The sequence below is a fragment of the Leptosomus discolor genome, unplaced genomic scaffold (assembly GCF_034619465.1).
Source record: "Leptosomus discolor isolate bLepDis1 unplaced genomic scaffold, bLepDis1.hap2 HAP2_SCAFFOLD_92, whole genome shotgun sequence".
NCBI classification, from domain to species: domain Eukaryota; kingdom Metazoa; phylum Chordata; class Aves; order Leptosomiformes; family Leptosomidae; genus Leptosomus; species Leptosomus discolor.
In genome coordinates this window covers 1-439,407 of record NW_028237850.1, presented here as the reverse complement: position 1 = coordinate 439,407, position 439,407 = coordinate 1, and the positions used below count along the sequence as shown (strand labels likewise).

General features: G+C 49.9%; 2 protein-coding genes across 2 annotated transcripts; one reads left to right on the top strand and one right to left on the bottom strand.

The window, feature by feature from the left end:
* Positions 1-3,173: 3,173 nt before the first annotated feature.
* Positions 3,174-293,366, top strand: LOC147412607 (serine/threonine-protein kinase PAK 3-like; the record flags this gene model as incomplete). Its single annotated transcript, XM_086481181.1, has 16 exons — positions 3,174-3,357; positions 4,701-4,767; positions 5,309-5,414; positions 5,773-5,802; positions 6,679-6,716; positions 7,700-7,825; positions 8,806-8,962; positions 275,708-275,771; positions 276,848-276,896; positions 279,524-279,636; positions 280,528-280,645; positions 281,497-281,596; positions 282,029-282,225; positions 286,124-286,283; positions 291,675-291,792; positions 293,291-293,366. Coding segments are annotated over 16 exons (1,703 nt in total), but the record flags the coding sequence as incomplete, so codon positions are not given.
* Positions 73,239-84,815, bottom strand: LOC147412608 (coiled-coil domain-containing protein 40-like). The gene is made up of 17 exons (XM_086481180.1): positions 84,653-84,815; positions 84,273-84,463; positions 83,667-83,750; positions 83,359-83,578; positions 82,370-82,524; positions 81,423-81,545; positions 80,899-81,020; positions 79,933-80,176; positions 79,643-79,825; positions 78,157-78,402; positions 77,202-77,415; positions 76,488-76,657; positions 76,272-76,363; positions 75,549-75,669; positions 74,697-74,885; positions 74,327-74,485; positions 73,239-73,571 (listed from the first exon to the last, which is right to left on the bottom strand). Exons 1-17 carry the CDS (start codon positions 84,753-84,755, stop codon positions 73,326-73,328), a joined length of 2,862 nt encoding a protein of 953 aa, XP_086337306.1. The 5' UTR covers positions 84,756-84,815; the 3' UTR covers positions 73,239-73,325.
* Positions 293,367-439,407: the final 146,041 nt, after the last annotated feature.

The following is a 439,407-nucleotide window of genomic DNA, read 5'->3' as shown; positions in this document are numbered from 1 at the left end:
CAAATGTTTTTCAAAAGAGGTAGTTGTGGCTTCTAAATTGGGTCAAGTTATCTAAAAATCATCAGCAGGATTTTTTTTCTCATTTCTGTTAGTGCTGGGTAAAAGAGTAGAAGTTGATTTGGAAACCTGTAAGCTGAAGGGTGTTTCCCAATAAGTTTCTTTTTTTTGCTTTTGTGGAGTCTTCAGCATTTTATTTTCTCCCACAGTACTTGTAGGCTGCAGAAGCAGCCCCGGAGGCACTATGGAATTACTTGTGTAATTAGCTTGGCTCCTGCTAAGGATATAGATTGCCGTCATACTCAGAAGCTGGTTGAAGCGATGAAGCCATGTGGGGTATTTGAAGACGAGGAAGATCTGAATCGCAGGTCTAACAAGGCTGTAAAACTTGTTCACCTCTTCATTTTTTTAGGACAAACGGATGAGTTTTCTTTACAGGCTGGTTGTTCCTGGAAAACTGAGTAACTTGGTCAAAGAATGGATGTCAGACCTTGGTGAGAGCAAGGGAAGGATTTTTTATACGTTCTTCTCAAAACAGCTGAAGCCTTTTGATTTCTTTTCAAGGCCGTACTACTGGGCTTTATGCTAAAGCTCAACTTTTGACTTTCTTCTCAAGTATTGAGTGGAGCCGTTGTAACTGTCATTGAAATAAGGTCTAAAAGATACCTCAGAGGAAGATCTTGAAGTCTTTGGGGCCCCGAATCAGTCTGTGAAGTGGCTCCATCAGTTGACTTGTAGCAGTTCACAAAGCTCGAACAAGGTGTTGTGGGGGAGGTAGATGGTAAATGGGCACTGATTTGCCCCAAACAGCCTGCAGCACCCAGTCTGCTTCGACATTGTGACAGGAGATTTGCCTTTTGTATAGCTGCTTCATGTGTGCCTGCTGCAGGGAAGAACAACCATAGGTCTTATTTTCGGTAAAGTAATGAAAGGAATGCTACATTGGGGTGGGGGTTGGGGGGTGTGCTTTTGGGTTTTTTGAGTTGCAAGCACTCACTGCAGAAAACCAGCATCAGTCTGTTAGACTAACCACTGGGTACGGGCCTGAGAAGACACTTTATGGAGGCTATTCTGGTAATGGTGGTGACGGGAGCCTCGGTGGAGTTGACAGCATTTGTGTTTCCTTTCAGCAGAGTGCTTTACCTGAGGAGAGTTGAGAGCAGAAGGAAATGACTTGTGTTCTTCTGGTTGTTTGATCCAGCCTTGTTCTTCCTTCATTAAACCGCCTGTAATTGCCATGCTATGGAATCAATTAGTGCTGTGTGTGAGCTGGTGGCTCCGTGAAGGCGCTGTAGAGCATTCAGCCTAAAGCAATGCAGGGGCAGCAGGCCCACCCCAGCTCAGATGCCCCTTTCCGCTGAGGAGGTACATCCATGTGACGATTACTGGGTGAACAGTCTCAGTTCTGTTGAAGCTGCTCTAGACTGAGCTGCGGATGGGAGCAGTCTGACCTTCAGCCATCCGGTGTCCCAGCAGGGTTGAGATTAATGGAGGAGAAAGAAAAGGACAAGGCTGCTGGGGAAGGACAGGAGGAGCAGAGCAGGAAGGAGGATGGGAGGACAGTGTGAGTGACAGTGGCAGGGAGAGGGGATGGAGGAAAGAAGAGAATGAGATGAAGAGGAGGCAAGCAAACAGGAGGGCGCAAGCGTGGGGTCAAACCCTTTCTCTCTCTCTGGAGAAAAGCTGCTACTTAGCTGAGTCATGTTTTTCTGCCAAACAACTGCTCTTTTAACGTAATAATGATGGTGATGCTGCAGACCGTGGAAGACAGAAAACTCTTTTCTTGTTCTCTTTGGTCTATAAGAGTTGCTGAGGTAGTGTGGGTGGCCCTTGTGGCTAACTGCTGTGCGGCAGGAGTGTATTGTGAGGGGTGTTTGTGAGAAGATCCAACAGGAATGCCCAGTATAAACCCCTTGAATCCACTCAGTCATTGCTTCAAGGGAGTCATGCCTTTTCGTCTCCTTTTGCCAGCTTACATAACCCAGAAGTGATGTGAGTTGCAGGGCACAGAGAGAAGTGTCCGAGTTTTTAGACTGGGGAGGGGTGAGGGTGTTGCAAGGAGATGTTGAGTGCTGTATTTAATTTATGGTTTATCAGCATTTGGATGACGGATGTTCTATCCCCAGTCTGGTAGGCAGAGGTCTGTGAAGCAGATGAGGCAAATCTTAGGGAATGAGCTGGTGGAAGACTTGCCCGCTGGCAGGAGAGGCCTAGAATGGACAAGTGCTGCTTTTGATGGAACGTTTCCTGTAATGCCTTATTTCGCTTCTAGATTTGGCTGTTGCTTTGAACTGAATTTGATGATCCTTTAAATCTAACTTTCACTGCATTTGCTTGGAAATGCTGAGGTAGGAGAAGCCAATTTTGTTATCTCCAGTCAAAAGTTATATGTGCTGAATGGAGATGATGTCTTGTAACTGGCAACATCTATCCTGAAAATCAAACAACATCGTCGTAGAGATAAAAGAAGGAGAAAAGCCTTTGCCTTTGTATTTGATCTATTGCTGCCATCTTTCCTGCATGCTAACTGAAAATAATTCATCTCTTCACATTGTGTAGGGGTGTGCAGTACAGACCAAAGGTGACAGTTAATTATTTAATGAGGGTAAATGCAACAATGCAGAGAAAGGATTAGAAACACCCAAAGTACTCTAGACTGTAATTCTGAAGAGAAGAGCAGAGCATCTTCCAACTGAAGGAGGCTGTAAGGCAGGAGAAGAAAGGCACAGCAAGAGAGGCCTTGTGGAGCTAGTGTCTGTGAGCAAAGACAGACCCAGGCTGGGAGGGTGCTGGTCCATAGCGAGTTCAGGCTTTGGATGAGACCCCTAGGTAAACTTGGGCAGCTGGCAGACATAATAGTAAAACATCAGAGAAAAATGTTAATTAAAAGTCCATGAGCGTAGTAGTGCTTTATGTTAGAAGACTGATGTGCCAGGAAATAGATTTCGCAAAGCTCCATCCTGGTTGATAAGGGTGGACGGGGACACGTGCTTTTGAAGTCAGACACACGCAAAGTTGTCTTCATCCAGCTCTTTTTGCTGTGCATAGCGTGGCTGTCCCTGGCGCTGCACGGAGGGAATACGGAAGGCAAAGACAGGACCTGAACAACTGCTCCTTCCTCTCCTGCTGATGTGTTACTATGGCACGTGTATTCGTTTTCGTGTTGTCATCGATAGACGGTGATACACGGGCCTTTGGAGATCCCGATAGAGAGTCCCACTGTGAGAGGCACAGTATAAACCTCTCGTCTATCTCTGGGTTTCTCACAACTGTTAGCGTGAAGTCACGTCACATCAGATCTATAGAGAAGCCTGCTCAGCACCACGGTGAGGATATGTCGACCAGACACACCTTAAACTGGTAAGGAGGGCAGCCGAGGTGAGGGGGGATCCTGGGGGGCAGAGTACTTGCTTGAAAGATGTGAGAGGATGTGACTGTTTTGTGTTCTACATGAGCGCTTTAAGCGTGACTGAGTTCCTGAGTTTGTGTTAATAGCTCTCGCATACTGCAAGTGAGCGCTGTAAGACAGGAATTTGCTCTCGACAGCTCCCTCCAAGGAAGTTGTAGTGAGGCTGGTGTTGGTCTCTTCTCCCAAGTAACTAATGACAGGACAAGAGGTAATGGCCAGGGCAGACTGGCTATTAGGAAAAATTTCTTTACTGAAAGTGTGGTCAGACATTGGCCCAGGCTGCCCCGGGAGGTGTTGGAGTCACCATCCCTGGAGGTGTTCAAAAGACGTATAGATGTGGTGCTTAGGGACCTAGTTTAGGGGTGGGCTTGGTCGTGTTAGGTTAATGGTTGGACCTGATGATCTTAAAGGTCTTTTCCGACCAAAACGCTTCTCTGATTCTATAACATTTTTTCGGTCATTTTTCGAGTGAAAAGACAAATGTATTTGGTAGAATGGCAGTTCCCCTCTCGGCTGTTACAGAGGTACCACTGGCACTAGAGAAGATCCTACAGACAGCTCTGTGCTGTATTATCCAGCCACGTGGTAGTTAGTCTTGGAGAATGCTGGTTCTGCAGGGAAGCCCAATATGTGAGGTACCCACCAGCAGGATAGATGTTTGCATGTGGGTTTATGCCGTGTTTATCTGGGTGTTTGGGAGTTGTCCAGAACTGGCACTATTGTGACCATTTCCCAGAGAAATAAATCTCTGTTGAACATGGGTTCTTGATGCATCAGAGGGAAGGCAGCTTCTCTCAGCCTTTGTTCCACTCACGCTTTATCAGGGTCACTAAAAGTGGGCTGAAGTGAGATTTGTCAATCGTAAAAGGCTCAGGAGATGGATGACCACAAGCGATGTTACTTTTGAGAGTTGTTAAACTAGGAGGGAGGTGAGAAATGGACGCAGACGCAGACTGACTGACTTCCCAGCCAGTCAAACCCTAGATTGGGGTGGCACCAAGGCTAAGTTTAAATGTTCTTCAGGTGGAGTTTTTCATTCAGTAAGGCCTGCAATTGGCTGGTAGGTGTTGGCTGTGCAGGTATATGGGGAAAATGACAGGCTTTCCAATTCAGGAAATTGCACTGGAGATTTAAAGCAATTGTTCATCCATATAGTTTGAACGCAGAGCTGCGGCTTTCAGCGATTGGATCAATTTTGAAATGCCACCCTCCCTCGTAAGATGTCCGAGACTTCAGCCAAGGCTTTGGCACTTTCTGCCTGTTTTCCCAGTCCCTGGTTTCTGCATCTTTACAGGAGAGAACCTAGAGAGCTACAGGAGCTCGCAAAAGAGGCATCCTTAGCAGCAGTGGCGGAACTCAGTGTTAGGATTTTGAGAATTTAAATGCAGATTCTTAAGCCCGCAGGGTTCCCTGGTATGCTGCAAATGAATTGTATCAGGATGGGGTTTAGCTTTTAGTCAGACAGCAGTGATCATTTCAGCAAGATGGGTTTGCGTTATTAAGCATTCAAAATCCAGTGTAAAGCTCCTAAAATACACGGTGTTGTCCACAAATACAGAACCGTCTGGTTGTGCCTGCACTGAATCCCCAGGAAAACAAGTGAAGTCTTAAATCATTATGCCATGAAGAGCAGAGTTGATTTAAAATGAGTTTCATGCCCTTTTTTTCCTATCACAGTCCTAACTTTCTTTTGATTGTAAAGTTAATCCTGGTTTTAGCTGTGTATTTTGGTAGAGAAGAGAATGATTGCATCTAGTGTAGAAGCTACTAACTTGAATGGTAAGGTGTCAACCAAAATTTGTGAAAGTAATCTTACAGGTAGCATGGGAGCTTGGTCAAGATGTGTGAGGCTGCGGCTGTTCAGTATTCTAAATGCTCCTTCTTTCCACTTGACATCTACAGGGCACTCCAGAGCAATGGGCCAGGCTGGTCCAGACCTCCAGCGTAACAAAACTGGAGCAGAAGAAGAACCCACAAGCTGTTCTAGCTGTTGTCAAATTCAGACTGGGTACAGGGTATACTTGTTTTGTGCGTTTTATGAGTTATTGTGGGATCCTTTGAGCAATGTGTTCGTGTTCCAGAGGAAGAGAATTTTTTGGGATGCTTTGTGACACAGCACATTTTTCAGGGCTGCTGTCATGATGTCACGGGAACGTTGGCCCAGAGGAGAAGGAAGGTGTCAGTGCCCAGAGCAGCCTTTGTAGCACGCTCCTTCCAGGAGGGTGTGACGAGAGTGCCCTTTTGTCCCCTTGGTTGGGCCCCATCTGCAGACTTGTAGTGTAGCGCTGCAAAGGTGAAGGAGCAAGTCTGTGGTGTGCTCTTCAGTGTTCTTTTGCCTTTGGCCCATTCCTTCTGGTTTTTGCTAGACAAAGTGTGGCTGATGACGGATCTAGCAGGTAAGCAGAGGGGTTTACTAGGTGCAGGATATCTGGCTTCTGTATCGATGTGTCCTTTTGCTGTTCCTTAATAACCAAGTTGATTTTCCAACAAAAATACCATTAAGGTACCGATAGTGCAGAGGAGGCCACAAAGGTGGTGAGGGGGCTGGAGCACCTGCCCTGTGAGGACAGTCTGAGAGAGTTGGTGTTGTTCAGCCTGGAGAAGAGAAGGCTCCGGGGAGACCTTCTCGCGCCCTTCCAGTGCTTAAAGGGGGGCTACAGGCAAGGTGGGGAGGGACTCTTTGTCAGGGAGTGCCGTGATAGGACGAAAGGTAACGGTTTGAAACTGAACGAGGGGAGATTTCAATGCGATCTTGGGAAGAAATTCTTTCCTGGGAGGGTGGTGAGACACTGGAAGAGGTTGCCCAGAGAAGCTGTGGCTGCCCCCTCCCTGGCAGGGTTCAAGGCCAGGCTGGATGGGGCTGGGAGCAACCTGGTCTGGGGGAAGGTGTCCCTGCCCACAGCAGGGGGTTGGAACGAGATGGTCTTTAAGGTCCCTTCCAGCCCAAACCATTCTACGAAAAGAAGCTGCTTTAGCTCTTGGGCAGAGCAGAAGCATTGACTGTTAAAGAGCAATTTGCATTTTCTTCATCAAATTTCTGTTTATTTTATTGGCTGGCAAAACCGGGCAAAACATAGACACCAGAAACTCTAGAAAAAGAGTAGCCTAGTATATTGTCCTGCTGTCTTGCTTGCTGTGTAAAATAGCTGTTGCTGCTGGCGGGCTGTTGTGAAAGAGAAATGCTATCTGTTTGGATTTACTTGTTTTGTGGGGTTCCCCCCATCAGGCAGTTTTATAACAGCATCTGGTTAATTCTCCCTTGCACGTTGCAGGTGAAAGCGCCCATGGATACCCAGAAGCCCGTCCTTCGGTGAGTGTGAAAGGAACCTCTTCCTTCCATGGCGTTTCAGAACTGTGGAGCAGGCTGTGAGCTTTGCCTTTGGTGACAGAGTGCCAGCCTCGCAGGCTGAACGAAAATACCTTTTAGTGTCTATGCAGCGGCAGTAAAGGGGTCACTGGCTGTTCTCTAATTTTCTGTTGAAGAACTTTTAGACAGATGAAAGTCTGGTTCTGCAGACAGAAGATCGCTTGCTGTTCTTGGGCATGGTGGAATATATCATTCACAACAGTATTCAGTACTGTCTAATTAATCCATTTTAATTTTTAACAACTTAGTGTCGATTTCTGTTACTTGTTATGATTTCTCCTTAGTACAGCTGGATGTGGAGCTGAATATAGATAAGGTTAGAATTGATACGTAAGTGACTGGAACCATTGCAAGAAAGTTTGAAATAATCCTCCACTCTAATGAATACTGGATTGCATAGCAATCCCAGAGATGTAGTCATGCCCTCCCCGTGAATATTGACCAGCTTTAGTAGTGTTGATGTGAGTGGACTGAATAGCAAATGACTGAACGGGGATTTGGCCTTTATTTTCGAGTATCAAGCACCTTAATTTGAGGTTTGGGATTACACAGCAGAGAGCGTGTCTAACAAAATGAAAGTCATCTTTGAATAGTCACACTTCAGATTTTCAATTGATGCCACTTTCATCATCTTGCTAAAACACACCTTTAAAATGAAGTTTGGGGTTCAGCAGAGCACCGTAAGCCTTCCCCATGGCTTTTCCCGTGGGTACGGGTGCATTGGCAGATGCTGTGGCAGTTTGCTCTAGCAGACGTAGGCAGTGGTGAGACAGTCCAGACGGGAGCTTTCAAAAGTTACTGACTCAGAGAATGCTGGTTGGATGTCACAGTGCAGGGAAAAGCAGACTCAAGTGTGGTGTGATTATCAAACCTCCCAAGTGCCAGAATGGGGACTGTCACTCACGCTGCTGGCTGTCTGTCCACAGAGCACAAAACCAGCCTCACAACCCCCACCAGCTCCCTCTGTTTCTGAAGGAGAGGATGAAGGTGATGAAGAAGAGGAAAACAAACCTCCCCCTGTTATCGCCCCGTGGCCTGAACATACAAAACCAGTAAGTCCCAGCTTTGGTCAGCACTGCAGCGGGTGTCATTCAGAGCTACATGTTTCGGATCAGACAGCATTTGCCGTCCACGGATGAACGGGCTGGAGTCCTACCGTGACCCAGTGCTTCACCCACGTCACCGACACCAGGAAAGTGTGCCTTGAACTTTCCCATGTAGTCATGAGTTTCCTGTGATTCTGAGAGGGACCGTGTGTTCATCAGTATCAGATAAGAGGCAGCACTGTGTCTGTTAATGCCAGCGGTGTCAACGTGAGCAGCTCTGCCCAAAGTGCCTGTATGGGCTCTCTGGCATCAGCGGAGAGAGCGGTCATCAGACACAGTCCACCCCCTTGCGGGATCCTTAGGAGAAAGTGTCCCCTGGAGGTAGCCGTCGCTCTCCGCAGGCTGTACAAGTAGGTAAATGAAGAGCTTAGGCTGCCCCCTTAGCTTTTCCATGGCTGCAGTTTGGTGAGGAGAATCCTGCACAGCTCTGCCTTGTGAAGAGAAGGGAGGTCTCTGAAGGACTGGAACGCAGTTCCTCGTGGCCACTCCCTACGGCTTGAAATCCTGATGAGAAGTCAGTTCCACCGTTGTGATCAGAAAAGGGAGATGCTTCCTGCTTCTGTTCAGACACTTGCGTAGCAGCTAAAGAGTCGTGTCGTTACCCGAGAAAACACACGAGCATCAAGGCACAAGGCTCTGGGGCCCTGGACAGACCTATTTCTGTATCCTTGCACCACAGTAAATTCATTGTTTGAGGCATCTTTTCAGAAAATCAATGAAAATTGAAAAAGAAACTGACCATGAACTTGTGTAAAGCCAGCCTTTCACTTTTGTCTGTTGAGGTTGAGAAGGGGAGAGCAAACCCAAACATTTTAAGAGCCCTGGATGGGGCAGACAGCATCTTCCTAAGGGTTTGCATTTGAAACACGATCTCAGGGGCATCTCTGCAAGCTGCTTTTCTGACGCAAAATACTTTCTCGTCACAGACCTACACCCGCTCTGTAATTGAACCTGCGGCTGCACCAGCACCAGCTGAAGGAGCCACCACTCGCCAGCCTGAAAACTCAAATGCTTTGTACAGAGACACGGACCGGTGGCGAAAGAAACCCGAAATGAGCGATGAGGAGATCCTAGAGAAACTGAGTATGTGTTCTGTATTTCTTGTCTGATAAAGCAGTGTGTGCTCTACGCGTGTCTCGGGGTTACAGGTGCTCAGTGTTCATCCTCAGTTCAGTGTCGCAGCGTCCCGACTCCCTACACGAACTGTGACTGTGCTGAAGAGGAAGCGAGAGAGCGCTCTGGGTGTTCCTTGTGCCGCCGAGGGCAGCTGTGACGCGGTTGGATTTGCCTGAGCTGCCTTCTCCGCTGAAGGCAGAAGCAGAGATTGTTTCTGGTTGAGCAGAAGGCTGTGACCTCCTGACTGGCCTAGCGAACACCTGTGTGCTAATGGCCAAATGGACCAGAAGATTTGGGTTCCTGAGTGATCTTTAGACTCCTGATTCTCGGCAGTCATTGGAGCCAAATATACTTTGCAGAAATCTGTTGGGCTGTTGGTTTGGGATTGCTTTGCTTTGTGGTTTTGTTGGGTTTGGTTTCTTTTTTAACCCATAGACAACCACAGCACTAAGCTGATTCTTTCAGCCTCAAGGAGCTCTCCTGCCCCAGATACTCCATTGGTGACATTTTTATGCCTGCTGTTACTACTACTGCTTCTACTAATAGATGGGAGTTCATTTTCATAAGAATTCTCTGTTTTTGTCAGAGAGAACTCCTTTGAAAGAACATCAGTTGGCACTGTGGATAGAGAGGAGGAGGTGTTTTCAATGTGCCCCAACAGAAAAAAGAAAAAACTTTTATAACAATCCTTGTTTTATTTCTTAGCTTTATGCTTCTAAAGATGTACCCGAGACACATCTGCGTGGCTCGATCAGGTAAAACTGCACTGCAGGCGTGTCTCAGGAGGCAGCCTGCAGCACATCCACTGTATATCCTTCCGATACGGGGCACTTTGTCATAGCTCATTCCCAGCCAGTTCATACCATTAGAATCCTGACCGTTGGCCCCAACCCCTGGCTAGGCCCTACTCTAGGAAAAGACACCAAGCCCTTTGTGATTCTGCAGTACAAGAGCTTAATCTGCTTCTTGCACTTCATAACGGCCAGTGCTGTGTTCTCAGGTGGAAACTTGTTGGGTCCATAGCACAGCCCAGTTTACTCTGTGTCTGCTGTTGACTGTTAGGACAGCAAGTGGATGGAGCTACACCTCCTCGTGTGTGATCTCAAAGCCAACACCATTCTGTCTGTAACGGGGACAACAGCTTGTAAAGGGGTGCAGTCTGGCTGTGGCTTCTTCACAGCGGCTGTCAGTGCTCGTCCTTGTGCTGTACCACCCTTTCTGTCGCACCTGCCCTGCCGCTGATGGCTGGTGTGACTGCAGAGGCTGAAGCCTTCCTCAGCTGGGAGATTTCAGCTGCTCCTGTAGAGTTCTCTGCACCCTTAGCAGGTTGACAGGACTCTCAAGAACTGAATCTCAGTGCCATGAGGGAGTATCCAAGGGCTCAGTTCAATAGCTTTAGCTGAGGGCACAATGAAGTAAATTCCAGGGCAGAGGGTTCCTTGCAGGTATGTTAGCTTATAAAGGGAGGAATTAGAGCATCTTCAACAGAGGCTAAATGTTTGAGGCAGGCTTTGCAAAACAGTGTTAGCAGGGGGTGTAGCCGGTGGTGGGGTTGCCCCGTCGTCTTGCCGTGCTGGCAGGCAGGATTCCTGGCTAGGCATCCAGTCAGATGCCCATGTGGATGCTGAAGCCCTCTGCTCCAGAGAAAAGGCCTGGACAGGGGAGGGAGGTGTTTGTTCCTACTTCCAGTGAATGGTGCATCACCTGGTTTTGCTTTGGATGCACAGGTGAACAAAGAAGCCTGTGTTTGTGTTGGTGATACAGGAATATTGCCAGATGGGTCAAACAAAATACACTGTGAAACACTGAAAGTCTTCCTCCTGAACTAAGATTCTTCAAGTATTTCAGTGATGTACGTTGCAAGTGAAACCTTGAGAAGTCATTTGCATTGAGTGATCACCTTCATTGTTTGTATTTTATCTGGGAAACTACCGGACCAGAGAAAGCAGTATGTTTTTTTTCAGTTATTCCTTCAGATTAGTGTAGCAGATCTTGGCTCTTTCACTCAACACAAACATGGCACCCTAATGACTGCTTGCTCTCCTCGCCGTTCAGACCGCCTGCAACTCCGAGTGGGCCAGAAGCCGTCAGGCAGCGCACGCTTCCCTGTTGGCCTTCAGTGGCAGCTGAGCTTTTTTCTGTGTAGCTCCCTATTAATATTTTCGATATATCTTCGGTTATAAAATATATTTTCTATATGTCCCTCTATCAATTCCCCCCTTTTCTGTTAAGTGAATTCTTTTACTTGGCTATTCTGGTTGGTATAATGCTTCGTACATTGAAGTTATTCTTCTAACTATACGCCAAACCCACATATATAGGGTCCCTACTAGAAATAATAAAATAGCGGTAGCTATCAACAACACTACTATTGGATGCATTAGGAGGTTGAAAAAGTCCAGTGTCTGAAGGTGACCACCCAAAAAGTGTATCCCACCATTTGTGTTCTCCATCCTTTTTGACCCTTTTCAAGACCCTACTTATCTCATTTGCCTCATGATGAACAGTTATTAGAGTTTCCTTTCCATTATTCTTGGCTTCCTCTAATATCTGCATTAAGTCTGGGTGTTTCAACAACCTTTTTGTCACTGCTAAATCCATCCCTGTAGGTGTGGGTTCTAGTTCAGAAATTAGTGTATAGTTTGATCTCAGGATTTGATGAGAAACCACAGGAGCAAAGTAGCTAAAGTCACATCCTGTGATGGTGGTAAAATTACAAATACAGAAGTTCGAGTGATTCCTGGTGTCTATTTCTACTCCTTCTACAGACACAAAGCGACATGTTGTTCTTAAACAAGCACAACCTTTTCCTGCATAGACAACAAGATTTCAATGGTAATCTTATTTCACCACGTGCCCAGACCCAGGTTACAAAGACAGGTTGTGTTAGAGTAAAATTATGCCAACAATCCAAGATACTGCAAGGCTTTCTATTTGTTGTGTTTGTTATTATATTGGATACAGCTATCTGGTTTGCCCTTTTGTAGGAAGTTCCGTTAATTCCTCGGCATCCTACGCTTATGTTTTGACCCAGCATTCCCTGCAGTTGAGGCATCATTCTCTGAAGGTCTGTGCTCCAATAATTTTTGGGGTACACTTCATTTTTATGCATAACCACGGTGGCAAGGCTTAAGCTTTTTCTATCAGAGAGCGATCCCATATCCCCAGTATATTCAATATGAGCTTGGGTCCATGGCCATTCTGGGGTGTTGCTGTTCGACCCTTGGGTTACGATAACTACAAATACAACAATTTTCCTGACTAAATCTTGGCAGGCCGAGTTACTAAACACTTCTGGCTGCAATATACTCATTTTGCTCGGCAAAGCTTTAGTTTCAGTTCATCCTCACCCTGTGTTACTTTCCAAGGAGTTTTAGGAGCTTTCTTCACTCAGGAGTGGTGAATCCAGGCGCTTTGTTCCCTGATCTTGATTGCCGTGAAAGAGGTAAGAAGCACTTGGTATGGTCCTTCCCACTGTGGCTCCACAGTTTTCTCTGTAAGAGACTTAACATACACCTAGTCTCCAGGTTGTATGTTATGCACTGACCCACCCAAACCCCTGCATCGGGTTCCAAACACCTGTTTTTCAATTTTACGAAGCTGTTTCCCTAATGCCACCATATAGGAAGTCATCAATTCTTCACCAATTTGTGAAGAGGTTCCCTTTTGTACCCCATAGGGTCGCCCATATAGGATTTCAAATGGGCTTAGCCCTTCTTTAGCTCGGGGTCTAGTTCGTATCCGTAGCATTGCTAGGGGTAGAGATTGTGGCCAGGCCCGATTGGTTTCTTGTCCTAATGTAACAATCTGTTGTTTAATCAAGTGATTCATGTTCTCCACCTGGCCACTGGATTGTGGCCGGTATGGAGTGTGTAGTTGCCAATCTGTCCCTAGATGGTGGCTTATTTTTGGCACAACTTTGGAGATGAAGTGCTGCCCTCTATCTGAGGACATCACCGCTGGGACTCCAAACCTGGGTATGATTTCTTGTAGCAACACCTTGGTCACCTCTCGAGCTTTAGCTGTTCTGCATGGGAAGGCTTCTGGCCAGCCTGAAAAGGTATCAGTTGGTACAAGCAAGTATTTATACCCCCCTTTTCTAGGAAGTTCTGAGAAATCAGTTTGCCAATGTTGTCCCGGACAATTCCCTTTCCCAATTTGGCCCATTTCTGGTTTTGGGACAATTTTTGGATTAGTCTGGAGGCAAAGGTCACATTGCTGAGTCGCTTGTCTGAGAGTGATGTATAAATATCGAGCTGTCCCGTGTCTGATAAGGTATTTGTGTAATGCCTCCGCCCCCCAGTGTCCCTTCTTGTGTTCCTCCCGGACCAATGGCCAAACCGTATAAGAGGGGACTATGAGTTTCCCATGTGATGTTACAGCCTACCCATCCTCATTGTCTGTTCCTTCCAAATCTGTGATTAACTTTCGATCCTCCTTAGTGTATTCTGGCTTACCTTCTAGGGTTATCTGTCCGTCTGGGACTAGTGCTCCCTCTACCTGTACTGTTTCTTTAACTGCCTGTTTTGCCTCTCTGTCCGCCAGTTCGTTTCCTCTTTCCAATTCAGTGCTCGCTTTCTGGTGTGCCCTGATGTGCATAAATGCCACTTTTTCAGGAAGTTGGATTGCATTCAAAAGTCTTAAAATTTCCTTTGCGTGCTTGATAGTCTTTCCTTGGGAGTTCAACAGTCCTCGCTCCTTCCAAATTGCTCCGTGGGCATGTACCACTCCAAAGGTGTATTTAGAATCAGTCCAAGTATTCACAGCCTTTCCTTCGGCCCTCTCCAGGGCCCGAGTGAGGGCTATGATCTCGGCCTTTTGTGCTGAAGTGTCAGCCGGTAGTGGTCCAGATTCTATTACCTTTTCAGCAGTGGTGATGGCGTACCCAGAATGTCATTTTCCGCCGAGGATATAGCTGCTCCCATCTGTGAACCAGTGCTCTACCCCATCCATGGGGGTATCCTTTAGGTCCATGCGGCTAGAGTACGTGGTCTCAATCGTCTCGAGGCAGTCGTGGTCCACTGGTTCTCCAGCCTTCCCACTAAGAAATGAAGCTGGGTTGACAATGTTAGTGGTCACAATCTCAACATCATCCTGCTCGACCATGATAGCTTGATATTTCAGGAATCTCTGTGGGGAAAGCCAATGTCCCCCTTTCACTTCAAGGACTGTAGACACTGTGTGAGATAGGAAACCAGTCATTTTCTGACCCAGGGTAGACTTCTGAGGTTCCTGGACATTCAGGATGACTGCTGCTACCGCCCTTAGGCAGCCAGGCCACCCTTTGGCAGCAGCGTCCAATTGTTTGGAGAAGTACGCCACAGCTCGTCTGTATGGTCCCAGGTCTTGTGCCAGTACTCCTAACGCTATTCCCTGCTTTTCATGGGAAAATAGGAGAAATGGTCTACTCACATCAGGGAGTCCCAGTGCAGGTGCTGACATCAGGGCCTTCTTCAGCTGATGGAATGCCCGATCTGACTCAGCATCCCATTGGAGGTGACTTTGACTGGATTTTATCAGGGAATACAGTGGTTTGGCCAGCAGGCCATAGTCACGTATCCAGAGCTGGCACCACGCTGTCATTGCCAGGAAGGTCCGCAGTTCTTTTACAGTCTGTGGCCGAGGGGTCTGGCATAGGGCTTCTTTCCGGGCTTGCCCCAAGGACCGTTGCCCTGCACTGATCTCAGAACCCTAAGTATGTAACCTGCTGCAAAGTCACTTGTGCCTTGTTTGGGACACTCGGTACCCCTGAAGCCCAAGAAAAGTTAATAAACTTACAGTCCAGGTGACACAGGCTTCTCTGGTTTTAGTTGCAATGAGGATGTCATCCACGTATTGTAGTATTTTTCCTTCTTCCAATGGTGGTTCCCGTAATCCCAAATCTTTCGCTAGTTGGTTCCCAAAGATGGTAGGGCTGTTCTTGAAACCTTGTCGCAACACTGTCCTTGTGAGCTGGGTCTTCCGACCGCTCTTAGGGTTTTCCCACTTGAATGCAAAACTTTTCTGACTGGCTTCATGGAGAGGGAGGCAAAAGAAGGCATCTTTTACTTCTAAAACTGTAAACCAAATTAAATCAGGGGTTAAGGTGATTAGCAAGGTATGTGGATTGGCAACCCCGGGGTATAGAACCTCTGTTATTTTGTTAATGGCCCTCAGATCTTGGACTATTCGATAGGACCCATCTGGTTTTCGGACCGGGAGAATGGGGGTATTGAACTCCAATTCACATTCCCTCAATAAGCCCAGTTCTAGGAATCGCTCTATTTTCAGGTGAATCCCTTCCCTGTCTTCTTTCTTTAGTGGGTATTGTTTGATTCTTACCGCTCTCTGTCCATCCTTCAAATTTCTTATTATTGGTTGGGCATTCTTGGCACGTCCTGGGGCATCAGTCACCCAAACCCCGGGGCAGACCTGATTAATGATCTCCTCGTCGATTTGTCCTTCTATGGGAATATTCACCAAAGACAAGCTCATTATTTGTACATATTGATCATCATTTACCTCCAGAGTAATCTCACCCTTTTTGAATTTTATCGTGGCCTCCAGCTGTTCCAATAGGTCTTTTCCCAACAGGGAATTCGGTGAATTTGGCATAGACAAAAATTTATGGATGCCTACCTGCTTGACCAGTTTATATTTTAATGGTTCATAAAAATAAGCTTTTTCACTCTGGCCAGTTGCTCCCTTTACCATGACATAGTCATTTCCTAAAGGCATTAAAGCTTGATTCAAAACTGAGTATGTTGCCCCCGTATCAACTAGAAACTCCATTTTTTTTTTCTTTGTTTTTCTCCTCATTTCGTTGTAATCAATGGATCCTCTAATCAGTCCATTACATGTGCGATCGTTTTTCTTGGGTTATCCCGCCACCTATTGTTCCCCTGACGCTGGCGCTCCGGACATTCCCTTTTCCAGAGACCAGTTTTTTTACATATAGCACATTGATCCCTGCTCAGGGGCGCCGGTCCACGTCTCATCCTGGATTTAGGTTTCCATTCTCTCTCTTCTCTAACTACTGCCACCAATTTGCCTAGACTCTGCTTATAATTGTCCTCTCTGTTGCTAAACACCCTCCAAGCCTCTTCCAATAACACTTCCAAGTTTCGACTATTTGGTGGACGTAATTTTTGTCATTTACGTCTGATATCATTCTGAGATTGTCCTAGAAATAGGGATACCAGATGTTGTATTCCCACTGCTGACCCGGGGTCCAGTGGTGTATGACAACACATCGTGTCCCTTAGTCTATCCAGAAATTTGGAAGGGGACTCCGAGGGACCTTGTTTCACTGCATATAGCACTGCTCGATTTATAGGTTTTGGAATTGCCTTCTCCATTCCTTTCACTACCCATCCTTGGTCTGCTCGTAATGTATCCACATCATCTGATCGATTAGGGTCCCAGTTTGGGTCCTGCAAGGGGAAGTATTCTTTAACATCACCCCTTTTTATCTCATAATATTCTTTTGCCAAATCCCCGGCAGTTTTTATAACCAACTGTGTTTCTGTTTCGGTTAAGCAGTCCAATAACAGTTACATGTCATTGCAATCGGGGCTGTACTGTTTTATTATAAACTGGAGAGTTTGAGTAACGCCTACTGGGTCACTGCGATATTTTTGGGCAGCATCTTTCCATTCCTTCAGCTCGTTACCAGAGAATGGTATTTTGACTTTTCCTGTTTCTCCATCCGGTCCAACTGCGTCCTGGAGAGGAGCCTGGAGAACTGTTTCTGTTATCTGCCTTCCCCGGGTTCGGGAAGATATCGGGCTATCTGGTGGGGAGGAGGGAGGATGTGGAGGGGTACGGACCCTTTCTAAGTCCTCATCTCGCCCTTGTGGCTGCTGAGGGGGCCTAAATAGGTCACTTAGATCTTGTTCTGATCCACGGTTAGTTTGACTTCTCTCTGTACACCTTTGGCCAATGCTACAAGCCGAACAGCACCTTTTAATTTATTTTTGTTGTTGTTTTTGTTTTCTTTTTCTAATGCAAGGACAATGGGTTCTCGGGGGGGTACTAATCTGCAGTCCCTTTGCCACTCAGGATTGTCCCGGAGAACAAAGAACATATCAGCGTATGTTACTTCATCCCATTTCCCTTCTCTCCTCAGAAACAACATTAACTGCAAGAGCGTGTTATAGTCTAACGTGCCGCCTTCCTTAGGCCATTTTGCCCCATCTTCCAGCTTATAAAGCGGCCACCATTGATTGCAATACTTAATTAACTCTTTCTTCTTTTCTGTGCCCCCTTGTCCTGCTCTGTCTTTCCAATGTGTCAGAACACATCCTAAAGGGGATTTTTCATGAGGTTTACTCTTTCCTCCCCCCATCTTTTGTTTTTCAAACCCGAACCCTTCGCTTATCTTTTCCTTCCTTCTCCGCACAACTCTACTTTCCACGGACCAACATTACTACTTATCAATATCCACGTGTTACACAGACGTATCAAGGATGGGCACGGCACTCCTTATTCATACTTCAAGTTATTACACTTGCTTCGCTCTTCTCCGGCCGCCTCAGTCGCCCCAGCTCGGAACCGCGGATAGAGCTCCTCACTCACTTCGTACGTCTCACTCACTCATACACTCAGAATGTCCGGACAGTTTTGATAGTAACGACAGGAATTGTAATTGCAGGAAGCTTCAACTAACATATAAAGCCATTCACAAACGACTCATGTTGATCCCCAGGCAAATCATACAATTACCTCCCCTTTTGTTGCCAGGTGATGGAGTCCACCTACTCATCCAGGGCACAGGCAAACCGACTTCCCTGGACAAGAGTCATAACCAACATCCCCTGGCAAGATTGTGGGGTTTAAGTTTAGTTATTTAGCCTTCCCAGTGAACACCCTTCTAAGCAGCTGCAAATATTGGAAAGATGACATGATCGTGAGAGGCCCGCTTACCCTTCTCCTGCTTCTTATATACCAGTCATTAGCAGGTCCGTCCTGGCTCCTGATGTTGGGATGCAGTGGCAACCTCGGATTTGCTCGATCTACTGCCAAGATCGCTAGCGGCCGCCCTATCAGTCAGCAAATCCCCCTGTTACCATGCAGGGTACCCTCCTCCCATACGGGGACTATGCTGCACGCCAGATGTCTCTGCTCGATTTACCAGCTGCCCCGGCCACGCGTACGACTTACAGGCCCCTCTCACAAAACATACCGTTTGATCCGCGGCTTCAGGAGGTTGTTGTCTGCTCCCGCGGTGAGCGGCTGGCAGCGGAGGCTCCTCCGAGGAAAGTGCTTGGGGTGCGCCCGGGGGCGTCCGCTCCCCAGGCGATCCCACAGCCGAGCAGAGAGCCTTCTGGCTGGCTCGCCAAAACTGACGTAGGGAAAAGACTTTACAACCCGAAAGGTTACACAGTAGGTGTGTTTATTGCGCGCAGATGCACGGGGGATCGCTCCACCACAAACGTGCATCCCCACCGTGGCCGCTTCTCCAGTATTTATCCAGTTAAAACATCACCTATTTCGAAACGCCTAGACATATTCATGACCTGTCCCCAAAAAGGCCATTCCTTCCTGTCACTTGTCATTTCCATAATCTCTGCCTCGGGCTCCTCCTCAGGGCGCTTGCGCAGTTCCTCCTGGTGGTCCTGGGCAGGGGTCTTCAGGGATGAAGGCCGTAGTTCTTCCTCGCTCTGTACTACTCCCCTCTCCCCTGGAAGCTCTAATTTGGCTGAGCTTGCAGTCCCAGACTGGTTTCAGCCTGGTCTGTCCCTGTGTGCACATCTGGCTGTCTCCTTTTTGTTCTTGGTTAGAGATGGATGTTAGCGAGCCCTCCTTAGCTCTTATCTCCTCCTGCCTTTGACGCCTTTGAGCCATGAATTACGTCCTTGTTTCTGTCTTTTCTGTTTCCCTTATCAGCATCTTTCTTGAGCAGTTTGCAGGAGTTAGTGACTAATTGCTTACTTGCATGCGTGTTAGTTCTGGGATGCAAGTTTTAATAGGTTTAGCTTTGTTTTCCTATGTAGCTCCCTATTAATATTTTCGATATATCTTGGGTTATACAATATATTTTCTATGTGGCCCCCTATCACCAGCTGTCTTTTCCATGAGGTAATTTAGCTGTGCCTGTTCATCTCAGTGCCCTTGTTTTCTTCTTTCAGCTACCTGGTCGGTGATGAGCTCCGGGTGGTGATGGAATACATGGCCGGAGGCGCTTTAACCGAAGATGTTACCCAGTTTTGTATGGAGGAAGGGCAGCTGGCAGCTGTCTGTAGGGAGGTGAGGGATCCCGCGTGTGCTTCCTCTCCCTTGGACGGGATGGTACTGGTGAACAGGTGGCAAGAACAGGAGGGATTTCATCTTGAGAGCTTTGTTTCTGCCTTGCTTTATGATATGGAGAAGAAAGGACACCTTAAGTGAACTGCCTGACAGTGTCACTGCACTTTCTGTACTCTGTGATTACACTCTTAAACACCGTTATTGCATTACATTTTTTTACTTTTTTTTTTTAAGTTTGACTCTTCTCAACTTTTCCTCTTTAAACACGTGCCTGGAGCATGTCTGTACTGCATTCCTTGCCTGTAAAAGCAAACATGCTGGTGGCAGAATTTTAAAAGAACAGCAAGGCAAAGGAGAGACTCATTTGTCAGAGTCTCAGCTTAAAAGGATAGCATTCCACCCAAAATGGTGTTTGCTCCTGAAAAATGACTAAGGTGCTATTTCCAAATCTGCTGTAGAGCCTGACAATAAAGTCTTTGTCCTGCAACCTCCCACCCAACAGTGATCTACTTCACACCGAAGGAAGGGACTTTCTCATTTCTGGCAAACAATACTTTGTCATATGGATGGACATAGCACACTGATTGCGGCAGCAGCCATCCTGCCTGTGCTTTCAGGGGCTAGTCTGTGACAGTAATGGACATTTCTCTTCCCAAACCTGATATGCCTTCATTTGGAAAGTTGTTACTTTAATAGTGTTGAAGCAGCAAGCTATTCCTCTTGACAGTGCAATATTCAGGCATTGCTCGCAATTCATCTGGAAATTCAATGTTTTAGAGGCGTTTCATTCTTGAGTGATGAAATCTGGTCATTAATTTTTACCCTCATGTTTCCTTTTTACCTATCAGTGCCTGCAAGCCCTGGATTTCCTTCATTCAAAGCAAGAGATTCACAGGTTTGGGTTCAGCCTGATGCTGAGTCAGCTGAGTGCACCGCAGCTGGCAGGGTGGCACTAGGCCTGTGTCCCTGGTTTGCGGGCTGAAAATTCCCAGCTTCCTTAACCTCAAAGGTTGCTTAGGGCTCCTGGAGAAGCCTCGGGTCAACTGTGAGGCAGGGAACTGGATTTTTTCTCTCTGATCAAATTCACATTCAGCCATTCCTGCCCTTGCCCAGATTATTTGAGATGCTCTTTTTCTCCCTACATGCCTCGTCTGCTGCAGGAGTTGAGATCAGCTTGAGCACTCAGAGCTTCACGGTGTCTTCAGGTGCCTGAGTAAAACTGCAGGAGGTTAAAATCAGGCACCTGGAGTTGGTCCCACCTGTGTTCACTTCCTGGGCTCTTGGGCAGGGGCTGTTGCCCCTGAGCTGGGAACAGTGAACAGCTTGTGATGGACCGCCTGAAGTTCCCCAGTTCCCAGCTGGTTTTATGAAAGTGAATCAGCCCCAACAGGGACAGGATCCTTCTGCTCTTGTGTGTGGAATCACAGAGTGCAGCGAGAGCTCTCAGCTGCATCCAAACAGGAGAGCTGATAAGCAAGACCCGTCTTTACAGGTCAGGTTTTTAGCTGATGGCACACAGTAGCTGTTGGGTTTAATAGTCACATTTAGACCCCATCCAGGGAGTTCTGCGAAGCCTGGTAACCAAAGGATGTTCTTTCACATTTTCGTGAATGCTTGTTTTAACAGTGCAAGGCACGCAGCAGCTTCCGTTCCTGACAGGAGTTGAAATATCTAAATGTACTCTAAGGGCATTAAAGGATCATTGATCAAAGAGTTAACACCAGTCTGAATGTAGATATGATTGTTGTTTTCCACGTGTAGAGCAAATGCATCCCCTGTTGCTCACGTTCTTTCCAGCCGATGCAGAACTCACAGGAATGAACCATTTTCCAGCCAAGAGTGGCCTGGATATTTCTGTGACAGTGTTTGTTTTCTCTCACTGGGATTTCCTTCCACCAGGCATACGCCTGGGGCCTGAGGGACAAATATTGGTGCGATAAACGTCCTTTGAAACGCTGGTTGGACCTCCCCAGTTTCAGTTTTAAAAATACCCAACAAACCAAATCCTAGGCATTCCTGTTTCACAGCCAGGCGAATGTAGCCGGAATAAAATTCCCAAGGCTGGCATGGGTGCTGTGTTCCTTTACCGCAGGAGAACGGACGTCCCTGGGGCAGCACCATTTAACCGCAGTGAGGACAGGCCCTCCGGCTCACCGCTGTGCCCGGTGCCTGAGGGCAGCTGCAGAGGGACGGGACAGGACTGATTTTGTGACACTTCTGTTGTGGGAAAAGTAGAGAAACTTCCTTTTATTGTTTTTCCTCTAGGATAGTTCATTTGCCTTTTTAGGCCTGGAAATTTTCCTCTACCTTTAAGAGGATAAGAGCAAAGTCCCTTTGGCCACCGTCTCTTTAAACGCCAGTAGCGCAGAGCTGTTCTTGTCATGGCGGACATTTGTATGGAAGACTCCTAGGCCTATTTCTATTATTATTGCTGTATATTTGGGACATATTCTGTAAGTTTAGGTTCAAACAGTTCAAAACATTTGTCTTGCCGTTCTGAAGAACGTCTTACAAAAGCAGAATGAACTCATCTGTCCAGCTTCGCAGCGTGTTAGACCTTGGTTCCAAGTGAACTGTCCCGGATAATGCTCGCCCCATGTTTTGCAAAATTACGTTCTAATTCCTTGGCCTGAGGTCTGTCAGGAAGACTTGCTGATCTGGAATTTGGAGACTGCTGAAAGACAGAGTTGCGGGTGGCTCCTGTCTGCCCAGTTATGTGTTTTCTTCATAGTGTATTTGTGCACGCAGCTAACGTGTCTGTGTTGAAAATGAGGTTCCAAATGTTTCTGTTTAGCCTAGGAATAATCTGATGGATCTACTTTTTTATCCTCTAGTTACCATTTTTATCTAGAACAGAGGGAAAATCTGGACTACCTTTGTTTTAAGGAAGCTGTACTTTAGGGAGCAGTGAGCACTGCAGGGATGCATTTTATGTCCGAATCCTTTGAAATAATACAGCTGGACCAAGTTCACTCTTTAAAATAGCCAGGAAAGCTGGTGTCGATGCACAGAGAAGCCAAATGTGCTTTTGCTGATGGAGTTCCTCCTAACTAGGTCAGCCACTGCAATCAGCTGTCGAGGCAAGATCACGTTGATGTTGGAGTAGCTGTGGCTGCATCAGAGGTTTTTTGTAGGTAGAGAAAAATCATCTCTAACCCTCTGCCAGGGAGGAAACTGGCACTGGAGGCTGGACCTTAAAAAATGGGCTCTCTGTGAGCAGTTCTGGGTAACAATGAAACAGGTGGAGTCTTGTGTTTCTTGTCACTCTAGACGATGGATCTGATAGCGACCAACGGGACACCAGAGCTGCAGAACCCCGAGCAACTGTCCGCTGAGTTTCGGGCCTTTTGGAGCTGCTGCCTGGAGGTGGACGTGGGCAGGCGAGGGTCTGCCCAGGACCTTCTGCAGGTAAAACGCGAAGCGGCTGCAGGTGAAAGAGCTGCGCTGTGTCATGGTATTCTCATCAGCTGAACTCGAAAGCATCAGATGGAGCCCCCTCGTGTTAGTCTCCACTCTTGGTGCTTTTCAGCTGAAAAATCAGTGGAATCCTACAGTGGTTTGGGCTGGAAGGGACCATTAGAGGCCATCCAGTCCAGCCCCCCTGCAGTGAGCAGGGACATCTTTAGCTGCATCAGGTTGCTCAGAGATGCATCCAGCCTGACCTTGGATGTCTCCAGGGATGGGGCTTCTGCCACCTCTCTGGGCAGCCTGTGCCTGTGTTTCACCACCCTCAGCGTAAAAAATTTCTTCCTTATATCTAGTCCTAATCTGGCCTCTTTAGTTTAAAACCGTTACCCCTTGTCCTATTGCAACAGGCCCTGCTAAAAAGTCTGTCCCCATCTTTCTTCTAGGCCCCCTTTAAGCACTGGAAGGGTGCTAGAAGGTCTTCCCGGAGCCTTCTCCTCTCCAGGCTGAACAACCCCAACTCGCTCAGCTTGTGCTCACAGGGGAGGTGTTCCATCCCTCTGGTCATTTTCGTGGCCCTCTTTTGTGTTTTGGTAGGAAGTTCAGGTTTACAGGGTGGCAAAATAACTGCAGTGGAACGATAGCAGGTGCAGAGGCCTGAAATGGGGTTGGGGACTGGTGTATGCCGAGAGATGAGCAGGGAGGAACGCGGTGAAGTCAGTCCCAGCCAAGCGGACAGAGGTTTGGCGGTGGGAAGGAAGGGGCTGCGGGTGCTCCCTGTGAGCATCAGAGGGGCCCCGGCTTGTCCCTCCTGCCCCACTTGTGGAGGTTTCTGCCAGCAAAACGGGGATGGCTGAGCAGGACTTGTCACAGCTCCTTCTGTTGCCTGGCATAGTCGAGTAGATGAAAACTGCTGCAGGTTTGGTGCTAGGTTTTGTGGCAGATAGGGGGTGGCACCGTGTGCCCCTTGGCTGTCTCTGCTGTGAAGGTGCCAGCCAGTGCAGGAGGGGCAGGACATGGGGTGGTGGACACTGCTGTCCCTGCAACCCAGATCTGAGTGCATCAGCGCTCTGTCTCTTGTCTCCCTGCTCTTCTCTCAACCTCAGTGGCCTTCAGAAGAACACGTGGGCCTAAATATTGCTGGGATAAACATGTCCTAGAGGAACTGGAGTTCCTTGAGGTGTGGCTTGTGCCCCTCATCTTTTCTGAGCACTAAAAGAGCCCGTGTCTGTAGCAAACAGGAACCTAAGTGAGCATTTTGAGGTTCCTGAGAGGAACAAGGCCCTGGGACAGCAAGTAGCATTCCCAGAGCACTGGCAGGGCAAAATTGCCAGCAAGCTGAAGACACCTTGATAAATGGATTAATCGAATGACGGGCCATGTTGGCCTGGGATAGCAAGGGACTGGAATTGCAGACGCAGGTGCAGGTGGTCCCCTAAGTCCCATTTCTGCATATTGCTGGTAACCAGCAGAACACTGCTTGAGCCCATCAGTAACTGAGTTTGGAAAGTAATGGTTCATTTCTTTTTTTTTTTCCTTTGGGCAGCATCCATTTTTAAAGAAAGCCCAGCCTCTGCCGCTGCCAGCCACGGGGCCTGCACGCCCTCATCCCACAGGCAGAGTGTTCAGCAGGGGTTTGTCAGGGCTGTCCGATCCCAGCTTCCGCCTCCCCTCCTGCTTGGAAACCCCCCGTATTGCTGACACCCCCACCTCCACCCCCCCTTGAGAGGCCACCGTGCCCCACGCCCAGAAACGGCGGCTCTGTGACATCAGCCCCAGGGCCAAGGCCATCAGAGGCAGCGAGACTGCTGCGGGCAGTACGTCGGCGGCTGCGCTGGAGGCAACAAGACCTCGTTCTTGCAGCTGACGCGTGCCGCTGGCAGCGATGAAAGTGCTCGCCCTCCTCGTCCTGCTGGCCGTGTGCCGGCCTGCGCACAGCATGTGGGACAGCTGTGGGTAAGTGGGCCGAGGCTCTGGGAGGGAGCTCGGGCAGCCCTTGATGGGCTTCACTGGAGGGGGCCCGCGCGGCCCCTGTGGCCACTCCACAGCTTCCCAAACTCCCTGTGGGAGCCTCAGCTCCTTGCCAGCACCCAGGCTGCTGGCACAACCCGTCTACGGGGCTACAGCGGACAGAGGGCTGGAGGCACAGCCACGGGGTTCCCTGGCCCTGCCGTCCGTGCAGCCCCTCGGGGGGAGGGAAGACGGCTGACCTTCAGCCTCAACAGCAGCACAGCCGTCCAGCAGCACACTCATGAGTTTCTTCTTACACCAGGACCTGCGGGCTCCGGCCCATGGCGGCTCGCTACGGCATGTCGCGCGTCGTGGGTGGCACGGGTGCCCAGCCAGGGGCCTGGCCCTGGATCGTCAGCATCCAGAGCCCCTGGGGCCACGTGTGTGGAGGGTCCCTCATCAGCCCGCAGTGGGTCCTCACAGCAGCCCACTGCTTCAACGCGGCCAGGTAAGGAGGAGCAGGGAAGGGGGCTATCCCCACAGCACCAGCAGGCGCCCCGTCCGCAGCCCCACGAGCTCCTGCCATCCCGCTGCCTTGCAGTATGCCCGGTGCCAGGGCACTGGCGAGCCCAGCTGAGAGACTGCTCTGCAGAAGGCTGGGCTCGTGCCACCGCTTCCTAGCAGCCTCCAGCTCCACGTTCCTGGTGCCCAAGGCATGCTAGGGCAGTGGCACCCTCCGCAGCGCTGCTTTCCTCCCTGCCTTGGGAAGCAGAAGGCAGGGAACCACGGGGCTGCTGCAGCACGTGGCTCCGCTCCCTCTGAGGCCTCTCTGCATCTGCCTTCCAGTTACCTCACCATGTGGCGTGTGGTGATCGGGGCCACCCACTTGGCTCAGCCGGGCCCTGAGACCCAAGTGCGCGGTATTTATCGGCTGATACTTCATGAACACTACGATAACGTCACGGAGAGGAACGACATCGCCTTGCTGGAACTGGACCAGCCTGTCCAGTGCGGCTACTACGTACAGCTGGCCTGCGTGCCCGACGCCTCGCTGAGAGTGTCAGAGCTGACGAGCTGCTACGTCAGCGGTTGGGGTGCCACCATGGCAAGATGTGAGTTCCCAAAGAGTATTCCTGTGCCGAGGGTAAGCTCGGCACGCTGGGGAGGCGGGCTGGGCTTCTGGGCAGCGGTGGCGGCGAAAACCAGAGTCGGGCTGCGGGGACGTACGGCCACGGAGAGATGGGCCCGAGCCATTAGCCAAAGCGAGATGGAAGGGCAAGCCCGGCACAAGGCCTCTGCAGGGGCAAAGGCGAGCCCTAGGGAAGGGCTTCGCCCACACAGGGGAGGAGAAGTGGGAACAGAAGGGCTGCTGGCTGCTAACTCCTTCCTGTGCTCACAGCTGGAGGATCGACTGCTGTCCTGCAGGAGGCCCAGGTCCACCTCATTGATGTCAAGGTCTGCAACAGCAGCCGCTGGTACAGAGGGGCCGTCCACCCCCACAACGTGTGTGCCGGCTATCCGCAGGGCGGCATCGACACCTGCCAGGTAGGAGCGTGCTCCGCGCCAGCCCCCAGCAGCACAGGCAGCCCTGTCGCCAGCGCCCAAACGTCCCCCGGCGCGTGTTGCACCTGCCGAGTCGCCCTCCTGCCGCTGGGTCCCCACCGCTGTCAGGGCTTGCCTCCCCTTCCCCGTCTGCAGGCCCTTGCCCAGCACCCCTCTTGTCCCACAGCCCCGGCACTCTGCCCAGAAAGGCCACCCAGTGCTCTTGCCCCAGCCCAGAGGTCTGCATCCCAGTCCTGGAACGTCCCCCTTCCACACCTCCAGGATCAGCGGGCAGAGAGGAGAGAGCGCCCTACCTTGCAGGCCCACCACCCCCTCCCAGACAAGGTCCTGCAGGCTCCAGCACCCGAGCAGAGCCTTGCTGGGCACTGGGTACAGCTCTGGCAGGTGCCAGGAGAGAGAAGGAGCCAGCCACAGTGCTGACAGGGGCCACCCAACACCACCAGAACCCTCTGACTCTCCTCCGCTCCGCTGCAGGGTGACAGCGGTGGTCCTCTCGTCTGCCAAGACAAGCACGCCGACTACTTCTGGCTCGTGGGGGTGACCAGCTGGGGGATAGGCTGCGCGAGAGCCAGGCGGCCCGGAGTCTACACCTCCACGCAGCACTTTTACAACTGGATCCTGGTACAGATGGGACTGCACCCAGCAGTCCGGGCTGCTCCAACGGCGCGGGCATGGAGTCATTTTCTCACCGCCTCCACCCCCGTGCAGAGGCCAAGGCCGATCCCAACACAGTCGGGCACGTTTAGCTCCTGCCCATTCCCACTCCAGAAGCTGGTGGAGTTCTTTACTCGGGTGCAGGAGCTCCTGCAGGTGCTAAGGGGGAAAAAGGCTTGAGCAGCAAGAGGAAGAGGATCCAGTGCAGGCTGCAGAGTAGCACCACCCTTTCCTCCTGGGGCAATGCCTGCTGAGATCCAAAGGCAGCCTCAGTGCCAGTGGCCTGCTCGGTCCTGCCCACGCTCCTCTCAGGGCACACACAACTGCTGCTCTTGACTTAGTTCTTGAAATAAAGTTGACCATTTTCACAGCTAACCATGCTTCAGTCCAGTCTCCTGTGCAAGGCAAGGACTTCCATGCCCAGCACCTGCAGAACGAGGCTGCAGGCAGACAAGTCGGTCACACGGGCAAAGAGCCACTCCAAAAGCTGAAACCGTGCCCGGTCTGAGACGAGGGTGCTCAGAGCCACCGTGGGGTGGAGAAGACTGGCTAGAGGGAGGCTAGCAAGAGGAGAGGAGGAAATGATGTGACACGCAGCCAGCGTTGGGGGTATGCCTTAAGGCACGCAAGCTGAAGATTAGGGCCTGCCTGGAGCCTTCGTTTACTGAAGACACCGTGGGAAACGCCTGAGCATGCCAAGAGCTATTGCTGCCTGTAGCAAAGCGAGTGCGAAGCTGACGGGAGTCAGAGTGCCATGAGGAAGAGCCGGATTTCACAGGTAGTTAAGGGGGATTGGTGTGGGAGGTGGCCACACTTGACAGATAACTGAAGGAAGAGCTGGGGTGGTTTTGGGGAGAGAAGTCTGGCAGGGACAGCAGTACCCAGGAAAAAACTGCATCGGTAATGCCGTGGAAGTCCGAGGTGACCCAGCTAACAGCGCCTGAAACACCAAACCTGTGGATGGCTGTGGCAAACCTGGGAGCAAGGGGGAAAAAATACCCGCGGGGAGGTCCCTTGCTTGGGAGGAGACAGGGGCGGAGAAAGAGGGGAGTCAAGGCATTTGAGGGGCATGTATAGGCATGGAAAAAGGAGGGGAGGGGGGGGATCAAGGAGCCAACCCCACAGAGGCAAACTGCTGGTTGGTGTGCTTGTTTGACTGAGCCCTGCAGGTGATCACTGCAGTGCGTCCTACCTCCTCTTGGAGAGCGATTCCCACTCCTTCGTGTGCGGCCCCACTCTGCACCCAGGGCGCGGGTGGGTCCAGAGGGCTGGCGGCCAGCAAGGGCAGAAGGGAACACAGGCCACGGCGACCCAGCGGTGGGCAAGAGCGAGTGTCTCGGGCCAGCTACTGTTCGGAGCGCTGTGTGTTTGTGCAATTCACTAGGGAAACCAGAAGCTGGACTAGCTCACGAGCAAAGGAGAGAGACCCTTGCAGTCGTGCAGATGGCCTGTGGTTGCAGCCCACCCGCTTTGTTGAGCTGCCCGGTGGTGCCGATCCTGGGGAAGGCTCAAGAAACGGCGGCTGCCTGTACCTGCAGGTGGGCAGTGGAGTGTGCACAGCGGGAGCCAGCGGTGGTTTGTGGGGCTGTTGAACGGGTTTGGGCTTTAAATGTGCCCAGCCCAGTACACCTGGTTCCTTTCTCCTTGCAGGTTGTATTCAGAGCTGTAATGCTATTTTTTTAAAAAAGCAAAAGCAAAAGCAACCAGCAAACAAAAAAAAAGCTGGGCAATTCCACCCTGCAACTGGTTGTCTCCCCCAGGCCCTGGCCACCCTGCCAGGCGACATTCACCACCACCAGCAGGGTGCAGGAGCGGGCCCGGGGCAGGGCTTTCACAGGCCATCCCTATTTTGAGGCTCCTGGCCATGCAGTTCCTGGGCAGTGCTCAAGCAATGGCAGCAGTGCCCACAGCCGGTATTTTTGATCTTTCTCCCTTTCTCCCAGGCTCTGGCTCCCTGGTTTCCAGCTGTTCTCTTTCTGCCTTAAAGCCTGTTGTGCTGCTTCTCTTCCCCTTCCTCACTCTGGCTCCTTGTCCCCATCTTTTTTAGCCTCCTCCCTGCCTGCCCCGGCCCCTCGTGCTCCCCCTGCTCCCCCACCCCGGCGGCCACCGTTGCTCGGTCCCTCTCTGCCGCCCTGCCCCACACTCCCCCTCCCGCTGGCCCTCAGGCTCTGGGGGCTGTTTCCCGCCCTGCTCTTGGCTTGGGGGAGGGGCCATGGGGCCCGCGGGGGCGGGGCAGGGCCGGGGGAAGTGTCCCTGCAGGGGCAGGCAGCAGGAAGAGGCCCCGGGGCATGCTGGGAGCTGTAGTCCTGGGGCAGGGGCTGCCGGGCGGCCATGCTGGTGCCGGGAGGTGCAGGCTCTGCTCAAGCCATGGCCCGTCTGAGGTGAGGGCTGGGGCTGCCCCTGAGGTGAGCGAGGCCCTTGCACGGGGGAGGGGGTGTCTCCTGCCTGCTGGCTGCCTGGGGGTGGTGGGTGGGAGCTCCAAGCCAGAGCCGGGTCAGTTGGGGCATCCCCGGGGGTGACCTGGGAGCTGGGTAGGGGAAGGAGAAGGGAGACAGACCCCCCAGCACAGGCACTGGACACGCCGACTCTCAGAGCCCCCCTGATTCCCCCCAGCCCCGCTCCCCCCCTGCAGCTGCCCCGTCCCCAGCCCCTCCCCTGAGGCCTGTCCCGCAGCCCCAGGCTGCCCCACGGCCTGTCCTGGCAGCGGCGAGCGGGACCTCGGGCAGGCCCAGGGCTCTGTTAACCCAGGGGCCTTCAGCAGCAGTGCGGGGAAGGAGCGGGGTCTGCAGGAGCGGCTGCAGCAGGAGGGGCTCCGGCCTGGGGCCGGCTGTGACAGTCAGGGTTCTTTCCCTCTGCCAGAGGCTGTGCCAGGGCTCGGTTGTCTGTTCCTGCCCTGGGGATGTCGTCAGCTGCATCCAGCTCAGGCTGAAGCTGAGGAGATGGGCAAAAGGAAAAGCAGCCGGAGAAGGACACGAAGGGGATCCGGCTGCGAGCTGCCCCCAGCTGCAGACAAGAGACAGCCGGCCTCTCGGCGTGAGGAAGGGTCCCTGTGAGTAGTCCTGAGCAGAGCTGGTCACCAATATGCACCGCGGGGTCTGTGTGTGTAACCAAAGCACGGTATAGCTGTGGGGGTGGGGTGTGTGTGTGTGTGCGCAGTGAGGCTGTGTATGTAGGAAGCCTCATATTGTAAGAGCTGAGAGAGGCAGAGACAGAAGTGTCTCAATAGTAAAATCCTCCCAGCAGCACCAAGAGCGGGAGCGGCAGTGAGTCCTGGGCCCTTGTGTTATAATCAGATCTGAATTTTGAATTTCATTGATAATTAATTGTTTTGAATAAACAACTAATTTCTTATAGTTAATTCTTTCCTGATTCAATTAATTTACATTATGGTAAGGAGTAGACAAAACCTCACTTATGCTAAGAGACAGCAGATGCAGGCCTTAGGAAGATGGCCAAAGCTGAAGCTGCTGTGGATTGGGAAATTGTACAGAACACAGAACGAGGAGGGAGGGAGGCAGGTACAAGGGGTGAAATTGTACATTCTCAGCTAGTTCTCTTATGTGATGAAACCATCGAAACAAAGGAATGTTGCTGTGAAGACTCTCCCGTCCTCCCCATCCTAATTTGAATATCAGAGATTTTGATCAGTAAAATAACCAATGATTAGGTTAGGATAGGACTATTAAGAAAGTTATAGAATAGGGCGGACCAATCATTGTAACTGTCAAAATTAATAGCGGGCATAAGATGCATGCTTATGTTAAAATCTGTTAAAGATCCTGACTTTGCAGAAAAAGGGTATAAGATGTTGAATTTTTGATGTAACTTTGAAGCCCGTCGGGTGGAGCTGTCCCTGTGCTTCCCAGCGCTGCAATAAAGACGTGCCGGCTTATCTGCAAGTGTGTAGATAAATTTGTCGTGATTGCTACCCTCCGTCCACACTTGGGGCCGTGTCACCCCTCTTGTGCTCCGGGTGCCTCCCTGTGCCTGTGCCCTCCCACCTTCCATCACTGGCGTCACTCTTTTGCTTCCCTGTACCTTTCTTCTTCTGTCTGTTCTTGTCCCCTGCTCCCTCTTCGTCCCTCTCTGCTTTCCAAGCCCCTCTCTTGTTCTGCTATTCTACCGGGGTGCAGGGCTGGGCGGGTGGGGGGGCTCCCACCCATCATCCAGCACAGGGAAGGAAGCGCTGGGGAGGAAATCCCCGTTTAAAATCCCAGTTTGACTCAGAGCATGGCCAGGAGCTGAGACAGAGTGGGGGACCCGGCTCCCACGTGCACCCCCAGAAAGACCCTTCCCCACCCTCAAACCCCTCCCCTGCCTTCCCAGCCCCCTCCCTGCATGCAGTGACCCCCTGCCCAACGCCCCCCCCCCCCCCCCCCCCGACACCCTGCACACCCCCAGCCCCGGGGAGGAGGGGGGTCGGGGCAGGGGCGGGTGTGGCAACAGCACCCATCGCTCACCCGCGTCCGAGGACTCGGAGGAGACGGAGCTGCGGGGGGAGCCCAAGGCTGCCGACCCCCGGCACGGGCTGGCCCGGCGCCTCTGCAAGGACAGCCCCGCCACCCGCCGCTTCGGGGTGTCCCAGTGGCTGCGGGCAGGGCGGGGGCGGCGATCAGCCCGTGGGGACCCACCGGTACCCCTCGGGGTGCCCCCCTCGGGTGGGGCGGTGGGTGGTGTCCCCCCCCTCCGCGCTCAGCACTGCCCTGAGCCGGCAGCATTCACGCGTGGGGGGGAGGGGGGTGCGGTGCGGGGCAGCCCCCCCCCCGCCCTGTCTCCACTCACCTTCCCAGTCCCACCAGCTTGTCCATATCCAGCGTCAGCGGGGTGACCGGCGACATGCCCGCTCGCCTCCTGGCCACTCCGGCTAGCCCACGGCCACCGGGGCCGCCCTGCGCCGCCATGGCGAGTGCAGGAAAGGAAGGGAGGCGTTAATGACACCCGTTGGAGCGACCGTTCCCGGCCCCGGCGGAGCGGAGCGGGGCCGCGCCGATGCTCCGCCGTCCGGTGCGCGAGGGGGGGGGGGCGCGCGCCCGCGGCCGCCCCTATTTATATTCGAAAACTACCAGGGGAGCGGCGCGGCGGGAGCCAATGGGGAGGGGCGGGGGGCGGGGCCACGGCCGGGTCGGGGGCGCGCGGGCAGGGGAGCGGAGCCCGGGGGTGCGGGCAAAGCACGGGGGGAGGGGCCAGCAGGGGTGCAGGGGCATGGCTGGAGGGGCTCAGGGGGCATCGCCCAAAATGGGGGGGGGGCATGGCTGGAGGGGCTCAGGGGGCATCGCCCAAAATGGGGGGGGGCATGGCTGGGTGGGGGGACATGGCTGGGGAGCACAGGAGAGCTCGGCCCAAAGTGGGTGAGGGGCATGGGGGGGGCACGGCTGAGGGGGTAAATGGAAATGGAGGGGTGCGTAGTTGGGGTCTTGGGGGGCATACGGCTGGGGGGGCACGGAATGGTGCGTGGGTGGGGAGACATCACTGGGGGGCTGCACGTCGGGCGTGCGGCTGGGCAGGATGAGGGGTGGGTGTCCGTCAGTGATTGTGCAGCCCAGGGGGGAGCCCAGTGTTTGGACACTGCCCCCACCCCCAGCCACAAGCCCCCAGCCATGTGGAAGTCTTTGCAGTAAAGATCTCCTGGCGATCCGAAAGCCCATCCGCTGTTTGCACCAGGGGGGAAAGCGCTGAACCCCTGCCAAATCTGCTGGGGCTGCTGACACCCACCTCTTGTCCTGTGGTGATGTCGAGTGCTGTATAGACAGTTCCAGATGCCCTAGAAACAAAAGAGCAGCAGAGACACGAGAAGTGGTTTAGACCCTGGAAGTGAAAGCCCTGACAGGAGCTCTCTGCTGCCTGTAGTGTTTCTAAAACACCTTGGTTCCTCCACTCCTTCAGCCAGCAGCGCACAGCGCAGCAGCCCAGAAGCCCCCTGCCATGCAGGCTATCCAAGTGAAAACTTAGGTCCAAGAGGAAGAAAAAGGGCTGGTGCAAATCTCCAGAGTTCATACTAAATTCTTTCAGTCCACAACTGAAGGGCAGGGTGCCTACAGAGACTGGAAAATAATAGATTTCATTCTTTTCCCCTTTTCTCCAGTTTTGCTCTGTTGAGGTTTAGTTTTTTCCTTTTTCTTTTTTTTTTTTTTTTTTTTATTGCGGGGGGTGTGTGTGGTTTTTTTCCAGAGAATGTAACACACGCCCAGTCTAGCTGTGCCTTCTTAGACCTCTTCTTTGGATCTATCTGCAAAACTCCGGCAACACCATGCAGTCATTCTGAGAGCCCTGAACACACGTGCCAGCCATCTGAGGAAAGGACAGTGCATTGACACTGCATGTATTACTGAATGGTTGGTTTTCACTACCTCTGCCAGAAAAGATATAATCCTGATCACTAAATACTTTTTTAAAGCAAAAGAGTGGCAAGAAATGTTCTTGAGAAGTGTTATTTACCTGACAGCTATCAGGTTCTAAGTTGCTCTTTCAGGCAATAAAGATTTTTCTCCTTTCTTTAGCGTGGCCGTATTATTTTGAGACACACAAAAATGATTTCCCCTAAGAAAACAAGCAAACGGGTGCTACAAACTTGAGGGACAGTAGATCTTCCAGGTCCTGCCCCTCGCTGCAGACAAGACGTTGCCAGCATCAAGTGCTCTTTGACGACGCCTTCTGACCACAGGCACCAATTCTGATCAGTACTGAGAGACAGGAGAATCTAAGCCCAGGGTCTGAACACGTTTGGAGCTTGCCCGACTTCACGCTTGATATCACACCAGCAAAATACCTGGCCCGTGATTTTGTAGCAGTAACTGTGACGGGACTTACCCTTGCCCGACTTGTTCAAATCGAGTGTATTTCTGCTTAGGATCTGCCACGCTCACAGTGCTCCCTGAAAGAAACAACATTAAAAATGGAGACACCCCCTTCCAGCAGATCAGAAATGCCGCCCCACTGTCTGGGGTTGGGAGCCGTTTGTAGGCAGCTGGGTGACAACAACGATACAGGCAGCTCCGCAGCACAGAGAGTCTCCACGAAGACTGATTTTTACAGTCCTCTGGAGAGTCACCCGGACAGGAAACCAAGAACTTGGAGAAACATTCACAGGAGCCGCAGATCAGAAAAGAACAAGTACCAGTGCAAGTGCTTGTTGTCTCGAAACACTAAGGACAGCTGGAACAACAGAGCCTTCATCTTCTTAGCAAGAAATAGTCTGTGCGATTCCCCAGAAGGTTTAAGACTTCTGGAGGTTAACTTCCCCTTGGGTTCTGGAATCCATTCTGATGAACAGGTGCCACTTGCAGACAGGAAGAATATTGCAGAGTGTTCCCAGGAGGGGATCTTCTCAATGTTTCAGCGGCTTGCCAAAAGAATGCCGTCATGTTTTTACAGAACAGCGTCTCCTGTTACAAACAAGAGAGAAAAAGCATCTCAGGCAAGAAGCCAGAGAGATTGGGAACAACAAGGAGGAATGCAGATTGGGACAAAGAGGCAGTGAACGAAAAACCAGCCATGCGCTGCAGGACAGAGACAGAGGAAGGAAAAAAGAGGGGCAGGGAGCAGGACAGAGGGAGAGCAAGGAAAACCAAAGGGGCAGGTAGAATAGCAGAACAAGAGAGGGGCTTGGAAAGCAGAGAGGGACGAAGAGGGAGCAGGGTATGAGAACAGACAGAAGAAAGGGACAGGGAAGCAAAAGAGTGACGCCAGTGATGGAAGGTGGGAGGGCACAGGCACAGGGAGGCACCCGGAGCACAAGAGGGGTGACACGGCCCCAAGTGTGGACGGAGGGTCGCAATCACGACAAATTTATCTACACACTTGCAGATAAGCCGGCACGTCTTTATTGCAGCGATGGGAAGCACGGGGACAGCTCCACCCGACGGGCTTCAAAGTTACATCAAAAATTCAACATCTTATACCCTTTTTCTGCAAAGTCAGGATCTTTAACAGATTTTAACATAAGCACGCATCTTATGCCCGCTATTAATTTTGACAGTTACAATGATTGGTCCGCCCTATTCTATAACTTTCTTAATAGTCCTATCCTAACCTAATCATTGGTTATTTTACTGATCAAAATCTCTGATATTCAAATTAGGATGGGGAGGACGGGAGAGTCTTCACAGCAACATTCCTTTGTTTCGATGGTTTCATCACATAAGAGAACTAGCTGAGAACGTACAACTTCACCCCTTGTACCTGCCTCCCTCCCTCCTCGTTCTGTGTTCTGTACAGTTTCCCAATCCACAGCAGCTTCAGCTTTGGCCATCTTCCTAAGGCCTGCATCTGCTGTCTCTTAGCATAAGTGAGGTTTTGTCTACTCCTTACCATAATGTAAATTAATTGAATCAGGAAATAATTAACTATAAGAAATTAGTTGTTTATTCAAAACAATTAATTATCAGTGAAATTCAAAATTCAGATCTGATTATAACACAAGGGCCCAGGACTCACTGCCGCTCCCGCTCTTGGTGCTGCTGGGAGGATTTTACTGTTGAGACACTTCTGTCTCTGCCTCTCTCAGCTCTTACAATATGAGGCTTCCTACATACACAGCCTCACTGCGCACACACACACACCCCCCGCCCCCACGGCTATACCGTGCTTTGGTTACGCACACAGACCCCGCGGTGCATGTTGGTGACCAGCTCTGCTCAGGACTACTCACAGGGACCCTTCCTCACGCCGAGAGGCCGGCTGTCTCTTGTCTGCAGCTGGGGGCAGCTCGCAGCCGGATCCCCTTCGTGTCCTTCTCCGGCTGCTTTTCCTTTTGCCCATCTCCTCAGCTTCAGCCTGAGCTGGATGCAGCTGACGACATCCCCAGGGCAGGAACAGACCACCGAGCCCCTGGCACGGCCTCTGGCAGAGGGAAAGAACCCTGACTGTCACAGCTGGCCCCAGGCCGGAGCCCCTCCTGCTGCAGCAGCTCCTGCAGACCCCGCTCCTTCCCCGCACTGCTGCTGAAGGCCCCTGGATTAACAGAGCCCTGGGCCTGCCCGAGGCCCCGCTCACCGCTGCCAGGACAGGCCGTGGGGCAGCCTGGGGCTGCGGGACAGGCCTCAGGGGAGGGGCTGGGGACGGGGCAGCTGCAGGGGGGAGTGGGGCTGGGGGGGCTCAGGGGGGCTCTGAGAGTCGGCGTGTCCAGTGCCTGTGCTGGGGGGTCTGTCTCCCTTCTCCTTCCCCTACCCAGCTCTCAGGTCACCCCCGGGGATGCCCCAACTGACCCGGCTCCGGCTTGGAGCTCCCACCCACCACCCCCAGGCAGCCAGCAGGCAGGAGACACCCCCTCCCCCGTGCAAGGGCCTCGCTCACCTCAGGGGCAGCCCAGCCCTCACCTCAGACGGGCCATGGCTGGAGCAGAGCCTGCACCTCCCGGCACCAGCCCCTGCCCCAGGACTACAGCTCCCAGCATGCCCCGGGGCCTCTTCCTGCTGCCTGCCCCTGCAGGGACACTTCCCCCGGCCCTGCCCCGCCCCCGCGGGCCCCATGGCCCCTCCCCCAAGCCAAGAGCAGGGCGGGAAACAGCCCCCAGAGCCTGAGGGCCAGCGGGAGGGGGAGTGTGGGGCAGGGCGGCAGAGAGGGACCGAGCAACGGTGGCCGCCGGGGTGGGGGAGCAGGGGGAGCACGAGGGGCCGGGGCAGGCAGGGAGGAGGCTAAAAAAGATGGGGACAAGGAGCCAGAGTGAGGAAGGGGAAGAGAAGCAGCACAACAGGCTTTAAGGCAGAAAGAGAACAGCTGGAAACCAGGGAGCCAGAGCCTGGGAGAAAGGGAGAAAGATCAAAAATACCGGCTGTGGGCACTGCTGCCATTGCTTGAGCACTGCCCAGGAACTGCACGGCCAGGAGCCTCAAAATAGGGATGGCCTGTGAAAGCCCTGCCCCGGGCCCGCTCCTGCACCCTGCTGGTGGTGGTGAATGTCGCCTGGCAGGGTGGCCAGGGCCTGGGGGAGACAACCAGTTGCAGGGTGGAATTGCCCAGCTTTTTTTTTGTTTGCTGGTTGCTTTTGCTTTTTTTAAAAAATAGCATTACAGCTCTGAATACAACCTGCAAGGAGAAAGGAACCAGGTGTACCGGGCTGGGCACATTGAAAGCCCAAACCCGTTCAACAGCCGCACAAACCACCGCTGGCTCCCGCTGTGCACACTCCACTGCCCGCCTGCAGGTACAGGCAGCCGCCGTTTCTTGAGCCTTCCCCAGGATCGGCACCCCCGGGCAGCTCAACAAAGCGGGTGGGCTGCAACCACAGGCCATCTGCACGACTGCAAGGGTCTCTCTCCTTTGCTCGTGAGCTAGTCCAGCTTCTGGTTTCCCTAGTGAATTGCACAAACACACAGCGCTCCGAACAGTAGCTGGCCCGAGACACTCGCTCTTGCCCACCGCTGGGTCGCCGTGGCCTGTGTTCCCTTCTGCCCTTGCTGGCCGCCAGCCCTCTGGACCCACCCGCGCCCTGGGTGCAGAGTGGGGCCGCACACGAAGGAGTGGGAATCGCTCTCCAAGAGGAGGTAGGACGCACTGCAGTGATCACCTGCAGGGCTCAGTCAAACAAGCACACCAACCAGCAGTTTGCCTCTGTGGGGTTGGCTCCTTGATCCCTCCCTCCTCTCCTTTTTCCATGCCTATACATGCCCCTCAAATGCCTTGACTCCCCTCTTTCTCCGCCCCTGTCTCCTCCCAAGCAAGGGACCTCCCTGCGAGTATTTTTTCCCCCTTGCTCCCAGGTTTGCCACAGCCGTCCACAGGTTTGGTGTTTCAGGCGCTGTTAGCTGGGTCACCTCGGACTTCCACGGCATTACCGATGCAGTTTTTTCCTGGGTACTGCTGTCCCTGCCAGACTGCTCTCCCCAAAACCACCCCAGCTCTTCCTTCAGTTATCTGTCAAGTGTGGCCACCTCCCACACCAATCCCCCTTAACTACCTGTGAAATCCAGCTCTTCCTCATGGCACTCTGACTCCCGTCAGCTTCGCACTCGCTTTGCTACAGGCAGCAATAGCTCTTGGCATGCTCAGGCGTTTCCCACGGTGTCTTCAGTAAGCGAAGGCTCCCGGCAGACCCTAATCTTCAGCTTGCGTGCCTTAAGGCATACCCCCAACGCTGGCTGGGTGTCACATCATTTCCTCCTCTCCTCTTGCTAGCCTCCCTCTAGCCAGTCTTCTCCACCCCACGGTGGCTCTGAGCACCCTCGTCTCAGACCGGGCACGGTTTCAGCTTTTGGAGTGACTCTTTGCCCGTGTGACCGACTTGTCTGCCTGCAGCCTCGTTCTGCAGGTGCTGGGCGTGGAAGTCCTTGCCTTGCACAGGAGACTGGACTGAAGCCTGGTTAGCTGTGAAAATGGTCAACTTTATTTCAAGAACTAAGTCAAGAGCAGCAGTTGTGTGTGCCCTGAGAGGAGCGTGGGCAGGACAGAGCAGGCCACTGGCACTGAGGCTGCCTTTGGATCTCAGCAGGCATTGCCCCAGGAGGAAAGGGTGGTGCTACTCTGCAGCCTGCACTGGATCCTCTTCCTCTTGCTGCTCAAGCCTTTTTCCCCCTTAGCACCTGCAGGAGCTCCTGCACCCGAGTAAAGAACTCCACCAGCTTCTGGAGTGGGAATGGGCAGGAGCTAAACGTGCCCGACTGTGTTGGGATCGGCCTTGGCCTCTGCACGGGGGTGGAGGCGGTGAGAAAATGACTCCATGCCCGCGCCGTTGGAGCAGCCCGGACTGCTGGGTGCAGTCCCATCTGTACCAGGATCCAGTTGTAAAAGTGCTGCGTGGAGGTGTAGACTCCGGGCCGCCTGGCTCTCGCGCAGCCTATCCCCCAGCTGGTCACCCCCACGAGCCAGAAGTAGTCGGCGTGCTTGTCTTGGCAGACGAGAGGACCACCGCTGTCACCCTGCAGCGGAGCGGAGGAGAGTCAGAGGGTTCTGGTGGTGTTGGGTGGCCCCTGTCAGCACTGTGGCTGGCTCCTTCTCTCTCCTGGCACCTGCCAGAGCTGTACCCAGTGCCCAGCAAGGCTCTGCTCGGGTGCTGGAGCCTGCAGGACCTTGTCTGGGAGGGGGTGGTGGGCCTGCAAGGTAGGGCGCTCTCTCCTCTCTGCCCGCTGATCCTGGAGGTGTGGAAGGGGGACGTTCCAGGACTGGGATGCAGACCTCTGGGCTGGGGCAAGAGCACTGGGTGGCCTTTCTGGGCAGAGTGCCGGGGCTGTGGGACAAGAGGGGTGCTGGGCAAGGGCCTGCAGACGGGGAAGGGGAGGCAAGCCCCGACAGCGGTGGGGACCCAGCGGCAGGAGGGCAACTCGGCAGGCGCAACACGCGCCGGGGGACGTTTGGGCGCTGGCGACAGGGCTGCCTGTGCTGCTGGGGGCTGGCGCGGAGCACGCTCCTACCTGGCAGGTGTCGATGCCGCCCTGCGGATAGCCGGCACACACGTTGTGGGGGTGGACGGCCCCTCTGTACCAGCGGCTGCTGTTGCAGACCTTGACATCAATGAGGTGGACCTGGGCCTCCTGCAGGACAGCAGTCGATCCTCCAGCTGTGAGCACAGGAAGGAGTTAGCAGCCAGCAGCCCTTCTGTTCCCACTTCTCCTCCCCTGTGTGGGCGAAGCCCTTCCCTAGGGCTCGCCTTTGCCCCTGCAGAGGCCTTGTGCCGGGCTTGCCCTTCCATCTCGCTTTGGCTAATGGCTCGGGCCCATCTCTCCGTGGCCGTACGTCCCCGCAGCCCGACTCTGGTTTTCGCCGCCACCGCTGCCCAGAAGCCCAGCCCGCCTCCCCAGCGTGCCGAGCTTACCCTCGGCACAGGAATACTCTTTGGGAACTCACATCTTGCCATGGTGGCACCCCAACCGCTGACGTAGCAGCTCGTCAGCTCTGACACTCTCAGCGAGGCGTCGGGCACGCAGGCCAGCTGTACGTAGTAGCCGCACTGGACAGGCTGGTCCAGTTCCAGCAAGGCGATGTCGTTCCTCTCCGTGACGTTATCGTAGTGTTCATGAAGTATTAGCCGATAAATACCGCGCACTTGGGTCTCAGGGCCCGGCTGAGCCAAGTGGGTGGCCCCGATCACCACACGCCACATGGTGAGGTAACTGGAAGGCAGATGCAGAGAGGCCTCAGAGGGAGCGGAGCCACGTGCTGCAGCAGCCCCGTGGTTCCCTGCCTTCTGCTTCCCAAGGCAGGGAGGAAAGCAGCGCTGCGGAGGGTGCCACTGCCCTAGCACGCCTTGGGCACCAGGAACGTGGAGCTGGAGGCTGCTAGGAAGCGGTGGCACGAGCCCAGCCTTCTGCAGAGCAGTCTCTCAGCTGGGCTCGCCAGTGCCCTGGCACCGGGCATACTGCAAGGCAGCGGGATGGCAGGAGCTCGTGGGGCTGCGGACGGGGCGCCTGCTGGTGCTGTGGGGATAGCCCCCTTCCCTGCTCCTCCTTACCTGGCCGCGTTGAAGCAGTGGGCTGCTGTGAGGACCCACTGCGGGCTGATGAGGGACCCTCCACACACGTGGCCCCAGGGGCTCTGGATGCTGACGATCCAGGGCCAGGCCCCTGGCTGGGCACCCGAGCCACCCACGACGCGCGACATGCCGTAGTGAGCCGCCATGGGCCGGAGCCCGCAGGTCCTGGTGTAAGAAGAAACTCATGAGTGTGCTGCTGGACGGCTGTGCTGCTGTTGAGGCTGAAGGTCAGCCGTCTTCCCTCCCCCCGAGGGGCTGCAAGGACGGCAGGGCCAGGGAACCCCGTGGCTGTGCCTCCAGCCCTCTGTCCGCTGTAGCCCCGTAGACGGGTTGTGCCAGCAGCCTGGGTGCTGGCAAGGAGCTGAGGCTCCCACAGGGAGTTTGGGAAGCTGTGGAGTGGCCACAGGGGCCGCGCGGGCCCCCTCCAGGGAAGCCCGTCAAGGGCTGCCCGAGCTCCCTCCCAGAGCCTTGGCCCACTTACCCACAGCTGTCCCACATGCCGTGCGCAGGCCGGCACACGGCCAGCAGGACGAGGAGGGCGAGCAATTTCATTGCTGCCGGCGGCACGTGTCAGCGTCAGCTGCAAGAACGAGGTCTGGTTGCCTCCAGCGCAGCTGCCGACGTACTGCCCGCAGCAGTCTTGCTGCCTCTGATGGCCTTGGCCCTGGGGCTGATGTCACAGAGCCGCCGTTTCTGGGCGTGGGGCACGGTGGCCTCTCAAGGGGGGGTGGAGGTGGGGGTGTCAGCAATACGGGGGGTTTCCAAGCAGGAGGGGAGGCGGAAGCTGGGATCGGACAGCCCTGACAAACCCCTGCTGAACACTCTGCCTGTGGGATGAGGGCGTGCAGGCCCCGTGGCTGGCAGCGGCAGAGGCTGGGCTTTCTTTAAAAATGGATGCTGCCCAAAGGAAAAAAAAAAAGAAATGAACCATTACTTTCCAAACTCAGTTACTGATGGGCTCAAGCAGTGTTCTGCTGGTTACCAGCAATATGCAGAAATGGGACTTAGGGGACCACCTGCACCTGCGTCTGCAAGTCCAGTCCCTTGCTATCCCAGGCCAACATGGCCCGTCATTCGATTAATCCATTTATCAAGGTGTCTTCAGCTTGCTGGCAATTTTGCCCTGCCAGTGCTCTGGGAATGCTGCTTGCTGTCCCAGGGCCTTGTTCCTCTCAGGAACCTCAAAATGCTCACTTAGGTTCCTGTTTGCTACAGACACGGGCTCTTTTAGTGCTCAGAAAAGATGAGGGGCACAAGCCACACCTCAAGGAACTCCAGTACCTCTAGGACATGTTTATCCCAGCAATATTTAGGCCCACGTGTTCTTCTGAAGGCCACTGAGGTCGAGAGAAGAGCAGGGAGACAAGTGACAGAGCGCTGATGCACTCAGATCTGGGTTGCAGGGACAGCAGTGTCCACCACCCCATGTCCTGCCCCTCCTGCGCTGGCTGGCACCTTCACAGCAGGGACAGCCAAGGGGCACACGGTGCCACCCCCTATCTGCCACAAAACCTAGCACCAAACCTGCAGCAGTTTTCATCTACTCGACTATGCCAGGCAACAGAAGGAGCTGTGACAAGTCCTGCTCAGCCATCCCCGTTTCGCTGGCAGAAACCTCTACAAGTGGGGCAGGAGGGACAAGCCGGGGCCCCTCTGATGCTCACAGGGAGCACCCGCAGCCCCTTCCTTCCCACCGCCAAACCTCTGTCCGCTTGGCTGGGACTGACTTCACTGCGTTCCTCCCTGCTCATCTCTCGGCATACACCAGTCCCCAACCCCATTTCAGGCCTCTGCGCCTGCTATCATTCCACTGCAGTTATTTTGCCACCCTGTAAACCTGAACTTCCTACCAAAACACAAAAGAGGGCCACGAAAATGACCAGAGGGATGGAACACCTCCCCTGTGAGCACAAGCTGAGCGAGTTGGGGTTGTTCAGCCTGCAGAAGAGAAGGCTCCGGGAAGACCTTCTAGCACCCTTCCAGTGCTTAAAGGGGGCCTAGAAGAAAGATGGGGACAGACTTTTTAGCAGGGCCTGTTGCAATAGGACAAGGGGTAACGGTTTTAAACTAAAGAGGCCAGATTCGGACTAGATATAAGGAAGAAATTTTTTACGCTGGGGGTGGTGAAACACAGGCACAGGCTGCCCAGAGAGGTGGCAGAAGCCCCATCCCTGGAGACATCCAAGGTCAGGCTGGATGCGGCTCTGAGCAACCTGATGCAGCTAAAGATGTCCCTGCTCACTGCAGGGGGGCTGGACTAGATGGCCTCTAATGGTCCCTTCCAGCCCAAACCACTGTAGGATTCCACTGATTTTTCAGCTGAAAAGCACCAAGAGTGGAGACTAACACGAGGGGGCTCCATCTGATGCCTTCGAGTTCAGCTGATGACAAAACCAGGACACAGCGCAGCTCTTTCACCTGCAGCCGCTTCGCGTTTTACCTGCAGAAGGTCCTGGGCAGACCCTCGCCTGCCCACGTCCACCTCCAGGCAGCAGCTCCAAAAGGCCTGAAACTCAGCGGACAGTTGCTCGGGGTTCTGCAGCTCTGGTGTCCCGTTGGTCGCTATCAGATCCATCGCCTAGTGACAAGAAACACAAGACTCCACCTGTTTCATTCTTACCCAGAACTGCTCACAGAGAGCCCATTTTTTAAGGTCCAGCCTCCAGTGCCAGTTTCCTCCCTGGCAGAGGGTTAGAGATGATTTTTCTCTACCTACAAAAAACCTCTGATGCAGCCACAGCTACTCCAACATCAACGTGATCTTGCCTCGACAGCTGATTGCAGTGGCTGACCTAGTTAGGAGGAACTCCATCAGCAAAAGCACATTTGGCTTCTCTGTGCATCGACACCAGCTTTCCTGGCTATTTTAAAGAGTGAACTTGGTCCAGCTGTATTATTTCAAAGGATTCGGACATAAAATGCATCCCTGCAGTGCTCACTGCTCCCTAAAGTACAGCTTCCTTAAAACAAAGGTAGTCCAGATTTTCCCTCTGTTCTAGATAAAAATGGTAACTAGAGGATAAAAAAGTAGATCCATCAGCTTATTCCTTGGCTAAACAGAAACATTTCGAACCTCATTTTCAACACAGACACGTTAGCTGTTTGCACAAATATATTATGAAGAAAACACATAACTGGGCAGACAGGAGCCACCCGCAACTCTGTCTTTCAGCAGTCTCCAAATTCCAGATCAGCAAGTCTTCCTGACAGACGTCATGCCAAGGAATTAGAACGTAATTTTGCAAAACATGGGGCGAGCATTATCCGGGGCAGTTCACTTGGAACCAAGGTCTAACACGCTGCGAAGCTGGACAGATGAGTTCATTCTGCTTTTGTAAGACGTTCTTCAGAATGGCAAGACAAATGTTTTGAACTGTTTGAACCTAAACTTGCAGAATATGTCCCAAATATACAGCAATAATAATAGAAATAGGCCTAGGAGTCTTCCATACAAATGTCCGCCATGACAAGAACAGCTCTGCGCTACTGGCATTTAAAGAGACGGTGGCCAAAGGGACTTTGCTCTTATCCTCTTAAAGGTAGAGGAAAATTTCCAGGCCTAAAAAGGCAAATGAACTATCCTAGAGGAAAAACAATAAAAGGAAGTTTCTCTACTTTTCCCACAAGAGAAGTGTCACAAAATCAGCCTTGTTCCACCCATCTGCAGCTGCCCTCAGGCACCGGGCACAGCGGTGAGCCGGAGGGCCTGTCCTCACTGCGGTTAAATGGTGCTGCCCCAGGGACGTCCGTTCTCCTGCGGTAAAGGAACACAGCACCCATGCCAGCCTTGGGAATTTTATTCCGGCTACATTCGCCTGGCTGTGAAACAGGAATGCCTAGGATTTGGTTTGTTGGGTATTTTTAAAACTGAAACTGGGGAGGTCCAACCAGCGTTTCAAAGGACGTTTATCGCACCAATATTTGTCCCTCAGGCCCCAGACATATGCCTGGTGGAAGGAAATCCCAGTGAGAGAAAACAAACACTGTCACAGAAATATCCAGGCCACTCTTGGCTGGAAAATGGTTCATTCCTGTGAGTTCTGCATCGGCTGGAAAGAACGTGAGCAACAGGGGATGCATTTGCTCTACACGTGGAAAACAACAATCATATCTACATTCAGACTGGTGTTAACTCTTTGATCAATGATCCTTTAATGCCCTTAGAGTACATGTAGGTATTTCAACTCCTGTCAGGAACGGAAGCTGCTGCGTGCCTTGCACTGTTAAAACAAGCATTCACGAAAATGTGAAAGAACATCCTTTGGTTTCCAGGCTTCGCAGAACTCCCTGGATGGGGTCTAAATGTGACTATTAAACCCAACAGCTACTGTGTGCCATCAGCTAAAAACCTGACCTGTAAAGACGGGTCTTGCTTATCAGCTCTCCTGTTTGGATGCAGCTGAGAGCTCTCGCTGCACTCTGTGATTCCACACACAAGAGCAGAAGGATCCTGTCCCTGTTGGGGCTGATTCACTTTCATAAAACCAGCTGGGAACTGGGGAACTTCAGGCGGTCCATCACAAGCTGTTCACTGTTCCCAGCTCAGGGGCAACAGCCCCTGCCCAAGAGCCCAGGAAGTGAACACAGGTGGGACCAACTCCAGGTGCCTGATTTTAACCTCCTGCAGTTTTACTCAGGCACCTGAAGACACCGTGAAGCTCTGAGTGCTCAAGCTGATCTCAACTCCCGCAGCAGATGAGGCATGTAGGGAGAAAAAGAGCATCTCAAATAATCTGGGCAAGGGCAGGAATGGCTGAATGTGAATTTGATCAGAGAGAAAAAATCCGGTTCCCTGCCTCACAGTTGACCCGAGGCTTCTCCAGGAGCCCTAAGCAACCTTTGAGGTTAAGGAAGCTGGGAATTTTCAGCCTGCAAACCAGGGACACAGGCCTACTGCCACCCTGCCAGCTGCGGTGCACTCAGCTGACTCAGCATCAGGCTGAACCCAAACCTCTTTACTTCTTCTCCCCCCTCAGGAGGTGGCACAGTGCACACCGCTCCTCCTGTGTGCACTGGAACCAACAACCCCGGGCACCTACCAAACCAAAACAAGCCTTCCAAGAAAACTCAGGAATCTTTGTTCAAGCAGAGCGGAGGACTGACACTGGTGTAGTTGTTGTATTCCTTTCTTAAGTAGCCTCCCTGGGGGTATGTCTTGACCCTTCTGCTGTTTCTTCTCTCGGCCTGCAGCACACAGTCTGGGTGCCATAGACCAGAGAGAGCACAGCCTTATTGCTATGGGAAAAGCTACATGTCATGCTCTATTTCAATTCCAGCCTTAACACAAATGATCTATCTATACACATGGTCACAATTAATTTCCTCATACATTCCTGCATCCCTCTCAGGAATTCACTGTGCAGCACCTAACTTTGTTCCAGCTACCAGTCATGAGGTTTTATCTTGGTATACACGCCTTCACTATCACACACTCATTTGGGATAAGAGCTGGTCATTTCATTTTAAGGAATGAGGATGAAACAGAAAACCTCAAAACATTAAGAATACATTTGTTTACTCCAAGTTTCTGTGCTAAAACACATTTTTAGAAAGTCATTTGCTAATGAGTAATTATGGCATTTCTACAAGCAGCGACACTGCTTACCTGAAAGGCTCAGGTGAGCCATCGGCACTGATCCGACTTTGAGAAGACTTCTCTGCCTGCAGACACAGCTGGAATGCTTTTCAGAAAAAGTCGCCAACTGGAGAAACTTGCCGCTGAAAAATCGCTGTCACTCAGAGATACAGCTCAAAGAGATTTCAAAAAGCATACAAGGTATTTCAAGCCCAGTTGAAGGCAGAGATGGCACATCTCTGACCTGGCTACAAGTCACGTCTCTTTGGAAGTCTTCCCCTTGACGTCACCAAAGCTACAGGAGATGCTGCTGTGCTGCAGTGACAGCTTTAGAAGCGGGCCATGGGGGAACTGGTTCCAGCTGATGCGGCTGGGGTTTTGCCTCACGGGGGATTAACGGGATAGATTTGAAAGACACCGGTATCTGATTTTATGTACACCCTACCCTGAGAGGATCTTCATCAATAAAAGGAGGCTGTCCTTCCGCCATCTCTATTGCCACGACCCCAAGGGACCAGATGTCCACCTTGGGGCCGTAGGCTTCTTTCCTCACCACTTCTGGTGCCAGCCAGTCTGGAGACCCGACCACTGTGCTCCGTCGACTCTGCTCAGGGCTGAGCCGAGCACAGACGCCAAAATCAGCTGAGGAGGAAAACAAGTGGTGTTAAAGGCAGCTCGAATTAGGAAAGCGAGCAAAAGAAATCCCCACTCTATGCCCGAGAACATGGTGTGGAATCTATCTGGAAAAGCGGCTGTGCTCTTTTTGCTCAGTGCTGTAGCCACGGAAATATTGTTGAATTGGCCAATTAAAACCCACCCCTCAAGTTCCCTGCAGTGGCTTCTGTTGACTTGAACCGTTAGACTGTAACTCCCTCCCTCTGGAAGGGCCACACACAAACCCAAGACACTCTTCACACCTTTCTCCTTTCTGTGCCTCTCTGTAGGTTGGAACTGTGCTCGGAGCTGGCAGCAGTGGTCAGCGCACTGCCACAGGAATCCCTTCTGGGGAACTGGCTGTCAGTCAAAAGCAGCCCCATGCCACAGTCTGGGAAGGCTGTGCCTGACCAAGAATACCTACCCAATTTGACAGTCCCATCCACTGCAAGCAGAATGTTGTCGCTTTTGATGTCCCTGTGAATCACTTGCTTTGAATGAAGGAAATCCAGGGCTTGCAGGCACTGATAGGTAAAAAGGAAACATGAGGGTAAAAATTAATGACCAGATTTCATCACTCAAGAATGAAACGCCTCTAAAACATTGAATTTCCAGATGAATTGCGAGCAATGCCTGAATATTGCACTGTCAAGAGGAATAGCTTGCTGCTTCAACACTATTAAAGTAACAACTTTCCAAATGAAGGCATATCAGGTTTGGGAAGAGAAATGTCCATTACTGTCACAGACTAGCCCCTGAAAGCACAGGCAGGATGGCTGCTGCCGCAATCAGTGTGCTATGTCCATCCATATGACAAAGTATCCTTTGCCAGAAATGAGAAAGTCCCTTCCTTCCGTGTGAAGTAGATCACTGTTGGGTGGGAGGTTGCAGGACAAAGACTTTATTGTCAGGCTCTACAGCAGATTTGGAAATAGCACCTTAGTCATTTTTCAGGAGCAAACACCATTTTGGGTGGAATGCTATCCTTTTAAGCTGAGACTCTGACAAATGAGTCTCTCCTTTGCCTTGCTGTTCTTTTAAAATTCTGCCACCAGCATGTTTGCTTTTACAGGCAAGGAATGCAGTACAGACATGCTCCAGGCACGTGTTTAAAGAGGAAAAGTTGAGAAGAGTCAAACTTAAAAAAAAAAAGTAAAAAAATGTAATGCAATAACGGTGTTTAAGAGTGTAATCACAGAGTACAGAAAGTGCAGTGACACTGTCAGGCAGTTCACTTAAGGTGTCCTTTCTTCTCCATATCATAAAGCAAGGCAGAAACAAAGCTCTCAAGATGAAATCCCTCCTGTTCTTGCCACCTGTTCACCAGTACCATCCCGTCCAAGGGAGAGGAAGCACACGCGGGATCCCTCACCTCCCTACAGACAGCTGCCAGCTGCCCTTCCTCCATACAAAACTGGGTAACATCTTCGGTTAAAGCGCCTCCGGCCATGTATTCCGTCACCACCCGGAGCTCATCACCGACCAGGTAGCTGAAAGAAGAAAACAAGGGCACTGAGATGAACAGGCACAGCTAAATTACCTCATGGAAAAGACAGCTGGTGATAGGGGGCCACATAGAAAATATATTGTATAACCCAAGATATATCGAAAATATTAATAGGGAGCTACATAGGAAAACAAAGCTAAACCTATTAAAACTTGCATCCCAGAACTAACACGCATGCAAGTAAGCAATTAGTCACTAACTCCTGCAAACTGCTCAAGAAAGATGCTGATAAGGGAAACAGAAAAGACAGAAACAAGGACGTAATTCATGGCTCAAAGGCGTCAAAGGCAGGAGGAGATAAGAGCTAAGGAGGGCTCGCTAACATCCATCTCTAACCAAGAACAAAAAGGAGACAGCCAGATGTGCACACAGGGACAGACCAGGCTGAAACCAGTCTGGGACTGCAAGCTCAGCCAAATTAGAGCTTCCAGGGGAGAGGGGAGTAGTACAGAGCGAGGAAGAACTACGGCCTTCATCCCTGAAGACCCCTGCCCAGGACCACCAGGAGGAACTGCGCAAGCGCCCTGAGGAGGAGCCCGAGGCAGAGATTATGGAAATGACAAGTGACAGGAAGGAATGGCCTTTTTGGGGACAGGTCATGAATATGTCTAGGCGTTTCGAAATAGGTGATGTTTTAACTGGATAAATACTTGAGAAGCGGCCACAGTGGGGATGCACGTTTGTGGTGGAGCGATCCCCCGTGCATCTGCGCGCAATAAACACACCTACTGTGTAACCTTTCGGGTTGTAAAGTCTTTTCCCTACGTCAGTTTTGGCGAGCCAGCCAGAAGGCTCTCTGCTCGGCTGTGGGATCGCCTGGGGAGCGGACGCCCCCGGGCGCACCCCAAGCACTTTCCTCGGAGGAGCCTCCGCTGCCAGCCGCTCACCGCGGGAGCAGACAACAACCTCCTGAAGCCGCGGATCAAACGGTATGTTTTGTGAGAGGGGCCTGTAAGTCGTACGCGTGGCCGGGGCAGCTGGTAAATCGAGCAGAGACATCTGGCGTGCAGCATAGTCCCCGTATGGGAGGAGGGTACCCTGCATGGTAACAGGGGGATTTGCTGACTGATAGGGCGGCCGCTAGCGATCTTGGCAGTAGATCGAGCAAATCCGAGGTTGCCACTGCATCCCAACATCAGGAGCCAGGACGGACCTGCTAATGACTGGTATATAAGAAGCAGGAGAAGGGTAAGCGGGCCTCTCACGATCATGTCATCTTTCCAATATTTGCAGCTGCTTAGAAGGGTGTTCACTGGGAAGGCTAAATAACTAAACTTAAACCCCACAATCTTGCCAGGGGATGTTGGTTATGACTCTTGTCCAGGGAAGTCGGTTTGCCTGTGCCCTGGATGAGTAGGTGGACTCCATCACCTGGCAACAAAAGGGGAGGTAATTGTATGATTTGCCTGGGGATCAACATGAGTCGTTTGTGAATGGCTTTATATGTTAGTTGAAGCTTCCTGCAATTACAATTCCTGTCGTTACTATCAAAACTGTCCGGACATTCTGAGTGTATGAGTGAGTGAGACGTACGAAGTGAGTGAGGAGCTCTATCCGCGGTTCCGAGCTGGGGCGACTGAGGCGGCCGGAGAAGAGCGAAGCAAGTGTAATAACTTGAAGTATGAATAAGGAGTGCCGTGCCCATCCTTGATACGTCTGTGTAACACGTGGATATTGATAAGTAGTAATGTTGGTCCGTGGAAAGTAGAGTTGTGCGGAGAAGGAAGGAAAAGATAAGCGAAGGGTTCGGGTTTGAAAAACAAAAGATGGGGGGAGGAAAGAGTAAACCTCATGAAAAATCCCCTTTAGGATGTGTTCTGACACATTGGAAAGACAGAGCAGGACAAGGGGGCACAGAAAAGAAGAAAGAGTTAATTAAGTATTGCAATCAATGGTGGCCGCTTTATAAGCTGGAAGATGGGGCAAAATGGCCTAAGGAAGGCGGCACGTTAGACTATAACACGCTCTTGCAGTTAATGTTGTTTCTGAGGAGAGAAGGGAAATGGGATGAAGTAACATACGCTGATATGTTCTTTGTTCTCCGGGACAATCCTGAGTGGCAAAGGGACTGCAGATTAGTACCCCCCCGAGAACCCATTGTCCTTGCATTAGAAAAAGAAAACAAAAACAACAACAAAAATAAATTAAAAGGTGCTGTTCGGCTTGTAGCATTGGCCAAAGGTGTACAGAGAGAAGTCAAACTAACCGTGGATCAGAACAAGATCTAAGTGACCTATTTAGGCCCCCTCAGCAGCCACAAGGGCGAGATGAGGACTTAGAAAGGGTCCGTACCCCTCCACATCCTCCCTCCTCCCCACCAGATAGCCCGATATCTTCCCGAACCCGGGGAAGGCAGATAACAGAAACAGTTCTCCAGGCTCCTCTCCAGGACGCAGTTGGACCGGATGGAGAAACAGGAAAAGTCAAAATACCATTCTCTGGTAACGAGCTGAAGGAATGGAAAGATGCTGCCCAAAAATATCGCAGTGACCCAGTAGGCGTTACTCAAACTCTCCAGTTTATAATAAAACAGTACAGCCCCGATTGCAATGACATGTAACTGTTATTGGACTGCTTAACCGAAACAGAAACACAGTTGGTTATAAAAACTGCCGGGGATTTGGCAAAAGAATATTATGAGATAAAAAGGGGTGATGTTAAAGAATACTTCCCCTTGCAGGACCCAAACTGGGACCCTAATCGATCAGATGATGTGGATACATTACGAGCAGACCAAGGATGGGTAGTGAAAGGAATGGAGAAGGCAATTCCAAAACCTATAAATCGAGCAGTGCTATATGCAGTGAAACAAGGTCCCTCGGAGTCCCCTTCCAAATTTCTGGATAGACTAAGGGACACGATGTGTTGTCATACACCACTGGACCCCGGGTCAGCAGTGGGAATACAACATCTGGTATCCCTATTTCTAGGACAATCTCAGAATGATATCAGACGTAAATGACAAAAATTACGTCCACCAAATAGTCGAAACTTGGAAGTGTTATTGGAAGAGGCTTGGAGGGTGTTTAGCAACAGAGAGGACAATTATAAGCAGAGTCTAGGCAAATTGGTGGCAGTAGTTAGAGAAGAGAGAGAATGGAAACCTAAATCCAGGATGAGACGTGGACCGGCGCCCCTGAGCAGGGATCAATGTGCTATATGTAAAAAAACTGGTCTCTGGAAAAGGGAATGTCCGGAGCGCCAGCGTCAGGGGAACAATAGGTGGCGGGATAACCCAAGAAAAACGATCGCACATGTAATGGACTGATTAGAGGATCCATTGATTACAACGAAATGAGGAGAAAAACAAAGAAAAAAAAAATGGAGTTTCTAGTTGATACGGGGGCAACATACTCAGTTTTGAATCAAGCTTTAATGCCTTTAGGAAATGACTATGTCATGGTAAAGGGAGCAACTGGCCAGAGTGAAAAAGCTTATTTTTATGAACCATTAAAATATAAACTGGTCAAGCAGGTAGGCATCCATAAATTTTTGTCTATGCCAAATTCACCGAATTCCCTGTTGGGAAAAGACCTATTGGAACAGCTGGAGGCCACGATAAAATTCAAAAAGGGTGAGATTACTCTGGAGGTAAATGATGATCAATATGTACAAATAATGAGCTTGTCTTTGGTGAATATTCCCATAGAAGGACAAATCGACGAGGAGATCATTAATCAGGTCTGCCCCGGGGTTTGGGTGACTGATGCCCCAGGACGTGCCAAGAATGCCCAACCAATAATAAGAAATTTGAAGGATGGACAGAGAGCGGTAAGAATCAAACAATACCCACTAAAGAAAGAAGACAGGGAAGGGATTCACCTGAAAATAGAGCGATTCCTAGAACTGGGCTTATTGAGGGAATGTGAATTGGAGTTCAATACCCCCATTCTCCCGGTCCGAAAACCAGATGGGTCCTATCGAATAGTCCAAGATCTGAGGGCCATTAACAAAATAACAGAGGTTCTATACCCCGGGGTTGCCAATCCACATACCTTGCTAATCACCTTAACCCCTGATTTAATTTGGTTTACAGTTTTAGAAGTAAAAGATGCCTTCTTTTGCCTCCCTCTCCATGAAGCCAGTCAGAAAAGTTTTGCATTCAAGTGGGAAAACCCTAAGAGCGGTCGGAAGACCCAGCTCACAAGGACAGTGTTGCGACAAGGTTTCAAGAACAGCCCTACCATCTTTGGGAACCAACTAGCGAAAGATTTGGGATTACGGGAACCACCATTGGAAGAAGGAAAAATACTACAATACGTGGATGACATCCTCATTGCAACTAAAACCAGAGAAGCCTGTGTCACCTGGACTGTAAGTTTATTAACTTTTCTTGGGCTTCAGGGGTACCGAGTGTCCCAAACAAGGCACAAGTGACTTTGCAGCAGGTTACATACTTAGGGTTCTGAGATCAGTGCAGGGCAACGGTCCTTGGGGCAAGCCCGGAAAGAAGCCCTATGCCAGACCCCTCGGCCACAGACTGTAAAAGAACTGCGGACCTTCCTGGCAATGACAGCGTGGTGCCAGCTCTGGATACGTGACTATGGCCTGCTGGCCAAACCACTGTATTCCCTGATAAAATCCAGTCAAAGTCACCTCCAATGGGATGCTGAGTCAGATCGGGCATTCCATCAGCTGAAGAAGGCCCTGATGTCAGCACCTGCACTGGGACTCCCTGATGTGAGTAGACCATTTCTCCTATTTTCCCATGAAAAGCAGGGAATAGCGTTAGGAGTACTGGCACAAGACCTGGGACCATACAGACGAGCTGTGGCGTACTTCTCCAAACAATTGGACGCTGCTGCCAAAGGGTGGCCTGGCTGCCTAAGGGCGGTAGCAGCAGTCATCCTGAATGTCCAGGAACCTCAGAAGTCTACCCTGGGTCAGAAAATGACTGGTTTCCTATCTCACACAGTGTCTACAGTCCTTGAAGTGAAAGGGGGACATTGGCTTTCCCCACAGAGATTCCTGAAATATCAAGCTATCATGGTCGAGCAGGATGATGTTGAGATTGTGACCACTAACATTGTCAACCCAGCTTCATTTCTTAGTGGGAAGGCTGGAGAACCAGTGGACCACGACTGCCTCGAGACGATTGAGACCACGTACTCTAGCCGCATGGACCTAAAGGATACCCCCATGGATGGGGTAGAGCACTGGTTCACAGATGGGAGCAGCTATATCCTCGGCGGAAAATGACATTCTGGGTACGCCATCACCACTGCTGAAAAGGTAATAGAATCTGGACCACTACCGGCTGACACTTCAGCACAAAAGGCCGAGATCATAGCCCTCACTCGGGCCCTGGAGAGGGCCGAAGGAAAGGCTGTGAATACTTGGACTGATTCTAAATACACCTTTGGAGTGGTACATGCCCACGGAGCAATTTGGAAGGAGCGAGGACTGTTGAACTCCCAAGGAAAGACTATCAAGCACGCAAAGGAAATTTTAAGACTTTTGAATGCAATCCAACTTCCTGAAAAAGTGGCATTTATGCACATCAGGGCACACCAGAAAGCGAGCACTGAATTGGAAAGAGGAAACGAACTGGCGGACAGAGAGGCAAAACAGGCAGTTAAAGAAACAGTACAGGTAGAGGGAGCACTAGTCCCAGACGGACAGATAACCCTAGAAGGTAAGCCAGAATACACTAAGGAGGATCGAAAGTTAATCACAGATTTGGAAGGAACAGACAATGAGGATGGGTAGGCTGTAACATCACATGGGAAACTCATAGTCCCCTCTTATACGGTTTGGCCATTGGTCCGGGAGGAACACAAGAAGGGACACTGGGGGGCGGAGGCATTACACAAATACCTTATCAGACACGGGACAGCTCGATATTTATACATCACTCTCAGACAAGCGACTCAGCAATGTGACCTTTGCCTCCAGACTAATCCAAAAATTGTCCCAAAACCAGAAATGGGCCAAATTGGGAAAGGGAATTGTCCGGGACAACATTGGCAAACTGATTTCTCAGAACTTCCTAGAAAAGGGGGGTATAAATACTTGCTTGTACCAACTGATACCTTTTCAGGCTGGCCAGAAGCCTTCCCATGCAGAACAGCTAAAGCTCGAGAGGTGACCAAGGTGTTGCTACAAGAAATCATACCCAGGTTTGGAGTCCCAGCGGTGATGTCCTCAGATAGAGGGCAGCACTTCATCTCCAAAGTTGTGCCAAAAATAAGCCACCATCTAGGGACAGATTGGCAACTACACACTCCATACCGGCCACAATCCAGTGGCCAGGTGGAGAACATGAATCACTTGATTAAACAACAGATTGTTACATTAGGACAAGAAACCAATCGGGCCTGGCCACAGTCTCTACCCCTAGCAATGCTACGGATACGAACTAGACCCCGAGCTAAAGAAGGGCTAAGCCCATTTGAAATCCTATATGGGCGACCCTATGGGGTACAAAAGGGAACCTCTTCACAAATTGGTGAAGAATTGATGACTTCCTATATGGTGGCATTAGGGAAACAGCTTCGTAAAATTGAAAAACAGGTGTTTGGAACCCGATGCAGGGGTTTGGGTGGGTCAGTGCATAACATACAACCTGGAGACTAGGTGTATGTTAAGTCTCTTACAGAGAAAACTGTGGAGCCACAGTGGGAAGGACCATACCAAGTGCTTCTTACCTCTTTCACGGCAATCAAGATCAGGGAACAAAGCGCCTGGATTCACCACTCCTGAGTGAAGAAAGCTCCTAAAACTCCTTGGAAAGTAACACAGGGTGAGGATGAACTGAAACTAAAGCTTTGCCGAGCAAAATGAGTATATTGCAGCCAGAAGTGTTTAGTAACTCGGCCTGCCAAGATTTAGTCAGGAAAATTGTTGTATTTGTAGTTATCGTAACCCAAGGGTCGAACAGCAACACCCCAGAATGGCCATGGACCCAAGCTCATATTGAATATACTGGGGATATGGGATCGCTCTCTGATAGAAAAAGCTTAAGCCTTGCCACCGTGGTTATGCATAAAAATGAAGTGTACCCCAAAAATTATTGGAGCACAGACCTTCAGAGAATGATGCCTCAACTGCAGGGAATGCTGGGTCAAAACATAAGCGTAGGATGCCGAGGAATTAACGGAACTTCCTACAAAAGGGCAAACCAGATAGCTGTATCCAATATAATAACAAACACAACAAATAGAAAGCCTTGCAGTATCTTGGATTGTTGGCATAATTTTACTCTAACACAACCTGTCTTTGTAACCTGGGTCTGGGCACGTGGTGAAATAAGATTACCATTGAAATCTTGTTGTCTATGCAGGAAAAGGTTGTGCTTGTTTAAGAACAACATGTCGCTTTGTGTCTGTAGAAGGAGTAGAAATAGACACCAGGAATCACTCGAACTTCTGTATTTGTAATTTTACCACCATCACAGGATGTGACTTTAGCTACTTTGCTCCTGTGGTTTCTCATCAAATCCTGAGATCAAACTATACACTAATTTCTGAACTAGAACCCACACCTACAGGGATGGATTTAGCAGTGACAAAAAGGTTGTTGAAACACCCAGACTTAATGCAGATATTAGAGGAAGCCAAGAATAATGGAAAGGAAACTCTAATAACTGTTCATCATGAGGCAAATGAGATAAGTAGGGTCTTGAAAAGGGTCAAAAAGGATGGAGAACACAAATGGTGGGATACACTTTTTGGGTGGTCACCTTCAGACACTGGACTTTTTCAACCTCCTAATGCATCCAATAGTAGTGTTGTTGATAGCTACCGCTATTTTATTATTTCTAGTAGGGACCCTATATATGTGGGTTTGGCGTATAGTTAGAAGAATAACTTCAATGTACGAAGCATTATACCAACCAGAATAGCCAAGTAAAAGAATTCACTTAACAGAAAAGGGGGGAATTGATAGAGGGACATATAGAAAATATATTTTATAACCGAAGATATATCGAAAATATTAATAGGGAGCTACACAGAAAAAAGCTCAGCTGCCACTGAAGGCCAACAGGGAAGCGTGCGCTGCCTGACGGCTTCTGGCCCACTCGGAGTTGCAGGCGGTCTGAACGGCGAGGAGAGCAAGCAGTCATTAGGGTGCCATGTTTGTGTTGAGTGAAAGAGCCAAGATCTGCTACACTAATCTGAAGGAATAACTGAAAAAAAACATACTGCTTTCTCTGGTCCGGTAGTTTCCCAGATAAAATACAAACAATGAAGGTGATCACTCAATGCAAATGACTTCTCAAGGTTTCACTTGCAACGTACATCACTGAAATACTTGAAGAATCTTAGTTCAGGAGGAAGACTTTCAGTGTTTCACAGTGTATTTTGTTTGACCCATCTGGCAATATTCCTGTATCACCAACACAAACACAGGCTTCTTTGTTCACCTGTGCATCCAAAGCAAAACCAGGTGATGCACCATTCACTGGAAGTAGGAACAAACACCTCCCTCCCCTGTCCAGGCCTTTTCTCTGGAGCAGAGGGCTTCAGCATCCACATGGGCATCTGACTGGATGCCTAGCCAGGAATCCTGCCTGCCAGCACGGCAAGACGACGGGGCAACCCCACCACCGGCTACACCCCCTGCTAACACTGTTTTGCAAAGCCTGCCTCAAACATTTAGCCTCTGTTGAAGATGCTCTAATTCCTCCCTTTATAAGCTAACATACCTGCAAGGAACCCTCTGCCCTGGAATTTACTTCATTGTGCCCTCAGCTAAAGCTATTGAACTGAGCCCTTGGATACTCCCTCATGGCACTGAGATTCAGTTCTTGAGAGTCCTGTCAACCTGCTAAGGGTGCAGAGAACTCTACAGGAGCAGCTGAAATCTCCCAGCTGAGGAAGGCTTCAGCCTCTGCAGTCACACCAGCCATCAGCGGCAGGGCAGGTGCGACAGAAAGGGTGGTACAGCACAAGGACGAGCACTGACAGCCGCTGTGAAGAAGCCACAGCCAGACTGCACCCCTTTACAAGCTGTTGTCCCCGTTACAGACAGAATGGTGTTGGCTTTGAGATCACACACGAGGAGGTGTAGCTCCATCCACTTGCTGTCCTAACAGTCAACAGCAGACACAGAGTAAACTGGGCTGTGCTATGGACCCAACAAGTTTCCACCTGAGAACACAGCACTGGCCGTTATGAAGTGCAAGAAGCAGATTAAGCTCTTGTACTGCAGAATCACAAAGGGCTTGGTGTCTTTTCCTAGAGTAGGGCCTAGCCAGGGGTTGGGGCCAACGGTCAGGATTCTAATGGTATGAACTGGCTGGGAATGAGCTATGACAAAGTGCCCCGTATCGGAAGGATATACAGTGGATGTGCTGCAGGCTGCCTCCTGAGACACGCCTGCAGTGCAGTTTTACCTGATCGAGCCACGCAGATGTGTCTCGGGTACATCTTTAGAAGCATAAAGCTAAGAAATAAAACAAGGATTGTTATAAAAGTTTTTTCTTTTTTCTGTTGGGGCACATTGAAAACACCTCCTCCTCTCTATCCACAGTGCCAACTGATGTTCTTTCAAAGGAGTTCTCTCTGACAAAAACAGAGAATTCTTATGAAAATGAACTCCCATCTATTAGTAGAAGCAGTAGTAGTAACAGCAGGCATAAAAATGTCACCAATGGAGTATCTGGGGCAGGAGAGCTCCTTGAGGCTGAAAGAATCAGCTTAGTGCTGTGGTTGTCTATGGGTTAAAAAAGAAACCAAACCCAACAAAACCACAAAGCAAAGCAATCCCAAACCAACAGCCCAACAGATTTCTGCAAAGTATATTTGGCTCCAATGACTGCCGAGAATCAGGAGTCTAAAGATCACTCAGGAACCCAAATCTTCTGGTCCATTTGGCCATTAGCACACAGGTGTTCGCTAGGCCAGTCAGGAGGTCACAGCCTTCTGCTCAACCAGAAACAATCTCTGCTTCTGCCTTCAGCGGAGAAGGCAGCTCAGGCAAATCCAACCGCGTCACAGCTGCCCTCGGCGGCACAAGGAACACCCAGAGCGCTCTCTCGCTTCCTCTTCAGCACAGTCACAGTTCGTGTAGGGAGTCGGGACGCTGCGACACTGAACTGAGGATGAACACTGAGCACCTGTAACCCCGAGACACGCGTAGAGCACACACTGCTTTATCAGACAAGAAATACAGAACACATACTCAGTTTCTCTAGGATCTCCTCATCGCTCATTTCGGGTTTCTTTCGCCACCGGTCCGTGTCTCTGTACAAAGCATTTGAGTTTTCAGGCTGGCGAGTGGTGGCTCCTTCAGCTGGTGCTGGTGCAGCCGCAGGTTCAATTACAGAGCGGGTGTAGGTCTGTGACGAGAAAGTATTTTGCGTCAGAAAAGCAGCTTGCAGAGATGCCCCTGAGATCGTGTTTCAAATGCAAACCCTTAGGAAGATGCTGTCTGCCCCATCCAGGGCTCTTAAAATGTTTGGGTTTGCTCTCCCCTTCTCAACCTCAACAGACAAAAGTGAAAGGCTGGCTTTACACAAGTTCATGGTCAGTTTCTTTTTCAATTTTCATTGATTTTCTGAAAAGATGCCTCAAACAATGAATTTACTGTGGTGCAAGGATACAGAAATAGGTCTGTCCAGGGCCCCAGAGCCTTGTGCCTTGATGCTCGTGTGTTTTCTCGGGTAACGACACGACTCTTTAGCTGCTACGCAAGTGTCTGAACAGAAGCAGGAAGCATCTCCCTTTTCTGATCACAACGGTGGAACTGACTTCTCATCAGGATTTCAAGCCGTAGGGAGTGGCCACGAGGAACTGCGTTCCAGTCCTTCAGAGACCTCCCTTCTCTTCACAAGGCAGAGCTGTGCAGGATTCTCCTCACCAAACTGCAGCCATGGAAAAGCTAAGGGGGCAGCCTAAGCTCTTCATTTACCTACTTGTACAGCCTGCGGAGAGCGACGGCTACCTCCAGGGGACACTTTCTCCTAAGGATCCCACAAGGGGGTGGACTGTGTCTGATGACCGCTCTCTCCGCTGATGCCAGAGAGCCCATACAGGCACTTTGGGCAGAGCTGCTCACGTTGACACCGCTGGCATTAACAGACACAGTGCTGCCTCTTATCTGATACTGATGAACACACGGTCCCTCTCAGAATCACAGGAAACTCATGACTACATGGGAAAGTTCAAGGCACACTTTCCTGGTGTCGGTGACGTGGGTGAAGCACTGGGTCACGGTAGGACTCCAGCCCGTTCATCCGTGGACGGCAAATGCTGTCTGATCCGAAACATGTAGCTCTGAATGACACCCGCTGCAGTGCTGACCAAAGCTGGGACTTCCTGATTTTGTATGTTCAGGCCACGGGGCGATAACAGGGGGAGGTTTGTTTTCCTCTTCTTCATCACCTTCATCCTCTCCTTCAGAAACAGAGGGAGCTGGTGGGGGTTGTGAGGCTGGTTTTGTGCTCTGTGGACAGACAGCCAGCAGCGTGAGTGACAGTCCCCATTCTGGCACTTGGGAGGTTTGATAATCACACCACACTTGAGTCTGCTTTTCCCTGCACTGTGACATCCAACCAGCATTCTCTGAGTCAGTAACTTTTGAAAGCTCCCGTCTGGACTGTCTCACCACTGCCTACGTCTGCTAGAGCAAACTGCCACAGCATCTGCCAATGCACCCGTACCCACGGGAAAAGCCATGGGGAAGGCTTACGGTGCTCTGCTGAACCCCAAACTTCATTTTAAAGGTGTGTTTTAGCAAGATGATGAAAGTGGCATCAATTGAAAATCTGAAGTGTGACTATTCAAAGATGACTTTCATTTTGTTAGACACGCTCTCTGCTGTGTAATCCCAAACCTCAAATTAAGGTGCTTGATACTCGAAAATAAAGGCCAAATCCCCGTTCAGTCATTTGCTATTCAGTCCACTCACATCAACACTACTAAAGCTGGTCAATATTCACGGGGAGGGCATGACTACATCTCTGGGATTGCTATGCAATCCAGTATTCATTAGAGTGGAGGATTATTTCAAACTTTCTTGCAATGGTTCCAGTCACTTACGTATCAATTCTAACCTTATCTATATTCAGCTCCACATCCAGCTGTACTAAGGAGAAATCATAACAAGTAACAGAAATCGACACTAAGTTGTTAAAAATTAAAATGGATTAATTAGACAGTACTGAATACTGTTGTGAATGATATATTCCACCATGCCCAAGAACAGCAAGCGATCTTCTGTCTGCAGAACCAGACTTTCATCTGTCTAAAAGTTCTTGAACAGAAAATTAGAGAACAGCCAGTGACCCCTTTACTGCCGCTGCATAGACACTAAAAGGTATTTTCGTTCAGCCTGCGAGGCTGGCACTCTGTCACCAAAGGCAAAGCTCACAGCCTGCTCCACAGTTCTGAAACGCCATGGAAGGAAGAGGTTCCTTTCACACTCACCGAAGGACGGGCTTCTGGGTATCCATGGGCGCTTTCACCTGCAACGTGCAAGGGAGAATTAACCAGATGCTGTTATAAAACTGCCTGATGGGGGGAACCCCACAAAACAAGTAAATCCAAACAGATAGCATTTCTCTTTCACAACAGCCCGCCAGCAGCAACAGCTATTTTACATAGCAAGCAAGACAGCAGGACAATATACTAGGCTACTCTTTTTCTAGAGTTTCTGGTGTCTATGTTTTGCCCGGTTTTGCCAGCCAATAAAATAAACAGAAATTTGATGAAGAAAATGCAAATTGCTCTTTAACAGTCAATGCTTCTGCTCTGCCCAAGAGCTAAAGCAGCTTCTTTTCGTAGAATGGTTTGGGCTGGAAGGGACCTTAAAGACCATCTCGTTCCAACCCCCTGCTGTGGGCAGGGACACCTTCCCCCAGACCAGGCTGCTCCCAGCCCCATCCAGCCTGGCCTTGAACCCTGCCAGGGAGGGGGCAGCCACAGCTTCTCTGGGCAACCTCTTCCAGTGTCTCACCACCCTCCCAGGAAAGAATTTCTTCCCAAGATCGCATTGAAATCTCCCCTCGTTCAGTTTCAAACCGTTACCTTTCGTCCTATCACGGCACTCCCTGACAAAGAGTCCCTCCCCACCTTGCCTGTAGCCCCCCTTTAAGCACTGGAAGGGCGCGAGAAGGTCTCCCCGGAGCCTTCTCTTCTCCAGGCTGAACAACACCAACTCTCTCAGACTGTCCTCACAGGGCAGGTGCTCCAGCCCCCTCACCACCTTTGTGGCCTCCTCTGCACTATCGGTACCTTAATGGTATTTTTGTTGGAAAATCAACTTGGTTATTAAGGAACAGCAAAAGGACACATCGATACAGAAGCCAGATATCCTGCACCTAGTAAACCCCTCTGCTTACCTGCTAGATCCGTCATCAGCCACACTTTGTCTAGCAAAAAACAGAAGGAATGGGCCAAAGGCAAAAGAACACTGAAGAGCACACCACAGACTTGCTCCTTCACCTTTGCAGCGCTACACTACAAGTCTGCAGATGGGGCCCAACCAAGGGGACAAAAGGGCACTCTCGTCACACCCTCCTGGAAGGAGCGTGCTACAAAGGCTGCTCTGGGCACTGACACCTTCCTTCTCCTCTGGGCCAACGTTCCCGTGACATCATGACAGCAGCCCTGAAAAATGTGCTGTGTCACAAAGCATCCCAAAAAATTCTCTTCCTCTGGAACACGAACACATTGCTCAAAGGATCCCACAATAACTCATAAAACGCACAAAACAAGTATACCCTGTACCCAGTCTGAATTTGACAACAGCTAGAACAGCTTGTGGGTTCTTCTTCTGCTCCAGTTTTGTTACGCTGGAGGTCTGGACCAGCCTGGCCCACTGCTCTGGAGTGCCCTGTAGATGTCAAGTGGAAAGAAGGAGCATTTAGAATACTGAACAGCCGCAGCCTCACACATCTTGACCAAGCTCCCATGCTACCTGTAAGATTACTTTCACAAATTTTGGTTGACACCTTACCATTCAAGTTAGTAGCTTCTACACTAGATGCAATCATTCTCTTCTCTACCAAAATACACAGCTAAAACCAGGATTAACTTTACAATCAAAAGAAAGTTAGGACTGTGATAGGAAAAAAAGGGCATGAAACTCATTTTAAATCAACTCTGCTCTTCATGGCATAATGATTTAAGACTTCACTTGTTTTCCTGGGGATTCAGTGCAGGCACAACCAGACGGTTCTGTATTTGTGGACAACACCGTGTATTTTAGGAGCTTTACACTGGATTTTGAATGCTTAATAACGCAAACCCATCTTGCTGAAATGATCACTGCTGTCTGACTAAAAGCTAAACCCCATCCTGATACAATTCATTTGCAGCATACCAGGGAACCCTGCGGGCTTAAGAATCTGCATTTAAATTCTCAAAATCCTAACACTGAGTTCCGCCACTGCTGCTAAGGATGCCTCTTTTGCGAGCTCCTGTAGCTCTCTAGGTTCTCTCCTGTAAAGATGCAGAAACCAGGGACTGGGAAAACAGGCAGAAAGTGCCAAAGCCTTGGCTGAAGTCTCGGACATCTTACGAGGGAGGGTGGCATTTCAAAATTGATCCAATCGCTGAAAGCCGCAGCTCTGCGTTCAAACTATATGGATGAACAATTGCTTTAAATCTCCAGTGCAATTTCCTGAATTGGAAAGCCTGTCATTTTCCCCATATACCTGCACAGCCAACACCTACCAGCCAATTGCAGGCCTTACTGAATGAAAAACTCCACCTGAAGAACATTTAAACTTAGCCTTGGTGCCACCCCAATCTAGGGTTTGACTGGCTGGGAAGTCAGTCAGTCTGCGTCTGCGTCCATTTCTCACCTCCCTCCTAGTTTAACAACTCTCAAAAGTAACATCGCTTGTGGTCATCCATCTCCTGAGCCTTTTACGATTGACAAATCTCACTTCAGCCCACTTTTAGTGACCCTGATAAAGCGTGAGTGGAACAAAGGCTGAGAGAAGCTGCCTTCCCTCTGATGCATCAAGAACCCATGTTCAACAGAGATTTATTTCTCTGAGAAATGGTCACAATAATGCCAGTTCTGGACAACTCCCAAACACCCAGATAAACACGGCATAAACCCACATGCAAACATCTATCCTGCTGGTGGGTACCTCACATATTGGGCTTCCCTGCAGAACCAGCATTCTCCAAGACTAACTACCACGTGGCTGGATAATACAGCACAGAGCTGTCTGTAGGATCTTCTCTAGTGCCAGTGGTACCTCTGTAACAGCCGAGAGGGGAACTGCCATTCTACCAAATACATTTGTCTTTTCACTCGAAAAATGACCGAAAAAATGTTATAGAATCAGAGAAGCGTTTTGGTCGGAAAAGACCTTTAAGATCATCAGGTCCAACCATTAACCTAACACGACCAAGCCCACCCCTAAACTAGGTCCCTAAGCACCACATCTATACGTCTTTTGAACACCTCCAGGGATGGTGACTCCAACACCTCCCGGGGCAGCCTGGGCCAATGTCTGACCACACTTTCAGTAAAGAAATTTTTCCTAATAGCCAGTCTGCCCTGGCCATTACCTCTTGTCCTGTCATTAGTTACTTGGGAGAAGAGACCAACACCAGCCTCACTACAACTTCCTTGGAGGGAGCTGTCGAGAGCAAATTCCTGTCTTACAGCGCTCACTTGAGGTATGCGAGAGCTATTAACACAAACTCAGGAACTCAGTCACGCTTAAAGCGCTCATGTAGAACACAAAACAGTCACATCCTCTCACATCTTTCAAGCAAGTACTCTGCCCCCCAGGATCCCCCCTCACCTCGGCTGCCCTCCTTACCAGTTTAAGGTGTGTCTGGTCGACATATCCTCACCGTGGTGCTGAGCAGGCTTCTCTATAGATCTGATGTGACGTGACTTCACGCTAACAGTTGTGAGAAACCCAGAGATAGACGAGAGGTTTATACTGTGCCTCTCACAGTGGGACTCTCTATCGGGATCTCCAAAGGCCCGTGTATCACCGTCTATCGATGACAACACGAAAACGAATACACGTGCCATAGTAACACATCAGCAGGAGAGGAAGGAGCAGTTGTTCAGGTCCTGTCTTTGCCTTCCGTATTCCCTCCGTGCAGCGCCAGGGACAGCCACGCTATGCACAGCAAAAAGAGCTGGATGAAGACAACTTTGCGTGTGTCTGACTTCAAAAGCACGTGTCCCCGTCCACCCTTATCAACCAGGATGGAGCTTTGCGAAATCTATTTCCTGGCACATCAGTCTTCTAACATAAAGCACTACTACGCTCATGGACTTTTAATTAACATTTTTCTCTGATGTTTTACTATTATGTCTGCCAGCTGCCCAAGTTTACCTAGGGGTCTCATCCAAAGCCTGAACTCGCTATGGACCAGCACCCTCCCAGCCTGGGTCTGTCTTTGCTCACAGACACTAGCTCCACAAGGCCTCTCTTGCTGTGCCTTTCTTCTCCTGCCTTACAGCCTCCTTCAGTTGGAAGATGCTCTGCTCTTCTCTTCAGAATTACAGTCTAGAGTACTTTGGGTGTTTCTAATCCTTTCTCTGCATTGTTGCATTTACCCTCATTAAATAATTAACTGTCACCTTTGGTCTGTACTGCACACCCCTACACAATGTGAAGAGATGAATTATTTTCAGTTAGCATGCAGGAAAGATGGCAGCAATAGATCAAATACAAAGGCAAAGGCTTTTCTCCTTCTTTTATCTCTACGACGATGTTGTTTGATTTTCAGGATAGATGTTGCCAGTTACAAGACATCATCTCCATTCAGCACATATAACTTTTGACTGGAGATAACAAAATTGGCTTCTCCTACCTCAGCATTTCCAAGCAAATGCAGTGAAAGTTAGATTTAAAGGATCATCAAATTCAGTTCAAAGCAACAGCCAAATCTAGAAGCGAAATAAGGCATTACAGGAAACGTTCCATCAAAAGCAGCACTTGTCCATTCTAGGCCTCTCCTGCCAGCGGGCAAGTCTTCCACCAGCTCATTCCCTAAGATTTGCCTCATCTGCTTCACAGACCTCTGCCTACCAGACTGGGGATAGAACATCCGTCATCCAAATGCTGATAAACCATAAATTAAATACAGCACTCAACATCTCCTTGCAACACCCTCACCCCTCCCCAGTCTAAAAACTCGGACACTTCTCTCTGTGCCCTGCAACTCACATCACTTCTGGGTTATGTAAGCTGGCAAAAGGAGACGAAAAGGCATGACTCCCTTGAAGCAATGACTGAGTGGATTCAAGGGGTTTATACTGGGCATTCCTGTTGGATCTTCTCACAAACACCCCTCACAATACACTCCTGCCGCACAGCAGTTAGCCACAAGGGCCACCCACACTACCTCAGCAACTCTTATAGACCAAAGAGAACAAGAAAAGAGTTTTCTGTCTTCCACGGTCTGCAGCATCACCATCATTATTACGTTAAAAGAGCAGTTGTTTGGCAGAAAAACATGACTCAGCTAAGTAGCAGCTTTTCTCCAGAGAGAGAGAAAGGGTTTGACCCCACGCTTGTGCCCTCCTGTTTGCTTGCCTCCTCTTCATCTCATTCTCTTCTTTCCTCCATCCCCTCTCCCTGCCACTGTCACTCACACTGTCCTCCCATCCTCCTTCCTGCTCTGCTCCTCCTGTCCTTCCCCAGCAGCCTTGTCCTTTTCTTTCTCCTCCATTAATCTCAACCCTGCTGGGACACCGGATGGCTGAAGGTCAGACTGCTCCCATCCGCAGCTCAGTCTAGAGCAGCTTCAACAGAACTGAGACTGTTCACCCAGTAATCGTCACATGGATGTACCTCCTCAGCGGAAAGGGGCATCTGAGCTGGGGTGGGCCTGCTGCCCCTGCATTGCTTTAGGCTGAATGCTCTACAGCGCCTTCACGGAGCCACCAGCTCACACACAGCACTAATTGATTCCATAGCATGGCAATTACAGGCGGTTTAATGAAGGAAGAACAAGGCTGGATCAAACAACCAGAAGAACACAAGTCATTTCCTTCTGCTCTCAACTCTCCTCAGGTAAAGCACTCTGCTGAAAGGAAACACAAATGCTGTCAACTCCACCGAGGCTCCCGTCACCACCATTACCAGAATAGCCTCCATAAAGTGTCTTCTCAGGCCCGTACCCAGTGGTTAGTCTAACAGACTGATGCTGGTTTTCTGCAGTGAGTGCTTGCAACTCAAAAAACCCAAAAGCACACCCCCCAACCCCCACCCCAATGTAGCATTCCTTTCATTACTTTACCCAAAATAAGACCTATGGTTGTTCTTCCCTGCAGCAGGCACACATGAAGCAGCTATACAAAAGGCAAATCTCCTGTCACAATGTCGAAGCAGACTGGGTGCTGCAGGCTGTTTGGGGCAAATCAGTGCCCATTTACCATCTACCTCCCCCACAACACCTTGTTCGAGCTTTGTGAACTGCTACAAGTCAACTGATGGAGCCACTTCACAGACTGATTCGGGGCCCCAAAGACTTCAAGATCTTCCTCTGAGGTATCTTTTAGACCTTATTTCAATGACAGTTACAACGGCTCCACTCAATACTTGAGAAGAAAGTCAAAAGTTGAGCTTTAGCATAAAGCCCAGTAGTACGGCCTTGAAAAGAAATCAAAAGGCTTCAGCTGTTTTGAGAAGAACGTATAAAAAATCCTTCCCTTGCTCTCACCAAGGTCTGACATCCATTCTTTGACCAAGTTACTCAGTTTTCCAGGAACAACCAGCCTGTAAAGAAAACTCATCCGTTTGTCCTAAAAAAATGAAGAGGTGAACAAGTTTTACAGCCTTGTTAGACCTGCGATTCAGATCTTCCTCGTCTTCAAATACCCCACATGGCTTCATCGCTTCAACCAGCTTCTGAGTATGACGGCAATCTATATCCTTAGCAGGAGCCAAGCTAATTACACAAGTAATTCCATAGTGCCTCCGGGGCTGCTTCTGCAGCCTACAAGTACTGTGGGAGAAAATAAAATGCTGAAGACTCCACAAAAGCAAAAAAAGAAACTTATTGGGAAACACCCTTCAGCTTACAGGTTTCCAAATCAACTTCTACTCTTTTACCCAGCACTAACAGAAATGAGAAAAAAAATCCTGCTGATGATTTTTAGATAACTTGACCCAATTTAGAAGCCACAACTACCTCTTTTGAAAAACATTTGGGGATAGAAGAAAAGATCCAAGTTGCTACCAACTTAACACAACTGATTTGCATTGCTCTGGACAGCTAGAACTAATCACCAGGAAAGGAAAAGGTTTCAACCCTACTAAGGGCCACACAGCAGAGGTTTTGGACCCATTTCCAGTTCCATACCAGTTTTGACTTAAGGATATTCCCATCAGCTTCCTGATGACACTAAACAAGACAGTTTAACACCGGCTTCTTTTCGTTCAATGTATTTGCTGTGCTGCTGCTGATTCTGGAAGGGCCTTCTAGTGGAAGGAGAAATAACAAAGCAGTCTGTTAAACACAGCTCATGCAGTAAATTCAGTATTACCTTGGGTTTGTTTATGGAAGAGTGGGAGAACATGAACCAATCTGCAGCGAATGTTGCTGGGAGAGCCTCCTGCTCGTAACACGGTGTTCAGTTTTTATAGTCCAGAGGCTCAGCTGTACACACGGCTGTTTTATCTAAAGCAGTCAGCATACAAAGCAGCCCAAGCCAAGCTCTGGTTGTAGAGGGTGTTCAGATCTGGCTCAGCCAGCTCACTGCCCCGTTAGGCAGAGCACGACACCAGGCACCTGGTTTGGAGCCCCCCAGGTTACTGCCCTGGAACTCCAGCTACAGCAAGGCATCATTTTCACCTCCCACCCTCCACTTGTCCTGCGTGTTGAGGCTCATTTGCAGTCAGAAGCAGCACAGGACCGACAGGGCAGGGCAACATTCAGTTAAAGGCAGCATTAGCTTTTTTTTTTTTTTTTTTTTTTTTTTTTTTACATATAAACCCCTTGCTTTAGAAAGGGAAAAATGGAGAAAACCCCCGACTTTTCACTACCAGCTGAAACCAGCAGAGAGAGAGGAGTGGGACAGGAGGCAAGAACTGTACTTAACAGATGAAGGATCCCTACAGAAACACTAGCAGCAACAGGGGGAGACCCATCAGAAGGTCTATTCAACTCCTCCTGCTTGTCAGAGTCCATACCCAGACCCTAAGGCTAAAGGCATTAATGAGGCCATTACTCAAAGCGGGTATTTTCCCCCTTCACATGTGGACAAGTGCAGAGATCAGCTGGGTCAGTCAAGAGATGCTTTTGAGGTACCTGACCCACTTCAGCTGCAGTGGGATTAGGAAATGCTCAAAGGACAGCTTCGACACTGGGGTTGAAAAAGGACACCTGATTACAGCTCCTCATTTCTAGTCGTTGCCCTGACTCTCCCATGCAGGGAAGATGGATGTCTCTCTCTCTCGGAGCAGCTTTATCCAACTACAGACATAGCTCTTAGTCATCTGGTGGGTTTTCTTCCCCCCTCCTCTCTATGAGCTCCTTTGTCACACTTTCTTCTATGTGCTTTCCAAAAAGCTGGGGCGGGGGGGGTATTAGCACTGTAAGTCCTGTTGTCCCCCAAATCAGGGTTCTTTTACTCAGTCTGCAAAGAGCTGAAAAACACAGTCAGGATATTTGTTTAATTCCAGTCCTGCACAGAAAAGTGTGCTAGGTGGTACCTCCACAAAGCTAGCACCCCTTTGGGGAAAGAAGCTGGGTCTTAAGATACAAAACAACAACAAAGGAACTGCAGTGAAGTAAATGATGTCCCTCCTAACTTGACCTAGGAAATCAGACATTTACCATTCTCTTATCTTCAAACTCCTGTTGTCTTTGTTTGAGATCAGTTTGGTGCCACCAAGGTCTGACACCCCTATGAAGACAGGCTGAGAGAGTTGGGGTTGTTCAGCCTGGAGAAGAGAAGGCTCCAGGAGGACCTGGTAGCAACCTTGCAATACCTGAAAGGGGCCTCTAAGAAGGCAGGGAAGAACAATTCGCAAGGGTTTGTAGCAATAGGACGAGAGGTAGTGGTTTTGAGCTAGAAAAGGCTAGATTTCGGTTGGACATTAGGAAAAAGTTCTTTAATATGAGGGTGCTGGGTCACTGGAAGAGGTTGCCAGAGAGGTACTGGAAGCCCCATCCCTGGAGCCATTCAAGGTCAGGCCTGATGGGGCTCTGAGCAACCTGACCTCGTTAGAGATGTCCCTGCTTGTTGTAGGGGGTTTGGACTAGATGGCCTTTAGAGGTCGCTTCCAACCCAATACATTCTACAATTCGATGAAGGAGAGAGAGGAGGACAGGGGCAGGGAGTGGGACATGCAGGCAGAGAGAGAAAAAGCAGCTCAGGCAAGAAGCCAGACAGACTGTGAACAACAAGGAGGAATGCAGATCGGGACAAAGAGGCAGTGAACAAAAAAACAGCCATGCGCTGCAGGACAGAGACAGAGGAAGGAAAAAAGAGGGGCAGGGAGCAAGACAGAGGGAGAGCAAGAAAAACCAAAGGGGCAGGTAGAATAGCAGAACAAGAGAGGGGCTTGGAAAGCAGAGAGGGACGAAGAGGGAGCAGGGTATGAGAACAGACAGAAGAAAGGTACAGGGAAGCAAAAGAGTGACGCCAGTGATGGAAGGTGGGAGGGCACAGGCACAGGGAGGCACCTGGAGCAGAAGAGGGGTGACACGGCCCCAAGTGTGGACGGAGGGTCGCAATCGCGACAAATTTATCTACACAACTGCAGATAAGCCGGCCCGTCTTTATTGCAGCGCTGGGAAGCACGGGGACAGCTCCACCCGACGGGCTTCAAAGTTACATCAAAAATTCAACATCTTACACCCTTTTTCTGCAAAGTCATGATCTTTAACAGATTTTAACATAAGCATGCATGTTATGCCCGCTATTAATTTTGACAGTTACAATGATTGGTCCGCCCTATTCTATAACTTTCTTAATAGTCCTTTCCTAATCTAGTCATTCGTTATCTTACTGATCAAAATCTCTGATATACAAATTAGGATGGGGAGGATGGGAGAGTCTTCACAGCAACATTCCTTTGTTTCAATGGTTTCATCACATAAGATAAGAGAACTAGCTGAGAACGTACAATTTCACCCCTTGTACCTGCCTCCCTCCCTCCTCATTCTGTGTTCTGTACAGTTTCCCAATCCACAGCACCTTCAGCTTTGGCCATCTTCCTAAGGCCTGCATCTGCTGTCTCTTAGCATAAGTGAGGTTTTGTCTACTCCTTACCATAATGTAAATTAATTGAATCAGGAAAGAATTAACTATAAGATGTTAGTTGTTCATTCAAAACAATTAATTATCAATGAAATCAAAATTCAGATCTGATTATAACACAAGGGCCCAGGACTCACTGCAGCTCCCGCTCTTGGTGCTGCTGGGAGGATTTTACTGTTGAGACACTTCTGTCTCTGCCTCTCTCAGCTCTTACAATATGAGGCTTCCTACATACACAGCCTCACTGCGCACACACACACACACACACACTACATGGCTGTACCGTGCTTTGGTTACGCACACAGACCCCGCGGTGCATGTTGGTGACCAGCTCTGCTCAGGACTACTCACAGCGACCCTTCCTCACGCCGAGAGGCCGGCTGTCTCTTGTCTGCAGCTGGGGGCAGCTCGCAGCCGGATCCCCTTCGTGTCCTTGTCCGGCTGCTTTTCCTTTTGCCCATCTCCTCAGCTTCAGCCTGAGCTGGATGCAGCTGACGACATTCCCAGGGCAGGAACAGACAACCGAGCCCCTGGCACGGCCTCTGGCAGAGGGAAAGAACCCTGACTGTCACAGCCGGCCCCAGGCCGGAGCCCCTCCTGCTGCAGCCGCTCCTGCAGACCCCGCTCCTTCCCCGCACGGCTGCTGAAGGCCCCTGGGTTAACAGAGCCCTGGGCCTGCCCGAGGCCCCGCTCTCCGCTGCCAGGACAGGCCGTGGGGCAGCCTGGGGCTGCGGGACTGGCCTCAGGGGAGGGGCTGGGGACGGGGCAGCTGCAGGGGGGGAGCAGGGCTGAGGGGGCTCAGGGGGGCTCTGGGAAACGGGATGCCCAGTGCCTGTGCTGGGGGGGGTCTGTCTCCTTCTCCTTCCCCTGCCCAGCCCTCAGGTCACCCCCGGGGATGCCCCAGCCGGCCCGGCTCCGGCTTGGAGCTCCCACCCACCACCCCCGGGCAGCCAGCAGGCAGAAGACACCCCGTCACCCACCCAAGGGCCTCACTCACCTCAGGGGCAGCCCCAGCCCTCACCTCAGACGGGCCACGCAGCATCCCGGCAGAGCCATCCCAGGAGCACCCGTGCCCCCCGCCCGCGGCTCGGCCCTACCAATGACGTCCAGGTACTGCCGCACCACGCTCTTGGGGTCAGGGCCCAGGAAGACGTAGAAGTCCAGGATCCCGCCCGTCGTGCGCCAGGTCAGGGCCGGGCTGGGCTGCAGGAGCGCATCTGGCGAAGCACGAGCGCCGGAGGAACAAGCTGAGGATGGGGACGTGGGCCAAGCCCATGCCCAGCACCTCCGTGGGACTCACCCATCGCGTTGCTGTTCAGCAGAAAGACGCCGTGAGCCGAACCGCTGTCCTCCATCACCAGGTAGAAAGGGTGGGAGCCGTAGAGGTTGACCTGGGGCTGGAGTAGAGCACAGCGCAGTGTGGGTGAGGCTCCGTTGGAGGCCCCAGCACAGCACCCACCCACCCACCTGCCTGCCACTGGCCAGAAGCACCGTCACGGCTCGGGGTGCAAAGCCAGGGCTTGCAGCCCCAGACACTGCCTGAGTCAGCAGAGCTCTGCCCCAAACAAGAGCCCTGGATCGTGTCAGGGAAAGCGGCTTCTGAGCCAAACAAGAGCCCCAGGGGGGAAAAAGCCTGACTTGGGGACAACAGTCCCCCGGGCTTGCTCAGGGCTGAGGCCAGGTCCCAGAGCTCCACAGCCGCCGATGCCTTTCCCCAGCCCCAAACAAGATGTCAGAGGTTGCAGGGCCACCCCCACAGGCGCAGATGAGCCACCTCCCTCTCCCTCAGCCCCGCTCCGTACCACAGGCGTCATATCCCGATTCCAGAGGGTGACCCTGGTCCACGCCGTGTCGAGGACCAGCGGCGTCTGGTGCTCCCCCAGCCCAGAAATGAAATGGGAGGGCAAAGAGGTGGAGATCTGCAGGAACTGGTCTGCGAAGAAGAGGGGCGCAACAGTGGTGTTCAGCCTGCCGGAGAGAAAGGGAGACTCCGGCAAACAGCCCCAGCGGTGCCCAGCAGCTGGGTTTCGACTGATCTCTGGGACTCCTGCTCCCCTTCCCAGGCACCGAACCGCAGAGGGGCTCAAAGCAAAGCCCCCGCAGCCGCTGACCGCCACCCCGCTGCTGTCACCGCCATCCCCTGCCGCATCCCTGCTCCGTCCCACGCACCGCTGGGGTTGGGGCCAGGACCCGCTTCCAGACCGAATCCCTTCGGGAAGGCTCGGGGCAGGACGGGCACTTACAGGACCTGCCCGTCGCGCTGCCGGCAGACGACGAGGCCGAAGGGATCCTGGTTGATCTGCAGCCCGTAGAGCGGGGAGGCGGCTCGGCCGCTCGACCGCGGCGTGGCCAGGGGCACCTCGTACCGCTGCCGGGCCGGGTCCCGCAGCTGCGGGGACAGAAGGGAGGGGGGGGGTGTCAGCGGGGGGGTCCGGAGCACCGGGGCACCGGTCCCGGGGCCGGCTCGCACCGTGAAGCGGAGGCGGGTGGGGGTCTCCAGCGCCACGTCCAGCCGCCAGCTGCCCACGGTCCCCGGCAGGAAGCTGGCGGCGACGCAGCGGAGCCGGGTGGCGGAGCCGGTGGCGGTGGCCGTCAGGTTCTCCGCCCGGTAGCTCCGGTAGCCGCTGGGGAAGAAGCACCAGGGCGGGCCGGGGCTGGAGCCGGGCTGGAGCCGGAGCCGGCGGGTGCGTAGCAGCAGCCCCGCTCCTCGCAGTCCGCCCGCGACAGCAGCCGCTCGGGGCCGCAGTCGAAGCGTTCGCCCGGGGGCACCTGGCAGCCGGCGGCCCCGGGGCTGCCCGCCGCGGCGGAGCCCAGCAGCGCCAGCAGCAGCAGCGCGGCCGGGAGCCCCGGCCCCGCCATGGCCCCGCCGGCCCGGCCCGGCCTCCCAGCAGGCGCGGCGGGACCGGCCCCACGGCACGGAGGCGTCTGCGGGGCGGGACCGGCCCCGGGAGCGGGCGGGCGCCTTCCCCCGCCGGGGCCGGGGCCTTCCGCCTCCCGGAGCTGCAGGGAAAGGCGGTGAGAGAGGGGGGGCCCGGAGGGGAAGGGGGCGGCTGCCCCCAGCGCCCCAGGCCAGGGGGAGGGATGAAGCCACCCTTGTGCAGCCAAGGAAACAAAAATCAGTTGCACTGCTACAGCTTTGGTGACCACTACCTGCTACACAGACTTAGTTTTTAGATATTTGTTTATTTACAAAGCCTGCAGGCTCCAGCAGAACAAGAGCTGAGGGTTACATGGATGGGGTTGGTGGCAGTCAGGCTTCCTGCGAGCCCAGCCTGGAGCCCAAGCACTGTCTGAGCCACTGGAGAGTCCGGTAGTGCTGGGGATGGTCCTGCTGGATCTGCTGGACGATGGCATCGATGGTCTGGAGCCGGTGGCGCAGTTTCTGGTGCTCATTTCTCCAGGCTTGCTCCGTGCGGCACAGGGGAGTGTACGTCCCTTCCTTCAGCGCCTGCAGGTGCTTCCGGCGAGTCTGGTAGGACACGATCTCCAAAAGGTTCTGAGGAAAGCAACAACAGAAATTGCTTTGACAGCAGGCCGCAGAGAGAAAAGCACTAAGAAAGGCAGGTGACTTTTGTCACCGGTACTGGAACCATCACATTCTGAAAGGGAAGGGCTTCTGAAGAGGGACAGGGCTATCAAGTCCCCTTTGTACCGGCAGAACAGCTGCTAACGGGTACAACCAGAGAAGTGGTTAGGTTGGAAGAGACCTTTAAGATCATTGAGTCCAACCATAAACCTAACGCTGCCAAGTCCACCATTAAACCGTGTCCCTAAGCACCACATCCACACGTCAGCTAATAGAAAAAAAAAAAAAAAATTAAATGTTCATCACAGAATTCCATAAACCAGAGAAATACCTGCATGCACAGGGCAACCCTCGCCAGGACAGAGTTTGACCAACTTACAACCTTTGCAGGAGGCCATTCAAGACCTTCAGCTGGCTCTCAAATCTGTAACATATGAGCAGCCAGAAAGCGCTCACAGAGGAGAGCTGTGACCGGGTATTTTCAAGACACAAACCATGTCCTGCAGGCTGATGTCTCCAGGTGAATGCTGCCTCGCTAAGAGTACAACTGCAGCCCCAATTCAGGACCCCCATGAGCCCTCAAGGTGTGCTCAGTTAAAGTGCCGCTAAAATGCCAAGCACACTCAGTTCAGGATGGTGGCGAGACAGGGAGATGGGGAGCTGGCACCAGGAGAAAGCAGCCGGTCCCGTCGGGCTCGCGAGCTCCAGGGAGCGGAGCCGCTCACCCGTCGCTTCCTGTTCCGACGAGCTTCTGCGTCTGCATCGAGGCCGTCGCACTCAGCCTCCAGCCTGCGCAGTTCTCGCTGCTTTTCCGAGAAGGCGGCACCGAGGGACGCCTGGGCGCTCTCCAGCTCCAGGAGGGTTGTGTTGCAGTCCTGAACGTTCTGGCAAACGGAAGAGAAGGAAAGGGCAGAGTGTGGTTCTTCGTCCAGCTGCACTCCCAGCCATCTCCCCAGAACTCTCCTGTGGGGTTTTTTAAGGAGCCTCCAAAGCCTGTCCCGTCTGTGTCCCGACACCCCGCGTGTCTGCGCTCAGCCCACCCTGGTGCTCCTTACAGCCCCGGTGAACTCCTGCAGCCCTGCTCTGCTCGCTCACCTTCTGGGCTTTGCTGATCTTCTTTCTCAGCTCCTGTTTCTTGCAGTGGAAGACGCTCTTGGGGACAAGCTTCTTGTCTCTTTTGCTCTGACCCTCTCCACAAAGCGCTATCACCTCTCTGCGAGAAACAGATGCCTCCATATCACGAATCATCTTCTCCTGCTGCTTCATCAGCTGGCCGTAGCGGACCTGCCGTGTGTCAAGATATGAAATAGGCTGAAAGTAACAAATGTTCACAAACGGCACCGAACCGATTCTGTGCGGCACATCCCCTCCACATAAACCAGACATACGTGACACGTGAGTGTTGGCAAGCCAAATTTGCTCTAAACCCAAACCCGGCTTGCCCTGTGTGGATCTGGAAAGCAAAGGGCTGGATTATCAACTCGTCTAAAGTAATCTTCAAAAGGTTTCACTGGAACTCCTTAGCAATAGGAAAAGCAGAAGAGTAAAGTAACCTGGGAACAAAAGGGAAGAGTTGCTTTGCCAGAAGACAGAAGGCTTCCCTAACCAGTGATTAAGATGATGCAATATTTAGTCATCAACATTCCTTTGCTTATAAATTGGGGTCACGGCATAAGGTGGCAAACATATTATGTTTTAAATAGATTGCTCAGGTGTCTCTAGACTCTGCTGCAGCCCGTTACACGGCAGGCGCAAGGAAGGCACGAAGAGCACGCACGCTGGATGTATTTCATTCGGCCCAGCTGGAGGGTGTACGATTTCCAACATTGCTGTGGCCTGGCAATGCTGCTTCCCCAGCCCGTTTCTCATCTCCTGCCTTCAGCAACGCCGAAGCTGAATCCATCGTGTGCAGCTTCCCCTCCCCAGTGCTCCTCCCCCGGGGCTCACCTGCATCCTGTGAATCTCTGTTCTCATGGCGTGGAGCTCGCCGTGCCCTGACTCAGACTCCACCGCCGCACGCATCTCTCTCGTCAGCTGGATCTTCTTCTCCCACAGCAGGATTTGATGCCTTCAGTGACAGAAAGGGAAAGCGGCACCTTTGTCAGTGCCCGAGAGGACGCTCGCTCCCTGTGCACGCGTGGCAGCACGCTCCCGAGCTCAGTCCTGAACATGGAGCTGAAGGTGCAGCAGAACCTGAGGGTTTGCACGTGGGACACGTAAAAGGGCAGCCAGGAGCAGCGTGGAACCAGACAGGGAGCTCCGCCATCCACAACGTGGCACAGTGGTGGCACGGTGACTAACAACAAGCGTGCCCAGGCTGCCGGGGGCTGGTGGACCCCAGTGAGCTGCCCAGCGCAGCACGCTCGCTCCGAGTGACTGGCGGAGGAGAGCGCAGGCAGAGTCACCCCATACAGATCTCAGCAACGTCCAGCACGAGCCTGCTGGAACTGTTAAAGCCGACATCCTCACGGCTCTCGCTGCTTGCAGAGACAGCTAAAGCACCTTTCAGCTTCTGCGCCCCAAAATCCATGAAACTCCTTTCATCTTCTCCGAGAAGGACAGAAGCACATTTGCTGTTGCTGGTTCAGTTCGATGAGCAGAGAGGAAAGGTGACATGGACACCTACATTCAAAGAGGGTGGCACAAAGCAAGAACCTCTCTGGTACCTACTCTGCTTCCACCAGGCTGTTTAGGAGTCTTTCCTTCTCCTCAGTCAGCTGACTGTGCTTCTCCTGCATCTCAACCGACTCTTTTTCTGCTGCCTAGGTTTGGGAAGCATAACATTGTCAGACAACACAACGTGGTCAGACTAAGAAAGATTTACACGGTCACTGTCTGCCTCCGATCTGCACGGGAGGCTGAGACCTGGAAATGAGATGTCTGTACCTTGAGAGAGCGCACAAACTCGTTCTCGGTGATCGTGTTGCCATATTGCAGCTCCTCGAAGCTGCTGCTGTTCTTGTGGATCAACACATTCAGCTTTATCAAGTCATTGGACATGTTCCTCATGTGACGTTCGATGTCTTTCTGCTCTTTTGTTTCCTGCTGAATTTCATCTACAGGTGAACAGAAAAAAAAAAAAAGTCTTAAAATTCCCACAAGCAGCAGGTGGAACACAGGCAAGGCGTGACAGACTGCCATCAGACCAGACAACGCTGCCTGCAGAGCCACCTGCGTCCCACATACCCAGCCAAACCGTTTTTCCACAAGCCCAAAACCCAAATACGGTTTTGAAGGAGACTGCTGTGGAAAAGAGCTGGTTTGAGCCAAGGGAAGCGCCATCGTGGTGGGGACATTTACCCACCAACTACTTGCAAACGTTATTTAAGAAGTGTAGCACGTGACACGGCCACTTCGGTTCGGTTGTGCCCGTTAAGGCAGCGGGATCAGTCGGGACAGGGATAACGCCAGGCAGAGCAGCAGAGGTGCCTGGCTCGTAGCCCCAGAGCAGCGCTGGGGCCGCCTGCGTTACTGCTCACACGGACGTAGGAGCACGGCGCATTCTCTGGTGAAGGTCTGGCTCACCCGTCCGTAAGCCCTCGCTCCCTTTTTCCTCCATTCACAGCTGAACGTTTTAAAAAGAGTTGGGGAATGACCTACTTTCCCTGCGCACTTTCTTCTGCTGCATTACTGTGATCCGTTTCTTTAACGTGTCCAGGGAGGCTACTTGTTCCTCCCGTTGGTGTGTTAACTTGACCAGCTCTTGCTGCTGATTGAGCCAGTGCTTTTGTAGCGTCATCACCTCAGAGTGATATTCTTCTATCTGCTTGGACAGCCTGTTGATCTCCATTTCCAGTGGCCCCAGTTCTTGACCCTGGATGAGGGCAAGGTTGGGGATTAATCAGGCAGAAGCTGCTGAAGCACTTTTTGCAGAAGGCCGGTCCAGCTGCTGAGATGCCTACCGAATACTTCCGCTATACTGTTACTTCCTTTGTGCCTCTATTTCCCAGGAGCTGGATGGGACCAATCATTCCTGACCTCACGGGAACAAATGCAAGGGAAGCCCGAACAGCTCTCAGGCTCTGGGGCGAGAGGGGCCTCCTAAGCTCCTACAACAGGCACATCTGGGTGTCCAAGAGTCTGCCACAGCACTCATTCTTGCATTGGGCTCTATAAAGGTCTTGCAGCTCACGGTGCCAGGGGCAGACCTGGGTATCTATCAGCTGAATGGGGCCAAGCACCAAGTGATCTACATAACCCCGCCTGCTCCATTCGCCCCTTGTCAGTATTTGCAGGTTTTCTGATGAGACCCTAGTTACTCCCAGAGTATTGATGTCATTCAACGTTTTCATCAGGCGCAGACAACTCCCTGCAGAAATCTGTGCTGGGCACACCCTCATTTCACAATTCACTCATGCCAGCTCCTCCCCCCCGTGCACTAAGAGCTGTTTGACAGACGTAAACATTTACATTAACTAGTGCAGCTTTTAAACCTCTATACTGATGCCTGAAAGTTTTAACTACTCAGCACTTACACAGTTACATTTATCAGGGGCACCTGTGGTCACCACAAAGAATAAAATCAAGCCTGGGACTGAAATGGGAATGTACATACCCCCTGCCGCGCAAGAATCTTCTCCAACCTCTTGTTGTACTGGCTGAGCACCGCTTGCCTGTTCTCGGTCAGGAGACTGCACCTTGCAATCTCGCTTTCCCTGCAGCTGATCAGGTCACGGGTATTTTTTACTTCCTTGTCCAGCTGACAAAGTGTGTTTTGGAGAACTGTCAGCCTGCAGCTGCTATGAGTTGCATTCAGAATAACCTGGGCCACATCATTCTCAACCTTGGAAAAATGCAGCTCCTAGGAACGCCAACAGACAGAAAACAAATTACTGTCAGCAGCAGCAGCCCATTGACTTGGAACGCCCGCTTCCCGAGGCACAGGAGTCAGGGGGTTTAGATTCTCCTCCCAGGTCTGTGCCACAAGCTGCGAGCCAGCCACTTACCCGCTCTGTACCTTTGTTTCTCCATCTCCTGACGGAGATACCAACATTTACCTCTGCCATAAGGCTGCTGAAGAGCACGAAGGAGCCCAAACATCCCAAAGCCTTTAAGAGGCCGCGCTCATCACCTCTGCAGTTACCTGCCCTGCCTGGGTGTCTCCAGCTGCCCGGCTCACCGGAGCAGGACATTCTCCACCACACCCGACAAGCACGTCCCTCACCGAACCACCACCGCAGCAGCCAGAAAGGCGGGTGCCTGTTGAGCGCAGCGCGAATGCAGCCGGGTGACTTCTGCTGCCCCCGCGCCGCCAGCGGCCACGACTCTCTGGCTACATCCAGCCGTGCACCGCAGGTGCTGATGGGAGACAACGCGAGTGTCCGCTTGTTGGTGTGCCTGTGGGAAGGGGGCGGGGGGCCCCTCTCTCACAACGGAAGCCAGCCCTGGAACTCTTCCTGTTGCTCAAGATAATGCCCCCGATTTAAAAATCCCAGGGCCAGGCTGAAGTAACCCGCAGAAATACAGAGGTGTGGGTGCCTTGTTAGTGCCAGCCCACACAACTCAACACCACAAACACTACGCTGGATCTTCTCATTTTTCTATCTGTTCCAGTTACACACTCCCAAAGAGAGCAACTGATCGTGCCACAAAGAACTGTGGGTCTGGTTCGATTGCTCCTTGGGCTGTAATCCTCACTCAGGAACGAGAGCAGGCCTGTATCGCATTCCATGATGCCGGACAGAGATACAGGTTAGTTCAATGTGGAGTACAGCAGTACTACATATCCACTGTCTTCCTCCAATACATAAGAACTGGTACTACTTTATGGTAAAAACTCCCAGAATTCATCGTTCTGTCCCGTTTTTTAAGTAAAGAAAGAACAGTACATTATGTGTCAAGGCCTTTTTGGCCAAACCCTCTCGCGTACACCAGAATCCCGCAATAAGAGCACTGGAAGAACCAAACTGAAGTCACAAACTCAGCAGACCTTCAACTGCAGATCTGAAAAGCAGAACGAAGGCGCGGACGAAACACACTTGAGAAACACCGCTCAGGGCGGTTTCCTTCCCCCGCCCTCCCAAACGGAAGAGATAACACACCAGGTCTGTTTTTCTCCTATGGAGCTTTGCAGCCAGCTGCGAGAAGTGCTTTGTGGCTTTGCTGGACACCATCTGGTCCTGAAGCTTTGCCATGATTTCGTTCTCCATCTGCACTTTGGCATCAGTTCCTTTCTCTATGTCCTTACTGATGGACAGCAACTGATTCAGACAAGCAGCTTGATCCTAAACGCAGGAAAGACAGGAGACAGGGTCACTACAACTGTTTGGGGAAGGGGATTAAACATCTGTGTCTGATTTGAAAGGTTCTTCTTCCAAGTAACTCTCCTCACCATCCTGGTCCTGTTGAGGGCCTGCTCTGTCTCGTGGAGAACGCGAGCGTAGGTGCCAGATTCCACCTTCAAGGCCTCCTGCCTGGAAAGGCACCGGGCAATCAGCTTCTTTGTCATGTTGGCATCGTTCTGTGAACGGCTCAGGATGGCGACAAGCAACTCATTCTTCTCCTCCTCCTTCCTGATTGACTTCCTACAGCCATGGATGTCCGTTTCTAGGGACTTGAGGTCATGCCTGTACTTGCTGGAGAGGCAAAGAGGATGGAAAATCACCACAGGGGTAGACTCACGCGCTGAACAGTCATCTACAAATTCCTCTTTTCAAACACGCTACTGCAGCGACAACAGACCAAGGAGGAAGATCTTTACAAAGGCCACCCTGCTGTGACAGTGCAGAGTCATCAGAAGATGGATGGAGACAGAAGACTGAAAAGCAAACGTACGTAGGAAAATTAATTCCCGCTTTCAGTCCTGTCCCCACCCCCCACTCTTACCAGGATGCCACCATCAAAGCACATTGCAGGCAATCAGCCAGGCTGACTCCAGAGCAAATAAGCGCTTCCTTTGGCAACAACAGGACGGTTTTCCTGATGATTTCTGAAGGCATCACAAAACCCTAACTGAGAGCGACAGGTAAAATCCCTCTTGAAGTCTAGCTCTTTGGATTGAGAGATGTTGCAAAGGTGAAGGAACTCTTCTAAATGACTAAAATATGAACAGAAAAACTCTAAACAGCTTTAAAAACCCCACACATTTTGGGGGAGAGTTGTGTTTTGGGTACAGAATAGTGACGAAGAACTGTGCTTCCTATCCTTTAACCTTACTACGTGCTTCAGAGCAGCAAACTTGTTCTGCTTGACATATCCTGCACGCGCAGCAATAAACTGGAGACGCACTGCCCCTTTCAGCATCCCTCCCGTCCAACCCGTGTGAGGCCTCTCCTGGGACTGTTCTCAGATACCGTACCTCAGCAGCGCTTGGGTGGCGATATAGGCCTCATCTCTCTGCTTCATTCCCGCCAAGCTGCTATTCCAGTGGTTCATCAGTCGCTTTTTCTCCATGTTAATAGCCTGAACCTCCATACAAGCCTGGGGGAGAGAGGATTTGTAGACAGGATAAATCTATACTAGGCTGGGAAACCAAATTCACGTTACAATGCCCTTTTTGTGTGTGTGTTCATAATACGCTGGGCAGGAACAGCTTCAGCTAACGTGCCTCTGGTTTATGGTCACCCCCGACCACAGAGCATAGGTCTGCAAGGAAAAAAATGCAGAGAGGGTGGGGGAGGAAGTGATTTATAGGCAATTCTTGAGGACAAAGGGAAAAACAAAACAAAACAAACCAAAACAAAAAAGTCTTCATTCCTCCAAACAGGAACTGATCATACAACTCTGTCCTACACTGTAGCTACCACGTGAGCATGAGCCAACGGGGTCGGTCCTTCCAGAGGGAAATATTAACCAGAAGCAAAAAAAAAAGCATTCTCCTACCTCATTTGCTGCTTGCCGAGTTACTTTGGTGTCCTCTGCCTGAGCCACAAACTGAGCTTCGAACAGAGCAATCTGTTCCTGCAGCTCGTAGGCTTTCCGGGTCAAGCGGTCTACCAGAAGATCCTAGAGAGGCAGAGCCAAACAGCTCAGGATGAGTAACATAATCTCAGGCTTAACCAACTAAATTCTACAGCAATAACTTGGGCTGAAAATGAATTCAGTTAGCTTTGATTCCTACTGAAACTCTTCCATTCCTACCCAAACGACTCCTGAATGCAGCAGTGACAATTTTCAAGAGAACAAAACCTTCTTTGCTGGTTTTTATCGTTCCACCCACAGTAGGAAATTGGTCCTTCAGATCTGAAGCAGCATTCATCCCTGCCAGCATGGGTTACATTGCGCCACCTCTCCAGCAGCTGGGAATCTTGATAATTTATGGTTTAAAATCCTTTGTTAAAAACCATCTAAACCCATTCCATCTCAACCGTTCGCCCGCAATTCTGCATCAACAGTAATTAGTTGGTGTCCTGCTGCAAGCAGGAGGCAGCAGAGGGAGCTCCAGCACACCGACCGCTCAGTTCACCTTCCAAGTTCGCTCTTCCCTGGGACTTAGAGCAATTCTCCAGACTTCAACATATGATACTTCTTTGCTAAATATCTTTCTGCCCCCACACCCCCGTTGCCTGCGTGAAGAGTGATCACTACTGATTACTACTTCCTATTATAAGGCTCATAAAAAAATTCTGTTCAGTACATGCCACTATCTTGGTGGTGGGGATTCTTCTCATTTTCAATTATTTGGGGAAAATATCCCCACGCACCTTCCATGGTGTCTGTATATTCACTACAGCCTTCCTTCTGCCAAGGCAGCACGTCCCCCGAGACTCGCCGCTAGCTGTCACCTGAATTCATTTATTTATTTGAAAGAAGAGAGTTTTACTTGATACCTGTTTTTTCTTTTCCACGTCAGCTTGGGCCTTCTCCAGCTCAGCCCTCTTTGTCGACCGTTTCGTTAGTAAAATATTATGGTGCATATGGTCCGTGTTCTGCACGTAGAAGAGGTGCAAGGCCAAGTTTTCAACCTGGGTCTGCATTGCAGAGACTGGGGAGGCAGGGGGAAAAATATTTACAGAAAAGTATGTTTGTAAGACACACTTTAAACAGAGGTAAAAGGGAAAGAAACACAGAAGCACCCAAAGCCAAATTCGCACACTGACCAGCCAAATCAGCCCCCCTGAAATGTGAATTTGCATCGGCTTTGGAGTACAGCTCCACAAGCACAGCTAATATCTTGGTAAGCAATTCATTGCTTCCCAGCACTCAGAAGCCCAGGAGATCAAAGAAGGGGCGGCCTCAGGAGGCTGTGACTCCACTCCTCTGCCCCAAAACAGAACTGTCTCTTTCTCAGTCTGTTGAACGCTTCTCTATTTTTTTCAGCAACCTGCCAAACCTTTCTAGGCAGTTTATCCTACGCTGAGCTACCCTCGCCATCACAGTTGTTTTCCTGTCCCCTACCCACAGGCCTGCAGCACAACCAGCATGAGTCAAGTCCATTTCTTTGGCTGGGACGGGTTCCCACACGGATGGCACTCTCAGGCTCCCGCGTGCCCCTCACGACCCACGACCTTTGCGATCTCGTCACACCCTTACAGAGACACAGGCAAACGTAACAGAGCGACAGGATCTTCCTCCTTCTAAGTCACAGAGCAGCCCATCTGCCCGGAACAGTTTTAGTCCTAAAGACCTTCTTAGAAGTACAAGGTAGCCACACGGTCTTAGAAACAACCAGGAATACCTGTGAAAGGTTTCAGCGAGTGCCTGATTCCTGATCAATGTTACTGTATTTTTCAATCCAATGCTTGACTTGGATTCAAATAAATCCCTTTCTCCACACAGTACTAGAGCCAGGAAACCTGGCAAGGGCTGCCTCGGTCACCTTTCTGGCGTTCATCGTGTGTGTTCTGACACATTTGCTTGTAAGTAAGCCTGAGGCCCTCCAGCTCCTCCTCCAGCTGCTGACGTGCTGCGGCCACCTGAGAACGGCGGTCGTGGCTCTTCTCCAGTTCCAGCTGCAGGCGGGCCAGCTGCTGCTGCGCTCCGTAAAGAACCAGCCCAAGCTCTTCCCTCTCTGCTTGCCCCTTCTTCGCTGCTGCCCTCTGCAAACACAAGAGGAAACCAGTTACCTGGCTTCAGCTCGGGCAGGGGTGGGCTGCTGCGGGAAGGCAAAGTAAGAATGCCACGTACCAGTTCCTGAAGCTCTACGCTCACTTTTTCCATCTGCTTAGTGAGGTGACTCTTCAGGGCAGCCTGGAATCTTCTCATCAGAGGCTGTCAAGAAGTATGACATTGATACAAGTCAACGTACTCGTGTAAAGAAATTATGAAGAAACCTTACTGCTGCCCCCGCTGTTAAATAACACAGCGTATTTTCTGCCACAGACCCTTGCATTCTTCCTTTAGCTACGCTCACTGTAACGAGTGAGAGGAGTTACACAGTGGGTATTTGTTGACAGCAGAAAGCCACTACTGAGGATATCTGAAAGTCAGAAACACATCAGAAGAGCTGCCTCTGAGAGCCCATCCCCTCGCTCTTGCTGACAGTACTTCTCTTTCAGGAGCACTGAGGAGTATCAGATTTACCCACTACACGGCTCCCTCCTGAGCCTCCCGTTTGGGGTTAACCCTGAGGGAGCAGACACGCTCAGGAGTCAGTACTTCTGCAAAAGCCTGTTTTAAACACGTGGTTTCAGCCTATGGCTGAGCCGCTGCTGACAATCTACCTTGTGTATTTCATACAAATAAAAACAGCAGGTCTGCGAAGAAGAACGACAAGATTGGAGGACTTCTCACATGTTCTAGATCCAAGACAACCAGCTCTGTTTCTTCTACGGTTTCTTCACTTCTTCCACTCATTTCGTGCCCCTCAGCTCCACGCTGCTGGCATGCCTGTTCCCGCCTTTGGTCACCATGCTCACTGGTGAGCTGATCCAACCGCTCAAAGGCAGTCTCTGAGCAGAGAGAAATGGGTTCTCCAATGTCACCTGGACCCCACCCCCCAAGGAAAAAAAAAAAAAAAAAAAAAAAGAGAAGAAAAAGACAAAGAAAATGCTTAGATTTCAAAGCGTTGTGCCTCCAGTTGGACTAACAATGACGAGAAAGGGAGAAAACTAGAAACTGTGCTTGACGGGTGGTATGGAGTGTTGTACTGTTAGCAAGGGACTGAAGGATACCTGACTCTGTGCAGCTGTTCCGCTCCGCTGACCACGCAGACACCTGCTGAGGAGCTCCTGAAGGAAGGGGAGGGTTTTCTCTCTCGGTTACTGGCTGCTCCATGTCACCCAACGCAGGAGGACAACTGTCTAATTCGACTTTGTCCAAGAAAGTCTCAGGGGATTTTTTCTGAAACGTAAAATCCACCACCTGAAACAGCTTTTCAGTCTGCCCTGACAATCTGCTTCTTTCTGTCATCACGAGACAAGAACGATGCAGACACAGAATCGGCAAGAGGGCCTTGTTCTAAACTCAGCCCACAGATACACTGGCAAAGCTGTGCCTCTGCCGATTCAAAAACCACCTTTACCCACATGCAGCACGACAGAGGAACCTCTCCAGCTCTGTCACAGCTTTTGTAGACTTTGTGCCTGACCAGTTAGCTTCTCTCTGTTCAGTTCTGGTCGGGTTTGTGTTGGCAGCAACAAAACCGCCCCAGGAGAATTTGAAGTTACAAATACCGGCCATGCCTTCTGTGAATAAGATTGTGTGTGTTATTAGTGTCTCACCTCTGCAGAACTAACAAACAGCTCTGTAGCTCCTCTTTCTGCTGGGGGAAATGTCTCTTTTTGGTCCTGCAGAGGAACGGACCCTTCTTCTTCACTGTCGCTCCCATTCTCCACCTCTACTGCCTAGCACACACACAGGCAAAAAGCAGAATAGCAGCGTTACAGCAGGTTGTGCATTTGGTTTAATGCTCATGCTACAGTGCTGTAACAACTGCTTTTTGTCATGGGAGTTTAATTTTGAAGTTTAATCTCGTTCACAAAAACAGTCACCCAGGCAGCATGAAGACGGTAAAGATCCTGACAAAAATTCTACACACCACTTTTAATTTCAGATGTGTCTCTGGCTCACGTCTATTTTTTAAAAAAATGCCCTTAGGGATTTTAGTCCTCCAGCTGGTGCTACACGTAGCCAAACTATTATCTTCTTTTTAAAGAGACACTGTTTTATCCCGTACCATCATTTGCCAAATTCAAGTATCGTGCAGTACCAACAGACAAAAAAAACTTAGCACCACCAACCTTGAACACAGCCCTCGTACGTGTGTCTGTGAGATGGGGGCAAGCTCCCGTTTAACATGCCTACAGCCATCTGGGAGCTGAGTGAGAAGCACATGCTTCAGGACGCTGCTGACACACAGAACTACAACTACATTTAACTTGTTTTTTTTAATAGGCAGGGCAAGACTTCAACAACCGCTCCCTTGTTTTACTTCTCCCTATCGAAACTGCTTCCACGAAGCCATCACTCTGCAAGGAGAGCGTAGGAACATCATGCTGCCCCGCGAACGTTCTGAAGGAAATCACCTCCATAGCAAGAGGCGACGGAACTCGGACGATATCCCGCGCAGCGGAGCCGGATTCCACCCCAGAGCCCTCTGCTGCGCCACCGGCGGCCTCCTCCATATTGCTGGGCTGGGGATGGCCTGTGCCTGCAACCAGAGCGGAGGGAAGAGTGAGAACCAGCCCGGCTCCCCGGGGCCCGCCAGCTGCAGGCCGCCGCGGGGCTGGGCACGGGCACCCGCGGGGCCGGGGAGGCCGGGCGGCCGAGGGCCGGGCGGTTCAAGGCCCGGCCGCGGCCCAGCCCCGCACTCACCCGCCGCCGTCTGCGCCATGTTCCCGTGTTCCCGTTGCCAGGCGACGCAGCAACACCCGGTCACGTGAGCGCTCCGGGCCGCACCACCTCAGCCCGTGGAGGGGGGGGGAACGCGGGCCGCACCACCTCGGCTCGTGGAGATGGGGGGGGGCTGTGGGGGGGGCGCTCGGCCCGCACTACCTCAGCCCGCCGGGCCCGGGGGGGGCCCGCGGCGTCCCGGCCGCCCTGGCGGCGCCAGCCCCGGTGCGGGGCAGCAGGTAACGGCGCCGAGGGCTGGAGTCCGGGCGGGGGGAGCTGCGGGGACGAGGCACCCGGGACGCTGCCCAGCACCCCGGGGATGCATCCATTTTCTTTTATCCCGCTCTTTGTCTTCCCTTCCCTCCGGAGCCCCGAGGCGCTCGGTGTGCTGCCGGCTGGGGGCTGGCGGAATGCGAAAGAGTTCATTTTAACTTTATTTTCTGCTGTTCTGGGCTGGCTCCCTAAAGCTTGGGGTGTATTTAGGATTGCCTTCCTTTTGGGGAGGGGGTCCTCTCTCAAATTGCCCCAGTATCTACCTCTTCCTTTGCTGTTATCAGCAGAGACATGAAGGTGGATGGTCGGTGTAATAAGTAACATATTGTGCTTTGTTCATTAAACCTGTATGGGAAGGTATGGAGGGAAGATTTATGTGCCCGCAAGGCTTGATAGCCCAACCAAAGGACATTCGGCAAAGTAAACAAGACCCGCAGCTGAGGGGGTTGAGTAATCACATTCTTGCATAAGTTCACCCACAGGGCAACGAGGGAGACCTTCAGCCTTCATCCTTACGACCACCAGGAGGCAGAGAAAGACCCCCCAGCAACAGAAGGAACATGCGCAGAGTATCGCCCTGATTGCGACATCGCGAATGCAGGAAATGAGACTGTATATAATGTGCTTACACGAGGCGGGAAGGCGCGAGCCGTTGGCGGAGCGCAGACTCCCCGGCCGCCCAGCGCTGCCTTTGCTCTTGTTCGCTTGCTAATATAATAAAATTCGCATTGGATTTTGACACTTTAAATTGTCCGTGTCTCTACCTATCACAATTTGGTGCCGTGACTCGGATCGCGACTAGATTGTGGCCTGCAGCTGCATTGGGGAGGCGCCCCGCCAGCCGGCGGCCCCTGCAGCCCTCAGGTCGCTTCTGTCTCGACCGACGAACCTAAATTGAACACTGAGCAAAGGAGAACCGGTAACCCTGTAATCTTTGTGCACGAAGCTCCGAACGAAGACGCAGGACGCGTGGGTATAGGCCGGGAATCCGTTCGGTTTGGGTTGGGTATCCTGGGGCACGGTGTATGAGACGTCCTGCCAGGGCGAAGTGAGTGCGGACCCTCTAGTAGTGCGTTTCTCGTAGCCCGCGAGGGAGCGAGCCCCAAACGAGGGGAGCGGTTGGGGTGTGTGTGTGAGTGCCTCAGAAGATGGGACAAAGGAAAAGCAAGCCCTTTGAGCCCATGGGAGAGGGGCCCCATGTGAAATTGCCCCAAATACCGCCCGATAGTCCCCTAGGGCTGATGTTGAAACACTGGGATAACTTCCCTCTAGGCAGGGAAAGGATAAGGTAAAAATGATCCATTATTGCATAGAGGTCTGGGGCGGAAAACAGATTCGAGGAGACCATCTGTATTGGCCTGGTTTTGGATCATTTGAGGATTGGATATGTCAGGCGCTAAACATTTATGTTAACTCAAAGGAACTATTTAATTTGGAAGAAAGTGAATATGCCGGTCTGTGGATGGTGGCCGACACTAGGGTAAATTTATACCCTTTAAAAGAAAAGGGGGGTGGCTACCGAGGGAGGAAGAATAGAGAGGAAGAATTAATAAAGCTTTCAAGGAATATCAAGAAGCAGATGAGTCGCCCACTAAATGGTTAGAGAGACTACGAAAGAGTCTCCAAATGTATTCCAGTCTGAATGTAGACACTCAGGAGGGGCAGGCCCTGCTGAAAATGCAATTTGTAGCAAACGCATGGGAAGATATTAAAAGAAAAACTGAGAAGATAGATGATTGGCAGAACAGAGGTTTGGATGAGTTATTGAGGGAGGCACAGAAGGTGTTTGTCAGAAGGGAAGACGAGAGGTTTAAGAAGCAGGCAAGGTTGATGGTAGCAATGGCTCGGGAAGGACAGCGTGGGGGTGGGATTACAAGACGGACCCAAGACCTGGGGTGGAAGGAACAAGGAGAAAGTTATTATTGTGGAGTTATTGTGGAGTGTTATTATTGTGGGAAGAAGGGTCATATGAGAAGGGAATGCAGAAAGCGGCTGCAAGATGAGAAAATATTCAAGGAGGATTAGGGGTGTCAGGGGCTCTATTTGCTGGGGGCTAGACATAAAACCGAGCCCTTGATAAAAATTAAAATAGGTCCCCAGCAACAGGAAATCGAGTTCCTTGTGGACTCCGGGGCCGAGAGGTCCACAGTACAAGAGTTACCCCGGGGATGTCACTTGTCCCCGGAGACAATGCAAGTAATTGGAGCAAAAGGAGAGCCTTTCGGGGTTCCAGTAATAAAAGACATTCTTTTTGAAATGGAATCTGAATTTGGGGTGGGATCCCTATTGTTGGTCCCAGAAGCAGATTATAACCTACTGGGACAAAATATAATCATCACACTGGACATTAATTTGGAAGTTAAAAATAATGAGTTACAAGTAAAATTATGTCCCCTTAGAAGTGAGGATGAAGTAAAAATTAACCCCGAGGTTTGGTACACTCCGGACACAGTGGGCAAATTAAATATCCCACCCTTCACTGTAACTATCAAGGATCCGGAAATTCCAATAAAAATAAAACAATACCCAGTCTCACAAGAAGGCAGGATGGGGTTGAAACCAGAGATTGAAAGATTAATTAAACCAAGGCTACTGGAACCATGCATGTCTCCCTTCAATACACCCATCTTACCCGTAAAGAAAACTGATGGGTCCTATAGATTAGTCCATGACCTACGGGAAATTAACAAAAGAACACTTGCAAGGTTCCCAGTTGTGGCAAATACTCAGCCAGCTGGGACCTAAAAGTAAAGAGACCTTACTAACCCCATAGTGGGATATCCTGTTTTACTTACTACAGAAACCTCCATACGAACAGCTGAAAGAGGGTGGACTCACGCCAGCCGAATCAAAGGACCCGTAAAGAATCAACAGTGGCAAGTGACCACTGTACCCGGGGACCTAAAAATAAAATTTCAAAGGACCTGAATGAACACCTTTAAAATTGAATATAGTGAGAATCCAATTCTGACTGAAGATGGGCATGTAGATGCTGAAATCAAGTGTGGTATATTAACTGTTACCCATTCGTGTGCTTTGAGTGTAAGGTGTGTTGGAAACGGTGGTGGGCCCATTGCCAAAACGGAAGACCCCAAGGGGCGTCTGCCAAATCTGCTGGGAGTGAGAAAGAGAATTTACAGAATTGGCACTGAAATTAAAAGAATCACAGGGAGAGATTATTCCCGAATCAAGGGAATGGTGGGAGATATTTGCTAAGGGAATCCGGCCCGAAAATTATTGTTACCATTCGAACGAACCGATTCCTTTTGTCGTTGAAATAGTAAGAGGGCAGTGCCGGAAGTTCCTGAAAGGGGTGAAGTGCAACGCACCCCAAGTTAAAGATACCAACTGGAATTCGTACATCCTGAGGCAAGCTGCTAAAGTAAGCACTAGCCCTCCTGAAGAATACCCCTGCTGCCGAGAAGACGGTACCCCTCGTGGCTCGAAGCAACCGAGTCGACGAGCGAGGCAGAGGAGTAAAAAAACTGTGGAGGAACAAACCCAACGACTGGGACTGCAAAGCAGTGCTTGAGATCCTGCCTCAAGGATGGTAGCGAAAAGGCGAAGCCCTGGAGTGCAAACGACAAAAATCGGGTACGGGTATCAAATTGGGGTAGGAATAAGCAATTGGTATATTACAAAAACCACCACTTTTCCCGATACGTATTTATAGGGGCAATCTGGGTAGTATTATGCATCCCTGTCTGTGAGCCATATGCACACCAACCTTTTAAATGGACATTATCCAGATGGGAAGATCAAGCCATAGTGCAAACAGTAACTGCTCCTGGGTCTCCCAGTTTCACCCCCACATTGTGCCAACTGGTACCGATACAACCCTGTTTACCGGGGATCTCCCTCCGCATCCGGAGGAAATTGTAAGTTTCCGATTGGAGTCCCCATGTTATCTTTATAAATATCACGCAGCCCAACGACTCGGGGTGGGTAACCGGAAAGACTTGGGGAATTCGTTATTGGGAGTCAGGAACGGATAGAGGGGGACTGATAAAAAGGAGGCCATTCCAAATGATCCTGAACCAATTGGACCAAATTCCATACTCGCACACGAACAAACTCTGGGACCTACAAATGATACTGAAATTAGCAATGATACCCAGTTTACTAGTAAGAATACTCACTCTAGTATAACTATCCCGGAAGAAGATTTAGGAGGGAATACCTTATGGAAAGTGATGCAAGCGAGCTACCAAATATTGAATAAAACTAACCCACAAATGACCAGCTCCTGTTGGCTGTGTTATGGCATTAGACCGCCCTTTTACGAGGCTGTGGGAATTACATCTAAGGCCAAGCGTGTAAATGGGCCGAACCCTGAATCATGATTTAACCATTCTCCTTGGCTTACTACTTTATTGTCAACATTGGCGGGACCATTAATACCGCTCACTTTAGCGCTTGCATTCGGACCTTGTATTTTTAATAAAGTTATCACGATAGTTAAGAACCGTTTAGAAGCCGCTCACCTGATGCTTGTTCGAGCGAAGTACAAATTGGTACCCGATGAGCCCGATTTAGCAGAAACCCTTGTCTTGAGTGCTCAAGAGCTACAACGGTTCAATGAACAAAATAATGGACAAAAGAAAAAGGGGGGATTGTAATAAGTAACATATTGTGCTTTGTTCATTAAACCTGTATGGGAAGGTATGGATGGAAGATTTCTGTGCCCGCAAGGCTTGATAGCCCAACCAAAGGACATTCTTGCATAAGTCAACAGGACCCGCAGCTGAGGGGGTTGAGTAGTCCCATTCTTGCATAAGTCCACCCACAGGGCAACGAGGAAGACCTTCAGCCTTCATCCTTACGACCACCAGGAGGCAGAGAAAGACCCCCCAGCAACAGAAGGAACATGCGCAGAGTATCGACCTGATTGCGACATCACGAATGCAGGAAATGAGACTGTATATAATGTGCTTACACGAGGCGGGAAGGCGCGAGCCGTTGGCGGAGCGCAGACTCCCCGGCCGCCCAGCGCTGCCTTTGCTCTTGTTCGCTTGCTAATATAATAAAATTCGCATTGGATTTTGACACTTTAAATTGTCCGTGTCTCTACCTGTCACAACGCTATCAGGGCTCTGTGACAGGCACTTTCCCTTCCTGTTGGCCGAGCAGCTGAACATCAACTTGATCTTGTAGTTTCTATTTTGCTGCATTACGAGCAGACAGAAGGGGGGGAGGTTCAGTCTCCCATTTCCCCATGTTTTTTGGTATTTGTCAGATGGCTGAACTTCTGGCAGTTCAGGAAATATTTACACTTTATGCTTTCATGTACCCTGAAGGCTCATTTCATCAATAATTCAACTGTGTTTTACTTGTGCAGTTTGGGGATCAAACAGTAATTATCTGTGTGTAACACTTCATTCTTCGTCTGCCTGTAGAGCAGGATGTTTTCCTAGACAAAGTGTCGTGGTTCAGGAGATGAAACTCCCTGACCTGCTTTCTGTTGTTCTCATTTTATATGAGGTGTCTGCTGGCTGCTTGGTAAAGAAGTAATAAATATGGCCTGGAACTCTTTCAAATAATTAGCCAATCACCAGCATACACCTATTTAACGTAAACCACAAACTTCAAGTAAAGAATATTTGCAGAATTTTTAAACAGTGTTCCTTTAGCATTTAACATTTTGAGAATGAACAGGTAAGTCTTGAACTCCCGTTTCAGTTAACAAGGGTATCTAACCAGTGGGTGAGTGGGGCTGAGGAGAACAAAGAACAACAAGCTGTTTACCCTGCCCTTGAGAGCTTTGCCTGCATTCGGGGTTGCTTGTGGTAGTTGTGGGAAGAGCCAAACCGTTGGTGCCTGAGGCACCTTGCAAACTAATTTGTCCTCTGAACAGCGATTATCTTAACAGTTCTGGGGTTTGCTTTTACTGCTCACTCTTTAGGTTGGGCTTTTGAACGTGATTTTTCCCTTGGTTCCCTTTGTGGCAGCCTTCAAGAAGAAAGGGTGTGCTGGCGGGAGTGCTGGGAGGGATCTTGGAGCCGAGGACGGCGGTGAAACAGCCCGTGAAGGCTTATGAGCCTGACAAGGCTGTGACTGGAATGCCTGCAGCTCGGCAGTCGGGTCTGGAATTTACAGCTGACGTCACGGGCGGTGCCAGCGGTGCTGATGGCTCTGGAGGAGGGCCGGCGGGGGCGGGGCGGCGCTGCCGCGGCGGGGGCCGCCGCTGGGGAGAGCGGGGCCGGCCCGGGGCTGGGCTGGCAGCCGGTCTGGGCGGCGGAGAGCGGCGGAGCCACCGGCTGCTCGCTGGGGGCTGCTGGGGAGCGGCGGCCCCGGCCCCGGCGGCGTCGCGGGGCTCCCGGCGGGCGGGCGGTGCCGGACTCCGCTGCCCGGGGTGCGGGCTGGTGCCCGCGGGGCAGGAGGAGCCGTCGGCCGAGCGGGAGCGGGGCTTAGGTGTGGAAGAGGCGCGGGCTGTGGGTTTTGCTGTTCAAAGTGCGGGGAAGGGTAACGGAGGGGTTATGACTGCGAGGGCAGAAGGAAGGTGGGGGCGCTTTGGGAGAAGCCCGGGGCTGCGACACTGCGAAAGTTGGGCAGGTTCCTCCCCGCGGGGCAGGGGGAGGCTGCAGCCGCTCGCCGCGACCCTCTGCGTGAGAGCCCGGCCGGGAGCCGCTGCGCCTCGCCTGCTCCTCGCTGCGGGGGGAGATGCTGCAGCCCAGGAGGTCCCGTCGGGTCTGGTTCAGCATCGGCTGGGGCAGAGCCCAGGCGCTGACGAACCTCCTTTCCCCGCGGCGAACGCGCAGAGACGCCCCGGCCCCCGCGTGCTGCCGCTGGTCGTGTCCGTCTGAGCGAGAGGGGTGCGCAGCGCGGTTCCCGGGACAGAGCGGGCCCCCGGGGAGCCCCTGCTGGCGCCTGGTCTGCCCATGCGTGAGCCGGGCTGTGCCGGCGAAGGACGATTTGAGAGAGGCACCTCTGTCTGTCAGGGATTTGAACTCTCCCTCACTGTCAGCAGTTCTGACTGAAATAGCGGAGCTGTTGCGTTCCAGGGTGCGGAGCGAGGGCCGCGGTAGCTGTCTGTGCTGCCCCGGGGCGCTCCGGTGCCGGGCAGGACGGCGGCTCCGTGCCGAGCGCGGGGCGCTGGTTTCTGCCGCCCGCCGCGGTGGAGCTGCGGGACCGTCCCCGCTCCCTGGGGGGAGACTTGCCGGGCCGGAGGCTGAGCACGGGCCTCGGGTGCCGAACGGCCGGAGGAGTGACAGGGGGTCGTGGCTGTGGAAAGCTCCAGCCCCCGCAGCCCAACCCTCACCCTGCCGGTCTCCTCCCTCCCGCCCTGCCCCGCCCGCCCCCGCGCTCCCAGCGGAGCCGCAGCCGGCGGGGACTCGCCCGGCGCCCTCAGCCGCCGGCCGGGCTCGCCTCTGCCGCGGGCGGACCGGCCCCGGGAGCGGCGGGGAGCGGGAGGCGGGGACGGCAGCGGGACCCCCCGAGCCCCGCGTCCGCGGGAGGGGCCGGCGGGAGCGGCTGCCGTGAGCGCTCCGCTCTCCGCACGCCTCCGCGGGGCGCGCTGGCGCGGGCGGTTTGCGGGCAGAGAGCGGGGTGTCTGTGAGGGGCCGAGCGCGGTTTGGGGGGAGGTGGCAGCCGCTCCGCCCGGAGTCGGTCACTGCCGAGCCGCGCCGTCCCGGGGGAGGGGCGCGGCGGTGACGGCGGGGCCGGGGCTGAGCGCTGCCGCCGGGGCGGGCGCTGGGACGCGGCTCTGTCCCCCGGGCGCTGCGGGGGTCCCGGCTCCCGGCTGGTCTCCGCTGGGCGCAGGGACCGGGAGAGGATTGGGGCGGCGAGCGATGCCGAGCTGCCAGGTCGGAGCCGGGCGAGGAGAAGGCCCGGTCTCTCGCTGATTCACGTCAGTCGTTGCCGTTAAAAGGATTCGCGCCTCGGGGTGCGAGCCCTCGGCCCTGCCCCCTCGGCGTGTCCCCTGAGCTCGGCCGTCCCTCGGCCCCCCCCGAGCGGGAGCGCGGCCGGGGACGGAGCGGAGCGGGCTCCCCGGCACCCCGCGCCCCGCAGGCGCCTTTCGGGTGCGTCATTAGTGATAATAATATCCGTTCTTTTTGTAGCGAGATTGAGGATGGATGGCGGAAAGCGATGGGAAATAATCGCCTTTTTTCAGGTGGAAATAAGGAAACGTGAAAATCATGCACTGGGGCGCGGGGGCGGGGGGAAGGGAGGGAGGGAGGGAGGAGAAAAGTATTTGTAATTTGAAACAGAAAGAAAAGGCTTTTATTGGGGAAAATACGTCTCTAATCAAATCTGTCTAAATTAAATGCTGTCTACAAACCAGAAGTCACCAACCAGCAAAATGTATACGCGCTCAGTTCGGTTTCCCCTTAGTTTCATAGTTTTGCTTCCGACTCGAAATTTCCAAGTGATTACCGCTCCCGATGTCAAGGCTGAAAGAGCATTTTCTGTAAACGTTCGGTTTATACGTACAGGGAGAAACACGTATTTGGGGATCCTGATATTCAGGCGAACGCGCCAAGAAGAAACCAGCTGCCGGCGGCGGAAGAACAAATGAACGGGAGAGAAAGATGCGGGGGGATGCCCTGCGAATAAAGCAATCGCTACAGAGATATTTAGATGTATTTAATGGGATGCGTTATTCAAAAGCCCTGCTGACTGGTCTAATCATTTAGAATCGCCTGTTTTCCTAAAAACTTTACCAAATATTTACACTCAATAAACATTAATCGATTAACAAGCCGGTCGTGCTCTTACAGGACCTTTCCTGCGCTCCCGCCATCGCGCTGTCCCCGCGCGTCTCCACCGTTTTGTCGTTTTGACAAAGTATAAACGGAGCCCTTCAGGCGGTGGTGTTTATAAACCGGCTCGTCTGGGCTCAGAGTGAGTCTCCCCGTCCATCCACATCACCAGATAGAATAATAGTAACGAATCAGACAGGGAAGATCCGGGCTGAACCATCGGCCTTTTCCTTTTTTTTTCCCCAGGGGTACTGAAGTCCCGAATCACCAATTCTTCTGACTTTCTGGCTGTTGATCCACGGGAATTCGTAGTTCAATGTCAAAGGTAACAACAAAACAGTATTCGACTGTTCGACAGCTGGAGGAAAAGGGTAACTCCTGTGTACGAGCTGCTGCTGAGCTTGGCCAGATTGAGGGGAAAAAAGGGCGAACAGCCCGGCGGGGTGACGTCAGGCGCACCCAGCGCGCTGTCCGGGCTCCGGGGCTCCTTTCCCGGCGGGCCGGCAGGAGCCCCGGCGGGCGGCAGCCGCTGCGCTCTCTCCCCCTGCGCAGCCCGCGCCCTCCCGGCCCGGCCTCCCGCTCTCCCCCGCGGCTCCTCTGGCTGCCGGTGGCGGGACCCGGCTCCCACGGCCGTTCCCGGCTCGCTGTCCCGGGCAAGGCCGGCACCGCGCGCGGGCTCCGGCGGCGGATCCCGCCGCCCCTTCCGAGGCGCGGTGAGACCCGAGTCCTCCGGCCGAGGCGGGGGAAGCCGCGCTCGGCGCCGCTCCTCGGGGCCGAGCCGGGGGCCGGGTGCGGAGCGGAGCGATGCTCTCCCTGAGCCCGCCCGGGGCCCCGCTGCTCCTCCGGCCCCGCTGCCAGGGGCGGCCCGGAGCCCCCCGGGAGAGCCGAGCGCTGGGCGGGCGGCCGGGCTGTCCCCGCCGCTCGGGGGGAGGGAGGGGAGCGGCGGGGCCGGCGGCGGCCGAGCTCCCGTGGGAAGACCCGCCCGTCCCCGCCTCCCCATCCCGGGGCAGCGCCGGCGGGGCTCGCTGCTGCCCACCCTGCCCTCCCCGGGCGTTTGCGGGGCGGACGGACACCCGCCGCCAGGGCTGCCCGGTGCCGGGGATGCTCCCGCCGTGCCCCGGTCCCGCCGTGCCCGGGGCGGGGGGGCTCTCGCCCCTGCAGCCCCCTCTTTTCTTTGCCCCCCCCGGCGCCGCCGTAAAAGGTGGAGCTCTGCAGGGGGTACGGCGGGGATGGGCGCGGGTGCCCCCGAGGGAGAGGCGACTGCTGCCGGGCGGCCGCTGGCGTTCCCGGGACCGGCGAGGGGCCCGATCCCGTCCGGCCGCGACTTGCCGGCCGAAGCTCTCCCCTCCCGCTGGCAGCGCTTCGCCGGCGCTGTCGTGCCGACCCGGCGCTCCGCTGTGATGAGCTTTAGCGGCAGCGGCGCTTCCCCGCCCGCTCGTCCCCTCTTCCCGGCCCCGCCGTAGATTACCCCGGGCCGGCCCGGGAAACGCCTGGAGGGGCAACGGCCGGGGGCCGGGCCGGGCCGCGGAGGGTGGGTGGGCTGCTGCACGCCCGATCCCGAGACAGCTCCGGGACTTGATTTTCGCGGGGGCCACTGCCGCCGCGGAGCCCGGGAGAGCGGCGCTCCCCCCCTCCCCTCCTCGCCCCGTGTCCCCGGCACTGGTTTCCCCGCGGGAGGGGGGAGCAGTCGGGCCCCTCTCCCCTCTACCCCGCGCCGCAGCCGGCGGCCCCGCGGCTCCCCGCCCCCTCGCCCCGACCTCCCCGCTCCGCTCCGCTGTGCCCGCTATCCGGGCCCCTCCGGGAAGGGGCTCTGGCCTTGTCGCCCGGGTCCTGCCGCTCCGGAGGAGGGCAAGGAGGGGCCGGGGGAAGGAGCAGGAGCGGCGAAAGCGGCGTGAGAGGGAAGGAGGACACTGCCCCTTCCCGGGCTCTCTCCCCCCGCCCCGTGGGCAGAGCCCAGCTCGGCCAAGGCACGGGCGGGCCGGGGGCGGGCCGGGCGCTCTGGGGGTTCCCCCGCGGCGGCACCGCCGCCCGGCCTGGCAGCCCCTTCCCGCGGCCCCCCGGGGCCCGACGGCGCCGGCCCCGAGCCGAGGGAACCGCGCGGCCGCGCTCCCGGCGGCACCGGCAGCGCGGGCAGAAACGGCTCCGACCGGAGCGGGGCGCCGGGCGCGGGGCCGGGGCCGCTGCGGGGGCGTTTGCCCTGCGGGACAGCGGCGGGGCCGGGGGCTGCGGGGCGCTTCCCTCCCGTGAGATACGGGGAGGAAACTCTTCCCGGGAGGGCGGCGAGGCGCTGGCACAGGCTGCCCGGAGCGGCTGGGGCTGCCCCTGCCTGGCAGGGCTCCAGGCCAGGCTGGACGGGGCTGGGAGCGACTGGGCTGGTGGGAGGTGTCCCTGCCCAGGGCAGCGGGTGGTGGCACTGGGTGGCCTTGGAGGCCCCTTCCAGCCCAAACCCTTCTGGGATGAGTCTGGGAAAGAAGCAGCGCAAACACACTCTAAGCACCAAACTAGTATATGTTAAATCCAGCTTTGTGAGGAGAACGTACACTGCAGCCTCTGCCTTCCTCAGTCAGTACACATGGATTACATCAGCTGCACACATTAAAATTAGGGGGGAAAATCAATGTCAGACTGGTGACTTCAGCTCTGTTCGCTGCACAGATTCATCCAGGAAATGTGTCTGTTCTGCGAGGGGAACAAACAAAAAAGGACAATAAACCCAGTAAATAAACCTCACAGAAAAGTCCTTACACCAGAAAGAAAACAACAACAATTCAAAGCAGAAGAAAAATGTCAAATGATTCAATCTTCTGGGGATATTCTAAAACCTGATGCTTTGGGGTGGGAATTAGCTTTGTATTTGTTCTGGCACCATTTACTCCAAAATATATCACACTAAAGCGTACAGCCCTAGTGGGGGGGAGGGCGGGGAACAACACCCCAAAACCAACAAACAAAAACATGTCTCTGCTTTTATTCACTTAACATCCCGAGGAAGTTAGATAATGGAAAAGTAATTCTGTGGAGCCTTGCTAAGTTTTAATGCATTTGTAATCATTAATTATTCTTCCAATACATTGAATTTCTTCACAGTGAATGCGAACAGTTTAACATCTTGTCTCTACAATGGAAAAATCATATGTTTATCACAATTATTTGTCAATATTAGAAAATTGTTTACTCTTCCTCCATATGCAATCTCTCCAAGCGGGCAGAGAGATCATTCTTTCTAGTCTAATTCTGTTTAGGATGACTGAACACCTACACAGAACGTTAAATGCTGCTTGCAAAGTGCTCTCAAACTATAAGTAACCCTCTTCACCACCTCTTGAGTGGGTAAATATTGCACCTTTTTTTAAAGGGAGTAAATAATGTCATTTAAATCTGTTTATGGTAGTGTAACCCAGGAAAGATCCCAAAGGAACTACTTTGGTACACAAGCAACAGGTACCCAGAACATGGCTCAGCCCAGTGGGGTCGGTAATTTTCAGGAATTCTGACTAACTGTGATTATTTGAGTGTTGGATGCAGTTCACTGGGCTGCAATGAAGAGAGCTCACGCTTCAGTTACCACACTGACCTAACTAAAGCTTCTGACAGTGTTAATCTGCAACTCGACCGAAACCAAATGGCTTTTTTCCAGTTTTTGTTCCCACTTGGTCCACTTTGGGAAAAAGGCCACTTTTTTTTGATTTGAGGACTTGCCTTTTCCTGAGCTTCTTTTTCCTGGGATGAAGGCAGAAAATTTTTTCTCATCTTTAGAAAAGGCACCCAAACAAAGTGGGCTCAGAAGGAACTTGTGTACCCCTTCAGTACTGCAACTCGTGATGCCTGACATTCCTGAAAGTGTTGCAGATTATTTATTTGTTTATTTTAACCTGGATAATGATGATACTGGCCACTAGCTCCTCCTCGCCCACGGTCTTTATACTACCTCTAAAGTCAGGATCTCTTGAGGTAGAAAAGAAGAGAAAGAGATGAGGAGATTTACACTAATCAATTTCCCTAAGTCAGAAATATCTTTTTCTTTTCTGACTGTTCTAGTTACACCTATAGCTCTACTAATCAGAAAAATACATTTCAAGACGTCTCACTGAAATCTTCCAGAAATTATCTCAAATTTATACTTCCACGAGGTAAAGGGTTCTCGCTCACCACCTGCAGCAAAGCTCACCACCAAAGCGCACCCATCTGCCTCTCACAGGACTGTGAACTCCGCTCACAACCACAAGAGCTGTTTCCATAGCAACAAGCGAATTGTTCAGGGTTACAGATGACAGAGCTCCTGCATCCCTCTGTCAGCTGGCTGACAAAGGAACCAACAGAGCCTTCAGTCAAAAAGCCGCCTCTCAGACCGTGAGGGACAAAAGGGGAGACGTTAAGTTTCTGAAGTAAGTAGGAACACAGACAGCAGGACTCCAGAAGACCTGCCCTGGACCGTGGAATCCATCACCTCCACCTGCCCCCAGCATCTCAGGTGACCAGGCCCAGCATTCCCATCACACAGTCCTCAAACTCCACCTTAAACACGGACTTTGGCTTTTCCACCCACTCCAGCCAGGCTTTTGCAGTTCAGGCTGTAAACGAACCACCAAAGCCACCCACCTCTGTCCACACCAGCGTGCAGGCATGTCAGCAGGCCCTCTGACACCAGGCTTTTACCAAGAGCACCTTTGCAGATCTCGCTGATTTCCTGCAGCCACAGTCACTGCCCTCTGGTTTGCCCTGACCTGGAAGGCTTTGGGGTGCTGCCTCCTCCGTTGGGGTCAGGGCTTCTACTTCCACGCTACCAGAAGTCTCACGTGGTACTTCCCTGCTGGCTGCAATACTAAGGAAAGTGGGAGGCTCTGGTTCTTTGGTGGTCTCCATGGGTTTTTCCTTTGATGTTTTCTTCTCTGTCGAGCCAGATCCCCGCTCGCGGTGCCTGGAGGCAGTTTTGTTCCTGCCCGGCCTGGCCTGCGTAGCTTTGGGCTGTCCCCACTCGGGACGTCTGCTCCAACCCCTTGTTCCTGCTCCGCGGGCAGTGAGTCTTGCTCCTGCCCCGACGAGGCAGCTGGTTGCTATTCCTGCCCCACTTGAACTGGCCGGTTTGGCCCCTGCCCCAAACTCAGGTCATCCAGTTTTCCCAGTGTCCACTCGGGGCAGTTGGTTTTCCTCCTGCTCAGCTCAGGGCAGTTCGTTCTGCCCCTGCTCCACCCGGGGAGACTTTCTTCTTTTTATCCCCCGCTGGGGCATCCCGTTTGGCCACAGCCTTGCTCGGGCGCCTTTTGCTCATCGTGTCCCCCTCGGTTCTTCCCCTCCCTTGCTTGGGGAGGCTCCTTTTGCCCCTTCTCCACACAGGCTGCCTGGATTTACTCCAGCCCTGCTCCGGTGGCTCTTTATGCCCCTGCCCAAATCAGGGTGGCTAGCTTTGCTCCTGCCCCACTTGAGGCACTGAGTTTTGTCCCTGCCCTGCTCCCGCCCTGCTCGGAGTGCCATTTTTTGTCCCAAAAGCCTCATTTTTATGCTCCAGACCCTCCTTTTAGGGTACAAACTCCTCCCTTAGAGAACAAAGCTTCATTTTCTTCATGTCCAAAGCCTCATTTTTAGGGTCCAAACGGTCAGCTTGACTTGCAAAATCTCACTTTCAGGCTCCAGAGCCTCGTTTTTAGGATCCTGCCAGGCATTTTTAGGGCCCAAGCTGCATTGTGAGTCCAAACCCGCATTTGGAGGGTCCAAATCCCTCTTTTAGGGCTCAAAGTCTCAGTTTGAGTTCTGAAAGACGCATTTTTACGGTCCAAACCCTCCTTTTAGTGTACAAGCTTCTCCCTTAGGGCTCAAAGCCTCATTTTCTTCATGTCCAACGCCTCAATTTCAGCACCCAAAGACCCATTTTTAGGCTGGAAAGCCCCATTTGTAGGGCCCACATCCTCCTTTTTAAGCTCCAAGCCTGCCTTTTAGCACCCATAGCCTTTCCCCATCTTCCTCCTCCTCATTCTGAAGCTTTTAACGCCACAGCCCTGCACACAGCAGAGCAGAAGCACGGCAATCCTTGCTGCACTCCAGAGCTCACCTCAGGAAGAGCCATTTGAATCTCTCCACACTGACTCCCGTCTCTGCTGGATCGCATCAATATTTCGTCACGTGAAACCAGCTGCACCCAGGGCACCTCATCCCGCTGCTTCTCCCGCTTACAAAACAACAGGAGCGGCAAAATGGTGTCAGAATGAACAGTCCCGAGCCGTGGGCATTTTTCCCCGTTATCCAGGGTATCAGGTGGCCACCAACCATTCCAATACAGAATGAGGGGGGGCCCAGACATACACACACACAGAGCCCTGCAATCAAAAGCTGGTTGGGGACATGGGGAGTGACACACGTGGGACACAGAGGGACAGGAGGGGACAGAGACACAGAAGTGAGTTTATTGCTTAACTCAGCGAGCGCTCGGCTGGGACGGTCACTGTCCAGGCACAAGCACCTTGTGAACAGCTGAATTAATTCTGCGGTTCCTTGCTGCAGGCAGCGTTCAGGCTTTAGGAGCCTTCATCAGTTGCTTCACACCTTGATGTGGACGACTCAAGGCAGCGGAGCACCGTGCTACAACACACCACTGAATTCCGCCTCGGTCCGGACTACAGCTGACCACAGACCCCCCGTTATTGCTGGGTCTCCGTCTGTCTCACCACTTCAATTACACTGGAGTTGCATAAAACCCGGATTGTGTTTATGCCTTCCCAGCCTTATCTTCCTCCCCTGATGCTCCTGGTTTCCTAAAATACCTGTCAGCCTAGGAAAGAAATCGTGTGTAAAGACAAAGCTTGATTTGAGGTTATGCTCCATGCCCGGTGTCACTTCAGGACACCTCTCCTAATGAAGCTCATGGGTCACGACCACCTGGACCTGCATATGCAGACAGCGAGGAGACACGGCCAGAAATGAGAGCTTGGCCCTCTGAAACTCCACAGGGCAGAGCTGTGAAAGAGGAAAGAGCAGGTGAGTGCGATGGCTCAATGCTGACCTCTCCGTAATGTACTCGTTCAGTTGAAAAGGTTGGGAAAAATGCCGCTCAGCCCCTGTTTTTCCCCAGTGGGACATGGAAAAAAGCGGGTCCTGAGGGGCAGACCGTAACTACGACCTTCTTCAGTGGGGTGTGAAGCAGTTACGCCTGATCCAACAGCGGCGATACCCTCCGTCTTCTGCATTTTTCTATCGGTATTTAGGCAGACGTGGACACACGCATATAAAATTTCTCACCAGTTATGTCAAATCTGAACTGGTTTCTGCAGAGTTATTATTATGCTGAAGCTCAGACATACTCTGACGGCTTAGAGGTCTTGCAGTTTCCAAATGGACGAATGGGAAAGAAATCAGCCAACCCGGCCACTCCTCAGAATTGCTGCCCAGATACACACCTGCATAAATCAGCATATTGTCCCCAAAGACACTTCAGAGAAGCATTTCCTGATGGCAAGAAAGAAATTACCTTCCCTGATCAAACTATGAAGAATTATTTAGGGATGGGCAAGAAGAAAGTGTCTTTCCAGACAGCGCTGCTCTTCATATCCAGCGGCTTTACCTCTTCAGGTGCCCGAGGCTGCTGCTGGGAGAGGAGCAGTTTGGGCTCACTGACAGAGGCAGGGTGTGGTGACAGAGCCAGCTCGAGAAGTTCACACTGGAACATACTGCACTGTAAACATGGATGTACTGCTGGAAAGTTGGATTTTGATGTTTTTTGATAGCTTGGAGGAGACATAAAGGCTGAATAGCCGTGTGTATTTCCTCCTACCCTAATCTGAGGGATTTTTCTTGCTTGTGCATAGTTCTGGAGAACATGGGAGAACCAAGGTGGTGCGGCAGGCAGGTCTGACGGACAGCTGATAACTGAGAGCGCTCAAAGCATCACAGTTTACACTCTGCTTGGCCTGCTGCAGCAATAGACTTAGTGCAGAAGAGGTGTGGTAGAGGCTCTCAAGTATAAAGAAGTCAGGTCAGTTTTGCAGAAACAGGTTTTTGAGTACCAGCCAGCTGGGATGACACTTAACAGGCTTTACACAAACATCGTATTTTTAAGTTCTTCCTTCATTTAGGCTTGCATATTGAATGTTTTTTCTGAGATTAAGCTGAAGCCTATATATAGTCCTTAATTTATTTTTTTTTTTAAATACTTCTACACATTTCTTTAATGCAGAGATGGAAACAAAACTATGGAGCTCAGTAATGGCCAGAGAGAAGTACACACATCACAGTTCAAGAGACAGGAGCACCCAGAGGGTGCTGTCACGACTGTACCTGGAGAGACAGCAGGAAAGTACGTACGGCTCTGGGAGAGTCATGGCCAAGGATGGTGATATCACCAGGGGCACCGATTGCGGGTAACGTCAAAACTGTTGGGAGTGTTGGCACATCAGCAAAAAGAACGTACATTCCTGTAAGCAAGAGGAGAAACCCCTTTAAGCTTGTTATGTATATATTGTTTACAGTTTTCCTGAAATAAATTTGTTTTTCAGTGGGTGTCAACCTATCAGAGCTTTTCCTATTTTTTTCCCATTTCTACTTTTAAGCAGCAGTTTATTGGTTCAGTGTTCTGTCACATGTAGTTTAGAGGGTGGAGTCTTTTAAATCCTCAGCTGTCAGTGGAAATCCATCAAACAGCTGTAGATTACCTTCTTTCGGACATCTAAGAAAAAAAGAATCTTCAATCCAAGGGAAAAGGTTGTGCTGTTGGAATCCCTGCCATGGTGAAATACAGCAGGTGGCCAGCTTTAAGCGTCTGGGTATCAGCTTACTTGTTGCTTGACTTCCTCTGCAGTTCGCCTTAGGCGATTCTTCTTCCCTCAGAATCCCATTTTCTCTCCCTCTCACAGTCAGGAGGCAGCAGCATCAGCAGACCCCAAAGTCTGCTCTGCCAACTGCTCCTCTACATTTATGAGGCCAGGACAGGGGAGACTGGGGGACAGGTTCATGCTCCGAGCTACTCAGAAATGTGGGAGGAAACACAGCAACAGCACAGCTCATCTCACCCCGTTCTTCCACCTCACGGGCACTTTGAAGCTGACTTGTCTTTTAAACTCCCGCAGTACCTACAAGCTCAGTGCTGCTGCCAGTGTCTGCTCCAGCTCTCCAGTGCAGTGGGTGCTGGGAAATGTCACTCTCTCACACAGCGGAAGGCACTCGCTTTCTTCCCCTTGTTCCTGCGCTTCTCCTCCGGGCAAGCGAGCTCTGCCCTCCCTGTGCCTGCGCCTTGTTACCCCAGGGGCACCCCAGCTTGCAGCAGTGAGACCTGCGCTCACTCACAGCTGGGAGGGGCTTGGTGGGGCGGGTGGGCAGGTCCTGGCACCCCTGAACAGCAGCTCGTAGGGAACGCAGGGCTAAGTCCCTTTCATGAGCATTGATAAGCAAGTCCTGTTTTGGTTTGGTTTTTATTAAATGAAAATAAGGAAAGAGAGACATTCTGAAGCCAGCACGCGACAGCTCTACTGGGTGTTTGCACCAGCACACGGCACGTGTCTGATTAACCCCAGAGGGTGCCCTAAAACTGTGAGGGGGCCCTTCCGCTGCCAGCACAGACAGGCCGGCCACCCCGCAGCAGCCTGAGCAACACGCCTGAGGGCAGTTTTGCACACTTCTTTCACATGATCTGGAGGGAAGAGACGTACATAAGGGTATGTGTGTACGTGTGCAGGAACGGGCACACGCCGAAACACAGGAGGTTCCCTCTGAACATCAGGAAACACTTTTGTACTGTGAGGGTGACCGAGCACTGGGACTGGTTGTGGAGTCTTCATCGTGCCTGTTTTTTCCCTGATAATGTGGGCAGTGTTCTCTGTGGGGAGACCGAAAGGGGCTGAGCCGTAAATGGAAGGGAAATACTATGTAGGAGTAAGTCAGAGGCGACCTTTGGAAGCCAGCCAGGCACGGTTGCTTTGGTTGGCGGGAAGCCGTGGGAACGTTAACAGTTACCAGGGCTCGCAAGAGGGTCTAAATAAGTTTGTTACTAAATAAAGTATCTCCGCTGGGTATAAGTAGGTTGTTGCTAAATACAGTATCTCAGCTGGGTATAAATAAGTGTGCCTGCTGAACAAAGGTGTCTCCGTGTGAGCTTTCACCTCAGCCTGAGCCCGTGCCTTCAATTGCCACAATACCACACTAGTACAATAGAGACATCCACAAGAGCCCTGACACACGGCAGCGGGAAAGGGACACAAGCTTGCAGGCGCAGGCTGAGAAACCTCCTGTCTACTCCAACATGTTCCAATGAACACTGCAGCTCCCGGAGGAGGAAGGAGGTGCAGGGACACCCCAAACACATCCACCTCATCACGACTGAAAACAGAAAACACAGCAGCAACACAAACATGTTCAGAACAAAGGCAGTAACACTCCCCTACCCCCAACGACTCACTCCCAGTTCCAGACGGGTACTGCAGAAGTCTGTCCCCAAACAGGCCTGAAACACAAACAAGAGTGACAGCACAGTAATGAAATGGTCACCTCCCCTCCAAGCCTTCTAACAAGACACTAGAACAAGAGTGCCCAGCACCAGCTGTTTGTCTGTTTTGTTCACAAACTGACTCCTTGAGACGCCCCTCTTTCATCCTACAACAGAAATCACAAGCTTGAAGCTCTGACACCCAAAGAAATGACGGAGATGGAACAGGGACAGGTTTCAACGGAAAGATCCGGCTCAATCAGAAGGCAGCTCGTCCTTTTCTAACCGCTGGGAGTTTTGGCAGTTTAGCAAACATTTTAAGGAGCTATTACTAAGAGCAAGTGAAAAGTACGTCTTCAGAAACATGGGTATGACACCTGCCAGGCAGTACCTATCCAGATTATTCACAAAGATTTTGGTCTCAAAATTTTCATCAGTTTAAAACCTGTTTCCCCAGCCTGACTTTGATAGCTCAAAGCATCTATTAAACAAAACAGAGCCCCAAGAATATCGCACAGCAGTGCACTGCAGAGGTTAATTCCACTTTGCCTTCAGAACATGTTCTTTGGTGGGTTTTACGTGTGTCTCAAATTCAACTGCCCGCACCTTCAATTCTGGAAAATACAACAAGGCAAACAACCCAGGACAACCCGGGTTTCCTTTCAGAGTTAAGACACAGGGGCAGCTCCCCACAGAAACAAACCAACCCACAGTGGAGCACCCACCGCACAGAGGTGTTTTGTGGGAGCCCCGCCTGCACAGCGCTGATGCAGCCCTGCATTTCTCATCCCGATATCCAGGACATGTTCTGGAGGAAGGGGTGCCAGAGCCTGCTGCTGACTCTGCCCGGGAGCAGTTGCCTGCAGGGGGTCGTCCCACTGCTCATACCGAATGTCACAGCCCTGGCCCACCCGCACTGCGCTTCCTCAGGGCAACAGCAGTGCAACCACTGGGGGAGGCCGGTGCTGGAAACGGGGGTGTTTCAAACATTGCACAGAACAGGGTGTTGCAGAAATCACCAGATTTAGGATTTTAGGATACTGCTTAGAAGTTCCCTTACTTTTCCCATTTTGATTTGAATATCAAGAATTCTAATTAGTGGATATTAGTAGGAGAGACTAATGATTATTTTGGGAAAATAAGTCTCAAATGGAATAAATGATCAAATTGTCTGTACTGCCAATGCTGCTAGGATACTCCTGTAAAGTCCCAGACCTGAGGTATTCATTAACCAATGATCTGTTAGTGGTTAGAAACAAGGATAATGTGTTGCAGTCCAAGATGTCTGCTAGACAGGATTTATGATGGTTCCCGCTGTGTATAATCTTTGAATCGTGACCAAAGGAGGTACGAGCCAAGAGCCTACGAGCCAAGGACATGTTCCTTGACCAAACACAGCCAATTCGAGGAGTGGTTGAGACCTCTGACTCACGGACCACCTACCCAAATTATACCCCCTACTCACAAGGGAACAATAGAAGACCACGACAGAGGCTGCGTGCTAATTTGCATAGAAGAACCAATCATCGAGAGGATGAAATTGAATATGCATTGTATAGACTGAATCTGTATGAATTTAATGTATAAATATTTGTTGATTGCAACGTGCAGGCAGACATCTTTGGGAAGGATCCCATGTCCCCGGTGCGCATCGTTAATAAAGGACGTCTCTACTGATCTCACTGTGTGTAGAGGAGTGTTTCTTAACCACTGCAGACTGGCAACAAGGGTGATTCTTTTTCCATTGAAAATGTTAAGAAATGAACAGTCTCAAAGCAGAGCACAAAGTGATTTTCAGGAGTCTGTCACCTATCAGCTGGCTGGCGATTGACCACTCGTGTAACACGAGGATGGCATATCCAGTTTTCTTTTCCTAGAACTTTAACAGCAAAATAAGAACACAATAAGACACTGTACGGCCCTTCCCATGACAGCCCATGCAGGGCTCTATTATAGATATCTATATCTATATCCCCCTGCTGTGCTCAAACCCGGACCTCCACTCTCCCGCCCGGCAGGGAGCGATCGGGTCTGGCGGCGTCTCGCCGCCCGCCGCAGCCCAGCCCCGCCTCAGGGCGCCAACATGGCGGCAGAGGCTGCCCGTGAGGGCCGCGGCAGCCCCCGCCCCCGCCTCGTCGTGATTGGCTGCCATGGGAAGGCGGGCCGGAGAGGCGCTCGGTGATTGGTGGCTGGTCGGGGAGGCTGTTCTGGCGCGCAGCGGTCCTCCAGGCTGCTGCCACGAGGCTGCCGTCCGTCCGTCCGTCCGTCCTCCACGCTGAGGGGAGGCGCGGCCCGGCCCGGCCCCGGCAGCGTCGGTAGGTCCGTGCTCCAGCCTCTTCCCCGGCGGTGGTGCTCTGGGGCCGGCTGGGAGGGAAGGGGCAAAAAGGGAAAAAAAAAAGAAAGGGCGGGGGCGGCGGTGAGGAGAGACCGAGGGGAGCCACGGGGCCGGGCAGCGGCTGGGGAGGGGAGCCGGGGCTGGGGCAGGCGGGGGGTCGCAAGGGACTCGGCGGAAAAGAGAAGCGATTGCTCGGGGGCGTGTGGCCGGGGAGGGGGTTTGCGGGGCGGGAGCAGCGGGTCCGGCCGTGCCGGTGGCGGGGCGGGAGGGGCGGAGCGGCCCTGGGGCGGCGGGGGGTGCGGGGCGGGCGAGCGCCTGCTGCGGGGAAGGGTCGGCCCTGCGGGGAAACGGGGGTGCGTTTGGGGAGGGTTTGTGTCTGCCCGCTGCGTTTTACTGTGTGCCGGTGTGATAGGTAGAGACACAGACAATTTAAAGTGTCAAAATCCAATGTGAATTTTATTATATTAGCAAGCGAACAAGAGCAAAGGCAGCGCTGGGCGGCCGGGGAGTCTGCACTCCGCCAACGGCTCGCAACTTCCCGCCTCGTGTAAGCACATTATATACAGTCTCATTTTCTGTATTCGCGACGTCACAATCAGGGTGATGTCGCAATCAGGGCGATACTCTGCGCATACTCCTTCTGTTGCTAGGGGGTCTTTTTCTACCTCCTGGTGGTCGTAAGGATGAAGGCTGAGGGTCTTCCTCGTTGCCCTGTGGGTGAACTTATGCAAGAATGTGATTATTCAACCCCTTCAGCCACGGGTCTTGTTTACTTTGCCGAATGTCCTTCAGTTGAGCTATCAAGCCTTCTTGTGAGCACATAAATCTTTCATCTATACCCTCCCATACAGGTTTAATGAACAAAGCACAACATGTTACTTATTACAATCCCCCCTTTTTCTTTTGTCCATTATTTTGTTCATTGAACCTTTGTAGCTCTTGAGCACTCAAGACAAGGGTTTCTGCTAAATCAGGCTCATCGGGTACCAATTCGTATTTCGCTCGAACAAGCATCAGGTGAGCGGCTTCTAAACGGTTCTTAACTATCGCAATAACTTTATTAAAAATACAAGGTCCGAACGCAAGCGTTAAAGTGAGCAGTATTAATGGTCCCGCCAATGTTGACAATAAAGTAGTAAGCCAAGGAGAATGATTAAACCATGATTCGTACCAACTTTGTTGGGATTCTCGTTCTTTCCTTCGTTGTTCCAACCCCTTTCTTAGCTCTGCCATTGTGTCGCGTACTATTCCGGTATGATCTGCATACACACAGCACTCTTCCTTTAAAGCTGCACACAATCCCCCTTGCTGCAAGAATAATAAATCCAAGCCACGTCTATTCTGAAGCACCACTTCTGATAGTGATCTTAGTGATTTTTCCAATGCGTCTATTGATTTTTCTATTCTGCTCAAATCCTCATCCACTGCTACTCTAAGTGACTTAAATTCAGCTTGTTGATTAATCAGAGAGGTTATCCCTGTGGCCGCTCCGGTTCCTCCAATTGTAAGGAGGGCGGCTATGGTCAGAGCTGTAAACGGTTCTCTCCTAGCAAGATGGTGCTCGGGGGTGGTTTGATAATTGTAGACAAACTCATTTGAGTGATATACAATTTTTGGAATTATTGCTACTTGTATGCAATAATCTTTATTTTTATTAAAATTTTGTAGGCTCAAGCAGGGTGTTACTCCGATACTTGAGCACACCCATTTTGTGTTTGGCGCTGGTATTAACCAATCCGCGGGGGCTTCCTTGGTGAGTGAAATACTTACATTACACAGATGCTGTTTTATGGGTGGAATTGTCCCAACGCACCGTCCTTTTCCTGTTACTTGTTCCAAGGTGAGACCTTGGACCTGATCTTTTCCTTTTCTCCATAAACATTGTGCAGGGTTCGTCCCATTTACACGCTTGGCCTTAGATGTAATTCCCACAGCCTCGTAAAAGGGTGGTCTAATGCCGTAACACAGCCAACAGGAGCTGGTCATTTGTGGGTTAGTTTTATTCAATATTTGGTAGCTCGCTTGCATCACTTTCCATAAGGTATTCCCTCCTAAATCTTCTTCCGGGATAGTTATACCAGAGTGAGGGTTTTTACTAGTAAGCTGGATATTATCGCTAATTTCAGTATCATTTGCGGGTCCCAGAATTTGTTCATGTGTGAGCACAGGATTTGGTCCAATTGGTTCAGGATCATTTGGAATGGCCTCCTTTTTTATAAAGAATAGGCTACCAGGGTCGGCACCGGCCACATAAAGCCGGACACCCCAGGTTTTTCCGATTATCCATGCTGAGTCCTCTGGGTTTAGGACGGTTATGTTTATTCCCTGACATACGTTTCCCGATGGTGGCCCGTTTCCAGTGTCTATATAATTATGCCGTGTTGGTTTCGTGCAGCCTGAGGGCCTCCACTTTACTGTAATGAACTTGTCAACTCCTCCCCCAGGGGTCCAATCCAATGCTATGGTTTCGCACCCCCAATATGCACAATAATAGTGCCCCGGTGAGTTACAGTATCCTTTGCCTGGGTTTGAGGCTGGGCACATATAGAATGGTGCTACCCGGTCTGAGTGCCAATAGGGACTGAGGGATCCCACCGTCAACTGGAAGGTGGGTGCTCCTGACTTAGTGATATTCTTAATTAATGCTTGGTCTTCCCATCTAGATAGGGTCCAATTAAAAGGTTGGTGTGCGTATGGCTCACAGATAGGGACGCAGAAGACTACCCAGATTGCCCCTATAAATATGTATCGGGAAAAATGGTGGGTTTTGTAATATACCAATTGCTTATTCCTACCCCAATTTGATACCCGTACCCGATTTTTGTCATTTGCACTCCAGGGCTTCGCCTTTTTGCTACCATCCTTGAGGCAAGATCTCAAGCACTGCTTTGCGGTCCCAATCATTGGGTTCGTTCCTCCACAGTTTTTTACTCCTCTGCCTCGCTCGTCGACTCGGTTGCTTCGAGCCACGAGGGGTACCATCTTCTCGGCAGCAGGGGTATTCTTCAGGAGGGCTAGTGCTTACTTTAGCAGCTTGCCTCAGGATGTACGAATTCCAGTTGGTATCTTTAACTTGAGGTGCGTTGCACTTCACCCCTTTCAGGAACTTCTGGCACTGCCCTCTTACTATTTCAGCGACAAAAGGAATCGGTTCTTTCGAATGGTAACAATAATTTTCGGGCCGGATTCCCTTAGCAAATATCCCCCACCATTCCCTTGATTCGGGAATAGTCTCTCCCTGTGATTCTTTTAATTTTTAGTGCCAATTTTGTAAGTTCTCTTTCCCACTCCCAGCAGATTCAGCAGACGCCCCTTGGGATCTTCAGTCTCGGCAATGGGCCCACCACCGTTCCCGACACACCTTACACACAAAGCACATGAATGAGTAACAGTTACAACTTAATATCTGCAATCTTACATGCCCATCTTTAGTCAGAATTGGATTTTCAATATATTCAATTTCAAAAGTATTCATTCAGGTCTTTTGAAATTTTATTTTTAGGTCCCCAGGTACACTGGTCACTTGCCACTGTTGATTCTTTATGGGTCCTTTGATTCGGCTGGCGTGAGTCCACCCTCTTTCAGCTGTTCGTATGGAGGTTTCTGTAGTAAGTAAAACAAGATAAGGCCCTTCCCACTGTGGAGTTAATGAGGTCTCTTTCCATGATTTAACCAACACCCAGTCCCCGGGTTTCACTTTATGGATTGCCATGTTTAATGGGGGTCGTTGGACAAGCAATCCTTTTTTCTTCAACTGTTCCCTACGACTCATTATTTGAGTGATGTACCACAGTACATGTGATTCTTTTAATTGAGGGTGATTATGTGGAACTTCTAGGTCATAGGGCATCCCATACAACATCTCGAATGGGGAAATCCCTACATCTGTACGGGGTTGGGTCCTTATATTTAAAAGTGCGAGGGGCAGACACTTGACCCATGATAGTTTGGTCTCAATCATCAATTTGGTGAGCTGTTTCTTTATCTCCCCGTTCATTCTTTCTACTCTTCCTGAACTTTGGGGATGCCAAGGGGTATGATATTCCCAATTTATTCCCAAGGCCCCCAAGGTATCCTTAACTATTTTAGACACAAAATGAGGTCCCCTGTCGGAATCAATGGCTTCTATTACCCCATATCTTGGGATAACTTCTTCTAACAGCACCTTTACTACAGTTTGGGCCGTTGTTCGTGCAGTCGGGTATGCTTCCACAAAGTGCGTAAGGTGATCCACGATTACCAGTAAATATTTGTACCTACCCACCTTTGGGAGTTCAGTAAAATCTATTTGAACCCTCGCAAAAGGCCTATGTGCCAGCTCTCTTCCCCCTAAAGGTCTTTCTTTTACTTGACTCCTGTTGACCTTTTGACACACTAAGCAACTGTTTGTTATTTGCTTGGCCAGACTATAAATACCCATACACATGTATTTATTAGCGAATTGGTCTATCAAAGCTTGGGTTCCCCAATGTGTGGTATCGTGGATTCTTTGTAATACCCCCATAGCCAAGGATTTTGGAAGTACCTGTCTCCCATCAGGTAACACCCATTTTCCCATTTCATCCTTTTTTACCCCCATTTTATGTAATTTCTCCTCTTCTTGAGTGGTGAAACTGAGGAGGTGGACCACCTTTCCATGATGCAAACAATGCTTTGCTCTCGGATTCTCACAGGCACATGCTATCCCATCCATGCCCCAATCCTCCCAGCAAGCATAACAAGGTTCCTTATAGAGATTACCTCCACAGTTGATACATTCTTCTCTCTGTTTGAAGGGATCCTGAGCCCTTAGAACCATTAGAGCAGCTTTTCTAGCCTCCTGATCCGCAGCATTATTACCCCGCTGTCGGAAATCTAGGCCTTTCTGGTGGCCTCTCACGTGTACCACTGCAATTCGGTTAGGACCTCTTAGGGCGTGAAGGACTTGGGTTATTAGGCCCTGGTGTATTAAATCCCTTCCCTGGGAATTTATGAGGCCCCGCTCTTCCCAAATTTTTCCAAAGGTATGGACTACCCCATATGCATACTTTGAATCTGTATATATTGTTCCTGCCTTTCCCTTTAGTAAACATAATGCTCGGAGTACTGCATAAAGTTCGCACGCTTGAGCTGACCATGCTGCGTTCAAGGGTCCTGATTCTATTACATTAAGATTTCTTCCCCCGATTACTGCATACCCTGATCTTCTCTTCCCTCCTACCACTCGAGAGGACCCGTCCACAAACAGCTTTTCTCCACCTTCCAGTTCCTCCTCCTCCAAGTCTGGCCTTATCTTTGTTTGTTCCTCAATGGTATGTAGACAATTATGTGTCAACCTTTCCCCTTCAGGTTCCCCGTACAAAAACTGGGCCGGATTTTGTAAAGTAGTGCTTTCTAAAGTTAGTTTTGGTGAGGAGATTAAAATCCCTTCGTATTTTAACAACCTAGAATCGGTGATCCATTTTTCGGCTTTTTGTTGTAAAATTCCCCGGATGTTGTGAGGTGATAGAACTTTCAATTCGCTCCCGAATGTTATTTTGTGTGCCTCTTCCACAAGCAGAGCTGCTGCCACTATCGCTTGCAGGCAGGTTGGCCACCCACGGCTCACTGGATCCAAAAGTTTGGACAGGTATCCTATAGGTTTCTTTTTCCCAGCCCACTCCTGTGCCAATACTCCGAATGCCGTACCCCCATCGATATTCACAAACAAGTAAAATGGTCTTTTTAAGTCTGGTAAGCTTAATACTGGTGCATTAATTAAATCCTCTTTTAAGCTTTCTAATTGCTTTTCATCCTCCTTAGACCACTTTAACAGTCCCTCTTGGCTTAATTTGGCATATAGAAACTTGACTTTGTTACTATAATCTTCAATCCATTGTCTGCAGTACCCCATTAATCCCAACAGCTGACGAACCTGTCTTTTGTTTGCCGGAGGGGGCATTGATAGTATCCCATTTACTCGCTCGGGATCTACCTTTTTTTTCCCTTCGCTCAGCCAATGTCCCAAATATTTGACCTCTGGTTCTACAAACTGTAATTTTGATCGGGAAACCTTCAATCCCTTTAGGCTTAGGAAATTTAACAATTTGATACTCTCCACGCGGACTTTTTCCTCTTCTTGTCCAGCTATCAGGAGGTCATCTACATACTGAATCAGCTGTACTCCTTCTCCCTGCTCGTACTCTTGGAGAATGTGCTCCAGGGCCTGTCCGAATAGATTGGGAGATTCCGTGAACCCTTGGGGCAACACTGTCCATCTTAACTGCTGTTTTCTGTGGGTTTCAGGATCCTCCCATTCAAAGGCAAAATAATCCCTATTGTCCTTATCTAGTGGGCAAGCCCAAAATGCGTCTTTGAGATCAATCACACTGTACCATCGACTTTCAGGTCCCAGCTGGCTCAGTAAAGTATACGGATTTGCCACAACTGGGAATCTTGCAAGTGTTCTTTTATTAATTTCCCGTAGGTCATGGACCAATCTATAAGACCCATCAGTTTTCTTTACGGGTAAGATGGGTGTATTGAAGGGAGACATGCATGGTTCCAGTAGCCCTTGTTTAATTAATCTTTCAATCTCTGGTTTCAACCCCATCCTGCCTTCTCGTGAGATTGGGTATTGTTTTATTTTTACTGGAATTTCCGGATCCCTGATAGTTACAGTGAAGGGTGGGATATTCAATTTGCCCACTGTCTCCGGAGTGTACCAAACCTCGGGGTTAATTTTTACTTCATCCTCACTCCTAAGGGGACATAATTTTACTTGTAACTCATTATTTTTAACTTCCAAATTAATGCCTAGTGTGATGATCATATCTCGTCCCAGTAGGTTATAATCTGCTTCTGGGACCAACAATAGGGATCCCACCCCAAACTTAGATTCCGTTTCAAAAAGAACGTCTTTTATTACTGGAACCTTGAAAGGCTCTCCTTTTGCTCCAATTACTTGCATTGTCTCCGGGGACAAGTGACATCCCTGGGGTAACTCTTGTACTGTGGACCTCTCGGCCCCTGAGTCCACAAGGAACTCGATTTCCTGTTGCTGGGGACCTATTTTAATTTTTATCAAGGGCTCGGTTTTATGTCTAGCCCCCAGCAAATAGAGCCCCTGACACCCCTAATCCTCCTTGAATATTTTCTCATCCTGCAGCCGTTTTCTGCATTCCCTTCTCATATGACCCTTCCTCCCACAATAATAACACTCCACGTCCTTTCTCCTTGTTCCTTCCACCCCAGGCCTTGGGTCTGTCTTGTGAGTCGATCTAATCCCACCCCCACGCTGTCCTTCCCGAGCCACTGCCACCATCAATCTTGCCTGCTTCTTAAACCTCTCGTCCTCCCTTCTGACAAACACCTTCTGTGCCTCCCTCAATAACTCATCCAAGCCTCTGTTTTGCCAGTCATCTATCTTCTCAATTTTTCTTCTAATATCTTCCCATGCATTTGCTACAAATTGCATTTTCAGCAGAGCCTGCCCCTCCTGAGTGTCTACATTCAGACTGGAATACATTTGGAGACTCTTTCGTAGTCTCTCTAACCATTTAGTGGGCGACTCATCTGCTTCTTGATGTTCTTTGAAAGCTTTATTAATGTTCTGTCCTCTAGGGACTGCCTCCCTGATACCCTGGATGATGATATTTCTAAGATCTTGCATGTGGCCCCTATGTACCAGGTCCTGGTGATCCCAATTGGGCCTCTGTAGGGGCCATTTCACATCTGCCGCTGGCCCCTGGGCATGCTGTGCGTCCCAAATTCGCATCCCTGCCCTCCTGATCATGTTTTTCTCCTCTGTGGTGAATAAAATCCCTAAAATAGCCTGAATCTCATCCCATGTATAAGTATTGGGTCCTAAAAATTGATCCACTCTTTCTGCTACCCCCAGCGGATCTTCCAGGAGATCCCCCATTTTATCTTTAAAGTGTCTTACGTCCCCTGAGTTAATAGGGACGGATACGAACCCTATTCCTGGCTTTGGACCCCCCATTGGCACTTCCCTCAGGGGGTACAAACCGCCACCCTCATGTGTACGTCGTGTTTGGCTCCTGGTTCTACGTCTGTAAGTTTCAGGGGAACAGGGGGGCGAATCAGGGTTCGAGCGGTGAAGGGCCGAGGGCAAGGGTTGAAGCGGTGCGGGTGGTGGTGAAATGGGAGGGGGAGGCGGTGGAGGGGGAATGTATGGTGGTGGTATTACAGGGACCGCGTCTTCCTCTCTATTCTTCCTCCCTCGGTAGCCACCCCCCTTTTCTTTTAAAGGGTATAAATTTACCCTAGTGTCAGCTACCATCCACAGACTGGCATATTCACTTTCCTCCAAATTAAATGGTTCCTTTGAGTTAACATAAATGTTTAGCGCCTGACATATCCAGTCCTCAAATGATCCAAAAACAGGCCAATACAGATGGTCTCCTCGAATCTGTTGTCCGCCCCAGACTTCCATGCAATAATGGATCATTTTCACCTTATCTTTTCCCTGCCTAGAGGGAAAGTTATCCCAGTGTTTCAACATCAGCCCTAGGGGACTATCGGGCGGTATTTGGGGCAATTTCACATGGGGCCCCTCTCCCATGGGCTCAAAGGGCTTGCTTTTCCTTTGTCCCATCTTCTGAGGCACTCACACACACACACCAACTGCTCCCCTCGTTTGTGGCTCGCTCCCTCGCGGGCTACGAGAAACGCACTACTAGAGGGTCCGCACTCACTTCGCCCTGGCAGGACGTCTCATACACCGTGCCCCAGGATACCCAACCCAAACCGAACGGATTCCCGGCCTATACTCACGCGTCCTGCGTCTTCGTTCGGGGCTTCGTGCACAAAGATTACAGGGTTACCGGTTCTCCTTTGCTCAGTGTTCAATTTAGGTTCGTCGGTCGAGACAGAAGCGACCTGAGGGCTGCAGGGGCCGCCAGATGGCGGGGCGCCTCCCCAGTGCAGCTGCAGGCCACAATCTAGTCGCGATCCGAGTCACGGCACCAAATTGTGATAGGTAGAGACACAGACAATTTAAAGTGTCAAAATCCAATGTGAATTTTATTATATTAGCAAGCGAACAAGAGCAAAGGCAGCGCTGGGCGGCCGGGGAGTCTGCACTCCGCCAACGGCTCGCGCCTTCCCGCCTCGTGTAAGCACATTATATACAGTCTCATTTTCTGTATTCGCGACGTCACAATCAGGGTGATGTCGCAATCAGGGCGATACTCTGCGCATACTCCTTCTGTTGCTAGGGGGTCTTTTTCTACCTCCTGGTGGTCGTAAGGATGAAGGCTGAGGGTCTTCCTCGTTGCCCTGTGGGTGAACTTATGCAAGAATGTGATTATTCAACCCCTTCAGCCACGGGTCTTGTTTACTTTGCCGAATGTCCTTCAGTTGAGCTATCAAGCCTTCTTGTGAGCACATAAATCTTTTATCTATACCCTCCCATACAGGTTTAATGAACAAAGCACAACATGTTACTTATTACACCGGGGGCTGGGAGTGACCTGCGGGGCGGCTCGGCCGCGGAGTGCGGGGGTGCGCCGTAGGGAACTTGCCTTTGGGGTTTTTTAAAGTCACGACACCCTCGTGAGTGGAAGGGAGGAGTTCTCCTGGGTGGCTGACGGTGATGAGGAACTTAACAGAAGAAAACTGAAAGCTCTGTGGTGTTTGAATTCTGAGATGACTCCAGTGGCCTTGATGTTTTGAAGTTCTGACCATGTTGTTACTAGGAAATAGTGTTGAGAAGATGTAAAAAGTAATGTTTGTGTTCTGCAGTGTTGCAAGTGTGACGAGTCCATTTGTACGTGTTATTTGTGTGTGTAAAACGTGCAGTTTGTGGAAAGCTCTAGCATTTGCAGAAGGTTCAGGGAAAAAGACACTTTAATTGTGTCTTGGGATGTTGTCAAATACCGAGTTTTTAGGCTAAAAATACCTTGTGTTGATCTGTGTGTATATTTTATAAGCAAGTAAATCAGCGTTGATCTATTAAATACGCTCGTAGTTAAATAACGACAGAATGACTGTGATTAGAGTTGATTGTATAACAATTCCTCGCTTCTGGTTCTAGTTGCCTTAAATGCTGCACTCCTAAAAGCTCTGGCACCGCCTCTGTGGGCGATGAGCTCAGTGCCACAGGGGCCAGTTGCTTCTCCTCCGGTGATTCCGCTGGTTTAGGCAGACTGTTTTGTGAGAGGCTTCTGTGAGAGCTGTGTAGAGCCTGTGTGTGCTGTGCAGAAGGGCAGGTGTGGGGGCCCGTACAGCGGAATTGAAGAGCCTTCCTGGGAGGTTGGCAGTGGGTGGTTTTAGTATAATCTGCCGTGTGTTCTAAAGGTTTTAACAGCCCCCTCGATATCTGATGGGATAGCTAAAAGAGAATAGTTGGGCTCAAATGACAAATGAATCCTGGAATGTTACCGGCCCTGTGTTTTCCTCTCGCTGAGGATAAATATCACTGCCCCCTCCGAAGGTTTTGTTCAGCCTTGCCAAAACCATCGGATGACAAACAGTTACTAGGGATGAGTTTGCAGATGGTGCTAGTAGGAAGGAAACTTTCTGAAAAAGGAGGTACCTGTAGTGTATGTCGCGGTGTGAATTGTACTGTTTCAAAAATAGTCGTGTGTATGTGTTTTGAGATGGGAAAGTAGAAAATATCTGAAAATATTCTTTTTGAAATATGTGATATGCTTTAGTCTCTGCAATATTAGCTAGCTAGCCTTGTCTTTGGTAAACAAGAGTGTGACCCCCTGCCCTTGGCAGGGCTTAAGTAGGGTCTTTATCACCTGAAGGCCTGCTTCATTGTGCTCAAGTAGGGTCTTGATCACTCGAAGGCCTGCTTCATTGTTTTAGGTGAGATGGGGATGGGGGAGGAATTGTATTTGTGCAAGAGACCGTGACCACGGAGGGGGATGTTGCCTTGAGCTGTGGTCGTGGGGTGGGGGTGGGGGGGTGTGTGGAGACGAGACACTGCCCAGCTGTGGCTGAACTGCGCACTCTGGAGGACGGGTTCAAAAGGACAATCATGATGAAGACTATCGAGGAACTCTTACTTCCTCCCCAAGACCACCAAAAGACCCCCGAAGGGGAAGACTGTGCCTGCGCAAGGGGGAGGAGATCTAATTGACATCCGAAGCGGGACAGAGTGATAAATAGGTAAATATGTAAGTTTTGTTGCTTTAAATAGGACGCAATTACCGCGGCTCGGGGTGCAGCATCCTTAGGGTACCTGACCCTCGCTGCACCCAGCGCTGCAGAGCTGTAATAAACAGACCTGCTTCACCATCAGCTTGGGTTGTGGAGTTCTTTCGCAGATCAGTTCAACGACAGCTTTTGAAATCCTCAAATGCGTCTGAAGTGTCTGGGGGAAGTTTGAGATTTCATTTAAAATGCGGCTCTACTTTTAGCTTCAAATTTAGAGTTTGGGTTTGCATCTGAGCTGCCTGTTTCAGGGTGAGCCTTTTGGTTCGGCTTCAAGCTCACATTTCAAGTTTGGTTTGCATCTGACCTTCCTGTTTCGGGGTGAGCCTTTTTGTTCGGTTTTTACCTCCCCTTTAGAGTTGGGATTTGCATCTGACCTGCCTGTTTCAGGGCGTGCTTTTTGGTTCGTGCTTTAAGCTCACGTTTAGAGTTTGTGTTTGCATCTGACCTGCCTGTTTCTGAGTGGGGTTTTTGGTTCGGCTTTTAGCTTCAAATTTAAAGTTTGGGTTTGCATTGGATCTGCCTGTTTATCTGTGAGCTTTTTCGTTTGGCTTTTAGCTCACCTTTAGGGTTCGGGTTTGCATCTGAGCTGCCTTTTCAGGGTGAGCTTTTTGGTTTAGGCTTTAGCTTGCCTTTAGATTTTGGGTTTGCATCTGACCTGCCAGTTTCAGGGTGAGTCTTTTGGTTCGGCTTCTAGCTCACCTTTAGACTTCGAGTTTGCATCCGACCTGCGTGTTTCATGGTTAGGTTTTTGTTTCGGGGTTTAGCTCGCCTTTTAGAGTTACGATCTGCATCTGAGCTGCCTGTTTCAGGGCGAGCTTTTTTGGTTCGGCTTTTAGCTCACCTTTAGACTTTGGGTTTGCATTTGAACTGCTTGTTTCAGGGTGAGCTTTTTTGTTCGGGCTTTTAGCTTACATTATGTCATTTTCGCTTTAGACTTCGTTGATGTCTTTTTATGTTTAGATGTTACATAATTATATGTCTATATGTTATGTTTTGTTTTTTAAGTCTAGACTTTATTTTTTATAATGAGGTATAGTTTTTAGGTTTGGGTTTCAGGTTACTATTTTATATCGTTTTAGGTTTAGGTTGGATGGGTGGAATCTGTCGAGGCACAGGCTGCTTTGCCCAAGCCCAAACCCCTGGGGAAATGGAGCCGAGGTAAGAGCAGAGCTCGCTCCCGCTACAAACTGCAAAGGGCACGAGAGCCCGAGAGAGCCAGGGCACAAGCAGCGCCTGGGAGGTGCGAGAGCCGCAGGCAAGAAGCTGGCCAGAACGGCCCAGAGGAGCCCTGGCAAGGGGCCGTGCTCTGTGCTGCGCAGGAAAGCAAAAAACCCCCGGGGACACTTGCTAGCCCACCTCGGGGGTAAAAAAGCCTTCCTCCGCCCAGCTGCAGGGCCCGAGAGGCCATTGTCGTGGGGCAGGAGCAGCAGGCAGTGACCCAGCCAAACCGGAGCAGAGGGGCCCTCACAAGTGGTGGTGCTCAGTGCTGCAGAGGAAGGCAAAAAACCCCCAGGGCCCAGTGCCAATCTGCCCCGGGGGAAAATTCCTTCCTGACCCCAGCGCTGGTGATCGGCTGCTCCCTGAGCATGTGAGCATGACCTGCCTCCTCCTCCTCCTCCCACAGGCTGGTCGCGCCTCCCAGGAGGTGCCTGACCCCTGCTTCTCCCTCAACCTGGAGCAACCTCCGGGGCTGCCCAGAGCGGCCAAATGCCCCCGGCCTGATCGACCTCGGGGGCAAGAATCCCCCTCCACCACGCCTGGCAGGGCACCTGTGGGTGCTCCAAAGCACTGGCACCCCTGCCAGCGTGCCTGCGTCCCCCTTCTTACTGCCGCTGCCCCTGGCTCCGCAGGGGTGAGGATGGCGAGCTCCGCAGTGCTCCTCCAGAAGGCATCCCCTTGCCTGGCCGCTGCTCTCCAGCTGGAAAGGCCCGACAGCCCTGGGCACCTCCAGCTGTCGCTGGTGGTTCTCCTCCCCAGCAGCCCCGTGCGGCCTCCGCTCGTCCTCCCTCAGCCCCTCCAAGCCATTCCGCCGGCTCCTCAGGGACCTCCTCGGGGATGTCTCCCTTGGGCTGCCCGGGCCAGCTCTGGCAGGGACAGGGCAGGGGGCTCCCTTGATCCTGCCCCGGGGCATTGTGCCATGAGGGTGATGCAGCCCCCATGCACCGCCCCGCCCACCACCCCTCTGCCCAGCCCCCTTCAGCGGAAGGCCTGGGGGCACACGGGGGGGCGATTTCAGCAGCCGCAGCCCAGAGGAAACCCAAAGTCTGGGGGGTAAAATAGTGCTGTACTGTCCTGGAGCAGAACTTGTGATTCTTGGAGTGCAAATTTTCAGCAAGACACAGATCTGTTCCTGTGTTAGGGCTTGTGTCTCTGTTGGGGACACTTCACCCCACGCCAGGAAGACTCTGCTTTAGAATTTTCTTACCGCAGTCCAAAAAGCGGCAAAGCTTTTTGTCTTTATAAGTGCTCAGCTGATTTATTAAGAGTTTATAAATGGAAAAGGAATGGCTAAGAGGCTTAAAAGGGTTAATAAGTGATATTTAGATATATAAAATTAGGAGATATATATATATATATGTAAAAGGAATGGTTAGTATCTTCCTTTTTCCCTTATTCATGTTTTTTCTTTTGTATTTCTTTTTCTATTATTCCGTTCTCTACCTCCTTAACAGTAAAATGCTGTGCTGACCCTGCTGCCTGTAGAAGGGTTCAGGCTCGCTCTTAGTTTTTGGGCTCTGCATAGCAACAGAAGTTGGCAAGAGGAAAGGAGCTCCCCAGTATAACACAGTCTGGGGAAGAATCAGCAATTGGAAAAATTCTTCCTGAAGGGAAGCATGTTCTTTGTCCTTTTCAAAATGAGCTGTAGTGTTTCTAGACAGAATCATCTTGAAGAGAATAATAAAGACAAAAACCAAAATGTGTGTTATCTTGGATGCCCTTTGTGGTTTGTTAAACATTCTTTTTAGTTTGGAGATTGTTTTTGGCATGTGCTTCTCTGGCAGTAACTGACTTCCTGTGTTGGAAGAGGAAGATAATAGTGGATCTAAAAACCGCTTTTGTGGTCTCCCGTGAAGTCTCCATCTGCTAAAGTGTTGTAAAGCAAGAACTGTCACGTAGGGGGTTGTAGAACTCGGCTCTATGGTACTAACACAGAATTGTCTTACTCTTTTGTAGCTGGTTCCTGGAGGAGAAGGACCGGAATTGCTATTGTTGTCATCTCTGAAGACCTGTTATAAATACATGGGTATATAATCTAAATGGAGCTTTTGGGGTATGAGTGTGGGTGGGATTTGGTGTGGGGTTTTTGTGGGGATTTTTATTCACACACTCTTGCAGCTGACCTTTGAAAAAGGGTCGGGATTCCCTCTTCAGGAGAGGTGCATTGCTAATGATAATGCTGACTTTGTAAGTTGCAATGGTGGCTTTCTTGTAAAACGCACTAATCTGTTCTGAAGAAAAGGCTTTCTTTTTGTTAGTTACCGTGTTCTGTTACGGAAGTGCACAAGTTAAGTAGTTTCAGAACTGGTTGCTGGAATGGAAAAATAACAGTTATGTTTCAGTTGCTCTCAGTCTTCAGGTTTTCTACATCTGTGGCATTTGTTTATGGCCCAAGTCTCTCTAAAACCCGAGCCCTGAGCCGAGAGACTGCTGTTCGTTAGAGTGTTTCGTTGTTTGTTGTTCTTTTTGGAAATCAGGATCTCTAGTTGAGCCCAAAAACCTACAGCTGGATTATGAAAACTATTGGAAGTATTGGCGTCCCCTTATTTGGGTAGGTTATAAATACTGTTTGAGGGAAGTCTGTCATTTTAGGTGTAGAGTTGACCTTTTTTGTTTAGGTTTTACCTGTCGTTTTTATGGCATTTTCCATTTAGATTATTTTTCTGAATCTGTTTCCGAGCCGAAGGGCGGTCACAGAGGTACAGAAAGGAGCAGCAGGATTTTATGCCACTTTACAGTGAGATTGTAGGTCTAGATTTTAGATTTAGATTTTCGGTTTAGATTTTGTCCTATTTTCCATTTAGATTTTACGTCATTTTAGGTTTTGTTTTTATGTTTACATTTTATGTCATTTTACAGTTTGATTTTTCCCTCTGGATATGATGATTATATTTTACTTCAAGATTTTATGTTATATTTTAGGATTAGATTTTACATTTAGGTTTCAAGTTTAACTTTTGAAGTCCAGATTTTACATCTAGATTTAACAATTAGATTTTACGCAATTTTATGTTTAGATTTTATTTATTTATGTTAGGCTGAGATTTCAGATTTAGATTCTATCTCATTTTTTTCTTTAGATTTTACATAGTTTTAGGGATATATTGGTTTAGACGTGGTGACGAGCGACACAGGAACGGCAGGAACACCGCTGGGTTTGGTGACTGTGTCCGTGTCCTGCAGCAGAAATGTTTGAGGCTTTGGCCCGATTCAGCCGTTGCTGTGGAGAGGTTTGAGCTCACTGCACCCAGCCTTTTTGTATGGGCTAAGTGTAGTATTCTGGGGTTTTCTAGGTATTTTGATTTTAACATTCTGGGCCTAATTTTCCTCGAAACTGGATTTTCAGCTAGGGTGTTACTGTTGTTGCTAGAATCTAGCATTGGGCCGCCTAAGGAAAAATAGTGTGTAAGGTCTATAACCAAAGGGTTTCTGTATTTTCTATATATTTCTATATTTTTGGAGTACTTGCCAGCTGAGGAGTTTCTCCCTTGGACTTAACCTATAGAGGGTGATCTGTCAGACAGCCTCTCCTAGCAGTTGCATGATTCCTACTTGTAATCAGGTTCTTAATTTGCAGCCTGAATTTTGGATGGGTTGTGTGCTGAACTTCCCAGTAGCTCATTTGTTTGCTGCTACATTTCCCCAAAGCAAAGATTTCAAAAGGCAGCAAAGTTAAGGATATTTGCTACTGTGCCGTGAGCTGATGCTATTTGAAAGCCAGTTTGAGTATCGGTGGTATTCAAGAAATTGCCAAGGTTTCGAGGGTAAATCTGAGTATCTGTGTGCTGAGCAGAAAAGTACAAGGCATGTTTTCAGTGGCCAGGTAGATTTCTTTACGCAGGTTTCTCGAGATGATGCTGCAGCGTGGCTGGTGTATTTGTTAGTTCCAGCAACTGCCCTCTTAATGCAGAGATTGATGGCAGTTCTGTCATCAAAGCTGGGATCAGCGTCCCTGGTTACGTGTTCTTACTTGCCTTTTCTAACTCTACGGCAGGGCAGAAGAATCACTCTGCTGCCTCTACTGAGGGCAGAAGAACCACAAAGCTAGACCAGATTTTGCTCAGTGGCAATAACATGGCAGTGGTAAGTCGTTGTTGTTAAAGGGCGCGAGCATTTATCTTCTGTACCTGTAAATCCATCGGCCGTCGAGTTCAGCTACTTCAAGCTGAGCTTTCCGGCAGTTCTGTTACAGAAGCTGTTTTCAAGTAGCTTTGGGGGCGTGTGTGTGTGTCAGTGATGCTGGGAAGGGGACCTTACTGCCTCACTTGGTACATGTTACAGCGAACATGAAAGGAGCGTGGCCCTCATCTTATTTTGGGGAATGTTTTTCTGGACTTCGGGTGCGCGAGGGAATCCCTGGCTTTGCTGCCCACTCTGTGGGCTGGGTCGTGCGGTGGCTTTTAAGTGGTGAGCAGACGTTTGCCTGCAGGAGCGCGCAGGGTGGGATCCAGCTGCGTTTCATCCACCGCCTTACGGATCAACGCATTGGCAGCCGTTCGGATGCTTACAAGCTCGCCAAGTCATCTGGCGATGATGACGATGCCACGTGATGCCCAGAGAGATGTACCTTCGTGTGCTCTGAAAGGAAACCTGGAGGTCTGCTGGGTCACAGCAAATTGGAAGTGCTGTGATTCTTAGTTTATCCTGTGCCAATGCATGTAGATGGGTACTGAAATGGGAATGAAGTCTTGGAATTCTGCAATTGCGGAATTCTGCAATTTCCTAAATACCGCAAAAGCGGAGCCAGGGTCGTTTTTTGCTTGTCTGCAGAGATGGCTACAAAATCTGGACTTCTTGCCTGAGGGCATGCCTGATTTGGAGGGAGGAGAAGAGGAAGACTGACTTGAGTCCGAGTCAGCTCTGTGTGAGTAAAGAATAATCTCCATTTTGCTGTCTTCCCTGCCTTGCACCTCCTCCCAGTGTGACTGAGCAAGTGCTATCCTGACTTAATTTCAAAGCCTTTCTCCACTTTGGTTACCATTCTGCAGCCTTAAAGGATAGCGCATGTTCTGCCTTCTTGGGGGGGGGTAAAATTACGACGACGCAGTTGAGCTGGTGCTCTGCTGCCCCTGGAGCAGAAGCTTGTGATTCTTGGAGTGCGAATTTTCAGCCAGACACAGGTCTGTTCCCGTGTTAGGGCTTGTGTCTCTTCTGGGGACGCATCTTCCTGTGCCAGGAAGGCTCTGCTTTAGGCTGTTCCTTACTTCGGTCCCAACAGCAGCAAAGCTCTTTACCTTCCGGATTGCTCAGCTCCAAAATCACTTTCAGCAACACAAATCAGAGAGGCTGCAAGTGGAAACAGAGTTTTGTCTTTAGATTTTATTTCATTTAATTTTGTGTTTATTTTTGTGAATCTGTTGCCAAGCCAATGCTCCCGAGCACTGACACAACACCCACGTGTCACCAGGAGAAGGCTGATGCGCTCTTCAGTTCAGCTGGAAAAAACATCCCTTGCAGCCTGGTGGTCCAGAAAGGAGCAGCGGGGGGTTATGTCATTTCACGTTTGGGTTCTGTTTAGAGTTTAGGTTTGGATTTTAACTTCCTATTTCAGGGTGAGCTTTTCGGTTCATGTTCTAGCCCACGTTGAGGGTTTGGGTTTGCACCTGAGCTGCCTGTTTCAGAGTGAGATTTTTGGTTTCGCTTTTAGTTTCAAATTTAGAGTTTGGGTTTGCATCAGACCTTCCTGTTTCAGGTGATGTGCGGAAAACGCACTCCCCAATCTGTGAGACTGTAAAGTAGGTATGTGTATTCAGCGCTGGGCAGCACGGGGAGCAGCCCCACCAAAATCGTGCGCGCCCCAACGCGGCAACTTATCTCTGATTTAAACGGTCAGATGCTACATATACCCAAGGTTTCCCAATACACCTATACATAGGCATAACCTGTCCCTGCTTTGTATTAAAATTAGTTCCAAAAGGTTGTTTCCATAAACTCCTCCTAACTGCGCTTGCGCAGTGCCTCCTTGTGGTGGTTGTCGGGGAGGGGGGGGCAGGTAGGGGGGTCGTGGAGATGAAGGCTGATGGCTCCTCTTCGTCACCGCTAGTAACCCCTTGTTCTTGCGCAGACTCAGTTGCTCCTTGGCTCTTGCTCAAACCGTAGGGTTGGTTTCAGTCGGTTCTTGAGGCATCGCCCAGGTTCTTATCAGGAACTATCCTTGTGTGGAGCCATAAATCTTCGTGATTCTGTGAGTTTATCAGGAATTGTCTTTTGTAAGGGGCCACAACATTCCTTGCTTCAACTAGTTTGTACAATAGTCAGCAAAATATTAAGCGGTATCCATTAGCCTGATTCTTTGGGTTACACAGTAATCTAGATCATCATTAAGCAATAATATTTTCACCAAGATTTCCTTAGCCCCTTCCCTTACAGGAGGAGTTTTTTGGTTCGGGTTTTAGCTTCAAATTTAGAGTTTGGGTTTGCATCTGACCTGCCTGTCTCAGTGACCTTTCTGGTTTGGGCTTTAGCTCACCTTTAGGCTTGGGGTTTGCATCTGAGCTGCCCGTTTCAGGGTGAGCTTTTTGGTTCGGCTTTTATCTCAGAAGAAGCAAACAGGTTTGGGTTCAGCCTGATGCTGAGTAAGCTGAGTGCACCGCAGCTGGCAGGGTGGCAGTAGGCCTGTGTCCCTGGTTTACAGGCTGAAAATTCCCAGCTTCCTTAACCTCAACTGTTGATTAGGGCTCCTCGAGAAGCCTCAGGTCAACTGTGAGGAAGGGAACTGGATTTCTTATCTCTGATCAAATTCACATTCAGCGATTCCTGCCCTTGCCCAGATTATTTGAGTTGCTCTTTTTCTTCATACATGCCTCGTCTGCTGTGGGAGTTGAGATCAGCACTTGGAGCTTCAAGGCATCTTCAGGTGTCTGAGTCAACCTGCAGGAGGTTAAAATCAGGCACCTGGAGTTGGTCCCGTCTGTGTTCACTCCTGGAGTCTTGGGCAGAGGCTGTTGCCCCTGAGCTGGGAACAGTGAACAGCTTGTGATGGACCGCCTGAAGTTCCCCAGTTCCCAGCTGGTTTTATGAAGGTGAATCATCCCCAGCAGGGACAGGATCCCTCTGCTGTTGTGTGTGGAATCACAGAGTGCAGTGAGAGCTCTCAGCTGCATCCAGACAGGAGAGCTGATAAGCAAGACCTGTGTTTGCAGGTCAGGTTTTTAGCTGATGGCACACAGTAGGTGTTGGGTTTAATAGTCACATTTAGACCCCATCCAGGGAGTTCTGCGAAGCCTGGAAACCAAAGGATGCTCTTTCACATTTTTCTGAATGCTTGTTTTAATAGTGCAAGGCACGCAGCAGCTTCCATTCCTGACAGGAGTTGAAATACCTAAACGTACTCTAAGGGCATTAAAGGATCATTGATCATAGAGTTAACACCAGTCTGAATGTAGATATGATTCTCGTTTTCCACGTGTAGAGCAAATGCATCCCCTGTTGCTCACGTTCTTTCCAGCCGATGCAGAACTCACAGGAATGAACCATTTTCCAGCCAAGAGTGGCCTGGATATTTCTGTGACAGTGTTTGTTTTCTCTCACTGGGATTTCCTTCCACCAGGCGTATGCCTGGGGCCTGAGGGACAAATACTGGTGCGATAAATATCCTTTGAAATGCTGGTTAGACCTCCCCAGTTCCAGTTTTAAGAAAACCCAACAAACCAAATCCCAGGCATTTCTGTTTGCTTTTGCATTTATTAACCACCCTGCATCAATTTTCTTCAAAACTGTAGCCATTTTCCAAATGCTGCGAATCTTTTACAGTCTCCGGCTTCTAAATCATCCATATGTTGTTCTGTCATGTATCTGGGTGCCCCGGATGACTTTAGGGTCTCATTTTCACAGACTGCAGCTGTATGCCAAATCCCTTCTTGTTTCTGGGTACGTTAAAGAAATCCATGAGCTTGTTGCCCCTTTGCAGCTACTGCAAACACTTCTTTCCTTTGTACTGTACTTGTTTTTCTCTGCCAGCTGGATCACAGGAAAGCAAAAGAGACACGGCAAGAAGGTGCTTCAGCTTCCCCGAGATCTTTTTCTGTGGTCGTAGAACTGTTTAAAAGGTGCAGTACCCAGCTACAGATGACTCTGCTGATTGGAGTTCTGTGAAGAAAGGAGCAGCTGAAAGAGCTCCCTTTGTCCTGGCACTCCTGTTTCACAGCCAGGTGAATGGAGCCGGAATAAAATTCCCAAGGCTGCCATGGGTGCTGTGTTCCTTTACCGCAGGAGAAGGGACGTCCCTGGGGCAGCACCATTTAACCACAGTGAGGACAGGCCCTCCGGCTCACCGCTGTGCCCGGTGCCTGAGGGCAGCTGCAGAGGGACGGGACAGGACTGATTTTGTGACACTTCTGTTGTGGGAAAAGTAGAGAAACTTCCTTTTATTGTTTTTCCTCTAGGATAGTTCATTTGCCTTTTTAGGCCTGGAATTTTTCTTCTGTGTTTAAGAGGATAAGAGCAAAGTCCCTTTGGCCACCGTCTCTTTAAACGCCAGTAGCGCAGAGCTGTTCTTGTCATGGCAGACGTTTTTATGGAAGACTCCTAGATCTATTTCTGTTATTATTGCTGTATATTTGAGACGTATACTGGAAGTTTAGGTGCAAACGGTTCAAAATGTTTGTCTTGCGTTTCTAAAGAACGTCTTGCAGAAGCAGAATGAACTCATCTGTCCAGCTTCTCAGCATGTGAGACCTTGGTTCCAAGTGAACTGCCCTGGATAATGCTCGCTCCATGTTTTGCAAAATTCTGTTCTAATTCCTTGGCCTGAGGTCTGTCAGGAAGACTTGCTGATCTGGAATTTGGAGACTGCTGAAAGACAGAGTTGCGGTGGCTCCTGTCTGCCCAGTGATGCTTTTTCTTCGTAGTATATTTGTGTTCGCAGCTTGCACGTCTGTGTAGAAAATGAGATTCCAAATGTTTCTGTTTATCCAAGGAATAAGCTGATGGATCTACTTTTTTTTTTCATCTGGTTACCATTTTTATCTAGAACAGGGCAAAAATCTGGACTAGGTTTGTTTTAAGGAAGCTGTACTTTAGGGAGCAGTGAGCACTGCAGGGATGCATTTTATGTAATCATCCTTTGAAATAATACAGCTGGCCCGAATTCACTCTTTAAAATAGCCAGTAAAGTTGGTGTCGATGCATGGAGAAACAAAATGTGCTTTTGCTGATGGAGTTCATAGTGAGTCAGCCACTGCAATCAGCTGTTAAGGCAAGTTCATGTTGATGTTGGAGTAGCTGTGGCTGCATCAGGTTTTTTTTTGTAGGTATAGAAAAATCATCTCTAACCCTCTGCCAGGGAAGAAACTGGCACCGAAGACTGGACCTTAAAAAATGGGCTCTCTGTGAGCAGTTCTGGGTAAGAAAGAAACAGGTGGAGTCTCGTGTTTCTGTTCTCTCTAGGTGACGTATCTGATAGCAACCAACGGGACACCAGAGCTGCAGAACCCCGAGCAACTGTGCGCTGAATTTCGGGCCTTTTTGAGCTGCTGCCTGGAGGTGGACGTGGGCAGGCGAGGGTCTGCCCAGGACCTTCTGCCGGTAAAACGCGAAGCGGCTGCAGGTGAAAGAGCTGCGCTGTGTCCTGGTTTTGTCATCAGCTGAACTCGAAGGCATCAGATGGAGCCCCCTCATACAGCCTGGTCTGTACTTGCAGGCCGGTAACGGGCTTTGGTACCGAATGGAAGAGGCCTCAACAGCCCGTCCTGATACCAAACCGGTGCTCAGTCAAGGCGCTTACGTGCTGCTTTGTATCAGGTGATAACAACTACCGGTCGCTGGGCAGGGCGGGACCTGCACCTCTGAGCACACTGACGTATCTGGTGCCCACGTGGAGCGGACAGCAGAAGTGACCCTGGACTGCTCTTCCGGACCCACCTGGGTATAGCCCGCGGGCATCTGGAGAACCAGCGTGCCTGTGAGGTCAGACATAGTGCATTTGGCTCCCGAGGAAAGGCACAAAAGATTTCAGCCACGTATTTCAGCCATTAACTTTGAAGTGCGCTGCAGTTAGACAGATCACTGTCCTCGAAGGCTCACCATCCGCTCCAGCCTTGCAGACTTTCACCAGTGGGTTCCTGAAGCCACACTTGAGAAGACAGGCCTTGTTTTCCTTCATTTCTTAACCCAGAAAGCAAACGGGGTATATAACTCTCCCTCTCATCTCAAAGACAGAGAAAAGTGTTTTGAAATGTATTCACACAAGAGCTGTATCCTAGAGGCACGACAGGTGAGGTACTAGAGACACGACACCTCCCAAAACAGGTCCATCCACCCTTCTCCACTTCGGCTTCTTCCCCGTGCACGGAGAACGAGGAAACGCAAGAGTGTGCAGACTCGGTAACTCAATGGCACCGGGGGTACGCTGAGGGGGCCTGGTGGGGCGTGGGGCCTGGCAGGTCTCTGAGGTGACAGAGCCCTGCCCTGCTGTGCTGTGCCATGCCAGCTGTGGGCAACACTCCGGCAGCGGTGGCGGCAGCAGCAGCCGCCGGTAGCAGCATGGTGCGAGCGTGTGGGGCCCGGGTCCTTACCCGCCTCCTTCTCCTCCTCCTGGTGGTCCTGCAAGCCCGCAGGCTGCTCCAAGACGAGCACAGGGAGCAGGTAGGCAGGCAGAGGGCCAGCACCCAGCCCCGAGGAGTGCGGTGTGGTATCCAGTGCGCCTCAGTGGGGCGGCGGCGGGGCCAAGGCTAAGGCTGGGTCTGGGAGAGCAGCTGGGCCGGGCCGGGCAAGCCAGGCAGGCACCACGGTGCAGGCAGAGGGGGCAGACACCCTGCGGGGAGCTGTAGAGGGGCTGTGGCTGCTTTGGGGGCATTTTCTGGTGGGAGCGGCCGTGCAGGGTAAGAAACCCAGCACTAAGTCTCTGTGGGGACACCCGGCCCCGTGCCACAGTGCCCTGCCCCAGGGCAGCCTGCCCCCGCTGTGTGCCAGGGCGGGTGAGCGCGTGGCACCACGGGAGCCAGACAACAGCCCACGGCAGCGTTTCTCCCCGGGCTGGCTGCAGTCGTGCCTGGGGCCATGGCTCTGCCACTCCCTGGCTGGATCCCAGCTGTCAGCCTCGTGGCCACCCCAGAGGGGCACGCTCAGGAGAGGTCTGCTCAGGAAAACAGGAGCATTTCTGCTCCAGTCCTGCAGTCCTGCTCCCCTCGGATGAACCACAGGTCCCCAGCCTGCAGGAACAGGCAGGGGTAGCGCTGCTGCCGCCTGGAACAGTCTGTTGTCGCTTTTTCCTCCAGTTCCCAGGGGTGGGCTTCCTCTGTGTGCATGGAAACTTCTCTGAGCTCTGCTGGATTGCAGGCGATGGCCTTGGCCTGGCTTATCAAGCTTCTCAGCTAGAGCCTGATTAGGAGCCTTTGGAGTTCCAGAGAGCTGACAGCTCCACACCACTGCAGGCAGCCGGTAACTATCTGCAAGAGGCACCTGAGCAGAAGGCGAGAGGAGCGCTCTGGAGCAGTCCTGTGTCTGAGCTGCGTTCGCTGGCATTCAGACCTGAAGCAGCACATTGAAACGTTTCACAGGAGCTGCTCTGTCCTGTGTTCATTCACGGACACGGTTGCAGGCGAGGGCTGTCCAGCTTCCCGGCTGGGTTCCAGGGCTGAGCTGCAGAGAGGTCACGCGGGTGCGTCATGGCCTTGTCCTTAAACCTTCGGGAGCTGCCAGCTCCAAGCCCAAAGTCAGCCAGGCGCCTCTGCGGGGGTGAGAACGCAGCCCTGCGCGCCTGTGCTGTGTCATGATGTGGCCCCTTTCTGTGTTCTGCTGTTCAGTTATGGCCCCGTGGGTCAGAACACATGACGGTAACTTCTTGTGGGTGTTTGGTTGCAGATGCGGCCACCGGGAGGGCTTTTCCAACTCCTCGGCTGGATCCCAGGCTGATTCCTAGCTGGCATCCCAGGGGTGAGTAGTCCAGCTTTGCTGACTTTACAGAGTAAGAACTCATTTTCAGTATTTTATTCGCGTGACATTTACCTTCATACTTTCTGTTAATGTTGTTAAAGAGGGAAGTAGAAAGCTAGAATAGGGAGCTATTCCCAAAAAACCTCCCAAGTTCCAAAGGAAATCCCGACAGCCTCGGAGAAAGCAGCACCCGGTCAGTGTATTTCCCTCTGGTAACCGTCTGACTTTGGAAGCTGAGGTTCAGATCCATGCGTGGACGTGCTGTAGCCTGCAGAGCAGGAAGGGATCAGTCAGAGCCTCGCTGCAGCGACGCTCAATTTCATGCCTTGCGTGGGCTGGTGAGCCACAGAGATGGCCCAGCACAGCGTCTGCTACCAGTTGTGGTTCCAGCTGAGTCCCAGGGGCAGCTGCTGCGCCAGTTGCACTGGTCAGAGGTGCTTTGTGCAGATGCTGGTATCCAGATGTCAGGAACCAGATGGTTTGGCCATCACAATGATGTCATCGATGTATTGCAGGTGTTGTGGAGCTTCACCTGTTCCAGTGTAGTCTGAATCCGTCCATGGCAAATGGTGGGACTGTGTTTCCACCCCTGGGGCAGTCGATTCCAGGGGTACTGGACACCCCTCCAAGTGAAAGCAGACGGTGCCCTGCACTCTGCTGCCAAAGGGATTGAGAAAAACGCATGAGCGATACCAGTTGTGGCGTACCCCTTGGCTGCCTTTGACGCCAGTTGGGATTGAAGTTCTAGCGTGGCTGGCACGGCAGCACTCAGGGGTGGCGTGACTTCATTCAGGCCACCATAGTCTACTGTTAGTCTCCACTCTCCATTAGATTTTCACACTGGCCACGTGGGGCTGTTAAAGGGTGAGCGAGTTGTGCCGATCACCCCTTGACTCTCCGGTTGATGAATCAGCTCATGGGTGGGAATCGGAGAGTCTTGGTTGGTGCAACATTGCTGCCGATGTACTGTTGTGGTAGCGATTGGCACCCGTTGTTCTTCAGCCTTCAGCAGCCCCACCACAGAAGGGTCCTCCGAGAGACTGGGCAAGGTGGACAACTATTCAACATCCTCCGTCTCCAAGGCAGCTATACCAAAGGCCCATGGGTACCCTCTTGGGTTCTTGAAATACCCCCTTCTGAGGCAGTCTGTGTCAAGGATGCGCGGAGCCTCTGGGCCAGTCACAATGGGGTGTTTATGCCAGTCATTCCCAGTTAGACTCAGGTCAGCTTAAAGTACAGTTAGCTGTTGGGATGCGCCTGTCACTCCAGAAAGACGAAAGGGTTCTGCCCCTCTATAGCTCGATGGCATTAGGGTACAGTGTGCACCAGCGTCTCCTGGAGCCTTAGACTCCTGTGGGTCTGACGTGCCAGGCCATTGGGCCCACGCAGTCCAGTAAAGCCGGTTGTCCCTTTCCTCCCCCTGGCTGGAGGCAGGGCCCCTCTAACCCTCATCAGAGTCACTCCTTGTGAAAATTACTTAGAAGGTCCAGAGACCTTCTCTTCCCCTTGAGGGCACTGAGCAGTGCTGAGAAGGGCTCGGTAGGCGTGGGCCAGGCCCCAGCATATTGCAGTGATTTGTGTCTCTGGAATTGCCAGGGTGACAGCATACCTTTTCCAAGTATTTTACTAGTTTTTCAGGATTCTGTATTTGTTCAGGGGTGAAATTCCAAAACAGTGGGGGTGACCGCTGTCCCAGGCACTTGCCCGTACTCTCCCACACACCCTGCCACTCATAATTATCCATCCTCAGGGCAGATCTCTGGGTGGTGTTCTTAGCAAAAGTTTGTTTAACCATGAACAATACCCTGGGACACATTCAGGAGATACAGCAAGAACATGCTGGCTTGGGCATCCCAGGGATATTTGGAATTCTCAAAAGCTGCTATAATGAGCCTGAATGTGGAAGGGGAGGTGGAAGAGTGGGAGAAAGTGACCTCCTTTGTCCCTCCTGTGGGCTGGGTGCGATGAGTAACAAATGCCGTAAGAAGGTGCCTGGGGGATGGGCATGACAGCAATGCCACATACAAATATCAGCTTAACCTCGTGACCAGTGATGCAGTGGCCAGGGATGCAATCAGACCCTAAGTCTACATCAGCCGGTGCAGCAAGATGCTAGTCCTGATCCCCCTCCCAGAGGTCCCGACCATCAGCGCAGGGAGCACACAGTGCCTGTACGAGTTGACACAGCACCACTGCGTGAGCAGCCGAACCAGCGTGACCAGCGGTGATTTAACTGCTGTCACAGAGGGGTGTGACAGACCTTTCAACGCGCTCTGGCCAGATCTGCCGTTATCTCAACCCCTCTTGCCCCATGTCGGGCACCAAAAAGGACGCGTGGTTTGGGCCCGGCTGGGAGCAGGCACCACGCGGCCGCTCACTCACCCCTCGCCCTGTGGCGGGGTGGGGAGGAGAATGGGGAGAAAAGGGTGAAACCCCGCGGGTTGAGATAAGAACAGTTTTAATGGAACAGCACGAAGAGAGAAGAAACAACGGTAACAACAACAATACTAATGAGGTAATACATACAGCGAGTGACGTGGAATGCAACCTATGTCCCTGAAGAGGAAGGAAAAGACTGAAAATGTAGCTGAAGGTACACTTGGACGAAAATTATCAAATATCACAGAGCACTGCAAATCTATACATTCATAGCAAGTTTATGTAATCTGTGTGTAAAACTTGGTGCCATGATATAGTTTTTATGTTGTGTTCTTGAGATGAAACAGCAAGAGCAACTAGGATTATTTTTTACCTTTAAAAAACCAGCTTTGTTCTAGCACTCTTGTAAGTCTGTTTTTAAATACGTCTTTGTGGACTTGTAATCATACTTAGAGTATCTTTATTTCCTTAATTTAAATGCAGTGCCTCCCATTTTGAGACAACATGGGACTGGAGAGGGGTTGTTGAGAAGGCAGCCTCTCTGTGAGAGTCCCTGCTTGCACAGAGCCAATTCCAGCCACTGAAAAAACCCCACATAACACAGGCATCCAAGAGCAGTGGTTGCTTACTGATGTGTCCCTCTTTTTAATGAAGCTGGAAAAGGAGGCTTTTTCAGCTTTGTGGGTTTTTGTCCCCATGCATGCGACTTAGGTTTTTAAACATTCCTCTGCACTTAGGAGTTTTGTCAACTTTTGCTCTGAAGGAAAGTAGAAACCACTGGATTCCAAGAATTTGCAACATGCTAATGGAATAATCATACCGTGTAACTTTCCGTGTCTGTGTGCCTGAGATGAATATAGAATATAATTTGGAGGTGTGAAAGGCTGCTTCCCCAAGTACCATGCAGCGAGCTAGAAAGCTGTCTGACCTGACAGCATGGTGGAGGTGATTCTCTTTCCATTCCCAGGGGGGCTTTTCAGCCTTCCAAGTGTATTCCATGGCCTGAGGAGGATCGTTAAGAGGATCAGCGTTGGGGACCCATTTCCTCAGTCATCTGCAGGGCACCTGAAGAAATGACTCATCCAACAGTGCTTTAACGTTCTTGGCCCTAACCTGTAACTGCGGGGTGCCAAATGTTCGCTTTTGCAATACATAGTTACACTTTGTGAAGAGAGGGTTTCCTTTTCCCCAGTTGATTCAACCTCAGATTGAACACACACTCCCTTTGAAAATCCAGTTCCTCCGATCTCCTTTTTTGCTGTTTAAATTTCCGTGTTTCCTTTCAGATCCTAAGAAAGAGCAAGTCCCACTTACAGGTTGATGGGGTTTATTTATGGGTTTCGTGTGTGTGTATGTTTGGGGTTATTTGTTTGGTTGGCTTTTTGTTTGGGTGGTTGTTGTTGTTGTCATTTACTGTCTCTGTCTTACCTAGAGCGGTTTGCCTGTCTTCAGCATTCCGTGCAGGCCTGTAAGATGCAGGGGTTTTGTTTGTTTGCTTTCCTCTAGCAAACCATGTGGCTTCCACGGTACCAAAGAAAACCAAATTGGAGTGGCTTGAGTTTGTTCTTGGTCAGAACCCCTTTAATAAACTCCAGTGATCAACTTCTCTTTATGGTATGAATCCAACCTTCTTACATGATTTTTGTCTGTCCCACCTTATCTTGCAAGCAGGAATCATCAGGATTCAAATATTTCATTGGTCAAAAAGGGGGGGGGGGGGCGGCGAAGTTACGGCGTTAATCCCACTCAATCTGCATATTGCGGTCACTAGAGGTCAGACTTGTACTTCACTGGATAAAGTAGTAACTGCAAGCTAGTAATTAGAGCTGAAGAAGCAGAAATAGTTGCTAAATGAAAACAAACATTTTTGATGCTTTTTTGAAGTAAAGCAAATAGAAACATTACCATTTTCATTTTACTTAAAGATGCTTCATTGTGGATGTCATTATTGCTGTGTTTTCTGAATTGCTTCACTGCTCTGAAATTTGCTTGCTCTCGTTTATTTGAAATAACATTGACAGGATTGGTGGGCAAGCTTGATTCCCTTCCGTCTCCCACTTTGTATGCACATTGCCTCATAGAAACCATGTGTTTGCATATGTTCTATGCTCAAGGTCTACTGAGTCCACTGTATTTTCCATTCAGTGAACTAACAAAAGAATATTGAGATAGAAATGAGTTGCCTGATATTTGAGACCAAAATCACCATTATTGCACTACATCTCTGTAATTCTTTTCCCAGTGTGAAGCTTGAAGACTGTTCTGCCATGCAGGTGGGAAGCATTTTGCACTGGTATGAAGAGTTGACATGCACCAACAGAGGTATGACACTGGAAATACCTTACAATTAATGGCTTTAGTCATTTTCTTTTAAATGACATTGAGATTAATGCAAAGCAACCCTCTCTCAGTCTTAGAATTTCATGCCTACTTACTTGTCTTGGCTGTGCTTTCCCCTTTAAATCCCCCAAATGCAGGTATGTTAATGAAATACAGTAACGGAATTGATTTGCTCAACATTGTCTTGTGGATCATAAACATAACTCTGTTTTATTGCTTGTTATCTCAGATTTCAAAACCAGCGAGAGAACATCTGGGAAGTCCCTAAATTGTAGTAAAAAGCTCATTTAATACTGGTGTTAGCAGTTGGATTAGTTGATAGAGACATTAAGTGTGCTGAGGCCTAGCATAAGAGTGCTGGGGGGGTGTGGATTATCAGCTATTTGTAATAAAATTCACAAGAGTTTATAAAAATAGCCTTCAAAGAGGTGTTGCTATTAACAGCTCCTCTTTTCTTGGGTTTCATGCTATGTAATGACTGATTTAAAGATTCAGCTCTTCAAATTATGTTCATTTAAATTCTTGATTTTAAAATTCTTGACTTTAATTAAAGTAACCGCCCGATGGTTCTCTTATTTGAAACCCAAAAAATACCTTGCAAGTCCTTGAAGCTTCAGAGTTAGACGCCAAACTGTGGAGTTCATAATGACTGTTATTTGAAACCATACAATTGTTGACTCAGTCCTGGAATCTCCTCTGGTCTTAAGATGTTCTCTCTGTAAGATTCTGTCTTCTACCTACCCTATAAATAGTGCAAGTATCTTGATAGATGAACAACACCGAAAGGGCCTTTCTTTATCTTTCTTTTTCCCTGAGCTCCCTCTGTATTGGTGCCTCTTCATTGCCAGCTGTTCTGGGGTGAAGGCTGGTAAACATCCCCCTGTGCAGGCCCTGGGCAAAGAGCAGTGACCTCGGTTATGCACAGCCGTACCCCTCCATTTGGCAAAGACCTGTTGGGAGATGCAACGTTCAGCAGAGCTAAAGCGAAGGCCACGCACGCTGCTCACACAGGAGATTCAAAATGCAGTAGGATTTCCTCCTTTTTGTACAAAGAACTCTTTCAACATCCTCTGTTTTCTGCCTTTGTTTCTTAGCTGAATCATTCCTGCAGCTCGGGTGGTTGGACACTAAATTGGTGTGGCTCTTCGATAAGGGCTAAGGTGTGAGATGAGTAACAGTTAAGAAGAGTATATGCAAACAGAAGATATTTTCTCATCTCCTCTCACTTAGGAGCATGTTACCAGCTGCCTGTAACAACAGCAGGTACAGCACACTCAGATCAAAATTATGATATGTGAAGGTGATACTGGACTGCAGCGTTGTGCTTGGCTGAGCAGAGCTGCCGCAGCAGCCTTCAGGAGGTGTTTGCTGGAGAGGTTGATTGCTGCAAGACATATCATGAAGACACCTTCCTTTGAATAAACACTTGAGAAGTCACAAAGGCTTTTGAAGACTAGTTGACACTTGTATTTCAAGTTGTCTTTTCTGGGTCTCCTTGTCTCTCTTTCTAGCTCGGCCCCCCTGCCTTCCCTTTTTGCTCTGCTTTGTGGTTCCTGGGCTGCTCAGCTCTTGCTTTTCTGATGGTCGTGTTCACTCGCCTTGCTCTGACTGCCCTCTCTCTAGCCACAAGAAGCTGGATGTACGCTTCTCTCCTCCTTATTGAAGACTTTGCTTTAATGTTTTTGCTTAATTTTTTTTTTCTAGTTTCATGAATATTTCTAAGGAATGATGAAACTTGGGTGAATCAGGGCTGAAAATAAAAGAACAGTGTCTTACCCATTTAATGCACTATTAAGAAATGATGTTCAGGAAAACAAGCAATATAGCTACATTCAGGTATTCTGATATTATCAGATGATTAACTTTCATTTGCACTAAACATTTCATGCTCTAGGTTAACATTTTTTCAGTGCAAAATGTGTTGGACTATGGATTGTGCTGATGATCTACAGCTGCTTGCAATGGAGGCCTTTTTGAGAACGCTTGGAGAACTAAAGAGAACTGGCTAAGTGGAATTAAAATTGGCCTTATTCTGGTGGACAGTTATCTGTTTATAGTGCCCAGAAGCTTTTCATTGAACAGCGATATATTGTATATGTAGTACTAAATAAATATCAGGTACTGCAGCAAGATTACAGAGCTATTTTAGGCTGGGGAGGACATTAAAATGAACAGATTTGGAATTTGATGTACACACCTTCAGGACCTGTCTTCCCAAGCTTCAGGCGTGCGTGCACAGGCGTCTTCCTGGTCTCAGTAAGTTCATGGCCACTGTGCAGGTCCTTGTTTCATGGTTCCTGTGTTTCCACACGGGTAACCGGGAGCTCTTGCTGTTCTCTCTCAGCAGGTGTTGCGTAGCAGTAGCAGTATGTACAGCAATGCTGTGGCTCTGCTGTGCCCACTCTACAGACAAGCATGTGCACTGTCAACCACCTCTTTCCTCTGCAGAACAGTTCCTCACTTGTGGGAGCAGGTCCCATATAATGGCTTGGAAGAGCTTGGCAAGGCAAAGAGGCTGGTCCCCAGTAGTTCAGAGTGGTCTGAAAGGGCCCAGGAGCACACCTAAGGGAGGAGATAACCGCTGTGTTTTCAACTCTCTTTTCACAGCCAAGTTTCCAAACTTGTGCAAGCTGTGTAAACATCCAAGTGAAAGCAACTTCTGCTCATATGGAAACACTATGCCTTATGCCAAGCTTTGTCATAATGAGAAATTCGGTTCCATGACTTTGTTTGAGGGCATAAGCTGAATTAACCTATGAAAGTTAGGTTTTTCCTTTTGAAATGCGTTATCAGTTGGGTATCACCAGATCAGCCCTTTCAGCGCTCACCCTGTTCCACCCAAAGGGAAAGCTGTGTAGAAAGAAGGAGGAAAATTTCTTTTGAAACTCAGGATAAACCCATTCTCTTCTCAGCCCTATCTCCCCCTCTCTCTCCATCTAGCATGGAGCAGGTGGCAGAAACCTGTCCTAATCCTGGTGGATGCATGGGCATGTCAGGTGTTCAGATGAGATGCCTCTATGTTATTTTCTCCCCCCTGTCCGGCCCTGCCCCCCCCCCCCCCCCCCCCAGCCTCTTAGAATTAAAGTCTCTTAGGATTTAGGAGACAAGACTTGGGATCCATCAGGAGGTGATAGTGAAAAGCACTTCCCATACTTGTATCACCCTCTGATTTTCAGACAAAGTCCATGTGGATAAGCCCCTGACAAGTTGGAAGGGGATTGCATTTTCTGTTTGTGTGATTCTGAACTATAGCCAGGATCATAACATCTAATGTGATTAGCTGGGATAGTTCTCAGCTCTCTAGCACCTTTAGGAGCCTTTTCCAATTTGGAAGCTGGTTACTGTTTTGTGTAGCTTTGTGTATCAGATACTCTTTAAGCTGTGAGGTCCTTAGGCAAAGGGTTATGTTGCTGGAGTGTTTGGAATACTTTGGTATCGTACAGCTCCTGAAAAAGCTTTTTACTAGGGGATGAAGTTTGTTGCATCAGTGGCTCTGAGTGAGCTGGTAAATGAAAGCGAAGCTGGTTGCTGTGAGCTGTAGGGATACACAGGCAGGTTTGCTCGCAGTTCCCACTTGCTTGACAGCACTTCTTAAACTTGGTCCCTTCAAAAGGACATTTGAAGTGTTGGCAGGTGCTAAGCAAACGGGGAAGCAGCATCCTGACGAGCACTGGGAGCGGCCATTCTGTTTTCATTTACTTGGGTCTCTGTGGCGCTTCTGTTTTCCACGGAGACGGTGGCCTCCTGGGTCCTGGGGGTTCCTGAGCCCATGTCCTCAGGCTCGGGCGGGCACCTCCAGCCTGCAGCTCTTCCAGACTGTAACATCTTCACCAGGAATAATCTCTGTGCTAGAGGTTAGGTGAACATTCAAAATCTTGAAGTATTTCATCTCTAGCATTGGTTTGAGCAGCAGTTGCCATTTATCAAGGAGTCCTGGTAGGAAGAAGGTGGGTAGATTTTACTGCTGTCAAGCCAGAGGTAATAGTTTATAGAGCTCCGGGGGTGCAAGTTGTTTATTGATAACATGGGGCAGATCGTCTACGTACTGTGAATCGGTGTAGTCAGCTGAAGAAAGTGGCCTTGCTGAGGTTGTGACCTGTGACTTAAATTTGACTAAATTTGACTAAAATTTGAATTGGTCCATAATGGCATTGGTCTCTGCTATTGAATTTCAACCCTGTTACATTACTGAGGTGCTCAGCATCATGCTTGTGATATTCTGGTGCTCCTCTAAGTGATGGCTTAGTGTCATCAGCAGATCTCACTGCCTGACTTCTCTTTCTGTCTGGGTCATCAACTAAAATTATTTAATCACATGATGAATTCCATTGTTACTGCTTTCTCCTCATTTGTTAGATCCTCTCCTGTCAGCACAACTCTGGCATAAAAGTTCTGGCTTCTATGCATGTTCCTTTCAGGGGCTAACATCACTGAAGTTACTTTTACACATGAGATGTATGTATAAACAACCTCTTCACAAAAATACACAAAATCTATGTACAATGTTTTTGGGTGAAAGAAAGAACCTGCCTGGGAATGAGTGAGTGGGTGGTAGCCTGCTCCGTAAGCAACATTCAAATCTCCGATTGTTTGACTTGCATAAGCCAAAAATGTGCTTGACCTGGCTTTGCTGTAGGCTGAAGTGCTGTACAGCTCAGCTACTCAAATTGCAGTAACTTAGTCCCGTTTCTAAGCTCATTAATCTGTTTAACCTAAATCGAAGTAGTCAATTATTTGCCTTGTAAGGCTTCAGCTTTGTGGTTTCTTTCATCTGAAATCAGTCTGGGTTTTGTGACACACTGGCAGCCACATATGTCATGGATGTAAATTCCAACATTAGAATCATAGAATCACTCAGGTTGGAAAAGACCTTTGAGATCGAGTCCAACCATCAACCCTACTGTACCAAGGACACCCCTAAACCATAAACCACTAAGCACCACATCTAAATGACCTTTAAACACATCGAGGGATGGTGACTCCACCACCTCCCTGGGGAGCCTATTCCAGTGCCTGACACCCTTTCAGTGAAAAATTTTTTCCTAATGTCAAGCCTAAACCTACCCTGGTGCAGCTTGAGCCCGTTCCCTCTTGTCCTGTCATTAATTACCTGTGAGAAGAGACCAGCACCTGCCTCTCTACAATGTCCTCTCAGGCAGTTGTAGAGAGCAGTAAGGTCTCCCCTCAGCCTCCTTTGCTTAAGACTAAACAGCCCCAGTTCCCTCAGCTGCTCTCCATAAGACTTGTTCTCTAGGCCCTTCACCAGCTTTGTGCCCTTCTCTGCGCTCTCTCCAGCACCTCAATGACCTTCTTGTATTGAGGTGCCCAGAACTGGACACAGTACTTGAGGTGTGGCCTCACCAGTGCTGAGTAGACAGGGACAATCACCTCCCTACTCTTGCTGGCCGCACTATTCCTAATACAAGCCAGGATGCTGTTGGCTTTTTTGGCCACCTGGGCACACTGCTGACTCATATTCAGCTGCCTGTCAACCACTATCAACATTCAGTACAGCTTTATTCCCCTGACATCCTCTGAGCTTTGTGGTGTTGAGGAAGCAGCCTAAGGTAACTGAGAATCAACAGCTCTGAGACTGAAATAAGAATTGGAGGCAGCTGAGTTGGTTTTGATTTACTAATGTGAGCTCCTGTGTAAAGAAGGGCTTGTTCTTGTATATGTAGTGTAACTTCCATGGCCTAAACAAGCAGGAAATTTTAGAAGCCTGCAGAGTTGAATTTCTGTAACAGCCTGTGGAAAGTTACATGGCAAAGGTGATCTGGGGAAAGAAAAATGTCAAATATCAAACACTCACTGAGGGATGTAACTGGCTTCTAATTTGGTGTAGGGCTTACGTACAGCGCGTCTTGTCACCGAGCTCTAGCAGGCTGCAGCATAAATGGACTTGCATGTCTTTGTGACACATGGGATTCAGGATTTGATGTGCTTTGCATGTTTCCCGCCATGTCTGCCTGGCATGCAGTGCAGGTCTGATGCCTGTTTGGGCATGCTGCATTGCATGTGCAGGTTTAGCCATTTTTCCGGCTACCTAGTCAGCTCCATTCCTTATTCTTGGCGAATAAGAGGCTATTTGAGGTAGGAGACAGAAAACTTGAACTAATTGTTCCCATTACGAGAGTGATATGATAAATCACCAACTTGAGCTGAGTATCAAAGTTTTGGGCCTGTGTGAGATCACCAGTTGGGTTAGTGTAAAACACAAACCTCCTGACATGGCACTGTGGATTTTTGGCTTTATCTGATGTGAGGAATGCTTAGAATACGCTTTATTACGGACTTTAACGTGTCAAAATTTTCTCATTGTAAGAAGTGATTAAGGTGTACTGAAAAAGCTCTAAATCATGAACTGACATTTGTGGCTTGTTTTGTTTCTATAGACAAGATGGATATAATTTTTTTTCTCTTTTTCTTTTAATTCTTTAGTCCTGAAATCAGCTGTCTTATGGCTCAGATTCAGTCCATCTGAATGCTTAAACTTAGGCATCTGCTTACCATTGCAGGAGCCAGAGTTGCATAATAAAATAACAGTAAGTGATAGAAATAACAAGCTTTTTAAAATTTAAGAAGGGGGAAAGTTATTTTTAAATGCCAAATTGAAATAAAAGTGAAAATAGCCGCTAGATGACACTTGAAACTTGTGTAATGAGATGGTACATCTGTTTTCAGAATCATTACAAATTTTGATAGACCCAAAAGGATTTTAAGTGGATCTGCATAGTTCTGCGAGATGGTGGTGTTTCCAAAAACAGAGTCAAAGTTCCTTTAGCTATATCTCCTTGTTCTGTGATCAAATTAAACCCTGCACTAAGAAATCTAATCTACATTAAAAGCTCATTCCTGATGCTTAAAGTGCTGCCTTCAGAAAAAAGAGAAATACAGGTATTACTGATCTATGTGGACAATGTTTCAGGGTCTGTATGTGAGTGCTTCCTCGGTTCTGGACCCCTGTTTTCATTGTCATGCAACTATTCAGTCTGTCAAAATTTCTCCCCTACTTTAACCTGCTAAAAGTCAGCGGGTTTTCGGTTGTGCTGCTGCTGTGCTCTGTACTGCTCTGCAGACAAGCACTCGTCCCCTGTCTGAGAGGTGGATGCATTTCACAGCCTGCTCTGTGTCCTGGAGGAGAAGTGTGCTATTGAGAAATGGCTCTGGGGGGAAGCCCTGCAAAGCAGTGCCTCTGCCTCCTCTGCGTTTGGGATTTCAGACTTTTGTTCTGCTCACCCTCCCGGGGTTCTTGGCACTCTCTCCTGTTGTGGCAGCAGACGTAGGAGCAAAAAGAACCGCTGCTTTGGAGCAAAAGGACGACAAAGCTTTCTGGCTGGGGGGGTCCTGCCTCCTTCACCTAGGAGCAGGGCCAGGTTTAGGAGCGCAGGTGTCCCAGTGTATCCATCCCCGGGGTGACTGACCTCGTGGGGGGGGCTTGGTGCTGCTCTCCGGTGCCCATCTCCTTGGCGTCAGCGCTGCACAGAGCACGCAGCGAGGGCACCTCCTGCCTGCTCTCCAGGAGCTCCAGGCAAAGGAAAGCACTGGGCTGATCTGGGTGGATTTTCCCAGGGGATGTGCGTGGCTGCGGGCAGACCTGCTGTGGCCGTTGGTTGGCGCCTGGGGAGGTTAGTGCCTGGTGTCTGGAAAGGCAGCTCTCACTCCAAGAAGTGGCTGTCTTCTGTGCTTTATGACCCGGAATTTTGGCTGGAGGGGTGTGTCACTGGAGTCTCGTTAACGTTTCAGTGCAGTAAGTGTAGCTGTGGCCTGTGACTTGCCGGGTTTCTTGTTGTTCCTGCCTCTGCAGCTGCTGAAGGCTGCGGTGAGCCCTGCAATAGCAGGTGGCCTGTTTTGCCTAAGACATGAGTCTTCAGCCAACTGCTTTTTTTCAAGTGACTGTGGAAGAAAGCCACACAATCTGAAAAAAAAAAGTCAATGCAAAAGGGTTATGACTGGCTACTTCAGACTCTTTAGTTGGCGTCCTTCTGTGGTGAGCAGTGTTCCCCTCGGCTGCACCAGTGAGCCGCTCTGCAGACAGTTGCAGGCCATCATTTGGGCAGGTTGGCTGGTGTTCTGTTTCCATGGTGCATGCTGCTTGTGGTTGGGGTTTTGTTTTAAGTTTAGTTTTAAAAGGGTGAGCCTTCAGTGTAAGCTTCCCTTTGCCTCCCTGCCCGCCCCACCCTTGCCTGCTCCCCCTGGGCTGGCACCTGGAACCCCCAGGGCTGGGTTCCTAAGCCACTTTAGAAGTAAGCACCTCCAACCCCTTCCCCTGCTGCCCAGGCTTGGCCCCTGCTCTGTGTCCTCCCTCTCCTCCAACCCCGAGCTCACAGGGAGCCTGCTCCGAGTAAGCCTCGAGCACCTCGTTGGCTTTCCTCTGGGCCTGCGAAGGTCTCCTGTGAGGGCATGGCTCAGCAGAGCTGCTGAACGCCAGGGTGGCTTCTCCTCTTCCCTGTCATTTCCCTCTTCCCAAAACACTGGCTGGGGGCTCGATATGGCTGAAGAGGTGACCCGGGGGTGCAGGAGCCCCAAAGCAGGCAACGTGCCCAGCCCCTCACCCGGGGGTTGGGGACAGCAGGAGCGGTGCCTGGCTGGCCGATGGGACCTGTCCCCCCGCACCCCAGCAGCTGCACCAGCTGGCGCCCAGCCGTGCCCCTCGCTGTGCCCGGGAGCACTGCCAGCCTGGGGGGCAGCCAGCCGGTGGGGTGCCCTGCCCTGGGCTGCCCTGCAGCCCTTGCCTGCCTGCTCCTCCCTGCCTGCCTGCCTGGGGCCAGCACCCCAGCTGCTCTCTTTCGGCCCCGCTGTATCCAGTGCGGGCACCAGTGCCGTGATGCGGTTACTGGCCATTTCATCGCAGCCCCGGCACGGGTCACCTTTGGCACTGGGTAGCGGCCGCATTTCTGCTGCCTCCTCCTCCTTTTCCCCGACCCATCGCCCACGGCGTGCCAATCGCTCCTGCTCCCACACTGCTGTGCCATTTGGGCAGGCTTGTTTCCCGTGCCACCTCCTTCCCTTCCGCACTTAATGCTCACCTACTGCGGAGCTGCTGGGCTGGGGGACATGTACTGTGTTGGAGTGGCGTCGGTGTTTTGTTTTGGTGTGGAAGCGGTGTGTTTCTGCCAAGCAGCAGCTGCATTGCCCGGGCAGAGCGAGCGTTTCCTGCAGGGTGGGTGGCTTGCCATTTCATCCGCGAGAGGTTCCTTAAAGCTTGGTTCAAAATAGAGCCAAACCTGCTGTGCCCAGCCTCAGCAACTCCATTGGGAAAGTGCTGGGCACTTTGTTATTTTTACAAAATGAATAATTAGTGTTTGAGGTCCTGACTTTTTTCAGGGATTAGGTGTACTTAGGATAAAGCATAGTAGAAAATAAAGGCTTAACCATATCCTAAACCATATCTCACTTTATAAAGGTTATTTCTGTAGGTCCAGGAGCCGACTCCCACAAGGCTGGGAGCTGGTACCTTCCAGCACTGACAGGTTTAAGATAAATGTACTGATTTGTTTTACCTAATAAGTGGCTGTTGGCATTCAGCCTGGGGAACGACCATTCAAATGGAGGGAAAAAGACGGCAAACAGCAACATAATGAAAGACTTCAGAGAACTGGGGCGGTGGTTGTATTTATAAAGCTTGTCCAAACTCCTGTCCTACTTGTGTTCAGGACATTTTGAGTCCTTTTTAAAAATACTTTTTTAGTTACATATTTGCAATGTCATGCACCACTTAGTTTTCATAATGAGATTAATTTTTTCTATGTTTTGCCTATGGAGTAGGGACAATGACCCATGATGACCTGGGTGGTTTGTCCAGCAGTGACGTTGTCCAGCAGTGATGTTGCCCTGCGTGCCCCAGCCACGGGGGTCCCGGGGCGCTGGGTGACCCCTGACAGACACTTCCCTTCCGCTGCTCCTGTGCCGCTGCCTGCGAGTGAGTGCTCCCACGGGCTCGGCCTCCGGTTGCCTTCTCCTCAGCAGAGCCACCCACTTGTGCTCTGCGTTACGGATGTGGAAAACAGGCTAATTGCTGATGTCTTTTTTTTGTATTCAAAGCCCGTTATTTTGTCTCTGTCAAGCTAAATGATGAGCTTTCACAGAGCTTTTCCTTTATTTTTCTTTGCCCTATTTCTTCATTCTTTCCTTTTCCTTTGCCCTTTTTTTACTCTTTTTGCTTCCGTCATCTTTCCCTGACTTTTTACTGTTTTCTCTTTCCTTTCTTTTTTTTTTTTTTATTTTTTTGAGTGTATTTTCTAGATTACAGCTGCCAAGTAGTTTGCCCTACTGACAACAAGCACTTGCTGGCAGCCTGATGATGGTACACTCTTACCTTGGTTTTCCAGTACCGTACCTAATGTGGCACTCACAAATTTGGGTTAAATGCGGAATTCAGGTCCAGTCATCTGTGTGTGTTCTCTGGCAGGGGCGTAAGGAAGACCCGATAGTCGAGATCTATGCTAAGTTTTGTCTTTTTAATTTCCTGATCGCTGTGCTCATGCACTGTAACAATAGGATCCAGTTCCTAAGTGTGTCTTTTGAGGGCAATTTTGTAGCAGGCAGGATTTGCCTGTCTGCCACTTATTTCAATGAGGACATTCCTGAAGGCTGAAGAAATCCCTACAAGGTAAAATATTGTTTTATTATATTTCTTCATGTTGTCTTCTTTAAAAGAAGAGAAATAGAAAGAAAACCAAAAAAGAAATCTTTGTTTTAAATCAGCTATCACATTAAAAGACTTTGCAGTAGATTACGTATCTTCTCCTGAGTTTTCAAGCTTTATTTTTTTTGTATTATGGTTAAGTCTTATGGAAAGATTCATGTTCATTGAGTACAGTTGCCTGAAATGGTGACACAAGCACATCTGGGCAGAGTATTCCTTGCACAGAATAAGCAAGCTTTTTCTATGCGTTGAATGGATGAGGTGTTCTTGTTCGGTTCTTGTGCCATCCTGTGCACTCGCTGTCTGTGTGGTTTCCATTTTAAAAGCAGATTTGGAGAGAGCCAGCCCTTGAAACGCCCTTTAGATTATTAGGTACGAAAGATTCACTTAAAATAATTTTAAAAGTGCTGTTGACATCCTTTTGATCTTGGGGCTTAATTTTACGTGTTAGAGAACAAAGAAAGCAAGCAACTCAGATCTGAGTTTTAAGTCAGTTTAAAATAATTTCTGAAGATGGAAGAGCATGTCATTAAAAATTAAGTGAGACCTGTTGCTGTGTTGCCAAGCATTTCATGTCGTGACAGTCTGTCCCAAGCCTCTGCTAGCAAACAGGGCTCCACCACATCCTCCATTAAACCATCACATTGCTGAAAATTAGAAAGCTCATTAATGGCTTTCGGCTGTGCAACAATAAAGAATATATTCACTGACTAGTTAGTAATTAGCATCAACCAGTTCTTGGTCTTCATTATAGAAATATTCTGGTTCAGTTATTCCAGAGTGAAAAGAAATTTATTTTAAAAAAACTTGTTGCATGATGTAGGTGTATTTTACTGTCAGCAATCTCCTTTTGCATTTATTTGAAAATTCAAATACCTCTTCAGCCCACTAGACCTGTGAGAACATGAACTCATGTCCCAGTCGCCTGCTTCTTTGTTGGAACAGCTCAGGTCACTGACTCGGTCACCCCCAGTACACCAAGCCATTAGTGCCATAGTTGGGTCCCCTTTTCTCTCTTTGGTATTTGTTTTTATAAGGTAGTAGAGAATTAGATTGTGTAAAACAGAGCAGAAGGTGTGGGAAATCCACTTGAAACTTTCCCTTTGTTCCTTTTTACCGGTTATCTGCATGGAGTCAGCTGAGGGCCCAGCTGGACTCCAGGAAGTGGGGTTTTAAGGTAACAGGAAACCAGAAATTCATTTCCACTGTCCTCATGGAGGTAAGATGAGCGTTGCTGAAGTTCAGACATTCTTCCACAGAGAACCTTCCCACAGGGAAGTCAAAACCACCGTAGTCAAAATTCACATCTCCCGGGTTCTGCTTCTGCAGGTGTTGGATTTCTTTCTAGCCTGTATCACTGTGTGCCTTACGGCGCCTGGTTGCTTTTGAAGAGCTTTGTAAGGATTTCTGTGTCTGTAGACGTAGTTTGGGCAATGCCTGGTGAGTGCAGCTGGTTCAGCACAACCACTAGCAGCATTCTTGGTGACAGGTCAACTGTGGGGTGAGATAGTCCCAAAACGAGGACCGCAGAAGTCAGTCTCCTGTCTGTATCGGGTTTTGTAAATAACAGAGGATGATAGGAGGAGAACAAAACTTAATGTTCATGAAGGTAATCAAACACTTGTTTTTAATGAACACTTAAAAAAATGAAGACTTGCATACAGTTGTCTCATTGAAATCGAAACGTATGCTGTAAAAACCTGAACAATTATTCTTCTCCCCTGCTCCACCCCACCATCCAGCTCTTTTGTTAAGGAATCTTATTTTTTTTATCTCTGAAGCCCTATTAGGTATACGTATTTCTGAGTCATCCAATAAAACTGTCATTCTTTGGTTATTGTTTCTAGGACTAGAAAGGAAATAATACAGCCAGCGCACACACACAAAAAAAAGAAATTAAATTGTTAATTTTTTTACTGGTGTAATCTCTCCTATTCGATCTGTATCTGCACCAAAGGGAGGTGTAGAACATCACCCTGAAGGTATCTCTTGCTGTCAGTGGATCATGAATGTCAGCCTTGACAAGCATCCTCTGGTGCTGTTATAAAGCATCTATGGCTTCCTGTAAGCAAAGCTGTCCATACTTTGGTCTTGTTGGAATATTCCTACTTTTTCCATAGCATCTCTCCCTTGTCATCCTTACGCTGAGAAATGTCTTGTAAAATCTCATTAGCTGGTTTTAATTGTCTGCCCTCCTGCTAACTTTTAAAAGCCATTGCGTCTGCCTTAAAAGATACATGGTATTTTTACTCGTACTGTAGAAGAAAGGACTTTTTTTGTGATCTGGTTCATAAATTCCAGTTATTGCAGACTTTGCACTGTGGGTGTCGTGTATCCTTGTCTACATTGAGCCTGTACCCGGGGCTAAGCTGTAACAGTCACTCTGTCACCTGGTGAACCCTCACCAGCCAGGGAGGGGAATTGGGGAAAAGGAGAGCAGACCTGGGGTAGAAGTGCAGCAGATTTAGTGAAAACACCACCAATACCGCCAGAGACGTGCTTAGCCAAGGGAATATGCAGCTGTCCCCATTGGCCAGAGGGCAGTCCTGAGGAGAAGCCAGAGGAACCCCACAGGAGCTCCCTCTCCTCAGCAAACCTTCCCCCTTTAGAATGACCATGTCCATCATGGTGTGGGCTACCCCTGGAGCTAACTCAGGTCGGCTGCCCTGGCTGCCCTGGAACTGCCTAGCGTGGCTGGGCTGTGATTCTGTGCCAGCCAAACCGGGACAAGCTTCTATACTTTTAAGCCCCAAATCCTGCAAAGACTCTGACTTTCCAGGGAACTATTTAACGGCCAAGCTTAAACCCATGCTTCGGTTCTGGTACAGTCCAGGTCCAGCTCTCTTTCCAAAAGCCTGCTGCTAGGGATGCTTGCCAGCACTCAGGGATCCCTGAGAGGGAGAGCAGGAGTCGGTATTTTGGCTTGCTTCTGTCTGCCAGCTTCCCATCTCCCGTACAAAACAAGCAACTAACATGGTACTGATGATGTGTTGAGGGGAAAAAAAATCAGGTAAACAAATAGAATCTGAAGTTCTCTAAATGGATTCCACTGATGTTTTGCCATTCAAAAAGTAAATAATGCCAGTAAAACTTGTGCTGTCATATAATCATATGTGCATTCACGTGACCATGGAGTGCCTTGTCTAAGTAGTTACGCTGTGTCTTGCCAAAATCTTCCATACAAAAAAAAATGAATGAAAGTGTCCATGTTAGCTGTGTTTTGCATTTGATTGGATTTTTTTTTTTTATGGGACAGCTTCTCTCCTAATTATATAATAGTATGTGAATATATCAACAATTATGACAAGTGCCCATTAAGTGTGGTAGCAATATGGTAGATGAAGCAATCCAAAGGAAAACAAGTTCATCACACTATGTCAGCATCCCTTTTTTAAAAGGAAAAGTCCTATGCGATGTACTAGAGAATTAGAACATTTTTCATTATGCCAATCCTACATTTGACTGAGAGAGGCATCAGCAACAAGTGAATCCCAAAAAAGTCTCTGAAATGCAGGTCAAAACTTAGAACTTGAATAAGCAAAAATGGGGGGAAAAGATTTGGAAACACAGATTTATTAAAATATGGGGGCTGAAATATTTCACCTGTTCATGTTATGAATGACCCCCCCCTGTTTTATAGGAGAGAAGAGAGGGCACAGAGGATAGATTATGTAGCTTGACATACTTAAGGGGCAGGGGGCTTCCAGGCCATGCTGCAAAGGTGAAGTGTGAAGTCAGTCTGTGGCCTCAGTCCTTCCATCACTGGGGCTAAATCCTGAGGATTTTTGTGGTTGACCATTGCAGATTGACTCCAGAGTTGAAGCAAAGAGCGACTGTGTGTCTTCCTGTAGTAAGTGGTGCCTGTGTAACAGCCAGGATCTGACTTACTCTGTGTCTCGGATCTCCTAAATGTGTGTTCAGCCTAGAGGATGATGACCCATCTTGCTAAAAAGCCTCTTTAGAGTAGAACTGCTGCTTCAGGGTGATGACTCGGGTTAAATGGTTCACAATTTAACAACCTTCTGAACACCACTTGAATTCTTGGAGCTGAGCATACATTTTTATTTCCGCACTAATGTGCAGTAAGCTTTGGTTCATTTATTTTAGGGGAGAGAGCGGCTTTGCAATGGCATCCGCCAGCTCCCTCAACACTTGTGGGTGCATCCCATCGGGGCCCATGGATTTGTGGGTGTCTAGTTTACCTAGAAGATCCCTAACCCAATCCTTCTCGACCAAGGGGTAGTCTTCCTTTCTTCTGACTTCTTTCCCTAGTGCCAGGGTCAGGGACTCCTGAGGGTCAGCTTTAGTAGTAAAGACTGAGGCAAAGGCAACACTTAACAACTCCACCTTCTCCATATCCTCCGTCACCAGGGCACCCGCCTCATTCAGCAATGGGCCCACAGTTTCCCTCGTCTTTCTTTTACTGCCGATGTGTTTGAAGAAGCCCTTCTTGTTGTTTTTGACATCCTTGGCTAGCTTTAATTCCAAGTGGGCCTTAGCTTTCCTGGTTGCATCCCTGCGTTCTCTGGCAGTGTTTCTATATCCCTCCCAAGTGACTAGCCCCTTTTTCCACCTGCTGTACATTTCTTTTTTCCCTTTGAGTTTTACCAGAAGCTCCTTGCCCATCCAAGCAGGCCTCCTGCCTCCTTTGCTCCACTTCTTTCTCATAGGAATGCACCCATCTTGAGCTTGGAGGAAGTGCTGCTTGAATAGCAACCAGCTCTCTTGGGCCCCTCTGCTTTCTAGAGCCCCAGCCCACGGGATTCCTCCAGGTAGGTTTTTGAGGAGGCTGAAGTTGGCTCTCCAAGTCCAGGGTTGCCATCCTACTTAGTGCCCTGCTTCTTCCATGCAGGACCCTGAACTCCACCATCTCGTAGTCACTACAGCAAGGGTGCCCCCAACCTTCACATCTCCAACCCATCCTTCTTTGTTTGTCAGTATGAGGTCAAGCAGCGCCCCTCTCCTCATTGCTTCCTCCACCACCTGTGTCAGAAAGTATCCTCAGTGCTCTGTAGGAACCTCTTGGACTGTGGCTGCTTGGCTGGGTTGCTTTTCCAGCAAATGTCAGGGTAGTTGAAGTCCCCCATGAGACCCAGAGCCTGTGATTGTGAGGCCACTTTCAGCTGGCTGTAGAAGGCCTCATTGACTTCCTCCTCCTGGTCAGGTGGCCTGTAGTAAACACCCACAATAGTGTCACCTACATTAGCCTGCCCCTTAAGTCTCACCAGTAAGCTCTCAACTTGTTCCTCCCCTAGGCAAAGCTTGATACATTCCAGATCCTTTTTCACAGAGGGCAACTCCCCCACCTCGCCTGGCTGGCCTGTCTTTCCTGAAGAGCCCGTAGCCATCCATGACAGTGTTCCCGTCATTGAGCTGTCCCACCATGTCTCCGTTAGTGCTATGAGATCACGGCCCTGCAGCCGCACACAGATCTCTAACTCCTCCTGTTTGCTCCCCGTGCTGGGTGCGTTGGTGTACAGGCATTTTGGGGAGGTAACTGAGCATGCAGGTTTCCCTGGAGGGACGGAGGAGGATCTACCATAGCTAGACATGCCCTGGAGGCATCTGGCCTTCTGGTTTTCTTCTGGAGAGGCAGCTGTGGGACACTTGTTGTTGCTCTGCTTCGCCTGGTCTATTCCCCAGTCAAATGAAACGGCAGGGGCATTGCCACCCTGGACCCCATGCCTGGGCACATTCAGTTTGAAGCCCTCCTTACCAAGCTGGCCGGCCTTTTACCAAAGATACCCTTGCCTCTGCCAGACAGGTGAACTCCATCCCTCCCCAACAGGTTAATGTCAAAGGATGCCCCACTGTCATACACCCCAAAGCCCTCACAACGGCACCAGCCGCACAATCAAGAGTTGATGTGCATTATCTGTTGATTTGTGGCTGCCTCTTTCCCCCCTAACTGGTAAAATGCAGGAAAAGGTAACTCGGGCACCTGAATTTTGCACTGTTGACCCCAGGACTTTGTAGTCTCCTTTGATTCTACACAGGTTGTGACTTGTTAGGTCATTCATGCCCACATGAAAGAGGAACAGTGGGTAGCAGTCCATGCTCTTGACAAGCTGTGCTACCTTCTCAGCTCCGTCTCGGATCTCACCCCTTCCCTTTTGTTGCTGCTAGGTGTCACTCCTTGGCGCGGATGGTTTAGAGCGGGATGCTGATGGAACCGAAGAGAAGTCCTCAGAGCAACGAGCTCGCCGACCAGTGAATGCGTTTTTCTTGTTCTGCAAACACCATCGCGCTCTCGTGCATAAAGAACACCCTTGGCTCAATAGCCGTGATGCAACCAAGGTCCTGGCGGGTCGGTGGGCTGTTGTAGAGACAGAAGAAGAGCAGAAATACACTAACATGGCCAAGGAGGTGTGTTCTGCCGGGATGTAAAGGGAGTTCATTACCTATTTGCCTGTTTTCTGTTTCTCTGTGTATTCAATATTTTCTGTGAGGTCTTCCTCTTCCCTGAGTTCCTCAGCTTCCCCAGTGGGATTCTGGTGCCCAGAGCAGCTGCTGTTCTTGCTTTGAATCACGTGGTCCTTTGGACCAGAATGAAAAGAAATTGGTCTGTGTACACAAACTAACCTGGCTCTAGTAGTCATTGGCACAAATCTACGTATTTTGTGGTAGATATCACCTGGTAATCCCTGCGGTACGAGCATTAACACGGGGACAGTGCATGGGCAGGGGCCACTGAACACAGTAACATACAGTTCAGTGTCAGCTGACCAGTGATCCTTCGCTCAGGCTGTGCATTTGCTATCGGTAATACAGGTTGCTGTTATAATACAGGTGGACAAAAGAAAAAGCGTAGTCAACAAATGTAGTTGCTTTTTACTTTTGATGCTAAAGAATTTAAAAATTCTTAGTGTTTCATGAAGTACTCTCCCTATGTATTGTTCACCAGTTTCCGACAGAGCAACGTTTCGTGAGGCAGAGTCCGGTGTCTGAATCAGAGAGCAACCCATTGTCAGAGTCCTTTAACTGGGAGCAAGGAAAAGAGATTTATCCCCATATTTCACAAAGTATCTTTAGGTCAACTTCAAATTTAAATGAGGCCTTTTAAGAAATAGCTTGCTTGGTAAGCTGGCCCCAAGAAGGCTGCAGATCTCAGTAGCAGAGTGAGTGGGACACAGCCAGGCACTCAGGCTGATAACATCACCCCAGAACAGATCCCTGTAGTTACCCGTGTGATGTAGATTGTGGGTAACCACTGAACTCGATCTTAGGAAAAATGATGGAGGGCCAGTCAGAAGGAAGGACATCTCTCATTTGTCCAGCAACGGTGGAGCGCTACAAGAAGCACAGAGAGCTGTGAAATGATGGAGAAACCATTCTCTGTACCTGTACCTGTCACCCGAAGTTGTCTGTTACTGTTAACACACGGGTACAAGGTTTGGCGGTTCAGTACTTTGTGTGAGCACGGAAGAGCCCACAGGGAAATTGAAGTGTTCTGCATGGCAGGTCATTTTTGAAGCGGGGTCTGGAATGCCTCTGTAGTTCCCTGTGTGTGACACAGTGTAGAAATACCTGAGTATCAGCTTTGTCCAGCTGTTCCTGGTTTGTTCTGCATTCCCACTCACAAATTGGTGATGCTTCCTGAAAGGTGTGGGAAAAGGGCAGTTAGGAGATCCATCACTATTTTTCTTAGCCTTTTGTCTTGAATGAAGGAAACTCATTCATTAACAAGGAAAATAGTTGCAGGAGTTCTGCATGGAGTGACAGATTTGAAACTATTAATGATATTGCTGTAGAAATCATTGCTCCCGTAGCGATTTATTTCTTTTTCTTGTCATGAAGAACAAATTGCATACTCACAGTCAAAGCAAAACAATAAATCTAAGTAGTTTGCATCATTACAACTGGTTCCAAGAATGTGTAGAAGAGAGATAGCATATAATTGTTATTCTTTAAACACCTGCCCTGGAGAGCTCGTGCTGTGCCTGTAGAACTCAGTGTTGGCTTCTGTTGGTGGTTTCCTTAGCAGCAGGCTTTCTATTTGTATCCTGCAGACTCCCTTGATCAACTTAACTTTTAAAGTTCCACGATCTAGGATATAAGCCCATTAGCTGAGAGGATTTATCAAGTGGAACCACAAGCGTTCCTGCTGTTTGTTAGCGTTTCCCTTCACCGAGGGGAAAATGAAATCTGGCCACTCGTAAACGTGCTCCAGCGTTTTTAGTTACTCCCATAACAGGGGTAGTGTTCTTCTGTTAACTCTCACAGGCCTTACTGGGCATATCCAGCTGCCTTGGAAAATCGCCAGCCAGGTTACGGTTGCTCAAGCCCCGTTTCCCTTGCGAGAAAGCCCGTCGTTTTTAAACACGGCCGTGCGTCAGCAAGACCCCGGCAGTGGGGATTGTTCCTGCAGGGAGCAGCCTGATGAATCCCGGCTGCTGCTGCTCAGTGACGGAGCTGGACGGTTCTGCCCGTGAGTGCTCGGCCAGCGGTTCCGCAGGTACAGGCAGCCCAGCTGGGAGCTCCTGTCCTTGCTGTGCTGCTGCTTTGGCAGCCGCCTGCGGTAGGAGGGGACAAGTGTTGCCCTCCCGCAGTTTGCTCCCTCCCCTTTGGGGAGGTCGGTTAATGTTCAGCCCTGGCTTTGCAGAGCAAATCCATTCATACAGCAGCTCACTTGAACTGCTCCTGTTGGGAACCGACGAAAAGCTGATCGCTGCCTTGTCTGGCGAACGGCAGGCGTTCCGGTTCTCCTGTGATGGACAGCCTGTCAGCTCGTCGGATTTCTTCGTGGAACAGTTCGGTTACTCGAAGCAGCAAGGCTGATACGAAGAGCTCACACACCTCATTGCTAGCGGTTCTGTGCTTTCCACTCTGCAGGCTGGAAACGTGATTCCTGTGTGGGCTGTGGCTTTAACGAGGGGAGGCAAAGCTGCTTCACTGTGTATTTCCCTCCCACCTCTTCCCTTACCCCCTCCTCTTCCCTTCCCTCCACCAGGCTATTTTTGTGGCGTACTGAGCTCCCAAACCGAACTGAGGGAAAGGGGAAAGGGGCGAGGTGAGAAGTGTTGCAGTCCTCAGGCTGCAGATTGAAGACACGGGCCCTATTCAGAAAAGGCGGGGGGTGTGGGGGGGTCAGCGGTCCCTGCAGGGTTTTGTTGTTTACAGCCGTTCCTGTAAATCCAGGCTTTCACACGGCGGGTTCACTCGGCGCTGAGCTGCTTGGCCACTGAATAGTTTTCCCCCTTGCTGCAGCCTGCAGGCAGCAAATGCCGGCTGGCAGGTTCAGATGGAAATGGAAGCAAGCGACGCACGTGCGATGGTGATCCTGCCGCAAGGCGTGCGGGGTGTTGGGCTGGGAACCACTGCAGGGACTCCATCAGAGGGCCAGGTTCCCGGAGCTGTTTCTGTGTGGGACACCCAAGGGGTTTTCTTCCTTCTGCGCGTGTTTCTGTGCAGGCACACGCGTGAAACGTAGGTGCTTCTCTGTGCCGTGGTGGGGCCTGGCGGCAGCTGGTGGGTGGGAACATGTGCAAGCCCAGGAGAACTTCCTGCAGCTGCCCTGCCGTGTGCTTCAGGGTAAAACAGCTCTTCTGGTCCTTTGCTGCCATCGAGAGCTGCTGAGTGCCCGGGAAGGTGTTGGGTGTTGGGTTCCTCCTCCCTGGGGTCAGCACTGGTCCTTGCTGGGTGGCCTCCCACAGCAGCCAGTGCTGTACACCCCTGTCAGCCGTCAGGCAGACATCTGCAGCAAGATCAGCAAGATACTTGGAAAACATCACTGTTGCATTTTGTGAACGAAATAGGTCCCCATCCTTCCCCTACTCCCCAAACTGTTGAGAATCCAGAGCTTTTCCCCCACCCTGCTACGTGTAGCCTGGCTTTGTTTGTTTTGGTGCCTGCTACCGCGAATATAGCAAACAAGTGAGATGTGTGCGGTGTGCTCTGGGCCAAAGAAAGTTTTAAATGGTCCCAGTTTATTGTACGCAGCCATGCAGCACGGTACATTTGGAAGGAACGCTGGGATGATGTATCAGAAATTACTGAAAACAAAATGATACTGGTAGTGGTTTACTTTTGGTGCCTGGTTTGGGAAAGCATATACTCCAATATTCTAAAATCAGATCTATTAGAGAACAATGAGTGCAAGTTAGGGAGCATCATGCTGCATTTATTGCTAAATGTATGTTTTAATTGCATTCAAACTAGAAAGTAAACCAAGATTGTACCTGCAAAAGAACTGGAATGGTGTCTGTTTCCCAGAGTGAGCGTACAAGCACTGGAGAGCAGCTTGCAGGACCAGAACTTCAGCCTGCTCTGGGTGATAGAGCCTCAGGAGAGGGAAGAGAAAACCCACTTTTTAAAATACAGCTCTACTGATCTTATTATTTCTTCTTATTAAATTGTGTTGTCAGTGAGACTCTCGGCATGTGATTGAACTGTTAAAAATCAAGATATTTAAGGATTATTTACTGTATTAAATCCTCTTATAAGGGGTGCGCTCTGTTGCCCTGTGAATAGTATAATGCCATGACTGGCGTAACGGGTCCTTTTCCTTTTCTTTGCTAGCACAAGGATGAATTTATGAAGGCAAATCCCGGGTACAAGTGGTGCCCAACAACAAACCAACCTGTGAAAACCAAGACATCCGCTGTTAGAAACAGGAAAAAGCTGCGGGCCTTGGCATCAGACTCTGCAAAAGATTTACCGAGCCAGAGGGAAGTGACAGAAAGTGAAGAAATGCCCCAGTTTAACTTGGGGATGGCGGGTGAGATTTCCACCCATGTTACTCAGACGCAGTGTCCTTGTTTTGTTGGAGGGTGGGTGCGGCATTGAAACAGAACTGTGACACCGCTTTGCCTTACTGCACATGGGACTGCCGTGCAAATACCTTTCCTGTCCCTAATTAAGCTGCCAGGCTCTGGTTAAACCTCTGCATAACAACTTTCTAAAATTTTCCTTCGTGCATGATTGCTGTCGGGTGTCGAGTCCAGATCTATGGCGGCATATCATAACCCACACTGCCTTTGGGGTCCAGATTTGGTTGATTTTTAATCCCAGCTTGTCTGTTAGAGATGTTCATTTTCTCATCAAAAAGGGAAATGCTGGTTGTGTGCATTCTGTTTCACTGTCACAGAGCGGTGTTCTGTCGTTAAGAATTTGCATTTACGCCAAGAACTTATGGGTGTCTGTGAAGTTGGAGGTGTTGACATTCTTGTGGATGAATGTACAGGTGGAGCTAACCTTTATTTAACCTGTATTTAAATCAAGAGAAGTGTAATTTAATTTCACTTACACTATGCTCTTTTCCCCATTATACCTTGAAGGGGCAGATTCGAACCTTTGAAACATTTAAAAAAAAATAATGTGTAGGTGAAGTGCCTGAACTGGTGAAAGGCAGATCATCTCTCACTGATACCCACAAATAGAACTGTTGCAACCACGACCTGGAAATACAGAGACATTAATGTTAAATACTGTCAGCTTAAGAACATAACGGTCAAGGTAGAATATAATTTTTCCCCCACCATCCTTTTTTCTTTTTTTTTTCCTTTTTTTTTTTTTGTGCTTTAAAGTTTGTGCTTTAAAGTTTCTAATTTTATAAATACTGATGTATTTGAAACTTTGACGTATCCTACCTGGTTTATGACAGGTTATGTGGCAGACAGGACTTTTCTGCTTAGAGGGGTCATGGGCTGGAGGGTGGAAAATGCTTTTCTGGAACAGGTGTAAAAGAATAAAAAGGCTTGTAAGCCTTTTTGCTAGTATAGTGTTTGTGAAAATGCCAGTCATGAAATTCCTTCTGGCTATGAAGGAACTGGGAAATGTGATCAAAATAAAGTTTTTCATGATACCTAGTTATGATATATGGGAGACCCATTCTAAAAATCGCAGTCCCCTTCATCAGGCCTGCTTTTGCTCTCAGAGAGTAACATTTATGGTCCTTAAGGTTTATTGGCGTAACACAAAGAACAAGGAATAGGTCCTGATCCGCCTGTCTGCCATTCCCCACTGCTCCTGCTGGGCTATCCCAATGTAGAGTTTCTGAGTACAGAGAGGTCTTGAATCAAAGTAGAGGACAGAGAATGTCAGAATTAATTAGAAACTAATCTTCTCCATTGTTTTATCTACAGAGCCATTCACTTCTGAAGACGGCCCTTTTGTGCTACATGTGATTTAATTGATTGATTGATTGATTGATTGATTTACTGCAGGCTGAGTCAGTGAGCGTAGTAATTGCCAGGGTCTCACCCCAGCCCTAATGCCAATGAGTGCTGGCTACTGCTTAGGGATAACAACAGCTCCTGAAGTCACGGCAGCTCCTGACAGAGATGTTGGCACATCCAAATCACGACCAGCCTGCCACGCCAAAGGGATGAGCGTTTTGTCAGCTGTGTGCCAGTTCATGCTGAATCTGGTTTGTGGTGTTCTGCTCCCCTCAGCTTCCTGTGATAGTGCAACTCAACGCTGACTCTTCTATCCAGCACAACCTCTTTTAAAACCCAGGCTGTATACCAGCTGATGAGCTAAAAGGTAGCTGAACTACCTCAGAAACACTTTCACCTTTGACATGTCACTGGCTGTCTTGCACCTTCAAGGCATGTAGCTTCCTTAGGACAGGGATGATATGATTCCAGAATAATTCCAGGAAATTTGTTTTACTTGTAACTGTTAATCCTGTCTTGATTGCTTTTTCAATATTGCATTTCATTTTGTAAAATGGAATAGAGAGAGAGAGTAAGATCTTGCTTTCTTTTTTTAAAATCCCCCAGAGGCCAGATCTCTCCTCTATTTTGGCATTCCAACAGGAACCACTCCACCTTTAAGTTTCTCATGCTGACTTATCATTGTGTCAAGAACCTGAGGTGTGGCACCAGCACCGGGCTTCTGACCTGCAGACCTGCTGGTGGTGTCCTTGCTCGTCCAGCCCAGGAGTTGTAACTGAGCAGGTTTTCCTCATGACATGGCTCACCTGTGATGTGTTGGGGCAGAAGGCAAAGCCCATTGCTGTTTGCAGGGGGGTGTTACCGGTGCAGCATCTGCCCTCGCAGCTGCAGAGCTAAGTGGGCAACAGCTTTCCCATATGAATGTGCAAGATTCCCAGTGCTTTCACATTTCTGCATCAGGAGAAAACCTTCTGGGCCAAAAAGCTTTCTAGTGAGGCAAAGAGTGGAAAAAACACACTTCCCAGAATAGCCAATATCCTGAGAGAGATGCAGTTTTTGTTTGTAGAGAGAAGCTTCATTCTGCTCCCAGGAGGAAGTTAGTTGAAACTGGTACCTGCTGGCCTTCTTTCTGCATAGTTCTTCCTTGGTTCTTTCTTTCCTCTGATGGAAAACCTGCCGTGATGGACAAGCCATCCTGCCGAGTTTCTAACCAGACCAACACTAACAGAGTACGTCATTCCCAAACAGTGAGATGCTTCCAAGCTTCATCAGTAGGAAAAGCTGTTGAGAAAGTCACGAATCATTTACCATTCTGCCACTCAAGTTCTTGACTATTTTCTCACTACTGTTGCTTTAACTGTGAATTGCTTTAAAACAGCACTTCAAGCTTGTAATTTTTCATACCAGTAAGTTCTTGGTGCCATAAGAGAAGCGTTGTGCTGAGACGGCCCTACAAACAGGTGGCAATGTTGGTATGTATGCGTTTTGTCTTCTCTTAGATGAAGTTACTGTGTCATTTGAAACCTTAGTGGAAGGATGTTTGGTTTTCGCAGGATCAGACATCTAAGTGCCAGCCCTCTGCTACAGCTGCAGCAGAAGTATTCAAGTTGCTTACGCACCAAAATAAACTTTCCCTTCCCACTTAGCTGTCATTTTTTTCTCCCTTCCTCTTAATTTTTATATTTAAATTAACAGTTTAAGTGTTTGCTTACTTGGGGAGACCCCCAGTGCTATGTTTGTCCTGTTACAATAAGCTACTTACTTGAAGGGCAGAGACCCCCGAGAACACATTTAGAAGGGGGAAAGAATTTTAGAGCCGTAAGCTGGATGTGCTTCAGCTGGCCAGAACTGAGGAGGGGGGAGGAGACCTGCAGGTAGCTGAAGGGAAGCACTTGAGAGCAGCTGGGAGACACCAGTGTGCTGTGGGGATAAGAAAGTGCTGCCCTGCAGTGTGTCAGGGCAAGTGTTTTCAGGAGCCCTCGAGAAGAGTTATTGCCCCTGAACAGCGCCCAGCTGGGCTGATGTGGTTTCCCTGCTGACCCTTCACGTACCAGCAAGACAAACTCCCCCTGGAAAAACTGGAGAGGAGAGCTGCAGGGATCACTGGGACATGGGGGGTGGACCTGTGTGATGACACCAGGAGTTCTTGATTTGCTTAGGCTAGAAAAGCAAGTGGAAGAAGAGTGGGGTGAGTGCTGTAAATGCAGACGAGGGAAATAACGCTTTAGGGAGAACAGTTACTAAGCTGAAAGGTATGGGCACCAGAAAAAATGTGTACCGCCTGGCCCTGAGTGAATTTAAGCTGAAAACTACAAGAAGACTCATAATGGTTAGAAGATTTGGGTTCTGCAACGGCCTTCCAATGGGAATAAAGAAAGGAGAAAGCAACCAGCCAACCCCTTCTTGCTCAATACGGAGTTCAGTAAGTCTATGATGAGCCTGGAGGTCTCTTCCAATCTCTCCTTCCTCCGAAAGAACTGCCTCTTCAGGCATTGTCTTTCAAGATACGTGTTCCCTTTTCACTTTTTCATTGCTCGGATGTCCCTTGTTTGAAGGACTGAACTGTTTGCTGATCAAGTATTTTGATGGCAAAAAGTGCTCTGCTGACAGGATCACTTCACTTGTGGATCGTGCTTCGGGACTTGCTGAGCCTTCCCATTTTCTGTCTCTATTTCTTCCATCACTGCTTGTTACTAGATCCTACTCTTCTGACAGTGCCTTGTCTCTTTGTAGACACGTAATACCTTTTGTTCCCTTTTTTATTTAAAAGTAAAAGGTTTAAAAAACCTAAACCAAACCAACAAAAACCTGTACACCTTCTACTTGTTCATCACAGCAGCGGTTTGAAGCCATATGCTCTTTAGGCTGTGTTCTTAAGAGGATGAGCCGCTCTTCTGTCCTTGAGACAATGGATGAGCTTGGGTTCCTCACATGGCCTTCCTCTGCTGCTGTTCGCCGCTGCTCTAAGAGGGTATGGAAGAACCTACCCGGTGTCTGTGAGCGTGAGGTGCTGTCTGAGGGAGCCCTTTTGGCAGCATCTCTGGTATTGAATTAAACAGCACCAGCGAGTGCTCCCGTGAACTGGACCTTGATCATCTGCAGTGCTAAATCATTTGGAGGTTAACAGTTACAGGTTTGGCCAATGTCATTTAAAAAGCTCAACAAATTCCCTGGCACCACTGACGAGTGGGAAGGGGCCTGGGGATTTCCCAGGGGGCATTTTCAACGCAGCTACTCTGCACCCAAATTTTGCACAACAAAATGCCACCAAATGGACAAGAGTAACACCTTCAGGAATGTCAGGCATCACGAGTTGCAGTACTGAAGGGGTACACAAGTTCCTTCTGAGCCCACATTGTCTGGGTGCCTTTTCTAAAGATGAGAAAAAATGTTCTGCCTTCCTCCCAGGAAAAAGAAGCTCAGGAAAAGGCAAATCCTCAAATCGTGAAGAAAAGTGGCCTTTTCCACGAAGTGGACCGAGTGGGAACAAAAACCAGGAAAAGCCATTCGCATTCAGTCGAGTTGCGGATTAACACTGTCCGAAGCTTTAGTTAGGTCAGTGTGGTAACTGAAGCGTGAGCTCTCTTCATTGCAGCCCAGTGAACTGCATCCAACACTCAAATAATCACAGTTAGTCAGAATTCCTGAAAATTACTGACCCCACTGGGCTGAGCCATGTTCTGGGTACCTGCTGCTTGTGTACCAAAGTAGTTCCTTTGAGAACTTTCCTGGGTTACACTACCATAAACAGATTTAAATGACATTATTTACTCACTTAAAAAAAAAAAAAAAAAAAGGCACAATATTTACCCACTCAAGAGGTGGTGAAGAGGGTTACTTATATTTTGAGAGCACTTTGCAAGCAGCATTTAACGTTCTGTGTAGGTGTTCAGTCATCCTACACAGAATTAGACTAGAAAGAATGATCTCTCTGCCTGCTTGGAGAGATTGCATATGGAGGAAGAGTAAACAATTTTCTAATATTGACAAATAATTGTGATAAATATATAATTTTTCCATTGTAGAGACAAGATGTTTAAACTGCTCGCATTCACTGTGAAGAAATTAAATATATTGGAAGAATAATTAATGATTACAAATGCGTTAAAACTTAGCAAGGCTCCACAGAATTACTTTTCCATTATCTAACTTCCCCGGGATGTTGGGTGAATAAAATCAGAGCCATGTTTTTGTTTGTTGGTTTTGGAGTGTTGTTCCTCGCCCTCCCCCCCAACTAGGGCTGTATGCTTTAGTGTGGTATATTTTGGAGTAAATGGTGCCAGAACAAATACAAAGCTAATTCCCACCCCAAAGCATCAGGTTTTAGAATATCCCCAGAAGATTGAATCACTTGACATTTTTCTTCTCGTTTGAATTGTTGTTGTTTTCTTTCTGGTGTAAGGACTTGTGTATGAGGTTTATTTACTGGCTTTATTGTCCTTTTTTGTTTGTTTCCCTCGCAGAACAGGCACATTTCCTGTATGAATCCGTGCAGCGAACAGAGCTGAAGTCACCAGTCTCACATTGATTTTTTTTCCCTAATTTTAATGTATGCAGCTGATGTAATCCATGTGTACTGACTGAGGAAGGCAGAGGCTGCAGTGTACGTTCCCATCACAAAGCTGGATTAACATATACTAGTTTGGTGCTTAGAGTGTGTTTGCGCTGCTTCTTTCCCAGACTCATCCCAGAAGGGTTTGGGCTGGAAGGGGCCTCCAAGGCCACCCAGTGCCACCCGCTGCCCTGGGCAGGGACACCTCCCACCAGCCCAGTCGCTCCCAGCCCCGTCCAGCCTGGCCTGGAGCCCTGCCAGGCAGGGGCAGCCCCAGCCGCTCCGGGCAGCCTGTGCCAGCGCCTCGCCGCCCTCCCGGGAAGAGTTTCCTCCCCGTATCTCACGGGAGGGAAGCGCCCCGCAGCCCCCGGCCCCGCCGCTGTCCCGCAGGGCAAACGCCCCCGCAGCGGCCCCGGCCCCGCGCCCGGCGCCCCGCTCCGGTCGGAGCCGTTTCTGCCCGCGCTGCCGGTGCCGCCGGGAGCGCGGCCGCGCGGTTCCCTCGGCTCGGGGCCGGCGCCGTCGGGCCCCGGGGGGCCGCGGGAAGGGGCTGCCAGGCCGGGCGGCGGTGCCGCCGCGGGGGAACCCCCAGAGCGCCCGGCCCGGCCCCGGCCCGCCCGTGCCTTGGCCGAGCTGGGCTCTGCCCACAGGGCGGGGGGAGAGAGCCCGGGAAGGGGCAGTGTCCTCCTTCCCTCTCACGCCGCTCTCGCCGCTCCTGCTCCTTCCCCCGGCCCCTCCTTGCCCTCCTCCGGAGCGGCAGGACCCGGGCAACAGGGCCAGAGCCCCTTCCCTGAGGGGCCCGGATAGCGGGCACAGCGGAGCGGAGCGGGGAGGTCGGAGCGAGGGGGCGGGGAGCCGCGGGGCCGCCGGCTGCGGCGCAGGGGAGAGAGGAGAGGGGCCCGACTGCTCCCCCCTCCCGCGTGGAAACTAGTGCCGGGGACACGAGGGGAGGGGGGGAGCGCCGCTCTCCCGGGCTCCGCGGCGGCAGTGGCCCCCGCGAAAATCAAGTCCCGGAGCTGTCTGGGGATCGGGCGCGCAGCAGCCCACCCACCCCCCGCAGCCCGGCCCGGCCCCCGGCCGTTGCCCCTCCAGGCGTTTCTCGAGCCGGCCCGGGGTAATCTACGGCGGGGCCGGGAAGAGGGGACGAGCGGGCGGGGAAGCGCCGCTGCCGCTAAAGCTCGTCACAGCGGAGCGCCGGGTCGGCACGACAGCGCCGGCGAAGCGCTGCCAGCGGGAGGGGAGAGCTTCGGCCGGCAAGTCGCGGCCGGACGGGATCGGGCCCCTCGCCGGTCCCGGGGAGGCCAGCGGCCGCACGGCAGCAGTCGCCTCTCGCTCGGGGGCACCCGCGCCCGTCCCCCCCGCGCCCCCTGCAGAGCTCCACCTTTTACGGCGGCGCCGGGGGGGGCAAAGAAAAGAGGGGGTTTGCGGGGGGTGCAGGGGCGAGAGCCCCCCCGCCCCGGGCACGGCGGGACCGGGGCACGGCGGGAGCATCCCCGGCACCGGGCAGCCCTGGCGGCGGGTGTCCGTCCGCCCCGCAAACGCCCGGGGAGGGCAGGGTGGGCAGCAGCGAGCCCCGCCGGCGCTGCCCCGGGACGGGGAGGCGAGGACGGGCGGGTCCCCCCGCGGGAGATCGGCCGCCGCCGGCCCCGCCGCCCCCCTCCCTCCCCCCGAGCGGCGGGGACAGCCCGGCCGCCCGCCCAGCTCTCGGCTCTCCCGGGGGGCTCCGGGCCGCCCCTGGCAGCGGGGCCGGAGGAGCAGCGGGGCCCCGGGCGGGCTCAGGGAGAGCATCGCTCCGCTCCGCACCCGGCCCCCGGCCCGGCCCCGAGGAGCGGCCCCGAGCGCTGCTTCCCCCGCCTCGGCCGGAGGACTCGGGTCTCATCGCGCCTCGGAAGGGGCAGCGGGATCCGCCGCCGGAGCCCGCGCGCGGTGCCGGCCTTGCCCGGGACAGCGAGCCGGGAACGGCCGTGGGAGCCGGGTCCCGCCACCGGCAGCCAGAGGAGCCGCGGGGGAGAGCGGGAGGCCGGGCCGGGAGGGCGCGGGCTGCGCAGGGGGAGAGAGCGCAGCGGCTGCCGCCCGCCGGGGCTCCTGCCGGCCCGCCGGGAAAGGAGCCCCGGAGCCCGGACAGCGCGCTGGGTGCGCCTGACGTCACCCCGCCGGGCTGTTCGCCCTTTTTTCCCCTCAAGCTGGCCAAGCTCAGCAGCAGCTCGTACACAGGAGTTACCCTTTTCCTCCAGCTGTCGAACAGTCGAATACTGTTTTGTTGTTACTTTTGTCGTTGAACTACGAATTCCCGTGGATCAACGGCCAGAAAGTTAGAAGAATTGGTGATTCGGGACTTCAGTACCCCTGGGAAAAAGGGAAAAGGCCGGTGGTTCAGCCCGGATCTTCCCTGTCTGATTCGTTACTATTATTCTATCTGGTGATGTGGATGGACGGGGAGACTCACTCCGAGCCCAAACGAGCCGGTTTATAAACACCACCGCCTGAAGGGCTCCGTTTATACTTTGTCAAAACGACAAAACGGTGGAGACGTGCGGGGACAGTGCGATGGCGGGACCGCAGGAAAGGTCCTGTAAGAGCATGACCGGCTTGTTAATCGATTAATGTTTATTGAGTGTAAATATTTGGTAAAGTTTTTAGGAAAACAGGCGATTCTAAATGATTAGACCAGTCAGCAGGGCTTTTGAATAACGCATCCCATTAAATACATCTAAATATCTCTGTAGCGATTGCTTTATTTGCAGGGCATCCCCCGCACCTTTCTCTCCCGTTCATTTGTTCTTCCGCCGCCGGCAGCTGGTTTCTTCTTGGCGCGTTCGCCTGAATATCAGGATCCCCAAATACGTGTTTCTCCCTGTACTTATAAACCGAACGTTTACAGAAAATGCTCTTTCAGCCTTGACATCGGGAGCGGTAATCACTTGGAAATTTCGAGTCGGAAGCAAAACTATGAAACTAAGGGGAAACCGAACTGAGCGCGTATACATTTTGCTGGTTGGTGACTTCTGGTTTGTAGACAGCATTTAATTTAGACAGATTTGATTAGAGACGTATTTTCCCCAATAAAAGCTTTTTCTTTCTGTTTCAAATTACAAACGCTTTTCTCCTCCCTCCCTCCCGACCCCCCGCCCCCGCGCCCCAGTGCATGATTTTCACGTTTCCTTATTTCCACCGGAAAAAAGGCGATTATTTCCCATCGCTTTCCCCCATCCATCCTCAATCTCGCTACAAAAAGAACGGATATTATTATCACTAATGACGCACCCGAAAGGCGCCTGCGGGGCGCGGGGTGCCGGGGAGCCCGCTCCGCTCCGTCCCCGGCCGCGCTCCCGCTCGGGGGGGGCCGAGGGACGGCCGAGCTCAGGGGACACGCCGAGGGGGCAGGGCCGAGGGCTCGCACCCCGAGGCGCGAATCCTTTTAACGGCAACGACTGACGTGAATCAGCGAGAGACCGGGCCTTCTCCTCGCCCGGCTCCGACCTGGCAGCTCGGCATCGCCCGCCGCCCCAATCCTCTCCCGGTCCCTGCGCCCAGCGGAGACCAGCCGGGAGCCGGGACCCCCGCAGCGCCCGGGGGACAGAGCCACGTCCCAGCGCCCGCCCCGGCGGCAGCGCTCAGCCCCGGCCCCGCCGTCACCGCCGCGCCCCTCCCCCGGGACGGCGCGACTCGGCAGTGACCGATTCCGGCTGGAGCGGCTGCCACCTCCCCCCAAACCGCGCTCGGCCCCTCACAGACACCCCGCTCTCTGCCCGCAAACCGCCCGCACCAGCGCGCCCCGCGGAGGCGTGCGGAGCGCTCACGGCAGCCGCTCCCGCCGGCCCTTCCCGCGGACGCGGGGCTCGGGGGGTCCCGCTGCCGTCCCCGCCTCCCGCCCCCGCTCCCCGCCGTTCCCGGGGCCGGTCCGCCCGCGGCAGAGGCGAGCCCGGCCGGCGGCTGAGGGCGCCGGGCGAGTCCCCGCCGGCTGCGGCTCCGCTGGGAGCGCGGGGGCGGGCGGGGCAGGGCGGGAGGGATGAGACCGGCAGGGCGGGGGCTGGGCTGCGGGGGCTGGAGCGTTCCACAGCCACGACCCCCTGTCACTCCTCCGGCCGTTCGGCACCTGAGGCCCGTGCTCAGCCTCCGGCCCGGCAAGTCTCCCCCCGGGGGAGCGGGGACGGTCCCGCAGCTCCACCGCGGCGGGCGGCAGAAACCAGCGCCCCGCGCTCGGCACGGAGCCGCCGTCCTGCCCGGCACCGGAGCGCCCCGGGGCAGCACAGACAGCTACCGCGGCCCTCGCTCCGCACCCTGGAACGCAACAGCTCCGCTATTTCAGTCAGAACTGCTGACAGTGAGGGAGAGTTCAAAGCCGTGACAAACAGAGGTGCCTCTCTCAAATCGTCCTTCGCCGGCACAGCCCGGATCACGCACGGGCAGACCAGGCGCCAGCAGGGGCTCCCCGGGGGCCCGCTCTGTCCCGGGAACCGCGCTGCGCACCCCTCTCGCTCAGACGGACACGACCAGCGGCAGCACCGCGGGGGCCGGGGCGTCTCTGCGCGTTCGCCGCGGGGAAAGGAGGTTCGTCAGCGCCTGGGCTCTGCCCCAGCCGATGCTGAACCAGACCCGACGGGACCTCCTGGGCTGCAGCATCTCTCCCCGCAGCGAGGAGCAGGCGAGGCGCAGCGGCTCCCGGCCGGGCTCTCACGCAGAGGGTCGCGGCGAGCGGCTGCAGCCTCCCCCTGCCCCGGGGGGAGGAACTTGCCCAACTTTCGCAGTGTCGCAGCCCGGGGCTTCTTCCAAAGCGCCCCCACCCTCCTTCTGCCCTCACAGTCATAACCCCTCCGTTACCCTTCCCCGCACTTTGAACAGCAAAACCCACAGCCCGCGCCTCTTCCACACCTAAGCCCCGCTCCCGCTCGGCCGACGGCTCCTCCTGCCCCGCGGGCACCAGCCCGCACCCCGGGCAGCGGTGTTCGGCAGCGCCCGCCCGCCGGGAGGCCCGCGACCGCGCCGGGGCCGGGGCCGGGGCTCCCCAGCAGCCCCCAGCGAGCAGCCGGTGGCTCCGCCGCTCTCCGCCGCCCAGCCCGGCCGCCAGCCCAGCCCCGGGCCGGCCCCGCTCTCCCCAGCGGCGGCCCCCGCCGCGGCAGCGCCGCCCCGCCCCCGCCGGCCCTCCTCCAGAGCCATCAGCACCGCTGGCACCGCCCGTGACGTCAGCTGTAAATTCCAGACCCGACTGCCGGGCTGCAGGCATTCCAGTCACAGCCTTGTCAGGCTCATAAGCCTTCACGGGCTGTTTCACCGCCGTCCTCGGCTCCAAGATCCCTCCCAGCACTCCCGCCAGCACACCCTTTCTTCTTGAAGGCTGCCACAAAGGGAACCAAGGAAAAAATCACGTTCAAAAGCCCAACCTAAAGAGTGAGGAGTAAAAGCAAACCCCAGAACTGTTAAGATAATCGCTGTTTAGAGGACAAATTAATGTGCAAGGTGCCTCAGGCACCAACGGTTTGGCTCTTCCCACAACTACCACGAGGAACCCCGAATGCAGGCAAAGCTCTCAAGGGCAGGGTAAACAGCTTGTTGTTCTTTGTTCTCCTCAGCCCCACTCACCCACTGGTTAGATACCCTTGTTAACTGAAACGGGACTTCAAGAGTTAACTGTTCATTCTCCTAATGGTAAATGCTAAAGGAATATCGACATTTAAAAATCTTGCAAATATTCTTTACTTGAAGTTTGTGGTTTACGTTAAATAGCTGTATGCTGGTGATTGGCTAATTGTTTGAAAGAGCTCCAGGCCATATTTATTACTTCCTTACCAAGCAGCCAGCAGACACCTCATATAAAATGAGAAGAACAGAAAGAGGTCAGGGAGTTTCATCTCCCGAACCAGGAATCTTTTTCTGGGAAGACATTCTGCTCTACAGGCAGAGGAAGAATGACGTGTTACACACAGATAATTACTGTTTGATCCCCAAACTGCACAAGTAAAACACAGTTGAATTATTGATGAAATGAGCCTTCAGGGTACATGAAAGCATAAAGCGTAAATATTTCCTGAACTGCCAGAAGTTCAGCTGTCTGAGAAAAACCAAAAAACATGGGGAAACGGGAGACTGAACCTCCCCCCCTTCTGTCTGCTCGTAATGCAGCAAAATAGAAACCACAAGATCAAGTTGGTATTCAGCTGCTCGGCCAACAGGAAGGGAAAGTGCCTGTCACAGAGCCCTGATATCGTCACCTTGACAAAAGCTCCTCCACTGGGTGACACGGGGGTATTATCTCTAATCTGGTACAGTCAGTCAGGAAGGGCTCTGAGAGATGCACGGCCAGATTGGAATGCATCCTGTCTGATAGAGAGGAAAATGAAATATGAAGACAACTCATTCATTTACAGCCCGAGCAAGGAAACCCACCAACTCACATTAAATGCTGGTAACACTACCAAGGATACAGTCACAATTATAATCTCAGCTATAAACAAACATACTGTCATTCAAAATTTCTTAGCGACGTACAATTACAAATAACATGTTATAATGACCCATGAGATTTCCAATCAACAGAATCGCTGTTAAGCTCCATAAGAGAGGCCACACAGAGTAACTCATTGTATCTTTCCATTTTGCATAGTTAAGACCAGAATGAACTACAACTGTTAAAAGAGAACAACAATCATTTATTAACATACAGCCGAATAATACCAGTCCAGTTTGGAAAACAGGGAGTACATTTATGTGACATTCTAACTATTTCTGAAAAAAAAAAACGGCCTCACCACAAGAATGGGACAGCCCTACACACATGGACATACAGAGTTGATTTTTTTTTTTTTTTATCAGAACAGAGTCTAATTCTCTGTTTAATTAAAAATACATATTGATGTGCATAGGTATGTGTGTGTGCATACACCACCCCCTTACCCCACCCCCCCAGCATGGAATTCAAGTTTGTGAGAAAAGATGAACCACTCACTTCCCTAAGCTTTCAACCTGTCCCAGGCAGGCTGAAAACCAGTAGCTGTGCGCTATCCCAGCGGAAGGCTCTAACGGCTGGAAGGCTCACACGAGAACAGCACTGCCGCAGGAGCGGGATTCTGGCTCCGGTACTGAGGGAGCACGTTGCAGGGCTTTCCCTTGAGCTCGCTGCTGGATGCTGGGTGTCCCAGGAACACAATTCGTTGGCTTTGCAATACGCAGCACCAGGGACTCCACACGATACTGCACAACAGGTTGGATACAGTCACTGTAACTTCAGAAATGCAGAGTAAACACGGCTGTATCCAACTGTGCGAGTACACACTCACATTTCCTGAACTTAAAGTACAGACAACCAGTTTTCCAAAATAAACAGCCATGCTCTCGCTTTTAAGGTACATTTTCTATCACATACAGTGGAATTTTTCCATGTGTTTCCTCATCATTTAGCCCTAATAACTGAAAATGAAGCACTTCTAATTTTTACCTATGGAAGAATAAACACCCAACAGGCTGCAACAACATGTGCGGATGGCCATGCTGCAGTCAAGGAACAAGCGTTTACTGAACTGTAGTTTTGTTGGACTTGCAGAACACTGAAGAAAACACAGTATAACATGCAGCTGGTGAGCATTTTCCCGGTCATCATTCCAGGAATGAGGCACTGCATTATTATTTCAACATCTGGGAAAACAGAGAAATGACACAGGAGCTGTGTCAGCTGGTAATTGTGCCTCCAAGCTTTTAACCGTGAGGAGTAACTAGAACGTGCTTTGCAGCAAGAGAACTAAGGGGAGAATCCAAGTTAGCCCAGTCCAAAAGTCTGCTGCTTTGCTCTGGGTATCGTGCTTTCTGCCTGAGGATGCCACAAGTAGTACAGGAAGCATAAAACCCCAAAAGTTTAAGAACTGTCACCTTGTTCGAGACATCACAAAATGTTGCATGTGGAGGTAGCAACATGAGAAAAACCAGCCCTATTTATTTATTACTCAATGCTTTAGTAAGGCTTTAAAAGCACTGATAGCCAGGTATTCACTGTGTCCACTCACAATAAAAAACAAAATAGCTGAAAATCACACACATGGGTGGCAAAGGACTGAAAATCCCAAAATATCCAAGAACAGCCCCAGGTAATCCTGGTTCTGTTCTTTGTAAGCAACTCAATCACGGCTCCAAAGCCCTCTGCCTGACGCACTACACATTCAAGTATTGTACTGAATGGCTTCGGTCTAATTTCTTTAACTCTGACGTTATCAATGAACTCAGAGAACCAGCAGCTTTAACCAGACCCTGCTACCTCACAAACAGGTTGGGGTTTGAAAGTGTAGCTCTGCAGCAGCATGAGCTGCTGCTGCTGCCTTGCACTAAGTTGTGTCCAGTGCTGAGCTCAGGTGTGGGATGAGGTGCTCAGGGACCGGATCTGGCAAGAGCGAGGGGTTTGGGTTGGTTTTGTTTTCTTTTTTCTAGTGCTCAGCAAGTTCTTCAGTCATCTGACTAATAATCCCTAGGTCTATGACCATCTCCCTCTTAGATTTGTTTAGTCTACTATGGAATATTCAAGATAGCTTAATAAAATAAAAGAAAAAAAACACCTTTAAAAAAGGTCTTGTAAAACTTTCAACACTGAGGAAGAGCTGAAAACTTGTTTCTAGTTTTGATTCCATTAATTTCTACTACATGGAAATGACTCAGGTATTCCTTCTTGTCATTGAAGACAACAGAATGAGTTAAAAAATTTCAACAAAACAAGGAACAAAATCTGAAATACAAACTAGTTGGATAAACCTATTTTAATGCAGGTTTATTAAATGCAATTCTTCTGTCACAGAACAGATTGACAGAACAGTCGAGGTTGGAAGGAGCTTCTGAAGACCATCTAGTCCAACCTCCCTGCTCAAAGCCTATGACCTCGTCTAGTCTTTCAGTTGGCTTTGGATTTTTTTAATTTGACTCCAGTTTCTACACAAAGGTATGTTTCACAAATTCATTTTCACAAACGTATGATTTTTGTGTATAGGAACTGATGTGTTTTGCTAACCCGTTGGAGCACGGGTGGAAGGAGCCATCCCCCGTGCTGCCCGGCACCGTAATACAGAATCCCTGCTTAATAACACTGAGTTGTCAGTGAGTTTTCTTTGTGTCAGTTACAGCACTGCTTCAGCAAATGCTTCCCAGGCTCTGGAGGTGAAGTGGCCTCACGAAAAACTCAGTTTGGGTAAACATCAAGATTTTAACTATGCAGAGGCAAATTAAGCCTCAAAACACACATTCAAAGAGATACACAGACGCACAAGTCAGCAGAGCGTGTGATTCTGTGATTTTTCTGAACACAAATGGCACTAAACACATGACTAAAACTTTCTTAAAACATACACTTAAACCAAAAAATGGCCCAAGTTTCAGATGTTCAAATGCCTACAACTTCTACAGCCTAAACTCAAGAACATAATAGGTGTAGAACAAGGCTTGAATTTTCCAAATTTGCCAGAAATAGGGAGGTACTGAGAAGCTACTATAAGCTGTCTTAAAACAAGAATTTTCACCATAGTGAAAAAAAACCCACTGAAACGCAAAATCCAAACCAGTTTGGGTTTTTGTATGGGGTTTTTTTGGTTGGTTGGTTGGTTTTGGTTGTGGTTTTTGGGTTTGGTTCATTTGTTGGCTGGATTTTTAAATGACAATCAAGTTGAGGACATCAATACCAAGTACAAAAAAAACCCCGCAAACCACTCCCTCTCCCCACTCCCTCTCCCGTAAGTAGAAGTAGGATGAGTTGCCTCCCCTTGTTGTCCCACAAATCCAACTCTTCTGCAATCCTTTCCTCCCTATATCTAAAGTATAAAACGAGCTCGATCTTGTTTAAAAAGCAGTGACCATCAAGACAGAACACAAAGGCTTACAGCACCGTCAAGACTCAATGGTTGAAACCGTTTCCTCAGTTGCAAGTCGTGCCATCCCCTTACCACTACGTACCTCACAGAAACAGTACTTTCCCCTTCTCTCACAGAGGAAAATAAATTCTAGATTGGAAGGTAAAAAAGAACGGGGGGCGGGGGGTGTGTTTGAAGCGGGTAAGCAGAAGCCTCAGCTCTGACCACGGAGGCGAACATGAGGTTTATCACTCACGACGCTGCTCCTGGATCCCACGCTGCCACCGGGAAGGCGAACTCACCCGGGAAAGTCGAGTTTCAGATTGATTTCTGCCCGAGGGAAGGAACCGCAGGGAGATCCTGCCTACGTCAGCTCCCCAGCCACATCCCCCACGGCGCCACACGAGCCTCCCCAGCTCGCGCGCTCCGTTTTGAGATGAAAAACAGCTAAAAAGGAGCTACAAGGCGCTGGCCCAAGGGCACCTCCTACCTGCCAGCTCTGCAGCCTCGTCAGAGGGGGGGGTCAGGCCCCAAGCGCCGGCGGTGGCCGATGACCCTGTGCCCGATCGCGGCTTTGTCTCGGAGCCGCGCGTGCCTCCCGCCCGCCGCCCCGCGAGCGCGTTCATCGCCGCAGCGGGGACCGAAGGCGGAAGCAACCGGCGGGACGCTCGCAGCCCCGGGACCGTTGTCCCGCAGGCGCCGGCACGGCGGGAGACGCGGCCCGGACGCGCCCGCCCTCCCCCGGGCAGCGGAGGGGCCGCCCCGGCCCCGACCCCCGACCCCCCCCCGCCCCGGGCCGCCCTCCCCGCGCCGCGCCGGCGCCTGCGCTCTTGCGCCGCTCGCACTTGCGGTGAGAGCCCGGGGGAAGAGGCGCTGCCGGGGCCGCCTCGCCGTCCGGCGGCGGGGCCGGCGCTGCGGCTGCCGCGACACCAGCCCCGGCCCGGGCCGAGGGAGCTGCAGCCCCGCGGCCGGGAGGCCTCTCCCGGCGGGAGCGCCGCTGCGGGGCCCCGGAGGGGAGCGAGGTAACGCGGCGTCCGCCCGCGGGGCCTCCGGTCCCGCTCTCTGCGTCCCTGCCGCCGGGCCCGCTCCCCTTCCCTGGCCGCCCCGTGCCTTCGGAGAGCCGCCTGCCGGGGACGGCCGCGGCGGGGTGGAGGTGAGAGGGTTTCATCTCGGCGCTGCCGGGGGGGGAGGCAGGGAAGGAGGGAGGGAAGTGCTTGACGGCCCTTGCCGTAACTGCAGACCGTGGGGGCTGGGAGCTGAACTGGGAAGCCGCAGCTTTCGGGACTTGTCACCTTGGCCGTGACGCCGTACTCGAGGTCACCTCGCCGGGAAGCGAGGGAGGGCAGAGCTGAATCGTTGGACTCGGAGATGCGGTTGTGTTTAACTGGAGCAAAATGACAATCAATGCCCCTGGTTGTGCTTTCTTACAGCACACAGTGGGTTTTCCTTAGGAGAACCCTCGCTGTTGAAAGCTGTGGGAACGGAGCCGATGGTTTTGCATTCAGGTGGCCTCTTAAGTGGCAAATAAATATGTTCCATGGGAAGATAATGTTCTAGCTTTTGGCTTTGTAAGTGAGGTAAAAATTTCAGCTGTTGAGCTGCAGCAGGCACAGTTCTCTGTAGCTTCAGTAATGCCAGTGTCAGTAACCCTTGCTGCTTGTCGGTGTGGGTTTTGAGGGGAGATGGTATTTTACTTGGTATGAAGGACTCAACACTGTTTTACTGTCTGCAGTCCCAATTTGATGCTCTGTTGACCATTCGCAGTGTGTTCAGAAGCGTTCTTAGCCTCACCTTCCTTCAGAGAAGTCCTCTCTGATGTCTCTGGTGTACCTACTGTTCTACAGTTTCCCAAACCTCAACCCAAATCAAAAGGCAGTACCTAGGAATCGCTCCCTTTTGGGTGGAGTTTCTAAACAGTTTTGTGTAGATGCCTCCAGCAAAGAAGATAAAAATAGTCATTTCAGTTTCTAGGTGCTTTGCCTGAAGTTTCTGCAAAGCTTTAAGCTCGCTCACGTAAATCAGTGAGGCTTTAGAATTATCTCTTGTTTTATTTTGTTTTGTGGTTTTGTTTGGATTTTTTTAAAGACAACTTTTCCTGTGTCCCTTGAAACAACTCTCCTGGTAGAGGTGGAGGGAGAAGGACTGGGAAGAGTCATGGCTCAGGGGTGACGTAGCCAGGCACGCTGCTGGATGCAAACTCTAACGGACTGAGGCCTGTGGACTGCAATTAGACAGCCCAAACTGCTAGAGCCCCCAAAGGTGTTCCTGGTGCTTCTGAGTGTGGCTGTGCTCGAGGCAGGAGTGTTCGGCCTTCCTGTGAACCGCCAGTTGAGCCCTGTGTTTGAGGGTGCTGTAACAGTGGGTAGTATGATGACTTGGGGAACTTTTCTGCCCAGTTAGAATCCCACAACTTTGCAAAGGCAGTAACTTTTGTAATTACGTCCTTTTTTTACAAGGTGCTTGGTGGACGAGGAGAAGCTGAGCCTGGAGAGCTGTGGCTGAGCAACCCCGAGGCGATGCTTACGGACTGGTCCCACGTGTGGGATTGGAGAGACGGGAGCAGGTCAGTTAACAAACACCTCCATCTCGGGGGGACATGAAACAAGCTTTTTTGGCAATGAAGGGAGAGGGGAATGGCTAGCTTAATCTAGCTAGAGACAGGCTGATTCAAAGTGTGAAAGTCTCCTTGAAAACAAAGAACCCTGAAGTAGTGGAGAACTTGCTGTGCTTCAGAAGGTTTGTTTAAAATTTAGGCACTCACGAATAAGAACCTCTAAATACCTGTAGCCTGTGCACGTAAATACAACGTAGACAGAGAAGTTTCTTGGAAAAGCTTTAGACCTCTACCGTGCTTTACCAGTTCAGCAGTGTCAGCAACTGGGGATTTTAAAAGCTCTGATTCTCAGATCAGAGTTCACGGTACAGGTTTCTAGGTGTGCGCTGTGTGTTTTATTCTGGCAGAAGAACAGGCCTGTATGCTGTGACCCCTGCGGTACCTTGTGGGTGTAGCTATCAGTACACCTTCAAGGTGAAAAGTGTGTGTATGTCCAGAGAACCCAGTTATTTCCAGGCCCACCCAGTTTCCTGGAGGATGGTGAGGACTGTGCAAGGACTGAGCTGTGAACGGAAGGAGTTTGCCATCAGCTGAAGTAAAGGTCTGCGGGGTTGTTTTGTGATTAGGAAAGATAATTGGCTGCTGGTCTTCCAGTTCCTCGAGCCCCTTGCTTCTGTCAGGAAAAAGGGCAGCTGTCTGGTACAAGACCAGTTGTGCTGGTGGGTTGCTGGGGAGGTGTTCAAACCAGGGCTCGCTTGCCAAGGGCAACGTCAGGTGGTGAAGAGGGAGACCCCCGGGTCCGAGTTGCCGGGGCCAGGAGCAGCAGTCGGTCTCTGCCCAGACTTCTGGAATGCCGTGGGGACAGGTTTGCTCGTGCCAGGCTGGGGTCTGTTAGATACAGCCTGCGCTCAGCCACGGGGAGTGGAATTTCGGGGTGGGATTACTGTGCAGCACAGGGGGGCACAAATTCCTGTGTTTTCATCTCCCCCTTTAGCGTAAGACTTAAGTTTTTATACGGTGCTGACTCAGCAGCCTATTTCAGCAGCTTAGAATTAGGAAAGGTTGTTTCACAATTAAAGCCACTGAATTTCGTGCTGCTAGTCAGAAGCTGGAGATGTGAAGTAATTCGAATTCAGATGTTTCATGTGGCTGTAAATGATTCCTGGGTTGTCACGTGGGGGGTCAGTCTGTGGGCGCGGGGGTGGAGGCGGCACAGCAGGAGGTGTGTTCCTGCGGGGCGGGTGGCGAAAGGGTGAGCGTGCGAGGGGAGACCTCTGGGCGTAGTCACAAGGGAGACTTGTGCAGGACTTGCAAAGTGGGGGTTTTATGGTGGTCCTACACTAGCGTGGTACAAACTGCCTACAACGGCGGGCACTGGTGCTGCGCTGCAGAAGGGAACGTCCTAACCCCTGGCCCGTGTTGCCCCCGAGACTTCCTTATGTCACATCCCACTTCTTCGTTGCCCCTTCTCCATGGGCTCAGGGTTACAGTCTTCCCGTGTCTCAAGTGTGTTTCTGACCGTCAGAACAAATTTCTAACGAGTTTAATATTTAGGAAAATGAATGTAATACTTATTGTAGTTTACTCATGCATTAATTACCGAGTTGGAAAAAAAGCCGTGTTCTTTGAGATGTGAGCCATGTTCAGCGTCCTTGTTGTGATCCATTTTATACTCACGTTGTGTAATGCCGACCTTGGGGATGAAGGTATTTCTGCGTGTTTTATTGACTTACATCTTGAAAATGAGGTGTTGATATGTACATTAGATGTTAGGCAAGACAAAAACATAATAAAAAAGCACAGTAATGGTATCTTTCCTCTCACCCAGTTATTATGGTAGAGCAAGTTTTTTTTGTTGGGGCTTTTGTTGTTGTTGGTGGTGGGTTGGGTTTTTTTGTATTTAGAATGGTCTGTCTGTTCCTGTTTAGACACAGAGGCATGTGAGATGTTAAAGCTGTTGTGACCTGATGCATCTACAGCTCCAAATTAAGTGGATGAGTGGGTTAATTGATACAATATTGAAACAGAGGAGCCTATTTTATTGTAGTTCTGATTTTGCATACATACGAGATATGATGTAATAATATTTATGCAATGCATGAGTAACTATTCATTATTAAAAACTGTAGAGCCTGAGGTTGTCTGGCAGGTATCAGGCTTTCTGTGTGTGAGGTTAACTCCTTCAGGCTCATTTTCTTTTAAGAAAATGTTTAGGCTCTGCCATATCATGAATGCGGCATCACGAAGTAAACAGTGAAGTAGTTTAGTTGTCCAGCTGTTAGAAACACAGTAGGAAATCCCTGGCTTCTCAAGCCATAAACTGTGATATTAGTTTGCATAATACAGGCGTTTCTAATTTGTCTTGGTTAGAGAAGACACTTCACTATAGTCTGCAAAGGAAGTGTGATTTGGCCATTTTCTATCTGTTTCCATGTGAAACTTTTTAATGGCTTTTTTTGCTTTCTGTACCTTTAGTGATGATTGCTAATAAGCTTCAAGAACTTCTTATTACATCTGTGGTTTGTTTTTTTTTTTTTGAAAAAAAAAAAAAAAGGAGATAAATGTAATTCTGTCTCTTTTCAGAGGTGTTGGACCCACGCAGTCATTGTCAGAAGTCCTGTAGGTGACTTCAGAGAGGCACCTATCCAATTATTTGCTTGAGAGTTGAAATACAGAAGGAAATCAAGTGTAATCGCCTGTGTCCACGCTGACATTTTCTTTGAGGAGAAAGAAATAGCAGAAACAACTTCTAACCTGCTGTACAAGAGAGCGGAGTGTCCTTCCTGTTTGGCTCGCAGGCAGCGCGATGCTTGTCTTCCCTGGAGTTGGTAGGGATCAGAACGACCCTTTCTCACGGGGTCTGACGTGCGTGTCTTGCCTGCAGGAAGGCGCTCAGCTGCCGGGCTGCCTGCCTGCCAGCCACCCACCCTGCCTGTACAGGCTGCTGCTCCTCTGGCGTGGGGAGCTCTGCACCAGCCTCCGTCTGTGTCAGGCTGGGTGTCCAGGCTGGGCAGCTGCTGGGGAGTCAGGGTCAGCCCAGGCTCCTCGTTCCACCTGCGCAGTGAAGGGGCGGATGGGCACGTGGAAGCGGCTGATGCGGATGTTCAGAAGCCGAACGTCCAGCAGCGCTGCAGCTCGTGGCTAGTGCCAGCTGTGGGCGCTGGCTCTGAAGCTGCCTACCTAGTCTTTCTGCCTCTTCTTCTGGAGGGGTTGTGCTCAGCGAGGTGTATGAACAAGGCCTGCCAGTGTTCTTCTCTCTGAGGGCTTTTGTGTGCTCCTGTGCTCAGCCATCGGTTTGTAAAGGTTTGCTGGTACAATCTAGGAAGTTAAAGTGGTTTGTGCTGTGGTGGTTGGGGGAAGTGAAACCCTGACTTTTAATTGAAAATGGTGGAAGGATCAGCTCCTCGAATGGACTGTGCTGGCACTAAGGTTTGACAACTTCTGTAGGTCTTCTGAAGGAGAAATCTCGTTGCATTTGGCAAGACTATGGGCGTCATCTCTTGATGTCCTGCATCTTTACGTAGTAAGAGCTTGAAAGGCAAGGCATCAAACTTTTGTTTGAACCCAAAAATCCGCCTACGATTTTCTGTTGTTCTGTAAAATACAGAGAGTAAAATTTTGACTACAGTAGCAAAGTGAAGTGAAGCACCACTAGAATTCATGTTTGAATGCATCTTAGCTGGTTGAGCTGTTTTATTCCATTTTAGCCCTTCGGTGCTTGGAGCAGACTGGCTTGTCTGTTGACACAGTGACTTGGACAAAAGTGTAATTTCAGAAATGCTGTAATGCTGCTGTGGTGGTAATACAATGAAAGCAGAGTTAAATTCATGCTTTGAGGTGTAAGGTTGTCGGTATTATTCGATGCGGTAGTCTTTGTATCTCTAAAGGAGTTTCACAATGTTGCTGCTTATATATAGAAACAATAGCTTGTAATTCACTAGGCAATGCTGAACTATGAAACAAAATTTCGTTACCTTCTAAGGCAGTATTTCCTTTCAACACACAAAAAAAACCCTTTGAGAAATTGCAAGGCCTGTTTATTAGAGAAAAATCATAATGAAAATGGGGTTTTCCGTTTACATACGGCCTTTTGTTTAGTTGGTGATTCTTGAATTGTTCTTGTTGCTAACTTGTGGTGTATGGAGGTTTCAAAGTTTTGATTTATTTCCTACCAGCTCTTGGCCATTTCAAGCTCTTGAGTCTTTCCTCAAGATTTCCGTGACTGCTTCAAAATGAGTATGTGACTGTTCAGTTGGGCGTTTCTGTCAGGTGCTTATTCAACTGCAGGAAGACAGAACCAGGTTGTAAATCCAGCCGTAAAGAAATCAGGGGGAGACTAGATGTCATGTTAGGGGAGACATTAACAAACGAGCCGACGTTGCTAAATTACTGCTTTGCTTAACAAGCCTGAGTGCAAAGCAGCTGAGGACACTGAGAGTAAACAGCATACAAGATACCTGTTGGGGTGTGATGAGTGTTGTAAAACAGATAGGTGAAGTGTTTTTAAAAATCAGAATTCTGATTTGAGGCTGCTACGTGACAAATTTTACAGAAATAGGTACACGTTTTAAAATTGCATTTGAAGGGTGTTAGCCTGAGAAATGTGTGTTCAGTTGACAGGAGGGCCTTTGGAGAAGGCAGATTGGGAATTTACCTAAGAGAAAGCAACGTGTAATTTGAGGAATATTATAACTGCTGTCCTTAACTGCCACCTTATGTATTTGTTTCTTTTTGAAGGGTTTTGTGTTTTACATTATGAAATCACTGATCCAAGAATGAATCTTACTTCAGGGCAGCACAAACACTCAGCCAAAGAGGAGGATGTTCTGAAGTCACTCTTGCGTGCTTTTGATGGCGAGTTTTTCTGAGGCTAGGTGTGATTCAGAGTAGGGGTTTGCAGTCAGCAAAATCTGAATGCATTTCAGGTAGGTGTCTAAGTTTGGTGGCTTCTCCTTGGTTTTCTGAGAGGGGAAAAAAGCAGAGGCAAGTGCTCCAGCTCTAATCCGGCTCCCTTCTAGCAGCAGTAGCTCTGGTCTGGCTCAGTGAGGGGGCCTGCTTCTCTTCTTTCCTCTGTTCTTCCCTTCCCTCCCCTGGGCTGTGTATCTGATGCCATCCAAGTGTCTGTCTCTCCTCCACTGCTGCTCACTTAAGAAGGAACGAGCTCATGGCAGGAACTCGCTGCTTTCTACACTCAGCTCGGGATTAACTTTTCATTTCCCACAGTGCTCCTGCCCCGTAGCCTCCTTGGTTCACTGTCCCAGTGCTCACGGCCCAGCATCGTTCCAGTTGCCGTCACTTCCCGTGTTCCGTTTTTCAGAAGCGGGCACTTCTTGTCCACAGCCTTCCAGTCCCTTCTGCGGTTTCATAGGGAGGGGCTGAGGCTGCAAAGCGGATACAGGCATTGTGGTGCGGCTTATGCCTCTGCCTTCCTTTCTCACACCCTCTCCCAAACTACCCCAGCGTCCAGCTCCGGACAGGGGGTTATTCTGCGGGCTGCAGCGTGGCCTCGCAGATTGTCGGCATCGTACAGTGTAGCTCCGCTTCCAGCACACCATTTCTGCGCCTCGCACGGGCAGGCTTCTCGTGCTTCTGAAGAGCTCTTTGGAAAATAGCCTCCTGTCCTTTTGTTTCTTTTTTTTTTTCTCCAGAGGTTTATAGCTTCTGTGAGCTGTGAATAGGGCTGGAGTAGGACCGAGGAATTGGAGACCGTGTAGTTATTCTGAGATTGTTTTCAGTGTTGGGATTTTGTCAGTGATGAGATGGGAGGTCATTAGCCTCTACCTTCCCTGGTTCTTAAAAGGATGTGTTGTCTGGTGTGTCGTGGGGGTGTTTTTGAAGAACCTTCTCCGTTTTGGGGGCGTTTGTTCCATACTTTGTATAGATTGCCTGCTGAGTTGTTTGAGCAATGAGAGGCTGCCTGAATAGACTGCGAGATTCAGCTCTGCTGGCATGAAACTCGTTCAGTAGCAAATTTAGTACCCATCTATGGTACCGTATATATACAGCTTGCTTTAGTTCTGTTTCTTGAATAAACCTTAAAATACTGTGACAAAATCAATGTTCTAGAATCCAGATATTAGTTTCATAACCATTCTTCTGTTTGCTACTGTAGATCACCTCTTGATCAGGTCACTGAATATAGTTGTGCTTTTGTAATTCAACCAAAAAAATACAGGTATAACTGACACTGCATGCTTAGAACTCCATCAGCTGCAGACTTCAAAGCGTTTCACAAAGTAGCTGCATCTATACTGGGTCTAATATATAACTTGGGACTGATGTTTATGATCAGTGCCCCTGGAAGTAGGCTAACAGCTTATGTCTCTCAGCCACAACTTCCAGTTCTGTCACATACTTCTTAAGGGTGCTCTTTGGCTGCTTGTTGAAACATCTTCTTTTTCAGGGTGTAAAGTGAACCTCCTCAAAATAACATGCTGGCCTGAAAACAGTTGTCTGTCTTATTTTTAAGGGAGTACCACCTGCATTTCACAGCTGAGGCTGGCAGGGTCAGACAGTGTGTAAACACTCAGTGAAGAAACAGCTCCTGCTTGGTAATTTTTGCAGTCTGAGTAGACAAGAGAAATCTCTGGCAGAAGGAAACAGGTGCAGTAACACCATGCTGTGGGTTTCTGCTCAGTCTCTCATTTCAGAGTTCCAGTACTGATCATATAATACCCTGTGCTGCTAACTGTTGTCATTACCCTGCTTTTGTCCTTTGCCCTTGATTGACTTGATTGACCTCCGTGTGCAGTGGGCCTCTGAGAAGGATGATGATGACCTTGGAAATGTAACTGTTTGGAAAGAGGCAGCATGAACACTCAGGCTCAAAGATTTACAGTGGGTGTTTGGTTTCACAGAGGAAGCAGCTGAAATCTTTCAGAACGATTGGACAGGGTCATTGGAGATTCAGTCTCCTGTGAAGGGAGATCTGCTGATCAAAATCTCAGGACAATTAGCAGTCAGCTTTTTTTTTTTTTAATTAAGCATTCTGTATCTCCAGCTATTCCGAAGCCAGCTTCTGAAAAGCCAGCATCTCGTCCTGCTGATCTGCTGTCACTGGATGCTAACTTGACAACTGATGAACTTGCTTCTTCCTCTCTGTCCTCCATGTCATATGTACTGTCCCTGTGTGTTACAATTACGGACATTTTTTAAGTTTCTCTGTATGTCTCCTCTATATTACATTTATTCTATGGGGAAAAAAATTATTTCGCTGTCTGTTGAGTTGCTACCTCACGTTTCAGGAGCATGTTCTTGGCAGACAGCAAGGTATACCTGTGTAAAGAAAAGCATGGGTTTGCTGAGGGTCCCACATCAAATCAATAGCAGAACTGATAGTTCTGAGGGAGAAGCTACTGTCTGTAAGCAGTGTTATGTCTGTGCTACTACCCTGCCCAGTCATAACGTAAACAATAAAATAATACTCCTTTACATGTTGCCCAAATCTATAGTGATGGTAACAGTTATGACAGCAAGGCCTAGGCTGGATTAACAAGGTCCAGGGACTGGTTGCGAAGATTTGCCGGGGAATCTGTATAGTTAGGCTGTAATTGCACAGTGATTCATGATACTTCTGTGTATTCTGGTAAAAACAATAATTTTGAGGAATGCAGGGGAATAATCAAGTATATGAGCTTGCAAGCAGGCGGTATTTTTCTGCCTGTGATACAGCTGCTTTAAGACTGAGGAGAGAGCCCAAAATATACAAGAAACTAAACAAATGCCAGAAAAGTTTGTCCTAGCTATGGGCACTGACTGAAATGCCAGTGTTTGCACAGGCTTCGTTCCTGCATGTTTGTTAAGGTTCTTTCCTTTCAAGAGCTGCTTTTTATTGCAGAGAAGTCATAAAGTGTGCAGAAGTGTGTGGGTTTTTTGGCAGGGCATTTAAATAAAACTTCCCACTTGCTGGCTGGGGTGGGCCATGTGGCTTGTTCGGGAACCACTTGATGTCTGTACGCTCCCGCCTCTGCGATCAGCCTGCAGCCGGCCGTTTTGGGTACCTTCTTCCCCCTCTCATGCATATGCGCTCTGTCATGTTGACTGCATGTCCATGAGTTCGTGCTAGTGACCCTGGGGTAGGTGTGCATGCCCCCTCAGCTTCTCGGGTTGTCGAGTCATCGTCCTCAGAGCTATTCCAAAGCCATCTGGATGGGGTCCTGGGCAAGTGGCTCTGGGTGGCCCTGCTTGAGCAGGGAGTTTGGACCAGGTGACCTCCAGAGGTCCCTTCCAACCTCCACCATTCTGCGGTTACTGAGATGACTGTTGTCAGCAGGGCGTAGCCAGGTGCTCTGTACAGCCTGTTTGTGTGTCCAGGTAAACACAGTTGCATCCAAACGGTGTCTTGAAGTTGATGACCCTGCAGCTGTGAAAGTTACTGGCAGGTTTTGGCGCTGTTAGTGAAAACTGATTTAGATTTGGAAAGCAGAAGAAAAGAAAGATATTAACTCCAGAGACCATGTCAGCTTGGGTTTGTTCCTCAGTGACAGGTTCTTTTCCTGAAAATTGCAGAGAAAGTAGGAGCAGACCCTGCTTATTTCCATCCCAGTTGTGCCTCTGTGCTGTTTGCTGCCTAAACCAGTGTGTGCTACAGCAAGGCTGTATGTCCTGTTTCAGGTGCAATATCAGTACGCGGTACCCAGTGGGAATGTTGAAAGGGCTGTGGGATGTTGCAGCTAATCCGTAATGCTTGGCATTGCTCCTCAGGGGAGGTTTGCAATACAAGTTTTCTGAGTTGTGTATGATGAGATGTACAATGAGTCTTTCCTTTTGTATTTGAAACTGCCGAGGTGGGTTTCTGTGTAGCACAGTTCTGGTTAAGCAGTGGGAACTGGAAACTGATTCGGGCCTCACTTCTGCGGGTCCTGCCTTCAGATCAGTAATGAACACGTTTTTATTGCTGCCACCCCTATTATATTTGTCATCCAGTGGAGGAGGTTGTTTTCTGGAGTTCTCGATACAGCAGCTTTTGTATTTCCTTTTAAAAAGCTGTATGTTTAACCTAGCTAAAATGTTACAAAAGACTTTCATCACAGATGAATCTTCCTTCATGTTCTTGTGTGGTTTTATCCATCGACCGTTAAGCAAACGGTTTTGTGGCATTCACATTTGTAAGCAGTGAAACCCAGTGTAGTGTCTGTAGGAAACTGAGAGAGATTACAGGCAGTTTCTTACATTGAGGTAAAATGAAACTGGTTTGATAAATACTTGGTATCAACTATTTTGACTTTTGGGCTGTTTGAATTAGCTTTGTAATACTGAGGCTTAATCATCTTTACTGTTAGGTGTAAATAGCAGCAGGAAAACCAACCCAGTTCTGCTGCGAGTATTATCTGTTCCTCTGTTTCCTACCACAGAAGTGGGTTTTTTTACCCTCAGATTAATGTTCAGGTTGGAAGGGACCTCTAGAGATCATTTAGTTAGTCCGAGCGCCCTGCTCCCATCAGGGTCACCTAGACCAGCTCCAGGGATGGAAACGCCACAACCTGTCTGGGTAAGTTCCAGTGTTTGACCACCCTCACAGAAAAACAAAACAAACAGCAAGAGAGGGGGGAAAAAAAAAAAAAAGAAAGAAACCAAACCCACCCCAAACTTCCTTTTTAAGTTTCTTGTGTTTCCAGTTGTGCCTGTTGCCTCTTGTCCGTTCACTGGGCACCACTTGGGTGAGTCAGACCCACTCTTTTTTACTGCTTCCCATCAGGTTTTTATACGCATCAATAAGATTCTTTCCCGCCGCCCCCCGTCCTTCTTGAGGCTACAAAATCCTGGCTCACACAGCCTTCCCTTGTATGTCCGATGCTCCAAGCCCTTCATCGGGCTCCAGTATGTCCGTGTTTGCCTTGTACTGGGGAGCCTAGACCTGGGCCCAGCACTCCAGATGTGTCTCACCAGTGCTGAGCAGAGGGAAAGGGTCACGTCCCCCGACCTACTGGTGCTCTTCCTAATGCAGCCCGGGACACTGTTGGCCGCCTTTGTGGCCGAGGCGCGTTGCTGGCTGCTTCACCCAGGACCCCGGGTCCTGTTCTGCAGAGCTGCTTTCCAGACAGTCTGCCTCCAGCCCGCAGTGAGGGACGGGGTTATTCCTCCCCGCGTGAGGACTTTGCATTTCCCCTTGTAGGGCTTCAGGAGATTCCTCTCTGCCCGTTTCTCTGGCCTGCCGAGGTCCTGCTGAATGTCAGCGCAACCCTCTGGTGTGTAAGGCACTCCTCCAAATGTTATCATCTGCAGACCTGCTGAGGGTACACCTGTTCGCTGTCCAGGCCGTTAATGAAGGTGTTCAACAATATTGCCCTCAGTGTTGACCTCTGGAGCACCACTAGTGACTGGCCTCTGTGTTGCATTACCACAAGGCTGCTTCTCCTCGCTTCAGTTTCATTTCTCTCTCCGCTGCATAACAGCCAAATCTGGTTTAGAGCTCTCCAGGGTGTGTTTTGTTGTTACCTCTTCCTTTTTTTAACATGCCGTCCTCTGGGGTGAACGTGTACGCGCTGCATTTCATTTCTGATTACAGCAAGGCTTGTTTTGTAGCTTTTAGAAAACGTCTATGCAAATATCTTGGGTATGACTAAAGTAAAAGTGACAAATCCTGGGTCTGTATTTTCTGATTTTGATGGTATGTATTACCTGAACAGAAAACACAGGAATGATCTAAAATAACTGAATGGAAGTCATCATTTGACTAAAAAGGTCACCTGAGAAGATTCAAGATGACTTTGTAAAATTAAAAACTGTCACAAAAATTTTTTGTAGCTTTTTGCAGTCGTCAAGATGACTTGGATGAGGGAGATAGGATTTTAAAAATCAAAACAACTGAAAAAGCTGCTTTTGTCAGGGCTCTTGCCAAAGATCTGTACAGAAACTAAGCAGCCATGAAATAAGAAGTGCTTTCCTGTGATCCTGCTAAAAACTTGATCCTGTTACTCTGTAATGGTTGAGAAAGAAAATTAAATGTTAGGAATTACGGAGCAAGGAAAACCTAAGCCAATAAATGTAAATGTAAAAATCTGTAGTGTGCTTGCACCTCAAATAACTGCAGTTGTAGCCTCTTCATAACCTTTTCCCCATCAAAACGGATATAGGAGAACTGGTAAAGGTGACACGGGTAATCCAAATGTGTCTAGCAAGTTAGGATTCCAGAGCAGACAAAACTGGGTAAGGAAGGTAAAAGCCTGGGAACTCTTGAGGGATTTAAAGGGAAATATGCATTGGCTGTTCCAATACAAGCGCCAGAACTCATCAAATGAAGGCAGCAAATGGCAGCTACCGAATAGGAGCTGATTTTTCACCCACGGGTTGTTGAACTGCGGAGCTCCTTGCCACAAGACAGTACAAATGCTTAAAGTCTGTGCTGCTTTAAGAGGAGTTAAAGTCTTTGAAGAAAAATCCATTGGGAACTATTAAATTTGTCAGAATCATGCCTGGCCCAGGAAGCTGCAAGTGCTTAGAAGCTGGGAGAGTTCTAGAGACATTATCAATGGCTGCTTACCCTGTTGTTGAAGCATCGGCTTTTGGGTACTCGATGGAACCCGATACGGGGGTAGTTGCATCTTTGGGCTTCCCCAGCAGAGCAACAGCATCTCTTCTGTTGGCATCCTGCGTGCCTGGCCAGGAGAACACGGTGTTTTAGAAGAGCTGTGTTCACACACTCCTTCCTTGAGGTTTGAACATCTGTGCACTCTTTTGATGCCTTCAGAATTTTTTGGTGCTTTTGACACCTGTGACCTGTTCAGAAAAGGTCTGACTTGTAGACATCTCCCAAGGACAGAAAACCATGAGAACGGATTTGGATCTTCAGTTGAAAGTTGTTGTCAACTGGACCTTGGTGAATTTTAAAATGCTTAATATATGAAAACAGGAACACATGGCCGTTTAAATACGAATTGGCCGTCAAAGGTCACAAATTTCTCCAGCACAAAGGTCTCCAATTTGTTCTTCAGCAATAATAACTGACTGCATGAACCTTGTTATTACCTTCCCCTGATGGCTCAAATGGAGATGATGCACTGATTGCAACAGTAGTGCCTCTGATACAGTCTTCAGAGGTATTGAAGGCTGTTCGGAAAAACTTGTGACCCCTCACACTTCAAGATTTGCCTTTTCTTTGGTAAGAGAAATGGTAAGTGTTGCAGTCAAAAGTTTCTTAGCCCTCCAGTGACCACCAAGGTTTACTGCTCTGCTGTAGAAGTACGGCTGAGCAATCTCTTCCGTTTGGGACAGGTAACTAATGTGTCTCTGCTTTTGTCCTCAAAGGCTGAGTCGCAGCTCGTGCCTTGCAGGACAGCTGTGTCCGCACTGCAGTTGATGCGTTTAGTTCCATCAGCAAAGCTCTCCATAGTACCCGCCTTTGTGACAGAAGCCGTTGTTCAAGGTGCTGGAATTGGGGTGCAGATGAAGAGTTCCTCAAAGAAGAAAGGTCACTTCTCTGGGAGCTGCACGGTTCTTAACGGCGATGTCCCTGTGTGTTTCACAGCTGGGCTTCCTTCCCTGCAGTTGTGAAGTCCCACACAACGTGGGTTCAGTTCTAGCGAAGGGAACCAGGGTTGTAGCCCTTAACATCTTGGGACATAAAATTGGAGTGGTCCTGCAGGACGTAGGTGTGATCTCCACAGCCCTGGTATTCATAGGACCGGTGTTCTTGTGACAGGAGGTAGATGCACACCCAGAAGTGGAATGTGTAACACTTAAAATGTTTCTAAGAACTCATGTTCTTGTAAGGTCAGTATTCTTTTCTGCCTGAGCTGCAGGAGAAAGACAAGGAAATGTTGACACTGAGGAGCTCCTCTCAAAAATGTCATGCACTAAGTGTGAGCTTGCTTTCCGTCTGGGCTATCCAGAACTCACTTTACAAGTAAAGCCTTGAGTTAGAAATCCTTCAGGGCAGAAATAACTTTTTTTTTTTACGTTATGCACTCATGTGCATGCAGGTAGCTTTCAAGTAACATTGGGCATTGCTTAACCAATATATTTGCTATGGAAAATATATTGCCATGGACACCATTTCAATGAAAACGAAGGAAGCGTTATCTTGGATGTGCAAGAGCAGGAAAACCTGGGGGAGTGTTATTTGGAGATCATGTGGAAGACTGGTAAATACACAGTCTTGTGCAATCGGTGACAGTCTTTATGAATTCTTATTTTTCTAGAGAGCTCAAATTGGAAGAGGGATAGCTTGATCCGGTCTTGACTGTCCTGTAACTTGCCTAAATCTGTTCTCTTTTAATGTCTTTAGATGAAGAGAACCGATTTGCAGCTGAGCTGGATGAATTTGGGTCAGATACAATGAGTGAAATCAATATTGTTGGGGGAATTATCTTAAATGTTTGGAGAACAATGAGAAATGAGGTAAAGTTTTAAAAGGTTAATGTATTTGACTTACTGGGGGTTTTTAAATTATTGTAGATTTTATTGAACATTTCATGTAACTTGTGTAACTGCCTGTTCTCTGTTAGTACACCTTTTCAAAGAGAGCATTCTACCACTGGGTCAGACTGGGTTTTGCGTGTCACTGGGATGTAAAATACTGAAGCCCTTACCTTTCAGTCATGTTACGTGATGATGTTCCTTTTCACTCCTTTCTGGGTTTTGAGAACAACTTACCCGATTTCACAACTTGTCAAGTGTGGTGCTTTTACGAAATTAACTACTTGAACTTCCTTTAAGCTGTCAGACTTACTCATTGCTTTGCTGTTTAAGACCTTACATTTAATACTCAGATGGTTCAGTCCTTAGAAGTCCTGTTCTGACCAAATTCAGACTTGACCTTTGTGATTTACTTAATTCAGCATATACTTTTCAACTGATGAGGGATGTTCTTTCCTGACTTGTAAATAGTTCGAGACTTCTACGTGTGTATGTTTACCTTTTTTAGCAAAGAATCCTAATACAAAGTTAATAAATTGAGTCGTCACAGTTTTTAAAAAGTAGGGATTTCTCTGACTATGAAAGACATCACGCAGGTTAACGCAGCCTCTGTGTTTTTCTAGGTGCATCTAATGAATTACCCTTTTGAAAACGTGGGCTTTCATGTTCTTCATCACCGTTTTCCTTTATTTACTCTCCGAGTGCTGTCTGGTTGGTTTGATAATAAGACAGATGTCTACCGGTGGATCTATTGATCCAGTTTGTTTGTTCTTTTTAAGGCCAGATCCTTAACATGGGAATAGGTATAAGCTAAAGTCAGCGTAGGGAGAAATAATCAGTTTAGCTCAGGTACTGGAACAGTCTGTATGCAGCAACAGAGCTTATTTACTCTGCTGTTGTGCTGTGCTCTGTTGTGTCGTTGTACCCTCAATATTTCATCTCTCTGTATGTTTCTGTTTAAAGTACACAAAACCAAAGCAAATGCTCAGTCCCAGTTCCAGCGTATCTGAATAGATGGACCATGTTGAAGTTCTGGAAGGTTTTTATTTTGTATGTACTATTCCTCAGAAAGACTTTTAATGAACTGCCAGGTTTCTGTTTTACTTCACGGTGCATGCCAACAAAGCTAGGCTCCAAAGGAGAACAAAACAGTGTGCGAGATGTTAAGGCAGTAACTACAGCGGCTTAAAAACAGCCTTTATATGACACAAATCACACTGGGCTTCACTCTTTGTTGGAGTGATTTGGTGTTGTGTGGTGTGAACAGCTCATAAAGCTGAGTGCTGATCTGAGCATCATTCATGACATACAGATGATTTCTGTTCAAGTTAAATACTTTGCAACTAGGTGGAAACTTGGTTTAGTGCTGAAATTATAAATCTAAGTGCAGCTGAGATAGGTGTTGTTAATACAGAAGGTGTTATATTAACAGTTGTTTGGATTGTTAATATTGAAGGGGTTTGTTCCACCAAAGTCCACTCAGTTAAAAACCCATGTAAACAGGGGAAGAGCAACTGGAGTTTCTGTTTCAGTAGTCCTTTGGGGGAGTGGGGAAAACAGTACAAAGTGTGTCATTGAGATAGGCCTTAACAGCAGTTTGCTGTAGCACAGTCTGTGTCTCTCTTTAGAATACATAAGTGTTTATTTGTGTGTGCCACGTTTTTGAAAGAGCTGTGTGAGAATGTCCTGGGGGGAATTTTGTTTGCTGGTTTGTAACAAGCTGTCATAAAAACTCGTTGTTATTAGTAGAAAGAGCAACACTGTCCTGATGGTTTATAACGAGGCGTTGCCTTTCACACGTGGAAAGCGGTTGATCATTATGTTGGCTGGGTCCGTGGGAATCTCCAGTTGCCAGACAAACTGGATTGGATTGAGGGAACGCGTGAGATGGCGAGACTTATTGGCATTCAGTTCTTACCCGTATGAACAAGGGGCTCCCAGGTAAGATCTGGATTTCCTCACACTTCACAAAAGCAAAACAGTCTTTATACAATCATTCTCCAGTATCTTTTCAGTTAGTGTGTGTATTTTCATAAGGTCACAGAAAACTGTTTTGCATGACATGAAATGTAAAGGAAGGGCATTCAAAAGCGGTACTAATGGACTGAATGGTTAATCTCAGAGGTTAAAAATAGCTGTTTATTTTTAACAATGAGTGCCCCGGAGGTAATCACGCCAGTGAGTCTCTTCTACTGACTGAGTCTGAGAATGAACGCTTTTTAAAACAATAACCAGTAAATCGAGAACACCTTAGAAAGAGGAGATGATTTTCTTCCAGGGCAGGCAAAGCTGCATCGAGTGTGTTCTGAGTGACACGTGCTGTGAAGCAGACCTCTGGGTGAGGTCTGATGGTAAGACAAGAAGGGCTCTGGCTTTATTAAGGACATGTGTCATGCAAGTCGTGTGTGGTTCTGTTATTTCGATACCAGCATCAGAGGGAGCGGGAGCAGGACAGAGGGATACTTACACTGCTCTTCCTTTGAGACCCCAGCAGTTTCCAGCAATACCAAGGGCTTTCCTTGCCCAGATTCCGAGGGACTGGACCAACCAGACTGTTTTCATGGCTTCTCATGAGCCCTGAACCGCACCTGAAACGAGAGACAACTACTCTCACTCATGTGGTCTGCGCTGCTGTTGTCTTCTTTCCTGCCCTCCTTCTTCTTTCCTACCCTCCTTCTGCTTTCTGTCTTAACAGACTGTAGCTGAGCTGACCAGGACTGATTATTTTGCCAACTTCTGTGGACAAAAAGACAACTTGGAAACTGCTGTCCTGAGCCGACCAGCGTTGTCCTGAGCCAGCCCGAAACGGGAGTGTCTGAAGCTGCCGGTCCTTAACACTCCAACCCAACTCAAGAGCGTTGCCATCTTTTCCCTTGGACTGCAGTTGCCTGGGTCACCTCGTGCCCCAGTGCAGGTTCTTGTTGGTCTTGCTGGTGCTGGCCCTGTGTTTTGGGCGGGGGGCAGCCCTGGCCGCAGAACCCCGGTGGTGTTCAGTTGGTGTTTGCCAGTTCAGCTCCCTGACCCGGTTCACCACGTTCCCCGAAAAGTGCCGCTGTTGGAGCGAGGGAGGAGAAACGCAGAGCTAGGGCCAGGGAGGGGGGGCTGGCGTGCTGCCGACGTAGGGGTGCTTGAGCGGTCACGGCTGCAGCCCGCAGAGCCTGTCCTGCCTGTCATTTTCTCAGATGGCCATGCATGGGGGTGAGCACAGAAACAGGCTGCATGTTCTGTCCTGACTGCTCTTTGCTCTTTCCTTCTGTGCACTCAGGTTTTGTTCCCACTGAAACTTTCCAGATCACATCAACAGCAGTTGCAGCAATTCCCAGTCACCTCAAACAATTTTTTTTCTCTCAGAAGAATCATCGCTGCCATTTATGTAGATACTCCTTTTCTCCTTAGCTGGAAAAGATGTGAAACGGAATAGCACTAAGAACAGATTTCAGATATGTTATTTTTTCCGTATTTTTGTATCTCATATGAAGTTTTACAAGACCTTTTTTAAAGATGTTTTTTTATTTTATTAAGCTATCTTGAATATTCCATAGTAGACTAAACAAATCTAAGAGGGAGATGGTCATAGACCTAGGGATTATTAGTCAGATGACTGAAGAACTTGCTGAACACTAGAAAAAAGAAAACAAAACCAACCCAAACCCCTCGCTCTTGCCAGATCCAGTCCCTGAGCACCTCATCACACACCTGAGCTCAGCACTGGACACAGCTTAGTGCAAGGCAGCAGCAGCAGCTCATGCTGCTGCAGAGCTACACTTTCAAACCCCAACCTGTTTGTGAGGTAGCAGGGTCTGGTTAAAGCTGCTGGTTCTCTGAGTTCATTGATAACGTCAGAGTTAAAGAAATTAGACCGAAGCCATTCAGTACAATACTTGAATGTGTAGTGCGTCAGGCAGAGGGCTTTTGAGCCGTGATTGAGTTGCTTACAAAGAACAGAATCAGGATTACCTGGGGCTGTTCTTTGATATTTTGGGATTTTCAGTCCTTTGCCACCCATGTGTGTAATTTTCAGTTACTTTGGTTTTTCTTGTGAATGGACACAGTGAATACCTGGCTATCAGTGCTTTTAAAGCCTTACTAAAGCATTGAGTAATAAATAAATAGGGCTGGTTTTTAATCATGTTGCTACGTTTTGTGATGCAACATTTTGTGATGTCTCGAACAAGGTGACAGTTCTTAAACTTTTGGGGGGTTTATGCTTCCTATACTACTTGTGGCATCCTCAGGCAGAAAGCACGATACCCAGAGCAAAGCAGCAGACTTTTGAACTGGGCTAACTTGGATTCTTCCCTTAGTTCTCTTGCTGCAAAGCACGTTCTAGTTACTCCTCACGGTTAAAAGCTTGGAGGCACAATTACCAGCTGACACAGCTCCCGTGTCATTTCTCTGTTTTCCCAGATGTTGAAATAATAATGCAGTGCCTCATTCCTGGAATGATGACCGGGAAAATGCTCACCAGCTGCATGTTATACTGTGTTTTCTTCAGTGTTCTGCAAGTCCAACAAAACTACAGTTTAGTAAACGCTTGTTCCCTGACTGCAGCATGGCCGTCCGCACATGTTGTTGCAGCCTGTTGGGTGTTTATTTTTCCATAGGTAAAAATTAGAAGTACTTGATTTTCAGTTATTAGGGCTAAATGATGAGGAAACACATGGAAAAGTTCCACTGTATGTGATAGAAAATGTACCTTAAAAGCGAGAGCGTGGCTGTTTATTTTAGAAAACTGGTTGTCCGTACTTTAAGTTCAGGAAATGTGAGTGTGTACTCGCACAGTTGGATACAGCCGTGTTTACTCTGCATTTCTGAAGTTACAGTGACTGTATCCAACCTGTTGTGCAGTATCGTGTGGAGTCCCTGGTGCTGCGTATTGCAAAGTCAACGAATTGTGTTCCTGGGACACCCAGCATCCAGCAGCGAGCTCAAGGGAAAGCCCTGCAACGTGCTCCCTCAGTACCGGAGACAGAATCCCGCTCCTGCGGCAGTGCTGTTCTCGTGTGAGCCTTCCAGCCGCTAGAGCCCTCCGCTGGGATAGCGCACAGCTACTGGTTTTCAGCCTGCCTGGGACAGGTTGAAAGCTTAGGGAAGTAAGTGGTTCATCTTTTCTCACAAACTTGAATTCCCTGGAGACTTTAGCATCTTTTCAGAGGTACTGAGAACCCTTGGGTGTCATTGGAAACCAGGGGCAGGTGTGAATAGCACCATTTTCTGCTACACAATAGAGATGATAAAAGTCTACCCTGTGCGTGTGTGTGTGCACACACATATACCTATGCACATCAATAGGTATTTTTAATTAAACACAGAATTAGACTCTGTTCTGTTAAAAAAAAAAATCAGCTCTGTATGTCCATGTGTGTACAGCTGTCCCATTCTTGTGGTGAGGCCGGTTTTTCCTGTTACTTCAGAATAACTTAGAATGTCACATAAATGTACTCCCTGTTTTCCAAACTGGACTGGTATTATTCGGCTGTATGTTAATAAATGATTGTTGTTCTCTTTTAACAGTTGTAGTTCATTCTGGTCTTAACTATGCAAAATGGAAAGATACAATGAGTTACTCTGTGTGGCCTCTCTTATGGAGCTTAACAGCGATTCTGTTGATTGGAAATCTCATGGGTCATTATAACATGTTATTTGTAATTGTACGTCGCTAAGAAATTTTGAATGACAGTATGTTTGTTTATAGCTGAGATTATAATTGTGACTGTATCCTTGCTGGTGTTACCAGCATTTAATGTGAGTTGGTGGGTTTCCTTGCTCGGGCTGTAAATGAAAGAATTGTCTTCATATTTCATTTTCCTCTTTATCAGACAGGATGCATTCCAATCTGGCCGTGCATCTCTCAGAGCCCTTCTTGACTGACTGTACCAGATTAGAGATGATACCGCAGTGTCACCCAGTGGAGGAGCTTTTGTCAAGGTGACGCTATCAGGGCTCTGTGACAGGCACTTTCCCTTCCTGTTGGCCGAGCAGCTGAACATCAACTTGATCTTGTGGTTTCTCTTTTGCTGCATTACGAGCAGACAGAAGGGGGGGAGGTTCAGTCTCCCATTTCCCCATGTTTTTTGGTATTTCTCAGACAGCTGAACTTCTGGCAGTTCAGGCAATATTTACGCTTTATGCTTTCATGTACCCTGAAGGCTCATTTCATCAATAATTCAACTGTGTTTTACTTGTGCAGTTTGGGGATCAAACAGTAATTATCTGTGTGTAACACTTCATTCTTCCTCTGCCTGTAGAGCAGAATGTTTTCCTAGACAAAGAGTCCTGGTTCGGGAGATGAAACTCCCTGACCTCTTTCTGTTCTTCTCGTTTTATATGAGGTGTCTGCTGGCTGCTTGGTAAGGAAGTAATAAATATGGCCTGGAGCTCTTTCAGATAATTAGCCAGTCACCAGCATATTTTATTGTTTGCCCATAAAGTAGTGTGCGATAGGGAAAGAGGGTGAAAGGAAAGGAGAAAGTAAAGTGAAAGGAGGACAGAGATGGATAGCTACCACCACGGGTCCAAGGCGTCCCTATGGTCCCAGGTCCAGGCAGCATCCTGCCGGTCCTAACGATCGTCATGATCCTTGGTGGGGGGAGCTTCCAAAGTTTGGGTGCTGAGGAGCCCTTTTTTATGCCCAGCAGCAGCCCTTGCTCCTCCTCTGTATCTCCGCCTCTTCTTGGCTCCATCGATGCTGATCGATCCTTCTTGATTACGGTTCTCAGGCTCGTCCCTGGCACCGGAGAACAGCACAGCACTCGTGAGACAAACAGAGCCCTCTTGCCTCCGGCAAGGCTCCCTCCTTTGGCTGTTATCTCCCCCCACAAGGTTTCTAGAAGGGAGAAGCAGATACCAGCGTCTCTTATCCTTTTGCTGTTTTCTGCCAGATGGACAAGTTGCTCAGCTCTCGTCCTTGCTCTATCTGGGGCACAATGACCTCACAGGCCTGGCATTCCCTTCCCAGGATCAGCAACTGCTGCTCAGGCAGCAGACAAAAATGTCAAATGTGTTTGACAATGTTTCTCTGGGCAGTCTGGGGTGCAGCCACGAGTGCTTGGCTTGGAACGCGGAGCTGGTGGTACGTTTTGCCGCTGTTGAGGAAGGTGCAGGCCTAAAGATGCTTGGGAGTTAGCCTGGTTCTCAGCTACTGCTGGACTTTCCCCTTTCTGCGTGAGCTCAGTACCCAGTTTCCCGGTTTCCAGAGGGTCGTCTGGACGTGTGTTTGGTGGTGGTTCATGGTGTCCTGCTGCTGTCTCTGGCAATCTGTTGCATTGCTCATGGAGAGGCTCTTGTACTAGTGCTGTCAAGGTGTCGATTGCAAAATTTACAGACTCTCCTTCTCTGAGATGAGAGTCCAGAAATACTAATGGCTTCCCAATTAGAATGCAGTTTGCTTTTTGTTTTGAGCAGTAGCGTGTTTGCATATGCTGGACGTCGAACATACAGATTGTGTCAGTGTTGGAAAATATTCTTTGGAGCAGCACGTGTGGTTTCTGTTTATACAGGTCTTCACCTGAATCTGCTGGGGTTTGGTGACTGAAATCATTTGCACTACTATGTTATAGACTGTTTTGAATTGATTTTTTTTATTCCTCCCCCCACCCCCAGAAACGGCACTAAACCAATTGATGACTGACATACAAAGTAACTTCCAGTGCCTTGGTCTTCTGCAACCCTACTGCTGGGCAAAGGGAGAAGCTTGTGTTGTAAGAGGACCAGATGCCATGTGGTATCGAGGTAGAGTTGTAGGACTCAGCAGTGCCTGTCTCCAGGTAAGTTTGATTATATGGGGGGAGGGGGCATGTGCGTATGAACAGGCGCACGTGTATGTTTTTTAAAAAAAAAAAAAGGGCAAATAATCCAGTTGTCTACCGTCAGTTTATGATCACACCTTTTTTTCATTCAGCTGACCTGACTTTCCAGATGCTCATTCTGCTTAAAAGTGTGGTAACTGTCCGGATGTTAACGTTTCTGTTAAAGATGAATTCTACGTACCTATCTCAGTTGTCACAATCTTTCCCGTAGTTTTCCTGGTGATGATAAATGTTCTTAAGTAAAAAGCTCCCCTTGATCCCCTGTAAGTAATCCCTTGCAGGTTTTTTCTTCTTTTGCTGTTGGTGTTACCATGTGTGGAACACTTTGAAAATACTTGGGTTTAGCTTCCCCCTACCCAGAGAGTCGGGGCTGGCTGTGTGTTTTGAATGCTTTCTGCTGCACAGGTACAGAGCTCCTTTTTCGAATGAGCAGTTAATCCTACCTAAACTCTTGAGTCTGCTTGCCCTCTTTCAACGTAGATTTGCAAGTCTGACTCCAGCCTGGTTCACGCATTCTTTATGTCTTTCACTTCTAAACTGCTGTGGGTTATTGCACAACACGTGGGGTCTCTTGCAAGACAAGTTTGGAAAGTGAACTTCTGACCTGCCATAGCGGTTTTTTAATCCTTTCCTTCATTTCCACCTCATCACATCACCTGCTCTCAGCAGACCGTTATTTTTTCCCCCAGAGAAGTGAATGCTGTCAATGAACGCGTTCTCTGAGTAAACTTGACTGAGTTATTTCAGGAAAGCTTTTCTTTTCCTATAGGTACAGTACATAGACCATGGTTACATGGAGAGGGTTATTCTGTGTCTTCTGTATCCAGCCTCACTGTATGCTGGTGTTCCTGCGTTTTGCATACCCTGTGAGCTCCACAAGACAGTACCGGTGAGCAACGGTGACTTGGAAGAGGTTTTAGCTGGTAGTTACTCAAACTGGTACGCTGTTGAGTCCCACCAAGGTTGAGGCTAGTTGCTGGCGTGTTTTCTTGCCTGCGAGGATGGGGAGAACAGCTGGAGGATGGTTTCAGCAAGGCAGGCTTTTACCAGGAGCTGCTGGATTACTTTATGAAGTGACCGTGCTTCAGAAGCAGCTGTCCTTGGAATTAAATCTTTGTGAGAGGGGACGCTGCGGTAGTTGGCAGGATGATACTCAGGAGTGGTAGTTTGTTTTGCAGTAGCAGCGAGAAGAAGGGGGGCCTGGATTTCTTAATGCAGAATAGCCAGAAAATTGTCAGTCTTCAAGTCCTGCAAAAGCGTTTCTGTCATTCTGCAGGTAGCTGTGAGGGAAACCCTCTGTTACCGCTGCTCAGCTCATGGGAGTGAGTGGTTTAGGGGTTTTGTTAGTCGGTAATTGGTATGTGAACAACGTTCTCGGGTGTCATCACACCTTAGTCCCATTTGAATGGTGCATTTAGTAAAGTGAATTACTGAAACGACTGGGTCACTTTTGAACTTGTTCTTAAAGAAAACCTTTTTATTGCTGGGAGCAGTTCAACGGATAGATTCAGACAGACAGGCTTATCGGCCTGCGGGTTGGGACGCAGACAGATATTGCAGGGAAACACAGAAGTCTTTAAAGTGTCCTGTGTTTCCTGTTGTCTGTTATCTCCGAGTGTAATTCCGTGTCTTTGGGTTCTGCTTTGGGTGATTGTGCGCACAGACCTTGTTATGCCTGGGGTAAAGGTCAGCCTTGGCAAGCAGCGTCTCTTTCTAAGCCACTTCAGCGTCTGAACTGGCTGGTGGGCTTTGTCACACGGAAAGTTTTAGTGTCCCAAAGAGCAGGTAACGTTTAAACTGTTGTAGACAACTCAAACCAGTGATGGGTGTTTTCAACCAAGTTTTTCAATGACAGTCACCTATTTTCATGCCCCTGTGTTGAGGATGGTGTGGGGCTTAGTGTCAGCGTCTTAACGTGTGGCGATTTTCTTGCTTTCACCCAACAGATCGGCAGTTTTTGGCAGCAAGGTGCAGTGGATTGCCTTCAAGAACTACTTACACATGAGGAGGTTGAAATCCATGTTCAGGTAGCTTCATGTATTCACGGGTGTGGAATGAGGCTTACTTTCTGTTATCTTGCTTTAATTTCCTTTTAACTTGCATCAGGAATAATAGGTGAAGGAGTACAGCAGTAAATGTGTTGCATAGACAGATCAAAATCCCAAACTAAAATTTTCTCCCGTGACTTTACCTTTGTTATAGTTTTCAGGCCCGAAATGCGTCCTTTAGAGGTCAGAAATGCTTTTTGGTGCTGTTTGTATTCTGTGTTGTCGTTCTGACAAGCAACCTACCTACCAACAGCATAAATTCTTGTAAATTCAATTTTAAGTTATTAAAATTGGGCGTAATCGAGTATGGACATGCTTAAATTAATGTATGACACTACAGGGAAACAGATAATCTGTATTGTCTGAAAACCTGCAATTTCAGATAATTTAATTTCTAATGGTATATTGTGGAAGAGAAGGGTTTATCGCTGAGTGAGCGAACGTGGGATGGTGTTTCGGTGTTGGACCGAGTGGTCGGGGCTGCCGTTCCAGGGACGGGCACGTTCCCATTTGTGTCGTTACCTGACGTTAACGACCATCCTTGGGGGTTTTGTCCTGTTGGCGAATGAGTGGGGCGCGCGTAGGACTGACAGGTTGGAACTTCTGGGTCGCTGTTTCTAAAACCTCAGTCACACTGTGCCTGTTCTAATCTTACTTTGTCCTGTCTAAGTAGGAATTACCAGATAACCCGTGGGGCAAATTGTCCGTCAGCCTGTGTTTTGGTGGAACGTCGCTTTCTTCCTTCATGGCATGTCAGAAGTTCTGTGTTGCTGAAGAGGGTCAGGACATAACAAAGCTGGTGAGCTTTTTTGTGTGTGTAGGTGTGTCTCTTGCTGCTGTCCCTCTGACATTAAAAAGACTGCTCAGTTGCTCGTCTCTGCTTCAGAGGATCGTTTTCCCCTTCAGAGGACGCTGCTGTCACTGCTGATGTAATCGTGGCGTGCATGGCAGTGATGCAGTTAGAAGAATCTCTCAGCGTGCGTTAGAACTGAGTAACGGTGAAACCCCAATGGTGAATCAGTCTCTTGTTGCGTTTTGGTAAAGTCAGCACGTGACACGCAACTTTCTGCAAACTGTCTTGAAATGGGATTGTACCCTTAGAACAAAAATGAAATTTGGAAAACAGCCACCAAGCTGCGTAAGGCGGTTGTAAGCAAGGAGCGTTCGGAAAGCCCGGAATGCTCTCCGCAAGGCATGTAGCATTAAGCAGACCCGATCCAGAAATAAGCGGTTCAGAAGAATGTGTAAGAAAATGGGTGTTGGAGGTGTTCATTTGTGGACCAGAAAAGGAGCAAGGCGTCCAGAGCTCGAGCTGGTTCCGGGAGCAGAGCCTCGGGAACAGCAGAAGGGGGAAGCCTGCAGCTCTGAGAATGTTCAGCCGCGATCAGCTCTGGGTTTAGCTGCAGAGAGGCTCAGCAGCCCTCCATCCTCACAAGCCAGCTGCTACGCTGCGTTGGCTGAAGGATACCGTTACTATGTAAAGTACAGCCATTACCCATGTTATTATTTTATAATAACTTTACTTCCTTGCTTCACATGCGTGTTTTTGGGTAGGTAACCTGGTAAGGACTGTGGTCTGTTCTGGGAGTGTTGTCGTGCTGTTAACAGTGGTAATGAGCTGCTTACGCAGAGCCCGCTACACCGGTGTCTTGCTTCAGAGTGTGTTCCTGTCTGCGAGATGCGCTTCTGCTGAGCTGACAGGCGAGTTCAGGAGCTGGTCTTTGTTACCGTAGCACCATCCCAGCTTAGTCATTAGCCAGGAGATTCCCTGGCAGGCAGTAGGGTGTTGGAGAGCACCCCAGAACCCCGGGCGTGGTGAGCTCACGGCAGCGAGTCTCATTCTCGGTGAACGTGTGCACGTGAACGTGTCTTCGTGTGCATACGCGTAGGTACAGGTGCTGCCTTGTGCTCCTAGATTCAGGCCTGGGGGACTGTGACCTTGCTTCATTTGACAGACGAGTTTTTAATCTCTTTGTTCTGAGCTGAGGTTTAACTAACCGTCATTTCTAGAATTACTTTTTCTACAGCAGTTGACGACAAACCCTTTCCAAGCGTCTGAGCCAAAATAAGTCCCCAGTTCCTCCTACGGCCTGTTTTTGTATTTAACCGCGCTGCCTGTCAGCCCCTCCGTAGGGAGGTACTTGAGGTCTGCAGGTTTTAAGCTCATGATCTGAGCGAGCCCTTGGCCAGCCTGGTCCCTTGTAATCTGCCCCTGGAAATGGCAATGCTGGCTTTTGGAACAGTCCGTCAGCTCGGGTCGGAGGAGAGCTGCGCTTCAAACTGCTGTTGACACCCTGGGCACGTTCATTCAGTGAGCCCCTGCCTTCTGAATGACAGCCAAGGCCGTGCTGAACAGACTTGACGCACAGCCGTTTGTGATGGGACTGACTTGTAGTCGTCTGAGCGCTTCCAGCCTCACCAGGAGCTGTTCAGCCACCAGCCGTTCTAGGAGGGACCAGCGTCTCCTCAGGCAGAGGGAGAACCCTTTAGGCAGAAGCAGCAGCGTGCAAAGGGCTGGTTCCTTCTCCTCTGATTCCACGTGGGCTTCCACGGTAGGAGAGCAGATGCTGCAGTTGGTGTTGCAGCACTGCCGGCAGCGTTGCAGATCCCAGCCCTGGGACTGCGAGGTGGTTGGGCCCTGCGGCTTGCAGGAAGGCTTATTCCTCCTGTCCCTGTTCCCCACTTTTACACAGGCAGTTAATTCCCTCTGGAACCGGTGATCTGTACGACTGAAATACCTGCCCGATCCCCTGAGCTGTTGTTTCCTTGTTAGAAATTTATCAGGCCAGGCCTGGATGAAGGACGGGGCTGTCACGTGACTGTGGCCGTATGCTGAAGGCCAGCTGTGTGGGTCGTGGGTCCCGCCATCTGTGACACCAAGAAGACCTGTTCTGTGGCTGATGTTCGCAACAAGTCCAGTGGAAAGGCGTTCTGCAAACACCTGGGTAGAAAGCCCTTTCTGCTTTCCTTTTGTCAACAGGAGAGGGAAGTCTACGGTACCCTGTCCGTGTCGGGGAAGTACAGAATCTGAGACTTGCCGGACTGTCACTTCGATCTTCCTCACCCTAAAGACATCTTTAATGCCTCAGCCTACTGGCTGGGCTCATGTAGGCTGCTCAAGGCCAAAGCTTTGCGTGTGGTGAAGGAGGTACGAGGTGACACGCTGCCCTGCAGCCTGCCCTTTGCTTTCTTTGGATTGAATTCCTCGTGCTGAAAAGCGCTCCTGTGTTGCCTTATTAAGTGTGCAGTGTTAGGTGATGTGTGAATTATCTATTAAACATTCAGGGTTTGGCTGTGGCTTCAAAGATGCATTAAGGAATGTGAGGCCTTTTCAGGTGTTTCAAGAACAGGCACAAAGGCGGAAAGGCAGAGGGACAGCCGTTTGAAACGGGTAGCTCCTTGAGAGGTCTTGGCAGGACACCTTTTTAGGGTCAGTGTTTGCAACTGGGCTGTCCACGCCCCGGTGTGGCAGATCTGGCAGTAAGCACCCTGCTGGCAGCGAGGAAGGGCTGGTAACACAACAGCAGAGCTGCGAGGGCAGTTTTTCTTTCAAAGACGCGCACGAGAGGTGACCAAGGTGCCCAGCTGGGCGATGTGCAGTGCTCTGTTGGGAACAAGCAGGAATTTCAGAGGAATCTTCAGAGCCAGGTGCAGTCAGGTGGCCCATCACAATATTCCTGGTGGTTTGGCAGAAATCTGGCACTTTGTGTGTGTCTGTGATCTAGTTAGATGTCCTTTCTTTACCGGTATTTATCAAGATGGGTTTGTTGGGGTTTTTAAGCTGTTTTATTTTGCAGTTATCGGTATCTGATTGCTTCCACTTTTTGTTTTGGGCAGAATGAAAACTGTTCAAGTAGATGTGTAAAATATAAAATTATTTCAGAGAAATTGTGCCTTTTGTTACGTATGACATTAAGTACGAGAGAGGACAGGAGCTGTACCCCGGAGCTATGGTCCAGCTGAGCTATGTGCTATCCATCCTTACTTTAAAGGCATAATGGAATGTGCCAAGGTTGATTTTGTCCTGAGCCAAGTGAGCGCACGGCACGTAGAGCTGAACCTGTACAATATGAGGGTCTAGAAGACGACAGACCGGAGCGTGCTGTGCTGCCCAGACAATGGGTATCTGTACCCTGCAAAGTCTGTGATCTGTTTTGAACGTGGGATGATGCTGGCGGCTAAGGAGTCAAATTATCCTTTGCCTTTCTCGTAAGGGATAGCTTGCTCTGGCAAACTGCAGTAGCCTTGGGCACGGCATTCGGGTTAATCCGTGCAGGTAAATTGCTGTTATCTTTGTTTTTCTTTCTAAATATTTTCTCTCTTTAAAGGGAATGCCATATTCAGTGCACTTTTGAATTAACAGCAGCCAAGTTAGCAAGTCAGTGTGTTAGGACCATTTCAAAGATAGATGCTTTCTATTTTAAAAGTGTTAATTAACTAGTTCTCTTCTGTTATCTTTTAGCTTAAGTTTTTGTTGGAAATGTTGATTAATATCTTTTTCGTCAAAGACACGCTGGTTACATTCTCAGATAACTCCTTTGTGCCAGGAATCATCCCAAAGCTAGTTTCCATTTGTTACTAAACATGATGCCTGACCAAAACCTCTCTTGGTCTAGGAGCTACTCGAAGAAGACGTTCCTGGTTTGCCTTCGTACCTGTTGCCACCGCTACCTGTTCCAGGAGATCCCTTTCCTGTCAGAGTCACCCATGTGGTGTCCCCTGAGGAGGTACGTTTTGTGAACATCTTGGATCTGTTGCAGTCAGGAAATGTTGCAGTCCCGCCCTGCTGGTGAAAAGGGCGGGACAGCTAACAGTTTTAGGTGATAGAAAACAGTGGGTAAGGTGGCAAAAGGCTGCTGAGTTGTTGATGCAGATGGTTGTGCACTGCAGCTGTCTGCATGAACTCTTGCTTGAAATACCCTCTTCAGTGAGGGCGGAGAAATACTGACCGTTTCCCTGAAAAGGTAACTTTAAGAATTACAGTACTGCAGTCTGGTGCTTACCTTGTATCATCAGAAAATAGGTCATTGGATTTTCACTTGGTGGAACAGTGGTGATTTATCTCTTCCTTGTCCTTCAAAGGTTAAATTACTGGAACATTGTAGAGTGAGGTGAACATTTTCTGCCTGTTACAGTTGTATTTTACGTCTAAGTGATTGCTTTAAATTCAGCACCATGGCCTAACAGAAATTCACCCCACCAATTCGCGTGACTATAAGTATTTGGGGGGGGCAGGGGGGATGGCCTAGGGTGTGCCTATCCGTTAGTACCCTGTACATTATCCGGGATTGATTTTCCAGGTAGGCAGCGATGAAGTTGTAACCAGAAGTCCAAGGGCAATCAAGAGAGACTTCAGGGTCTTGGGAGGAGTGGTGAAGGGATCAGGAACACAAGTAGTGTTCTCCTTTCCTTCCAGTTGCAGGGAGTGACGAGGGAAGAGACAGGAACAGCCATCAGATGAATACCTGGCTCCGAGCCCTGTGTCACTGGCAGAATTTTGGGGGTTTTGATCACAGGACCCCAGGCAAGTTGTTGTTGTTTTCTTACCGGAGAGGAATATAAAATGTTTTTGAAAACAAACCAACCCAACAAAACCCCAGTGTGATGTTTGAGCTGTCGTTGCTCCTGAGCATTAGTCTGGGAAGTACATAGCCACGTGATGTCACATCGAAAAGGGATTGTTCGTGTAACGTTACAGGCCTTTGCTTGCAAAATTAAAATAAAGAAGAAAAAAAAGAGAATGGAAAAAATAATTGATTTTACTTTAAGATCTTAGAGTCAGGTCTCAAAATAAGTCTGTTGGGGTTTGGTTTGGTTTGGCTCTTTGTATACTGCCAAAAGAAAAAAGAAAAAAAAAAAAGATGAAAAATTTTACTTCACAAGTTCCTCACGAAGTCTTGTTTAATGTGGTTGCTGTTTCTTATGGTCGTTGTCTGGGCTTTGATTCTTCTGCATAGGCATAGGGGGAAAATCACACATCTGAGGGTTTTTAATTCTTGTAATGCCCAATTTAGAGGTTTCTATGAACTTGTCCTCTGGCCTTAACAGTAGTTGGGAGCTGTCAAGCCTGAAGGGCCCTGCTTTTGTAGCTGTAAGAATGGTAACATCTGCCTTGTCCAAATACTGCTGCTGTAACAGAAATAACCCATCCGTTCTAGTGAAATTGTTTTTGTCTTGATTCTCAAGGGAAAGAGGCTCCAAGTTAGACATCCTAATCGTATGTCTTGCATGTGTGGTTTTGTGATCTGGTTTTACAGTGCTATTAAATTAATAATTTGCTTTCAGTGCTGAGACTTGTTTTCGGAGTTTATGTTTTCTTCCGGGAAAAACAGAATAATCTTTCTTTTGCATGGTTAGACTTCCGTGGTACAGAAAGCTGTTTAATGATCTTTTCTCACTGAAGTGTGCACCTGTCAGCAAGGAAGTTGATTAAAAATAAATACACCTTGTGCATGGTCTAAGTAGAGCCTGTCCCTCAGCACTGCCCCAGCAAAGACCCTTCGGACGAGAGGGGTGTCGTGAGCGCTGGCAGTTCCCGCTGGCCCTCGGCCCTCACTCCAGCTGCACTTCCATGGCCGGGGAAACACCAGGTTTGGGCACACGGCCCGCTGCTGGGGCAGGTGCTGCTGGCGGCAGCGGGGTGACCCGCCTCGTCCCGAGGAGCCAGCAAGGATCAGGGCTTGCGCTGGCAGGAGCGGGCCAGCCTGCAAGGAACGGCGCGCCGGTGGAGACGCCTGGGGTTGGTGCAGCTGGGCGGTCCCAGGGGTTTTTAGGGCACAACCCAGTGCGGCTTCGGTTCAGGGAAGTGTTTCAGCGAGCCTGACCTTTAAATGATGCAAGTGCCCACACTGAGCTGAGCGTGGTTGCTCACACGCTCCCCATGAACTGGGAGTCCAGCATCATCCTGGTCAGCGCTCCTGACTGCCGAGCTGCACCGACTCCTCCCCGTTGTATCAACGTCCAAAATGATTTTACTCTTCTGTGGCAAATCACTGCGCCTGGAGCAGCCCCCCACACGGCGGTATGACCGGAGCTTTGGTCGGAAGGGAAGAGCGATCGAGTGGGGGGTTTCACCGATCCCCCGCTGTGGCTCGTGGCCCTGCCCTGAAAAGCCCCGGCAGCGGCCAGGGGTTGCCAAAGTGTGGCGGAGATCAGGTCATCCCAGCGCGGCCAACCCCCCACCAACCGGCCTCGGCTGCAAAAGCCTGATCGCAGGGCTCAGTAGCCCGTTTGGCACTTGCCCCCCGCTCGTGAGGGAGGAGAAACCGCGCCCGGGGGGGCGACCACCAGCCCCCCGCCCCCCCCCGGTCCCGCCGGTGCCCTCCGGCGGCGCCTGGCACGCGCGGAGGTGGCCGCGGGCCGTCGCGGGGCGAAGAAGCCGCCCCCGAGCGCCCGGTGCGGGCCCTGCCCCGCCCTGCCCAGACCCTCTGCCGCGACCACCGCCCCCGCCGCCGGCACCGCCCCTTCTGCGGCCCCCGCCCCGCCTCTCCGCTCGCCTCCGCGGCCCGAACCTGCCCCCGCCCAACGCGGCCGGGCCGGGGGTGTTCGGGGGGCGGGCGGGGGCGTTACGGCGAGTGGCAGCCGCCGGCCCGGCCCTCCGCGGCGAGGGGTCACCCCCACCCGAGCCCCGAAACTAGCCGGGGCTGGGGGGAGCACTCCAAGGCGCGACTGGGAGAAGTGGGGCTGCTGGAGTTGTTGGGGGAGGGGGCGGGGAGGTGAGGGGGAGGTGGATCCGTGACTTGGTTTCCCCTGCTGAGCAGGGCTGGGGTTTTGGGGGGGGAGCACCAGTGGGTCCGTGCCTCAGTTTCTCCAGTTGGGAGCTGGTTTGGGGCACCTTGGAGAGGTGGAGGATGAGTCCGTGCCTCAGTTTCCCCTGCTGACAGCAAAGTAGGATCCCATTTGCAGGGATGAGGGACTGACTTTTCCTCCCACCCCGTGCCTCAGTTTCCCCTTGACCGTGGGGCAGACCCCACCCCAAGGCCTAGTTCTGAGGAGGTCCAGCCAGCAGCCTCCGGTCTGCCCAGTTTAACACTAAACAGGCTCTCAGGGAAGGTGTGGTACCGCATCCCTTGGGGTGCTGGCTGTGACACTGCCGCGTGCCTCAGTTTCCCCTGCGAGGCTCCTGGGAGCCCCGGCCTTGGTCCCCACTGAGCTCTGGGGCTTCTCACCCTTTTATTTCCCTTAAAATCTCCTTTTTTTTTTTTTTTTTTTTTTTTTCTTTGGGCTTGTTTTGGTTTGGTTGTTTGTTTTTTAAGCTATTTAACCCGAGGGGGCAGTGGCCCTGCCTGCTGAGGCACGGGTGCATCCCCCGGGCTGGGGTGGCAGGGGGTGGGACACAGGTCTGTCTGCGTCCCCGTGCCTCAGTTTCCCCTGCCAAAAATAAACGCTGCGTCCTGTGAGGCCGTGGCCTCCGCGTCATCTTTTGTGCCTCACCCTGCCTGGGTGATCCCCCAGCACCAAGGCACCCATGGATGTGGGGGTGCAGGATGAGAGATACACCCTGGTTTGGGGGTGCAAGTTGTGGAATTAACCATATTTAGGGGTGCAGGGTGGGGGATTTAACTGGACTTGGGGGTGCAGGTGGGAATATAACCAGATTTTGGGGGTGCAGGGATGGGAGAAACAAAGATGCCACAGCATCCACCCCGACAGCCTGGCTCAGCGGCACCTGTGTTTGTGTGTGGGGGGGGTGTGTGTGCTGAGTGCCCTCTAGTGCCGCTTGAAACAGCCCCGAACTCCCCATTTCTTCTCTGTCCTTTCTGCTCTGTCTGGGTTTTCCTGCCTCTCTTCCCCTTTGGACCGGGGTCACACGGGGGAGGGGAAGAAGGGACTCGCAACTGCCCATCCTCTTGTTTGTCACCCCCCAACATCCAGGCAGATGTTTCTTTTCCTTTTTCTCCTTTTCCTCCGCACATGGCATTAACATCTCTCCTTCTAATCCACATTTTTTCTCAGCATTGGGGTTTCGGGAACTGGGGGTGGATCAGGCCCCTGCAGCTCGCTCCTGCGCTGCCGCAATCGAACGTGCCCGGCAAGGCACGGTATTTTACCCACCCCTGAGTGCATCCGAAGTGACAATGGGCCACACTTTATGGCCACAGCGGTGCAGCACTGGGCTCGAGGGGAGGGCATCAGGTGGGTGTTCATCCACGGTCTCATACTCAGGCTGACCATGCAGTCGAATGAACCCGTGGTTTGATTGAAAGATGTGCCAATGTCTGACACCGTAACTGGGATGTACAGCCACCACAGGCAGTCTTTATTGACAAGAACCGCTGGGGGCGTCATGGAAACCCCAAAATTCGAGCGTTTTGTCCTGTGGGACCATTAATGGGCATCGCCCCTGTACCAGATGATAAAAGGGACACTGTGGACATACGTGGGCCAACCTGTAATGGTGAGGCTGCCCTCCCTCGGCATTGTGCCCATGACCCTGGCGAAACCCAGAGGCATATTTGCCTGGGAAGTCCTGGATGGGAGTGGGAAATCCACCGTATTGGTGCCGGTGGATAATCCCTGACTTCTAACCCTGAAGCCCAGTTTCCAAGCTGAGGCCAGCCGTGTTGTCTTACAGGGACAGTGGATCGCCCTGGTGTCCCTGCTGGCCATGGTGACAACTAGGACCTGGATGACCATGTGGTGGCAAAAATGCCAGTGGGATTCACCTGAGCGATGAACTTATTCCTTCCTACCTGCTCATGACACCATGGAGTGGGGACTGGAATGGCACTACCCTGCGTTTCAACATTCCCAGGGCAACAGCCGAGTGTGGTGCTCAGTGGAACACAATGCTGTGTGACCAAAGGAGGAGTGTGTGGAATAGGGCTGCATCCACATCCGAGATGTATCGATGCCACCTCGGGATCAGAGCAACGAAATGAAGAAAGTGGTAAAAGGCTGGGAGGCAGTTGTTGCTGTACCAGGGACTAATGGGTCGGGGAAAGTTTTGGAATGTTTGGATTTTAATAGGTGACTGCAGTTATGATTATTGTAATTTGTATTGTAATAAGCCAGAGTAGGCGTGCAGTACTGAAACCTGTTAACGGTAGAGTGCACCCCCTTGAAACCTGTTCTGTCCGTGTTGGACAGAAGGATAATTGAGGAATGACGATCCACAGCGAGCACGAAAGCTCCCCGAGGTCACGCTCGCTTTTAACGCTGGAGGCAAGAGGTGGCTGCAGGACCGCTCCCAGGAAACCAGTTGAGTAACGGCTGTGGTCATGGGTGGGTTGTGGCAGATGCACCCACCCTGGCAAAGAGCCAACATTGACAGGGACTTGCCAAAGACAACGATCGGAGTTCAGCCGGTAAGATCTGATCATGGCATTTACCTCACGGTTTTGGCACTTGGCCCCAGCACATGAGAGCTGACCCCAGCCCGAGCCGAGGGGGCGCAGCCGGAGCCCAACCAAGAGGTGCTGGGAGCCACTCCGGTCCTCCGGGGAGCAGCAGGGCTGCGGCCAGGGACTCTCCCGGGGGCTGGGACGTGCCCGAGGGCGCTGCCCGGGGCTGAGGGCCCTCACCCCCCGGGGGCCTTAGGTGAGTGGAGACCCCGCAGATTCTGTCCGTGAGCAAGCCCTCGCCCGTCGGTGAGTGGTTGCAGGGTCGGGGCACCGGGCGTGGGCCGGTTCCCCCTCTGTGAGTGGGGTCATCGTGCCAAAAGGATCGACGGTGAAACTTGGACATTCTTGGGCCAAGCCGCGGAGTGTGATATTCCCAGCTGACCCCGAGCTTTACTGCGCTCTGGTGGAGTGCTGGCTGCGTGGGGTGGGAATAAATCCCCGTTCTGAGCGGCTGCTCCGTCCGGTTTGTAGGTACCTCCAGGACATGGGGATGCTGGGTCCCCCTTGTGCTCCCCAAACTCCTGCCCCCCCCCCCCCCCCCCAAGCGAGCGCTCGGCTGGGGCTGTCGCTGCCCCAGGCACAAGCACCTTGTAAAGAGCTGAATTAGTTCTGTGATTCCTTGCTGTAGGCAGCATTCAGGCTTTGTGAACCTTCATCCATTGCCTCACACCTTGGCATGGGTGACTCAAGGCAGTCGAGCACCGCGCTACAACACAGTGTTAATCGATCGGAGCCTTTTCTAATCTTTTTCCCATTTCCACTTTCAAGCAGCAGTTTATTAGTTCAGTGCTCTGTAGTTTAGAGGGGGGTTTCAAATCCTCAGCTGTCAGTGAAAAATCCATCAAGCAGCTGAGGTAGATTACCTTATTTTAGTCATCTAAGAAAAAAGAATCTTCAAGGTAAAAGGTTGTGCTGTTGGAATCCCTGCCGTGGTGAAACACAGCAGAGGGCTGGCTTTAAGAGTGCGGCTGTCGGTTTACTTGGTGCTTGACTTCCTCTGCAGTTCGCCTCAGGCCATTCTTCTTCCCTCCTCATCTGATTTTCTCTCCCCCTTGGAGTTCAGAGGCAGCAGCATTAGCAGCCCCCAAAGTCTGCTCTGCCAACCGCTCTTCTATGTACATGAGCCAGGACAGGGGAGACGGGGGGACAGGTTCATGCTTCGAGCCTCTCAGCAACGGGGGAGGAAGCACAGCACAGCTCAGCTCAGACCCTTCTTCCACCTCACGGGCACTTTGAAGCTGACCTGTCTTCTGAACTCCTGCAGTACCTGCAAGCTCAGTGCTGCTGCCAGTGTCTGCTCCAGCTCTCCAGTGCAGTGGGTGCTGGGAAATGCCACCCTCTCGCCCGGCAGAAGGCACTGGCTTCCTTCCCCTTGTCCCCCTGCTCCTCCTCAGGGCAAGCGAGCTCTGCCCTCACTGGGCCCGTGCATTGTTACCCCAGGGGCACCCCAGCTTGCAGCAGTGAGACCTGCGCTCACTCACAGCTGGGAGGGGCTTGGGGGGGCACTTCCTGGTAGTCCTGAACGGCAGCTCGTAGCCAGTGCCGGGCTAAGTCCCTTTCATGATCATCAATAAGCAAGTCCTGTTTAGGTTTGTTTTTTTTTTTAAATGATAATAAGGAAAGTGACACATGAGGTGCAGAAAAGACTCTACAACCTGCAAGGTTACACAGTAGGTGTGTTTATTGCGCGCAGATGCACGGGGGATCGCTCCACCACACACGGGCATACCCACCGTGGCCGCTTGTCCAGGATTTATACAGTTAAAACATCACCTATTTCGAAATGCCTGTACATATTCATGATCTATCCCTGAAAAGGCAGTTCCTTCTGGTCACTCCATTTCCATAACCTCCGCCTCGGGCTCCTCCTTGTGGAGCTTGCACAGTTCCTCCTGGTGGTCGTGGGCAGGGGTCTTCAGGGATGAAGGCCGTAGGTCTTCCTCGCTCTGTACTCCTCGCCTCTCCCCTGGAATCTCTAATTTGGCTGAGCTTGCAGTCCCAGACTGGTTTCAGCCTGGTCTGTCCTTGTGTGCACACCAGGCTGTCTCCTCTTTGTTCTTGTTTAGAGATGGATGTTAGCGAGCCCTCCTTAGCCCTTAGCTCCTCCTGCCTTTGACGCCTTTGAGCCATGAATTAGGTCCTTGTTTCTGTCTTTTCTGTTCCCTTATCAGCTTCTTTCTCAAGCAATTTGCAGGGGTTAGTGACTATTTGCTTACTTGCCTGTATGTTAGTTCTGAGAAGCAAGTTTTAATAGTTTTAGCTTTTTCTATGTAGCTCCCTATTAATATTTTTGATATATCTTTGGTTATAAAATATATTTTCTATATGGCCCCCTATCAATTCCCCCCTTTTCTGTTGAGTTAAGTGAATTCTTTTACTACAGCCGAACACAATGTTCGTCTATCTAACATTTTTAAAATACTGACTAGACTCAAGCTTCCGTCGTCATTGGTTCTTTTTCAATTCATTGTAGGAATCCCCTGTCTTTTGAAAACACCATAAACTACATCAGACTGTTATACAAAGGACTATAAACAAAAGGATAATTGTTATCATTGTGACAAACAATTGCTTTAACCATGTTAGATTTGACAACCAAGAGGTTAGCTTTTCCCACAGCTTAGAAAAATCCCAGGAGGTGCTTTCTTCACACAGCTGTAGTGAATCCAGGCGCTTTGTTCTCTGATCCTAATTGCCGTGAAAGAGGTGAGGAGCACTTGATATGGTCCTTCCCACTGTGGCTCCAAAGTTTTCTCTGTAAGAAACTTAACGCACTCATAGTCTCCAGGCTGTATGTTAGGCACTGGCCCATCCAAACCCCTGCATCGGGTTCCAAACAGCGGTTTCCCAGTTTTACAAAGCTGTTTCCCTAATGCCACCATGTAGGAAGTCATCAGTTCTTCACCAATTTGTGAAGAGGTTCCCTTTTGTACCGCATATAGGTCGTCCATATAGAATTTCAAATGGGCTTAGTCCTTCCTTAGCTCGGGGTCTAGTTCGTATCCATAGCATTGCTAGGGGTAGAGATTGTGGCCAGGCCCAATTGGTTTCTTGTCCTAATTTAACAATCTGTTGTTTAATCAAGTGATTCATTTTCTCCACCTGGCCACTGGATTGTGGCCAGTATGGAGTGTGTAGCTGCCAGTCTGTCCCTAGATGGTGGCTTATTTGTTGCACTATTTTGGAGATAAAGTGCGGCCCTCTATCTGAGGACGTCACTGCTGGGACTCCAAACCTGGATATGATTTCTTGAGGCAACACCTTGGTCACCTCTCGAGCTTTTGCTGTTCTGCATGGGAAGGCTTCTGGCCAGCCTGAAAAGGTATCAGTTAGTACAAGCAAGTATTTACACCCTCCTTTTCTAGGAAGTTCCGCAAAATCAATTTGCCAGTGTTGTCCCGGACAATTCCCTTTCCCAATTTGGCCCATTTCTGGTTTGGGGACAATTTTTGGATTAGTCTGGAGGCAAAGGTCACCTTGCTGAGTCACTTGTCTGACAGTGGTGTATAAATTTCGAGCCGTCCCGTGTCTGATAAGGTATTTGTGTAATGCCTCCGCCCCCCAGTGTCCCTTCTTGTGTTCCTCCCGGACCAATGGCCAAACCATATAAGAGGGGACTATGAGTTTCCCATGTGATGTTATGGCCCACCCATCCTCATTGGATGTTCCTTCCAAAGCTGTGATTAACTTTTGATCCTCCTTAGTGTATTCTGGCTTACCTTCTAGGGTTATCTGTCCATCTGGGACTAGTGCTCCCTCCCCACCTTTACCATTTCTTTAGCTGCCTGTTTTGCCTCTCTGTCCGCCAGTTCGTTTCCTCTTTCCAATTCGGTGCTCACTTTCTGGTGTGCCCTGATGTGCATAATCGCCACCTTTTCAGGAAGTTGGATTGCATTTAAAAGTCTTAAAATTTCCTTCACGTGCTTGATAGTCTTTCCTTGGGAGTTCAACAGTCCTCGCTCCTTCTAAATTGCTCCGTGGGCATCTACCACTCCAAAGGTGTATTTAGAATCAGTCCAAATATTCACAGCCTTTCCTTCGGCCCTCTCCAGGGCCCGAGTGAGGGCTATGATCTCGGCCTTTTGCGCTGAGGTGTCAGCCGGTAGTGGTCCAGATTCTATTACCTTTTCAGCAGTGGTGATGGCGTACCCGGAATGTTGTTTTCTGCCCAGAACATAGCTGCTCATATCTGTGAAGCAGTGCTCTACCCCATCCATGGGGGCATCTTTGAGGTCGATGCGGCTAGAGTACGTGGCCTCAATCGTCTTGAGGCAGTCGTGGTCCACTGGTTCTCCAGTCTTCCCAGTAAGAAATGAAGCTGGGTTGACAGTGTAACTGCCATGGAAACATGTCGCAAATAATAGTTGCCGTTGTTTACCATGGAAACGCTCTCAAAATTGTAGGTGCCATGGAATGCCATGGAGCGCTCTGGAAATCCTATTTGCCATGGAGTGCCCTAGAAACGCACTGGAACTATAGTTGCCGTGGCATTCCATAGAGCGGTGCAGAACTTCTATTTGCCATGCAATGCCATGGTATGCTCTTGAACTTCTAGATGCTATGGAATGTCATGGAAACACATCACAAGTAATACTTGCTGTTAAATGCCATAGAAACGCTCTGAAAACTCTAGTTGCAGTTAAATGCCATGGAACCCTCCGTAACTCCTAGTAGCCATGGAATAACGGAGAAACACTCTGGAACTTCTAGTTGCCATGGAATGCTATGGAACGCTCTGAAGCTTCTAGTTGCCATGGAATGTCATAGAAACTCTCTGGAAGTACTAGTTGCGAGGTAGTGCCATAGAAACACTCCGGAAATATTAGTTGCCATGGAATGCTCAGGAACGCTCTGGAAATTCTAGTTTCCATGGAATGTAGTGGAAGGCTGTGGAACTTGTAGATGCAATGGAATGTCATGGAAACACACCACAAATAGTAGTTGCCACGGAATGTCATAGAAACGCATTGGAACTACTAGTGACCATGTAATGCTATGGAACGTTCTGGAATATCTAGTTTCCATGGAATGCCATGGAACACAATGGAATTTCTAGTTGCCATTGAATATCATGAAATGCTGCAGAACTTTTAGTTGAAATGGAGTATCACGGCAACACATCTCAAATAATAGTTGCCATGGAATGCCATAGAAACGCTCTGGAACTACTAGTTGCCATGGAATGCTATGAAACACACTAGAACTTCTACTTGCCACGGAACCCTCTGGCATTTCTAGTAGCCATGGAATGCCATATAAACTGTCCAGAATTACTAGTTGCCATGCAATGCCATGGAACGCACCGAAACTTCTAGTTGCCATGGAATGCCATAGAAACGCTCTGGAACTACTAGTTTCCACTGGAAGCTATGCAATGCTCTGGAACTTTTAGTTGCCAAGGAATGCCATGAAATGCTGCAGAACATTTCTTTACCATGAAAATGCCATAGAAATGCTCTGGAAATACTGGTTGGCATGGGATGCCACGGAACGCTACAGATCTTGTAGTTGCTATGGAATGTCATGGAAACACATGGCAAATAATAGTTGCCATGGAATGCCGTAGAAACGCTCTGTAATTACTAGTTGCCATGGAATCCGTAGAAAGGCTCTGGAACTACTAGTTGCCATGGAATGCCATGGGATGCTGCAGAAATTCCAGTTGCCATGGAATGCCATAGAAATGCTCTGAAACTAGAAATTGCCACGGAACGCTCTGGAAGACACTGGAACTTCTAGTTGCCATGGAATGCCATAGAAACGCTCTGGAACTTCTAGTTGCCATGAAATGCCATGGAACGCTCTGGAACTCCTGGTTGCCATGGAGTGCCATAGAAACGCACTGGAACTTCTAGTTGCCATGGAATGCTATGGAATACACTGGAACTTCTACTTGCCACGGAACCCTCTGGAAATTCTAGTAGTCATGGAAGGCCATATAAATTCTCTAGAACTACTAGTTGCCATGGAATGACACGAAATGCATCGAAAATAATAGTTTCCGGTGCATGACACAGAAACCCTCTCAAAATGGTAGTTGCCATGTAATGCCATGTAATGATTTGGAACTCCTACTTACCATGGAAAGCAAAGGAACGATTTAGTACTTCTAATTCTAATGGAATGTCATAGAAACACATCGCAAATAAGAGTTGCCATGGAATGCCATAGAAACGCTCTGGAACTACTAGTTGCCATCAAATGCCATAGAAACGCTCTGGAACTACAAGTTACCAGGAGATGCTGTGGAATTCTCTGCAAATTCTATTTACCATGGAATGCCATAGAAACGCTCTGGAAATATAAGTTGCCATGGAACACTATGGAAGACACTGGAACTTCTAGGTGCCATGGAATGCATTGGAACGCTCCGGAACTTCTAGTTGCCATGGAATGCCATAGAAACTCTCTGGAACTACTAGTTACCATGGAATTCAATGGAACGTTTCGGAACGTCTAGTTCTCATGAATGCCAGGGAATGCTGCAGAACGTCTAGTTGCCATGGAATGCCATAGAAATGCTCTGGAATTACTAGGTGCCATTGAATGCCATAGAAAGGCTCTGGAGCTACAAGTTGCTACGGAATGCTATGGAAGGTACTGGAAATTATAGTTGCCATGGAACGCAATGGAAACTTTCTGGAACTTCTAGTTGCCACCTAGTACCATAGAAAGATCTGAAACGTCTACTTGCCATTGAAATGGTATGGAAGGCTCTGGAAATTCTAGTTGCCATGGAATGAATGGTATGCTTCAAAACTTCTAGTTATCATGGTATGTGATAGAAACGCTCTGGAACTCCTAGTTACCATGGAATGCCATAGAAACTCTCTGGAAGTACTAGTTCCCATGGAATGCCATGGAATGCTGCAGAAATTCTAATTGCAATGTAATGCCATGTAATGCTTTGAAACTCCTACTTACCATGGAATGCACTGGAACGATCCAGAACTTCTAAATCTAATGGAATGTCATGGAAACACATCGCAAGTAAGAGTTGCCATGGAATGCTAAGAAACACTCTGGAACTTCTACTTGCCATGGAATGCCATGGAACGCTCTGGAACTCCTGGTTGCCATGGAGTGCTATAAAAAGGCTCTGGAACTACTAGTTGCCATCAAATGCCATAGCAACGCTCTGGAACTACAGGTTGCCATGAAACGCTATGGAATGCTCTCAACTTCTAGTTGCGATGGAATGCCATAGAAACCCTCTGGAACTACTAGTTGCCATGGAATGCAATTGAATGCTCCAGAACTTCTAGTTGCCAAGGAATGCCATGGAACGCTCTGGAAATCCTGGTTGCCATGGAGTGCCATAGAAACGCTCTGGACCTACCATTTGCCATGCAACGCTATGGAAGACACTGGAACTTCTAGTTGCCATGGAATGCCATGTAACGCTTTGGACCTTCTCGTTGCAATCCCAATGTCATAGAAATGCTCTGGAAATACTAGTTGGCATGGAATGTCACGGAACGCTGAGGATCTTCTCCTTGAAATGGAATGTCATGGAAACACATTGCAAATAATAGTTGCCATGTAATGCCTTAGAAACGCAATGGAAACTCTCTGGAACTTCTAGTTACAACCGAGTACCATGTAAGGGTCTGGAACTACTGCTTGCCATTGAATGGTATGGAACAGTCCGGAACTTCTAGTTGCCATAGTATGGATAAAAATGCACTGGAACTTTTAGTTGTCACAGAATGGCATAGAAACCCTGTTGAACTACTAGTTGGATGGAATGCAATGCAACGCTCCGGAACTTCTAGTTGCCATGAAATGCCTTGTTATACTGCAGAACTTCTAGTTGCCATGGAATGCCATGGAAACACATGGGAAACAATAGTTGCCGATGAATGCCACAGAAACCCTCTCAAAATTCTAGGTGCCATGGAATGCCATGTAATGCTTTGGAACTCCTACTTACCATGGAATGCAATGGAACGGTCCAGTACTTCTAATTCTAATGGAATGTCATGGAAACGCATCGCAAATAAGAGTTGACATGGAATGCCATAGAAACGCTCTGGAACTACTAACTGTCATCAAATTCCATATAAACACTCTGGAACTTCTAGTTGCCACCTAACACCATTAAAAGCTCTGGAACTACTACTTGCCCTTGATTGGTATGGAACGCTGTGGAATATCTATTTGCCATGGAATGTAATGGAACGCTCCAGAACTTCTAGTTGCCATGGAATGCGATCGAACGCTCTGGAACTCCTGGTTGCCATGGAGTGCCATAGAAAATCTCCAGAACTACTAGATGCCATGGAATGCATGGAACACACTGGAACTTCTACTTGCCAAGGAACCCTCTGGCATTTCTAGAAGCCATGGAATGACGTATAAATTGTCAGAACTACTAGTTGAAATGGAATGCCATGGAACGTTCTGGAGGTTCTTGTTGCCATGGAATGCCATAGAAATGCTCTGGAATGATTAGTCTCCATGGAAGGCTATGGAACGATCTGGAAATTCTAGTTGCCATGGAATGACATGTAACGCTGCAGAACTCATCGTTGCCATCAAAATGCCATAGAAATGGTCTGGAAACACTAGTTGGCATGGCATGCCACGGAACGCTGCTGGTCTTCTAGTTGCCATGGAATGACATCGCAAATAATAGTTGCCGTTTAATGCCATAGAAACGCTCTGTAACTACTAGTTGCCATGGATTGCCATAGAAAGTCTCTGGAACTACTAGTTGCCATGGAATGCATGAAACACATCACGAATAATAGTTGCCGATGAATGCCACATAAACCCTCTCAAAATTGTTGTTGCCATCGAATGCCATGTAATGCTTTGGAACTCCTACTTACCATAGAATGCAAAGGAGTGGTCCAGAACTTCTAATTCTAATGGAATGTCATGGAAACACATCGCAAATAAGAGTTGCCATGGAATGCCATAGAAACACTCTGGATCTTCTAGTTGCCATGGAATACCATGGAACGCTCTGGAAATCTTCGTTGTCATGGAGTGCCATAGAAACTCTCTGGAACTTCGAGTTGCCACCTAATATTATCTAAAGCTCTGGAATTCTACTTGCCCTTGATTGGTGTTGAACGCTCTGGAATTTCTAGTTTCCATGGAATGCAATGGAACGCTCCAGAACTTCTTGTTACCATGGAATGCTATGGAACACACTTGAACTTTTAATTGCCATGGAAACCTCTGGAATTACTAGTAGCCATTGAATGCCATATAAAATGTCCAGAACTACTAGTTGCCATGGAATACAATGGAATGTTGTGTAACTTCTAGTTGCCATGAAATGCCATAGAAACACTCTGGAACTACTAGTTTCCATGGAAGGCTATAGAACGCTCTGGAACTTCTAGTTGCCATGGAGTGCCATAGAATCTCTCCAGAATTACTAGTTGCCATGGATTGCTATGGAAAACATTGGAACTTTTACTTGCCACGGAAACCTCTGGAATTTGTAGTAGCCACGGAATGCCATATAAACTGTCCAGAACTACTAGTTGCCATGGAATGCCATGGAAACACATCGCATAAAATAGTTGCCATGGAATGCCATGGAACGCTCTGGAACTTCTAGTTGCCATGGAATGCCATAAAAGCTCTCTGGAACTACTAGTTTCCATGGAAGGCTATGCAACTCTCTGGAACTTTTAGATGCCATGGAATGCCGTGAAATGCTGCGGAACTCCTCGTTGCCATCAAAATGCCATAGAAACGCACTGGAACTTCTAGTTGCCATGGAATGCTATTGAATATACTGGAACTTCTACTTGCCACGGAACCCTCTGGAAATTCTAGTAGCCATGGAATGCCATAGAAACCCTCTGGAAATTCAAGTTGCCATGGAACGCTATGGAAGATACTGGAAGTTCTAGGTGGCATGGAATGCATTGGAACACTCCGGAACTTCTATTTGCCATGGAATGCCATAGAAACTCTCTGAATCTTGTAGTTGCCAACTAATATTATAAAAAGCTCTGGAACTACTACTTGCCCTTGATTGGTATTGAACGCTCTGGAATTTCTAGTTGCCATGGAATGCAATGGAACGCTCTGGAAGTCTAGTTACCATGGTATGAGTTAGAAATGCATTGAATGTCCTAGTTGCCATGGAATGCCATAGAAATGCTCTGGAACTAATAGTTACCGTGGAATACAATGGAACGTTTCGGAACGTCTGGTTCTCATGAAATGCCAGGGAATGCTGCAGAATTTCTAGTTGCGATGGAACGCCATAGAAACGCTCTGGAATTACTAGGTGCCATTGAATGCCATAGAAACGCTCTGGGACTACTAGTTGCCATGGAACGCAATGGAATGCTCCGCTACTTCCAGTTGCAATGGAATGCCAAATAAAACACCTGGAACTACCAGAGGCCATTGAATGCATAGAAACGCTCTGGAACTTCTATTTGCCATGGAATGCAATGGAACCCTCTTGAACTTCGAGTTCCCATGGAATGCCATGCAAGGCTTCAGAAATTCTAGTTGCCATGGAATGCCATAGAAATGCTCTGGAATTACTAATTGCCGTGGAATGCCATTGAAAGACATCACAAATAATAGTTGCTGATGAATGCCAGAGAAAACCTCTCACAATTCTAGGTGCCATGGAATGCCATAGAAATGCTCTGGCACTACTACTTGCCATGGAATACTATGGAACGCTCAGGAACTTCTAGTTGCCATGGAATGCAATGGAATGCTCCGGAACTTCTAGTTGCCATGGAATGCCATAAAAACTCCCTGGAACTCCTCGTTGCCATGGAATGCAATGGAACGCTCCGCAACTTCTACTTTCCATGAAATGCCATGGAACACTGCAAAACTTCTAGTTGCCATGGAATGCCATCGAAACACATTGGAAACAATAGTTGCCGATGAATGCCACAGAAATCCTCTCAAAATTCTACTTGCCATGTAATGCCATGTAATGCTTTGGAACTCCTACTTACCATGGAATGCAATGGAACGATCCAGAACGTCTAATTCTAACGGGATGTTATGGAAACACATCGCAAATAAGAGTTGCCATGGTATGCCACGGAAACGCTCTGGAATTTCTACTTGCCATGGAAAGCCATGGAACCCTCTGGAAATACTGGTTGCCAAGGAGTAACATAGAAACGCTCTGGAACTACTAGTTACCATGGAATTCTATGGAACACACTGGAACTTCTACTTGCCTCGGAACCCTCTGGAATTTCTAGTAGCCATGGAATGCCATATAAACTGTTCAGAACTTCTAGTTTCCATGGAATGTCATGGAACGCTGCAGAACTCCTCGTTGCCGTCAAAATGCCATAGAAATGCTCTAGAAATACTAGTTGGCATGGAATGTCACGGAACTCTGCGGATCTTCCAGTTGCCATGGAATGTCATGGAAGAACATCGCAAATAATAGTTGCTATGGAATACCATAGAAACGCTTTGGAACTTGAAGTTGCCACCTAATACCATAAAAAGCTCTGGAACTTCTACTTGCCCTTGATTGGTGTGGAACGTTCTGGAATTTCTAGTTGCCATGGAATGCAATGGAATGCTCCGGAACTTCTATTTGCCATGGTATGCGGGAGAAACGCTCTGGAACTCCCAGTTGCCATGGAATGCCATAGAAACTCTCTGGAACTACTAGTTGCCATGGAATGCAATGGAACGTTCCAGAACTTCTCGTTACCATGGAATGCTATGGAACACACAGGAACTTCTAATTGCCACGGAAACCATGGAATTTCTAGTAGCCATGGAATGCCATCTAAAACGTCCAGAACTACTAGTTGCCATGGAATGCAATGCAACGCTGTGTAACTTCTAGGTGCCATGGAATGCCCTAGAAACGCTCTGGAACTACTATTTCCCATGGAATGCAATGGAACGCTCCAAACCTTCTAGTTGCCATGGAATGCCATGTAACGCTGTGGAACTCCTCGTTGCCATCAAAATGCCATAGAAACGCTCTTGAACAACATGTTGCCACGAAACGCTATGGAGTGCTCTGGAATTTCTATTTGCCATGGAATGCCATAGAAACTCTCTGGAACTTCTAGCTGCCACCTAATACCATCAAAAGCTCTGGAACTACTACTTGCTCTTGATTGGTATGGAACGCTCTGGAATTTCTAGTTTCCATGGAATGCAATGGAATGCTCTGGAATTTCTAGTTCCCATGGTATGCGATAGAAGTGCACTGGAACTCCTAGTTGCCATGGAATGCCATAGAAACGCTCTGGAACTTCTAGTTGACATGGAATGAAATGGAACACTCTTGAACTTCGTGTTTTCATGGAATGCATTGCAAGGCTGCAGAAATTCTAGTTGCTATGGAATGCCATTGAAAGACATCACAAATAATAGTTGCTGATGAATGCCAGAGAAACCCTCTCACAATTCTAGCTGCCATGGAATGACATAGAAATGCTCTGGCACTACTAGTTGCCATGGAATGCCATGGGATGCTGAAGAAATTCTGGTTACCATTTAATGCCATAGAAACGCTCTGGGACTACAAGTTGCCACGGAACGCTATGAAAGACACTGGAACTTTTAGTTGCCATGGAATGCAATGGAAACTCTCTAAACCTTCTAGTTGCAACCTAATACCATAAAAAGCTATGTAACTACTACTTGCCATTGAATGGTACGGAACGGTCTGGAATTTCTAGTTGCCATGGAATCGAAAGGAACGCTTCGGAACTTCCAGTTGCCATGGTATGTGATATAAACACACTGGAACTCCTAGTTTCCATGGAATACCATAGAAACCCTGTGGAACTACTAGTTGCCATGGAATGCAATGGAACGCTCCAGAACTTCTAGTTGCCATGGAATGCCATGGAACGCTCTGGAAATCCTCGTTGCCATGGAGCGCCATAGAAACGCTCTGGAACTACAAATTGCCACGCAACGCTATGGAAGACACTGGAACTTCTAGTTGCCATGGAATGCCATGGGACCTTCGGACCTCCTCGTTGCAATCCAAATGTCATAGAAATGCTCTGGAAATACTAGTTGGCATGGAACGTCACGGAACGCTGAGGATCTTCTACTTGAAATGGAATGTCATGGAAACACATAGCAAATAATAGTTGCCATGTAATGCCTTAGAAACGCTCTGGAACTACAAGTTGCCATGGAACGATAAAGAAGACACTGGAACTAGTTGTTGCCATGGAATGCAATGGAAACTCTCTGGAACTTCTAGTTACAACCTAATACCATAAAAAGCTCGGGAACTACTGCTTGCCATTGAATGGTATGGAACGGTCCGGAATTTCTAGTTACCATGGAATCCAATGGAACACTCCAGAACTTCTCGTTGCCATGGTATGGATAAAAATGCACTGGAATTTTTAGTTGTCACAGAATGCCATAGAAACCCTGTTGAACTACTAGTTGGATGGAATGCAATGGAATGCTCCAGAACTTCTAGTTGCCATGAAATGCCATGTTATACTGCAGAACTTCTAGTTGCCATGGAATGCCATGGAAACACATGGGAAACAATAGTTGCCGATGAATGCCACAGAAACCCTCTCAAAATTCTAGGTGCCATGGAATGCCATGTAATGCTTTGGAACTCCTACTTACCATGGAATGCAATGGAACGATCCAGTACTTCTAATTCTAATGGAATGTCATGGAAACGCATCGCAAATAAGAGTTGCCATGGAATGCCATAGAAACGCTCTGGAACTACTAACTGTCATCAAATTCCATAGAAATGCTCTGGAACTACAAGTTGCCACGAAATGCTATGGAATTCTCTGTAAATTCTAGTTGCCATGGAATGCCATAGAAACACTCTGGAAATTCTAGTTGCCTCCTAACACCATTAAAAGCTCTGGAACTACTACTTGCCCTTGATTGGTATGGAACGCTGTGGAATTTCTAGTTGCCATGGAATGTAATGAAACACTACAGAACTTCTAGTTGCCATGGAATGCTGTCTTGGTTTTGAAAAGACAGGTGTCTGTGGAGGAAGGCAGGAGCCTCCCTTGAAATGGAAAGTGCAACCCCCTTCCCTCCAAATTATTATAATTTTGAAATTAACGGGCCTTCAGGCAAAGATATGGGGAATAGGAATAACAGTTCTTTACTAATATATATATATATAACACAAGGCAGGGAAAAACAAACAACCCACTGGTTTACACTGACAGAGTCAGGAATATAACCTGACACCCTGTTAGGGTGGCAGTAGCAGTCCGATAAGATGCTGTCTGCAGTCCTCCTGAAGTGATGGATGTAGTTCTGTGGAAGCAGCAATCAGGTAAAAGAGTCTGGTCTTCCTCCGAAGGTCCAGTGGTAGGTAGGTAGCTCTTGTCCTCTGGAACTCCAGTGGGGGGAAAAGCTCCTCTGGGAATCCAGTGGAAGAAAGGCTGCTAGGGTGTTCAAAATCTCCGTTTTTATTTGGCATGGACTGCTTGGCTCCCTCCCCCCCCTCCCCGGGCAGAGCATCTCACAATGGGATGGGGAGTCGTGAGGCAGTTCCTTGATGGGCCATTAACAGGAGATAGCCCAGGAGCGAGTTATCAATGGGTCAGGCGATAAGGCATTGTTGTGCCCAGTAACAGGAGATAGTAACAAGGGGGAGGCAGGGAGCACCGCCCCACCTGGTCTCAACAGCTCCTGAAGATGGTAATAGAATTTTTTTTTTTTTTCCTTTTGGCACATTTTACACTGTAACCCAAGACAAATGCGATCGAACACTCTGGAACTCCTGGTTGCCATGGAGTGCCATAGAAAATCTCCAGAACTACTAGTTGCCATGGAATGCATTGAACACACTGGAACTTCTACTTGCCAAGGAACCCTCTGGCATTTCTAGAAGCGCTGGAATGCCGTATAAACTCTCAGAACTACTAGTTGCCATGGAATGCCATGGAACGCTCTGGAGGTTCTTCTTGCCATGGAATGCCATAGAAACGCTCTGGAACTACTAGTCTCCATGGAAGGCTATGGAACGATCTGGAAATTCTAGTTGCCATGGAATGACATGTAACGCTGCGGAACTCATCGTTGCCATCAAAATGCCATAGAAATGGTCTGGAAACACTAGTTAGCATGGAATGCCACGGAACGCTGCTGATCTTCTAGTTGCCATGGAATGACATCGCAAATAATAGTTGCCGTTTAATGCCATAGAAACGCTCTGTAACTACTAGTTGCCATGGATTGCCATAGAAAGTCTCTGGAACTACTAGTTGCCATGGAATGCATGAAACACATCATAAATAATAGTTGCCGATGAATGCCACAGAAACCCTCTCAAAATTGTTGTTGCCATGGAATGCCATGTAATGCTTTGGAACTCCTACTTACCATAGAATGCAAAGGAATGGTCCAGAACTTCTAATTCTAATGGAATGTCATGGAAACACATCGCAAATAAGAGTTGCCATGGAATGCCATAGAAACGCTCTGGAACTACTAGTTTCCATGGAAAGATATGCAATGATCTGGAACTTTTATTTGCCATGGAATGCCATGAAACGCTGCGGAACTTTTCTTTGATATCAAAATGCCAAAGAAATGCTCTGGAAATACTAGTTAGCATGGAATGCTAAGGAACGCTGAGGATCTTCTAGTTCCTATGAAATGTCATGGAAACACATGGCAAATAATAGTTGCCATGGAATGCCGTAGAAACGCTCTGTAATTACTAGTTGCCATGGAATCCGTAGAAAGGCTCTGGAACTACTAGTTGCCACGAAACGCTGTGGAATTCTCTGCAAATTCTAGTTGCCATGGAATGCCATAGAAACTGCTTGGAACTACTAGTTGCCATGGAATGCCATGGAATGCTGCAGAAATTCTAGATGCAACGTAATGCCATGTAATGCCTTTTGAACTCCTACTTACCATGGAATGCAAAGGAATGATTCAGAACTTCTAATTCTAATGGAATGTCATGGAAACCCATCGCAAATAAGAGTTGCCATGGAATGCCATGAAACGCTGCGGAACTCCTCGTTGCCATCAAAATGCCATAGAAATGCTCTGGAAATACTAGTTGGCATGGAATGCCATGGAACGCTGCGGATCTTCTAGTTGCAATGGAATGTAATGGAAACACATCACAAATAATAGTTGCCATGTAATACATAGAAACGATCTGTAACTACTAGTTGCCATGGAAAGGCCTAGAAATTCTCTGGAACTACTAGTTGCCATAGAATGCCATGAAACACATTGCAAATATAGCTGCCGATGAATGCCACAGAAAAACTCTCAAAATTCTAGTTGCCATGGAATGCCATGTAATACTTTGGAACTCCTACTTACCATGGAATGCAATGGAACGATCCAGAACTTCTAATTCTAATGGAATGTCATGGAAACACATCGCAAATAAGAGTTGCCATGGAATGCCATAGAAACGCTCTGGAACTTCTAGTTGCCATGGAATGCCATGTAACGCTCTGGAAATCCTGGTTGCCATGGAGTGCTATAGAAATGCTCTGGAACTATTAGTTTCCATCCAATGCCATAGTAACGCTCTGGAATTACAAGTTGCCCTGAAACGCTATGGAATGCTCTGAACTTCTAGTTGCCATGGAATGCCATAGAAACTCTCTGGAACTTCTAGTTCTCTGGAAATTCTACTTCCCATGGAACTCCATGAAAGGCTGCGGAAATCCTCGTTGTGATCAAAATGCCCTAGAAATGGTCTGGAAACACTAGTTGGCATGGAATGTCAAGGAACTCTGCGGATCTTCTAGTTGCCATGGAATCTCATGGATACACATCGCAAATAAAAGTTGCCATGTAATGCCATAGAAATGCTCTGGAACTTCTAGTTACCAAGAAATGCCATGGAACGCTCTGGAGCTCCTGGTTGCCATCGAGTGCCATAGAAATGCTCTGGAACTACTAGTTGCCATGGAATGCTATGGAACACACTGGAACTTCTACTTGCCACGGAACCCTCTGGCATTTCTAGTAGCCATGGAATGCCATATAAACTGTCCAAAACTACTAGCTGCAATGCAATGACATAGAACGCCCTGGAACTTCTTGTTTCCATGGAAGCGTATGCAACGCTATGGAAATTTTAGTTGCCATGAATGCCATGAAATGCTGCGGAACTTTTCTTTGCCATCAAAATGCCATAGAAATGCTCTGGAAATACTAGTAAGCATGGAATGTCAAGGAACGCTGTGGATATTTTAGTTTCTATGGAGTGTCATTGAAATACATGGCAAATAATAGTTGCCATGTAATGCCGTAGAAACCCTCTGTAATTACTAGTTCCCATGGAATGCCATGGAAACCCTCTGGAACTACTAGTTGCAATGGAATGCAATGGAACGCTCCAGATCTTCTAGTTGATATGGAATGCCATGGAACGCTCTGGAACTTCTTGTTGCCACCTAATACCATCAAAAGCTCTGGAATTATTGCTTCCCCTTGATTCGTATGGAACGCTCTGGAATTTCTAGTTGCCATGGAATGCAATGGAACGCTCCGCAAATTCCAGTTCCCATAGTATGCGATAGAAATGCACTGGAACTCCTGGTTGCCATGGAATGCCATAGAAATGCTCTGGAAAACTAGTTGGCATGGAATGCCACGGAATGCTGCCGATCTTCTAGTTGCCATGGAATGTCATGGAAACACATCGCAAATAATAGTTGCCATGTAATGCCATAGAAACGGTCTGGAACTTCTTGTAGCCATGGAATGCCACGGAATGCTCTGGAACTCTTGGTGGCCATGGAATGCCATAGAAACGCTCTGGAACTACTAGTTGCCATGGAATGCTATGGAACACACTGGAACTTCTACTTGTCATGGAACCCTCTGGATTTTCTAATAGCCATGGAATGCCATATAAACTGTCTAGAACTACTAGTTTATATGGAATGCCATAGAAACGCTCCGGAACTAGTAGTTGCCATGGAGTGCAATGGAAAGCTCCAGAACTTCTAGTTGCCATGGAATGCCATGGAACGCTCCGGAACTTCTAGTTCCCATGGTATGCGATAAGAATGCACTGGAAATGCTAGTTGCCATGGAATGCCATAGAAACGCTCTGGAACTTCTAGTTGCCATGGAATCCTATGGAACGCTCTGGAACTCCTGGTTGCCATGGAGTGCCATAGAAATGCTCTGGAAATACTAGATGCCATCAAATGCAATAGAAACACTCTGGAACTATAAGTTGCCACGAAACGCTATGGAATGCTCTGGAATTTCTAGTTGCCATGGAATGCCATAGAAACTCTCTGGAACTTTAAGTTGCCACCTAATATTATCAAAAGCTCTGGAACCACTACTTGCCCTAGATTGGTATGGAACGCTCTGGAATTTGTAGTTGCCATGGAATGCAATGGAATGCTCCGGAAATTCTAGTTCCCATGGTATGCGATAGAAGTGCACTAGAACTCCTAGTTGCCATGGAATGCCATAGAAACGCTCTGGAACTACTAGTTTCCAAGGAAGGCGATGGAACGCTCTGGAAATTCTAGTTGCCATGGAATGACATGTAATGCTGCGGAACTCCTCATTGCCATGAAAATGCCATAGAAGTCGTCTGGAAGCACTAGTTGTCATGGAATGCCACAGAACGCTGCGGATCTTCTAGTTGCCATTGAATTTCATGGAAACACATCGCAAATGTCATGGAATGCCGTAGAAACGCTCTGGAACTTCTAGTTGCCATGGAATGCCATGGAATGCTCTGGAACACCTGGTTGCCATGGAGTGCCATAGAAACTCTCTGGAACTTCTAGTTGCCACCTAATACCATCAAAAGCTCTGGAACTACTACTTGCCCTGGATTGGTATGGAACGCTCTGGAATTCCTAGCTTCCATGGAATGCAATGGAACGTTCCGGAACTTCTAGTTCCCATGGTATGTGATAGAAGTGCACTGGAATTCCTAGTTGCCATGGAATGCCATAGAAACGCTCTGGAACTACTAGTTGCCATGGAATGCCATGGAATGCTCTGGAGCTCCTGGTTGCCATGGGGTGCCATAGTAACGCTCTGGAACTACTAGTTGCCATAAAATGCTATGGAACACAATGGAACTTCTAGTTGCCATGGAATGCCATAGAAACGCTCTGGAACTACTAGTTTCCATGGAAAGCTATGCAACCCTCTGGGAACTTTTAGTTGCCATGGAATGCCATGAAACACTGCGGAACTTTTCTTTGCCATCAAAATGCCATAGAAATGCTCTGGAAATACAGGTTAGCATGGAATGCCAAGGAACGCTGCGGATCTTCTAGTTGCTATGCAATGTCATGGAAACACATTGGAAATAATAATTGTCATGGAATGCCGTAGCAACGCTCTGTAATTACTAGTTGCCATGGAATGCTATGGAAAACACTGGAACTTCTACTTGCCATAGAACCCTCTGGCATTTCTAGTAGCCATGGAATGCCATATAAACTCTCTAGAACTAGTAGTTGCCATGGAATGCCATAGAAACTCTCTGGAAGTGTTCGTTTCCATGGAAGGCTATGCAACGCTCTGGAACTTCTAGTGGCCATGGAATGCCATGAAATGCTGCGGAACCCCTCGTAGCCATCAAAATGCCATAGAAATGGTCTGGAAACAGTAGTTGTCATGGAATGCCACAGAATGATGCGGATCTTCTAGTTGCCATGGAATGTCATGGAAACACATCGCAAATAATGGTTGCCATGGAATGCCGTAGAAACGATCTGGAAATTCTAGTTGCCACCTAATACCACCAAAAGGTCTGGAACTACTACTTGCCCTGGATTGGTATGGAACGCTCTGGAATTTCTACTTTCCATGGAATGCAATAGAACGCTCCGGAACTTCTAGTTGACATGGAATACTATGGAATGCACCGGTACTTCTAGTAGCTATGGAATGCTAAATAAAACCTCTGAACTACCAGTTGTAATGGAATGCCATAGAAACGCTCTGGAAATGCTAGTTGGCGTGGAATGCCACGGAACGCTGCGGATCTTCTAGTTGCCATGGAATATCATGGAAGCACATGGCAAAAAATAGTTGCTATGGAATGCCGTAAAAACGCTCTGTAATTACTAGTTACCATGCAATGTCATAGAAAGGCTCTGGAACTACTCGTTGCCATGGAATGCCATGAAGCACATCGAAAATAATAGTTGCCGATGAATGACACAGAAACGCTCTCAAAATTGTAGTTGCCATGGAATGACATGTAATCCTTTGGAACTCCTACTTACCATGGAATGCAATGGAACGATCCAGAACTTCTAAATCTAATGGAATGTCATGGAAGCACATCGCAAATAAGAGTTTCCATGGAATGCCATAGAAACGCTCTGGAACTACTAGTTGCCATGGAATGCCATGGAACGCTTCGGACCTTCTCGTTGCAATCCAAATGTCATAGAAATGCTCTGGAAATACTAATTGTCATGGAATGCTACCGAACGCTCAGGATCTTCTACTTGAAATGGAAGTCATGTAAACACATTGCAAATAATAGTTGCCATGTAATGCCTTAGAAACGCAATGGAAACTCTCTGGAACTTCCAGTTACAACCTAATACCATAAAAAGCTCTGGAACTACTGCTTGCCATTGAATGGTGTGGAATGGTCCGGAATTTCTAGTTACCATGGAATCCAATGGAACACTCCGGAACTTCTAGTTGCCATGGTATGGATAAAAATGCACTGGAACTTTTAGTTGCCACGGAATGCCATAGAAACCCTGTTGAACTACTAGTTGGATGGAATGCATTGGAACGCTCCGGAACTTCTCGTTGCCATGAAATGCCTTGTTATACTGCACATCTTCGAGTTGCCGTGGAATGCCATGGAAACACATGGAAAACAACAGTTGCCGATGAATGCCACAGAAACCTTCTCAAAATTCTAGGTGCCATGGAATGCCATGGAATGCTTTGAAACTCCTACTTACCATGGAATGCAATGGAACGATCCAGTACTTCTAATTCTCATGGAATGTCATGGAAACACATCGCAAATAAGAGTTGACATGGAATGCAATAGAAATACTCTGGAACTACTAACTCATCAAATTCCATAGAAACACTCTGGAACTTCTAGTTGCCACCTAACACCATTAAAAGCTCTGGAACTACTACTTGCCCTTGATTGCTATGGAACGCTGTGGAGTATCTAGTTGCCATGGAATGTAATGGAACGCTCCAGAACTTCTAGTTGCCATGGAATGCGATCGAACGCTCTGGAACTCCTGGTTGCCATGGAGTGCCATAGAAAATCTCCAGAACTACTAGATGCCATGGAATGCATGGAACACACTGGAACTTCTACTTGCCAAGGAACCACTTGGCATTTCTAGAAGCCATGGAATGCCGTATAAACTGTCAGAACTACTAGTTGCCATGGAATGCCATGGAACGTTCTGGAGGTTCTTTTTGCCACGGAATGAAATAGAAACGCTCTGGAACGGTTAGTCTCCATGGAAGGCTATGGAACGATCTGGAAGTACTAGTTGCCATGGAATCACATGTAACGCTGCGGAACTCATCGTTGCCATCAAAATGCCATAGAAATGGTCTGGAAACACTAGTTGGCATGGCATGCCACGGAACGCTGCGAATCTTCTAGTTGCTATGGAATGACATCGCAAATAATAGTTGCCGTTTAATGCCATAGAAACGCTCTGTAACTACTAGTTGCCATGGAATGCCATGGAACGCTCTGGAACTCCTCGTTGCCATGGAGGGCCATAGAAATGCTCTGGAAGTACTAGTTGCCATCAAATGCCATAGTAACGCTCTGGAACTACAAGTTGCCATGAAACGCTATGGAATGCTCTGGAACTTCTAGATGCCATGGAATGCCATAGAAACACTCTGGAACTTCTTGTTGCCACCTATTACCATAAAAATCTCTGGAACTAATACTTTCCCTTGATTGGTATGGAATGCTCTGGAATTTCTAGTTGCCAAGGAATGCAACGGAACGCTCTGGAAATTCTAGTTCCCATGGTATGCGGTAGAAATCCACTGGAACTCCTAGTTGCCATGGAATGCCATAGAAACGCTCTGGAACTACTATTTGCCATGGAATGCAATGGAATGCTCCAGAACTTCTAGTTGCCATGGAATTCCATGGAACGCACTGGAACTCCTGGTTGCCATGGCGTGCAAAAAACCGCTCTGGAACTACTAGTTGCCATGGAATGCAATGGAACACTCCAGAACTTCTAGTTGCCATGATATGCCATAGAAACTCTCTGGAACTACTAGTTGCCATGGAATGCCATAGAAACTCTCTGGAACTACTAGTTGCCTTGGAACGCAATGGAACGCTCCAGAACTTCTAGTTGCCATGATATGCCATAGAACACTGCAGAACTATGAGTTGCCATGGAATGCCACGGAAACACATCGGTAACAATAGTTGCCAATGAATACCACAGAAACCCTTTCAAAATTCTAGTTGACATAGAATGCCATGTAATGCTTTGGAACACCTACTTACCATGGAATGCAATGGAATGATCCAGAACTACTAATTGTAACGGAATTCAATGGAAACTCATCGCAAATAGTAGTTGCCATGAAATGCCATAGAAATGCTCTGGAACTTCTAGTTGCCATGGAATGCCATGAAATGCTGCAGAAGTTCTAGTTGCCATCGAATGCCATAGAAACGCTCTGGAACTACAAGTTGCCACGGAACGCTATGGAAGACACTGGAACTTCTAGTTGCCTTGGAATCCAATGGAACGCTTTGGAACTTGTAGTTGCCATGGAATGCCATAGAAACTCTCTGGAACTTCTATTTTCCACCTAATCTGGTGTCCTTTGACCTTGGGATTTACTGCCTCGCTGAGACCCTAGTGCGTCTGATAGCTTTCCTTCTCTCCTTTTTGACTTGGTTCACAGCTGAGCTACCAAGGCGTGGTGTTTGATGGCCTGGAGACCCTCTTTTCCTGCAACATGGCATCTGCTCTCCTCTGCCTGCTCAAAGCTGTGAGAAATCGGCCGTGTATCTATTTTGTGAACCTGTTCCAGGATTATGCTTCTCTGAAAGCCAGGGAGACAGCTGCAAAAGAGCAGGAAGGTGAGCGCTGTGGACAGCTGGCCAGCAGCCAGTTACTGAGCCACAGCAGCTTGCACTTGTGCCCAAGCTTTAATGTTAGAGACTAAGGCAAGGCTTACAGCCTCAGCTCTGCTGTATTTTAAGCAGCTGGGAGCTGAGTGCTGGCTATACTGAGGCAGAAGGAGGAAGGATTAATAAAAACATTTCCTACAAGCTCTGTTGGTAGCCCAGATACACACAGATAATGTTGAAGGCTTGAGAGAAGAAGAGGTCTGTAAGCCTTCCATGGGTGACTCCCCAGGATAGTGTCCCCAAAGGGTTTCCCTGCTCCAGAGACCTTGGTGGAGCTCAGAGGGTTGACAGAGCAGAGGCCAAAAGTGTCCGTTATAGGCAGCACAAAGATGGCCAGTTCCACCTCCCTGGTTCCCAACAGAGGAAAGACCTTCCTCTGGTGAGATGAGAACATCTTCTCTCCATTTTAGCGGTGAGCCCTCTGACTTAGACGCTGCCTGCAAGGAGCTCTTCTCTGTGCTCGACTTTCCGCTGCACTTATGAGTGTCTCTAAGTTAATGATGTTGATTCTCATCATCGTCATCCCCCCGTCACCAAACCAGAGGGGTTGTGGTGTGGGTTGGTGTGAGGCGTAGCTGTGCTGCCTTGGTTCAGATACCAGTCCTGCCATAGATGAAGCCCTTGCAGTGCTGGTCTCCCAGGGTTCTCCTTACTGAGTGACACCAGCCATAAAAGCGAGCGTCTCTGGGGCTCACCTTCAGCTCCAGCAGCAGGTGAGCCTAGGAGAAGCTCTGATCCAGCAAAGCAGCCGTGTTCAGGAGGATGGGTAGGATAAGGGTAAGCCTGTATTAATCCCCACCTAAAACTCGGGGAGGGACTTGCTTAAAGCAAGCATTTCAGCACTTGCAGTGCCAGCTGAAGCTTGTTTCCCTGGGAGGGTATCACTAGGACTGCTTCAGATTGTGATTTCCAGGACAGGCAGCACAAGTCACAGCTGGGTTGCAGCAGGAAATCTGGTGGTTCAGACCAGAGGAGGGGAGTTACTGCATCCTTTGCTTTCCAATGGATATGGTTATTCTCACTAAGGAGTGGGCTATGCCCGGGGGAAGGGCTGGATAAGCCAAGTAAGTGTTGGTGCAGGAATAAGTAAGTGCAAGTGATTTGTGAGCTGGTTTACACTGGGAAATCTAGAGGGCTTCAGGCATCAGTGCGGAATGACGGTGGATCAGCCTTCAGCAGTGTGCTGGAGGTGTCCAGGTGGACCTTCCTGAGAAGCAGCACAATTTGGACCTTAGGACAGCAAAGCCTAGATTTGGCTGGCCCTGGAGGTCCCCTCCCACCTTTCCTCACTTTGGATGTTCCCAGCCTCCCCAGGTTGAGGGAAGTCCGTGGAGATGATCTAATGGTTCTGTCAATGGCCTCAGGGTCGATGGATGAAGTGCAGAACCAGCTGGGGTTACAGCGAGCCCAGATTTCTGGTGGTGACTCTCAGGGTTGTTTTCTGTTTGTCGTTCTGAAGGGAGCTGGAGCAGCTGGCTCGAGAACTTGAGGAAAAGACCGACAGGAGCTAGAACGCTTGAAGGAGGAAGAAGAGCTGAAGCAGAAGTCTAGGCGGGGGATGAGAGAGCTTGGAAAAGACAAAGATAAAGCTTCAGGGAAGAAAAGCCGGCCTGGAGTCAGGCAGGTAGGTGGCTGTGTTTATAGATGAGTAAAAGCCCTGGGGACCTTCTAGCTGAGCTGTGCCATTCCCGGGAAGCCAGCAGCCACAAGCAGTGCTGGGGACGAGTACCTGGCCCTGAGGAACATGTGGGGCTGTACTGGGAAACAACAGCTGGTGCTTGAACACGCTGCTGCTTCACCCAGGGTGTTTTCCCATGGCTTTGTTGGTAGAGCTGCTCTTCTAGGATCATGCTGCCTTTGAGTCATGGCTTCGCGTAACTCCATCCATTCACTGTGAAGCTCTAGATAGTTTTAGGCCAGCATTTCTGCCCACTCTGCATGTGACTTACACCTCTGAGACACGATCAGTCTGGGATGTGGTGTCTTTTCCTCCAGGTCTGGCAGGAGATCCCACCAGGCCTTAGGTGTTTGTTAGCAGCCAGACTTCCCAAAGTGTCAGGGATGCTCAGCACCCCAGAAACGAGTCCAGAGGGACTGCATAGGAGTAGGGATGTGTCTTAAGTTCCCTGTTTGGGTTGGGAAGCTGTTCTGTTTCTCAGCAGGTTTGCAGGACTCCTCATCAGCCTGATGCTGGAGGGTTTGGTTTCGGTTGAGCTAAACTGGGTACCAGCTGCGTTCTGAATTGGGATTTGTAGAGAACCTAGCACAGATCCTGGATGAGGCTTGGGGTGCTATTGCAAAGCTCATCACTGTCCTACTGCAGCTACCCCATGGCGTTCCCCAGGGGTCAGCACTGGGTCCAGTCTTATTCAACATATTCATCAACGCCCTGGCTGAAGGGACACAGTGCACCCTCAGCCAGTTTGCTGACGATACGAACTGGGAGGAGTGGCTGACACGCCAGAGGACTGTGTTGCTGTTCAGCAAGACCTGGACAGGCTGGAGAGCTGGGCAGAGAGGAGCCTCGGCAGGTTCAACAAGGGCAAGCGTAGGGTTCTGCACTTGGGGAGGAATAACCCCCTGCACCAGTAGAGGCTGGGGGTCGACCTGCTGGAGGGCAGCTCTGTGGAGAAGACCTGGGAGCTGTAGACAAGAAGTTGGCCATGAGCCAGCCATGTGCCCTTGTGGGTGCATTAAGAGGAGTGTGGCCAGCAGGTCGAGGGAGGGTCTCTTGCCCCTCTACTCTGCCCTGGTGAGGCCACATCTGGAGTGCTATGTCCAGTTCCGGGGCACCCAGTTGAAGAGGCACTACTGGAGAGAGTCCAGCAGAGGGCTACTAAGATGCTTAGGGGGCTGAGAGACCTGGGGCTCTTTAGCCTGCAGAAGACTGAGAGGGGAGCTTATCAACGCTTATAGATACCTAAAGGGCGGGTGTCAAGAGGATGGGGCCAGGCTCTTGTCAGTGGTGCCCAGTGACGGGACAAGGGGCAATGGGCAGAAACTGGAGCACTGGAAGTTCCGCTTGAACATGAGGAAAAATGTCTTTACTCTGAGGGTGGCAGAGCCCTGGAACAGGCTGCCCAGGGGGCTTGTGGAGTCTCCTTCCCTGGAGATATTGAAAACCCACCTGGACACGGTCCTGTGCAACCTGCTCTGGGTGAACTTGCTTTAGCAGGGGGTTGGACTAGATGATCTCCAGAGGGCCCTTTCAACCCCTTCCACTCTGTGATTCTATGATTTGTGTCAGTGCTTTGAAATACTCACTGCTTTTTTCCTACTCCTCCTGCCCAGAATGTGAACACATCCGCCAGCAGCACCAGGGTGTCCACTAGCAACCGTCTGGATGCCACCAAGGGGGTAGACAGGAAGGGATCTGTAAAGGAGGATGCAGACTCTGCAGGTGACAAGGAAGATACGAAAAAGCAGAGCAAGGTTCTCCTGACAGAGGCCTGCCCAGCAGAGGTTGTGCAACTCTCAGACCCAGAACAGGGGGAAACCAAAGACGAGGCTCAGAGTGACAGTGAGAAGAACTTGACCCTGAGGTTTGAGATGTATGAGGCATCGCAGAAGGATGTCACGCGCATTTTGTCATCCTGGGACAGGGTTCAGGGTATCCTGCTGTCCCCTCTGAGTCGAGAGGAAGTGCGGCACCAAGCAGAAGACCAGAGCCAGCGTTTATCCCGCCACAGGAACTGGAAGAACAGAGAGAAGGAGCAGCTGGAGAAGGAGCGGCTGAAGAAACTCAAGGCTCTTGAGGACACCAAGTTATCTCCACTGGAAGGGGAAGGTGCATCAGGGTCAGCCAGAGGCCAGGGTGTTGGAGTGCCCTGCTTGGACATCCAGGTGCTGAGCTCAGCAGATGTCACTAAGAGGATCTTGGAGAGCGGCAAGCTGCCGGCAGCAGAGCAGGTAAAGCCCCGTGAGGCTCAGATGCTGAGCCTTCCATGGTCTGGGCCCTTGTGCATTGTGTCCCACCAGGTGACAATGGCACAGAGCCTTGTCCAGGCCACTGGTGATGTTCCACGACAGCTCCACAGCAGTCACGTGGCTGGGGAGGTTCTCACCGTCCCTCAGATGGGTGGAAAGAGGGAGTGCTCTCTATTCAAGCACCCTGTCTGTTCAGAGAGTTTCCCAGTCTGTAAACCATTAAAGATGGTCCCAGGGCAGGGAAGCTCATGGTCACGGTTTCCTTCAGCTGAGTCACTCAGAGGAGAGATTTCTCTCTGTAGGTCCTGGCACTGCTCTGGAGCCTGCCCACCCCTCTGGGCAAAAAAAAAAGCACCGCGCTCCATAGAAATAAAAAAAAACCATGGCCAAAAGTTTAGTGTCTTTAAGGAAGTGTGAGGATGAAGGTGGTGGAAGTATGTATAAAAAGGGTTTTCTCTTATGCTTTTAGATCCTGGATGACCTGGGACTGGGTCCCTCAGGGCCTCCCACTCCACCTACCACTTTTTACTCTGTGATCCACTACCCGGAGAAGCGGATGGCCCCTGCAGCCAGAGAAGCCCTCAAGCACTTCATCTTCGTTGTGCCCAGAGGTGTCCCTGCGGAAGAAGAAAGGAAGGGTCCAGAAAGTCTCGTGGATGCCCCCACTGTGCCCACAGTGAAGGTGCCAGGGCGGGGGCCAGGCTGGATGGGGGGCAGGTGGGATGGAAAAGGATCACTGTGGAAGGGCAGTGAAGACATGATGGGGCCCCATGTCTGCAGGCAACCCTTCTGTCTATCCAAAAGAGACAGGGCAGTTCTGTAAGATGAGAGAAAAAAAAACCAACACATAAACCCCCCAACTTCCCTTGAGGAGAGGGTGCTGGGCAAGGAGGGGTCCTGGGCAGGGAGAGGTGTCGTAGGCAAAACAAAGTCTGATAAGGAAGATCAAGTCCACAGGCAGATGTGGTGGGGTATTTAGTCTCTCTCCTGTTGAACCAAGCTGCAGCTTTCTTTCCAGGGTGGGGATGTCTCGGGGCAGGTCTCACCTCTCTCCCTTTTCTCTCTCCCTCGATGCAAAGATGCTGGAGGAGCAGGTCACCCCAACCAGGGGCCGATGGAGGAAGCAGAAAGCCGCGGGCAGCCGGGAGGCTGCGAGGGAGAAGCAGAGCTCTGGCCAGGGCAGGAGAGGTCTCCAGGGGCCAGACACAGGAGCACCCACACCTTCCCCTGAGGCACACCAAAGCAGTGTGGACACGCTCCCATCCCTGGGGAGGTCCGTCAGGTGAGCTGTGAGGGAGGAGGTGATCCCTCTGCTTTACGGCCATCTTGCCAAGTGAAGTCCAATGTCCCCAGCTTTGCAGGGACCCTCTGCTGGTCCCTCCATGGGAGGGCCAGTCCATGACCCTCCTCCTGGCTCATTTGCTGGTTAGCAATGTCTGAAGCCTCCTTTCTAATTGCCAGGCTGAGCAGCTGCCGGTGGATAGTGCCTGCCCGTGGCGAGGTGGAACTGACGGTCCACTTCAGCTCCGCGGTGACGGGCCAGTTTGATCGGAGCCTGCATTTTGAGATCTTGGGGACAAGGCGCCTGTACCAGCTGCACTGCAGGGGCACCTGCCTGTATCCCACCATCAGCCAGGACCCGCGGTAAAGCTGGCCTGAGGGAGCCTCCCACGCTGCTCCCCCCTGAACTCAGAGCCAGGGCTGCCCCTTGTACCCCAGTGACCTTCTGGCTTGGGCAGAGCGCGCTGCCTGAGCCGCCCAGCATCTCTTCCCATGCTTGGAGCTGGGAACCGGTGTTGGTACCTCAGCCATCCATAAGAGTTATGGCTTTCTGACCAGGTTTTCTACTTAGAGCATCTCACGACTCCTCATTCCTCATTTTCTCTGCCCAGGCTGGTGTTTCCTTGCTGGAGGAAGAGCAAGGCAGATGATGACATCGTCTTCAAGCAGTATGTCATGAACACGGGCGTCTTCCACTTTGGACCACTGCTGTGTGGGGAGTCAAGAGACCGGTACGTGCTTCCTGCACTGAGTGAGCATGCTGATGCGCTGCCTGCCCAGAGTGAGACGTTGGGATGGGCTCTCCAGAGCCTTGTGCTTTCGTGGACACGCTTGGAGACACGCTGCCCTGGTGGCACAATTCAGGGCGGGCCCAGGCACAGACCTGGGAGATACATGGGGCTGAAGGACCATGGATGTGTGAACTTGAGCAGATAGCAGGCACATGAGTCTTGGACGACCCGGGGAGAGATGGAGCTGATCTTGCTGCCTGGTGGGTGCTTTGGTGGCCACAGCCACATGCTGCTTCTGGCCTGAAGGTGACTTGGGGCAACTTGTGTCCCACTCCACCACGTCTCATCTTCACCACCTCTCAGCTTCACCACCTGTGAAATGAATTTTGTGGGGCTTCTTTAAAGTGCTTTGAGCTCTAGGGGTAGACTGAATTATTCTGCTGATGGCTTTGTAAGCCACTCGTTAATCTGTAATATTAGTAAGACTTTGTGATTTGACCTGCCAATATGAGTGTGGGCAAGGGGGAAACCTGCAGAGGAATGAAAAAGGGGAATTACATTTTCCTGATCCTTGCTGCTGGACAAAACCTGCCTTAAAAAAATTGTCACAGTAGCTGCTGGCATATTTCTGGGTTTAGCATCACTTTTGGGGTTTTTTTATTATTACAAATGAAGTTCTTGTCTTCCTGGGAGCTCTGGAGAACTAGTGGTATCTTGACAATCCAAGGAGATTTAATCAAAGCAGTTTAAAAACCAAAGGAGGCTCTTTAGCCAGGATGATGAATGGTCTAGGGTTTCTGTTTGGTTTTTTAGCCCTTTAACTCCAAATTCTGTTCCACACCAGAGAGCAGGGACGTTTGTTAAATTTAGCATTCCTCTTGGGAATGAATCCCTTCCGTTTCCTTCCCTCAGACTTTGAGCTAATCCATGAAATACGAGGCAGTCTCATGACTTTTGAAAGAGAGAAGCTTAGCTATTTTTGAAACCTCTTTTCAAAAGCCTTTCTTTATACCCTGCAGGGAAGGAAACCCAACAAAGGTGGGGGAAGAACCCATGTGCTTGGCGTACTTTTATTTTTCCAGGCGCCTTTGAATTTGTATTTTGGAAAACGCTCTTTAAGGGGCCTGTGCATCGTCACGCTCCTGGGATGGAGGCACCAAGTATAGGGGCGGGCATCAAAGTGACATCGGGATGAAGACACGTACCACGGAACGTGCCCCTGCAAGGGATCCTTTTTCTTAGCCTGCTTGTTAGATCGTGGCCTTCCAGCGCAGCCTCCTGCTGCCTGGACACGGTGCTTTCCTCGATGTGTGATAAAGGCAACGGTCTCCTCTGCAGCCTTTTCCCCTTTCGTGGACAGGTACAAGGCGCTGCAATCTCCCAGCAACTGCGAGAAGCTGACCATCCTCAACGTCACCCCCTTCGAAGCAGCAGTGCGTTTCTTCTTTGAGCGGGATCGCAAAGCGGGCATGTTCCTTTCAGACCCCCCCAGCATGAGGCTGAAACCTAACGAGCAGCAGGTAGGAGATGGGCAGGTAGGGCCGGCACCAGCAGAAGTGCCCAGGAGCCGTTCTCCCTGCTCACCGAATGCTCTTCTGGTGTTTGTTTTGCGGGGACGGGGCTAGCAGCTGAGTGTTTGGGCGTACCCCACTTCGGCCGGCCTCGTGGAAGACAACCTCATCTGCTGCGTTCAGGAGAACCCCAAGCCAGTGGTCTTCCACCTGTGCTGCCAGGGGGTGCAGGCGGAGCTGGGGGTCAGCCCAAGCAGGTGCATTTCAACAAGCTGCTTCTGCACAGGTCAGTCATCCCGTGGTCCCTCTGCTGGGGACAAGATTTGTCAGCAAGCTCCTCCTCAGCGGCCGCTCAGGTTGGGGGTTGGGCTAGCACCTCTCTTTCTCCCAGTGGTTCCCAGTCTCTTGCTCACCATTCCTTGCTGGCTTGGATATCCCGTGACAGCCACCAGCTCTGTAGCCCCCCAGCGATCCTGTGTGATGAGCATCCCGATGCATTTGCATCTTGTCTGCTGGCTCAGAGAGCAATCCAGTTGCTCCTCCTTATCTCCCGTCTGTCGGATACACTTCTAACACCAAGCTCTCCCCCAAGGACCTCACCTCTCAGGCCTGTGGCAAAGAGAAAACATTTAACTGCAGTTTCAGATGTGTGGATAGGGCTGCTTTGAGTTGCATTCGGTTTCAAGGCTAGCATGACCGTCACATGACTGGTGCTGCCTGTCTTTGTGTCTCTGCAGGAGGGACAGCAAGACCCTGGTCTTGAGAAACAGCATCCCACTGCCCGTGGCCTGGCGGCTCAGTGGGCTGGAAAACCTTGGTGAGGACTTCTCTGTGTCACAAGACAAGGGCACTGTTGGTCCCTGCACAGAGTTTGTGGTGTATCTGTATTTCAAGGCCACAAAGGCTCTCAGCGTTAAGAAAATGATCCAACTAGAGGTGAGGGGGACTGTGCCCTCCCTGGCAGAGCAGGGCAGTGACCAGCCCTGTGCTCTTAGGGATGGAGTCTGTGCTTGAAAGTTACCCTGCAAAGATGGCAAAAGGATGAGCCTTCATGAGATTCCTTTCTACTCCCGTTGCCAGGGGGTCCAGGCCGTAGCAGCAGGGGACTCACTGAAGGGTAAAGTTTTGGAAACTCAGTGACAACTCAGGTGCTCCTATAGCTGAGCTTCATGGGGCAAGTATGCTGTGGAGTCAGGAAGAGGTGTACCTGACGGCCACAAGGGTGCTCTGTCCCCAGCTGCTGCTGCCTCTGGGTTCGCCAGAACACACAGCGCATCCCTGAGCATCCACGTCACCCCAGATGACCAGGTGCAGCCTCTGCGGGGCTTACCCTGTGTTATGAGGCTGCGTCCCGAGCCTGTACTACAAGCGCCTTGCTGCTGTGCGTGGTTGAATTGGTTGTCCAGACTTGGGCGTGCTCCCTGCACCCATCCTGGGGTCCATCTGGGGCTCTTAACACAGAGCAGCAAACTCTCACCCTGGGGTTTGGTTCGCTGTGGTTCAGGGGCTGCCTTTCAGTGGGGATGCTGGGTGATTAAGAGGAGAGGGGTGGTTGTCAATGCCACCTGCTCTGGGACACCTTGCCCTTCTTGTGGTCGTTTTGACATCGCTGTGCCTCCCAGGGTGCTTTGGCAGCAGGTTCCCCGCTGTAGGAGTGCGGAGTTGGGCTGACAGTGTTTCTTACTGCAGCAGAATCGCACTGGGTCAGCCTGTGAGATGAACAGGTTAGGAAAGCCTGGGAGTCCGCAAATGCTTGTGAAGCGGGGGAGGCCATGGTGGAAGCAGCCAGCGGAGACAAGGACTTGTATGTGGTCTACCAAAAGTATTTAGGAGAATGGTCTAAGCAGTGTTTGTTTCTTGCTGCCTTCAGGTTTCAGATGCAGAAAACGTCCTGGGGTTTGTTCAGGTTGAAAATATCCAGATCGTTGCGGAGGCTTATGATGTTGCTCTGAGCATCGACATTCCTCAAGGTCAGTGGATGCCTCCAAAACGAATTGCTCTGGCAGGTGGGCAGCCAAAGTGCTTGGGACGGGACGGGATGGCATGCAAGGGTGGCACGGATACATAAAGCACATATCCTGCAAGCTGCAGGGAGTAAAGCACTGTCAGGGCACAGCCAGCCCTGCATCTGTCACCTCTGAAGTGTGGAACTTCCTGTGCAGATTTATTTGGGGGCTTTGAAACAACAGTGATGTCAACCAGCAGTTGGCAGCTCCTGAAGGCTCAGCATGGCAATAAAGTTGTTGGATCTGTGCTTGGAAGCAAGGAGATGGAAGCCGAGCTCCTCAGCTGCTAAACCCTGCAGATATTCTCCAAGTAAGGAGAGAAGGGGCAGCAAAGTAGCCAGAGAAAACTTCCGAGAACGGAAACTTGCTGAGAAGGGTTTTGTGCTGCCTGAGATCTCCAAATATGTATCTTGTCACTCGGTGTAGTCTGCAGCAGCTCACAAATATTCACCATTTCTTACCTCGCTCTGTGGGTTTTCTGCAGGTACAGGTGGCGGGGTGGAGTTTGGAGTCGTTAAGGTCCTGGATGATGTGAAGCAAGTGCTGACTCTGAAGAACAAAGGGAAGTACGACATTGCATACAGGTGGGTCCAGCTGCCTGGTCTGTTGAACGCTTGGTGCCACCATCTGCCCAGGCCTGCATTCTCCTTCTGTCCACGGCTGGAAGCTGTTCCTGTGCTGGCTGCCTCATGGTCTGGGTAAACACAAAACCTGGGCTCTCGAACCTCAGATGTTTTGATAGAGAATCCAGCCGCACACCAGCATTTCTTCGCAACTCAGCGGGAACCAGGAGGAGAGACTCTGACATTTAAGCCCCTCACTGCTGAGATTCATTGCCTTTCTTTGAGGGTCAGATCATGTCTCTTTATGAGACTCTTTAAAGGAGGGAATGAAAAAATTTAGTGTCCAGGTTAGCTTGCAACACTCGGGATTGTCCGCACTCTGTGTCAAGATGTGGGATTCCCCAAGCAGAGCTGGACTCTTTCTCTTTTTATTTTTTCTGATGGTCCTGTGCAAAGTGCTGGCTGTGCTGGTGCCACCTGTACTTTTAACTGCAGACGTCTTCGTTCCTTCCCTTTCTTCCCAGTTTCGGGCTGGAAACTGCAGATACCAACATACCCGACTTGGCATCGCACTTCACTATCCAGCCGCGGAAGGGCGTGCTGACTGCCTCCGGGCGCCCTGTGCAGGTCCAGCTGCTCTTCTAGCCCAAGATGGAAATGAATGTTGAGGACAAACCCATCCTGCACTGCCAGGTGAGCTGTCTGGGCCAGGCGGTGTCAGCACACCATGGCTTGGGAGTGTAAGCAGGGCATTTCTTCTGGAAGGAAGGCTCTAGCTGGGCAATCCTCTCTCATACATATACAAGGTCTTTCAGAAACCATTTGTGACACTTCCTAAGTGGAGCTGAAAATCTGGCTCTGGGGGAGGCTGGTGGGGACTTGGGGTGGCATCGGTGGACAGAGAGAGAGGCTGGCCTCTGTCCTATTGACCAACCCCTCCTCCGGTTGCAGGTGGTTGAGCCCAGCCTCTGTGAAGGAGGCGAGACCATCGCCGTCATCCCAGTGAGGGTGTCAGCGAAAGCTGTGTTCAGCAAGTACAGCATTTACCCTGCCTCGCTCATCAGCTTCGGTGCCATGACGCACGGTACCAGGAAAACCTGCACCTTCACTCTGGAGAACAAAGGCATCCTGGACTTCAAATTCTTTATCTACAAAGCAGACCAGGATGCAGCTCTGTTGCCAAGGAAAAGGTGAGAGAAGACCTGCACCATCCTTCCTGCCTGAGATGGCACCACAGCACGGCTGGTGTGTGACAGGCAGCCAGGACACCTGGGTGGTTGTCCATTGGCATCACTGGCTTGTGAACAGGGAGCAGAAAAATGCCTCTGTATCCCCATGTGTAGGACAAAGCCGGTGATACAGCCGGTCTGTCAATAAGCTACAGCCATAGGTTGATGCAGGCAGCCCTCTGGAAGAAGGAGGACTTTCCTCCATGGGGAGGAAGGCCAGCTTTGGGCTTGGAGAAAGGCAGGGGAGCTCAGCAGGACGGATGTTTCTGCTTTCTCCTCTCAGTTCACATCAGATGACAACTGCCCAGTCCCACGAGAGCGAAAACGTAAAGGAAATGACTCCCTCAGTCAAGCAAGGCAAGCCGTCGCTGCGGAAGGACGCAAACCCCTTCATGCAGGTAGGTGGCTCCAGCTCCCCAACACATGCTGCTGCAGGTGGTGTGGGAGGATGCCGCTGTGCCCAGGATCACCACGGGATGGGATGTGGTCTTGCGCGACGGAGGTCCATCATCTCCCAGCAGAGGCAGGAGCTGCTCAGTCCCACTGACAGTGCCACGCTTTGGCTCAGACCTGGAGTTGTGGGGTCAAGAGAGGGGAGCAGGTCCTGTGTTTGGTAGCTGCTAACCCAAATAGGTCTGTGGGTACCACAGATGCAGAACATCCCTGTTTGAACTCCCAGTCTGTAGATGTCAGATGATCTTGCTTGTTCTTCTTCCCAGCCCCCTTTATCTTCTTCCATCATTTCTCACAGTTATTTCTGCTCTCCTGTTTAACCCGTGGAGGTTTAAGGATCCCAGCTACCACCTTCAGCCTTTCCACGCAAACTCCTTTCTCTGTGCCACTCGGGACAAGCCTACACCTCCTGCCAGCTTGTTCATGTCATCTTGGGGCTGCCTCTGGGCTGGGGAGTCATCCCTCCCTGCCCCGGGGCCAGTGGCACCATTCTAGGAAGAAACCAGCTTTTCCTACGTGCTTTGCTACAGCCTCGTTACCTTTGAAGACGGCGCTTCTTACCTCTGCTACCCCAATGCAGCCTCTCAGCCCAGCCAAATCACACTGCAGGGAGAAAACCTTCACCGTACAGAGATGGGCACGCTACAGGAACACGTTACTCTCAAAGAACGGGTGCGGAGACGGGAGTTGGAGAATCCACAAAAGACTCAATATGAGTTCTATCAGGAAACTCCTTTTATTGTGCAGATGCACTTTCTTATATAGCATAATTTTCCAAAGTCATCACGACTTGCAGTTTTTCATAAACTCCAATTGTGCTATACATACATCAGTCATCTGCTTCTACCTATCACTTTACTATCAATACTAATGCGTTCCGCCTCATACGGATGTTAGCTTCTAATCCTTCTATTCTGACCCTCAAGGCCGAAGCGTCCTTGAGGCCTACTATATTAGTTTAGACAAACTGTTCAACAGAGTTTTCCCTGTGCAGGCCCTCTAGCATTCCATGCCTGTTTTCAGCGAGCTACGCTCCCACAATTCCCCCTTTTTCGTTTTGCACAAATAAAACTCTGTGAATGAGACTCGATATGCCTTTCTGCAGCAAATTCCGTACGAAGCCTAACCCTAGCAATAGCAATATAATTATAATAAGCCATCGTATGCTTTCTTTGATTAAGCCTAGTAACCAAGGGGAGAGATTTCCAAAGATGTTTGCAGCCATAAGTCGAACAAATTCGTATCCTTCTGAGTCTTTTGGCTGTGCTCCTTCAGCCACAGCAACTGCTGATGAATCGATTCTCCATGATCGCTCAGGTTGAAGCAACACATCCCTTGGACATCTTCACACCCATGATCTTGTGCTAGAAGCAAGAAATCAATAGCCGCACAGTTCTGCAAGACCGCATGTCTTCAGCTATTTTAATCTAATAGCGTCTGTTCTAGGATTTGCGTAGTTACATTCAACTGCTTTTCTGACCAGCAAGCTAATTTCTCTATTTGCTTGCCTCCTTTTTTTTTTTTTTTTTTTTTTTTTTTTGTGTGTGTGTGTGAAAAGAGGCAAAGTGTGGTTAACACTGCGTCTCACTCACGCATTCAAATATTGGTAACCAATTTTACACTATCACACAAGGAGCTCCTTTACACCATTCACACAAAAGATACAAGAAGACACCTGTAAACATGATTACTACAATAGCAACCACAGCACCAAGCAGACTAACCCCATTCACGTAGTTAAATATCAGTGCGAATGGTGAAAATACACATTGACGTCGATGCCGATCGGTGCACAGTGTGAACGTTTAGCGAACTACAAAAAACAGACCAAAAAGAATACCTTTTTCCGTAGATGGACCGTGTCTGGCCCCTGCAGCGAGCCAGATAAATCAGGGAGTCCCTCCAAGAAAGGGTCCCGGGGCGCGCCTAGGGAGTCCCGGTCCTCATTGGCTCCTGCAGCCGGACAGAGATTGTCGCATCTGGGTTGTCAACTGAATCTGACAAAACTCAATAACAACTATGTGTTATCAAGCAGGTATTCTCCATTCTCCATTGCACTTCAAGAAATCTGTCAAAGGCTTTTATATCTTTTATGCAGATCCCCCTTTTTCGTTTTTTTTTTTGTTTGGTTGGTTTTTTTTTTTTTAGATTATTTTTACAAGGAACTTGAGAACTCTTTCATAATGAATACTGCTTTTCAAATTACACAACTTTATAGGCAACCTGTAAATGAATCCTGAATTTCTTTGCCTGCTTTAGATAAAATGTCTCATATTTTACAGTCAGCTAACATCATGGATAAAAATAGCATTATGAAGCTTTCTTTTTGACCAGACACATACAGATCATAAGACAGTTTAAAAAATAGTTTTAAAACAAGGACCTGCTTTGACCCTATTGCAATGACTGAAAAATTAAGCACTTTTTAAACCTGCCTGGCAAGCACAAACGTACAGCGCGATTAGAATTTGGTACGCTGTGTAACTGCGGAAGTTTGATTTACAGAGGGACTGAAATGAGTTTACCTTGGCTCATAAGGTGACCCATTGTCCTGCAATTGAAGCATCTCTTTTGCTTGCCTCTCTCCTTTCTATCTATGAGGGGTTGAACAGCACTGTATACAGCAGCAGCAAGTAAGGACGCGGTACCATCGGTGCGTTCTGTAACTTCAAGCATATCAGCTACTTGTGCATCTCTGGGTAGGGTACTTAAAGCTTTTTTTGTTATATCATTAGCATTCTCAAAGGCAAACACTTTAAAAACCTTTTCCTTCATTCCCTCATCCAAATCTGGATAACTTCTAATAACCTGATCTAAACGATCAATAAAAGAAGGAAAACTTTCTTGTGGACCCTGCTTAATATTGGCAAAGGAATATACCTTTCCTGGTTCCCTGGTTGAAATTATTGCTTGGTAAGCTGTGACAATTGTAATACCTCTCCCATAAAACCGTGTTGTAAAGCAGCGCTCGCAAAAGGACTTTGGCCTGTTAGCATTTGTGCTTGTACCCCATACAATGGATCCCCTTGCTGCCTTGGTCGTGCAGCCTCCTAGTCACAGAGTTGTTGCCAGGCCTTGGAGAACATAAGCTGCTGAGAAGGGGACAAAAGAATGTTAGCAATCTGTTGTGAATCAAGTGGCAACAAAACACCTGCTGTAAAAATAGATTGTAATAATTGCTGAGTATAATTAGATTGAAGCCCATATTGTGATACTGCTAAACGTACTTTTTCAAGGATTTTCCAATCAAATGGTTCCCGTTTTCTACCTTCTGCCTCATCTGTAACAATAGGAAAGGCAGAAGGAAGAAAATTTCCTTCAATTAGGGCATCACGAATAACTCCTTTCCATCTTCGTCCTGCTTCTTGTTCACTTAATAGCGTATTTGACAATGAAGTAGTTGGCACAGGCATTTGCGACAAAGGCACTGGTAGTGATGATGGTACAGCAAAAGGATTATGAGTCGCAGCATTTTCTGGATTCTTCTTGTTGCTGTCCACTGCGATATTGAGTTCCGATAGTTTGTTTATGAGTTGCTGTAGGACTTCATCAAGCAGTTCCTTTTTCTGCTTTTGTTTTGACATGATCCCTGGAGAAGAGAGTCTCCCTGTAGACGGGTCGTTGTGACGTCGGGGATAAAGGCGGGATTCTACTGGTTCACGTACTTGTCCCTTTTCTTTGCCCTCGCCCTCTTGTAGTTTTTCTGCGTTCTCCTCCAAGTCCCTTGTTACTGCGATCGATCGGGTCGGCGCCATGATGGTGCACCTCCTCCTCCGAGGGTGCGGTCCCCGCGGAGGCCCCACTAGCCCCCGAACTCGCGGTCTGTGTCTGAACGGGGTGAGATTCCGTAGTCGTTTCACGACGAGGCGCGCGCCTTCCTTTTCTCTCCTCCTGCCTGGTAACCATGTGAGTCCCCGCTTTTCCTCCGGCGGTGCGCTCGGCCCCCCTGCAGGGTACTGCCCATCGGGGGGGGGGGGGGGGGGGAAACGGCGGCGCAAGCGGGAAGACCTCAGACCCGGGAGACATCTGGAGTTTCGTAAATACCAACGAACTGTCGACTGCATTAAGTCGTCTCACGGCGTCAGCCGCCACCGTTAGTTCCATTTTATACTTTTTCAAACAGTTACTTCCCGCCACGGTGCCCCCAGCCTTTCTGCCGTTCGGTCCTTATCAATAACCGCATCCCATAACGAGTCCCCACATCTACGCCACTCGGACACATCAAACAATGTGCTTGAGTCCGAGAAACGTCCTTTTACATATCCCCAAGTATAAAGAGATATTAAAGTCTTTTTTCGAATATTTACACCCAGCTTTCCCAGAGAGCTTTTCAATAGTGACAAAGTTACTTCTTTTTCCATTGTCTTACCGCGGTGTCGAGTTTCGGGGTTTTTTTTTATTATTTTTTTTTTTCGGCTTTCCCTGACGGGCCGCCTGTTTTCTTTTTTCCGGCTTTCCCTGACGGGCCACCTGTTTTCTCTGGCTTTCCCTGACGGGCTGCCTGTTTTCTTATCTCCTTTTCTCCGCCGAGCTCCAACTCTGCTGCAGAGGCGAGCTTTTTCCTTAATTTCCCTGAACGTGAGTCCTGCTCATTCTTTGGGTCCCTGTTCGGGCGCCACTTGCGGAGACGGGAGTTGGAGAATCCACAAAAGACTCAATATGAGTTATATCAGGAAGCTCCTTTTATTGTGCAGATGCACTTTCTTATATAGCATAATTTTCCAAAGTCATCACGACTTGCAGTTTTTCATAAACTCCAATTGTGCTATACACACATCAGTCATCTGCTTCTACCTATCACTTTACTATCAATACTAATGCGTTCCGCCTGATACGGATGTTAGCTTCTAATCCTTCTATTCTGACCCTCAAGGCCGAAGCGTCCTTGAGGCCTGCTATATTAGTTTAGACAAACTGTTCAACAGAGTTTCCCCTGTGCAGGCCCTCTAGCATTCCATGCCTGTTTTCAGCGAGCTACGCTCCCACAGCTTTGGGTTTTTACATCTGGATGCTACGGATTGACATCGCTTTGGGGTTTTACATCGCTTTGGGGTTTTATATCTGGATGTTACCGTTTTACATCGCTTTAGGGGTTTACATCGCTTTAGGGACTTACATCGCTTTAGGGTCTTTACAAATTTTTAGGGTTTTATATCGCTTTTAGGGCTTTACATCGCTTTGGGGTTTTACATCTGGATGTTACGGTTTACATCGCTTTGGGGTTTTACATCACTTTGGGTTTTTACATCCGGATGTTCCGGATTGACATCGCTTTGGGGTTTCACATTGCTTTAGGCTTTCACATCGCTTTGGGGTTTCACATCGCTTTGGGGTTTCACATCGATTTGGGGTTTCACATCTAGATGTTACGGATTGACATCACTTTGGGGTTTCACATCGCTTTGGGGTTTCACATCGGTTTGGGGTTTTACATCGCTTTGGGGTTTTACATCTGGATGTTACCGTTTACATCACTTTGGGGTTTTACATCGCTTTGGGGTTTTACATCGCTTTGGGGCTTTGCATCGCTTTGGGGTTTTACATCTGGATGTTACGGATTGACATCGCTTTGGGGTTTCACATCGCTTTGGGGTTTTGCATCGCTTTGGGGTTTTATATCTGGATGTTACCGTTTTACATCGCTTTAGGGGTTTACATCGCTTTAGGGACTTACATCGCTTTAGGGTCTTTACAAATTTTTAGGGTTTTATATCGCTTTTAGGGCTTTACATCGCTTTGGGGTTTTACATCTGGATGTTACGGTTTACATCGCTTTGGGGTTTTACATCGCTTTGGGGTTTTACATCCGGATGTTCCGGATTGACATCGCTTTGGGGTTTCACATTGCTTTAGGCTTTCACATCGCTTTGGGGTTTCACATCGACTTGGGGTTTCACATCGATTTGGGGTTTCACATCTAGATGTTACGGATTGACATCGCTTTGGGGTTTCACATCGCTTTGGGGTTTCACATCGGTTTGGGGTTTTACATCGCTTTGGGGTTTTACATCTGGATGTTACCGTTTACATCACTTTGGGGTTTTACATCGCTTTGGGGTTTCACATCGCTTTGGGGTTTCGCATCGCTTTGGGGTTTTGCATCGCTTTGGGGTTTTACATCGCTTTGGCAATTTACATCTGGATGTTACCGGTTTATATCGCTTTATTCTTTTACATCTGGATGTTATTGTTTTACATCGCTTTGGGGTTTCACATCACTTTGGGGTTTTACATCGCTTTGGGGTTTTACATCTGGATGTTACCTTTTTACATCGCTTTGGGGATTTACATCTGGAAGTTACCGTTTTACATCGCTTCGGGCTTTTACATCTGGATGTTACCGTTTTACATCGCTTTGGGGTTTTACATCGCTTTGGGGTTTCACATCTGGATGTTACCTTTTTACATCGCTTTGTGTTTTTACATCTTGATGTTACCGTTTTACATCGCTTTGGGGTTTTACATCTCGATGTTACGGTTTTACATCGCTTTGGGGTTTTACATCGTGTTGGGGTTTTACATCGCTTTGGAGTTTTACATCTGGATGTTACCGTTTTACATCGCTATAGGGTTTTACATCGCTTTGGGGTTTCACATCGCTTTGGAGTTTCACACAGCTTTAGGGGTTTACATCTGGATGTTACAGATTGACATCTCTTTGGGGTTTCACATCGCTTTGGGGTTTCACATCGCTTTGGGTTTTTACATCTGGATGTTACCGTTTTACATCGCTTTAGGGTCTTACCTCGCTTTAGGGTCTTTACACATTTTTAGGGATTTATATCGCTTTAGGGATTTACATCGCTTTGGAGTTTTGCATCTGGATGTTACCATTTTCAATCGCTTTGGGGTTTCACATCGCTTTGGGGTTTTACATCTGGATGCTACCTTTTTATATCACTTTGGGGTTTTACATCTCGATGTTACCGTTTTACATCGCTTTGGGATTTCACATCGCTTTGGGGTTTTACATCTGGATGTTCCCGATTTATATCGCTTTATTGTTTTACATCTGGATGTTATTGTTTTACATCGCTTTGGGGTTTTACATCTGGATGTTACCATTTTACATCGTTTGGGGTTATAAATCGCTTTGGGGTTTTACATCGCTTTGGGGTTTTACATCTGGATGTTACCATTTGAAATCGCTTTGGGGCTTTACATCTGGATGTTTCCGTTCTATATCGCTTTGGGTTTTTACATCGCTTTGGGGTTTTACATCACTTTGGGGTTTTACATCGCTTCAGGTTTTTACATCTGCATGTTACCATTTTACTTCGCTTTGGGGTTTTACATCTGGATTTTACTGTTTTACATCGCTTTGGGGTTTTAGATCGCTTTGGGGTATTACATCTGGATGTTCCTGATTTATATCGCCTTATTATTTTACATCTGGATGTTACTGTTTTACATCGCTTTGGGGTTTTACATAGTTTTGGGGTTTTACATCTGGATATTATCGTTTTACATCGCTTTTGGGTTTTACATCGCTTTGGGGTTTTACATCTGGCTGTTACCGTTTTATATCGCTTTGTGGTTTTACATCACTTTGAGTTTTTACATCTGGATGTTACCGTTTTACAACGCTTTGGGGTTTCACATCACTTTTGGTTTTTACAACGCTTTGGGGTTTCACATCGCTTTGGGTTTTTATATCGCTTTGGGGTTTTACATTGCTTTAGGGTTTTAAATTGCTTTCGGGTTTTACATCACTTAGGGTTTTTACATCGCTTTGGGGTTTTACTTCTGGATGTTACCGTTTTACATCGCTTTGGGGATTTACATCGCTTTGGGGTTTTACATCACTTTGGGGTTTTACATCTGGATGTTACCCTTTTACATCGCTTTGGGGTTTTACATCGCTTTGGTGTTTTACATCTGGATGTTACCGTTTTACATCGCTTTGGGGTTTTACATCTGGGTGTTACCGTTTTACATCACTTTGGGGTTTTACATCGCTTTGGGTTTTACATCGCTTTGGGGTTTTACATCGTTTTTGGCTTTCACATCGCTTTGGGGTTTCACATTGCTTTGGGGTTTCACATCGCTTTGGGGTTTTACATCTGGATGTTACAGATTGACATCGCTTTGGGGTTTCACATCGCTTTGGGTTTTTACATCCCTTTGAGGTTTTACATCTGGATGTTACCGTTTGCATCGCTTTGGGGTTTTACATCTCTTTGGGGTTTTACATCTCGATGTTACCCGTTTTACATTGGTTTGTTGTTTTACATCTGGATGTTACTGTTTTACATCGCTTTGTTGTTTTACATTGCTTTAGGGTTTTACATCTGGATGTTACAGTTTTACATCGCTTTGGGGTTTTTTATCACTTTTGGTTTTTACATCGCTTTGGGGTTTTACATCGCTTTGGGGTTTTACATCCGGATGTTACGGTTTTACATCGCTTTGGGGTTTTACATCGTGTTGGGGTTTTACATCACTTTGTGGTTTTACATCTCAACTTTACTGTTTTACTTCTCTTTGGGGTTTTATATCTGGATGTTACAGTTTTACATCATTTGGGGTTTTACATCTCTTTGGGGTTTTACATCGCTTTGGGGTTTTACATCGCTTTGAGGTTTTACATCTGGATGTCACCGTTTTACATCGCTTTGGGGTTTTACATCGTGTTGGGGTTTTACATCGCTTTGGGGTTTTACATTGCTTTGTGGTTTTACATCGCTTCGGGGTTTTACATCTGGATGTTACCGTTTTACATCGCTTTAGGGTTTTACATCTGGATGTTACCATTTTACATCGCTTTGGGTTTTACATCGCTTTGTGGTTTTACATCGCTTTGGGGTTTTACATCTTGATGTTACATTTTACATTGCTTTGGGGTTTTACATCGCTTTGGGGTTTTACATCTGGATGTTACCCTTTTACGTCTCTTTGGGGTTTTATATCTAGATGATACCGTTTTTCATCGCTTTGGTGTTTTACATCGCTTTGGGGTTTTACATCGCTTTTGGGTTTTACATCGCTTTGGGATTTTACATCTGGATGTTGCGGTTTTACATCGCTTTGGGGTTTTACATCGCTTTGGGTTTTTACATCGCTTTGAGGTTTAACATCTGGATGTTACCGTTTTACATCACTTTGGGATTCTACATCTGGATGTTACGGTTTTACATCGCTTTGGGTTTTACATCGCTTTGGGATTTTACATCTGGATGTTACCGTTTTACATCGCTTTCGGGTTTTACATCGCTTTGGGGTTTTAAATTGCTTTGGGATTTTACATCTGGATGTTACCTTTTTACATCGCTTTGGGTTTTTACATCGCTTTGGGGTTTTACATCTGGATTTTACCCTTTTACATCTCTTTGGGGTTTTACATCCCTTTGGGGTTTTACATCACTTTGGGGTTTTACATTGCTTTGGGATTTTACATCTGGATGTTACCGTTTTACATCGCTTTGGGGTTTTACATCACTTTTGGGTTTTACATCGCTTTGGAGTTTTACATCTCGATGTTCTCGCTTTATATCGCTTTGGGGTTTTATATCGCTTTTGGGTTTTAACATCGCTTTAGGGTTTCACATCGCTTTGTGGTTTCACGTCACATTGGGGTTTCACATCGCTTTGGCGTTTCTCATCGCTTTGGTTTTTACATCTCTTTGGGGTTTTACATCTGGATGTTACCGTTGGCATCACTTTGGAGTTTTACATCTTTTGGGGTTTTTACATCCCTGGGGTTTTACATCTGGATGTTACCATTTACGTCGCTTTGGGGTTTTACATCGCTTTGGTGTTTTACATCTGGATGTTACCGTTTTACATCGCTTTCGGGTTTTACATTGCTTTGGGTTTTACATCGCTTTGGGGTTTTACATCGTTTTTGGCTTTCACATCGCTTTGGGGTTTCACATCGCTTTGGGGTTTCACATCGCTTTGGGGTTTTACATCTGGATGTTACGGATTGACATCACTTTGGGGTTTCACATCACTTTGGGTTTTCACATCTGGATGTTACAGATTGACATTGCTTTGGGGTTTCACATCGCTTTGGGTTTTTACATCGCTTTGAGGTTTTACATCTGGATGTTACCGTTTGCATCGCTTTGGGGTTTTACATCGCTTTGGGGTTTTACATCTGGATGTTACCCTTTTAAGTCGCTTTGGGGTTTTATATCTAGATGATACTGTTTTTCATCGTTTTGGTGTTTTACATCGCTTTGGGGTTTTACATCGCTTTGGGGTTTTACATTTGGATGTTACCGTTTTACATCGCTTTGAGGTTTTACATCTGGATGTTACCGTTTTACATCGCTTTGGGGTTTTACATCACTTTGGGGTTTTACATTTGGATGTTACCGTTTTACATCGCTTTGGGGTTTTACATCTGGATGTTACGGTTTTACATCGTTTTGGGGTTTTACATCGCTTTGGGGTTTTAAAACTGGATGTTACCGTTTTACATCGCTTTGGGGTTTTACATCGCTTTGGGGTTTTATATCGCTTTCGGGTTTTACATCTGGATGTTACCGTTTTACATCGCTTTGGGGTTTTACATCACTTTGAGGTTTTACATCTGGATGTTACCGTTTTACATCGCTTTGGGGTTTTACATCTGGATGTTACCTTTTTACATCGCTTTGGAGTTTTACATCGCTTTGGGGTTTTACATCTGGATGTTACTGTTTTACATCGCTTTGAGGTTTTACATCGCTTTGGGTTTTTACATTGCTTTGAGGTTTAACATCTGGATGTTACCGTTTTACATCGCTTTGGGGTTTTACATCGCTTTGGGGTTTTACATCTGGATGTTACCGTTTTACACCGCTTTGGGGTTTTACATCGTTTTGGGATTTTACATCCCTTTGGAGTTTTATATCTGGATGTTACCGTTTTAACATCGCTTTAGGGTTTTACATCACTTTGGGGTTTTACATCTGAACGTTACCGTTTTATATCACTTTGGGTTTTTACATCTGCATGTTACCGTTTTACATCGGTTTGGGTTTTTACACCGCTTTGGGGTTTTACATCACTTTGGGGTTTTACGTCTGGATGTTACCGTTTTACATCACTTTGGGGTTTTACATCGCTTTGGGGTTTTACATCTGGAGTTACGATTTTACATCGCCTTGGCATTTTACATCGCTTTGGGGTTTTCCGTCGCTTTGGGGTTTTCCATCGCTTTCAGTTTTTACATCGCTTTTGGGTGTTACATCGCTTTCAGGTTTTACATCTAGATATGAGGATTTACATCCCTTTGGGGTTTACATCGCTTTGGGGTTTTACATCGCTTTAGGGTTTTACATCTGTTGTTACGGTTTAGATCGCTTTGGGGTTTTACATCGCTTTGGGGTTTTACATTTCTTTACTGTCTTACCTCAGTTTAGGGTCTTTCCTCGCTTTAGGATCTTACCTCGCTTTAGGGTCTACATCTGGATGTTACGGTTTACCTCGCTTTGGGCTTTCACATTGCTTTTGGGTTTCACATAGCTTTGAGATTTTACATTGTTTTAGGGGTTTACATCGCTTTGGGTTTTACATCGCTTTGGGGTTTTCCATCGCTTTAGGGTTTTACATCTGGATGCTACGGTTTTTATGTTTTTACGTAGAGCCCAAGACACGTTACGACGTAGAGCCCAAGAGACGTTCTGACGGAGAGCCGAAATTAACCTCAAGCCAGACGTAGAAACCATTGTATGTTCCGACGTAGAGCCCAACAGGCGTCTCGACGTAGAGCCGAAACCGTGCTCAAGCCAGACGTCTCGAAGTAGAGCCCAACAGACGTCCTGACGTAGACCCCAACAGACGTTCCAACGTAGAGCTGAAAGTGAGCTAAAGCCAAACGTAGAGCCCAAGAGACGTCCCAACGTAGAGCCCAACACATGTCCCGACGTAGAACCCAACAGACCTCCCGACGTAGAGCCCAACAGACGTCCCGACGTAGAGCCGAAAAATGCCCCCGGCCTGATCGACCTCGGCGGCAAGAATCCCCTCCACCACGCCTGGCAGGGCACCTGTGGGTGCTCCAAAGCACTGGCACCCCTGCCAGCGTGCCTGCGTCCCCCTTCTTACTGCCGCTGCCCCGGCTCCGCAGGGGTGAGGACGGCGAGCTCCGCAGTGCTCCTCCAGAAGGCATCCCCTTGCCTGGCCGCTGCTCTCCAGCTGGAAAGGCCCGACAGCCCTGGGCACCTCCGGCTGTCGCTGGTCGTTCTCCTCCCCAGCAGTCCCGTGCGGCCTCCGCTCGTCCTCCCTCAGCCCCTCCAAGCCATTCCGCCGGCTCCTCAGGGACCTCCTCGGGGATGTCTCCCTTGGGCTGCCCGGGCCAGCTCTGGCAGGGACAGGGCAGGGGGCTCCCTTGATCCTGCCCCGGGGCATTGTGACGTGGGGGCGTTGCCGGGTGGTGGCATTGTGACAGGGGGGTGATGCGGCCCCCAAGCACTGCCCCGCCCACCACCCCTCTGCCCAGCCCCCTTCAGCGCAAGGCCTGGGAGCACACGGGGGATGATTTCAGCAGCTGCAGCCCAGAGGAAACCCAAAGTCTGTTCTGCCTTCTTGAGGGGGGGGGGGGCTGGGGTAAAATAGTGCTCTAGTGCCCTGGAGCAGAACTTGTGATTCTTGGAGTGCAAATTTTCAGCAAGACACAGATCTGTTCCTGTGTTAGGGCTTGTGTCTCTGTTGGGGACACTTCTCCCCACTCCAGGAAGACTCTGCTTTAGAATTTTCTTACCGCAGTCCAAAAAGCGGCGAAGCTTTTTGTTTTTAGAAGTGCTCAGCTGATTTATTAAGAGTTTATAAATGGAAAAGGAATGGCTAAGAGGCTTAAAATGGTTAATAAGTGATATTTAGATATATAAAATTAGGAGATATATATAAGTAAAAGGAATGGTTAGTCTCTTCTTTTTTCCCTTATTCATGTTTTTTCTTTGGTATTTCTTTTTCTATTGTTGCGTTCTCTACCTCCTTAACAGTAAAATGCTGTGCTGACCCTGCTGCCTGTAGAAGGGTTCAGGCTCGCTCTTAGTTTTTGGGCTCTGCATAGCAACAGAAGTTGGCAAGAGGAAAGGAGCTCCCCAGTATAACAACTGTCTGGGGAAGAATCAGCAATTGGAAAAATTCTTCCTGAAGGGAAGCATGTTCTTTGTCCTTTTCAAAATGAGCTGTAGTGTTTCTAGACAGAATGGTCTTGAAGAGAATAATGAAGACAAAAACCAAAATGTGTGTTATCTTGGATGTCCTTTGTGGTTTGTTAAACAGTCTTTTTAGTTTGGAGATTGTTTTTGGCATGTGCTTCTCTGGCAGTAACTGACTTCCTGTGTTGGAAGAGGAAGGTAATAGTGGATCTAAAAACCACTTTTGTGGTCTACCGTGAAGTCTCCATCTGCTAAAGTGTTGTAAAGCAAGAACTGTCACGTAGGGGGTTGTAGAACTCGGCTCTATGGTACTAACACAGAATTGTCTTACTCTTTTGTAGCTGGTTCCTGGAGGAGAAGGACCGGAATTGCTATTGTTGTCATCTCTGAAGACCTGTTATAAATACATGGGTATATAATCTAAATGGAGCTTTTGGGGTATGGGTGTGGGTGGGTTTTGGTGTGGGGTTTTTGTGGGGTTTTTTATACACACACTCTTGCAGCTGACATTTGAAAAAGGGTCGGGATTCCCTCTTCAGGAGAGGTGCATTGCTAATGATAATGCTGACTTTGTAAGTTGCAATGGTGGTGTTCTTGTAAAACACACTAATCTGTTCTGAAGAAAAGGCTTTCTTTTTGTTAGTTACCGTGTTCTGTTACGGAAGTACACGAGTTAAGTAGTTTTAGAACTGGTTGCTGGAATGGAAAATAGTAGTTACGTTTCAGTTGCTCTCAGTCTTCAGGTTTTCTACATCTGTGGCATTTGTTTGTGGCCCAAGTCTCTCTAAAACCCGAGCCCTGAGCCGAGAGACTGCTGTTGGTTAGAGTGCTGGCAGGTACTAAGCTGGATCGTTTGTTGAAACGCAGCTTCAGGCTGCGTCACCAGAAACCTTGTGGCAGAGCACTGTCGAGTTCTGAAAGCTCTTCAAAGTGCATCCATCTGTTTGATGCTCAGCAGCCTTTCTTTCTGCTGGCCTGGAGGTTCTGCTGTCCCAAAATCAGGGTTCTTTTACCCAGTGTGCAAAGAGCAGACAACCACAGGATTCAGGTATTGGTTTAATTTCAATCTGCACAAAGAAGGGTGTGAGGTGATAACTCCATAAAGCTAGCTACGGCTTTTGAGAACTAAAGCTGGGTCTTATATACAAAACTACAGTGAAGTCAGCGATGTCACTCCTAACCTTACATATGAAACCAGACCTTTGACATTCTTTTATGTCGATTCTCTTGTTGTCTTTGAGATTAGTTGGGTGCCACCAAGGCAACAGACACACAAGTTGGTTGGATTGCTGGTGATAAACTCACTGTCTGCAAAGCACGTGCAAGTTTCAGGTAAGAATAACACAGCCTGGCTATAAAACACACTAAGTTATAAAAGCAACTCGACAGAGATTTCTAAGTTTGCTGGGGAGCACGTGGTGCAAGCGAGTGTTTGAGTCTTACCCAAAGGCGTCCCTGTGGGGGGAAAGAGAGGCTCAGCCTGTCAACTGATCCCAGAAGTTTAAGGGAGTCTGTGACTTGTCAGCGCTGACATCTTCCCGAACATCCTCCTCTCTTAAGCTATTTTTATACTATTTTTTACTTTTCGGGTGGAGCTTGAGTGACTCCAGTCGTACAGACCCTCATTATGATTGGTGTCCAACTCTCTCGCTTCACTTTTAGAGGTACGGGCTAGAGACATTCAGGGCTCAAGCTCAGCAAGGGATGGCTGCACCTTGAAGGCGGGTAGCTTTTGGGATGGAGGCATGTTCTGGGATTATAGTGAGATTATGATGGGCAAAGTCCACCCAAAGGACAGTATTCTCTCAAGGAATGACAGCGTCGGCCCCGGGTAGCAAATACGCAGCTTATCGGTTCCGCAGCACCATCCAGTTCCCATCCCAGGGCGGTACCGCAGAGCCTGGCCGCCCCCACCCTCTGTGCCGTGCCGTTTGTCTCTCAGAGTCAGCACATCAAGCTCCCCTGATGTTGCCAACAGCCAAGGTTGCCTGGGGAGCTCCTGGGGAATGGATTCCTTGTGTACCCACCGCACTCTGCTTTTGTGCCCTTCCTTAGCGGGGGAACACTGCTGCACCGTTAATCCAAGTCTGATTTCCAAGTTGCCTCTAGCTCTGCTTCCACAGCTGCGCAGAGGGGAAGGATCACTGCCCTCAGCCTGCCAGCAGCACTCCTCGCAAGGCAGCCCTGAGTGCTGTTGGCTGCCGTGGCAGCAAGGGCACGTTGCTGCCTCGTGTTCGACTTGGTGTCCCCCAGGTCCTTTTCTGCAAAGCCACTTTCCAGCCAGGCAGCCCCCAGCATATACTGGTGCCTGGGGTTGTTCCTCTCCAGGGGCAGTTGGGGACTATCCAATCAGCTGTGCTTAGTGGAAAGATCCACTTTCCTGCAAGTGCATTGAGGAGATAGTGCTGGGTACCAGGACCGTCGTGTAAGATGAACGCAGCCAGTTTTCTTGTGGTCCTGTTCTGAGCAATGTTTAATCTGTACTGTAAAGGTATCCCGCGTTTCCTGAGCACTCAAATCTGATAGGCAGGTTTCCTCCGGCTACTCCTGAAAGGTCGGTGAAGAAGTATTCCCTGTTTAAGCCTTCCTTGGACACTGAGCTGCCTGTGATTTCTTTAGGAGTGCCGCTTCACATGCTGATGGTGAAGCGAGAAGGAATATGGGTTCTTCTCCTAAGTTTGCAGGATTTGGAAACGAGGTTGGACAAGCGAGCGCCTTGGGATTGGTAGGAGGGAGATTCCAGGTGATAGGTTTGATTTTAGTTCAGTATCCTGTGCCCATGATATAAGTAGAGTTGCCTTCCTCATAGTGGAATGGGAATATTTGTTCCGTCTTTTAAAACCCTTTTTCCCCTCTGGGGGGAACCTTCACTTCCAGGGCCCCAAGGGCGAGAACAGCCTTAATGACCCTGCTCAGCCTCTCCTGGGGTCTCCCCCCAGCCTGCCCCCAGCCCAGGAGCTCCACTGAAGCTCAGCCTGAGGCTATAACCTTCTCCCTGAGCAGTGCTGTGGGAGTGTGGGTCTTCATTGCTCCCGGCCCCAGCATGCTGGCTGTTGGTCTGTCTGTCTGTCTTGTCCTTGTAGGCCTGCCTGGCCCCTGCGGGACTGTGTCTGACCTTGGCTGCACTGGCTGGCCGTGATCCTGACTTACCTTCCTGGCTTGGTATGGGCCCTGCCTTGTCCCCGTGGCTTTGCCTGGTGATCTGGACTTGTAGCCACCTCTGGGGCTGCCCTGCTGCCTTACTGGGATGCTGAGGTAGGTCCTGCTGGCCCGGAGATCCCCATCCCGTCAGGAGCAGCCTGCTCTTGCTGTGCCTGGACTGGGAAGCAACCTTTCCTTCTGCTTCTAGAGCTGGCTCAAAGCAGGTTAGATCACAGCCCTGGCATGCCAATATGACGGCAGGAAGGTTTTGGTTTGGTGTGGGGTTTTTTTGTGGGGAAAGGGGTTATTTCATTGTTTGTTCTTGTTTGAAATCAGAATCTCTAGTTGAGCACAAAGACCTACATTATGGATTATGAAACCTATTGGAAGTATTGGCGTCCCCTTACTTGGATAGGTTATAAATACTGTTTGAGGGAAGTCTGTCATTTTAGGTGTAGAGTTGACCTTTTTTTGTTTAGGTTTTACCTGTCGATTTTATGGCATTTTCCATTTAGATTATTTTTCTGAATCTGTTTCTGAGCTGAAGAGCGGTCAGAGAGGTACAGAAAGGAGCAGCAGGATTTTATGCCACTTTACAGTGAGATTTTAGGTCTAGATTTTAGATTTCGATTTTCGGTTTAGATTTTGTCCTATTTTCCATTTAGATTTTACATCATTTTAGGTTTTGTTTTTATGTTTACGTTTTATGTCACTTTACAATTTGATTTTAGGGTTAGATTTTACATTCAGATTTCAAGTTCAACTTTTTAAGTCTAGATTTAACATCTAGTATTTATACAACTTTATGTTTAGATTTTAGGTCTGGATGTTAGGCTGAGATTTGAGATTGAGATTCTATCTCTTTTTATGTTTAGGTTTTATGTCACTGTATGTTTAGGTTTCTGATTCAGATTTTACATTTAACTTTTCTGTAATTTTCAGTTTAAATTACGCATTTACTTTTTTGGCCTAGCTTTCACATGTTTGTTCTATGTCATTTTACTTTTGTTTTTGTGAATCTGTTTCTGAGCCGATGCTCCCGAGCACGGACACAACTCCCGTGTGTCGCCAGGAGCAGGCTGATGCGTTCTTCAGTTCAGCTTGAAAAGACATCCCTTGCAACCTGGTGAGGGACGGTCACAGGGGTCCAGAAAAGAGCAGCGGGGGGTTATGTCATTTCATGTTTGGGTTTACACCTAGGTGTTAGGTTTAGGGTTTACGTCGGGACATTGGGGTTTACATTGGGAAGTTGGGGTTTGGATCGGTTTAGGGTTCGGAGGTTAGGGTTTATGTCGGGATTTTAGGGTTTGGATCAGTTTAGGCTTTGGACGGGGACGTTTGGCAGGCTTTGGACGGGGACGTTTGGCAGGCTTTGGACGGGGACAGGGTCTACATCTGGATGTGACGCTTTACCTGGCGTTGGGGTCGTAGGTGGCGTTGGGGTGTACCTCTGGATGTGACGCTTTACCTGGCGTTGGGGTCGTGGATGGCGTTGGGGTCGTGGATGGCGTTGGGGTCGTGGATGGCGTTGGGGTGTGCATCTGGATGTGACGGTTTACCTGGCGTTGGGGTCGTCGAGGGCGTTGGGGTCGTCGAGGGCGTTGGGGTCGTCGAGGGCGTTGGGGTCGTCGAGGGCGTTGGGGTGTGCATCTGGATGTGACGGTTTACCTGGCGTTGGGGTCGTCGAGGGCGTTGGGGTCATCGAGGGCGTTGGGGTGTGCATCTGGATGTGACGGTTTACCTGGCGTTGGGGTCGTCGAGGGCGTTGGGGTCGTCGAGGGCGTTGGGGTCGTCGAGGGCGTTGGGGTGTGCATCTGGATGTGACGGTTTACCTGGCTTTGGGGTCGTCGAGGGCTTTGGGGTCGTCGAGGGCTTTGGGGTCGTGGATGGCTTTGGGGTGTGCATTTGGATGTGACGGTTTACCGGGCTTTGGGGTCGTGGATGGCTTTGGGGTGTGCATTTGGATGTGACGGTTTACCTGGCTTTGGGGTCGTCGAGGGCTTTGGGGTGTACATCTGGATGTGACGCTTTACCGGGCTTTGGGGTCGTCGAGGGCTTTGGGGAGTACATCTGGATGTGACGGTTTAGCTGGCTTTGGGGTCGTGGTTGGCTTTGGGGTCGTGGTTGGCTTTGGGGTGTGCATCTGGATGAGACGGTTTGCCTGGCGTTGGGGTCGTGGAGGGCGTTGGGGTCGTCGAGGGCTTTGGGGTGTACATTTGGACGTGACGGTTTACCTGGCTTTGGGGTTGTCGAGGGCTTTGGGGTCGTCGAGGGCTTTGGGGTCGTTGAGGGCTTTGGGGTGGACATCTGGATGTGACGGTTTACCTGGCTTTGGGGTCGTAGATCGCTTTGGTGTCATAAATCGCTTTGGGGTCTACATCTGGATGTGAAGGTTTACCTGGCTTTACGGTCTACATCTGCATGTTACTGTTTACCTCGCTTTAGGGCCTTCCCTCGCTTTGGGGTCTACATCTTGATGTTAGGGTCTACGTTGGTTTAAGGTTTCCATATGGATGTTAGGGGTTTGCCTCGGTTTAGGGGTTTGCCTCGGTTTAGGGGTTCCACCTGGGTGTTACGGTTTACATTGGTTTAGGGGTTTACATCGGTTTAGGATTTACACCTGGATGTTACGGATTACATCGGTTTAGGGTTCCACATCGGTTTAGGGTTTAGATCTGGATGTTAGGGTTTCACACTGGTTTAGGGTTTACATCTGGATGTTACGGTTCACCTCGGTTTCGGGGTTCACCTCGGTTTCGGGTTTACTTCTGGATGTTACGGTTCACCTCGGTTTCGGGGTTCACCTCGGTTTCGGGTTTACTTCTGGATGTTACGGTTCACCTCGGTTTCGGGGTTCACCTCGGTTTCGGGTTTACTTCGGGATGTTACGGTTCACACCGGTTTAGGGTTTCACACCGGTTTAGGGTTTCACACCGGTTTAGGGTTTCACACCTGGATGTTGCGGTTCGCGTCGCTTTAGGGGTTCACATCTGGATGTTGCGGTTCGCCTCGCTTTAGGGGTTCGCGTCGCTTTAGGGTTTACACCTGGATGTTGCGGTTTGCGTCGCCTTAGGGGTTTGCGTCGCCTTAGGGGTTTGCGTCGCCTTAGGGGTTTGCGTCGCCTTAGGGGTTACATCTTGATGTTACGGTTCACATCGGTTTAGGGGTTCACATCGGTTTAGGGTTTATAGCTGGATTTTAGGGTTTACATTCGTTTAGGCTTTACATCGGCTTAGGCTTTACGTTTAGATGTTAGAATTTACGTCCAGATGTTATTGTCTACCTTACTTTAGGCTCTACGTTGCTTTAGGCTTTTTGTCTAGATGTTGGGGTTTGCATCCCCTTAGGTTTTTCATTGCCTTGGATTTTAGATCTAGATTGTAGGTTTCATGTCATTTTTCTGTATATGTTGCCAATCCGATGCTCCTGAGCACTGGCACAACGCCCGTGTGTCACCAGGAGCAGGCTGATGCGCTCTTCAGTTCAGCTTGAAAAGACATCCCTTGCAGCCTGGTGGTCCAGAAAGGAGCAGCGGGGGGTTATGTCATTTCACGTTTGGGTTCTGTTTAGAGTTTAGGTTTGGATTTTAACTTCCTATTTCAGGGTGAGCTTTTCGGTTCATGTTCTAGCCCACGTTGAGGGTTTGGGTTTGCACCTGAGCTGCCTGTTTCAGAGTGAGATTTTTGGTTTCGCTTTTAGTTTCAAATTTAGAGTTTGGGTTTGCATCAGACCTTCCTGTTTCAGGTGATGTGCGGAAAACGCACTCCCCAAGCTGTGAGACTGTAAAGTAGGTATGTGTATTCAGCGCTGGGCAGCACGGGGAGCAGCCCCACCAAAATCGTGCGCGCCCCAACGCGGCAACTTGTCTCTGATTTAAACGGTCAGATGCTACATATACCCCAGGTTTCCCAATACACCTATACATAGGCATAACCTGTCCCTGCTTTGTATTAAAATTAGTTCCAAAAGGTTGTTTCCATAAACTCCTCCTAACTGCGCTTGCGCAGTGCCTCCTTGTGGTGGTCGTCGGGGGGGGGGGGGCAGGTAGGGGGGTCGTGGAGATGAAGGCTGATGGCTCCTCTTTGCCACCGCTACTAACCCCTTGAAGGCTGATGGCTCCTCTTCGTCACCGCTAGTAACCCCTTGTTCTTGCGCAGACTCAGTTGCTCCTTGGCTCTTGCTCAAACCGTAGGGTTGGTTTCAGTCGGTTCTTGAGGCATCGCCTAGGTTCTTATCAGGAACTATCCTTGTGTGGAGCCATAAATCTTCGTGATTCTGTGAGTTTATCAGGAATTGTCTTTTGTAAGGGGCCACAACATTCCTTGCTTCAACTAGTTTGTACAATAGTCAGCAAAATATTAAGCGGTATCCATTCGCCTGATTCTTTGGGTTACACAGTAATCTAGATCATCATTAAGCAATAATATTTTCACCAAGATTTCCTTAGCCCCTTCCCTTACAGGAGGAGTTTTTTGGTTCGGGTTTTAGCTTCAAATTTAGAGTTTGGGTTTGCATCTGACCTGCCTGTTTCAGGGTCAGCTTTTTGCTTCGGCTTTTAGCTTCATATTTAAAGTTCAGGTTTGTGTCTGATCTGCCTGTTTCAGGGTGAGCTTTTTGTTTCAGGCTTTAGCTCACCTTTAGGCTTGGGGTTTGCATCTGAGCTGCCCGTTTCAGGGTGAGCTTTTTGGTTCGGCTTTTATCTCAGAAGAAGCAAACAGGTTTGGGTTCAGCCTGATGCTGAGTCAGCTGAGTGCACCGCAGCTGGCAGGGTGGCAGTAGGCCTGTGTCCCTGGTTTACAGGCTGAAAATTCCCAGCTTCCTTAACCTCAACTGTTGATTAGGGCTCCTCGAGAAGCCTCAGGTCAACTGTGAGGCAGGGAACTGGATTTTTTCTCTCTGATCAAATTCACATTCAGCGATTCCTGCCCTTGCCCAGATTATTTGAGATGCTCTTTTTCTTCATACATGCCTCGTCTGCTGCGGGAGTTGAGATCAGCACTTGGAGCTTCAAGGCATCTTCAGGTGTCTGAGTCAACCTGCAGGAGGTTAAAATCAGGCACCTGGAGTTGGTCCCGTCTGTGTTCACTCCTGGAGTCTTGGGCAGAGGCTGTTGCCCCTGAGCTGGGAACAGTGAACAGCTTGTGATGGACCGCCTGAAGTTCCCCAGTTTCCCAGCTGGAGTAGCTGTGGCTGCATCAGTTTTTTTTTTTGTAGGTATAGAAAAATCATCTCTAACCCTCTGCCAGGGAAGAAACTGGCACTGAAGACTGGACCTTAAAAAATGGGCTCTCTGTGAGCAGTTCTGGGTAAGAAAGAAACAGGTGGAGTCTTGTGTTTCTTGTCACTCTAGGCGATGGATCTGATAGCGACCAACGGGACACCAGAGCTGCAGAACCCCGAGCAACTGTGCGCTGAGTTTCGGGCCTTTTGGAGCTGCTGCCTGGAGGTGGACGTGGGCAGGCGAGGGTCTGCCCAGGACCTCCTGCAGGTAAAATGCAAAGCGGCTGCAGGTGAAAGAGCTGCGCTGTGTCCTGGTTTTGTCATCAGCTGAACTCGAAGGCATCAGATGGAGCCCCCTCGTGTTAGTCTCCACTCTGGGTGCTTTTCAGCTGAAAAATCAGTGGAATCCTACAGTGGTTTGGGCTGGAAGGGACCATTAGAGGCCATCCAGTCCAGCCGCCCTGCAGTGAGCAGGGACATCTTTAGCTGCATCAGGTTGCTCAGAGCCGCATCCAGCCTGACCTTGGATGTCTCCAGGGATGGGGCTTCTGCCACCTCTCTGGGCAGCCTGTGCCTGTGTTTCACCACCCTCAGCATAAAAAATTTCTTCCTTATATCTAGTCCGAATCTGGCCTCTTTAGTTTAAAACCGTTACCCCTTGTCCTATTGCAACAGGCCCTGCTAAAAAGTCTGTCCCCATCTTTCTTCTAGGCCCCCTTTAAGCACTGGAAGGGTGCTAGAAGGTCTTCCCGGAGCCTTCTCTTCTCCAGGCTGAACAACCCCAACTCGCTCAGCTTGTACTCACAGGGGAGGTGTTCCATCCCTCTGGTCATTTTCGTGGCCCTCTTTTGTGTTTTGGTAGGAAGTTCAGGTTTACAGGGTGGCAAAATAACTGCAGTGGAACGATAGCAGGTGCAGAGGCCTGAAATGGGGTTGGGGACTGGTGTATGCCGAGAGATGAGCAGGGAGGAACGCGGTGAAGTCAGTCCCAGCCAAGCGGACAGAGGTTTGGCGGTGGGAAGGAAGGGGCTGCGGGTGCTCCCTGTGAGCATCAGAGGGGCCCCGGCTTGTCCCTCCTGCCCCACTTGTAGAGGTTTCTGCCAGCGAAACGGGGATGGCTGAGCAGGACTTGTCACAGCTCCTTCTGTTGCCTGGCATAGTCGAGTAGATGAAAACTGCTGCAAGTTTGGTGCTAGGTTTTGTGGCAGATAGGGGGTGGCACCGTGTGCCCCTTGGCTGTCCCTGCTGTGAAGGTGCCAGCCAGCGCAGGAGGGGCAGGACATGGGGTGGTAGACACTGCTGTCCCTGCAACCCAGATCTGAGTGCATCAGCGCTCTGTCACTTGTCTCCCTGCTCTTCTCTCAACCTCAGTGGCCTTCAGAAGAACACGTGGGCCTAAATATTGCTGGGATAAACATTTCCTAGAGGTACTGGAGTTCCTTGAGGTGTGGCTTGTGCCCCTCATCTTTTCTGAGCACTAAAAGAGCCCGTGTCTGTAGCAAACAGGAACCTAAGTGAGCATTTTGAGGTTCCTGAGAGGAACGAGGCCCTGGGACAGCAAGCAGCATTCCCAGAGCACTGGCAGGGCAAAATTGCCAGCAAGCTGAAGACACCTTGATAAATGGATTAATCGAATGACGGGCCATGTTGGCCTGGGATAGCAAGGGACTGGAATTGCAGACGCAGGTGCAGGTGGTCCCCTATGTCCCATTTCTGCATATTGCTGGTAACCAGCAGAACACTGCTTGAGCCCGTCAGTAACTGAGTTTGGAAAGTAATGGTTCATTTCATTTTTTTTTTCCTTTGGGCAGCATCCATTTTTAAAGAAAGCCCAGCCTCTGCCGCTGCCAGCCACGGGGCCTGCACGCCCTCATCCCACAGGCAGAGTGTTCAGCAGGGGTTTGTCAGGGCTGTCCGATCCCAGCTTCCGCCTCCCCTCCTGCTTGGAAACCCCCCGTATTGCTGACACCCCCACCTCCACCCCCCCTTGAGAGGCCACCGTGCCCCACGCCCAGAAACGGCGGCTCTGTGACATCAGCCCCAGGGCCAAGGCCATCAGAGGCAGCGAGACTGCTGCGGGCAGTACGTCGGCGGCTGCGCTGGAGGCAACAAGACCTCGTTCTTGCAGCTGACACTTGCCGCTGGCAGCGATGAAATTGCTCGCCCTCCTCGTCCTGCTGGCCGTGTGCCGGCCTGTGCACGGCATGTGGGACAGCTGTGGGTAAGTGGGCCGAGGTTCTGGGAGGGAGCTCGGGCAGCCCTTGACGGGCTTCACTGGAGGGGGCCCGCGCGGCCCCTGTGGCCACTCCACAGCTTCCCAAACTCCCTGTGGGAGCCTCAGCTCCTTGCCAGCACCCAGGCTGCTGGCACAACCCGTCTACGGGGCTACAGCGGACAGAGGGCTGGAGGCACAGCCACGGGGTTCCCTGGCCCTGCCGTCTGTGCAGCCCCTCGGGGGGAGGGAAGACGGCTGACCTTCAGCCTCAACAGCAGCACAGCCGTCCAGCAGCACACTCATGAGTTTCTTCTTACACCAGGACCTGCGGGCTCCGGCCCATGGCGGCTAGCTACGGCATGTCGCGCGTCGTGGGTGGCTCGGGTGCCCAGCCAGGGGCCTGGCCCTGGATCGTCAGCATCCAGAGCCCCTGGGGCCACGTGTGCGGAGGGTCCCTCATCAGCCCGCAGTGGGTCCTCACAGCAGCCCACTGCTTCAACGCGGCCAGGTAAGGAGGAGCAGGGAAGGGGGCTATCCCCACAGCACCAGCAGGTGCCCCGTCCGCAGCCCCACGAGCTCCTGCCATCCCGCTGCCTTGCAGTATGCCCGGTGCCAGGGCACTGGCGAGCCCAGCTGAGAGACTGCTCCGCAGAAGGCTGGGCTCGTGCCACCGCTTCCTAGCAGCCTCCAGCTCCACGTTCCTGGTGCCCAAGGCATGCTAGGGCAGTGGCACCCTCCGCAGCGCTGCTTTCCTCCCTGCCTTGGGAAGCAGAAGGCAGGGAACCGCGGGGCTGCTGCAGCACGTGGCTCCGCTCCCTCTGAGGCCTCTCTGCATCTGCCTTCCAGGTACCTCACCATGTGGCGTGTGGTGATCGGGGCCACCCACTTGGCTCAGCTGGGCCCTGAGACCCAAGTGCGCGGTATTTATCGGCTGATACTTCACGAACACTACAATAACGTCACGGAGAGGAACGACATCGCCTTGCTGGAACTGGACCAGCCTGTCCAGTGCGGCTACTACGTACAGCTGGCCTGCGTGCCCGACGCCTCACTGAGAGTGTCAGAGCTGACGAGCTGCTACGTCAGCGGTTGGGGTGCCACCATGGCAAGATGTGAGTTCCCAAAGAGTATTCGTGTGCCGAGGGTAAGCTCGGCACGCTGGGGAGGCGGGCTGAGCTTCTGGGCAGCGGCGAAAACCAGAGTCGGGCTGCGGGGACGTACGGCCACGGAGAGATGGGCCCGAGCCATTAGCCAAAGCGAGATGGAAGGGCAAGCCCGGCACAAGGCCTCTGCAGGGGCAAAGGCGGGCCCTAGGGAAGGGCTTCGCCCACACAGGGGAGGAGAAGTGGGAACAGAAGGGCTGCTGGCTGCTAACTCCTTCCTGTGCTCACAGCTGGAGGATCGACCGCTGTCCTGCAGGAGGCCCAGGTCCACCTCATCGATGTCAAGGTCTGCAACAGCAGCCGCTGGTACAGAGGGGCCGTCCACCCCCACAACGTGTGTGCCGGCTATCCGCAGGGCGGCATCGACACCTGCCAGGTAGGAGCGTGCTCCGCGCCAGCCCCCAGCAGCACAGGCAGCCCTGTCGCCAGCGCCCAAACGTCCCCCGGCGCGTGTTGCGCCTGCCGAGTCGCCCTCCTGCCGCTGGGTCCCCACCGCTGTCGGGGCTTGCCTCCCCTTCCCCGTCTGCAGGCCCTTGCCCAGCACCCCTCTTGTCCCAGAGCCCCGGCACTCTGCCCAGAAAGGCCACCCAGTGCTCTTGCCCCAGCCCAGAGGTCTGCATCCCAGTCCTGGAACGTCCCCCTTCCACACCTCCAGGATCACGGGCAGAGAGGAGAGAGCGCCCTACCTTGCAGGCCCACCACCCCCTGCCAGACAAGGTCCTGCAGGCTCCAGCACCAGAACAGAGCCTTGCTGGGCACTGGGTACAGCTCTGGCAGGTGCCAGGAGAGAGAAGGAGCCAGCCACAGTGCTGACAGGGGCCACCCAACACCACCAGAACCCTCTGACTCTCCTCCGCTCCGCTGCAGGGTGACAGCGGTGGTCCTCTCGTCTGCCAAGACAAGCACGCCGACTACTTCTGGCTCGTGGGGGTGACCAGCTGGGGGATAGGCTGCGCCAGAGCCAGGCGGCCCGGAGTCTACACCTCCACGCAGCACTTTTACGACTGGATCCTGGTACAGATGGGACTGCACCCAGCAGTCCGGGCTGCTCCAACGGCGCGGGCATGGAGTCATTTTCTCACCGCCTCCACCCCCGTGCAGAGGCCAAGGCCGATCCCAACACAGTCGGGCACGTTTAGCTCCTGCCCATTCCCACTCCAGAAGCTGGTGGAGTTCTTTACTCGGCTGCAGGAGCTCCTGCAGGAGCTAAGGGGGAAAAAGGCTTGAGCAGCAAGAGGAAGAGGATCCAGTGCAGGCTGCAGAGTAGCACCACCCTTTCCTCCTGGGGCAATGCCTGCTGAGATCCAAAGGCAGCCTCAGTGCCAGTGGCCTGATCGGTCCTGCCCACGCTCCTCTCAGGGCACACACAACTGCTGCTCTTGACTTAGTTCTTGAAATAAAGTTGACCATTTTCACAGCTAACCAGGCTTCAGTCCAGTCTCCTGTGCAAGGCAAGGACTTCCATGCCCAGCACCTGCAGAACGAGGCTGCAGGCAGACAAGTCGGTCACACGGGCAAAGAGTCACTCCAAAAGCTGAAACCGTGCCCGGTCTGAGACGAGGGTGCTCAGAGCCACCGTGGGGTGGAGAAGACTGGCTAGAGGGAGGCTAGCAAGAGGAGAGGAGGAAATGATGTGACACGCAGCCAGCATTGGGGGTATGCCTTAAGGCACGCAAGCTGAAGATTAGGGCCTGCCGGGAGCCTTCGCTTACTGAACACACCGTGGGAAACGCCTGAGCATGCCAAGAGCTATTGCTGCCTGTAGCAAAGCGAGTGCGAAGCTGACGGGAGTCAGAGTGCCATGAGGAAGAGCCGGATTTCACAGGTAGTTAAGGGGGATTGGTGTGGGAGGTGGCCACACTTGACAGATAACTGAAAGAAGAGCTGGGGTGGTTTTGGGGAGAGAAGTCTGGCAGGGACAGCAGTACCCAGGAAAAAACTGCATCGGTAATGCCGTGGAAGTCCAAGGTGACCCAGCTAACAGCGCCTGAAACACCAAACTTGTGGACGGCTGTGGCAAACCTGGGAGCAAGGGGGAAAAAATACCCGCAGGGAGGTCCCTTGCTTGGGAGGAGACAGGGGCGGAGAAAGAGGGGAGTCAAGGCATTTGAGGGGCATGTATAGGCATGGAAAAAGGAGGGGAGGGGGGGATCAAGGAGCCAACCCCACAGAGGCAAACTGCTGGTTGGTGTGCTTGTTTGACTGAGCCCTGCAGGTGATCACCGCAGTGCGTCCTACCTCCTCTTGGAGAGCGATTCCCACTCCTTCGTGTGCGGCCCCACTCTGCACCCAGGGCGCGGGTGGGTCCAGAGGGCTGGCGGCCAGCAAGGGCAGAAGGGAACACAGGCCACGGCGCCCCAGCGGTGGGCAAGAGCGAGTGTCTCGGGCCAGCTACTGTTCGGAGCGCTGTGTGTTTGTGCAATTCACTAGGGAAACCAGAAGCTGGACTAGCTCACGAGCAAAGGAGAGAGACCCTTGCAGTCGTGCAGATGGCCTGTGGTTGCAGCCCACCCGCTTTGTTGAGCTGCCCGGTGGTGCCGATCCTGGGGAAGGCTCAAGAAACGGCGGCTGCCTGTACCTGCAGGCGGGCAGTGGAGTGTGCACAGCAGGAGCCAGCGGTGGTTTGTGCGGCTGTTGAACGGGTTTGGGCTTTCAATGTGCCCAGCCCGGTACGCCTGGTTCCTTTCTCCTTGCAGGTTGTATTCAGAGCTGTAATGCTATTTTTTAAAAAAAGCAAAAGCAAAAGCAACCAGCAAACAAAAAAAAAGCTGGGCAATTCCACCCTGCAACTGGTTGTCTCCCCCAGGCCCTGGCCACCCTGCCAGGCGACATTCACCACCACCAGCAGGGTGCAGGAGCGGGCCCGGGGCAGGGCTTTCACAGGCCACCCCTATTTTGAGGCTCCTGGCCGTTCAGTTCCTGGGCAGTGCTCAAGCAATGGCAGCAGTGCCCACAGCTGGTATTTTTGATCTTTCTCCCTTTCTCCCAGGCTCTGGCTCCCTGGTTTCCAGCTGTTCTCTTTCTGCCTTAAAGCCTGTTGTGCTGCTTCTCTTCCCCTTCCTCACTCTGGCTCCTTGTCCCCATCTTTTTTAGCCTCCTCCCTGCCTGCCCCGGCCCCTCGTGCTCCCCCTGCTCCCCCACCCCGGCGGCCACCGTTGCTCGGTCCCTCTCTGCCGCCCTGCCCCACACTCCCCCTCCCGCTGGCCCTCAGGCTCTGGGGGATGTTTCCCGCCCTGCTCTTGGCTTGGGGGAGGGGCCATGGGGCCCGCGGGGGCGTGGCAGGGCCGGGGGAAGTGGCCCTGCAGGGGCAGGCAGCAGGAAGAGGCCCCGGGGCATGCTGGGAGCTGTAGTCCTGGGACAGGGGCTGCCGGGCGGCCATGCTGGTGCCGGGAGGTGCAGGCTCTGCTCCAGCCATGGCCCGTCTGAGGTGAGGGCTGGGCTGCCCCTGAGGTGAGTGAGGCCCTTGGGTGGGTGACGGGGTGTCTTCTGCCTGCTGGCTGCCCGGGGGTGGTGGGTGGGAGCTCCAAGCCGGAGCCAGGCCGGCTGGGGCAGCCCCAGGGTGACCCAAGAGCTGGGCAGGGGAAGGAGAAGGGAGACAGACCCCCCATCACAGGCACGGGGCACCCCGACTCTCAGACCCCCCCCGAGCCCCCCCAGCCCCGCTCCCCCCCTGCAGCTGCCCTGTCCCCAGCCCCTCCCCTGAGGCCAGTCCCGCAGCCCCAGGCTGCCCCACGGCCTGTCCTGGCAGCGGCAAGCGGGGCCTCAGGCAGGCCCAGGGCTCTGTTAACCCAGGGGCCTTCAGCAGCAGTGCGGGGAAGGAGCGGGGTCTGCAGGAGCGGCTGCAGCAGGAGGGGCTCCAGCCTGGGGCCTGCTGTGACAGTCACGGTTCTTTCCTCTGCCAGAGGCCGTGCCAGGGCTCGGTGGTCTGTTCCTGCCCTGGGGATGTCGTCAGCTGCATCCAGCTCAGGCTGAAGCTGAGGAGATGGGCAAAAGGAAAAGCAGCCGGAGAAGGACACGAAGGGGATCCGGCTGCAAGCTGCCCCCAGCTGCAGACAAGAGACAGCCGGCCTCTCAGCGAGAGGAAGGGTCCCTGTGAGTAGTCCTGAGCAGAGCTGGTCACCAATATGCACCGCGGGGTCTGTGTGCGTAACCAAAGCACGGTATAGCCGTGGGGGCGGGGGGTGTGTGTGTGTGTGCGCAGTGAGGCTGTGTATGTAGGAAGCCTCATATTGTAAGAGCTGAGAGAGGCAGAGACAGAAGTGTCTCAACAGTAAAATCCTCCCAGCAGCACCAAGAGCGGGAGCGGCAGTGAGTCCTGGGCCCTTGTGTTATAATCAGATCTGAATTTTGAATTTCATTGATAATTAATTGTTTTGAATAAACAACTAATTTCTTATAGTTAATTATTTCCTGATTCAAATAATTTACATTATGGTAAGGAGTAGACAAAACCTCACTTATGCTAAGAGACAGCAGATGCAGGCCTTAGGAAGATGGCCAAAGCTAAAGCTGCTGTGGATTGGGAAACTGTACAGAACACAGAACGAGGAGGGAGGGAGGCAGGTACAAGGGGTGAAATTGTACGTTCTCAGCTAGTTCTCTTATGTGATGAAACCATTGAAACAAAGGAATGTTGCTGTGAAGACTCTCCCGTCCTCCCCATCCTAATTTGTATATCAGAGATTTTGATCAGTAAAATAACCAATGATTAGATTAGGATAGGACTATTAAGAAAGTTATAGAATAGGGCGGACCAATCATTGTAACTGTCAAAATTAATAGCGGGCATAAGATGCATGCTTATGTTAAAATCTGTTAAAGATCCTGACTTTGCAGAAAAAGGGTATAAGATGTTGAATTTTTGATGTAACTTTGAAGCCCGTCGGGTGGAGCTGTCCCCGTGCTTCCCAGCGCTGCAATAAAGATGTGCCGGCTTATCTGCAAGTGTGTAGATAAATTTGTCGTGATTGCGACCCTCCGTCCACACTTGGGGCCGTGTCACCCCTCTTGTGCTCCGGGTGCCTCCCTGTGCCTGTGCCCTCCCACCTTCCATCACTGGTGTCACTCTTTTGCTTCCCTGTACCTTTCTTCTTCTGTCTGTTCTCATACCCTGCTCCCTGTTCGTCCCTCTCTGCTTTCCAAGCCCCTCTCTTGTTCTGCTATTCTACCTGCCCCTTTGGTTTTCCTTGCTCTCCCTCTGTCCTGCTCCCTGCCCCTCTTTTTTCCTTCCTCTGTCTCTGTCCTGCAGCGCATGGCTGGTTTTTCATTCACTGCCTCTTTGTCCCAATCTGCATTCCTCCTTGATGTTCCCAATCTCTCTGGCTTCTTGCCTGAGATGCTTTTTCTCTCTTGTTTGTAACAGGAGACGCTGTTCTCTAAAAACATAACGGCATTCTTTTGGCAAGCCGCTGAAACGCTGAGAAGATCCCCTCCTGGGAACACTGTGCAATATTCTTCCTGTCTGCAAGTGGCACCTGTTCATCAGAATGGATTCCAGAACCCAAGGGGCAGTTAACCTCCAGAAGTCTTAAACCTTCTGGGGAATCGCACAGACTATTTCTTGCTAAGAAGATGAAGGCTCTGTTGTTCCAGCTGTCCTTAGTGTTTCGAGACAACAAGCACTTGCACTGGTACTTGTTCTTTTCTGATCTGCGGCTCCTGTGAATGTTTCTCCAAGTTCTTGGTTTCCTGTCCGGGTGACTCTCCAGAGGACTGTAAAAATCAGTCTTCGTGGAGACTCTCTGTGCTGCGGAGCTGCCTGTATCGTTGTTGTCACCCAGCTGCCTACAAACGGCTCCCAACCCCAGACAGTGGGGCGGCATTTCTGATCTGCTGGAAGGGGGTGTCTCCATTTTTGATGTTGTTTCTTTCAGGGAGCACTGTGAGCGTGGCAGATCCTAAGCAGAAATACACTCGATTTGAACAAGTCGGGCAAGGGTAAGTCCAGTCACAGTTACTGCTACAAAATCACGGGCCAGGTATTTTGCTGGTGTGATATCAAGCGTGAAGTCGGGCAAGCTCCAAACGTGTTCAGACCCTGGGTTTAGATTCTGCTGTCTCTCAGTACTGATCAGAATTGGTGCCTGTGGTCAGAAGGCGTCGTCAAAGAGCACTTGATGCTGGCAACGTCTTGTCTGCAGCGAGGGGCAGGACCTGGAAGATCTACTGTCCCTCAAGTTTGTGGCACCCGTTTGCTTGTTTTCTTAGGGGAAATCATTTTTGTGTGTCTCAAAATAATACGGCCACACTAAAGAAAGGAGAAAAATCTTTATTGCCTGAAAGAGCAGCTTAGAACCTGATAGCTGTCAGATAAATAACACTTCTCAAGAACATTTCTTTCCAATCTTTTGCTTTAAAAAAATATTTAGTGATCAGGATTATAAAGGCATAGTTTAGAAACTGCAACCAGAGATTAAATATTCAGCTCTCTTTTCTGGCAGTGGTAGTGAAAAACAACCATTCAGTAATACATGCAGTGTCGATGCACTGTCCTTTCCTCAGATGGCTGGCACGTGTGTTCAGGGCTCTCAGAACGACTGCGTGGTGTTGCCTGAGTTTTGCAGATAGATCCAAAGAAGAGATCTGAGAAGGCACAGCTAGACTGTGTGCGTGTTACATTCTCCGGAAAAAACCCACACAAACACACTGCAGGAAAAAAAAAAAGGGACAAAATAAAACCCAACAGCACAAAACTGGAGAAAAAGGGAAAAGAATGAAATCTATTATTTTCCAGTCTGTGTAGGCACCCCGCCTTTCAGTTTTGGACTGAAAGAATTTAGTATGAACTCTGGAGATTTGCATCAGCCCTTTTTCTTCCTGTTGGACCTAAGTTTTCACTTGGATAGCCTGCATGGCAGGGGGCTGGTGGGCTGCTGCGCTGTGCACTGCTGGTTGAAGGAGTGGAGGAACCAAGGTGTTTTAGAAACACTACAGGCAGCAGAGAGCTCCTGTCAGGGCTTTCACTTCCAGGGTCTAAACCACTTCTCATGTCTCCACTGCTCTTTTGTTTCTAGGGCGTCTGGAACTGTCTATACCACACTCGACATCAGCATGGGACAAGAGGTGGGTGTCAACAGCCCCAGCAGATTTGGCAGGGGTTCAGCGATTTCTGCCCCGGTGCGAACAGCGGATGGGCTTTTGGATCTCCAGGAGATCTTTACTGCAAAGGCTGTTCCTCTGAAGCACAGGCTGGCGTCAGCCTGCAATGTACCTTGTCTGCTGTCTTCAGCTTTTCAGGGACAGCTCTTTAAGGGCACCGTGGTTCTGTGCCTCAGGACCTGAACGCTTCCTGTGGCTATCCGCTTTCCAGCAGCCATTGCACCGAGGGGTTGATTAATGCCTGAAAAGGTGCCTGCGAATTCCTGGGGGGAGGTCCTGGTCCCCCTGGCATCAGGAAGAGCCTTGGTGCTTTCTGTGCTTGGGCTGATGCTTCACCCATCGCTTCCAAGGCCCATCGTAAGAGAACTGGTTTTTTACTTACTGTGTCTTGAGGACAGGTTGGTGCTCTCCACAGTGCTGTTGGTCCCCGGCTGCTACCATGTTACATCATCCCTGACTGGGCATTTGAATGGAGAGAAATCTGTAAAGAAATCGCAGCAAGCCTTTGGGCCTGCTAAAAACTATAGTTTTTACTGCCAATGTGAATGTGTTGGTTTAAAAATTGTTACATCTCTGTTCCCCACTGTGCATGAAGTTGTGCTCTTACAGAGAATGTTGGTCTCGATATACAATTTAACTCTGTACATTTACAGCATGTAAAACTGCCTGTGGACCTGGCCATAGATTGGTTAGTAATACAGATCGTCAAATCTGAAGATCTGTCACAGTGAGAGGCCTCGGGAGAACCCCAGGGGTGGTCACAGATTCCCCTGTTGCTGTGAGGAATAAATAGCTTTGTTACGTCACTTAATTTTGGACACACTTTGTCCTTATTAACAACCAGCAAGAACGCAAGGAGGGCACTTTCTCCTTTCAGAGAAGGCCACACTAGCTCTGTCTTAGTTACTGAATATATTGATGCATCCACTCGCTGCTGAAGGCTGCCGTCATTCAGTCCCAATTTACCTTAACCACAGCTTCAGGCAGTAATACTGTTTAGCATTTTTTCCATCAGGTGTTTCATCTCCAAAGTGTGATGCAAGACCTAATGAAGGAGAGATCGTGTTTAGGACTCAGTTTTGTGCTTTAGTCATCCTGAAGCTGGTTGACACACACCTGACAGATGAGAAGACGTATCTCAAGACCAAAGCTCTCTCCAAAAGAATACAGCCGTGTTTAGGTCCAGTGTCGGTGACAGCCTGTTACAGCCCGTGGAGTGGTTGCAGTGAAGTGGGGGCCGGGGGGTTGAGAAGCAGCTCTTGAAGGAGAGTTAACACTGACAGTCCCTGTAGTGGCCCCTTTAAAGTGGCATCTTAACGTTTTTGAATATGGGCAAACACTGCCTGAAAATCTGGCTGGAAAACCAGGCCCGAGAGCGGAGGGGTGCTCTCTTTTGGGCCATGTCAAGAGCAGGACTGGGCAGAGGGGGAGGCTGGCCAGACTACGGGGGAGCAAGAGGCAGACTTGAAATAGCCCCGGGGCGTTGTCTCCCCAGCGGGCGCGTGTCGGGTAGGGGGGCTCTTCTGGGGTGGGTTTGTAGGAGCCCTTGGCCGGAGCTGAGCTGGAAGGCAGGGAGGGAAGCAGGGCTGAGCCCAGAGGGACGGGGCTGGCAGAAGCGGGCTCACGAGGAGGCCAGGACGAAAAGCTCGAGCAGGGCCCATGGCTGCCTGGGGGAAGGTGGCACTGGGTGCAGGAGCCAGGCTGAGGCAGAGGCAGGCTGGCTACAGCGGTTCAGAGCAAAAGTGGTCATGTTAGTGATAATTAGACAAGGTGGTGTCTTAGAGAATCCCTTTGCTCTTTGGGGCTACAGCTTCAGCTTTCTGATTTATCATTCCTGGCTGTCAGCAGATACATCTGAATCTCACGGGTAGTGTCTCATCCACCTGCAGTGCTGCACTTTACAGCTGCTCTGAGACAGAGGTCTGCAAGGGATCTAAAAGCCCTAAGCTCTGCTTATGACCCTGGGTGTATCCATAAAATACCGATGAATGGATTATTGTTTTTTAACCCAGAAAATAATTGCAAATCTAAACTGTGCTGAAGAATGGCATTTAGAGTTGCAAAATAAAAATTCAAGGCATTAGGAAGTGCTAGGGTCGTACTTTTTGTGTAACCTTAGTAATCTTTTTAGTACAGCATTTGCCACGTAACGTGCATTTGTGTTTTGTTTCAGTTATGCAGTCAAGAACAACAGCAATTGCTGAAATAATGATCAAAAATCACGATTGCTAAAGCATTACCAGCTGGTTTTATGTTTTCACAGCAATAAAATCACTTCCTGCTTGAAAGCGTGCATGAATAATAATACCGTGATACACTAAGGCCATTTGAAAAGAACGTAGATAGACCTAAAAATGGTAGACCATTTTGACAGATTTACAAGGCAAAATGTATTTGGCCATGTGTCCTGCAAGCAGCACCCAAGCTAGCAAAGAAATAGGGCGTTGTAGTGTGAGTTACTGACCTCTTACGTCTAATAACAAGACAGCTTGGCAGAGCTCTGCTATGTCATTCCAAACCCACTCCCTTCGTGTTCATTCTGATCTCGTACCACAGACTGCTCAAATGAATGGTTTTTAATGTCATTTCAGGTGGCCATAAAACAAATGAATCTCCAACAACAGCACAAAAAGGAACGAGCTCTTAACGAAAGCCTGGTGATGAGGGAAAATAGGAATCCAAATATTGTTAACTGTTTAGACAGGTAAGTAGTTCTGGTATTATCACATGAATGTTCATTTACGTACTGCAAGCCAAAGATTAAAAAACTTCTGGTCTCTGGCAGAAGATTGACCTCTTCATTATTTATCTACTCATATACAATTTCTGGGAGAAGATTGTGTTTTGTCTGCGTTAATCTTTTCTGGCATATATAGTTTGAAGACTGTTTTTAAAAATGTGCATCAGCCATGTCTTACTAAAACAACAGCCCATGAGTTCACTACCTCTGTGTTGTTTTGTTGTTGTTTTTGTTGTTGGGTTTTTTTTTTTCCTTTTTTTTTTAAATTGATCATATTTTCTCTGTCTTATGATAAGTGCTGATAAGTCCTCATAGAAATTATTTCCGTTGGGCTGTTCCCACTATTTTCCATTACTGTGGATGCCAGGAAGACTAGGTTCTTGTTTCCAGAAACACATCATTTGCCAGTTTTAAATTTTTTTTTCCTCTCTCTGTGTGTTTTTTATGTAAGGTTTTCCAAACTGTGGACCAATTTCTGTCCTCAGTGGTACACACCCTCCTACCATGGATGTCTATGAAAGTTGTGTTGCCTTGTTTCTGGAGTTAATCCTGGAATCTTTGCGTTAAGATGATGAACCAGATGATGTGCTATGTCCTGGTTCCAGATTTATCTTTGCTGTTGGTAAACTGCATTTTTCACTTGCTTGCCATCTAAGACATGTAATTTTTCACTCGCATGCCTTTCTCATTTAGGCTGCACAGATTCTAAGTCCTGTATAGCCTAGAAGGAACGTCTAGTCATTTTATTCTGTCTTCGTTTGAAAATGACCTGGAAACAAAAGCCACCAGCAGTCTTTTCCATGAGGTAATTTAGCTGTGCCTGTTCATCTCAGTGCCCTTGTTTTCTTCTTTCAGCCACCTGGTCGGTGATGAGCTCCGGGTGGTGATGGAATACATGGCTGGTGGCTGTTTAAGAGATGTTGTTACCCAGTTTTGTATGGATGAAGAGCAGATGGCAGCTGTCTGCAGGGAGGTGAGGGATCCCGCGTGTGCTTCCTCTTCCTTGGACAGGATGGTACTGGTGAACAGGTGGTAAGAACATGAGGGATTTCATCTTGAGAGCTTTGTTTCTGCGTTGCTTTATGATATGGAGAAGAAAGGGCACCTTAAGTGAACTGCCTGCCAGTATCGCTGCACTTACTGTCCTCTGTCATTACACTCTGAAACACTGTTACTGTGTTATCTTTTCTTTTTTTTTTTTTTCTTTTTTTACTCTTCTCAGCTCTACCTCTTTAAACACGTGCCTGGAGCATGTCTGTACTGCATTCCTTGCCTGTAAAAGCAAACATGCTGGTGGCAGATTTTTAAAAGAACAGCAAAGAAAAATAGAGACTCATTTGTCAGAGTCCTCAGCTTAAAAGGATAGCATTCGACCCAAAATGGCATTTGCTTCTGAAAAATGACTAAGGTGCTATTTCCAAACCTGCTATAGAGCCTGACAATAAAATCTTTGTCCTGCAACCTCCCACCCAACAGTGATCCACTTCAAACCGAAGGAAGGGACTTTCTCATTTTTGGCAAAACATAGTTTGTCATACGGATGGAGATAGGACGCTGATTGGGCAGCAGCCAACCTGCCTGTGCTTTCAGGGGCTAGTCTGTGACAGTAATGGACATTTCTCTTTCCAAACCTGATAAGCCTTTATTTGGAAAGTTATTACTTTAATAGTAAGTTGAAGCACCAAGCTATTCCTCTGGACAGCGCAATATTTGGGCGTTACTCACAATTAATCTAGAAATTAAATCTTTTAGAGGCATTTCCTTTCTTGTGTGGTGAAATCAGGTCATTAATTTTTACCCTCATGTTTGTTTTTTACGTATCAGTGCCTTCAAGCCCTGGATTTCCTTCATTTAAAGCAAGTGATTCACAGGGACATCAAAAGCAACAGCATTCTACTTGGCATGGACAGGTCTGTCAAATTGGGTGGGTATTCCTGGTCAGGCACAGCCTTCCCAGGCTGTGGCACGGGGCTGCTTTTGACTGATGGCCAGTTCCCCAAAAGGGATGCCTGTGGCAGTGCGCTGACCTCTGCTGCCAGCTCCGAGGACAGTTCCAACATGCAGAGAGGCATAGAAAGGAAAAAGGTGTCAAGAGTGGCTTTGGTTTGTGTGTGGCCCTTCCAGAGGGAGGCAGTTACAGTCTAACGGTTCAAGTCAATAAAAGCCACTGCAGAAAACTTGAGCGGTGTTATTAAGTGGCCAAATCAGTATTTCCGTGGCTACAGCACTGAGTAAACAGAGCATGGCAGCTTTTCCAGGTAGATTCCACACCGTGTTCTCAGGTATAGAGTGGGGATTTCTTTTGCTCGCCTTCCTAATTCAAGCTGCCTTTAACACCACTTGTTTTTCTCCTCAGCTGATTTTGGCTTCTGTGCTCGGATCATCCCTGAGCAGAGTCGACGGAGCACAATGCTCAGGACTCCATACTGGATGGCACCAGAAGTGATGAGAAAAGAAGCCTATGGCCCCAAGGTGGACATCTGGTCGCCTGGGGTCATGGCTATAGAGATGGTGGATGGAGAACCTCCTTACTTTAGTGAAGATCCTCTCAGGGTAAGGTGCACATAAAATCAGATACCAGTGTCTTTCAAATCTATCCCGTGTTTAGTCCCCCATGAGACAAAACCCGAGCCGCATCAGCTGGAACTAGTTCCCCCATGGGCCACTTCTAAAGCTGTCAGGGAGCGCAGCAGCATCTACTGTAGCTTTGGTGACGTCAAGGGGAGAACCTCCAAAGAGCAGTGACTTGTATCCAGTTCAGAAACATGCCATTTCTGCCTTCAACGGGGCTTGAAATACCTCGTATGTTTTTTGAACTCTCTTTGAGCTGTATCTCTGAGTGACAGCGATTTTTCAGCGGCAAGTTTCTCCAGTTGGGGAGTTTTTCTGAAAAGCATTCCAGCTGTGTCTGCAGGCAGAGAAGTCTTTTCAAACGGGTCAGTGCCGATGGCTTACCTGAGCCTTTCAGGAGGTGTCACTGCTTATAGAAATGCCATAATTATTCATTAGCAAATAACTTCCTGAAAATGTGTTTTAGCACAGAAACTTGTAGTAAACAAATGTATTTTTAATGATTTGAAGTTTTCAGCTTCATCCTCATTTCTTAACATGAAATGACCAGCTCTTATCCCAAATGGGTGTGTAATAGTGGAGGAATGTATATCAAGATAAAACCTCATGACTGGTAGCTGGAACAAACTTAGATGCTGCACAGTTAATTCCTGATAGGGATGCAGGAATTTATGAGGAAATTAATTGTGACCCATGTGTATAGACACAGAATTTTTGTTAAGGCTGGAATTAAAATAGAGCATGATGCGTAGCTTTTCTCACAGCAGTAAGACTGCACTCTCCCTACTCTACAGCACCCAGAGTGCGTGCTGCAGGCTGAGAGAAGAAACAGCAGAAGGATCAGGACATACCCCCTGGCAGGCTACTTAAGAAAGGAATACAACAGCTACACCAGTGTCAATCCTCCACTCTGAACAAAGGTTCCTGAGTTTTCTTGGAAGACTTCTTTTGGTTTGGTAGGTGCCCCAAGGTTTTTCGTTCCAGTGCACACAGAAGGAGCAGCGTGCGCTGTGCCACCTCGTGAGGGGGGAGAAGAAGCAAACAGGTTTGGGTTCAGCCTGATGCTGAGTCAGCTGAGTGCACCGCAGCTGGCAGGGTGGCAGTAGGCCTGTGTCCCTGGTTTGGAGGCTGAAAATTCCAAGCTTCATTAACCTCAACTGTTAATTAGGGCTCCTCGAGAAGCTTCAGGTCGACTGTGAGGAAGGGAACTGGATTTCTTATCTCTGATCAAATTCACATTCAGCCATTCCTGCCCTTGCCCAGATTATTTGAGATGCTCTTTTTCTTCATACATGCCTCGTCTGCTGCGGGAGTTGAGATCAGCTTGAGCACTTGGAGCTTCAAGGCATCTTCAGGTGCCTGAGTCAACCTGCAGGAGGTTAAAATCAGGCACCTGGAGTTGGTCCCGTCTGTGTTCACTTCCTGGGCTCTTGGGCAGAGGCTGTTGCCCCTGAGCTGGGAACAGTGAACAGCTTGTGATGGACCGCCTGAAGTTCCCCAGTTCCCAGCTGGTTTTATGAAGGTGAATCATCCCCAGCAGGGACAGGATCCCTCTGCTGTTGTGTGTGGAATCACAGAGTGCAGTGAGAGCTCTCAGCTGCATCCAGACAGGAGAGCTGATAAGCAAGGCCTGTGTTTGCAGGTCAGGTTTTAGCTGATGGCACACAGTAGGTGTTGGGTTTAATAGTCACATTTAGACCCCATCCAGGGAGTTCTGCGAAGCCTGGAAACCAAAGGATGCTCTTTCAAACTTTGCGTGTTTCAATAGTGCAAGGCACGCAGCAGCTTCCATTACCGACATGGATTGAAATACCGAAATATACTATAAGGGCATTAAAGGATCATTAATCGTAGAGTTAAAACCAGGCTTAATGTCGATGCGTTTGTTGTTTTCCATGTGCAGAGCAAACGCATCCCCTGTTGCTCAAGTTCTTCCCAGCCGATGCAGAACTCACAGGAATGAACCATTTTCCAGCCAAGAGTGGCCTGGATATTTCTGTGACGGTGTTTGTTTTCTCTCACTGGGATTTCCTTCCACCAGGCGTATGCCTGGGGCCTGAGGGACAAATACTGGTGCGATAAATATCCTTTGAAATGCCGGTCGGACCTCCCCAGTTTCAGTTTTAAGAAAACCCAACAAACCAAATCCCAGGCATTTCTGTTTGCTTTTTCCTTTATTAACCACACTGCATCAATTTTCTTCAAACCTATAACATATTTTCCAAATGCTGTGAATCTTCTACAGTTTCAGGCTTCTAAATCATCCATATGTTGTTCCGTCATGTATCTGGGTGCCCTGGATAACTTTAGGGTCTCATTTTCACAGACTGCAGCTGTATGCCAAATCCATTCTTCTTTCTTGGTACGTTAAAGAAATCCATGAGCTTATTGCCCCTTTGCAGCTACTGCAAACACTTCTTTCCTTTGTACTGTACTTGCTTTTCTCTGCCAGCTGGATCACAGGAAAGCAAAAGAGACACGGCAAGAAGGTGCTTCAGCTTCCCCTAGATCTTTTTCTGTGGTCGTAGAACTGTTTAAAAGGTGCAGTACCCAGCTACAGATGACTCTGTTGATTGGAGTTCTGTGAAGAAAGGAGCAGCTGAAAGAGCTCCCTTTGTCCTGGCACTCCTGTTTCACAGCCAGGTGAATGGAGCCGGAATAAAATTCCCAAGGCTGCCATGGGTGCTGTGTTCCTTTACCGCAGGAGAAGGGACGTCCCTGGGGCAGCACCATTTAACCGCAGTGAGGACAGGCCCTCCGGCTCACCGCTGTGCCCGGTGCCTGAGGGCAGCTGCAGAGGGACGGGACAGGACTGATTTTGTGACACTTCTGTTGTGGGAAAAGTAGAGAAACTTCCTTTTATTGTTTTTCCTCTAGGATAGTTCATTTGCCTTTTTAGGCCTGCAAATTTTCCTCTACCTTTAAGAGGATAAGAGCAAAGTCCCTTTGGCCACCGTCTCTTTAAATGCCAGTAGCGCAGAGCTGTTCTTGTCATGGCGGACATTTGTATGGAAGACTCCTAGGCCTATTTCCATTATTATTGCTGTATATTTGGGACATATTCTGCAAGTTTAGGTGCAAACAGTTCAAAACGTTTGTCTTGCGTTTCTAAAGAACGTCTTACAAAAGCAGAATGAACTCATCTGTCCAGCTTCTCAGCATGTGAGACCTTGGTTCCAAGTGAACTGCCCCGGATAATGCTCGCCCCATGTTTTGCAAAATTCTGTTCTAATTCCTTGGCCTGAGGTCTGTCAGGAAGACTTGCTGATCTGGAATTTGGAGACTGCTGACATAGTTGCAGGTGGCTCCTGTCTGCCCAATAGTGTTTTTTCTTCCTAATAAAATTGTGCATACAGCTTACATGTCTGTGTTGGAAATGAGGTTCCAAATGCTTCTGTTTATCCAAGGAATAAGCTGATGGATCTAGTTTTTATTTCATCCATTTACCATTTCTATCTAGAATAGAGCAAAAATCTGGACTAGGTTTGTTTTAAGGAAGCTGTACTTTAGGGAGCAGTGAGCACTGCAGGGATGCATTTTATGTAATCATCCTTTGAAATAATACAGCTGGCCCGAATTCACTCTTTAAAATAGCCAGGAAAGCTGGTGTCGATGCATGGAGAAGCAAACTGTGCTTTTGCTGATGGAGTTCCTACTAATGAGGTCAGCCACTGCAATCAGCTGTCAAGGCAAGATCACGTTGATGTTGGAGTAGCTGTGGCTGCATCGGGGTTTGTTTTGTAGGTATAGAAAAATCATCTCTAACCCTCTGCCAGGGAAGAAACTGGCCCTGGAGACTGGACCTTAAAAAACAGGCTCCCTATGAGCAGCTCTGGGTAAGAAAGAAACAGGTGGAGTCTCGTGTTTCTTGTCTCTCTAGGCGATGGATCTGATAGCGACCAACGGGACACCAGAGCTGCAGAACCCCGAGCAACTGTCCGCTGAGTTTCGGGCCTTTTGGAGCTGCTGCCTGGAGGTGGACGCGGGCAGGCGAGGGTCTGCCCAGGACCTTCTGCCGATAAAACGCGAAGCGGCTGCAGGTGAAAGAGCTGCGCTGTGTCCTGGTTTTGTCATCAGCTGAACTCGAAGGCATCAGATGGAGCCCCCTCATGTTAGTCTCCACTCTCGGTGCTTTTCAGCTGAAAAACAAGTGGAATCCTACAGTGGTTTGGGTTGGAAGGGACCATTGGAGGCCATCTAGACCAGCCCCCCTGCAGTGAGCAGGGACATCTTTAGCTGCATCAGGTTGCTCAGAGCCGCATCCAGCCTGACCTTGGATGTCTCCAAGGATGGGGCTTCTGCCACCTCTCTGGGCAGCCGGTGCCAGTGTTTCACCACCCTCACGGTAAAAAATTTCTTCCCCATATCTAGTCTGAATCTGCCTTCTTATAGTTTAAAACCGTTACCCCTTGTCCTATTGCGACAGGCCCCGCTAAAAAGTCTGTCCCCATCTTCCGGATAAGCCCCTTTCAGCACTGGAAGGTGGCTGCAAGGACTCCCCGGCCTCTTCTCCTCTCCAGGCTGAGCAACCCCAGTTCTCTCAGCCAAATGCCTCCAGGGCTGGTGACTCAGCCACCTCCCTGGGCAGCCTGCTCCAGTGCTTGAGAAGGTTACCACTCCCCCTGTGCTGTGTCAGTTGAGTCGTTAGAATATGGATAAAGGAGTCTTCATAATCATCTTCTAGTGAACTTGGTGACTTAGTAGGTAGGGGCTGTTTTGAAGATGTCAGTGGTGAATGAGTATGTCGGAGAAGCCTATTGAAATGCACAATGGCAACCTCTCCCAACCTAGAAGAAAGCTAAAACATGACAAAATCAAGCTCGTTTGCATTGGAAGACCTTTGAAGAACTCGAACAGGGGGGGGAAAAAAGGAGATCTGGTAGAGGCCTCACATGCTGGTGCCACTCCCGAATAACAGCAAAGGTGAAAGAAGTCACAACTAGGAGGTGCGCAGGAGTTGAGGCCCATTCTGTAGACATGAAGTGCTGCAGAGCGAAGGGTGGGTGCGTTCCTGAAGGGGTGAGGGGAGAAGAGAAGGTGGGCTGTTCCGTACTGCTTACGCTCCAGTTTTCACCAATTGCTTGTTGTAACCGGACAGCGGAGCCGAGGGTTTGATTCAGTGGAGTTACATTTGCAGTTCTGTCAGTCTGACTGTGAAGGCACTTAAAGGGTTTTGCTGGCTTTCATCGGTGAAAGAAGCGGCTGTTCGTGAGCGTAGCGATAAGCAGAACAAAGAGAAGGTAGATTTTGGACTTCAGTTATGGTGGTGTTCTTCAGGACTGTTGGGGAATTCCTTTTCTCCGTGCAGAATGATCTGTTGAATTGAACTGGGTGTAGGGGTGAAAACTCAGCGAGTGAATTTTGGAGTACTCTGCGCGTGAGAGAGAGAGAAAGCAAAAGGCAAGAGAGTTTTTAAGTCTGAATGTGAAGGTAGATGAGCAACCAAATCGGTTCTTAATAGGAGGGGAGGAATGGAACTGGAGTAGGTGATTAATCTCTTACTTTGTCCCTCGATGAATATTGTGGTGAAAAATACGGTCTATGGCAAACTGTCAGAGTGATGAGGTGTTCACATCACCTTCTGTAACGTTTCTTCTCTTCTCTCGAGGTTCTTCCTGAACACCAGTGAGGTGACATCTGTTTTTAAAAACTTGGGCATGATTGGATGGGGAACAACAGGGCAGTAAGTATTGTTGTTTTTTAATGAAGAGGCTAGGTACAGTAACTTACCTGTTCTTCTAATGGTTAAATATTTATTGGAAATTAAATTTTAAAATGAAAAAAAAAAATCTGCGTGTGCTAGTGGGTGTCTAAGAGTGTAATGAAAGAAAGCAAAGCTGCAGATACTGGTATTGCAGTTGGCATTCCAGGTCATCCAGTTAGTGTTTCAGTTCTGACATCTTGGTTTTACTTGTGCTTCACCCAACTGTTTCCCCGTGTCGCTGAAGAGATTTTTCTGTGCTGTGCTTTTCAGCTGTGGCTGGTGTTTAACGATACGATCCCGTGATTGTTCCCTAGGATCGGTGAGGTTGGAAAAGACCTTTAAAATCATCGGGTCCAACCGTAAAAGTAACACTGCCAAGTTTGCTGCTGAGCCATGTCCCTAAGCACCGCATCTACACGTTCATAGTACAAGTAATAGAGATGTTTATTGTTTCAGCAGTCATGTCATCTAAGTGTGACGTATGAGAGCAGCAGGAGGTCATTTTTTACAGCCTCTGTGTTCCTCAGGTAATTGCCTTTCCTCCTAAGTGAGGAAAAGGCAAAGGTTCTGGCAAGGTAGTGGATTCTAGCCTTTTACTGTCTTTCTTTTAACAATTTAAATGTGCGCTAGGGCATCCCAAATAACAAAATGTCTTGAGGAGCCAGCTGCCATGTGTCGTTCGTGTGCTCTGTTTGTGATGGGACAAGCATGAGAGAGAATTGGCTGCATCAGCTGCAGGAAGGGAAGGTCAAGCTATTCATACAAACACGAATCGAGTTATTTTGATAAGACCATTTTGCACTTTTTTAACGGGCAGCTTGACGTTTGAATAGAAAAGGGTTCCTTCTCAGTTAATTTTGAGAGAATTTATTCCAAGTTGTATTTTATTTACCTCAGGTTTAGAGCACAGCTTCCCCGTCAGTTAGGAAGTACCATCCTGCAGTATAGCCCACCTAGGATTCCACAGGAGAGAGAAGTCTCAGTCGTAGTTTCTCACATTAATAGTCTGAGTGATTTCTATCTGCAGTGGGTAAGTTTAGAAATAAGGTCTGTTTAAATAAAACTCTGAACAAACCTTTTAACGTTTGGCTACTTGTCGTCCACCTTAAATAAGCTACTGTCCGTCGCTTGTAACCGGTTTTAGGATTCCTGGAATTAGTAGGTGAGATGAATTCTTACAATCCTAGCTTGATTCCAGGAATTCTTAGAATTCCGGAAGGTTAACACATTTTGGTCAGTTTTGTTAGATGGTTAGTTCCTATGCGGGCATGCAGTGGTTTACTGTTTCAAGCAGAGATTGGACAGGGCAATATCCAACAATTGTCAGGCTCTTTGATTCACTTGAGGTGTTCCTAACCGCTGTGTCATGTTGGGGGAGGCCTAGGAAGTACATTGCTATAGAAAATGGCCCTTAAGAGAGCAACAGTACCACGGGGCAGGGGTGCGGGGGGTGTGGGGGTGTGTGTGTGTGTGTGTGTGTGAGATTTGTTTTTCTCATTTTAGACAGACAGCCTGGATTCCCTGTCTCCTGCAAAGAAAATTCAGGAGGTGTATAGACATGAGCATGGGACAAACGTGGAGATGCTCTGCCCAGTTGAAGGCCAAGCCTGCGTGGCAAAGTGGGAAGATGGGAATTGGTACAGAGCGCAGATTCTAGGTGAAGTCTTGGTTCTTTCGCTCTAACGCTGGGTTGGGAAGTCAGATGTGGCTCTAGATCACGGGCTGTGAGCAGTAACAAAGCTGTTGTTTTCACTGGGCGTTCTTAGACTGGCGGGAGGTTCATAGAGTCAGTAGTACTAATGCATGTTATGACCTTTTGCTGTTACTGGAGTGGGTTATGCATTTTTATTTTTCTTTAAATCAAGAGAAGCGGTATACTTCATTTTCTATATATTATTGAAATTCTATGATCTAATTATTTTAAATAATTTTTCTCTTACTGCTACAGTTTGCACTACAGGTTTGTCTGTTAAGCCAACCTCTGAGCCTAGCTCGCGTGGGTCGCTTATTCCCCATGGCAATTCCGAAGGGGACTGGCCGTTCTTGTGCTGGCTCCTGTGCTGCCTGTGTGGGCAGCGCCGCGTGCCTGTGTGCTCGCGTGTCTCCTGGGCACATACTTGATGTGCCAGGGTCTCATGAAGTGGTTAGATGGAAGGGGACCAAACTGCGAACTCTGTCGTTGCAGGAACGTGACAGAGCTGACTCTCAAAGAACAGAGTTTTGGAACTGGGTTGTAGGACACTTGAAGCTGTGATATTTGATGATTGTATGGTGTAAATGTGGGGTTTGCTCTGAAATTCGGGTGCTTTAACCTGTATCAGATACTCATTTTTTGTTTTAATAACTTGGGCTGTTTTTCTTGAAGGGCTGCCAAGTCATCAAGCAGTTTTGGTGAAATATGTTGACTTTGGCAATGTTGCCACCTTAACTCTTAAAGACATACGCAGAGTCAAAAAGGAGTTCCTGAGCTTTCCAGAAAAGGTAAATTAGAGCTCGCCTGGATTAAATACTCAAAATAAACAGAATCTGGGTGGATGGAAGAGGAAGGCGAGGGTTGTTAACGTTCAGAAGTAAATAAAATGTTAAGCCAGTTCCTTGTCACATTGAAAACCCGTTTAATTGGTTTTGGATCATCCAGTTTCATCCAGTTTTAAATGAAATCTGAGGCTGCCTTGGGGTGAGGAGGTGTCTGTATAGTGTGTGTGTGTTTAATTCAGATCCAATCAAATGGCGGTGACGTGGCAGCAGAAGCCGAGGTCACGCTGTCTCGCTGTCCTGCGTGAGCGCAAAGCAGAGGCTGTGACGGGGCTGTGGTGAGACGGCCTTGGTGCGTGATGGGAGATCGATAACTTGAGTCCTCCTGTAGGCGATCAGGTGCAGGCTGGCTGGCATTGAGCCCTGCAAAGGGGCAGACGAGTGGAACAGAGAAGCCAAGGCAAGATTTGGAGAAATGACTGAAGGTAAAATTCTGCTGTGTTCAATTTTTGGTAAGTTATCGAGTTTCTGTTTCAGTATGATTGAATTGACTCAAACGTTGAAACATGCACTCTCGTGTTTTAGATAGTGTTTGTTGGAAGCGCTTGCGCTCGTACTTGTGACAGGTGGCCTGGAGTGAGAGTCTCTCACCATGAGCCAGCTGGAGGAGACCTAACAGATGATGACTGCTGACAAAAGCTCTGGTTATGGCTCCTCTTACGGACCACACCAGCCTTGAGGGACATAAGTGTCTTGGTTTATTAAGAGGGGCCTGTTTCCAGAAGTGCTCGCTGTCCTTGACTCTTCTGACTTTACTGGTAGCTGGGAGTGGGATCGCTGCGGCTGTAAAGCATCGCAAAAAGAAGAAACAAGCAAGAAGAATTTCAGCTAACACATCTATGCCTTAGTAGGATTTTTCTCAACACCATTTATTGTTAACCTGTAGCTCGTTATTTTTCAGCGCCTGGGGGATGGTGGTTTGGAGCCCATCTCATAAATGAAATGACATGTAGCAGTTGGCTTTTTTGTACAAAAACATGGTGTAATTATTGGTGTATTTGAAGTTAAATTTTGTAGATACGTGCAAAGCTAAGCCTCTGCATTTTGTTGATGTTCAGAATCAATTGCTTTATAAACAAAATGTCATTTTACAGAATTCTGTCTTTTATAGTACCATTTGCCTCCAAAGCTGTCAGTAGTCTTTATACTGTCATTGGGTGGCTCTAGTTCTGTTTATATTATTCATTCACAGAAATTTTAGAGGCGAACATCTTGTCTGTTGAACTCGTGGACTCCCCTGCTCCTCCTGGAAGAATCTTTAGTATTAACTGCCAGCTAGTTAAAGAAGACCTGGCGTCCTACATAACGGGGTAAGTACTCTGTGCGTAACGTAAAGTATGTGGAGATACTGAATTTGTGTAGTAAAGTTTCTGGCTTTAATATGTCGCCTCCAGTGACTGTAACTTACCACATTTGTGATAAATTCATGACAAGTCACATTCCTCAGCTGATGTGAGGTACAGAGTGTAACTCTGCAGTTTGGCGTGATCGAGTTCTCCAGCTGAATCTTGACCAACGTCATGTATTGGAATTGTAGTTGATGGAGAAGGTGGAGATGAAATGTCTGCATCGTACTTGTAGTGTGCTTAAGTGCCCAGTCCTCCCAAACTGGTTATCGTGAAGGTTCCCCTTCCCTTGTAGTAAGGAAAGAAATACCCCTTTTGTGTGTTGGACCTGCAGCTGAGGTGAGTCGTCTCTGTGGAAGGTCTGTTGTTGGAGAAGAAGTACTGAGGTAACCAGCTGTGATAGCCACAGACAGAAGGGTTGGGAAGCCTGCTGGGGGAGATGGGGCTGATAAGGAGATGACAGGGCTGCATTTAGTTTGTTGGCTTTTTGGAAGGCTAATCTGTGGGCTGTGTTTGTGAAAAATAGTCATTACTCTCTCGTGAATAACTCTTGAATAGGGATGAGAATAAGAAGATTGCTGTGTAGAAAATTTTGATTCCGAAAGGGAATTTCTGAATTTGCTTTTTTCAGGAGGAAGTAAGTCAGTGGATTTTCGTCTCTTAGCTCAGAAATACGACTAAGTCCTAGGAAGACTTTTCTTTACCGGTCACCCTTTTCAGTCAGGTTTTTGTCAAGTGAAGGAGCTTTATTGAAACCTGAACAGCAGAGTTGTTTTGTCACTGTCACTGGGGTGTTTTATTGTGTGGCAGCTGCAAACAAGCAGCCGTGTGACTTTACTGTAAGTGCCTAAGTTGGTGGCTTGCCTAATGTGGATTTTTGTGGTCACTCGCTCACTGCCCCCTCCTTGGTTGGACTGGGGAGGAAACAGAAGAAAGAGGAGCAAGAAATCTCATGGGTCAACTTGACAGAAGACAGGGAAGTTGCTTACCGACTACTGTTGTGGGCAAAACAGACTCAATTTACCTTAGTTTATTGCTAATTAGCATAAATCCTTCAAGACTGGTGCAAGCATTGTACCCAAACAGTTACAGCAGCCCCCTCTCCCTTTCCCAGCGCAAGTTTGCTCCAAGCCCCTCTCCTCCCCTGATGCCCCGGCTCCCCTCAGTCCCTTCGGTGAGGCCATGGGCAGGGCAGGGGCTGGGGCCAGGACCAGCCGTTTCTCCCCGCTGCTCCTTCCTCCCTGCTCTTTGCTTCCCGTGCTTCAGCGCGGGCCCTCCGCAGGCCTCGGTCCCTTCAGGAGTGTGCCTCTGCCCCCTCCAATACCCTCTGCTCTCCTGACCTTGGTTCCTTCTCCCTCTGTTCCCTCTGTTCTGTTCCCTCCTCTCTCTCCCTGGCGTTTCTGCCCTTCAGGAAAGGAGAGGTGCCACCGGCTCCCGTTAGGATTACTCTTCCGTGTTTAAGGTTGTTGTTGGGGGATGCCCAGGCCAGCCCTGAACTGGTAGAAGAGACTCTAAGCGGGAGAGCACAGCTCCGCTGAAGCTGGCTTGCTGGCCAGCAAACTTTAGTCACCTCGCTCTTGCGTTGGGATAGGAAGTAGTCCATGCAGAATTCCGGGGAGCAACCTTGGAGCCTGAAGTTCATTCCAAACAGATGGTTTTTGCTGATGGGTGTGCAGTGATACTGCTGTACTGGAGTTACTAGAGAGGGTGTTGGAGGACTCGTAACGTGTGCTTCACTTGGGAGAGCTCTCTGTGGCACGTTGCCTCTGTCCGTTTCCCAGTTCAGGCTGGTTGGACACACGGCAAGCGTTGCTTGTGAGCTTTGGTGTTCCTTTCTTCCCTGGTTCTACAAGGCGGCTGTTTTACCCGTTGGTTTCCAAACGCCTGCCCCAGGCAGGTTTGCAGAAATAACTGTGGGGCAGTGGGCAGTGGGTGAGTCAAAGCTTCAGGGAATTTCTCTCTGCCAGAGCAGTTTGTTTCCTTCCCGTGAAGGAAGGCATAGACGGGTGGTAGATCTCCGAGAACAGAGCTTCTTCCTGGCGGCCCAGCAGTGCCCACAGTTAAACTCACGCTTGCCGTCTCCTTTGGTCAGCGGTGGTTACCAGAAGCCAGTTCTTTTGTGTTCACAGCTTTTTGTTGGAGCTGCAGTCTCTTACGGCTCTAGCTGGTGCAGCTCACACAGGCTTGTCCTGAGCCGGGCTGTGGCTCAAAGTACCTACCAGCCACCTCTGGGTTGCTGCTGGGCTTTATTCTATCCGGTTCAGGCCATTTAAACAAGTTTTCGTCAAGGTGTTGCATGACCAGACTTCACTCGGGACTCTGCTGAGGACAGTGCTGGCACCGGTTGCGGTGCGTTTGTATGCTCAGGGACCGCTAGAAAGGTAAATGTTTGGCTGACGTTCGTCATCTTCACGTCTGGAAGGAATACTTACACATCTTAGAAGCAGAATGTTGCAGCTTTCACTCGGAGACAACACTGATCTCCCAGAAGCTTGATGTCGGTCATTTGATGTCTTTTAAGCCAGACGCAAACGTGAATGTTCAGCAGCCCGTTTGTGTCAGGCTTGCTTTTCTGCTGGCAGCCTGGACTGTGTAGTGCTGCCATCTCTCAGCAGAACGTGCAAGGATGCCTTCTGAAGGGGAATAAAAGCAAGGTACTCTCCCAAGTGTTTCAGCACTTAGAAATGATTTTGCCTTTTTTTGTCTGCTTTTCTAAGTTACTTGTTCTTCGCTCTTCTCCGCGTTGAGTGATTCCCGTCATGTTGAACTGTTGATTGAGCTCTTTTTTGTGTTGTCTCAAATGGCTTTAAACTTCCCGTTCCAATGACTTTATGCTCTTTACAGGTGCCCTGAAAGTACTGGTGTAAGGCCGAATGAAATATGGGATGTTCCTCTAGAAATTCCTGAAGCCTCGGAACCTTTAAATCCTAGAGACGTGGAGTCCATGGACGGAGGAGATTTCAAATCCCTTTCTAAGCAGGAGCTACAAGCGAGAATTAGTCATGTTGTATCTCCCAGTAAAATCTTTCTACAGTGGCTGTCATCAGAAAGGACACTGAAAAGGTACTGAAATCCAAATGAATTTTCTCAAAGCATTCTTAGGACAAACTGGTGAAGTGTAGTTAGAGCAAACTCTGGTGCTGTGGGCTCCCCTGGCTTTGTTGGGGAAAGTCTAGGGCCAGAAGGCAGATTGGCACTATGTTGTGTTTTATTAAATATTTGGGATTCCAAATTAAGCACATGTCGAACTCCTATTTCTGGTCAGTTCTAGTGTAGTAAATGTTGGGGCCTGATAAATGCCACACTGTCCAGAAAGAGATGAAATCTTTCTGCTCTTTCTTTTCTCCTCCACGTTCCCGTGTTAGAAATCTTGCTAAAGAATCCCGGTATCTTGCATTGTAGAGCTTCAGTCAAGTTCGTTCTTTCCAGGTGCTTCTAATAGGCTGTTAGGAAAGTCTGAAGGCCATTTCTAGACATGGTGTATCCATCCGCCTGCCTTTGGCAGGTGTTTAGGTATGGCATGTGTTTGGGAGCTCCACTTCAGGTATTTCTAACGTGTCATGAAGAAAAACAACAATACTGTGTGTCTGTTAAACGGTCACTGAGACTGTCCTGTGTGCTAGTTGGGCAGTGGTGGTCTAAATACCCCTCCATTCGCCGGACAAAACTGGGCCACTAGAAACGTGGTTTCCTTGAATGTTAGTTTGCAGGAGAAGATGGCCACCACCTACAGAGAATCCCAGCCCCAGCCCGTGAAGTGGGAACGTGGCACGCACTGTGCTGTTTACAGCTGTGAGGTGAAACAGTGGCAGAGAGGTCGAGTAAGCAGGACTGTGCCTGACAGCTGTGCAGAGGTAAGCCTCTTGCCGGGGGAGGGTTTGTGCTTTGATTTCTAAAGGTTGTAAGCGTGCGCTGATTGAAATAATGTCAAATCTCTGCTGCTTACTTCTGTGTTAATACAGTCTCATCCAGCCTCCTGCTTTTGTCGAGAGGTCGGGTTCTGTTGTGCGTTGCTGCAGACAAGCTTCCTGTCTGATCAAAGCGCAGGTGCCTGTAGCAGGGGCCCGGCCGTGGCGGAGGGCTCAGGAGGTTGACTGTGCGGGTGTTTACGCGATGCTTTGCACCATGGCAGATTCCCAAGCTGCAGCCTAATGGTTTAGCTTAGATTCCAGCTGCGTGAGCCTGAGGGTCCCAGTAGTTCACGCTTCATCCAAAGTAAACGAGGGAGCCAACTGAAGGGAGAGCAGCACCCCAGCGCCCATGCCGTCCTGCTGTTGCTTGGGCCCTAAACGGGCGGTGACGCCCTGGGCCGAGCAGGGGTAACGTTTTCCCCGGGAGCTTCTCCCACAGGGCGGCTTTAAACAGGCGTGTTGTTGCGCTTATTTGAAAAGAGGGAGGAGCACCAGAAGAGGCGTTTTGTGAATAGATAACCACTTGCCTCAAAAGTCAGAGTGGCTTTTTAATCCTGCAGATAATCCAGGGCTGGATTGCCATGGGTTCTCTCCACCCTCATCAGCTGATGCCCGTGGGTGGTGGTAGTTGGGAGCAGCGGTGGGACCTTCTCTACTTGTGGTTTGTGTCGCCTGCTTTCTGAGGCAAAGAGCCCTCGAGCAGCTCTTTAACCACCTCAGAGTGAAAAGCAGGGGGTGGAGAGGAGCTGTTCCGCCGTTCCTGGGTTTACAAACTGAAATGCACCCGCGTAACTGGAGCACAGGAGGAGAACTTTTCTTACTCAAGTCACAGGCCCTGTAAAGTTGTTGGACCCCCTTTGAGCATGTTTGTGTGTGTTTTGTCCTCTCGGCCCGCTGCGGTGGTCACCGGTGTTGTGTGAGGAAGTACTTCAGCACAAAGGCCACTCAGTGAATCCTGGTACTGTTTGTTTGAATTTTGTTCACCTCTTCAGGCATGCTTTGAATTCTGTTCCTTACAGCGAAGAGTGAGAGGGGGGTTTTGCTCTGTTCTGTTGTGTTTCTTATCTGTAACAGGTAATGCTTTATGATTCTGGAGCTGAAAAAACAGTGGATATCAGCTGTCTAAGAAGACTCGAGGAAAATCTGAAGATCATTAGGCCATTGGCAACAGAATGTTCCTTGGCAGATATAAGGTAGCCTTTCCTTATACGGAGTAGCAGTCTTAGACACCTAATAATGCCATAACTTAGTATTTTTCTGTGTTAGCACTGATTATTTGGGATTTGGATGGGCTTTGCTTTTTGAATAAAGAAGAAACGGGATGGCAGCTGTGATTTGCTCTATAAAAAGGTTTTTTTTTTTCCGAAGGGTTGAGCTACTTACCAGTAAAGCAGAAACGGGGCTATAGAAAGCAAGAAAGCATACTTATAGGATGAATTCTAAAATAGTGGGCAGATGGTAGAGGTTTTTCTGACTGTACTGAGTGCTTTTTTCCTTGTCTCAGAGTTTGAGATGAATCTGGTCTCGTGAAAACATGCAGGAGGTCAGAGAACCGGGGTATCGTCCCGTGCCTTTGTTTATGTGCCGTCTGTGCTGTGAAGAAAAAATAATCGTGTTTGTAAAACCTGTTCTCTGAATGAATATAAAAAGCCAATTTGCAGATGACATATGGATTTTCCTTTGTTCTGTTCAGACAGGCGTCATCCTTCTGGACCTCCTGATGCTCCTCATTTTGAAGTTTTGGGGTTAGATTTTTGAATTCTTCCTGTCGTGTAGATCCAGAGATGAATAACCATTTCTTTTTCCTGTTGACTGTAATGGAAACTGTCTTTTTTCCCCCTGACAGTTCAGGCAGTTTCAAAAAACATTCAAAAGCCGAGTAAAGGGCAGGGTTTGTGGTTAAGCTCAGGAGATGCCAACTTCTCTTGTACTAAAGGGATCGTAATTGTTCTGTGTCAGACCAGCAGGTGGAAGCCCGCAGTGGACAGCAACAGCATGCGAGTGTTTATCCTCTTACCTAGCTGGGGCACGAGTCAAAGTGTTCCTACAGGTTTGTAACCAAACCCAGCAGGATTTGTAAACTTTCTGTCAGGTTGTCTCTTAGTTTTTTATTTCTTTTTTCTGAATGTTGTTACTCTTCAAAAAGTCCTGAATGGAGTTTGCTTAGATGGTGGTGTTTGCTGTGGGGAGAAAGGTGGTGTTTGCTGTGGGGAGAAAGGTGGTGTTTGCTGTGGGGAGAAAGGGGCTTTTTCTGTTTTCTGCTTTACTCTCGTTATTCCCTGGTGCGTTAGAGCAGTTTGGCCCCCGGGGCGGAAAGAACAGAGTCTGAGCTACATTTAGTTACTGAAGAATAATATTTACATCTTTGGGATCACTGGATGCAAACAGCTTTTATGGACAGGTGAGCAAGATGCTCACGTTCTTGAGGAGAACAGTCTCAGCAGCCACTCTATTAGCTTTCAAGTTTGCTCGGAAATGGAAAGAACGAGTCCGATGCTGTACGAGCATCGTTAGTCACTGAGTGCTTGCACCGGTAAAACAAAACGGAATTATTGTGGGAGTTGATGGATTCAGTGTCCGTTGGCAGCTGCCAGCGAGGCTTTACAGTGTGTCTGGAAGTGACAGCACTGGTGAGCACAGGTGGTTACAAGTGGGCTTAAAGCTCCTGCTGGAGGAAAACTGGTGTTTGGCAGCTCATGCAAGTGACAGAGCTGAGGGACTAAGCAAGGATTTGTGCTGTGATTTGGTTTTTTTTTTTTTAAATGACCTGTTTAGAACAGGTGGTAAAACGATGGGAACTGTGACACAGATCAAATGGTTTTTGTCTTCTGATGTGGGCACCAGTTGTTCAACGACGTCTGACTGGCGGCCAGTACCAGTACAATGGAAAACGCCGGTAGTTAGCGGAGCTGCACAGTGTAATATGTTGTCGATCTCTCTCATTTTCTCCAGGAAAGGGATGTGGCTGGTGCATTGCCTGTGAAAATTCTTTGCAAAGATGAAACAGGAGAATTGATTGATATTGCAGAGCAGCTTGTTAAAAAGGGCTTGGCTTTTCAAAACAGGAGGTTTGGATACTTTCCTTTTTATGTTCTTTCTGACTCTCATATTCGCATCGTGATAAGCTAATGAGTAAACCAGAAGTTTGCACTGTCCTCTACAGCACATGTGGCAGCTGAACTCCATCTGCAGTGAACTACTTGGATTATAACGTTCGTAGTTGTACCCAGTGCACGTTTCAGTTCTCTCAGTTGGTAGATGAGATGTTGGGCAGTATTTTAACAAGCATTTGCCATCTTGGTGTGTTTGGGTTTTGACTTCTGTTATTTTGTTCTTTTGCACTTTTCAAGTTCTTTGCCAGTTAATGTGTTGATATGCTTTGATTGAATCTGCTAGAACTCATAAAGCTGGTGTGGCTCGCTCAGTCTCCAAGGAACATCTTAAAGTACATTTAGAGCAAGGGAACACACGACTGGACGGCTACGGTTCAGAAACGGCACGTGTGAAAACCAGCGCTGCTCTGGAGGACCACATCGCTGTTTCAGAGAGTGAAGAACAGTCGTGTAAAACACGTGTGTCACAGCGTCGTTCAGGAATGGGTGAAATCTATAAACCCCCCTTTATACCTGAAGCGAAGACTTTTCAAGCTGTAGTGAGTTGCGTTGGATGCGATGGAACTATTTATATAATACCCAAATCCTCCGGTAAGGTTCCAGAGAAGAAAATACGTTTGTGCCTGTGAATCTGCTGGCTTGGGTGCACCGGAACATGGCAGCTCTGTGTGCTGGTGTGCGCGTTCTGTGCCAGAGCCCGGCTCTGGAAGGTTCCTGCTGGGGAGGATTGCTGTTGGGAGGCGATGAGGCCTTTGGCAGGGGGGGCGAGGGGTGCATGCCCGTGCACCCCCTGCGCTGCAGCGGTGGGGAGAGCTCCGGCAGCTCCCTGGCAGAGGAAACCCTGATCCCCGGAGGAGTTGCCGTGCCCTGACACCCACCCCAACGGGCTCTCCCCTCCTTCCGTCCGCCCCAGAAATCCAGGAGGCCTGAGCGCTTCGACAGGCGGGTTACTCACCTCTTCTCTGGGCAGTCTGGGGTGCGGCAGCGAGTGCTTGGCTTTGGAACGCGGAGCTGGTGGTACGTTTTGCCGCTGTTGAGGAAGGTGCAGGCCTAAAGATGCTTGGGAGTTAGCCTGGTTCTCAGCTACTGCTGGACTTTCCCCTTTCCGCGTGAGCTCAGTACCCAGTTTCCCGGTTTCCAGAGGGTCGTCTGGACGTGTGTTTGGTGGTGGTTCATGGTGTCCTGCTGCTGTCTCTGGCAATCTGTTGCATTGCTCATGGAGAGGCTCTTGTACTAGTGCTGTCAAGGTGTCGATTGCAAAATTTACAGACCCTCCTTCTCTGAGATGAGAGTCCAGAAATACTAATGGCTTCCCAATTAGAATGCAGTTTGCTTTTTGTTTTGAGCAGTAGCGTGTTTGCATATGCTGGACGTCGAACATACAGATTGTGTCAGTGTTGGAAAATATTCTTTGGAGCAGCACGTGTGGTTTCTGTTTATACAGGTCTTCACCTGAATCTGCTGGGGTTTGGTGACTGAAATCATTTGCACTACTATGTTATAGACTGTTTTGAATTGATTTTTTTTATTCCTCCCCCCACCCCCAGAAACGGCACTAAACCAATTGATGACTGACATACAAAGTAACTTCCAGTGCCTTGGTCTTCTGCAACCGTACTGCTGGGCAAAGGGAGAAGCTTGTATTGTAAGAGGACCAGATGCCATGTGGTATCGAGGTAGAGTTGTAGGACTCAGCAGTGCCTGTCTCCAGGTAAGTTTGATTATATGGGGGGAGGGGGCATGTGCGTATGAACAGGCGCACGTGTATGTTAAAAAAAAAAAAAAAAAAAAGGCAAATAATCCAGTCGTCTACCGTCAGTTTATGATCACACCTTTTTTTCATTCAGCTGACCTGACTTTCCAGATGCTCATTCTGCTTAAAAGTGTGGTAACTGTCCGGATGTTAACGTTTCTGTTAAAGATGCATTCTACGTACCTATCTCAGTTGTCACAATCTTTCCCGTAGTTTTCCTGGTGATGATAAATGTTCTTAAGTAAAAAGCTCCCCTTGATCCCCTGTAAGTAATCCCTTGCAGGTTTTTTCTTCTTTTGCTGTTGTTGTTACCATGTGTGGAACGCTTTGAAAATACTTGGGTTTAGCTTCCCCCCACCCAGAGAGTCGGGGCTGGCTGTGTGTTTTGAATGCTTTCTGCTGCACAGGTACAGAGCTCCTTTTTCGAATGAGCAGTTAATCCTACCTAAACTCTTGAGTCTGCTTGCCCTCTTTCAACGTAGATTTGCAAGTCTGACTCCAGCCTGGTTCACGCATTCTTTATGTCTTTCACTTCTAAACTGCTGTGGGTTATTGCACAACACGTGGGGTCTCTTGCAAGACAAGTTTGGAAAGTGAACTTCTGACCTGCCATAGCGGTTTTTTAATCCTTTCCTTCATTTCCACCTCATCACATCACCTGCTCTCAGCAGACCGTTATTTTTTCCCCCAGAGAAGTGAATGCTGTCAATGAACGTGTTCTCTGAGTAAACTTGACTGAATTATTTCAGGAAAGCTTTTCTTTTCCTATAGGTACAGTACATAGACCATGGTTACATGGAGAGGGTTATTCCGTGTCTTCTGTATCCAGGCGCGCTGTATGCTGGTGTTCCTGCGTTTTGCATACCCTGTGAGCTCCACAAGACAGTACCGGTGAGCAACGGTGACTTGGAAGAGGTTTTAGCTGGTAGTTACTCAAACTGGTACGCTGTTGAGTCCCACCAAGGTTGAGGCTAGTTGCTGGCGTGTTTTCTTGCCTGCGAGGATGGGGAGAACAGCTGGAGGATGGTTTCAGCAAGGCAGGCTTTTACCAGGAGCTGCTGGATTACTTTATGAAGTGACCGTGCTTCAGAAGCAGCTGTCCTTGGAATTAAATCTTTGTGAGAGGGGACGCTGCGGTAGTTGGCAGGATGATACTCAGGAGTGGTAGTTTGTTTTGCAGTAGCAGCGAGAAGAAGGGGGGCCTGGATTTCTTAATGCAGAATAGCCAGAAAATTGTCAGTCTTCAAGTCCTGCAAAAGCGCTTCTGTCATTCTGCAGGTAGCTGTGAGGGAAACCCTCTGTTACCGCTGCTCAGCTCATGGGAGTGAGTGGTTTAGGGGTTTTGTTAGTCGGTAATTGGTATGTAAACAACGTTCTCGGGTGTCATCACACCTTAGTCCCATTTGAATGGTGCATTTAGTAAAGTGAATTACTGAAACGACTGGGTCACTTTTGAACTTGTTCTTAAAGAAAACCTTTTTATTGCTGGGAGCAGTTCAACGGATAGATTCAGACAGACAGGCTTATCGGCCTGCGGGTTGGGCCGCAGACAGATATTGCAGGGAAACACAGAAGTCTTTAAAGTGTCCTGTGTTTCCTGTTGTCTGTTATCTCCGAGTGTAATTCTGTGTCTTTGGGTTCTGCTTTGGGTGATTGTGCGCACAGACCTTGTTATGCCTGGGGTAAAGGTCAGCCTTGGCAAGCAGCGTCTCTTTCTAAGCCACTTCAACATCTGAACTGGCTGGTGGGCTTTGTCACACGGAAAGTTTTAGTGTCCCAAAGAGCAGGTAACGTTTAAACTGTTGTAGACAACTCAAACCAGTGATGGGTGTTTTCAACCAAGTTTTTCAATGGTAGCCACCTATTTTCATGCCCCTGTGTTGAGGATGGTGTGGGGCTTAGTGTCAGCGTCTTAACGTGTGGCGATTTCTTGCTTTCACCCAACAGATCGGCAGTTTTTGGCAGCAAGGTGCAGTGGATTGCCTTCAAGAACTACTTACACATGAGGAGGTTGAAATCCATGTTCAGGTAGCTTAATGTATTCACGGGTGTGGAATGAGGCTTACTTTCTGTTATCTTGCTTTAATTTCCTTTTAACTTGCATCAGGAATAATAGGTGAAGGAGTACAGCAGTAAATGTGTTGCATAGACAGATCAAAATCCCAAACTAAAATTTTCTCCCGTGACTTTACCTTTGTTATAGTTTTCAGGCCCGAAACGCGTCCTTTACAGGTCAGAAATGCTTTTTGGTGCTGTTTGTATTCTGTGTTGTCGTTCTGACAAGCAACCTACCTACCAACAGCATAAATTCTTGTAAATTCAATTTTAAGTTATTAAAATTGGGCGTAATCGAGTATGGACATGCTTAAATTAATGTATGACACTACAGGGAAACAGATAATCTGTATTGTCTGAAAACCTGCAATTTCAGATAATTTAATTTCTAATGGTATATTGTGGAAGAGAAGGGTTTATCGCTGAGTGAGCGAACGTGGGATGGTGTTTCGGTGTTGGACCGAGTGGTCGGGGCTGCCGTTCCAGGGACGGGCACGTTCCCATTTGTGTCGTTACCTGACGTTAACGACCATCCTTGGGGGTTTCGTCCTGTTGGCGAATGAGTGGGGCGCGCGTAGGACTGACAGGTTGGAACTTCCGGGTCGCTGTTTCTAAAACCTCAGTCACACTGTGCCTGTTCTAATCTTACTTTGTCCTGTCTAAGTAGGAATTACCAGATAACCCGTGGGGCAAATTGTCCGTCAGCCTGTGTTTTGGTGGAACGTCGCTTTCTTCCTTCATGGCACGTCAGAAGTTCTGTGTTGCTGAAGAGGGTCAGGACATAACAAAGCTGGTGAGCTTTTTTGTGTGTGTAGGTGTGTCTCTTGCTGCTGTCCCTCTGACATTAAAAAGACTGCTCAGTTGCTCGTCTCTGCTTCAGAGGATCGTTTTCCCCTTCAGAGGACGCTGCTGTCACTGCTGATGTAATCGTGGCGTGCATGGCAGTGATGCAGTTAGAAGAATCTCTCAGCGTGCGTTAGAACTGAGTAACGGTGAAACCCCAATGGTGAATCAGTCTCTTGTTGCGTTTTGGTAAAGTCAGCACGTGACACGCGACTTTCTGCAAACTGTCTTGAAATGGGATTGTACCCTTAGAACAAAAATGAAATTTGGAAAACAGCCACCAAGCTGCGTAAGGCGGTTGTAAGCAAGGAGCGTTCGGAAAGCCCGGAATGCTCTCCGCAAGGCATGTAGCATTAAGCAGACCCGATCCAGAAATAAGCGGTTCAGAAGAATGTGTAAGAAAATGAGTGTTGGAGGTGTTCATTTGTGGACCAGAAAAGGAGCAAGGCATCCAGAGCTCGAGCTGGTTCCGGGAGCCGAGCCTCGGGAACAGCAGAAGGGGGAAGCCTGCAGCTCTGAGAATGTTCAGCCGCGATCAGCTCTGGGTTTAGCTGCAGAGAGGCTCAGCAGCCCTCCGTCCTCACAAGCCAGCTGCTACGCTGCGTTGGCTGAAGGATACCGCTACTATGTAAAGTACAGCCATTACCCATGTTATTATTTTATAGTAACTTTACTTCCTTGCTTCACATGCGTGTTTTCGGGTAGGTAACCTGGTAAGGACTGTGGTCTGTTTTGGGAGTGTTGTCGTGCTGTTAACAGTGGTAATGAGCTGCTTATGCAGAGCCCGCTACACCGGTGTCTTGCTTCAGAGTGTGTTCCTGTCTGCGAGATGCGCTTCTGCTGAGCTGACAGGCGAGTTCAGGAGCTGGTCTTTGTTACCGTAGCACCATCCCAGCTTAGTCATTAGCCAGGAGATTCCCTGGCAGGCAGTAGGGTGTTGGAGAGCACCCCAGAACCCCGGGCGTGGTGAGCTCACGGCAGCGAGTCTCGTTCTGGGTGAACGTGTGCACGTGAACGTGTCTTCGTGTGCATACGCGTAGGTACAGGTGCTGCCTTGTGCTCCTAGATTCAGGCCTGGGGGACTGTGACCTTGCTTCATTTGACAGACGAGTTTTTAATCTCTTTGTTCTGAGCTGAGGTTTAACTAACCGTCATTTCTAGAATTACTTTTTCTACAGCAGTTGACAACAAACCCTTTCCAAGCGTCTGAGCCAAAATAAGTCCCCAGTTCCTCCTACGGCCTGTTTTTGTATTTAACCGCGCTGCCTGTCAGCCCCTCCGTAGGGAGGTACTTGTGGTCTGCAGGTTTTAAGCTCATGATCTGAGCGAGCCCTTGGCCAGCCTGGTCCCTTGTAATCTGCCCCTGGAAATGGCAATGCTGGCTTTTGGAACAGTCCGTCAGCTCGGGTCGGAGGAGAGCTGCGCTTCAAACTGCTGTTGACACCCTGGGCACGTTCATTCAGTGAGCCCCTGCCTTCTGAATGACAGCCAAGGCCGTGCTGAACAGACTTGACGCACAGCCGTTTGTGATGGGACTGACTTGTAGTCGTCTGAGCGCTTCCAGCCTCACCAGGAGCTGTTCAGCCACCAGCCGTTCTAGGAGGGACCAACGTCTCCTCAGGCAGAGGGAGAACCCTTTAGGCAGAAGCAGCAGCGTGCGAAGGGCTGGTTCCTTCTCCTCTGATTCCACGTGGGCTTCCACGGTAGGAGAGCAGATGCTGCAGTTGGTGTTGCAGCACTGCCGGCAGCGTTGCAGATCCCAGCACTGGGACTGCGAGGTGGTTGGGCCCTGCGGCTTGCAGGAAGGCTTATTCCTCCTGTCCCTGTTCCCCACTTTTACACAGGCAGTTAATTCCCTCTGGAACCGGTGATCTGTACGACTGAAAGACCTGCCCGATCCCCTGAGCTGTTGTTTCCTTGTTAGAAATTTATCAGGCCAGGCCTGGATGAAGGACGGGGCTGTCACGTGACTGTGGCCGTATGCTGAAGGCCAGCTGTGTGGGTCGTGGGTCCCGCCATCTGTGACACCAAGAAGACCTGTTCTGTGGCTGATGTTCGCAACAAGTCCAGTGGAAAGGCGTTCTGCAAACACCTGGGTAGAAAGCCCTTTCTGCTTTCCTTTTGTCAACAGGAGAGGGAAGTCTACGGTACCCTGTCCGTGTCGGGGAAGTACAGAATCTGAGACTTGCCGGACTGTCACTTCGATCTTCCTCACCCTAAAGACATCTTTAATGCCTCAGCCTACTGGCTGGGCTCATGTAGGCTGCTCAAGGCCAAAGCTTTGCGTGTGGTGAAGGAGGTACGAGGTGACACGCTGCCCTGCAGCCTGCCCTTTGCTTTCTTTGGATTGAATTCCTCGTGCTGAAAAGCGCTCCTGTGTTGCCTTATTAAGTGTGCAGTGTTAGGTGATGTGTGAATTATCTATTAAACATTCAGGGGTTTGGCTGTGGCTTCAAAGATGCATTAAGGAATGTGAGGCCTTTTCAGGTGTTTCAAGAACAGGCACAAAGGCGGAAAGGCAGAGGGACAGCCGTTTGAAACGGGTAGCTCCTTGAGCGGTCTTGGCAGGACACCTTTTTAGGGTCAGTGTTTGCAACTGGGCTGTCCACGCCCCGGTGTGGCAGATCTGGCAGTAAGCACCCTGCTGGCAGCGAGGAAGGGCTGGTAACACAACAGCAGAGCTGCGAGGGCAGTTTTTCTTTCAAAGACGCGCACGAGAGGTGACCAAGGTGCCCGGCTGGGCGATGTGCAGTGCTCTGTTGGGAACAAGCAGGAATTTCAGAGGAATCTTCAGAGCCAGGTGCAGTCAGGTGGCCCGTCACAACATTCCTGGTGGTTTGGCAGAAATCTGGCACTTTGTGTGTGTCTGTGATCTAGTTAGATGTCCTTTCTTTACCGGTATTTATCAAGATGGGTTTGTTGGGTTTTTTAAGCTGTTTTATTTTGCAGTTATCGGTATCTGATTGCTTCCACTTTTTGTTTTGGGCAGAATGAAAACTGTTCAAGTAGATGTGTAAAAAATAAAATTATTTCAGAGAAATTGTGCCTTTTGTTACGTATGACATTAAAGTACGAGAGAGGACAGGAGCTGTACCCCGGAGCTATGGTCCAGCTGAGGTATGTGCTATCCATCCTTACTTTAAAGGCATAATGGAATGTGCCAAGGTTGATTTTGTCCTGAGCCAAGTGAGCGCACGGCACGTAGAGCTGAACCTGTACAATATGAGGGTCTAGAAGACGACAGACCGGAGCGTGCTGTGCTGCCCAGACAATGGGTATCTGTACCCTGCAAAGTCTGTGATCTGTTTTGAACGTGGGATGATGCTGGCGGCTAAGGAGTCAAATTATCCTTTGCCTTTCTCGTAAGGGATAGCTTGCTCTGGCAAACTGCAGTAGCCTTGGGCACGGCATTCGGGTTAATCCGTGCAGGTAAATTGCTGTTATCTTTGTTTTTCTTTCTAAATATTTTCTCTCTTTAAAGGGAATGCCATATTCAGTGCACTTTTGAATTAACAGCAGCCAAGTTAGCAAGTCAGTGTGTTAGGACCATTTCAAAGATAGATGCTTTCTATTTTAAAAGTGTTAGTTAACTAGTTCTCTTCTGTTATCTTTTAGCTTAAGTTTTTGTTGGAAATGTTGATTAATATCTTTTTCGTCAAAGACATGCTGGTTACATTCTCAGATAACTCCTTTGTGCCAGGAATCATCCCAAAGCTAGTTTCCATTTTGTTACTAAACATGATGCCTGACCAAAACCTCTCTTGGTCTAGGAGCTACTCGAAGAAGACGTTCCTGGTTTGCCTTCGTACCTGTTGCCACCTCTACCTGTTCCAGGAGATCCCTTTCCTGTCAGAGTCACCCATGTGGTGTCCCCTGAGGAGGTACGTTTTGTGAACATCTTGGATCTGTTGCAGTCAGGAAATGTTGCAGTCCCGCCCTGCTGGTGAAAAGGGCGGGACAGCTAACAGTTTTAGGTGATAGAAAACAGTGGGTAAGGTGGCAAAAGGCTGCTGAGTTGTTGATGCAGATGGTTGTGCACTGCAGCTGTCTGCATGAACTCTTGCTTGAAATACCCTCTTCAGTGAGGGCGGAGAAATCCTGACCGTTTCCCTGAAAAGATAACTTTAAGAATTACAGTACTGCAGTCTGGTGCTTACCTTGTATCATCAGAAAATAGGTCATTGGATTTTCACTTGGTGGAACAGTGGTGATTTATCTCTTCCTTGTCCTTCAAAGGTTAAATTACTGGAACATTGTAGAGTGAGGTGAACATTTTCTGCCTGTTACAGTTGTATTTTACGTCTAAGTGATTGCTTTAAATTCAGCACCATGGCTTAACAGAAATTCACCCCACCAATTCGCGTGACTATAAGTATTTGGGGGCGGGGGGGATGGCCTAGGGTGTGCCTATCCGTTAGTACCCTGTACATTATCCGGGATTGATTTTCCAGGTAGGCAGCGATGAAGTTGTAACCAGAAGTCCAAGGGCAATCAAGAGAGACTTCAGGGTCTTGGGAGGAGTGGTGAAGGGATCAGGAACACAAGTAGTGTTCTCCTTTCCTTCCAGTTGCAGGGAGTGACGAGGGAAGAGACAGGAACAGCCATCAGATGAATACCTGGCTCCGAGCCCTGTGTCACTGGCAGAATTTTGGGGGTTTTGATCACAGGACCCCAGGCAAGTTGTTGTTGTTTTCTTACCGGAGAGGAATATAAAATGTTTTTGAAAACAAACCAACCCAACAAAACCCCGGGGTGGTGTTTGAGCTGTGGTTGCTCCTGAGCATTAGTCTGGGAAGTACATAGCCACGTGATGTCACATCGAAAAGGGATTGTTCGTGTAACGTTACAGGCCTTGGCTTGCAAAATTAAGAAGAAAAAAAAAGAGAATGGAAAAAATAATTGATTTTACTTTAAGATCTTAGAGTCAGGTCTCAAAATAAGTCTGTTGGGGTTTGGTTTGGTTTGGCTCTTTGTATACTGCCAAAAGAAAAAAGAAAAAAAAAAAAAGATGAAAAATTTTACTTCACAAATTCCTCACGAAGTCTTGTTTAATGCGGTTGCTGTTTCTGATGGTCGTTGTCTGGGCTTTAATTCTTCTGCATAGGCATAGGGGGAAAATCACACATCTGAGGGTTTTTAATTCTTGTAATGCCCAATTTAGAGGTTTCTATGAACTTGTCCTCTGGCCTTGACAGCAGTGGGGAGCTGTCAAGCCTGAAGGGCCCTGCTTTTGTAGCTGTAAGAATGGTAACACCTGCCTTGTCCAAATACTGCTGCTGTAACAGAAATAACCCATCCGTTCTAGTGAAATTGTTTTTGTCTTGATTCTCAAGGGAAAGAGGCTCCAAGTTAGACATCCTAATCGTATGTCTTGCATGTGTGGTTTTGTGATCTGGTTTTACAGTGCTATTAAATTAATAATTTGCTTTCAGTGCTGAGACTTGTTTTGGGAGTTTATGTTTTCTTCCGGGAAAAACAGAATAATCTTTCTTTTGCATGGTTAGACTTCCGTGGTACAGAAAGCTGTTTAATGATCTTTTCTCACTGAAGTGTGCACCTGTCAGCAAGGAAGTTGATTAAAAATAAATACACCTTGTGCATGGTCTAAGTAGAGCCTGTCCCTCAGCACTGCCCCAGCAAAGACCCTTCGGACGAGAGGGGTGTCGTGAGCGCTGGCAGTTCCCACTGGCCCTCGGCCCTCACTCCAGCTGCACTTCCATGGCCGGGGAAACACCAGGTTTGGGCACACGGCCCCGCTGCTGGGGCAGGTGCTGCTGGCGGCAGCGGGGTGACCCGCCTCGTCCCGAGGAGCCAGCAGGGATCGGGGCTTGCGCTGGCAGGAGCGGGCCAGCCTGCAAGGAACGGCGCGCCGGTGGAGACGCCTGGGGTTGGTGCAGCGGGGCGGTTCCGGGGGTTTTTAGGGCACAACCCAGTGCGGCTTCGGTTCAGGGAAGTGTTTCAGCGAGCCTGACCTTTAAATGATGCAAGTGCCCACACTGAGCTGAGCGTGGTTGCTCACACGCTCCTCATGAACTGGGCGTCCAGCATCATCCTGGTCAGCGCTCCTGACTGCCGAGCTGGACCGACTCCTCCCTGTTGCATCAACATCCAAAATGATTCTACTCTCCTGTGGCAAATCACTGCGCCTGGAGCAGCCCCCCACACGGCGGCATGACCGGAGCTTTGGTCGGAAGGGAAGAGCGATCGAGTGGGGGGTTTCACCGATCCCCCGCTGTGGCTCGTGGCCCTGCCCTGAAAAGCCCCGGCAGCGGCCAGGGGTTGCCAAAGTGTGGCGGAGATCAGGTCATCCCAGCGCGGCCAACCCCCCACCAACCGGCCTCGGCTGCAAAAGCCTGATCGCAGGGCTCAGTAGCCCGTTTGGCACTTGCCCCCCGCTCATGAGGGAGGAGAAACCGCGCCCGGGGGGGCGACCACCAGCCCCCCCGGTCCCGCCGGTGCCCTCCGGCGGCGCCTGGCACGCGCGGAGGTGGCCGCGGGCCGTCGCGGGGCGAAGAAGCCGCCCCCGAGCGCCCGGTGCGGGCCCTGCCCCGCCCTGCCCAGACCCTCTGCCGCGACCACCGCCCCCGCCGCCGGCACCGCCCCTTCTGCGGCCCCCGCCCCGCCTCTCCGCTCGCCTCCGCGGCCCGAACCTGCCCCCGCCCAACGCGGCCGGGCCGGGGGTGTTCGGGGGGCGGGCGGGGGCGTTACGGCGAGTGGCAGCCGCCGGCCCGGCCCTCCGCGGCGAGGGGTCACCCCCACCCGAGCCCCGAAACTAGCCGGGGCTGGGGGGAGCACTCCAAGGCGCGACTGGGAGAAGTGGGGCTGCTGGAGTTGTTGGGGGAGGGGGCGGGGAGGTGAGGGGGAGGTGGATCCGTGACTTGGTTTCCCCTGCTGAGCAGGGCTGGGGTTTTGGGGGGGAAGCACCAGTGGGTCTGTGCCTCAGTTTCTCCAGTTGGGAGCTGGTTTGGGGCACCTTGGAGAGGTGGAGGATGACTCCGTGCCTCAGTTTCCCCTGCTGACAGCAAAGTAGGATCCCATTTGCAGGGATGAGGGACTGACTTTTCCTCCCACCCCGTGCCTCAGTTTCCCCTTGACCGTGGGGCAGACCCCACCCCAAGGGCTAATTCTGAGGAGGTCCAGCCAGCAGACTCCGGTCTGCCCAGTTTAACACTAAACAAACTCTCAGGGAAGGTGTGGTGCTGCATCCCATGGGGTGCTGGCCGTGACACCGCCGCGTGCCTCAGTTTCCCCTGCAAGGCTCCTGGGAGCCCCGGCCTTGGTCCCCACTGAGCTCTGGGGCTTCTCACCCTTTTATTTCCCTTAAAATCTCCCCTTTTTTTTTTTTTTTTTTTGTTTGTTTGGGCTTGTTTTGGTTTGGTTGGTTGTTTTTTAAGCTATTTAACCCAAGGGGGCAGTGGCCCTGCCTGCTGAGGCACGGGTGCATCCCCCGGGCTGGGGTGGCAGGGGGTGGGACACAGGTCTGTCCGCGTCCCCGTGCCTCAGTTTCCCCTGCCAACAATAAACGCTGCGTCCTGCGAGGCCGTGGCCTCCGCGTCATCTTTTGTGTCTCACCCTGCCTGGGTGGTCCCCCAGCACCAAGGCACCCATGGATGTGGGGGTGCAGGATGAGAGATACACCCTGGTTTGGGGGTGCAAGTTGTGGAGTTAACCATATTTAGGGGTGCAGGGTGGGGGATTTAACTGGACTTGGGGGTGCAGGTGGGAATATAACCAGATTTTGGGGGTGCAGGGATGGGAGAAACAAAGATGCCGCAGCATCCACCCCGACAGCCTGGCTCAGCGGCACCTGTGTGTGTGGGGGGGGTGTGTGTGTGCTGAGTGCCCTCTAGTGCCGCTTGAAACAGCCCCGAACTCCCCATTTCTTCTCTGTCCTTTCTGCTCTGTCTGGGTTTTCCTGCCTCCCTTCCCCTTTGGACCGGGGTCACATGGGGGAGGGGAAGAAGGGACTCGCAACTGCCCATCCTCTTGTTTGTCGCCCCCCAACATCCAGGCAGATGTTTCTTTTCCTTTTTCTCCTTTTCCTCCGCACATGGCATTAACATCTCTCCTTCTAATCCACATTTTTTCTCAGCGTTGGGGTTTCAGGAGCTGGGGGTGGATGAGGCCCCTGCAGCTCACTCCTGCGCTGCCGCAGTCGAACGTGCCCGGCACGGCTCAGGGCTCGCTGCCAGCCGCAGCCAAGCAGGGCATCACCGAAGGGACTGGCGACCTGGAGAAGAGACAGACCATAAGCTGCACCCATTCACCCCGTAACGCTCCAGTCTGGCCAGTCCGTAAGCCTGATGGATGGTGGTGTTTAATTAACGGTTATAGCAAACTGACCGGTAATAGCCCGTCCCTGACAGCTCCATCCCGAGGGTACCCTCAGTGGTAACAGCAATACAGGCGGCCGCCTGTTGGTGGGTGGCCGCTTTGGGTGGTAAGGACCTGGTTTTTATGATTCCCGTAAAAGAAGAGATGGTTGTACTGGTCCTTTGCAGCCATCGCATGGAAAGGGATCTCTCTTGGTAGCAGTGGAGGTGGTGTGTGGACTAACCGTGGCTACAGCTGTTAGAACTGCCTCTGGAGACCAGGCAGGGCAAGCACAGAGAAAGTGGTTTAGTATTTTACCCACTCCTGAGTGCATCCGAAGTGACAATGGGCCACACTTTATGGCCACAGCGGTGCAGCACTGGGCTCGAGGGGAGGGCATCAGGTGGGTGTTCATCCACGGTCTCATACTCAGGCTGACCATGCAGTCGAATGAACCCGTGGTTTGATTGAAAGATGTGCCGATGTCTGACACCGTAACTGGGATGTACAGCCACCACAGGCGGTCTTTATTGACAAGAACCGCTGGGGGCGTCATGGAAACCCCAAAATTTGAGCGTTTTGTCCTATGGGACCATTAATGGGCATCGCCCCTGTACCAGATGATAAAAGGGACACTGTGGACATACGTGGGCCAACCTGTAATGGTGAGGCTGCCCTCCCTCGGCATTGTGCCCATGACCCTGGCGAAACCCAGAGGCATATTTGCCTGGGAAGCCCTGGATGGGAGTGGGAAATCCACCGTATTGGTGCCGGTGGATAATCCCTGACTTCTAACCCTGAAGCCCAGTTTCCAAGCTGAGGCCAGCCGTGTTGTCTTACAGGGACAGCGATTGCCCTGGTGTCCCTGCTGGCCATGGTGACAACCAGGACCTGGATGACCATGTGGTGGCAAAAATGCCAGTGGGATTCACCTGAGCGATGAACTTATTCCTTCCTACCTGCTCATGACACCGTGGGGTGGGGACTGGAATGGCACTACCCTGCGTTTCAACATTCCCAGGGCAACAGCCGAGTGTGGTGCTCAGTGGAACACAATGCTGTGTGACCAAAGGAGAAGGAGTGTGTGGAATAGGGCTGCATCCACATCCGAGATGTATCGATGCCACCTCGGGATCAGGCCAACGAAATGAAGAAAGTGGTAAAAGGCTGGGAGGCAGTTGTTGCTGTACCAGGGACTAATGGGTCGGGGAAAGTTTTGGAATGTTTGGATTTTAATAGGTGACTGCAGTTATGATTAATGTAATTTGTATTGTAATAAGCCAGAGTAGGCGTGCAGTACTGAAACCTGTTAACGGTAGAGTGCACCCCCTTGAAACCTGTTCTGTCCGTGTTGGACAGAAGGATAATTGAGGAATGACGATCCACAGCGAGCACGAAAGCTCCCCGAGGTCACGCTCGCTTTTAACGCTGGAGGCAAGAGGTGGCTGCACGACCGCTCCCAGGAAACCAGTTGAGTAACGGCTGTGGTCATGGGTGGGTTGTGGCAGATGCACCTGCCCTGGCAAAGAGCCAACATTGACAGGGACTTGCCAAAGACAACGATCGGAGTTCGGCCGGTAAGATCTGATCATGGCGTTTACCTCACGGTTTTGGCACTTGGCCCCAGCTCATGAGAGCTGACCCCAGCCCGAGCCGAGGGGGCGCAGCCGGAGCCCAACCAAGAGGTGCTGGGAGCCACTCCGGGCCTCCGGGGAGCAGCAGGGCTGCGGCCAGGGACTCTCCCGGGGGCTGGGATGTGCCCGAGGACGCTGCCCGGGGCTGAGGGCCCTCACCCCCCGGGGGCCTTGGGTGAGTGGAGACCCCGCAGATTCTGTCCGTGAGCAAGCCCTCGCCCGTCGGTGAGTGGTTGAAGGGTCGGGGCACCGGGCGTGGGCCGGTTCCCCCTCTGCGAGTGGGGTCATCGTGCCCAAAGGATCGATGGTGAAACTTGGGCATTCTTGGGCCGAGCCGCGGAGTGTGATATTCCCAGCTGACCCCGAGCTGTACTGCACTCTGGTGGAGTGCTGGCTGCGTGGGGTGGGAATAAATCCCCGTTCTGAGCGGCTGCTCCATCCGGTTTGTAGGTACCTCCAGGACATGGGAATGCTGGGTCCCCCTTGTGCTCCCAGAACTCCTGCCCCCCCCCACCCCAAGCGAGCGCTCGGCTGGGGCTGTCGCTGCCCCAGGCACAAGCACCTTGTAAAGAGCTGAATTAGTTCTGTGATTCCTTGCTGTAGGCAGCATTCAGGCTTTGTGAACCTTCATCCATTGCCTCACACCTTGGCATGGATGACTCAAGGCAGTCGAGCACCGCGCTGCAACACAGTGTTAATCGATCGGAGCCTTTTCTAATCTTTTTCCCATTTCCACTTTCAAGCAGCAGTTTGTTAGTTCAGTGCTCTGTAGTTTAGAGGGGGGGTTCAAATCCTCAGCTGTCAGTGAAAAATCCATCAAACAGCTGAGGTAGATTACCTTATTTTAGTCATCTAAGAAAAAAGAATCTTCAAGGTAAAAGGTTGTGCTTTTGGAATCCCTGCCGTGGTGAAACACAGCAGAGGGCTGGCTTTAAGAGTGCGGCTGTCGGTTTACTTGGTGCTTGACTTCCTCTGCAGTTCGCCTCAGGCCATTCTTCTTCCCTCCTCATCTGATTTTCTCTCCCCCTCGGAGTTCAGAGGCAGCAGCATTAGCAGCCCCCAAAGTCTGCTCTGCCAACCTCTCTTCTATGTACATGAGCCAGGACAGGGGAGACAGGGGGACAGGTTCATGCTCCGAGCTTCTCAGCAACGGGGGAGGAAGCACAGCACAGCTCAGCTCAGACCCTTCTTCCACCTCACGGGCACTTTGAAGCTGACCTGTCTTCTGAACTCCTGCAGTACCTGCAAGCTCAGTGCTGCTGCCAGTGTCTGCTCCAGCTCTCCAGTGCAGTGGGTGCTGGGAAATGCCACGCTCTCACCTGGCAGAAGGCACTGGCTTCCTTCCCCTTGTCCCCCTGCTCCTCCTCAGGGCAAGCGAGCTCTGCCCTCACTGGGCCCGTGCATTGTTACCCCAGGGGCACCCCAGCTTGCAGCAGTGAGACCTGCGCTCACTCACAGCTGGGAGGGGCTTGGAGGGGGGGGGGGGGGGGGCAGTTCCTGGCAGTCTTGAACGTCAGCTCGTAGCCAGTGCCGGGCTAAGTCCCTTTCATGATCATCAATAAGCAAGTCCTGTTTGGGTTTGGTTTTTTTTAAATGATAATAAGGAAAGTGACACATGACGTGCGGAAAAGACTCTACAACCTGCAAGGTTACACAGTAGGTGTGTTTATTGCGCGCAGATGCACGGGGGATCGCTCCTCCACACACGGGCATACCCACCGTGGCCGCTTGTCCAGGATTTATACAGTTAAAACATCACCTATTTCGAAACGCCTGTACATATTTGTGATCTATCCCCGAAAAGGCAGTTCCTTCTGGTCACACCATTTCCATAATCTCCGCCTCGGGCTCCTCCTCGTGGAGCTTGCACAGTTCCTCCTGGTGGTCGTGGGCAGGGGTCTTCAGGGATGAAGGCCGTAGGTCTTCCTCGCTCTGTACTCCTCGCCTCTCCCCTGGAATCTCTAATTTGGCTGAGCTTGCAGTCCCAGACCGGTTTCAGCCTGGTCTGTCCTTGTGTGCACACCTGGCTATCTCCTCTTTGTTCTTGGTTAGAGATGGATGTTAGCGAGCCCTCCTTAGCCCTTAGCTCCTCCTGCCTTTGACGCTTTTCAGCCATGAATTATGTCCTTGTTTCTGTCCTTTCTGTTTCCCTTATCAGCTTCTTTCTCAAGCAATTTGCAGGGGTTAGTGACTAATTGCTTACTTGCCTGTATGTTAGTTCTGGGAAGCAAGTTTTAATAGTTTTAGCTTTTTCTATGTAGCTCCCTATTAATATTTTCGATATATCTTTGGTTATAAAATATATTTTCTATATGGCCCCCTATCAATTCCCCCCTTTTCTGTTAAGTGAATTCTTTTACTACAGCCGAACATAATGTTCCTCTATCTAACATTTTTAAAATACTGACTAGACTCAAGCTTCAGTCGTAATTGGTTCTTTTTCAATTCATTGTAGGAATCCCCTGTCTTTTGAAAACACCATAAACTACATCAGACTGTTATACAAAGGACTATAAACAAAAGGATAATTGTTATCATTGTGACAAACAATTGCTTTAACCATGTTAGATTTGACAACCAAGAGGTTAGCTTTTCCCACAGCTTAGAAAAATCCCAGGAGGTGCTTTCTTCACACAGCTGTAGTGAATCCAGGCGCTTTGTTCTCTGAGCCTAATTGCCGTGAAAGAGGTGAGAAGCACTTGATATGGTCCTTCCCACTGTGGCTCCAAAGTTTTCTCTGTAAGAAACTTAACACACCCATAGTCTCCAGGCTGTATGTTAGGCACTGGCCCATCCAAACCCCTGCATCGGGTTCCAAACAGCGGTTTCCCAATTTTACAAAGCTGTTTCCCTAATGCCACCATATAGGAAGTCATCAGTTCTTCACCAGTTTGTGAAGAGGTTCCCTTTTGTACCGCATATAGGTCGTCCATATAGAATTTCAAATGGGCTTAGTCCTTCCTTAGCTCGGGGTCTAGTTCGTATCCATGGCATTGCTAGGGGTAGAGATTGTGGCCAGGCCCAATTGGTTTCTTGTCCTAATTTAACAATCTGTTGTTTAATCAAGTGATTCATTTTCTCCACCTGGCCACTGGATTGTGGCCGGTATGGAGTGTGTAGTTGCCAATCTGTCCCTAGATGGTGGTTTATTTTTGGCACAACTTTGGAGATGAAGTGCGGCCCTCTATCTGAGGACATCACCGCTGGGACTCCAAACCTGGATATGATTTCTTGTAGCAACACCTTGGTCACCTCTCGAGCTTTGGCTGTTCTGCATGGGAAGGCTTCTGGCCAGCCTGAAAAGGTATCAGTTAGTACAAGCAAGTATTTACACCCTCCTTTTCTAGGAAGTTCTGAGAAATCAATTTGCCAATGTTGTCCTGGACAATTCCCTTTCCCAATTTGGCCCATTTCTGGTTTGGGGACAATTTTTGGATTAGTCTGGAGGCAAAGGTCACCTTGCTGAGTCACTTGTCTGACAGTGGTGTATAAATTTCGAGCCGTCACGTGTCTGATAAGGTATTTGTGTAATGCCTCCGCCCCCCAGTGTCCCTTCTTGTGTTCCTCCCGGACCAATGGCCAAACCATATAAGAGGGGACTATGAGTTTCCCATGTGATGTTATGGCCCACCCATCCTCATTGGATGTTCCTTCCAAAGCTGTGATTAACTTTTGATCCTCCTTAGTGTATTCTGGCTTACCTTCTAGGGTTATCTGTCCATCTGGGACTAGTGCTCCCTCCCCACCTTTACCATTTCTTTAGCTGCCTGTTTTGCCTCTCTGTCCGCCAGTTCGTTTCCTCTTTCCAATTCAGTGCTCACTTTCTGGTGTGCCCTGATGTGCATAATCGCCATCTTTTCAGGAAGTTGGACTGCATTTAAAAGTCTTAAAATTTCCTTCACATGCTTGATAGTCTTTCCTTGGGAGTTCAACAGTCCTCGCTCCTTCTAAATTGCTCCGTGGGCATCTACCACTCCAAAGGTGTATTTAGAATCAGTCCAAATATTCACAGCCTTTCCTTCGGCCCTCTCCAGGGCCCGAGTGAGGGCTATGATCTCGGCCTTTTGCGCTGAGGTGTCAGCCGGTAGTGGTCCAGATTCTATTACCTTTTCAGCAGTGGTGATGGCGTACCCGGAATGTTGTTTTCTGCCCAGAACATAGCTGCTCATATCTGTGAAGCAGTGCTCTACCCCATCCATGGGGGCATCTTTGAGGTCGATGCGGCTAGAGTACGTGGCCTCAATCGTCTCGAGGCAGTCGTGGTCCACTGGTTCTCCAGTCTTCCCACTAAGAAATGAAGCTGGGTTGACAGTGTAACTGCCATGGAAACATGTCGCAAATAATAGTTGCCGTTGTTTACCATGGAAACGCTCTCAAAATTGTAGGTGCTATGGAATGCCATGGAACGCTCTGGAAATCCTATTTGCCATGGAGTGCCCTAGAAACTCACTGGAACTATAGTTGCCGTGGCATTCCATAGAGCGGTGCAGAACTTCTATTTGCCATGCAATGCCATGGTATGCTCTTGAACTTCTAGATGCTATGGAATGTAATGGAAACACATCACAAGTAATACTTGCTGTTAAATGCCATAGAAACGCTCTGAAAATTCTAGTTGCAGTTAAATGCCATGGAACCCTCCGTAACTCCTAGTAGCCATGGAATGACGGAGAAACACTCTGGAACTTCTGGTTGCCATGGAATGCTATGGAACGCTCTGAAGCTTCTAGTTGCCATGGAATGTCATAGAAACTCTCTGGAAGTACTAGTTACCATGTAATTTTATGGAACACACTGGAACTTCTAGTTGCCATGCAATGCCATAAAACGGTGCAAAACTTCTAGTTGTCATACAATACCATAAAAACGCTCTGGAATTAATAGTTGCCAAGAAATGACATGGAACCCTCAGGAACTCCTAGTTGCCATGGAAAATCATGGAAACACATGGCAAATAATAGTTGCATTGAATGACATAGAAACGCTCTCAAAATTCTAGTTGCCATGGAATGCAATGGAACCCTCTGGAACTTCTAGTTGCCATGGAATGTCATGGAACACTGCAGAACTCCTCGTTGCCATCAAAATGCCATAGAAATGCTCTAGAAATACTAGTTGGCATGGAATGCCATGGAACACTGCGGATCTTCTAGTTGCCATGGAATGTCATGGAAACACAGCGCAAATAATAGTTGCCATGGAATGCCATAGAAATGCTCTGGAACTACTAGTTGCCATGGAATGCCATGGAATGCTCTGCAACTTCTAGTTGCCATGGAATGCCATGGAATGCTCTGGAACTCCTAGTTGCCATGGAATGCATGGGACACTCCGGAATTCCTAGTTGCCATGGAATGCCATGGGATGCTGCAGAAATTCCAGTTGCCATGGAACCCCATAGAAATGCTCTGGAAATACTAGTTGCCATGGAATGCCAAATAAACCCTCTGAAAATATTAGTTGCCATGAACTGCCATAGAAACGCTCTAGAACTACCAGTTGCCATGGAATGCTATCGAACGCTATAAAACTTCTAATTGAAATGGCATACCAAATAAAGGCTCTGGAACTTCTAGTTGCCATGGAATGCCATGGAACGCTTCAGAACTTCTAGATGCTACGGAATGTCATGGAAACACATCGCAAACAATACTTGCTGTTAAACGCCATAGAAAGCCTCTCAAAATTCTAGTTGCCACAAAATACCATGGAACCCTCCAGAACTCATAGTTGAAATGGAATGACGTAGAAACACTCTGGAAATTCTATTTGCCAGGAATGCCATAGAAACGCTCTGTAAGTACTAGTTGCCATGGAATGCCATGGAACGCTCTGGAAGTCCTAGTTTCCACGGAATGCCATAAAAACACTTTGGAACTACTAGTTTCCAGGTAGTGCCATAGAAACGCTTTGGCACTACTGGTTGATATGGAATGGAATGGAACACTCTTGAACTTTTAGTTGCCATGGAATGCCAAATAAACCCTCTGAAACTATTAGTTCCCATGGAATGCCATAGAAACGCTCTAGATATACTAGTTGCCATGGAATGCCATGGAACACTCCGCAAATTCTAGTACCTATTGAATGCCAAATAAACCCTCTGAAAATACTAGTTGTCATGGAATGCCATAGAAACGCTCCTTAATTACTAGTTGCCATGGAATGCTGTGGAATGCTCCGGAACTCCTAGCTACCATGGAATGCCATAGAAAGGCTCTGGAACTACTAGTTGCTATGGAATGGCTATGGAAACACATCACAAATAATAGTTGCCGATGAATGCCACAGAAACCCTCTCAAAATTGTAGTTGCCATGGAATGCCATGTAATGCTTTTGAAATTCTACTTACCATGGAATACAATGGAACGAACCAGAACTTCTAATTCTAATGGAATGTCATGGAAACACATTGCAAATAAGAGTTGCCATGGAATGCCATAGAAACTCCCTGGAACTACTAGTTGCCATGTAATGCCATGAAATGCTGCAGAAATTCTAGTTCCATGGAATGCCATAGAAATGCTCTGGAACTACTAGTTGCCATGGAATGGCTATGGAACGCTCTCGAACTTCTAGTTGACATGGAATGCAATCAAAACTTTCTGGAACTTCAAATTGCCACCTAATACCATAAAAATCTCTGGAACTACTACTTGCCATTGAATGGTATGGAACGCTTGGAATTTCTAGTTGCCATGGAATTCAATGGAACGCTCCGGAACTTCTAGTTGCCATGGTATGCAATAGAAATGCAGTGGAAATCCTAGTTGCCATGGAATGCCATAGAAACTCCTTGGAACTACTAGTTGCCATGGAATGCCATCGGATGCTGCAGAAATTCTAGTTGCCATGGAATGCCATAGAAACACTCTGGAACTACAAGTTTGCACGGAACGCTATGGAAGACACTGGAACTTCTAGTTGCCATGGAAAGCAATGAAAGGGTCCGGAAATTCTAGTTGCCATGGAAAGCCATAGGAATTCTCTGGAACCTCTAGTGGCCACCTAATACCATAAAAACCTCTGGAACTACTACTTGCCCTTGATTGGTATGGAACGCTCTGGAATTTCTAGTTGCCATGGAATGCAATGGAACGCTCCGGAACTTCTAGTTGCCATGGTATGCGATAGAAACACACTGGAACTCCCAGTTGCCATGGAATGTCATGAAAACACATTGCAAATAATAGTTGCTATGGAATGCATTAGAAATTCCTTGGAACTACTAGTTGTCAAGGAATGGTGTGGAACGCTCTCGAACTTCTAGTTGCCATGGAATATCGTGGAAACACATCGCAAATAATAATTGCCATGATATGCCACAGAAACGCTCTGGAACTTCTAGTTGCCATGGAATGCAATGGAACGCTCCAGAACTTCTAGTTGCCATGAAATACCATGGAACGCTGCAGAACTTCTAGTTGCCGTGGAATGCCATATAAACGCTCTGTAACTACTAAATGCCATGGAATGCTATGGAAACACATCACAAATAATAGTAGCCATGGAATTCCATAGAAATGCTCTGGAACTTCTAGTTGCCATGGAATGCCATGGAATGCTCTGAAACTCCTAGTTGCCATGGAATGTCATGGAAACACATCGCAAATAATAGTGTCCATGGAATGGTATGGAATGCTTTGGAACTCCTACTTACCATGGAATGCAATGGAACAATCCAGGACTTCTAATTCTAATGGAATGTCATGGAAACACATCGCAAATAAGAGTTGCCGTGGAATGCCATAAAACACTCTGGAATTTCTAGTTGCCATGGAATGTCATGGAACGCTCTGGAACTCCTGGTTGCCATGGAGTGCTATAGAAATGCTCTGGAACTATTAGTTTCCATCAAATGCCATAGTAACTCTCTGGAACTACAAGTTGCCATGAAACGCTATGGAATGCTCTGAGCTTCTAGTTGCCATGGAATGCCATAGAAACGCTCTGGAACTACTAGTTGCCATGGAATGCCATGGAACTCTCTGGAAATTCTACTTGCCATGGAATGCCATAGAAACGCTGCGGAAATCCTCGTTGCCATCAAAATGCCATAGAAATGGTCTGGAAACAATAGCTGGCATGTAATGTCAAGGAACTCTGCAGATCTTCTAGTTGCCATGGGATGCCATGGAAACACATCGCAAATAATAGTTGCCATGTAATGTCGTAGAAACGCTCTGTAATTACTAGTTGCCATGGAATGCCATGGAACGCTCTGGAACACCTGTTTTCCATGGAGTGCCACAGAAACTCTCTGGAACTTCTAGTGGCCACCTAATACCATCAAAAGCTCTGGAACTACTACTTGCCCTGGATTGGTATGGAACGCTCTGGAATTTCTAGTTGCCATGGAATGCAATGGAACGCTCCGTAAATTCTAGTTCCCATGGTATGCGATATAAATGCACTGGAACTCCTAGTTGCCATGGAATGGAATGGAACGATCCAGAACTTCTAGTTGCCATGACATGCCATGTTATGCTGCAGAACTTCTAGTTGCCATGGAATGCCATGGAAACACATCGGAAACAATAGTTGCCGATGAATGCCACAGAAAGCCTCTCAAAATTCTAGGTGCCATGGAATGCCATGTAATGCTTTGGAACTCCTGATTGCCATGGAATGCAAAGGAACGATCGAGAACTTCTAATTCTAATGGAATGTCATAGAAACACATCGCAAATAAGAGTTGCCATGAAATGCCATAGAAACTCCCTGGAATTACTAGTTACCATGGAATGCCATGGCATGCTGCAGAAATTCTAGTTTCCATGAAATGCCATAGAAACGCTCTGGAACTACAAGTTGCCACGGAACGCTATGGAACTTCTAGGTGCCATGGAATGCAATGGAACGCTCCTGAACTTCTAGTTGCCATGGTATGTGTAATGGGTCTGCCCGAGATGCAGCCCTCACCGTGCTGTGCAGTGGTTGCTTGATAACACACCAGTGTTTTGACTACTGCTGAGCCGGGCTCACACAGCACCAAGGCTGCTTCCCCACCATTTTCCCAGTAGGCTAGGGGTGGGTAAAAACTTGGAGGGTATATAGCCAGGACAGCTGACTCAGATTGTCCAAAGGGATATTCCATACCACATGATGTCTGCTCAGCAATATATGCTCGGGAAAACAGGAAGAAGGGGGGGACATTCGTTTTGCGTTTTACGTCCAGAGCAACCGCTTCGTGTACCGGAGCCCTACTTCCCAGGAAGTGGCCGGACATCGCCTGCTGATGGAAAGGAAATGATAAGATCTTTTGTTTTGCTTTTGCTTCCGCGCGTGGCTTTTGCTTCATTAAACTGCCTTTATCTGACCCAAGTGCCCGTTGTTATATTTTGTCTCCCCTGTCCAGCTGAGGGGGTGAGAGTGATAGAATGCCTTTGGTGGGTACCTGGCATCTGGCCAGGGCCAAACCACCACAGTCTTTTTGGCGCCCAACGTGAGGCACGATAACGGCAGTTTTGCATTAAGTGTGCTGTAACTGTAGTAGCTATTAAGTGACAAAACTCCCGTGCAGGTCACGGAGTTTGTTAATTGCAGTGCTTATCTCTTTATTTTGCTGTGCTTGGGCACATGCTAGTAGAAAGAGCTGCTATGTACTTTGGTATCATAGTGATAGCTTTAGCGTGCTGGGGAAGCTATTGTGTGGGGAGGATGAAGGAGCTTGGGAGCATGCTAGCTCAAATAAGAGCTATGTGCTCTTGCCTGGTAGTGATGGCCTTGTTGTGCTTTGGGAGCTATGTTGTGGAGAAGATGAAAGTATCCATCTCCCTCTCCCTACCTGAAATTGATGTAGATGATTTTGTTATGCAGGCTCCCAAGGTTCTCATTCACCCTTAGGTGAGTTGTTTAATATTACTCGTTAATACTTTTGGCATGGTCTGGGTTCTGTGGAATCTGGCATCATCCTGGTATAAGAGAAGAAAGCTTTTGGGTCAGGCAATACTGAAAAGTGCCCTGAGGCGGCCAGTCCCTGGGTGGCAGGGTGTGTGGAAGGATTTGGGCAGATTCTTAGGACGGTTATCACCTCCCATAACCTGGGACTTCACGCCTGAACAGGCAAGCGATCCTAGAAAACTAACGCACCACCTGATAGAAGGGTGCCTTACCTACCCCAATGAAACCCAGCAGCTTCTAGCCCTGTACTGGGGCCTGGTCTGTGCCTACCGAGCCACAGTTCAATACTCTCAGAGGACTGTGGCCGAAGCAGGGACCCAAACTACATCTGAGAACACCATGGCTGAGATGGGAACCCAAACAACAACGGCTAGAGTAATTGCCCCAGTAGTGAAGAAGAAACAGTGGATAAGAAATGCAACAGGTCCATATCCTCGATTAACAAGGGAGGAAGACGTATCCGATCAAGAAACCAGAAGAGTGCAGCCATGACCAAAACCAAGCCGGCGCTGGTGCCCAATGATCGAACATAGTGCTTCTCCTGTCCTGAACACTCATCTTGACAGATGGAACACAAGTTGTAGACCTGGGAAAAAGACTCTCTGTCTGCTAAAGGACAAGGGATGGTAGTTAATGAGAATGTTAAATCTCTATGCTGGGGATAAAGATGGTTTAAGTATGTAGCGTCAATTGTAAGTTGTAAGAAGGATGTACCTTAAATTACTTGGTACCTGAGCATGACACAAGTGGTATGGAATAAGGGGTGGATAGTGTAATGGGTCTGCCTGAGATGCAACCCTCACCATGCTGTGCAGTGGTAGCTTGATAACACACCAGTGTTTTGACTACTGCTGAGCCGGGCTCACACAGCACCAAGGCTGCTTCCCCACCATTTCCCCAGTAGGCTGGGGGTGGGTAAAAACTTGGGAGGGGATATAGCCAGGACAGCTGACCCAGACTGTCCAAAGGGATATTTCATACCACATGACATCTGCTCAGTAATATATGCTCGGGAAAACAGGAAGAAGGGGGGGAAATCCATTTCGCATTTGTCGTCCAGAGCAACCGCTACGCGTACCGGAGCCCTACTTCCCAGGAAGTGGCTGGACATCGCCTGCTGATGGGAAGTAGAGAATAAGATCTTTTGTTTTGCTTTTGCTTCCGTGCGTGGCTTTTACTTCATTAAACTGTCTTTATCTGACCCACGTGCCCGTTGTTATATGTTCTCTCCCCTGTCCAGCTGAGGGGGTGAGAGTGATAGAGTGGCTTTGGTGGATACCTGGCATTTGGCCAGGGCCAAACCACCACAGTATGCGATAGAAATGCACTGGAAATCCTAGTTCCCATGGAATGACATAGAAACGCTCTGGTACTACAAGTTGCCATGGAATGCAATGGAACACTCCGGAACGTCTAGTTGCCATGAAATGCCATGGAACGCTGCAGAACTTCTAGTTGCCATGGAATGCCATAGAAATGCTCTGGGTCTACTAGTTCCCATGGAATGCCATAGAAACTCTCTGGAACTTCAAGTTGCCACCTAATATTATCAAAAGCTCTGGAATCACTACTTGCTCTTGATTGGTATGGAACACTCTGGAATTTCTAGTTGCCATGGAATGCAATGGAACGCTCAAGAAATTCTAGTTCCCATGGTATGTGATAGAAGTGCACTGGAACTCCTAGTTGCCATGGAATGCCGTAGAAACGCTCTGGAACTACTAGTTGCCATGGAATGCAATGGAACGCTCCTGACCTTCTAGTTGCCATGGAATGTCATGGAGTGCTCTGGAACTCCTGGTTGCCATGGAGTGCCATAGAAACGCTCTGGAACTACTAGGACCCAGAGAATGCTATGGAACACGCTGGAACTTCTGCATGTCATGGAACCCTCTGGTTTCCTAGTAGCCATGGAATACCATATAAACTGTCTAGAACTACTAGTTGCCATGGAATGCTATGGAACACAATGGAACTTCTACATGCCACGGAACCCTCTGGCATTTCTAGAAGCCAAGGAATGCCATATAAACTCTCCAGAACTACTAGATGCCATAGAATGCCGTGGAATGCTCTGGAACTACTAGTTTCCATGGAAGTCTTATGGAAAGCTCTGGAAATTCTAGTTGCCATGGAATGACATGGAATGCTCTGGATCTCCTGGTTGCCATGGAGTGCCACAGAAACGCTCTGGAACTACAGGTTGCCACGAAACGCTATGGAATGCTCTGGAACTTCTAGTTGCCTTGGAATGCCATATAAACTCTCTGGAACTTCTAGTTGCCAGCTTATACCATCAAAAGCTCTGGAACTATATCTTGCCAATGAATGGTATGGAACGGTCTGGAATTTCTAGTTTCCATCGAATCGAATGGAACGCTCCGTAACTTCTAGTTGCCATGGTATGTGATAGAAACGCACTGGAACTCCTATTTGCCATGGAAAGCTATTGAAACTCTCTGGAACTTCTAGTTCCCTGGAATGCAATGGAACGCTCTGGAATTTCTGGTTGCCATCAAATGCCATAGAAAAGCTCTGGAGTTACAAGTTGCCACAAAACGCTATGAAAAGCTCTGGAACGTCTAGTTGCCATGGAATGCCATAGAAACTCTCTGGAATATCTAGTTGCCACCTAATACCATAAAAAGCTCTTTCACTACTATTTGCTCTTGATTGGTATGGAACGCTCTGGAATTTCTAGTTTCCATGGAATGCCATGAAACGCTGCAGAATGCCTCGTTGCCATCAAAATGCCATAGAAATGGTCTGGAAACACTAGTTTGCATGGAATGCCAAGGAACGCTGCGGATCTTCTAGTTGCCATGGAATGTCATGGAAACACATCGCAAATAATAGTTACTGTGTAATACCGTAGAAAGCTCTGTAACTACTAGTTGCCATGGAATGTCATACAAAGTCTCTGGAACTACTAGTTGACATGGAATGCCATGGAACGCTCTGGAACTCCTGGTTGCCATGGAGTGCTATAAAAAGGCTCTGGAACTACTAGTTGCCATCAAATGCCATAGCAACGCTCTGGAACTACAATTTGCCATGAAACGCTATGGAATGCTCTCAACTTCTAGTTGCGATGGAATGCCATAGAAACCCTCTGGAACTACCAGTTGCCATGGAATGCAATTGAAAGCTCCATGACTTCTAGTTGCCATGGAATGCCATGGAACGCTCTGGAACTCCTGGTTCCCATGGAGTTCCATAGAAACCCTCTGGAACTACTAGTTGCCATGGAATGCTATGGAACACACTGGAACTTCTACTTGCCATGGAACCCTCTGAGTTTTCTAGTAGCCATGGAATGCCATATAAACTGTCTAGAACTACTAGTTGCCATGGAATTCCATAGAAACGCTCTGGAAGTAGTCGGTTCCATGGAAGGCTATGCAACGCTCTGGAACTTCTAGTTGCCATGGAATGCCATGAAATGCTGCGGAACTCCTCCTTGCCATCAAAATGCCATAGAAATGCTCTTGAAACACTGGTTGGCATGGAATGCCACGGAACGCGGCGGATCTTCTAGTTGCCATGGAATGTCATTGAAACACATCGCAAACAATAGTTGCCATGTAATACCATAGAAATGCTCAGTAACTACTAGTTGCCAAGGAATGCATAAAAGTCTCTGGAATTAGTAGTTGCCATGGAATGCCATGAAACACATCGCAAATAATCGTTGCCGATGAATGCCACAGAAACCCTCTCAAAATGGCAGTTGCCATGGAATGACATGTAATGCTTTGGAACTCCTACTTACCATGGAATGCAATAGAACGATCCAGTACTTCTAATTCTAATGGAATGTCATGGAAACACATCGCAAATAAGAGTTGACATGGAATGCCATAGAAACACTCTGGAACTATTCGTTTCCGTGAAAGACTATGGAGCGCTCTGGAAATTCTACTTGTCATGGAATGCCATGAAACGCTGCGGAACTCCTCGTTGCATTCAAAATGCCATAGAAATGGTCTGGAAACACTAGTTGGCCTGGAATGCCAAGGAATGCGGCGCATCTTCTACTTGCCATGGAATGCCATGGAAGCACATCACAAATAAAAGTTACTATGTAATACCGTAGAAATGCTCTGTAACTACTAGTTGCCATGGAATGCCATAGGAAGTCTCTGGAACTTCTAGTTGCCATGGAATGCCATAGGAAGTCTCTGGAACTACTAGTTGCTATAAAGTGCCATGAAACACATCGCAAATAATATTTGCTGATGAATGCAGCAGAAACCCTCTCCAAATTGTAGTTGCCATGGAATGCCTTGTAATGATTTGGAACTCCTACTTACCATGGAATGCAATGGAACGATCCAGAACTTGTAATTCTAATGGAATGTCATGGAAACTCATCGCAAATAAGAGTTGCCATGGAATGCCATAGAAACGCTCTGGAACTTCTAGTTGCCATGGAATGCCATGGAACGCTCTGGAACTCCTCGTTGCCATGGAGTGCCATAGAAATGCTCTGTAACTACTAGTTGCCATCAAATGCCATAGAAACGCTCTGAAACTGCAAGTTGCCACGAAACGCTATGGAATGCTCTGGAACTTCTAGTTGCCATGAAATGCCATAGAAATTCTCTGGAACTTTTAGTTGCCACCTATTACCATAAAAATCTCTGGAACTAATACTTGCCCTTGATTGGTATGGAATGCTCTGGAATTTCTAGTTGCCATGGAATGCAACGGAACGCTCTGGAAATTCTAGTTCCCATGGTATGCGGTAGGAATACACTGGAACTCCTAGTTGCCATGGAATGCCATAGAAACGCTCTGGAACTACTATTTGCCATGGAATGCAATGCAATGCTCCTGAACTTCTAATTGCCATGGAATGCCATGGAACGCTCTGGAACTCCTGGTTGCCATGGCGTGCAAAAAAACCGCTCTGGAATTACTAGTTGCCATGAAACGCTATGGAATGCTCTGGAACTTCTAGTAGCCATGGAAAGACATAATAATTCTCTGGAACTTCTAGTTGCCACTTATTACCATAAAGAGCTCTGGAACTACTACTGGCCCTTGATTGGTATTGAAAGCTCTGGAGTTTCTAATTGCCATGGAATGCCATGGAATGCTCTGGAACTCCTTGTTGCCATGGTATGTCATAGAAACGCTCTGGAACTACTAGTTGCCATGGAATGTTATGTTACACACTGGAACTTCTACTTGCGACGGAACCCTCTGGAATTTCTAGTAGCCATGGAATGCGATATAATCTGTCTAGAACTACTAGTTCCCATGGAATGACATGAAACGCTGCGGAACTCTTCGTTGCCATCAAAATGCCATAGAAATGCTCTGGAAATACTAGTTGGCATGGAATGCCACGGAACGCTGCGGATCTTCTGGTTGCCATGGAATGTCATGGAAACTCTCTGTAATTATTAGCTGCCATGGAATGCGATGGAACGCTCCGGAACTCCTAATTTCCATGGAATGCCATAGAAAGTTTCTGGAACTACTAGTTGCCATGGAATGCCATGGAAACACAGCGCAAATACACGTTACCATGGAATGCCATAGAAACGCTCTGGAAATACAAGTTGCCACGGAACGCTATGGAAGACTTGGAACTTCTAGTTTCCACGGAATGCCATAGAAACTCTCTGGAACTTCCAGTTGCCACCTAATACTATAAAAAGCTGTGTAACTACTACTTGCCCTTGATTGGTATGGAGCGCTCTGGAATTTCTAGTTGTCATGGAAGGGAATGGGATGTTCTGGAATTCTAGTTACCATGGTATGCGTTAGATAAGCCTTGGAAGTCCTAGTTGCCATGGTATGCCATAGAAACGCTCTGGAACTACTAGTTGCCATGGAATGCAATGGAACACTCCGGAACGTCTAGTTCTCATGAAATGCCAGGGAATGCTGCAGAACTTCTAGTTGCCATGGAAAGCCATGGAAACGCTCTGGAACTACTAGGTTCCCTTGAATGCCACAGAAACTCTCTGGAGCTACAAGTTGCCACGGAATGCTATGGAAGGCACTGGAAATTCTAGTTGCCATGGAACACAATGGAAACTTTCTGGAACTTCTAGTTGCCAACTAATACCACAGAAAGATCTGGAACTACTACTTGCCATTGAATGGTATGGAAGGCTCTGGAATTTCTAGTAACCATGGAATGAATGGAACGCTCCGTAACTTCTAGTTACCATGGTATGCGATAGAAGCACTCTGGAACTCCTAGTTGCCATGGAATGCCATAGAAACGCTCTGGAACTACTAGTTGCCATAGAATGTCATGGAACGCTGCAGAACTCCTAGTTGCCATGGAATTCCATTGAAACACATTGCAAATAATAGTTGCCGATGAATGCCACATAAACCCTCTGAAAATTGTAGTTGCAGTGGAATGCCATGAAATGCTATGGAACTCCTACTTCCCGTGGAATGCAATGGAACGATCCAGAACTTCTAATTCTAATGGAATGTCATGGAAACTCTTCGGAAATAACAGTTGCCATGGAATGCCATAGGAACTCCGTCGAACTACGAGTTGTCATGGAATGCCAAAGAAATGCTCTGGAACTTCTAGTTGCCATGGAATGCCATGGAACACTCTGGAACTCTTGGTCGCCATCAAATGCCATAGTAACTTTCTCGAATTACAAGTTGTCACGAAACGCTATGGAATGCTCTGGAACTTCTAGTTACCATGGAATGCCAAAGAAACTCTCTGGAACTTGTAGTTGCCACCTAATACCAGAAAAAGTTCCTTAACTACTACTTGCCCTTGATTGGTATGGAACTCTCTGGAATTTCTAGTCGCCATGGAATGCCATGGAACGCTCTGGAACTACTACTTGCCATGGAATGCTATGGAACGCTCAGAAACTTCTAGCTGCTATGGAATGCAATGGAATGCTCCGGAACTTCTAGTTGCCATCGAAAGCCATCGAAACTCTCTGGAAGTTCTAGTTGCCAACTAACCCCATAAAAAGCTATGGAACTACTACTTGCCCTTGATTGGTATGGATTGCTGTGGAATTTCTAGTTCCCATGGAATGCAATGGAACGCTCTGGAACCTCTAATTGCCATGGTATAGGATAGAAATGCGCTGGAACTCCTAGTTGCCATGGAATGCCATAGAAATGCTCTGGAACTATTTGTTGCCATAGAATGCAATGGAACTCTCCGGAACTTCTACTGCCATGATCTGCCTTGGAACGCTGCAAAACTACGAGTTGCCATGGAATGCCACGGAAACACATCGCAAACAATAGATGCCGATGAAAGCCACAGAAAGCCTGTCAAAATTCTAGGTGCCATGGAATGACATGGAAACGCTCTGGAACTACTAGGTGCCCTCGAATGCCACAGAAACTCTCTGGAGCTACAAGTTGCCACGGAATGCTATGGAAGGCACTGGAAATTCTAGTTGCCATGGAACACAATGGAAACTTTCTGGAACTTCTAGTTGCCAACTAATACCATAGAAAGATCTGGAACTACTACTTGCCATTGAATGGTATGGAAGACTCTGGAATTTCTAGTTACCATGGAATGAATGGAACGCTCCATAACTTCTAGTTACCATGGTATGCGATAGAAGCACTCTGGAACTCCTAGTTGCCATGGAATGCCATAGAAACTCTCTGGAACTACTAGTTGCCATAGAATGTCATGGAACACTGCAGAACTCCTAGTTGCCATGGAATTCCACTGAAACACATTGCAAATAATAGTTGCCGATGAATGCCACAGAAACCCTCTCCAAATTGTATTTGCCATGCAATGCCATGTAATTATTTGGAACTCCTACTTACCATGGAATGCAATGGAACGATCCAGAACTTCTAATTCTAATGGAATGTCATGGAAACACATCGCAAATAAGAGTTGCCATGGAAGGCCATAGAAACGCTCTGGAACTTCTAGTTGCCATGGAATGCCATGGAACGCTCTAGAACTCCTGGTTGCCATGGAGTGCCATAGAAACGCTCTGGAACTACTAGTTGCCATCAAATGCCATAGAAACGCTCTGGAACTACAAGGTGCCACGAAACGCCATGGAATGCTCTGGAACTTCTAGTGGCCACCTAATACCATCAAAAGCTCTGGAACTACTACTTGCCCTTGATTGGTATGGAACGCTCTGGAATTTCTAGTTGTCATGTTATGCAATGGAACGCCCCGGATCGTCTAGTTGTCATGAAATGCCAGGGAATGCTTTGGAAATTCCAGTAGCCATGGAATGCCATAGAAACTCCCTGGAACTTCTAGTTTACCACCTAATACTGTATAAAGGTTAGGAACTACTACTTGCCATTCAACAGTATGGAACGCTCCGAAACTTCTAGTTACCATGGTATGCGATAGAAACGGTCTGGAACTCTTAGTTGCCATGGAATGCCATAGAAACTCTCTGGAACTACTAGTTGCCATGGAATACCATGGAATGCTCCGCTACTTCTAGTTGCAATGGAATTCCAAATAAACTTTCTGGAACTACCAGAGGCCATCGAATGCCATAGAAACGCTCTGGAACTTGTAGTTGCCATGGAATGAAATGGAACACTCCTGAACTTCGTGTTTTCATGGAATGCATTGCAAGACTGCAGAAATTCTAGTTGCCATGGAACGCCATAGAAACGCTCTGGAATTCCTAATTGCCATGGAGTGCCATAGAAACGCTCTGGAACTAGTAGTTGCCTCCTAATACCATCAAAAGCTCTGGAACTACTACTTGCCCTTGATTGGTATGGAACGCTCTGGACTTACTAGTTGCCATGGAATGCCATGGAATGCTCTGAAACTAAAAGTTTCCATGAAACGCTATGGAATGCTTTGGAAATTCTAGTTGCCATGGAATGCCGTGGAACGCTCTGGAACTCTTGGTTGGCATGGAGTGCCATAGAAACGCTCTGGAACTACTAGTTGCCATAAAATGCTATGGAACACAATGGAACTTCTACTTGCCACAGAACCCTGTGGCATTTCTAGAAGACATGGAATCCCATATAAACTGTCCAGAACTACTAGTTGCCATGGAAAGCCATGGAACACTCTGGAGATTCTTCTTGCCATGGAATGCCATGGAAACGCTCTGGAACTACTAGTTTCCATGGAAGACTAAGGAACGTTCTGGAAATTCTAGTTGCCATGGAATGACATGTAACGCTGCGGAACTCCTGGTTGCCACCAAAATGGCATGGAAATGCTCTGGAAATACTAGTTGGCTTGGAATGCCACGGTACACTGCGGATCTTCTAGTTGCCATGGAATATCATGGAAGCACATGGCAAATAATAGTTGCTATGGAATGCCATAAAAACGCTCTATAATTACTAGTTACCATGCAATGTCATAGAAAGGCTCTGGAACTACTAGTTGCCATGGAATGCCATGAAGCACATCGCAAATAATAGTTGCCGATGAATGACACAGAAACGCTCTCAAAGTTGTAGTTGCCGTGGAGTGACATGTAATCCTTTGTAACTCCTACTTACCATGGAATGCAATGGAACGATCCAGAACTTCTAATTCTAATGGAATGTCATGGAAACACATCGCAAAGAAGAGGTGTCATGGAATACCATAGAAACGCTCTGGAACTTCTAGTTGACGTGGAATGCCATGGAACGCTCTGGAACATCTGGTTGCTATGGAGTGCCATAGAAAGGCTCTGGAACTACTAGTTGCCGTATAATCACATAGAAACGCTCTGGAACTGCAGGTTGCCACGGAAGGCTATGGAATGCTCCAGAACTTCTAGTTGCCATCAAATGCAATAGAAACGCTCTGGAACTACAAGTTGGCACGAAATGATGTGGAATTCTCTGCAAATTCAAGTTGCCATGGAATGCCATAGAAACTCTCTGGAACTACTAGTTGCCATGGAATGCTATGGAACACAATGGAACTTCTATTTGCCACGGAACCCTCTGGCATTTCTAGAAGCCATGGAATGACATATAATCTGTCCAGAACTAATACTTGCCATAGAATGCCATGGAACGCTCCGGAAATTCTAGTTGCCATGGAATGTCATGGAAACACATCCAAAATAATAGTTGCCATGGAATGCCATAGAAACGCTCTGTAACATCTAGTTGCCATGGAATGTTATGGAACACTCCGAAAATCCTAGTTGCCATGGAATGCCATAGAAAGTCTCTGGAACTTCTAGTTGCCATGGAATGCCTTGGAACGCTCTGGAGCTTCTAGTTGCCATGGAATGCCATAGAAACGCTCTGGAACTACTAGTTCCCAAGGAAGGCGATGGAACGCTCTGGAAATTCTAGTTGCCATGGAATGACATGTAATGCTGCGGAACTCCTCATTGCCATGAAAATGCCATAGAAATCGTCTAGAAACACTAGTTGTCATGGAATGCCACAGAACGCTGTGGATCTTCTAGTTGCCATTGAATTTCATGGAAACACATCGCAAATAATAATTGTCATGGAATGCCGTAGAAACGCTCTGGAACTTCTAGTTGCCATGGAATGCCATGGAATGCTCTGGAACACCTGGTTGCCATGGAGTGCCATAGAAACTCTCTGGAACTTCTAGTTGCCACCTAATACCATCAAAAGCTCTGGAACTACTACTTGCCCTGGATTGGTATGGAACGCTCTGGAATTCCTAGTTTCCATGGAATGCAATGGAATGTTCCGGAACTTCTAGTTCCCATGGTATGTGATAGAAGTGCACTGGAACTCCTAGTTGCCATGGAATGCCATAGAAATGCTCTGCAACTACTAGTTGCCATGGAATGCCATGGAATGCTCTGGAGCTCCTGGTTGCCATGGGGTGCCATAGAAACGCTCTGGAACTACTAGTTGCCATAAAATGCTATGGAACACAATGGAACTTCTAGTTGCCATGGAATGCCATAGAAACGCTCTGGAACTACTAGTTTCCATGGAAAGCTATGCAACCCTCTGGGAACTTTTAGTTGCCATGGAATGCCATGAAACACTGCGGAACTTTTCTTTGCCATCAAAATGCCATAGAAATGCTCTGGAAATACAGGTTAGCATGGAATGCCAAGGAACGCTGCGGATCTTCTAGTTGCTATGCAATGTCATGGAAACACATTGGAAATAATAATTGCCATGGAATGCCGTAGCAACGCTCTGTAATTACTAGTTGCCATGGAATGCTATGGAAAACACTGGAACTTCTACTTGCCATAGAACCCTCTGGCATTTCTGGTAGCCATGGAATGCCATATAAACTCTCTAGAACTAGTAGTTGCCATGGAATGCCATAGAAACTCTCTGGAAGTATTCGTTTCCATGGAAGGCTATGCAACGCTCTGGAACTTCTAGTGGCCATGGAATGACATGAAATGCTGCGGAACACCTCATAGCCATCAAAATGCCATAGAAATGGTCTGGAAACAGTAGCTGTCATGGAATGCCACAGAATGATACGGCTCTTCTAGTTGCCATGGAATGTCATGGAAACACATCGCAAATAATGGTTGCCATGGAATGCCGTAGAAACGATCTGGAAATTCTAGTTGCCACCTAATACCACCAAAAGGTCTGGAACTACTACTTGCCCTGGATTGGTATGGAACGCTCTGGAATTTCTACTTTCCATGGAATGCAATAGAACGCTCCGCAACTTCTAGTTGACATGGAATACTATGGAATGCTCCGGTACTTCTAGTAGCTATGGAATGCTAAATAAAACCTCTGAACTACCAGTTGTAATGGAATGCCATAGAAACGCTCTGGAAATGCTAGTTGGCGTGGAATGCCACGGAACGCTGCGGATCTTCTAGTTGCCATGGAATATCATGGAAGCACATGGCAAAAAATAGTTACTATGGAATGCCGTAAAAACGCTCTGTAATTACTAGTTACCATGCAATGTCATAGAAAGGCTCTGGAACTACTCGTTGCCATGGAATGCCATGAAGCACATCGAAAATAATAGTTGCCGATGAATGACACAGAAACGCTCTCAAAATTGTAGTTGCCATGGAATGACATGTAATCCTTTGGAACTCCTACTTACCATGGAATGCAATGGAACGATCCGGAACTTCTAATTCTAATGGAATGTCATGGAAGCACATCGCAAATAAGAGTTTCCATGGAATGCCATAGAAACGCTCTGGAACTACTAGTTGCCATGGAATGCCATGGAACGCTTCGGACCTTCTCGTTGCAATCCAAATGTCACAGAAATGCTCTGGAAATACTAATTGTCATGGAATGCTACCGAACGCTCAGGATCTTCTACTTGAAATGGAAGTCATGTAAACACATTGCAAATAATAGTTGCCATGTAATGCCTTAGAAACGCAATGGAAACTCTCTGGAACTTCCAGTTACAACCTAATACCATAAAAAGCTCTGGAACTACTGCTTGCCATTGAATGGTGTGGAATGGTCCGGAATTTCTAGTTACCATGGAATCCAATGGAACACTCCGGAACTTCTAGTTGCCATGGTATGGATAAAAATGCACTGGAACTTTTAGTTGCCACGGAATGCCACAGAAACCCTGTTGAACTACTAGTTGGATGGAATGCATTGGAACGCTCCGGAACTTCTCGTTGCCATGAAATGCCTTGTTATACTGCACATCTTCGAGTTGTCGTGGAATGCCATGGAAACACATGGAAAACAATAGTTGCCGATGAATGCCACAGAAACCTTCTCAAAATTCTAGGTGCCATGGAATGCCATGTAATGCTTTGGAACTCCTACTTACCATGGAATGCAATGGAACGATCCAGTGCTTCTAATTCTCATGGAATGTCATGGAAACACATCGCAAATAAGAGTTGACATGGAATGCAATAGAAATACTCTGGAACTACTAACTCATCAAATTCCATAGAAACACTCTGGAACTTCTAGTTGCCACCTAACACCATTAAAAGCTCTGGAACTACTACTTGCCCTTGATTGCTATGGAACGCTGTGGAGTATCTAGTTGCCATGGAAAGTAATGGAATGCTCCAGAACTTCTAGTTGCCATGGAATGCGATCGAACGCTCTGGAACTCCTGGTTGCCATGGAGTGCCATAGAAAATCTCCAGAACTACTAGATGCCATGGAATGCATGGAACACACTGGAACTTCTACTTGCCAAGGAACCACTTGGCATTTTTAGAAGCCATGGAATGCCGTATAAACTGTCAGAACAACTAGTTGCCATGGAATGCCATGGAACGTTCTGGAGGTTCTTTTTGCCACGGAATGAAATAGAAACGCTCTGGAACGATTAGTCTCCATGGAAGGCTATGGAACGATCTGGAAGTACTCGTTGCCATGGAATCACATGTAACGCTGCGGAACTCATCGTTGCCATCAAAATGCCATAGAAATGGTCTGGAAACACTAGTTGGCATGGCATGCCACAGAACGCTGCGGATCTTCTAGTTGCTATGGAATGACATCGCAAATAATAGTTGCCGTTTAATGACATAGAAACGCTCTGTAACTATTAGTTGCCATGGAATGCCATGGAATGCTCTGGAACTCCTCGTTGCCATGGAGGGCCATAGAAATGCTCTGGAAGTACTAGTTGCCATCAAATGCCATAGTAACGCTCTGGAACTACAAGTTGCCATGAAACGCTATGGAATGCTCTGGAACTTCTAGATGCCATGGAATGCCATAGAAACACTCTGGAACTTCTTGTTGCCACCTATTACCATAAAAATCTCTGGAACTAATACTTTCCCTTGATTGGTATGGAATGCTCTGGAATTTCTAGTTGCCAAGGAATGCAACGGAACGCTCTGGAAATTCTAGTTCCCATGGTATGCGGTAGAAATGCACTGGAACTCCTAGTTGCCATGGAATGCCATAGAAACGCTCTGGAACTACTATTTGCCATGGAATGCAATGGAATGCTCCAGAACTTCTAGTTGCCATGGAATTCCATGGAACGCTCTGGAACTCCTGGTTGCCATGGCGTGCAAAAAACCGCTCTGGAACTAATAGTTGCCATGGAATGTTATGGAATACACTGGAACTTCTACTTGCCACGGAACCCTCTGGCATTTTTAGAAGCCCTGGAATGCCATATAAACTGTCCAGAACTATTAGTTGCCATGGAATGCCATGGGACGCTGCGGAACTCTTCGTTGCCATCAAAACGCCATAGAAAAGATCTGGAAATACTAGTTGGCATGGAATCCCACGGAACGCTGCGGATCTTCTGGTTGCCATGGAATGTCATGGAAACTCTCTGTAATTACTAGTTGCCATGGAATGCGATGGAACTCTCTGGAACTCCAAATTTCCATGGAATGCAATAGAAAGTTTCTGGAACTACTAGTTGCCATGGAATGCCATGGAAACACATTGCAAATACAAGTTACCATGGAATGCCATAGAAACGCTCTGGAAATACATGTTGCCACGGAACGCTATGGAAGACTTGGAACTTCTAGTTGCCACGGAATGCCATATAAAATGTCCAGAACTACTAGTTGCCATGGAATGCAATGGAACGCTGTGTAACTTCTAGTTGCCATGGAATGCCGTAGAAACGCTCTGGAACTTCCGGTTGCCACCTAATACTATAAAAAGCTGTGTAACTACAACTTGCCCTTGAATGGTATGGAGCGCTCTGGAATTTCTAGTTGTCATGGAAGGGAATGGGATGTTCTGGAATTCTAGTTACCATGGTATGCGTTAGATAAGCCTTGGAAGTCCTAGTTGCCATGGAATGCCATAGGAATGCTCTGGAACTACTAGTTGCCATGGAATGCAATGGAACACTCCGGAACGTCTAGTTCTCATGAAATGCCAGGGAATGCTGCAGAACTTCTAGTTGCCGTGGAATGCCATGGGAACGCTCTGGAACTACTAGGTGCCCTCGAATGCCATAGAAAATCTCTGGAGCTACAAGTTGCCACGGAACGCTATGGAAGGCACTGGAAATTCTAGTTGCCATGGAACACAATGGAAACTTTCTGGAACTTCTAGTTGCCAACTAATATCATAGAAAGATCTGGAACTACTACTTGTCATTGAATGTTATGGAAGGCTCTGGAATTTCTAGTTACCATGGAATGAATGGAACGGTCCAAAAATTCTAGTTACCATGGTGTGGGATAGAAACACTCTGGAACTCCTAGTTGCCATGGAATGCCATAGAAACTCTCTGGAAGTACTAGTTCCCATGGGATGCCATGGAATGCTGCAGAAATTCTAGGTGCAATGTAATGCCATGTAATGCCTCTAACTCCTACTTACCATGGAATGCACAGGAACGATCTAGAACTTCTAATTCTAATGGAATGTCTTGGAAAAACATCGCAAATAAGAGTTGCCATGGAATGCCATAGAAACACTCTGGAACTACTAGTTGCCATAGAATGTCATGGAACGCTGCAGAACTCCTAGTTGCCATGGAATTCCATTGAAACACATTGCAAATAATAGTTGCCGAAGAATGCCACATAAACCCTCTCAAAATTGTTGTTGCCATGGAATGCCATGAAATGCTTTGGAACTCCTAGTTGCCATGGAATGTCATGGAAACACATCACAAATCACAGTAGCAATGGAATGCCATAGAAACGCTCTGGAACTACAAGTTGCCACGCAACGCTATGGAAGACACTGGAACTTCTATTTGCCATGGAATGCAATAGAAAGTCTCTGAAACTTCTAGTTGCAACCTAATACCATAAAAACCTTTGGAACTACTACTTGCCATTGAATGGTATGGAACGGTCTGGAAATTTTAGTTGCCATGGAATTCAAAGGAACGTTATGAAACTTCTAGTTGCTATGGTATGTGATAGAAAGGCAATGGAACTCCTAGTTGCCATGGAATGACATAGAAACCCTCTGGAACTACTAGTTGCCATGGAATGCAAAGGAACCCTCTTGAACTTCGAGTTCCCATGGAATGCCATGCAAGGCTGCAGAAATTCTAGTTGCCATGGAATGCCATAGAAATGCTCTGGAATTACTAATTGCCATGGAATGCCATTGAAACACATCACAAATAATAGTTGCTTATGAATGACAGAGAAAACCTCTCACAATTCTAGGTGCCATGGAATGCCACAGAAATGCTCTGGCACTACTACTTGCCATGGAATGCTATGGAACTCTCAGGAACTTCTAGTTGCCATGGAATGCAATGGAATGCTCCGGAACTTGTACTTGCCATGAAATGCCATAGAACACTGCAAAACTTCTAGTTGCCATGGAATGCCATCGAAACACATCGGAAACAATCGTTGCCGATGAATGCCACCGAAATCCTCTCAAAATTCTACTTGCCATGTAATGCCATGTAATGCTTTGTAACTCCTACTTACCATGGAATGCAATGGAACGATCCAGAACTTCTAATTCTATTGCAATGTTATGGAAACACATCGCAAATAAGAGTTGCCATGGTATGACACGGAAACGCTCTGGAATTTCTACTTGCCATGGAATGCCATGGAACGCTTTGGAAATACTGGTTGCCATGGAGTACCATAGAAACGCTCTGGAACTACTAGTTACCATGTAATTCTATAGAACACACTGGAACTTCTACTTGCCTCAGAACCCTCTGGAATTTCTAGTAGCCATGGAATGCCATATAAACTGTCCAGAACTACTAGTTTCCGTGGAATGACATGGAATGCTCTAGAACTTCTAGTTGCCATGGAGTGCAATAGAAATGCTCTGTAACTACTAGTTTCCATGGAAGGCTATGTAACGCTCTGGAACTTCTAGTTGCCATGGAATGACATGGAACGCTGCGGAACTCCTCGTTGCCATCCAAATGCCATAGAAATGCTCTAGAAATACTAGTTGACATGGAATGTCACGGAACTCTGCGGATATTCTAGTTGCCATGGAATGTCATGGAAACACATCGCAAATAATAGTTGCTATGGAATACCATAGAAACGCTTTGGAACTTGAAGTTGCCACCTAATACCATCAAAACCTCTGGAACTTCTACTTGCCCTTGATTGGTGTGGAACGCTCTGGAATTTCTAGTTGCCATGGAATGTAATGGAATGCTCCGGAAATTCTAGTTGCCATGGTATGCGATAGAAACTCTCTGGAACTCCCAGTTGCCATGGAATGCCCTAGAAACTCTCTGGAACTACTAGTTGCCTTGGAATGCAATGGAACACTCCAGAACTTCTCGTTACCATGGAATGCTATGGAACACACAGGAACTTCTAATTGCTGCGGAAACCATGGAATTTCTAGTAGCCATGGTATGCCATATAAAATATCCAGAACTACTAGTTGCCATGGAATGCAATGGAACGCTGTGTAACTTCTAGTTGCCATGGAATGCCGTATAAATGCTCTGGAACTTCTAGTTGCCACCTAATACCATAAAAACCTCTGGAACTATTACTTGCCCTTGATGGGTATGGAACGCTCTGGAATTTCTAGTTGCCATGGACTGCAATGAAACACTCCGGAACTTCTAGTTCTCATGGTATGCGAAAAGAATGCACTGGAAATGCTAGTTGCCATGGAATGCCACAGAAACGCTATGGAACTACTATTTGCCATGGAATGCAATGGAATGCTCGAGCAATTCTAGTTGCCATGGAATGCCAGGGAATGCTCTGGAACTCCTCGTTACCATCAAAATGCCATAGAAATGCTCTTGAACTACAAGTTGCCACGAAACGCTATGGAGTGCTCTGGAACTTCTATTTGCCATGGAATGCCATAGCAACTCTATGGAACTTCTAGTTGCCACCTAATACCATCAAAATCTCTGGAACTACTACTTGCCCGGGATAGGTATGAAACTCTCTATAATTTCTAGTTGCCATGGAATGTAATGGAACGCTCCGGAATTTCTAGTTCCCATGGTATGCGATAGAAGTGCACTGGAAATCCTAGTTGCCATGGAATGCCATAGAAACGTTCTGGAACTACAAGCTGCCATGGAACGCTATGGAACTTCTAGGTGCCATGGAATGCAATGGAACGCTCCTGAACTTCTAGTTGCCATGGTATGTGTAATGGGTCTGCCTGAGATGCAGCCCTCACCGTGCTGTGCAATGGTAGCTTGATAACACACCAGTGTTTTGACTACTGCTGAGCTGGGCTCACATAGCACCAAGGCTGCTTCCCCACCATTTTCCCAGTAGGCTAGGGGTGGGTAAAAACTTGGAGGGTATATAGCCAGGACAGCTGACTCAGATTGTCCAAAGGGATATTCCATACCACATGATGTCTGCTCAGCAATATATGCTCGGGAAAACAGGAAGAAGGGGGGGACATTCGTTTTGCGTTTTACGTCCAGAGCAACCGCTTCGTGTACCGGAGCCCTACCTCCCAGGAAGTGGCTGGACATTGCCTGCTGATGGGAAGTAGAGAATAAGATCTTTTGTTTTGCTTTTGCTTCCGCGCGTGGCTTTTGCTTCATTAAACTGCCTTTATCTGACCCAAGTGCCCGTTGTTATATTTTGTCTCCCCTGTCCAGCTGAGGGGGTGAGAGTGATAGAGTGGCTTTGGTGGATACCTGGTATTTGGCCAGGGCCAAACCACCACAGTAGGCGATAGAAATGCACTGGAAATCCTAGTTCCCATGGAATGACATAGAAACGCTCTGGTACTACAAGTTGCCATGGAATGCAATGGAACGCTCCGGAACGTCTAGTTGCCACGAAATGCCATGGAACGCTGCAGAACTTCTAGTTGCCATGGAATGCCATAGAAATGCTCTGGGTCTACTAGTTCCCATGGAATGCCATGGAAACATATCGCAAATAACAGTTGCCATGGAATGCCATAGAAATGCTCTAGAACTAGTAATTGCCATGGAACGCTACGGAAAACATTGGAAATTCTAGTTGCCATGCAATGCCATAGAAACTCTCTGGAACTTCTATTGGCCACCTAATGCCATAATAAACTCTGGAACTACTACTTGCTCTTGATTGGTATGGAACGCTCTGGAATTTCTAGTTGCCATGGTGTTCGATAGAAACGCACTGGAAATCCTAGGTGCTATGGAATTTAATGGAAACACATGGCAAATAATAGTTGCTATCGAATGCCATAGTAACTCCCTGAAAATACTATTTGCCATGGAATGCTATGGAACGCTATGGAACTTCTAGTTGACATGGAATGCTATGGAATGCTCCAGTACTTCTAGTTGCTATGGAATGCCAAATAAACATTCTGGAACTACCAGTTGCCATGGAATGCCATAAAAGCGCTCTGGAACTCCTGGTTGCCATGGAATGTCATGGAAACACATCGCAAGTAACAGTTGCCGTGATATGCCATAGAAATGCTCTGGAACTCCTAGTTGCCATGGAATGGAATGGAATGATCCAGAACTTCTAGTTGCCATGAAATGCCATGTAACGCTGCAGAACTTTTAGTTGCCATGGAATGCCATGGACTGCTGCAGAAATTCTAGTTGCCATGGAATGCCATAGAAACACTCTGGAACTACTACTTGCCATGGAATGCTATGAAAAGCTCTGGAAATACTAGTTGCCATGGAATGCCATGGAATGCTCCGGTACTTCTAGTTCCTATGGAATGCCAAATAAACCCTCTGGAACTACCACTTGCCATCGAATTCCATAGAAACTCTCTGAAACCTCTAGTTACCACGGAATGCAATGGAACCCTCCCGAAATTTGAGTTCCGATGAAATGCCAAGGAACGCTGCAGAACTTCTAAATGCCATAGAAACGCACTGGAACTACTAATTACCATGGAATGCCATGAAAACACATCGCAAATAAGAGTTGGCATGGAATGCCATGAAACGCTGCGGAACTCCTCGTTGCCATCAAAATGCCATAGAAATTCTCTGGAAATAATAGTTGGCATGGAATGCCATGGAACGCTGCGGATCTTCTAGTTGCAATGGAATGTCATGAAAACACTTCGCAAATAATACTTGCAATGGAATGCCAATAAAACGCTCTGGAACTACTAGTTGCAATAGAATGCAATGGGATGCTGTAGAAATTCTACTTGCCATGGAATGCCATAGAAATGCTCTGGAACTACTAGTTGCCATGGAATGCAATAGAAACTCTCTGGAACTTCTAGTGGCCACCTAATACCATAAAAAGCTCTGGAACTACTACTTGCCCTTGGTTGGTATGGAACGCTGTGGAATTTCTAGTTGCCATGGTATGCGATAGAAACGCACTGGAACTCCTAGTTGCCATGGAATGCCATAGAAACACTCTGGAACTACTAGTTTCCATGGAATACAATGGATCTCTCCAGAACTTCTAGTTGCCATGATATGCCATAGAACACTGCAGAACTACGAGTTGCCATGGAATGCCACGGAAACTCATCGGAAACAATAGTTGCCGATGAATACCACAGAAACCCTTTCAAAATTCTAATTGACATAGAATGCCATGTAATGCTTTGGAACACCTACTTACCATGGAATGCAATGGAATGATCCAGAACTACTAATTGTAACGGAATGTCATGGAAACACATCGCAAATAGTAGTTGCCATGAAATGCCATAGAAATGCTCTGGAACTTCTAGTTGCCATGGAATGCCATGAAATGCTGCAGAAGTTCTAGTTGCCATCGAATGCCATAGAAACGCTCTGGAACTACAAGTTGCCACGCAATGCTATGGAAGACACTGGAACTTCTAGTTGCCTTGGAATCCAATGGAAAGCTTTGGAACTTCTAGTTGCCATGGAATGCCATAGAAACTCTCTGGAACTTCTATTTTCCACCTAATGTGGTGTCCTTTGACCTTGGGATTTACTGTCCCGCTGAGACCCTAGTGCGTCTGATAGCTTTCCTTCTCTCCTTTTCGACTTGGTTCACAGCTGAGCTACCAAGGCGTGTTGTTTGATGGCCTGGAGACCCTCTTTTCCTGCAACATGGCATCTGCTCTCCTCTGCCTGCTCAAAGCTGTGAGAAATCGGCCATATATCTATTTTGTGAACCTGTTCCAGGATTACGCTTCTCTGAAAGCCAGGGAAACAGCTGCAAAAGAGCAGGAAAGTGAGTGCTGTGGACAGCTGGCCAGCAGCCAGTTACTGAGCCACAGCAGCTTGCACTTGTGCCCAAGCTTTAATGTTAGAGACTAAGGCAAGGCTTACAGCCTCAGCTCTGCTGTATTTTAAGCAGCTGGGAGCTGAGTGCTGGCTATACTGAGGCAGAAGGAGGAAGGATTAATAAAAACATTTCCTACAAGCTCTGTTGACAGCCCAGATACACACAGATAATGTTGAAGGCTTGAGAGAAGAAGAGGTCTGTAAGCCTTCCATGGGTGACTCCCCAGGATAGTGTCCCCAAAGGGTTTCCCTGCTCCAGAGACCTTGGTGGAGCTCAGAGGGTTGACAGAGCAGAGGCCAAAAGTGTCCGTTATAGACAGCACAAAGATGGCCAGTTCCACCTCCCTGGTTCCCAACAGAGGAAAGACCTTCCTCTGGTGAGATGAGAACATCTTCTCTCCATTTTAGCGGTGAGCCCTCTGACTTAGACGCTACCTGCAAGGAGCTCGTCTCTGTGCTTGACTTGCCGCTGCACTTACGAGTGTCTCTAAGTTAATGATGTTGATTCTCATCATCGTCATCCCCCCGTCACCAAACCAGAGGGGTTGTGGTGTGGGTTGGTGTGAGGCGTAGCTGTGCTGCCTTGGTTCAGATACCAGTCCTGCCATAGATGAAGCCCTTGCAGTGCTGGTCTCCCAGGGTTCTCCTTACTGAGTGACACCAGCCATAAAAGCGAGTGTCTCTGGGGCTCACCTTCAGCTCCAGCAGCAGGTGAGCCTAAGAGAAGCTCTAATCCAGCAAAGCAGCCATGTTCAGGAGGATGGGTAGGATAAGGGTAAGCCTGTATTAATCCCCACCTAAAACTCGGGGAGGGACTTGCTTAAAGCAAGCATTTCAGCACTTGCAGCGCCAGCTGAAGCTTGTTTCCCTGGGAGGGTATCACTAGGACTGCTTCAGATTGTGATTTCCAGGACAGGCAGCACAAGTCACAGCTGGGTTGCAGCAGGAAATCTGGTGGTTCAGACCAGAGGAGGGGAGTTACTGCAGCCTTTGCTTTCCAATGGATATGGTTATTCTCACTAAGGAGTGGGCTATGCCCGGGGGAAGGGCTGGATAAGCCAAGTAAATGTTGGTGCAGGAATAAGTAAGTGCAAGTGATTTGTGAGCTGGTTTACACTGGGAAATCGAGAGGGCTTCAGGCATCAGTGCGGAATGACGGTGGATCAGCCTTCAGCAGTGTGCTGGAGGTGTCCAGGTGGACCTTCTTGAGAAGCAGCACAATTTGGACCTTATGACAGCAAAGCCTAGATTTGGCCGGCCCTGGAGGTCCCCTCCCACCTTTCCTCACTTTGGATGTTCCCAGCCTCCCCAGGTTGAGGGAAGTCCGTGGAGATGATCTAATGGTTCTGTCAATGGCCTCAGGGTCGATGGATGAAGTGCAGAACCAGCTGGGGTTACAGTGAGCCCAGATTTCTGGTGGTGACTCTCAGGGTTGTTTTCTGTTTGTCGTTCTGAAGGGAGCTGGAGCAGCTGGCTCGAGAACTTGAGGAAAAGCACCGACAGGAGCTAGAATGCTTGAAGGAGGAAGAAGAGCTGAAGCAGAAGTCTAGGCGGGGGATGAGAGAGCTTGGAAAAGACAAAGATAAAGCTTCAGGGAAGAAAAGCCGGCCTGGAGTCAGGCAGGTAGGTGGCTGTGTTTATAGATGAGTAAAAGCCCTGGGGACCTTCTAGCTGAGCTGTGCCATTCCCGGGAAGCCAGCAGCCACAAGCAGTGCTGGGGACGAGTACCTGGCCCTGAGGAACATGTGGGGCTGTACTGGGAAACAACAGCTGGTGCTGGAACACGCTGCTGCTTCACCCAGGGTGTTTTCCCATGGCTTTGTTGGTAGAGCTACTCTGCTAGGATCATGCTGCCTTTGAGTCATGGCTTCGCGTAACTCCATCCATTCACTGTGAAGCTCTAGATAGTTTTAGGCCAGCATTTCTGCCCACTCTGCATGTGACTTACACCTCTGAGACACGATCAGTCTGGGATGTGGTGTCTTTTCCTCCAGGTCTGGCAGGAGATCCCACCAGGCCTTAGGTGTTTGTTAGCAGCCAGACTTCCCAAAGTGTCAGGGATGCTCAGCACACCAGAAATGAGCCCAGAGGGACTGCATAGGAGTAGGGATGTGTCTTAAGTTCCCTGTTTGGGTTGGGAAGCTGTTCTGTTTCTCAGCAGGTTTGCAGGACTCCTCATCAGCCTGATGCTGGAGGGTTTGGTTTCGGTTGAGCTAAACTGGGTACCAGCTGCGTTCTGAATTGGGATTTGTAGAGAACCTAGCACAGATCCTGGATGAGGCTTGGGGTGCTATTGCAAAGATCATCACTGTCCTACTGCAGCTACCCCATGGTGTTCCCCAAGGAATAACACTGGGTCCAGTCTTATTCAACATACTCATCAACGCCCTGGCTGAAGGGAAGCAGTGCACCCTCAGCCAGTTTGCTGACGATACAAACTGGGAGGAGTGGCTGACACGCCAGAGGGCTGTGCTGCTGTTCAGCAAGACCTGGACAGGCTGGAGAGCTGGGCAGAGAGGAGCCTCGGGAGGTTCAACAAGGGCAAGTGTAGGGTTCTGCACTTGGGGAGGAATAACCCCCTGCACCAGTAGAGGCTGGGGGCCGACCTGCTGGAGGGCAGCTCTGTGGAGAAGACCTGGGAGCTGTAGACAAGAAGTTGGCCATGAGCCAGCCATGTGCCCTTGTGGGTGCATTAAGAGGAGTGTGGCCAGCAGGTCGAGGGAGGGTCTCTTGCCCCTCTACTCTGCCCTGGTGAGGCCACATCTGGAGTGCTGTGTCCAGTTCCGGGGCACCCAGTTGAAGAGGCACTACTGGAGAGAGTCCAGCAGAGGGCTACTAAGATGCTTAGGGGGCTGAGAGACCTGGGGCTCTTTAGCCTGAAGAAGACTGAGAGGGGACCTTATCAACGCTTATAGATACCTAAAGGGCGGGTGTCAAGAGGATGGGGCCAGGCTCTCGTCAGTGGTGCCCAGTGACGGGACAAGGGGCAATGGGCAGAAACTGGAGCACTGGAAGTTCCGCTTGAACATGAGGAAAAATATCTTTACTCTGAGGGTGGCAGAGCCCTGGAACAGGCTGCCCAGGGGGCTTGTGGAGTCTCCTTCCCTGGAGATATTCAAAACCCACCTGGACACGGTCCTGCGCAACCTGCTCTGGGTGAACTTGCTTTAGCAGGGGGTTGGACTAGATGATCTCCAGAGGGCCCTTTCAACCCCTTCCACTCTGTGATTCTATGATTTGTGTCAGTGCTTTGAAATACTCACTGCTTTTTTCCTACTCCTCCTGCCCAGAATGTGAACACATCCGCCAGCAGCACCAGGGTGTCCACTAGCAACCGTCTGGATGCCACCAAGGGGGTAGACAGGAAGGGATCTGTAAAGGAGGACGCAGACTCTGCAGGTGACAAGGAAGATACGAAAAAGCAGAACAAGGTTCTCCCCACAGAGGCCTGCCCAGCAGCGGTTGTGCAACTCTCAGACCCAGAACAGGGGGAAACCAAAGACGAGGCTCAGAGTGACAGTGAGAAGAACTTGACCCTGAGGTTTGAGATGTATGAGGCATCGCAGAAGGATGTCACGCGCATTTTGTCATCCTGGGACAGGGTTCAGGGTATCCTGCTGTCCCCTCTGAGTCGAGAGGAAGTGCGGCACCAAGCAGAAGACCAGCGCCAGCGTTTATCCCGCCACAGGAACTGGAAGAACAGAGAGAAGGAGCAGCTGGAGAAGGAGCGGCTGAAGAAACTCAAGGCTCTTGAGGACACCAAGTTATCTCCGCTGGAAGGGGAAGGTGCATCAGGGTCAGCCAGAGGCCAGGGTGTTGGAGTGCCCTGCTTGGACATCCAGGTGCTGAGCTCAGCAGATGTCACTAAGAGGATCTTGGAGAGCGGCAAGCTGCCGGCAGCAGAGCAGGTAAAGCCCCGTGAGGCTCAGATGCTGAGCCTGCCGTGGTCTGGGCCCTGGTGCATTGTGTCCCACCAGGTGACAATGGCACAGAGCCTTGTCCAGGCCACTGGTGATGTTCCACGACAGCTCCACAGCAGTCAGGTGGCTGGGGAGGTTCTCACCATCCCTCAGATGGGTGGAAAGAGGGAGTGCTCTCTATTCAAGCACCCTGTCTGTTCAGAGAGTTTCCCAGTCTGTAAACCATTAAAGATGGTCCCAGGGCAGGGAAGCTCATGGTCACGGTTTCCTTCAGCTGAGTCACTCAGAGGAGAGATTTCTCTCTGTAGGTCCTGGCACTGCTCTGGAGCCTGCACACCCCTCTGGGCAAAAAAAAAAAGCACCGCGCTCCATAGAAATAAAAAAAAAAACATGGCCAAAAGTTTAGTGTCTTTAAGGAAGTGTGAGGATGAAGGTGGTGGAAGTATAAAAAGGGTTTTCTCTTACGCTTTTAGATCCTGGATGACCTGGGACTGGGTCCCTCAGGGCCTCCCATTCCACCTACCACTTTTTACTCTGTGATCCACTACCCGGAGAAGCGGATGGCCCCTGCAGCCAGAGAAGCCCTCAAGCACTTCATCTTTGTTGTGCCCAGAGGTGTCCCTGCGGAAGAAGAAAGGAAGGGTCCAGAAAGTCTCGTGGATGCCCCCACTGTGCCCACAGTGAAGGTGCCAGGGCGGGGGCCAGGCTGGATGGGGGGCAGGTGGGATGGAAAAGGATCACTGTGGAAGGGCAGTGAAGACATGATGGGGCCCCATGTCTGCAGGCAACCCTTCTGTCTGTCCAAAAGAGACAGGGCAGTTCTGTAAGATGAGAGAAAAAAAAAAAACAACACATAAACCCCCCAACTTCCCTTGAGGAGAAGGTGCTGGGCAAGGAGGGGTCCTGGGCAGGGAGAGGTGTCGTAGGCAAAACAAAGTCTGATAAGGAAGACCAAGTCCACAGGCAGATGTGGTGGGGTATTTAGTCTCTCTCCTGTTGAACCAAGCTGCAGCTTTCTTTCCAGGGTGGGGATGTCTCGGGGCAGGTGTCACCTCTCTCCCTTTTCTCTCTCCCTCGATGCAAAGATGCTGGAGGAGCAGGTCACCCCAACCAGGGGCCGATGGAGGAAGCAGAAAGCCGCGGGCAGCCGGGAGGCTGCAAGGGAGAAGCAGAGCTCTGGCCAGGGCAGGAGAGGTCTCCAGGGGCCAGACACAGGAGCACCCACACCTTCCCCTGAGGCACACCAAAGCAGTGTGGACACGCTCCCATCCCTGGGGAGGTCCGTCAGGTGAGCTGTGAGGGAGGAGGTGATCCCTCTGCTTTACGGCCGTCTTGCCAAGTGAAGTCCAATGTCCCCAGCTTTGCAGGGACCCTCTGCCGGTCCCTCCATGGGAGGGCCAGTCCATGACTCTCCTCCTGGCTCATTTGCTGGTTAGCAATGTCTGAAGCCTCCTTTCTAATTGCCAGGCTGAGCAGCTGCCGGTGGATAGTGCCTGCCCGTGGCGAGGTGGAACTGACGGTCCACTTCAGCTCCGCGGTGACGGGCCAGTTTGATCGGAGCCTGCATTTTGAGATCTTGGGGACAAGGCGCCTGTACCAGCTGCACTGCAGGGGCACATGCCTGTATCCCACCATCAGCCAGGACCCGCGGTAAGGCTGGCCTGAGGGAGCCTCCCACGCTGCTCCCCCCTGAACTCAGAGACAGGGCTGCCCCTTGTACCCCAGTGACCTTCTGGCTCGGGCAGAGCGCGCTGCCTGAGCCGCCCAGCATCTCTTCCCATGCTTGGAGCTGGGAACCGGTGTTGGTACCTCAGCCACCCATAAGAGTTATGGCTTTCTGACCAGGTTTTCTACTTAGAGCATCTCACGACTCCTCATTCCTCATTTTCTCTGCCCAGGCTGGTGTTTCCTTGCTGGAGGAAGAGCAAGGCAGATGATGACATCGTCTTCAAGCAGTATGTCATGAACACGGGCGTCTTCCACTTTGGACCACTGCTGTGTGGGGAGTCAAGAGACCGGTACGTGCTTCCTGCACTGAGTGAGCATGCTGATGCGCTGCCTGCCCAGAGTGAGACGTTGGGATGGGCTCTCCAGAGCCTTGTGCTTTCGTGGACACGCTTGGAGACACGCTGCCCTGGTGGCACAATTCAGGGCGGGCCCAGGCACAGACCTGGGAGATACATGGGGCTGAAGGACCATGGATGTGTGAACTTGAGCAGATAGCAGGCACATGAGTCTTGGACGACCCGGGGAGAGATGGAGCTGATCTTGCTGCCTGGTGGGTGCTTTGGTGGCCACAGCCACATGCTGCTTCCGGCCTGAAGGTGACTTGGGGCAACTTGTGTCCCACTCCACCACGTCTCATCTTCACCACCTCTCAGCTTCACCACCTGTGAAATGAATTTGGTGGGGCTTCTTTAAAGTGCTTTGAGCTCTAGGGGTAGACTGAATTATTCTGCTGATGGCTTTGTAAGCCACTCTTTAATCTGTAATATTAGTAAGACTTTGTGATTTGACCTGCCAATATGAGTGTGGGCAAGGGGGAAACCTGCAGAGGAATGAAAAAGGGGAATTACATTTTTCCTGATCCTTGCTGCTGGATAAAACCTGCCTAAAAAAATTGTCATAGTAGCTGCTGGCATATTTCTGGGTTTAGCATCACTTTTTGGGTTTTTTTAATATTAGAAATGAAGTTCTTGTCTTCCTGGGAGCTCTGGAGAACTAGTGGTATCTTGACAATCCAAGGAGATTTAATCAAAGCAGTTTAAAAACCAAAGGAGGATCTTTAGCCAGGGTGATGAATGGTCTAGGGTTTCTGTTTGGTTTTTTAGCCCTTTAACTCCAAATTCTGTTCCACACCAGAGAGCAGGGACGTTTGTTAAATTTAGCATTCCTCTTGGGAATGAATCCCTTCCGTTTCCTTCCCTCAGACTTTGAGCTAATCCATGAAATACGAGGCAGTCTCATGACTTTTGAAAGAGAGAAGCTTAGCTATTTTTGAAACCTCTTTTCAAAAGCCTTTCTTTATACCCTGCAGGGAAGGAAACCCAACAAAGGTGGGGGAAGAACCCATGTGCTTGGCGTACTTTTATTTTTCCAGGCGCCTTTGAATTTGTATTTTGGAAAACGCTCTTTAAGGGGCCTGTGCATCGTCACGCTCCTGGGATGGAGGCACCAAGTATAGGGGCGGGCATCAAAGTGACATCGGGATGAAGACACGTACCACGGAACGTGCCCCTGCAAGGGATCCTTTTTCTTAGCCTGCTTGTTAGATCGTGGCCTTCCAGCGCAGCCTCCTGCTGCCTGGACACGGTGCTTTCCTCGATGTGTGATAAAGGCAACGGTCTCCTCTACAGCCTTTTCCCCTTTTGTGGACAGGTACAAGGCGCTGCAATCTCCCAGCAACTGCGAGAAGCTGACCATCCTCAACATCACCCCCTTCGAAGCAGCAGTGCGTTTCTTCTTTAAGCGGGATCGCAAAGCGGGCACGTTCCTTTCAGACCCCCCCAGCATGAGGCTGAAACCTAACGAGCAGCAGGTAGGAGATGGGCAGGTAGGGCAGGCACCAGCAGAAGTGCCCAGGAGCCGTTCTCCCTGCTCACCGAATGCTCTTCTGGTGTTTGTTTTGCGGGGACGGGGCTAGCAGCTGAGTGTTTGGGCGTACCCCACTTCGGCCGGCCTCGTGGAAGACAACCTCATCTGCTGCGTTCAGAAGAACCCCGAGCCAGTGGTCTTCCGCCTGTGCTGCCAGGGGGTGCAGGCGGAGCTGGGGGTCAGCCCAAGCAGGTGCATTTCAACAAGCTGCTTCTGCACAGGTCAGTCATCCCGTGGTCCCTCTGCTGGGGACAAGAGCTGTCGGCAAGCTCCTCCTCAGCGGCCGCTCAGGTTGGGGGTTGGGCTAGCACCTCTCTTTCTCCCAGTGGTTCCCAGTCTCTTGCTCACCATTCCTTGCTGGCTTGGATATCTCGTGACAGCCACCAGCTCTGTAGCCCCCCAGCGATCCTGTGTGATGAGCATCCCGATGCATTTGCATCTTGTCTGCTGGCTCAGAGAGCAATCCAGTTGCTCCTCCTTATCTCCCGTCTGTCGGATACACTTCTAACACCAAGCTCTCCCCCAAGGACCTCACCTCTCAGGTCTGTGGCAAAGAGAAAACATTTAACTGCAGTTTCAGATGTGTGGATAGGGCTGCTTTGAGTTGCATTCAGTTGCAAGGCTAGCATGACCGTCACATGACTGGTGCTGCCTGTCTTTGTGTCTCTGCAGGAGGGACAGCAAGACCCTGGTCTTGAGAAACAGCATCCCACTGCCCGTGGCCTGGCGGCTCAGTGGGCTGGAAAACCTTGGCGAGGACTTCTCTGTGTCACAAGACAAGGGCACCGTTGGTCCCTGCACAGAGTTTGTGGTGTATCTGTATTTCAAGGCCACAAAGGCTCTCAGCGTTAAGAAAACGATCCAACTAGAGGTGAGGGGGACTGTGCCCTCCCTGGCAGAGCAGGGCAGTGACCAGCCCTGTGCTCTTAGGGATGGAGTCTGTGCACAGGAGACTGGACTGAAGCATGGTTAGCTGTGAAAATGGTCAACTTTATTTCAAGAACTAAGTCAAGAGCAGCAGTTGTGTGTGCCCTGAGAGGAGCGTGGGCAGGACAGAGCAGGCCAGTGGCACTGAGGCTGCCTTTGGATCTCAGCAGGCATTGCCCCAGGAAGAAACGCTGGTGCTACTCTGCAGCCTGCACTGGATCCTCTTCCTCTTGCTGCTCAAGCCTTTTTCCCCCTTAGCACCTGCAGGAGCTCCTGCACCCGAGTAAAGAACTCCACCAGCTTCTGGAGTGGGAATGGGCAGGAGCTAAACGTGCCCGACTGTGTTGGGATCGGCCTTGGCCTCTGCACGGGGGTGGAGGCGGTGAGAAAATGACTCCATGCCCGCGCCGTTGGAGCAGCCCGGACTGCTGGGTGCAGTCCCATCTGTACCAGGATCCAGTCGTAAAAGTGCTGCGTGGAGGTGTAGACTCCGGGCCGCCTGGCTCTCGCGCAGCCTATCCCCCAGCTGGTCACCCCCACGAGCCAGAAGTAGTCGGCGTGCTTGTCTTGGCAGACGAGAGGACCACCGCTGTCACCCTGCAGCGGAGCGGAGGAGAGTCAGAGGGTTCTGGTGGTGTTGGGTGGCCCCTGTCAGCACTGTGGCTGGCTCCTTCTCTCTCCTGGCACCTGCCAGAGCTGTACCCAGTGCCCAGAAAGGCTCTGCTCAGGTGCTGGAGCCTGCAGGACCTTGTCTGGGAGGGGGTGGTGGGCCTGCAAGGTAGGGCACTCTCTCCTCTCTGCCCGCTGATCCTGGAGGTGTGGAAGGGGGACGTTCCAGGACTGGGATCCGGACCTCTGGGCTGGGGCAAGAGCACTGGGTGGCCTTTCTGGGCAGAGTGCCGGGGCTCTGGGACAAGAGGGGTGCTGGGCAAGGGCCTGCAGACGGGGAAGGGAAGGCAAGCCCCGACAGCGGTGGGGACCCAGCGGCAGGAGGGCGACTCGGCAGGCGCAACACGCGCCGGAGGATGTTTGGGCGCTGGCGACAGGGCTGCCTGTGCTGCTGGGGGCTGGCGCGGAGCACGCTCCTACCTGGCAGGTGTCGATACCGCCCTGCGGATAGCCGGCACACACGTTGTGGGGGTGGACGGCCCCTCTGTACCAGCGGCTGCTGTTGCAGACCTTGACATCAATGAGGTGGACCTGGGCCTCCTGCAGGACAGCAGTCGATCCTGCAGCTGTGAGCACAGGAAGGAGTTAGCAGCCAGCAGCCCTTCTGTTCCCACTTCTCCTCCCCTGTGTGGGCGAAGCCCTTCCCTAGGGCTCGCCTTTGCCCCTGCAGAGGCCTTGTGCCGGGCTTGCCCTTCCCTCTCGCTTTGGCTAATGGCTCGGGCCCATCTCTCCATGGCCGTACGTCCCCGCAGCTCGACTCTGGTTTTCGCCGCCACCGCTGCCCAGAAGCCCAGCCCGCCTCCCCAGCGTGCCGAGCTTACCCTCGGCACACGAATACTCTTTGGGAACTCACATCTTGCCATGGTGGCACCCCAACCGCTGACGTAGCAGCTCGTCAGCTCTGACACTCTCAGCGAGGCGTCGGGCACGCAGGCCAGCTGTACGTAGTAGCCGCATTGGACAGGCTGGTCCAGTTCCAGCAAGGCGATGTCGTTCCTCTCCGTGACGTTATCGTAGTGTTCATGAAGTATTAGCCGATAAATACCGCGCACTTGGGTCTCAGGGCCCGGCTGAGCCAAGTGGGTGGCCCCGATCACCACACGCCACATGGTGAGGTAACTGGAAGGCAGATGCAGAGAGGCCTCAGAGGGAGCGGAGCCACGTGCTGCAGCAGCCCCGTGGTTCCCTGCCTTCTGCTTCCCAAGGCAGGGAGGAAAGCAGCGCTGCGGAGGGTGCCACTGCCCTAGCATGCCTTGGGCACCAGGAACGTGGAGCTGGAGGCTGCTAGGAAGCGGTGGCACGAGCCCAGCCTTCTGCGGTGCAGTCTCTCAGCTGGGCTCGCCAGTGCCCTGGCACCGGGCATACTGCAAGGCAGCGGGATGGCAGGAGCTCGTGGGGCTGCGGACGGGGCGCCTGCTGGTGCTGTGGGGATAGCCCCCTTCCCTGCTCCTCCTTACCTGGCCGCGTTGAAGCAGTGGGCTGCTGTGAGGACCCACTGCGGGCTGATGAGGGACCCTCCGCACACGTGGCCCCAGGGGCTCTGGATGCTGACGATCCAGGGCCAGGCCCCTGGCTGGGCACCCGAGCCACCCACGACGCGCGACATGCCGTAGCTAGCCGCCATGGGCCGGAGCCCGCAGGTCCTGGTGTAAGAAGAAACTCATGAGTGTGCTGCTGGACGGCTGTGCTGCTGTTGAGGCTGAAGGTCAGCCGTCTTCCCTCCCCCCGAGGGGCTGCACGGACGGCAGGGCCAGGGAACCCCGTGGCTGTGCCTCCAGCCCTCTGTCCGCTGTAGCCCCGTAGACGGGTTGTGCCAGCAGCCTGGGTGCTGGCAAGGAGCTGAGGCTCCCACAGGGAGTTTGGGAAGCTGTGGAGTGGCCACAGGGGCCGCGCGGGCCCCCTCCAGTGAAGCCCGTCAAGGGCTGCCCGAGCTCCCTCCCAGAGCCTCGGCCCACTTACCCACAGCTGTCCCACATGCCGTGCGCAGGCCGGCACACGGCCAGCAGGACGAGGAGGGCGAGCACTTTCATCGCTGCCAGCGGCACACGTCAGCTGCAAGAACGAGGTCTTGTTGCCTCCAGCGCAGCCGCCGACGTACTGCCCGCAGCAGTCTCGCTGCCTCTGATGGCCTTGGCCCTGGGGCTGATGTCACAGAGCCGCCGTTTCTGGGCGTGGGGCACGGTGGCCTCTCAAGGGGGGGTGGAGGTGGGGGTGTCAGCAATACGGGGGGTTTCCAAGCAGGAGGGGAGGCGGAAGCTGGGATCGGACAGCCCTGACGAATCCCTGCTGAACACTCTGCCTGTGGGATGAGGGCGTGCAGGCCTCGTGGCTGGCAGCGGCAGAGGCTGGGCTTTCTTTAAAAATGGATGCTGCCCAAAGGAAAAAAAAAAAAGAAATGAACCATTACTTTCCAAACTCAGTTACTGACGGGCTCAAGCAGTGTTCTGCTGGTTACCAGCAATATGCAGAAATGGGACTTAGGGGACCACCTGCACCTGCGTCTGCAATTCCAGTCCCTTGCTATCCCAGGCCAACATGGCCCGTCATTCGATTAATCCATTTATCAAGGTGTCTTCAGCTTGCTGGCAATTTTGCCCTGCCAGTGCTCTGGGAATGCTGCTTGCTGTCCCAGGGCCTTGTTCCTCTCAGGAACCTCAAAATGCTCACTTAGGTTCCTGTTTGCTACAGACACGGGCTCTTTTAGTGCTCAGAAAAGATCAGGGGCACAAGCCACACCTCAAGGAACTCCAGTACCTCTAGGAAATGTTTATCCCAGCAATATTTAGGCCCATGTTTTCTTCTGAAGGCCACTGAGGTCGAGAGAAGAGCAGGGAGACAAGAGACAGAGCACTGATGCACTCAGATCTGGGTTGCAGGGACAGCAGTGTCTACCACCCCATGTCCCGCCCCTCCCGCGCTGGCTGGCACCTTCACAGCAGGGACAGCCAAGGGGCACACGGTGCCACCCCCTATCTACCACAAAACCTAGCACCAAACCTGCAGCAGTTTTCATCTACTCGACTATGCCAGGCAACAGAAGGAGCTGTGACAAGTCCTGCTCAGCCATCCCCGTTTCGCTGGCAGAAACCTCCACAAGTGGGGCAGGAGGGACAAGCCGGGGCCCCTCTGATGCTCACAGGGAGCACCCGCAGCCCCTTCCTTCCCACCACCAAACCTCTGTCCGCTTGGCTGGGACTGACTTCACTGCGTTCCTCCCTGCTCATCTCTCGGCATACACCAGTCCCCAACCCCATTTCAGGCCTCTGCGCCTGCTATCGTTCCACTGCAGTTATTTTGCCACCCTGTAAACCTGAACTTCCTACCAAAACACAAGAGGGCCATGAAAATGACCAGAGGGATGGAACACCTCTCCTGTGAGCACAAGCTGAGCGAGTTGGGGTTGTTCAGCCTGGAGAAGAGAAGGCTCCGGGAAGACCTTCTAGCACCCTTCCAGTGCTTAAAGGGGGCCTAGAAGAAAGATGGGGACAGCCTTTTTAGCAGGGCCTGTTGCAATAGGACAAGGGGTAACGGTTTTAAACTAAAGAGGCCAGATTCGGACTAGATATAAGGAAGAAATTTTTTACGCTGAGGGTGGTGAAACACAGGCACAGGCTGCCCAGAGAGGTGGTAGAAGCCCCATCCCTGGAGACATCCAAGGTCAGGCTGGATGCGTCTCTGAGCAACCTGATGCAGCTAAAGATGTCCCTGCTCACTGCAGGGGGGCTGGACTGGATGGCCTCTAATGGTCCCTTCCAACCCAAACCACTGTAGGATTCCACTGATTTTTCAGCTGAAAAGCACCGAGAGTGGAGACTAACACGAGGGGGCTCCATCTGATGCTTTCGAGTTCAGCTGATGAGAAAACCATGACACAGCGCAGCTGTTTCACCTGCAGCGGCTTCGCGTTTTACCTGCAGAAGGTCCTGGGCAGACCCTCGCCTGCCCACGTCCACCTCCAGGCAGCAGCTCCAAAAGGCCCGAAACTCAGCAGACAGTTGCTCGGGGTTCTGCAGCTCTGGTGTCCCGTTGGTCGCTATCAGATTCATCGCCTAGAGTGACAAGAAACACAAGACTCCACCTGTTTCTTTCTTACCCAGAACTGCTCACAGAGAGCCCATTTTTTAAGGTCCAGCCTCCAGTGCCAGTTTCCTCCCTGGCAGAGGGTTAGAGATGATTTTTCTCTACCTACAAAAAACCTCTGATGCCGCCACAGCTACTCCAACGTCAACGTGATCTTGCCTCGACAGCTGATTGCAGTGGCTGACCTAGTTAGGAGGAACTCCATCAGCAAAAGCACATTTGGCTTCTCTGTGCATCGACACCAGCTTTCCTGGCTATTTTAAAGAGTGAACTTGGTCCAGCTGTATTATTTCAAAGGATTCGGACATAAAATGCATCCCTGCAGTGCTCACTGCTCCCTAAAGTACAGCTTCCTTAAAACAAAGGTAGTCCAGATTTTCCCTCTGTTCTAGATAAAAATGGTAACTAGAGGACAAAAAAGTAGATCCATCAGATTATTCCTAGGCTAAACAGAAACATTTGGAACCTCATTTTCAACACAGACACGTTAGCTGTGTGCACAAATATACTATGAAGAAAACACATAACTGGGCAGACAGGAGCCACCCGCAACTCTGTCTTTCAGCAGTCTCCAAATTCCAGATCAGCAAGTCTTCCTGACAGACCTCAGGCCAAGGAATTAGAACGTAATTTTGCAAAACATGGGGCGAGCATTATCCGGGACAGTTCACTTGGAACCAAGGTCTAACACGCTGCGAAGCTGGACAGATGAGTTCATTCTGCTTTTGTAAGACGTTCTTCAGAACGGCAAGACAAATGTTTTGAACTGTTTGAACCTAAACTTGCAGAATATGTCCCAAATATACAGCAATAATAATAGAAATAGGCCTAGAAGTCTTCCATACAAATGTCCGCCATGACAAGAACAGCTCTGCGCTACTGGCGTTTAAAGAGACGGTGGCCAAAGGGACTTTGCTCTTATCCTCTTAAAGGTAGAGGAAAATTTCCAGGCCTAAAAAGGCAAATGAACTATCCTAGAGGAAAAACAATAAAAGGAAGTTTCTCTACTTTTCCCACAAGAGAAGTGTCACAAAATCAGTCCTGTCCCGTCCCTCTGCAGCTGACCTCAGGCACCGGGCACAGCGGTGAGCCGGAGGGCCTGTCCTCACTGCGGTTAAGTTGTGCTGCCCCAGGGACGTCCCTTCTCCTGCGATAAAGGAACACAGCACCCATGCCAGCCTTGGGAATTTTATTCCGGCTACATTCGCCTGGCTGTGAAACAGGAATGCCTAGGATTTGGTTTGTTGGGTATTTTTAAAACTGAAACTGGGGAGGTCCAACCAGCGTTTCAAAGGACGTTTATCGCACCAATATTTGTCCCTCAGGCCCCAGGCGTATGCCTGGTGGAAGGAAATCCCAGTGAGAGAAAACAAACACCGTCACAGAAATATCCAGGCCACTCTTGGCTGGAAAATGGTTCATTCCTGTGAGTTCTGCATCGGCTGGAAAGAACGTGAGCAACAGGGGATGCATTTGCTCTACACGTGGAAAACAACAATCATATCTACATTCAGACTGGTGTTAACTCTTTGATCAATGATCCTTTAATGCCCTTAGAGTACATTTAGGTATTTCAACTCCTGTCAGGAACGGAAGCTGCTGCGTGCCTTGCACTGTTAAAACAAGCATTCACGAAAATGTGAAAGAACATCCTTTGGTTTCCAGGCTTCGCAGAACTCCCTGGATGGGGTCTAAATGTGACTATTAAACCCAACAGCTACTGTGTGCCATCAGCTAAAAACCTGACCTGTAAAGACGGGTCTTGCTTATCAGCTCTCCTGTTTGGATGCAGCTGAGAGCTCTCGCTGCACTCTGTGATTCCACACACAACAGCAGAAGGATCCTGTCCCTGTTGGGGCTGATTCACTTTCATAAAACCAGCTGGGAACTGGGGAACTTCAGGCAGTCCATCACAAGCTGTTCACTGTTCCCAGCTCAGGGGCAACAGCCCCTGCCCAAGAGCCCAGGAAGTGAACACAGACGGGACCAACTCCAGGTGCCTGATTTTAACCTCCTGCAGTTTTACTCAGGCACCTGAAGACACCGTGAAGCTCTGAGTGCTCAAGCTGATCTCAACTCCCGAAGCAGACGAGGCATGAAGGGAGAAAAGGAGCATCTCAAATAATCTGGGCAAGGGCAGGAATGGCTGAATGTGAATTTGATCAGAGAGAAAAAATCCAGTTCCCTGCCTCACAGTTGACCCGAGGCTTCTCCAGGAGCCCTAAGCAACCTTTGAGGTTAAGGAAGCTGGGAATTTTCAGCCTGCAAACCAGGGACACAGGCCTACTGCCACCCTGCCAGCTGCGGTGCACTCAGCTGACTCAGCATCAGGCTGAACCCAAACCTCTTTACTTCTTCTCCCCCCTCAGGAGGTGGCACAGTGCACACCGCTCCTCCTGTGTGCACTCGAACCAACAACCCCGGGCACCTACCAAACCAAAACAAGCCTTCCAAGAAAACTCAGGAATCTTTGTTCAAGCAGAGCGGAGGACTGACACTGGTGCAGTTGTTGTATTCCTTTCTTAAGTAGCCTGCCTGGGGGTATGTCCTGACCCTTCTGCTGTTGCTTCTCTCGGCCTGCAGCACACAGTCTGGGTGCCATAGACCAGAGAGAGCACAGCCTTATTGCTATGGGAAAAGCTACACGTCATGCTCTATTTTAATTCCAGCCTTAACACAAATGATCTATCTATACACATGGTCACAATTAATTTCCTCATACATTCCTGCATCCCTCTCAGGAATTAACTGTGCAGCACCTAACTTTGTTCCAGCTACCAGTCATGAGGTTTTATCTTGGTATACACGCCTTCACTATCACACACTCATTTGGGATAAGAGCTGGTCATTTCATTTTAAGGAATGAGGATGAAACGGAAAACCTCAAAACATTAAAAATACATTTGTTTACTCCAAGTTTCTGTGCTAAAACCCATTTTTAGAAAGTCATTTGCTAATGAGTAATTATGGCATTTCTACAAGCAGCGACACTGCTTACCTGAAAGGCTCAGGTGAGCCATCGGCACTGATCCGAGTTTGAAAAGACTTCTCTGCCTGCAGACACAGCCGGAATGCTTTTCAGAAAAAGTCGCCAACTGGAGAAACTTGCCGCTGAAAAATCGCTGTCACTCAGAGATACAGCTCAAAGAGATTTCAAAAAGCATACAAGGTATTTCAAGCCCAGTTGAAGGCAGAGATGGCACATCTCTGACCTGGCTACAAGTCATGTCTCTTTGGAAGTCTTCCCCTTGACGTCACCAAAGCTACAGGAGATGCTGCTGTGCTGCAGTGACAGCTTTAGAAGCGGGCCATGGGGGAACTGGTTCCAGCTGATGCGGCTGGGGTTTTGCCTCACGGGGGATTAACGGGATAGATTTGAAAGACACTGGTATCTGATTTTATGTACACCCTACCCTGAGAGGATCTTCATCAATAAAAGGAGGCTGTCCTTCCGCCATCTCTATTGCCACGACCCCAAGGGACCAGATGTCCACCTTGGGGCCGTAGGCTTCTTTCCTCACCACTTCTAGTGCCAGCCAGTATGGAGACCCGACCACTGTGCTCCGTCGACTCTGCTCAGGGCTGAGCCGAGCACAGACGCCAAAATCAGCTGAGGAGGAAAACAAGTGGTGTTAAAGGCAGCTCGAATTAGGAAAGCGAGCAAAAGAAATCCCCACTCTATGCCCGAGAACACGGTGTGGAATCTATCTGGAAAAGCGGCCGTGCTCTGTTTGCTCAGTGCTGTAGCCACGGAAATATTGTTGAATTGGCCACTTAAAACCCACCCCTCAAGTTCCCTGCAGTGGCTTTTGTTGACTTGAACCATTAGACTGTAACTCCCTCCCTCTGGGAGGGCCACACACAAACCCAAGACACTCTTCACACCTTTCTCCTTTCTGTGCCTCTCTGTAGGTTGGAACTGTGCTCGGAGCTGGCAGCAGTGGTCAGCGCACTACCACAGGAATCCCTTCTGGGGAACTGGCTGTCAGTCAAAAGCAGCCCCATGCCACAGTCTGGGAAGGCTGTGCCTGACCAAGAATACCTACCCAATTTGACAGTCCCATCCACTGCAAGCAGAATGTTGTCGCTTTTGATGTCCCTGTGAATCACTTGCTTTGAATGAAGGAAATCCAGGGCTTGCAGGCACTGATAGGTAAAAAGGAAACATGAGGGTAAAAATTAATGACCAGATTTCATCACTCAAGAATGAAACGCCTCTAAAACATTGAATTTCCAGATGAATCGCGAGCAATGCCTGAATATTGCACTGTCAAGAGGAATAGCTTGCTGCTTCAACACTATTAAAGTAACAACTTTCCAAACGAAGGCATATCAGGTTTGGGAAGAGAAATGTCCATTACTGTCACAGACTAGCCCCTGAAAGCACAGGCAGGATGGCTGCTGCCGCAATCAGTGTGCTATGTCCATCCATATGACAAAGTATTGTTTGCCAGAAATGAGAAAGTCCCTTCCTTCCGTGTGAAGTAGATCACTGTTGGGTGGGAGGTTGCAGGACAAAGACTTTATTGTCAGGCTCTACAGCAGATTTGGAAATAGCACCTTAGTCATTTTTCAGGAGCAAACACCATTTTGGGTGGAATGCTATCCTTTTAAGCTGAGACTCTGACAAATGAGTCTCTCCTTTGCCTTGCTGTTCTTTTAAAATTCTGCCACCAGCATGTTTGCTTTTACAGGCAAGGAATGCAGTACAGACATGCTCCAGGCACGTGTTTAAAGAGGAAAAGTTGAGAAGAGTCAAACTTAAAAAAAAAAAAGTAAAAAAATGTAATGCAATAACGGTGTTTAAGAGTGTAATCACAGAGTACAGAAAGTGCAGTGACACTGTCAGGCAGTTCACTTAAGGTGCCCTTTCTTCTCCATATCATAAAGCAAGGCAGAAACAAAGCCTCAAGATGAAATCCCTCCTGTTCTTGCCACCTGTTCACCAGTACCATCCCGTTCAAGGGAGAGGAAGCACACGCGGGATCCCTCACCTCCCTACAGACAGCTGCCATCTGCCCTTCCTCCATACAATACTGGGTAACATCTTCGGTTAAAGCGCCTCTGGCCATGTATTCCATCACCACCCAGAGCTCATCACCGACCAGGTGGCTGAAAGAAGAAAACAAGGGCACTGAGATGAACAGGCACAGCTAAATTACCTCATGGAAAAGACAGCTGGTGATAGGGGGCCACATAGAAAATATATTGCATAACCCAAGATACATCGAAAATATTAATAGGGAGCTACATAGGAAAACAAAGCTAAAACTATTAAAACTTGCATCCCAGAACTAACACGCATGCAAGTAGGCAATTAGTCACTAACCCCTGCAAACTGCTCAAGAAAGAAGCTGATAAGGGAAACAGAAAAGACAGAAACAAGGACGTAATTCATGGCTCAAAGGCGTCAAAGGCAGGAGGAGATAAGAGCTAAGGAGGGCTCGCTAACATCTATCTCTAACCAAGAACAAAAAGGAGACAGCCAGATGTGCACACAGGGACAGACCAGGCTGAAACCAGTCTGGGACTGCAAGCTCAGCCAAATTAGAGCTTCCAGGGGAGAGGGGAGGAGTACAGAGCGAGGAAGAACTACGGCCTTCATCCCTGAAGACCCCTGCCCAGGACCACCAGGAGGAACTGCGCAAGCGCCCCGAGGAGGAGCCCGAGGCAGAGATTATGGAAATGACAAGTGACAGGAAGGAATGGCCTTTTTGGGGACAGGTCATGAATATGTCTAATCGTTTCGAAATAGGTGATGATTTAACTGGATAAATACTGGAGAAGCGGCCACAGTGGGGATGCACGTTTGTAGTGGAGCGATCCCCCGTGCATCTGCGCGCAATAAACACACCTACTGTGTAACCTTTTGGGTTGTAAAGTCTTTTCCCTACGTCAGTTTTGGCGAGCCAGCCAGAAGGCTCTCTGCTCGGCTGTGGGATCGCCTGGGGAGTGGACGCCCCTGGGCGCACCCCAAGCACTTTCCTCGGAGGAGCCTCCGCTGCCAGCCGCTCACCGCGGGAGCAGACAACAACCTCCTGAAGCCGCGGATCAAACGGTATGTTTTGTGAGAGGGGCCTGTAAGTCGTACGCGTGGCCGGGGCAGCTGGTAAATCGAGCAGAGACATCTGGCGTGCAGCATAGTCCCCGTATGGGAGGAGGGTACCCTCCATGGTAACAGGGGGATTTGCTGTCTGATAGGGCGGCCGCTAGCGATCTTGGCAGTAGATCGAGCAAATCCGAGGTTGCCGCTGCATCCCAACATCGGGAGCCAGGACGGACCTGCTAATGACTGGTATATAAGAAGCAGGAGAAGAGTAAGCGGGCCTCTCACGATCATGTCATCTTTCCAATATTTGCAGCTGCTTAGAAGGGTGTTCACTGGGAAGGCTAAATAACTAAACTTAAACCCCACAATCTTGCCCGGGGATATTGGTTATGACTCTTGTCCAGCGAAGTCGGTTTGCCCGTGCCCTGGATGAGTAGGTGGACTCCATCACCTGGCAACAAAAGGGGAGGTAATTGTACGATTTGCCTGGGGATCAACATGAGTCGTTTGTGAATGTCTTTATATGTTAGTTGAAGCTTCCTGCAATTACAATTCCTGTCGTTACTATCAAAACTGTCCGGACATTCTGAGTGTATGAGTGAGTGAGACGTACGAAGTGAGTGAGGAGCTCTATCCGCGGTTCCGAGCTGGGGCGACTGAGGCGGCCGGAGAAGAGCGAAGCAAGTGTAATAACTTGAAGTATGAATAAGGAGTGCCGTGCCCATCCTTGATACGTCTGTGTAACACGTGGATATTGATAAGTAGTAATGTTGGTCCGTGGAAAGTAGAGTTGTGCGGAGAAGGAAGGAAAAGATAAGCAAAGGGTTCGGGTTTGAAAAACAAAAGATGGGGGGAGGAAAGAGTAAACCTCATGAAAAATCCCCTTTAGGATGTGTTCTGACACATTGGAAAGACAGAGCAGGACAAGGGGGCACAGAAAAGAAGAAAGAGTTAATTAAGTATTGCAATCAATGGTGGCCGCTTTATAAGCTGGAAGATGGGGCAAAATGGCCTAAGGAAGGTGGCACGTTAGACTATAACACGCTCTTACAGTTAATGTTGTTTCTGAGGAGAGAAGGGAAATGGGATGAAGTAACATACGCTGATATGTTCTTTGTTCTCCGGGACAATCCTGAGTGGCAAAGGGACTGCGGATTAGTACCCCCACGAGAACCCATTGTCCTTGCATTAGAAAAAGAAAACAAAACCAACAACAAAAATAAATTAAAAGGTGCTGTTCGGCTTGTAGCATTGGCCAAAGGTGTACAGAGAGAAGTCAAACTAACCGTGGATCAGAACAAGATCTAAGTGACCTATTTAGGCCCCCTCAGCAGCCACAAGGGTGAGATGAGGACTTAGAAAGGGTCCGTACCCCTCCACATCCTCCCTCCTCCCCACCAGATAGCCCGATATCTTCCAGAACTCGGGGAAGGCAGATAACAGAAACAGTTCTCCAAGCTCCTCTCCAGGACGCAGGTGGACCGGATGGAGAAACAGGAAAAGTCAAAATACCATTCTCTGGTAACGAGCTGAAGGAATGGAAAGATGCTGCCCAAAAATATCGCAGTGACCCAGTAGGCGTTACTCAAAATCTCCAGTTTATAATAAAACAGTACAGCCCTGATTGCAATGACGTGTAACTGTTATTGGACTGCTTAACCGAAACAGAAACACAGTTGGTTATAAAAACTGCCGGGGATTTGGCAAAAGAATATTATGAGATAAAAAGGGGTGATGTTAAAGAATACTTCCCCTTGCAGGACCCAAACTGGGACCCTAATCGATCAGCTGATGTGGATACATTATGAGCAGACCAAGGATGGGTAGTGAAAGGAATGGAGAAGGCAATTCCAAAACCTATAAATCGAGCAGTGCTATATGCAGTGAAACAAGGTCCCTGTGAGTCCCCTTCCAAATTTCTAGATAGACTAAGGGACACGATGTGTTGTCATACACCACTGGACCCCGGGTCAGCAGTGGGAATACAACATCTGGTATCCCTATTTCTAGGACAATCTCAGAATGATATCAGACGTAAATGACAAAAATTACGTCCACCAAATAGTCGAAACTTGGAAGTGTTATTGGAAGAGGCTTGGAGGGTGTTTAGCAACAGAGAGGACAATTATAAGCAGAGTCTAGGCAAATTGGTGGCAGTAGTTAGAGAAGAGAGAGAATGGAAACCTAAATCCAGGATGAGACGTGGACCGGCGCCCCTGAGCAGGGATCAATGTGCTATATGTAAAAAAACTGGTCTCTGGAAAAGGGAATGTCCGGAGCGCCAGCGTCAGGGGAACAATAGGTGGCGGGATAACCCAAGAAAAACGATCGCACATGTAATGGACTGATTAGAGGATCCATTGATTACAACGAAATGAGGAGAAAAACAAAGAAAAAAAAATGGAGTTTCTAGTTGATACGGGGGCAACATACTCAGTTTTGAATCAAGCTTTAATGCCTTTAGGAAATGACTATGTCATGGTAAAGGGAGCAACTGGCCAGAGTGAAAAAGCTTATTTTTATGAACCATTAAAATATAAACTGGTCAAGCAGGTAGGCATCCATAAATTTTTGTCTATGCCAAATTCACCGAATTCCCTGTTGGGAAAAGACCTATTGGAACAGCTGGAGGCCACGATAAAATTCAAAAAGGGTGAGATTACTCTGGAGGTAAATGATGATCAATATGTACAAATAATGAGCTTGTCTTTGGTGAATATTCCCATAGAAGGACAAATCTACGAGGAGATCATTAATCAGGTCTGCCCCGGGGTTTGGGTGACTGATGCCCCAGAACGTGCCAAGAATGCCCAACCAATAATAATAAATTTGAAGGATGGACAGAGAGCGGTAAGAATCAAACAATACCCACTAAAGGAAGAAGACAGGCAAGGGATTCACCTGAAAATAGAGCGATTCCTAGAATTGGGCTTATTGAGGGAATGTGAATTGGAGTTCAATACCCCCATTCTCCCGGTCTGAAAACCAGATGGGTCCTATCGAATAGGCCAAGATCTGAGGGCCATTAACAAAATAACAGAGGTTCTATACCCCGGGGTTGCCAATCCACATACCTTGCTAATCACCTTAACCCCTGATTTAATTTGGTTTACAGTTTATAGAAGTAAAAGATGCCTTCTTTTGCCTCCCTCTCCATGAAGCCAGTCAGAAAAGTTTTGCATTCAAGTGGGAAAACCCTAAGAGCGGTCGGAAGACCCAGCTCACAAGGACGGTGTTGCCACAAGGTTTCAAGAACAGCCCTACCATCTTTGGGAACCAACTAGCAAAAGATTTGGGATTATGGGAACCACCATCGGAAGAAGGAAAAATACTACAATACGTGGATGACATCCTCATTGCAACTAAAACCAGAGAAGCCTGTGTCACCTGGACTGTAAGTTTATTAACTTTTCTTGGGATTCAGGGGTACTGAATGTCCCAAAACAAGGCACAAGTGACTTTGCAGCAGGTTACATACTTAGGGTATGAGATCAGTGCAGGGCAACGGTCCCTGGGGCAAGCCCGGAAAGAAGCCCTATGCCAGACCCCTCGGCCACAGACTGTAAAAGAACTGCGGACCTTCCTGGGAATGACGGCGTGGTGCCGGCTCTGGATACATGACTATGGCCTGCTGGCCAAACCACTGTATTCCCTGATAAAATCCAGTCAAAGTCACCTCCAATGGGATGCTGAGTCAGATCGGGCATTCCATCAGCTGAAGAAGGCCCTGATCTCAGCACCTGCACTGGGACTCCCTGATGTGAGTAGACCATTTCTCCTATTTTCCCATGAAAAGCAGGGAATAGCGTTAGGAGTACTGGCACAAGACCTGGGACCATACAGACGAGCTGTGGCGTACTTCTCCAAACAACTGGACGCTGCTGCCAAAGGGTGGCCTGGCTGCCTAAGGGCGGTAGCAGCAGTCATCCTGAATGTCCAGGAACCTCAGAAGTCTACCCTGGGTCAGAAAATGACTGGTTTCCTATCTCACACAGTGTCTACAGTCCTTGAAGTGAAAGGGGGATATTGGCTCTCCCCACAGAGATTCCTGAAATATCAAGCTATCATGGTCGAGCAGGATGATGTTGAGATTGTGACCACTAACATTGTCAACCCAGCTTCATTTCTTAGTGGGAAGGCTGGAGAACCAGTGGACCACGACTGCCTCGAGACGATTGAGGCCACGTACTCTAGCCGCATGGACCTAAAGGATACCCCCATGGATGGGGCAGAGCACTGGTTCACAGATGGGAGCAGCTATATCCTGGGCGGAAAACGACATTCTGGGTACGCCATCACCACTGCTGAAAAGGTAATAGAATCTGGACCACTACCGGCTGACACCTCAGCACAAAAGGCTGAGATCATAGCCCTCACTTGAGCCCTGGAGAGGGCCGAAGGAAAGGCTGTGAATATTTGGACTGATTCTAAATACACCTTTGGAGTGGTACATGCCCACGGAGCAATTTGGAAGGAGTGAGGACTGTTGAACTCCCAAGGAAAGACTATCAAGCACGTGAAGGAAATTTTAAGACTTTTGAATGCAATCCAACTTCCTGAAAAGGTGGCAATTATGCACATCAGGGCACACCAGAAAGTGAGCACTGAATTGGAAAGGGGAAATGAACTGGCGGACAGAGCGGCAGAACAGGCAGCTAAAGAAACAGTAAAGGTAGAGGGAGCACTAGTCCCAGATGGACAGATAACCCTAGAAGGTAAGCCAGAATACACTAAGGAGGATCAAAAGTTAATCACAGATTTGGAAGGAACATCCAATGAGGATGGGTGAGCCATAACATCACATGGGAAACTCATAGTCCCTTCTTATACGGTTTGGCCATTGGTCTGGGAGGAACACAAGAAGGGACACTGGGGGGCGGAGGCATTACACAAATACCTTATCAGACACGGGACAGCTCGATATTTATACATCACTGTCAGACAAGTGACTCAGCAATGTGACCTTTGCCTCCAGACTAATCCAAAAATTGTCCCCAAACCAGAAATGGGCCAAATTGGGAAAGGGAATTGTCCGAGACAACACTGGCAAATTGATTTCTCAGAACTTCCTAGAAAAGGGGGGTATAAATACTTGCTTGTACCAACTGATACCTTTTCAGGTTGGCCAGAAGCCTTCCCATGCAGAACAGCCAAAGCTCGAGAGGTGACCAAGGTGTTGCTACAAGAAATCATACCCAGGTTTGGAGTCCCAGCGGTGATGTCCTCAGATAGAGGGCCGCACTTCATCTCCAAAGTTGTGCCAAAAATAAGCCACCATCTAGGGACAGACTGGCAACTACACACTCCATACCGGCCACAATCTAGTGGCCAGGTGGAGAAAATGAATCACTTGATTAAACAACAGATTGTTACATTAGGACAAGAAACCAATTGGGCCTGGCCACAATCTCTACCCCTAGCAATGCCATGGATACGAACTAGACCCCGAGCTAAGGAAGGGCTAAGCCCATTTGAAATCCTATATGGGCGACCCTATGGGGTACAAAAGGGAACCTCTTCACAAATTGGTGAAGAATTGATGACTTCCTATATGGTGCCATTAGGGAAACAGCTTCGTAAATTTGAAAAACAGGTGTTTGGAACCCGATGCAGGGGTTTGGATGGGCCAGTGCATAACATACAACCTGGAGACTAGGTGTATGTTAAGTCTCTTACAGAGAAAACTGTGGAGCCACAGTGGGAAGGACCATACCAAGTGCTTCTTACCTCTTTCACGGCAATCAAGATCAGGGAACAAAGCGCCTGGATTCACCACTCCTGAGTGAAGAAAGCTCCGAAAACTCCTTGGAAAGTAACACAGGGTGAGGATGAACTGAAACTAAAGCTTTGCCGAGCGAAATGAGTATATTGCACCCAGAAGTGTTTAGTAACTCGTCCTGCCAAGATTTAGTCAGGAAAATTGTTGTATTTGTAGTTATCGTAACCCAAGGGTCAAACAGTAACACCCCAGAATGGCCATGGACCCAAGCTCATATTGAATATACTCGGGATATGGGATCGCTCTCTGATAGAAAAAGCTTAAGCCTTGCCACCGTGGTTATGCATAAAAATGAAGTGTACCCCAAAAATTATTGGAGCACAGACCTTCAGAGAATGATGCCTCAACTGCAGGGAATGCTGGGTCAAAACATAAGCGTAGGATGCCGAGGAATTAACGGAACTTCCTACAAAAGGGCAAACCAGATAGCTGTATCCAATATAATAACAAACACAACAAATAGAAAGCCGTGCAGTATCTTGGATTGTTGGCATAATTTTACTCTAACACAACCTGTCTTTGTAACCTGGGTCTGGGCACGTGGTGAAATAGGATTACCATTGAAATTGAAGATAGATGCTGTACCGTCTACGACAGCGGGGCCCTGCACAACCTATACAGCTGATACTAGCACTCAAACAGTCCGAACCCAAACTAAACTTGAATCTAAGATTCATGAGATTGGTCCGTATGTCATCAGACATACAGGTCAGCAACAAGTATTATTTAACCCAGAGTGGTCTCTAAAAAGGGTGGAACTGATGATGCAAATTAAGGTTTCAGAAATACAACCATTGTGTTCCCCTTTCTTATGGACTTCCTATGAAGGGTGGACCACTTGGCTACGCAGGAGAATGGGTATTTTTCAAAGGCGAATACCGAGGGATGTAGCTGGGGTGTTAGGGACAGGACTTGGGGTTCTAAATACCACAGATTCAGAAGTGATAATGAACAAATTAGCTGCCTCTACTGCTGATCTGTCCAAATTACAACAGCCATCACAATCCTCCCTATTAGCTCTAGGAGCTCACCAATGGTTGGTGTCGGAAGTTCTACCCGACTGGGAACGGACAAACATAAGGGATCATAATATCATTATAGCTGCAATTGGAGGGCTCCAAAGGAATATCTCATTGGCCCTGAGCTGTATCCAGGCCCAGCTGTGGATGCAATCAATAACTGCACCTATTGTAAGGGAAGGAGAGGAAGGGGTCTTCCCCACGGAGATACGGAAGATAGTCTGGGATAGTGCCACCGATACGGAAAGAGGGCTCCAGTCCTGCTGGGAAGTAATAAACTTTACCTATAACCCCACCACACACACAGTCACTGCCCTCGTGTTAACTATCCACAATGCATCAGTGACTGTAATACATCCCATAATAGCCATGGGAATAAATCACGGTCAAAATTTGCTTTATCCTTTGGAACATAGGACATGGGCCCGAAAGACAGAGAACAAACGGCAAACAGTTGACTTAGAATCCTGCGTTGTACGAGAGCAACAGGGATTTCTCTGCGAAAGCAATACCATGAGTGCACAAGACATTTGCTGGATACCGACCAAAAGGTCTGTCACCTTGAAATTCGCCGAATGCCAGTCCAAAACCGGTTGTCGTCTATGCAGGAAAAGGTTGTGCTTGTTTAAGAACAACATGTCGCTTTGTGTCTGTAGGAGGAGTAGAAATAGACACCAGGAATCACTCGGATTTCTGTATTTGTAATTTTACCACCATCACAGGATGTGACTTTAGCTACTTTGCTCCTGTGGTTTCTCATCAAATCCCGAGATCAAACTATACGTTGATTTCTGAACTAGAACCCACAACTATAGGGATAGACTTAGCAGTGAGAAAAAGATTGTTGAAACACCCAGACTTAATACGGATATTAGAGGAAGCCAAGAATAATGGACAGGAAACTCTAATAACTGTTCATCATGAGGCAAATGAGGTAAGTAGGGTCTTGAAAAGGGTCAAAAAGGACGAGGAACACAAATGGTGGGATACACTTTTGGGGTGGTCACCTTCAGACACCGGACTTTTTCAACGTCCTAATGCATCCAATAGTAGTGTTGTTGATAGCTACCGCTATTTTATTATTTCTAGTAGGGTCCCTATATATGTGGGTTTGGCATATAGTTAGAAGAATAACTTCAATGTACGAAGCATTGTACCAACCAGAATAGCCAAGTAAAAGAATTCACTTAACTCAATAGAAAAGGGGGGAATTGGTAGGGGGACATATAGAAAATATATTTTATAACCCAAGATATATCGAAAATATTAATAGGGAGCTACATAGAAAAACAAAGCTAAACCTATTAAAACTTGCTTCCCAGACCTAACATGCATGCAAGTAGGCAATTAGTCACTACCCCCTGCAAAGTGCTTGAGAAAGAAGCTGATAAGGGAAACAGAAAAAACAGAAACAAGGACCTAATTCATGGTTCAAAAGCGTCAAAGGCAGGAGGAGCTAAGGGCTAAGGAGGGCTCGCTAACATCCATCTCTAAACAAGAACAAAGAGGAGATAGCCAGGTGTGCACACAAGGACAGACCAGGCTGAAACTGGTCTGGGACTGCAAGCTCAGCCAAATTAGAGATTCCAGGGGAGAGGGGAGGAGTATACAGCGAGGAAGATCTACGGCCTTCATCCCTGAAGACCCCTGCCCAGGACCACCAGGAGGAACTGCGCAAGCGCCCCGAGGAGGAGCCCGAGACGGAGATTATGGAAATGACAAGTGACAGGAAGGAATGGCCTTTTTGGGGACAGGTCATGAATATGTCTAGGCATTTCGAAATAGGTGATGTTTTAACTGGGTAAATACTGGAGAAGCGGCCACGGTGGGGATGCACGTTTGTGGTGGAGCGATCCCCCGTGCATCTGCGCGCAATAAACACACCTACTGTGTAACCTTTTGGGTTGTAAAGTCTTTTCCGCACGTCAGGGTGTCACAGGCCTGGGGGACACAGGATCACCCCGTGGGCAGGGGGGGTAATGGTGGTGGTGTGTGTGGCAGGGCCTGGGGACACAGGATCACCCTGGTGGGGGGGGGGGGCAGCAGGTGGCAGGGCAAGCATGAGGGGCACAACAACGGAGCTGGGGGTGCCCCCCCACCACACACCACTGTCCCAGTTGTGGGACCCCACAGTCACCCCACCATCCCCACCCCTCCTCCTGCCCCACACACAGCCCTGAGGGGGTTGGTCTAGCTGTGACCCCAGCCCCACAGGGCAGCCATCACCCCTTTAAACAGCTCTCCTCTTCCCCCAAGCGCCCCAACCCCACCCTCAAAGCAGGGGGGGGACCCCTGACCCCCCTCAGATTCGCAGCGCAGTCACAGACCAGAGCCAAGGCTTTCCCTCCTCACAGAGTTATTAAACAGAAATGTTAAAAAAACCAATAAAAACAAACAAGACATGGGGGCACAGGGGCCATTCCCCCCTCCCCAGCATGTGGTGCTTTGGCAGCAGCCACTCTGGGGTGGGGGTGAAGCCCCTCCTGCCCCCCTAAAGTTAACCAACAGGGTGGCAAAACAGAAGAAGAAGGAACTCCCCAAATAGTCAGTGACCAGTACAAGGGGCACCCCCCAGCCCCACCCCCTGCAGCACCCCCTGGCTGCAAAGGAGGTTTAAGCGCTTTTCTGTAACAGTTCTGCCAATTGAACTTTGCTGACGGGGGGTCGCAGCCCTCAGGGACGGGGGTCCCCACCTTCCCTGTGGACACCCAGCCTCCCAGAGAGGGTCTGCCCAGCTCCATGGCACCCCCCAGGGCTCGGGGGGGTGGTGGGGGGGACGTGCTGCAGCCCCGTGGCTTTCCCAAAGCTGGCAAAGCCACCCCCCACCCAGCCCAGGGTGCAAGGGGAAGGGGGGCACTGGCTTGGGGGGCTGCCCCACAGCCCCCGAGCCCCATCCCTGATGCTGGGGAGGGGAGGTAGCCTGACCCCCACTCCCAGAGGAAGTTTGAACCTGGCAGGGATTGAGCCCCCCTAGGCATTCCCCACCCACATGTTACAGCCCCCAGCCACCATTTGGGGTAAAAACTAAACACCTTTTAGGGTAAAAAAGGGGTAAAACCCCACAACCATGGCCCCCTGCCCCGTGCTGCTGAGGGGGGCAATGCTGGGCAGGGCACCCAGCACAGAGCTGGGAGGGCTGTGTGTGTGTGGGGGCGGGGTGGCGACCAGGTTTTGGGCTGGGCGATGGTGAGCGCTGGCAGCCCCGGGTAGGGGGTGGGCAGGGGGCTGCGGGGGTCCCTCAGAAGTTCTTGAGGCGGCTGTAGAGCTCCCGCTTGCTGCGCTCGCCCGCCCCGCTGCGGCTCTTCTGGCGGAACTTGCGCAGGTCCACCTTGAAGTCCTCGTGGTCCATTGGCCGGTAGTCCTGGGGCTCACAGTGCATCTGGGCACCCACGGCTCTGTCAGCACCCACAGGCCCCCCTCCCCACCCCCTGGGGCAAACCCAGCACCCCCCAGGACCCCCAGCACAACCCCCTTCCCCTAGAGTGCCACCCTCAGGGAGGATGCTCAGAGCCAGACCCTTTCCCCTCACAGGGCAGGGTTTTGAGGAGCGGAGAGGGTGTTTTCCCCCCACCCAGCACTCTCACCCTCCTGCCAGGGACCGCCCCCCCTCCCACACAGGAGGTGAAAGGTAGGGGGGCTTACCTGGTACTGGGGGAAGAACTCCTGGTACCCCCCCTTCAGGACATAGAGCTCGGGGTAGTGGAGGTGGGGGTACTCGTTACAGGCTCGGTCCTTCTCCCTGATGAACCGGCACCTGCGGGACAGGGGACAGGATAGGCACCCAGATAGGATCCTGCCATGTCCAGGGGGTCCGGCAGAACCCAGCACCCCCCCCACCCCCCAAACTCACATCCTGGGCCCCCTCTCGGAGGAGAACTCGCAGTGGAAGATGACGATCACCCTCTTGCTGGTGTCAAAGGGCACGATGGGCTTCTTCAGCAGGAACTCCTCCACGTCCTGCGCCAGCGGCAGGTTGACGGCGCCCTGGCGAGGGAGAGGGGCCCCTTTCAGCCCCCCCATCCTCCCATTTCATCTCGGGGAGGGGGGGGGGGGGGCCTCCATACCCTGCCCCCCTTCTGCCCCATCTGTTGGGAATGTCATCACCCCCCTCCTCCTTCCAGCTGGGGCACCTTTGGGGGGGGGGCATCAGCCCCTCTGAGGTTTGACAGGTTTGTGTCTCCCCCACCCATGACCACCCTGTCCCCAGCCCCGAGGGGCGCAGCAGTGGTTCTGACCTTGATGTGGCCTCCCTCGTACTCGTAGGGGTACCTGCAGTCCACGATCACGCAGCTCTCGATGAGGCTGCTGAACTGCCCCGTCAGCACTGCCACCATCTGTGGGGGGAGCCCGTCACCGAGGGGGGGGGGGGGGGGGGGGCGGGCAGGGAGGCAGCCCTGTGGGGGTGTTTTTTTGGGGAAGAGGTCACTGCTCCCTTACCATTTCGGGGGAAATGTACTTCAGGTCCGGGTGCTTCCCCTCTACCGTCTGCAGAAGGTAAGGCTGGAGGAGAGGCGGGTGCTGGGTCAGGATCTGTCCCTGGGGAGACGTCCTGGCTGCCACCCGCTCTCCCCAGCCCAGAAGACCCCCCGCCTGCGAGGTTTGCTCCCTCCCAAGAGGGACGGCGCTGCGGCACTGGAAGAGCAGCGGGTCAGGCTCTTCAGGCTGGAAAGTCTCAGCCCCAAGTCCCCTTGGTCCCAAACAAGGGCCACCAGATGTATTGGGGCTCTGGCACCAGCGCAGGGCTCCACTGATGGTCCCCCTTTGTTTCAGGAGAGGGGGGCAGGCGGCACCCCCAAGCCTGCAGCACCCCCAGCAGCCCTACCTTGGAGAAGTCCCCGATGAGCTCCTGATGGTCGTTGGCCAGCAGGTTCTCCATCTCCTCGTGGCAGAAGGACCTGGAGCACAGCAGCCGCGCTTTCTGCGGGGACATGAACCAGAGACACCGCCCTCGGCGTTAGCGAGGGCGCCGGCAGAGCCGTGGCACCGGGCAGTCCCACCCGGGATGGGCAAGGACGCCTCACCCCGAGGATTCCCCATCACCCACCGGCTCCGCCGCTGCCGCCTCCTCGCCAGGACTACCGGCCACGCTCCTCCGTCGCTTGGTCTTGACGGGGGTGTCCCGGTCCTGGGGTCGGTCTATCCGCTTCAGGATGGGCCTGATGACGCTGCTGGGCATCGAGGGCGAGCGGAAGAGCTGCCGGCACTTGCCGCGCTTCACCGGACACTGTGTGGGGAGAGAGCCCGTGTTGGTGCCCAAGGGTCCGGCATTCCCCCCACATACCCCCCCCCCGCCCAGCACCACGAGAACAAAGGCAAAAGGGTCCCTCTCTAGTGCCTGCACACCACCCAGGACAAGCCCAAAGCCCTGGGGGGTGTGTGCTGCTGGACAACCAGTGACCCTCACCCCCAGACCCCACCCTGGAGACCCCAGGAAGGGGGAGCCTGGGGCCCCATCCACCCCCCGAGACACCCAACGTACCGGCTCAGCCTCCTCCTTCCTCACCAGGGGCGCAGCCAGTAGGTTCTCCATCCCCTGTGGCCCGTCGGTATCGCTCTTCTGGGGGGGCACCTGGGGGGGCCACAGGGGCGAGACAGAGGAGAGCATGAAGGGAACGAGTCCCACTGCTGCTTCGCACCCCCCTGGGCAGGGACGGAGCCCCTGCCCAGGGTCCATCCAGCTGCGCAGATGGAGGAGCCCTCCCTACTTTCATCTCCTCCTCATCCAGGATCTCCACAAAGCCATCATCTTCCTCTTCAGACATGGAGGAGGTCAAGGAGCACCGGCGCAGGATGATGGGGCTCTCGCCCTGGGCGACGTTTTCCTTCTCGGGGGTGTCGAACTGGGGAGGGGACACGACACAGCCCATGGCTCAGGAGTGGGGCCAGCCCCACACCAGCCCTGTTTGCAGACACAGTGACCCCAATCCCCCCAGCTCCCACACCCACAGGTCTCCAGTGCAAACAGGGAGGCTGGAGCAGCAGGTCCCGGCTCAGCAGCCCCTGCAGCAGGACCACCCACCCCCGGTGCCCCCCTCTCAGCACCCCCAGCCCCTCTCACCAGCAGGCCGGGTGCAGAGCCGAGTCTCTGGCTGAGGGGGTCCCTCCCCGCAGCCCCATTGCCGGCGGGCAGCCGGCTGTGCTGACTTGGCCTCTGCAGCTTCTTGAAGACAAACCCCTCCTGCAGCAGTGGGGCGGGGGGGGGTGGGCATGGCATCCCCCTGCCCCTTCCCCGGTCCTGCCTCCCTCTCCCCAGCCTTGCTGTCCCCCCTCACCTTGTCCTCGGGCTTCCTTGGGCCCCTCTGCTCCCTGGCCCCGTGGCTGTTGAACTCCCGGGAGTGGGAGATGTTCTTCAGGACCGGGCTGGCCCCAAGGAGCTGTGGCTGCGGGGCGGGTTGGGAGGGGTGAGAGGTGCTGCACAGCCCCTGCGCTCCCCAGCTCCATCCTCCTCCTTCTCCTCCTCCTCCTCCCAGCTCAGCCAGGGGCACAGCAGGATCCAGCCGCCCTCAGCTCAGCCCTGCAGAGCCCCCGGGACTTACTGGCAGTGAGTGGATCCTCCGGATAAGGAGCTTATTGCTGCAAAAAGAAAAGGATTGAATGAGTGAGAAGATGCCCTGGACCAGCAGCGTCCCACCCACCCCTGCCCCGAAGCTGGCATGGACTCCCTTGTCCCCTGGGTCCCCACAGTGGGGTGAGACCTCCCTGGAAGGACCCCAGGGCAGCAATTCCTCCAGCCACTGAGCAACACCAACAGCTTGATCCAAACCCCAGGGAAGGGCAGACAGACAGCCTGGCTTTCGGGTCTGGGCACCGGGACAGAGCCCCTTCACTTACTCTTTGAGAGCTCTCCTGGATTCTAGGATCGCTGTCTCAAAGCTGCGGGAAGAGAGGAGCCAGGGTTAGGGGGGATGGCACCCCGTGCCCCAGCCTGAGCAGCCCAGAAGCCCCTGGGATGGGCAGCCGCAGCCCTTACAAGGCCCCCACCCCATGCAGGGGTCATCAGCCCCCCCAAGGGGAGAACAGCTGAGCGGCTTTCAGCCCCACAAAGGGTTAAAACCCCATCTGGAAATCACTGGTTTCAGACGGGGGGACCCCAATCTGGGCTGGGGGGTTAAGCAGCACCCTGGGGTGGTTCAGGGCACCCCGCTGACCCCGCTCGGGGCCCAGATGTAGCTGGTGGCAGTGGCGCCTGCTCTCCACCTGTATGTAAATCCGGCAGCGGGGATGCTGGGGATGCTGGCCGTCGGCCATATGGCCATGCAGCTGCACACTGCGACAGGACGAAGGGGGCACTGGCGTGTCCCCTGCAGCCCAGCCCACCCAGCCCCAAGGCTGCCCCAGCATCACCATCTGCCCCCAGTTACTCAGTCACCCGACATCTGCCAGAGAGGGGCTCTGCCAACGGCCCCGGGAGTGGGCGAAGCCACCGGCGTGGCACCCAGAGCCCCTCAGCCCCGCAGAGCTCAGCTCTCAGCTGATCCCTGCATCCCAAATCTGCGAGGCCTGGGCAGCAGCACCCCAAGGAGGCTGAGGCGGGGGTGCTGGGAGCCCAGGGAGGTGCTCAGCACCCTCACCCCGCTGCGTGGTGAGGCAGCGAGCCGGCTGCCGGCCGTCCCTGCCAGAGGAGGACTTGGCACGGCAGCACCGCAGAGGCTTCCTGCCTGCACCCGCTGCCAGACCCCTGCCTGCAGCAGGGCTGGGCCGAGCACCAGCACTGACACCCCCACTAGAGGTGGTTTCTCACACCACCCCCCACCAAAAATCAATTTTGGGGTGGAGGGAACAGCTGGAAGCACAGCCCTCCAGCAAGGCTGGGACAGGCTGAGCGTGGGCACTGCAGGCAGCCCGGGGAGGGTGAGCGGGGGGACACAGTGGGCAAGGGTGGAGACCTCCCGGAGTGGGGGGACGCGGGGCGAGGGACACTCACACTTCCTCCAGTGCCGCGGGGTCCTCCTGCGTGGGGGAGTCCAGCCCCACTCCTGCGGGAACAAGGGGCAGGGATAGCACCGGGGGGGGGGCGGGTGGGAGGCACGCCGTGCCCCCGGGACCCTGCTCCAGCACAGGTCCCCCCCCGCTCCTGTGGGGCGCTGGCAGGGTGCAGGGGAGCCCCCCCCACCCCAGCTGTGTTCCCTTCTAGCGCTGGGGAGGGGGCCACAGGGTGGGATCTGCTGTGTGCTCAGGCGGGACCCTCACCCAAAGCTTCCCCCGTCCCCCAGCATAGCAAAGGGACGACCCTGGGACCACCCATCCTGGCCAAGATGTCCCACATCACCCTGCCCAGGGACCCCCACTGGGGTGGTCCACAGCCGAGCCCCCCCCCCGGGGTGCAGGCCTGGGCGGGTGGGGGGGGCTCCCACCCATCATCCAGCACAGGGAAGGAAGCGCTGGGGAGGAAATCCCCATTTAAAATCCCAGTTTGACTCAGAGCATGGATAGGAGCTGAGACAGAGCAGGGGCCCCGGCTCCCACGTGCACCCCCAGAAAGACCCTTCCCCACCCTCAAACCCCTCCCCTGCCTTCCCAGCCCCCTCCCTGCATGCAGTGACCCCCTGCCCAACGCCCACCCCCCCGGCACAGCTCCCCCTGCACACCCCCAGCCCCGGGGAGGAGGGGGGTCGGGGCAGGGGCGGGTGTGGCAACAGCACCCATCGCTCACCCGCGTCCGAGGACTCGGAGGAGACGGAGCTGCGGGGGGAGCCCAAGGCTGCCGACCCCCGGCACGGGCTGGCCCGGCGCCTCTGCAAGGACAGCCCCGCCACCCGCCGCTTCGGGGTGTCCCAGTGGCTGCGGGCAGGGCGGGGGCGGCGATCAGCCCGTGGGGACCCACCGGTACCCCTCGGGGTGCCCCCCTCGGGTGGGGCGGTGGGTGGTGTCCCCCCTCTCCGCGCTCAGCACTGCCCTGAGCCGGCAGCATTCACGCGTGGGGGGGAGGGGGGTGCGGTGCGGTGCGGGGCAGCCCCCCCGTCTCCACTCACCTTCCCAGTCCCACCAGCTTGTCCGTATCCAGCGTCAGCGGGGTGACCGGCGACATGCCCGCTCGCCTCCTGGCCACTCCGGCTAGCCACGGCCACCGGGGCCGCCCTGCGCCGCCATGGCGAGTGCAGGAAAGGAAGGGAGGCGTTAATGACACCCGTTGGAGCGACCGTTCCCGGCCCCGGCGGAGCGGAGCGGGGCCGCGCCGATGCTCCGCCGTCCGGTGCGCGAGGGGGGGGGGCGCGCGCCCGCGGCCGCCCCTATTTATATTCGAAAACTACCAGGGGAGCGGCGCGGCGGGAGCCAATGGGGAGGGGCGGGGGGCGGGGCCACGGCCGGGTCGGGGGCGCGCGGGCAGGGGAGCGGAGCCCGGGGGTGCGGGCAAAGCACGGGGGGAGGGGCCAGCAGGGGTGCAGGGGCATGGCTGGAGGGGCTCAGGGGGCATCGCCCAAAATGGGGGGGGGGGCATGGCTGGGTGGGGGGACATGGCTGGGGAGCACAGGAGAGCTCGGCCCAAAGTGGGTGAGGGGCATGGGGGGGGCACGGCTGAGGGGGTAAATGGAAATGGAGGGGTGCGTAGTTGGGGTCTTGGGGGGCATACGGCTGGGGGGGCACGGAATGGTGCGTGGGTGGGGAGACATCGCTGGGGGGCTGCACGTCGGGCGTGCGGCTGGGCAGGATGAGGGGTGGGTGTCCGTCAGTGATTGTGCAGCCCAGGGGGGAGCCCAGTGTTCGGACACTGCCCTCACCCCCAGCCACAAGCCCCCAGCCATGTGGAAGTCTTTGCAGTAAAGATCTCCTGGCGATCCGAAAGCCCATCCGCTGTTCGCACCAGGGGGGAAAGCGCTGAACCCCTGCCAAATCTGCTGGGGCTACTGACACCCACCTCTTGTCCCGTGCTGATGTCGAGTGCTGTATAGACAGTTCCAGACGCCCTAGAAACAAAAGAGCAGCAGAGACATGAGAAGTGGTTTAGACCCTGGAAGTGAAAGCCCTGACAGGAGCTCTCTGCTGCCTGTAGTGTTTCTAAAACACCTTGGTTCCTCCACTCCTTCAGCCAGCAGCGCACAGCGCAGCAGCCCAGAAGCCCCCTGCCATGCAGGCTATCCAAGTGAAAACTTAGGTCCAAGAGGAAGAAAAAGGGCTGGTGCAAATCTCCAGAGTTCATACTAAATTCTTTCAGTCCACAACTGAAGGGCAGGGTGCCTACAGAGACTGGAAAATAATAGATTTCATTCTTTTCCCCTTTTCTCCAGTTTGGCTCTGTTGAGGTTTAGTTTTTTCCTTTTTCTTTTTTTTTTTTTTTTTTTTTATTGCGGGGGGTGTGTGTGGTTTTTTTCCAGAGAATGTAACACACGCACAGTCTAGCTGTGCCTTCTTAGACCTCTTCTTTGGATCTATCTGCAAAACTCCGGCAACACCATGCAGTCATTCTGAGAGCCCTGAACACACGTGCCAGACAACTGAGGAAAGGACAGTGCATTGACACTGCATGTATTACTGAATGGTTGGTTTTCACTACCTCTGCCAGAAAAGATATAATCCTGATCACTAAATACTTTTTTAAAGCAAAAGAGTGGCAAGAAATGTTCTTGAGAAGTGTTATTTATCTGACAGCTATCAGGTTCTAAGTTGCTCTTTCAGGCAATAAAGATTTTTCTCCTTTCTTTAGCGTGGCCGTATTATTTTGAGACACACAAAAATGATTTCCCCTAAGAAAACAAGCAAACGGGTGCTACAAACTTGAGGGACAGTAGATCTTCCAGGTCCTGCCCCTCGCTGCAGACAAGACGTTGCCAGCATCAAGTGCTCTTTGACGACGCCTTCTGACCACAGGCACCAATTCTGATCAGTACTGAGAGACAGCAGAATCTAAGCCCAGGGTCTGAACACGTTTGGAGCTTGCCCGACTTCACGCTTGATATCACACCAGCAAAATACCTGGCGCGTGATTTTGTAGAAGTAACTGTGACTGGACTTACCCTTGCCCGACTTGTTCAAATCGAGTGTATTTCTGCTTAGGATCTGCCACGCTCACAGTGCTCCCTGAAAGAAACAACATTAAAAATGGAGACACCCCCTTCCAGCAGATCAGAAATGCCGCCCCACTGTCTGGGGTTGGGAGCCGTTTGTAGGCAGCTGGGTGACAACAACGATACAGGCAGCTCCGCAGCACAGAGAGTCTCCACGAAGACTGATTTTTACAGTCCTCTGGAGAGTCACCCGGACAGGAAACCAAGAACTTGGAGAAACATTCACAGGAGCCGCAGATCAGAAAAGAACAAGTACCAGTGCAAGTGCTTGTTGTCTCGAAACACTAAGGACAGCTGCAACAACAGAGCCTTCATCTTCTTAACAAGAAATAGTCTGTGCGATTCCCCAGAAGGTTTAAGACTTCTGGAGGTTAACTGCCCCTTGGGTTCTGGAATCCATTCTGATGAACAGGTGCCACTTGCAGACAGGAAGAATATTGCAGAGTGTTCCCAGGAGGGGATCTTCTCAATGTTTCAGCGGCTTGCCAAAAGAATGCCGTCATGTTTTTACAGAACAGCGTCTCCTGTTACAAACAAGAGAGAAAAAGCATCTCAGGCAAGAAGCCAGAGAGATTGGGAACAACAAGGAGGAATGCAGATTGGGACAAAGAGGCAGTGAACGAAAAACCAGCCATGCGCTGCAGGACAGAGACAGAGGAAGGAAAAAAGAGGGGCAGGGAGCAGGACAGAGGGAGAGCAAGGAAAACCAAAGGGGCAGGTAGAATAGCAGAACAAGAGAGGGGCTTGGAAAGCAGAGCGGGACGAAGAGGGAGCAGGGTATGAGAACAGACAGAAGAAAGGGACAGGGAAGCAAAAGAGTGACGCCAGTGATGGAAGGTGGGAGGGCACAGGCACAGGGAGGCACCCGGAGCACAAGAGGGGTGACACGGCCCCAAGTGTGGACGGAGGGTCGCAATCACGACAAATTTATCTACACACTTGCAGATAAGCCGGCACGTCTTTATTGCAGCGCTGGGAAGCACGGGGGCAGCTCCACCCGACGGGCTTCAAAGTTACATCAAAAATTCAACATCTTATACCCTTTTTCTGCAAAGTCAGGATCTTTAACAGATTTTAACATAAGCATGCATCTTATGCCCGCTATTAATTTTGACAGTTACAATGATTGGTCCGCCCTATTCTATAACTTTCTTAATAGTCCTATCCTAACCTAATCATTGGTTATTTTACTGATCAAAATCTCTGATATTCAAATTAGGATGGGGAGGACGGGAGAGTCTTCACAGCAACATTCCTTTGTTTCGATGGTTTCATCACATAAGAGAACTAGCTGAGAACGTACAATTTCACCCCTTGTACCTGCCTCCCTCCCTCCTCGTTCTGTGTTCTGTACAGTTTCCCAATCCACAGCAGCTTTAGCTTTGGCCATCTTCCTAAGGCCTGCATCTGCTGTCTCTTAGCATAAGTGAGGTTTTGTCTACTCCTTACCATAATGTAAATTATTTGAATCAGGAAATAATTAACTATAAGAAATTAGTTGTTTATTCAAAACAATTAATTATCAATGAAATTCAAAATTCAGATCTGATTATAACACAAGGGCCCAGGACTCACTGCCGCTCCCGCTCTTGGTGCTGCTGGGAGGATTTTACTGTTGAGACACTTCTGTCTCTGCCTCTCTCAGCTCTTACAATATGAGGCTTCCTACATACACAGCCTCACTGCGCACACACACACACACCCCGCCCCCACGGCTATACCGTGCTTTGGTTACGCACACAGACCCCGCGGTGCCTGTTGGTGACCAGCTCTGCTCAGGACTACTCACAGGGACCCTTCCTCACGCCGAGAGGCCGGCTGTCTCTTGTCTGCAGCTGGGGGCAGCTCGCAGCCGGATCCCCTTCGTGTCCTTCTCCGGCTGCTTTTCCTTTTGCCCATCTCCTCAGCTTCAGCCTGAGCTGGATGCAGCTGACGACATCCCCAGGGCAGGAACAGACAACCGAGCCCCTGGCACGGCCTCTGGCAGAGGGAAAGAACCCTGACTGTCACAGCTGGCCCCAGGCCGGAGCCCCTCCTGCTGCAGCAGCTCCTGCAGACCCCGCTCCTTCCCCGCACTGCTGCTGAAGGCCCCTGGGTTAACAGAGCCCTGGGCCTGCCCGAGGCCCCGCTCGCCGCTGCCAGGACAGGCCGTGGGGCAGCCTGGGGCTGCGGGACAGGCCTCAGGGGAGGGGCTGGGGACGGGGCAGCTGCAGGGGGGAGCGGGGCTGGGGGGGCTCAGGGGGGCTCTGAGAGTCGGCGTGTCCAGTGCCTGTGCTGGGGGGGTCTGTCCCCCAGCTCTCAGGTCACCCCCGGGGATGCCCCAACTGACCCGGCTCCGGCTTGGAGCTCCCACCCACCACCCCCGGGCAGCCAGCAGGCAGGAGACACCCCCTCCCCCGTGCAAGGGCCTCGCTCACCTCAGGGGCAGCCCAGCCCTCACCTCAGACGGGCCATGGCTGGAGCAGAGCCTGCACCTCCCGGCACCAGCCCCTGTCCCAGGACTACAGCTCCCAGCATGCCCCGGGGCCTCTTCCTGCTGCCTGCCCCTGCAGGGACACTTTCCCCGGCCCTGCCCCGCCCCCGCGGGCCCCATGGCCCCTCCCCCAAGCCAAGAGCAGGGCGGGAAACATCCCCCAGAGCCTGAGGGCCAGCGGGAGGGGGAGTGTGGGGCAGGGCGGCAGAGAGGGACCGAGCAACGGTGGCCGCCGGGGTGGGGGAGCAGGGGGAGCACGAGGGGCCGGGGCAGGCAGGGAGGAGGCTAAAAAAGATGGGGACAAGGAGCCAGAGTGAGGAAGGGGAAGAGAAGCAGCACAACAGGCTTTAAGGCAGAAAGAGAACAGCTGGAAACCAGGGAGCCAGAGCCTGGGAGAAAGGGAGAAAGATCAAAAATACCGGCTGTGGGCACTGCTGCCATTGCTTGAGCACTGCCCAGGAACTGCACGGCCAGGAGCCTCAAAATAGGGGTGGCCTGTGAAAGCCCTGCCCCGGGCCCGCTCCTGCACCCTGCTGGTGGTGGTGAATGTCGCCTGGCAGGGTGGCCAGGGCCGGGGGGAGACAACCAGTTGCAGGGTGGAATTGCCCAGCTTTTTTTTTGTTTGCTGGTTGCTTTTGCTTTTTTTAAAAAATAGCATTACAGCTCTGAATACAACCTGCAAGGAGAAAGGAACCAGGCGTACCGGGCTGGGCACATTGAAAGCCCAAACCCGTTCAACAGCCGCACAAACCACCGCTGGCTCCCGCTGTGCACACTCCACTGCCCGCCTGCAGGTACAGGCAGCCGCCGTTTCTTGAGCCTTCCCCAGGATCGGCACCACCGGGCAGCTCAACAAACCGGGTGGGCTGCAACCACAGGCCATCTGCACGACTGCAAGGGTCTCTCTCCTTTGCTCGTGAGCTAGTCCAGCTTCTGGTTTCCCTAGTGAATTGCACAAACATACAGCGCTCCGAACAGTAGCTGGCCCGAGACACTCGCTCTTGCCCACCGCTGGGGCGCTGTGGCCTGTGTTCCCTTCTGCCCTTGCTGGCCGCCAGCCCTCTGGACCCACCCGTGCCCTGGGTGCAGAGTGGGGCCGCACACGAAGGAGTGGGAATCGCTCTCCAAGAGGAGGTAGGACGCACTGCGGTGATCACCTGCAGGGCTCAGTCAAACAAGCACACCAACCAGCAGTTTGCCTCTGTGTGGTTGGCTCCTTGATCCCCCCCTCCCCTCCTTTTTCCATGCCTATACATGCCCCTCAAATGCCTTGACTCCCCTCTTTCTCCGCCCCTGTCTCCTCCCAAGCAAGGGACCTCCCCGCGGGTATTTTTTCCCCTGTTGCTCCCAGGTTTGCCACAGCCGTCCACAGTTTTGGTGTTTCAGGCACTGTTAGCTGGGTCACCTCGGACTTCCACGGCATTACCGATGCAGTTTTTTCCTGGGTACTGCTGTCCCTGCCAGACTTCTCTCCCCAAAACCACCCCAGCTCTTCCTTCAGTTATCTGTCAAGTGTGGCCACCTCCCACACCAATCCCCCTTAACTACCTGTGAAATCCAGCTCTTCCTCATGGCACTCTGACTCCCGTCAGCTTCGCACTCGCTTTGCTACAGGCAGCAATAGCTCTTGGCATGCTCAGGCGTTTCCCACGGTGTCTTCAGTAAGTGAAGGCTCCCGGCAGGCCCTAATCTTCAGCTTGCGTGCCTTAAGGCATACCCCCAACGCTGGCTGCGTGTCACATCATTTCCTCCTCTCCTCTTGCTAGCCTCCCTCTAGCCAGTCTTCTCCACCCCACGGTGGCTCTGAGCACCCTCGTCTCAGACCGGGCACGGTTTCAGCTTTTGGAGTGACTCTTTGCCCGTGTGACCGACTTGTCTGCCTGCAGCCTCGTTCTGCAGGTGCTGGGCATGGAAGTCCTTGCCTTGCACAGGAGACTGGACTGAAGCCTGGTTAGCTGTGAAAATGGTCAACTTTATTTCAAGAACTAAGTCAAGAGCAGCAGTTGTGTGTGCCCTGAGAGGAGCGTGGGCAGGACCGAGCAGGCCACTGGCACTGAGGCTGCCTTTGGATCTCAGCAGGCATTGCCCCAGGAGGAAAGGGTGGTGCTACTCTGCAGCCTGCACTGGATCCTCTTCCTCTTGCTGCTCAAGCCTTTTTCCCCCTTAGTTCCTGCAGGAGCTCCTGCACCCGAGTAAAGAACTCCACCAGCTTCTGGAGTGGGAATGGGCAGGAGCTAAACGTGCCCGACTGTGTTGGGATCGGCCTTGGCCTCTGCACGGGGGTGGAGGCGGTGAGAAAATGACTCCATGCCCGCGCCGTTGGAGCAGCCCGGACTGCTGGGTGCAGTCCCATCTGTACCAGGATCCAGTCGTAAAAGTGCTGCGTGGAGGTGTAGACTCCGGGCCGCCTGGCTCTCGCGCAGCCTATCCCCCAGCTGGTCACCCCCACGAGCCAGAAGTAGTCGGCGTGCTTGTCTTGGCAGACGAGAGGACCACCGCTGTCACCCTGCAGCGGAGCGGAGGAGAGTCAGAGGGTTCTGGTGGTGTTGGGTGGCCCCTGTCAGCACTGTGGCTGGCTCCTTCTCTCTCCTGGCACCTGCCAGAGCTGTACCCAGTGCCCAGAAAGGCTCTGCTCAGGTGCTGGAGCCTGCAGGACCTTGTCTGGGAGGGGGTGGTGGGCCTGCAAGGTAGGGCGCTCTCTCCTCTCTGCCTGCTGATCCTGGAGGTGTGGAAGGGGGATGTTCCAGGACTGGGATGCAGACCTCTGCGCTGGGGCAAGAGCACTGGGTGGCCTTTCTGGGCAGAGTGCCGGGGCTCTGGGACAAGAGGGGTGCTGGGCAAGGGCCTGCAGACGGGGAAGGGAAGGCAAGCCCCGACAGCGGTGGGGACCCAGCGGCAGGAGGGCGACTTGGCAGGCGCAACACGCGCCGGAGGATGTTTGGGCGCTGGCGACAGGGCTGCCTGTGCTGCTGGGGGCTGGCGCGGAGCACGCTCCTACCTGGCAGGTGTCGATGCCGCCCTGCGGATAGCCGGCACACACGTTGTGGGGGTGGACGGCCCCTCTGTACCAGCGGCTGCTGTTGCAGACCTTGACATCGATGAGGTGGACCTGGGCCTCCTGCAGGACAGTGGTCGATCCTCCAGCTGTGAGCACAGGAAGGAGTTAGCAGCCAGCAGCCCTTCTGTTCCCACTTCTCCTCCCCTGTGTGGGCGAAGCCCTTCCCTAGGGCCCGCCTTTGCCCCTGCAGAGGCCTTGTGCCGGGCTTGCCCTTCCCTCTCGCTTTGGCTAATGGCTCGGGCCCATCTCTCTGTGGCCGTACGTCCCCGCAGCCCGACTCTGGTTTTCGCCGCCGCCGCTGCCCAGGAGCCCGGCCCGCCTCCCCAGTGTGCCGAGCTTACCCTCGGCACACGAATACTCTTTGGGAACTCACATCTTGCCATGGTGGCACCCCAACCGCTGACGTAGCAGCTCGTCAGCTCTGACACTCTCAGCGAGGCGTCGGGCACGCAGGCCAGCTGTACGTAGTAGCCGCACTGGACAGGCTGGTCCAGTTCCAGCAAGGCAATGTCGTTCCTCTCCGTGACGTTATTGTAGTGTTCGTGAAGTATCAGCCGATAAATACCGCGCACTTGGGTCTCAGGGCCCAGCTGACCCAAGTGGGTGGCCCCGATCACCACACGCCACATGGTGAGGTACCTGGAAGGCAGATGCAGAGAGGCCTCAGAGGGAGCGGAGCCACGTGCTGCAGCAGCCCCACGGTTCCCTGCCTTCTGCTTCCCAAGGCAGGGAGGAAAGCAGCGCTGCGGAGGGTGCCACTGCCCTAGCATGCCTTGGGCACCAGGAACGTGGAGCTGGAGGCTGCTAGGAAGCGGTGGCACGAGCCCAGCCTTCTGCGGAGCAGTCTCTCAGCTGGGCTCGCCAGTGCCCTGGCACCAGGCATACTGCAAGGCAGCGGGATGGCAGGAGCTCGTGGGGCTGCGGACGGGGCGCCTGCTGGTGCTGTGGGGATAGCCCCCTTCCCTGCTCCTCCTTACCTGGCCGCGTTGAAGCAGTGGGCTGCTGTGAGGACCCACTGCGGGCTGATGAGGGACCCTCCGCACACGTGGCCCCAGGGGCTCTGGATGCTGACGATCCAGGGCCAGGCCCCTGGCTGGGCACCCGTGCCACCCACGACGCGCGACATGCCGTAGCGAGCCGCCATGGGCCGGAGCCCGCAGGTCCTGGTGTAAGAAGAAACTCATGAGTGTGCTGCTGGACGGCTGTGCTGCTGTTGAGGCTGAAGGTCAGCCGTCTTCCCTCCCCCCGAGGGGCTGCACGGATGGCAGGGCCAGGGAACCCCGTGGCTGTGCCTCCAGCCCTCTGTCCGCTGTAGCCCCGTAGACGGGTTGTGCCAGCAGCCTGGGTGCTGGCAAGGAGCTGAGGCTCCCACAGGGAGTTTGGGAAGCTGTGGAGTGGCCACAGGGGCCGCGCGGGCCCCCTCCAGTGAAGCCCGTCAAGGGCTGCCCGAGCTCCCTCCCAGAGCCTCGGCCCACTTACCCACAGCTGTCCCACATGCCGTGCGCAGGCCGGCACACGGCCAGCAGGACGAGGAGGGCGAGCACTTTCATCGCTGCCGGCGGCACGTGTCAGCTGCAAGAACAAGGTCTTGTTGCCTCCAGCGCAGCCGCCGACGTACTGCCCGCAGCAGTCTCGCTGCCTCTGATGGCCTTGGTCCTGGGGCTGATGTCACAGAGCCGCCGTTTCTGGGCGTGGAGCACGGTGGCCTCTCAAGGGGGGGTGGAGGTGGGGGTGTCAGCAATACGGGGGGGTTCCAAGCAGAAGGGCAGGAGGAAGCTGGGATCGGACAGCCCTGACAAACCCCTGCTGAACACTCTGCCTGTGGGATGAGGGCATGCAGGCCCCGTGGCTGGCAGCGGCAGAGGCTGGGCTTTCTTTAAAAATGGATGCTGCCCAAAGGAAAAAAAAAAAAGAAATGAACCATTACTTTCCAAACTCAGTTACTGACGGGCTCAAGCAGTGTTCTGCTGGTTACCAGCAATATGCAGAAATGGGACTTAGGGGACCACCTGCACCTGCGTCTGCAATTCCAGTCCCTTGCTATCCCAGGCCAACATGGCCCGTCATTCGATTAATCCATTTATCAAGGTGTCTTCAGCTTGCTGGCAATTTTGCCCTGCCAGTGCTCTGGGAATGCTGCTTGCTGTCCCAGGGCCTTGTTCCTCTCAGGAACCTCAAAACGCTCACTTAGGTTCCTGTTTGCTACAGACACGGGCTCTTTTAGTGCTCAGAAAAGATGAGGGGCACAAGCCACACCTCAAGGAACTCCAGTACCTCTAGGACATGTTTATCCCAGCAATATTTAGGCCCACGTGTTCTTCTGAAGGCCACTGAGGTCGAGAGAAGAGCAGGGAGACAAGTGACAGAGCGCTGATGCACTCAGATCTGGGTTGCAGGGACAGCAGTGTCTACCACCCCATGTCCTGCCCCTCCTGCGCTGGCTGGCACCTTCACAGCAGGGACAGCCAAGGGGCACACGGTGCCACCCCCTATCTGCCACAAAACCTAGCACCAAACCTGCAGCAGTTTTCATCTACTCAACTATGCCAGGCAACAGAAGGAGTTGTGACATCCCCGTTTCGCTGGCAGAAACCTCTACAAGTGGGGCAGGAGGGACAAGCCGGGGCCCCTCTGATGCTCACAGGGAGCACCCGCAGCCCCTTCCTTCCCACCGCCAAACCTCTGTCCGCTTGGCTGGGACTGACTTCACCGCGTTCCTCCCTGCTCATCTCTCGGCATACACCAGTCCCCAACCCCATTTCAGGCCTCTGCACCTGCTATCGTTCCACTGCAGTTATTTTGCCACCCTGTAAACCTGAACTTCCTACCAAAACACAAAAGAGGGCCACGAAAATGACCGGAGGGATGGAACACCTCCCCTGTAAGCACAAGCTGAGCGAGTTGGGGTTGTTCAGCCTGGAGAAGAGAAGGCTCCGGGAAGACCTTCTAGCACCCTTCCAGTGCTTAAAGGGGGCCTAGAAGAAAGATGGGGACAGACTTTTTAGCAGGGCCTGTCGCAATAGGACAAGGGGTAATGGTTTTAAACTAAAGAGGCCAGATTCGGACTAGATATAAGGAAGAAATTTTTACGCTGGGGGTGGTGAAACACTGGCACAGGCTGCCCAGAGAGGTGGCAGAAGCCCCATCCCTGGAGACATCCAAGGTCAGGCTGGATGCGGCTCTGAGCAACCTGATGCAGCTAAAGATGTCCCTGCTCACTGCAGGGGGGCTGGACTGGATGGCCTCCAATGGTCCCTTCCAGCCCAAACCACTGTAGGATTCCACTGATTTTTCAGCTGAAAAGCACCGAGAGTGGAGACTAACACGAGGGGGCTCCATCTGATGCCTTCGAGTTCAGCTGATGACAAAACCAGGACACAGCGCAGCTCTTTCACCTGCAGCCGCTTCGCGTTTTACCTGCAGAAGGTCCTGGGCAGACCCTCGCCTGCCCATGTCCACCTCCAAGCAGCAGCTCCAAAAGGCCCGAAACTCAGCGCACAGTTGCTCGGAGTTCTGCAGCTCTGGTGTCCCGTTGGTCGTTATCAGATCCATCGCCTAGAGTGACAAGAAACACAAGACTCCACCTGTTTCATTCTTATCCAGAACTGCTCACAGAGAGCCCATTTTTTAAGGTCCAGCCTCCAGTGCCAGTTTCCTCCGTGTCAGAGGGTTAGAGATGATTTTTCTATACCTACAAAAAAACCTCTGATGCAGCCACAGCTACTCCAACATCAACATGATCTTGCCTTGACAGCTGATTATTGCAGTGGCTGACCTAGTTAGGAGGAACTCCATCAGCAAAAGCACATTTGGCTTCTCTGTGCATCGACACCAGCTTTCCTGGCTATTTTAAAGAGTGAACTTGGTCCAGCTGTATTATTTCAAAGGATTCGGACATAAAATGCATCCCTGCAGTGCTCACCGCTCCCTAAAGTACAGCTTCCTTAAAACAAAGGTAGTCCAGATTTTCCCTCTGTTCTAGATAAAAATGGTAACTAGAGGATAAAAAAGTAGATCCATCAGCTTATTCCTTGGCTAAACAGAAACATTTGGAACCTCATTTTCAACACAGACACATTAGCTGTGTGCACAAATATATTATGAAGAAAACACATAACTGGGCAGACAGGAGCCACCCGCAACTCTGTCTTTCAGCAGTCTCCAAATTCCAGATCAGCAAGTCTTCCTGACAGACCTCAGGCCAAGGAATTAGAACGTAATTTTGCAAAACATCGGGCGAGCATTATCCGGGGCAGTTCACTTGGAACCAAGGTCTAACACGCTGCGAAGCTGGACAGATGAGTTCATTCTGCTTTTGTAAGACGTTCTTCAGAACATCAAGACAAATGTTTTGAACTGTTTGAACCTAAACTTGCAGAATATGTCCCAAATATACAGCAATAAGAACAGAAATAGGCCTAGGAGTCTTCCATACAAATGTCCGCCATGACAAGAACAGCTCTGCCCTACTGGCATTTAAAGAGACGGTGGCCAAAGGGACTTTGCTCTTATCCTCTTAAAGGTAGAGGAAAATTTCCAGGCCTAAAAAGGCAAATGAACTATCCTAGAGGAAAAACAATAAAAGGAAGTTTCTCTACTTTTCCCACAACAGAAGTGTCACAAAATCAGCCTTGTCCCACCCATCTGCAGCTGACCTCAGGCAGCGGGCACAGCGGTGAGCCGGAGGGCCTGTCCTCACTGCGTTTAAATTGTGCTGCCCCAGGGACGTCCCTTCTCCTGTGGTAAAGGAACACAGCACCCATGCCAGCCTTGGGAATTTTATTCCGGCTCCATTCACCTGGCTGTGAAACAGGAGTGCTGGGACAAAGGGAGCTCTTTCAGCTGCTCCTTTCTTCACAGAACTCCAATCAGCAGAGTCATCTGTAGCTGGGTACTGCACCTTTTAAATAGTTCTACGACCACAGCAAAAGCTCTAGGGGAAGCTCAAGTACCTTCTCGTCACGTCTCTTTTGCTTTCCTGTGATCCAGCTGGCAGAGAAAAGCAAGTACAGTCCAAAGGAAATGAGCGTTTGCAGTAGCTGCAAAGGGGCAATAAGCTCCTCAATTTCTTTAATGTACCCAGAAACAAGAAGGGATTTGGCATACAGCTGCAGTCTGTGAAAATGAGACCCTCAAGTTATCCAGGGCTCCCACATACATGACGGAACAACACACAGATGACTTAGCAGCCTGAAACTGTAGAAGATCCGCAGCATTTGGAAAACATGCTCTAGTTTTGAAGAAAACTGAGGCACTCTGGTTAACAAATGAAAAAGCAAACAGAAATGCCTAGGATTTGGTTTGTTGGGTATTTTTAAAACTGAAACTGGGGAGGTCCAACCAACATTTCAAAGGACGTTTATCGCACCAATATTTGTCCCTCAGGCCCCAGGCCTACGCCTGGTGGAAGGAAATCCCAGTGAGAGAAAACAAACACTGTCACAGAAATATCCAGGCCACTCTTGGCTGGAAAATGGTTCATTCCTGTGAGTTCTGCATCGGCTGGAAAGAACGTGAGCAACAGGGGATGCATTTGCTCTACACGTGGAAAACAACAGTCATATCTACATTCAGACTGGTGTTAACTCTTTGATCAACGATCCTTTAATGCCCTTAGAGTACGTTTAGGTATTTCAACTCCTGTCAGGAACGGAAGCTGCTGCGTGCCTTGCACTGTTAAAACAAGCATTCACGAAAATGTGAAAGAACATCCTTTGGTTTCCAGGCTTCGCAGAACTCCCTGGATGGGGTCTAAATGTGACTATTAAACCCAACAGCTACTGTGTGCCATCAGCTAAAAACCTGACCTGTAAAGACGGGTCTTGCTTATCAGCTCTCCTGTTTGGATGCAGCTGAGAGCTCTCACTGCACTCTGTGATTCCACACACAACAGCAGAGGGATCCTGTCCCTGCTGGGGATGATTCACCTTCATAAAACCAGCTGGGAACTGGGGAACTTCAGGCGGTCCATCACAAGCTGTTCACTGTTCCCAGCTCAGGGGCAACAGCCCCTGCCCAAGAGCTCAGGAAGTGAACACAGGTGGGACCAACTCCAGGTGCCTGATTTTAACCTCCTGCAGTTTTACTCAGGCACCTGAAGACACCGTGAAGCTCTGAGTGCTCAAGCTGATCTCAACTCCTGCAGCAGACGAGGCATGTAGGGAGAAAAAGAGCATCTCAAATAATCTGGGCAAGGGCAGGAATGGCTGAATGTGAATTTGATCAGAGAGAAAAAATCCAGTTCCCTGCCTCACAGTTGACCTGAGGCTTCTCCAGGAGCCCTAAGCAACCTTTGAGGTTAAGGAAGCTGGGAATTTTCAGCCTGCAAACCAGGGACACAGGCCTACTGCCACCCTGCCAGCTGCGGTGCACTCAGCTGACTCAGCATCAGGCTGAACCCAAACCTCTTTACTTCTTCTCCCCCCTCAGGAGGTGGCACAGTGCACACCGCTCCTCCTGTGTGCACTCGAACCAACAACCCCGGGCACCTACCAAACCAAAACAAGCCTTCCAAGAAAACTCAGGAATCTTTGTTCAAGCAGAGCGGAGGACTGACACTGGTGTAGTTGTTGTATTCCTTTCTTAAGTAGCCTGCCTGGGGGTATGTCCTGACCCTTCTGCTGTTTCTTCTCTCGGCCTGCAGCACACAGTCTGGGTGCCATAGACCAGAGAGAGCACAGCCTTATTGCTATGGGAAAAGCTACACGTCATGCTCTATTTCAATTCCAGCCTCAACACAAACGATCTATCTATACACATGGTCACAATTCATTTCCTCATACAATCCTGCATCCCTATCAGGAATTAACTGTGCAGCACCTAACTTTGTTCCAGCTACCAGTCATGAGGTTTTATCGTGGTATACATGCCTTCACTATCACACACTCATTTGGGATAAGAGCTGGTCGTTTCATTTTAAGGAATGAGGCTGAAACGGAAAACTTCAAACCATTAAAAATACATTAGTTTACTACAAGTTTCTGTGCTAAAACACATATTTAGAACGTCATTTGCTAATGAGTAATTATGGCATTTCTACAAGCAGCGACACTTCCTGAAAGGCTCAGGTGAGCCATTGGCACTGACCCGAGTTTGAAAAGACTTCTCTGCCTGCAGACACAACCGGAATGCTTTTCAGAAAAATTCCCCAACTGGAGAAAATTGCCGCTGAAAAATCGCTGTCACTCAGAGATACAGCTCAAAGAGATTTCAAAAAACATACAAGGTATTTCAAGCCCAGTTGAAGGCAGAGTTGGTACATCTCTGACCTGGCTACAAGTCACTTCTCTTTGGAGGTCATTCCCTTGACATCACCAAAGCTACAGGAGATGCTGCTGTGCTGCAGTGACAGCTTTAGAAGCGGGCCATGGGGGAACTGGTTCCAGCTGATGCGGCTGGGGTTTTGCCTCATGGGGGACTAACGGGTGTGGGAGGACATTTATGAAATAAGGGACATGTGAACAATCCAGCCTTTCCAGAGACTCCGAGCTGGGACGTACCGGAACTGCGGAAAGCATAAACAACTTCCAGTGCAGGGGGCATCAACATCTTGCAGGTGCAGAAGAAGAGACAGCCGCCATTAATGACGCAGTTTTAATTTCTTGAAGAAGATGGGTGTGAACATCTGTGAACGTGACTTGAACACGACTCGCAATGTGGCCAATCGGGTTGGACTATGGGCTGTTATTTGCGATGAAGCCAATCAGTATTTATTGGGTGTGGTCAAGGGTTATAAATTGCACTGGAAACACGGAAATAAAGGTTCACTTGTTAGATCACATTGATCGTGTCAGTGTCCTCACGCAGCTCCCGCAGTGGGATACACGTTTCGGGTGGTCAGCATCAGCCACCGGATTTTTCAATGTCCTAATGCATCCAATAGTATTGTTGTTGATAGCTACCGCTGTTTTATTATTCTAGTAGTGACCCTATATATGTGGGTTTGGCGTATAGTTAGAAGAATAACTTCAATGTACAAAGCATTGTATTGATCAGATAGAACAGGCAAGTAAAAGAATTTACTTAACTCAATAGAAAAGGGGGGAATTAATAGGGGGCCGTATAGAAAATATATTTTATAACCGAAGATATATCAAAAATATTAATAGGGAGCTACATAGAAAAAGCTAAAACTATTAAAATTTGCTTCTCAGGACTAACATGCAGGCAAGTAAGCAATTAGTCACTAACCCCTGCAAATTACTTGAGAAAGAAGCTGATAAGGGAAACAGAAAAGACAGAAACAAGGACATAATTCATGGCTCAAAGGCGTCAAAGGCAGGAGGAGCTAAGGGCTAAGGAGGGCTCGCTAACATCCATCTCTAAACAAGAACAAAGAGGAAATAGCCAGGTGTGCACACAGGGACAGACCAGGCTGAAACCAGTCTGGGACTGCAAGCTCAGCCAAATTAGAGATTCCAGGGGAGAGGTGAGGAGTACACAGCGAGGAAGACCTATGGCCTTCATCCCTGAAGACTCCTACCCATGACCACCAGGAGGAACTGCGCAAGCGCCCCGAGGAGGAGCCTGAGGTGGAGGTTATGGAAATGGAGTGACCAGAAGGAACTGCCTTTTCAGGGGTAGATCATGAATATGTACAGGCCTTTCGAAATAGGTGATGTTTTAACTGTATAAATCCTTGACAAGCGGCCACGGTGGGTATGCCCGTGTGTGGAGGAGCGATCCCCCGTGCATCTGCGCGCAATAAACACACCTACTGTGTAAACTTGCAGGTTGTAAAGTCTTTTCCACGCGTCACCTGCCCCGGCCCCTGGTGCTCCCCCTGCTCCCCCAGCCCGGAGGCCATCGCTGCTCGATCCCTCTCTGCTGCCCTGCCCCACACACCCCTCCCGCTGGCCCTCAGGCTCTGGGGGCTGTTTCCCGCCCTGCTCTGGCCTGTGCCCGGAGAGGGGCCATGGGGTCCGCGGGGGCAGGGCAGGGCCAAGGGACGTGTCCCCGCAGGGGCAGGCAGCAGGAAGAAGCCCCGGGGCATGCCGGGAGCTGTAGTCCTGGGACAGGGGCTGCCAGGTGGCCATGTGGGTGCCGGGAGGTGCAGGCTCTGCTCCAGCTGGGGCCCAGCTGAAGTGAGGGCTGGGGCTGCCCTGAGGTGAGCGAGGCCCTTGGGCAGGTGAGGGGGTGTCTCCTGCCTGCTGGCTGCCCGGGGGTGGTGGGTGGGAGCTCCAAGCCGGAGCCGGGCCGGCTGGGGCATCCCCTGGGGTGACCTGGGAGCTGGGGAGGGGAAGGAGAAGGAGACAGACCCCCCATCACAGGCACGGGGCACCCTGTTTCCCAGAGCCCCCCTGATCTCCCCCAGCCCCGCTCCCCCCCTGCAGCTGCCCTGTCCCCAGCCCCTCCCCTGAGGCCTGTCCCGCAGCCCCAGGCTGCCCCACGGCCTGTCCTGGCAGCGGCGAGCGGGGCCTCGGGCAGGCCCAGGGCTCTGTTAACCCAGGGGCCTTCAGCAGCAGTGCGGGGAAGGAGCGGGGTCTGCAGGAGCGGCTGCAGCAGGAGGGGCTCCGGCCTGGGGCCGGCTGTGACAGTCAGGGTTCTTTCCCTCTGCCAGAGGCCGTGCCAGGGGCTCGGTGGTCTGTTCCTGCCCTGGGGATGTCGTCAGCTGCATCCAGCTCAGGCTGAAGCTGAAGAGATGGGCAAAAGGAAAAGCGGCTGGAGAAGGACACAAAGGGGATCCGGCTGCGAGCTGCCCCCAGCTGCAGACAAGAGACAGCCGGCCTCTCGGCGTGAGGAAGGGTCCCTGTGAGTAGTCCTGAGCAGAGCTGGTCACCAACATGCACCGCGGGGTCTGTATGCGTAACCAAACACGGTACAGCCATGTAGCGTGTGTGTGCGCACGTGAGGCTGTGTATGTAGGAAGCCTCATATAGTAGGAGCTGAGAGAGGCAGAGACAGAAGTGTCTCAACAGTAAAATCCTCCCAGCAGCACCAAGAGCAGAGCATGGCTGGTTTTTCATTCACTGCCTTTGTCCCAGTCTGCATTCCTCCTTGTTTTTCACAATCTCTCTGGCTTCTTGCCTGAGCTGCTTTTTCTCTCTCTGCCTGTGTGTCCCACTCCCTGCCCCGGTCCTCCTCTTTCTCTCTCTCCTTTGTATAATCACAGAATGTATTGGGTTGGAAAGGACCTCTAAAGGCCACCTGGCCCAACCCCCCTGCAATAAGCAGGGACATCTCTAATTAGGTCAGGTTGCTCAGAGCCCCATCAAGCCAGACCTTGAATGTCTCCAGGGATGGAGCTTCCACTATCTCTCTGGGCAACCTGTTCCAGTGATCCACCATCCTCATATTAAAGAACTTTTTCCTCATGTCCAACCTAAACCTACCCTTTTGTAGCTCAAAACCATTACCCCTTGTCCTATCGCTGTGAACCCTTGTGAATTGTTCTCCCCTGCCTTTTTATAGGCCCCTTGCAGGTATTGGAAGGTCACTACAAGGTCCTCCTGGAGCCTTCTCTTCTCCAGGCTGAACAACCCCAACTCTCTCAGCCTGTCCTCAGAGGAGAGGTGCTTCAGCCCCCTGAGCATTTTCGTGGCCCTCCTCTGGACACACTCCGACAGGTCCACGTCCTTCTTGTGCTGGGGGCTCCTGAGCTGGACGCAGCACTGCAGGTGAGGTCTCACCAGGGCAGAGCAGAGGGGTAGAATCCCCTCTCTCGACCTGCTGCCGCACTTCCTTTGGTGCAGCCCAGGATGCGATTGGCCTTCTGGGCTGCAGTTGTGCACTGGTGGCTCATGTCCAGCTTCTCACCCACCAGCCCCCCCAAGTCCTGTTCCACAGGGCTGCTCTCTGGCCTGTCTTCTCCCAGCCTGTGTTGATAACCAGCAGTTGCCACAGCCCACGTGCAGCACCCTGCCTTTGGCCTTCTTGAACCTCCTGAGGTTCACCTGGGCCCACCTCTCCAGCCTGTCCAGGACCCTCTGGATGGCCTCCCGTCCCTCTGGCATATCGACTGCACCACCCGGCGCGGTGTCATCAGTGAACTTGCTGAGGGTGTACTCAGTGCCACTGTCAATATCCTTGATGAAGATATTAAACAACACTGGTCCCAGGACGGACCCCTGAGGGACACCACTTGTCACCATTTTCCATCTGGAAATCGAGTCATTGACCACTACTCTCTGGATGCGTCCATCCAGCCAATTCCTTATCCACTGAACAGTCCACCCATTGAATCTGTATCTATCCAACTTAGAGAGAAGGATGTTGTCGGGGACTGTGTCAAAGGCCTCGCAGAAGTCCAGACAGACGACACCCGTAGCTCTTCCCTTGTCCATTGATGCAGTCACGCCATTGTAGAAAGTCACTGGGTTGGTCAGGCAGGACTTGCCCCTAGTAAAGCCACGCTGGCTGTCTTGAATCACCTCCCTGTTCTCCATGGGCCTCAGCACAGCTTCTAGGAGGATCTGTTCCATGATCTTCCCGGGCACAGAGGGGAGGCTGAGAGGTTGGTAGTTCCCGGGGTCCTCCTTTCTACCCTTTGTCAAAATGGGCGTCATGTTTCCCTTTCTGCAGTCACCAGGACTTCACCTGACTGCCGTGACTTTTCAAGTATCGTGGAGGGTGGCTTGGCAACTGCATCAGCCAATTCCCTCAGGGTTCTGGGATGCATCTCATCAGGTCCCACAGGCTTGTGTATGTTCAGGTTCCTCAGACAGTCACGAACCTTGTCTTCACTTACGGTGGGAGGGACTTTGTCGCCCTGGTCGCCGTCTTGTGGCCCATTAACTTGAGAGCTGTGAGGAGAGAGGCTGCCAGTGAAAACTGAGGCAGAAAAGTTGTTGAGAACCTCAGCCTTCTCCTTGTCTGTTGTTACTAGTTCACTGTTGCTGCTCATGGGGAGACACTTTCTTTGGCCTTCCTTCTCTTTCTCTCTCTCTCCCTCTGTCCTTCTCACTGCCTGTTTTTTTTTATCATTCTGTATCCCACTGTCCCTCTCCTTCTTCCTGTCCACCTCTTACTCATGCTGCCCCTCTCTGCTGCTCCCTGACCCCCTTTCTTTTTTTTTCTTCCTCATCTCTCCACAGGGCTCCTGATCCCTCTTGTTCTTTCTCCATCCCTCTGTGAGGCTCAAATTCCCTTGTCTTTTTCTCTCTTGTTTTTCTTGTCTGTCACTGTCTTGCTCCCTGTCCCATTGTTTCTTCCTTTGTCCCTCTGTCCTGCTCCCTGACCCTATTGCTTTTTCACTCACTCTCTGTTCTGGTGCCTACCCCAGATTATTTCTCCATCTCTCTCCCTCTCCCTGCCCTTATTTGTCTTTCTCTGTCCTGCTCCTTCTTCCTGCCTCTCTTCCTCTATCCCTGCTGCTTCTTTCTCCATCTCTGTCCAGATCCTTGTCCCTTTTTCTTCCCTCTCGCTATCCCTCTGTCATCTTTCTTTTCCTCACCTTTTCTGTCCTGCAGTCCAGCGCTCTTTTCCTTCTCCATCTCTCTGTCCTGCTCCCTGTCTCTTATTTTTGCCTGTTTCACTTTGTCCTGCCTCTCTGTCCCTGTTTGCTCTCTCCTTATCACCCTGTCCTGCTCCCTGACCCTTTTTTCCCTTTTGCTGTTCCTCTGTCCTGCTTCCTCTCCCATCTTTTCTGTCTCTATTTCTGTTACGGATTTACACACGCCGGCCACCGCAGCAGGGTCCGACCCTAGGATCCCGCTGATTTTCCACTTACTCTTTTATTAGTTCTGAGGTTACAGCTCAAGCTGGGTCCCTCTGGAAAGGGCCCCTTATCCCAATTCATGCCTCTCAGTTATACCTGTACCACCCATCCCCCGATCCCCAAGTCCAGCCCTAGCTGCCCTAGCTCCAGTCACTTGATTCTGGTCGGTGGTCTCTTGATTTCTTACTGGTTTTCACAGTCGCTGGGCTGGCCTTCTTCCAAAGTTACTTGATTCTCATGGAATTGTCTCCTTGGTCCTTACCTTCTTTGTTCCACCTGGATCTGCTGGATTCAGCTATTCTTTGTTAGCAGCCTTAGTTTTATCTAAAACTTTACATTTGGTTAGCACTTGCAGCTTAAGACTTCAACTACTTGAGCTGCTAATGCTGCATCACTAGTGCTAAACGAGACTGTTCAGAGAGGGGGAGACAGTTAACCAGATTTCTTCTGTCCCACTGCCTGTCCTGTTGTGTCTTGCTATGCCCACCAGTCCATTCAGCTCTCCCTTTTTTCTGTTCTCCCTTCCTCTGCCCTGCTTCTCGGCCTTTCTTCCTCCATCTCTCTCCTCCAGCCCATTGCTGTTATTTTTCCTCTTGATCTCTTTGTCCAGATCTGGCCCTCCCTTTATTTCTTAGTCCTTATTTTCTCTGTCCTGTTCGCTGTCCTCTTTTTCACTCTGTCTGTAAGTCCCATTCCCTGTCCCTGTCTTTCTCTGTCCCTCCTTCCTTCTTCCCACCCTCTTCCTTATCCCTCTATGCTGCTCCCTGACCCTACTTTTTCTTCCTCCATCTCTCTGCAAGACTCCCTGTCCCTGTTTTTCTTGATTTCTCCGTCTCTCTGGCCTTTTCCCTGCACCTTTCTTTCTCTCTCGACTCCTCAGGCTTTTCCCTCCTCTTATTTTTCTCTTTCTAGCCCTTCTCCCCATCAGCTTAACTGGCCCGACCAGGTATCCCTGTGCTCTGGTATTTACCTAGCATTGCCCTAGGGAAGATCCATGTCTTTAGGGCTAGGGATCATTTAGAAGCTGATCTCCTTAAGCAGATGGCAGAGCTAGGTGTAGCTAAAGCAGAGGTTGTTCTCAAGTTTTTGCTCTGTGCACTTTGTTGAAAGAGCAGGCTGTGGGCCTTATTCTTAAGGAAGGTTTCTTGTGTGATGGTTATTGCTCCTAGGGAGGCTGCAGAGGAGCCGTGTTGGGGTCTGCAGGGATGGGTGGGACCTGCTGTGATTCCTCGTAACTGTGAACTGGACTTGTCTTAATGGACTTGAATGAAACCAGACCGACTGTCTGTGGTTTTGTTCCTCAGCTTCAATTCCAACCTGTGTGCTTGGCGCTAATAAAAAAGAGACCCGGAGCCATTTTCCAGATGCCAGTGGCTGCAAGTCAGTGGGGAACATTGCTTACTCGGGTAATGGTGCAGTTAGTCTGTGATCAGGTACTTGCGTGATGGGGCTTTCATCAACGTTCTCTGGTCCTGCCCCTTCAAGCTCTTCCTGTTCCCAGCAGTTTTTAAGATGTGTTTCTTATTCTGGGGTTCAGCCTGGAGTTAGACTTAATGTTGAATGGCTGATATAATGGGCTCTGGCAGATGTGAGAGGGAACCCTGCTTTGCTGTTGTTGTTTTCTAGCACACTCTGACCTTTGGCAAGCAAAAGGAAGAGTAGTTGGAAGAGCCCTTTGAGAGTAACGTGTTCCTGTAGCGTGCCCATCTCTGTACGGTGAAGGTTTCCTCCCTGCAGTGTGATTTGGCTGGGCTGTGAGGCTGCATTGGGGTAGCAGAGGTAAGAAGCGCCGTCTTCAAAGGTAACGAGGCTGTAGCAAAGCACGTAGGAAAAGCTGGTTTCTTCCTAGAATGGTGCTGCTGGCCCCAGGGCAGGGAGGGATGACTCCCCAGCCCAGAGGCAGCCCCAAGATGACATGAACAAGCTGGCAGGAGGTGTAGGCTTGTCCCGAGTGGCACAGAGAAAGGAGTTTGCGTGGAAAGGCTGAAGGTGGTAGCTGGGATTCTTAAACCTCCAGGGGTTAAACAGGTGAGCAGAAATAACTGTGAGAAATGATGGAAGAAGATAAAGGGGGCTGGGAAGAAGAACAAGCAAGATCATCTGACATCTACAGACTGGGAATTCAAACAGGGATGTTCTGCATCTGTGGTACCCACAGACCTATTTGGGTTAGCAGTTACCAAACACAGGACCTGCTCCCCTCTCTTGACCCCACAACTCCAGGTCTGAGCCAAAGTGTGGGACTGTCAGTGGGACTGAGCAGCTCCTGCCTCTGCTGGAAGATAATGGACCTCCGTCGCGCAAGACCACATCCCATCCCGTGGTGATCCTGGGCACAGCGGCACCCTCCCACACCACCTGCAGCAGCACGTGTTGGGGAGCTGGAGCCACCCACCTGCATGAAGGGGTTTGCGTCCTTCCGCAGCGACGGCTTGCTTTGCTTGACTGAGGGAGTCATTTCCTTTACGTTTTCGCTCTCGTGGGAGTGGGCAGTTGTCATCTGATGTGAACTGAGAGGAGAAAGCAGAAACATCCGTCATGCTGAGCTCCCCTGCCTTTCTCCAAGGCCAAAGCTGGCCTTCCTCCCCATGGAGGAAAGTCCTTCTGCTTCCAGAGGGCTGCCTGCATCAACCTATGGCTGTAGCTTATTGACAGACTGGCTGTATCACCGGCTTTGTCCTACACACGGGGATACAGAGGCATTTTTCTGCTCCCTGTTCACAAGCCAGTGATGCCAATGGACAACCACCCAGGTGTCCTGGCTGCCTGTCACACACCAGCCGTGCTGTGGTGCCATCTCAGGCAGGAAGGATGGTGCAGGTCTTCTCTCACCTTTTCCTTGGCAACAGAGCTGCATCCTGGTCTGCTTTGTAGATGAAGAATTTGAAGTCCAGGATGCCTTTGTTCTCCAGCGTGAAGGTGCAGGTTTTCCTGGTACCGTGCGTCATGGCACCGAAGCTGATGAGCGAGGCAGGGTAAATGCTGTACTTGCTGAACACAGCTTTCACTGACACCCTCACTGGGATGACGGCGATGGTCTCGCCTCCTTCACAGAGGCTGGGCTCAACCACCTGCAACCGGAGGAGGGGTTGGTCAATAGGACAGAGGCCAGCCTCTCTCTCTGTCCCCCGATGCCACCCCAAGACCCCACCAGCCTCCCCCAGAGCCAGATTTTCAGCTCCACTTAGGAAGTGTCACAAATGGTTTCTGAAAGACCTTGTATATGTATGAGAGAGGATTGCCCAGCTAGAGCCTTCCTTCCAGAAGACATGCCCTGCTTACACTCCCAAGCCATGGTGTGCTAACACCGCCTGGCCCAGACAGCTCACCTGGCAGTGCAGGATGGGTTTGTCCTCAACATTCATTTCCATCTTGGGCTGGAAGAGCAGCTGGACCTGCACAGGGCGCCCGGAGGCAGTCAGCATGCCCTTCCGTGTCTGGATAGTGAAGTGCGATGCCAAGTCGGGTATGTTGGTATCTGCAGTTTCCAGCCCAAAGCTGGGAAGAAAGGGAAGGAACGAAGACGTCTGCCGTTAAAAGTGCAGGTGGCACCAGCACAGCCAGCACTTTGCACAGGACCATCAGAAAAAATAAAAAGAGAGAGTCCAGCTCTGCTTGGGGAATCCCACATCTTGACACAGAGTGCGGACAATCCCGAGCGTTGCAAGCTAACCTGGACACCAAATTTTTTCATTCCCTCCTTTAAAGAGTCTCATAAAGAGATATGAGCTGACCCTCAAAGAAAGGCAATGAATCTCAGCAGTGAGTGGCTTAAATGTCAGAGTCTCTCCTCCTGGTTCCCGCTGAGCTGCGAAGAAATGCTGGTGTGTGGCTGGATTCTCTATCAAAACATCTGAGGTTCGAGAGCCCAGGCTTTGTATTTACCCAGACCATGAGGCAGTCAGCACGGGAAGAGCTTCCAGCCATGGACAGAAGGAGAATGCAGGCCTGGGCAGATGGTGGCACCATGCGTTCACAGACCAGGCAGCTGGACCCACCTGTATGCAATGTCGTACTTCCCTTTGTTCTTCAGAGTCAGCACTTGCTTCACATCATCCAGGACCTTAACGACTCCAAACTCCACCCCGCCATCTGTACCTGCAGAAAACCCACAGAGCGAGGTAAGAAACGGTGAATATTTGTGAGCTGCTGCAGACTACACCGAGTGACAAGATACATATTTGGAGATCTCAGGCGGCACAAAACCCTTCTCAGCAAGTTTCCGTTCTCGGAAGTTTTCTCTGGCTACTTTGCTGCCCCTTCTCTCCTTACTAGGAGAATATCCACAGGGTTTAGCAGCTAAGGAGCTCGGCTTCCATCTCCTTGCTTCCAAGCACAGATCCAACAACTTTATTGCGATGCTGAGCCTTCAGGAGCTGCCAACTGCTGGTTGACATCAGTGTTGTTTCAAAGCCCCCAAATAAATCTGCACAGGAAGTTCCACACTTCAGAGGTGACAGATGCAGGGCTGGCTGTGCCCCGACAATGCTTTACTCCCTGCAGCTTGCAGGATATGTGCTTTATGTATCCGTGCCACCCTTGCATGCCATCCCGTCCCGTCCCGTCCCAAGCACTTTGGCTGCCCACCTGCCACAGCAATTCGTTTTGGAGGCATCCACTGACCTTGAGGAATGTCGATGCTCAGAGCAACATCATAAGCCTCCGCAACGATCTGGATATTTTCAACCTGAACAAACCCCAGGACGTTTTCTGCATCTGAAACCTGAAGGCAGCAAGAAACAAACACTGCCTAGACCATTCTCCTAAATGCTTTTGGTAGACCACATACAAGTCCTTGTCTCCGCTGGCTGCTTCCACCATGGCCTCCCCCGCTTCACAAGCATTTGCGGACTCCCAGGCTTTGCTAACCTGTTCATCTCACGGGCTGACCCAGCACGATTCTGCTGCAGTAAGAAACACTGTCAGCCCAACTCCGCACTCCTACAGCGGGGAACCTGCTGCCAAAGCACCCTGGGAGGCACAGCGATGTCAAAACGACCACAAGAAGGGCAAGGTGTCCCAGAGCAGGTGGCATTGACAACCACCCCTCTCCTCTTAATCACCCAGCATCCCCACTGAAAGGCAGCCCCTGAACCACAGCGAACCAAACCCCAGGGTGAGAGTTTGCTGCTCTGTGTTAAGAGCCCCAGATGGACCCCAGGATGGGTGCAGGGAGCACGCCCAAGTCTGGACAACCAATTCAACCACGCACAGCAGCAAGGCGCTTGTAGTACGGGCTCGGGACACAGCCTCATAACGCAGGGTAAGCCCTGCAGAGGCTGCACCTGGTCATCTGGGGCGACGTGGATGCTCAGGGATGCGCTGTGTGTTCTGGCGAACCCAGAGGCAGCAGCAGCTGGGGACAGAGCACCCTTGTGGCCTTCAGGTACACCTCTTCCTGACTCCACAGCATACTTGCCCCATGAAGCTCAGCTATAGGAGCACCTGAGTTGTCACTGAGTTTCCAAAACTTTACCCTTCAGTGAGTCCCCTGCTGCTACAGGCCTGGACCCCCTGGCAACGGGGGTAGAAAGGAATCTCATGAAGGCTTATCCTTTTGCCCTCTTTGCAGGGTAACCTTCAAGCACAGACTCCATCCCTAAGAGCACAGGGCTGGTCACTGCCCTGCTCTGCCAGGGAGGGCACAGTCCCCCTCACCTCTAGTTGGATCATTTTCTTAACGCTGAGAGCCTTTGTGGCCTTGAAATACAGATACACCACAAACTCTGTGCAGGGACCAACGGTGCCCTTGTCTTGTGACACAGAGAAGTCCTCGCCAAGGTTTTCCAGCCCACTGAGCCGCCAGGCCACGGGCAGTGGGGTGCTGTTTCTCAAGACCAGGGTCTTGCTGTCCCTCCTGCAGAGACACAAAGACAGGCAGCACCAGTCGTGTGACGGTCATGCTAGCCTTGCAACCGAATGCAACTTGAAGCAGCCCTATCCACACATCTGAAACTGCAGTTAAATGTTTTCTCTTTGCCACAGACCTGAGAGGTGAGGTCCTTAGGGGAGAGCTTGGTGTTAGAAGTGTATCCGACAGACGGGAGATAAGAAGGAGCAACTGGATTGCTCTCTGAGCCAGCATACAAGATACAAATGCATCGGGATGCTCATCACACAGGATCGCTGGGGGGCTACAGAGCTGGTGGCTGTCATGGGATATCCAAGCCAGCAAGGAATGGTGAGCAAGAGACTGGGAACCACTGGGAGAAAGAGAGGTGCTAGCCCAAACCCCAACCTGAGGAGGAGCTTGCCGACAGCTCTTGTCCCCAGCAGAGGGACCACGGGATGACTGACCTGTGCAGAAGCAGCTTGTTGAAATGCACCTGCTTGGGCTGACCCCCAGCTCTGCCTGCACCCCCTGGCAGCACAGGTGGAAGACCACTGGCTCGGGGTTCTCCTGAACGCAGCAGATGAGGTTGTCTTCCACGAGGCCGGCCGAAGTGGGGTACGCCCAAACACTCAGCTGCTAGCCCCGTCCCCGCAAAACAAACACCAGAAGAGCATTCGGTGAGCAGGGAGAATGGCTCCTGGGCACTTCTGCTGGTGCCTGCCCTACCTGCCCATCTCCTACCTGCTGCTCGTTAAGTTTCAGCCTCATGCTGGGGGGGTCTGAAAGGAACGTGCCCGCTTTGCAATCCCGCTCAAAGAAGAAACGCACTGCTGCTTCGAAGGGGGTGACGTTGAGGATGGTCAGCTTCTCGCAGTTGCTGGGAGATTGCAGCGCCTTGTACCTGTCCACAAAAGGGGAAAAGGCTGTAGAGGAGACCGTTGCCTTTATCACACATCGAGGAAAGCACCGTGTCCAGGCAGCAGGAGGCTGCGCTGGAAGGCCACGATCTAACAAGCAGGCTAAGAAAAAGGATCCCTTGCAGGGGCACGTTCCGTGGTACGTGTCTTCATCCCGATGTCACTTTGATGCCCGCCCCTATACTTGGTGCCTCCATCCCAGGAGCGTGACGATGCACAGGCCCCTTAAAGAGCGTTTTCCAAAATACAAATTCAAAGGCGCCTGGAAAAATAAAAGTACGCCAGGCACATGGGTTCTTCCCCCTTCTTTGTTGGGTTTCCTTCCCTGCAGGGTATAAAGAAAGGCTTTTGAAAAGAGGTTTCAAAAATAGCTAAGCTTCTCTCTTTCAAAAGTCATGAGACTGCCTCGTATTTCATGGATTAGCTCAAAGTCTGAGGGAAAGAAACAGAAGGGATTCATTCCCAAGAGGAATGCTAAATTTAACAAACGTCCCTGCTCTCTGGTGTGGAACAGAATTTGGAGTTAAAGGGCTAAAAACCCAAACAGAAACCCTAGACCATTCATCACCCTGGCTAAAGATCCTCCTTTGGTTTTTAAACTGCTTTGATTAAATCTCCTTGGATTGTCAAGATACCACTAGTTCTCCAGAGCTCCCAGGAAGACAAGAACTTCATTTCTAATAATAAAAAAACCCAAAAAGTGATGCTAAACCCAGAAATATGCCAGCAGCTACTATGACAATTTTTTTAGGCAGGTTTTATCCAGCAGCAAGGATCAGGAAAATGTAATTCCCCTTTTTCATTCCTCTGCAGGTTTCCCCCTTGCCCACACTCATATTGGCAGGTCAAATCACAAAGTCTTACTAATATTACAGATTAACGAGTGGCTTACAAAGCCATCAGCAGAATAATTCAGTCTACCCCTAGAGCTCAAAGCACTTTAAAGAAGCCCCACCAAATTCATTTCACAGGTGGTGAAGCTGAGAGGTGGTGAAGATGAGACGTGGTGGAGTGGGACACAAGTTGCCCCAAGTCACCTTCAGGCCGGAAGCAGCATGTGGCTGTGGCCACCAAAGCACCCATCAGGCAGCAAGATGAGCTCCATCTCTCCCCGGGTCGTCCAAGACTCATGTGCCTGCTATCTGCTCAAGTTCACACATCCATGGTCCTTCAGCCCCATGTATCTCCCAGGTCTGTGCCTGGGCCCGCCCTGAATTGTGCCACCAGGGCAGCGTGTCTCCAAGCGTGTCCACGAAAGCACAAGGCTCTGGAGAGCCCATCCCAACGTCTCACTCTGGGCAGGCAGCGCATCAGCATGCTCACTCAGTGCAGGAAGCACGTACCGGTCTCTTGACTCCCCACACAGCAGTGGTCCAAAGTGGAAGACGCCCATGTTCATGACATACTGCTTGAAGACGATGTCATCATCTGCCTTGCTCTTCCTCCAGCAAGGAAACACCAGCCTGGGCAGAGAAAATGAGGAATGAGGAGTCGTGAGATGCTCTAAGTAGAAAACCTGGTCAGAAAGCCATAACTCTTATGGGTGGCTGAGGTACCAACACCGGTTCCCAGCTCCAAGCATGGGAAGAGATGCTGGGAGGCTCAGGCAGCGCGCTCTGCCCAAGCCAGAAGGTCACTGGGGTACAAGGGGCAGCCCTGGCTCTGAGTTCAGGGGGGAGCAGCGTGGGAGGCTCCCTCAGTCCAGCCTTACCGCGGGTCCTGGCTGATGGTGGGATACAGGCAGGTGCCCCTGCAGTGCAGCTGGTACAGGCGTCTTGTCCCCAAGATCTCAAAATGCAGGCTCCGATCAAAGTGGCCTGTCACCGCGGAGCTGAAGTGGACCGTCAGTTCCACCTCGCCACGGGCAGGCACTATCCACCGGCAGCTGCTCAGCCTGGCAATTAGAAAGGAGGCTTCAGACATTGCTAACCAGCAAATGAGCCAGGAGGAGGGTCATGGACTGGCCCTCCCATGGAGGGACCGGCAGAGGGTCCCTGCAAAGCTGGGGACATTGGACTTCACTTGGCAAGACGGCCATAAAGCAGAGGGATCACCTCCTCCCTCACAGCTCACCTGACGGACCTCCCCAGGGATGGGAGCGTGTCCACACTGCTTTGGTGTGCCTCAGGGGAAGGTGTGGGTGCTCCTGTGTCTGGCCCCTGGAGACCTCTCCTGCCCTGGCCAGAGCTCTGCTTCTCCCTCGCAGCCTCCCGGCTGCCCACGGCTTTCTGCTTCCTCCATCGGCCCCTGGTTGGGGTGACCTGCTCCTCCGGCATCTTTGCATCGAGGGAGAGAGAAAAGGGAGAGAGGTGAGACCTGCCCCGAGACATCCCCACCCTGGAAAGAAAGCTGCAGCTTGGTTCAACAGGAGAGAGACTAAATACCCCACCACATCTGCCTGTGGACTTGGTCTTCCTTATCAGACTTTGTTTTGCCTACGACACCTCTCCCTGCCCAGGACCCCTCCTTGCCCAGCACCCTCTCCTCAAGGGAAGTTGGGGGGGTTATGTGTTGGGTTTTTTTTTTCTCTCATCTTACAGAACTGTTCTGTCTCTTTTGGACAGACAGAAGGGTTGCCTGCAGACATGGGGCCCCATCATGTCTTCACTGCCCTTCCACAGTGATCCTTTTCCATCCCACCTGCCCCCCATCCAGCCTGGCCCCCGCCCTGGCACCTTCACTGCGGGCACAGTGGGGGCATCCACAAGACTTTCTGGATCCTTCCTTTCTTCTTCCGCAGGGGCACCTCCGGGCACAACAAATATGAAGTGCTTGAGGGCTTCTCTGGCTGCAGGGGCCATCCGCTTCTCTGGGTAGTGGATCACAGAGTAAAAAGTGGTAGGTGGAATGGGAGGCTCTGAGGGACCCAGTCCCAGGTCATCCAGGATCTAAAAGCATAAGAGAAAACCCTTTTTATACATACTTCCACCACCTTCATCCTCACACTTCCTTAAAGACACTAAACTTTTGGCCATGGTTTTTTTTTTAATTTCTATGGAGCGCGGTGCTTTTTTTTTTTGCCCAGAGGGGTAGGCAGGCTCCAGAGCAGTGCCAGGACCTACAGAGAGAAATCTCTCCTCTGAGTGACTCGGCTGAAGGAAACCATGACCATGAGCTTCCCTGCCCTGGGACCATCTTTAATGGTTTACAGACTGGGAAACTCTCTGAACAGACAGGGTGCTTGAATAGAAAGCACTCCCTCTTTCCACCCATCTGAGGGTGAGGGTGAGAACCTCCCCAGCCACCTGACTGTTGTGGAGCTGTCGTGGAACATCACCAGTGGCCTGGACAAGGCTCTGTGCCATTGTCACCTGGTGGGACACAATGCACCAGGGCCCAGACCACGGCAGGCTCAGCATCTGAGCCTCACGGGGCTTTACCTGCTCTGCTGCCGGCAGCTTGCCGCTCTCCAAGGTCCTCTTAGTGACATCTGCTGAGCTCAGCACCTGGATGTCCAAGTAGGGCACTCCAACACCCTGGCCTCTGGCTGACCCTGATGCACCTTCCCCTTCCAGCGGAGATAACTTGGTGTCCTCAAAAGCCTTGAGTTTCTTCAGCCGCTCCTTCTCCAGCCGCTCCTTCTCTCTGTTCTTCCAGTTCCTGTGGCGGGATAAACGCTGGCACTGGTCTTCTGCTTGGTGCCGCACTTCCTCTCGACTCAGAGGGGACAGCAGGATACCCTGAACCCTGTCCCAGGATGACAAAATGTGCGCGACATCCTTCTGCGATGCCTCATACATCTCAAACCTCAGGGTCAAGTTCTTCTCTCTGTCACTCTGAGCCTCGTCTTTGGTTTCCCCTGTTCTGGGTCTGAGGGTTGCACAACCGCTGCTGGGCAGGCCTCTGTCAGGAGAACCTTGTTCTGCTTTTTCGTATCTTCCTTGTCACCTGCAGAGTCTGCGTCCTCCTTTACAGATCCCTTCCTGTCTACCCCCTTGGTGGCATCCAGACGGTTCCTAGTGGTCACCCTGGTGCTGCTGGCGGATGTGTTCACACTCTGGGCAGGAGGAGCAGGAAAAAAGCAGTGAGTATTTCAAAGCACTGACACAAATCATAGAATCACAGAGTGGAAGGGGTTGAAAGGGCCCTCTGGAGATCAGCTAGTCCAACCCCCTGCTAAAGCAAGTTCACCCAGAGCAGGTTGCACAGGACCGTGTCCAGGTGGGTTTTGAATATCTCCAGGGAAGGAGACTCCACAAGCCCCCTGGGCAGCCTGTTCCAGGGCTCTGCCACCCTCAGAGTAAAGACATTTTTCCTCATGTTCAAGCAGAACTTCCAGTGCTCCAGTTTCTGCCCATTGCCCCTTGTCCCGTCACTGGGCACCACTGACGAGAGCCTGGCCCCATCCTCTTGACACCCGCCCTTTAGGTATCTATAAGCGTTGATAAGGTCCCCTCTCAGTCTTCTGCAGGCTAAAGAGCCCCAGGTCTCTCAGCCCCCTAAGCATCTTAGTAGCCCTCTGCTGGACTCTCTCCAGTAGTGCCTCTTCAACTGGGTGCCCCGGAACTGGACACAGCACTCCAGATGTGGCCTCACCAGGGCAGAGTAGAGGGGCAAGAGACCCTCCCTCGACCTGCTGGCCACACTCCTCTTAATGCACCCACAAGGGCACATGGCTGGCTCATGGCCAACTTCTTGTCTACAGCTCCCAGGTCTTCTCCACAGAGCTGCCCTCCAGCAGGTCGGCCCCCAGCCTCTACTGGTGCAGGGGGTTATTCCTCCCCAAGTGCAGAACCCTACACTTGCCCTTCTTGAACCTCCCGAGGCTCCTCTCTGCCCAGCTCTCCAGCCTGTCCAGGTCTTGCTGAACAGCAGCACAGCCCTCTGGCGTGTCAGCCACTCCTCCCAGTTCGTATCGTCAGCAAACTGGCTGAGGGTGCACTGTGTCCCTTCAGCCAGGGTGCTGATGAATATGTTGAATAAGACTGGACCCAGTGCTGACCCCTGGTGAACACCACGGGGTAGCTGCAGTAGGACAGTGATGAGCTTTGCAATAGCACCCCAAGCCTCATCCAGGATCTGTGCTAGGTTTTCTACAAATCCCAATTCAGAACGCAGCTGGTACCCAGTTTAGCTCAACCGAAACCAAACCCTCCAGCATCAGGCTGATGAGGAGTCCTGCAAACCTGCTGAGAAACAGAACAGCTTCCCAACCCAAACAGGGAACTTAAGACACATCCCTACTCCTATGCAGTCCCTCTGGACTCGTTTCTGGGGTGCTGAGCATCCCTGACACTTTGGGAAGTCTGGCTGCTAACAAACACCTAAGGCCTGGTGGGATCTCCTGCCAGACCTGGAGGAAAAGACACCACATCCCAGACTGATCGTGTCTCAGAGGTGTAAGTCACATGCAGAGTGGGCAGAAATGCTGGCCTAAAACTATCTAGAGCTTCACAGTGAATGGATGGAGTTACGTGAAGCCATGACTCAAAGGCAGCATGATCCTAGAAGAGCAGCTCTACCAACAAAGCCATGGGAAAACACCCTGGGTGAAGCAGCAGCGTGTTCAAGCACCAGCTGTTGTTTCCCAGTACAGCCCCACATGTTCCTCAGGGCCAGGTACTCGTCCCCAGCACTGCTTGTGGCTGCTGGCTTCCCGGGAATGGCACAGCTCAGCTAGAAGGTCCCCAGGGCTTTTACTCATCTATAAACACAGCCACCTACCTGCCTGACTCCAGGCCGGCTTTTCTTCCCTGAAGCTTTATCTTTGTCTTTTCCAAGCTCTCTCATCCCCCGCCTAGACTTCTGCTTCAGCTCTTCTTCCTCCTTCAAGCATTCTAGCTCCTGTCGGTCTTTTCCTCAAGTTCTCGAGCCAGCTGCTCCAGCTCCCTTCAGAACGACAAACAGAAAACAACCCTGAGAGCCACCACCAGAAATCTGGGCTCGCTGTAACCCCAGCTGGTTCTGCACTTCATCCATCGACCCTGAGGCCATCGACAGAACCATTAGATCATCTCCACGGACTTCCCTCAACCTGGGGAGGCTGGGAACATCCAAAGTGAGGAAAGGTGGGAGGGGACCTCCAGGGCCAGCCAAATCTAGGCTTTGCTGTCATAAGGTCCAAATTGTGCTGCTTCTCAGGAAGGTCCACCTGGACACCTCCAGCACACTGCTGAAGGCTGATCCACCGTCATTCCGCACTGATGCCTGAAGCCCTCTCGATTTCCCAGTGTAAACCAGCTCACAAATCACTTGCACTTACTTATTCCTGCACCAACACTTACTTGGCTTATCCAGCCCTTCCCCCGGGCATAGCCCACTCCTTAGTGAGAATAACCATATCCATTGGAAAGCAAAGGCTGCAGTAACTCCCCTCCTCTGGTCTGAACCACCAGATTTCCTGCTGCAACCCATCCGTGACTTGTGCTGCCTGTCCTGGAAATCACAATCTGAAGCAGCCCTAGTGATACCCTCCCAGGGAAACAAGCTTCAGCTGGCACTGCAAGTGCTGAAATGCTTGCTTTAAGCAAGTCCCTCCCCGAGTTTTAGGTGGGGATTAATACAGGCTTACCCTTATCCTACCCATCCTCCTGAACACAGCTGCTTTGCTGGATCAGAGCTTCTCCTAGGCTCACCTGCTGCTGGAGCTGAAGGTGAGCCCCAGAGACGCTCGCTTTTATGGCTGGTGTCACTCAGTAAGGAGAACCCTGGGAGACCAGCACTGCAAGGACTTCATCTATGGCAGGACTGGTATCTGAACCAAGCCAGCACAGCTACGCCTCACACCAACCCACACCACAACCCCTCTGGTTTGGTGACGGGGGGATGACGATGATGAGAATCAACATCATTAACTTAGAGACACTCATAAGTGCAGCGGAAAGTCGAGCACAGAGAAGAGCTCCTTGCAGGCAGCGTCTAAGTCAGAGGGCTCACCGCTAAAACGGAGAGAAGATGTTCTCATCTCACCAGAGGAAGGTCTTTCCTCTGTTGGGAACTAGGGAGGTGGAACTGGCCATCTTTGTGCTGCCTATAACGGACACTTTTGGCCTCTGCTCTGTCAACCCTCTGAGCTCCACCAAGGTCTCTGGAGCAGGGAAACCCTTTGGGGACACTATCCTGGGGAGTCACCCATGGAAGGCTTACAGACCTCTTCTTCTCTCAAGCCTTCAACATTATCTGTGTGTATCTGGGCTATCAACAGAGCTTGTAGGAAATGTTTTTATTAATCCTTCCTCCTTCTGCCTCAGTATAGCCAGCACTCAGCTCCCAGCTGCTTAAAATACAGCAGAGCTGAGGCTGTAAGCCTTGCCTTAGTCTCTAACATTAAAGCTTGGGCACAAGTGCAAGCTGCTGTGGCTCAGTAACTGGCTGCTGGCCAGCTGTCCACAGCGCTCACCTTCCTGCTCTTTTGCAGCTGTCTCCCTGGCTTTCAGAGAAGCGTAATCCTGGAACAGGTTCACAAAATAGATATACGGCCGATTTCTCACAGCTTTGAGCAGGCAGAGGAGAGCAGATGCAATGTTGCAGGAAAAGAGGGTCTCCAGGCCATCAAACACCACGCCTTGGTAGCTCAGCTGTGAACCAAGTCGAAAAGGAGAGAAGGAAAGCTATCAGACGCACTAGGGTCTCAGCGAGGCAGTAAATCCCAAGGTCAAAGGACACCAGATTAGGTGGAAAATGGAAGTTCCAGAGAGTTTCTATGGCATTCCATGGCAACTACAAGTTCCAAAGCTTTCCATTGGATTCCAAGGCAACTAGAAGTTCCAGTGTCTTCCATAGCGTTGCGTGGCAACTTGTAGTTCCAGAGCGTTTCTATGGCATTCGATGGCAACTAGAACTTCTGCAGCATTTCATGGCATTCCATGGCAACTAGAAGTTCCAGAGCATTTCTATGGCATTTCATGGCAACTACTATTTGCGATGAGTTTCCATTGAATTCCGTTACAATTAGTAGTTCTGGATCATTCCATTGCATTCCATGGTAAGTAGGTGTTCCAAAGCATTACATGGCATTCTATATCAACTAGAATTTTGAAAGGGTTTCTGTGGTATTCATTGGCAACTATTGTTACCGATGTGTTTCCGTGGCATTCCATGGCAACTCATAGTTCTGCAGTGTTCTATGGCATATCATGGCAACTAGAAGTTCTGGAGCGTTCCATTGCGTTCCAAGGCAACTAGTAGTTCCAGAGAGTTTCTATGGCATTCCATGGCAACTAGGAGTTCCAGTGCGTTTCTATCGCATACCATGGCAATTAGAAGTTCCAGAGCGTTCCATTGCATTCCATGGCAACTAGAAATTCCACAGCGTTCCATACCAACTAAGGGCAAGTAGTAGTTCCAGAGCTTTTTATGGTATTAAGTGGCCACTAGAAGTTCCAGAGAGTTTCTATTGCATTCCATGGCAACTAGTAGTTCCAGAGCGTTTCTATGGCATTCCATGGCAACTAGAATTTCTACGGCATCCCATTGCATTCTATTGCAACTAGTAGTTCCAGAGCGTTTCATTTACATTCCATTTTAACTATTATTTGAGAAGTGTTTTCATGACATTCCATTGCAACTAGAAGATCCGCAGCGTTCCATGGCATTCCATGCCAACTATTATTTCCAGAGAATTTCTATGGCATTTTGATGGCAACGAGGAGATCTGCAGCGTTTCATGGCATTCCATGGCAACTCTTATTTGCGATGTGTTTTCATGGTATTCCATGGCAATTAGTATTTCCAGTGTGTTTCTATGGCATTTAGAAGTTCTGCAGCGTTCCTTGGCATTTCATCGGAACTCGAATTTCGGGAAGGTTCCATTGCATTCCGTGCTAACTAGAGGTTTCAGAGAGTTTCTATGGAATTCGATGGCAACTGGTAGTTCCAGAGGGTTTATTTGGCATTCCATAGGAACTAGAAGTACCGGAGCATTCCATGGCATTCCATAGCAACTAGTATTTCCAGAGCTTTTCATAGCATTCCATGGCAACTAGTAGTTCTAGAGTGTTTCTATGGCATTCCATGGCAACTAGAATTTCTGCAGCAGTCCATGGCATTCCATGGCAACTAAAAGTTCTGCAGAGTTACATGGCATTTCATGGCAACTAGAAGTTCCGGATCATTCCATTCCATTCCATTCCATGGCAACTAGGAGTTCCAGAGCATTTCTATGGCATATCACGGCAACTATTACTTGCGATGTGTTTCCATGACATTCCATGGCAACTAGGAGTTCCAGAGTGTTTATTTGGCATTCCATAGCAACTAGAAGTACCGGAGCATTCCATAGCATTCCATGTCAACTAGAAGTTCCATAGCTTTCCATAGCATTCCATGGCAAATAGTATTTTCAGGGAGTTACTATGGCATTCGATAGCAACTATCATTTGCCATGTGTTTCCATGAAATTCCATAGCAACTAGGATTTCCAGTGCGTTTCTATCGAACACCATGGCAACTAGAAATTCCAGAGCGTTCCATACCAATCAAGAGCAAGTAGTAGTTCCAGAGTTTATTATGGCATTAGGTGGCCAATAGAAGTTCCAGAGAGTTTCTATGGCATTGCATGGCAACTAGAATTTCCAATGTTTTCCATAGCGTTCCATGGCAATTACTAGTTCTAGAGCATTTCTATGGCATTCCATGGCAACTGTTATTTGCGATCTGTTTCCATGGCATTCCATGGGAACTAGTAGACCCAGAGCATTTCTATGGCATTCCATGGCAACTAGAAGTTCTGCAGCGTTCCATGGCATTTCATGGCAACTAGACGTTTCGGAGCGTTCCATTGCATTCCATGGCAACTTGTAGTACCAGAGCGTTTCTATGTCATTCCATGGGAACTAGGATTTCCAGTGCATTTCTATCGCATACTGTGGTGGATTGGCCCTGGCCACATGCCAGTTATCCACCAAAGCCACTCTATCACTCTCACCCCCTCAGCTGGACAGGGGAGACAAAATATAACAACGGGCACTTGGGTCAGATAAAGGCAGTTTAATGAAGCAAAAGCCGCGCGCGGAAGCAAAAGCAAAACAAAAGATCTTATTCTCTACTTCCCATCAGCAGGCGATGTCCAGCCACTTCCTGGGAAGTAGGGCTCCGGTATGCGTAGCGGTTGCTCTGGACGACAAACGCGAAACGAATGTCCCCCCCTTCTTCCTGTTTTCCCGAGCATATATTGCTGAGCAGATGTCATGTGGTATGGAATATCCCTTTGGACAATCTGAGTCAGCTGTCCTCGCTATATACCCTCCAAGTTTTTACCCACCCCTAGCCTACTGGGAAAATGGTGGGGAAGCAGCCTTGGTGCTGTGTGAGCCCGGCTCAGCAGTAGTCAAAACACTGGTGTGTTATCAAGCTACCACTTCACAGCACGGTGAGGGCTGCATCTCGGGCAGACCCATTACACATACCATGGCAACTAGAAGTTCAGGAGCGTTCCATTGCATTCCATGGCACCTAGAAGTTCCATAGCGTTCCGTGGCAACTTGTAGTTCCAGAGCGTTTCTATGGCATTCCATGGCAACTAGGATTTCCAGTGCACTTCTATCGCATACCATGGGAACTAGAAATTCCGGAGCGTTCCATTACATTCCATGGCAACTAGAAATTATAGAGAGTTTCATACCTATCCCGGGCAAGTAGTAGTTCCAGAGATTTTGATGGTATTAGGTGGCAACTAGAAGTTCCATAGAGTTGCTATGGCATTCCATGGCAAATAGAAGTTCCAGAGCACTCCATAGCGTTTCGTGGCAACTTGTAGTTCAAGAGCATTTCTATGGCATTTTGATGGTAACGAGGAGTTCCAGAGTGTTCCCTGGCATTCCATGGCAACTAGAATTGCTCGAGCATTCCATTGCATTCCATGGCAAATAGTAGTTCCAGAGCGTTTCTATGGCATTCCATGGCAACTAGCATTTCCAGTGCATTCTTATCGCATACCATGAGAACTAGAAGTTCCGGAGTGTTCCATTGCAGTCCATGGCAACTAGAAATTCCAGAGCGTTCCATACCCATCAAGGGCAAGTAATAGTTCCAGAGGTTTTTATGGTATTAGGTGGCAACTAGAAGTTCCAGAGCATTTCTACGGCATTCCATGGCAACTAGAAGTTACACAGCGTTCCATTGCATTCCATGGCAACTAGTAGTTCTGGACATTTTATATGGCATACCATGGCTACTAGAAATTCCATGGTTTCCGCAGCAATTAGAAGTTCCTGTGTGTTCCATAGCATTCCATGGTAACGAGAAGTTCTGGAGTGTTCCATTGCATTCCAAGGCAACTAGTAGTTCCAGAGAGTTTCTATGGCATTCCATGGCAACTGGGAGTTCCAGAGAGTTTCTATCGCATACCATGGCAACTAGAAGTTCCGGAGCATTCCATTGCATTCCATGGCAACTAGAAATTCCAGAGCGTTCCACACCAATCAAGGGCAAGTAGAAGTTCCAGAGCTTTTGATGGTATTAGGTGGCAACTTCAAGTTCCAAAGCATTTCTATGGTATTCCATAGCAACTAGTAATTACAGAGCGTTTCTATGGCATTACATAGCAACTATTATTTGCGATGTGTTTCCATGACATTCCATGGCAACTAGAAGATCCGCAGAGTTCCGTGACATTCCATGTCAACTAGTATTTCTAGAGAATTTCTATGGCATTTGGATGGCAACGAGGAGTTCCGCAGCGTTCCATGTCATTCCATGGCAACTAGAAGTTCCAGAGCGTTACATAGCCTTCCGTGGAAACTAGTAGTTACAGAGCATTTCTATTGCACTCCATGGCAACTAGAAGTTCTAGAGCATTCCATGTCATTCCACGGAAACTAGTAGTTCTGGACAGTTTATATGGCATTCCATGGCTACTAGAAATTCCAGAGGGTTCTGAGGCAAGTAGAAGTTCCAGTGTGTTCCATAGAATTCCATGGTAACTAGTAGTTCCAGAGCGTTTCTATGGTACTCCATGGCAACCAGTATTTCCAAAGCGTTCCATGGCATTCCATGGCAAGTAGAAATTCCAGAGCGTTTCCGTGTCATACCATGGCAACTCTTATTTGCGATGTGTTTCCATAACATTGCAATAGAATTAGAAGTTCTGGATCGTTCCATTGCATTCCATGGTAAGTAGGAGTTACAAAGCATTACATGGCATTACATGGCAAGTAGAATTTTGAGAGGATTTTGGTGGCATTCATAGGCAACGATTGTTTCCGATGTGTTTCGATGGCATTCCATGGCAACTAGAAGTTTTGCAGTGTTCTATGGCATTTCATGGCAACTACAAGTTCCGGAGCATTCCATTGCATTCCATGGCAACTAGAAGTTCCTGAGAGTTCCATAGCATTCCATGGCAAATAGTAGTGCCAGAGCATTTCTATGGCATTCCATGGCACCTAGAATTGTGAGAGGTTTTCTCTGTCATTCATAAGCAACTATTATTTGTGATGTGTTTCAATGGCATTCCATGGCAATTAGTAATTCCAGAGCGTTTCTATGGCATTCCATGGCAACTAGAATTTCTGCAGCCTTGCATGGCATTCCATGGGAACTCGAAGTTCAAGAGGGTTCCTTTGCATTCCATGGCAACTAGTAGTTCCAGAGGGTTTCTATGTCATTCCATGGCAACTAGGAGTTCCATTGCATTTCTATCACATACCATAGCAACTAGAAGTTTCATAACGTTCCTTTGAATTCCATGGCAACTAAAATTTCCAGACCGTTCCATACCATTCAATGGCAAGTAGTAGTTCCAAAGGTTTTTATGGTATTAGGTTGCAACTAGAAGTTTCAGAGACTTTCTATTGCATTCCATGGCAACTAGAAGTTCCAGTGTCTTCCATAGCCTTGCGTGGCAACTTGTAGTTCCAGAGCGTTTCTATGGCATTCCATTGCTACTATGATTTGTGATGTGTTTCCATGACATTCCATGGCAACTAGGAGTTCCAAAGCATTTCATGGCATTCCATGGCAACAACAATTTTGAGAGGGTTTATGTGGCATTCTTCGGCAACTATTATTTGCAATGTGTTTCAATGGAATTCCATGGCAACTAGGAGTTCTGCAGCGTTCCATGACATTCTATGGCAACTAGTAGTTCCAGAGTGTTTCTATGGCATTCCATGGCAACTCTTATTTGCGATGTTTTTCCAAGACATTCCATTAGAATTAGAAGTTCTAGATCGTTCCTGTGCATTCCATGGTAAGTAGGAGTTAGAGGCATTACATGGCATTACATTGCACCTAGAATTTCTGCAGCATTCCATGGCATTCCATGGGAACTAGTACTTCCAGAGAGTTTCTATGGCATTCCATGGCAACTAGGAGTTCTAGAGTGTTTCTATCACACACCATGGTAACTAGAATTTTTGGACCGTTCCATTCATTCCATGGTAACTAGAAATTCCAGAGCCTTCCATACCATTCAATGACAAGTAGTAGTTCCAGGTCTTTCTATGGCATTAGTTGGCAACTAGAAGTTCCAGAAAGTTTCCATTGTGTTCCATGGCAACTAGAATTTCCAGTGCCTTCCATAGCGTTCCGTGGCAACTTGTAGCTCCAGAGAGTTTCTATGGCATTCGAGGGCACCTAGTAGTTCCAGAGCGTTTCCATGGCATTCCATGGCAACTAGAAGCTCTGCAGCATTCCCTGGCATTTCATGAGAACTAGACGTTCCGGAGTGTTCCATTGCATTCCATGGCAACTAGTAGTTCCAGAGCGTTTCTATGGCATACCATGGCAACTAGGACTTCCAAGGCTTATCTAACGCATACCATGGTAACTAGAATTCCAGAACATCCCATTCCCTTCCATGACAACTAGAAATTCCAGAGCGCTCCATACCAATCAAGGGCAAGTAGTAGTTACACAGCTTTTTATAGTATTAGGTGGCAACTGGAAGTTCCAGAGAGTTTCTATGGCATTCCATGGAAACTAGAAGTTCCAAGTCTTCCATAGCGTTCCGTGGCAACATGTATTTCCAGAGCGTTTCTATGGCATTCCATGGTAACTTGTATTTGCGATGTGTTTCCATGGCATTCCATGGCAACTAGTAGTTCCAGAACCTTTCTATGGCATTCCATGGAAATTAGGAGTTCCAGAGAGTTCCATCGCATTCCATGGCAACTAGTAATTACAGAGAGTTTCCATGACATTCCATGGCAACCGGAAGATCCGCAGCGTTCCGTGGGATTCCATGCCAACTAGTATTTCCAGAGCTTTTCTATGGCGTTTTGATGGCAACGAAGAGTTCCGCAGCGTCCCATGGCATTCCATGGCAACTAATAGTTCTGGACAGTTTATATAGCATTCCAGGGCTTCTAAAAATGCCAGAGGGTTCCGTGGCAAGTAGAAGTTCCAGTGTATTCCATAACATTCCATGGCAACTATTAGTTCCAGAGCGGTTTTTTGCACCCCATGGCAACCAGGAGTTCCAGAGCGTTCCATGGAATTCCATGGCAACTAGAAGTTCTGGAGCATTCCATTGCATTCCATGGCAAATAGTAGTTCCAGAGCGTTTCTATGGCATTCCATGGCAACTAGGAGTTCCAGTGTATTTCTACCGCATACCATGGGAACACGAATTTCCAGAGCGTTCCGTTGCATTCCTTGGCAACTAGAAATTCCAGAGCATTCCATACCAATCAAGGGAAAGTATTAGTTCCAGAGATTTTTATGGTAATAGGTGGCAACAAGAAGTTCCAGAGTGTTTCTATGGCATTCCATGGCATCTAGAAGTTCCAGAGCATTCCATAGCGTTTCATGGCAACTTGTAGTTCCAGAGCGTTACTATGGCATTTGATGGCAACTAGTACTTCCAGAGCATTTCTATGGCCCTCCATGGCAACGAGGAGTTCCAGAGCGTTCCGTGGCATTCCATGGCAACTAGTAGTTACAGAGCGTTTCTATGTCATTAAACGGCAACTATTATTTGCGATGTCATTCCATAGCAACTAGAAGATCCGCAGCGTTCTGTGGCATGCCATGCCAACTAGTGTTTCCAGACCATTTCTATGGCATTTTGATGGCAACGATGAGTTCCGCAGCGTTACATGTGATTCCATGGCAACGAGTACTTCCAGATCGTTCCATAGCCTTCCATGGAGACTAATCGTTCCAGAGCGTTTCTATTTCATTCCGTGGCAAAAAGAACCTCCAGAACGTTCCATGGCATTCCATGGCAACTAGTAGTTCTGACAGTTTATACGGCATTCCATGGCTTCTAGAAATGCCAAGTGGTTCCTTGGCAAGTAGAAGTTCCAGTGTGTTCCATGCATTCCATGGCATCTAGTAGTTCTGGAGATTTTCTATGGCACTCCATGGCAACCAGGAGTTCCAGAGCGTTCGATCGCATTCCATGGCAACTAGAAGTTCTGGAGCATTCCATTACATTCCATGGCAACTAGATACTCCACAGCGTTCCATAGCAATCAAGGGCAAGTAGTAGTTCCAGAGCTTTTAATGGTGTTAGGTGGCAACTAGAAGTTCCAGAGTGTTTCTATGGAATTTGATGAGTTAGTAGTTCCAGAGTATTTCTATTGCATTCCATGTCAACTCTTATTTGCGATGTGTTTCCATGACATTCCATGAGAATTAGAAGTACTGGATCGTTCCATTGCATTCCATGGTAAGTAGGAGTTCCAAAGCATTACATGGCATTCCATGGCACCTAGAATTTTGAGAAGGTTTCTGTGGCATTCATCGGCAACTATTGTTTTCCATGTGTTTCCATGGCATTCCACGGCAACTCGAAGATGTGCAGTATAACAAGGCATTTCATGGCAACGAGAAGTTCCGGAGCGTTCCAATGCATTCCATCCAACTAGTAGTTCAACAGGGTTTCTATGGCATTCCGTGGCAACTAAAAGTTCCAGTGCATTTTTATCCATACCATGGCAACTAGAAGTTCTGGAGTGTTCCATTGGATTCCATGGTAACTAGAAATTCCGGACCATTCCATACCATTCAATGGCAAGCAGTAGTTCCAGAGCTTTTTATGGTATTAGGTTGTAACTGGAAGTTCCAGAGAGTTTCCGTTGCGTTTCTAAGGCATTACATGGCAACTATTATTTGCAATGTGTTTACATGACTTCCATTTCAAGTAGAAGATCCTGAGCGTTCGGTAGCATTCCATGACAATTAGTATTTCCAGAGCATTTCTATGACATTTGGATTGCAACGAGAAGGTCCGAAGCGTTCCATGGCATTCCATGGCAACTAGTAGTTCCAGAGCGTTTCTATGGCATTCCATGGAAACTCTTATTTGCGATGTGCTTCCATGACATTCCATTAGATTTAGAAGTTCTGGATCGTTCCATTGCATTCCATGGTAAGTAGGAGTTCCAAAGGATTACATGTCATTCCATGGCAACTACAATTTTGAGAGCGTTTCTGTGTCATTCATCGGCAACTATTACTTTCGATGTGCTTCATGGCATTCCATGGCAACGAGTAGTTCCAGAGCCTTTCTATGACATTGCATGGTAACTAGTAATTACAGAGCGTTTTTACGGCATTCCATAGAAACTATTTTTTGCCATGTGCTTCCATGATATTCCATGGCAACTAGAAGATCCGCAGCGTTCCGTGGCATTCCACGCCAACTAGCATTTCCAGAGCATTTCTATGGCATTCCATTACAACTGGTAGTTCATAGGTTTTATTTAGCATTCCATAGCTACTAGAAGTACCGGAGCATTCCATAGTATTCCATGTCAACTAGAAGTTCCGGAGCGTTCTATTGCATTCCATGGAAAGTAGAAATTCCAGAGCGTTCCATACCAATCCAGGGCAAGTAGTAGTTCCAGACCTTTTGGTGGTATTAGGTGGCAACTAGAATTTCCAGATCGTTTCTACGGCATTCCATGGCAACCATTATTTGCGATGTGTTTCCATGACATTCCATGGCAACTAGAAGATCCGCATCATTCTGTGGCATTCCATGACAACTACTGTTTCCAGACCATTTCTATGGCATTTTGATGGCTACGAGGGGTTCCACAGCATTTCATGGCATTCCATGGCCACTAGAAGTTCCAGAGCGTTGCATAGCCTTCCATGGAAACGAATACTTCCAGAGAGTTTCTATGGCATTCCATAGCAACTACTAGTTCTAGAGAGTTTAGATGGCATTCCATGGCTACTAGAAATGCCAGAGGGTTCTATGGCAAGTAGAAGTTCCAGTGTTTTCCATAGCATTCCATAGCAACTAGTAATTACAGAGCGTTGCTACGGCATTCCATGGCAATTATTATTTCCAATGTGTTTCCATGACATTGCATAGCAACTAGAAGATCCGCAGCGTTCCTTGGCATTCCATGCTAACCTGTATTTCCAGAGCATTTCTATGGCATTTTGATGGCAAAGACAAGTTCCGCAGTGTTTCATGGCATTCCATGGCAACTAAAAGTTCCCAGAGGGTTGCATAGCTTTCCATGGAAACTAGTAGTTCCAGAGCGTTTCTATGACACTCCATGGCAACAAGGAGTTCCAGAGCATTCCATGGCATTCCATGGCAATTAGAAACTCCAGAGCTTTCAATACCAATCAAGGGCAAGTAGTAGTTCCAGAGCTCTTTATGGTAATAAGTGGCAACTAGAAGTTCCAGAGAATTATTATGTCTTTCCATGGCTACTAGAAGTTCCAGAGCATTCCATAGCGTTTCATAGCAACTTGTAGTTCCAGAGCATTCCATAGCGTTTCATGGCAACTAGTAATTCCAGAGCGTTTTTTTTGCACGCCATGGCAACCAGGAGTTCCAGAGCGTTCCATGGCATTCCATGGCAATTAGAAGTTCAGGAGCATTGCATTGCATTCCATGGCAAATAGTAGTTCCAGAGCGTTTCTATGGCATTCCATGGCAACTAGGAGTTCCAGTGTATTTCTACCGCATACCATGGGAACTAGAATTTCCAGAGCGTTCCGTTGCATTCCATGGCAACTAGAAATTCCAGAGCATTCCATACCAATCAAGGGCAAGTATTAGTTCCAGAGATTTTTATGGTAATAGGTGGCAACTAAAAGTTCCAGAGCGTTTCTATGGCATTTGATGGCAACTAGTAGTTACAAAGCATTTCTATGGCACTCCATGGCAACTAGAAGTTCCAGAGCGTTTCTATGGCATTCCATGGCAACTCTTATTTGCGATGAGTTTCCATGACATTCCATTAGAATTACAAGTTCTGGATCGTTCCATTGCATTCCATGGTAAGTAGGAGTTCCAAATCATTACAAGGCATTCCATGGCAACTACAATTTTGAGAGGGTTTCTGCTGCATTCATCAGCAAATATTATTTGCGATGTGTTTCATGGCACTTTATAGCAACTAGTAGTTCCAGAGACTTCCTATGGCATTCCATGGCAACTAGTAGTTACAGAGCATTTCTACGGTATTACATAGTAACTGTTATTTGTGATGTGCTTCCATGGCATTCCATGGCAAGTAGAAGATGCGCCGCATTCCTTGGCATTCCAGGCCAACTAGTGTTTCCAGACCATTTCTATGGCATTTTGAATGCAACGAGGAGTTCCGCAGCGTTTCATGGCATTCCATGGCAAGTAGAATTTCCAGAGCGCTCCATAGTCTTCCACGGAAACTAATAGTTCCAGAGTGTTTCTATGGCATTCCATGTCAACTCTTATTTGCAATGTGTTTCCATGACATTCCATTAGAATTAGAAGTACTGGATCGTTCTATTGCATTCCATGGTAAGTAGGAGTTCCAAAGCATTACATGGCATTCCATGGCATCTACCATTTTGAGAGGGTTTCTGTGGCATTCATCGGCAACGATTATTTGCGATGTGTTTCATGGCATTCCATGGCAACTACTAATTCCAGAGACTTTTATGCATTCCTTGGCAACTAGTAGTTACTGAGCATTTCTATGGTATTACATGGCAACTATTGTTTGCGATGTGTTTCAATGACATTCCATGGCAACTAGAAGATCCGCCGCGTTCCGTGGCATTCCATGCCAACCAGTGTTTCAAGAGCATTTCTATGGCATTTTGATGGCAAGGAGGAGTTCCGCAGCATTTCATGGCATTCCATGGCAACTAGAAGTTCCAGAGCGTTGCATAGCCTTCCATGGAACCGACTACTTCCAGAGCGTTTCTATGGAATTCCATGGCAACTAGTAGTTCTAGACAGTTTATATGGCATTCCATGGCTACTAGAAAACTCAGAGGGTTCCATGGCAAGTAGAAGTTCCAGTGTGTTCCATAGCATTCCATGGCAACTAGGAGTTCCAGAGCGTTTCTATGGCACTCCATGGCAACCAGGAGTTCCAGAGCGCTCCATGACATTCCATGGCAACTAGAAGGTCAGGAGCGTTCCATTGCATTCCATGGCAACTAGTAGTTCCAGAGCGTTTCTATGGCATTCCATGGCAACTAGGAGTTCCAGTGCACTTCTATCGTATACCATGGGAACTAGAATTTCTGGAGCGTTCCATTGCATTCCATGGCAACTAGAAATTCCAGAGTGTTCCATACCAATCAAGAGCAAGTAGTGACTCCAGAGCTTTTGATAATATTAGGTGGCAACTTGAAGTTCCAGAGAGTTTCTATGGCATTCCATGGGAACTAGTAGACCCAGAGCATTTCTATGGCATTCCATGGCAACTAGAAGTTCTGCAGCGTTCCATGGCATTTCATGGCAACTAGACGTTCCGGAGCGTTCCATTGCATTCCATGGGAACTTGTAGTACCAGAGCGTTTCTATGTCATTCGATGGGAACTAGGATTTCCAGTGCATTTCTATCGCATACTGTGGTGGTTTGGCCCTGGCCACATGCCAGGTATCCACCAAAGCCACTCTATCACTCTCACCCCCTCAGCTGGACAGGGGAGACAAAATATAACAACGGGCACGTGGGTCAGATAAAGGCAGTTTAATGAAGTAAAAGCCGCGCGCGGAAGCAAAAGCAAAACAAAAGATCTTATTCTCTACTTCCCATCAGCAGGCGATGTCCAGCCACTTCCTGGGAAGTAGGGCTTCGGTATGCGTAGCGGTTGCTCTGGACGACAAACGCGAAATGGATGTGTCCCCCCCTTCTTCCTGTTTTCCCCAGCTTATATTGCTGAGCAGACGTCATGTGGTATGCAATATCCCTTTGGACAGTCTGGGTCAGCTGTCCTGGCTATATCCCCTCCCAAGTTTTTACCCACCCCTAGCCTACTGGGAAAATGGTGGGGAAGCAGCCTTGGTGCTGTGTGAGCCCGGCTCAGCAGTAGTCAAAACACTGGTGTGTTATCAAGCTACCACAGCACAGCACGGTGAGGGTTGCATCTCAGGCAGACCCATTACACTATCCACCCCTTATTCCATACCACTTGTGCCATGCTCAGGTACCACGTAATTTAGTGTACATCCTTCTTACAACTTACAATTGACGCTACATACTTAAACCATCTTTGTCCCCAGCATAGAGTTTTAACATTCTCATTAACTACCATCCCTTGTCCTTTAGCAGACAGAGAGTCTTTTTCCCAGGTCTACAACTTGTGTTCCATCTGTCAAGATGAGTGTTCAGGACAGGAGAAGCACTATGTTCGATCATTGGGCACCAGCGCTGGCTTGGTTTTGGTCATGGCTGCACTCTTCTGGTTTCTTGATCGGATACGTCTTCCTCCCTTGTTAATCGAGGATATGGACCTGTTGCTTTTCTTATCCACTGTTTCTTCTTCACTACTGGGGCAATTACTCTAGCCGTTGTTGTTTGGGTTCCCATCTCAGCCATGGTGTTCTCAGATGTAGTTTGGGTCCCTGCTTCAGCCACAGTCCTCTGAGAGTATTGAACTGTGGCTCAGTAGGCACAGGCCAGGCCCCAGTACAGGGCTAGAAGCTGCTGGGTTTCATTGGGGTAGGTAAGGCACCCTTCTATCAGGTGGTGCGTTAGTTTTCTAGGATCGCTTGCCTGTTCAGGCGTGAAGTCCCAGGTTATGGGAGGCGATAACCGTCCTAAGAATCTGCCCAAATCCTTCCACACACCCTGCCACCCAGGGACTGGCCGCCTCAGGGCACTTTTCAGTATTGCCTGACCCAAAAGCTCTCTTCTCTTATACCAGGATGATGCCAGATTCCACAGAACCCAGACCATGCCAAAAGTATTAACGAGTAATATTAAACAACTCACCTAAGGGTGAATGAGAACCTTGGGAGCCTGCATAACAAAATCATCTACATCAATTTCAGGTAGGGAGAGGGAGATGGATACTTTCATCTTCTCCACAACATAGCTCCCAAAGCACAACAAGGCCATCACTACCAGGCAAGAGCACATAGCTCTTATTTGAGCTAGCATGCTCCCAAGTTCCTTCATCCTCCCCACACAATAGCTTCCCCAGCACGCTAAAGCTATCACTATGATACCAAAGTACATAGCAGCTCTTTCTACTAGCATGTGCCCAAGCACAGCAAAATAAAGAGATAAGCACTGCAATTAACAAACTCCGTGACCTGCACAGGAGTTTTGTCACTTAATAGCTACTACAGTTACAGCACACTTAATGCAAAACTGCTGTTATCGTGCCTCACGTTGGGCGCCAAAAAGACTGTGGTGGTTTGGCCCTGGCCAGATGCCAGGTACCCACCAAAGGCATTCTATCACTCTCACCCCCTCAGCTGGACAGGGGAGACAAAATATAACAACGGGCACTTGGGTAAGATAAAGACAGTTTAATGAAGCAAAAGCCACGCGCGGAAGCAAAAGCAAAACAAAAGATCTTATCATTTCCTTTCCATCAGCAGGCGATGTCCGGTCACTTCCTGGGAAGTAGGGCTCCGGTACACGAAGCGGTTGCTCTGGACGACAAACGCGAAACGAGTGTCCCCCCCTTCTTCCTGTTTTCCCGAGCATATATTGCTGAGCAGATGTCATGTGGTATGGAATATCCCTTTGGACAATCTGAGTCAGCTGTCCTGGCTATATACCCTCCAAGTTTTTACCCACCCCTAGCCTACTGGGAAAATGGTGGGGAAGCAGCCTTGGTGCTGTGTGAGCCCGGCTCAGCAGTAGTCAAAACACTGGTGTGTTATCAAGCTACCACTGCACAGCACGGTGAGGGCTGCATCTCAGGCAGACCCATTACACATACCATGGCAACTAGAAGTTCAGGAGCGTTCCATTGCATTCCATGGCACCTAGAAGTTCCATAGCGTTCCGTGGCAACTTGTAGTTCCAGAGCGTTTCTATGGCATTTCATGGAAACTAGAATTTCTGCAGCATGCCATGGCATTCCATGGCAACTAGTAGTTCCAGGGAGTTTCTATGGCATTTCATGGCAACTCTTATTTGCGATGTGTTTCTATGACATTCCATTAGAATTAGAAGTTCTCGATCGTTCCTTTGCATTCCATGGCAATCAGGAGTTCCAAAGCATTACATGGCATTCCATGGCACCTAGAATTTTGAGAGGCTTTCTGTGGCATTCATCGGCAACTATTGTTTCCGATGTGTTTCCATGGCATTCCATGGCAACTAGAAGTTCTGCAGCATAACATGGCATGTCATGGCAACTAGAAGTTCTGGATCGTTCCATTCCATTCCATGGCAACTAGGAGTTCCAGTGCATTTATATCGCATACCATGGGAAATAGAATTTACGGAGCGTTCCATTGCATTCCATGGCAACTAGTAATTCCAGAGCGTTCCATACCAATCCAGGGCAAGTAGTAGTTCCAGAGCTTTTGATGGTATTAGGTGGCCACTAGAAGTTCCAGAGAGTTTCTGTGGCACTCCATGGAAAACAGGTGTTCCAGAGCGTTCCATGGCATTCCATGGCAACTAGTAATTACAGAGTGTTTCTACGACATTACATGGCAACTATTATTTGCGATGTGTTTCCATGACATTCCATGGCAACTAGAAGATCCGCAGAGTTCCTTGACATTACATGCCAGCTATTGTTTCCAGACCATTTCTATGGCATTTTGATGGCAACGAGGATTTCCGCAGCGTTTCATGGCATTCCATGGCAAGTAGAATTTCCAGAGAGTTCCATGGCATTCCATGGCAACTAGTAGTTCCAGAGCGTTTCTATGGCATTCCATGGCAACTAGAAGCTCAGAGCATTCCATAGCGTTTCATGGCAACTTGTAGTTCCAGAGCGTTACTATGGCATTTGATGGAAACTAATAGTTCCAGAGCATTTCTATAGCACTCCATGGCAACCAGGAGTTCCAGAGCGTTCCATGACATTCCATGGCAACTAGAAATTCCAGAGTGTTTTATGGCATTCCACGGCAACTCTTATTTGCTATGTGTTTCCATGACATTCCATTAGAATTAGAAGTCCTGGATTGTTCCGTTGCATTCCATGCTAAGTAGGAGTTCCAAAGCATTCCATGCCATTCCATGGCAACTACAATTTTGAGAGTTTTTCTGTGGCATTCATCGGCAGCTATTATTTGCGATGTGTTTCCATAGCCATTCCATGGCAACTAGTAGTTCCAGAGAATTTCTATGGCATTCCATGGTAACTAGTAGTTACAGAGCGTTTCTATGTATTACATGGCAACAATTATTTGCGATGTGTTTCCATGAAATTCCAAGGAAATTTAAAGATCCGCAGCGTTCCATGACATTCCATGCCAACTAGTGTTAAAAGACCATTTCTATGGCATTTTGATGGTAACGAGGAGTTCCGCAGCATTTCATGGTATTCTATGGCAACTAGAATTTCCAGAGCGTTCCATAGCCTTCCATGGCAAATAGTAGTTCTGGACAGTTTATGTGGGATTCCATGTCTTCTAGAAATGCCAGAGGGTTCCGTGGCAAGTCGAAGTTCCAGTGTGTTCCATACCATTCCATGGCAACTAGTAGTTCCAGAGAGTTTCTACATCATTCCATGGCAACCAGGAGTTCCAGAGCGTCCCATGGCATTCCATGGCAAGTAGGAGTTCCAGACCGTGTCTATCGCATGCCATGGCAACTCTTATTTGCTATGTGTTTCCATGATATTCCATTAGAATTAGAAGTTCTGGATCATTCCATTGCATTCCATGGCAAGTAGGAGTTCCAGACCGTGTCTATCGCATGCCATGGCAACTCTTATTTGCTATGTGTTTCCATGACATTCCATTAGAATTAGAAGTTCTGGATCGTTCCATTGCATTCCATGGTAAGTAGGAGTTCCAAAGCATTCCATGGCATTCCATGGCAACTACAATTTTGAGAAGGTTTCTGTGGCATTCATCGGCAACTATTATTTGCGATGTGTTTCCATAGCCATTCCATGGCAACTAGTAGTTCCAGAGACTTTCTATGGCATTCCATGGCAACTAGTAGTTCCAGAGCGTTTCTATCGTATTCCATGGCAACTGGAAGATCCAGTGCGTTCCATGGCATTGTATGCAACTAGTAGTTCTGGACAGTTTATATGGCATTCCATGGCTTCTAGAAATTCCAGAGAGTTCCGTGGCAAGTAGAATTTCCATTGTGTTCCATAGCATTTCATAGCAACTAGTAGTTCTAGTGCATTTCTATGGCACTCCATGGTAACCAGGAGTTCCAGAGCGTTCCATGGCATTCCATGACAACTTGTAGTTCCAGAGCATTTCTATGGCATTCCATGGCAACCAGGAGTTCCAGTGCATTTCTATCGCATACCATGGGAACTGGAATTTGCGGAGCGTTCCATTGCATTCCATGGCAACTAGTAGTTCCAGAGCGTTTTTATGGCATTCCATGGCAACTAGAAATTCCAGAGCATTCTATACAAATCAAGTGCAAGTAGTAGTTCCAGAGCTTTTGAATGTATTAGCTGGCAACTAGACGTTTCATAGAGTTCCATGGCATTCCATGGCAACTAGAAGTTCCAGAGAATTCTAAAGCGTTTCATGGCAACTTGTAGTTCCAGAGCTTTTCTATGGCATTCCATGGCAACCAGGAGTTCCAGAGCGTTTCTATGGCACTCCATGGCAACCAGGAGTTCCAAAGTGTTCCATTGCGTTCCATGGCAAATAGTAGTTCCAGAGCGTTTCTATGTCATTCCATGTCAACTAGGAGTTCCAGTGCATTTCTATCACATACCACGGGAACTAGAAGTTCCGGAGCGTTGCATTGCATTCCATGGCAACTCGAAATTCCAGAACGTTCCATACCAATCAAGGGCAAGAAGTAGTTCCAGAGCTTTTGATGGTATTAGGAGGCATCTACTAGTTCCAGAGCGTTTCTATGGCACTCCATGGCAACCAAGAGTTCCAGAGCGTTTCTATGGCATTCCATGGCAACTCTTATTTGCAATGTGTTTCGATGATATTGCATTTGAATTAGAAGTTCTGTATTCTTCTATTGCATTCCATGGTAAGTAGGAGTTCCAAAACATTACATAGCATTCCACGGCAACTAGGAGTTGCAGTGCATTTCTATTGTATACCATGGCAACTAGAAGTACCGGAGCGTTCCATACCATTCCATGGACACTATTATTTGCAATGTGTTTCCGTGACATTCCATGGCAACTAGGAGTTTCAGAGCATTCCATGGCATTCCATGGCAACTAGAAGTTCCAGAGCATTTCTATGGAATTCCATGGCTACTATTATTTGTGATGTGTTTCCATGGCATTCCATGGCATCTAGTAGTTACAGAGCGTTTATATGGCATTCCACGGCAACTAGAAGTTCTGCAGCGTTCCATGGTATTTCATGGCAACTAGAAGTTCCGGAGTGTTCCATTGCATTCCATGGCAACTAGAAGTTCCAGAGCGTTTCTGTGGCATATCATGGCAATTATTATTTGCGATGTGTTTCCACGATATTCCATGGCAACTAGAAGTTCGAGAGCGTTCCACAGCATTCCTTGACAACTAGTAGTTCCAGGGAATTTCTAATGCATTCCATGGCAACTATTATTTGCGATGTGTTTTCATGACATTCCATGGCAACTGGGAGTTCCAGTGTGTTTCTATCGCATACCATGGCAACTAGAAGTTCCGGAGCGTTCCATTGCATTCCATGGCAACTAGAAATTCCAGAGCGTTCCATACCAATCAAGGGCAAGTAGTAGTTCCAGAGGTTTTTATGGTATTAGGTGGCCACTAGAGGTTCCAGAGAATTCCTATGGCTTTCCATGGCAACTAGAAGTTCCAGTGTCTTCCATAGCGTTCCATGCAAACTTGTAGTTCCAGAGTGTTTCTATGGCATTCCATGGCAACTAGAATTTCTGCAGCATCCAATGGCATTCCATGGCAACTAGTAGTTCCAGGGAGTTTCTATGGCATTCCATGGCAACTAGGATTTCCACTGCATTTCTATTGCATACCATGGCAACTAGAAGTTCCGGAGCGTTCCATTGAATTCCATGGCAACTAGAAATTCCAAGTGTTCCATACCATTCAAGGGCAAGTACTAGTTCCAGAGGTTTTTATGGTATTAGGTGGCAATTTGAAGTTCCAGAAAGTTTCGATTGCATTCCATGTCAACTAGAAGTTCCAGAGCGTTCCATAGCCATTCCATTGTAACTAGTAGTTCCAGAGCGTTTCTATGGCATTCCATGGAACTAGAATTTCTGCAGCATTTCATGGCATTACATGGCAACTAGTAGTTCCAGGGAGTTTCTATGGCATTCCATGGCAACTCTTATTTGCAATGTGTTTCCATGACATTCCATTAGAATTAGAAGTTCTGGATCGTTCCATTGTATTCCATGGTAAGTAGAATTTCAAAAGCATTACATGGCATTCCATGACAACTACAATTTTGAGAGGGTTTCTGTGGCATTCATCGGCAACTATTATTTGTGATGTTTTTCCATAGCCATTCCATGGCAACTAGTAGTTCCAGAGCCTTTCTATGGCATTCTATGGTAGCTAGGAGTTCCGGAGCATTCCACAGCATTCCATGGCAACTAGTAATTAAGGAGCGTTTCTATGGCATTCCATGACAACTAGTATTTTCAGAGGGTTTATTTGGCATTCAATAGGTACTAGAATTTGCGGAGTGTTCCATGGCATTCCATGGCAACTAGTATATCTAGAGCGTTTCTATGGCATTCCATGGGAACTAATAGTTTCAGAGGGTTTATTTGGCATTCCACGGCAACTAAAAGTTCAAGAGCGTTCCGTTCCATTCCATATCAACCAGTAGTGCCAAAGCGTTTCTATGGCACTACCTGGAAACTAGTAGTTCCAAAGTGTTTTTATGGCATTCCGTGGAAACTAGGACTTCCAGAGCGTTCCATGGCATTCCATGGCAACTAGTACTTACAGAGCGTTTCTATGGCATTCCTGGCAAATAGAATTTCCAGAGTGTTTCTACGTCATTCCATTTCAACTATGAGTTCTGGAGGGTTCCATGGTATTTTGTGGCAACTAGAATTTTGAGAGGCTTTCTATGGCGTTTAACAGCAAGTATTGTTTGCGATGTGTTTCCATGACATTCCGTAGCATCTAGAAGTTCTGAAGTGTTCCATGGCATTCCATGGCAACTAGAAGTTCCAGAGCCTTTATTTGGTATGCCATTTCAATTAGAAGTTTTATAGCGTTCGATAGCATTCCATGGCAACTGGTAGTTCCATAGCGTTTCTATGGCAGTTCATGGCAACTAATATTTTCAGAGGGTTTATTTGGCATTCCATGGCAACTAGTATTTCCAGAGCATTTCTATGGGGTTCCATGGCAACTGGAATTTCTGCAGCATCCCATGGCATTCCATGGCAACTAGGAATTCCGGAGTGTCCCATGCATTCCATGGCAACTAGGAGTTCCAGAGCATTCCATGGCATTCCATGGCAAGTAGAAGTTGCAGAGCATTCCATGGCATTCCATGGCAACTAGTAGTTCCAGAGCATTTCTATGGCATTCCATGGCAACTATTATTTGCACTGTGTTTCCATGACATTCCATGGCAACTAGAAGATCTGCAGTGTTCCATGGCATTCCATGCCAACTAGTATTTCTAGAGCATTTCTATGGCATTTTGATGGCAACGAGGAGTTCCACAGTGTTCCATGACATTCCATGGCAACTAGAAGTTCCAGAGGGTTCCATTGCATTCCATGGCAACTAGAATTTTGAGAGCGTTTCTATGTCATTCAATGCAACTATTATTTGCCATGTGTTTCCATGATTTTCCATGGCAACTAGGAGTTCCTGAGGGTTCCATGTCATTTCTTGGCAACTATTAATTCCAGAGCGTTTTTATGGTATTGTATGACAACTAGAAGTTTTGCACCGTTTTATGGCATTGCATGGCAACTAGAAGTTCCAGTGTGTTCCATAAAATTACATGGTAACTAGTACTTCCAGAGAGTTTCTATGACATTCCATGGCAACTAGAAGCTTCAGAGCGTTCCATAGCATTCCATGGCAACTAGAAGTTCCAGAGTGTTTCTCCGTCATTCCATGGCTACTAGGAGTTACGGAGGGTTCCATGGCATTTAACTGCAACTAGAACTTTCAGAGCGTTTCTATGGCATTTAACAGCAAGTATTACTTGCGATGTGTTTCCATGACTTTCCATAGCCTCTAGAAGTTCAAGAGCATACCATGGCATTGCATGGCAAATAGAAGTTCTGCACCGTTCTATGGAATGCCATGGCAACTATAGTTCCAGTGCGTTTCTAGGGCACTCCATGGCAAATAGGATTTCCAGAGCGTTCCATGGCATTCCATGGCACCTACAATTTTGAGAGCGTTTCCATGGTAAACAACAGCAACTATTATTTGCGACATGTTTCCATGGCAGTTACACTGTCAACCCAGCTTCATTTCTTAGTGGGAAGACTGGAGAACCAGTGGACCACGACTGCCTCGAGACGATTGAGGCCACGTACTCTAGCCGCATCGACCTCAAAGATGCCCCCATGGATGGGGTAGAGCACTGCTTCACAGATATGAGCAGCTATGTTCTGGGCAGAAAACAACATTCCGGGTACGCCATTACCACTGCTGAAAAGGTAATAGAATCTGGACCACTACCGGCTGACACCTCAGCGCAAAAGGCCGAGATCATAGCCCTCACTTGGGCCCTGGAGAGGGCCGAAGGAAAGGCTGTGAATATTTGGACTGATTCTAAATACATCTTTGGAGTGGTAGATGCCCACGGAGCAATTTAGAAGGAGCGAGGACTGTTGAACTCCCAAGGAAAGACTATCAAGCACGTGAAGGAAATTTTAAGACTTTTAAATGCAATCCAACTTCCTGAAAAGGTGGCGATTATGCACATCAGGGCACACCAGAAAGTGAGCACTGAATTGGAAAGAGGAAACGAACTGGCGGACAGAGAGGCAGAACAGGCAGCTAAAGAAATGGTAAAGGTGGGGAGGGAGCACTAGTCCCAGATGGACAGATAACCCTAGAAGGTAAGCCAGAATACACTAAGGAGGATCAAAAGTTAATCACAGATTTGGAAGGAACATCCAATGAGGACGGGTGGGCCATAACATCACATGGGAAACTCATAGTCCCCTCTTATATGGTTTGGCCATTGGTCCGGGAGGAACACAAGAAGGGACACTGGGGGGCGGAGGCATTACACAAATACCTTATCAGACACGTGACGGCTCGAAATTTATACACCACTGTCAGACAAGTGACTCAGCAAGGTGACCTTTGCCTCCAGACTAATCCAAAAATTGTCCCCAAACCAGAAATGGGCCAAATTGGGAAAGGGAATTGTCCGGGACAACACTGGCAAATTGATTTTGCGGAACTTCCTAGAAAAGGAGGGTGTAAATACTTGCTTGTACTAACTGATACCTTTTCAGGCTGGCCAGAAGCCTTCCCATGCAGAACAGCCAAAGCTCGAGAGGTGACCGAGGTGTTGCTACAAGAAATCATACCCAGGTTTGGAGTCCCAGCAGTGACGTCCTCAGATAGAGGGCCGCACTTTATCTCCAAAATAGTGCAACAAATAAGCCACCATCTAGGGACAGACTGGCAACTACACACTCCATACTGGCCACAATCCAGTGGCCAGGTGGAGAAAATGAATCACTTGATTAAACAACAGATTGTTAAATTAGGACAAGAAACCAATTGGGCCTGGCCACAATCTCTACCCCTAGCAATGCTATGGATATGAACTAGACCCCGAGCTAAGGAAGGACTAAGCCCATTTGAAATTCTATATGGACGACCTATATGCGGTACAAAAGGGAACCTCTTCACAAATTGGTGAAGAACTGATGACTTCCTATATGGTGGCATTAGGGAAACAGCTTTGTAAAACTGGGAAACCGCTGTTTGGAACCCGATGCAGGGGTTTGGATGGGCCAGTGCCTAACATACAGCCTGGAGACTATGGGTGTGTTAAGTTTCTTACAGAGAAAACTTTGGAGCCACAGTGGGAAGGACCATATCAAGTGCTTCTCACCTCTTTCACGGCAATTAGGCTCAGGGAACAAAGTGCCTGGATTCACTACACCTGTGTGAAGAAAGCACCTCCTGGGATTTTTCTAAGCTGTGGGAAAAGCTAACCTCTTGGTTGTCAAATCTAACATGGTTAAAGCAATTGTTTGTCACAATGATAACAATTATCCTTTTGTTTATAGTCCTTTGTATAACAGTCTGATGTAGTTTATGGTGTTTTCAAAAGACAGGGGATTCCTACAATGAATTGAAAAAGAACCAATGACGACGGAAACTTGAGTCTAGTCAGTATTTTAAAAATGTTAGATAGAGGAACATTGTGTTCGGCTGTAGTAAAAGAATTCACTTAACTCAACAGAAAAGGGGGGAAATTGATAGGGGGCCATATAGAAAATATATTTTATAACCAAAGATATATCGAAAATATTAATAGGGAGCTACATAGAAAAAGCTAAAACTATTAAAACTTGCTTCCCAGAACTAACATACAGGCAAGTAAGCAATTAGTCACTACCCCCTGCAAATTGCTTGAGAAAGAAGCTGATAAGGGAAACAGAAAGGACAGAAACAAGGACATAATTCATGGCTCAAAGGCGTCAAAGGCAGGAGGAGCTAAGGGCTAAGGAGGGCTCGCTAACATCCATCTCTAAACAAGAACAAAGAGGAGACAGCCAGGTGTGCACACAAGGACAGACCAGGCCGAAACCGGTCTGGGACTGCAAGCTCAGCCAAATTAGAGATTCCAGGGGAGAGGCGAGGAGTACACAGCGAGGAAGACCTATGGCCTTCATCCCTGAAGACCCCTGCCCAGAACCACCAGGAGGAACTGTGCAAGCGCCCCGAGGAGGAGCCTGAGGCAGAGATTATAGAAATGGAGTGACCAGAAGGAACTGCCTTTTCAGGGATAGATCGTGAATATGTACAGGCGTTTCGAAATAGGTGATGTTTTAACTGTATAAATCCTGGACAAGCGGCCACGGTGGGTATGCCCGCGTGTGGAGGAGCGATCCCCCGTGCATCTGCGCGCAATAAACACACAAACTGTGTAACCTTGCAGGTTGTAGAGTCTTTTCTGCACCTCATGTGTCACTTTCCTTATTATCATTTAAAAAAAACCAAACCCAAACAGGACTTGCTTATTGATGATCATGAAAGGGACTTAGCCCGGCACTGGCTACGAGCTGCCGTTCAGGACTGCCAGGAACTGCCCCCCCAAGCCCCTCCCAGCTGTGAGTGAGCGCAGGTCTCACTGCTGCAAGCTGGGGTGCCCCTGGGGTAACAATGCGCAGGCCCAGTGAGGGCAGAGCTCGCTTGCCCTGAGGAGGAGCAGGGGGACAAGGGGAAGGAAGCCAGTGCCTTCTGCCGGGTGAGAGGGTGGCATTTCCCAGCACCCACTGCACTGGAGAGCTGGAGCAGACACTGGCAGCAGCACTGAGCTTGTAGGTACTGCGGGAGTTCGGAAGACAGGTCAGCTTCAAAGTGCCCGTGAGGTGGAAGAAGGGTCTGAGCTGAGCTGTGCCGTGCTTCCTCCCCCGTTGCTGAGAAGCTCGGAGCATGAACCTGTCCTCCCGTCTCCCCTGTCCTGGCCTCATGAACGTAGAAGAGCGGTTGGCAGAGCAGACTTTGGGGGCTGCTAATGCTGCTGCCTCTGAACTCCGAGGGGGAGAGAAAATCAGATGAGGAGGGAAGAAGAATGGCCTGAGGCGAACTGCAGAGGAAGTCAAGCACCAAGTAAACCGACAGCCGCACTCTTAAAGCCAGCCCTCTGCTGTGTTTCACCACGGCAGGGATTCCAAAAGCACAACCTTTTACCTTGAAGATACTTTTTTCTTAGATGACTAAAATAAGGTAATCTACCTCAGCTGTTTGATGGATTTTTCACTGACAGCTGAGGATTTGAAACCCCCCTCTAAACTACAGAGCACTGAACTAATAAACTGCTGCTTGAAAGTGGAAATGGGAAAAAGATTAGAAAAGGCTCCGATCGATTAACACTGTGTTGTAGCGCGGTGCTCGACTGCCTTGAGTCACCCATGCCAAGGTGTGAGGCAATGGATGAAGGTTCACAAAGCCTGAATGCTGCCTACAGCAAGGAATCACAGAACTAATTCAGCTCTTTACAAGGTGCTTGTGCCTGGGGCAGCGACAGCCCCAGCCGAGCGCTCGCTTGGGGGGGGGGGGGGGGGGCAGGAGTTTGGGGAGCACAAGGGGGACCCAGCATTCCCATGTCCTGGAGGTACCTACAAACCGGACGCAGCAGCCGCTCAGAACGGGGATTTATTCCCACCCCATGCAGCCAGCACTCCACCAGAGTGCAGTACAGCTCGGGGTCAGCTGGGAATATCACACTCCGCGGCTTGGCCCAAGAATGCCCAAGTTTCACCATCGATCCTTTTGGCACGATGACCCCACTCACAGAGGGGGAACCGGCCCACGCCCGGTGCCCCGACCCTGCAACCACTCACCGACGGGCGAGGGCTTGCTCACGGACAGAATCTGCGGGGTCTCCACTCACCTAAGGCCCCCGGGGGGTGAGGGCCCTCAGCCCCAGGCAGCGCCCTCGGGCACGTCCCAGCCCCCGGGAGAGTCCCTGGCCGCAGCCCTGCTGCTCCCCGGAGGCCCGGAGTGGCTCCCAGCACCTCTTGGTTGGGCTCCGGCTGCGCCCCCTCGGCTCGGGCTGGGGTCAGCTCTCATGAGCTGGGGCCAAGTGCCAAAACCGTGAGGTAAACGCCATGATGAGATCTTACCGGCTGAACTCCGATCGTTGTCTTTGGCAAGTCCCTGTCAATGTTGGCTCTTTGCCAGGGCGGGTGCATCTGCCACA

Excerpts from the sequence above, each read along its gene's own strand:
- LOC147412608 (XM_086481180.1), bottom strand. The coding sequence starts at position 84,755 with ATGGAGCAGCCAGTAACCGAGAGAGAAAACCCTCCCCTTCCTTCAGGA. Across the intron at positions 83,579-83,666 it reads GCGTAGAGCTTCAGGAACTG|AGGGCAGCAGCGAAGAAGGG; the intron begins GTACGTGGCATT and ends TTGTGTTTGCAG. Across the intron at positions 74,486-74,696 it reads AGATCAGCAAAGCCCAGAAG|AACGTTCAGGACTGCAACAC; the intron begins GTGAGCGAGCAG and ends TCCGTTTGCCAG.